The sequence below is a fragment of the Tachypleus tridentatus genome, chromosome 10 (genome assembly GCF_004210375.1).
Source record: "Tachypleus tridentatus isolate NWPU-2018 chromosome 10, ASM421037v1, whole genome shotgun sequence".
NCBI lineage: Eukaryota > Metazoa > Arthropoda > Merostomata > Xiphosura > Limulidae > Tachypleus > Tachypleus tridentatus.
The window spans coordinates 14302937-14810240 of NC_134834.1; the positions used below are offsets into that span (position 1 = coordinate 14302937).

A 507304-nucleotide genomic window follows, 5' to 3' on the forward strand; every position below is an offset into this window, starting at 1 on the left:
GCATGGTCTTGTTTTCAGTTTCTGGATTACTTTGCACCATATAACGTTCACTTACTACATATTGAACGATGCTCAAACCTAGAATTAGAATGTTATTTTAAACGACCTCTCAGTTTTCTAACAGTCGAAGTCCTTATCGCTGGATAGCAGAATTCATAAATATGTGGGCACTTAATAAGAAATCTTTCTTTTGAATATAGTACATTATAACACTCTCTTTTATATAAATTTTACTGTAATTTTAGTGCTTAAAATTTAAGAATTTTCGTACAAAAGTTTTTTCCTGAATGTGAAAAACAACTGGTATTGTTAACATAAAACTGGACCGCACCTGACAAGCATGTATGTTAAACAGCACTTCAGATACCACCGATCCTGCATGGCCAGGTGCGTAGGGGACACTCGATTCGTAATCTAAGGGTCGCAGGTTCGATTCTCCGTCACACCAAACATGCTTCTCCTTTAAGTTGTGGAGGCTTATAATGTGACGGTCAATCCCAATCCAGCTATTTTTGATAAAAGAGTAGCCCAGGAGTTGGCGGTGGGTATTGATGACTAGCTTCGTTCCTCCTAGTCTTACACTGCTAAATTAGGGACAGCTAGTGCAAACAGTCCTCGTGTAGCTTTGCGCGTAATTCATCAAACAAACAGATACTACTAGGGTTCAGGCATAGCTGTCCTTATTTTGACCCACTGACCAGAGGAACATCCATTATCTAGCAGACCTCACCATTGCAAGAATTCCGTCTGGCTCTTTTGACCAAATAATTGGATTCACTACCATTTATATAACATGTCTGCAGATGAAAGTGTGAACATGGTCAAAGACATAAGGTCTTAAAATTTGGCCACTTTGATCCACATTAGAGTTTGTTAACCATCATGCCTTACTAACTCCAGATGCAGATAAAGATACAGTGTCTGTGCTCTGCTCACCACTGGTACCGAAACCAGATTTATAGAGTCATCAGTTTATAGGCTTGATCCACTGACGAGGGTGTGGAGCTTTTGAGCTTGTTTCATTACATTAATATACATTATGACATATTATAATGTTTTATAGCGATTTAACGTGTGACTTGCTTAATACTAGTGGTTGTGGTAATTGTGCACTCATTGACACTGAATGAAGGCCAGGATCGAATTAATAAATAGGCTTTTAAGGTTTGGGCCTAAAGTGCAATAATTTGAGGGGTGCATCTTCAGGATAAACAGTTTCAATATAAATTCAATAAAAGTAAATGTCTCTACCTTTTAATTTATTAGTGTTATTTTTCTGTTGGAGGATAGTTTTCCTAGTGAGACATTCGAGAAAAAGGTCTACATCTAAAACCATAGGTCTAGAACGCCAACGAACCTTAACACGCTACTGTTGACGACTGTCAGTTGCATTCAATAGTAAGCTCTATTTTAATGTATATTTACTGTAATATTCAGTTTAATTACCATTTAAAACTATTTCAACGTATTTTTTTCTTTTAAAGTTTTTGTCGCTGTGGTAATAGAATAATATACAGATATAATAATAATAATATAATAATAATAATAATATAATAATATAAATAATATACAGATATAATAATAATAATATAATAATATAAATAATATACAGATATAATGATAATAATATAAATAATATACAGATATAATAATAATAATATAATAATATAAATAATATACAGATATAATAATAATAATAATATAATAATATAAATAATATACAGATATAATAATAATAATAATATAATAATATAAATAATATACATAATAATAATATAATAATATAAATAATATAATAATATAAATAATATACAGATATAATAATAATAATAAAATAATATACAGATATAATAATGATAATATAATAATAATAATAATAATATAATAATATAAATAATATAATAATATAAATAATAATAATATAATATAATAATATAAATAATATACAGATATAATAATAATAATAATAATAATAATATAAATAACATAAAGATATAATAATAATAATATAATAATATAAATAATATACAGATATAATAATAATAATAATAAATAATAAATATAATATATAATATATAATATATAATAATAATATAATAATATAAATATTTATATATACAGATATAATAATAATAATATAATAATATAAATAATATACAGATATAATAATAATAATAATATAATAATATAAATAATATACAGATATAATAATAATAATAAATAATATACAGATATAATAATAATAATATAATAATATAAATAATATACAGATATAATAATGATAATATATATAATATACAGATATAATAATAATATAATAATATAAATAATATACAGATATAATAATAATAATAACATAATAATATAAAGATACATACAGATATAATAAATGATAAATAATATATAATATAAATAATAATAATATAATAATATAAATAATAATAATATACTAATATAAATAATAATAATAATAATATAATAATAATAATATAATAATATAAATAATAATAATATAATAATAATAATAATATAATAATATGATAATATAAATAATAATAATATAATAATATAAATAATATAATAATATAAATAATAATAATATAATAATATAAATAATAATAATATAATAATATAAACAATAATAATATAAATAATAATAATATAATAATATAAACAATAATAATATAAATAATAATAATATAATAATATAAACAATAATAATATAAATAATAATAATATAATAATCATAATAATATACAGATGTCGGAGCTTATACTTCTTATTGCTGTATGAAGCATTTTCAGAGTGGTCAGTAGATCGCCATTTCTAGGTGAGTCCGGGGAGCATGCTCCCCAGAGGGCATGCTCCTCAGAAAGGTTTTGAAGATTTAAAACTATGAGATTGAATCTTGAGCCCCTTTAACTACAAATGCTGCATACACACAACATAATGTATTGAATTAAAGAAGCAAGTCTTGATACATGACATGACAATTTGGTTAAGCCATGACCTGAGTGGCCTTGCCGCTTCTCACACCCATTACACTATGTAACACAAATTTTGGATTCCTGGATAGTATGTGTTATTCCTTAGCTGCTTAGCACAGAAAATGGCCATTATTCCCTTCAAACTTTGCTTTTGTGACCTGGATAATGAAATTTAGAAATTAACCTATTTTCTATGTAAAAAGGGCAAATTTGCATATTTTCATTTACATAAGGTCTAAATAAAACAACATATGGATCAAGATTTACATGTATTTATACTAAAGTTATACAAACATGTTTAGAAGTGAGTAGTTTTTCGAGATGTGTGACTGTAATGTAAATCACTTTCACGTATCAGTCCCTAAATATAGTCTCCCATCATGTTTTTGTTATACGCTCCTTGATAGCGGCGTTCAAAGTCTAGTATATCTTAGTGGAATCGCCCGCCTTGCTCCTCTGAGTATGCTCCCATGTTCTCCTTGAATTCATCAAGATGAGCATCAAGGAAATGGACTTTCAGGGACATCCTGCAGCCCATTTTGCCGTAGTTCTTCGCCAGAGCCTCAACCAATTCCACATAGTTTTCGGCCTTGTGATTACCCAAAAGTTCTGAACAATTGCGACAAACCTCCTCCAAGCTTTTTTTTCCTTTCTACTGAGCTTCTTGGGGAATTCTGTGCACTTCAGGATCTTCTTTATTTGTGATCCAACGAAAACACCAGCTTCGACTTTTGCCTCAGACAGCTCAGGAAAGAAGTCTCGTGGGTACTTGAAGGCTGCAGATTCCTTGTCAAGAGCTGTGACAAATTGTTTCATAAGACACAGTTTTATGTGCAATGGTGGGAACATCACCTTCTGGAGGTCCACTAGTGGTTTACACTTAACATTGTGCCTCCCCACAGAGAACTCGGTCCGTTGTGGCCAGTGCTTCCTGTTGTATTGTGCTGCGGTGTCCCTGTTGTTCCAAAGGGAAAAATAACAGTGAAAATTGGTAAAGCCTCCTTGGAGACCCATCAGGAATGCCGACATTTTGAACTCTCCGATAACCTCCCAGCCATATTCATCATACTTCAAGGCTTCTAGCAAGGTCTTGATGCTATTGTATTCCTTTATGAGGTGCACTGAATTAGTCAAGAAAAGAGACGGATACTTATTTCCGTTATGGAGCAGCACAGCTTCTGGATGAGCTATCAATGAAGAGGCACTACTCGTTTGGGTTACAGGCAATTCCAATTGCCTCGCACAGACCGGATACATTGTGGCAGAAGCAGAGTCCAACTTGACGAGAGAAGTTCTACAACATTCTAGAAATTTATTGTAAGTTCTACAACATTCTAGAATGTTCTTGAAAGTTCAAGAAAATTCTCTATCAGCTACTCAGCACTGAATCTACCTGGAATGTTCTGGAAAATGGATAAATTTAAAAATTCCATTACCCAGGTCACAAAAGCAAAGTTTAAAGAGAAAAAAAGGTCTTTTCTATTTACTTTAGGCATAAGCAACTGGGAAATAACACTTTATCTCCAGGAACAAGAAAAAGTAAAAATTTTGTTACATAGTGTTATTCATATTTCCTACACATAAGTCACTACCTACTGTCCTAATACATAGGTATGACGTGCGCTTTATTTATTTATTTTTTTGGGGGGGTTATTTTGTAAATTAGAGAAAACATTAATTAAATTACACAAATGGATACTCAGATCCTCTTTTCCAAGATAATTCAAAATATTTGACTTAATTTTGAGGTTTCTCACTTTCAAAACTGCTGATATCACGTACTCGACGGAAATATTTAGACTTTGAAATTAAATTTAAAGTACAAGATAAAAATTGTTATTTACAATTTCCTAGACTTAAAACAAAAACTATAAAGTTTTGATAAAGTTTTTCTTCAATTTGAAGAAAATAAAATGTCACTTTTCCAAAGTACTCAATATTTGAATAATTATGAAGTTGTAATTATTATAAAAGAGAGTAAACCATAAATAAAAAAGGCAAAATATTTTCTTTTATCAAAAATATTTACATCCATATCCTTATCAATTATTTTAATTTCTAAATCTAAACAATGTGCTTCTGTATTATATATTAAAGTATTTTCAATTTCTAATTCTGCTGGATATTGTAAAATTCGTAATATATTACAATATTTTATCAGTAACGATGAAATACTGATACAAAATTTAATAGTTAATGGATTTAATAAAGAAACTTTAAATAAAATTATCAAACTATTTTGTAACAAATATAAGAATGTATTAAATAAATATAAAAAATACGAATTACAGAAGTTTTACTAAATTTTTCTAGTACCTATTTTTACTTACGAATAAGGTTATTTAACAACTTTGCACTATTTTATGCGGATGTACACCTTGCCGCATATAAAGACTTGTTAAGAGCATGAGAGTCACATGGGTGGTTGGGTGCTATACCAGTTTATTTAGATAACTGGATGGGACTCTCTATGGTAGTATAATTCGTTTACTGGGCTACCAAGTAGTGCTTTCCTAACAATTGGAACTGGAATGCTAACTTCAAGAAGCAAGTTTTTAACTTACTTATCCCCAAATTGTAGTACTTTATTTTTCTTATTGTTATTTTTCAACTAATTTTTTTTTTTCACTTTGGAGAGCAGCCACCTTCTTACAACTGTTTCGAGGCAGTGAAGAGTGATATAGATGTGGGACGTTGTGGGCTCGAGGACCCACATCTTGCTCTCCTACTTTATATTTCTATATTTATTGCTACGCCTTTATTTTTTTATGTGAGACTGGCGAATGGAGACTGATAGATGGTGTATCCCCACCGCAATGTGGGTCCTACTCCAACAGTCACCTCCAAAACCCAGGGTAATTTTATATTTCATATTATATACGATAGCTTGTACCATAGGATATTTTTAATTAGTGCAGGGTTTTCTGTTTGCCATTTTTTAATTTATTTTTGTTTCGGCTTGTGTTTAGATTATAACAAATTAATGCATACGTACAAACGTACACACACACATACACATATATGAAACTGGCGAATATACGTGTATATGTACATCCGAACATATATAACATTTTCTGAATCTCCTTAATATTTACATGAAAGTATCTCAGTGCGCCCTCTACACAAATAAAGGATGCGGTGACAATTATTATCAATCTATTGGTTGTTAGCTTAGACTAAACTTTGTCTTCAAAGATTATATCAGATAATTACCAAAGCTGTCTCAGAAAATGTCTTTGAGACGCTCTGAAAAGTTTGCTCAGCAATCTTTCATCGTGAATAGCCTCGAGGTGTGAGACATTCCCAAGAGATTTGATTCAATTTCTTAAAGCACATTGTGTAACGACCTTAGCGAATATCTATGGAAATTAGAAGTAAAAGATGGGTGGAGCCACCTTCATCATTGTTCAGTGGACTACATCCACCAACGATCCTATCACAAAAACAACTTTAATTTTTAATGTTAAAGTAACACTTTTGGCGAATCAAGTGTTATTAGTCTATTTTTATCACATAACTGTTAAGACGTGGATCAGGAGTAGCGCAGTTGAGCGCGTGACTGATCGATGAATCTGATTATTGGTGATTAACACAGAACGGCCATGAAAGCACTGTAAGAGCGACAGCTGATCCCAGTATTATATCATAAATTAGCACAGCAATCCATCAGCTCAAAATTGTAGACAACTGTGCGAAGATGTTTCATGAACAGCTTTCGTCCGTCACAAAATCGCAACAATTTTTTTGTGATGTTCAACATTCAACAGCTGTTTAAGGGTCTAACAGTTTCGTTTATGTGCCTGAGAGTATTGTAGGAAAGGGTTAATTTACACTTTAAATTGTAAGTCTTAATTTCTTCCTTCCCAGCTATTATTACGTGTTTTAGCGCCATCTTTAGGAATACCCAAGAAGCTTTTCAGTTCAAGACAGTCGTAGTGCATTCAGTTTAACTAATATGGTGGTATTCAGAATATTTATTATTCTCCACTTTACACAAAACGATCATTAAATAAGTAACATAATAACATTCTCATTGAGCCCTTTGGCCTGAATCCCAGTGGCTGCTTATAAAGATAGAAATTGGGTTTCGATACTCGTGATGGGCTCAGCACAAGATAGCCCATCGTTTAGTTTTAAACTTAAAACAAACAATTCTGCGGCCTGGCGAATACTTGGGTATTTAAAATCAATACACAAATATTGAAATTCAAATGAATAACTGTATAGGTTAGTTTACGATGTTATTATTTATTTAAGTATGACATGCTTGACATGTACAGTATACACAACTCTTCACAAACATATAATACCAGGTATGTTTTACCGATCCTCAGCTAATCATATGTAATTAGCGTAAGATGCCGCGTTCTGTTGCCGGGTCTCAAGGCTCCCGCCATGATTCACAGACACTTTCAGTGTTATCATCAGATCTTCTGTGATTTTAACACAATTTCAAACATGTCGCGAAATGGGGAGTGAGGAACACAAAATAAAATAAGAGATTCAGTCTTGTTTGTTTTTTGAATTTTGCGCAAAGCTACACGAGGGCTATCTGCGCTTGCCGTCCCTAACTTAGAAGTGTAAGACCAGAGGGAAGGCAGCTAGTCATCACCACCCACAGCCTATTTTTTTATAAACGAAGAATGAGATTGACCGTCACATTATAACGCACCCCCGGCAGAGAGAGCGAACATGTTTGGTGCGACGAGGATTCGAACCCGTGACCCTCGGATTATGCGTCGAACGCCTTAACCTACCTGGCCATGCCAGGCCCTACAAGATATTTGACAAAGATGTAAATGATTGAATTATGGTCATCTCGAATAGCCCCTTGAATACAGTATAAGTTTGCAGTGATTTATCTACAAAACCACTTTAAAAATACTAGACGTATTTCTACAGACACCCCAGAAGTTCTCTGTTTCAAGAGTAAATAAAACTAAAATTAATAGGAGCAAACCATGCTCTTGAAGTCCACATGCGATGCTATATTGTAGCTTATAGAGTACATAATTGTTCTCGTGATTCATGGCATGCGCACGTTTTACCGATGTCACAATAGTACACATTGCAACGTTGAGCGTTCACTATGTGATGCCATCTTAGTGTCTACTGACCGACTGACAGACAACGCACTTCTGTATCGTAATGCAAGTGGCAAACGGCTTTCACTCCCTCTTTAGGGAAAGTTTGCATCGAAAGAAATATTCTGTGGTATCAAGTCATACGGATTCGAATGATTAAAAGAGCCAATCAATCAGAAAATAACACCTCACTTCTGTTGTGATAGGTTTTTTTTTATAAACAGTCTTCGTAAAGTAATGATTAAAATAGACGCACGGAGAGCTAGTCACGGTGGCGGTTGCCATAGAAACTCTGGGGAAACTGGTGGTCCAGAAGAGAAAGTATTTCCTTGTAATCAAAGTTGCTCGGTCTTTCGTTAATGTTAGGTTCTTCGATCGGTCTGGGGACAGATCGTTAACTGGTTGACAATATATTTAGTAATTTAAATGTAAAGGTTTGATTTTGAGAAAACAGTGTTTTTACTGATAGACTTTAGAAGTAGTGCTAGATAATAAAGAACCATTTCTTCTTCTCCATTTACCCATCAAGATTCATAATCAAAACTGTTTACTGTCCTGACAACGATGTCAACTTCCAGTTTGAAAATTGTATTCCTTTCATTGAAACCATTGTAACAACCACAAGGTCCTTCTTCTAAATCTAGATCAGCACACTTAGCCTGTTTAGTAAAACATCTTTGTGCAATATATAACACTACGTAACACAAATTTTGTTCCTGGATAGTATGTGTTGTTTCTTAACTGCTTATGTTGTACAAGTACATAAAGTGGTCATTATTCCCTTCAAACTTTGGTTTTGTGACCTGGATAATGAAATTTATAAACTAACCTATTTTCTATGTAAATATGGACAAATTTGTACATTTTCATTTACACAAGATTTGAATAAAACAACATATGAATCAAGATTAAATGTATTTATACTAAAGTTATACAAAAATGTTTAGAAGTGAGTAGTTTTTCGAGATTTGTGACTGTAATGTAAATCATTTTCACGTATCAGTCCCTAAATATAGTCTCCCATCATGTTTTCGTTATATGCTCCCTGGTCACAAAAGCAAAGTTTAAAGAGAAAAATAGGTCTTTTCTATTTACTTTAGGCATAACCAATTGGTAAATAACACTTTCTGTCCAGGAACAAGAAAAAAGTAAAAATGTTGTTACATAGAGTACTCATTTGGTTCTGTCCCGAAAAATATAACTCTGGAAACATTTATCTTCTCTGAGTAAAATGCATTTTTCATGTAAAGAATATTTCACAATTTGTTCTGTATGTTTTTGTTGTTTTTTTACAGCAAAGCCACATTGGGCTGTCTACTGCGTCTACCAAAATTTAACTCTATAGACTTGCCGCTGTCTCATCTGGGGACGAATTTAACCAATAGGAAAATAATAAATATCTATAACATTATCTCTCTCTTTAGATGTTTCAACACACTTACATACTAAATATACTGAAATGTTTAACATATTTTTGACACAGAACGTAAATTATATTAATAACTGTAGAAATTATTTCATAAAAAGAGAACTCATTTAGCTTGTCTACTCTCAGAAATTACCAGAGCATGAAATGTTTGGTTGTTTTTCAGAAAAGCCACATATGGCCATTTGCTGCGTTTAGATGTGGGAATCTAGCATCAAATGTTAGTATTACAAGTTTATATACTAACCATTGTTACAGCATAAAAACGAAATCCATTAATCTCTTGAAAATAAGTTTTTATTTGAGGCAACTGCGTTTACAAATATAATAATTTAGTCAAATCAAAGTAAAGGTGTTAAAGATCCAGAAATGAAATTAAACCAGATTAGTACAGACGGCTGGTAACACTTTATAAAATTAGTTATAGCTACCAATCAGCAGCATTTCACCTCAGATTTTAATTAGGGTGTCACGGGTCACATGTTACAGGTGTCTTATATAATTAATGACGATTTTTTGACACTTTTACAGTGCCATGATTGAACAATATGTCGCAGAACTTTCCGAGAAAGAGCATTAGTATACCGAGATTGTTAAATGATGTAAGGACAAAACAAAACATTTTGATAAAGTGAATCTTTAGTGTTATCACTTCGAGAAGAAAAATCCGTAGTGAAGAAATTCAGGGCAGCAACTGGCTCCAAAGCCACTTTACAACCAAATCCGAAACAACGACCTGGGCGTAAAGCGAAGGTTCTAGTTGCGAAAGAGACCCCTCCGACCCAAAATTACTTTACGATAAAGCTGGACGTACCTTTCGATATTGTCGACTAAGTAATAAGCAACGAACTAAACTCAAGAAGGTTTACAAGATTCCAACCATACCTCGAGATAAATGAATGTCTTCATGAAAAATATTGTTTGTTTGTCCTTTTGAGTTTCGCATAAAGCTACTCGAGGGTTATCTGCGCTAGCCGTCCCTAATTTAGCAGTGTAAAACTAGAGGGAAGGCAGCTAGTCATCACCACTCACCACCAACTCTTGGTCTACTCTTTTACCAACGAATAGTGGGATCGATCGTAACATTATAACGCCCCACGGCTGAAAGGGCGAGCATGTTTAGTGCAACAGGGGTTGGAATCCACGATCCTCGGATTACGAGTCGAACGCCTTAACACGCTCGGCAATGCCGGGCCTCTTCTCCGAGTGACAACATCAAAGACTCACTTTATCGAAATATTTTCCTTTGTCCCAACATGATTTCAAAATACCGGTGTTTCCCGTTGGTACAGCAGTAAGAGTTCAGATTTACTACGCTTAAATTATGTGTTCGATTCCCTTCGGTGGACACAGCAGATAGCTTGATGTGGTCTTGCTATATAACGACTAATTATTATTTCTTAGGTATTCATTTAATAAATTACATAGAGTCATCTGTTGCGTCTTCGTTAAACTTCACAGTTTAGGTGTTTTTATACTTTTGTTTGTCAGTTATATGAAATTTCCAGTATTAGTTTTCCGTCCGTTCGTTAATAAAAACGGTGTTTTTAATATTAATTCGTATCCATCAATATAAAATCTGTGGATAAATTCTTATATTTTTCTGTACCCCGCTGGTACGTCTACGGATTTACAACGCGAAAGTCAGGAGTTCGATTTCCCCTCGAGGGGCTCAGCTGATAGCCCCATGTGGTTTTTCTGTAAGAAAATACACACACACGCAGTTTCGTTTCTTTATCATTGTAACATTCTATGATTAATATTTACTTCCTATTTCTCTGTTATAAGAACTTTTAGGATTATTTACTTATGCTGTCGTTTGTCTTTCAATTTAAAAGTGTAGGATTAAATCATGTTCCTCGGTTTCTTTAAGCTAACAAAAAATTCTCAGGTTTAATTATTATTTCTTCGTTTCTCTGTTAATATAAAAATACTTAGGACTAATTCTCCTTTCTTTCTATCCGGTTAACATGATATGACAGACTTCTTGCTAACGAACCCGGCATGGCCAGGTGGGTTGAGGCGTGCGACTCGTAATCTGAGGGTCGCGGGTCCGCATCCCCGTCGTACCAAACATGCTCGTCCTTTCAGCCGTGGGAGCGTTATAATGTGACGGTCAATCCCACTATTCGTTGGTAAAAGAGTAGCCCAAGAGTTGGTGGTGGGTGGTGATGACTAGCTGCCTTCCCTCTAGTTTTAGACTGCTAAATTAGGGACGGCTAGCGCAGATAGCCCTCGAGTAGCTTTGCGAGAAATTCAAAACAAACAAACAAACTATTTGCTAACAAACATTTAGTATTTCTAGCATGTCTATTGAATTTATTTATTGGGGACTCAAGACTAGCTAATGTTGTCTTGCTTTATTTGTGATGTAAGAAAATTGGTTTAAAAATATTAAATCTCTTTGGTACATATCAAGTCACATACTTTGTACTAAAGTAACATGGGAAGTACTTGGATTTATCGATAGATCAGTCTTTCAATATAATTCTGCACTAGCCGTTTCTAATTTACCAGTGTAAGGCACGAGTGAAGGCAGCTGGTCATCGACACCCACCGCCACCTCTTGGGCTACTCTTTTACCAACGAATAGTGGGATTGACCGTCACATTATAACGCTCCCACGGCTGGAAGGGCAAGAATGTTTGGTGCGACGGAGATGCGAACCCGCAACCCTCAGATTACGAATCGTACGCCTTAACTCACCTGGCCATGCCGGGCCTATTTCCTGAAGGTAAACAATGCTTAGAAGTGATTCATAATTATGTCTACAGAGGTCACTACTGTTCGAGGAACAATCGTAAATGTTTAAAATGGTTAAATAACATTACAGTCCATAAATAATTACTACCATTATCTCTGAACTTCATAAAATACTTCATATAATTACCTGGAGGTTTCACATTGTAACATACCTTGATTATGAGAATGTTTAATGGTAATGCAAAATTCTGAAATAAACAACAGATAGGGCACGTTGCAACTTCTTTATACTGACACACTTATTACAAGACTTGAACTTCCCTTTGACACAATGTTCTTTATTACTGTCGTTTATCTGGTAAGTTGAGCTTCGCTACAAGTTTTCCAGACCACGTTTATTCGGGCGCCATTTTGGTTAGGCTTAAATTCGTTTTACGTCATAATTCGCTATTAGTTTAATTGCTGTGGTTTACGCAGCATCCATTTCCAGTTTATATTCAATGTCCTATTGCTTACTGACAGTATAGGAAAGTACCAGCACAAGAACAGCTGCATATGGTCGCATAAGCAACACATATGACAGATTGTTATTTATTACAATACCACTCTTATTAAAAGACTCAAAATTGCCTGCAGGACAATATTTTTATTGCTGTCATTTATCTGGTAAATTGAGCTTTGCCACGAGTTTTTCAGACCGTAATGTTATCAGACGCCATTGTGGTTAGGCTTAACATTTGTTTTAGCTCGTGAATTAATTATTTGCTTCATTGCTATAGTTTCCGCAGCACTTATATTTTTAGTTTATATCCAAACAATATTCAACTGCATACCGACAGTCCAGGAAAACATGGACATACAGAAGAACACGCTACTTATAAATGCACCATCTTGGTTAGGCTTAACTTCGTTTTCAGTTCGTAAATACATTGTTAGTTTCATTGCTATAGTATATGAAGCACTCATTTTCATTTTATATTCAATGGTCACCGTTTAGTGACAACTTATGCAAGTCTGGATAAAAAACAGTTACCCATATAAACACTTGAGCGCAGTGAAGCACCACTTACAAAAGGCACTCCTGAGTTCAAGAGTATTACACTACCTGTTAACGAGATGCATAGTTAAAGAGGAGGAAAATCTGAGCCATTTCTCCGTTTCTTTTGTGAGGTGACGATCCCTGTAAACTGTAAAATCTAAAATGATCTCTTTCTGGTAACTGAAATCGGCAAGACCTTTAACTTTTATATTATTATTATTATTTTAGTGTTCCCCCGCTAGTACGGCGGTAAATCTACGGATTTACAACGCTAAAATCAGGCGTTCGATTCCCCTCAGTGGACTCAGCAGATAGTCCTATGTGGCTTTGCTATAAGAAAAACACACATTATTTTAGGGCTGTAAACTCAAGCACTGTGAAGACAACTGGACTCTGCTGTTTACAAGTAGGAAGCCACACCTCGCATACGAAATCGAACCATCCTTCAATGACTCTGTGTCTGCGGGACATCATAAATTATAGCAGAAACCGTATTACGTAAATTCGTAAATAACGTTTGCATTCAGTGAGAAAGTTTGTTTTTGAATTTCGCATAAAGATACTCGAGGGCTATCTGCGCTAGCCCGTCCCTAATTTAGCAGTGTAAGACTAGAGGGAAGGCAGTTAGTCACCAACTCTTAGGCTACTTTTTTACCAACGTATAGTGGGATTGATCGTCACATTATAACGCCCCCGCGGCTGAAAGAGCTTCAGTGAGAGAGATAAAAGGGTGCATAATTATTTAAAAAGGCACATCTTTCAATTTTACGTGAAAACAAACCAGTTCTTCATCCTGTCAATAGCACTGAAACATTACCAACTCATATAAAACCTGAGCGTGCCAAATTTTTAACAAAAATGTTTATAATATGAGGTCTACAAAAAAATGAAGGTGTTTCCTTCCTCCATTGAGGTTCAAATGTTATAAATTAGTCTTACGTGATTCTCTGCAATACAAGTCCATCAGTCACGAGAAAATGCGAAACAATATTTTTATAATTCTGTTGGAAGTCTGATTTATAAAGTCATCTGTATTTGGGGATCCAGTGTTATTTGACGAAAGTCATCATTGTTGTAGACTTTCAAAGTCCTTGAGTACACGATTGTTCCGTTGATGGAATTCTCGAGGATAGCCATTTCCACTTTAACTTCGGGCCCACTGTTAACATTTATTGAAACTCCATGGTGCATTCTATACTGCTATTCAACATCAAAAACACCAACTATTGTCCCAACTTCCAAGAACATCGGCACCAAAATCGTTTTGGAACCTGTGATGATAGGTTGTGTCCAAGTGTTCGTGGATGACCATCTTCCCCACTTCGTTACTATCCATATTACAGAGGTCACCGGGTTTAATATCTGGTGTTCATCTGTTGTACAAGCTACCGAAAACGTCAACTTTAGTTTATCCTAGGATCTTCGCTATTATCCAGTCCTAAAATTAACCATCACTTGAACTCCAGAGGAAACCAGACTAACTACTAACTAATAAACAAATATCAATAGTTGTCCAGTTGTATGTGATACAAATATTAAATTATAGTAGACATTTAAGTCAACCATTGTCCAGGTTTCTTAGACCTGTGGCCTTCAACGGCGGGAAAACGTTATCTTGAAATTCTCCAATGACGTTCCCTGCTGGTTTATAGTTGGCCACTACAATGACTTTCCCATAGCGAGCCCTGGCTTTACCAACACCGAATTCGGAGCTGCGTCGCCAAACCATCTGTGTGAAGTGACCTGTAGTAAAAAAAAAAAAAAAATGTGGTTGTTTCCTCACTGAACGTTAATTACTTAAAGTGTCGGTGTTAGAAAACAGCGCTGGGTGGTCAAAAATTGTTAAGTTATCCAGTGTGTTTGTAGACCTTACATAGTCGGCTAGGGTAATCTATTTTGTCAGTGGCATATTACTTTTTGAGACTGCTGAAACGTTTTATGGTAGAACCAGTGAGGCTTATACTGCGCATGTGTAACGCTATCAAAATGCCTTCCATTTCACCTTCCTGCACATTCATAATACTGAATGTGTGAAATGGTGCTGCTACCTGGCGGAAGTAATTGTACGATGTTCATACCGATTTTCTTGTTTTGAGTTATTGATTTTGAATAAAGATAAAATAATGAGTTGAAACTTTCTGAATGTAAGGTTTTATCAAACAAGTAATTATTTCACAAGAACTCGTAAAATCAGTTAGATGAATGCATACAGCATCAAGAGATTTAAACTACACAAAATAACAAAAATTTACTATCTAAAATGTAACAATTCATATTTAACGGAGTCTCACCTGCGTTAACATGTAGTAACGAAGGCTCTTTGTCGAAATCGTACAGTTTGCTTTCCTTGTACCAATATTTGACGACTTGCTCTCCTGTAAAGGAAACTGGTTCATCAACTATTCCGCCATCTATGTTTTCATAAATTTTTGTAACGGGGTCTTAAACTGGAGTTTTCAGTTTTAAGAGATGGTGACTTATGTTGTATGTCGTCAATACGTAGAGTAACATAACTGTAGTTTTTGTAGGTATTTATTTCTCAGCAATCATCGTAACAGCTAATTCTATAAAGACATCAATAGAAAGATCCTTAAGATAATTAAAATAAAAGTCCTCACAATGGGTCACACTTTAGTAAGCTCAAGTGCAAGACGCTAAGACAGTCTAAATAGAAGTAAGTCCTCACAATGGGTCACACCTTAGTAAGCTCAAGTGCAAGACGCTAAGACAGTCTAATTAGAAGTAACAGTCCTCACAATGGGTCACACTTTAGTAAGCTCAAGTGCAAGACACTAAGACAGTCTAAATAGAAGTAAGTCCTCACAATGGGTCACACTTTAGTAAGCTCAAGTGCAAGACGCTAAGACAGTCTAAATAGAAGTAACAGTCCTCACAATGGGTCACACTTTAGTAAGCTCAAGTGCAAGACACTAAGACAGTCTAAATAGAAGTAACAGTCCTCACAATGGGTCACACTTTAGTAAGTTCAAGCACAAGACAATCTAAATAGAAGTAACAGTCCTCACAATGGGTCACACTTTAGTAAGCTCAAGTGCAAGACACTAAGACAGTCTAAATAGAAGTAACAGTCCTCACAATGGGTCACACTTTAGTAAGCTCAAGTGCAAGACACTAAGACAGTCTAAATAGAAGTAACAGTCCTCACAATGGGTCACACTTTAGTAAGCTCAAGTGCAAGACACTAAGACAATCTAAATAGAAGTAACAGTCCTCACAATGGGTCACACTTTAGTAAGCTCAAGTGCAAGACACTAAGACAATCTAATTAGAAGTAACAGTCCTCACAAAGGGTCACACTTTAGTAAGCTCAAGTGCAAGACACTAAGACAATCTAATTAGAAGTAACAGTCCTCAAAAAGGTCACACTTTAGTAAGCTCAAGTGCAAGACACTAAGACAGTCTAAATAGAAGTAACAGTCCTCACAATGGGTCACACTTTAGTAAGCTCAAGTGCAAGACACTAAGACAGTCTAAATAGAAGTAACAGTCCTCACAATGGGTCACACTTTAGTAAGCTCAAGTGCAAGACACTAAGACAGTCTAAATAGAAGTAACAGTCCTCACAATGGGTCACACTTTAGTAAGTTCAAGCGCAAGACAATCTAAATAGAAGTAACAGTCCTCACAATGGGTCACACTTTAGTAAGCTCAAGCGCAAGACGCTAAGACAATCTAAATAGAAGTAACAGTCCTCACAATGGGTCACACTTTAGTAAGCTCAAGTGCAAGACGCTAAGACAGTCTAAATAGAAGTAACAGTCCTCACAATGGGTCACACTTTAGTAAGCTCAAGCGCAAGACGCTAAGACAATCTAAATAGAAGTAACAGTCCTCACAATGGGTCACACTTTAGTAAGCTCAAGTGCAAGACGCTAAGACAGTCTAAATAGAATTAACAGTCCTCACAATGGGTCACACTTTAGTAAGCTCAAGTGCAAGACGCTAAGACAGTCTAAATAGAAGTAACAGTCCTCACAATGGGTCACACTTTAGTAAGCTCAAGCGCAAGACGCTAAGACAATCTAAATAGAAGTAACAGTCCTCACAATGGGTCACACTTTAGTAAGCTCAAGTGCAAGACGCTAAGACAATCTAAATAGAAGTAACAGTCCTCACAATGGGTCACACTTTAGTAAGCTCAAGTGCAAGACGCTAAGACAGTCTAAATAGAATTAACAGTCCTCACAATGGGTCACACTTTAGTAAGCTCAAGTGCAAGACGCTAAGACAGTCTAAATAGAAGTAACAGTCCTCACAATGGGTCACACTTTAGTAAGCTCAAGCGCAAGACGCTAAGACAATCTAAATAGAAGTAACAGTCCTCACAATGGGTCACACTTTAGTAAGCTCAAGCGCAAGACAATCTAAATAGAAGTAACAGTCCTCACAATGGGTCATAATGTAAGGTTGCCAGAAAAAAAATATAAAAATAACAAAAATTACGAAGAGGTGATGACCTATATTCTAAGTTTTATATTTGTTAAGTAACTAGTTCTTACAAAATAAAGTAGAACATAACTCTAACACAGTTGTAGCTGCATCCTGAACGTTTGACTTCAAAATCTCAAACTGGTCCAACTGTTTGTTTTGGTTTGGGTTTTCTAGTGAGCAGATTTGTTTTAGATTGTTAGTGAACCGGTTTGTTTTGGTTTGGATTTGTTAGTGAGTGGGTTTGTTAGTGAGCGAGTTTGTTTTAGTTTGGGTTTGTTAGTGAGCGGGTTTGTTTTAGTTTGGGTTTGTTAGTGAGCGGGTTTGTTTTGGTTTATTAAAGAGCAGGTTTGTTAGTGAGTGGATATTTTTGGTTTGGGTTTGTTAGTGAGCAGGTTTGTCTTTGTTTCATTTATTGATGAGTGGGTTTATTAATGTGCGGGTTTGTTTTAGTCTGGTTGTTAGTGAGTGGAATTGTTTTATTTTTAGTTTTTTAATGAACTGGTTTGTTTTAGTTTCGATTTGCTGGTGAGCAGGTTTGTTTTAGTTTGTTTTCTCAACTTACCTGTTAGATCAAATTCTGGAGTGAACGAACACTTGCAGAACAAATTCTCACCAATGTCTCTGTAGTTCCGATAGTAGAAAGTATTGGAATGAGCGAGATGGTTGGCCCAGAACTGTGCCAAGTTACACATCTGTCAGGAAAAAGAACTCACAAAGAAATAAACTAGAAAAGAAAAACTGAATTTCTTTTGTCATAAAAAATATACAAGTAACATTGTTTAATTAAAACAACCGATAGGTGGTGGAAGTGGATTTTTTTGTCTGTTAAGTGTGTGTGTGTGTGTGTATTTTCTCAGAGCAAACCCACATTAAGGTGTTTGCTGAGTCTACTGATGGGACTCGAACCCCTGTTGTCTGTTAAGAAATACTGAAGTTGACCTATTTTTATGTCCTCTCTAGTTACATATCATAATTATTATGTAACAATAAGAGGACATGGTGGAAAATACAGCAGATGACATAAATACCAAATATGAAAATAAAAGACATTTAGGAGAAATAAATCGAAATAATACATGTGTTAACAACATTTTCGCATTCGAAAAAGAATTTTTTCTTAGAGAATCAAAGTAGCTGATAAAAAGTAACATGTGTTTTTTATAAAAAAGACAACTGAATAAATCGATAAATTGAACCGATAATCAGAACATGAAATAATATTTGGCAATCGTAGTAATTTCAGTATTTGCTGAGAACAAAGATGAAATATGTTTACTAATTCATTAGACGGTGGTCCTAACTAAGCATTAGAAACTGGAGACTAAACTACTCAATATACATTTATAATTACTATAGAATGTTATCAACCTTATTATGTTGTGTGTGTTTTTTCTTAAAGCAGAGCCACATGGGGCTATCTGCTGAGTCCACAGAGGGGAATCGATCCCCTGATTTTAGCGTTGTAAATTTGTAGACTTACCGTTGTATTAGCAGCGGGGGGGCACCTAATAATGTTTTTTTTTTTTTTTTAAAGAGCGGTTCCCCGCAAGTGGTGGGGATTTCCATCATCCCACTTAGAGGGGATCAAACCCAGTTTTCTAAATCTGATGAGAAACTGGGAAAGGCATGCTTTTTGAGCGAATATTCACTTAGGAGCATGTGTCTCAGCAGTGATAGATAGCTGTCCCCAACCTTTCCCCTCTAATAACACTACCCACTGTTTTACAGTAAAACCAATCTCAGACTATGAAGAAGTTTATATTCACCTCAGTCCTCGCCAAGAATCTGGTTCTACTTCATTCAGTGACCATGTACGTGATACTGACGTAACAGAAACAATCGTTAGGCCTAATATGAATATGTTTCATTGCTAGGCTTAACAGAAACGTGATTCAAAAGAGTTTGTTTGTTTGTTGAATTTTGCGAAAAGCTACACGAGAGCTATCTGCGCTAGCCGCCGCTAATTTAGCCGTGTAAGACTAGAGGGGAAGCAGTTAGTCATCACTACCCACCGCCAACCCTTTGGCTACTCTTTTACCAACGAATTGTGGGATTGAACGTCACATTATAACGTCCCCACAGAGGAAAGGGTGAGACTGTTTGATGCGACGGGGATTCGAACCCGTGACCCTCACATTACGAGTCGAACGCCTTAACCTACATGGCCATGTCGGGCCTCAAATAAATGTGTTTTCTTATCGCAAAGCCACATTAAGCTATCTGCTGAACCCACCAAGGGGAATAGAGTCCCTGATTTTAGCATTGTAAATCCGTAAACTTACTGCTGTACTAGCGGGGGGGATTTAACCGTCCGTTGGACTGGTGAATTAAAAACCCGTTTGTAATAAAGGTGCCAGTACTAAACAGAAAGCTATACTGTTTTCAAGAATTATATATATATATATGAAATTAAATAGGGGTACAAACCCCCTCATAACCCTCCCTTCATTCTCTATCACTGTGTCAAGTTTGGTCTGATTGATCAAATGTAGAAACGTAAGAGAGATATTGTTTATTTACATAAATAATTTGTTAGATTTCTTAAATTCATTATCATGCCATCGGCGGTAAACCTAAAGATATGTGACGCTAAAATCGAGCTTCGATACCTTCAACAGGCACAGGTCACTGTGTGGCTTCATGTCTAACAAGAAATGAGCATAAGCTTCCTGTTGCTCAGCCGTAGAAGTGGAGGCTTATATATATGATGCTAAAAATCGGTTTTCGGCGCCAAAATAGCCTTTTGCTATGGCTGTGCGCTTAATAACAAACAAAGAACAAGTGCCCTTTTTAATATGGTATTTGAGTGTTACGCGTTCCTCACTCCTTACCTGGTAAGACAATTCGAGAGATGGAACTCCATGAATTTCACGGAAGGTGTTGTGCCATTGTAAACAGTCAATAACAAAATCGCTTTGAGAATAATAGGTCCAGCCTTCTTCATCGTTAAAATGTACCGATAGAGGTCGATTTAACACCACCTGGAAAGATAAAAATGATATGTAAGTTAAAATAAAGTATGGCTATTAAGGTTACACGCCGCCTTTTTTATGACTTTAAACTCTTAACCACAAGGTTTATTTTAAAGCAAAGCCAACTGGGTGGGAAATATTTTTTTGTTTACGCACAGATTCGATCAATAACTCCGGAATCCAGAGTTCTGCCACGTGACCAGCCATCAGTTTGAAAACTTATTTCTTATTTGTTTTTGAATTTCATGCAAAGATACACGAGGACTACCTGCGCTAGCCGTCCCTAATTTAGTAATGTAAATCTCGATGGAAGGTAGCCAGTCATCAGCTACTCTTTTACCAACGAATAGTGGGATTGACCGTAACATTATAACGACCCATGGATAAAATAGTGAGCATGCCTGGTGTAACGGGGATTCGAATCCTCGACTCTTAGATTGCGAGTTGAGTGTCCTAACCACCTGGCCATGCCGGGCAAATAAACTTATTTATACCATGTTTTTAACTGCTATGCCAAGATAACGAAAGCAGTATTGAAATGGTTTTTAAAAAATTATACCTCAGGCCATGAAATATCTTTCGCAATTTGACTTTCTAGTAAGTGAACCTTTGATTCAAATAAAGAATTAAAAATTAACATAATTAAATATATATATATCTTCTATCAAGTTTCGATACTCATATAAAACTATTGCCCTCGCGTGAATACTATGTATATATATCGTGCCTGGACATTGAATCCACTAAAGCCTGTTCCACATGTGGATGCAGGAGGGGTCATTATAAGACTGAAGGTGAAATTTCACTATATGATCTACAATAGTATTTCAAGATTTGACGGTACATGAGTTTGACTGATTGTCTATTTGAACAACGTCACATAAATCTGTTTGTTTATGACATGGAATCAATAATTCTGTGATAAATAAAACAAATAATAAAGTTCGAGCGCGAATTTACGGCAACCGAACGCGAACCACGGATCCTTAAAGTCACAGTTCCAGAAGTAATGCAACCAATCAGCACTCTCCGCAACAAGAAAGCTGTCAGGATCTTTGAATCATGCGACAAGACTGACTGTTACTTTTATAACTTACCTAGCATTTAAAGTTCTAAATATGATTTATGTCTCAAATCTCGAACATTTCGATTTGCAGCCTGGCACGCTAATCACTAGGCCACACTCTGCCCAACTGTTCAAATAAAATCAGAAACAGACTAAATAAAACACAAGCTCCCCTAGTGAGCAAAATTATCAATTTAGTTTTGTGATATTGTTTTAGTTTTGACCTTCCGTGAACTATTTCTCGTTTGTACATGTAATTAAATCTCTCCAATGAAAGTTTTATCATTCAACATGAAAGCAAGAATATAAAAAAAATACCTAAAAACATAGAATTTTCTGTGTTTGATATAATGATTGAAATGTTTAGGATTGTAAAACGACTGGAATATGTTGACACATCAGCATATGTCGTACTTAACAGCGAGAATTATATAGATTTAGGGGAGGTAGAAACCGTCTTCAGTTAAGACAATTTTATTCTTAAATAAGATAGTTAGTGTATGGAATGGGTTGCCTTCATATGTCGTGGAGGCAGTAAATTTGAGTGAGTTTAAGAAACAGCTTGATAGATATATGAATGATAAGGGCTAGCTTTAATTTTTTTAACAGTTTTAGTTTGGCTTGGTTGGTGGGTCAGTCGAGATGAACCAATAGGTCTTTGTTGTTATCTTTAAACATTATATCATAGGACAAAATTTCGATATTTTATGATTTTATTTTTATAAATAATCTATTAACCTTTCAAGAATAAATATTATTAATTGTTCTTATATCAAATGGCTTATAAAATGGTTTATTCTATCCTAGTCAGCATGAAAAGCTTTGGATTGTAATGTGGTTGTAATATTACTGTTATACACTCTCCTAACCCTTGAAAATCACAAAGGGTCTATATTAAGAATTTTGTGTTTATAAATATCATAGTGTTGACTTGACACTAATGCTTTATTACAAAGATAAATATTTTATAATCTGTGTTATTCGGGAACCTACTAGGTCTAGACACTAGAAAATACAGTTTAATAAGGATATAACGAATACGAAGACGGTTGAGAAAACACATTTTATACACAACGCTTTGGAATAACTTACTCCATCATCACCGATATCTGAAAATTATGATACACAGATGATTATTACTACAATTATAGTATAATAACATAATCATTACTATACTTAGTTATTAGGAAAAGCGATAACCAGATGGATAAACAATGTTTACATGTTTATTACACAGTGGCTGAGTTACGCGTGAAAATTTTGAACAGTTTTAGGCCTAAAGAGCTTTGTGAACCGTTAAGGTTTGGGCGGTCTTTAGCTACGTGTAGACTTTCTTTAATATAGAGTTCAAGGTCTGAAGGTCCTGCGGTGATCATAGAGAAATAGTTAAATGAGGACATCGCCTACTTTTGCCCCTCGATGACTCATCAGTAAAACTAAGGGTCTGTAATGCTGTAAATTGGGATCAAATAACTGTGACTTGGCTTAGCACATGTAGCCCATTGAGTCGCTTTGTGCTTAAAGAACGAACAAACAGTCAAGCGCCTACCTTGTCTAGGCCTTGCGGGGACACTGTTCTGCTGGAAGACGAGGTGTCTGACAGCGTTGACTGATGGGACGACTCTCGTACCATCTTGGCTCGGTGATATCGTGGAGAACGACTGGCGGACGACCGCAAAGCCTCCAGCTTCCGACAGAAAAATCTATACTGGAAAGAAGAGTTCCAGCAAATTTTAAAAAATTTTACTGTAGGTTACAAAACTTTACTACTTAACACAAGTGCCCTCTCTCGACCAGATTCTAAGATCATGTATTATGGATATTAAAACAAATAAAATATCTTACTACTCGTATAATAAAACCAATTCTTTATTTTATTAAATCATGAGCACGTTATAGGGTATTTTCCGATTTTGGTATCCGGCAGATCATAAGAAACAATAAAAACTCTTGTTTGTCAGGTTAATTAATAAAAGAAATCTCAAAATAAATTTAAAGCCATGTTCCCAATAGCACAGTGCAAGGAACATTGTAAGCCTAAAACAAATATGGCAACAGAGTTGATTAATGACCATCCAACCAATAAACGAACGCCATCTACACAGACATATTTGTTCATATACTCTTGGCCACATTCTACAGTGGGTCAACGGTAATCTTACGGACTTATAACGCTAAAATTCGGGGTTCGATTGTATATGTTTTCTTAAAAATAATTCTGAAATGCAGACGATATCGAGAATTATTTACGTTTTTTAGTTTTACTTTATACAAGTCAAAGTAAGAGCTCACCAAAGCTTTTGTTTGTTTTTAGCTCAAAGCTACATAATGGGCTATCTGCTTTCTGCCTACCACGGGGATCAAACTATGCATTTTAGTGCTATAAATCCGTAAACTTACCGTTGACCCTTTGTTTTTGCGGAAACTTATGTTGTTGATGATACATATACACCACTTTGTTTTATTATAGAGGACTCTGGATTCAGAAACTTATGGTTCGTATCCTGCTGCTGCTAGAAAGAATTCACACCACACTTTGGGATCGTTGGTGAGATATAAAAGTAAAGCCCCACTATTTGATTACAGTAGCATAATAGCATGCGGTGGGGGCTGTTGTCTTGCTGTCTTCTTTTTACATTATCGTTTGAAAGTAAAGGATGACAAGTGCAGACCTGCCTTCTGAAGTTTAAGGCGGACATTGGAAATAAAACAAATCGCTAAAAATGAGGGAAACCGACGACTTTTAAACATGAAAACTTAGTAAATATTTACCACAGTTCTGTTTCTTTCTTGTCTAAAATAATAACAATCAAATATTCTGATACACAGTTGTGATATAACTGATTCCACCACTTGGAAACCAGGAATAACTAAACTAAAATAAACGCAGTTGTTAAGTTGTCCTCGAACAGCATGTTCAAAACAGTACAACTGGCTTGTTGTTAAACACAAAGCTACTCAATGTGGTAGCAGTGCTTTGCTATGTTGCGAACATAAACGCAGTGTTAAAGTGATGAAAGTTTTTAGCCATCATCCTGGAAAACCTTTAATTGAGATGAAGGAATATTATACGATTATAGCCTCTTGGTATTAAGTTAACAAAAATGTCACGATAGGTTTAAACCACCTGCAAGAAGATTTAGAATAATCTACCTTAATATGTATCTAGCTTTTATAGAGTAATGAACCAATAGTAAATCTTTACGTTTATTAGAGAAATTAAATTTCATACCATTTTGGAATTTTTTAAATTTTAATTTTAAGACCCAAAATGGCCTATGATAGAAAAAACAAACTTATATAGGGTTATCGCCAGAATTTGGGACGACCTTATTTGTAAATCCACAAGCTAAAAACAGTGGTATTTCTTGAAACTCCCTAGCTATAAAATGGAAGACATTCAAAGTTTTAATTCATAGTTTCTTAAAAAACACACAAAAAAACAAACGAATTTTCTTGCGAGTATTTCAAACTGGTAATTGTAAGAAGTGTAGGTCAGAAAAATATGTAGCAGGGTTGATTTCAAGGTGAACACAATAATATACATGCAGGATCGATTCCAAGATAAAACAACGATTCAGATGCCAAATGAACTTAGAGGTAAAAAAACGAGATGCAGGACGGACCCCAGGGTAAAAACAATGATCCATACGCGAGGTGAATTCCAGGGTAAAAATAATAATTCAGGTGCCAAATGTGCTTGAAGGTAAAACAACAACAAAAAAGTGCAAGATGGATTCCAAAGTAAAAACAATGATCGATACATGAGGTGAATTCCAGGGTAAAAATAATGATCCAGATGTCAAATGTGCTTAAAGGTAAAACAACAACAAAGTGTGTAAAATGGATTCCAAAGTAAAAACAATTATCTTGATACAGGATGGATCCAAAGGTAGAAAACAAATTCACATGAAGGACGTATCAAAAGACCTTTTATAAATCTTTGGATTTTTTGTTATATTTAACAAAATTTATTTTTGTTAATTCGCGTACTTTACGCGGACTAACGTGAGTTAACGAGACTGATATAGAAACAAAATTAACAATTGTTTCATAATATTGCCACAAATGCATAGATCAAAATAAATACAAATATTAGAGGAATAAGTTATAATACATAATAAATACACATGTTCATGGTAGGCGCTCAAAGTCACGTGCTTAAAAAAATAATTAAGCTTTTTGTGTGTGTTTTTTCTTATAGCAAAACCTCAAAGGGTTCTCTGCTCAGGCCACCGAGGGGAATCGAACCCCTGATTTTAGCGTTGTAAATCCGGAGACATACCGCTGTACTAGAGTGGGGCGTAAAGCTTTTTAACACGTGGACTGCTTATCCTGAGATAAAGTTTTCTATATTTATTCACAATTTTTACATTGTTAACTTAACCGGAACTATTAGATTAGTAACGTTTTTCGATATTTTCCAATAATATTCGGTTTTCACAGTATCCATTGTGATATCCTCCTGTACAATGGGGTCGAAAAAACATTGTTTTAAGGAGTCACATCAGTATAAACTAGAAATTGTTTTATTTTTTAACTTTGTATTTTGATTAAATTGGAATTTTTTTAGAAGACGTTACGTTGTTGTGATGACCATACGGTCTAATTTAACCCAGGTCTTCAAGTAAGTTTTGATAATACCAGAAATGAAAAACAAATTATTGAGGAAACTCTTTTCGAAATAAACGAACAAAACAAATGTTCTGGTAATGTATGTTTGTTTTTTTGAATTTCGCACAAAGCTACTCGAGGGCTATCTGTGCTAGCCGTCCCCAATTTAGTAGTGTAAGACTAGAGGGAAGGCAGCTAGTATCACCACCCACCGCCAACTCTTGGGCTACTCTTTTACCAACGAATAGTGGGATTGACCGTCACGTTATAGCGCCCCCACTGCTGAAAGGGCGAGCATGTTTGGTGCGACGGGGATTCGAACCCGTCACCCTCAGATTATGAGTCGAACGCCTTAACCACCTGGCCATGCCAGGGTCACTCCCGTTCTGTTCTAAATAAAAATTAACTATCCCGTTCTGCCCGAAACACAGATTTTTGAATATGTGTCCAGCTATTTTAAAGCGTCACAGTGGTTCATCACCGTGTTTGCTGGATGTATAACCTGAAGACAGAATTTTCTTTTACAGACCATTACCTACGGTTGTGTGAGTTCTAACTTGTTGGCAGGAGTCCAGGTATATTTTATCCCAGTAAAAGTTAGGCTTAGAGTCAATAGACGTTCTAGGAAGTGTTATGACAAATCACTGTACCGTGTAGAGGTGAAACATATCTATACTTTTGTCAGCCATTTTAATATCACGAGATATTTGCTTTCCTCACGGCATAACAAAACACGTGCACGAATAATATTCATGATTTAATAGCATGTTATTAGATGCTGTTTTCCTGCTTATTCAAACTTTATTTTGGCAGTATCGGTGTTAATAAACTGCTACACTCACTCCATCGCTACACCTAGTGATAAAACTTTAACAGTTACTCTGTCATTAGACGAATTAATAAAATGTTAACACTTACTCTGTTACTAGAGGTGCTGATAAAATGTTAACACTAACTTTGTTACTAGAGCTGCTGACGAAATGTTAACACTTACTCTGTTACTAGAGGTGCTGATAAAATGTTAACACTTACTCTGTTACTAGAGGTGCTGACGAAATGTTAACACTTACTCTATTACTTGAGTCGCTGATAAATGTTAACACTTGCTCTATTACTAGAGTCGTTGATACAAGGTTAACACTCGCATTGTTATTAGAGGTGCCGATAAAATGTTAACACTCACATTGTTATTAGAGGTGCCGATAAAATGTTAACACTTACTTTGTTATTAGAGGTGCTGATAAAATGTTAACACTTACTTTGTTACTAGAGGTGCTGATAAAATGTTAACACTTACTCTGTTACTAGAGGTGTTGACGAAATGTTAACACTTACTCTGTTATTAGAGGCGCTGACGAAATGTTAACACTCACATTGTTACTAGAGGTGCCGATAAAATGTTAACACTTACTTTGTTACTAGAGGTGCTGATAAAATGTTAACACTTGCTTTATTACTAGAGTCGTTGATACAATGTTAACACTCACATTGTTATTAGAGGTGCCGATAAAATGTTAACACTTACTTTGTTATTAGAGGTGCTGATAAAATGTTAACACTTACTCTGTTACTAGAGGTGCTGACGAAATGTTAACACTTACTCTATTACTTGAGTCGCTGATAAATGTTAACACTTGCTTTATTACTAGAGTCATTGATACAAGGTTAACACTCGCATTGTTATTAGAGGTGCCGATAAAATGTTAACACTCACATTGTTATTAGAGGTGCCGATAAAATGTTAACACTTACTTTGTTACTAGAGGTGCTGATAAAATGTTAACACTTACTCTGTCATTAGACATGCTCTTATCCGCATGTAAACTTCTAATATTCTGTCACTTATCGCAGTGCTAAAATTCGAAGATAGAGATACAAACGTTAGATCGCTCGATATTGTAATAGTAAGCGAACATAGGGGAAAATGTGACACTGTGTCGTTTAAATGTAACACAAAGTTGCTTAATATATCCACATCAGTGTTAAAACGATCAATGGAAGTGTCAACTGCCTACCCAAGCAGTACCAACGTTGGTAACTCTGTGGGGTTCACTCCACTCAAAAAGAAAAATCCCTTCCGCAAGAACACGAGCGCTCTCTTAGATGTAATATTGCGTCCGTAATTATTGGAAAAGCAAACATGAAACAAATGAACAATAATTCTAAGAAACAGTTCATTATGGACAAAACACATACCAGTTCATTTCGAAGATCTCAGCTTCCTTCTCGATGTCAGTATCTTCACGAAAGGTCACGTTCGAAAGATTCCTACTGTCTTGTTGCTGCCAAGGTAAAGGAACAAACTTATTTCTCTACCTGGCATTTTTCCCTTTATAATAACAGCGCCAGACGCGTATCTTATTTCTCTCGAGTGATGCGGACCGGAAGAATAATGGTTTATTTGCGGATGAAACCTAGGAGCGCTGTGCCCCTGTTTATGTGACTTCTAAATCGATAAACCAACTCTTCCATATTTGTGAAAGGCAACAGCCCTCGTCTACCGGTTGGCAGGTTCTATCGGTCTTATGAAAATATTTTGTTAATTACAAACGTATCTCCTAGCTATTCTGTCTAACTAAGAGTGGAGTTTTACCCCCGCTAATTCACATAAATACATTCGTTGGAGTGACGCATGTTGCTTCCCAGGTCCATTCATAGAGCGGATTGACTGCTATGAGAAAACGCATGCGTACAAGTGTGCGGACTAAAGTGAACCGCAAAGATGCTCCTTTGGTGGGTACGTGCCGTACTGTGTTTCCTGAGGGCGCAGTTTCGTGTTAGGTCGAAGGTCACGTGACTTTAATATATGATAACTAGTGAAAGATCACTTAGGAATTCTAATGTCGTGGGTTTTTATGAAATCAAGTTTCTTTACGTATTAAGTATTACTAATGCAAATAATTCTGTTGTTTTTACTTTTTAAAGTTCAGGATTGAGTGGAAGTTATCCACATCACTAAGGTTGAGTACTTCCACATAATTGAGGAGGTTTTAAGTAAACCACTAAGGTATTATAACACTTCCACACAATTGAGGTGGTTTTAAATAAATCACTATGGCATTATAACACTTTCACATAATTAAGGTGGTTTTAAGTAAACCACTAAGGTATTATAACACTTCCATATAATTGAGGTGGTTTTAAAGAAACCACTAAGGTATTATAACACTTCCACATAATTGAGGAGGTTTTAAGTAAACCACTAAGGTATTATAACACTTTCACATAATTGAGGTAGTTTTAAGTAAACCACTAAGGTATTATAACACTTCCACATAATTGAGGAGGTTTTAAGTAAACCACTAAGGTATTATAACACTTTCACATAATTGAGGTGGTTTTAAGTAAACCACTAAGGTATTATAACACTTCCACATAATTGAGGTGGTTTTAAAGAAACCACTAAGGTATTATAACACTTCCACATAATTGAAGACGTTTTAAGTAAACCACTAAGGTATTATAACACTTCCACATAATTGAGGTGGTTTTAGGGAAACCACTAAGGTATTATAACACTTCCACATAATTGAGGTGGTTTTAAAGAAACCACTAAGGTATTATAACACTTCCACATAATTGAAGACGTTTTAAGTAAACCACTAAGGTATTATAACACTTCCACATAATTGAGGTGGTTTTAGGAAACCACTAAGGTATTATAACACTTCCACATAATTGAGGTGGTTTTAAAGAAACCACTAAGGTATTATAACACTTCCACATAATTGAAGACGTTTTAAGTAAACCACTAAGGTATTATAACACTTCCACATAATTGAGGAAGTTTTAAGTAAACCACTAAGACATTATAACACTTCCACATAATTGAGGTGGTTTTAGGGAAACCACTAAGGTATTATAACACTTCCACTTAATTAGGGGCGGCTAACGCAGATAGCCCTCGTGTAGCTTTGCGCGAAATTCAAAAGAAACAAGCAAAACGAAAAATATTTCTCTTTGAGTCAATATCACGGAGGATGAACATTACAAAACTAATTAAGCTTAATTCTACGTCATTAACAATGATCTTGTTGCTCAGCCAATCGTTTCTTTCGTGGTACGTCCATGTTCTGTTCATTTTGTATTTAAACCTATATAATGTCACAGTCGACAAGCACGCGATCACGTGTGCTTGTTTTACAATTTATCGTTAAACTTGCATTTTACTTTACGCAGTTTCTAATCATCTCGTGGTCGAACAAATAGGCTTATGTCTATTTCAATTTATGTTCCAGATTAACCGTTCTTAAGTATCAAATAAGGTCCTCACACATGAAAATGTTTTATATTCTTTTCTCAATTTTAAGAACTTCTCCTAAGCTAAGTTTCGGTCAGTTTCTACGGAAGAATACACGTAAGTTGGTTCATGAACTAAATACATGTTTACCTGCATGTGGTGCTATTACAGATGTTGTTTGTTTTGAAACTTTAATTTTGTTTTTGTTGAATGTTATTTATCTCATAGAAATAGTTATTTGTGGTAACGTTTACCATCGGTTTTTGAGAAATCACTGTTATCTATAATCAACGAAATATGTTCAATAAAAAAACACTTATTTTATTTCCACTAATGCAGGACCTGAACGGTTAAAATCTAAACATGTAAATGTGACACATCTCACATTCCAAAATCTTATTTTATGTTGAGTTTTAGTAAATACGACAGAATACCTTATATGCAAAAACGGCTCGTTTGGGTTGAGAAAATATTTTACATAGAAGAGCGAACAACGTTTCGACCTTCTTCGGTCATCGTCAGGTTCACAAAGAAAGAGGTAACTGACCGGAAGCTGACCACATGTTTGAAAGGGGTTGTGTAACTGAGTGTCGGAATGTAGAGGGGGAATCACATGTGAACAGGAAGAAAACAATTAAATATCATTTATTAACCTCAAAATTACAAGAACCGACACACAATTCAAAACAGAAATCCACTGGAAAATCACCCATACTGGACTATACATTCCTTGGGACTCAGCACATGAAACAAATCAAAAACTCAACATACTAAGAAACCAAATAAACACAGCCATAAAACCATGCTCACCAGATAAAATTAACGATGAATTAGACAAAATAAAACAATACTTCATCAACATCAATAAGTTTCCTCCACAAACCGTAGAAAACATTATACGCACACACCAAGACAGAAAGCAAAATCAACCAACTAAAGTAAATATATCTCACGAATCAAAAAATCACAAAACCATATACTGCTGTATACCATATATTCCTGACATCAGCAAACAAATAACCAACATTTGGCAAAAACTAGTAACAAAATATGACATTCCAGTTAATACCAAATTTATTCAAAAACCAGGCACAAAACTGAGGTCTATACTATGTAAAAACTACACTGACAAACACCACACCAACATTATTTATAAAATACAATGTGATAACTGCCACGACTTCTATATTGGAGAAACAAGTAGAAAAATGGAAACCAGATTCAGAGAACATAAAAAGTCACCTTCACACGTTTTCGAACACTGCAAGTCAAATAAACACAACATAACCATAGAAAACACTCAAATACTAAATAAAGAAACAAACGCAAAATTAAAGAAGCCTTACTTATACAACAACTTAAACCCAAAATAAACCAATATAAAGGAACGCCTTTATACCTATATTAATATAATAAAATAAATAAATTATATATTCAAACATCTAATACCGCCCTCTACATTGCGACACTCAGTTACACAACCCCATCCAAACATGTGGTCAGCTATCGGTCAGTTACCTCTTTCTTTGTGAACCTGACGATGACCGAAGAAGGTCGAAACGTTATTCGCTCTTCTATGTAAAATATTTTCTCAACCCAAACGAGCCGTTTTTGCATATAAATTTCTCAACAAGTTGGTTTCTCGACATCACTGATTAGAATACCTTATGTATTGTCTCAATGGACAATAGACAGGCTGTTATTGTTAATAATTGAGAAATCTGACAACAGATAGCGCTACACTCTATTCTGTTACCGTTCCATCAGTTTTGTCGTACATGTAGGTGATGCATGGATACTTTAGATTTCCTGATCGTAAGTTCTTTATTCGATTATGTTGTGTATATTTGATTTTTTTTGTTTGCGAACTATTCCCAGCGTTTGGGAGCTAACGGGATCACACTTGGCAGATGAACTGGGAGTGACCCGTGGGGTGTCCTTATCTATATGGCATAGTCCTCATATCAAGAAGGCCAAAGCTCGCCCAGACATAATGAGGGCTTGGGAGTAAGTTTTCGGTGCTGAACTCGAACCTGATATCGATTTTTCTGTTCTTGGCGCCCCTAAAATCTCGTACTATCTCTCACAAACTAGCGAGACCAAACGTGGCACATGCGCTCGGATACTAGACCTCATTTTGAAGAAGCTACAGAGGTGTGTGTGTGTTTTTCGTATAGCAAAGCCACAAAGGGGAATCGAACCCCTGATTTTAGCGTTGTAAATCCGAATCTACAGACGTAACTGACAACGATTGAGAAGTAACGTGGAAATTCTATGGATCACGTGGGTGACTTTGAACACAACAGTAAAGAGAGGTTATTTAAAGTTAGTTCTAATACGTTAATAAAAGTCACAATTTGAAAATATAACAGCGTTCTTCATTTTAACATGACGAAGCAACTGTGAACTGTAAAATTTACTTATAAAATAATGTACAGAATTTCTATATCAAAATTTGCACGATGGACATTGTCGTCAGCATGTTGAGTTTTCATTTCATGAGTGTAATCGTAAATCACCATTAATTATGTTTTCATTAGAATTTCGATGTAACCAAATAAGCAGCTAATTATTGATTATTAGTTATTAAACACCATGCGTTCAACGGAAGAACTTACTTTGTAATTTTTATCATATTTTACTTGATGTCCCTGAAGGTTCTTCTTGTGTTATTAAGTTATCATTTCAATTTTAATAAGTACAGTTCACCTAATTATCTTGTGTTTACGAAATGAAGAGGCCTCATAAACGTACGTCTCTGTTATTTCGGACCCCTGGCTCAGCGGTATGTTTGCGGACTTACAACGCAAAAAAAACCGGTTTCGATACCCGTGGTGGGCAGAGCACAGATAACCCATTGTGTAGCTTTGTGCTTAATTCAAAACTACAACAACAACGTATTTTGGGCCCGGCATGGCCAGGTGTGTTAAGGCATTCGACTCCCCGTCGCACCAAACATGCTCGCCCTTTCAGCCATTATGGGCGTTATAATGTGAGGGTCAATCCCACTATTCGTTGGTAAAAGAGTAGCCTAAGAGTTGGCGGTGGGTGTTGATGACTAGCTGCCTTCCCTCTAGTCTTACACTGCAAACTTAGGGACGACTAGCACAGATAGACCTCGAGACCAAATACAAACTATTATTTCGACATTTAATAACTTCTTTTTGTTATCAAGATGTTGTCCAGGTTTATCAAAATGTTTTATTATTGTTTGTTTTTGAATGTCGCGCAAAGCTACTCGAGGGCTATCTACGCTAGCCGTCCCTAATTTAGCAGTGTAAGACTAGAGGGAAGGCAGCTAGTCATTACCACCCACCGCCAAATCTTGGGCTACTCTTTTACCAACGAATAGTGGGATTGACCGTCATTTTATAACGCCCCCACGGCTGAAAGGGGCAAGCATTCTTGGTGTGACGGGGATGCGAACCCGCGACCTTCAGATTACGAGTCACACGCTTTAACCCACCTGGCCATGTTTTATTACTAAGTTCGGTATAACTTTATTTATAATTCAATAACACAAGAAGTTCTTCTGTAATTGTTCTAAATAATATTTTTATTTGGCCTGGCATGGCCGAGCGCGTTAAGGCATGCTCTCGTAATCTGATGGTCGCGGGTTCGCATTCGAGTCGCGCTAAACATGCTCGCCCTCCCAGCCGTGGGGGCGTTATAACATTACGGTCAATCCCACTTTTCGTTGGTACAAAGAGTAGCCCAAGAGTTGGCGGTGGGTGGTGATGACTAGCTGCCTTCCCTTTAGTTTTCCACTGCTAAATTAGGGACGGCTAGGTGCAGTGGGCTAACAACCTACTCACTTAAAATTCTGTTACAGAAACCGCAGTGATTGCGGCCCTATGTTCCTTAAGGAATTGAGTGGCAAAAAAAAATATATTTCTATTTAAAATTCCACTTATTTTATTGGTTGTAAGGTACAAATACTTTCTCATATCATCGTTTTGATTGGTTGGGCCGAACCTAGGGTTCAGCATGATTGGCTGCAGTCAGAAATATCCCAGGTTTGAACAAATAGTATGACGATAAACACTCTCAGTGCGTTACAGTTGTGACAGTCATTGTCTCTATTTGGATAAAAGCCGCACAGACGACGGGCACTGCATATCGGCTGCCTTCCTTCTGATCTCCACTCTAATTCGTGAGCTATGTCCGAATCTTGATTTTTGTGACCTAGCTGTTTAGCCCATGTGTTGTATAAGCTGCCGTTAGCATTCGGAATACCAAATTCACAAACAACAGAAACATTTTGTTATTACTAATTTTGCATTTAATAAATAAGTTTAGGACAAACCTCTAACATAATATATAGAACTACCTGTGACTTAGAGGTAAGTCTGAGAGCATTTAACTCTCAAAATTGAGTTTAGATACCTGCAGTGCGCAGAGCACATACAACTCGTTGTATATATTCTGTTTATAACAAAAACAAACACTATATAGATTTAGAAATAACGTAAAAAACAAACACTGTATAGATTTAGAAATAACGTAATAAACAAACACTGTATAGATTTAGATATAACGTAAAAAACAAACACTGTATAGATTTAGAAATAACGTAAAAAACAAACACTGTATAGATTTAGAAATAACGTAAAAACAAACACTATATAGATTTAGAAATAACGTAAAAAACAAACAGTATATAGATTTAGATATAACGTAAAAACAAACACTGTATAGATTTAGAAATAACGTAAAAAACACTGTATAGATTTAGAAATAACGTAAAAACAAACACTGTATAGATTTAGATATAACGTAAAAAACAAACACTGTATAGATTTAGAAATAACGTAAAAACAAACACTGTATAGATTTAGAAATAACGTAAAACACAAACACTGTATAGATTTAGAAATAACGTAAAAAACAAACAGTATATGAACTAGGATTAAAATAAGAAACAAACAGTAATTGGACTTAGGACTAAACTAAAAATAAACAATATATGGATTCAGTACAAACTTAAAAATAAATAATATATGGTGTTAGGATAAACCTAGAGTGTAAACAAAGAGAATGTAGATTTAGGACTAATCTAAATAATAAACAGTATATTTTTAGGACTGAACTCAAAATATAAAAAATAACACATGAATTTAATACAAAATATAAAAAACAGTATTTTTCATTAATCTAAAAATAAACGGTATGTGAATTTAGGGCAAATCTAAAAACAAACATACAATATATGGTTTTAGGACTGACCAAAATTCCTCAGCTAGACGAACTTTATAAGATGTTATTAGGATTATGGCCGAAATATCTCGAATAGTGACGGCACGCCAATGATGATACAATACATATAGATTTTTAATTTTTAATATACTGATCTATAACATTATGTATTCATATAAATCGTTGTAGGTTTCGGATCTAGAATGTACTGATCTGTATGTTTTGATTAGAGTTATCACTAGTGGCTAATTTGAATCACATCGGCTCGAGACAACTTCATAAAGTGACTCGCCAAGTGAAAACACGGATCAGAAACACAAAACACAAATTCCGAGAGAGTTAGGTGAGAAAAGATACATTTTATTAGATTATATTACAACAGTTGAAGACCGAGACACAAACTTTTACACCAGACGTTCTTTACAGAGCTAAAAATAGGCTTAACGCATGTTAACAGCTTCTCTGTCTTTTTTCAAGAAAATGTAGTTTCCTGAATCAAGCTAACTACGAAAAAAAAACATTATTTTTTCAATTGTCACTAAAGGTTCCGAAAATATCTAAAAGTGTCTTTTCCGGTGGAGTAAGTGATGGTAGCTCACTTAACTTCTGAAAATGTTATTAACTGAGTTATTCGGTGTACGTTGTGGTAACTAAATTCACGAGACTCGCGCGTGACAACAGTTCCGCTCCATACCATTCTTATGAACTTTAACTTTAAAAGGTCCCCTCCCAAAAATATCTCGAAGTTATGCATCTGGGAACAGAAGCTTATAAAGAAAAAGGCCTACGTTCAACGCCTATATATTAATTATATTTATATTATATTATATTATATTAATTATATTTATATTATATTTATTTACTAGTAAAATTCAGTTTCCTTCTTTAGTGTCGGAGTATGACAAAATATTAATTATGTCACAGCAATAGTTTGTGTTTATTAATTTATACTGTAGTAGGTATTGTTAGAACAGTTCATGTAGTAGGTATTGTTAGAACAGTTCATGTAGTGGGTATTGTTAGAACTGTTGATGTAGTAGGTATTGTTAGAACTGTTGATGTAGTAGGTATTGTTAGAACTGTTCATGTAGTAGGTATTGTTAGAACTGTTCATACAGTAGATATTGTTAGAAATGTTCATGTAGTAGGTATTGTTAGAACTGTTCATGTAGTAGGTATTGTTAGAACTATTCATGGTGTAGGTATTGTTAGAACTGTTCATGTAGTAGGTATTGTTAGAACTGTTGATGTAGTAGGTATTGTTAGAACTGTTGATGTAGTAGGTATTGTTAGAACTGTTGATGTAGTAGGTATTGTTAGAACTGTTCATGTAGTAGGTATTATTGTTAGAACTGTTCATGTAGTAGGTATTGTTAGAACTGTTCATGTAGTAGGTATTGTTAGAACTATTCATGGTGTAGGTATTGTTAGAACTGTTGATGTAGTAGGTATTGTTAGAACTGTTGATGTAGTAGGTATTGTTAGAACTGTTGATGTAGTAGGTATTGTCAGAATTGTTGATGTAGTAGGTATTGTTAGAACTGTTCATGTAGTAGGTATTGTTAGAACTATTCATGGTGTAGGTATTGTTAGAACTGTTCATGTAGTAGGTATTGTTAGAACTGTTCATGTAGTAGGTATTGTTAGAACTGTTCATACAGTAGATATTGTTAGAAATGTTCATGTAGTAAGCATTGTTAGAACTGTTCATGTAGTAGGTATTGTTAGAAATGTTCATGTAGTAGGTATTGTTAGAACTGTTCATGTAGTAGGTATTGTTAGAACTATTCATGGTGTAGGTATTGTTAGAACTGTTCATGTAGTAGGTATTGTTAGAACTGTTGATGTAGTAGGTATTGTTAGAACTGTTCATATAGTAGGTATTGTTGGAACTGTTCATGTAGTAGGTATTCTTAGAACTGTTCATGTAGTAGGTATTGTTAGAACTGTTCCTACAGAAGATATTGTTAGAACTATTCATGTAGTAGGTATTGTTAGAACTGTTCATGTAGCAGGTATTGTTAGAACTGTTCATGTAGTAGGTATTGTTAGAACTGTTCATGTAGTAGGTATTATTGTTAGAACTGTTCATGTAGTAGGTATTACTGTTCTAACAGTTCACACGACCCTCAGATTACAAGTTGAGTACTCTAACCACCTGGCCATGTCGGGCCGACCACTAATTGGATCTCCAAGGGATTTTACATAGAAAATATATTATTTTTGCCCCGTTTCTTGGTTCGTTCTTTACGTAAGATACAATAACATAGAATCTCTTAATATGATTCAACATGTGGACCCCACAGGTATCGAACGTCATTGAAACAAAATCTCAATTTGAAGATTAAGACATTTTAGAAATTTTATGCATCATTGGTTTTTGTATATATCATTTAGCGACGTCAAAAAGTGACTTTAATTTTGAACGAAAATAAATTTTAAATTAGGTTTTTATCTTTGAATGATAAAACGGTTATTGTTGTTACGAGTCATTTTTTCTATACTGTAGCTACTGTCCCATGTAATGGCTGTTTCGTTTATTAATTATCTTATGTTACTTGTCATGAGACAAAGAAACTCGCTTTAAAAGCAGAGAAATTATTTGCGTGACTCGGTTTTTGAATTAGGTTTTACCATATCATGAATTTTATGTTTTGGTTTCTTTCTACGCCAGTTGCTCCTAATTTAGCAGTGAAAAACTAGAGAGTAAACAGTTAGTCGTATTTTAATGACGAATGGCAGGATTAACCGTTACATTATAACGCCGCCATTTATAGACATTCTGTCAAATGTGAGTTTGCATTCAGGATCATTCTTCATCTGTGTTTGTTTGTTTTTTAATTTCGCGCAAAGGTACACTAGGGCTATCTGCGCTAGCCGTCTCTAATTTAGCAGTGTAAGACTAAAAGAAGGCAACTAGTCATCACCACCCACCGCCAGCTTTTGGGCTACTCTTTTACCAATGAATAGGGGGAGTGACCGTCACATTACAACGTACCCACAGCTGAAATGGCGAGCATGTTTCGTGTGACTGGGATTCAAACCCACGACCCTCTGGCGAAAGAGTAGCCCAAAAGTTGGCGGTGAATAGTGATGACTATCTGCCTTCCCTCTGGTCTTATACTGCTAAACTAGGGACGGCTCGTGCAGATAGCCCTCATGAAGTTTTGCGCGAAATTCAAACCAAACAATGTTTTTTTTTTTTGTCATGTTGACTAAGAAAAAAACACGTCATTTATATTCGGTAAATTATATATACATACATCTATATGTTTCAAGAAACCAAGTATTTATTTTGTTTTATTTCAACAGTTGAGACAACAGAACTAAACTAATGAACTGTTGACAGTCAATATAAATAAGATACCGTCATTATTAACGACTATTACAACAAGTATTTTAAATTATATGAAGTATTATTTTTTGTATGAATCACATTTCTTATCAGTAAGACTTTAATATAAAGTTTAAGAATATTACCACTAGATGTCAAGACAGTAGGTGATTGTGATTTTTATGCGAACCTTTTAAAATATATTTTAAAGACTCCCGAGCACTAATACTTGAATATAAAAATTAAGTGACTTTCATTCACCGCTTATTTTATCAAATATACAAATACGTTGTATTATCAGTAGTCTATCGATAAGTATTTCTATTTAGAAGTTCCCTTAATCCATTTCCTTCACGTTAAATAATTATTGATCTTACAGTGAATGAACTGAAAATGAATTCTTCTCAATTGGTTGTAATAATCATTATTCTTTTTTAATAAAACATTTCACATTTTACTCACTAGATGACAGCATTATAAAGTTAAACTGTCGTCGCTGGGGTCTGTTGTTCTGTATTTGTCCGTATACCGTAATGATTATTGTCAAAAATCCGAATACATTTTGAATAACAATGAAGTCTGCATTTATCTTAACTTTAAATTATTTTTATTAATGTTGTTTTGAAACAAATAAGAGTTTCCAAATGATTCAATAATATTTATTATTACTGTCCTTTTAGTAACTGCTCACGGTCTATGGGAAGTGTGCAGACGAAACCAATAATATTAAAATCCTGTTACTATATACACCATTTAAAACCATACTGTACGTAAGTATAAATACATTTATTATACAAAGACAATAATTTCAGATAAAGGAGAATATATCGACCATTATCTAAGTTTAACTTATTGAAATTCAAAATATAATATGTTTGCTGAAATGTAGTGATAATTATATACACCAGATGGCAGGTGTTCGAGAAACGTTTGGTTCCATATTATTATTGAAAAACAATATGGAACTAGAAAACACGTATTAAAATATATTTGATTGGCTCTCTCGTGTTTATATTTGTTCCTCTGCAACTCTTTAAATGTGCTGTCATAATTATCCATATTCTAAGCTTATATTTTACTCGATGTCTTTTTTAACAGATTCTATCCCAAAAGGATCTCAAAGACCTGTTTCTAAGCACATCGGTAAACACAAGACACTGTATGTACTTTTATTTCTTCAACAACGAAACCAACAGGGCGTTTTGTAACTGGAAAACACCTAAAACTGGGAATGTATTCGGATTTTAACTGGAAGGTTTATTTCTAATAATACTGTTCGTTCTGGCAGGTTAGCTATCATTTATAATACATGTTATTTCTACGGTTCACAATTCTAAGGTCCGCTGGTGGTTCAGCAGTAAGTCCGAAGGCTTATAACGTTAAAATTCGGGTTTCGATACACTGTTAGAAACTTGTGCACATGTCAGAGGCAGGACGAAATATATTTTCATCACTAAGTTTGGTTTGTTTTGTGTTAAGCACAAAGGTGCACAGTGAGCTAATTATGCTTTACCCACCAGAGCCATCGAAAGCAGGTTTTTTTTAGGTTTTTAGACTTCCCGGGACATCACTTGGTTTTACTATCTTTTAATATGCATACGATTCTCGGTAAGGAGATCATTTTCGGGAAATGTTTTATTATTACTTTAGAAGGATTATTAAATGGGTAATTAGGCTTAACAAGATTAAAAAGCATTTTAATGGGGCAACTATCTCTTCTTATCCTTTCGTCTGTTATTCTACGTGAAAGGAATGTTAATAGGATAACAGGTATTTACTTAAATGAGGTTCTGCATTCCACAGAGGGCGCTTCTGTACTCAGCCATGCAGAAAATCGAGTGCTCAAATATTTTAATAAAGCTATCTTTCTCCGGCACTCGCTTTTTAGACCCTACGTGTTTCGCTTCATCCAAAGAACCAAGCAAAAAACAAACGAACAAACAAAAAAAACACGAAGGAATTATTGTCGTTGTAGTTTTATATACGATTTCCTTTTTTCCCTGTCATAAAAATAATTAATTTGCAGGGAAAACTTTTGAGTCTAGGGAAACAAAACACACCGTAAGATGCTTTAATTAAATTCTACAAGCAAAAAATGAGTCTCAAAGAAAATCTCTACAAAGATTTCCTGAGACTGTGCGACTGCTTGCATAATTTATCTCATCTGTATTCACGTCTGTATTCAACAATAGAAACAAGGAATGAAAAATATAAGAAATAAGCTTAATTGTTAAAGATTTTATTGGAAAGAACTGTTAGCACGTGGAAGAGCATCGATTAAACAATGGTTTCCACGTGAAATTGACGCAACTCCATTGTTACTTCAAATATATATAAATAATAGTGTAATAATAATCTGGAGGTGAAGCAAACTCCATTGTTACTTCAACAATATATAAAGATACTACTGTGAAGTTGTTGTAAACATTTTGTTTGTTTGTTTTGAATTTCGCGAAAAGCTACACGAGGGCTATCTGCGCTAACCGGCCCTAATTTAACAGTGTGAGACTAGAGGAAAGGCAGCTAGTCATCACCACCCCCCGCCAAAATTGGGCTACTCTTTTACCAACGAATAGTGGGATTTACTGTAACATTATAACGCCCCCATCGGCTGAAAGGACGACCATGTTTGGTGTGACGGAGGGTTCGAACCCTCATTGTAAACTTCAGTGTTTTCGAATTAATTTGCCAAGTAAATGAGAACCAATTCTGGCACAAAATTAATAACATAAGCAAGATCGTTAGTGCCTTTGTATAGAATCAAAGTTGTTATGTATAAGTAGAATTGATGTCAACATTTAAATAAGTACTCCCTTTAGTGGCACAATAGTGTGTCTGTGAACTTACAATGCTATAAACGGGGTTTCGACACCCGTGGTAAGCAGAGCACATATAGCCCATTGTATATCTCTGTGCTTAACTACAAACTAAACAAGAAAACTAATTGCCCTCAGTGGCACAGCGGTTTGTCTGTGAACTTACAACGCTATAAATGAAGTTTCGATGCCCGTGTTGTGAATAGTACAGATAGCCCATTGTGTATCTTTGTGCTTAACCACAAACAAACAATATTAACGAAATTACGAAGTCAAAATAACACCCTATACCCTGAGAACATTTTACGACAGTTGTTCTGCTAATTAATTTACAATTATTAAAATTTGTATTGTCGGTATTAAAAGTTATGATTAATCACTTTCTAAATGAAAGTCATCAATATTTACATTTTTTTTTAAGAATCCGATACACGAAATGTGGTGGAAAAACGGTGACAACAGGTTCTCAAAAACAGAAAAACCTAAATGTTTCGGTTTTAGTAGTGATGTGAAATTGACAATATCGCTAGCACGTATCGTATCGTATATCAAAATATCACTAAAATTATGAAACGAGCTATCTATAACTTATGTTTTGCCGAATCTATGTTAAACTACACTTTAAATAAATGATTTTTCCTTCAAACTTGACGTTTACATCAAACTAACGTAAATAATTAAACCCAATAATCGTTCCGGGAAACGTGTAGTGATAATTGTCTAAATTAAAGATATTAATGAACTATTAAATTATTAAACTATTCATAACTTCTCTGAATTTTATCTCCCATTTCTCTCCGGATAAACTTTTAACTCTCGGTTGTAATACTGGATTACGATATTTTCTCTAACTCCACAGTTCATAGATTAATTGGACACATAGCATAAAATAAAAGCACAAAGTTAGGGTTTGATTTTTCTTACAGTCATTCTTATAATTTGAGAGCGAGTTAATTTCTGTTTCTTTCCACTCGTTTGTTTGTTTGTTTTTGAATTTCGCGCAAATCTATACGAGGACTATCTGCGCTAATCGTCCCTAATTTAGCAGCGTAAGACTAGAGGAAAGACAGCTAGTCATCACCACCCATCGCCAACTGTTTGGCTACTCTTTTACCAACGAATAGTGGGATTGACCGTCACATTATAACGCCCCCACGGCTGAAAGGGCGAGTATATTTGGTGCGACGTGGATTTGAACCCGCGACCCTCGGATCACGAGTCGAACGCCTTAACCCACCTGGCCATGTCAGGACTCTTTTCATTCGTACTGTATCAACAAACAATACGCACTCTTGTTGAATGTTAGGCCTAAAGAAACGTACAGAAACCTATTTTCACTACCAACCAATCGTGCTAGAAGTCCTTCTGGGACTCCCTGTCTGCACCAGAAACAATCAATTGAATTTCTTCGATCACAGTTCAAGTGTGTGAGTCTGCTAATAAGAACTGTAGTAACATCTTCTACAAAAAGGCCTAACCTACACCTTCAACCATCACATACAACACTGATCGTTCTAAACACGACACATACACTACCATTAATGCGTATAGTAAAAGGTTTCTAATATAAGTGTGCCTTTAGTACTGGGGATAATAAAGTGTCTGTAATAATGTTTTTTTCTAAAGTGTATATTTTCATAATCTAAGTTCTTGTCATAAAAATCATTTAGAGAAACATATTTTTGAACCTTACTGATAATGGGTGTTTCGACCTAACCATCCTAACTATAAGCAGAAGGCGAGAGTTGCCAAGCTTTACTCGGACCAGTTCCACGAACTGATTGTAATTAAAAGTTTTAATCTATCAGATTAGCTAAATGAAGAAAGATTGATCAGTTTTGCTTGACTGAATTTTAACTCCAAAGGTTAAGTCATATTTATTGGTAACATTGTAGTCCTCGTCTTGATCGATTTAAAAATTCATTTCCTCTGATTCACTCAACGTTGTAATGTGACGGTCAATCCCACTATTCGTTGGTAAAAGAGTAGCCCAAGAGTTGGCGGTGGGTGGTGATGATTAGCTGCCTTCCCTCTGGTCATAAACTGCTAAATTAGGAACGGTTAGCGCAGATAGCCCTTGAATAGCTTTGCGCAAAATTAAAAAAAAAAACCAACAAAATACATTCAGCAGGATTACCCATATGAAATATATCTAAACAATCAGGTTTTTGTTTTAATCTACACTTTGAGAGAAGAGGTCTTAAAGTGAAGTACATAAAACCATCAAGAGTGACGTATATTATCCAGATAAATATGGACATAAACAAGATCTTTTTGCTAAAAAATAAGCATTTATAGGGAAAAGAATGACTCTTCCAAAATATTCCGAGTATAGAAAATCTCTTTGGATTTGTTGCCATGGCGACTTCATATTTTATCGGATCGAAATAGTTCTGTTGTGCCTATATATTGGCGTTGAGACAGTTCGTGTCGTTTTATGGGGTTCTAATCTCTTGTAGTCAAGATTAAACATAGACGTACGGTGAAGAAATCAAAAGATTAACATGTATTTAGTTCAAAGTAGCCATTTCTCAGGATGACTTACGGACGTGATGGTTCAGAAGTCTCATCCTTTGTTCCTCAGTCAGTTCTTAAGATGGAAATTATTCCTGTGCGGGTAATTATTTTTATTTTACAGTTATCTTGTTTAACAGAGGATTAACGGTTTTCTATGGATGGCCATCTTGGCACTTACATATCTGGAGATATCGAACTTTATCACAGAGGGCGACGTATAATTAAACTATTCTGTTGATGTTAGATAATGGTAAAAAAAATTCGGGCCTTCTCTTATCAGCAGTTGTCACCATGAAGATGTCAGACGTTATGTTTGGGCCTGAACAGTAGTTATTAATAATGTTTCTCTGTCGTAGCATCATAGGTAACATGATAAATCACTGTATGAAATGTCTTCTCTTCGTTTTCTTTAGAAGACGCATGACTTACACTTAATCAATATTAAGGAAAGTGACTTTAGCACTCGCATCTTCTGAAGACCTCATCACTTTCAATAATGTTTTAATCTGATTGCTTAGAGGAGAGAGACTGAGTTATCGGTTAATTATTCTGCTTAACATTATGGAAAACAACAAGAGACAATTTTTCAAAATTTCTTGACTCACTTAGGAACAAAAAATTCTTGCAATTTGAAACATATCGTAAAAAGTCGAGAAACACAGTTCGCAACATCTAATTAAAGAAGTCGATTATATCAGCAACATTCGTTCGTTCTCTGAAGGTCACGGATTCGAACCCCGGTCCCGCTAAATATGCTCACACTTTCTACTGTAGGGGCGTTATAATGTGATGGTCAATTGCACTATTCGTTAGTGAAAGAGTAATCCGAGAGTTGGCTGCAGGCTGTGATAACTGGTTGCCTTCCCTCGAGTTTCACACTGTTAAATTAGAGGATGATTAGCGCAGATAGCCCTCGTGTAGCTTTGCGCGAACTTTAAAAACTAACAAATCTTTCTTTCTCTGCTTTACCACAACCTGTTCTGTTACATGTGTTGTTGAATGTCAGTACCAGGATGTAAAGTGTTACCACAAGCTGTTCCATTTCACGTGTTGTTAAGTGTAAGTCCCAGGATGTAAAGTGTTCACCACAAGGTGTTCCGTTACTCGTGTTGTTAAGTGTAAGTTCCGAAATTTAAAGTGTTCACCACACCCTTTTCCATTATATATGTCCTTGAGGATGATTTATTTTGTTTGGTTTGAGGTGTTCTTTCATTCGAGCCGCTAGGTGGCATACACCTGGGAGTACTGTAAACTTGTTTACAACCACATAAAATTCGCGAAAGTTAACGACAGAATATTTTCTTTGACTGATAAAAGTAGCTCAACATTTTATTAGTGGTTTACACAGCCTGGAGTAGGGGAACTTTCTAACACTTTATTAGTTGTTTAAAGAGTCTGGAGTAGGGGAACTTTCTAACACTTTATTAGTTGTTTAAAGAGTCTGGAGTAGGAGAATCTTCTAACACTTTATTAGTTGTTTACAGAGTCTGAACTAGGGGAGTCTTCTAACACTTTATTAGTTGTTTACAGAGTCTAGAGTAGGAGTGTCTTATAACACTTTATTAGTTGTTTACAGAGTCTGAACTAGGGGAGTCTTCTAACACTTCATTAGTTATTTACAGACTCTGGACTAGAGGAGTCTTCTAGTACTTTATTAGTTGTTTACAGAGTCTGGAGTAGGGGAGTCTTCTAACACTTTATTAGTTATTTACAGAGTCTGGAGTAGGAGTGTCTTATAACACTTTATTAGTTGTTTACAGAGTCTGGGCTGGTGGAGTCTTCTGACACATTATTAGTTGTTTACAGAGTCTGGATTAGGAGTGTCTTCTAACACTTTATTAATTGTTTACAGATTCTGGACTAGGGGAGTCTTCTAACACTTTATTAGTTGTTTACAGAGTCTGGACTAGGGGAGTCTTCTAACACTATATTAGTTGCTTACAGAGTCTGGAGTAGGAGTGTCTTCTAACACTTTATTAGTTGTTTACAGATTCTGGAGTAGGGGAGTCTTCTAACATTTATTAGTTGTTTACAGAGTCTGGAGAAGGAGTGTCTTCTAACACTTTATTAGTTATTTACAGATTCTGGAGTAGGGGAGTCTTCTAACATTTATTAGTTGTTTACAGAGTCTGGAGTAGGAGTGTTTTATAACACTTTATTAGTTGTTTACAGAGTCTGGAGTAGGGGAGTCTTCTAACATTTTATTAGTTGTTAACAGAGTCTGGACTAGAGGAGTCTTCTAAAATTTTATTAGTTGTTAAAAGAGTCTGGACTAGGGGAGTCTTCTAACACTTTATTAGTTGTTTACAGAATCTAGAGTAGGAGTGTCTTATAACACTTTATCAGTTGTTTACAGAGTCTGGACTAGGGGAGTCTTCTAACACTTCATTAGTTATTTACAGACTCTGAACTAGAGGAGTCTTCTAGTACTTTATTAGTTATTTACAGAGTCTGGAGTAGGAGTGTCTTATAACACTTTATTAGTTGTTTACAGAGTCTGGGCTGGTGGAGTCTTCTGACACATTATTAGTTGTTTACAGAGTCTGGAGTAGGAGTGTCTTCTAACACTTTATTAGTTGTTTACAGACTCTGGACTAGGGGAGTCTTTTAACACTTTATTAGTTGTTTACAGAGTCTGGACTAGGGGAGTCTTCTAACACTATATTAGTTGCTTAGAGAGTCTGGAGTAGGAGTGTCTTCTAACACTTTATTAGTTGTTTACAGATTCTGGAGTAGGGGAGTCTTCTAACATTTATTAGTTGTTTACAGAGTCTGGAGAAGGAGTGTCTTCTAACACTTTATTAGTTATTTACAGAGTCTGGAGTAGGAGTGTCTTATAACACTTTATTAGTTGTTTACAGAGTCTGGAGTAGGGGAGTCTTCTAACATTTTATTAGTTGTTAACAGAGTCTGGACTAGAGGAGTCTTCTAAAATTTTATTAGTTGTTAAAAGAGTCTGGACTAGGGGAGTCTTCTGACACTTTATTAGTTGTTTACCGAGTCTGCACTAGTGGAGTCTTCTAACACTTTATTAGTTGTTTACAGAGTCTGGACTAGTGGAGTCTTCTAACACTTTATTAGTTGTTTACAGAGTCTGGACTAGGGGAGTCTTCTAACACTTTATTAGTTGTTTACAGAGTCTGGACTAGGGGAGTCTTCTAACACTTTATTAGTTGTTTACAGAGTCTGGACTAGGGGAGTCTTCTAACACTTTATTGGTTATTTACAGAGTCTGGACTAGGGGAGTCTTCTAACACTTTATTAGTTGTTTACAGAGTCTGGACTAGGGGAGTCTTTTAACACTTTATTAGTTATTTACAGAGTCTGGAGTAGGAGTGTCTTCTAACACTTTATTAGTTGTTTACAGAGTCTGGACTAGGGAGTCTTCTAACACTTTATTAGTTGTTTACAGAGTCTGGACTAGGGAGTCTTCTAACACTTTATTAGTTGTTTACAGAGTCTGGACTAGGGGAGTCTTTTAACACTTTATTAGTTGTTTACAGAGTCTGGAGAAGAAGTGTCTTCTAACACTTTATTAGTTATTTACAGAGTCTTGAGTAGGAGTGTCTTCTAACACTTTATTAGTTGTTTACAGAGTCTGGAGTAGGAGAGTCTTCTAACATTTTATTAGTTGTTAACAGAGTCTGGACTAGGGGAGTTTTCTAACACTTTATTAGTTGTTAACAGAGTCTGGAATAGGAGTGTCTTTTTACACTTTATTAGTTGTGTACAGAGTCTGGAGTAGGAGAGTCTTCTAACATTTTATTAATTGTTAAAAGAGTCTGGACTAGGGGAGTCTTCTGACACTTTATTAGTTGTTTACCGAGTCTGCACTAGTGGAGTCTTCTAACACTTTATTAGTTGTTTACAGAGTCTGGACTAGTGGAGTCTTCTAACACTTTATTAGTTGTTTACAGAGTCTGGACTAGGGGAGTCTTCTAACACTTTATTAGTTGTTTACAGAGTCTGGACTAGGGGAGTCTTCTAACACTTTATTAGTTGTTTACAGAGTCTGGACTAGGGGAGTCTTCTAACACTTTATTGGTTGTTTACAGAGTCTGGACTAGGGGAGTCTTCTAACACTTTATTAGTTGTTTACAGAGTCTGGACTAGGGGAGTCTTTTAACACTTTATTAGTTATTTACAGAGTCTGGAGTAGGAGTGTCTTCTAACACTTTATTAGTTGTTTACAAAGTCTGGACTAGGGGAGTCTTCTAACACTTTATTAGTTGTTTACAGAGTCTGGACTAGGGGAGTCTTCTAACACTTTATTAGTTGTTTACAGAGTCTGGACTAGGGGAGTCTTTTAACACTTTATTAGTTGTTTACAGAGTCTGGAGAAGAAGTGTCTTCTAACACTTTATTAGTTATTTACAGAGTCTTGAGTAGGAGTGTCTTCTAACACTTTATTAGTTGTTTACAGAGTCTGGAGTAGGAGAGTCTTCTAACATTTTATTAGTTGTTAACAGAGTCTGGACTAGGGGAGTTTTCTAACACTTTATTAGTTATTTACAGAGTCTTGAGTAGGAGTGTCTTCTAACACTTTATTAGTTGTTTACAGAGTCTGGAGTAGGAGAGTCTTCTAACATTTTATTAGTTGTTAAAAGAGTCTGGACTAGGGGAGTCTTCTAACACTTTATTAGTTGTTTACAGAGTCTGGACTAGTGGAGTCTTCTAACACTTTATTAGTTGTTTACAGAGCCTGGGCTAGGGGAGTCTTCTAACACATTATTAGTTGTTTACAGATTCTGGGCTAGGGGGTCTTCTAACACATTATTAGTTGTTTACAGAGTTTGGAGTAGGGGAGTCTTCTAACATTTATTAGTTGTTTACAGAGTCTGAGTAGAAGTGTCTTCTATAATTTTATTAGTTGTTAAAAGAGTCTGGACTAGGGGAGTCTTCTAACACTTTATTAGTTGTTTACAGAATCTAGAGTAGGAGTGTCTTATAACACTTTATCAGTTGTTTACAGAGTCTGGGCTAGGGGGTCTTCTAACACATTATTAGTTGTTTACAGAGTTTGGAGTAGGGGAGTCTTCTTACACTTTACTAGTTGTTTACAGAGTCTGGAGTAGGAGTGTCTTCTAACATTTATTAGTTGTTTAAAGAGTCTGGAGTAGGGGAGTCTTCTAACACTTTATTAGTTATTTACAGAGTCTGGAGTAAAAGTGTCTTATAACACTTTATTAGTTGTTTACAGAGTCTGGGCTGGTGGAGTCTTCTGACACATTATTAGTTGTTTACATAGTCTGGAGTAGGAGTGTCTTCTAACACTTTATTAGTTGTTTACAGAGTTTGGAGTAGGAGTGTCTTCTGACACTTTATTGGTTGTTTACAGAGTCTGGACTAGTGGAGTCTTCTAACACTTTATTAGATTTTTACAGAGTCTGGAGTAGGGGAGTCTTCTAATACTTTATTAGTTGTTTACAGAGTCTGGAGTAGGAGTGACTTCTAACACTTTATTAGTTGTTTACAGAGTCTGGAGTAGGGGAGTCTTCTTACACTTTATTTATTGTTTACAGAGTCTGGAGTAGGGGAGTCTTCTAATACTTTATTAGTTGTTTACAGAGTCTGGACTAGTGGAGTCTTCTAACACTTTATTAGTTGTTTACAGAGTCTGGACTAGGGGAGTCTTCTAACACTTTATTAGTTGTTTACAGAGTCTGGACTAGGGGAGTCTTCTAACACTTTATTAGTTGTTTACAGAGTCTGGACTAGGGGAGTCTTCTAACACTTTATTGGTTATTTACAGAGTCTGGACTAGGGGAGTCTTCTAACACTTTATTAGTTGTTTACAGAGTCTGGACTAGGGGAGTCTTTTAACACTTTATTAGTTATTTACAGAGTCTGGAGTAGGAGTGTCTTCTAACACTTTATTAGTTGTTTACAGAGTCTGGACTAGGGGAGTCTTCTAACACTTTATTAGTTGTTTACAGAGTCTGGACTAGGGGAGTCTTCTAACACTTTATTAGTTGTTTACAGAGTCTGGACTAGGGGAGTCTTTTAACACTTTATTAGTTGTTTACAGAGTCTGGAGAAGAAGTGTCTTCTAACACTTTATTAGTTATTTACAGAGTCTTGAGTAGGAGTGTCTTCTAACACTTTATTAGTTGTTTACAGAGTCTGGAGTAGGAGAGTCTTCTAACATTTTATTAGTTGTTAACAGAGTCTGGACTAGGGGAGTTTTCTAACACTTTATTAGTTGTTAACAGAGTCTGGAATAGGAGTGTCTTTTTACACTTTATTAGTTGTGTACAGAGTCTGGAGTAGGAGAGTCTTCTAACATTTTATTAATTGTTAAAAGAGTCTGGACTAGGGGAGTCTTCTGACACTTTATTAGTTGTTTACCGAGTCTGCACTAGTGGAGTCTTCTAACACTTTATTAGTTGTTTACAGAGTCTGGACTAGTGGAGTCTTCTAACACTTTATTAGTTGTTTACAGAGTCTGGACTAGGGGAGTCTTCTAACACTTTATTAGTTGTTTACAGAGTCTGGACTAGGGAGTCTTCTAACACTTTATTAGTTGTTTACAGAGTCTGGACTAGGGAGTCTTCTAACACTTTATTGGTTGTTTACAGAGTCTGGACTAGGGGAGTCTTCTAACACTTTATTAGTTGTTTACAGAGTCTGGACTAGGGGAGTCTTTTAACACTTTATTAGTTATTTACAGAGTCTGGAGTAGGAGTGTCTTCTAACACTTTATTAGTTGTTTACAAAGTCTGGACTAGGGGAGTCTTCTAACACTTTATTAGTTGTTTACAGAGTCTGGACTAGGGGAGTCTTCTAACACTTTATTAGTTGTTTACAGAGTCTGGACTAGGGGAGTCTTTTAACACTTTATTAGTTGTTTACAGAGTCTGGAGAAGAAGTGTCTTCTAACACTTTATTAGTTATTTACAGAGTCTTGAGTAGGAGTGTCTTCTAACACTTTATTAGTTGTTTACAGAGTCTGGAGTAGGAGAGTCTTCTAACATTTTATTAGTTGTTAACAGAGTCTGGACTAGGGGAGTTTTCTAACACTTTATTAGTTATTTACAGAGTCTTGAGTAGGAGTGTCTTCTAACACTTTATTAGTTGTTTACAGAGTCTGGAGTAGGAGAGTCTTCTAACATTTTATTAGTTGTTAAAAGAGTCTGGACTAGGGAGTCTTCTAACACTTTATTAGTTGTTTACAGAGTCTGGACTAGTGGAGTCTTCTAACACTTTATTAGTTGTTTACAGAGCCTGGGCTAGGGGAGTCTTCTAACACATTATTAGTTGTTTACAGATTCTGGGCTAGGGGGTCTTCTAACACATTATTAGTTGTTTACAGAGTTTGGAGTAGGGGAGTCTTCTAACATTTATTAGTTGTTTACAGAGTCTGAGTAGAAGTGTCTTCTATAATTTTATTAGTTGTTAAAAGAGTCTGGACTAGGGAGTCTTCTAACACTTTATTAGTTGTTTACAGAATCTAGAGTAGGAGTGTCTTATAACACTTTATCAGTTGTTTACAGAGTCTGGGCTAGGGGTCTTCTAACACATTATTAGTTGTTTACAGAGTTTGGAGTAGGGGAGTCTTCTTACACTTTACTAGTTGTTTACAGAGTCTGGAGTAGGAGTGTCTTCTAACATTTATTAGTTGTTTAAAGAGTCTGGAGTAGGGGAGTCTTCTAACACTTTATTAGTTATTTACAGAGTCTGGAGTAGGAGTGTCTTATAACACTTTATTAGTTGTTTACAGAGTCTGGGCTGGTGGAGTCTTCTGACACATTATTAGTTGTTTACATAGTCTGGAGTAGGAGTGTCTTCTAACACTTTATTAGTTGTTTACAGAGTTTGGAGTAGGAGTGTCTTCTGACACTTTATTGGTTGTTTACAGAGTCTGGACTAGTGGAGTCTTCTAACACTTTATTAGATTTTTACAGAGTCTGGAGTAGGGGAGTCTTCTAATACTTTATTAGTTGTTTACAGAGTCTGGAGTAGGAGTGACTTCTAACACTTTATTAGTTGTTTACAGAGTCTGGAGTAGGGGAGTCTTCTTACACTTTATTTATTGTTTACAGAGTCTGGAGTAGGAATGTCTTCTAACACTTTATTAGTTGTTTACAGAGTCTGAACTATGGGAGTCTTCTAACACTTTATTAGTTGTTTACAGAGTCTGGAGTAAGAGTGTCTTCTAATACTTTATTAGCTGTTTACAGAGTCTGGAGTAAGAGTGTCTTCTAATACTTTATTAGCTGTTTACAGAGTCTGGAGTAAGAGTGTCTTCTAACACTTTATTGGTTGTTTACAGAGTCTGGAGTAAGAGTGTCTTCTAACACTTTATTGGTTGTTTACGGAGTCTGGATTAAGAGTGTCTTCTAACACTTTATTGGTTGTTTACAGAGTCTGGAGTAAGAGTGTCTTCTAACACTTTATTGGTTGTTTACGGAGTCTGGATTAAGAGTGTTTTCTAAAGCTTTGAAATTATTTTTTCCTATCCACTTACAGTGACTTTAAACATATCTTTAGGCTCTACAACGTCACAGCACGTGAGAACGTACTGAAGAATACTGAAATATTAGCATAACTCTGTTCTTTTGTCCCCTCCACATATACCAAGCTGTTAACTACCAAATCCGAGACTTGAATCCCCGCAGTGGACAGAGACCAGATAACCTCTGATGTGGTTTTCCTGTCGATTTTCTTTCATTCTGTCCTCTGAAATCGATGTATGAGTCCTTTTATGTCGAGCAACGACATTAATAAGCTATTCAACTACGTTGAAGACAAATCACGTCTTTAATTTGGAAGATATTTTGAAGTTTTGCTTGTTTGTTTGTTTTTTTAATTTCAAGCAAAACTACGTGAGGGCCATTCTGCGCTAGCCGTTCTTAATTTAGCAATGTAAGATTAGAGGGAGGGCAGCTAGTCATTACTGCTCACCGCAAACGTTTGGGCTACTCTTTTACCAATGAATAGTGGGATTGATCATCACTTTATAACGCCCGGACGGTTGAAAAGGCGAGCATTTTTAGTGTGACGGGATTCGAACCCATGACCCTCGGATTACGAATGGAATGCTTTAACCACCCGGCCATGCCGGGCCTGATGTATTGGAATACATATCTTATAACTAGTTATGTTCAAATTTTAAATTTCAATACAGTAAACACCAACATATACGAGGGCTGTTCAAAAAATACGCGGACTGACGTCATAAAACAAAATGTACTTTATTTAGAAGTTACAGGTCTGGGACTCCTTCAAATTACTTTCCTCCCCAACGCACACACTTATCCCAACGGTGTTTCCACTTGTTGAAACAGTCCTGGTACGCTTCTTTGTAATATCCTCCAGCTCCTTCGTCGCATTTGCCTTAATCTCGGGAATCGTCTCAAATCTTCTTCCTTTCAAGGGTCTTTTGAGTTTGGGGAACAAGAAAAATCGCAAGGAGCAAGGTCAGGTGAGTAGGGGGTGAAGAACAGTAATCGAGTGTTTGGCCAAAACTCACGAGTTCTGAGGCACAAATTTCGCAGCAACGCGGTGCATCTTCAATTTTTCGGTAAAAATCTCGTAACAAGATCCAACTGATATCCCACAGTCTTCAGCAAGCTCCCTGACAGTCAGACATCGATTTGCTCGCACCAGGGTGTTGATTTTGTCGACGTGTGGGTCGTCAGTTGACGTGGAAGGACGTCCAGGACGCTCATCATCTTCAATGGACTTTTGACCATCCTTAAAACGTTCATGCCACTTGAAACATGCCGTACGCTTCATAGCAACATCACCGTAAGCCGTGTTAAGCATAGCAAAAGTTTCAGTCGCAGATTTTCCAAGTTTAACACAAAATTTCACAGCAAGTCGTTGCTCCTTCAGGTCATTCATTCTGAAATCCGCCAAACGAAAAATCGCACTTCACTTAAAACCGCGTAGCTAATACACAAATGAAGATATCTGCAATCGGGAAATGGCGCCGTAATCAGCTGATCTGTGCGAACCTAGCGACACCAAGCGGATTCCCCTGGAACCTACTGGAGCCGCGCAATTCAAACAGTCCGCGTATTTTTTGAACAGACCTCGTATAAGAGCTATAAACAATGCTATTTCACGGATGTCTAGATTCGTAACTGTAGGACTAGAAATACTTATTTATATAAATTACATTAGTCTTGCTGTTTAATAATTATGTTTTAAAATAAAGAGAAAAATATTTACATTCGCAAATTTGACTTAAAGTTTGTTTGTTTTGGAACTTCTCGCAAAGCTACACGAGGGCTATCTGCGTTAGCCGTCCCTAATTTAGCAGTGTAAGACTAGAGGGAAGGCAGCTAGTCATCACCACCTACCGCCAACTCTTGGGTTACTTTTATATCAACGAATAGTGAGATTGACCATCACATTATAACGACTCTACGGCTGAAAGGGCGAGAGTGTTTGGTGCGACGGGGATTCGAACTAGTGACCTTCAGATTACGAGTCATACAATGCTAAATTAGGGACGGCTAGCACAGATCGCCCTCGTGCAGCTTTGCGCGAAATTCAAAAAGCAAACAAACAAACTGACTTTATTTTCGTCTTCACACATTTTTTAACATACAACAAACACCAGTAAATCACTTCAGACATTTGTTTTGTTGACTTTAAACAGTGAGCGATGAAAACGAATGAAAATATGTACGGTATGTAAGTGAACAACGTGTGACATTCTAACGCCATAAAGTTGGCGAATATATTACGCCACAGACATGCATGGAGAATTGTTGTGAATGTCATCATTCAGATATCACTCATCCTTTTAGTAAACCCAAAACGGTTTTAACCTGTGAACCACCAAATAATCCTGTCTTCTGCAGCGTCGGTGACAAATAACAGTGTCTATTTCTCATGTGGTTATGATATCCTATTTCACAAATAAGTAATCAATTTCCTGAGGCTGGTAACAAGCACGTGCTAGATGGTGAAACAACCGAGGTTTTCTAATAGTTTTCGATCATCATAATCGCTTTTCGGGGTTCGATTCCTCGTGGTGGACAGAGTACAGATAGTTTGTTGCTTGGTTTTGCGCTTAAACAAACAAACAGATACGAGCAGTATTTAAGACACTATGTTACAAAATGTTTACTGTTTCTTGTTCCTGGACAGAAAGTGTTATTTACCAATTACTTAAGCCTAAAGTAAATGGAAAAGACCTATTTTTCTCTTCAAACTTTGCTTTTGTGACCTGGGAGCGTATAACGAAAACATGATGGGAGACTATATTTGGGGACTGATATGTAAAAGTGATTTACATTACAGTCGCAAATCTCGAAAAACTACTCACTTCTAAACATTTTTGTATAACTTTAGTATAAATACATGTAAATCTTGATTCATATGTTGTTTTATTCAGACCTTATGTAAATGAAAATGTGCAAATTTGTCCGTTTTTACATATAAAATAGATTAGTTTCTAAATTTCATTATCCAGGTCACAAAAGCGAAGTTTGAAGGGAATAATGGTCATTTTCTGTACTTTTACAACATAAACAATTAAGAAATAACACATATTATCCAGGAACAAAATTTGTGTTACGTAGTGTTATGTATAAAAATTAAAAATCGAATATTTACTTTTGTACTCTCTTATGACGTTAGTAAAAGTAAATTTGATGGTTTTCAACGCTTCTCGTCTTTTCAAGTATTCAGGCCTCGTATGAAGTTGGTGTCATTTACAAAAGGAATTTCAAGTGATTTGCGTTTAAGTAGGACTAGAGGAACATTTCCCACCAAATATAGACTGATATGGTTCCAAAAGAAACTTCGTTTTACTAACTGTTTGTGTGCAAAATTATTAAAACAGTGATTACAGAAGAATAAGAACAATGATTATATTAAAATATGTACGTTACCATGGAAACTAGAAAATCACTTATGTCAGGGTTGAAAACAGAGAGACTTATTTGCCCAAATTCTTTCTAAACGGAGAATTAAATTTGAAAGAGAACATGGAAATTCAAGAAAAGATATAAATATAGCAGCAAAAAAAAAAGGTTTCAGTTTTCTTACTGACAATTTTGTGGTTTATTTTTGTTTTGTGTTTTTTTAACTATCTAACAAAATGTTTAGATTTTTATACTTTCAAAAACAAAACTAATAACGATATGGGGAAAATAGCAGAAAAACAAATAATAATATAGTAGAAAACCAAATAATAATATAGTAGAAAACCAAATAATAAAATAGTAAAAAAACAAATAATAATATAGTAGAAAACTAAATAATAAAATAGTAGAAAACCAAATAATAAAATAGTAGAAAACCACATAATAAAACAGTAAAAAACCAAATAATAAAATAGTAGAAAACCAAATAATAAAATAGTAGAAAACCACATAATAAAACAGTAAAAAACCAAATAATAAAATAGTAGAAAACCAAATAATAAAATAGTAGAAAACCAAATAATAAAATAGTAGAAAACCAAATAACAAAATAGTAAAAAACCAAATAATAAAATAGTAAAAATCCAAATATTAAAATAGTAAAAAACCAAATAATAAAACAGTAAAAAACCAAATAATAAAATAGTAGAAAACTAAATAATAAATAGTAAAAAACCAAATAATAAAACAGTAAAAAACCAAATAACAAAATAGTAAAAAACCAAATAATAAAATAGTAAAATTCCAAATATTAAAATAGTAAAAAACAAATAATAAAATAGTAGAAAACCAAATAATAAAATAGTAGAAAACCAAATAATAAAATAGTAGAAAACCAAATAATAATACAGTAGAAAACCAAATAAACAAATAGCAGAAAACTAAATAATAAAATAGTAAAAAAACAAATAATAAAACAGTAAAAAACCAAATAATAAAATAATAGAAAACCAAATAATAAAATAGTAGAAAACCAAATAATAAAATAGTAAAAATCCAAATAATAAAATAGTAAAAAAAACAACTAATAAAATAGTAGAAAACCAAATAATAAAATAGTAAAAAAACCAAATAATAATATAGTAGAAAACCAAATAATAAAATAGTAAAAAAAACAAATAATAATATAGTAGAAAACTAAATAATAAAATAGTAGAAAACCAAATAATAAAATAGTAGAAAACCACATAATAAAACAGTAAAAAACCAAATAATAAAATAGTAGAAAACCAAATAATAAAATAGTAGAAAACCACATAATAAAACAGTAAAAAACCAAATAATAAAATAGTAGAAAACCAAATAATAAAATAGTAGAAAACCAAATAATAAAATAGTAGAAAACCAAATAACAAAATAGTAAAAAACCAAATAATAAAATAGTAAAAATCCAAATATTAAAATAGTAAAAAACCAAATAATAAAACAGTAAAAAACCAAATAATAAAATAGTAGAAAACTAAATAATAAATAGTAAAAAACCAAATAATAAAACAGTAAAAAACCAAATAACAAAATAGTAAAAAACCAAATAATAAAATAGTAAAAATCCAAATATTAAAATAGTAAAAAACAAATAATAAAATAGTAGAAAACCAAATAATAAAATAGTAGAAAACCAAATAATAATACAGTAGAAAACCAAATAAACAAATAGCAGAAAACTAAATAATAAAATAGTAAAAAAACAAATAATAAAACAGTAAAAAACCAAATAATAAAATAATAGAAAACCAAATAATAAAATAGTAGAAAACCAAATAATAAAATAGTAAAATTCCAAATAATAAAATAGTAAAAAAAACAAATAATAAAATAGTAGAAAACCAAATAATAAAATAGTAAAAAAACCAAATAATAATATAGTAGAAAACCAAATAGTAAAATGTAAGTATTGTAAACGGCCTTTTATTTTCGTGCTCCAATGTAAGTATTGTAAGCAGGCTTTCCTTTCGTGCTCCAATGTAAGTATTGTAAGCATCCTTTCCTTTTCGTGCTCCAATGTAAGTATTGTAAGCAGGCTTTCCTTTTCGTGCTCCAATGTAAGTATTGTAAGCAGGCTTTCCTTTTCGTCCTCCAATGTAAGTATTATAAGCAGGCTTTCCTTTTCGTGCTCCAATGTAAGTATTGTAAGCAGGCTTTCCTTTTCGTCCTCCAATGTAAGTATTGTAAGGAGGCTTTCCTTTTCGTGCTCCAATGTAAGTATTGTAAGCATTCTTTCTTTTTCGTGCTCCAATGTAAGTATTGTAAGTACTTTTTGTGTTCTTTTTCGTGCTCCATTCTAAGTACTGTAAACAGATTTTCCTTTTCGTGCTCCAGTCTAAGTACTGTAAACAGACTTTCCTTTTCGTGCTCCAGTCTAAGTATTGTACACAGACTTTCTTTTCTGTGCTTCTCTAGTTTAGTATATATATAAATAGCTCATTATGTATGACAGATATAGGTTTAAACAAAATAAAAAAACAAGCGCGTCACTGTTTATAATCAATTTATCAGAGTTTCATGATTCCCAGGTTTTATATTAAAAACAAATGGACATCTGGTTAAATTATGACCCATGGTCTGAAATATAAAACACAAAATATAGCCTAATTTTTTTCCTGACTGTCTCCAACTTAAGAATGGCCTGGCATGTCCAGGTGGTTAAGGTGCTCGACTTGTAATCTGAGGGTTGCGGGTTCAAATCTCCATCGCACCAAACATGTTCGTCATTTCAGCCGAAGTAGCGTTATAATGTTACGGTCAATCCTACTATTCGTTGGTGAAAGAGTAGCCCAAGAGTTTGCGGTGACTGGTGATGACTAGTTCCCTTCCTTCTGGTCTTACACGAGGAGCGGCTAGCGCAGATATCTCTCATGTAGCTTTGCGCGAAATTCAAAAAACAAACTAGCAAAGTTAAGTTATACAATATAGTTTAACATATTAAAGTTACAGTTGTTACATTATTTTTGGAAACCACCAAGTCTAAAACTTTGTTACAAGTGTGTTAAGGCGTTCGACTCGTAATCCGAGGGTCGCGGGTTCGAAACCCGGTCGCACCAAACATACTCGCCCTTTTAAACTGTGGGGGCGTTATAATTTGACGGTCAATCCCACTGTTCGTTGGTAAAAGAGTAGCCCAAGAGTTGGCTGTGGGTAGTGATGACTAGCTGCCTTTCCTCTAGTCTTACACTGCTAAATTAGGAACGGCTAGCGCAGATAGCCCTCGAGTAGCTTTGCGCGAAATACAAAACAAACAAACAAGTTACAGCTGGTTAAGTTACGGCCCCAGTCTCCAATTTAGGACCAATGAGGAATGAAATAGTGTAGGCCTAAGCATTTGTTACAAAAACCACATTAAATCCTGTTTTTGTCTTCCACATTCCTTTTATTTTGTCGTTTGGTTCCAAACAACGAAAGTGTAAGTCGCCCTCTAGGTTTTTTATTTATATATGCAGTGAGATATCTTACAAATTGCGACAAAAGGCATGGAAGCAGTGAGAAACCAACAAGTCTAAAACTTTGTTACAAAATCACGTTCGTTTCAGTTTTTGTTACATTGTTTTTCACCTGTTCATCGCGAGTTCAAAATCCGAAGGATATAAATGTAACATTTAATATTTTGTCTCCTACAAATCACTGCTCATCAGGCCTTTCGTACAATACCAAAATTCGTCAAGTAGTCTGAGAGATAAAATATATACATATTAGGAAATAACGTGACTTCTGTCATGATATTTCAAGTCTATTTCTTTTCATCTTTAGCCAACTTTCAGTATTTAAAACTGCAACTTTTAAAGTATAACATTTTAACGAGGAGTCACAAGTGTCTAAGTTATGACCTATGACTTCTGATTTAAATCACAAAGAACTGTCTAAAATTCTGTCTGAGAGACACAACTGGTTTGTCTGATTCATTTATGGTTAAATAATGTGACGATTTTTAATAAAACAAAAATCCTTTTCCTAGAGTTTGAATTATGTGTTCACGTATCTGTTGTAAAACTAAACATACTTCTATGAACCAGTTACTGATAAAATTGAGAGTTTTAAATCAACTTGGCTTGAATAAATATAGCGACACCTATTGTTGAATGCTAGCACAATACTTTCAGAAAAATAGTTGAACTTATTACATATATATATATATATATAAGTAACGTAGTAAGTTATGGACATATCTTAAAAACCTACAAACGTTCATGTTACCATATTCGTTCACAGTTGTATGGTGTTAAAAATCCAAGATGGCCGAGGAAAAATCTCGATGTCAGGAAGCGGCGTTACTTGCTTAAAGTCAAATCTCTTGAGGTTAAGGAAGCCCAACACCAGAGGGCAGATATTTTGTTGGAAGTTCAACAAACTTCTCGACAATGGAGGTAAATAGGTGGTATAGCGTTGGAATGTTCTAGTTATATGACAATACTTTAATAAAGTGTCCAAGCAACAAGTCGTCAGTCACATTGCTGAGATACGTTAACCTTATTTACCTCGTGTCCTCGTGTAGCTTTGCGAAAACAAATCTCTACATTCAAGGTAATTGACAGGTATCCGATGATTACCCGGAACCTCTTGCCTTATATATTCTTTCTTAGATACTAATGAAACTGACAGCATCTGTCAGACAGCATGCTTATCTTACTTGAAGAGATCACTTACCAGTCAGATTAAATACCGCAGGCCTGAGTCTCTTAAATATTTATATTAAACGAATTTTTCGTATCTCTTATATTATTATCTTCAGTAACTAGCAATAAAAATCCATTGTTGGATCGGTTTAATAGTACTTTACTCACTGGTAATAGAAATCCATCGTTGGATTGGTTCAGTGGTCCTTTTGTCACCGGTAATAGAAATCCATCGTTGGACTGGTTCAGTAGTCCTTTAATCACTGGTAATAGAAATCCATCGTTGGATTGGTTCAATAGTCCTTTATTCACTGGTAATAGAAATCCACCATTGGATCAGTTTAACAATTCTTTTGTCACTGGTAATAAAAAAATCCACTGTTGGATCTGTTTAGTTCACTGAAGAATCCCGCTATCAGCTTCAGCTAGAATTCAGAATTCGACAACTTTCGACAACGATACAAACATTAAATATTGTTTGTGCGGAGTGAATTGAATGTTTCAATAACAAACTTGAGAGTGAAATAACTACCATCCAATAACAACTGACGAAACGTTCGGTTAGGTTACTTGGTAACAGTGTCATTTCCAAAACGCTATTTATGTTTCTGAACAACCACACTTCGCGTGTTACAAAAAAAAAAAAAAAATCGCACGTGGATTACACATACATATATTAGCTTTATGTAATCTTAACACTATATAAATACAAGTTTAACTACAATAACTATTTCAGAGCCTTTCATGTGAATCAACCGGAAATTTTCCTCCATTGAATTAAATCTCTTTCTATTTATCAGTAAGTGTAGCATTACTCCCCGCTAGTACAGCGGTAAGTCTAAGAATTTACAACGCTAAAATCAGGGGTTCGATTCACCTCGCTGGGCTCAGCCGATAGCCCACTGTGGCTTTGCTATAAGGAAAACACAAACACATTATAGCATTGTGTCTCTCTAGCGTATTAAGGCCCGGCATGGCCAGGTGGGTTAAGGCATTCGACTCGTAATCCGAGGGTACTGGGTTCGAATCCCGGTCGCACCAAACATGCTCGCCCTTTCAGCCGTGAGGGGCATTATAATTTGACGGTCAATCCCACTATTCGTTGGTAAAAGAGTCGTCCAAGCGTTGGCGGTGGGTGGTGATGATTAGCTGCCTTCCCTCTAGTTTTACATTGCAAAATTAGGGACAGCTAGCGTAGATAGCCCTCGTGTAGCTTTGCGCAAAATTCAACAACAAACATCAAACTCTAGCGTATTAGTTTCTGTTGTATAAGACAATAGCTTTGTGTCTCTCTGACGTATACGTCCCTTTTTTTAGTGGATACTGTAACGTTGTGTCTCTCTAACGTATACGTCCCTTCTTTAGTGGACACTGTAACGTTGTGTCTCTCTAACGTATACGTCCCTTTTTTTTTAGTGGATACTGTAACGTTGTGTCTCTCTGACGTATACGTCCCTTCTTTAGTGGACACTGTAACGTTGTGTCTCTCTAAAGTATACGTCCCTTATTTTAGTGGATACTGTAACGTTGTGTCTCTCTAACGTATACGTCCCTTCTTTAGTGGACACTGTAACGTTGTGTCTCTCTAACGTATACGTCCCTTTTTTTTTAGTGGATACTGTAACGTTGTGTCTCTCTGACGTATACGTCCCTTCTTTAGTGGACACTGTAACGTTGTGTCTCTCTAAAGTATACGTCCCTTATTTTAGTGGATACTGTAACGTTGTGTCTCTCTGACGTATACGTACAATTTTAGTGGACACTGTAACATTGTGTCTCTGACGTATACGTCCCTTCTTTAGTGGACACTGTAACGTTGTGTCTCTCTGACGTATACGTACAATTTTAGTGGACACTGTAACGTTGTGTCTCTCTGACGTATACGTACAATTTTAGTGGACACTGTAACATTGTGTCTCTCTGACGTATACGTCCCTTTTTGGCGTATCTTTGAAGCTGCACGAGTGTTGTTCAGAAAGTGTGAAACCACACTTAACAACACTATTGAAATAGAAGATAAAAATATATGTATGTAAGGTCACCGTTTTCTGGCTGTATAATTAATAGTAAGCTTTATTATTTTCTCTATTTGTATGCCAAACTTTATTTTTCTTACTATCAAGAAATGATTTGGATGAAAATTTCCGTATTCAGGACGGGAAAGTAGAACAACTTTGTCCCTAAGAGGAAACGCACATGTTTCGTACACGTTTTCCGGAGTTCTAATTTGACTGTTTAGGTTTAACAAATTGCGCCATCTATTTCAGTTTCGTTATTTGACGTCTGTGATGTTCTATTTTAATTAATAAACCCAAAGGCTCTCAATTTTCAAACAGAGGTGTTTTAAATACGAATATTTCCTTACAGTAAATACGTTATCGGTTTTCTGCAGAACGAGAAATGAAAAATTAGCTTTAGTTATTTCGGAACAGTAAAAAAGCCATCTAGCGGTCGATTCTAATTCTCTCCCAATGAGACATCACCAGCCACAACATCGTTAACGGTGACTTTGACAAATGATCTCTTCTTCCTAAAGATTTACTGTTTGAAACACAGAAAGAGGAAGCATTCCCAACAGACAGGGGTGGAAACATTCGAGGGATGTGTTCTCACCAGTGGTGTATTTCGGTAGGGCCTAAAGAGTTCACAGCCCCAGAACCCAGCCTCTTAATTCAGGCCTATTGATAATTTTATTCGATCTAAAATTACATGGGATGTAGGACCCACAAAAATTATTAGCCCCTGGGCCTCCACTACCACAAATTCGCCACTGGTCCTCACACCTTAGAACTTAACTTCAGCCACTCCACTCCTAATGAAAACAACTATTCAAATGTTTATATACAAGCAGAAATACCTGCCGGCCTCCGAGCAGATATAAATGATATCATTTGCGGAAGGTTTTTAGGCCTGTGGTCTTTCCTGTAATCGTCAGACATTTCTACAAGGTACTCGTGTTTGATATTTAATTACAGTATGTATCAAGATGTTTACTGTTTCTTGTTCCTGGACAGAAAGTGTTATTTACCAATTACTTAAGCCTAAAGTAAATGGAAAAGACCTATTTTTCTCTTCAAACTTTGCTTTTGTGACCTGGGAGCGTATAACGAAAACATGATGGGAGACTATATTTGGGGACTGATATGTAAAAGTGATTTACATTACAGTCACAAATCTCGAAAAACTACTCACTTCTAAACATTTTTGTATAACTTTAGTATAAATACATGTAAATCTTGATCCATATGTTGTTTTATTCAGACCTTATGTGAATGAAAATGTGCAAATTTGTCCATTTTTACATATAAAATAGGTTAATTTATAAATTTAATTATCCAGGTCACAAAAGTCGTTGTTGTTACTGTTTTTCAATTAAGCACAAAGTTACACAATGGGCTATCTGTGCTCTGCCCACCAGGAGTATCGAAACCAGGATTTTAGCGTTGTAAATCCGCAGACATACCGCTGAGCCACTGGGTGAAGGTCGCAAAAGCAACGTTTGAAGGGAATAATGCCCATTTTCTGTACTTTTACAACATAAGCAAATAACACATACTATCCAGGAACAAAATTTGTGTTACATAGTGTTATGTTCACCATCCGCGAGAAAAAAATTGTTTTATTTAAACTTTAGTTTAAAATGAGTTATCGTCACAACATTAGAACACAAAGTAGAATTTGTTGAAGTGTTTCTTTGTGGACACTGTTATCAATGAAAGTGTCTTGCTTTTCTGTGGCAACACTCATGAGGTTTTCACTAAAGAAAAACAAAACATTGAGTTGTTTTTATTGTTTTGTATTTGAAACGCATTTATTGGTTATATCTAAAACGTATAAGTTTTGTGTATATTTCAATTGTTTTATTTATTGTTCATCTATAAAAAATGTCCCCTAGTTATAAAAATATGAACCAGTTTATGATTGGTGATGATCGGTGCGGTTGTTTCCGAGATCCGAGTCTTAGACGAATGCATCGCAAGCTATATTATAATATTATTCCGAGACTTGTGGGTTCTATGTGTAGAATACTTAAAGATCCAGTTCTGAAAATAAAAATAATAACCTCAGAGTAACGTTTTACGTCCATACTGAGATCACAGAACTGATACACATTAGAGCTACAGGCTCATGTTCAGTCTAAGATCACAGAACTGATACACATTAGAGCTATAGATTCACGTTCATTCTAAGACCACAGAACTGATACACATTAGAGCTACAGGCTCACGTTCAGTCTAAGACCACAGAACTGATACACATTAGAGCTACAGGCTCATGTTCAGTCTAAGATCACAGGACTGATACATATTAAAGATGTCGATAAAACCCACTTGTAGAGAAATATATATGTAAAAACGGCTCGTTTGGGTTGAGAAAACATTTTACGTAGAGGAGCGAACAACGTTTCGAACTTCTTCGGTCATCGTCAGGTTTACAAAGAAAGAAAGAGATTTACGTTCAGTCTAAGACCACAGAACTGATACACATTAGAGCTATAGATTCACGTTCAGTCTAAGACCACAGAACTGATACACATTAGAGCTATAGATTCACGTTCAGTCTAAGACCACAGAACTGATACACATTAGAGCTATAGATTCACGTTCAACTTAAGAATACAGTTCCAGATACAGTGAAATACAGTTTAATGTCCCAGTACTAGATACTGTGAGGGTGTGTGTCTGGTGTTACAGTTGGTGATGTACTCCGTGATGACACCAGAGAACACATTTGGTCATACATGTTATATAAAAACATATTCTTACATTTCAAAAATAACTGATCCATCCACACTTTATCGGGTTTCACACGTAGTTTAAGAGGGACATTCTAACCGTGAACTCAACATATCTTTAATGTAGTAAAATTCAAATATTGTACGTATGACATAACTTTTAACGGCGCTCGGTATAATTTATGACACAATCAAGTGATGAATGTATAAAACGAGAATTATCGAACCCTGAATCTAACTATTATTTATGTACTCTAAACTAATCACTTTACAAATCCTGTATTTTTTTTTTTTTTTGCTTCAGAACTCCATTTTTCCTGCACTAGATAAAGTTATATACTTTTTACATACGTCCACATATTATAGATAAAGGAATAGACCAAATAACCCCCTGTCTGGTGTCGAGCGTTGCTCACCAATTAACGTGCCTGACTCTAAATCCAGGTTTCCATGGTAAACGTTTGTCCCTCTATCACTCTTTCATACACAAAAAAAAACAAACTGTGCTTCATACTTTAAAGCCGCAAATGCGTTATAAGAGTGACGGTCAAAACTCACTGTTAGGTCTGATAAAAGTGGTCCAAGAGTCAGCGGTGGGCGTTATCAACCAAGTTGTCCCTTCTTTTAAAACTTTCACTTCAGAATTAGGGACGGCCCGTGTTACCTTAACTCTAATAACTGTCAAGTCTTAATAAATTTAAAATAATTCTTTGGGCTCATATAAGCAATTGACGTCGTAAATTTTAAAATTATTTTCTGCCACAGAGGGCTGCTTGGGAGCGGGAGATACATTCCGCACTTTGCGCTATGGACGCGTTATAAGTGTGACGGTCAAGTCTCCGCTAATTGGTTTAAAGTAGCAATGTAGGGAGCGAGCGTAGCTGACTAGTCGTCCTCCGTCTGAGAGTCAATGATTACAAATTAGGAACAGCGCAATGAATGGTTTAAAACGCCAAATGTTACACCCACGTGTCGCCTGGACAGCAGCAATTATTTCACATAATTCGATGTCACACGTTTCTCAAGATCGTAAAACACTTGGGAAAATCAGCGTCATGTGAAAACCGTCACGAACTGTTTATTAAAGCCAGTGGTTAATCTAACCGTGCGATAAGGCAGTGGTGTTTGTCCTCTACCCCACAAATCACCGCCATACTGCTGGTTTATGGGGCCCGAAGCTCCAACACTTGTACGCACACGTTTTAAAACTAACAACTACTACACTTGTGTATAGATAAATTATCAATTAAAGTTTGTTTTAAAAACGTGCTTTAAGTTAAATGAAACTGAAAACAAAACTTAAATCACGTGCGTGCGTCACGTGATTGAAGATAGACCATTGAGGACATTTGTTTACGACGAAGTTTGTTTGTAAGTAAGAACAAAGCTACAAGATGTCCATCACGGGTATCGAAGCCCGGTTTATACATTACAAGTCTGTAGATTACGACAATATAATAATAATGGTACAAACTGCTCCGATAAGTCGAAACATAAAAAGGTTTCGAAAAAAAAACCTAACCGTCTTACACACAGCGCTGGTTACAGCCAATTGGGTTAATGTGAAATGTACAAGTGCACACGAGTGTAACCAATAAAAGTGAATAATCCGAAATGTACGTATCAGAATGTACGTATAAGAATGTAGTACCAGAATATACGTATCAGAATGTACGTATCATAATATACATAATAAGAGTGTACGTATAAGAATGTATGTATAAGAATGTACGTATAAAAATGTACGTTTAAGAATGTACGTATCAGAATGAAAGGTATAAGAATGTACGTATCAGAATGAAAGGTATAAGAATGTACGTATCAGAATGTACGTATTACATCAGTTTTTCACCAAGCAACATTCTGCAATCTTTCAGCTGGGAGGACGCAACTTGGATGTTTTATAAAGTCATTTAACTCCTGTCTTCTTCCCTCGTCCCGTGGTCTATTTATCAATCAATGATAGCCTCGTGCGTGACATGAGCTTTCCACTAATTAGTGTCAAGTTAAGTGTCGTCAACTCTTTCCACTAATTAATGTCAACTTAGGTATCGTCAACTCTTCCTACTAATTAGTGTCAACTTAAGTATCGTCAACTCTTCCCACTAATTAGTGTTAAGTTAAGTATTGTCAAATCTCCCCTCTAATTAGTGTCAAGTTTCGTCAAATCTTCCTACTAATTAGTGTCAAGTTAAGTATTGTCAACTCTTCCCACTAATTAGTGTCAACTTAAGTATCGTCAAATCTTCACTCTAATTAGTGTCAAGTTAAGTGTCGTCAACTCTTCCCACTAATTAGTGTCAACTTAAGTATCGTCAAATCTTCCCACTAATTAGTGTCAACTTAAGTATCGTCAGCTCTTACCACTAATTAGTGTCAACTTAAGTGTCGTCAAATCTTCCCACTAATTAGTGTCAACTTAAGTATCGTCAAATCTTCCCACCAATTAGTGTCAACTTAAGTATCGTCAAATCTTCCTACTAATTAGTGTCAAGTTAAGTATCGTCAAATCTTCCCACTAATTAGTGTCAACTTAAGTATCGTCAAATCTTCCCACTAATTAGTGTCAAGTTAAGTATCGTCAAATCTTCCCACTAATTAGTGTCAACTTAAGTATCGTCAAATCTTCCCACTAATTAGTGTCAAGTTAAGTATCGTCAACTCTTACCACTAATTAGTGTCAAGTTAAGCATTGTCAACTCTTCCCGCTAATTAGTTTCAACTTAAGTGTTGTCAACTCTTCCCACTAATTAGTGTCAACTTAAGTATCGTCAACTCTTCCCACTAATTAGTGTCAACTTAAGTATCGTCAAATCTTCACTCTAATTAGTGTCAAGTTAAGTGTCGTCAACTCTTCCCACTAATTAGTGTCAACTTAAGTATCGTCAAATCTTCCCACTAATTAGTGTCAACTTAAGTATCGTCAACTCTTCCCACTAATTAGTGTCAAGTTAAGTATCGTCAAATCTTCCCACTAATTAGTGTCAAGTTAGTATCGTCAAATCTTCCTACTAATTAGTGTCAAGTTAAGTATCGTCAAATCTTACCACTAATTAGTGTCAAGTTAAGTGTCGTCAAATCTTCCCACTAATTAGTGTCAACTTAAGTATCGTCAAATCTTCACTCTAATTAGTGTCAAGTTAAGTATCGTCAAATCTTACCACTAATTAGTGTCAAGTTAAGTATCGTCAAATCTTCCTACTAATTAGTGTCAAGTTAAGTATCGTCAAATCTTCACTCTAATTAGTGTCAAGTTAAGTGTCGTCAACTCTTCCCACTAATTAGTGTCAACTTAAGTATCGTCAAATCTTCCCACTAATTAGTGTCAAGTTAAGTATCGTCAAATCTTACCACTAATTAGTGTCAAGTTAAGCATTGTCAACTCTTCCCGCTAATTAGTGTCAACTTAAGTATCGTCAAATCTTCACTCTAATTAGTGTCTAGTCAAGTGTCGTCAAATCTTCCTACTAATTAGTGTCAACTTAAGTATCGTCAAATCTTCCTACTAATTAGTGTCAAGTTAAGCATTGTCAACTCTTCCCGCTAATTAGTGTCCACTTAAGTATCGTCAACTCTTCCCACTAATTAGTGTCAACTTAAGTATCGTCAAATCTTCACTCTAATTAGTGTCAAGTTAAGTGTCGTCAACTCTTCCCACTAATTAGTGTCAACTTAAGTATCGTCAAATCTTCCCACTAATTAGTGTCAAGTTAAGTGTCGTCAAATCTTCCCACTAATTAGTGTCAAGTTAAGTATCGTCAAATCTTCCCACTAATTAGTGTCAAGTTAAGTATCGTCAAATCTTCCCACTAATTAGTGTCAAGTTAAGTATCGTCAAATCTTACCACTAATTAGTGTCAAGTTAAGCATTGTCAACTCTTCCCGCTAATTAGTGTCAACTTAAGTGTCGTCAACTCTTCCCACTAATTAGTGTCAACTTAAGTATCGTCAACTCTTCCCACTAATTAGTGTCAACTTAAGTATCGTCAAATCTTCCCACTAATTAGTGTCAAGTTAAGTATCGTCAAATCTTCCCACTAATTAGTGTCAAGTTAAGTGTCGTCAAATCTTCCTACTAATTAGTGTCAAGTTAAGTATTGTGAACTCTTCCCACTAATTAATGTCAACTTAAGTATCGTCAACTCTTCTCACTAATTAGTGTCAACTTAAGTATCGTCAACTCTTCCCACTAATTAGTGTCAACTTAAGTATCGTCAACTCTTCCCACTAATTAGTGTCAACTTAAGTGTCGTCAACTCTTCTCACTAATTAGTGTCAAGTTAAGTGTCGTCAACTCTTCCCACTAATTAGTGTCAACTTAAGTATCGTCAACTCTTCCCACTAATTAGTGTCAACTTAAGTATCGTCAACTCTTCCCACTACTAATTAAGTATCGTCAACTCTTCCCACTAACTGTAACCTCGTCAACTCTTCCCACTAATTAGTGTCAACTTAAGTATGGTCAACTCTTCCCACTAATACTGTCAACTTAAGTATCTTTAACTCTTCCCAACCTACGTCAACTCTTCCCACTAATTAGTGTCAACTTAAGTATCGTCAATTCTTCCCACTAATTAGTGTCAACTTAAGTATGGTCAACTCTTCCCACTAATTAGTGTCAACTTAAGTATGGTCAACTCTTCCCACTAATTACTGTCAACTTAAGTATCGTCAACTCTTCCCACTAATTAGTGTCAACTTAAGTATCGTCAAATCTTCCCACTAATTTTCCAAACGTTTTTTTATTTCATACATTACACAATGTTCGATATTAAACTGCATTCATTTTTACGCCTCTTGTTTTATTCCAAAACATCAATAGTAAAATGCAGTATATTATGGAATCTAGAACGGTCTAGGTGCGGTCTTGTGGTTAGCCTGTCGGGATTATCAGCAAAGGGCCCGAGGTTTGAGACGTGACACAACTACCTCCATCTTTTAGCCTCGAACGCGTTATCGAAGTGGCAGTTACTTCTGTTTTTTTTTTCATTTGAAAGTGGTGAATAAAGACCAAGTGCTGACTGTCTTTGCTATTGTTAGTTGTGTAGAATTACAAACGACCGTACTTTAGTCCCAAATATTTTTAACATGGTGCATCGAGAAACTATCTTCATCAATACTTTGTGTAGGAAGAGATTTTTAGCTAAAGATTCATTAAAGGCATAACACTTCCACCCCTGCTCTCTTGTCTTGCCCCCTCGTGTATCAATATTATGGTAATAGACGTACAACTCTAAATTTCGAGATTTGATTATCCGGGATTTGTATAGATAGCCAAATGCATGCTTTGCGCCCCGTCAAAATACACACAAATATACATAATAAGTTTATTTAACAGCCATAGAGCTAAATTAGTTCTACATCTTGCAGCCTGACACGGTCTGGAAGTTAGAGCGCTCGACCCGCAGTCTGAGGGTCACGGGTTCGAATCCCCTTCACCAAACATTCACGCGTTTTCATCCGTGGAGGCATTATAATATTATGGTCAATCCCACTATTCGTCGGTAAAAGAGTAGCCCAAGAGTTGGCGGTGGGTGGTGATGACTAGCTGCCTACCACAGTCTTACACTGCCAAATTAGGGTTGGCTAGCGCAGATAACCATCGTGCAGCTTTGCGCGAAATTAAAAAAGAAAAATCCCGGAACAATATAAGCCTCTGTAATTAAAACCACATTCCGTATCTTGGGGGTCATGGGTGCGTTATAAGGGTAACAATAAATCCTATTGTTTGTTTTGACAAAAATAACCCAATAGTTGGCGGTGTGTGTTGTCAGCTAGCTGCCTTTCCTTTACTAGAGCTCTGCAAGAAAATTTTAAACCAGAAGGAAAACTCCGATAGATATTTGATCTAAATAAACGACAACTCCCAACTAACACTCCTTGTATTATTTTTTCTTAACAAAACTGGTTTCGTAACCTGATCTTTAATAAATATATATGAACTTATTATTCCAAAGCTTCCTCCTTTACTTTTATTTCTGTTCAATATATGCGGTGTTCTAGCCTTCCCGAACCATTTCAAGATTCGGTTTTGGTTTTGGTTGTTGCTCCGAGCTGAGCTACATAATTGGTTATCTGTGTTCCTCCGGTTCATAGTACCTTCTGTTTTTAGACAGGTATGGCCAGATGGTTAGAACACTCGACTCGTATTGTGAGGGTCGCAGGTTCGAATCCCCATCACACCACCATCTTTCAGCAGTGGGGGCGTTATAATGTGACGGTCAATCTCACTATTCATTGGTAAAAGAGTAGCCTAATAGTCAGCAGTGGGTAGAGACGACTTCCTGTCTTCTCTCTAGTCTTACACTACTAAATTAGGGACAGCTAGCGAAGATAGCCCTCGTGTAACTTTGCGCGAAATTCAAAACAAACAAACCGTCTGAGCCACTGATATCTGCTCTTGTGTCAGATATATGTTTGTTAGTGTTTTAAATAGTACGTTTACATACACATATATGTAAGTCGCCGCGTGTGTGTTAATATTTAATGTTTCATATTAATGAGAATGCTTTTTATAAATGATATTCAATATTCTTTTTATCAGCTATTTATATTCGTATTTTGCTGTATATAATATTATTATATTTGACATCATTTTTAATTAATTATTATTTATGACATTTACACTGTCTTAGTGTTGTTCATCACAAAAGTACAATTATTTAGGATATTCTACATTCTATATTCCTCAGGGCTGTTGTATTACCCTCTGCAATGTCCCTCAAGCTCACGAGACTTGATATCTTCAGCTTATGCCTTTATTTCCTTGTACTTGGGTCCCCGATGGTACAGCAGTAAGTCTAAGGATGTACAATGCTAAAATCAGGTGTTCGATTCCCCTCGGTGGACACAGTAGATAGCCTAATGTGGCTTTGTTACATAAAAACACACGCAGACACACGACCTCTATTGGGGCGTATCTTTTCTGGCTCAACGGTAAGTTTTAAAACCAAAAGCGATTAAAACCTGGATTCAATACGTTTGTAAGATAAGGAGTTTTAATAAATAAATTTTAAACTTGAGAAACATTACCTAAAAGGTCTCTTGTATCTTACTATAACACCATACGTCGTCCAAATCACCTTCATTCTACGAGTCACATAATCTCACTGGTATTTACCACCGTCACAGATCAAATGACTGGAAGTATTTTGTGCCGTGTTCGGCATTTTTTTAAAAGGATTTTCACCGCAATGTTGCGGTCTGACATCATTCAGTACTTTATTTATTGTGTGCGTTACCACGCACTGCAGTACTGCAACCTGTTTCAAATGTGAGTGTATATTAGTGTTCTAATGTGTATCATACAGACCAGTGAATACACGGTTCACGTCATTAGCTCATTAAAATCACCTAGGAAACCTCATTGTTATTGTCTTTACGATACCAGAATCATCTATCGTTAAAACTTTCATTAAATTCGACTGTTTCCTCCAGGTCATCCGATCGATAAATCACTGATAAGAATCAGTCATTTTTCAAATTTCTTCCACATCGGTTGTCTAGCCTATTTGTCAATTGATGAATCTGTGAATTCATGCATATACATGAGACGTGGGTTCATTTTTCATTAAATGAATTACATCTAATTTTTATCTAATACAGTTGCTTATTCTAGATCAATAGATCTAACAAACTTAAAATATTATTCAGTTAACGTTACCAACAAACTTAAAATATTATTCAGTTAACGTTACTAACAAAGTTAAAATATTCTTCAGTTAACGTTACTGACAAAGTTAAAATATTATTCAGTTAACGTTACTAACAAAGTTAAAATATTATTCAGTTAACGTTACTAACAAAGTTAAAATATTATTCAGTTAACGTTACTAACAAAGTTAAAATATTCTTCAGTTAACGTTACTAACAAAGTTAAAATATTATTCAGTTAACGTTACTAACAAAGTTAAAATATTATTCAGTTAACGTTACTAACAAACTTAAAATATTCTTGAGTTAACGTTACTAACAAAGTTAAAATATTCTTCAGTTAATGTTACTGACAAAGTTAAAATATTCTTCAGTTAACGTTACTGACAAAGTTAAAATATTATTCAGTTAACGTTACTGACAAAGTTAAAATAATTTCCAGTTAGTACAGTTTTATGAAGATTCTGAATTAGTTCTTCACTGTCCATAAATGAAAAGTTAAAACGTATTTAACATAATCATCGTGGAAACTACACCTTTACTACAATTAAAGATTATTTGTAATACCAGCAGCGACCGACAGGACACTAACAGTTGTATTCATTTGCATCACTCGAGTGTTCTTCTTTGTATCATTTTCAGACACGGAATTTAAGCTATGTTTTCTTGCAGGTAATTTGGGTTAGATCGATAAATCCTGGTAATCCTGGTCTAGGTGATACAGTCAGTGAAATTCACGTGTATATAAATTTATTTAATAAAAACATTTGTAAAGTAAACTCTAGTAAGGTTACTAGAATATTAACATAACGACAAGACCCACTGTTTTTTGTCCTTGTTTTTTATTCTATATTTTGGGGATATAATAGAAAATAGATTAATTCAGAAACGCTTTAAGTTTAAATTGAATCGATATTTTTACCTTCATGGTAAATTTTATTAACTTTGTTCTAGGCTAGGTGATCCTAGACTACATCTTTACACTGGACTTGTTATACCAACACTCACAACACTTATAAGGTTTCATGGCACTCCTCTCTCTAAAATCATAATGAGCAGGCAGTAATCGAACTGTTTTATCTGATAATTGCATTTTGGTTTTCATTTCTCCTATTTTGATAAATCAACCCTGACATGACGCGACACACTAGTTTTATGTTTGATAAATTGCAGTCGTTTCGTTGTTTCAAATGTTAAAGACAACAAACAGAATATCTCAGATATTTGGATTATCATATAAAAATAAAATGGGACCATGATAGAAATATGGTAATGAAATGTTAATATCTTAAAACAAATTGTTCAAGTAATTTAATTAAACTGACACTTAAAAGATGTAATGAATTTTAAACAATACAAACTTACAATAATGAATAAAATACACCGAGAAGTTACAATAATAAACAATATACAGTGTAAACCTACAACAATATATAAAATACAGCGTGAACTTATAATAATGAATAAAATACACCGAGAAGTTACAATAATAAACAAAATCAATGTAAACCTACAATAATGAATAAAATACAGCGTGAACTTTCAGTAATAAACAAAATACAGAATAGACCTACAATAATAAACAAAATAAAGAAAGAACGTACAATAATTAATACAATACAATGAGCGCCAATACCAGTCAAGCAGCTTAGAGAGTATGTGTTATTTATCTGCTCACAAGACAAAGTCTGCCAATACAATCTTTCATCCGGGACCTTTACATACTCTCACGTCACGGGATAAATTACTAAAGAAAAGAAACAGAGACATCAAAGGTCTTATCGAATCCTATCTTACTATGCGCTGCACATTTGATATCGTGTAACTATTGTCACAGTATAATCTTCATTAATTTTGGACTTTGAGCTCCATGTGCATTATTGTAAAAGCTATCAAATAAAATCGTGTTATATAATTCGATCGTAACTATAGCAACCCATGTTTCTAGCCTCGTTCCCTAGTTGCTGGCTGTTTTCACAATTTAAATGTTTAGCGACAGTTAATTATCGTGCAACAGAGTGGAGTAAATGTAACTTAAGATTCTAATTAGAGGCTATTAGCGTAGCTATGGAAATTTCTGCTCTGGACATCTTTGATAACCCGTTTAGAACGTTAAGGTTAAAATAAATTATTTAGTAGTAACAGAAAACAATAAGCTACGAAATCAAGCTAATTAGGATCTCACAGGGGAAGTGTAAAAACTTTAAAGAAACCGAGTTACAAAGGAAAGGAGCACATCCTATGTTCTCAGCTCATTAACAGGTTTAAAATCCAGTGGATAAGAAAGGTAAACTGTATAGTTTTACGAATGTTTCAGCCAATGTAACTACTATTGAATAATGACAATGCGTTCGTAAATTAGGCTTAGCATTTCTATCGTGTGTGTAAAAGTATATATTTCTAAGGTGTCTGTTTCGCCTTAGACATTATTTATTCGGGTTTTTAAAATCACTTTTTGTACTGTTTTTCAATGACTGTAAGAGAAGAAAGGTCAAAAATCGATTTTTTTATTTCCTATGTCTGTTCAGTTGTCTTAGCCCCCCGCCCTCTTACGCTTAGGTATACTCTTACCTATACAGCTAAAAACCAGGTTTCGATGCCCCCAGTTGGCAGAGCAAAGGCTAATATGTAGGTTTGCACTTAACGACAAGACGTTGTCTTTATTTTAAATGTTGCCGGATTACCACATGCATACACATATTCTCTTTACTTTATAAACAAGACATAAGAGGGCGCTATTAGTTAATGATCTGGACTCTAGATTCTGTTTGAAAGACTGTGGGTACGAGGCTTGACTCACGCTTCGTTGTTGTGTCTTTGGGAAAGACACTTTAAATAAATAACTTCAGTTTACCTAGTTGTAAAATAAATATCAACTGAGGGTTAATTTGTGTTGAACTGGCCTTTTATCCGAAGGTAATCATGGTTCCATTATCTTCCGCTAGGGGGAAATCTTAAAATATATACAGAATGGATTTAACCTTAATCTTTCTCGTCATCAGAAAAACCGGAAGTGGAAAAGCAGCTGTGTGAAAACCAAAGATTATTGAAAGGTCCCTTAAGAAAGTGTTTAAGCTAATATTTTTGTTTGTTTGTTATAAACCAAAATAACATACAGAATTATCTTTTATCTATAATTACTACCGACAATAGAAATAATTAATTTATAATTAACTCAAGAACTTTTGGATCATCTGGGCTGTCATTATTCGTTCATCAATACATTCCTTTAAATCGATTTGGGATGTAAAGTCAGTAATTTATGCTTTTCCAAGATTAATTTAGAATGCCATTTAATTACCTCAAATATACCTCTAATATACCTCCAATATTTTCGATGTTAAAAATAATTCTTCAGTTTAATTATATTATTTTTATTTATTTGTTTGTTTTTTGAATTTCGCGCAAAGCGTCCCTAATTTAGTAGTGTAAAACTAGAGGGAAGGCAGCTAATCATCACTACCCACCGCCAACTCTTGGGCTACTCTTTTACCAACGGATAATGGGATTGACCTTCACATTATAACGACCCCACGGTTGAAAGGGCGGGCATGTTTGGTGCGGCGGGGATTCGAACCAGCGACCTTCAGATTAAGAGTCGATTGCCTTAACCACCTGGCCGTGCCAGGCCTCCAATGACGTATAAGTCACTCAACAAAGCTAATATTGTGATTAACTCTAATAGTTATTTCTATTTCTTTGTGTATTTTAAGATGGTGCAACATGTGTAACCCACAGATGGTGGACAGTATGAAAAGTAGGTATTCGATGGCTAACACATTTCCCAGTACAGTGTTAACAGCAGATGTAATTTTCTCACAACACCAAACTTATTCACTAAAACAAAGTAATTAATGTAAAAAACTATTAACGCAAAAGCCAAATTCCCCGTTTGCTTGTTGGTCAGTTTCAAAGCTCATGACATTAGAATTTGGGATTCGATTCTCGCTGCAAGATACAGCTAAGTAATTCATTAGTTAGTTGGGCGGACATAACCAAGTGGTTAGGGCGCTCGACTCGTAAAATGGAGGTCGTGGGTTCGAACTCCTGTTACACCAAACATGCTCGCACTTTCGACCGTGGGTGGGACATTATAATGTGACGGTCAATCCCACTATTCATTGGTAAAAGAGTAGCCCAAGATTTGGCGGTGGGTGGTGATGATTAGCTGCCTTCCCTCTGGTCTTACACTGATAAATTAAGGATGGCTCACGCTGTTAATCCTGGTGTAGCTTTGCGCGAAATTCACAAAACAAACAAACAAACCATTAGTTAGCTTTGCAATAAAACTAGCAAAAGGGATCACAGTAATAAAAAAAATCACTCTTTGTTTATAACTTATATATACTAAAAATTAAAATATAGAAAGAAAATAAGGTGTAGTTATGAAGTTACGGCTCTTTCCACCAGGCTAAAAAAACAATGTGATAATAAGATTTATGGTTCAGTAGAAGCTATACGTCATAATGTGATTTCAACAACAACCTTGTTGAAGTCTGAGGAGAAAGAGAACGCTAGGTCGTTTCTGACCAATATATTACTGCACAACCTGTTCCGGAAATCTGGTAATAGCAAAAGGTTGTCTCTTCTAAACACTGCCTGGAGTAGAAAGAACCAATGCTGACGGGGCAAGTTGTCCTAAATCTTAAGAACAAGAAGTGATAGACAAGAAAACTTTTCTCAAGGTGATGAAATGTGTCCCCCTAGTGGGACGGTGGTAAGTCTTCGGATTTCAACCCTAAACTTAGGGTGTTCGATACCCCTCGGTAAACACAGCAGATAGCCTTATGTGGTTTTGCAATACCAAAAAAAATTGAAACGTGAAAACCCCTTTAAGTATTTAAAAAAATTCGGTTTTTTAGGAATGAATATAAAGAATGATGTTTGTACTTAACGTAGCTCATATCTTCTCATTAACCTTATATGATTACAAAAAAATGAAAACCTTATTTTTTTAGACGTTTCGAAAGAGCTTCTTAAATTGGTAGACTAGTTTCTTCGATCGAAACTTACAACAAGAAATTTAAATTTTGATACGAAAACATATTTGATGAGTCATCTCGATTCTCTACACTTAAGCCTTTAACGAAGAAACAAAATATTTGGTAAATCGTTTGATGTATTTTATTGGTCGATGTTGAATCTTAAAAAAAAAAAAAATCCATTTTTACTGAAAGAAAGAAAATCAAAGCGAGGAGGAACAATTTTAAAGCACATCTCACGGATTGAACCTTGCAAGTTTGAAAAAGAATTGATTGATCGGTAGCAAGACTTTCTGTTGATACTGGACATAAGTAGCAATCAGTTTCCGGTCTAATGCACTGTTTGATGTGAATTTGTAAGGACACACTCGTACGTAAACATTTGTCCACCTAGCGGCGATTTCCTAAACGATCTTTTCTCGACGAGTGACATTAATTTCACTGTTTAGGAAAAAGTCCTGAGAAGGTTCACGGTCAACTGTAAACTTGTTTGAGGCCGAGGTTTGGCTTTTACCATGTAGACAGAACATTACAATAAAGTGTCTGTCTTCTTTAATTCATTAACTGTAAACAGAAAGCAAACCTTTACATTTGTTTATAAACTATCCATTAACTTCGAAAACATGAGATAACTGAATTTGGGTTTTCGACAAACCTCTCGTGTTCTCTTCTGTTTAGGTTGGCTCTTTTAGTGAAAAGTTGTGCTATAATCTGTCCACCGCAGGGAATCGAACCCCAGCTTTTAGCTCGTAAACCTACTGAATACGGACAGACGAAGACAGGAAGAGTACATCATCCACCATTGATGTTCGGAATTAAAAACTATATAATCTAAAATGGTTGAAGATACAACCACAGTTTGATGATATGACGCATGCGCACTGTACTTTTCACGACGCGCATTCCAATAAATGCTGACAAACTGCTAATTACTGTAAAATGCTATCAAGTTAGATGAATAAACTATTGTTTATAGTGTTTAATGTTTGTAATAATAACTTTTAGCCGGATACAATGACTTCCAAGTGCAATCCAAATAAGTGTGTACAAGGGAAAAACACAAAGTTTTCATGACATAACTTTGTTTGTTATTATAATAAAACCCTTACCGTTTCTAACGTTTCGTATAGCACTCGTGAAACACAAAGAGGCTAGTCACGTGATTAACTTTAGTCGTATCTGTCTGAGGCTAATTTTACAGTACGAGCAAAAACATTGTTCCAAGCATCCATTCGATTCTCTTCTTTGTTACCGAGTTCGTGTCATAACAGATGTTTTAAACTACTATAACAAGTTATATGAAGAAACTGACGCATATACACTTCCCTGCAGCGTTTTACACTACTTAAAGTGCGTATTATGTGTTACGACATGGCGTCTCGAACCATGGACTCTCCAGTCTGCACGTTAACCACAGAGCCACACCCGGCAAATTTTTATGACTCGTCATTTTAAAAAGGAAAAAAAAACAGGAATTCATTAGCAGAAGACGCGTTACGTTAAGGTAGATTTCCTTCATGTGAGTTAACTTAAGACAGCGGATTTACTACGTGGAAAACTTATATAAGGTGGGATGGGCTTAATTATGGTATCGAAATTTAATATATGTGTTTATCATAGGAATAACAACAACCTTTTCTGGGAGTTCAACGTGTGGTTGTTTTATTTATAACCAAAGTATAAGTACATTTACAATCCAACAGTTTTAATGTTCTTTACTACCATGTTTCTCCCAACAGTTTTAATGTCCTTCACTACCAAGTTATGTCCTTTACTTCCAAGTTTATCCCAACAGTTTTAATATTCTTTAGAACCGAGTTTTTCCATCATTGGTAGTATTCTAATTAACAAAACACAATCTAAACACCCCAACGTTTAAAGTTAAATTTCCTTGACAACCATATTCAAAACAAACAAGTTCTTCCTAATATAAATATTGTTATTTCATTTTCATTAAAAACAGAAACGCACAACCTAACCAAGATATTAGTCAGTTAACACTGGTTTCGTTATGAACACATGTAAATATTGATTCAATTTTCTTCTAAAGAATATTTATAGTTTCAGCACATACAAAGAAATAGAACTAAAGGATACATTTACTGTGAATTTCTTGAAATGAATATATTCTAGTTAACATGAGGCACTTAACTAACCCTAACTTCTAGTACATATCTAATAATAGAGAAAGAAAACTGGCTTGTCACGTGGTCCTAAGTGGTTACATATACTAACTCTATATTAACCTTCATTGGGCACGTGGGACCAACAAATTTAGGCCTAATAAAGAGTCAGTATTAAAACGAATGACCAGCCAGTACTGGTGTTGAACGTAAAGATTTATGATATGATAAATATTTAATTTCTATTGGGGTTAATCCAGTTATGTTTATTGGAAACTGACATGTAGGTGGTCAACTTTTCAACACTATTTTCTGGTTCACTCTTTGTTAACGACCGATTATTATAAGTAATATGTTTCACACGTACGTCATCAGGAATAAAGTGAAGAAAAACACACAGAAACTTTAGGGGTTCCCAATATCTCAATGACTATAGATTTAAATCTGCAAGTTCTGCAAGAGTCATGTGACTAATGACCTGACTTTACAGATTATCTGGTATCTGTGTGGCCAGAATTAAGAGTTCAAACGTTCTTAATGTCCACATGTTTAGAAGAATAACTTTACACTTTTTCAATGTCCACATGACTGAAAGTACAAGTTCACACTTTTTCCAATGTTTACATGACTGGAAATACAACTTAACACTTTTCCAATGTCCACATGACTGGAAGTACAAGTTCACGTTTTTTCCAATGTTTACATGACTGGAAATACAACTTAACCCTTATCTAATGTCCACATGAGTGGAAGTACATGTTCACGTTTTTTCCAGTGTCCACACGATTGGAAATACAAACTCAAAAGTCAACATTACGAGAATATAATTTCACTTGTTCTCCGCCAAACATCACTATAAGTTTGGCTTCACAAGCTCCCTCTGTTTAAGATTTTTCTAAATGATGTGAGTTCTCTGGTTTCTTGACATTCGCAAGACTAGAAGTATGAAATCTCCGACTGTTCGCTCTCCACATGACTTCATTAACCCATAAGGCTTAGCTACGGTCATTAACTTCCGAGTTCCTTTAAAGCCGTTGTAAGTGGAAGACGTTGCGTTTATTAAAAATGTATTGTTTCTAGCAGTCTTTGAAAGTATTAATATATGATTCTTGACTTAAGTAAATGATGTTTCACAATAATCCTTGTGCAGTAACCACGTGACTTTTATTATTTTCCAACAATCTATTATTATAATCACGTGATTATTATTGTTTTACGTGTAGCTTTGTGCGAAATTCAAAAACTAAAAAAAAAACAATTATTGTTTCACAACAATTCTTGTATTATAGCCACGTGATTAATATTGTTTCACAACAATCCTTGTACAGTAACCACGTGATTAATATTGTTTTACAACAATGTATGTATTATAACCACGTGATTAATATCATTTAACAACAACCTATATATTATAACCACGTGGTTAATATTGTTTCACAACAATATACGTATTATAACCACGTGGTTAATATTGTTTCACAAGAATCTACGTATTATAACCACGTGGTTAATATTGTTTCACAACAATCTTCGTATTATAACCACGTGGTTAATATTGTTTCACAACAATCTTCGTATTATAACCACGTGGTTAATATTGTTTCACAACAATCTTCGTATTATAACCACGTGATTAATATTGTTTCACAACAAGCTACGTATTATTAACCACGTGGTTAATATTGTTTCACAAGAATCTACGTATTATAACCACGTGGTTAATATTGTTTCACAACAATCTTCGTATTATAACCACGTGATTAATATTGTTTCACAACAAGCTACGTATTATTAACTACGTGGTTAATATTGTTTCACAAGAATCTACGTATTATAACCACGTGGATAATATTGTTTCTCCACGGTCTTTGAATTACATGTGTTTGATTAGAAGGCAATTGTTACGTCTAGAGATACACATCTACGAATTTGACGAGAAACTTGTCTTCAGAGGGTGTATCACGTAAACCAAAATCTAGTGTCACAGGACGAGTTCTCGTTTCTTTGTTGACATCATAAACATTATTCAACAAACGTCTGTGCATTCACATCTTGCTAGGAACATTACGTTCTTGGAAACCAACTCTTCGCCTTTCTCGTCTAGCTGACCACAACGAAAGGGAACTTTGATCGTAGTGGACAGCTGTGGCTGACAACATCGATACTGGGGACATGTTCCACAGAATTTAAAATAATAAGCTTTGAGGGTGGTACAATTTCCGTTGTCTTCGAGGTGGACAGGAAAGGCACTCCTAATGGTACTCCGACAATGGTGGTGACGCTGTGATTAGAGGCACATTGTTAGATAATCTAATCAGTACTGGACATGATGGTCAATACAATAGTTAGACATCCAACGACATATAGAACCTGCTCTGACATTTTAAATAAATTAGTTCAAGTCTACTGAACGGCATCAGAGCTATGGTAACACTGCCTTGTAATCTTACCTAGTGTTATATGAAAGACATATTCAGTAGCACTGACATTTGAAACAGATACGAGGCCTAAAGACATTAGGTATCAATACTGTATACATAAGTTAATAAATAAAAGTGCTAATAAAAATATATATGCAATGCAACAGGACCACTGTAAACAAGAAATGAACATTGGTATAAGAAAGCACTGAGCCGTAAATGATAAGAAATTTAAAGAGATATTCTTACTCGGCTACGACGAAAAAGTGTTTTTGTGTTTGTTCCCATGGTTACAGTCTCACAAGGTCGCAGTTGACATAATCTTGTGTCCCTCCGCAAAAGGCACTCATTATTGTCGTTCGTCTCTCTAAAAGATACTCCTACGCCACAGGTCACCGAACATGGGCTCCATACTGTAGAGTATCGAGTGCAGTTTCCTTTTCTGTCTGAATCAAAAGAAAGTAAAGTCACTTAACTTAGGTTTTGGTTTCGATCTAAACTCAAATGTAAATTCTCAGTTGTTTTTTTTTCTGTTTTTATCGTCACATTTATCTTAATCTATCAGTCGCTTTATCCTCAGTTGTGCATCCAACCAACGATTTTAGTAATAGTTAGTTAAAAAAACACTCAAAGGAAAAAGTACTGTATTTGTTTGATTGTTGAGTTTCGCGTAGAACTACATGAGGACTATATGAGTTATTCGTCCTGAATTTATAAGCGAGAAACGAGAGAAATTTCATCCAATCAATATCATCCAACCCTAATTGTTGAGTTACTCCGTTATTAGCGAAAACTGCGTTCGATCGTCACATTATGATTCATCATGTTTGAAAGAGGTAGCACTCTCGGTGACAAGACTCGAACCAGCGATCCGCAAAAAAAAAAAAAAGCCAATAAAAACACGCTTCGCCGTTATTTACATATATTACAGCCTAAGGTTATCTTTATCCTTAGGACAATTAATTTACGTTTAATATTTAGCACTTGTCGTCAGTATATCGTCCAGGACAAACATGGTAAAATGACGAGAAACCCACCTGAAGTAAAACAAAAAATGTATTCTAAAGACGGCTGGAGGAGGTACTAAAACTTTAACTGAAGTCAGTTCTAGTACGTGAATCGGTATATAGGACGAAGTGCTTTACGTAGTTTCTGGAAATGCCACTAGGCACAGCACTGTAGCGTGGGTTTTATATTACCACGTCTGTTCTGACAGATGTATTGAATATTGCATTTCGAAGCACTGTTTTAAAAATAACTACTGAAAACCCAAAAAACTGAAACTAGTTACTAGCAGGTGTCAAGTCAAATAATTATGGTGGACATTTCTGACCAATGAGCATTAAATAAACATAGTCCACATCTCTTATTTGTCCAGGGATGGTACGCTTGTAATGCTACTTTAGTGTATTTGTTTTTTAATTTCTCACAAAGCTAATCGAGGGCTATCTGCGCTAGCCGTCCCTAATTTAGCAGTGTAAGATTAGAAGGAAGGCAGCTAGTCATCACCACCCACCGTCAACTCTTGAGCTACTCTTTTACCAACGAATAGTTGGATTGACCGTAACATTATAACGCCCCCACGGCTGGGAGGGCAAGCATGTTTGGCGCGACCGGGATTCGAACCCGCGACCCTCAGATTACGAGTCGAACGCCTTAACACGCTTGGCCATGCCGGGCTCGCTACTTTAGTATTTCAGCCATTTTGGTTCATTGTTCCAAATGAACATTGTTCATATCATGTCTGTTATTGTAGCTATAAAACGATGCTTCCCATATTTAAACACTTTTTGTAACTATAAAACAATGCTTCCCATATTTAAACACTAACCTAATATGCTCGTGAAACTTTCTTGGAGTCTTGTATGACTATTGGTTAGGATACTCAACTCGCGGAATGTGGATTCAAATAGCATCACCCACCATCATGATCATCCTTTCAGCCAAAGGGACGCTATAATGTATCAGTCAATCCCACCTTTGGTTGGGATAAGAGTAGTTCAAAAGTTGACGGTAGACGGTGTTAAATAGCTGCCTTCTCTTTAATATATCATTTATAAATCATGGAGGGCTAGTGCAGATGGCTCTTAAGTAACAAACAAATAACACCCCTAGAGACATATTCAAAACCAAAGAATGTTTTCTAGAATCATTTCACCCATAACTAGCGATTCATTAATGTTATGTTAATGTGAAGTGCATCATATTTGAATTCCACATTTTCACAATCACAATTCTTTTTTAACGTGAAGTGTTTATTTTTGAATTCCACATTGTTTGCACTGAAGTCACAATTATTCTCTCGAGTTCAAGTGCATATAAGTGTGTATTAGGTTATTACGCTTTCACATTGGTAAAATACAAATAGTACGACATTTGTAAGTAATATTGATCTAAATATTCTATCGACGTTTCGAACTGCAGGCCATTTTCGTGTCTATCTTCAATATTGTTTTATTATGTTTCACTATAACATATCAGTTACAATGTTAAAGCAACAATTTATTTGAACAAATAAACTACTATTTATCCCTATGAATACCTGGTGTAGAGATGATAACCTAACTTGCTTCTCGGATCGGCAGTTAAAACACAAGACTCGTAATCCGAGAGTCGTGGGTTCAAATCCCCGTCACTCCAATCATGCTCGCCCTTTCGGTCGTGGAGGCGTTATAATGTGACGGTCAATCCTACTATTCGTTGGTAAAAGAGTAGCCCAAGAGTTGGCGGTGGGTGGTGATGACTAGCTGCCTTCCCTCTAGTCTTACACTGCTAAATTAGGGACGACTAGCGAAGATAGCCCTCGAGTAGCTTTGCACAAGATTCAAAACAAACTAACTTATTTCTTTGAGTATTCTATTAGCGTGAAAATCACGCATCACCGTTTTGCATATTTAGTTCCAATACTGCATTCTACGTAAGTGTAGAAAAATTTTAAAACATTCCATATAAATAAAATTACATATACATTTTCTAGAAACTTCCGAGCTGGCTTGTAGCTATCTGGATATTTTAGACAGTTTTACATCTAACAAAATACCCCTGATATGTTTCGTCCTCTGAAAGTTAACGAACTCACAACACTAAAATCTGGAGTTCGATTTCTCACGGTGGACGTAGTGCAAATAGTGAATTATACAGCATTATACAATTTGTTTGTTTTGTTCAATTTCGCGCAAACCATCTCTAGAGATATATGCGCCAGTTGCCTCTGACCTAGATGTGACAAACTACAGGGAAAGCAGCTAGTGCACACCAGCACCACCCCTCGCCAAATCTTGGACTATCCTTTACCAATTAATAGTGGAATTTACCTTAGCATTATACCACCCCACAGCTCTAAAAACGAGCATGTACGGCGATAGGATACGAACTCGCCACCCGCAGGTTGCGTGTCAAGTGCCCTAAACACTGGGCTTTACCCGTCCTATAGTTTAACCTTAAATCTACAGCAACGAAAGCACATTTCGCATCAATTGGCATCAATATTTTATAATATCCTTCGTTATCTGTCAACATATCATTCCACAAGGAACTAATTCCCCGAACCAAAATTCCATTATAAATATTTATATCGATTTAATTTGTGTAACAGCACTTTAATAGTCATTCTGCGTGCCTTGCTCGCGAACACGTGCATTATTCTCTTTACGGCAATACACGTTTTCAAATACCATTCCAAATTAATCCATTGAGTTTAACTGCTCTTCTATGGAGTGCCATGCTGTCTCAAAGGTAAGAGTACTGACTGACTGATGGCGCAACAGCCCATTATGTAGATTTGTGCTTAACAACAAACACACAAACTCTTTTCATATTGGCTCGGCTCCCCTTAGTTTCAGTGCATTATTACCTATTGGAGACACGAATAAATGAAACAGCTTTTTTTTTGAGCTCCCAAACTGTGTCACAGTAATCATTATTGATTTGTTTTCTGTGTTGGGATTAGAAGATTCTATTTCGTTACCACCGGGGTGGGAGCTCGTTCATTAGTTAGCAAACGATACAAAAGTTTATAGTTATTTCTTTCGTTTACTTCTTAGAAAAAAAAAAAAAAAAAAAAAATCAGTGACGCCTGGTGGTGGACGTTTGAACTTAAATAATCAACTTAATACAACATATTAATTTAACAGGCCCGGCATGGCCAAGCGTGTTAAGGCGTGCGACTCGTAATCTGAGGGTCGCGGGTTCGCATCCCGGTTGCACCAAACATGCTCGCCATTTCAGCCGTGGGAGCGTTATAATGTGACGGTGAATCCCACTATTCGTTGGTAAAAGAGTAGCCCAAGAGTTTGGCAGTGGGTGGTGATGACTAGCTGCCTTCCCTCTAGTTTTACACTGCTAAATTAGGGACGGCTAGCACAGATAGTCCTCGAGTGGCTTTGTGCGAAATTCAAAAACAAAAAACAAAACGTTGTAAATATTCGATCTCTTATTCAACAAGGAAACAAGACGGAAAATATGTTACTCTCGCTCAGACTCTGATCACAAAGCCACTCCCGACAGCATGCTCCGGTCACTGGTACAAGTTGAGGATTCCGACACTTAGCTGATGGTCGAACGTTCTCGTGGGGACACAAGGACACGCACCCGTATGTCCCGTTTTGGCACGTGCACTGGGTTTTACAGTCCAACTTGAAGGTTTCTCCGTCCGTGTAAGTCACACTTCCAATTTGGCAACCTATACCTTCCTTCACTGAAAATTTATTCACGTTCAGACAGGTTATAAAAAAATATTTGAAAAGTTGAACAATTTCTTTCGTATTTTTACTTTGCTTTTAATAAAAAAATTAAAAGTTCTCTTAAACAGTATAGTGAAGTCAAATAAAAATAGAAATAATTACTATTAATAAGACAAAAAAAACAATGTTACAATATAATAAATAATCCTCATTTCTAAATGATTTTTATAATTTATAATAATTACAGCTCACTCGCTCAAGTTGATTCGCATTTTGAAAAGTGTTGAACCTGAAAACGGCTGTGCAGCGCTCGTATCCATGTTGTGTCTACCACGTCCCAATGGTATCGCTTTGTGCTAAACTGCAAACACGCAATATTCCAGCCCAGATGATAAGTCCTGGTGTTTAACGAAAACCCTCGTCGGCGATAACTAATGTATATTTGGTACGGTTGATGTTTTAACATATACTATTTTGTCTATGCTTACAGGGCGCCCCCCAGTGGCTGAGCGGTATGTCTGCGGACTTAAAACGCAAAAAAACGGGTTTCGATACCCGTGATGGGCAGAACACAGATAGCCCATTGTGTAGCCTTGTGCTTAATTCAAAACAACAACAGCTTACAGGGCTTTTAAAATTACATACTGCACTTCGAAGTTAACCTAAATTATGTTACACCCTACCCTATATCTGAATACACGTATTATATAGATGTATATCAAATACGTTGACTGCACATGAAATCATTCGTAGAAAATAATAACTCCATGAGATATATAACAGAACCAACACCTTCCAGAAGGAACCTACTACTACTACGACACCTATGATACTGTTTTCTATTCTTCAATGAATGTTTACTCTTGTATCTGCTGAGCAGAAATTTGTTGTTGTTTTATATGCTTTTTTTTAATTTCGCGCAAAGCTACATGAGGGCTATCTGCGCTAGCCGTCTCTAATTTAGCAGTGTAAGACTAGAGGGAAGGCAGCTAGTCATCACCACCCACCGCAAATTCTTGGGCTACTCTTTCACCAACGAATAGTGGGATTGACCGTAATATTATAACGCCTCCACGGCTGAAAGGATGTTTGGTGGAACAGGAATTCGAACCCATGACCCTCGGATTACGAGTCGAGTACCTTAACCACCTGGCCATGCCGGGCTCTGAGCGGAAATGGCGAAACACCAGTGACATGAATGAAATCCATTTCTGATCATCTCCCTTACGCGTAACGTTGAGTCGTTTCTCCTTATTTTATATTAATGTTTCACTGTATAATTCACTTATTTTTACAAGAATAATGTGTAATATAGGGAAGAGTTCCACGCGTATCGCGAAACTTTATAAATTGCAGAGCGACTGGTGAGTCACGAAACTGATAAAACCTGAGAGTATGGAACAAAGACATACCTCTAAATACCTAATCTGTATAAAAACTGGTGATAGATACCGTTTTTCTAATCATATACCATAGTATTTTCAGTTTTACTTTTCCATTTCACTGATCAGTTTGTTCGCTTACGAAAATCGCAGCTACGCTATTTGCCAAGTTTTTTCATAGTTCTTTAATTATGTCGTTAATTTGCTTTTGTAAAAAAACAAACAAACAAAAAAAACTGTTAACGTTTACTCTAAACCAATCACATCTTGTTAAGTATCCGCGTTACCAGAGTGTAGGTAACAACTATGACAGTCATGGGATGCTTTTGTGTATCGTTAACCCTAAACGGAAATGACGACAACAATTATAACTACGCAGGAAGCTGTTGTGCAAGGATAACACTAAAAAGGAAGTGTACTGGTTTCACAAAAAGTAGTTCCTATGACTTTCAACAAATTAAAGTAAATACGTAAGTAAGCCAATACATATCTTCCTGACGTATTTTAAAATGAATGCTATTTAATGTTTTGTATTTATAAACCAAAAAATATATTTATTAATTACTTCCTTTATTGTTATTTTCAAACTTGAAAAAAGAAATATATTGAAAATAAGACAGTTGACTCATATTGTAGCTTTCTCTTTTCTTTGTACTCAATGTAACTTTAAAGGGTTGAAACCAACAAATTTTAAAGAGTCTTCTTACATACGCTAGTTAGCCTAACTACACCGTTTTCCCTAACCAACAAAACACTGGAGGTTGCTATAGTGACGACACGATCTTACCTTTACATATTCCCGTGGTAGCAAGAGCTGTTGGATAGAAACAGTGTAGTTTTCTGTTATGATCACATATGTTCACTTTGTCGCAGGTTTCTCCCTGTTGACGAGCACAAACAGGGCAACATCCGCAACCGTCCGTGACAACAGCTACACCTTCCGGACAAATAGGGTTACCCGGTGGGCAATGGCATGGGTAAGAGCACCGACCTCTGACCTGAATACACAAAGTTGAACATCGGAGTCAATACTGGGTAAAACAAAGTTGCCCGACATAATAAATACCTTTTAAACCCGAATTTTACCTCGTTTAGTAGAAAGATAGTAATTATGGTATTAAGATCCCACACACTTGCCCCAAAATTTAGATAATACGGAATTTATATGAACAATAATATCTCGCAAGTTGTATAAACATGGCGAGCAATGTATTTTTCATTGTCCGGTTAATAAATGTATCATGATAACAAAAACATACGATGGTCGTTTATTGTGTTGCTCTATTTAAGTAGAACTTAATAGACTCTGTGGGTAGAAAAGTTACTGATGAAAAATCTGTTATGGTATAAACTTTGTATATTTGACCAAGCGTGACATAGATGGAAAAAAATATAACATGACGTAAATATTGGTTCTATACACAAAACGTGTTTTAGTTAGAAATAATATATAAAGTTACTAACGTTAAATCTGTAGATGAATGTGTGATAAACTAAAATATATATACAATAACATAAACATTGGTTCTATAGATAAATGTTCTTTTGATGGAGAAATACATAACAACTCTCATAGATTGCATTCGAGGTTTCCAAGTCGTTTTATTTAAACTTTCCGTGTAGTTTTAAAAAGTGTGTTTGTTTGTTTCTGAATTTCGCACAAAGCTACACAAGGGCTATCTGCGCTAGCCGTCCCTAATTTAGCAGCGTAAGACTAGAGGGAAGGCACCTAGTCATCACCACCCACCGCCAACTCTTGAGCTACTCTTTTACCAACGAATAGTAGAATTGACCGTCACATTATAACGCCCCCACGGCTGGGAGGGCGAGCATGTTTGGTACGACCGGGATTCGAACCCGCGACCCTCGGATTACGAGTCGAACGCCTTAACACACTTGGCCGTGCCGGGCCGGATATATTTTTATGATATACATCTGGATTCTGGTCATTTATAATATATTTATAATTTATAATATTTTCAACTTGTCTTTAAAACAACTTTCCCAACTTTACTAATATTTCGACGAAGACAAAGGTCTACATGAAAATATTATTCAGAAATAACAGTTTCTGACTTTTAAAAATAAAACAAATTTAAATTATATTTGGTTAGGATGATAGGAGGGGCTCACGGGTCGTCCACAGAATTTATATATATGTCGTCTTCGCAGCTGTGAATGAATGAATCTTATTGGCTCAGTAGATTTGGAGAAACCAATCGCAGCACGTCATACAAATTGTACCTTAGCAAAGCCGAGCTATGTTTTGCATCAGTGCGTGCTACTGGATACCGCACATCTCAGAGATCAAAAATTGGACGGCTGTGCAGTTACGAAAACTTTTTAACATGGGTTCTGATTATATCTATGGTTCAGTAAAAATAAATATATATATATAACACTTTACACATTCAACGTACGAAAGCACTTTATCTACTTAACTTTCAATCTAAAAAAGCAACAAAAAAAACAACCTTTGTTGAGGTGCATCATCCATTAATGGTATGGATCTCCATTGTAATCTCTCGTGGCAGTGCGTGTCATCAGATTTTGCCTTTTTAAACCAACGTAATCAAAGACACTTTCTTTAAATCAAAACGTCTGAGTTTTTAATTAACGGCTTCCATTTCTTACATTATAAACTGATAACTAATGAACTGCTGCTTCAACCGGAAGAAACGCTTTGGATTTCGAGGGTCACAAATCTCGAAGTTTACTAATCGCATTTTTTGCTAATCTGTCAAAAAAAAAATCCAGATTTAATCGAGCCACCATGAACGTTAACGTCTACAACCCGTCTAACATTTTTAGGCTTAACGTGCCGTTTTACTGAAATCGCTGTATATTTCAATGCTATAATTTTTTGTTGGTTATTTTCTAAAGGGCACTTTACCATTTTGCAAAACAAAGTAGGAACACGTGCCCTCAATGCCCCACACGTTTCGTCGTCTATGATATAAAAATTGAGCTGTATTTGTTATATGTGATACCGGAGACAGACACCACATAAAATATATTGGTGTCAAGAGTGTGTTACTACAAGAATCTCGAAGTACCTAATCATGCTCAACCGAGCAAACTAAAAAAAAAACAAAAAAAACTGATAAAATATTCGTCCATAATTGATGATCGTTGTACTTGGACTACAGTAGTCCGTGGCAGTTTAAGGTCCAAGGTACTGAAAAATATTGAAAAACTGGTATATACGATCATTTAGGTTTAGTTATTAATGAATAACATTATTATTATTTATTAACTAATAACCAGTTAATGAACAACTAGCCAAAAAACAACAACAACCAAAAACTAAACATTATAAGAACTAAAACTCAATACTTTATAGTGGTTTCTTATGTTCGTATGATATTTAAATATATTAAGTGTAACACATAGTTACGGAAGAGCATATGTATGTATATATAATTCTGATTTATAAATCATTTTCGGGAAGAGACAAACCTGACCCCAGAAAATCAAACCTAAATTAAACTGTTATCCTTAAAGTACAAGTCGGAGTAAGGACCCCCATCCTCCATTTGTTAATGATAAAAACAACACAAACAAGTACAGAACGTTTGTTCCTCGGTTTGTCAAGATCTAAAATACGAAATAATGATTTGCACCATTCAGTAAAGTGTTATTTGTAAAACAGTATTGATAGAGTTGATATAATTATTAAGGTATCTCTTAAGAATTACACGCATCCTTACAACTAGGCCCACAAAAATTCGGACTCCTGACTCCCATCTTTCCAGAATCGTGTATCTGATCCTAAAGAGCGAATAAAGAATTGTTTTTAAATTTGCATTTCTTCTTTTCCCTTTAAAACGTTAAAATTAGAAGCGCAATGAAGAAACAGTTCCGAAGTTTATCGTTCTATATAGAGGAACTTACGGTTTGATAGGAACACCTAATCTAAACATTAGTTTAAAATTAAGTCACGCCACGAGGTTAATCATCCGGACAGCAGACAGTAAGTGCAATTCTAAAAAGCTTTTTTTTCTGTTTGTTTTTTTCAGAATTTTCGCTCTGAGCTACACAATGGATAATCTGTGCATAGTTGTTCCTGTAGCCTATCACACTAAACAAAACAAGTTCGTTAATAACCACTTAACTATTGGTCTGCTCTTTTCTGGCGGAAAAATAGGATTTGACATTTCATTTTATAGTATACGTACAGTTCCAAGGTTCGGAGCTCATTTTTGTGGCAATGAGTCTCGAAATACGAACCCGTGGACACGTAATCCCAGCTTGTTAAACCTTAGTCACAACTGGTCTAATCTCAAGTTGTACTTGACCACGATACTCTTCTTGTCAGTATCTAGGGAAGCTGAGTTAAAAAAAACTAAAGTGGAGTCCTAGTCTTTTTAACAGTTTACTGGCGGTCCAACTTAATGTGTGTGAATTTTCCAGTTGTTCATAATCTTGAGTTCCTGACGATCCAACTGAATGTGTGTGAAACTTCCACTTATTCATAATCTTGAGTTCCTGACGATCCAACTGAATGTGTGTGAAACTTCCACTTATTCATAATCTTGAGTTCCTGACGATCCAAGTTAATGTGTGTGAAACTTCTAGTTGTTCATAATCTTGAGTTCCTGACGATGCAACTGAAGGTGTGTGAATCTTCCACTTGTTCACAATCTTGGGTTCCTGACGATCCAACTGAATGTGTGTGAAACTTCTAGTTGTTCATAATCTTGAGTTCCTGATGATCCAACTTAATGTGTGTGAAACTTCCACTTGTTCACAATCTTGAGTTCCTGACGATCCAACTGAAGGTGTGTGAAACTTCCACTTGTTCATAATTTTGAGTTCCTGATGATCCAACTTAATGTGTGTGAAACTTCTAGTTGTTCATAATCTTGAGTTCCTGACGATGCAACTGAAGGTGTGTGAATCTTCCACTTGTTCACAATCTTGGGTTCCTGACGATCCAACTGAATGTGTGTGAATCTTCCACTTGTTCACAATCTTGGGTTCCTGACGATCCAACTGAATGTGTGTGAAACTTCTAGTTGTTCATAATCTTGAGTTCCTGATGATCCAACTTAATGTGTGTGAAACTTCCACTTGTTCACAATCTTGAGTTCCTGACGATCCAACTGAAGGTGTGTGAAACTTCCACTTGTTCATAATCTTGAGTTCCTGATGATCCAACTTAATGTGTGTGAAACTTCTAGTTGTTCATAATCTTGAGTTCCTGACGATGCAACTGAAGGTGTGTGAATCTTCCACTTGTTCACAATCTTGGGTTCCTGACGATCCAACTGAATGTGTGTGAATCTTCCACTTGTTCACAATCTTGGGTTCCTGACGATCCAACTGAATGTGTGTGAAACATCCACTTTTTCATAATCTTGAGTTCCTGACGATCCAACTGAAGGTGTGTGAAACTTCCACTTGTTCATAATCTTGAGTTCCTGATGATCCAACTGAAGGTGTGTGAAACTTCCACTTGTTCATAATCTTGAGTTCCTGACGATCCAACTGAATGTGTGTGAAACATCCACTTATTCATAATCTTGAGTTCCTGACGATCCAACTGAAGGTGTGTGAAACTTCTAGTTGTTCATAATCTTGATTTCCTGACGATCCTACTGAAGGTGTGTGAAACTTCCACTTGTTCACAATCTTGAGTTCCTAACGATCCAACTGAATGTCTGTGAAACTTTCACTTGTTCACAATCTTGAGGTAGTTAATACATCTGTCGGTAAATCAATGCTCATCTGGTGTACACTTTCAGTGGAACAGCTTTCTTCTACGTGAGAGTGTTAAAATATTTTGATGCTAACGTTAACGTGATTGGTTAGTGATCTTAAAGGGAATTCTGCTATGGTATCAGCGGAATTTTATATAGCTGCCAATTTATTTTATAACTGTCTAGCTGTGGCCAAGAAGTGGGAGTGATCCAATTGTGCAGAAACTAATTTGGGCTGATGGGTGCGACATAAGAGTGGCGCTCATATCTCAGTGAAACAAGAACAGACAACAAGTTGTTAAAATGTTGTCATCTTTCTAATGTGTCACTTCGAAGTTAGGAACTTCCATAACCTTTGTTTTCTAATTACAACAACTCTTTGTTTTTGTTCTAAATGGTCTTTATAAAGACAGAGAAACACTGCTGACCACTTTTAAAACGAATATAGTTTGTTATTACTGACTTTGTGTATGTATATATTTATATATATATATATTCATGTAACGAATGTAAAAATATCTATTTAAACCGTTTTAACAAGAAATAAACATTCTTACAATTGGTAGAGAAAACGATATAGATAAAGACACTACAAACAAAACGATATGGATAAAGACACTACAGACAGAAGGATATAGATAAAGACACTACAGACAGAAGGATATGGATAAAGACACTAGAGACAGAATGATATAAATAAAGACACTAAAAACAGAATGATTTAATTAAGACACTACAGTCAGAACTATATGGATAAAGACACTATAGACAGAATTATACAGATAAAAACACTAAAAACAGAATGATATGGATAAAGATACTACAGACAGATGGAACGAATAAAGACACTACAGACAGAACGATATGTATAAAGACACTATAGACAGAAAGATGTGGATAAAGACACTACAAACAGACGGTATGAATAAAGACACTACAGACAGAATAATATGGATAAAGACACTACAGACAGAACGATATTGATAAAGACATTACAGACAGAAGGATATGGATAAAGACACAACAGACAGAAGGATATGGATAAAGACACTACAGACAGAAGGATATGGATAAAGACACAACAGACAGAAGGATATAGATTAAGTCACAACAGACAGAATAATATGGATAAAGACACTACAGACAGAACGATATTGATAAAGACACAACAGACAGAATAATATGGATAAAGACACAACAGACAGAAAGATGTGGATAAAGACACAACAGACAGAAGGATATGGATAAAGACACTACAGACAGAACGATATTGATAAAGACACTACAGATAGAAAGATGTGGATAAAGACACTACAGACAGAACGATATTGATAAAGACACTACAGACAGAAAGATATGGATAAAGACACTACAGACAGAACGATATTGATAAAGACACTACAGACAGAAAGATGTAGATAAAGACACTACAGACAGAACGATATTGATAAAGACACTACAGACAGAAAGATATGGATAAAGACACTACAGACAGAACGATATTGATAAAGACACTACAGACAGAAAGATGTGGATAAAGACACTACAGACAGAAAGATATGGATAAAGACACAACAGACAGAAGGATATAGATTAAGTCACAACAGACAGAATAATATGGATAAAGACACTACAGACAGAACGATATTGATAAAGACACAACAGAAAGAATAATATGGATAAAGACACTACAGACAGAACGATATTGATAAAGACACTACAGACAGAAAGATGTAGATAAAGACACTACAGACAGAAAGATGTGGATAAAGACACTACAGACAGAAGGATATGGATAAAGACACTACAAACAGAAGGATATGAATAAAGACACTACAGACAGAAGGATATGGATAAAGACACTACAGACAGAAATATATGGATAAAGACACAACAGACAGAATAATATGGATAAAGACACTACAGACAGAAAGATATGGATAAAGACACTACAGACAGAACGATATTGATAAAGACACTACAGACAGAAAGATGTGGATAAAGACACTACAGACAGAAAGATATGGATAAAGACACAACAGACAGAAGGATATAGATTAAGTCACAACAGACAGAATAATATGGATAAAGACACTACAGACAGAACGATATTGATAAAGACACAACAGACAGAATAATATGGATAAAGACACAACAGACAGAATAATATGGATAAAGACACTACAGACAGAAAGATATGGATAAAGACACTACAGACAGAACGATATTGATAAAGACACTACAGACAGAAAGATGTGGATAAAGACACTACAGACAGAAAGATATGGATAAAGACACAACAGACAGAAGGATATAGATTAAGTCACAACAGACAGAATAATATGGATAAAGACACTACAGACAGAACGATATTGATAAAGACACAACAGACAGAATAATATGGATAAAGACACTACAGACAGAACTATATTGATAAAGACACTACAGACAGAAAGATGTGGATAAAGACACTACAGACAGAAGGATATGGATAAAGACACTACAAACAGAAGGATATGAATAAAGACACTACAAACAGAAGGATATGGATAAAGACACTACAGACAAAAGGATATGGATAAAAACACTACAGACAAAAAGGATATGGATAAAAACACTACAGACAAAAGGATATGGATAAAGAGACTACAAACAGAAGGATATGGATAAAGACACTACAAAGAGAAGGATATGAATAAAGACACTACAAACAGAAGGATATGAATAAAGACACTACAAACAGAAGGATATGGATAAAGACACTACAGACAAAAGGATATGGATAAAAACACTACAGACAAAAGGATATGGATAAAAACACTACAGACAAAAGGATATGGATAAAGAGACTACAAACAGAAGGATATGGATAAAGACACTACAAAGAGAAGAATATGAATAAAGACACTACAAACAGAAGGATATGAATAAAGACACTACAAACAGAAGGATATGGATAAAGACACTACAGACAGAAGGATATGAATAAAGACACTACAGACAGAAGGATATGGATAAAGACACTACAGACAGAAGGATATGGATAAAGACACTACAGACAGAATGGTGTATATAAAGATACGATCAGGGAGATGCAGATACAGATACTTACACTTATCTTGATAATATTTACATCGTGACAACATATGACACATTGTAACGCTAAGAAGTAAGTGCTACAGGCCCACAAACCGACACCGAACTTAGGTTAACTTTATGACAAGCTCACTAAGCCTAGCAACAAATATTCTAGACTACTTTACAATCCCCAGAATGGGACAGCGTTAATTTGACGAACCACAACACTAAAATCTGGGGTTTAATTCCCCATAGTGGATATAGTGGGAACTAATCTAGATTAGGAAACAATAATACTCCATGTTTTACTTGGAGAACCCTGAGACAAGTTATTAATTAATGATTCGTTGAACTATCTAACATTTAGGTTAAACGACGTTCGCCCTAATTCGTTACTTATATAAGTACTGGGTCTGCATAAATGTTTCTTAATCACATCGTCCTGATATGTTTACCAATATACTACGGAATGAGAAATATACCTTTGGAAAAGAAGACATTTCTTTCTGTATGTTATATAATGACGAACCTTTATATAGGGATGAGATCTTGGGTGGGAATTGCGATAATCCTCGCACTCAAAGCACGGTCCATGCTGGCTCTGTGCATTGTTAAACATCGCTGTTAGGAGCAGTCCAACCGTCAGAGCTTTGGTGGTCCTCATCGGTTCTTTCTGCTCTTGTGACCACATTTCGGTGGTTTTCTCTAACTTCTCTTAACGAAGTGGTTCAAATTCCTGTCCGACTCGCACGCGATATTTTACTTCACAGAATACTTATACGTGATTTGCTACAGTCGCCAGAGAGCGTACACGGCTCTGAAAGGTATCTAACGCAGTGTAAATAAACGGGTAACGTCAGTTGCTGGGTTTGGTGCACTGATATATGACGGTTCTCACCGCTCGCCCGATTCAGTGTCTAACACGTTCACCGAAATGCAGCGGTCTTTAGCCTTTTTCAACGCCCTCTAACGAGTAAACGCGAACTGTCGAAAACAACTGTGTCGAAGCTGATTTAACATTAGTATAAAGTTGATCAAACTGACCACTCTAACCGTTTCTTAAACAATGTACAGTCGGTATACATTGTTTTACACTTTGTTTTCAACAATAGCGTTTTCTTTACATTGTTTTACACTTTGTTATCAACAGTATCGTTTCCTTTACATTGTTTATACTTGGTTCTTAACACAAGTATTTTCTTTACATTGTTTATACTTGGTTCTTAACACAAGTATTTCCTTTACGTTGTTTGTACTTGGTTCTTAACACAAGTATTTCCTTTACATTGTTTATACTTGGTTCTTAACACAAGTATTTCCTTTACATTGTTTATACTTGATTCTTAACACAAGTATTTTCTTTACATTGTTTATACTTGATTCTTAACACAAGTATTTCCTTTACATTGTTTGCACTTGGTTCTTAACACAAGTATTTCCTTTACATTGTTTATACTTGGTTCTTAACACAAGTATTTTCTTTACATTGTTTATACTTGGTTCTTAACACAAGTATTTCCTTTACATTGTTTATACTTGGTTTTTAACACAAGTTTTTCCTTTACATTGTTTATACTTGATTCTTAACACAAGTATTTTCTTTACATTGTTTATACTTGGTTCTTAACACAAGTGTTTCCTTTACATTGTTTGCACTTGGTTCTTAACAAAAGTATTTCCTTTACATTGTTTGCACTTGGTTCTTAACACAAGTATTTTTTTACATTGTTTATACTTGGTTCTTAAAACAAGTATTTCCTTTACATTGTTTGTACTTGGTTCTTAACACAAGTGTTTCCTTTACATTGTTTGCACTTGGTTCTTAACACAAGTATTTTCTTTACATTGTTTGCACTTAGTTCTTAACACAAGTATTTTTTTACATTGTTCATACTTGGTTCTTAAAACAAGTATTTCCTTTACATTGTTTGTACTTGGTTCTTAACACAAGTGTTTCCTTTACATTGTTTGTACTTGGTTCTTAACACAAGTATTTCCTTTACATTGTTTATACTTGGTTCTTAAAACTAGTATCCCATTTACGTTTTTTTCATATTAGTTGTCAATATTAGTATGTGTTTTTTCTTGTTTTTTCGTGCTTGCTTTAGATATATCGTGTCTGTAAATATATATATCATAGAGTTTGAATTTACTGGCCTATAGACTCTTGTATTCACGATATGGTTAAATCACTTTTCTGAGATATAAAGTTGAGATATAACTGACAGATCTAATAGTCCTCAAAGCAAACAGTTATTTCTGTCACATTTCTTTAAGTAATCGTATAAAGATCAAAGTTTGTGTATTTGATTTTTGATTTAAATCTGAAATGTGTTGACAACACGTCAGTGAAACTACTCCGTGTTGTCAAATGGAACAAGTAGCGTTATGGTTTGTTTTTCTCGCGAGACGAAAGAAAATGTTTATTCATCAAAGAAAAAGAACGTTGTTGGACTTTGTTCCAATGTTTACTTCACATGCCAATAGAAGCGACCACATTCCACTAGCTCCACGTAGGTAGTAAACAAGTGAAACTCAAATAACTAGCTGACTCCCAGCGATCAGTTTAACAGAGTTTATTAAAGGTGTGAAGACGCAGGAAACATCGTGACACTAAGGACATGTGAACTCACGAATGGAACCCGTCTTTCCGGAAGACAACTTAGCAGTTACGAGATATCTCTTTCCGTTGTCATGTTGGAAGAAATTTGAAGAGAGACTTATTTGCTTGTTCGTTTGTTTTTTGAATTTCGCTCAAAGCTACACAGAGCTACGTGCGCTCGCCGTCCCTTATTTGAGAGTGTAAGACTGAAGGGAAGGTAGCTAAGCCGTCACCACCCACCGCCAATTCTTGATCTACTCTTTTACCAACAAATAGTGGGGTTGATCGCACGTTATAACGCTCCCCATGGCTAAAAGAGCGATCAAGTTTGGTATCACGGGGATTCGAGCCCGTGACCCTCAGATTACGAATCGAGTTGCCCTAACCAACTGGCCATGCCAAGGCCCTCTGAAAGACAGCTTTACAATACAAATGAGCTTGTTCTGCTTTCTGAGTTTTGTTGTTGTTTTCCAGCGTCTTCACGTTTCATGCTTTGTACGCTTATTCAGCTGCTAATGTAGTCCAGCGGTTCTCAAATTCCTTTAGGCTAAGATTCCACTGAAGTGAATATAAAAAGTCTGAAGTCCCCCAGCATATAAAACTGACTTAAAGTGTGATAGTAACATGTTCTTTCACACACTGCTTTATCATGGTGAATGAAAAATAGTGTCTTTGTAGACACAAGAACGTCTTCCTTTGATATACGGCCCCGGCATGGCCAGGTGGGTTAAGGCACTCGACTTGTAATCCAAGAGTCGCGGGTTCAAATCCCCGTCGCACCAAACATGCTCGCCCTTTCAGCTGTGGGGGCGTTATAATGTGACCATCAATCCCACTATTCGTTGGTAAAAGAGTAGTCCAAGAGATGGCGGTGGGTGGTGATGACTAGCTGCCTTCCCTCTAGTCTTACATTGCAAAATTAGGGACGGCTAGCGCAGATAGCCCTCGAGTAGTTTTGAGCGAAATTCCAAAACAAACAAACGTTCCATATACCGTGTAATTTAATTTGTTCAACATAACTTTTATCATAAATTTATATTTCAAATTAATTTACTCTCTTTGTTTACGGCCTATTTTTGGCGGTCACTCAGGAACCGCTTCAGGAGGACTGCGGCATCCACTTTGAGAAACATTGACGGACTCCACCTTGGATTACACTATTAAAACAGTTCTGACGTAAACAATTAGGGACAGACTTTGTGCTGTTTCGCAATAACCCAAAAGGTAGTCTCCAAACACAAACAACTTATTATTGTATCGGTATAAACACACAAGAGTTTAGACAAGACTTGAAAAGTGCGTTTTCTTAAATTGTTAATAATTCAACAGAAAGCTCTGGTATAAATTATCCTTGTTGTTCCTACCACAGGAATCGACTCCCAGTTTTTAGCATTTAAACTCCACAGGCTTATCACTGAGCACACATCGTTGTGTTATGAAGTCACATTTTTATAACACGTTACATTCGGTTCGGATGGTTCGGGGCACACACGATAGTAAGAATCACTCTTCGTTTGAGGGTTTATTTCAAACTATTTTTTATGTAGCGTTCGACTTTCAATCGACATTCCTGTATGTCTGAAGACTTACAACGCTAGAATCCGGGTTTCGATTCCAGCAGTGGGCAGAGCACAGATAGCCCATTGTGTAGGTTTGAATCAACCTGTGTGTATGACAAGTTAAACACATATATCATATTTACGTAAGTTAAACACACGTATCATACTTACGTGTGCACAGATCGTGTTGCTTTTAACTAAAGTGGTTTTAATATAAAATGTCTAAGCATTATTCCGCGTCAGTGATAACTAAAAACAGCTTTGCCACGTATCTCATGGCTACGAGCATCAGGATAAAAACAATCGTCTTCGAGCCAGGCATAACAAACAAACACAAATAAAAAAATAAAAACAAGCAAAATCCAATTTAACCAAAACATCTTTGATGGGAATCATGTTAGCATACCAGTCGTTTAACGTTAAGTCTAAAGGCTTATAACGATAAAATCCGGTGTTTGATACCAATGGAGAAACAGCACAGATAACCTATTGTGTAGATTTGTACTTAAGTTTTAACTATAAACGAACAAGGAACATTGCGCTAGTTAGATAACATACAAAATGTTCTGGTTATTTCTTTAACTGTTTCTGACGTATATCAATCACGTATTCTTTGTTTTTTATTGTATGTTTTGCCACATTTTTATTACGAGATTCATATATATACATATATGTAGACCGTTTCCGAACAGTAGCGTGAAACGCTATACAAAACTGTAATCGTGTGAGCACTAGGAATGGTTTCTTTACATTGGTCAGACACATAACGTGACAAGACACCTTGGTGACGAAACTCCCTTTTATCCAATCAAATGTTATCTATACCGTTATCACCATATGTAAATGTTAGAAAGGAAAACAACAAATACCATAAACGGAATGAAGACTCAGACCTTCCATGTCACCACTATATTTAATAAATAACAACATAAACAGAATGAAGACTCAGACCTTCCATGTCACCTCTATATCTAATAGATAACAACATAAACAGAATGAAGACTCAGACTTTCCATGTCACCACTATATCTAATAGATAACAACATAAACAGAATGAAGACTCAGACCTTCCATGTCACCACTATATCTAATAGATAACAACATAAACAGAATGAAGACTCAGACCTTCCATTTCACCTCTATATCTAATAGATAACAATATAAACAGAATGAAGACTCAGACCTTCCATGTCACCACTATATCTAATAGATAACAACATAAACAGAATGAAGACTCAGACCTTCCATGTCACCTCTATATCTAATAGATAACAACATAAACAGAATGAAGACTCAGACCTTCCATGTCACCACTATATTTAATAGATAACAACATAAACAGAATGAAGACTCAGACCTTCCATGTCACCTCTATATCTAATAGATAACAACATAAACAGAATGAAGACTCAGACCTTCCATGTCACCACTATATCTAATAGATAACAACATAAACAGAATGAAGACAGAGATTTATCAGGTAAGATCATCACTATACCTAATGGATAACAACATAAAAAAACAAAAACACAAACATTCCAAATGAGGATATCACTACATCTAATGGATAACAATATAATAGGACAAAGACAGAGACCTACCAGGTAACGTCATGACTATTTATAATGAAAAACAACATAAACAGAACGAAGACAGAGACCTGCCAGGTGAGGTCATCACTATATCTAACGGATAACAATATAAACAGTATGAAGACATAGACATCCAGGTAAATTCATCACTATATCTAATGGATAACAAAATAAACAGTATGAAGACAGAGACCTGCCAGGTTAGTTCATCACTATATCTAACGGATAACAATATAAACAGTATGAAGACAGAGACCTGCCAGGTAAGTTCATCACTATATCTAACGGATAACAATATAAACAGTATGAAGACAGAGACATGCCAGGTAAGTTCATCACTATATCTAACGGATAACAATATAAACAGTATGAAGACAGAGACCTGCCAGGTTAGTTCATCACTATATCTAACGGATAACAATATAAACAGAATGAAGACAGAAACCTCTCAGGTTAGTTCATCACTATATCTAACGGATAACAATATAAACAGAATAAAGACAGAGACCTGCCAGGTTGGTTCATCACTATATCTAACGGATAACAATATAAACGGAATGAAGACAGAGACCTGCCAGGTTGGTTCATCACTATATCTAACGGATAACAATATAAACAGTATGAAGACAGAGACCTGCCAGGTAAGTTCATCACTATATCTAACGGATAACAATATAAACAGAATGAAGACAGAGTCCTGCTAGGTTAGTTCATCACAATATCTAACGGATAACAATATAAACAGAATGAAGACAGAGTCCTGCCAGGTTGGTTCATCACTATATCTAACGGATAACAATATAAACAGTATGAAGACAGAGACCTGCCAGGTAAGTTCATCACTATATCTAACGGATAACAATATAAACAGAATGAAGACAGAGTCCTGCTAGGTTAGTTCATCACTATATCTAACGGATAACAATATAAACAGTATGAAGACAAAGACCTGCCAGGTAAGTTCATCACTATATCTAACGGATAACAATATAAACAGTATGAAGACAGAGACCTGCCAGGTAAGTTCATCACTATATCTAACGGATAACAATATAAACAGTATGAAGACAGAGACATGCCAGGTAAGTTCATCACTATATCTAACGGATAACAATATAAACAGTATGAAGACAGAGACCTGCCAGGTTAGTTCATCACTATATCTAACGGATAACAATATAAACAGAATGAAGACAGAAACCTCTCAGGTTAGTTCATCACTATATCTAACGGATAACAATATAAACAGAATAAAGACAGAGACCTGCCAGGTTGGTTCATCACTATATCTAACGGATAACAATATAAACAGAATGAAGACAGAGACCTGCCAGGTTGGTTCATCACTATATCTAACGGATAACAATATAAACAGTATGAAGACAGAGACCTGCCAGGTTGGTTCATCACTATATCTAACGGATAACAATATAAACAGTATGAAGACAGAGACCTGCCAGGTAAGTTCATCACTATATCTAACGGATAACAATATAAACAGAATGAAGACAGAGACCTGCCAGGTTGGTTCATCACTATATCTAACGGATAACAATATAAACAGTATGAAGACAGAGACCTGCCAGGTAAGTTCATCACTATATCTAACGGATAACAATATAAACAGAATGAAGACAGAGTCCTGCTAGGTTAGTTCATCACAATATCTAACGGATAACAATATAAACAGAATGAAGACAGAGACCTGCCAGGTTAGTTCATCACTATATCTAACGGATAACAATATAAACAGTATGAAGACAGAGACCTGCCAGGTTAGTTCATCACTATATCTAATGGATAACAATATAAACAGAATGAAGACAGAAACCTCTCAGGTTAGTTCATCACTATATCTAACGGATAACAATATAAACGGAATGAAGACAGAGACCTGCCAGGTAAGTTCATCACTATATCTAACGGATAACAATATAAACAGTATGAAGACAGAGACATGCCAGGTAAGTTCATCACTATATCTAATGGATAACAATATAAACAGAATGAAGACAGAGACCTGCCAGGTTAGTTCATCACTATATCTAACGGATAACAATATAAACAGTATGAAGACAGAGACCTGCCAGGTTAGTTCATCACTATATCTAATGGATAACAATATAAACAGAATAAAGACAGAGACCTGCCAGGTTGGTTCATCACTATATCTAACGGATAACAATATAAACAGTATGAAGACAGAGTCCTGCCAGGTAAGTTCATCACTATATCTAACGGATAACAATATAAACAGAATAAAGACAGAGTCCTGCCAGGTTAGTTCATCACTATATCTAACGGATAACAATATAAACAGTATGAAGACAGAGACCTGCCAGGTTAGTTCATCACTATATCTAATGGATAACAATATAAACAGAATAAAGACAGAGACCTGCCAGGTTGGTTCATCACTATATCTAACGGATAACAATATAAACAGTATGAAGACAGAGTCCTGCCAGGTAAGTTCATCACTATATCTAACGGATAACAATATAAACAGAATAAAGACAGAGTCCTGCCAGGTTAGTTCATCACTATATCTAACGGATAACAATATAAACAGTATGAAGACAGAGACCTGCCAGGTTAGTTCATCACTATATCTAACGGATAACAATATAAACAGAATAAAGACAGAGACCTGCCAGGTTGGTTCATCACTATATCTAACGGATAACAATATAAACAGTATGAAGACAAAGACCTGCCAGGTTAGTTCATCACTATATCTAACGGATAACAATATAAACGGAATGAAGACAGAGACCTGCCAGGTAAGTTCATCACTATATCTAACGGATAACAATATAAACAGTATGCAGACAGAGACCTGCCAGGTTAGTTCATCACTATATCTAACGGATAACAATATAAACAGAATAAAGACAGAGACCTGCCAGGTTAGTTCATCACTATATCTAACGGATAACAATATAAACAGAATGAAGACAGAGACCTGCCAGGTTAGTTCATCACTATATCTAACGGATAACAATATAAACAGTATGAAGACAGAGACCTGCCAGGTTAGTTCATCACTATATCTAACGGATAACAATATAAACGGAATGAAGACAGAGACCTGCCAGGTTAGTTCATCACTATATCTAACGGATAACAATATAAACGGAATGAAGACAGAGACCTGCCAGGTAAGTTCATCACTATATCTAACGGATAACAATATAAACAGTATGAAGACAGAGACCTGCCAGGTTGGTTCATCACTATATCTAATGGATAACAATATAAACAGTATGAAGACAGAGACCTGCCAGGTTGGTTCATCACTATATCTAACGGATAACAATATAAACAGTATGAAGACAGAGTCCTGCCAGGTAAGTTCATCACTATATCTAACGGATAACAATATAAACAGAATAAAGACAGAGACCTGCCAGGTTGGTTCATCACTATATCTAACGGATAACAATATAAACGGAATGAAGACAGAGACCTGCCAGGTAAGTTCATCACTATATCTAATGGATAACAATATAAACAGTATGAAGACAGAGACCTGCCAGGTAAGTTCATCACTATATCTAACGGATAACAATATAAACGGAATGAAGACAGAGACCTGCCAGGTTAGTTCATCACTATATCTAACGGATAACAATATAAACAGTATGAAGACAGAGACCTGCCAGGTTGGTTCATCACTATATCTAACGGATAACAATATAAACAGTATGAAGACAGAGACCTGCCAGGTTGGTTCATCACTATATCTAATGGATAACAATATAAACAGTATGAAGACAGAGACCTGCCAGGTTGGTTCATCACTATATCTAACGGATAACAATATAAACAGTATGAAGACAGAGTCCTGCCAGGTAAGTTCATCACTATATCTAACGGATAACAATATAAACAGAATAAAGACAGAGACCTGCCAGGTTGGTTCATCACTATATCTAACGGATAACAATATAAACAGTATGAAGACAAAGACCTTCCAGGTTAGTTCATCACTATATCTAACGGATAACAATATAAACGGAATGAAGACAGAGACCTGCCAGGTAAGTTCATCACTATATCTAACGGATAACAATATAAACAGTATGCAGACAGAGACCTGCCAGGTTAGTTCATCACTATATCTAACGGATAACAATATAAACAGAATGAAGACAGAGACCTGCCAGGTTAGTTCATCACTATATCTAACGGATAACAATATAAACAGAATGAAGACAGAAACCTCTCAGGTTAGTTCATCACTATATCTAACGGATAACAATATAAACGGAATGAAGACAGAGACCTGCCAGGTTAGTTCATCACTATATCTAACGGATAACAATATAAACAGAATAAAGACAGAGACCTGCCAGGTTAGTTCATCACTATATGTAATGGATAACAATATAAACAGAATGAGACAGAGACCTGCCAGGTTAGTTCATCACTATATGTAATGGATAACAATATAAACGGAATGAAGACAGAGACCTGCCAGGTAAGTTCATCACTATATCTAGTGAAGACCTAGAAGACTTTGTTCCCTTTTTTTAGTACCAACTACCAATCATGACCTCCAGCCAGGTCAGGTCACTGTCATCATAATATCTATTGATTGGCACCATGTACCGAACGAAGTCACAGACCTTTGTTCTTGATATATACACATGACAGTGTAAACCTCCAGTTCTTAAGAAATAACTTTAAGCCAGAGAAAAGCAATATATAAAAAGGTGGACACGAGGCAATCTCTTACTGGGAAAGCACGTGAATGGTTTTTACATATCTTAGTCTTAAAGTAAAAAAATGTTTGTTTGTATGCACATAAAAAGTTGGCTGTATGGGTCGACGTAATTCTGCATGGCGCCAAAGTGTGAGCTGATCTTGTATTAAAACAGTCTGTATAATGAAGTGTTATTGTCACGATCTGTAGTACTAGGGTGGGGTGGTGGTAGAAACTTATGGGAGCGTTAGTTGATAAAAAACAACAACGATAACTCAAATATCGCTGGTCAGTTTTCGAAAATCGAATGACTTTCCTCGCTAGTTAACATACGTTGTACATTTGTCATGATATGCTCAAAGTGCAACTGACATCTGTATAAGTTAAAGGTTCATTTGCACCGTTAATACAACTATTAACGGTCGTTAAAAAGTCATTCGGTATCTCATTGTACTGCTAAATTAATAAGTTGAAATCGGCTGGTTTTCATAAAGACTTGTGATTGCGTGAGGGAGACAGAAAGAGGGACCATTTCTTTAGTACCCATCTCCTAGTGGCACAACAATGTGTCTGCGGGCTTACAACGCAATAAACCTGCTTTCGATGCCCGTAGTGGGCAGAGCACAGAGAGTCCATTGTGTGTAGCTTTGTGCTTAACTGCAAACAAATAATTTCTTTAGAAGATATTTAACGACACTTATGCACTACGTGAAAGTCCCTCGACACGAGCATGTTACTCAAACGTGATCGAGTTGCTCTCCGAAATGCTGTCCTCAGATAATTAATATCACTCTACCAGCGTTTCTCGAAACGGGACTAATTAATTTTTCCATATTTTTGTCGGTTCTCACAATCTATCCTCTTATCGGGTGACGACCGTATAATGATTAATTACTCAGCTGTTCTTTCTGTTTTTATGTCCGTACAAATATTTTCGACGGTTCCATCGCTATGGCTGTAATACACGATAGCCACAGCTAACAGTTGTTGGTTCTTGTTTTCTTTTCACATAGTTGCCTGACTAGCGACATCTCAGTAGTTTGATTTCTACATTAATTTATCATTATTATTCAAGTTGCGTCATCATTTTACAATTTGCTTTTTTTGCTTTTTTCTGTTGCTAATTTTTGTCATGATTACTTTTGACACTCCAGGAAGTATGTAAGGAGTTATAATATAACTTTAACTACCAATCATAATCTCAACTTAGGCGCTAATGTCTCTCGCTAAACTATTAAAACTTCATTTCGGAACGACCAGGTGGTTAAGGAACTCAACTCGTAATCCGAGGGTTGAAGGTTCGAATCCCCGTCACGCCAAACATGCTTGAGCTTTCAGCCGTGGAGGCATTATAATGTGATGGTCAATCCCCTTATTCGTTGGTAAAAGAGTAGCCCAAAAGTTGGTTGTGGGTGGTGATGACTAGTTGCCTTCCCTTTAGTGTTACACTGATAATTTAGGGACGGCTAGCGCAGATAGCTCTAGTGTAGCTTTGCGCGAAATTCGAAACAAACCAAACCAAAACCGTTTTTAGATATAAAAGAAATTTCGTTTTTTTTTTGTTTGTTTATTAGTGGTTAATATTTTGAAATTTTATCAGTAGACGAAGTTTAATCATCACCTTGTAATATTAAATAATACAAAAAGTTGTTTACGTGTACAAAAGTTTATTTTGTACCAAGTAACATTTGATAATTTTACAAAAATTATATTTCTAAAAGAAATTTAATTTCACCATTTAGTAACCTTTGACGCTTTGACTGCTGTGAGTTACTGATTCAAAACTTACAGAAGTTTTATAGAAGAGAAAGCTTGTTGAAACAAATGTTGTTGTTGTTTTTCACAAGGAATATTTTCGAGTTTAAAGAATCTCACGTAATGAATCATTTAAAGTCGAATTAAATCACATGGCTGTTGTTTTCAGTGCAAGTTTCAAAATGGACTATCTGCACGTTGTCCACCATGATGAACCGGAACTGAGACTTTATCATTGTTAGACCCTAAAGATGTCGCTGGCTCACTACGGAAATAAATTACATGAAAAACACGAAAAACAACGTGCGTGTGAGTAACTTGTGAAACTGCTCATGTACTAATACGTACATATATAAATCTGGTAACGTGTATAGGTTTAGATAAATCGCAAACTACATACCAATAAAACAGCATACGAGATTCCATTTGTATATCAGTTTCGAAGGAAAATATTCTAGATTTCGCTAGCATTAATGTATCTTTGTGCCACTAATTAGCCTTTATACTATCATTTTTTTTTAAATGACTACGTCATATACATAGCACGTGCCATTTGCTACACAAATCATCACGTAGATACTGGACCTTATAAACGAGTAATTCCTCAAAACTCGTCTCACTAAAATGTCAAGTGTCAGGTACACTTGTTCTCGTTTTCTGTCGTAAACAGGAAAACTTCTAAAGAGAGGAAGACCCTTAAAAACTTTAACCAAGAACACATTATGGGTTTATTGCTTCATGTCGTTACTATGGTAACAGTAGCAGATGTAAGTCCACGAGACCCAGATCACTTCCTGAATGTTATTATAAACCAGTTCTAACCTGATTTACTCGAAATTCTGGTGCATGTTCGACAGAAGACAAAATATAATAATATGTAAATTTAAGAACGAGTGTTCTCAGATGTCGGACTACTTTCTTCTCAGATGTAGGGCTATTTTCTTCTCAGATGTCGGACTATTTTCTTCTCAGATGTAGGGCTATTTTCTTCTCGGATGTCGGACTATTTTCTTCTCGGATGTCGGACTGTTTTCTTCTCAGATGTCGGACTATTTTCTTCTCAGATGTAGGACTATTTTCTTCTCAGATGTCGGACTATTTTCTTCTGGAAATTCCATCAGTCATTTCGTGCACTGTGACGAACTACAAGGATGGAATACTGTTCTGAGCAACCATTCCACGTTGTACGTTAACCCTTGTTATATATTACACAATGTCAAGCTACTGTTATAAGTTAGCTTCCCACAAGCCGGGCTTGATCTAATGGTCAGCATACTGCTGTGATACAGAAGATCTATGGTTCGAGCCACGATATGTCAATGAAAACTTTTCACTCTAGGGTTGTTATAACTGTAGCAGTCAATACTACTACGACATTCAAGAGTAGACGGTTAGAAAGTGGAAGCTAGTGACTAGACTTTCTCTCGTGGTGGCCTCTGACCTGTGTCACATAAGGCGCCAGTCATCATTCACTGCTTGATCCAAACGTTGTTTGACATTGAAATAATTGTTTATAAAACTACTGCTAACTTTCGCGTTTGTGAAAGAGAATGTGATAGAAGTATTCGCGTTTTTAAAATCAAACATTAGTACATTAGAAATCTGTCTGTTTAACTGTTTGTTCTGTTTTAGAGCAGAACCACAATAGGTTGTCTGTATGTCCACTGCGAGACTCAAACCCCAGACTTTAGCGTTGTAAGTCCATAACCTTATCGTTGTACTACATGTGATACCTTTTTGTGTATCTTTATGTAAAACTTTATAAAAAAACATTCTTGTGTTTATATAGAATAATAATAATAGAATATTTTATGTTTATATAGGATAATAATAATAGAATATTTTATGTTTATATAAGATAATAATAATGGAATATTTTTATGTTTATATAGAATAATTATAACAGAATATCTTATTTTTATATAGGATAATAATAATAGAATATCTTACTTTTATATAGAATAATTACAATAGAATATCTTATGTTTATATAGAATAATAATAATAGAATATTTGTTTTAAATTGTACAAAAAGTACGTGTTTAATATTTGAATATTTCTTTCTATAAGATTATATAGCAGCCAACATTTGTAAAACTTATTTACTAAGTATCAAGCTTAAATATTTCGTCGTTTTAAGTTTTTCATGTAAGAAGCCAAAATTTATTGTTTATAAAAACGCAGCTGGACCAAACAATGACAGTTTATTGTCAGTCAACAATGAGTTGTAACGACGAGCCAACAATGACGACATGAAGAATCCTAAGAGAAACACAGTTTATTGTCAGTCAACAATGACACGTAAGGACGACCCAACAATGATGACATGAACAATCCTAAGAGAAACACAATTGTAAGGCCTTTTTAAAACAATGCCTCATAGCGTAGAGTCGTCCATAAATACGTTACAAAATGTACGTCAGTCGCGGTCGATTAGGCTAAACGATTTGTAATTGCCACGATAAAAACCGAAAAAAACAAAACAACAAGACAAACATATTAACACTTCTTAACGTTCGAAAATCAATACGTCATGTCACTCTGGTGATAAACTCTAATAACGTTTCTTATTACTTCTAAATAAAGTATAGAATAAAAACAAAAACAAATGAAGTCTCCATTATTACACAGTCTCTTTAAAGTTATCCCATTTGATCTTTTTGTATTTTCCCTGATGTCATCTTTTAAGTTGTTTCTTCTGCTAATTTGATTTTTCAATCGTCCTATTTCTGATTGTACCTTTTAAATGAAATCCAGCAGTTCGGTGAGATGTGTTCTTAAGATGGCTGGTATGTGTATTATAACTTTAATTAAAAGCAAAGTACTGAACAACGTTTCGACCATCTTCAGATTAAGAAGGTTTAACAATTCCCTTTTTAACCTGAGTATGATCTAAGAGGATCAAACCGTTGTTCTGCACTGTGTTTTAATTAATATTTTAATACCCATACCAGCCGTCTTTAGAATACCTTTATTCTTCAAGTGGTTTTCAAGTGAGTTCAGTGAGATGTCTTAAGAAAATACCAAAGCAGGTGTCTCACCAATGTTCAAAATCAGATGCCTCAACAATGTACAAAACCAGATATCTCAACAATGTACAAAACCAGATGTCTCACCATTGTACAAAACCAGATGTCTCACCATTGTACAAAACCAGATGTCTCACCAATGTACAAAACCAAATATGATTAAGAAAAATCGTGGCTTATTCCTTTCTTACTTTGATTCAACATGAAATGATTGTCCATGATGTCAAAATTAGTCAAGTGTAAGCGAAACATTCGAAAAATAAATTTATATTTAAAATGATTTGAGAATTGAAAACGATACTGCAAAACAAAACAGTCGCTTCTTTTCTTGGGATGGTGTGTAAACTTTGTAACTACCATCAAGGTTTGATAGTGACGTGTAACAGTTGACTCTGTGACTACCATCAAGGTTTGATAGTGACGTGTAACAGCTGACTCTGTGACTACCATCAAGGTTTGATAGTGACGTGTAACAGTTGACTCTGTGACTACCATCAAGGTTTGATAGCGACGTGTAACAGTTGACTCTGTGACTACCATCAAGGTTTGATAGTGACGTGTAACAGCTGACTCTGTGACTACCATCAAGGTTTGATAGTGACGTGTAACAGTTGACTCTGTGACTACCATCAAGGTTTGATAGTGACGTGTAACAGCTGACTCTGTGACTACCATCAAGGTTTGATAGTGACGTGTAACAGCTGACTCTGTGACTACCATCAAGGTTTGATAGTGACGTGTAACAGCTGACTCTGTGACTACCATCAAGGTTTGATAGTGACGTGTAACAGTTGACTCTGTGACTACCATCAAGGTTTGATAGTGACGTGTAACAGTTGACTCTGTGACTACCATCAAGGTTTGATAGTGACGTGTAACAGCTGACTCTGTGACTACCATCAAGGTTTGATAGTGACGTGTAACAGTTGACTCTGTGACTACCATCAAGGTTTGATAGTGACGTGTAACAGCTGACTCTGTGACTACCATCAAGGTTTGATAGTGACGTGTAACAGCTGACTCTGTGACTACCATCAAGGTTTGATAGTGACGTGTAACAGCTGACTCTGTGACTACCATCAAGGTTTGATAGTGACGTGTAACAGCTGACTCTGTGACTACCATCAAGGTTTGATGGTGACATGTAACAGCTGACTCTGTGACTACCATCAAGGTTTCATAGTGACGTGTAACAGCTGACTCTGTGACTACCATCAAGGTTTGACGGTGACATGTAACAGTTGACTCTGTGACTACCATCAAGGTTTGACGGTGACATGTAACAGTTGACTCTGTGACTATCATCAAGGTTTGACGGTGACATGTAACAGTTGACTCTGTGACTACCATCAGTGTTTGACGGTGACATGTAACAGCTGTGTCTGTGACACAGTGTGGTTCTGTTTCTTAGCGCTTGTAATTACAAACAGAACACACTGAAACAGAATGATTAATAGTATGGACAAAAGAACTTTCTAAGTTTGTGGTGTAATCTTTGGGTAATGAAATGGACTTATTCTGTCTTTGGGTAATATAAAAATATTTGGAGTATGTTAAGGTATCTCCAGGTAATCCACAGTCTCAAAGTTTGTCAGATATTTGATCATTGATCATCTTTTAACCTGTTCCTTTTTCAGACTTAATCTTACAAATGGTCTTTTATCTACATTTTACAATAATTCTTCTACTTTTGACCTTCTTAAAAAATCTCTCCTTCAGATTCTTTGCTTTGAATTATGACCTTTTAAAATATGACTTTTTAAAAGTAAAACTCAACATGGCGACGTAGAGTGTAACATCTAGTTAAGGTTCTAAATTCGTTTTGATATAAAGTACCCAACCTTTATAGCCACTGCATAAATAATGAAACGTATATACAGTTTTCAACTTTATAGGGCACGGCACCTCAGGTGGGTTAAAGAGTTCGACTTGTAATCTGAGGGTAGTGGGTTCGAATCCCTGTTGCACCAAACATGCTCGCTCTTTCAACCGTGGGGGCATTATATAGTAACGGTCAATCTCACTATTTGTTGGTAGAAAAGTAGCCCACGAGTTTGCGGTGGGTGGTGATGACCAGCTGCCTTCCCTTTAGTTTCACACTGCTAAATTAGGGACGGCTAGCACAGATAGCCCTCCTGTAGCAAAATACAGTGAAAACAAATCTACTTTTTAGCTACGACAAGACATGGCTGTTGTTATTAACCGATGGTATCATGAAAAACGAGTGTGAGACGAGAATAGACATGCAATTTGATAAGAAGATGCTGCATTTGTGCACAAAAAGTTCAAATGATTTTGGTTTTTTGCCAATACGTGACCAACTTGGACAATAGTGAAAGTCACCTGTTGATGTGACAAGTCATTAGTCTTTCAGAGTTGCCTCTACTATATTCATTCAACATCCACTTCTTCCACGAAGATGATAAACAGGTCATCAAATGTTGCTGTTATCACCCATTAAAAGAAAGAACTGATTAATTGCACCTGTGTCTGGCAACACTAGCTGTTGTATCAATGCATCCTATTCGTATGATATTCATAGTACCATACAGCATATGATGACCATGTGTGGGTCACAGATAGTGAACCCTGCCAAAAACCAATAAGCTACTATTGCCATATACTTGTCTTGCATCTTTAAAATTCGGGGCTCGGTTTCGTCCAGAACACTCTCCAAGTGTATACATATTTCGTTTCTAACTGCAATATGAAACCTGAATCTTCTGTGTATGAAATATTTACCGACATATTATTTGACCAATTCACGTTTTCTTTTATGCTGTTGAAGACAAGTTGCTTTATAACGGTCGGTTAGAAGATTCACACCATTCATTGCTTGGCATTCCTACGCAAAGGCCAACATTCACGAAACGTATTTGTTGCCGTTGGTATGCTGATTTATTTCCGGTTGTTGCTTTCAACTGCTGATTTAATTACAGATATGAGGTCCACCAGTTGCTTCAAACTGATATTGTCAAACTGGTAAGATATGAGGTCCACTTGTTGCTTCAAACTGATATTGTCAAACTGGTCGCTTTTGGGAGCTGTGGACCTGTTCAGGATTTCGGCCATCTGTATTGATAACCTGAAAGAGATTCCACACAACGTTGTCCTCTGTTTATCAAAACAAAGTTAATACCCATGCCAGCCGTTCTGAGATACATTTTTATTTCAAGTGAGTTTCACGTCATCAAAGATTCCACACGTTGCTAACCATACTTTAAGATCCTTGTTGCTATCCCTGGTCAGTTTCTAGCTTATATGTTTTTTCTCATCATCAGATGACATTACAAGTGTCTTCGGTAGGCACTTTGCTTACGTTAACCTACTCAAAATATTCTCAAATTTCTAACTGTGTTCTATACATTTTTCTATATAAATAAAATAGGTGTGTCAGTCAGTAAACTGTTTTAGATAACAATAAACCCAGGGGTTTCCATTGATAAATAACTATGAGCTTTTATTTCCCTTAAGAAATTTTAATGGCAGTGTGTGTGTTTTCTTATAACAAAACCACATCTGTCCATCTCCTGAGTCAAACCCCTGATTTAATATATAATTAGAGAATTTCACTGACATTTTTAGTGGCAAGAGTTACGCCTTGCCTGAGCCAGAATATAAAAACTATAATAATTTATTCATAATTGAAACATGGTGGCTAGGGCACCCGACGTATAGTCTGCAGGTCTTCACCGAGCATGGTCACCCTTCCAATCACAAGGTTATTATAATCTATGGTCAGTTCCATCATTCATTAGTAAAGAGTACCTTAAGTATTGGCGGTGGGTGTTGTTAACTGGCTGCCTTCACTTTAGTCTGCCACTAAAATTAGCGAAAACGTATAATGAATGCCCTCGAGTTGCTTCACGCGAAAATTCAATAAAGGAAACCTTCATCATTTTCAACAGGATACGTAATACACTTACATCATTTTTAACAGGATACGTAATACACTTACATAATTTTCAACAGGATACGTAATACACTTACAGTGCGATACGTTTGATAAACTCGAATTACATAGCGACTTTTTCAAAAAGTGTGAAAGACGTACTCGCAGCACGAGCTTCTGCAGCAACTCTAATACGATCGGTCACCACTTTGTTAAACAGAAAAGAGTGGTCCCATTGTGGTCCAATATGTTGCTTCCCTCCCAACAGTTCAGCTACAGTTTATAAAACAACATTAACAGCTCATCCTGTTTTCCCACGTTCATGATCCATGCGTAATAGGAACCATTATGGAATCCAAACTTTAAAAATTAGTTTGTTTTTAGTTAAGAGTAAAGATGACACAGTGGATTACCTGTGCTGTGCACACCATGGGCATTGGAACACATTTGTTAGCTGTACAAGCCCCTGCAGAGAGCGCGAGACACGGAACAACAGGAGACATAGAGAAACCACAGTGGAAAAGACAGAGCATTCCTTTATCAGTGTGTTTGGTTGGCTACCCAGCTAACGTATTAGTTCGACTAACGTATTAGTTCGACTAACGTATTAGTTCGATAAGTACGACCTGTGTCATTTCATTCATTTTTAACCCTATAACGTCATCCATCATCCTGTCTTTCACACCACGTGCTACGAGGAAGGTTTGGGGAATAATTTCCCCAATAATGCAGTAACAAAGAGTTAACTCTTAGAACAACAGACAATGAGAGTGATAAAAACAAATAAAGTGTCGAACTTAACCAATTCTGTTACGAATTATACAGAGCAACACTTTTAGTAAAGTCATACGTGGTCATAAATATTATCATGGTAATATGCCATATATTTTAACAATAATATCGGACACCCACAAAAGATTTAGGTCATTTTGTATATTTTTTGTAACAAGACTTCTTTAATTCAAAATTTCTAGATTGATACAAAATAAGTCTAATAACAGAATTCAAAAACTAGAAGTCCACTCGTCTTAGGCCTAACACTAGTTATAAGTACAACTTATACCTGATAAATTTGAATTTAGTTTAGTTTCGAGTAACGTTTACCGTACTTATTACCATAAATAAATAAATCTATGTTATTACTTTGCGAGCTAACATTAGAACTTTTTAAAACACTTTCACAAGATCTTGTATGAAATTAAACACAAAGCTACACAATGGTTTATCGGTGTTCTGCCCACCACGGGTAGAGAAAAACGGTTTCTAAAGCTGTAAGTTCAAAAGCATAATGCTGTGCCAATGGGGACACATCAATAAATTTTAATACATTGTAAGAAATGTTTATTAAACCGTGTTTACATCCGCCTTTTTGGCTAAAGCTGTCGTAGTGAAGAGCGCACACGTGCAAATTCAGATCTAAAGGTGTGAGCAGAACAAACAAAAACAGAATATTATTATAATAGATGCTGAAGTGGACACAGTTGTAGCAAATAGGAAAACATACCAGAATCTGTAGACTCAATCGTGAAGTGGACAAATTTGGAACAGTTAGGTAAACACGACTGATTCTGTAGACTCAGTAAGTTATGAAGTGGACAAAGTTGGAACAGTTAGGTAAACACGACTGATTCTGTAGACTCAGTAAGTCGTGAAGTAAACAAAGTTGGAACAGTTAGGTAAACACGTCTGATTCTGTAGACTCAGTAAGTCATAAAGTGGACAAAGTTGGAAAAGTCATGTAAACACTACTGATTCTGTAGACTCAGTAAGCCATGAAGTGAACAAAGTTGGAACAGTTAGGTAAACACGACTGATTCTGTAGACTCAGTAAGTCATGAAGTTGACAAAGTTGGAACAGTTAGGTAAACACGACTGATTCTGTAGACTCAGTAAGTCATGAAGTGGACAAAGTTGGAAGAGTTGATTCTGGTAAACATGAAGTGAACGACTTATTCTGTAGACTCAGTAAGTCATGAAGTTGACAAAGTTGGATCACAAAGTTGGAACAGTTAGGTAAACACGACTGATTCTGTAGACTCAGTAAGTAATGAAGTGGACAAAGTTGGAACAGTTAGGTAAACACTACTGATTCTGTAGACTCAGTAAGTCATGAAGTGGACAAAGTTGGAACAGTTGGGTAAACACTACTGATTCTGTAGACTCAGTAAGTCATGAAGTAAACAAAGTTGGAAGAGTTCGGTAAACGCGACTTATTCTGTAGACTCAGTAAGTCATGAAGTGGACAAAGTTGGAACAGTTAGGTAAACACTACTGATTCTGTAGACTCAGTAAGTCATGAAGTAAACAAAGTTGGAACAAGGTAAACATGTTGGAACAGAAGTGGAAAAAGTTGGAACAGTTAGGTAAACACGACTTGTTTTGTAGACTCAGTAAGTCATTAAGGGGAAAAGTTGGAACAGTTAGGTAAACACGTCTTATTTTGTAGACTCAGTAAGTCATGAAGTAAACAAAGTTGGAACAATTAGGTAAACAGGACTGTTTCTGTAGACTCAGTAAGTTATGAAGTTGACAAAGTTGGAAAAGTCATGTAAACATGTAATGTTGTTCTGTAGTGTGAGTTAATTGTGAAGTGACAAATGTGAAATAATGAAATACATACATAAAGATATTTACCATAGTTTTCCATGGTTAATGGCTGTTTAGTTATTTATTGTATTTAAATATTACAACATTTTTAAAGCGACCAACATATAAATAGTGACACATAAGTACGGTTTCATTACATGGTAATTTTATAGTGTTAATGATTGGTTCATACTGTTCTTTATATACTCACTTATTGCAGTACCAGTCAAAATAAACGTATGTGTTCATTAGACTTTTGAACTGTTTATTGTGCATAAATCGACAAAGTTATTGTCACGTGTTTTTCCCTAAGGAATGAATTTTATCAGTATATTAAACTATGTTTGATCTAATAAGTCACCCAGTAAATCGCGTACCTCTGCTCTGTCACACAGCCTTGATCATAAAAAAAAACTCAACAATATATCCTGATGTCCGTCATTTCCTGGCAGGACACTGAGGACATATTCGACATATCTCCACGAAGTTTCATCAAAACACGATAATATTTCACAGAGTTACAGTGAAAATTAATGTGAAAACTCGGTCTCTATGTCAACAGATGGGAATTTTTTTTTTCGTGATTTTGTTGTGACCCTTGAAAAGCGAGTCACTTCTAAGTTGAGTCTCAGTCCAAACATTTATCATCTTTCTTCCAAATCCTTTCGCCGTTTTCGAGAAATCGTGCTGACAATCATAACACCAGGATGAAAAGATAACCACTGTCCACCTTAGGTGGCAGGCCCGGCATGATCAAGTGTGTTAAGGCGTTCGACTCATAATCCGAGAGTCGCAGGTTCGGATCCCGCTCGCACCAAACATGCTCGCCCTATTTCGCCCTGAAACTTTCTTTCAGTGAGGCCTGGCATGGCCTAGCGCGTTAAGGCGTGCGCTTCGTAATCTGAGGGTCGCGGGTTCGCGCCCGAGTCGCGCCAAACATGCACACCCTCCCAGCCGTTGGAGCGTTATAATGTTATGGTCAATCCCACTATTCGTTGGTAAAAGAGTAGCCCAAGAGTTGGCGGTGGGTGATGATGACTAGCTGCCTTCCCTCTAGTCTTAGACTGCTAAATTATGGACGGCTAGCGCAGATAGCCCTCAAGTAGCTTTGCGCGAAATTCAAAAACAAACAAACAAACCTCCGGTGACTGAAGTAATTAATGAAAGGTTAACAGCTGAACGTGTTTCATTAACCTTTGACTTTAATCTTTTAACCACGTTCGTCCTTTTACTACGAAGTTCTCTGAAATTAAAGATAAAACAAAAATTTCAACCAGAAAAGTGCAAATATCGAATTTGCATTATGATAATATAAAAATATAATTTATCTGTTTAAGAGAGGCAAAACAATTTTTAATGTTTCAATTTAAGTAAAACGCATTAACAGCATACTGCTTATTATTCTAAAATGTTAAAATTAAAGGCCTAACGTTGGTTTTAAAAATTGCATTCATGTGGATGGTTGCTACAGCTGGTCATAGATTATTGTATAAAAAAATACACGAAATTGGTTTGTTTTCGAATTTCACCCAAAACTACACGAGGGCTATCTGCGCTAGGCGTCCCTAATTTAGCAGTATAAGACTAGAGGGAATGCAATAAGTCATCATCACCTACCGCCAACTCTTGGGCTACTTTTTTACTAACGAATAGTGGGATTGACCGTCACATCATACGATCCCTATAGATAAAAGGACGATCATGATTGGAACGCCGGAGATTCGAACCCATGACCCTCGGATTACGCCTTAACCACCTGGCCATGCCGGGTATTCTTCGTTGGTGAAAACATGTATGGACATATCTCCCGTTTTCAGCGAAAAATATCGTTAAAAATCCACTTGGATTCATTTATTGTAACAGGGTAATTCGTAACTGGTTTCTAGACGTCTTTCAAATGTTTTTTACACTTTTTAATTTCTTCAAAATAGATATCACTTTTAACACAAACTCTAAAATAACTTTTTTTCTCGCGGATGTACACATATGCACAAGTGCAACAGGTTAAAAACATTTACATTTCATTTTTATTTTCGTAAAAGTCATCCGCGACGAATAATTCTTAAATAAACGATCCTTTTTTATTCTCACGGACGTGTTCACTTCGAAAGACTCAAACAATCAATTGTCGTTGTTGGAAGCCAGAACCAAACCTTGTTTTTGTTTCCCTTTTCAGCCTGCAGATGTCGCTTTCGTCTAAGCGATCTCGTGTGTGCATTCCTGCTTAGTCATGACCACTAATTAACCAGAAGACCAATCTAACAGTATACACCAAAGTCAGTATAAAACAAAACTTGACCAAGTAAAGACACAAAAATCTCTCTCTCTCCATTGTAGAAGAGTTTATAACCACTCAGGGATCAGAGAAGACCAGGTTTTCAAGTACAATGTAGTTCAAAAGAAAAAGTCGAACGTCATTGGTAAAAGCCGTAATCTCGTAAGCAATCCTCTCATAATCTGCAAGAGAGATTCAGAAAAAGAACTGTTATCGAACTGTTGTGGTATGTCAGTTTAAAAGTAACTCACTTGCATTTAGTATTAAAAGCGTCACCTACTGGGAAGTTTTAATTCGTGATGACGATAAATCCACTTGAGTAAAATGGTATTATCCAGATGGCTGGTATGGATATTAAAACTTTAATTAAAATAAAGTACAGAACAACGTTTTGACTTTATGAGTTGTTACAAGATGATAACCAATCATTATTTTATAGTGGACCTGTGATAACCAATCATTGTTTTGTGTCGACCTGTGATAACCAATCATTGTTTTAATGTCGACCTGTGATAACCAATCATTATTTTAAAGTGGACCTGTGATAACCAATCATTGTTTTAATGTCGACCTGTGATAACCAATCATTGTTTTAATGTCGACCTGTGATAACCAATCATTGTTTTAATGTCGACCTGTGATAACCAATCATTGTTTTAAAGTGGACCTGTGCAAAGTTAAATTACAAGTATATTTTTATTTCCTTCGAATAAAGTTGTCATATTTGTTGTGTATTTTAGAGGTGTACTTGTATGAAAGAAAGGATTTTAATACAACCAAACAGTTTTCAATAAAAGTTAGGAACCGGGTTTCGATATTCCTGACGGGTAGAACACAGATATCCCATTTTGTAGTTTTTGTGTTTAACTTAAAATATATAAGCAGGTTAGTAAGAGTTACAATACATATGACGTGTGTTTATACCTCACGGCCAAATATTTCGATAACGCGACACAAGGTTAACAATATACTGATATACTAATCCTGTGTCCCAAGAACGTTCCAGAAATTAACGGAATGGAAGTCGATCCCAAACTGATGACTCACGTAAAGCACATTTTTAAGCACTTATTTTCGTTGTTGGGAATCCAGGCGTGGCCCACAGGGGTTGATATACCCAGACGGTAAATAAGAAGACTAACGGTTCGTTGTTCCGTGAATTCAAAAACGCGCTCCGCACTTTAGATCAATGTCACGACACTGACGGTCAAATCTCTTATTCCGTCACATAATGGTAGCTGCTACGGTCAAGATGTCCTCTCTGTAACATATTAGCTCAATATTAGGGATAGCTATGTGTCTTTACGGCCCGGCATGGCCAAGCGTGTTAAGGCGTGCGACTCGTAATCTGAGGGTCGCGGGTTCGCTTCCCCGACGCGCCAAACATGCTCGCCCTTTCAGCCGTGGGGGCGTTATAACGTGACGGTCAATCCCACTATTTGTTGGTAAAAGAGTAACCCAAGAGTTGGCGGTGGGTGGTGATGACTAGCTGTCTTCCCTCTAGTCTTACACTACAAAATTAGGGACGGCTAGCGCAGATAGCCCTCGAGTAGCTTTGCGCGAAATTAAGAAAAAAACAAAACAAAGCACCGAATATTTAATTTTTTGCAGCCCTGCAAGCTAGTTAGTTACTTATTTAAAAAATAGAGGGCAGCTACAAGCTTTCATCTGTGAAGTGATAAGTCGAAAAGTGAACACAAGTTTTGAGCATGTGTTTACCTTAGGTTGTAAAATGAGCGACTAGCCAATCGCATATTTGTTTCGTTTCTGTCGGATACTTCATTTCCTATTCCATGCTGGACAATGGCCTCGTAATCTGAGGGTCATGGGTTCCCTTCACAACAAACATGCTCGCTCTTTCAACCGTGGAGGCCTCATAATGTAACAGTCAATCCCACTATTCGTTGGTAAAAGACTAGCACAAGAGTTGGTGGAGGGTGGTGATGACTAGCTTCCTTCCCTCTGGAATTATGCTGCTAAATTAGGAAGGTCTAGCTGAGGTTGCCCTGCGTGAAATTAAAAAAAAAAAGCAATGAAAAATATCCTTAATTTGGGTTGTAGGGGTTTATGTAAAATCCAGGGTTTAATTACCCATCATTCAGATTATTCTTCAAGCAGCTAGCTTGGAAACTGGAAAGTTTTGATATAGATTTGATATGTTTAAGATAAGAGAGTTTTTCAGAAGGTAAATACAAGAGTTATTATTTCTTCTTGTACTTCAGTAAATATTTTTATATGAGCGGTTGTTCTATTTCTACCCGAGAAAAACAAAAATCCTTGTATTTTCTGCCTTTTCCTGATGCAAATTGGACATTACAGTGACGTTGGCATCAGAGAGCTAATCTTTTTCTGTGTGAGTGTTCGTGTCAGGCTGAAAACAAAAGTGAAACCGACAAGAACTAGCACGCGGTATTCTCGACGAGAAATTCTTCGATTGTAAACTTAGATTTTTTAAATCAATTGGCCGACAGCTTTACAAGAAAATAGTATTACGTGGATGATCTGTAATATATATCATTTAAGGATCATATTTGTCAGACCCTCTGATAATTTCCATTAGATTTTATGTTTTAGTTTTGATTTAGAAACGTTGTTTATTGTCTATTTCTGACAGGGATGTGAGATACTGAAAACAAACAATAGAATTGCTCTTGTTTTAAAAGCTTTTTTAATGCAATAACATAAATGTTTTTATAGTTTTACGGTTTCTTTTAGACGTTAGATCTGATAAATTGTTTATAACTTATACCGTTAATATCATAACCATTAAGTACTATTACTAAAACCAGCCATCTTAAACAACTAAATAAAAAAAATATATTCTCGTACGTATTATTATTAGGATATTCTGTTTAAGACGGAATACACTTGAAATCTCAGATCACAACTGGAAGTTTGTTTGTTTTAAAGCAAAATTGCATGGATTTCTCTACTGCGCCCATTGCGGGAATCGAACCCCGGAGGCGAGAGTTGCAAGAGCATAGACTTATCCTCATCACGACAAACGTCTACCTCATACTGTATTTCACAGATTACTGACTTCTCTAGTCATTATAACTGTATGAATTACTTAACATGTTTAATAGTAGCCACCTGGTAGTAGGCGACGGGTACCACTCTTAGGCTGTGGTTTTTCTGGTCAGCATTTATAATTGATTACGACAATCGTTGATTGGTTTGGTTTGTTATGAATATCACGCAAAGCTGCGTGAGGACTTTCTGCGCTAGCCGTCCCTAATTAGACCTCGTATTTTTATAAAAAATATGTGCTAATAAATGAAACATAGAACTTGGTGCAGAAAGAGCCCTTTACGAGCGGCAATCCGAACGTTTTAGTTTTCACGTTTGCCGCTAGGAAAAGTACTGTGACGTAATAGTTGCCAAACAAACCGCCAACGCCAGCGCGTTGAATGTAAATAAACATGGCCAGTGCATACGGAGAAACAGTGGCGGAGTCTGTTTTGACTTTGTGTTCTGAACAGTGTTGAGTAGCTCCATATCAATTCGAACCTACTCTGAACGAACCTAGAACAGTTACTTTTGACACAGATCTGACAAGTTCTAGTGATGAGGACAGTTCCACGAGTGAGAGTAGCGGAACTGTGAGTGATACCGATAGCGCCCAGGCCGGTTGCGAGTCGGTCATAACTCCAGTGGAAGAATGGTAAGTCTAAGTCATGACAACAAATATGGTCTGTATTATTTCACGTGCAATTTTAAGCATCTCGAAACCTGTCTGGTGTTTATAAAGTATTGGTATCACAGACCGGGTATTTATGACTCGTAACAAAATGAATTTCAATTATACGTCATAATTCTCTCTATAAAATCAAACTAGATGTAGCAGTCTGAATAGTTAATTTAATATTTACCATATATGTATAATTTATATGGCATATTCCGTATGTTTGTGCAAGGTGTAGGTGTGGATTATGCGAGAAGATGCCAACCAGGAGAGAGTGCGTTTGTTGTCGCATGGTGTGAAGGAGTCCAGTTCTTCCTATTGACCAGCCGCACCCACTGTCGCCACCTTTCCGGTTCCTTCTCTTTGCACGAAAACGAAAAGAAGCTTTTCCCCGTTGCCGAACAGTTTTTACAACCATAAGCAACGCAGTAAACCATGTTATCATAAAACAAACATAAAGTAGCAATATTAAGACAAAAAATAGTCTCACAAAGTATGTAATCCGAAAAAAGCACCGATAGATTTACATAAAACACCAGCACTGAAAAGAACAAAATGATCGTCGCGCAAACAAGCGTGTTTGGCAACTATTACGTCATAGTTGTAAAACATCACGGAAACAGCCGAACGACCGAGAGGAACTTGAGTTCGAGGACTCGCATATTTTGTTTCATTTTTTACTCAAAAATTAAAGTGTTTAAAAATATGACAACCACACAGGAATTATACCTAACCAAAGTACAGTTTTAAAGCAATTATTAAATTTGTTGAAAATTCACCTTTAACACACTTGGTCATGCCGGGCCTGATTCTTGCTGAACTTTGCGGGTTTCTAATCCTTGAATCCCAAAATGGAGTCGATCAAATTGGAAATACCAATATCATTACATTTGCTGACTTACAACTTAACAGAAAAGTCCGAACTAAGAAATAAGTATAACATTTTATATAGCAACGGCCCCCAAGTTGCACTTACCACAAGTAGATTTGTTTTAAGAAACTTTTTAACTCCACTAAACATTCAATTTCGATTACTTGCAGCAACTCAACGTAGTTCTTGACATGATTTTAATCGTGTTCCTGTCACTTTTGGTAGAAATTGAGAGTAAAAATAGTCCTATCGCTATTGGCACTCTTATTATATTACACCACTACTGTCATTTCAATTTTTACTTCACGTTTATAGATCAGCCAACGAAACCGACTTCTGACAAGGCAAAAAACGAACATTGTTCACCACGGCTATTGCCTTCATATAGATTTGATTTTTTTTCAGCCTATAAAGTTCAATAAACATGTTAAAAAATTTGTCTTTGAACGTAACGCGCAGACATAGAAGGAACACAGCAGTTTACAGAGGATTACCTCATTGGTTGGCTTTGAATGTAACACGCGGGCGTAATAGAAAACCGGTAGTTTACAAAGGGTTATCTCATTGGTTGGTTGTCACTGCACACGTCCGTCTTCATCATGTCAGATTTTAAGGTTTTTCTCTTTAATTTGCCAATAAAAAAGAGGTTTTAAAATATTTTATTATAAAAATAAAGTTTGTCTGTGAGTTGTGTCGTTTTTTCAAAAAAAAAACTAATACCACGATTCAGGCGTGCATTACAAATGTTGGGAGAGATTATCTCAAAACACGAAATTTATGAATTTGATTACGTGCGGGTGTCGCCCACACATAAATATTTATATACATTTTAGAATGACTGCGAACTTCATACTAAAATATCAGTTATTTAAATGTACACTAACCTAATTTCTAGGTTTACAGCGACGCGGGTATGTACATCCTTAGCTTTTCGTAACTTTCTAGAGAACTATCTTTTTATTTATAACATAATTTTCTTAGGAGTGAGACGGCCAGGTAACTAAGGCACTCGATTCATAATCTGAGGGTTGCGGGTTCGAATCCCCGTCTCACCAAACATGCTCACCCTTTCAGCCGTGCGGGCGTTATAAAGTTACAATCAGTCTCATTATTCATAATTAACGACGGGTAGCGCAGATAGCCCTCGTTTAGCTTTGCGTGATGTTCAAAACCAATCAAAACCATTTTCTTGTCTAATATATGTTCCTATGCACTCAGACCCCTAGCTGACATTGTTGTTAGAGCGCTCGACCTGCTGTTTTGAATCTCCATCACACCGAATATGTTCACCCTTTCAACCGCAGAGACGTTATACTGTGACGGTCAATCCTACTGTTCCTTTGCAAAAGAGTAGCCCAAGAGTTAGCGGTGGGTGGTGTTGACTAACTGCATATCCTTTTGTCTATCACTGCTTAATTAAGGACGGCTAATGCAGATGTCCCTCCTGTACCTTTGACCGAAATTCTAAGGCCGTTTGAAATGTTAAGCTGTTCCGTTCTTCATAAAGGTTAAAAACCTCAACTTCATGAATAGCTGCTCTACGTCAACAATCTCAGAAATGGAACACCCATACAATCTTGATTCCTAATCTATACGTTATATAGCATGACTTCCTTTATTTGTTTATAACATCAGATGAAAACTGCAGATTACACTAATTATTACCAGAGGTCAGGCTTTATTAAATTAATTAATATTTTTTTCTAAAATATCTTAGAAATGTAAAAACTTTAATAAAAGTATGGAAAATAGTGATTTATAACATCTTTCCAAATATTTTTACTTTAAAGTAGGGCCCGGCATGGCCAGGCGGTTGGAGAACTTGATTCATAATCTGAGGGTCGTGAGTTCGAATCCAGTCACACCAGACATGCTCACCCTTTCAGTCGTGGGGGGGGGGGGTTATAATGTGACTCTCAATCCTACTATAGTAGCCCAAGAGCTGACGGTGGGTGGTGATGACTAGTGTCTTCCTTCCAGTCTCACACTGCTAAATTAGGGACGGCTAGCGCAGATAGCCCTCGTATAGCTTTGCGCGAAATTCAAAAACAAACAAACAAGTCATAATGTATCATTTTTATGTAATTAATACGTTTCAAGTAAATCCAGTTAAAGTTTTAAAGCGTAATCCGGTTTACGTCTAAATACAACTAAAGAAAGGGTTTACTTCTCTCAGAAAACACAATATTTCTAAATATTAACAATAAATTTGCTAAAATCGTACGTTGAAGCAGATTCTTACCGCGGACAATCCAATGGTACGGTAACCATAGTAACCAAGAACGTGTAACGTTTAGTGAACACTGTAAGACCCACGGGAATAAGACCCATCAATCTTACACCCGAACGTTAGATTATTATTCTGTTCACCAGAAAGGAGGCGACAATGGAGGTACTTCCTTCTTATGTTTCCAAGCGTCTCGTGCTAGTAGTTTAGTTCGAGTTATTTACGGACGGCATTTCCAAAAGCGAGATTCGAGCAGCCGTCCATTTGAACGTTTAGTATGCGTTATAACACGTGTTATTGAAGTTAAAATTGAAATCTTGACTGCTTGATAAGAAATAATACATTACAACCAACTTATATATATGTATGGTAGTTGCCTGAAATACGAACTTATCAAACGGACAAATGTTTTGATTCAATAACTTTATATAAATATCTACTTTCATAATGTAAGAAGTGATCAGATATTGGATCTTCTGATAGCACACTGCTGGCGAGAGTACATCGTTACTCGCACGAGAATATGTGAGTTTTGTTTTTTAATAATACATCTTGAAACAAAGCTAAAAGTAAAACCATCAACAGAAGTGAGTTTTTATTTGTAAACAAAAGACAGCACGCGTGAAACGCATAACTTTAAATATCCGATGACGTTGTTCGGACTCGAACAAGGCCTCAGTGGAGAAACCGAACCGTGGTTTTCCATTTTCCATTCGACAGTTGGAGGCCATTCAAGACGAGTTACGTAGCTAAACGAACGCGTTTAGCACGCTTCCAATAATCATTCGTCCCCTTAAGCATATTCGCTACACTTTCTATTATCCTGTTTTGTACAAACGTCTTGTAAACCTAAATGAACGCGTTTAGCATGCTCACTGTAATTCTATTTATCCTGTTCAAAATATTAGCATGTTGCGATAAACTGCGTTTTCTTGTATCGTACAAACGCGTTTCTGATTACGTTCTCGGCGCGCTCGCAATAAATCTTTATTATAAATAGCTGTGCGGCGTTCCTTGTTATCTGTAGTTCAAAGGTATGCATGGCTAGTTAAGTCATAGGACGTGTTAATGCCAGTCAAGCTATAGCTGGACTACTTTTTCATGACATATAAAGTTACATCTCACGCATTAAAACCCGTTTCTTTTAATTAAAAAAATACGTTCTGTGTATACAGTATTTGTAGTTAAACTGGCTCAAGCACTTTCTTGGTGCAATACTTGATTGTTTGTTGTACACTTTCTTGGTACAATACTTGATTGTTTGTTGTACACTTCCTTGGTACAATACTTGATTGTTTGTTGTGCACTTCCTTGGTACAATACTTTATTGTTGGTTGTACACTTTCTTGGTACAATACTTGATTGTTTGTTGTACACTTCCTTGGTGCAGTTCTTGTTTGTTGTACACTTCCTTGGTACAATACTTGATTGTTTGTTGTACACTTTCTTGGTACAATACTTGATTGTTGGTTGTACACTTTCTTGGTACAATACTTGATTGTTTATGAAAGATATATCATAAAAGTCTTGGATAACGTTATAATTTTATTTATAAACAAATGTATATTAAATTAAAAGTTTAATACTTATAGAATCATGTAATTATAGTAGTAATTTATAAGTTCTCCGACTTTTTTAATTTAGCAAAGATTACCATATATTTTACTAATAACGTGTATTTAGACATGAACAATCAAAATATTAGGTCATCCCTTAAGTAATGTCCGATTTTAGGTTCAGTAAAAGAGAAATGATTTCAAACACTTTTAATGTTATTTAATCAATAATGTTATATTATTATTAATTACTTCCTGTCAATGATTCACAAACTTCTGACTGTCACTTCTATAAAATTCTTAGGGTTTGGAGGAATAAAATGTAGAGATGGTAGTTTTGACATCTTCATGTGTCCCAAGCTCTTTTCCATCAAAATAGTTCTGCAAACTTCGGAACAGATGATAATCAGATGGAGCAGAATCTGGAGAATAAGGAAGATGTGGAAGTTTTTCCCAGTCTAGATCTTCAATCTTTGCAGATGTGATCCTTGCTGTATGGGACCGTGCATCATCCTGGTGTAACACAACACCTTTATGATTGATCAAAGCAGGTCTCTTTTCTTTCAGTGCAACATTGAAGCACTCTAACTGTTGACAATAGAAGTCTGATATAATCGTTACATTGAGTGAGAGCAACTCAAAGTGGATCACACGAACAATATCCCACCAAACGTTTAACAAGACTTTCCTAGGATGAAGGTCCACTTCGGGCTGTGCTTTAGCCAGTTTACCTGCACTGAGCCATTGTCCGAAGCACTTAACATTTTTTATAAAATATCCATTTTTCATCTCCAGTCACTAACCTTTCCACAAAAAAGGTGACTTACGTTCACGAGAGTACAGAGAAGTGTAAATTTCCACACTTTTGGTTGGCTTCTGTCAAATCATGGGGAACCCATTTTCCAATTTTTGACACCTTTCCAAGCTGTTGCACATGACGGTGAACTGTTAAATGGGTTGAATTAATTTTCTGTACTAGTTCTTCAACTGTTGCAGCACAATCTTCATCAAGTGTAGCCAACAACAAGTCATCATTAAACTCAACAGGACGACCTGAATGTGGTTCATCACTTAAGCTGTAGTCACCTGATCTGAACTTGTGATACCACCTTCAACATTTTCTTTCATTAAGAGACTCCGAACCATAAACATCTTGAATGTTTCGTGTAGTTTCTACTGCACTATTACCTTTTTTAAACTCATAAAACATTATATGTCTAATGTGCTCCTCAGACACATCCATCTTCATAAGGGTGTATTTGATAAATGATCCGAAACCGTGGAGTTTGGTTAGTTTCTTTTATTTGTCTGAACATTTTTATACACGTCCTACTACATATTTTAGTCATTAAAACCTTCTACAAAGACAGAAATAATGATGCACTTTCTGTATGAAATTTTCGGACATTACTTATAAGATGACTTGATATAATGAACTTATGTGAGCCACCGGAAAAGAGGTCAATTAGCAGATAAAACAAATGAAGAAAGGAAAAAATGTTCGCTACACTTTTGGACGTAGAGAAACAATCAACAAATATAATTAAGTTCCTTCAATCTCAGTCCCACACACGCGGGATTTCTGTTAATCTGTTCAGTATTGACAGAAGTGATCTGATTGGTGGAAGGTTGTATTTCCTATATCGCGGAAGGTACCTTGTCTGTTTCACGAGCACAACAAGAAAGAGAAACTGAAAACTAAGGAAACCTTCTTACACAAACATAACCCCTAGTTTCTTACAAACAAAAGTCCTTCGCCTTTGTCGTAGAAGTGTGCTACGAAGAAACTCCACTAACAGTAGAAAAATTATCACATGTTTTGCTCGCTTGAAAACGGCAATATTCGTACAGTGGTTAGTGAAACAACTTGAGCACCAATATAACACATTACAATATAACACATTAAAATACAACACATAACAATATAACACATTACAATGTTATCAGATACAAAGATTCAAATATCTTTAAAAATTAATACATTCCAAATAATACAGGCCCGGCATGGCCAAGTGTGTTAAGGCGTTCGACTCGTAATCCGAGGGTCGCGGGTTCGAATCCCCGTCGCACCAAAAATGCTCGCCCTTTCAGCCGTAGGGGCGTTATAATGTAACGGTCAATCCCACTATTCGTTGGTAAAAGAATAGCCCAAGAGTCGGCGGTGGGTGGTGATGACTAGCTGCCTTCCCTCTAGTCTTACATTGCAAAATTAAGGACGGCCAGCGCAGATAGCCTTCGAGTAGCTTTCCGCGAAGTTAAAAACAAAACAAACCAAATAATATTTTCATTGGTTGTTCCAGATTTCTATTTTACCGAACTGAAGCGACACATAACTGGGTTTGAAGTTCAATAAATCATAAAGAATTTGAAAAAAAAACTCTCGTCACATTTGTGTGACAATTGTGTTGACTTTTATTCGTCATGGTGTACAACGGTTTACAGCACTCCCATGACATGGGTGTTATTCTGGGGAGGAAGGATGCTGTTCATTGCCCATATCAACATTGAAATTTACAACACTCCCAAGAATTTGACGTATGTATTTTTTATTGGGGATATTGAGACAACATGAATAACTAATATTTACCACACTCCCATGACTTGAGTGTGGTGTTCATGATGTTCCTTATTCGTTATGAATTACTGATATTTACCACACTCCCATGACTTGAGTGTGGTGTTCATGATGTCCTTATTCGTTATCAATTACTGATATTTACCACACTCCCATGACTTGAGTGTGGTGTTCATGATGTCCCTTATTCGTTATGAATTACTGATATTTACCACACTCCCATGACTTGAGTATGGTGTTCATGATATCCCTTATTCGTCATGAATTACTAATATTTACCACACTCCCATGACTTGAGTGTGGTGTTCATGATGTCCTTATTCGTTATGAATTACTGATATTTACCACACTCCCATGACTTGAGTGTGGTGTTCATGATGTCCCTTATTCGTTATCAATTACTGATATTTACCATACTCCCATGACTTGAGTGTGGTGTTCATGATGTCCCTTATTCATTATGAATTACTGATATTTACCACACTCCCATGACTTGAGTGTGGTGTTCATGATGTCCCTTATTCGTTATCAATTACTAATATTTACCACACTCCCATGACTTGAGTGTGGTGTTCATGATGTCCCTTATTCGTTATGAATTACTGATATTTACCACACTCCCATGACTTGAGTGTGGTGTTCATGATGTCCCTTATTCGTTATGAATTACTGATATTTACCACACTCCCATGACTTGAGTGTGGTGTTCATGATATCCCTTATTCGTCATGAATTACTAATATTTACCACACTCCCATGACATGAGTGTGGTGTTCATGATGTCCTTATTCGTTATGAATTACTGATATTTACCACACTCCCATGACTTGAGTGTGGTGTTTATGATGTCCCTTATTCGTTATCAATTACTGATATTTACCACACTCCCATGACTTGAGTGTGGTGTTCATGATGTCCCTTATTCGTTATCAATTACTGATATTTACCATACTCCCATGACTTGAGTGTGGTGTTCATGATGTCCCTTATTCGTTATGAATTACTGATATTTACCACACTCCCATGACTTGAGTGTGGTGTTCATGATGTCCCTTATTCGTTATCAATTACTAATATTTACCACACTCCCATGACTTGAGTGTGGTGTTCATGATGTCCCTTATTCGTTATGAATTACTGATATTTACCACACTCCCATGACTTGAGTGTGGTGTTCATGATGTCCCTTATTCGTTATCAATTACTGATATTTACCATACTCCCATGACTTGAGTGTGGTGTTCATGATGTCCCTTATTCGTTATCAATTACTGATATTTACCATACTCCCATGACTTGAGTGTGGTGTTCATGATGTCCCTTATTCGTTATGAATTACTGATATTTACCACACTCCCATGACTTGAGTGTGGTGTTCATGATGTCCCTTATTCGTTATGAATTACTGATATTTACCACACTCCCATGACTTGAGTGTGGTGTTCATGATGTCCCTTATTCGTTATCAATTACTAATATTTACCACACTCCCATGACTTGAGTGTGGTGTTCATGATGTCCCTTATTCGTTATGAATTACTGATATTTACCACACTCCCATGACTTGAGTGTGGTGTTCATGATGTCCCTTATTCGTTATGAATTACTGATATTTACCACACCCCATGACTTGAGTGTGGTGTTCATGATGTCCCTTATTCGTTATGAATTACTAATATTTACCACACTCCCATGACTTGAGTGTGGTGTTCATGATGTCCCTTATTCGTTATGAATTACTGATATTTACCACACTCCCATGACTTGAGTGTGGTGTTCATGATGTCCCTTATTCGTTATTAATTACTGATATTTACCATACTCCCATGACTTGAGTGTGGTGTTCATGATGTCCCTTATTCGTTATGAATTACTGATATTTACCACACTCCCATGACTTGAGTGTGGTGTTCATGATGTCCCTTATTCGTTATCAATTACTATATTTACCACACTCCCATGACTTGAGTGTGGTGTTCATGATGTCCCTTATTCGTTATGAATTACTGATATTTACCACACTCCCATGACTTGAGTGTGGTGTTCATGATGTCCCTTATTCGTTATCAATTACTAATATTTACCACACTCCCATGACTTGAGTGTGGTGTTCATGATGTCCCTTATTCGTTATGAATTACTGATATTTACCACACTCCCATGACTTGAGTGTGGTGTTCATGATGTCCCTTATTCGTTATCAATTACTGATATTTACCATACTCCCATGACTTGAGTGTGGTGTTCATGATGTCCCTTATTCGTTATGAATTACTGATATTTACCACACTCCCATGACTTGAGACAACCATCAAATACAGTCTTTCAAACGACACATCAAGGTGCCATCACGCAAACAAGATCATTAGAACTTAAGGACAACCATCATGTCTTTCAAGTAAAGAATTTTGCTAAACCAGTTTTAAAACTAACGACCAAGTTATTAAGTGATGTCGGTTACAGAAACCAGTGGGTACCAGTTGTGGTGCCGTTCACCTTTGGCCCCATCTTAACTCTAGGCCGCCTTTATACTCGGAACAGCAGGAAGTATACATCAAGATACTACAAGAATGGACAGAAACGTATTTTCTTTCTCTATGTGACTGTTTCATTTTCTATTTTACAACCTTAGCCCCAAATTCTACAAAGGGCTGATAGAGGAAAGGCATACGACCAGCTGCACCCGCTTCTGAACTTTTAGGCTATTCTTAGGTGATCGATTTAATTGGCTGTCGCCTTCAGTTCAGGACTAACCCGAAAATGCAGCTCACATTTATACAGCAACGAGCTGCGAACCATGAATTCTCGGATTCACAGTTAAAGTACACAAATACTAGGTCACTCCCTGTTCGTGACTGTTTGAACTTGGATATGCGTATTTTGGTAACTTCCTGTAAGTTTATTAAACAAACATGTGCCGATTATTTGAACTCAAATATATTTCTGTAATAAGAACGATGTGCAGTAAATATTATTTTCTTTAACTTTACTCTGCATAACTTATACACATAGTATTAATAACACGTGTAATTTATACCTAGATTTTCCAACGAGAATTTTTGCTTATAAAGTCTCCAAGATAAACGTACTTATTTTTTACATTTTTGATAGAAATATTCTAATAAGGTTGTTTCTTAGCTCGCAGGGAAGAAAAAACCAGTAATGTAGTCCGAAGTCACTAAGTGCGTGGTTTCACGCTGTCCTCATTAATTAATTTTTAGATAAACATAACTTTCTCCCAAATTTGTTTTGTGTATGTAAAGTCAACTTTCTCGCCAGGTTTGTTTGTGTCATAGTCATATAGTTGTATATAAAACCCAACTTTCTTCCCAGGTTTGTTTGTGTAAGTGTTCTATATCTGGATATAAAACCCAACTTTCTCCCCAGGTTTGTTTGTGTAAGTGTTCTATAGCTGAATATAAAATCCAACTTTCTCCCCAGGTTTGTTTGTGTAAGTGTTCTATATCTGGATATAAAACCCAACTTTCTCCCCAGGTTTGTTTGTGTAAGTGTTCTATAGCTGAATATAAAATCCACTTTCTCCCCAGGTTTGTTTGTGTAAGAGTCCTACAGCTGAATATAAAACCCATCTTTCTCTCCAGGTTTGTTTGTGTAAGAGTCCTACAGCTGAATATAAAACCCATCTTTCTCCCCAGGTTTGTTTGTGTAAGAGTCCTACAGCTGAATATAAAACCCATCTTTCTCCCCAGGTTTGTTTGTGTAAGAGTCCTACAGCTGAATATAAAACCCATCTTTCTCCCCAGGTTTGTTTGTGTAAGTGTTCTATAGCTGAATATAAAACCCATCTTTCTCTCCAGGTTTGTTTGTGTAAGAGTCCTACAGCTGGATATAAAACCCATCTTTCTCCCCAGGTTTGTTTGTGTAAGAGTCCTACAGCTGAATATAAAACCCATCTTTCTCCCCAGGTTTGTTTGTGTAAGAGTCCTACAGCTGAATATAAAACCCATCTTTCTCCCCAGGTTTGTTTGTGTAAGAGTCCTACAGCTGAATATAAAACCCATCTTTCTCCCCAGGTTTGTTTGTGTAAGAGTCCTACAGCTGAATATAAAACCCATCTTTCTCTCCAGGTTTGTTTGTGTAAGTGTTCTATAGCTGAATATAAAACCCAACTTTCTCCCCAGGTTTGTTTGTGTAAGTGTTCTATAGCTGAATATAAAACCCATCTTTCTCTCCAGGTTTGTTTGTGTAAGAGTCCTACAGCTGGATATAAAACCCATCTTTCTCTCCAGGTTTGTTTGTGTAAGAGTCCTACAGCTGGATATAAAACCCATCTTTCTCGCTAAGTTTATGAGTTGTAATATTCCTATAGCTTGATATAAAATCCACTTTCTCCCAGGTTTGTTTGTGTAAGAGTCCTACAGCTGAATATAAAACCCATCTTTCTCTCCAGGTTTGTTTGTGTAAGAGTCCTACAGCTGGATATAAAACCCATCTTTCTCGCTAAGTTTATGAGTTGTAATATTCCTATAGCTTGATATAAAATCCACTTTCTCCCCAGGTTTGTTTGTGTAAGAGTCCTACAGCTGAATATAAAACCCATCTTTCTCTCCAGGTTTGTTTGTGTAAGAGTCCTACAGCTGGATATAAAACCCATCTTTCTCGCTAAGTTTATGAGTTGTAATATTCCTATAGCTTGATATAAAATCCACTTTCTCCCCAGGTTTGTTTGTGTAAGAGTCCTACAGCTGAATATAAAACCCATCTTTCTCTCCAGGTTTGTTTGTGTAAGAGTCCTACAGCTGAATATAAAACCCATCTTTCTCTCCAGGTTTGTTTGTCTAAGAGTCCTACAGCTGGATATAAAACCCATCTTTCTCGCTAAGTTTATGAGTTGTAATATTCCTATAGCTTGATATAAAACCCAGCTTTCTCCCAAGATTTGTTTACGTAAGAGTCCTATCTCTGGATATAAATTCCAATTTTCTGGAACTGTTTTAAATAATGTGGTGAAAGATCGACCGTACTTTTAAGGTCACAGAAGGCGTAAGAGTGGTGGGTTTTTGGTAGAATATTAACTTTAAATTATGGTAGTAGATACCACACCTTGGACATCCTGGTAAAAATAGAACTAGTTCAAAGAGAAAAAAGACCGTTTACGACACAACGTCCTATGTTACAGTTTCAAATACCAGGATTGTTCTTTCTTTCTCTTGTAATTCTCTTCGAACTGTAGTTGTGTTAATTTGTTGAATTCATACAAAGGTACTCTTAGGGTTATCTGTGCTAACCGTTTATAATTTTAAGGTGGTAAACTAGAAGAAAGGAAGGCAATAGATCAATAACACCCACCGTCAACTCTTGGGCTACTCCTTCATCAACGAAAAGTGGAATTGTTCATCACATATAATGCAGCCACGGCTAAAAAAGGTTAATATATTCAGTAACGGGATTCGAACCCGCAACCTTCGGATTAATCAGTTTTTCAGTTATCGGGCCTATGTCGTTCTACTAAGCGTTAAGTTTCAGTAGGACACATTCTCAAGAACATGTGAGCCTTGTCTTAAAGTCACTTTAATTTAGCTACCCTGAATGTTACCCTCGTTAATAAGTCAACTGAATATTTTTTATAGGTAAATGATAATGACATAGTAACGTTGGTGAGACGTTAATATATTCATGATTAACCATAAAAATTAATGCTACACCACAAGATGGATATATTGGGTGAACGTCCTCTTTAATTGTGCGGACAGTTATTTTAGAGCTGTACTAATTCCCAATGTGTTCTGATTTGTGTCATATTTGTGTTCTAAAGAAAATTCGTAGGCCATGAACTGGCTTTCAGTGAATTCCCCTGGAAGGTGGTTTCCCATCACTAATTATATATTATGTGAGATTATGGCTGATGATCATTCTTGTCTCATACGATCTGTGTCTTTAAGTAAGGACCGATAACTATTAATATCGGAAACACACTGCTTTATCGACATCAGAAACATTGTTTGTGTTTGTTTTTTATCAAAGTTCCATTGAAGCTGTGACCATCGCGAGGAATCGAACCTCGGTTTTTTAGCGTTGTAAGTATATAAACTTGCCACTGTCCCGCTGAGAGACGCTGGGAAATATAAATGAACAATATTATTATTACGTATGGCAATAAATTAAACTAGTTGCTTTTTGGACTAACAGATAAAGCAGAACCATCTGAGAAACTTGGATTCAAGCCTGTTTAAGAAGACAGGTTATATCTTCTAGGCCCTCACTTCTCACGCGCGTTTAGGCTTAAAGTCAACTTAAGTGTTGGATCATCCAAATGTTACGAAACATTCCACAGTCGTACAAGGGAACCACAGGCTTGTTGCTATGGTACCGATGTAAACTAAATTATTACAAAGACTTGGTTACTCAAGCTTGCTCAGCAAACGTCATCATGTTATTATTTTCATTCCAACTTAAACAAGCAGTAAAGTATGACCACAATATGTAAGCCTAACAGATAAAGAAAAACATTAGTCATTATTAATAGCGACCTTATTAAAATAAGACCTCTAGTGGTGGTATGTCTGAGGACTAATACTACTAGAAACCGGGATTCGATACCAGTGATGGACAAAACACGTGTTGTCCTTTCCGTAGCTTTGTGCTTAATAACAAATAGAAACAATTAGGCTTAGCGACCAATGTTTAAGGTCGTTACGTTTCTGTTTTAAGCACTGTGTTTTAGAGGTCAGTAAGTACTTCCAACGCATGGGTCTTTGTTGAGACGGCTAAAGCTAGAATATGAAATATAAGAGATCTCTGTCTCTTTTTTTAGTATTTTTTAGCAAAGCTACAGAGCTAGCTAGCTGCATATCAATCAACATCCTATTTTTGAAATGATATACTAAAGCAAACGCACGACAGCGCCCTCCGTCAATTCTCGGGTTACTCTTGTCTGACCGAATAGAGGTGTTTCACTGGCACCGGTGGCCAAATTTGCGAGCACGTTTCTGAGGCAACGTAACACGAAACACAAACCATGGGATTTAAGTTTGTTTGTTTTGAATTTCGCACAAAGCTATATGAGGGCTATCTGCGCTAGCCATCCCTAATTTAGCAGTGTAAGACTAGAGAGAAGGCAACTAGTCATCAACACCCACCGCCAACTCTTGGGCTACTTTTTTACCAACGAATAGTGGGATTGCCCATCGCATTATAACGCCCCACGGCTGAAAAGGCGAGCATGTTTGGTGCGACTGGGATTCGAAACCGCGACCCTCAGATTACAAGTCGAACGCCTTAACCCACCTGGTCACGCCGGGCCCTGGATTTAAGTTCCAGGCATGCTACTCACTGGGCCACGCATAGTGCAAAATTTGAAGAGTACAATATACATTATTTCTGGCTGTCCAGAACACCATAATCACCTGAAATTAACAGTCCAGAGAGGAAGAAAAGTCCCGTGGCTTAGCAGGAGAGAAGTGATTTGTTTTTCATTTATTTCAAATGAATGAATATTTTACAACGAAAAGTTCCGAAACAAGCACGCGCTAAGAAACCGGTGCACTGTAAAGCCGCTCGTTAGAAGAAAATCCAACTACCTGTCTGACGTAGGCGTGGTAACATCACGAGCCTAATAGTTCAACATAGGCTGATGACACCATCTGGCGCTAAAAAGCAACTTGACGTTTAAAGTCGTGATATGTCGCACTGTTTTACATTGTACGGTACACGGAATTTTAGTTCTTGCTTGGACTAGCTGCGAAAACTAGAAGATAATTTCCCAGCTGTCCGAAACCTTTTAAGACTTTCTTACCAAGAAAACTACGATGGAAAACTTTTCTTAATGTAAAGTTTGCTGTCGTTTGCATTTCATGGCATTTCCTCCAACAATTGGAGTTTGACTTTGATGTTCTACGAGGTTTTTAGTCTTTCCTGACGTATTTCAGATTTGATGAATGTTTCTTTACATCCCTTTGATCTCTGTCTTTTAAAAAAAATATTACTCGTATTAGTTTCATCTTTGGAGTAGAGCATTCAAATCAGACCTCGTTCAACTAAAACGTCTCCGCCCTTTTAGACGCGGACCAATCAGCAAATTTCAAGTGATGCACCAAAACGATCATTTATATACTTGACTTCAAAGTTAAAACTCAGTTACATTTTTATTCCGATTTGTTTTATTAATTCCATAACTCAACTTCGCAAGATTCCTGATCGATTTTCCCCAACATCTCTCTCCATCCTTCATTACCTTCCTTTGATCTCAAGGTTTAAAGAATCCTTAACTAGTTAATTTTTATATTTTACTCTTATCCATCATGCATGTTACTTAAGCCTTTTTATTTTAATACGCAACTCGAGGTGAATTCCTTAAAGTTGTTGCTCTATTATATGACCGGCGATGTGGTATATTGTTCCAGGACAAACATGGCCATTGTTCTTCCTACTAATAGGTTTCTATCAGTATTACTTAGAACTCAGATAATGAGTTACGATCCAAGCTGTTTCCGACAGAAGAGTTTTTGAGCCATCACGTTCAATCCATAAGAATCAGTTTTAAAATGTAAATGTTTCAGATCTGGGTTCAGAAGTTGTTCTTTTGAATCTAAAACTAAGTTACTGCTCCTCACACTTTGTGTAAGTTACATTTTACTGTTGTTACTTATCCTGTCCCATCACACCTTAAACACGTGAATCTGATGTTAAACGATTAACTTTGGTTTCAAAGTAAAGAACAGTAAAAATAACTACAGATAAAAAAATGAATGTTTATTTCAAAAACAGCATACTGAGATATAAGTAAAAATCGGTTTACTAATTCGATAATATTTCATTAAGCTGTATAAATAATACATTATCAGATATCAGAGCTTTATTGGTCTAATAATTAAGAGTTTATTTAATGAAGCAGTACTGTTTCATCAGAGCTTTATTGATATAATAATTAAGAGTTTATTTAATGAAGCAATACTGTTTTATCAGAGCTTTATTGATCTAATAATTAAGAGTTTATTTAATGAAGCAATACTGTTTTATCAGAGCTTTCTTGATCTAATAATTAAGATTTTATTTAATGAAGTAGTACTGTTTTATCAGAGCTTTATTGATCTAATAATTAAGATTTTATTTAATGAAGCAGTACTGTTTTATCAGAGCTTTATTGGTCTAATAATTAAGAGTTTATTTAATGAAGCAGTACTGTTTTATCAGAGCTTTATTGGTCTAATAATTAAGAGTTTATTTAATGAAGCAATACTGTTTTATCAGAGCTTTATTGGTCTAATAATTAAGAGTTTATTTAATGAAGCAATACTGTTTTATCAGAGCTTTATTGATCTAATAATTAAGAGTTTATTTAATGAAGCAGTACTGTTTTATCACGGCTTTATTGGTCTAATAATTAAGTTTATTTAATGAAGCAATACTGTTTTATCAGAGCTTTATTGGTCTAATAATTAAGAGTTTATTTAACGAAGCAATACTGTTTTATCAGAGCTTTATTGGTCTAATAATTAAGAGTTTATTTAATGAAGCAATACTGTTTTATCAGAGCTTTATTGGTCTAATAATTAAGAGTTTATTTAATGAAGCAATACTGTTTTATTAGAGCTTTATTGATCTAATAATTAAGATTTTATTTAATGAAGCAGTACTGTTTTATCAGAGCTTTATTGGTCTAATTATTAAGATTTTATTTAATGAAGCAATACTGTTTTATCAGAGATTTATTGGTCTAATAATTAAGAGTTTATTTAATGAAGCAGTACTGTTTTATCAGAGCTTTATTGATCTAATAATTAAGAGTTTGTTTAATGAAGCAGTTCTGTTTTATCAGAGCTTTATTGATCTAATAATTAAGAGTTTGTTTAATGAAGCAGTACTGTTTTACTTGAGTTTAGTTGTACGTTTTCACTGTATTGATTTTTTTCTTTAAGGAATAACATTGAGTCAACAACTCTATCTTTTCTTTGCCTCCGTCAAGAGTGGTTTACAGAGAAGCTCTCTTTGGGTATCATCTAGAACTGAACCAATGAAGACAGGGATCTCTTCAACTGAGAACCTCAGCTGTTCTTTCAGTAAAAACGTTCCTAAGTGCGTGCATCCTCCATACAAGTATATCTCGCGAATCTCTTGACTAGCAAGAAGCGTTGAGAACGGATTGCCTGTTATAATCAACCGCTTGTTGTGTTTTTTTCGTGTTGAAACGGTTTCTTTCATTACGGGCGAAGCTACGAGAATGATGTTGATGCTGCTAAACTGTAAGTTGTAGTACCTGACTCCTGGAAAAGTTCAAATCGAACATTTCATTTCTCTTTTAGGTCTTCTAATGTTTAACTTGATTCATAAAAGGTTTGCTTTCAAACATTCCCACAAAGCTATTTCATAGGTGACATGTGCTCGCCGTCTCTAATTTTCTATTGATAGAGTAGGAAGCAGTTGATCAACAGAACCCGATGCCAGCTTTCAGACTACTCTGATTGGATGACGGGATTTAACCTTTACTTTTTTACGCACCTGTGGACGAAACTGTGAAGTTTGACTGTTTCTTTCTTGAAAGGATTCACCTTGGATTCACAGTTATGGAAGCTAATTACTAAGCGACGTCAGGCCCACTAGTGTATTAAACAAATCGAATGGAATAATGAAAGATATCGTTTCAGTAACATCTGGTTATTTGAAACATACATTATTATGTTAAACTGAATATGAAAGTAAAGTAACACTATTAACATAAAACACGTGACAAGGTTATTAGATTTATATCTTGAAGGTTATCACTCCAAGGTTATTAGAGTTACACATTACAGGTTATCACTCCAAGGTTATTAGAGTTACATATGACAGATTATCACTCCAAGGTTATTAGAATCACACCTTAAAGGTTATTACTCCAAGGTTATTAGTTACACCTTGAAGGTTATTACTCCACGGTTATCAGAGTTATACATTGAAAGATATAACTCCAAAGATATTAGAGTTTCACCTCGCAGGTTATCACGCCAAGGTCATCAGAGTTACACCTTGAAAGTTATCACTCCAAGGCTATTACAGTTATACATTGAAAGATATCACTCCAAGGTTATTAGAGTTACACCTCGCTGGTTATCACTCCAAAGTCATCAGAGTTACACCTTAAAATATATCATTCCATTTTTTAACATAAGTTTATCTAAGATTTTTTTGTCCATGGAATGTTTAGTGTCCCCATTAAATTCTCTGCTCAAAATCAGATGTTTTCCCCATGTGTGAAAACAGTTTTGCATTTCAGTAAATATAATCTTTAAAACCAAGCTGAAATCGTGCAAAGTTCATAAAAACAGGAAGACAAAACGACTCCATACTATTTGGATGCCTTTAAGAAAAAGTTTATATAATCACGTGATTCGCCTTGTCACGAGACCTATGATATTCTTTTTATCAAGTTCGTATGACAGTTGTTTATAGCTCATTGTAACTATTGAATAAGCCATACCAGCCGCCATGAGTTGTTTTTTAGAATTTTGCGCAAAGCTATACGAGGGCTATCTGCGCTAGCCGTCCCTAATTTAACAGTGTAAGACAACTAATTATCATCACCCACCGCCAACTCTTGGGCTACTCTTTTACCAACGATTAGTGGGATTGACCGTTACATTATAACGCCCCCACGGCTAAAAAGGCGAGCATGTTTGGTGCGACGGGGATGCGAACCCGCGACCCTCGGATTACGAGTTGCACGCCTTTACCCACCAGACCATGCCAGACCCCAGCCGCCATGAATAACGGCTTCAGTTGGAGAAGCAGTCTTTAAAATAAGTAAGTGCGCTCAGTTTGATGAAACATTTCTGTGCATTATGAGAAATACGAACACCAAACTTAAAGTGTTCGAGAAAAGACACGCCAATGCCAAACAACGTTATTACGGGACATGTCCGAATCGATCCTGACGTCATAGGTAGATGTCATAGGTACAAATCAATTGATGTCGGGCATCAAGAACGATTAAACTTGACATCTCGCTGACTGCAGTTCCTTAGTATTTCTTTCAGGCACTAGTCAGTTGCCTAAAGCTTTGTTAGTTCTCTAGTTATCTAAGTGCGAGTGAGGTAACGCGGATAATGAACTCATGGGCGCGTGGCTAAAGATATATACTAACTACACGACGTCTTACGACAACAACAAAAAGGGAAACACGACCAAAACATAATATTTCTCAAAATAATATCACGGTTAAGCGATGTCCTTAATATGGAAACTCTTCTTGCCCATGCCTTATGGATTCCCCCCTTCCAAATGTTTCTTTTAACCTGTTGACTCCCAAGTATTTCAGCTGCTACAATACAACTCTAATGCTTTTTCAATTTGTAACTTTTTTCGTGATGCCATTTTGGATCGAAAGTGAAACAATTTGTAAGTAGGTCAAATGTGTGTATGGTGTTGACATCTAGCGTTGAAGTTAGGTATTATTAAGAACGAATTAACTCGTCCGTGGCACTTGTATCCGATCGGCTTGAACGAGTTATCTCGTCTACGGCACCGAACAGGTTAAACTTGACTAGATATTAAAATTAATCTTGGATTAGTAGGCAAATCTTCCACTAGGATTTCTATTCCAAAGTAGTGTTATATAAGTACCGGCGAAAAAGAAAAAAAAACACAGAAGAAATGACAAAATATAAACGAGAGTCTTATACGTTAATAACGAAATCTTTTACATTATAACTGATACCTCTCTAGGCCTTGAGGAAAATTAATTAAAAGAAAAAAAAATTCAATTTGAAAGTCAGCCTCGACTACATGTGCAGTTTTCCTGATACTGACACTGAAACTCACTGCTGACGAACGAAAACAGACATTTCATATTAAAGCAGTTTTCTAGTTCACTTGAATTGAACGTTTTATCGATATTAGCAGGAAGCAATAATAGAATATCAAATTCTGGATTTGATGATTAGGTTTTTAAACATACAACAGAATTTATTATAATAATAATAAAACATCATGGTGATTATCCAAGCTAAGCCTTCTCTTGTGTCTGGCTTTTATTGTAACTTAAAAGAACATTATGTTCTCATTCATCGCTGAATTCTTTACTTTAGAACTTTTCAAGTTAGTACGTTTCAAAAACCCTCAGATGTCCTTATGTTTTGTTTTGAGTTTAGCGCAAAGCTACTCGAGAGCTATCTGCGCTAGCCGTCCCTAATTTAGCAGTTTAAAACTTGGGCTACTCTTTCACCAACGAATAGTGGGATTGACCGTTACATTATAACGCTCCCACGGCTGAAAAAGCGAGCATGTTTGGTGCGAAAGGGATTCAAACCCGCGACTCTGAAATTTTGAATGATCTAACAATGGTTTTCCTTTGGTGCGACCGGGATTCTAACCCGCGACCCTCGGATTACGAATCGAACGCCTTAACCACCTGGCCGTGCTGGGCCCCAGATGTCCTTGAAACGAAGTACTTTAGTTCAGTATTTATTGTTAAGTCTGATAGTCCCCGGTAAAGCAACGGTAAGTTTACGAATTTGGATCAACTACAATCCTGGGTTCGATTTTCCGTGATGGGCACAACAGTTAGTACGTTATGGATTTGTTTTACAATAATCAAAAGGTTTAATAACATATAAAGAGATATAAATTTATTTTTACATTAATTAACTATAAAGCCCGGTAGCTACGACACAATACTCGCTACTAATGACTCGCGAGTTTGAGTTCCGTTACAGAACACGCTCGTTCTTTCAGCCTCCATGGCGTTATAATGTTCCCATCAATCCCAAAAGTTGTTTTGGGGTGTTTTTGACTAGTTGGCTTCCCTCTAGAAAAGTAGAGGCGACTATAGCAGATAACCCTCGCCTACATAGTTTTGCGCAATATTCAATAAATAAGTAAACTATTTCTTACGTAAACCATGCTATATATCAGATACAAATAACACATCAAACTAATAGATAATTAAATATGTTGTATTTCAAAATCTGTAGTGCATATTAAGGGAATTTACACATTTTAATAATAAAGTTAAAAGAAAACAACCTTTACAATCCAAATAAAAGTTCTCTTATAAATTTATTATCAAAAGTTTGACATGTTTCTTTCTTAGTTGGAGTACAATCCTTTAGGCTAGTTCTACTGGCCCTTCAAAAATATGTCCGATTATTATGTACACCTAATTATATTTATCAAATTAATACAGGCCTACATATTTTTAATAGAGTATTCTGTATTCCCTCCTTTAGGCGTTTTCAATAATTAAAAGAATGAAAAATATGTGTGTTTTCTTACAGCGAAGCCACGTCAGGCTAGCTGCTGAGCCTGATCAAGGGGAATCGAACCGCTGATTTTAACGGTGTAAATCCGTAGACTTCAAGCTGTATCAGCGAGGGATATTAGTATAAACTGATTTATATAATTACCGTATCGTCCGATATTGTGTTCGTTGTGTCCTAACCAGCATGATGAGCTCTGTGCTGAGCGAATCGCGCCGTAGCCAATGGATACGACAAGCATATTATTACACAATCATATAATTCTTGATCATTCCTAAGAAACTAAATAAAGAATTCGGTGTTAAAAATATGATAGGCTTAACATTAATGTTCTGTGACAAGTATAATTAACTACAGTCATACTTCGTGAACATGGAAAAGGCGTTCACACCATATAGGATGCTGAAAGTATATATTCTTAAAGACTTAAAAAACGGAACGTTGAGGAGAAGATTTATCTTGAATAAATAAACATTTTTCTGTTGTTTTTTCTTCACAATTTTTTATCATCCATGTATGCTCCTATTTAGACAAGTTTTAACATTGTTAATGTGAAAATAAAACTTACGAATGGTGGAGCATAGCTTGTTGTTTCTCTAATTGGGTTCACGGGTTGGCCTTGAGGTAGGGGCTACAGACTTCGTAGTTGACCAATCGGATTCAAATCCGTATGATAACAAAAATAATCTCTGCGAACTTTTTGATGTGGGTGCGTTATAAGAGATGCAGTCATCTCTTTGTTATTGTTGGTAATAGTATGCAACTGACTGACTGATGTGTAGCTTTGTAAAATATATATATTTGTTCTCAACCTTTACTACAGTTAAACCATCACAGATTGTTGACGAGAGACGAGACTTTATTAATTCTGAGATACTTTCAGGTGTGTTCCAGATGATCCTAGCCTAGTTTAACTTCTGTTAAATATATATCATTTTTCTCTTGCTATCAATCCCACCTTATTATCTCGAGGTTAAATTTGTCGTACGTTTCATAATGTGTACCTTATCTACGTACATATGTTTACGTTATCCAATTTTTTGATATTTGTTTCGTTCAAAACCAGAGCCCACTGCATGGATCAAATACCAAATTTTCGTTTTGTAAACCCTCCAGATACCGATGGATAGCTTTATTAAACTCCGTGGCAGATTTCAAGCTAGCGTAATTAACTTGAAACGTTGGGTTAACTGTTTCTTCTAAGTTATATAACGTTTGATTATAGTTCAGGCAAATTAGCAACTAGTAATATCGTTTGTTGTTGTTTTTACTAATGCGATATTTCGTTCTATATTAAATCATGTTATTACAGTTCGTATTCAATATACCTTAAGTCATTCGACTGTTTCCGAGTTTCACTTTATTACACCCAGTTTCTCGCCCTTTAAACCACATGGGTGGGAGGCGTTTATAAGCTGATTGCACGAGCTGTTCTTGTCAAGTTTAATTACGTGTCAACGTCACGTTACCTTGGTTAATTTTGTCGTGTTTTATAATTTGTAGCTTATTAAACTAATATTATATCCTCACAATAGATATTTTTGTCTTAAATTTCAATAGATTCCTATATCGCTTGGTAATAACATGTCAGAAGTTTCCAAATCGTGATCGACTTATGTGTCTTTGTTTAAAGTGTTTAATACTTGTTTCTTGCATAATTTCCTTGTGTTTATGTTGTTTAATGTAAACTTTTACAAATACATGAACGTTTATAAGGTTGTTTATTTTTAATTTCACATAAAGTTATTCAAGGGTATCGGGGTTAGCCGTTCCTAATTTAGAAGTTATAGACTAAAAGGAAGGTAGCCAGTCAACACTATCCACCGCCAACTCTTGAACTACTCTAATCGAACAGTGGGATTGACGTCACATTATAAGGCGCCCACGGTTGAAAAGGCTAAGATGTTTGGCGACGGGTTTCGTTCCCGTGACCTGAAGATTGCAAGTCGAGTGTCCTAATCATCAGACCATACATTTAAGAAGTAAGCTTACGTTTCTATACATTTGTAAACTGTGTGGATTTCAATAGAATAAAATGGCGTTTGTAGCTAATGAGCTATTCTACTTTTGTTTTGGGTCCTGGCACGATCTGACGGCTGGAGCACTCGCGCAATTGCGGAATCAAAACCCTTACTGAACATGCACGCCCTTTCAACCATGGAGAGGTATAAAGTGATGTTCAATCCTACTTTTCCTTGATAAAGTGCCAAAAATTTGGCTATTCTGTTCACTAGATTCTGTTCATCCCTCTAACACTTAAAAATTTGGGACAGCTAGTACTAATAACTTACAAGTAACTTTTTGTGAAGCCTTCTATTTTATATTTGGTTTCATTATAATCTATTGGTCATAACATCTCCATTATTGCCATAATGTGTGAAGTCAACGTCAACCTAAAGTTCTCACGCTGGTTCGATCTCGTAAGATATGTTTGGGATTACCGCCGAAAATATCCTTAATTGTGGGAACATCCAACTGATGTATCAATACATTCAAATCACACAGATTTCAGTTTTCTGATGTACTGAGATGTAACACTGTATAGTTCTGTAGTTTACTGCATAGAACTAACCTTTGTATATATAGTTGTATTCAACTAAAATTTCTTATTAACCTAGCCCTAATCTTCATTATCACTTTAAAGTTTTTTTTACTGAGTACTAAATAAAAAAATATTTTAATATTGTAAATGAAAGCGAATCGTAAAATCCATAATACAATGTTTCATTTCTCACCCTAACACTGACAAATAACTCGATCTTTTAAACCGGTGTTTAATTTCTTACAAAACATCCAGTGTGAGAAGAAAGAGATTGTTTGTTTTTAAGGAAAACTCTACACAACGATTATCAGCGCACTTTCCGTTGCAGGGAATCAAGCCCTGGATGTTTAGCGTTGAAAGTACGTAAACATGTCGTTAACCCACCGAGGCACAGAAGGTAATTGGGACAGGTCGGTACAAAGATCTATTCCCCTTTAACTTTCACTTGTGTCTTAGTGCTTTGCTATATTCAAAAACCTAGTTTTCTTCATTGTTGTTTCTGAATATATCTATATACACTCAATCTTCATTCTGTTTAGAGCAGATAAAACACAAACATTTAAAAAATTGTGGTAGAGTGATTAGTGTGGTATGATTCGAATCAAAAGGTCCAAGGTTCTCGCCACGATACCATCGAATGCTCCATTGAATAACAGTTATTGTGACCAGTTACTCTTTTCACTTAAAGATAAGGATGATTATAACTGCACACTATGGGGCTCTCATTTGACCTCCCCGTCGCACGAAACATGTTCGCCCTTTCAGCTCTGGGGGCGTTATAATGTTACGATCAATCCCATTATTCGTTGGTAAAAGAGTAGCCCAAGAGTTGGCGGTGGGTGATGATGACTAGCTGCCTTCTCTCTAGTCTTACACTACTAAATTAGGGACGGCTAGCGCAGATAGCCCTCGTGTAGATTTACGCGAAATTTAAAAAAAAAAAAAAACACTTGACCAGTTAATATACTTGTGTAAGGAATTGCTATCTTTATTTTTATGAAAATAGATTTACTGAAAGCTATACAACCTCGTATATGTTAGCTTTATGATGGTTTGATTAGTGTTAACAGTCCTTCCCACAGTTTGCAGTTGTAAGTACACTTTGCGAGTTCAGGTAACTTAGCAAGAGGTTTAGTGTCCTAACATGAACTGTTTTTATCTGCTGTACGACCAATAGCATCAGATTAGTTTTAACACCATAATAGGGAGTGGGACGTCAATCCCGTGAGTAAGGTGTTCCACACACATCATAAAGGAATAACTTTTTTTTAATTTACTTTAAAGTCAGTCACCTTCCAACAACTATCTGTAGACAGGATTAACTGATACAGATGTGGGATATGGAGGTTTGAGGATCCACATCTTGTTTTATTATTTTATTTTTTACATATCACGCTTGGCGAATAGAGGCTCAGACTGACAGATAGTGTGTGCCCACCGCTATGTGGTTCCTACATCTAGGGCTACCTCCAAGGACCGGGGCACATTTACTATCTCCCACATTATTGTCTACACGCTAGTAACTTCGTACACTTTGGTTACGTTGCGTTACATTTTTATTAGTTTGTTTGATCAGTAATTCTTTTTAATGTCACTATTAAATAATTATATGTGTAATGTTTATAATTACGTCATATATATTTCAATGAGTGTAATTTGCTACTGAGTTATCGCATATTACTTTATTCCATCTATTGAAACTTGCTCATTGTACTTTTACTTCCACGGTCACCTTCTCTACGCTAGCGCCATCTAGTTTACAGGGAGTAGAATCATAGCTAATAAATAACAGAAACTCTCATTGTCTGTTCCAGAATTTCGTCCAAAGCTACTCAAAAGCTATCTGCACATAACTGTCTCTACGTTTTGAAACTGATAGTCTAGAAAGTCAAATTCGCCCACTCCTGTGCTTTAGCAGTTCTAGTCTGATTCGATGGTGGAGTCTGACTACCAGCGGCCCAAACGTGAGAAACGCAAAGGGTCACGAATCACTAGCCCTTGGATTTACAGTCAGAGCATGCTAACCATAAAGTCACTCTGGGCGCATAACAAACCGTAATGAAATTCGTAATATAATATTGTCAAAAATACTTTAAAAAGCTAACGTCTTCTCAATTTTACCAAAGCCACTTTAGGGCAAATTGTTATGATAGTATTTCTTGTCATGTAACATTTCTCCAAAGGTATGGTAAGTAAAACATTTTAACATGTAACATTGCAACAAAAGTATGACAAATTAAATATTTTGACATGTAACATTTCATCAAAGGTATGGTAAATTAAACACTTTGACATGTAACATTTTATCAAAAGTATTGATAAATTAAAAATTTTGGCATGTACCATTTCTCCAAACGTATAGTAAGTTAAACATTTTGACATGTAATATTTCTCCAAAACATTTATTGTCAGCTTTTCTCAGGATACGTTTCTTTCCATGTCAAACTCATATACCCTTAAAATAGTAGAAACTTTCACACAAACTACAACTCTCTAAAAGCTATGCTGATATTTCCCGAAGTTACAGTTCAGGATCACTATAACACAAAGAAACCTTAAATTTATACCTCAGCTTTCCTTCGTCTAATAACTATCTGTAGCTGAGTTTACCCACGTGAGATTTAGGATCATTGAAACATAAAGAAACTTTAAATATAGGTCCCAGAAATCACTGCACTTTGTTTTAAATTTCTATGCAGTTCATTAATTCGTGGTCAATTTAAAGTTATCCGATAAAAAGGATTCGACAGCTATGATTGTAGCTAAACTAAACGCATATGTTGAGAAGAAAGACGTAATTAATATACGTCGTTAACTGTTTTGTCCTGACGTCATAAACTTAAGTAATAGAACGTCGCTTGTTGATGCCTACTGTTTGCATTGGATTAGTGAGATATATTATAAACTTTTATATATATTAGCCCTAAAAACTCACTGGATTAAGATGATATGTCACAAACTTTCGATGTATTACCCTTACAAACTCACTAGATTAGTGCGGCATGTGACAAGCTTTCGATATATTAGGCCTAAAAACTCACTGGATTTTTGTGATATGTGAAAACCAGTCGGTATATTATTCCTAAATAACTCTTGGCACGCCATGGCCAGGTGGTTAAGGCACTCGACTCGTAATCTGAGAGTCGCAGGTTCGAATCCCCATCACACCAAACATGCTCGCCCTTTCAGCCGTGGGGACGTTATAATGTCACGGTCAATTCCACGGTAAAAAAGTAGCCCAGGAGTTGGCGGTGGGTGGTGATGACTAGTTGCCTTCCCTCTAGTTCTACACTTATAAATTCGGGGCAGATAGCCTTCGTGTAGCTTTGCGCAAAATTCAAAACAAACCAACCCTAATAACTCACAAAATAAGAGTAATATGTGACAAAATTTATATATTAGGCCTAATAACTTACAGGAATAGTGATTCTTTCGATATATTAGCCCTAAAAACTAATTTCTGGTCAACTTTCTTTACAATGCTTGATTGCAATACCAACTCCATACCAACGAAAGAATGTTTGAAAACTTAGCGTCTAGTATTGAAAAGCTAACGTCAATCCAACACTTTCATATTAAAGGATTTAGGAAAATCCTAGAGGTGAAATAATTTCTTCACAGTCCTTCTAGCTGGTGTGTATTTTTAACCTCGCTTTATGAAAGTTGTAAACTTGGTAGCACTTAAACCTTGCACTTAAAATAATATGATTACGTAAATGATAACTTTGATATAAAATAATATCTCATTTACACTTTTAATACGACGTATATTACAAACAAAATCTCTTAAATTTACATAATATTTTCAGTATTACTCACTGAAAGTGTTGAGAAAAATTTAATATAACGTCGTACTCAGACTTCAATCAATGCCTCGAGAAAACCAGGCTGCACGAAAAAATATACTCAAATAATACAACGAAAAAAAACAAAAAAACAAACGTTGGCTTTCTGTCACGTTACTCTGCTGTTGTAAAGCAGTTAAACTGCTATACGAAAAACAGTGCTGATTGTCTAAGATAGAACGAGTTTTGTTTTAGCTTTCTCTCTTTCTGTTCAGGGGCCTGGCATGGCCTAGCGCGTTAAGGCGTGCGCTTCGTAATCTGAGGGTCGCGGGTTCGCGCCCGAGTCGCGCCAAAACATGCTCGCCCTCCCAGCCGTGGGGGCGTTATAATGTTACGGTCAACCCCACTATTCGTTGGTAAAATAGTCCAAGAGTTGGCGGTGGGTGGTGATGACTAGCTGCCTTCCCTCTAGTCTTACACTGCTAAATTAGGGACGGCTAGCACAGATAGCCCTCGAGTTGCTTTGTGCGAAATTCCAAAACAAACAAACTCTTTCTGTTCAAAATATGAAGCCGCAATTAAATAGGCTTTCTCTTTGAGTAACCACAAGAATTATATGGAAGAATAAGAAATGTTCATTAGAAGTAAAAAGCAGAATTATTAAAGAAACGTTTGTCAGTTTAATAAAACTCGTAACCAAAAAAGTACTGCTTTTCCCTTAAGCCTACTGTTAACTTGCACGTAGTTTTAACAGGAGTCACCCGCTCTTGAAGCTTACTAAACCATACTTTATAAAACAATATTTGATTGAGTTCCTAAAATATAAAGTACGCGAACCAAAGATGTGTAAAAAAAAAGAACACAAAATATGGAAAATATTGATTCAGTTTCAATGTTTAAGGTTAAAAGTACAACTTGAATATAAGTCGGGTGTAGATCGGTGTTTCCCAAAATGGTAAAAGTTGTAAAAAATTTTATGAGGGCCATCAAAAATAATAAATTAATTTGAAATCTAACTTAAACAAGGAGCTGATAAAGTTATGTTGAATTAATGAAATGATACAGTATGTCGAGATATGTTACTGTTTTTTACTTCGGCACTAGTTTTCAATCAACATTTAAAAGTATAAGGGGGAACATTTTAAAATAACGTTTTAAAGCATTTTTTATACGTTGTGAACCTCAGACTGAAAGAGTTGGGAACCATTGTTCCAGAAAGGCTTCTTTCAAAATAATCCATCGAACGACCAAAACAGCAAATTTTATTATATACAATATAAACCGGTCGTTCAAAGATTTATATGGTGAAAACCTACTCGAAAAAGCCGTTATTTTCAACTTTCTATTTTTGTTCTATTTCGTGAAGTGTAGCGAAAGAACGTTTACTCTCGAACGCAAAGTGCAGAACAGCCAAAAGAACTCACACATTTCGAATTACGGGCTCGCAATGTAATAGTGCGATCAAAATTTTGGAAAGTACAGTTACCGAATCGAATATAATACAGTAATATTTCCTGAAAACAAGAATATACTTCAAGTTTATGACGTGATTACGTTGAAAGATCTAGAAATATTTAATCATTCAGGATAAATTATTTAGTTTGGCTAGATGTTATGGTGTGTCATTATTTTCATGTTGTATTGAGAAAATAATAACTCCTTTGTTCAGTTTCATTTACTGAAACACTTATGTGAGCTTGTGTTGGGGACATCGATAAAGGGTTTCTTTTTCATAATTTAACTAATTATTGTATTTACAAAAACTCAGAGAAAAAAGTTCAAAATCAATAATAAAGAAAACCACCATGACTATAAACAAGACCAAACTTCATATTAAAATTACAGCATTAAAACAAGTTATCATGACTTTGAATACAAGACCAAACTTTACGTTAAGCCTAAAGTATTAAAACAAGTTGTCATGGCTTCTTTACGTACAAGACCAAACTCTGCGGTAAAACTAGAACATTGACACATTTTATCACGACTTTAAATATAAGACCACATTTAATGTTGAACCTAAAGTATTAGTACAAGTTATCATGACTATTATATACAAGACCAAACTTTACGCTAAGCCTTGAGTATGAACCCCAGCTACAGCGATAAAGTGTAGAGACCATAAACTATTTTACTTATTTTATAATTTATTAATAAAAAAAGTAATCCTTAAGTGTTTCTGGTTTAGAAATTCTCATTAAAAAATGAAACTTTTTTAAAAGCATCGTTCTAGTTTACTAAACGTGGGCATCTAAGCGATTAGGTACTAATAACATAATCTGTAACGTTAATAATACAAAATACGTCACATCAATTTCACTTCAATGCCTTCATAAACGAAATAAAATAAGGTAATTTTTCATACTACCTGAAAAGCGAGGCAAGTCACGACATTCTGTTTGGTCCTTAGAATTTTTTTTTTTTTTTTTCAGATGTAATTTATTATTTGTGATAATGGATGATACGTCTTATGTAAGTTACATTTAGTGAAAATCATGAACTGATAGTTACGTGTCGTCAAAGTAAATACATTCCACAATGAACAAAGGAAGTCATTTCAAGTAGCTGTTTTAGTAGTTGCTATGTTCTGAGTGCAAAGCTACACAGTGGGCTATCTGCACTCGTAGGGATTCGAACCCTTGATTTTAGTGTTGTAAGTCTATAAACCTACTACTAACACACGGGAGACAGCTGCTTGTGATTCACACAGGATAAAGTTGTGAACAGTAGATTAAAAGAACTGTGAGAAACAACGTTCAGCCATCCGTAAACTTTAGTAATCAATTCCATTAAACACGTGTGAAAACTTGTGACTTATAAAATTTGACTTGCAAACAGTAGCCAACAAACGAACTCCGGGGTAAAACAACAGTGGTGAGTGCGGACTACCAGTCAATCAGATGTGACTAAAAAAAGTACAAAAAACATACTTCGTTATAAAAATCGTTCTTTTAACACGTAACTACAAAATGTTTAAGCAAGCCAGCATCAAAATTATGTTAGAAAAGAAACTAGCCCCAAGATTCTCTTACAAAAGACAACCCAATGGGTCAGCGGCAAGATTGGAAATGTTAACACTAAATTTGGTTGTTGTTAAGCGCAAAGCTACACAAGGGGGTATCTGTGCTCTGGCAAACCACAGCGATCCAAACCCAATAAAGTCGTAAGCCCAGAACCATTTGGGGCTTAACCCCCAAAACGAGGTTCCCATGTTCATGATTGGCACAGCACATGTTCATTGCGTTGCTTTACGTTTAACCTATGAAAACCTTTGGGGAAAAAAAGTTAAAAAGGAAAACCAGCACTAAGATTCGATTACAAAAATCACACTTCTAACTAGTGAACCAGAAGTTTAGTAAAGCAAACCAGAATGATACCGATAGTCGTTGTAACATGTTAATCTTGACGTCCTATTAACGGTCCTAACATAACAACCAGAATTATCCTGATAACTTCATCATAGCATGCTGAAATTTGGTAATTACTTGAGCACAACCTGAACACGATTGATAAAAAAACATTTCAATATCGTGACTTATAACTAACGATCCAAACATGAGTTCTAGAATCATACTGATAAAAACATTGTCACCTCCACAAACCTTCTAATTAACATAAACTATCATAATTTATGTGAACAACATAACTTGTTTATATTATTTCGTGTATCGAATTAAATTACTTTAGTTATTCTACTTACAAACAAGGCTTTTAGCGGGTCCACCAAATTACTGTTAAAGTACACAGAGAAGGTTCTTTAAACTCCATTAGGCCTATTATTCCAAGCCAGAAGTTTTATGTTTCTTAATGTACAGTATACATCACAACGCAGACTTTATAAAACTTATAATGAACGCTAGAATCCTATAACAGGGTTAAGTTATATAACAATATATTTAAGGAAATGGATTTCCTCAAACTCAATTATGTTAAAAGCTTTCTCCAAGTAATATGGTCGTACCTCTATTAGGCTTACAAAAAATCCATTCACCTCGATCTAGGTCTAGAAGGCGTCGGCTGGCGTTTAATTTATGCCATAGAATTCTCTTTATATATTATTAGTGGTTAGTATTTATAATTCCTATAAAAATGTTTATATATACATATACCTTTTATAAAAGTATTTCCAGTTTTTAAGAAAACAAAAGATAGTTTTAAGAAAAAAAGTTTAAATAATTTTACAAGACCTTTCTAAAGTTCCCTCTTTTCTTTTCTTTTTTACAGATATTAAATTTTAAACGTGTCTTGTTTATTTGTGAACTGACCCGGCATGGCCAAGCGTGTTAAGGCGTGCAACTCGTAATCTGAGGGTCGCGGGTTCACATCCCCATCGCGCCAAACATGCTCGCCCTTTCAGCTGTGGGGCGTTATAATGCAACGGTCAATCCCACTATTCGTTGGTAAAAGAGTAGCCCAAGAGTTGGCGGTGGGTGGTGATGACTAGCTGCCTTCCCTCTAGTCTTACACTGCTAAATTAGGGACGACTAGCGCAGATAGCCCTCGAGTAGCTTTGCGTGAAATTAAAACCAAAAACAAACACAATAAATATGATACGTTTCAATATAAGAAAAAAAATCTCGTTCTTCCATTTCTATTGTGTATAATTTCAATATACTTTGACGTAATCACATATCTATTGTAATAAAATATTATATATATGTACAAAATTATTTAAATGTACGAGGGCTGTTCAAGAAATACGCGGACTGACGTCATAAAACAAAATGTACTTTATTTAGAAGTTACAGGTCTGGGACCCCTTCAAAGTACTCTCCTCCCCAACGCACACACTTATCCCAACGGTGTTTCCACTTGTTGAAACAGTCCTGGTACGCTTCTTTTGTAATGTCCTCCAACTCCTTCGTCGCATTTGCCTTAATCTCGGGAATCGTCTCAAATATTCTTCTTTTCAAGGGTCTTTTGAGTTTGGGGAACAAGAAAAAATCGCAATGAGCAAGGTCAGGTAAGTAGGGGGGTGGAGAAGAACAGTGATCGAGAGTTTGGCCAAAAACTCACAAGTTCTGAGGCACAAATTTCGCAGCAACGCGGTGCATCTTCAATTTTTCGGTCAAAATCTCGTAACAAGATCCAACTGATATCCCACACTCTTCAGCAAGCTCCCTGACAGTCAGACGTCGATTTGTCCGCACCAAGGTGTTGATTTTGTCGACGTGTGGGTCGTCAGTTGACGTGGAAGGACGTCCAGGACGCTCATCATCTTCAATGGACTGTCGACCATCCTTAAAACGTTCATGCCACTTGAAACATGCCGTACGCTTTATAGCAACATCACCGTAAGCCGTGTTAAGCATAGCAAAAGTTTCAGTCGCAGATTTTCCAAGTTTAACACAAAATTTCACAGCAAGTCGTTGCTCCTTCAGGTCATTCATTCTGAAATCCGCCAAACGAAAAAATCGCACTTCACTTGAAACCGCGTAGCTAATACACAAATGAAGATATCTGCGATCGGGAAATGGCGTCGTAATCAGCTGATCTGTGCGAACCTAGCGACACCAAGTGGATTCACCTGGAACCAACTGGAGCCGCGCAATTCAAACAGTCCGCGTATTTTTTTGAACAGACCTCGTATATGGCAGCAACTAAGACATTCTTAAAATTCGTCTTATTACTGTATGAAGGGTGTATAAGTGCTATAAATTAACGTCTTAAGAAACTATCTTATTTAAAGTTAAATTTATTGTTCACTTTTCATTATAAACCCGTTATGTGATATCGATTACTAAAGTATTAAATTTAATACAATAAAAGAGTTCAGGTTGAAAAAACTATCATTAAATTAAAACTTTTTCCAGTAGGTGAACTTTCGCAGCGCCCCCAAAAATGTTCTGTTTCAGGAGTAAATAAAAACAAAATTAAAATAATTAAATATCTTTATTGGTTGTTTCTGAGGTTTGGTATGGTCAAGTGGTTAGGGGATTGACTCTGAAGGTCACAAGCTCGAATCCACTTCCTACCAAACGTTATGACATCACGGTCACTCCCAGTATTCTCTGGTACAAGAGTAGCCCAACAGTTGGCTCCCTTAGTATTTCACAGCTAAATTGTGAACGGGTAGTGTGGATAGCCATCGTGTAATTTTGCGCGAAATTCCACACAAAGACCCTTGTTTTGAAGTTCATGTGCCGTGTCTGTCATAGACTACAGAGTGCACAGTTCTTCTCGTGATTAATTGTATGTGCGCATTTTACTGAAGTTACGACACTGCAAAGTTCGGTTAGACTCTTATGTGACGTAATTGTTATGCCTACTGATTGATTGACAAACAACACGACAGACGGTCTTCGCCCCTCCTATCAGCGAATTTACTGTGAATAAGTGTTTGTATAAATAAACTCATCAAAACATAAATTGGTGATTATTATTTTGTGCATTTCTAAGTATTTATATTTCGTGTTTAATAGCTATTGTATTTTTTCTCATATATGTATACAACTATGAGGTCACTACAATGCGTGAGCCAAGTGTGACATCATCCACTATTTACCAAAGGTAGGACTGAGATCGAAACCTTGCAGTTCGATCGTACATCGCTGATTGTTCTTTGAGTAAATGTTTATTTCACAATTTTCGTGCAAGTCTACACAAGGGCTATCTATATAGCTTCCTTCCTTTTGAACTCTGTGGTACACTAGCAAAAGGCAACTAATCAACAGCATCTACCGCCAACTCTTGTCTGACCAGAGGGGGTGATTTAAGTGTCATTTCCACAGCGCACAAACGGAACACAATTTTGCAGCAGAGGGACGGGGAACTTTTGCTGCAGTTTATCTAAAGTTTCATAAATACCATTTAAAGTAATATAAACTGAATTAATCACCAAACAATTTCTCCAAAGAGGCAAAGTTTATATCTTTTCAAAAGTTTTGAGACAGCGTAGTATAAGATAAGATAAAACTGTTTGTATTTACACTGACATGTTATCTGTTGATATATAATATTAATACGTTGTGTTAAATGTCACCCTTGACATTAAAACATTCCCCAACCAATGTTTTATTACTTCAACACCTGAACGTTATAAATTATAATTATCTCTAGGAATATATATATATATTCACTTGTAACCTTTATGTATTCTTATGAGTTACGAAACCACCGATATTCCATTTGGGTGTGAAATTGCGACACTATAAGTGAGGTGTAGCGTGATTACTTCCGTGTTTCAAAACCTGTTTCTGGATTTAGCTTATCACAAATTTCGCATTGATACTGATTTTCACCACCTCGTTCTTAAATTTGCACAGGGGCCCGCACCTACTAAAAACTGGCTGTCCCAGTTTGGACTTATCTATTATTATCTCTTTCCTAAGGACTTTAAAATAACAGATAATTCATGGTGTTGAAATTCTAAAGTGTAATATCGCTAGAGACGTGTGACTATAAACATTTAAATATAACTTTATAATTTTTAATACAACTATATGGCAGTATATGCTTGATCATTGGACTTAAAACTTCGAAACTTTTCACGTCATATTGGTACCCTAATGCTGAAAACATTTTCGTACGTATATAGCACAAGTTGTTTTATAACAACGCGATGATAGTACAGTATCTTTAACAATTTTAAAGTAAAAAAAAACATTCCAGATGATTTACCTCTAAAAAGGTCTTGTTTCTTGGAGTTTGGTTGAATCATAAGATTTTCAACTTCATATAATTTGTAGCAACACGATCTCAAACTGGTAAGTCACCTGGTGATAAATTTATGTAGCGCTATAAACTGTTTATATCTTGTTAATCCGGTTCCTGTTTGTGAGTAGCTAGGCGACGTAACGAGCGACACGAAACAAGCTTCAAGTGTGATTGTCATATTTAAAAATTCTGAGTTTATATAAAATGTTATCTTGCAGGAACTTGGAGTTGGTCTAATGTTCTTGTGGAATTCTTGGTGGCCCGTCACAAGTATAAATTATAACCCCTAAGGTTAGTCTTTGTTTTAAAACTTAGTGTGAGTATATATTTATTTATTACTAACTATTTTTAGGACTACTTTTAAAAAATAGTGTAAGTTATGCTAGTCGTTTGAAAATCTAGTAATTTTACTGTTATTGTTAAGCCTTGAAGCTTTTGTTGCTTATTTTACTTTCGCATATATTAACCAAACTTGAAATATAACTTCATTATAGAGATAATATTTGCAATGAATCTCTTGGTCCATTTTGACGATCATAAGCCTTTAACTTAAACTTTTAGTTTAAAAACAACAACAACACCCAAATCCAGTTTCCATCTAACGTTTCGCATTGCATTTTAAATTACAGGTGGTCTACGATGACTGAACATTTTCTAATAAACCAGTATTTTTCACTTAAGTAGCATTACTGAGGCTGATAAATGGAGTTTTCACAGTTAGGTTTCCTGCCTGTAATAATCGTATTATTAAGTTAATAATAGTGCCTTAGGTAGAACGTTTGTTGGTAAAGATTAATGGAAAGATATTAACGTAACATAAGTACAGGTTAATATCCTACAAGTTAGTTAACAGAAGTGGTAGTGTTGATGGATCATCTGTTTTCATACTTACATTTGAGAACAGTAGGTCTAGAGGACAACACGGATATAAATATTGTAAGTGTGAGAGTTATCTTCAGGTAAAATAGCTACATTATTCTAATCATTGGTCTTTTTAATGGGTCATTTTCAGATGTGATGGAAACAGTAAATATAAGGAAAAGTTTGAAAGATGATTGAATGATAGTGAGTTTGTTTTTTCTTTGACTGTTTAAATTAGTGACTGGAATTGTCTAAGCCTCTTCTTGTTAGTTAGTGATATACTAATGATATTTTTCAAACAACTAGACGTCTTACAGTTATGTGTGTTGCTAGTGGATCTATACATTTAAAATAGGTATGTGAAATCCATCACAAGAGCGTTACTATAACAGTTACTTTGTCTGTGCTAATCTGAATACACTTGTATCTAATTCAGTGACATTTGATGTTCAGTCTTTGACTTAGTTGGAGGGGTGGCATTTTTTTTAGTGAGAAATGTATTAACAGGATAATCATGGGAGATGATGTACAATAAACTTACAAACATCCTGACAGATAACCTTGTGATACTGGACACTGGTGTAGTGCATTATTACAAATTTCAGAGAAAATTAGTCCAGAATAAGTATGTTCTTTTTATTGTTCATTACATGTTTATGATTTTTATACAGTTCTGCAATTGTTTCAGAAATGCCTTATGGGTCATATTTTGAATTTTCTTATCGTGTTGAAAACCTGCTGTTCAAAGGACTTAGTTGCTCAACAGTTGGAGGTTAGTAGGAAAACAACCATTTGTGATCAACATTGAAAATAAACTCTGATATATTTTTAGTTTTAATATATTTTTCTTCTTCCTGTCAAGTATGAAACCATTTGTAAAAAGAAACAGTTGGTAAGAGTCTCTAAGGTTAATTCTCTTGGGTTTACTGAGTACTCTAACATGAAATGTTAGAAATTACCAGCTAAAACTGTTTTTACATAACCCCCCCTGAATGTATAGAGAAAACAAAAGAACTTACATGCAGAATTTAAAAGCTTATTTTATACCTCTCTCTTAGCTTTCATAACTGTAACAGGTGTAGGTTGTATGAAATTAATGGATAATTATGTTGTCACACAGAAATCTTTACATAATTGTAATGTTACACTCGTACTGATGTCACTTGTTTTTTATTCTGCACTTGATGGGTACATACTAACCTCTGTATTGGTGTGACATTATTTATTGTTATATGCAGTGCCTGATCAAGAGAATCACAGAACCTAAGCACCTTCTGTTCGTAGGCCCTACCTAACGTATAAGTTAAGCCAAAAGTTAGGTAACTTATAGGTATATAAATTATAAATTCTGGTTTGAAATCTGAGTATTTATAAGCATATAATATATACTTGCTGTTTGTGTATTAATACATTCTAGTTAAATATCGGCTGTATATTTACATGAATTTGGGTGTAGAAACTAGTGCATATATTCAAAGATGTATCATATAAGTTAAAGATGTAATAAAGTTTTTACAGTAAAATGTGTATTTCATGTTCATTATATTTTGGCCATTGAATATTAAATTTTCGCGGACCCATAGTTTTTGTAGGTGCTAGGTACTGTGCCTGATAAATAATCCAGCCCTGGTTATACATGTTATAACTTTCTTTATGAGATTGGCTGTATACATAAGTTAAATTTCTTAAGCATTCTGGTGAATTAATCTGTTCATGTGCTTTTGTTATAATATCAGGGCTATGAAATAGTTATTGCCAGCCCTATTTGGGTTCTAGTAGTTATATTTATAACTGGTTGGTTAGTCAAATGCTTTTTGTAATTGTGGCAACTATAGTTTCTCACTATTTTGTAAACTAAACATACACACACACACACACACACATATATATATATTGAAATTAAATAATTTATATCTTAATGAAGGTAAACAAATAGACAAAATCATGAGGAAGGACTGTGTTAAAAACAACAAATCCCAACCTCTAATTAATTATATAATAACCATAAAATATTCAAGTATTATATTGTAACCATAAAATATTCAAGTATTATATTGTAACCATAAAATATTCAAGTATTATATTGTAACCATAAAATATTCAAGTATTATATTATAACCATAAAATATTCAAGTATTATATTATAACCATAAAATATTCAAGTATTATATTATAACCATAAAATATTCAAGTATTATATTATAACCATAAAATATTCAAGTCATAAACCAAAACACATTAACATGACATTTAAAAATTGTTTTTTTTTAAAAAAGGGACCCTAGGATATAAGCGACAACATTGGATTGTAAGATGTATCCTAGGTTTTGGAGGTGACTGAAGAAGTAGGACCCACATTGAGGTGGGGATACATCATATATCAGTCTTAACCTTCAATTCACTAGTGTCACATAAGAAAATTAGAAATTTAGAGAGCAAGATGTGGGTGCTCAAGCCTACAATGTCCCACATCTATATCACCCTTCACTGTCTGCAGACAATTGTGGAAATGTGACTGCTCTTATCCTAACTTAGGAATATCTTTGTAGACTACATGCTGCAGTGTGAATATCTTTGTAGACTACACATTATAGTAGCACCAAGTAACCTTTGTTATTATAAACAGGATTTTGGGTGAGTCATGTTATGCTGTAAAAGGACAAAGCAGAATTTCTCCCAAATCCATATATAAATATGGGTAAATAGATTCTATTTTGGCTAAAGAAGCTAAGCCATTACAAAACTACTTTTAAGTGTAGATGAAACAACATCAGCTGGAAAGGTAACAAACTCTCATGTGACTCACATTATTAATAAGAACTTGTGAGTTAAAGCACAACAACATAACATCCACATTATATCCAGTTATGACAAAGGACCTTCCCAGTATAAGAGGTCATTGGTTGGCTGGGATGCAATGGACATTGTAATGGTTGGGATGCTAATAATGCTATCAAATTCACTGACAGCAACTTTTATGGCACAAAATGCATTAAGTTGGTGTATGTGTTTTTTCTTATAGCAAAGCCACATCGGGCTATCTGCTGAGCCCACTGAGGGGAATTGAACCCCTGATTTTAGCATTGTAAATCCGGAGACATACCGCTGTGTTAGTGAGAGGCTTAAGTTTAACAATTACGATTTGTTAAAACAGGTTTTAAGCATTTGTAACTGCTCTCTGCCACCTAGAGATGATGTCTAAGAACTAATTAGAAATGTTTTATAGTACTAAATGTTCAATTTTGGCCATGCTTTCTATAATTGAGGATAAAAAGAAATAGTCACTGTTGTCTAATTGCATTTGAAAATGAAGCTTAATAATAAACATTTAAAAGTCATAATATTTAGTGTAACATAAATGTATCATGATTGTAAATGTATGTATAACATCAAAGAGTCATGTGGAAGTGCTATTTACATTCATGAATTCATGTCTGCAGTCAATGAATAAACATGCTAACTCTGAACACGGGCATTAACAATGTTTGGTTTAACTTCTTAATAGTATTTTCTCGTGGATGGAAGGCCTCATCTGTATTTCCAGTACCCACCAGTTGGTATTGTCACTGACACTTGGAAGTCATCAACCTTGATTACCTTTACTGCAGTGTCCTTGTGGTGTGAACCCCTCGTGGGGCTCCATGGTGGGTGGGGTCAGTGGGCACCGAAATCTCCCTTTCTTTATTATGGATACTCCAATTACAAATCTTAATAACATGATGAAAAAACAGTCTATAGGTAGACGACCACGTCTTGAAGATTCTTAGCAGCAATCCTCACCATCTGTACCACCTGCAGTACCTCATTTTCTTATATTGCATTCACTTTCAGACAAACCTTCAGGGCAAATGTCTCCCTTTTTCATTCAGAAGGGACTAGAGGGACTTGTTGGCTCTCCAAAGCCAGTAAAGAAGCTTCAATCTGGTGACATGTTGGTGGAAACATCCACATCTCAACAAAGTGAACACCTCTCACATTCAAAGGCGATTGAGGATATACATATTGAGGTTACACCTTATGCTACTTTGAATTCATCATGAGGAGTTATTGTTGAGAGGAATTTGAAGAACATCCCACAGTCTGAGATTCTCGCTGGTTTCTCCACCCATGGAGTTTCTGCAGTGAGGCGAATATCCACTCACAAAGATGGAATTATGGTGCCGACCAATGTCCTCATTGTCACATTTATGTCACCACATCCGCCTGCCACCATCAAGGCAGGTTATCTTAATTGCAGAGTATGGCCATACATTCCTAATCCTTTCTGATGTTTCCAGTGCCAGCGATTCGGTCACTCAAAGACGTCATGTCGTGGTTCCTCGACGTATGCTCGTTGCAGTGGCAAGGATCATGATGCCTACAAGTATGAAACAGACCCTCATTGCATCAATTGCAATGGCTCTCACTTGTCCTACTTTTGTTCTTGCCCTAAATGGTTGAATGAAAAAGAGGTGCAGCATTTGAAAACGATTCATAACATTACTTATCCTGAGGCTCGAAAATTGCTGTCCACCACCTCATCTCGGACGTATGCTGCTGCACTTCCTTCCACAACTACAGTGGGAGTGCAGACAAATCTCTCTGTGCTTCCAAAAGAATCATTCTTCAAACAAATGAAAAGTCTTTTGACCTCCATGGTTAAAAAAGTTGATGAATCAACTTCAACACCTGTCATTTATATACATTCTACCAAACTTCAAGATCCACATCCTTTGGTTCCAGGTTCAGGCATTTCCTTGGATCCATCTTTTTCTCTCACCCCAAGATGCAAAAAAATCATTCATTCATGTCCTCAGTCTCTGGAATCCCCTTTCAACAGCAAAGACCTGCTCAATCGACCCAGGGCAGGATCCATGGAGGTCAATAGACCTCCCTTGAATAAGGACAATAAGAAAAAAAGATGTAGTCATAAACAGAAGGGTTCTCCACTCAATTTGCCAGCATGTAAATGACAGGCCATGTGATGGACGAGTGCATGGAAAGGTGACACTGTTGGTTGATCAGCATGTGCCCACCTTGTCTTTGCCACTCGATGTACCCTTGGAGGCTGTAGCCATCCGTGTTCCCTTGGGTCATACCATCACTGTTTGTTCTCTCTACCTGTCGCCTGGAGAGACATATGATCAATCAGACCTTGATGCTCTCATTGAACAGTTGCCATCTCCATTTTGCATCCTGGGGGACTTTAATGGACATCATTCCTTCTGGGATACTGATACTGGGAAGTGCTGATACTGATAGGAGGAGTCACTCCATAGAGCATATGCTCTCTGATCACAACCTTTCTCTTTTCAATACTGGTTCTTCTGCATATTTTCATGCACCTAGTCAGTCCTTTACTGCTATTGATCTCTCAATTTGCTCCCCTACATTATTCTCCCACTTTTCATGGAGGGTTGACAATACTCCACCAGGCAGTGTTCATTTTCCTATAATCTTGAGAGAGACTGGCTGTGGTTGATGCCACCTGACCCACGTGCCCCAGTAGAAACTGGATCAGGCCACTGGCCCTCTTTCACTGCTCTCTCAGAACTTGATCCTGTCATCATCTGTAAGCCATCAACAGACTACTGTGTTATACAAGCAGCTGCTCAATGTATTCCTAAAACCTCGACACGTTTTCCACTCTATTCTCCACCATGGTGGAATTCTTCCTGCCACATGGCACGGAAGGCTCATAAATGGGCCTGAGATACTTTTCGTAGGTATCCCACACTCTTGAACCGCATCGCTTTCCATCAGGCCCATGCACATGCTGCGTGGGTAAGATGTCAAAGCCAGAAGGAATCTTGGATTAAGTTCACAACTGGCAAATCTTCTACCACCAGTTCCAAATCATATAGGACAAGATTTGAAAGGTCAGTAGGCAATATAATTCTGTCTCCCTCTCAATCTTGCTCTCTGATGGCCAGGAAGTAACTGATACCTGGAGCATCACCAGTACTCTAGGTGAAAATTTTTGCTGGGTATCTAACACTTCTGCTTTTTCTTCCACCTTCTTAGCCATCAAGACTTAGGCAGAGCAATCACCTCTTTCCTTTCGAGCTGATTGTCTCTGTGAATATAATCGTCCCTTTACTCTAGTGGAATTCAAACTGGCCCTTCATTGGTCTGGCAGTACATTGGTTGGACCTGATGATGTACACTATTACATGCTGCACCATCTATGTCCTGCTTCTCTTGCTATTCTTCTGATTGTTTTTAACTGGATCTGGCAAGAGAATATTTTTCCTGATGTCTGGCGCCAGGCTATTGTCCTACCTTTCTCTAAGCCTAGGAAGGATCCCAAGATTTCTTCAAACTACCGTCCAATTGCTTTGACGAGCTGTCTCTGTAACATCTTAAAGAGGATGGTTAATGCTTGTCTTGTTTGGTTCCTCGAGTCAAACAACCTCCTCTTGCCCACCCAGTGTGGGTTCTGATGACAACACTCCACCATGGATCACCTGATTCAACTTGAAATGTCAATCAGAGAAGCCTTTCTCAAACGACAACATCTTGTATCAATATTCTTTGATGTTGAGAAGGCTTACGATACAACATGGAGGTATGGCATTTTGCAAGACCTTTATATATACGGGTTACATGGCCATTTGTCCATTTTTATTAAAAAATTTTTAATGGACAGGAGATTCCAAGTTCATGTGGGTTCGACACTTTCCCATTCTTATTTACAGGTATTTGGAGTTCTGAGTATAAAAATTAATGCCATTACTGAACAACTCCTTCTTACTGCTGCAAACAGGCTCTATGTTGACGACTTTCAGATCTCACATCAGTCGTCAAACATGAAGTATATTGAGCGGCAGCTACAGACTACCCTCAATCATTTACTGAAGTGGACCACAGCAAACAGTTTTAACTTCTCTCTTTCTCTAAAACCATTTGCATGCACTTTTGCCACCAATAGGGTATTCACACTGATCCTGAACTTTGTATCGGTGAAGTTTTGCTGCCTGTAGTCCCTGAGACAAAGTTCTTGGGGTTTATCTTTGATCATAAGCTGACCTTTATACCACACATCAAACAACTACGGGTCAAATGTACAGACCACTGAACATCCTCTGTGTTTTCTCTTCTACCACTTTGGGAGCAGATCGATATTCTCTGCTAAAGATATATCGTGCTCTTATTCAATTGAAACTTGACTATGGATCACTGGTCTATGGCTCTGCCAGACCATTGGCCTCAAAGATGCTAAACCCTATTCATCATCAAAGACTTTGGCTCTGCACTTCCCCAGTTCAGAGCTTATACATAGAGTCTCATGAACCTTCTTTGCACCTCTTGCCATTTGCAACTGTCTTTACTATATGCTCCAAAACTTCATTCCTTACCAAAGCATCCCACCTGGGGTTGTGTTTTCCTTCCTTGGTGGGCCATATGTTTTCAGAACAGACGATCTGCCATTGCTCCTTTTGGCCTTCATATCCAGGCGCAGTTGGATGAACTGGGCCTCTCCTTGGATAACATTGCTGTATCCACTGGTCAGTGCATCCCACCATGGCTTCTTATAGTCCCCAATTGTGACCTATCTTTAAGTCATCTGAGAAAAGTAGACATTCCTGTTTGGAAATACTGTCTATTATTTGCTGAACATCTTTTCACTCCTACTCCTACTCACTTATACACATGGTTTGAAATGAGGTGACTCTGTGGGCTCTGCCATGGTTTGTTGTGGTTTGGTGGTTGCATGCAGAATCCCCTCTACAGCTTCTGTGTTCACTGCTAAACTGTATGTCATTTCTGTTACCCTGGATCACATAGAAGCTAAACAGTACTCAAACTGCACTATTTATACTGACTCAGTTCTCTACTGGCCCTGGTATTGCTTCATGTTGGTTCATACCCTGTTCTTACCGATATTCAAAACTGACTGGCGCATTTCTCTTTAACATCTACTTTTATCCAGTTTTTCTGGATTCCGGACCATGTTGGTATTCGTGGGAATGAGCTTGCCGACTCCATAGCTAAATCTATCAACTCTGGCACTATCACTGCTGTACCTGCTCTATACATGGACTATGGCCCTGTATTCAAGGCTTGGCTCCGTGCCAGCTGGCAGTCAACTTGGCCGTCTTGCTTCCGTAAGGATCGGAAAGAGGAAGTTGTTCTAACTAGACTACACATTGGTCACAGTTTTTTAACTCATCGTTTCCTTTTATCTGGAACTGATGTACCAGTGTGTTGTCTGTGTGACACTCAGATCACTCAGATTGTTTTTTTAACTTTGTTTTGTTTTACCTTAATTTCCTTTTATGTGGTTTACTAAATTTAATTTTAACTTTTTAACCGGATGTTTGACACGGATAACCTACCTGCTTTGTGTCGTAAAACACTAAATCAACCAACCAACCTTACTGCACTCCACCTGATGCTTAATTTAACCACCTGCTGTCCACTGGTTCCTCTTCATGTAAGATTATAACAAAATTCCATTAGAAGAGGGTCTGGCTTAAAACATTCAAATACTCACCTGCTTTTGCTTGTGATTAATCTAGATAAAAATTGTAGTAATTTAACTCAGTTTTGTGATAAGATAAACAGGAAATGATTGGCATTTATTATTGGTTTCATTAAGAAGTGATTAGTTAGCTAAGCTAATTACACCCCCATAAATGGTCAGACACAGCAATTATACACTTCAAGGAAATAGTTCCTGATGTTACATTGCCTCTAACTTTTGGGTTACCTATAACCACTGCCCTCTGCTACTTTTCTAATGGAGCTGGCATAAATGTTATTGGTGTTTATATATAAGGTATCAATAACAGGAGAAAATTGATAACTAACAAGCTACAGTTGTTTCTTGATGTTTTATTGATTGTATGTCCCAGCAAACTTTAAAATAATTTGCTGATCATAAGAAGTAAAATATAAAATGATTTTTTTTTAACTCTTAGATAATCAATTATTTGTAAACTTTTTTTTCACCAGTTTTTAAGAACTGAATGAGAGTAGGAAAACAAAGAAGACTGATAAGTTATCTCCTAGTTAACTGAAACTTTGGTGACTAATATATAACTGATTGAAGACAGTAATAAAAGCAACATTCAGGAACCTCTTTCTGTGTTTTTACATCCATTTAAAATGTTTATCAACAGAACCCTTGCTCCAAGTTACATATAATTGTCCTCTTCACTTGTGGACATCTAGTTGAATTAGAATACATTAAAAGAGTCTACTATAAAATACTATGGGTATTAACTAGTAATTTGCCACGTAGGTTATGACGCTTCTTCAGAAGTTAAATTTGAGAGTGCTGGTTTCAGAGTATTGCTTGCAATAATTTCACACATGTTTAGAGCAGCTCCAATCAATGGTTTAAATAGTAACAAGGAACTCTGAAGGCTACTTAATTAGAGCTTCACTTCAAATATTGGTTTTATTATTTAACAGTTTTAAATGACCAAATACTTCTGTAGATGAATATCTAAGAAAGTGAGTAAAAATATTGTCCTTTTGTACAGTATTTTGTTATGTTATATGAGATCCAACTGTAAATTTTTACAAACATTTTAGTTTGATTCTAGCCTTTAAATGATTTGAAACGGTTCCACAGAGACAACAAGACAACTTTCTTTATAGACTCAGAAGAGCACCCTTGAATTGTTAAATAATAACCCCTTCATTAATTCAGAAGAGCACCCTTGAATTGTTAAATAATAACCCCTTCATTAATTCAGAAGAGCACCCTTGAATTGTTGAATAATAACCCCTTCATTAATTCAGAAGAGCACCCTTGAATTGTTAAATAATAACCCCTTCATTAATTCAGAAGAGCACCCTTGAATTGTTAAATAATAACCCCTTCATTAATTCAGAAGAGCACCCTGAATTGTAAATTAATAAGCCATTGTTCTGGGACTTCATAGATTGAAAAGTTGTGAAATGTAAACTATGTTTGCTTTTTAACACTTTACAAAACTTTATTTTTTGGTTTCCATAATAGTAGAAATTAAACAATAATTATTCTGCTTTGTTGAACAAGTATGGTCTGCTGTAGCAGATTGGTGGCTGTTATTTATCTCCAAGTGTATATTTTGAGGTACGGCAATGTTTGTTTGTTTTTTTAAAACAAATATTTAGTGCCAGTTGATAACATGATTGTTTATTGCTAGAAAAATGTCTCTTTAAAACTACAGGACTTTAGTTTCTGTAATACAACACATTTGGTTCATAATTTCTATGTTTTCTTTTATTCAGGACTGATTGGATTATGTGTGTGTGTAGCAGTTTTAACTGTCTTATATGAAACAATCAAACTACTTCGCTACTATCTAGCGGAGAAGTGTAAAAAAACCTTACTTGTAAATGGTAACGTGAGCCGATGCAGTAGCCAGGAATCGGAGACTAACAGACTTGATGATTTCCCACTTCTTCATCATCATTTGTTTGATGTTCTAACTTCCCAGTGGTAAGATTGTATAACATACATGTACAGACATATATGTTAAATTTAGTGATGTGTATCACATGTGTAACAATGTGATGTAGGTTACGATACAATACTTGTTGTGATATCTGTTTGTCTGAGCATGATAACAACAGTTTATTTTAGATTTTATGAGAGGATTAGGAACAAGCGTTAATGTTACAATGAAACATTCTAATAACAACTTGGGAAATTTCATTTTAACACGTAGCCCAGTGTTGTTGGAATACTTGTGAAGAAACACACGTTCTCCAATAGCAACTAGTGTTGACAGGTCCTTCTGTGTTGGGATATGCAATGCAGTGGTGACAACACAATACCTTATCCTGTGTGGTTTTTGTTTTGTTTTGATACAAATAATAAATAGTTTTAACTTTAAGTTGAGAAACCGTCAACAAATAATTATTATTCTTGTAAGTTTAAGCACCATAAAGAGATAATTATAGTTTTAGTAATTTGAGACACCACCTATAAATAAATATTATTCTTGTAAGTTTAGGAACCATTTATAAATAAATATTATTCTTGTAAGTTTAGGGACCATTTATAGATAAATATTATTCTTGTAAGTTTAGGGACCATTTATAAATAAATATTATTCTTGTGAGTTTAGGGACCATTTATAAATAAATATTATTCTTGTGAGTTTAGGGACCATTTATAAATAAATATTATTCTTGTGAGTTTAGGGACCATTTATAAATAAATATTATTCTTGTGAGTTTAGGGACCATTTATAAATAAATATTCTTGTGAGTTTAGGGACCATTTATAGATAAATATTATTCTTGTGAGTTTAGGGATCATTTATAGATAAATATTGTTCTTGTGAGTTTAGGGACCATTTATAGATATTATTATTGTAAGTTCAGGCAATGTCAGCAAATAATTTTTGTTCTTGTAGGTTAAGGTGCAGTCTATGTTTAGTTACTATTTTCTTCCTTGTGATTAAAGTAGAATCTTTATATTTTATTTTTCTATCTTGAGGTTAAAGTTGAAACTGTTTTATTAGTTTATCTCAAGGTTAAGGTAGAACATGTATAATACATTGGTTTATCTTGAATTATATTTTTTATTGTTTTGTATTTAGGGTGAGTGTACTATACACACACACACACTTTTGTATCTTTTTATTTCTTGATTTAAGCCAAATATCTGTTGGCTGAATTACCATAAGAAATGTATTGATTTTGAGGTTAAGATACAATATAAACATGTTAATTGTTTGATTTTATAATTTAGGCTTAGACACTTTCTGTACATCTTGCTATAATTTTCTCTCTCTAGGTTGAGGTTCCACCTGTTTCAGACTGTTCTATACACTGTACAGGTTATTATGGGATACATGATAATGCTTGTTATCATGAGTTTTAACATCTGGCTTTGCTTGTCTGTTGTCTTTGCATCTTGCATCAGCTACCACGTATTTAGCATCCACATCTTTAACCGACCCATTTTGATACCCGTTGAAGTGGTGGATAATACCAGTTAAGAAGTAATATTATGGAATAACTTCTGTTAGATGCTGGTAATGCAAGTAAGATAGGTCTATATTTCTGAAAAACAACAAAGAAACTCGAAACTTGTGGTGGACAGTTATATAGTGTTCCCATCTGAGAAGACCTCCACTGTGGAAGGATCATAAGCAGTAGATTAATTTACTCTGTGTAGTTTCATGTTCATGAAAATGTTCTGTGATGCTATTACTTGTATAATTTTAAAGGAGTAATTATTATATCTACTGAGTGGAGATTGTGTTATACAAGGTAGGGCAAAGGTGACTTACCCAGTTGTTTTCTTTAGAACCTTATTTGATTTTGAACATCCTTCTTAGAAACAAACAATAATTAAAACATCTTCAATTGTCTTCACCACTGTTGCATAGCAACTTCCACTTCACCAAACACACCTATAATGTCTTTGTATGTTTGATTTCAACTTAACATGATTTCAGATTTTGTATTCCTGTTTAATTTTGTTTAATTATTTGTGTGTTCAATTTATACAGAAGGCAGAAACTGTGTCTGGAACAATGGGTGTGTAAAAAGAAAACTTTGGAGACGACTCAAATGGGTAGTGAAAGAACACTTTACAAGTAGGTGATGATGATGTAATCTTGTTAAAACGCTCTACGTCTCTAATAAAATACATTTCACCATCCATTCAAGTTGTCTCCAGACTTTTATTTTCTAAAATTCGAGTTTCTCATCATCAAAGATGGTTTAATATCTTCGAACTTTAAAGTCAAAAGTTTACTCATCAAAAGATATTCCACATATTTCTGTTTTGTTTACTATTCATGAAACACTGTAAGTTGATTATGCAACATATATTGGTAGGGCATAAGGTCTAAGTCATATCAGATTGTTTAAAGGTTTAGAACTCTTATTGACTAAACATATTTGTTTGTATTCTAATGCTATGATAGCATCAAATGGAACGGAGGACAATCCAGGTAACTGTCATGTCTCTGCAGAGAGACGTACTATTTTTCTTTCTTTTTCCACACTTTTATATTGACTGCCGTTCCTTCATTTCTTGTTTTCAAACTATGTAATGTTATACCCAAATTAACCCATTTGATACTTTTTTTAATTTAGGCCTATAGAAGGATTTTACAGGATAATAGGTCAAACAACCAAAATATTTATATTTTGGGTTCCTGTATTTACAGTATTCAAGATGAAAATTGACACAAATATACATTTGTTGAATATGCCAATTTTGAATCTTTATAGGGGAGTTGGAGCTAACAAAAAAAGCATAATTTAGGGGTTTTTGGTCAATTACTCAGCTGTACTTTGATGAACTTACATAGAAGTTGGTGATATGTTTACAGTTACTCCATATTGACAAACAAAAACTTTCCCAGTTTTAGTAATTATAGATGCCACACAAAGTACAATTTTAAAGTTGATTATTCTGTCATATTTTGGACAACTTATATTAAATTTGGTACAAGGATACTTTTTTACAATAGACAATTTGGGAATGTTTGTCTTTTGCTCAATCTTTCAGCAGGGAAGGCACAATATAGGGCTTTTCTGAATTATCCGTGTGTATGTCAGCCAATTCACGTAGGACTTGGTGCAATGATACCTTCCAGCAGGTCTCAAGACAGATTTTTCTGATATCAGAATTGGCTATGTTGGGATTGTGAGGTGGAAACGTGTTGTACTTACTCACGAATGTTGACTTCTTTAATTTATTTTAACTGCTAAGTTGCCTGGTTCACTAACAATAATTACAACCTAGAATGTTCAAATAGCAAAAAGTGAATTTGAAACTCAGTTTGATGAAATCTGTAGAGAAAAAAACTCGATACAGATTTGTGTCAACTTATATTGCTGCATATATTTAGCAAAATAACCAATTTAATTTTTGTATCTTTTCCTTTTCTGGCATTGTCACAAAATGTTTGTAGAATTAGTTTTGTCACTTAAGTATAACATTTACAAATCTTAAGATCTAAATTTGTTCATTCACCTGTTCAGTGCCGTAGACGAGATAACTTCTCCAAGCCGATCGGTAACATAGTGCCACGGACGAGTTAATTCGTTCTCGATAATACCTAACTTCAACGCTAGATGTCAGCACCATTCATGCATATGACCTACTTATAAATTGTTTCACTTTCGATCCAAAATGGCGTCACGAAAAAAAGTTACAAAATGAAGAAGCCTGGAGAATTTTTTCTGTCACAGTTTTTCTTTGTAATTGTTTTTATAAGCCAGGTTTGTAATTATCATCCATTGCAATACATCTTTCATAGATTTAGATAATAGGTAATGTGCACCTAATAAACTATAGAAATTATATTAAAAGTAAAGGTTAGGTGAACTTAACTGGTCTGTTTGTCATGAGAATGTGGGAGAAATGTTTGTTTTTCTAATCGATTGTAATGATATTGTTGTGCAAGATAAACAATGATGAATGCATGAATACTTTGATTCATTTTGAACAGGTAATTGCACTTGTGCACCTAAATTCAATCAAAGTGTTTTCAGAAACTGTTTTCTAACCTGTTTGTTCATCAGACTATACATTTCTGTTTTAAAATAAGTACATTGTATATTTGTTCAATTGTTAAATTAACGAGTAGTAATATAAACTAAGGTTTCCTTCGTGTGTAAAGCATCTTGGGAAGGATCAAACTTAAAAAAGGACAGATGGTGCAATCACACTTTTGATGGTGTCTGCGTAACTGTAATAGATCCCGTCCATGTAAACCTAACATTAAAATGACTAATCAAACCACACTAGTATATGGAAAAGTCATTTTGATAGATTTGAATAGGCCTACTAAGGCCTCATAGTTAAGGTTCTTGACTTGCAGTCTGGGCTTCACAGGTTCAGTCCCTATCACTGAACATTTTTACCCTATTAATTATGGAGGGTATTATAATGGCAAAGCCAGTCTCTCTCTTTATTGGTAAAAAGTAAATGACATTGAGTAGCTATCAAAGATATAATCCAGCAAGTTAAGAACTTGCTAATATCAAACTGCCAACAAATCAACATGTAGAGAGCACAGAGTGTTAGTGGCAAAAACCACATTAACAAGACAACAATTTTTTCTGTTATTTCTTTCTTCTACCATACATCTAGTGTAGGCTGTTTTTTTCTAAACGTTATACCTACATGAGGTAGTGTTCCTTACAGTGTCATAAGGTGGTACAATGTTTCGTGGAATAACGACTTTATCATTAAATCATATGTCGTATTCATGTATGTCCTTGTTATCTGTTCTGGAAGAGTTTTGCATTTTCTACTTTTATGACATAACTGCCTATGACCCATGAACACAGATACAGTTGAGTAAATACTAAAATCTCCCTTGCTACATAAAATGGGTTAGCTGGATTCATGATGTGAAATCAATTTGAGTTAGGCCTGAATAAAACTTGGAACTATTTTATATGGTAATTAATTAATTTGTAAAAGCAGGTTTTATTGAACTATATTGTCCTACCATATTAAAAACGAAAACAAGAATTTCAATAAGGCTTAAGGTATTTGTATTGTGAAATGCACACAGTTGCAGAATATGGACCTGTCAGAAGTCCTTTGGCTTTATGGGATATGTTTAATGTGATTTCGTGCATGTTTTCCTGTAAAGAATGCATGTACACTTTTCACCACATCGACTTGTTATTATCTAGGTCAAATTTTAAAACTTTAAGCCAAAATGAAAAATATTATATTGAAAGGCACAAGTTGTTTGTACATATAATTGTTTAGAAAAAGACAGATACAGTTATTTTAAACTTTCAATGAATTATATAAGATAGCTCATGTAATCAGTAAATTTGTGTTCTGTACACGGGATTATTTGTGCCATATGTTCAGAAAGTTTCTATGTAACGTGCATGTGATAAGACACAAGAGCACGTATCACTGTCATTCATTACCTAGATCCAAAATCTGGTATTATAAAGGATATCACTATTTTGATCTTTAATAACAAGTATTTATTGTAGTTAAGAGATTTTTCTGTGAGATGTGTTGATACTGGAAGGTTGTATTTTGGTGTCATTTATATGTACCATATCATACGCATCCTAAACTTGCCAGTTGGTTTTGATATCTAATGTTTACTTTAGAGTCAAATGTACTTATCACTAGATATTTCCAGGTAACCTTTAGAACCATAAGATAATAAGAAAGCACCATTGGCAAACTTATGTTTCCTGTAGTATGTTTATTGTGCCAATTTTAACGTTATTTGTGTAAACTTGATTTTTAGTAAAACCGACACATTTATCTTTGTTAAAGTGTGATAATTCTAAATGTAACTTACTATATGCAGAGTTCAGTATACCTGATCATAACTGGTTCAAATGGATTTACTGTCAAAGTGTTTGCCTTCTTATGCAGTAGGAAGTATAATATTTATTTTCAACATTTTCTGGTTACAGTATTTAATATACACAGTAAGTTCACTATTCAAATTTATATGTTTTGCACATTTTGTGTGTTATATAAAAGGTGCTGTTTGAATAGAAACGAACTGTATTACGATGACTGTTTTTATTTATGTTAATATCAAACAGTAGTCGGCTCTTTTTATGTGTACAGGTTTGTGTTGTAGTTCAATTAGGTGTGCCATAAAAACTGTATTTTTTGGTTCTTTGAAAATATTTTTACGTACATGTTTCTCGATTCTTAACCCAGCCTACAAGTAATCTACAATTTTTTTCTTGATATCCTAACATCCACTTTATGAGGGTACACTATTCAGGAATACAAATATCCAATCAGAGAAATGGATATAATATTTAAAAATCTAAATATCCAATCAGGGAAATGGATATACTATTTAAAAATCTAAATATCCAATCAGAGAGATATGTATAAAAGTGGATAGTTTACTACATTGTTTTGTTCTGGTTTGCTAGTGTATCTTAACTATGCATGTAGTGTTGTATAGTTTTCTTCATTGTATTGTCTATAATCCTCTACTATACAACTGTTTTAAATAAACAGATATAACAATTGTCAGTATTTTCATGAGAAATATCTAACCTAAGCCTGTCTTTACATTTGTAGTAAAACATTTACCTTGTAGTGAGTGCTATAGCTTGTAGTATTATGTCCTGTAGTGAGTGCTACAGATTGTAGTATTATGTCCTGTAGCGAGTGCTACAGATTGTAGTATTATGTCCTGTAGCGAGTGCTACAGATTGTAGTATTATGTCCTGTAGCGAGTGCTACAGCTTGTAGTATTATGCCCTGTAGTGAGTGCTATAGCTTGTAGTATTATGTCCTGTAGCGAGTGCTACAGATTGTAGTATTATGTCCTGTAGTAAGTGCTACAGATTGTAGTATTATGTCCTGTAGTGAGTGCTACAGATTGTAGTATTGTGTCCTGTAGTGAGTGCTACAGATTGTAGTATTGTGTCCTGTAGAAAGTGCTACAGATTGTAGTATTGTGTCCTGTAGTAAGTGCTACAGATTGTAGTATTATGTCCTGTAGTGAGTGCTACAGATTGTAGTATTGTGTCCTGTAGTGAGTGCTACAGATTGTAGTATTATGTCCTGTAGTGAGTGCTACAGATTGTAGTATTATGCCCTGTAGTGAGTGCTACAGATTGTAGTATTATGCCCTGTAGTGAGTGCTACAGATTGTAGTATTGTGTCCTGTAGTGAGTGCTACAGATTGTAGTATTGTGTCCTGTAGTGAGTGCTACAGATTGTAGTATTATGTCCTGTAGTGAGTGCTACAGATTGTAGTATTATGCCCTGTAGTGAGTGCTACAGATTGTAGTATTATGCCCTGTAGTGAGTGCTATAGCTTGTAGTATTATGCCCTGTAGTGAGTGCTATAGCTTGTAGTATTATGTCCTGTAGTGAGTGCTACAGATTGTAGTATTGTGTCCTGTAGCGAGTGCTACAGATTGTAGTATTGTGTCCTGTAGCGAGTGCTACAGATTGTAGTATTGTGTCCTGTAGCGAGTGCTACAGATTGTAGTATTGTGTCCTGTAGCGAGTGCTACAGATTGTAGTATTGTGTCCTGTAGCGAGTGCTACAGATTGTAGTATTATGTCCTGTAGCGAGTGCAACAGATTGTAGTATTATGTCCTGTAGTGAGTGCTACAGATTGTAGTATTATGTCCTGTAGTGAGTGCTACAAATTGTAGTATTATGTCCTGTAGTGAGTGCTACAGATTGTAGTATTATGTCCTGTAGTGAGTGCTACAAATTGTAGTATTATGTCCTGTAGCGAGTGCTACAGATTGTAGTATTATGTCCTGTAGCGAGTGCTACAGATTGTAGTATTATGTCCTGTAGCGAGTGCTACAGATTGTAGTATTATGTCCTGTAGCGAGTGCTACAGATTGTAGTATTATGTCCTGTAGCGAGTGCTACAGATTGTAGTATTATGTCCTGTAGTAAGTGCTACAGATTGTATTACATCATGTTTTGTGTTACAGGAGGTACCATATCTTGCTGTGTTACCCTAATAGTATTATACATTACTGCTTTATAGGTGGTTTTATATCCTGGATGTTACAGGGGGTACTATACAGTGCATTGCTACATATTATATCCTACTGTGTTTTAAGAGCTATTTTATCTTTCAGTGTTATACATAGTATTATACTCTGGAGTTTTTTAAAAGTTGGTATTACCTGCAGTGTTATATATGGTATTATATTCTAAATAATAATTCACTTCTACTTTGTTGTAAATTACCGACACCTCAAACAAACAAAAAGAACATATAAAAACGTTCACCATGTGGAGTCTTTTAATGAAATAAAAACAAATTAATGTATTTAACATTCACATTTCTTTTATAAATTAAACAACTGTTTTTAGCACGTGTTTGCTGGGTTTCTGAATGTTATACAATAATTTGTTATATTGTTAATGGTAATAAAACGTTAATGATTTTTGGTTAACAGATAACGGCGTCTTCTTTTCTTCTTGCTCTCACTAATATATCCGACTTCAGCAAAGTCTATGGTCATCAGTTTCGTACCTGCTAATTTAAAACTAGAAATAAAACTGAAGGTGGAAATCCAGATGAATTAGCCAACAATATGCTTTTGTTAAATTACCAAACTTATTCATATCACTGAAAGAACTTTGAGAAGTGCCACAAGGAGCTTAACCATGACTGTAATAACTTATGTTGGGATAATAGCAAGTCAAACAAAAGTAAACTAACACAACACAGTTTAGTTTTGAATTCCCATCAGCAAACATGTTCACACTTTCAACTCTTTAAACTGACTGTTAGACGAAGGTCAATTATTAATAATAGTACAGTGGTTCTTAACCTGGGTTCGGTGAGTCAGTCTCAGGGGTTCGGCAGAGGTCAAGACACACACACACTCTGTGTGTGTCCGTTCCATTCACCCAACTCGTATGATCCGTGACGTCATGCTCCACTTGGCCATCATTGGCTGCGGTTGATCACGTCACATCACTTGGCCTTAATATCTGTGCTGCAGGGAACTTCGTGCGCTTAGCAGTCGACTTGTGACTGCAGTAATCGTGTGTCATTTGCGATTTTTTTTCCTAATCTTTCAATTTATTCATACTAACTATGTCGAGCAAAAATAGAAAGTGGTCAGACGAATACGTACAATATGGATTCACATGTGTAACGGAACATGGTGGGAGTCAGGGTCCTCAATGCATGATTTGCAATGCCAAGTTGAGCAATTCTAGTTTAGCACCAGCAAAACTCAGAGAACACTCCCTAAAGCTGCATGGAGATGGGAAATACAAGAACACAACGCTTGCTGAATTCAAGGTAAAGAGAGCCAGGTTCGATGAAAAGGTTACTTTGCCTGTTCTCAGCTTTGTACCCATCAACAAACCGATCCTCACAGCATCGTACGAAGTTGCGTACTTGATCGCAAAGCAGAGCAAACCACACACCATTGGTGAAGCACTCAGAGACATTTCTGAACCCGGGGAATTGAAGCAAGCAATTGCCATGCACTTAGATGAGCTCGCAAAGTCTCTCGACGGATACTTCCCCACCAGAGTGTCATATCCAGCATGGGTGAGACAGTCGTTCACGTTTAGTGTTGAGACAGCAGATGTCAATGATGAATACCTCGACGAAATCATTGAACTTCAGCAGAGCCAGGTTCAACAGCAACTTTTCAGAACAACAACGCTCTCAACGTTTTGGTGTCACCAAATCGTAACGTACCCTCTTATTGCTAAGAAAGCCCTCGAGATACTCATACCGTTTGTTACAACGTATCTTTGTGAACAATCCTTTTCGAGGATGGTAGACATAAAATCGAAGAAAAGGAACAGACTTTGTTGCGAAAATGATATAAGAGTGGCACTTGTCAAGGTGAAGCCGCGCATTTCTGAACTTGTCTCTGAAAGGCAACAGCAAAAGTCACATTGATTTGCAGTAAATATTCATTGGGTTATGTTTTTGTTTTCGTGTGAAATTCATGTTTTGTTGGTTTTGTTCTTTGAACACAGTGATATTGTGTGCAACTGATGCATGGTTCATTTTGTGCACTAATAAAATATCTACTTATGTTGTGAATTTGAAAAAAATATATTTTATTTTTCCAATTACGAAGGGTTCAGTGAATGCAAGTACGAAACTTCCGGGGTTCAGTACGTCCAACAAGGTGAAGAACTACTGGTCTGGTTCAGTACGTCCAACAAGGTTAAGAACTACTGGTCTGGTTCAGTACGTCCAACAAGGTTAAGAACTACTGGTCTGGTTCAGTACCTCCAACAAGGTTAAGAATCACTGTAATAGTAGAACTGTCAACTGCCAAGGGTTAACATGTTTCAACTGGGTATAACCTGATGGTTAGGATGCTTTAGTCTCCATCGCTGAAGAGGCCACTGGAATATTATACCGTTTTGGTCAGTCCCACTATTCGTTAGTAAAATAGTAACTCGAGAATTGGTGGTGGGTGGTGTTGACTAGCTGCTTTTTCTCTAATTTTCCACTGCTAAATTAGCCATTGAGTAGCATTGCAAGGAAACAAACAGTATGTAGGTTTAGGCTCCCCCCGTAGCATGTCTGTGGACTTACTCTGCTAGAAACCTGATTTCGATACCTGTGGTGGGCACAGCACAGATAGCGTATTGTGCAGCTTTATGCAATAACAAACATCGTAGTTTTAGAAGCAGTAGCTCAAATTAGTGTTTGGAAAAGTGCTTCATTCCAAGTGTTCATATTTCTCATAAGAGAGAGTTTTGTTAATACCTGGACCTGGCATGGCCAGGCGATTAAGGCGCTCGACTCGTAATCCGAAGGTCACGGGTTCGAATCCCCGTCACACCAAACATGCTCTCTCCCTTTCAGCCGTGGGGGCGTTATAATATGATGGTCAATCCCACTATTCGTTGATAAAACAGTAGCCCAAGAGTTGGCGGTAGATGGTGATGACTAGCTGCCTTCCCTCTAGTCTTACACTGCTAAATTAGGAACGGCTAGCACAGATAAACCTCAAGTAGCTTTATGAGAAATTCAAAATAAAACAAACAAAACGAAATCACTAATACTTCTCTTGCTATATTTTAGAAACTTTCATTTAATAAGTTTAACTACAGCAAAGCCAAATGTTTTGGGGCGATGCAATTCAAGGATAAAAAGGAACTGATTCAAAACTGCTGTAAGAGAAATAGGTGATTAAACATTTTGTACACAATATCTTTCAAAAGATTCGGTGATTCAAACGAATAGTGGGATTAACCGCCACACTATAACGCCCCCACGCCTGAAAGGGTGAGCACGTTTGGTGCTACCCTCGGATTACGAGTCGCACGCCTTAATCCACCTGACCATACCGGGCCACCCATTTTGAAAAAGGGATTTTCAGGAGAAACAAAAAGTGATGATAATTGGAAATGAGTAAATATGTTTTAAAATATTATTAACGAATAAAAAAATTTTAATGTATATAAAATGAAACATAATATAATATATATAAATACACAGGAAATATAGAATTTTCATCACAATAATGTTTCGTTATTTAATCAGAATGTGACTTTGATGTTCCTTCTGACTCGGTGTTATCACTATTGCACCAAAGCACGTCATCTGGTGTACATTCTTCAAAATCTGACGACACTTTTTGACTTGTTACTGTCCTTCACTGTAATAGTAAACTTTCTGTTTTCAAAAATTTCTCGCGACAGCCACTACTAACTTTAAAAGAAATACCTACATCCTACACATTGTTTTTGCTTTCGACATTAAAGACTTCTCTCGTTACAGGCGGTACTTTATTTCGTAACTCTCTGAAATACACAGATAGCCTCTTGTGTAGCTTTGTGCTTAATTCAAACCAATAACATTAACTGTCAGTTCACCTACCACATGTGGTTTAATCATATTTAACACGTGACATTATACTGTTTCACCAGTTCATTTACCACATGTGGTGTAATCATATTTAACACATGACATTACACTGTTCTGTCAGTTCTCCTACCACATGTGGTTTAATCATATTTAACACATGACATTATACTGTTTCACCAGTTCATTTATCACATGTGGTTTAATCATATTTTACACATGACATTACACTGTTCTGTCAGCCGTTCTCCTACCACATGTGGTTTAATCATATTTAACACATGACATTACACTGTTCTGTCAATTCACCTACCACATGTGGTTTAATCATATTTAACACATGACATTACACTGTTCTGTCAGCCGTTCTCCTACCACATGTGGTTTAATCATATTTAACACATGACATTACACTGTTCTGTCAGTTCACCTACCACATGTGGTTTAATCATATTTAACACATGACATTACACTGTTCTGTCAGTTCACCTACCACATGTGGTTTAATCATATTTAACACATGACATTACACTGTTCTGTCAGTTCTCCCACCACATGTGGTTTAATCATATTTAACACATGACATTACACTGTTCTGTCAGTTCTCCTACCACATGTGGTTTAATCATATTTACCACATGTGGTTAGTGTAACTAATCAAATTTCAACAGGTAACGCCACTAATACGGTTCACATTTTCAGCTGTAGGTGCATAATAGAAATTACAATGTGCCCTATTATTCGGTTCAAATACTCAGATAAAACCTTTATGGTGAATACTGCTAACTGGTTGCTTTATTCTTACCAGCAGTTCAGAACCCTAGCGATCTAACAAGAGGCTAGTCAGGTGCAACATTCCAACTGTAAAATTTAACATATTCATTACGTATAAGATTCAGTCCCCAGTCCTGAATAAAACCTAGATTCTAGAAATGTTTTAAACAAAAACAAATCGAACATAGACAGTACATGAAAAAACAAGTGAACAGACAGATCTAGATCTCTACTCATGATAACTGTGTAAGCCTCAATTTAGTGACCTACTTCTGTATGTCACATAATGACATCTCACTTATCGCTGAATAAAAGAGGAATATTCTAGAATGTCCGCACAAGGAGATTATACAAAGAGTTCAAGTGAGGTATCCCATAACCCACTTACATACGTCATCAATTATTCCAAATAACGTAATAGAGGAGAGAAAATCCATAGCTCATACCAACTTGTACAAGTGTTGGTCCTGCCAGTTCATATGCGTTTCTCCCTGTGGATAAGACACAAGGCTAAAATGATACAAGCTTCTAGCCATTATCATATGCAACCTTTATTGCAAATGTGTGTGACCTTTCGACACGAAAATTTAAACGTTGTTGCACAGTGAAAACTTCGCTAAGAGGGCCGAAATCTCGCAAATAAACGCATTTTAACGTAGAGAGAATTCCGTGTATAATACTACTGATAAAGAAGCCTAAGTTATTAGACTAAACAACAATTACTAGTAGCAAGATCTATAAACATGAAATTAGTTTGGTTTGAATTTCGCGCATAGCTACTCGAGGGCTATCTGCGCTAGGCGTCCATAATTTGGCAGTGTAAGTCTAGAGGGAAAGCGGCTAGTCATCACCACCCACCGCCAACTCCTGGGCTACTCTCTTACCAATAAATAGTGGAATTGATCGTAACATTATAACGCCCCCACGGCTGAAAGGACGAGCATGTTTGGTGCGACGGGGAGTCGAACGCCTTAGCCCACCTGGCCATGCCGGGCCGTGACAGAAAGTCTGACTAGTTACGTAGATTAATAAGTAATATAATAAATCTGATTAGACTTATATTCAACACGTGTGTGTGTTTTCTTATAGCAAAGCCACATCTGGCTATCTGCTGAGCCCACCGAGGAGAATCGAACCCCTAATCATAGCATTGTATACCAGCGAGGGGCATATTCAAAAGAATGCTGTAAACCTTAAAGTACTACAGACTAAAGCAACGGTACACAAGCATATTAAGAACGTGCAGATACTGTTTTATAGAACGAGCAATTTTAAGTTCAGTAGCATCTTCCAACTGCAAATGTAGCGGCATCTAGTGACAATGTGTGCAAATAAAATATAAATGCTAAAACTAATTTGCTGGATATTTCATAGGTGTAAAACGCCACAAACGAAGTTGTTTTTAATAGGCCATTTTAAACAGGATGCCAACTTTCTGTTGTTTCAAAGTGTTTTCATTTTTATTCTTCAAATCATTCATTTTGAAAAATTTTACTCAACGTTATTTCTTCCAGGTTGTTTTCAAATTTGTTTCCATAAAAACAAAAAAACAGCAAAATAAATTCTTATTTGAGTAAAGTTTTCAAAATAACAGCTTAAATGTCCTTTCCCAACATCATATATGTTTTCATTATGGTCTGAAACTTCGCGTTAATTACTATAACAAAGAGTCGAGTGTCTGAACCACCAGGCCATGCCGAGCCTTATTGGCGCTCGAACAGGGACTTAGTAAGACTCGCACGGCGCTTGACTCGTACTCCGAGAGTCACGGGTTCGAATCCCCGTCATAAGAAGCATGCTCGCGCTCGCCATTTCAGCCATGGGAGCGTTATAATGTCACGGTAAATCCTACTGTTCGTTAGTTTAAAAGAGTAGCCCAAGAGATGGCGATGGATGGTGTTAACTAGTTGCCTTCCCTCTAGTTGTTGTTATTTTGAATTAAGCACAAAGCTACACAATGGGCTATCTGTGCTCTGCCCACAACGGGTATCTAAACTCGGTTCTTAGCGTTGTAAGTCCGCAGACATACCGCTGAGCCACTGGGGATCCCTTCCCTCCAGTTTTACACTGCTAAATTAGGGACAGCTAGCGCACATAGCCCTCGTATAGCTTTACGCGAAATTCAAACAGATTTTCTGTGGACAATTTAGCAGAAATATACGTGGAAGTTACAATGTTATAAGTTTAATACATAAACATTAATTTAATATTTTGCTGTGTTATACGTAACAACACGTTATGATAAACAACATTTTCATATTATCTGTAAATAATATATTTAAATAGTACATCTCCTTATTTGTTTTGAATTTCACGCAAAACTGCACGAGGGCTGTCTGCTCTAGACGTTCCTAACTTAGCGGTGTAAGACTACAGGAAAGGCAGCTAGTCATCACCACCTTCCGCCAACTCTTAGGCTACTCTTTTACCAACGAATAGTACGATTGGCCGTCACATTATAACGTCCCCACGGCTGAAAGGGCGAACATGTGTGGTGTGACAAGAATTCGAACCCGCGATCCTCGGATTACGAGTCGAGTGCCTTAACTTCCTGGCAATGCCAGGCCATCTCCTTGTAAAAACAAGTGAACGTATTTTAATACATACTTTAGGTTTTTAGAGCTTTTGTTTTATCTCAACAGGTGCCACTAGCTACCATAATGTTCCGGCATTTTATTTCGTTTATTAGGTCTAAGCTGCACAGTACACTCTCTGTGCAGTGCCTACAGAAGGCTTCTAACCCCGAATTTTAGCGTCACGAGTCCTCAATCTGACCACTGAGCCATGAATGGGCAAGTTACTAAAACTCACTATGAAATGAAGTTATTCTGAAATTAAATTATGAACAACATTAATACTTGTTTATATATCTTGGTGATCTTCGAATCACCAAGCACATGGATAGAACATATCGTGAGACCGACATTATGGATATGATAAAAACAAAGTTTCCCGCCACCTCAGTTTAAAAAAATACAAAACAAGAAAGAAGCAAAATCCATCGTCAACAACTTGGTACTTCGAGTGTGTGAGTCAAGTTTGTAGGTTATATGAATACGTTATAACGACTGACCATGTGGCATCCCTTGAAAACTGGCATATATAACTCACATTTTTTATGAAACGCTCATATGACACAGGGCTTCCCTATGTATGCTATGTGGTACCTATTACTTTCGTGCAAGTTTGAATAGCACACATACTTGCAATGTACTGTGATTTTATCACAATTTTTAGGCGTAAGGGTAATGAATATATAAAGTGGACGCGCTTATAAGAAGGGAATCCGATTCTAAAAGGAAAACAAAACACAAAATCACTGAACTGCTGCAAATTCATGTTATTTTGTAATCACAAATACACTTGACTTTGGCCATTGTTTCACTTTGGCTACCAAGTGTGGTTTAATCATATTTAACACATGACATTACACTGTTCTGTCAGTTCACCTACCACCTGTGTTTCAATCGTAATTAATACTTGGCATCACACTGTTTCTCTTGTTTACCTAATAAATGTCGTTTAATCATATTTAACACATGACATTAGACTGTTCTGTCAGTTCATTTACCACACGTAGTTTAATCATATTCTACACATGACATTACACTGTTCTGTCATTTCATCTACCACATGTGGTTTAATCATATTTTACATACGACATTACACTGTTCTGTCATTTCATCTACCACATGTGGTTTAATCATATTTTACATACGACATTACACTGTTCTGTCATTTCATCTACCACATGTGGTTTAATCATATTTTACACATGACATTAGACTGTTCTGTCAGTTCACCTACCACATGTGGTTTAATCATATTTTACACATGGCACTACACTGTTCTGTCAGTTCACCTACCACATGTGGTTTAATCATATTTAACACATGACATTACACTGTTCTGTCAATTTACCTACCACATGTGCTTTAATTATATTTAACACATGACATTACACTATTCTGTCAGTTCATCTACCACATGTGGTTTAATCATATTTAACACATGACATTACACTGTTTCGCCAGTTCATTTACCACAAGTGGTTTCAGGTTCTTTTAATTATTACATTATCCACTACGTATGACATGATAATATATCACATTACTTCTCTTCGCCTACTTTATGTCTTGTGAAACGTGTAGTACACGTGATACTCTGCCACTTCCCCAATCAGGCATGCTGAGTAGTCAACTCTCAGTTGGTTCAGTTAAACTACTTTGTTTAAGGGTTTTTGCCCGAGAGAGAAATAAAAAAAAAAATCTGGAATAGGACACATTTTCCTTTTTTTATAATCAAATTTGGACTTTGAATTTAAAACCACAAATTAAATAAATGAATGATTACATCCCACAAACCAAAGGGTAAGCAGTTAGCATCTACTGAAGTCATTAACAACTGAATGAAATAAAAAAAACTGAACATTATCCAACTTTGTTCGTTATAAGAACATGTTTCCTCAAAATGAAGTGTAACGTGGAACTTCTGTTCATCAACCGTTAATTCACTGAATAGCTTAGATTAAAATATTTTTTCGTATTTATTTTACTCTCTAGTTTTTCCAGATCCACCTGTTTACCACAACATTTAACGATGTGAACTTTCACTTGATTTTTTCGCCCTGTTAACAGCATACGAAAATTAATTATGTTTGTTTCACATCTATCTGTGGCGTGACTTAGTAAACGACCCCGCATGGCCAGGTGGTTGGAGCGCTCGATTCATAATGTGATGTCATATGTTCACGTTCACTTATCGAGTTGGAGCAAATTGATTATAATTCAGAATTCAAGGAATCAACGTGTCTTCACTGTGCTGCGTAAAATTTCATCGATAAAGTTTTGCTGCAACGTCACGCACGCATGGTCACGACCATTACAACGGGATAACATTGATGGGATTTTTTAACCAGCTTTACAAAGCCAAATTTAAAATGTTTCACAACACGTGATGTATACTTGGATCAATCACAGCAAAGAATTCGTGTTAGAAGGTAGAATAACTCTAATTAGATCGTAAGAATATGCACCATTCATAAAACATTAGACACTCTTTAAGAAGGCAGTGCTAATGAGCACCTGCCATTTATACGACAATCGTATCGTAAGTGTTATAATACAATAGATAAAGTGAATTATAAACATGTAGAAATAAAAAAACACTTTTAAAATGTACATTGATGATGACTTAACTGTGTGTGATGTATCATAATTGATTACATACGGATGTTCGATTTCTCAGGATCAATTACTATATAGCTGCTTTATATGTGCAGTTTCTAAGGTTTGACACCCATATCTGCTCCAAGTCTTAGTTTTTCGTTTTATGTTTTCTTTAAATTGTAACGAAAAGAGATTGTAAAATTAACAGACAGTGCCCTCTCCTTCCACTATAACTGCCCTGGCATGACCAGGTGGTTAGAGTGCTGGACTCGTAATCTGAGAGTCGCAGGTTCGAATCCCCGTCGCACCAGAGATGCTCGCCCTTTCAGCCGTGGGGGTGTTATAATGTTACGGTCAATTGTTGGTAAAAGAGCAACCCAAGTAGTTGGCGGTGAGTGGTGATGACCAGCTGCCTTCCGTCTAGTTTTACACTACTAAATTAGGGACGGCTAGCGCAGATAGCCCTCGTGTAGCTTTACACGAAATTCAAAAACAAACCTTCCACCATAAAAGTTATAGTTCATGTTTATTTATGCCAGTATGCATAAGATCCCTTAACTTCCCACGCCCCACTCCACATAACAAATGAATATGTATCGATCAATTGAAATTAAACACAATGGGCTATCGGTGCTCTGCCCACCACGGGTATCGAAATACAATTTTTAGCGATGTGAGGTCCGCAGACATACCGCTGTGCCACTGGGAATCGAGCCAATATAACTGTAGGGATACACTGCATATTATTAAAAACCAGGAATATTTAATTATTTACTTTGTACCAGATTCATTTAATCTCGTTTTATGTATATAGTTTTATAGTTCTTTAAAAACAGGTGGCAAAAACGTAGTGTTACTACGAAACTGATAGCACATTTCTAATGTTGTTATCTTTTTAAAATATCCACATAAAGTTACAAAAATGACTGACTGCATGTAGCCGTTTACCTAATTTTGAACTGACAGACCCCGCATGGCCAGGTGGTTGGAGCGCTCGATTCATAGACAAAATAAAAAAGGTTTCAAATCAATAGAATCCACTGCCAACTTTTGGACTACTCATGTTTGACCAGATAAAGTTATTTTAACGTCATCTTTACTCGTGAAATACACTTTCGCTACAAAATGCTGTGAGCAGCAGTGGGATGCGAACCATGAACTCACTGATTCCCATTCCAAGCATAGCTTTATTGTAATTATTAAAAGAAAAGAGAAATAAACAATAGCGTCAATATACCAGTCTGTCTTCCCTGTAATATACACGATAGGCGATGCTGTCTGTTATTTTACTATATATGTTTTAGTATGAAGCCGTGCAATGGGGCTACCTGTGATCGAAGCTGTATCTTTAGTGTTGTAAGCACTCAAAGGGAGTGCAGGTATTACAAACATTTACGTTACTATTAACATTAAAAGGCGAAGGGCATAAGCTACACAGAAGAAGCAAGGTTATTCAGATACCTCTTCCTCCAGGCCTTACTTAATAGTTCCCATATTGTAACCTGTGATCTGGTTTTATTTAGTTCTCGGTGTGATGTTCGGAATCAAATATTTATGTCATTTCGTTATACATTCTAATACATGTTACCCGAACTGCACATCGCGTCACGCTCACTGTGTAGCTTTTCGTTAAAACAAATAAACAATCTAACTCTGAACTCCGATACGAACACTTGCTGCATACATAGAAAGAGATTGTTGAGGTTTCTACTCTTGAAAACTTTGGAACTTCTGTTTTGCCGGATGTTAGCATATACTAAAGCTAAGCCTCGACGTGATTACTTACACAGTTTGCTGCTGTGGTCAGTAGCATTTAGCTGTAACAACGAAAGGAGTTCGCGTGAATCAGAAGTTTCTACTGGCTGAAACTGACCACGTAACTTGCACTGTTTTATTGTCCAGTTGAACTGAAAAGAAGTACAAAACAACTAGGATTGTATACTGTTACGTATTATAATTTATCTCGGGCGAGTCTACGATTTATTATGTTACATGCGTTACGTATTATGATTTCAAATAATCAAAAATTTGAATTTAGAAGTTAATCTAATGTCCATATGTAATATATATTTATCAACAAGACTAGTACACAAAATTTTCTCATATTTTGTATATTTTAATATACAAACAACAATACGGCCCCGGCATGGCCAGATGGTTAAGGCACTCGACTCGTAATCTAAGGGTCGCGAGTTCGAATCCCCATCACACCAAACATGCTCGCCCTCCCAGCCGTGGGGGCGTTATAATGTGACGGTCAATCCCACTATTCGTTGGTAAAAGAGTAGCCCAAGAGTTGGCGGTGGGTGGTGATGACTAGCTGCCTTCCCTCTAGTCTTACACTGCTAAATTAGGGACGGCTAGCACAGATAGCCCTCGAGTAGCTTTGTGCGAAATTCCAAAACAAACAAACAAACTCAAATAATTTAAAAAATTGTAAACGTAACGATCATCCGGGTTTTCAGACATATCAACGGTAAATATTTGGTTGGAAGCTAAATAACTAAGACTAACATGGAGGATGATTAAGCCACGCCACGAGTGACAAAACTTTAGTTGGATCAGTAACTTGATGTTTCACGAACACGCCAAAATATCCACATTGTATATGGTTGTTTGTTTGTTTGTTTTGAATTTCTCACAAAGCTACTCGAGAGCTATCTGTGCTAGCCGTCCTTAATTTAGCAGTGTAAGACTAGAGGGAAGGCAGCTAGTCATCACCGCCCACCGCCAACTGTTGAGCTACTCTTTTACCAACGAATAGTGGGATTGACCGTAACATTATAACGCCCCCCACGGCTGAAAGGGTGAGCATGTTTGGGGCGACCTGGATTCGAACCCGCGACCCTCGGATTACGAGTCGAACGCCTTAACACGCTTGGCCATGCCGGGCCCATTGTATATGAATAAAAAACAAACCCACTCGGCTAACAGAAATTTTTCAGGGTGATTAGGTTTGCAAACTAACACGAAAAATGAAGAAAAATGTTGCTAGGGCTGATTACGTCGCGTGTTTACACTTGATTCGCCAGTGAAGAGGAAAAGCCTAACTTCCCAAAACATTCTAGTTATCGGATTTCTCTAGCTGTTTTTTCTTCTTCTTTTCACTTGTGTCTGATATAAGCGATTTTTATTTGATATGAAAGGAGGAAATTAGTAGAACGAATGCATTATTTATGAGAGTGAGGGGAATCGAACCCCTGATTTTGGCGTTGTAGATCCGTAGACATACCGCTGTACTAGCGGGGAGCGTTTATCCATTTATGAGAGATTAATTCTTCTGAAAACGCTAAAAAACAACACTTTAGTTGTTCTGAGTTTGTCTGTAACGGAAGTTATGTTTGTGTGTGTGTGTTAATTATAAACTTGAGCCTTATTACTTGGATATTTTATCATATGTTTGAAACAATACCGAACTCGCACTAAACTTCACATAAAAAGCTAAATTAACCTCGTCTTCAGTAATTCAGTGAACACAAACAATTTGAGTTATCTAGTTAGCAGAAGTAGCCCTCAGCGTTCTACATTGAGTATATTTATGCATCACTGTTAATTTTGCTATAAGTGCATAAACTAAAAAAAGTACATCCATAATTAACGTTTTTGACAACTGACATACAAAGGTGACAATTTATCTCTATGTGTATCACCAAGCCGATGACGAGTCCCCTGGTGGTTCAGCGACGAGTTAGTACGCTTATAACACTAAAAATTTAGTTTTGATACCCACTGCAAGCAGAGACAGATAGCCCATTGTATAGCTTTGTGCTTTGCAACAAACAAATAATGACGACTTCGGCCACCAGGGTCCACACTTAGGTTGTTTTTTTTTGTTTTGTTTTAAATATATTAACATAACATTTTCCAGGTTGCTGGAAGGTCTCACAACCAAAACAACCAATACATACACTACTACATTCAGGGAATCGCTTATATTCTATTCTATTCTATTATATTATATTACATTACATTACATTATATATTATATTATATTATAATTACATTACATTACATAATATATTATATTATAATTACATTACATTACATAATATATTATATTATATTATATTATATTATATTATATATATTAGTATATAAGAAAATTTCATATAAATTGAGAAAAATGAAACATTCAAATTTGACTACCGAGTAAAAAAAAAAAGCTATACACCAACAAATTAAACAAACAAATCGGAGGAATATGCTGAAAATATTTTTTTCTGAGCTGGTTTTCATGGTGACGTTTTAATAAGCGCATAATTCAATATATAAAAGTTGTTCTACTGAAAAACAAACTACAACGTCATTCAGAAATAATGAAGAAATTGCGTGATAAATTCAAAAGTGTTCTATTTAAAACTTGAAAACTCATTCTGAATTTGTCAGATATACGTTTGCCTCTACAAGAAAGCGTGATGCAGTACTATTTTTTATACGGTATAGTTATAAAATTTAAAATAGATTCTAACATCATCTTCTTTAAGGTTTTTTTTTCACAAAATACTGATATCCCGGATAAGACTTGGCTAAAGCTGTGGGGGGGTCTCTTTATTCTTGTACATCTAGTTTTTAATTTTTAAATTTTAACCTAAAGTACAACAAAATAATATTTCTTTGCCCGGTATGGCTGGTGGGTTAAGGCGTTCGACTCGTAATCTAATGGTCGCGGGTTCGAATCCACCTCACACCAACATGCTCGCCCTTTCAGCCATGGGGGCGTTATAATGTGACGGTCAATCCCACTATTCGTTGGTACAAAAGTCACCCAAGAGTTGGCGGTGGATGGTGGTGATGACTAGCTGCCTTCCCTTTAGTCTTACACTGTTAAATTAGCGATGGCTAGCGCGAAATTAAAAAACAAACAAACAACAATTATTTCTCTAGTAATATATGTTTAGACACTAATTGGCGCCACCTGGATCTTCGTAAGAGATTTAACTGGCCTGCAGTTAATTATTCATATGTAAAATATAAAATAAGCAGTGTCATTTAGTTGGTATTCAGGTGATAATAATTAACATATATATCGTCAGCAGTTCTTTGATTGTTATCCAAACAAACACACACACGTGGACGTATAAAATAGTCTTAAGTAAGCAGGACAAGTTAAATAACATCCTTGTACATTGAACCAGCCTCGTACTAAAATACTTTTCTCTACTAAATAAGAGATAAAATGACGTCACAGCATTCATCCAATCACAGTAAACGTCCTTTGAAACAGCGATGTATCAATTATGTACGAAGGCCATACCGAGCGGCTTTTCTCTCTCGTTGGGATTGTTAACAATTCCCTGTGACTCATAATATCCTGTTTTGTATTCCACGGCCTTATGTATTTCCTTATTTCTACTTATCTTAGTTTGTAAGAATCTGAAAAAAAAAAAAAAAAAGTTATAAAGACGTACGCATTAGCAATTGAAATGCCACAATATACATAACATGACTGCATAGTTTTCCAATATAATACACCTCATCTGTCATTCATATACGTCGGTAAAAGTGATAAATAGTAATAAAATGCATCTCTGCCCTCTGGTGGCTCAGTGGAAAGTCTGAGGGCTTGTAACGCTAAAAATTATTTTTTCGATACCCGCGTCTGGTTTGAGATTAAACAGCTCATTTGAATGGCTTTCTGCACAATAACAAGTAAACAAAGCTAAGAAAATTAAATGTTTTAAAGTTTAAAGTAATGCCTCCTGCGTCCCTGTGAAAAGTGCGGATTATTTTAATAACTCTCTACTCTGTTCGCGACAAAAGAATTTACGAGCACGCCCCTATAACACACTAATTTTGCACAAATCTAAAGAATATACAGATGAAAGGGTGAGTAACAAAGCGTAACACGTGCTTCTCGCAATATTTGCAACCGGACTGTTTCGCAGTTGCCAGAGATGAAACAAATACTGTATTTATTTACAGAAACGCTCCACCCCCCGCTAGTACAGCAATATGTTTACGGATTTACAACGCAAAATCAGGGGTTCGATTCCCCTCGGTGGGCTGAGCAGCTAGCCCTTTGTGGCTTTGGTATACGAAAAACACACGCAAACACACTATAATTTAGGGCCCGGCATGGCCAAGCGTGTTAAGGCGTGCGACTTGTAATCTGAGGGTCGCGGGTTCGCATCCCCGTCGCGCCAATCATGCTCGCCCTTTCAGCCGTGGGGGCGTTATAATTTACGGTCAATCCCACTATTCGTTGGTAAAAGAGTAGCCCAAGAGTTGGCGGTGGGTGGTGATGACCGGGCCTTCCCTCTAGTCTTACACTGCTAAATTAGGGACGGCTAGCAAAGATAGCCCTCGAGTAGCTTTGTGCGAAATTCAAAAACAAACAAACCATTTTTTTAAGGGTTTCCATTATGATACTGCAGACGACCATTTATTCAACGTGGAGAAACAGTCTGTGAAATCGTAACGGTATCTGAGATCGCATTTCTCACGGAGAACTAAGTTATTTGTTTCTATTTCTATACGTACGTGAGAGGTTTCGTCGATTTGGTTTGGTTTGAATTTCGCACAAAGCTACACGAGGGCTATCTGCGCTAGCCGTCCCTAATTTAGCAGTGTAAGACTAGAGGGAAGGCCCGGTCATCACCACCCACCGCCAACTCTTGGGCTACTCTTTCACCAACGAATAGTGGGATTGACCGTAAATTATAACGCCCTCACGGCTCAAAGGGCGAGCATGTTAGGTGTGACGGAGATTCGAACCCGCGACTCTCGGATTACGAGTCGAGTGCTTTAGCCACCTGGCCATGCCGAGCCACGGTTTCGTCGGAGATGCGTCTACGAAAACGTCTGTTTTTAATAACGTTAATAATAATAAATAATTCATATTAAAAACAATAAATTCGGTAATTATCATTTGCATTTAATATATCAATTACAAGAATCGATGAAAAACATTCAGGGCTAGAAGTTACGGTACGCGCCTTGTTTAGAGATATGTCAACAAGCACTTGAGCCACCTAGTGAGAGTTTAGCTGCAGAAAAACAACTTCATTGTAGAACAACAGCAGAATATAATTTTGTTTCAATCAGTTAATTCAAACCAAATATCCATTTCATGTAACTAGTGGTTCACACTTCTAAAAGTAAAAAAGATGTAGGTTTGTTTGTGGGTTTAAAGCAAAACTACCCCAAGACCTAGATGTGCTAACCGTTCCTTATTTTGAAGTGATGGACGAGAAGGAAGACAGCTAGTCACCACCAGCCGCCCTCAGTTCTTGGGCTACTCTTAACAAACGAATACTGGAATTCACAATAACACTATAAAGCCCTTACGGCTGAAAGAGCAAGTGTGTCGCGAGGTAGGTTTCAAACCACGACTCACTGATTGTGTGTTGCCACCACTATGCCAGGCCAAAGACACGTGAATCTTATAAATATTGCAAGTTCGTTTAGACATTAAACAATAATATACATTTATTGTTTGTTTTTAAATTTCGCGCAAAGCTACTCGAGGGCTATCTGCGCTAGCCATCCCTCATTTAACAGTGTAAGACTAGAGGGAAGGCATCTAGTCATCACCACCCACCGCCAACTCTTTTACCAACGAATAGTGGGATTGACCGTCACATTATAACGCCCCCACGGTAAAAGGGGGCGAGCATGTTTGGCGCGACGGGGATTCGAACCCGCGACCCTGATATTACGAGTGGAGTTTCTTAATCCACCTGGCCATGTAATTTGTTAAGCACCGATATTATTGTTTTTATTTACGTATAATTTTAACAATAGTAATAATAATAGTAATAATTACTAGACAAGTAATTTCCCTTCACATTCATTGCCCTGAAAGACGACATTGGTCATTATCGTATATACACATCTCCTGAAAGCTGCACGTGGGAGTATTAAGGTTAAAGGGTCTAATAAGTAAAGAGCCCTCTATCGGAAAATGCAGATACTAAAAAACGCGTCTCTCCTCTAGGCTCTAAGACGTCACATAACACCCCTCTTGACTAAACGGATCTTCGTGCGAGATGAATACTGTTAAAATCGTAATCCCACGTACTGACACGAGGCTAATTAATTTAAAACGTGTATAGCAAGTGTGTTTTTCTTTGCCAGTTTTTATACTTGTATATAAACAGTCCCTATCGTCTTCCACCACAAGTACATTATTCCACACACACACACTAAATGAAAGTTCGAGTTGGGTGGAAGTTAACCGGGACGCGGGAAGGGAAGCGCTGTTTCGCCCCTCTTCGTTGAAGATACATTATTTCATCCTAAGGATTTCACAAAATTCACTGCCCATAAATTCAAATCTGTTTGTATATTTATATACAAACGTGTTATATTTCTCAACATCCACCGTGTAGTTTTCAAAGCATGAACCGCCATGATACAACGGATCCATTTTTTGTTTTCTTGTTGAGAGTTTCAGACGACGTTGTTGCGTTAGTGGTTCGTGGAGTTAAACGAACGAAGGCTAAATTATATTTATTTATTTATTTTTTTTTGGGGGGGAATAAGAGAACATTGATACGAATCACACTTACGCAAGGCACATACTTAATAGGCCTAAAACTCTCTCTTCTAAATAGCTAATAACAATAGTTTTGTTATTTTTTATGGGAAATGTTCCATTTTTTCCATCTACGATGTTAAACTAAATACAAAGAGGAAATAATTGTAAATTTTGTAATTTTCATACAAAACTCGAAGTTTTAAATTAATTTTCAATTTGGAGATTTGTTTCTAATTACTTTTATGAAAGCTGCATGTTTGTACTCTCTTATTGAAACATTTATTTTCCAACATGCATGTCTCCCAACGGAATATTTTCACATTATATTAACAGTACTGAAAGGAAGACCATGTTTGGCACAAGGAAAAATAAAATATTTGTTAGATATTTCAACCGTCTACTTTCGGTAACACGGTTACCATCATCGGAGCTGGTATTAATATATTAGCCTGAAAAAAAATATTATCTTCATTTTTTTATTATTATTATCCAAACTTGACTAAGAACTAACACAAGGAAACCCTCAATAACTGCGGCTGTAATGAGATCTCAAATTGGCCAATAGATGGAGCTATGAGCTAAAAGTTTGTACTTGAAAAAAAATAACCACAAAGAACAACTCAGATCCATTTTATGAGCTTCTATGCCGCGGCTAAAAATCAGCACGTGTTTCATTTGTTTTAAATTTCGCACCATCCGTGCTAGCTGTCCCTAATCTAGCAGATAGACTAGGGAGAAAGGAGCTATTCAATACCACACATCGCCAACTCTTGGGCTACTCTTTTACTAACAAATAGTGGGATTGACCACCACAATGTAATACACCCGTAGTCTATGTGGGGACGGGGATTTGAGCCCGCAGGTTGCAGGTCGAACGTCATAGCCATCAGGTTACGCCAAACTAAAACGTGTCAAATTCAAACATTTGGCGTTTAAAGTTCTATTATTACTAACATTTAACTTTTGTTTAACACTCCTACGAAAAGTGGGGCCTAACAGGCCCCAGAACAACTTGAAAGGTTATTAATATTAGGCTAATACTTTTGTATTTAAATGAAATTGCCATTTAAATCCATTAATGAATGGATTAACGAGATTCCCACTGTCCCTATCTACTATCTAGCGAAACCACAGCCAGGGGAACGGGCTTAAAGAAATCAGGACTAGAAACGTCTTTTCGTAGGAGTGTTAATACTTGAAGTTCTACTGTTATTAACAACTGACCTTTGTCTAACAGTCAGTTTAAACTTCTGCTACTACTAACATTTGACCTTTGATTATTAATATTAATCACTCAAAAGTGTAACGAAGGGTGCTGACCCCTGAAAAAAATGTAGACATATCGATCACATATTATTTTTCAGTTTTTAAATATAATAAACACGTTTTATATCATTTAATGAAAAACTTCTATAAACATTATTACATTCGATTTGTTTTAATAAATATTTTATTAAATATTTAGTTACACTTCAGCCATTTAATTTTTTTGCCCTCGAGTTCAAAAACCTGGCAATGCCACTGTAATCACCACTTCGTGTGTTTGCAAATTTTCTTTTTAGTTCGAGGATCGAAACGTTCAATGAGACAGATGTTTGCTCTCATGTTGCACTCTTGTGTTAAACCCAAGTGTATATACACCAATCTTAATTACGATGACCGTACCCTGGCCCGGCATGGCCAAGTGGGTTAAGGCGTGCGACTCGTAATCTGAGGGTCGCGGGTTCGAATCCTGTTCACACCAAACATGCTCGCCCTTTTAGGCATGGTGGCGTTGTAATGTGACGGTCAATCTCACTATTCGTTGGTAAAAGAGTAGCCCAAGAGTTGTCGGTGGGTGGTGATGACTAGCTGCCTTCCCTCTAGTCTTACACTGCTAAATTAGGGATGGCTAGCGCAGATAGCCCTCGTGTAGCTTTGCGCGAAATTCCAGAAACATAAAACAAACAAATGGCAGTACCCTACCAATGTCTACTTTAGTGGATAACACGCCAACGTGCCGATGAAAACTATTAATTAGGCCTAAGATTTGATTCTCGACCTACTTTAAGCCTACTTTAAATAAAGTAAATGCGCATCACTTCATCAAAACTGTTATCCTTGTGTTTATGACATCTAGTGTTTCATACAGTATTTAATACCACCTGTAAGATGTAACACGTCGATAATGTAAAAGCCCAGATGTAATTATAATCCACAAGTAAAATTAGCTTGTATTTTGAAAATTGAAGTTACATACTGAAACCGTATAGTGATTTGTGACTTAAGTTGCTTGTGGTGTAAGATGGAATATGTATAATTTTCTCCGAAGATATTTCAAAATATTGGTGTTTTTAAAGTGGGGGTGGTCCGTACCGTTGTGGGGGGGATGATACTGCGGCATATGGGAAAATAAAAAATAATTAATAAACAGTATTATACTGCTACCAAACAACCTACCTTCCCTCTTTATTTTTGCATTAAAATACCTTTAGTGTATCTGAAGTTATATCGATGGTGTTTAACTATTGTACTTTCGGCCACTGCCCTAACCTCCGGAAACACCAACCCACCCAGTCCCTAATGACTACATACCAGCTTCCTTTTCAAAACACTAATTTAATACTGTAACTGGCAAGCTAGTTGCTTTACCACTATTTCATCGCACTTTATGAGAGAATGTAATTTAATTTCACAAACTCATTTTAATATGTTGACAAAGAGCAACATGAATGAGATTTGCGAACTTTGAAAGCTTGACCACATCGAGTAGAAAAACAATCTCTGAACCGGAAATCCGCTGTTTTACCATTACACTAACGATTATACTTGCTACAATTAAAGGGTCTAAATTCAAAATTTATGCTTTTAAATTACACACAACTTACATCTTACAGTTAAGAAACGACTAAATTTCATAATCAAAAACATAACTAATTCTTTTAATATAGATATTAACTAATTTTATTAACATTAGGACTGCTGCACTTTACCGTTGCAACCTCTCGCTACTTCAAACAGTCAGTTAAGCCTATCTCCTATGACGTCTATGGTGGGCCTAAAGATGTAACGTTTATCCTAAAATTGGAACTTTAGTCTTAGCAGTACTTATAGCAATAAAACTTAAGTGTTCACTCCTAACTAATCAAATTATAACATGATAACAGGTACTTTGAACCTAAACAGCAACAGAAAATAAAAATCCAATATGACGGATACATCCGCCCTCTAAAGTGTGTGCAGTCTAGCGTAAAAAATGAAATATTAATGCTCAGTAATGATAAATAGTCTTAAACTTAGATCTTTTGGTAGATACTTTGTGGTTGTATTTTTTCATTAAGTTTTGAATAAATACGATTCTTTTGCTTCTTTTTATAACAACAACTCGAATAAAGGTGCTGGACTGGCCTTGAAACTCTCCGGACTTAAATCCTATTGAAAATCTTTGGGCGATTTGTAAAGAAAAACTTCGGGGAAAAGACTGTACTACGAAAGATAAGCTAATTGAGGCCATAATTAAGGTGTGTTACCGTGACTCAAAAATTAGTAAAGATTGCAGTCAACTCGTGGACTCGATGCCAAAGCGGATTAATGAACTTCTGAAAAATAAAGGCGGTCATATCATGTATTAATTTGTGAGTAATTTTTCGTCTTGTTTCAATTAATTTGCATAAGGGTCTAGTGTGGTTGAAATATTATTATTATGTACTCTTCTCATTTTTCAAAATTCCCAATATGTTCAGAAACATAACAGGCCTAATACTAATGTCTTATAACAAGTATTTTGTTCATCATTCCCTCATTCCAATCTCACAACAATAATATATTCCCAAGGAGGACCGAATGTTTATGTGGCGACCTCTAATGGGAACTATTTTTAATCCTTTCTGTGTTGAGGAAACAATGAATATTTTATAGATATGCTCTGATGATGTAACTAATTCTCTCCTATCTCTATATAAGATGACAGGAAACCTAAGAAATAATAAACAGATGTGTGATTGTTTTTTTTTTTAAACCAAAGTAACAAAATATGAATAAATATAAATATATCTATACATTTTATACACTAGAAAAAACATCTATAAACGGTAAGATGAGCGCCATATGCCTCAAAGTGTATTAAATATATTTTTTTATTTCAGTCAAATTATTTTTCAAACGAAAGTAACAAAATATGAATAATTAATTGTAAAAAATGTAAATTCTGTACACTAGAGAAACGTCCATAAACTGCACAAATCTAAAAAGTATGTACATGGTTCAAAGCAAAGGATATTAAGTGTTGAAAAACTCCAGACTATTTATATGTTGTCTTACTATAGCGTGTGCGCTACAAGTTCATTAAATATATATGTATATATATATTATCTTTTAAAAACAACATATTTGAATTTTGAAAGCATAATAAAACTATCTGATAAACACGCATACAAAACTAACAAACAAAAATGCATCGTTCTAAAGTCACTTCCCCGTCGCGCCAAACATGCTCGCCCTTTCAGCCGTGGGGGCGTCATAAAGTCACGGTCAATCCCACTATTCGTTGGTAAAAGAGTAGCTCAAGAGTTGGCGGTGGGTGGTGATGACTAGCTACCTTCCCTTCTAGTCTTACACTGCTAAATTAGGGACGGCTAGCGCAGATAGCCCTCGAGTAGCTTTGTGCAAAATTCAAAAAACAAACTAAAGTCACGAGCTTTGAGGTAAAAACAGAGCGAGACTTTAAATCAGTTTAGTTATAGAAGTTTTCGTTTGTTGTTTAGTACATATCACAGAATAATTTGTGTATGATCTTATTATGGTCAGGGCGTGGCCAACTGGTCAGTGTGCTGAACTATATATATCTTAGAGTTCACGATTCGCATCCTTTTATCGCAAAACAAAAATCTTCCTTCTGTACGTTGGGGTCATTGATGGTTTATAAGGGGGTCAGTTAAATTCCACTATTTAATTAGAGTAGCCCAATAGTTGGCGGTGTGTGCTGCTGACCAGCTGCCCTCCTTCTCACTCGTCACTTGAAAATTAGGAACGGATAGAGATATATCCCTTTTATTGATAAGTGTTAATACCAATACCAGCCGTTCTGAGTTAAACTAATATATCTTTCTACCTTTCGAGGTCTGAACTAGCTACATCCCTCGTTAATATAAAAGCTGAACAACATCCACGAGACTGGAGTGGCACGTGGAAAAGCAAACGGATGACAATGGCAGCCCTCGCTGAATAATAGAACAGTTGAAACAATACATTTGTAACTAAAAAGTGCACATTTATTCCCCTTAATCACTGTTCTAGAAGCCCGAAATAAATGTACCGTTTCAACACAGAAATAACAATTGGTAACTCATAAAAACTGAGCGCGTGTTTGGCCTTGACGACACAGAAACACGTGCGACTTTTGTTCGGGCACTTATTGCCGACGTATCAAAAGACGTCGACTCACAAAGACAGGTTTGCATATATATACATAAAGTATAAAGTAACAGTAACTTCCGTTACAACGATCTGCAACTTAAAAAATATATTTTTCCTGTAAGGGTAAAAACCGAGGCCATCACGTAAACATAAGATAAAAATATTTCTTCCTTAGAATGGTATACAGTTTCTTGTCTCGTAGTCCAAATCATAACAAGACGTTATGCTTCTGCGACACGCATTATTGTAAAATTTTGTACTACCTTCACAGAAACTTTAACCTTGTCGTGGTACTATCCCCAATGGTCCTGTTGTGCAAATAAACCTGTCGCAAATAGACAATTTCTTCATTATTTTATTTTTTCATACAAGGCTTACTCACGCGTTTAGAACGAACGTGCAATTTAAACTTCGAAGCTGCTAAAGATGGCGGTTGTGGGTTCGCACAACAAAGCACCAAGTTATCTCCACTGTGTAGAATCTATCACGTGTGCTCGTAATGTTTCGCTTTTATTGTATGTGCTCTATTCGCCCTCTTATTATTCGGAGTCCAAATAACATGAACATTCTAGTTCACGAAGTACGTCACTAATAGTTATATCTAACTTCTTTTTTTAATTATGTTTAAAATGTGTCACCTCATCTTGAAGACGATAAAGTAAATGTCGTTATGAACAACAAATAGACGCATAAGTATAATTACGTCTTCTGTTTCTTCTTTTAAGAACCAGTTTATTTGGAATTTAGATTGAGGACGTTTGTAGACAAATGATTTAAAGACAGAGAGAAGTCGGATAGATGAAACATAAGATAAAGCATGTCGCGATTGTTCCGTTTCCCACAATATGCTGTAACACCCCTTAGAATATTTTTGTATCGGCTAGTTAGGGTTAATTTCCATGAACGTCGGAAACATAATGTGTGTGGCATGTCCTCCCGGAAAGTTTTTATAGTTAGAGTGGAAATTCAGTCTATATGATGCAGTGACGGCCAAATATCATACAATTCAGAAGAGAAACAAGCATAGGTAACGTGAAAGGTTTTATTTTTACCCTAATTTAGTCGAAGAGGGATGGATATCGTAAGCCTTTCAAACAAATTACGGGGAATCGTAATGGGTTATCGATTATCAGTGCCTGGTCAAGACGATCCTAAGGCCTAGGCACCTTCTGTTCGTAAGCCTTGCCAACCGTATAAGTTAAACCTTTAAAGGAAAATTTTTAGGGACCCATAGTTATTCACAGGCCTTAGGCACTGTGTCTATTGTGCCAAATAAATAATACGGCTCTGCTGCTTCTCTCCTCTCCCCATATTGGAAATGGAGAGGCATGGATTATCTCTCATTTGGAGCCTGAAATGTAATAGTTGTTTTCCGTTTCCCTTGATTATTAAAAAATGAAATCCCATTTATCCAAAAAACATAAGTTTCTATCAGGTTAAATGTACTTGTAACATAACTGATTTTTACGTGTGGAGAGATTTTGTTCCTTTTGAATTTCGCGCAAAGCTGCACGAGGACTACCTGCGCTAGCCGTCCCTAATCTAGCAGTGTAAGATTAGAGGGAAGGCAGCTAGTCATCACCACCCACCGCCAACTCTTGGACTACTCTTTTACCAACGAGTTATGGGATTGACCGTGACATTATAACCACACAGCTGAAAGTTTTACACTGCTAAATTAGGGATGGCTAGCGCAGATAGCCCTCGTGTAGCTTTGCGCGAAATTCAAAAACAAACAAACGATGTTGTTAGTAATTAAGCACAAAACTACACAAATGGCCATCTGTCCTCTACCCACCATGGGTATCGAAACCTGGTTTCTAACATTGTAAGCCCACAGACTTGCCGCTGTGCTACTGTGAGCTATAGTTAAATACAAGGCCAGATACTTCCATGTTAAGCTCCCATAATTTAAACAAAAATTAAAAAAAATATGAAAATAAAAAGTATATACATATACTCTTCAAAACAAGAAACGCAAAAGGGATATTTTTTGTTATTTTAAAGAGAAATATATGTAATAACGTTACAAGCTCAGAGTATGTGATGTTACACGTGTTAAGGCACTGATTGTCAGACCAAAATGACAATAAAAGTTGTGCACTTTGTAAACGAAGGAAAACATCGGATTTTTTCGCCAAAACGCATTCGTGTCAAATAAATTTGTTTGAGAGATCTGCATGTTCTGCAAGTGCAACATGTGCAAAATCCCTATAAAAGTGACGGATTCTTGGATTCCATAGCTCAGTGTTAAGACACCGACACGCAATACAGTTACGCCAAGACTGACTGAAGCACAACGCAACAACGCCATTGGTCGATTGGAAGCAGGCGAATCTCGATCAGATGTTGCCAGAGCTGTGAATGTCTATGCAAGCACATTCACAAGGCTATGGAATCGTCACCAACAACATGGATCAACTCGTGACCGTCCACGATCTGGCAGACCTCGTGTGACCACGCCCGCACAAGATCGCAACATCCGGTTACGTCACCTTCGGGATAGGACCACCACTGCGACGTCTACTGCCTGAACCATACCAGGGCTGCGTAGGATTTCCGATCAGACCGTACGCAACCGTCTACGAGATTCTTAGGCTCCATGTGCAACCCATCATGGTGAACGTCAACGACGTTTTTCAACATAACAACGCCCGTCCTCACACAGCCCGACTCACCACTGTCTTCTTGAGACACCACAACATCAACGTTCTTCCCTGGCCCTCCAGATCACCAGATTTAAACCCCATCGAACATCTTTGGGACGAGTTGCACCGACGTCTGCGACGACGACAACCTCAACCATCAGACTCTACTTCAGCTTGCAGCAGCTTTGCAGGCTGAGTGGACAGCCATTCCACAGGATGTGATTCGTCATCTCATCGCTTCCATGGGCAGGAGATGCCAAGCAGTTATTGATGCTCACGGGGGCATACTCGTTATTGACGTTGAGTGACGTTAAACTTCAACTAGTGAGCGTGGACTTCGCCTTTGCAGACTTTGGATGTTCAGCAGTGAATGTGCAAAGTTTCACACATGTCATACAGAACTACCCGGAATAAACTCGTTAACAATGTGTCTCATATTTTGCCTTTTGCGTTTTTTTTTTTGAAGAGTATATATTATTCGTATAGTGAAGTCCGGCATGGTCAAGTGGGTTAAGACGTTCGACTTCTCATCTGAGGGTCACAGGTTTGAATCCCAGCCGCAGCAAACATGCTCGCCCTTTTAGCCGTGGGGGTGTTATAAAGTGACGATCAATCCCCTTATTCGTTGGTAAAAGAGTAGCCCAAGAGTTGGCGTTGGGTGGTGAATACTAACTGCCTTCCCTCTAGTCTTATACTGCTAAATTAGGGACGGCGAGCGCAGATAGCCCTCGTGTAGCTTTGCGCGAAATTCAAAACAAACAAACAATTATCGAGGTAACGAACGTTTGAAACTTGATTTCCAGAGCGCGTGATTTATCGTCTTAGTAGCAGCTTGCGGATATTCAGGTGACTGAAACTATAATAAATATCCCGGTGTAACACACTGTCCTAGCTCGATCAGTAAGCATTTATGTGAAATGTTTGGTAATGGACAACAGCTCGCCAGATCCGAGGTTCGAGACTGTGTTTTATTGATAAACACGTTCTACACTTTCAGCTGGAAGTGACGATATGCTACACGAAATGTTTGGTAATGGACGACAGCTCGCCAGATCCGAGGTTCGAGACTGTGTTTTATTGGAAACACGTTCTACACTTTTAGCTGGAAGTGACGACATGCCACACGAAATTACGTAATTCAGTGACGATTAGCCCCAAATGCGACACATGCTATTAGTTCATCTGGCCAGTTGTCTTAATTAAGGATGCTTGCGATCTTTAAAGTAGACTTTAAAGTTCAAAATTTCAAATACCTGACTTAACACGCAAGGAGCCGGACATAGACAGTGAATCTGAATGTTCATGGTTCTTGTCCCGTTGCCACAAGATCGCGCTTTGCACTCAGGAGCTGCGGGTGAACTGAAAGAGTGTCCATCAAATATTCGTTTTCAATTAGAGTGGTCCGAAAGTTGGCGGTGAGCGCTGTTAATTAACTGCCTTCCCTGTAGTCTATTAATTCCATACTAGTACCGGCTAATGCACGTAGCACCTGAATAGCTCTACGCTAATTTCAGAAAGAACCAAACAGACATAACACACAGAACTTACTGGGTGTGATTTTGACACACGTAAACTTCTTGTATTTTAACAATAAGTCACAACACCATCATTTTCAATTGCAACACATTAAGTGTTGTATATGGCACAGAGAACTTACTAGGTGTGGTTTTGATATATGTAAACATTTGTCTTTTAACAATAAGTTACAACATTATTATTTTCAATTGTAACAGATCAATTGTACATAACACACAGAACTTACTAGGTGTGGTTTTGTGTGTGTGTATACGAATAAAAAATAACACGTGTAGGAAATCTGCCAATACTTTTGTGACGTAAAGTTAAGAAAAGAAAACGAAACGCCAACAGTGAAGTCTAACGCCTTCTAATCCCTGTGAAGTACACATCGATACGTTAAACCTTTAACATTGTGAAGTCTGTACTATCCACGTCTTCTAAGCCCTGTGAAGTACACACCGATACGTTAAACCTTTAATATTGTGAAGTCTGTACTATCCACGTCTTCTGAGCCCTGTGAAGTACACACCGATACGTTAAACCTTTAATATTGTGAGTCTGTACTATCCACGTCTTCTGAGCCCTGTGAAGTACACACCGATACGTTAAACCTTTAATATTGTGAGGTCTGTACTATCCACGTCTTCTAAGCCCTGTGAAGTATACACCGATACGTTAAACCTTTAATATTGTGAAGTCTGTACTATCCACGTCTTCTAAGCCCTGTGAAGTACACACCGATACGTTAAACCTTTAATATTGTGAAGTCTGCACTATCCACGTCTTCTAAGCCCTGTGAAGTACACACCGATACGTTAAACCTTTAATATTGTGAAGTCTGTACTATCCACGTCTTCTAAGCCCTGTGAAGTACACACCGATACGTTAAACCTTTAATATTGTGAAGTCTGCACTATCCACGTCTTCTGAGCCCTGTGAAGTATACACCGATACGTTAAACCTTTAATATTGTGAAGTCTGTACTATCCACGTCTTCTAAGCCCTGTGAAGTACACACCGATACGTTAAACCTTTAATATTGTGAAGTCTGTACTATCCACGTCTTCTAAGCCCTGTGAAGTATACACCGATACGTTAAACCTTTAATATTGTGAAGTCTGTACTATCAACGTCTTCTAAGCCTTGTGAAGTACACACCGATACGTTAAATCTTTAATATTGTGAAGTCTGTACTATCCACGCCTTCTGAGCCCTGTGAAGTATACACCGATACGTTAAACCTTTAATATTGTGAGGTCTGTACTATCCACGTCTTCTAAGCCCTGTGAAGTATACACCGATACGTTAAACCTTTAATATTGTGAAGTCTGTACTATCCACGTCTTCTAAGCCCTGTGAAGTACACACCGATACGTTAAACCTTTAATATTGTGAAGTCTGCACTATCCACGTCTTCTAAGCCCTGTGAAGTATACACCGATACGTTAAACCTTTAATATTGTGAAGTCTGTACTATCCACGTCTTCTAAGCCCTGTGAAGTACACACCGATACGTTAAACCTTTAATATTGTGAAGTCTGCACTATCCACGTCTTCTGAGCCCTGTGAAGTATACACCGATACGTTAAACCTTTAATATTGTGAAGTCTGTACTATCCACATTTCTTATTGTCGAATCAAACAACTAAAACTAAACAAGAAATCTCCCAGTTGCTTCCGAGTCGGAGATAAAACAATATATTAGATATATATAAATCTTAGTTTTAAGAACCAGAGATAGGTGGCGTCAAACAAAACAATGATGGCCCTAACTGTACAAATCAGTTTACAATATACGGCTTTTTTTTCTTTTTTTATATTTGAAACTGAATAATTTCATAGCAACGTAAGTCTGCCTTGAAGCAAGATCAAAGCATCTTTCGAAATAACGTATACATTTTAAATAGGCTTACAAGCTCGTGCCCACGCACTGTAGGAAAAGGATTAGATGTTGAGAGCTCGTGAGCAAGTGTGAAGCTCAATACCAGAAGGTGTTCAATGACGATTCTCATTGGAGGTTTACCAGCCTTAGCGGAGCTGCTGAAAAGTCTCAAAAAGAAGTTAGGTACAATAATGTTGAAGGTTTATTATATACGTCTCGTATTTTATGTTTGGATGTAGCATAGAAAAAAAGGGGGCGCTCCTCTAATAATTATATATACATATCGCCGGCCTGGAAACTTTGATTTTTTATTCTTCTTGAAGTAAACTTCTTAACGCTGAAAATATTTATTTATTGAGTGTTTTACTTTTTAAATATTCCAGCGTTCAATCATCTTCTAAATAGTACATGTTAATACGATTTTATAAAACAGCACAGCACGGCCAGGTGTGTTAAGGCTTGCGACTCGTAACCTGAGGGTCGAGGTTCGCATCCCCATTGCGCCAAACATGCTCGCCCTTTCAGCCGTGGGGTGTTATAATGTGACGGTCAATCCCACTATTCGTTGGTAAAAGAGTAGCCCAAGAGTTGGCGGTGGGTAGTGATGACTAGCTGCCTTCCCTCTAATCTTACACTGCTAAATTAGGGACGGCTAGCGCAGATAGCCCTCGAGTAGCTTTGTGCGAAATTCAAAACAAAGAAACATTTTTTTTGTGATTAGACTTGAAATTGGAATATATGATATTAGTTTCAATAACAGAAGTGATTAAACTTATAACTCTATGTATGTTATATTTATTTCATTTTTATCACATATTATTTAATATATTACTATTTTGTACTAACTTAATTAATATTTGGATTTAAAACTAACCTAAATCTCCTTAGGTGGCCGAGCCATCATGGAATATTATTGAATTTACGGCCGAAATTATCCTACATCGAGAGAAACAGATAAACAAATTATTGTATTCCAATTAGCTGTTTTAGTTTTCTGTTTAATATCTTTGCATACTTCTAGTAAGAAAGAAAAATTGTTGGTGTCTTAACAATGAACCGTATGATTGTCTTTGGTAATTACATTGTTAACACTGAAAATAACCCAAAGCATTCTTGCCGGTAAACACTTCATATTTATTATAGGGTTAATGTTCTGATCTAGTTAAGGGAGTAGATTCGTGCCGCCAAAATTCAATGCTGAACAAATACCGATTTATATAACAAGTTTTCATCTCAAAAACACACAACAACTAAAGTTCATGCAACACGTATCAGAAGGTTACAATTCATAATCTATCTAGCATTTTCATACCTTGTATTAGTGAACACGAATTTAGTTTCAAATAAAAATATAGAATCCTGGTACTGTTTGGCGGTTAGGGTGCTTAACTCGTAATCTGAGAGTCGCAGGTTTGCATTTTTTCGTTTGTTTGCTTTTTGTAATTTCGCGCAAAACTACACGAGGACTGTCTGCGCTAGCCGTCCCTAATTTCGCAGTGTAAGACAAGAAGGTTTATTGGTTGTTGTTTTTTAATATCGTGCAAAGCTACACGAGGGTTATCTGCGCTAGCCGTTCCTAATTTAGTAGTGTACGATAAGAGGGAATGCAGCTTGTCATGACTACCCACCGCCAACTCTTGGACTACCATTTTACCAATGAATAATGGAATTGACCGTCACATTATAACGGCCCCACAGCTCAAAGGACGAGCATGTTCGGTGCGACAGGGATTCAAATCGGCGACCTTCAGATTACGAGTCGAGTGCCTTAACCACCTGGCCATGCCGGGCCACTCATCTGGTCGTAAAGCAGACTCTTTCTTTAAGCCGTCGGAGCCTTATAACGGACGATTAATCCCACTTTTTGTTGGTAAAGAATAAAACAGTAGCTTATGGTTAATGGTGTTGACTCCCTGCCTTCGCGTTTGTCTATCATTTCAAAATGAGGAAGGTTTAGTGCAGATGGCCCTCTAGTGATATTGTGCAAAACAAACAAATAATTATAATAAAGATATTACAGTATCACTTAATGGAGAGAAACAGTTGAGATGAGAACTTCACGGTCCATATTATTTACACATATATAGATATAAAATCTGCAATTACGTGTACATATCTATCCTCTAAAATGAAGACAAAATATGGCTGCCACTTATTTGCGTAACTTCAAAGCAGAACAACTTATAGAGGCAGTTGTACATAGGAGATCCTTAAGCGGTCTATCTAAAAAGCGCAACCAATCCTGCTTATTTTTAAAAAAAATATATATATTTCCTGCAAGATTTATCGTAAATAAATGAATGCAGTCTCTGAATACTTACGGGTCGCATCGCTCTCATGTAAGCGCATGCGCAGTTGACACCTGCAGCAACTCTCGACGTGACTTACTGGGCTTTCGTCACACGTTAGAATCAGTCACCTTATCCAAATGAAATCATTAAAGAATCATATTTATAATTAATATAGTCCTTTTAATCAAAGCTAGAGTACGTAATTCTAAATATCTGGTCTTGTTTCAGACTGTAAGAAAAAAATGTTACTGCAAAACAGTGAGTAAACTGATTGATTTTTTTAAAATTAAGCGCAAAGCTACACAATGGGCTATGTGTGCTCTGCCCACAACGAGCATCGAAACCCGGTTTCTAGTGGTGTGAGTCCGCAGACATACCGATGTGCCACTAGGGGGCGCATTCAATGGAATGTAGTCATTATACTATTTCCTCGGCATGGCCAAGTGTGTTAAGGCGTTCGACTCGTAATCCGAGGGTCGCGGGTTCGAATCCCGGTCGCACCAAACATGCTCGCCCTCCCAGCCATGGGGGCGTTATAATGTGACATTCAATCCCACTATTCGTTGGTAAAAGAGTAGCCCAAGAGTTGGCGGCGGGTGGTGATGACTAGCTGCCTTCCCTCTAGTCTTACACTGCTAAATTAGGGCCGGCTAGCGCAGATAGCCCTCGAGTAGCTTTGTGCGAAATTCAAAAACAAAACAAACAATACTATTTCCTTATTCTGTGTAACGACGTCTTGTGCGATGACACATAACACATACTATAAACGACCGTTTGGATAAAAAATAATTTCCTCCTGGGGCTTTAGTAATCTTGTTTCTTATTAATAATTTAGTATTTACATGGTTGATGCACCCTTTGTACAGACAAGCGACATGCACATATCTTAATAACAAAGAACGTTTATAGAATATTCTACAAGATTCTTTTTTGTAATAATAAATTCTATATTTTTAATCCTATCGTGTGACTTAAAGCATCAAACCACATCAAATCTTTGAGATGTGAGCCCCTACAATGCTATGAACTTTTTCAGTACATGAACTGTTGTAAATCAGTGGATGACAAAAACAAAAAAAAACAATGTTTCTTGTGGAAACAACATTACAAATATAATGTGGTGATGCGTGAGCCATCTATGAATGTATTTAAATATACTGCACACGTGCAAGCTCGCCTGGAGGAAAATATTGCTGTTGTTGTTTTGAATTAAGCACAAAGCTACACAATGGGCTATCTGTGTTCTGCCCACCACGGGTATCGAAACCCGGTCTTTAGCGTTGTAAGTCCGCAGACACACCGCTGAGCCTCTAGAGGGCAAAGAGAATATTTTAATATCAAATGATTTTAACTAAAAAATAAATTATGGGTGTAAGTGTGTTGGAGCGACCATCACTTCTTCCCTCTTTAAAATCTTTGTGGAGTTCTCTACCGAAACCTCTTCGGGCTGCAAAACAATACGTCAAAAAACGTAAAATTTTGCTTCGATAGTCACTTGGAAGAATTTTTAATTAAAGGTCCTCATATTTAATCAAAATCCATGATGAATTAATTATTTTAGGTTATGAAATGAAATCGCCGAACATAAACCTCGGACTGTGTTCGGTTGGATCTTTTCGTGTTTTTACAAGAATCCTGTAAGGATTCTTTAGACGTGTATTCTCTAGGTTTAAACATTAACCAAACAACTGTATAGAGATGTTTCTCACTCATTCGCTTGTTTGAATTTCGCGCAAAGCTACTCGAGGACTATCTGCGCTAGACGTTCCTAATTTAGCAGTGTAAGACTAGAGGGAAGATAGCTAGTCATCACTATCCACCGCCAACTTTTGGGCTACTCTTTTACCAACGAATAGTGGGATAGACCGTCACGTTATAACGCCTCCACGGCTGAAAGGGCGAGCACGTTTGGTGCGATGGGGATGCGAACCCGTGACCCTCGGATTACGATTCGAACGCCTTAACACGCTTGGCCATGCCGGGCCTATTTAAGGTTGTAGCGGTTGGGTTTTAAAATCAGAGCTAGTTCTCGATACTTTAAGGTCAAAGACGCAATTCCAAAACAGGTCATCAGAAGTAAAGATTGCACGTAGGAATGACATAAAGACCAGTCCTATTATTTCACTCCAAATCTGACTGACATCGTTTGGTGAGTTTCACAAAACTCGTTAGTTGGACATGAAAAAGACAACAATTTTCTATCAAAGCTGAATCCTGCATCAGGGATTCTAAAAGAAGAAAAAAAAATGATACTTTGCCAGAATCCATCTTTATTTTAGGTGACTTTGTTTTGGACAGTTGCCTCAATTTCAATCCAAGCGTCGTAACACGAAACCTTCTGTTACAAATAAACAAAACGACAACACATGTAAGGCGATGAAAGTGCGAATAGTATTGTTGGAGATGACTACAGCTTTCCAGTGTAGGTGTCGCTAGTGCCGTTTTTTTTTTTACCCTACACAAAATGCCACTGAAATTTGGAACTCAGTTTTCCCTCTTTGTTTTGTTTTTTTCGATAGTCTTAGAATCACCGATAGAACCTATCACAAGATAACGTATAAAAACAAGTCGCTAATTGGCTAATTTCTGGGTTTAACTGTTAATTGACGGTGTTTGCATATAACATTTCATCACCAACAGTATTGTTTCTTACCAATCTTAACGTTTAATAAGAGCAGTATTATTTCTTAGCAGTCTTAACGTTTAATCAGAACAGTATTGTTTCTTACCAGTCCAGCATTAATATTTAGGCCTACCAGTGGCTCAGTGGTATGTCTGCGGACTTACAACGCTAAAAACCGGGTTTCGATACCCGTGGTGGGCAGAGCACAGCAGCTTTCAAAATCATATTTTTCCTATTTTAGAGCCGACACAGCTCATTAAGCTACTGATAATTAATGAAATGAAATTTGTCTCTAGATCCTCCTGGGTAATCCAAATATAGATTATCCATGATAAACAAAAAGATAAACTTCATGACAAATTAATCCCCAATTAGAACATATGTAGAAATGAATCACTAGTCTTTCCTCGGTAATGAAACAGTAAGTAAAGACGTAAATCTACGTCCATGTTGTCCCTAATAAATAAAGTTTAAATCCACGCTCATTCACTTCTCAATAAGTCAAAATTGAACATGATTGCCAAGCTTATCCCTAGTAACGAAAGATATAAGATTGATGTCTGTATCGTTGTTGTTTTGAATTAAGCACAAAGCTACACAATGGGCTATCTGTGCTCTGCCCACCACGGGTATCGAAACCCGGTTTTTAGCGTTGCAATTCCGCAGACATACCACTGAGCCACTGGGGGGGGGCGTCTGTATTGTCCCCTGTAATGAAAGAGATAGACCTGTGTCTAGATTGTCCCCCGTAAGAAAAGAGATACACTTTTGGCTAGATTGAGCCCTGTAATGAAAGAGATAATCTTTGTCTAGATTGGGGCCCGGCATGGCCAAGCGCGTTAAGGCGTGCGCTTCGTAATCTGAGGGTCGCGGGTTCGCATCCCCGTCGCGCCAAACATGCTCGCCCTCCCAGCCGTGGGGGCGTTATAATGTTACGGTCAATCCCACTATTCGTTGGTAAAAGAGTAGCCCAAGAGTTGGCGGTGGGTGGTGATGACTAGTTGCCTTCCCTCTAGTCTTACACTGCTAAATTAGGGACGGCTAGCACAGATAGCCCTCGAGTAGCCTTGTGCGAAATTCAAAAAACAAACAAACAATTGTCTAGATTGTCCCCCGTAGTGAAAGAGATAATCTTTGTCTAGATTGCTCTCGGTTATGAAAGCGATACACCTGCATGGAGCTTGCTGGTTCAACAATAAGTCTATGGATTTAACGCTAAAATAAGGTGTTCCATTCCTCTCGGTGGACAAAGCAGATTGCCCGATGTGGTTTTGCTAAAAAAAGAACACAGATTATCAGTGATTTCATAATAGGGAAACAAGTTTTACGTCTAGACTGTTTAAAAGTTAAAAAATGTCGTTGATAAATCATTCTGCCAGGATAAAGAAACTTAATTTTTAAACAACCAATCGAATAAGAGAATCACCATGACACTGGACCTTTTTTCATAAACGAGATAAAACTAGAAAGTAAAACTACATCAACACATTCTTCTTGACACTTTGGTTAACAACATTCCCCCTGCAAATCTCACTGTTGTCTTTGTTGGACCATTACTCAAGTTCTGAAGATCTCAGATGTTCGTGTGACAGGAGAACTGACAAATGCATGTTAGGTGAATTCTATAATTTGATCGAATTCTTATTGATTTTTACCTTTTTCATTGTAGTGGGTTTTCCTGGATGTAGGCACCATATAAACCCCTCTCGCCATGTTATCTATAATGCTGTTTATAGTCTTTCGTGGGAAAACCATAATTAACAGTTAATATTTTAAACTTTAACCTGAGTGGTCGAATATCAAGAACTTTGTTTTTTTATTCCAAACAACCTCTATTTGTCCCACAATTCTACAATCCTGGAGTGATTAAATACTCCATATTTTGTTTGTTTGTTTAGAATTAAGTACGAAGCCACACAGTTGGTTATCTGTGCTCTGCCCACCACGGGTATCGAAATCAAGTTTCTAGTGATGTGAGTCCGCAAACATACCGTTGTGATGATGTCATAACTCTTAAACATCAGCCAGGGACTGTTTATATTGTACATGGTGTCATGACGCATAAGTATCAGTCATGGACTGTTTATATTGTACATGGTGTCATGACGCATAAGCATCAGTCATGGACTGTTTATATTGTACATGGTGTCATGACGCATAAGCATCAGTCATGGACTGTTTATATTGTACATGGTGTCATGACACATAAGTATCAGTCATGGACTGTTTATATTGTACATGGTGTCATGACACATAAGCATCAGTCATGGACTGTTTATATTGTACATGGTGTCATGACACATAAGTATCAGTCATGGACTGTTTATATTGTACATGGTGTCATGACACATAAGCATCAGTCATGGACTGTTTATATTGTACATGGTGTCATGACGCATAAGCATCAGTCATGGACTGTTTATATTGTACATGGTGTCATGACACATAAGTATCAGTCATGGACTGTTTATATTGTACATGGTGTCATGACACATAAGCATCAGTCATGGACTGTTTATATTGTACATGGTGTCATGACACATAAGTATCAGTCATGGACTGTTTATATTGTACATGGTGTCATGACACATAAGCATCAGTCATGGACTGTTTATATTGTACATGGTGTCATGACACATAAGTATCAGTCATGGACTGTTTATATTGTACATGGTGTCATGACACATAAGCATCAGTCATGGACTGTTTATATTGTACATGGTGTCATGACGCATAAGCATCAGTCATGGACTGTTTATATTGTACATGGTGTCATGACACATAAGTATCAGTCATGGACTGTTTATATTGTACATGGTGTCATGACACATAAGCATCAGTCATGGACTGTTTATATTGTACATGGTGTCATGACACATAAGTATCAGTCATGGACTGTTTATATTGTACATGGTGTCATGACACATAAGCATCAGTCATGGACTGTTTATATTGTACATGGTGTCATGACACATAAGCATCAGTCATGGACTGTTTATATTGTACATGGTGTCATGTGAACTTTAAACAGCTACCGCAAGGTTGCTGACATAGTGGTTTACCTTTTTTCTTTTTTGTTCTGAATGTATAAATAGATGTGTAAGTGGTTGTTCTGAATGTATAAACAGATGTGTAAGTGGTTGTTCTGAATGTATAAACAGATGTGTAAGTGGTTGTTCTGAATGTATAAACAGATGTGTAAGTGGTTGTTCTGAATGTATAAACAGATGTGTAAGTGGTTGTTCTGAATGTATAAACAGATGTGTATGTGGTTGTTCTGAATGTATAAACAGATGTGTAAGTGGTTGTTCTGAATTATAAACAGATGTGTAAGTGGTTGTTCTGAATGTATAAACAGATGTGTGTAGTGGTTGTTCTGAATGTATAAACAGATGTGTAAGTGGTTGTTCTGAATGTATAAACAGATGTGTAAGTGGTTGTTCTGAATGTATAAACAGATGTGTAAGTGGTTGTTCTGAATGTATAAACAGATGTGCAAGTGGTTGTTCTGAATGTATAAACAGATGTGCAAGTGGTTGTTCTTTGGATGTATAAACAGATGTGTAAGTGGTTGTTCTGAATGTATAAACAGATGTGCAAGTGGTTGTTCTGAATATATAAACAGATGTGTAAGTGGTTGTTCTGAATGTATAAACAGATGTGTAAGTGGTTGTTCTGAATGTATAAACAGATGTGTAAGTGGTTGTTCTGAATGTATAAACAGATGTGTAAGTGGTTGTTCTGAATGTATAAACAGATGTGTAAGTGGTTGTTTTGGATGTGTAAACAGATGTGTAAGTGGTTGTTCTGAATGTATAAACAGATGTGTAAGTGGTTGTTCTGAATATATAAACAGATGTGTAAGTGGTTGTTCTGAATATATAAACAGATGTGTAAGTGGTTGTTCTGAATGTATAAACAGATGTGTAAGTGGTTGTTCTAAATGTATAAACAGATGTGTAAGTGGTTGTTCTAAATGTATAAACAGATGTGTAAGTGGTTACATCGTTCATTCATTGGTTTATTTTACACTTCAATACTCACATTATTCATGTCTTTCATTACACAGCTTAGAACGTAAATAATTATTATGAAACTGCTAAGCCTATTTCTGCGCGTGATTGTGTATCGTTTGGACGGATAATTTGATTTTATGTTGTAAGCATCTAATATCGTCTGGTAGCATTTCCATGAGATCTTTCTTTCTTAAACTTAAAATAATCCATTTATGCCCTAAATCTCCCATATGTGGCAACAGTGGGACAATTCTTTTTAATGTAGTTGTTTAATAAATATTTGGATCAATAATAGATGACTCACAAAAATTCTCCTGGTGGAACAGCGGTTAGTCTACTGATACATGTACAACGTCAAAATCCGGTTTTCAGTTCTCCGCGGTTTGTTTCTTTTTGAATTTTGCACAAAGCTACTCGAGGGCTATCTGCGCTAGCCGTCCCTAATTTAGCAGTGTAAGACTAGAGGGAAGGCAATTAGTCATCACCACCCACCGCCAACTCTTGGGCTACTATTTTACCAACGAATAGTGGGATTGACCGTAAAATTATAACGCCTCCACAACTGAGCATGCTAAGTGTGACGGGAATTCGGACCCGAGACCCTCAGATTACGAGTCGAGCGCCTTAACGACCTGGCCAAGCCAGGCCTTATCTCAGTTACCTTTGTTTGTTATTAAACACAAAAGTACACACTAAGCTATTTCTGTTATGTCTACTGCTGGTGTCGAAACCTGATTTTTAACGTTGTAAGCCTTCAGACTTACCATTAAGCCACTGGGAGACTAATTGACTTCATTTCCCAATTATCAGAAAACCGTTATTATGCACCTCCCGGTACAGCGGTAAGTCTACGGACTTTCAACGCTAAAATCAGGGGTTCGGTTCCCGTCGGTGGACTCAGCAGATAGCCCGATATGGCTTTGCTACGAGAAAAAGAAAACAAAAAACTATGCAGCTCTCTCTAGCCAGCAAAGAAATTACTACATTAAATAAAATTACAACGTTGTAGGTTTAAAAAAAAGTCTCCATTAACAGTGGTCTGTAGAAGATAAATTCGAAACATCACTTTTAGGAAGGACTCCTAAATTAATTGAAAAGAATTTGAAAAGAAACACGTGGAGTAAGGACAATGTTTAATTTTGCCTCAAAGTCTCACTTATTCGCTAACTTCGACACTCTATTGTACACCTCTGTTACAACCTTCACGAGCTAATATTGATAATTGTTTCGGAAGAATATTCAGGAAATCCACTATCAGTGGAAGAGGTTGAAATCATGTAATCAACCAGGTGGCGATAGTTTTTACTGAAATTAATTATGTTTTCAAAACTACATATTAAAAGGAATTTTGAATTTTTCAGTTAAACAAATCTATTTTCATCAATGCAACTAACCTTTTAATATTTAAAGTACAAAAAAGGTATCCCATTTCATATCTATTGTTATTGAGCTAATTATCATATAAATTGCGAGGAAAACTTAGCTCAAATTAACAATTGAAATATTTAAAATTCTTGCTTCTTCTTGAAGCCACTTAATCAGAAAGTTATTTTCTTTAATTACAATAGTTTCTAAATAATCCGCTAGATGACAGCATCACACTGAACAATGGTCGATTTCTCTGACAATATTCTGTATCAACACTAATTGAGCTTGTAAATGTAGTAACATTTTCGACACTTTCAGAGCCTAATTGATGTAGTTGTGTCACTTTCTTTTATACTCAGACTTTTTTAAAGATCTTAACAAAATTATGGAATATTCCCAGATGGCGTTCCTTTCTATGCACAAAAAAACTGAGTTGATCACAAACAGGCACTAAGCAGTAAAAGTAGTTAGCGCGCGCTACTGAAAGTATGTCTGTACTTTCTTAAGCAGTTGCAAGCAATTATTACGGTTTGTTGTATACTACTTAAAAGACATACTTGAGTCTTTCGATTCGTGACAGAAAATTCCATTGTGGTAGACGACATTGAAAATTTGTCCGAGTGTGGCCCAGCTGTTGTTTTGTCCGGATTGTGAATCCAAGTTTCGTTGGGTGCTACTGATGGGCTATCTTGTCTGCTGTAGTCTATCACTTCAAAGTTAAGGACAATTATGTAGGGATAACCTTTCTTTGGAACTTCATGCGATGTTCAGAAACAAATAAATACGTTTAAAAAACAAACAAACACAATAAGCTGCATCTAAAATCACATGTTTAATAACACCTTCTTCCACAGCCCCATTTTTAAATTTCTCCGCATGGACAAGCGGAAAGTTTAAGGCTTTCAAATGCTAAAATCCAGGAGCTTGTTCCTCACGATGTAGACACCGCAGATGGCCTATTGCCCAGCTTAGTGTTAAAAACACTAATTGAAATGTTATATTTAACTTAAATATTGTATTATAATCAGATATAACATAAAACGATACAGAATTTATGTTTAGGTCACTACTGAGCAAATAGGTTTTTGTTTTAAATCGCCCCAAATATTTTCCCTTAAAAAATTAGTGTAATACAGGTTAACAAATAATAATAATAAAAGACATTCCGGTAAAAATATTTTAAACACAGGTACACCACCTGCTGGGGCAGCGACATGTATGCAGACTTATAACACTAAAAATCAGTTTTTGACACCCATAGGTTTGCGCTTAATTTCACACAATCAAACGAACTTAAAAACATATACAGTTTTGATAACATTACTTACGGTCACCTTGGATGTATGGAAGCCCAGGTTTATAAAAGAATAATTCCAGCACAAAGCTACACATTGGCTCGGCATGGCCAGGTCGATAAGGCACTCGACTCGTAATCCGATGGTTACGGGTTCGAATCCCCGTCACATCAAACATGCTCGCCCTTTCAGCCGTGGGGGCGTTATAATGTGACGGTCAATCCCATTATTCGTTGGTAAAGGAGTAGCCCAAGAGTTGGCGGTGGGTAGTGATGACTGGTTGCCTTCCCTCTAGCCTTACACTGCTAAATTAGGGACGGATAGCGCAGATAGCTCTCGTGTATCTATGCGCAAAATTCAAAACAAACAAACAAATAAAGCTACACAATGAATTTCCTTGGAATATCCGTACTTTGGCTACCGCGAGTATCGAAACCGGATTTCTAATGTTGTAAGTCTGCAGACGTACCACTGTGCCACTGGGGAGAATGTGTAATGAATTTTGTCTTGCATACCTAAAAAAAAGTTATTTTAAATAAATAATATTATATCTCGGTGGCCTTTTATGTAGAACTTTAAAAACGCTATGTGGCGCTGTAATTAATATTTTGTTCTTAGCTAAGCTGAAAAGTAACAAGAGGTGATCCTCAATATCCACGGCTGTAATGAGATCCCAAATTGGCAAGAGACGGAGTGATAAGCTGAAGATTTGTACTTGCACACACACACAAATAAATACTCAGAGCAGCTCTATAACCACTATGTCGAGGCTAAAATTAGCAATTGTTTGGTGTGAATTTCGTGCTATCTGCTCTAGCTGTTCCTAATTTAGCAGAGATGGGCTAATGCGAAGATAGCTGGTCAACACACATATACACTGCCAAATCCTGAGCTATTGTTTTACCAACAAATAATAGGCTTGATCGTCTTGTTATGATGTCCCATGGACGAATGACTTTAGATTGCGAGTCGAAATGCCTAAAACTAGGCTATGCTAGGCCGCTTTAATTAATAGGCTTAACAAGAACAAATTACACTAAAGTTAATATACTTTTTGCACATTTATATTAATTAGCCTATTAATGATTTAAAATTAGATATATATACAAAATAACATCTTAGACCTATGCCATATCTCAATACCCAAAAGGTCTTTCGTTTTGTACTAGAATTCACTAGTTGACCTGGACGTATTTGAATGCTATTTTACGCGTGGAACAAGTCATAGTGTCATGGTTGATGACCAATCATAATTTAGTTAATTTTGATACAAATATTCAACATCTGCGACACAACTACATCAATTAGGCTCTACTTTTTAAAACGTGTCTGATCTGCTTTTACAAACAAATAAATTGCGTATCACCCTGTTATTGTTGGTTTTCTTTGTTTTTTTTTAACTACAATAACGCAGGTTTCTCATTATAATGGGGCCTGGCATGGCCAAGCGCGTAAGGCGTGCGACTCGTAATCCGAGGGTCGCGGGTTCGCGCCCGCGTCGCGCTAAACATGCTCGCCCTCCCAGCCGTGGGGCCGTATAATGTTACGGTCAATCCCACTATTCGTTGGTAAAAGAGTAACCCAAGAGTTGGCGGTGGGTGGTGATGACTAGCTGCCTTCCCTCTAGTCTTACATTGCAAAATTAGGGACGGCTAGCGCAGATAGCCCTCGAGTAGCTTTCCGCGAAGTTAAAAACAAAACAAACAAACAAACAATTTTCATTATAATTTTTTTTCGCGGTCGTCTGTAGCTGACGAACTTAAAACTTAGTTTAGCCTAGTCACCTCAGCAACAGGCTGCACGAGACAAGCACGTGCTGAATCATTTACCTTTATCTGTTTCACAGTGTTATTTTGGAAACGTTTACTGAAAAACAGAACACATTAGTTCGATGGTCCCTGACTCACGCAGAACTGAGATCCTGTTTCTCAACGCTGTTAAAACTAAAAGTTGCTCGTGTTTCCTGCTTGGCCAATCTGTGTTCAGTTCGTGCCAGTTGACAAAACTTTGTTCTTTCAGCCTACGTAAAACTCTCTTCCCTAAGTTACGTCTGAGATGAACTCGTCTAGTCCCCCCTCTTCCCTAACTCCGCCTTTTCCCATCATGCTCTTGATAAAGCAGACAAGACGGGAATGTGGTCGTCCCAAACAGATACCACACCGCTAGTCTTGAAGTGAGGGTCTGTGAACGTGGAAGTATCTACTTGGTGAGTGTTCGATTTGGAAGTGTTATCTCCAATAAACTCCGAGGTTAGGCCTTGGAAAGAAGTTACGTTTTTTTAACGCTGTTATTACTGTTGTGAAAGAGTCAGTTGAAAGTAATGTCTCAGAAGAAGGAAGACATAGTTGAAGTGTAACAAGTTAGATATTTTCCCCCCGTAGCTTCTCGGACGTTAAAATTGGCTGTGTTCTAGTCTACGTTATGTACTGGCTTACAACCTGTACGTATTCCGTGTACGTGTAGAACTGTGTGTGACGGGCCGGGGGTCGTGTATGGCGATAAACAAAATATTGGGTATGTAAGATTTTTTTTACACATTCCATTCACAAGGCTCAAATAATACCTCAGTATTTGTATGAGGCGGTTCATAACAATAGGAAATAATGCACGAGACCTAGCCATTACTAAGAACTGTAATGAAATTGTGATATACTTTCAATTTACATCTAGTACAATTAAACTATATCTACATAACCAGACGAGTTTGTATACGTATATATAAATGTATGTTACATGTACGCGCACGTTGTGAAAAACCCTCACTTATTTAACTGACGCCTTTGTATATGTATACACATATGTTGTATAATATAGTACGTTGTATGTAAACATATGCTGTCAAACAAAGTGTACTTACCTGACTAAAGAAATATTTATTTTATTTTAAAGTAGAAATAATGCATATTGTGATTGTTATAATTATAATTTTTTTTCATATTTAACGTTGAAAGTTCCACCAATAGAGTCGAAATAAGACAGTGGAAAAATGTCCTAGATATGTAATACTGAATTAGTTCCTTTAGGTGAGTTTAAATTTATATTTTTATTTGATCAGTTCCTACGTTTTGTTGTAAAATGTTATATTCAGTTGTTTTACTGGCTCGCTATTCGTCTGGAAAGGTTCAAAGAGTGTAGCACTCAACACTGCTAGTCTTGAAAGGTTCAAAGAGTGTAGCACTCAACACTGCTAGTCTTGAAAGGTTCAAAGAGTGTGGCACTCAACATTGTTAGTCTGGAAAGGTTCAAAGAATGTAGCACTCAACATTGTTAGTCTGGAAAGGTTCAAAGAGTGTAGCACTCAACATTGTTAGTTTGGAAAGGTTCAAAGAGTGAAGCACTTAACATTGTTTGTCAGGAAAGGTTCAAAGAGTGAAGCACTCAACATTGTTTGTCAGGAAAGGTTCAAAGAGTGAAGCACTCAACATTGTTTGTCAGGAAAGGTTCAAAGAGTGAAGCACTCAACATTGTTTGTCAGGAAAGGTTCAAAGAGTGAAGCACTCAACATTGTTTGTCAGGAAAGGTTCAAAGAGTGTAGCACTGAACATTGTTTGTCTGGAAAGGTTCAAAGAGTGTAGCACTCAACATTGTTAGTTTGGAAAGGTTCAAAGAGTGAAGCACTCAACATTGTTTGTCAAGAAAGGTTTAAAGAGTGAAGCACTTATCTTGCCAAATCCGTTGAAAACGCATTAAGTATTATATGTATATATGAATGAATCAGTTTCTAAGAAGCAGGCGTAAAGTTGGATGTACTGACTGTCACACAGTGAGAACTGTCATGATTGTCTGTGTTTTTAGGCTGTTAGAACGGTTGTAACGTAACGAAAACATGTACCGACGTGAATCGCTAATCTATCCAATCGAGGGTCCTAGAGCTGTGAAGCCCCTAGCTGGCTTTTCATTATCCTAACATGTACAGCGTACACGCCATATAAGCCGTAACATTCTGTCGGAGGAACTTCTTGGTAAGTAACAAGGTTAAAGGTCACTTAGTGCCAGATGTTTCTCTATTATACTTTTTAAAGTATTTTCAGTAGTTTTGGACGTTCAAAATACATCAGTAGTTTATAATGTTCTTAAACTTGACGGCTGTGTAGCTTAAAAGTAGGTCAAACCTCAAGTTAATAATATCGTACACATCAGCGTATTGTTACTAGCTTTAGCAACGGTTGGTTAGTTTGGTGTTTTACAGCGCAAAGCAAGTAGGCTATCTGCGCCAACATTAGCATCGGACATTAAGCTTATGCTATGCATTGTTCCCTTCGAAACAATTGCATTTCATTCAGGATTATTTCATTTGAATTACTGGACATTTTCATGGCATTTGGTACAACGGTCACCCTCGCCCTCACTGGTCAGCAATATTTGTTTGTTCTTAATTAACAGAGTGGCTAAATCAGTTGATTTCCATAGTTGTACACGTTCTCAGTTTATCTTCTCACTTGTTTCGTGTGAAAACAAGAAACGCTTTTGATTAAAAGGAAAAATTTCAAATTGATAAGTTAGAAAAGCTTTGTATGTGAAGAAAAAAGTCTCGATTCGAGATTTGCACAGTTTCGTGTTCTTTAACGAGTCGGAATACGACTGAAACAATATCTTGATTAATAATTCCCACAGTTTCTACTTCTATTTGCCCCCGCTAGTACAGCGGTACGTTTCCGGATTTACAACGCTAAAATCAGGGGTTCGATTCCCTTCGGTGGGCTCAGCAGATAGCCCGATGTGGCTTTACTATAAGAAAACACACACGCATTCTACTTCTATTTTGAGATCCGTACTTCACGTGGTCATTATGTTAGCCATAGTTTGTTTCACAGGGTAAAAAACCATTTAAGCCTAAAAAATTTCATATACAGCGATTATTTTTTGATATTTATTATTGGTTGTTAAACACGTGTAATTTATTTAAGGTTTCCATGGTTGATAAACACGAGTATTTTTTTTTTGTATGGGTTTTGATGGTTGCTGTACACACGTGTACTTTTGTTGGAGGTGTCTTCACGGTCGTTGGACACATGTACATTTTTTTGAGCGGCGCTTCATGGTGGCTGGACACTTGTACTTGGAGATTGTAATATTTGATAGTAATTTTTAATTATGATAAGTAAGTTTTTAGTTCAGTAATATTTTGACCACATTAAATGTTGAACTGTAGGGATCGCATCATAATCTTTTTTTGTAGCAAAGCTCTTGTTTGAGCCAACAACGCATGCTTTATGACAGTTCATCTCCAAGTGTCCGAAACTGATTGTACAATGATAGAAGAAACTTCAGCTTTCATACAATGTTTCTTTTATTTATTGTGTCGTTCGTAATTTGTGTACGTGTCAGTCAGCTGTTGGCCCAGCATGGCCAGGGGGGTTAAGGCGTTCGACTCGTAATCTGAGGGTCGCGGGTTCGCATCCGCATCGCCTCAAACATGCTCGTCCTTTCAGCCGTGGGGGCGTTATAATGTGACGATCAATCTCGCTATTCGTTGGTAAAAGAGTAGCCCAAGAGTTGGCGGTGGGTGGTGATGACTAGCTGCCTTCCCTCTATTCTTACACTGCTAAATTAGGGGCGGCTAGTGCAGATAGCCCTGATGTAGCTTTGCGCGAAATTCCAAAACAAAGAAACGTTATCACAGTCGTTTTATTATTATTATTATTAGAATCGCCACTTAAGACTAACTTTATTGAACACGAATGTGTTTAAACGTTGATCAACCCGTGTAATAATAGGCATAGTACATCGAAGACTCTTCGAAACAAAGCTAATTAAATATAGATTTACATCTAAACTGCGTCGTCACACTGACACTTGTGGTTACTGAATGATTTGCAAAAAAAAGAAGCAGTTTCTTAGAAGTTATGTAAAATTAACCCGACTACTATTAGTGGTACTGCAACATTCCAGCTTCTGGTGTATATTTTCAGTTAGAATGATTTGTTGTACTTCGAATTAATTATCTTGTGTGGTCCTGAATGTCCTGAGGCGGTCTCATCTGGTTCTGATATGTAACACGTTATTCTGGGGTAACTGGGTTTGAAATAAGATCTCTTTATTCTGAAGAAATTCGCTAAAGGCGTTACAGAAATACCCGAGTTGTTTTTCTTACAGCGTAAAATAAACACGTGTATACCAGTGCTTTCACATCGTGCACTGCACGTAGATAATATATGAAAGAATCCATATCAAAATATTTAAAACAACGGACGATTAACCATCTTTCCTTCCCCTCGTTTTACTATGTCCCGATTATTCGTTATGTTACCATAGAAACTAGAAATGTGAACTCGAAGAAGCAGAATACGTCACAAGGTACTTTGTTGTTATTGGTTCGTCAGTCTTATTATTACAGCCAGATTGGAACACTATGTTTCAAATATTAATAAATGAAACTTGTAGTTCTTAGATGTTCGGTTTTCCTGTAATGATATGTAAATATATTTTATTTTCCTTATTGCGTTGATAGCAATAAAAACTTGGTTCTCTGGGGACACAACCAGGAGTTTGTTTTCCTACATTATTATGTAACGTGAAAACAAAATTTCTCGTAATTGTCTTTAATCTAAGGTGCTCTTTGAGGTACGGCCCCGGCATGGCCATGTGGTTAAGGCACTCGATTCGTAATCTGAGTTCGAATCCCCGTCACACCAAACATGCTCGCCCTTTCAGCCGTGGGGGCGTTATAATATCATGGTCAATCCCACTGTTTGTTGGTAGAAGAGTAGCCCAAGGGTTGGCGGTGGGTGGTGATGACTAGCTGCCTTCCCTCTAGTCTTACACTGCTAAATTAGGGACGGCTAGCGCAGATAGCCCTCGTGTAGCTTTGCGTGAACTTCAAAAACAAAAACTTTCAGGCAAAGTACAAAAACTTTAAACTCTATATAGGATATATGAAATTATATGATAAATATTTATGTTGGTTAGAAGGCAAGGTCAATTAATATACTTAAAGCCACAAACGTAATTAAATGATCGAATATCTTAAGGATATTTTGTTCCATATACTGGAGCTTCTGATAACTGTCCATTGAAAGGTCACTGACCACAGCAGAACGCATAAAACTGCAAGGAAGCGTCTCGAGACATTTCCCATTAGGCCTTAAACAAACACATCGTCAGTTTGTCATCACGTTTGTTGAGTTTCATTCAAAATTTAATTTTATGTAACATTTGATAAATGTATGCCAATAAGTTTAGTGTAACATTGTAGATTATAATTCAAATCTTAGTGTCATGCATTAGTTAAGTTGTTAGTTTAAGTGAAGAGAAGAGACGTTGGTAAAATGAATCGAGTAGGAATGTTGATGACACTGTTTCTATCCAATCAGATACAAGTGGGCATTTTACAATGGTATACACCAGATGATCCGAAACTAGAGGTCGAGTACCTGTGGTGAGCCGTGATATGATTTAGCGGAGTTGAAACATATACAAAAATATTCCATCTCTAGATATTATACTGACATCTGTAAAGTGTTTGTTCTAACAGTGTACGAACCACGTAAACCCCAAATAGGGGTTACTACAAAGATAACAAAACACATGAGCAGGATTTGGGACTAAAATGGAGGAAGGGCCAAAGGTCTGTTTCAGTTATTATTGTGAATGTCGTGCGTATTCCATATCCGACCAGAGAAAAGTGTGTATGTGTGGGGGGACAGCTACTTCTCTCTTCCCTTACCCCTAATTCCGTCTACGAACAACCGTTGTCTGTGTATCCATTCAGTTGGGTTGGTTCAAGTAAGGGTGCCTTAACATCACGGACAGCTTTAAGCTAAGAAAGTTGGATGAGGAAACATTTCAAAGCCACGTTATTGGTCTCGTAAAAGAAGAGATGCGTTGATCTTTCTTTTCGTTTTCTCGTGAGTGTTCCCGCCATTTTACAAGATGTCTAGTAACATATTTAGCGAGGCCATCAATTGTATATGAAGTTTCTTTAATTATAGAGCACGTGAAACGCGGGAAATTTTTCAAAAATCAACATAGTTTTGGACCAAAAACAGTGAACTAAATAATGGCTTTTAAACTATAGTGTAGGATTGAAAACGGTAAACTAACCAATGACTTAATAAACAGCGCAAAGCAACTTGTTTTTCGCATCAAACACTTGGTGTGATTAAACAGCAGTTACCGTACATGAGATCACACATGAAGGTCATTCTGAAGAAAGAAACAACTCCGGATTTGATGAGACACTTGGAATGATCAAACTAGTCAATACAGAGGTCATTGTGGAACCTCAGAACTTTCTCTTTTTTTTTGAGAGGGTGGCATACACGATATGGACACTAGTTCCAGGGCAGAGTGGTAACTGTTTCTGAAAACAAAACACGTTGGTTAAGGGACTTATAAAAGCTGTAAATAGAAGTTTATGGGTTCTTAAATATAGAGTATCTACTGACTCGTCAAAGTTTAATATACAGCAGAAGAGTTTAAAACATTTCCATTAAAACCAAATAGTTTAAAAAAATACAACAAAACCTTTTACGTTTTCGCACAATTTAGTTTTCGTCCTCAATGGGTTGTTTTTTTAGTGTGGCAGTAAAGAGAGTGTTCATATCTGAGGATGGTGTATTCCTCTGTTTCAACAGTTTTTTACTATTTAAAATTCAATAACGATAAGGTGTCCGTATTCTTGACCTTCGAAAGGGCGCTGTGACGTACCTTGTTTATACGAAGCATCCTGTATGCATTGTTGCTGAAAAGGTTTATCCTTTGATCATGGCATATATATAATTAACTACATTGTTGTTTTTATTAAACATGTGGCCATCAGTTTTAATCCAACTGTCCGTCCTCCAGTCGCTTAGTAGTAATTCTGGTGGCTTATAATGCTAAACTTTTATATGTATATACTCGTGGTGGGCACAGCAGAGACAACCCATTGCGTAGCTCTGTACTTTACAACAAACTTAACAGAACTACTGAAAAGTGTTGCTAACGAAACAGCATTGTTTGGTTTCCTCAACTGAAAAATAAGTATTATTCGCCCTGCAACGAATATGTTTGTTCTATTTGAATAAAAGTTTAACTAAGAGCGACATTAACAAGTCTCCCTTCAGTAATTCAGGTCTGGAGGCTTATAACGGTAAAACTCGGACTTCGATACCTGTAATAGGCACAGCACAGATAGCCCATTGTTTAAGTCTTTGTACAAATAACAAGCAAACCAAAACGCTGAGAAATATAATAGAGATATATTGTATTGAATAGGCTTAGCTAGTTCCTTGCTAATTTTGAGCCTAGTTTAGCTTAGAATCAAAAATGGTAAATTGGTCATCTGTTAAAGAGCCATCTTCATTTAATCCGGCAAGTTTACGGAACCCAATACTTCAGAAAAACACAAACAACAATAAGGTAAATATATAGATTTACCGCGAATGTGATACTAAAAAAAAAAAAAAAATTAAGGGTGAACTTTCAGGATTCGATCGAGAAAATGAAATTACAGGACGGTGGTGGGTTTGTTGAGAGGGCTTGAGACAGTTATGTCGTATTCTGACTCTATAACTGTGACGCATGTGTACACAGATTGGACTGAAAAACAACTCTGTTTCACCGTAGAAGAGCAAACCGTTCACAGACACGAGTTAAAACATCCTCCAGATTCGCTGTGCTTCTTGTCCTGGCTTTAGAAATTGCAGATCGATCACGAGCTCAGTGGCGCCTTTTTCTACTTGAAATATATTTCTTGTTATTGTTCCACCAATCAGATCGTGTAGTTCCAATGGTTTTATTAAGTGCGTAGAGTGGCTCGTGTATATTTCTATCCAGCACCTTTCATCTTGTTGGCCAAAGAAATCTTGCAAAAGTTCCACGAAGGAAAAGGTTAAAAGTCGTTATATGTCAATTGCATTTATCTATCGACCTATCTGTCTGTATGTCGTAACTGTGTGTATGTGCGCGCGCGCACAGACACACACACATATAAGCATACATTTAGTTGTTTATTTTCTGTTCTAGAATATTAATATAACAGTAAATATCAAGTTATATTATGTTCACCAATCATAGGTTCATTTTATTCAACATAAACCAAACCGGATTCATAACCTCAGTACTCAATTTCTGCCGGATCTGAAGTCCGGAACAAATTTCGTTTTGTTTTTTTTTCTTTTCATCTAAAGGCAAAAATACTATAAATCATTTTAAGACTGACTCGGTTGATTTGAGAATTGTCGTTTGGCTACTGTATTCAATATTACTCCAACGCCATCCAGTGGCCTAAATAAGATTTAGGTTCACGATTTCCAAAACTAGAAATTCGGGTACAGGGATTCGATAACCGTTTATCCAGAAATAAAACTCTCTTTATATATACATGTGTGTGTGTGTTAGTGAGAGTTTTCACTTCAAATCTCCTTTCGTTTGGAGATGAACATGAAAAATATTCGGCAACTGATAACCAATCTAACTTGAAAACTGGCCAGGCTCTTCTCTTTTTAAACTTCGGGCTGGGTAAGGCCCTGCCTGACAGGGTGTAAAGCTATCGTGGACAATAAATTTTAACTGGGGTAATTTGTTCCTTACAGACGATCAGAATCGGCAAAGTGATGTTTGTTAAATACAACCTTCACTAATTGTTATTCTTATGGAAATGTTTATTGTCATTCACACGCCTGATGTATTTCGTGTGCACTCTGATTTCACCATGCAATTTGATGACGTAATTGGGGCGTTCACCCACACGTTACCGTCCTCCCCGTCTGCTGTGAATGGTTTGTTATGATGGGTATATTGAGCTTGCTGTGTGTGTCTTTCTTTCATAAGTTTCCGGAAATCTGTAAATGGACCAGCCTTCTCAAGTTTTGAACGGAGAAACAAGCCATCTGGTTAACGACACCCATCACAAAGGCTTGGACCACTGTAAAAATCGAGTAGTGGAATTTGACCGTAAGCTTTGGATCAAACCAACGACCCCCAAAGTGCGGATCGTGTTTCTGTGGAAACAAGGTAAGAACCATGAACCTTGATATTTACAGACCTAACCACCAGACCACGCTTGGCCCCTGTGGTGCTAAAGGTGGAACATATATTTGTGACACTTTTATCTCGTGCGCTTGGCTTACTGGTAGAACTGTTCATGACACTCAACGGGTAAGTGTCGCATTACCAAACGTAGCTTTATTAATTGTAGTGGTTTAATCTGACGTTATTGACGAAGTTTTCTAGCGTAGAGAAATCTATAATGTTTTTAGTGCCTATTAAAGTAAAATAAGGCTTTTGTTTTTAACCCTATTTATATCCAATTCGCGTGTTTATGCGTGTGCTATACTGAAGATAGATTTTGCCAATTGTGTGTTAAATAATATTGAATGGTTATTTTAACAATTGTGTAAATGTATACTTAAGGTGTTTTAACAGTATTGTTTTAAACGAGGTGTGAGTTAAGTAGTCATTTAAAAAAAAATTATACCAGTGTTTCTGACAGTCGTGCGAAAAGATTTGTTTTAATAGTTATTTTATCATTGGGTAAATCATCAGTGAATACAACTAATATGTTTGAATGAATAGAACATCTCTCAAAATAATATATAATTATAGTAATAAGAACTGAGTACTTTAAAGTGAATGTAGGAGCAGAATAGTACGTTTAACAATGGTTTCTAATAACTTGAGGCCCAGCATGGCCAGGTGGTTAAGACACTCGACTCGTAATCTGAGGGTCGCGGGTTCGAATCCCCGTCACACCAAACATGCTCGCCCTTTCAGCCGTGGGGGCATTACAATGTGACGGTCAATATCGCTTTTAGTTGGTAAAAGAATTGGCGGTGTGTGGTGATAACTAGCTGCCTTCCCTCTAGTCTTACACTGCTAAATTAGGGACGGCTATCGCAGATAGCCCTCGTGTAGCTTTGCGCGAAATTCAAACCAAACCAATCAAATAAATTGAACGTTCGTTAAACGTATTGTTAAAATGTGTACAAGAAACACCTTCTTTCTCGTGATTTAATGACTGGTTGTGTGTTTGGTTGTTTCTTAAGTTTTAGTCTCATAACGACATTCTGTTTTAGTTCTTTAGAAAATCCTTGTTATCATAGTTCACGGTCTCGGTGAAGCCGTGGGGGGGGGGGGTGTCTTCTATTCAAGGACATCCTGATGAAAAGCTAAGAAAGATTTTGGCTGTGGGGGCGATAGATATGTCAGGTGAATGAGTGGACTCAAGCGTGCCCTATTGCAGCTCAAGGCCAGGCAGACAACGCCCTCTGTCCAGAGAAGGAACCATTCCCTCTGGTTGTTCTGGTAGCTGGAACATTACAAGCAACCTGCCCGAGTGTACACGTACATGTGATGGATTTTGGCACGAGATACCAACTATACCACGTGGTCTGAAGTGTAATGCATACCATCTGTTTGGTAGTGATTGGTTGTTTAACCGTTCTTCTGGATTAGTTGCGATTTGTGTGTGTAAAAATGTTTAGTTAGTGTGCTCGGTTTGATTGGGAACACAGTGAACGTGGCGCAGTATGTCGCGCTATAAAAAAAAAAAGAAAGTTTTCATGGCTCAGGATAAGCACGTGCGTTATCAACGGTTGTATAGTCATCTGAGTGTAATGCTACGTTAAGTGATTTCCACACAAAAATCATTAAAAATCTTCTCCGAGTAGAACTTAGCAAATTAACAGTACGTACCGTAATTTAAAAGTCCACTACAAGTTTCATTTTGGTGGTCGTATAATAAATATGCGAGATCGTTTCATTCTCCGAAAGTGAACTGATTTGTTTGTAAGTAAAGGTGACACGATTACAAATGTTTCTTAAAGATATTCAATGGAGATGTTACCCTCTGCGCAACTGGACATTGCTATTGTTATCCGGTTTCATTGCTACTTTGTTTTGTTTGTTTGTTTGTTTCTTCAGTATCCGAATTTCCCTTAAACCATAACTATTGCTTGAAGTTACTGTTTGGTAAGATTTTGTTACGTCTTCAAGAAAATTAAACAAATACAAAATCACGATTGTTTTTGTAGGTCCATTGCATTTTACAAGGTAAGATCGCCTACGTCATCAGAACTGAACCTGTGAAAACCTTTTAAATACTCATTTCGCCCAAAATCTCGAGTATTTAACCAAAGAATACATTTTGTTTTGTGAAACAGAATGGTTTTGTAATGTGTAAGGGAGTCCATACAAGTCCATATTACCCAGATGGAGTGTTTAATGTTTTGTATCTAACTTTCTTCACGTGAAGCTCGCGAGGTCAGCATGGTACTAAAACAGTTGAGTTGGTAGTTGTGCACGAGAGTTTGTTTTGTAAATGCTGTAACACAGATAATAAACATTTCATGTGTAAAAGTAAAAACATAATTATCAAACCAGAAAAGCGAAAATGTGACCCTCAGCCCTCCGATATCTTGACAAGTAATTGTAAAATTCGACACCTACCTACAAGTCTTTTTTGTAAACGGTAATTGTAGTAATGTACAACCGACACTAGAGAAGTGACGTATTTATTTCTGTTTCTCATCTACAAATTTATCCACACTTTCCTTAGACTATTGAAAGTTATTTATAAAGTAAAACGACCTCTAGTTCCATCGAGACTTTTAAAGTCGTACGCTTAACGTTTCGACTTTAAACTATCCTTAATCGGTAATGTTACACATATCTCGTGTAGGATGAGGTTCTTGTAACTGTTCGTGGTGCTATTTAATAGAAACGTATCATACTGTTACTTCCAGATAAACATTGGGATATGACTCTGTGATACTTATAAATGGTACTTTGGTTCGACCACACTCGGGGATATTTATAAATGGTACTTTGAAAATGTCATGAACTGAAAGTTAATAATTCGCTCTTACCTTCTTTTAAACGCTGTTAACGTGCCTCAAGTGTCTCTAACATTACCTTACATAGTGAAGCCTACTTCTTTCGCCTTTCTCACGGCATTTCCTAACTAACTGGGTTTGATGCCTCGGGTAAAGTTATTGTATTCGTTCGCTACTCAACGCAGGACTGCCTCACAGATTGACCCCATTTTTATCCCCATACTAGGTACTCCTGGACCCCACGTGGTAAAGGGAAGCTTAAACTTCTAACGTTTTCTACGTGTTCCTGACGTCATATTAAATTTCCATGATTAAACATTGGCGGATTTCTTACAAGGATGTTGGTTCGCGCGTGGTATTTCTGTAAGTAATGCTTACAGTGGTAAAGCTTTAAAATGTATTTTATAAAAACGTGTACTTACAGTTTGTTAAGTAACTACTTTTATTAATATTAATTTCGTGTTTGTGTTTTAAGTTAAGCACAAAGATCGATGGGCTCTCTGCCATCACGAGTTTCGAAACCTGGTTTTTAGCGTTGTACGTCCACCGACACACCGCTGTGAAAATATGAATAGGGTCACACCTCCTTGACTGTCGGCCATCGTGAACTTTCTATGGTAGTATTCAGTCTAGCTGAACTTGTTGTAACACCTAACGGAATCAATGCTGGAGAATTATTAAAAAACTATGCTTCCAATAAAGTGAATTAATACTCTACAGGTACTGCTACGCTGTAAATAATTAAGATGTAATATATAATGCTCCCAGTTACTCAGTGGTGAATCTGGGAAGTTCTTAGTACAAAAATGATGTGTGTGTGTCACCATCTGACACCCACAGTTGGCTAGCTCAATTACCATAATTTCCGACATGGTAAATGAAGACTGTCCGACAATGTAATTGGGCTACTTCGTCTGAAGATTTGTGCCCGAGGAGGACAACAAAAAGTCCCAGAAATGGAGCAAATTATAACAATAAAAATGTGGTTTCGATACATACGATTGGCAAAGCACAGGTGGCCTTTGTGTAGAAACGAACAGCAAAAATATAAAACTGATGTAGTACAAGAAATTAAGGTACAAGTTTGGAGGATGAAATAAACGTATAGAATTAGGCTTAGCATTCCTACTTGCATTACAAAACGTGATTGATAAAAATGAAGTTGGTCAACCGACAATTAAGTTTGAGACTTAACATAATTTTGTCAGTTTAATTGGTAAACGATACCGGCTGTGTATTGGAAAAGGATATATTTATCTTAGCTAGTACGACAGTTGTGTGATTTTTGGGGTTTGTTTATTTCAAATATACTTGCAAAGCGATGGAACGTATTGTTTTATCAGTTGAATCATCTCACTGTTGTTATTTTCAACAGTAAGATAAAGCCAATTTCTCTGTCCTTAACAGTGGTTCTGTGAAATAAATGCTAATTTTCCTCACGGGCATCAAGTTTTTCGACAAGTTTCAAACCTCGGGCAATATCTTTAGCCATTTAATGGAAGAAAAAAATATTTCATTAGAATTATATCTACTTTTTGCTGTAGGTATGTATGCGATAAATTAGAATGTTAAAACTCGGTCTTGGTTACAGTTTGAACAACTGTTGGTAACAAAGCGTTGGTGTCAAGACTTATGTATTCTTGATGAACTCTGTACATTATACATTCACAGAAAAGGTTCGTCCACCCACGAGGGTTTGAAGTACGTGTTTTCGATGCTCACGTTCAGTGGTTTAGCGATTATTCTGTTTACAGTATACGTATCTAGATAAAAGCAGTAGCTGGTGTCGTGTATGTATGTATATAAAATATATAATCTCAGATATTTTATCAAACTGGCAGACGACATTTAAAAATTCACATTACACACTGGGCGCCATCTTCAGGCCAGTGAGCTCTGCGGAAAATTACGAAGGAATTAAAATTTTCTCCTTTTGATCTCGTGACAAAAAAGCTCGTGAGACTTGGGGTGAGTTGTTCTATATACACACACAAATTATTTCTAATTTTATGTCCGTACCTTTCTACAGTTTACCCAATGGGTCAGACCAGATTTGTTTTTTCAGATTTCTTTTCGCCTTAGTAGATTTCGATTGCCTATAAAATGTAAGTAATTTACTGTAACATTGTTTTGTTTGTTTTTTGAATTTCGCGCGAAGCTACTCGAGTACTATGTACTTAATTTTTAAATTTTCTAACTAGGTATTAAGTCTGGTTCATCTTTGATATTTTTTTCTCGTTTAATATACCTAATTAGTGAAAAAGGCTACAAATGTTTGTATTAAAAAGGGCTTATTGTTATGTTATTGTAATATAAATGAACTCACGATTATTTAACTAGAATATTAGATTTCCTAACCGTGAGGTTTATTTTAGCTCCGTGACTGGAATATTAGGTTCCACGAGGTTCATTGTAGCTTCATGACTGGAATATTAGGTTCCACGAGGTTCATTGTAGCTTCATGACTGGAATATTAGGTTCCACGAGGTTCATTGTAACTCTATGACTGGAATATTAGGTTCCACGAGGTTCATTGTAGCTTCATGACTGGAATATTAGGTTCCACGAGGTTCTTTGTAGCTTCATGACTGGAATATTAGGTTCCACGAGGTTCTTTGTAGCTCTGTGACTGGAATATTAGATTCCACGAGGTTCTTTGTAGCTCTATGACTGGAATATTAGGTTCCACGAGGTTCATTGTAACTCTATGACTGGAATATTAGGTTCCTTGGTCATGAGATTCGTTTTAACTTCATGAATAAAATATTAGGTTACATGACCATGGGAATACTTGTTGCAAGAACACTAGGTTTTATGTTCTTCATTTGTTTTGTTAAGTTATTTGTCACACCCACTGTTTTATACAACTCTGATGCTTTAATTTTGTTTGTTTATACTTAAATACAAAGCTACATGATTGGCTATCTGCGCTCTGCCATTTGCCAGCGCTGAAAATCTACAGACGTTCCACTTTTACTGGAGGGGGTGGTTTCAATTGTGACACGAAAAGTGAAATTCTGTTTAGTAATCACAGGGTGCACTACTGCATGGAAATCCAGACCTAAAGTGGCCCAATAATTAGCGTATCGAACTGTTGATCTACTTATCCTGCGTTATATTACCTCAAAATTATATATAAAAAAAACAACAAATTCGCTGCAGGGTACGTTCTAAAAGTAACGTTAAATCCCGTTATTCTATCGGACAAGAGTAGCCCAAGGTTCGACATTGATTCTAATTCATTAGTTCCTTTCTCTTTTATCCAATTAGTGACCACTACCACCGATCTTCTTTGAGTGCTTTGCGCGAATGTCCAAAATCAAAGTCGCCAAACGTTTTTTTGTAATGCACGTAACAGAAATAAGTAGGAATACAGCTTTGTGAAAACAAGTTGCGTGCTATATGCAAGAGGTTATGTCAAGTACAACGTATTATCCAAAGTATTAGGTTGTTTTTTTTTTTCATGAGCCATCCCTCACGTGACCCATCATTTTATGACCCAACGTGTGGCCACACTTGGAATTGCTGATGTTGTTGCTTAGTTAAATCTATATGGTAGCTCCTGTGCGCGTGCAGATAGCAAGTTAGTTCCAGAGCCAAAACTGGGATATCGTAGTTATTTTTACAAGGGTGGGGTGATTTGTGAATTTTTAACTCATCATTGGTTAAGAGAAGAATATTCTCAGTAATCCCAGAATTCATCTCGGGATGTTTCCTGATAGGGAAGGGTGTGTGTATGCGTTTTGGTTCTTTGATCCAAGGCGCGGCATGGCCAGGTGTTTAAGGCACTCGACTCGTAATCCGAGAGTAGCGGGTTCGAATCCCCGTCACACCAAACATGCCCTTTCAGCCGTGGTGGTGTTATAATTTTACGGTCAATCCCACTATTCGTTGGTAAAAGAGTAGCCCAAGAGTTGGCGGTGGGTGGTGATGACTAGCTGCCTTCCCCCTAGTCTTACACTGCTAAATTAGGGACGGCTAGCGCAGATAGTCCTCGTGTAGCTTTGCGCGAAATTCAAAACCAAACCAAACTTTGATCCAACGTATAAAGCCACTCAGAGGAATTCTCTTAATCTGTGTACTCTGAAGACTGCTGGTATGGGTATTAAAACATTATTTTAATTTGAGTACTAATACCCACGCCAGCCCCTTTGAGAATACATTTTTACTTCAAATGGGTTTCTCGTCATCACGAACTATTAGTTCTTCCATATAAGTGTATGTTTGTCTTAATGAAGCAATAATCATAATAAACCGTGTTTCTTAAATAATCACTCTATTTGTTATTGTTTTCTTTTAAGCCACGGAAATTGTAAATTTTCCGCTAGGTGTATTTTTCTTTTCAAAGAACGACAACTGTGGGCTTATCTTATCTTTAAAAAAAATATTTTATTTTTCTAAATTGTAATCTTAATGCCAGTGAGCATGCGCAGCCACCAAAGTACCACTGACACTGTTTCACAAGGACACAATACCTCTGTAAGAAGTATTGTTCACAATAGATGAATTTACTGGGTGTAACTCAACCACTCGTCCAAAGCAAACTTATTTCACTTTTTTTTTTTTACTCGTAAATATTTGGAATACGAACAGAACGGTTAAAAATTGAAAGAACAAAACACCTGCGAACACAGATCTTTAGTCTTTAACGCACTCTCAGAGTACATTGGGCAAATCAGCAAACAGACACACTGAACAGCGAACCCTTGTTATAGGTTCCTTATATATCGATCACGTGTTTTGAAAGCCCCCCCACACAAATACATTATTAATTGATAAATACAGAAAACAAAAAAAGAATTCTTTCTTCGGAATGAATGCTCTGAACATTGGGTGCGGCACTCTAGCAGGTTTTAAGGTCACACTGTATTGTGGGATCTGTACTCTAGCAGGTTTTTAAGGTCACACTGTGTTGTGGGATCTGTACTCTAGCAGGTTTTTAAGGTCACACTGTGTTGTGGGATCTGTACTCTAGCAGGTTTTTAAGGTCACACTGTGTTGTGGGATCTGTACTCTAGCAGGTTTTTAAGGTCACACTGTGTTGTGGGATCTGTACTCTAGCAGGTTTTTAAGGTCACACTGTGTTGTGGGATCTGTACTCTAGCAGGTTTTTAAGGTCACACTGTATTGTGGGATCTGTACTCTAGCAGGTTTTTAAGGTCACACTGTGTAGTGGGATTTGTACTCTAGCAGGTTTTTAAGGTCACACTATGTAGTGGGATCTGTACTCTATCAGGTTTTAAGGTCACTGTGTAGTGGGATCTGTACTCTGGCAGGTTTTTAAGGTCACACTGTGTAGTGGGATTTGTACTCTAGCAGGTTTTAAGGTCACACTGTGTAGTGGGATTTGTACTCTAGCAGGTTTTAAGGTCACACTGTGTAGTGGGATTTGTACTCTAGCAGGTTTTAAGGTCACACTGTATAGTGAGATTTGTACTCTAGCGGGTTTTTAAGGTCACACTGTGTAGTGAGATTTGTACTCTAGCGGGTTTTTAAGGTCACACTGTGTAGTGAGATTTGTACTCTAGCGGGTTTTTAAGGTCACACTGTGTTGTGGGATCTGTACTCTAGCAGGTTTTTAAGGTCACACTGTGTTGTGGGATCTGTACTCTAGCAGGTTTTTAAGGTCACACTGTATTGTGGGATCTGTACTCTAGCAGGTTTTTAAGGTCACACTGTATTGTGGGATTTGTACTCTAGCAGGTTTTTAAGGTCACACCGTACACGCTATGGAAATGTACAAGTCTCATAATACTGTGTATATTACCTTGTAACACCGCTTTGTTGTCAAATCTCATCACGACTAAATACCTTTTATATGACTGTAATGCGCATGCGTTTGACATAAATAATACTTAGTACTATAAAAAGCAACATAGACCAACAACACATTTAATGAAGTTTGTAATATTTGAGAAGATTGGCCAAGTTGGTATTGTACTGTTATGTTTAAAGTGAGGAAATCCAGGGATAGGGTTTGGTGCATGCTGCACGTGCAGGACAGACTCGTGAGTTATTTTATTTGTTTGTTTGTTCTGTTGCTACAGTGTGGACCGGAGCGACCATCAATCTGACTTTCACTGTTGTTGTTGTTGTTTTTTATAATATTAAAGTGTATTCCTCTCTTATTTACAGTGGGAACTTGATTCATAGAAATGGTAATAATAAAAATAAATGATGAAGAACTAAACGTATCCACAATAGTAGTACGTTGTTACAGACTGTTTGTCTCTTTGTAATTGCTGGTTCGAAATTTAAAATGCCACCTGCACACTGACAATGGGACACCCTCTTGTGAAAGAGGACGCCCTTTACTCTGACATGTGTACAAAAATTACTCTGCCATCTAGTGGTAAGTTTGAGGGCTTATCATTTGGTTGTAGAGGACAGATTGCCCATGTGCTGTTTTATGGTTTACACACACACTCTCTCTCTAGGTGTTTGGGTATATATATTTGTATACCCAGGAGGGTCAGGTACACTAGACCTCTTCCTCCTTCCATTACTTTGTTTGAGTGGACTTATTAATATATCTAAAGTAAATACAGAGGGCCAGAGTGATAAGCAGTTTTTTTTTATAAGTCTAGAACGTAGGTGGCGTGTTTTATTTTAGCACTGTTTTATTATTATTATTTTAAATTCGATTTTATCTCAAATATCTGATGTTTAACGGGGAGAGGTGTTTAGGACTCTCTTCATCATATATGCAATACCTGTCTAGTTCGCATAACAACTCATTTTTTCTCCAATTTTTATCGAAATATTTTATTGTACTCTGTAGAAGTCTATCTGGTATTGTTTGTGTATTAGAGTATTTGGTACATGAACTTTGATGAAGTGGTTTTAGGTACTCTGTATGATGATGTAATTATTGTATTCTGTAATGTTTGGAGTTTGGTTTGTATTTGTTTTACACTTATATTGATCCATGCAGGAGCTGCATAGTCTATTACAGGTCTAATGTATGTCTTGTATATTTTAATGATGTTTTCTGGTGTTGTTCCGTAGTTTTTACCAGTTAGACTCCTAGCATAGTTTATTCTTCGCCAAATTTTAGTTTTTATGTTATTTAAATGTTTTATCCAGGTAAGTTTAGAATCATATGTTAACCCTAAACATTTTGCAGATGCAGCAGTTTGGAGAAGCTCTCCGTTCATGTAGATTTTAGGTTGAACTTTTCGATATTTCGTAGATTTTGAAAATATTACTACTTGTGTCTTTACTGTGTTTATTTTAATTCTATATTTTTCACAATATTCACATAATCTGTTTAGTTGTGGTTGTAAGTTAGTGGCTGCTATTTCTGGTGTAGGTGCACTTTTCCAAATTGCTACATCATCAGCGAACTGTGACGTGTATCCATGGTTTAGGTCTTTAAGAGGCATATTATTTACATACATGATGAAGAGAATAGGACTAACCACCCATCCTTGAGGGACGCCAGCTTCTGGAGTGAAGAACTCCGAGAAAGTTCCCTCTACGTTTATTCTACATTTTCTATTTTCCAAAAAGTTAGATAACCAGCAAACAATTCCTCGCGGTAGTCCTATTTGATACATACGGAACCAAAGACCATTGTGCCATACAGTGTCGAATGTTTTCTCGATATCGAGGAAGCAGGCGACAGTGCATTCTTTATTATTAAAGCTGTTTATTCTTGTTTCAGTTAACCTAATTAAATGATCTGTTGTTTGTCTATACTTTCTAAATCCGTCTTGTTCTTCTGGTAATTTTGAATTAATCTCCAAAAATGTGGAGAGTCTATTGCTTCTTATTCTTTCAAGCATTTTACCAACACAGCTGGTCAGGCTGATCGGTCGATAACAACTTGGCTTATTAGCTGGTTTTCCTTCTTTGTGTAGCATTAATATATTTGCTTGCTTCTAAGAAACTGGGGTGTATCCAGAGCAGAAAGATAAATTAAAGATAGCTTAGATTCTCCTTTTTTGAGGAGAATTGTTTATATGCCATCATTTCCTGGGTATTTGTTTTTTGAATTTTTGATTGCTTGTTTTAGTTCAGTAAGTGTGATGTTTTTGGTGAACAGTAGAGTGTTATAGTCATAAGTGTTATTAGTGTTACTGTTAATAATACTGACTGGAAAATGTGGTTTGTATAGTTCCATGTTATTTGTTACATGATTGTTTACTTTGTTGTAGTAATAGTTGTTCATGTCTGGGTCAGTATATGTTTTAAATGTGTTTTGTAGTTGATGTCTGAGGGCTTCTGGTTTTTCTTTGTTGGTTTGCGTTAAGGTGTTGTTGTGTGCACAAGAAGTTTGATTATCTGTTTTGAATTTCGCACAAAGCTACACGAGAGCTATCCGCGCTAGCCGTCCCTAATTTAGCAGTGTAAGACTAGAGGGAAGGCAGCTAGTCATCACCACCCACCGACAACTGTTTGGTTGGACTACTTTTTTTCCAACGAATAATGAAATTGACCGTCACATTATAACGTTACCTCAGCTGAAAGGGCGAGCATGTTTGGTGTGACGGAGATTCGAACCCTCGATCCTCAGATTACAGGTCGAGTGCCTTAACTCACCTGGCCATACCGGACCAAAGGCTTACAAGTAAAACCTCCTCTGGTGTATAACCTTCACCAGAATGATAAAACCTGTCCTAAGAGACTGACATGCAGATCGTATGATTTATCTGTAACTTTGACGAATTTTAATTTCATTATCAGAAAACTTGATTGCGTTACAGCCAGTAAGGCAGCGCGTGGAAATATTGAAGTTTAACTCAAACATTGAACTTCTTGTTATAATTTCTATCGTTGGACTGATTCCTGTCAGTTATTCAGTAATGATAACGAAAGCTATATACCTCTTTCACTCAAAGTTCTACAACTTGCACAAGTTCCAACGTAATTAACGGTGTGCCTAATTTCTCAAATAATTAATTGACTTAAATAATTAACTTATCAATAGAAATTACACTTATTTGTTGATTTTCTCGTACAGAAAACAGAAATTTTAATTTTACATTATTGAACTATCTTGATGTCATTTAACAAACCACTCGCACTTAACTTGCCTGTTTTACATAATTTCCTAAACTCAGAAGAAATTTCAGACGTTAAGCCTCGCGTTCATTGAATGACGTCAGCACTCTCTCTAACCTGTTTTCTCGTTTCGCACGCTACAAATGTTTGTGTGTGTTTGTATATATAGAAGGGTGGCTTCCATAATTCCCTAACACTTGTTTGTACCTTTATAGAAGAGTACATCAGGCATCATGTGTTCAGATCGACAATTTTCAGACGGGACTAGGGGTAGCTGAGATCGTGCAACTTTATAAATTAATTGTTAGCCGGCTTTAACCCTAGAATTATAGACCGCGTCACGGATAATGAACGGTATAAAAACAAGTTCGTAATTCGAGCACTGATTAATAATTTAATCAGTAAAGGTGAATTGAACGTTCTGTAATTAATTCGCAACTTCCTAAACCCGCAGTCTTTTTTATTATTATTATTAGTATAGACTTTGATCTATTGAATTTACATGTTCTAATAAAACACTAAAATATTACAAGGCCCTTATTAGATGAACGTGGAAGTGTTCGGCGTGAAGAAACGTTGGTTATCCAGCCGATATAATAATTCGATTTATTGTTCATATAGTTTTTCTTTGTGTGTGTTTTAAGCCTACATGTTTAATTATTTATGTCAACGTTCTGCGAAATGAAATACTAACTAGAATATTTTCTATTTATTAGTAGTGTATCACTATTTTAAAACTTAAAAACTAATTTAGCATGTGGCGTTTTCGATCTGAAGGTAGTTCGAATAATACGTGGTTCAAAAGGACATTGTGAAAGTGAGGCAAAGCCATCTGTAATTTATATCTGGAAAGATGGCTGGCAACTAACCAGCAGCACTCTCCGCCAACACAGTTACATTTTATCAAACAGAAACTTTAAGTGTCACATTTAAAAGGCCCGGCATGGCCAAGCGTGTTAAGGCGTACGACTCGTAATCTGAGGATCGCGGGTTCGCATTCCGGTCGCGCCAACATGCTCGCCCTTTCAGCCGTGGAGGCGTTATAATGTGACGGTCAATCCCACTATTCGTTGGAAAAAGATTAGTCCAAGAGTTGTCGGTGGGTGGTGATGACTAGCTGCCTTCCCTCTAATCTTACACTGCTAAATTAGGGACGGCTAGCGCAGATAGCTCTCGTGTAGTTTTGCGCGAAATTCAAAACAGATAATCAAACTTCTTGTGCACACAACAACACCTTAACGCAAACCAACAAAGAAAAACCAGAAGCCCTCAGACATCAACTACAAAACACATTTAAAACATATACTGACCCAGACATGAACAGCTATTACTACAACAAAGTAAACAATCATGTAACAAATAACATGGAACTATACAAACCACATTTTCCAGTCAGTATTATTACACTGCTAAATTAGGGACGGCTAGCACAGATAGCCCTCGAGTAGCTTTGTGCGAAATTTAAAAAACAAACAAACAAACACGTTTAAAATGCCCCTTCCTTCCAATATTTCGCGGCTCAAACCTTAAACCTTTTGATCCGCTAAACGCCGTGCACGCCTCTAACCTATGTTCAGCAACTTGTGAAATAACTATAAATATTTTGATATAAACGCTAACTCCAAAACGTGTTTTATATATGAATCTGTGATCGTAAATACGCTGTAGTTTCAACTAACTACAGAGACTGACTGGCTAGTATAATAACACTAGAACTTTGTCTGTCTGAGGAACCCTAAATACGCTTCAGTATCAACAAGCTAGGCACGTACCTCAAAGTCACGCAGCCGCATAATTGGTGAGGAAAAGAAACTTGAAACAAATATTCGTACAGTTGACATGCGTAACTTCAAATATTCCCAAGTAACGGACTTGACTGTACCACTTGACCCCTAACATATTCTGTTTCCAAATCTTATGAAGTTTGTATGTCAATAAGCGCTCTTCAAATAAAACCCGACAGGCGGTACTAACCACGTTCACGTAACTTCACGTGCGCCTCGCAGTCTCAATGTAGGCTTGCATACACAGATCACGAGTTGCGAAAAGAAACTTTTGCACACACAATTGTGTTTGTCTTAAACTGAACTAAAAGTATTACTAATTCTTGGTATAGCCTTTGTTTTGATCTGTCATATTCAAATCTCAGGTTTGTTTATGTAAACCTAAATATTTAATTGGAAAAGCGAAATGATAAAACCGTTACAAAAATTAGTTCAACGTTATCTTGGAATTAATTCGTATATATATATATCTAAATTAACTTGTTTTAGATTTCAGAATAATTTCTGTCCCACGGTGGAGCGGTAGAAAGTTTACGAACTTGCAGTGCTAAAATCCAGGGTCCGTTCCCCGCGGTTGACCCACCAGGTAGCGCTGTGTGGCTTTGTTTGAAAAATAAACACCACATTGTAGAGAAACATCAAAGCTGTTCTTCCTCCTCCTTTAATGAATTATAATTTTTTTTATTAATATTATCTAGGCTACAATTACATTAAGCAGGGGTCATATCCTATCCATGTCCTACCAAAAAGGAATTCCTTTTTAGGTAGTGATGATGTGTAAATGTCCACGTGACTTTGTGATTCAATCTGTTGTCGCACTTTGGAACTGGAAGAAATAATACCTTGGCAGAATCTTTTGTCCGAATCAGTGTGAAAACAAATGTACACAAATCAGATGAAACTACTTTTAGAAACGACTGTTCGACAATCCCAGACTCTCAAAATTAAACAGGTGTTGGAGCGATAAACCTGGCAAAGAAATGCACGTTTGATGTGAGTTGTCAGTCTACCCATATATTGTAACCTGCAGAGAACAAAACAAAAAAACTGGGTTATACTTGTGTTGAATCAGGTTTTGAACCTTGTTCAGTGAAGTGTGATTTACGCGGGGACCCCTTGACCTTATCAAATGATTGGTCTGTTAAAAATGAACGTGACAACAGCCCCGGTAGGGGAGAGGGCAGGATTAGTTGTAGTTTCCGTCGTACTTTGCATTGAGAATTTCATGCAGAAAACTTCTTGAATAAGTCGTTAGGTGGCGAAGATAATTAAAAATTAAAATACTGCGCAACAATAAACGGAATGTAGTGAAATAAGGCTTAAGAGAACATTAAGAAAGGAAAAAAAGAATTATTCAAGTTTTTGTGTTGTGTAAAAAAAGACTAAAGTTTATTAGAAAGGTGAATAAAAGACGAAAATTAACCAGGAATTAGCAGGAAAAACGCACGAAATATTACTGAGAATTACTTAAAACACAAACAGAAAGTATAAAAGTGGTTTTGAGTATTTTAATCCTGTACGGCACATATTGTAGAAACGATATAAAACGGTTAGGCTAAAGACCCTCAAGTCTCAAGCACGCATAACAAGCCTCAATTTGAAGATTTCTGACAAGAGAGAGATACTTTAGACCAAATGGTGTGACTGATTGTTACTTTCATAACACCATACTGTGTTTAACAACAGTCTTGGCTCGAACTTTGCATCTTAACGTATGAACTCTGATATTTTAACCATTGGGCCATCCATGTCTGATCCAGAAAAAGAAAGAAAAGAGAAATTATTCAATATGTGAGAAAGCAGGTAGAAAGATAAAACAATTTCTTTGAGAAAACAAATCCGTTTTCCTTTTTTTTTTTCTTGTTGCAAAGCCACATCGGGCTATCTGTTTTGTCCACATAGGGAAATCGAACTGCTGATTTTAGCGTTGTAAATCCGTAGGCTTACCGCTGTCTCAGCGGAGGATAAAGACACAATAATTATGACTGTAGTAATATTACCTTCCCGGAACATTTCTGTCTATCTCTCTCTCTGTTTTTACAATACTTTATCCAAAGTGTTATAACTGATTCGAAAATGTACTAATTTAACTGCCCCCGCTAGTACAGTGGTAAATCTATGGATTTACAACGCTAAAATCAGAGATTCGATTCCTCTCGGTAGGCTCAGCAGATAGCTCGATGTGGCTTTGCTGTAAGAAAACATACACTTATTTAGTTAATAAAATGTGTTGTATATTTTTTTCGTCGCGCATTTGTAAAAACCAATTTTTAACTTTTCAGCTACGTTGGGGGAGAAGAGAGTGTTAGGTTTATTTTGGTCGTATTTTATACGACTAATTGAATACGTAATGCAGTTTAAAAAAAGAAAGTTAATAGGCGGCGCAAAAAATAGTAGAATGAAAAAAGGCTTAAGCAAGCAGCAGAGAAGGACCTGATAATTTTTGGTTTTCTAAACATATAGCGTGATAATACAATATTAGCTAGTTTTATTGTTATAACAAAGTTTATGGACACGTAAAAAGACATGTTTGTTTGTTTCTTAAGCACAGAACTACACAATGGGTTATCTGTGCTGGGTTCATCTCGAGTATCTAAACTTGGCTTTCAGCGTTATAAGTTTCAGACTTCCAGCTTTGTCGTGGAGACGCAATAAATACTAATTAGATGCAGTTTTGTGTAATATTTATTTCGCGCCCTAGTTTTGAAGTGTGAGACCAACAGTCTGTTGTTTGTAACAGAAATATTCAGATTCGCCAGTCTCAAGCTAACACGTAATTTTCTTTATATGTGTCCACAAGTAAAACTTCCATAACTTCAATGAACTCTCAGTGTTAAGTACTGCTAATATTACACTATTTTACACAAATAGTTTTATGGAGTTTTTTGTTGAATGTTCGAAATTATTAAACTGACTGGTGGTGTTACGTGAGATATATCAGAACTGGAACGTAATTGCTGCTGATAGCATCACGTATAATTTGGATTTGAATGGTGAGAAAAGTAAAAAAAGGCTTTGTGTTGGGTCAAGTAACTCTTAATGTTTGTTTTATCAAATTTTGTGATCAACCGTATATCTGTATTTGTTTTTATATATTGGTTTTTGAGTCTCTGAACGATAAAATTGTAAGTAACAAAACAAACAAACGTGAACAACCAGCTTTAGAACTATGATATAGAAAGTTATTGTTAATGGATTATTGGAACATTCCACCTGTACGTGGAACTTAGCCATCAACAGTTGGAAAGAACGTTTGTCATTGCAAGACGAACTGATTTAACGTTGGTACAACACCAGCAACAACAAACAAAGTGTTCACGTTTGTCAGTGATTAATTGTTCCAAGTGACTATGCTCTCGTATATACAAAACTGCCTAGCAATGAACGTGGTCCTAGGATTTTGTTGTGAACTTGTATTATATATATATTGTTTGACAGAGATGCATGATTTAGTTTGAAAAATACGTTCTTGGCGATTGAAAGTAAAAGGTACTTTTATGAACAAAAGATATTTCTGGTTTTCAAGTACATCTAAACCATAAACAATAACTTAAATACCATCTGTGCGTGTAGGATTAAAATTACCGTAACAGTTTTGCCAATTTCGACATATTAAAAATGTTATTTTTAGTTTTGACCCTATAAGACAAAAATATAATTGCAGATTACAGCTTCGAAATGTTAACATTTTTTTTAAATATAAAATTAAGAATAAAATTTTATATAATATTTATAAATTTGAAACGAAGTGTAAACGACTATTATTTTATATAAATAATTTAAAGTAAAAATTACATTACGTTAAATATATAAGTAGATATAATAGATATGAAAGGTGTATAATTTTAAAGTTGTAATAAACTAAATTTTTACAGTAAACTAAAATAAATACGATTAGAAGTTATACCTCTAGAACATAATAACTTACTCGACTTGTGTTTACGTTGCGTTGATGTACGTTAAGGAATTTCTGTGAAAAAGGCGGGAATAATTATTTCATTAATTGCCGCGCCCTCTGTAATTTATTATTTACTTACTCAAGAAGATTTTACATTTTTAATCAAAATATACGAATTAAAATATAATTTTTTGTTATCACATGACTAAAAAAAAATCTTCATTTTTAAGTACGACTGAACACTATCTGGTAGTACGTTTAGATTTGTTATATATCTATGTACCGATAAATTCTTTTTAACCCACAGATCTACCTATCGTCTGTGTGGTTTCCAACTATATTTACATATATTTAAGTTAATGTGATATCTTTTGCTTCATTAGTTACGCTGTAGACTGTTATATTTGTACATCAGTCACAAGTGCATCATTCTCTTAAGTGGTCGTTATGAAACGTATAATTTCAAACAGTTTGTTTCAAAATAACTAATCAGTTGATTACCATGTGTTCAACTTTGATTGGTCTAGCCAGTTGTCCCGGTTGATTTTAACTAGTGTGTTGTTCCTTTCAAGTAATGAACTGGGTTGCTTAGAGCTATCTTGGTCAGACTTATATTTCAACCACTTAGTTTCTGAAAACATACTTTACATAATAAATAACTACCTTCTTACGTCAACATTCCACGTCACCAAGGAGGGGAGGTAATTATTATTCACTCATTATAATTATGCTAATACTCCAGTGCTTTTGACAGGATTGGTTACTTGTTACATACTGGTTAAAGTATCACCATAATGGATTTAAGCACACTGCCTCAAATTTACACCAGAGGTCTCCCTATTCCAACCAATAAGGTACTGGAAAACTGAAAAGAAAAACTACTCAAACTTTGTAACCACATCTTGTCTACAACTTTTTTAAAAAAATATTTTCTAGCTAATGTGAGGTATCCAGAATAAAATATTATTCTACTTGAATTTTTTATTAAATTTTAGAGTTTATTTTTTATGAAAGATTAATAGCTTGAGACAAAAATAATGGATTTGATTTGGAAATGCAGTAGTTGTTCTTAAGTGTTATCTAGGACACGTAGTGAAATGAGTTTGCCATTTCAAGACATCTATGTTTTGTTCTTTGCAATTGAAACCAGTCGTGGTCGATTGGCCATCGAACAGCTGGATCAGTCATTATTTAGGTGTCTAGTGAACAAACTGTTTGTGTCGTTTTAAGTTGTCCAATGAAGTTCAGGAATTCCGATTTAAGATTTTCATAAAACTTTTTGTTCCTGTCACTGTTTATAAAACATTACATCCAATAAGTACTGAAATATGATTGGTTAAAACTTGTTGCCTTTCCCCGCCTTCATTTCCAGTGGTATATAGTGAATGACGTCACACTGAATCTTCACTCCCGCTTCCGGTTTTGTGATTGTTCAAAGTTGTTATACTAATTTTTTATCGAGTATGCTTATCGAAAAGTTAACAAGCGTCTAGCTTATTTTGCGTGTGAAAATTAATTTCTATGTTGTTATTAACGTCACCCTAAAATGTGGAAGACATCTTGCAACATATTTCGGTGTTGTTCCTACGATGAGTTGTATTCAACATGTCTATGGATACTTTACAAGAAGGGCTTTGCTGTCTTTTATTGTTTGTAATGGGTTATTGTTGTCGTTGTTGTTTTGAATTAAGCACAAAGTTACACAATGGGCTATCTGTGCTCTGCACACCATGGGTATCGAAACCCGGTTTTTTATCGTTGTAAGTCCGCAGACATACCGCTAAGCCACTGGGGGGGGGCTTTTGTAATGGGATATTTGTTTTTTTATTATTTTTTATCAAACATTAAACATGTATATTAACTCATCTTCAATGACCTGCATCAAAATGAAAGGAAATTACAACGTCTATTAGACCATAGAATATCATGTGTTTTAGTACAAGGCCTAAATATATCTTAAAATATATGACAACGCTGTAATAAATATTAAAACAAAACGATTTTTCTTTTCTACTTGTCTTTGTAAGTGAACAAGTTTTTCCGAATCACGTGGAGATTAGTCAAAACGTGTTTCACACCAAAGTAACGTAGCAATCAACCATCGGTGACTACAAGCTGTTACATGGTTCTGGACATTTATCCTATGGGCACCACGAGTAACGTCTTTTTATTAAACTTTGTCTGTGGTTTTCCTAAACAGGGACACGATGTAAGACGTTTAACAGACTTCGTATAAACCTTTGTTTCGTTTATTATTTCAAATAGAAGTTTCAACAAAGTCATTGAAAATGAGTGAAATTTGAATTTATCCCATGTGTATGATTCCATGTAACACGCTAATATAAGCATGCTATTGAATGCTATGCACGGCATAGCTCTCTCACTATGCTTTTGTTTTGGAGATATGTTTCATCTTTAGTTTCAACATTACGTATTTAGAACTAAAGTCAGTATAATATGGGTAATGCTGTGTACAGTATATTGTTAACAGAGTGATCATTTAGAACTGAAGTCAGTGCAATGTGGGTAATGCTGTGTACAGTATATTGTTAACAGAGTGATCATTTAGAACTCAAGTCAGTGCAATGTGGGTAATGCTGTGTACAGTATATTGTTAACAGAGTGATCATTTAGAACTCAAGTCAGTGCAATGTGGGTAATGCTGTGTACAGTATATTGTTAACAGAGTGATCATTTAGAACTGCAGTCAGTGCAATGTGGGTAATGCTGTGTACAGTACATTGTTAACAGAGTGATCATTTAGAACTGAAGTCAGTGCAATGTGGGTAATGCTGTGTACAGTATATTGTTAACAGAGTGATCATTTAGAACTCAAGTCAGTGCAATGTGGGTAATGCTGTGTACAGTATATTGTTAACAGAGTGATCATTTAGAACTGCAGTCAGTGCAATGTGGGTAATGCTGTGTACAGTACATTGTTAACAGAGTGATCATTTAGAACTGAAGCAGTGCAATGTGGGTAATGCTGTGTACAGTATATTGTTAACAGAGTGATCATTTAGAACTGCAGTCAGTGCAATGTGGGTAATGCTGTGTACAGTACATTGTTAACAGAGTGATCATTTAGAACTGAAGTCAGTGCAATGTGGGTAATGCTGTGTACAGTATATTGTTAACAGAGTGATCATTTAGAACTGCAGTCAGTGCAATGTGGGTAATGCTGTGTACAGTACATTGTTAACAGAGTGATCATTTAGAACTGAAGTCAGTGCAATGTGGGTAATGCTGTGTACAGTATATTGTTAACAGAGTGATCATTTAGAACTCAAGTCAGTGCAATGTGGATAATGCTGTGTACAGTATATTGTTAACAGAGTGATCATTTAGAACTGCAGTCAGTGCAATGTGGGTAATGCTGTGTACAGTACATTGTTAACAGAGTGATCATTTAGAACTGAAGCAGTGCAATGTGGGTAATGCTGTGTACAGTATATTGTTAACAGAGTGATCATTTAGAACTGCAGTCAGTGCAATGTGGGTAATGCTGTGTACAGTACATTGTTAACAGAGTGATCATTTAGAACTGAAGTCAGTGCAATGTGGGTAATGCTGTGTACAGTACATTGTTAACAGAGTGATCATTTAGAACTGAAGTCAGTGCAATGTGGGTAATGCTGTGTACAGTATATTGTTAACAGAGTGATCATTTAGAACTGAAGTCAGTGCAATGTGGGTAATGCTGTGTACAGTATATTGTTAATGGAGTGAATCAGATTTCAATTATCACAGTATTAAATATTTTTTATCAAATAAGGCTACATATTATGGTGTTAGATGTTTTATTAACAAATGATTTTTTAGGTTTTGAAATATTGCCGTATTTGTTTGTAGACTTGTTAAGCGCGAAGCTACACAATAGGCTATCTGTGCTCTGCCCTAAGCGAGTATCAAAACCAGGTTTATTCGCATTGAAGATTATCAGATTTCCATTAGCAAAGCTAATTACGTTTAAAATGCTTTTTTATGTATTACGTATCACTAACAAAGAGAATCGCATTAAATTATTACTGTATTACATGTTATTGACAAACCAATTAGGTTTAAAATATCGGGGTGTTAAGCGTGCCTTAAGAAAGGTAAGCTACTTAACGTTTCAACATTATTAAATGTTTGTTAGTCGTTTGTTTAGTGCAATGGTTTACAATGAGCAAATCGAATTATATTTAAAGTCTATAGTATTAAATATTTGAGTTATAAATGTATTTTTCTTCGGCTTTTTTTCTGGTTAAAAATTAGAAATCTGTTCAACTTTATCACAGAAGTTTCTCAACCTTATCACAGTTTACTTTATTAAAATTACTATTTTATGAATTTCTTTCGACCATCGGAAGTTAAGTCATTGGGTAAGGATACATCAACTTAAGAACAGTGATGGTGAAACGACAATTACACTTTGTAACGGTAATGTTATGGTAGTGTGAGGACAGGTCATTCATTGTTAATCATGTGGTTGTTACGGTAGCGTGAGGACAGGTCATTCATTGTTAATCATGTGGTTGTTACGGTAGCGTGAGGACAGGTCATTGTTAATCAAGTAATTGTTACGTTAGCGTGAGGACGGGTCATTGTTAATCAAGTAATTGTTACGGTAGCGTGAGGACGGGTCATTGTTAATCAAGTAATTGTTATGGTAGCGTGAGGACGGGTCATTGTTGATCAAGTAATTGTTACGGTAGCGTGAGGACGGGTCGTTGTTAATCAAGTAATTGTTACGGTAGCGTGAGGACGGGTCGTTGTTAATCAAGTAATTGTTACGGTAGCGTGAGGACAGGTCGTTGTTAATCAAGTAATTGTTACGGTAGCGTGAGGACAGGTCATTGTTGATCAAGTAATTGTTACGGTAGCGTGAGGACGGGTCATTGTTGATCAAGTAATTGTTACGGTAGCGTGAGGACGGCTCATTGTTAATCAAGTAATTGTTACGGTAGCGTGAGGACTGGTCATTGTTAATCAAGTAATTGTAACGGTAGCGTGAGGACGGGTAATTTTAATCATGAATTCTCAGTATCTGAAATTGTATGGTTTCTGTTTTTTGTTTAAATCATCATAACGAGCAGACATTAAGAACTTGATTTTTGTCAGTTTTATTGAATTACAGTTGGACGGACAATAGAATCTACCGTGTTCAATAATACCTTAGTCTTTCTTTCACGAGAACCGAAACCAAAACCTAATGTGCAACGGAAGGTTACTTAATGAGTCATATTTTATGCGTCGGATTGAAATGCGAAACTGACTGCCAAAACTGATACAGCAGTATGCCTGCGGACTTACAACGCTAGAAAGCAGGTTTCGATAATCGTAATGGTCAGGGCACAAATAACCCATAGAGTAGCTTTGTGCTCAACTCAAAACAAATAACTGATGCAAAACTAATTATATTTTAAACACTCGAGATTTAAGTGAACTTTAGTCTTTGAAGATTGCTAAAAGAAAGACATTAGTTTTATCTTAAGTCATTTTTAAAAAACATGAGCTTTATCTTAAGCCTTTTTTAAAAAAAGAACAGTTTCATTTTGAGCTTTTTTCAAAAAATGGAACATTAGTTTCACCTCGTGTTTTTTTTTTGTAAAATCGCCATAAGCATTTTTTTGTAAAAAGGGAACATTAGTTTCACTTTAAGCCTTTTTTCAAAAAATAAGAACATTAGTTTCGCCTAAAGCCTTTTTTCAAAAAAACGGGAACATTAGTTTCACCTAAAGCCTTTTTTTTAAAAAAGGGAACATTAGTTTCACCTTAAGCCTTTTTTTTCAAATGGAACATTAGTTTCACCTTAAGCCTTTTTTTTTTTAAAAAATGGGAACATTAGTTTCGCCTTAAGCCTTTTTTTTAAAAATGGGAACATTAGTTTCGCTTTATGCCTTTTTTTTAATGGGAACATTAGTTTCGCTTTATGCCTTTTTTTTAATGGGAACATTAGTTTCGCCTTAAGCCTTTTTTTAAAAAAAAGGGAACATTAGTTTCATTAAGCTTTTTTTTTGTAAAAGGAACATTAGTTCATGTAAACCTTTTTTTTTGTAAAAAGGGAACATTAGTTTCGCCTTAAGCCTTTTTTTTGTAAAAAGGGAACATTAGTTTCACCTTAAGCCTTTTTTTTTTAAAAAGGGAACATTAGTTCCACCATAAACCTGTTGGTTTTTTAAAGGCCCTATCACTATTTGTTATCAAGACTAGGCATCAAAACTGAAACTGTAAGTTTGGAGGAAATAATTTTAACATGACCTTTAACCTTTTTATTACCAGCATGAGAATATTATATATCAACATTTAAAATTATTTCATTGCGTATATCTACTATTAGATTAAAAAATGTTTTTTTTTTAATCATTATTATCTTTTGTAAATTTTTGTGGAAAATAAAAATGTGGAACAAAATACACTCGAGTTGTCCATATATGTTGGTACGTATTGTGGCAGTGAGAGGGTTAATTGGAATCGCATGTCTTTACGTGTAGAGATACAACAGAACTACGTGTACAACTGGCACGTGTACTGCGTGTAGTATATGTGAAAACTCGTGTTAACGGCGGAAGGTTTCAGATAAACCTTCACTAATCGCTCGTCTCCCGCCTCCTGTATCACTCCGCCCTTGTTATGTCGTTTACTGACCTTTAGTCATGTGCCTTATCAGCACATGGTATTTCTGCCGATCGTTCATAATTTACCAGGAGAAGGTTGGCATATCCCTACATGGTAAAACGTCTAGACTTAATACAAATAAATGATATTTAGATTGACTTGTTGACTCAAAACGGACTGAAATTGACTTCGAAAAGGGAAAACGACTCTTGTGTTGACAGACTTGTAGACGGATGGTGTTATTGGTGGTCTGCTGTTATCAAGAGATCCTGGTTTGTTTGTTGGTTTCGTTCATAAGATAACTACAAACGAAACTTTAATATCAATCAATCAAACAAACAAAATCATTATTTTCGTGGCATGTTTATCTTTTACAATGATCACAGATACAAATTAAGGCTTTAAAAATCGCCAATCAAAAGTGTAGGGTAGGTTAAACACTAACTTGGCACATTAGGTGGAGATAGATGTGTTCTTGGCAAGCTAGACAACATGTCACATTTCAGGTCACTGACGTACTGTCCTTGTAATGTTATCTTATTTAGAAGTTTTTAGATTCACGTGGATGTGGAACTTGGAATCGATGTTCCTTCTTCACAGTGGTAATCCTGATGAAGGAAGATCCGATCGTAGGAAGCGACTAAATTTTTTGGGTGTTTTTAAAGCTTTTCGTGTTATAGTTTTCACGATAAGGTGATTGAGAAGAGAGAATCCTGGGAAGAATTGTAAGCTTGGTGTATAACTGGAACTCTTTAATCATAAAGATTGGTTGGTTGATTTAGTGTTTTGTGGCACAAAGCAGCTAGGCTATCCGCCTTTTGTTCATTCAGCTTTTACTGAGGGATACTCTGATGAGGAAGAACCAGATAAGAGATGCAGTAATGGAATTGTTTCTTGGTAATGTTGATGTATATGCTTTAACACCTTTCTTCGAGACATGAATTACTTTTACTCGTGGACTAACCATGTTGTAGTTCTGTCACGTTCGTCATTCATCTTCCATATTCTATTTCATAACAGGACTAACAAAGTGCCCGAGTCATTAGTGGCCCAAGCTACAAATCTGAATATTCATTATTTGCGTCCCGTTACTTCAAAATTAAAAAGAAAATCGTGCTCCTCACTTTGGGGCTGTGGGTGTTTTATAAGAAAACGATCATGTTCTATTACTGCCCCCCTTACTGCCCCCCATCCTTCTCAGTGTCACGGCGGTATGTCTGCGGACTCACACCGTTATAAACCGGGTTTCGATACCCGTGATGGGCAGAACACAGATTGCCAATTGTGTAGTTTTGTGCCTCACTTCAAACAAACTATTGGATTTGAGTAGCCCAAGAGTTGGCGGTGGGTGCTGTTGACTAGTTGCTTTCACTCGTTGTTGAGGTTTGTGCGAATAACCCAAACAAACAAGAATAACATCAAAGTTTTGTTCTGATTTCTGAAGATTGGTTATATAGTTACATCCTTAGTTATCGTTTGCATCTCTGTTGTTTTATCTTTAAATGTGAATGCCTTAAGACGTTAGGCTTAAGACCCTGAAAATCGAATTTCGATATCAGTAGTGAGCGCAGTACAGGTAGTTCATTGTGCAACTTATTCATTGTCTTCTAAACACTTTATCGTAAATCAGACGACGTGGTTTCCCTGGTGAATCTGTATACCCTCTTCCAGTTTTCTTATATGCTTGCGAAATTTGATACCTTTATTTGTGTTTCAGCGATTAACGTAGCGACCTCTATTATTTTATATATTTATTTTCCACTTTAATTATAAATTATTTACTGTTTTTTCAGTACTTAATCACATTTCCATATGGTTTTAGAGTTTTTCATTTATTTTTAACTCTAAAAATACTGCAATATGTTTGTTTTACCTAAACTAAGTAGTTAGACGAAGATGATTGACGTTTTGTGAAATACAGAGTGAAAGTTAAGTGGAATGCATAATGACGTCACTAAGACTTATAAAAAAATTACGCTTCACAAATCTAATTCGTATCAGTTTTTGTTTGAGTTAATTTGTTAATATAGATATCTATCTTCTAGTGAGTTTTCGTACGGACTTACAGAGCTAGGGGTTGATTCCGTGCGATGGACACAGTGGATAGCCCAATGTGGCTTTGCTTTCTTAAAACAAACAAACAACCAAAGCTAAGATAGATAACACCTAAACCACTACTAGTATTCCAGTCGACCTTGAAGATTCCTTTATTTTAAGAAAGGATTCGTCGGCACCAGAGGGAATATCAGAATTGGTGCGATTGACACATTGTTTTTAATTTAGCTCTGACGTTTTGGTAATTAGCTCATAAGTAAGTGGAATAAAGTGACATTCGTGGCCAACATTAATTGAAATGATTTATTCCTATGTTATGATTTTAGTTGTAAAATAAAAAAAAAACAACAGGTCCTTAGCCCAAATCACCTAATTTCCGGGGGTGGATCCTAAAGTGAGAGTAAGCGTTTCTTTTACTAGGGTAATTCTGTTTGGTAAAGGATGGGATTTATTTAACTACGCTCCCTAGTGGCACAGCGGCACGTCTGGGGACTCGCACCACTAGAAACCGGGTTTCGATACTCGTGGTGATTAAGGCGCTCGACTCGTAATCTGAGAGTCGCGTGTTCGAATCCCCGTCGCACCAAACATGCTCCCCCTTTCAGCCGTGGGGGCGTTATAATGTTACGTTCAATCCCACGATTCGTTTGTAAAAAGAGTAGCCCAAGAGTTGGCGGTGCGTGGTGATGACTACCTGCGTTCCCTCTAGTCATTCAAAACAAATAGATACTCGTGTTGGGCAGAGCACAGATAGCCTATTATGTAGCTTTGTTCCAAACAATCAATATTTAACCAGTGCTTGTATGGCACTATATTTTTTTCCCCTGTATCACTAGTTTCATTATTCAAATATTTGTTAAAAAACAAAGAGAGAGTTCATTTCTTTTGTTAAATCATCCGCGGAGAAGTTAGACCTTTATCACTTTGATAACGAGGCTTAAAAGACTTAGTTTAGATTTTCTGTTGTGACAATCAAAAAAGGATCCGAATTTCCAGCCAATTCTAGTAATTACCGTACGAGCTTTGCTGGTGGTGGTTTTGTTGTTTGTTTTTGAATTAAGGCCCGGCATGGCCAGGTGGTTAAGGCACTCGACTCGTAATCTGAGGGTCGCGGGTTCGAATCCTCGTCACACCAAACATGCTCGCCCTCCCAGTCGTGGGGGCGTTATAATGTGACGGTCAATCCCACTATTCGTTGGTAAAAGAGTAGCCCAAGAGTTGGCGGTAGGTGGTAATGGCTAGCTGCCTTCCCTCTAGTCTTATACTGCTAAATTAGGGACCCGTTAGCACAGATAGCCCTCGAGTAGCTTTGCGCGAAATTCCAAAACAAACAAGTCCACTGTGCCAATGGGGGGGCATTCACTAATTAAATTATATGAACATGAGACCTAAAGGCCTAGAAAGTAACGCAGATCTAAGTTCACCTGTTTTAGTATCCTGTTTTATTTTGCTGTTGTTTCCAGACCTATGCTCTGTTGAATTTTGCTAAAATCTTCATTCAATGGGACATTTCTTCATTACTTTCAGGTAATTTTGAATCAAAGAATGATTGAACTGAAGAGTTAGTGTTTTTTTTTTGTTTTTGGCGTAGCTTGTATATTTGCTTTCATGATTTCTGTTCCACAGTTTGGCATTGTTGTGTTGGCCCCGCATGGCCAAGTGTGTTAAGGCGTTCGACTCTTAATCTGAGGGTCGCGGGTTCAGCCGTGGGGGCGTTATAATGTTCGATCAATCCCACTATTCCTTGGTAAAAGAGTAGCCCAAGAGTTGGCGGTGGGTAGTGAAGACTCGCTGCCTTCCATCTAATTTTGCAGTGCAAAATTAGGGACAGATAGCCCTCGAGTAGTTGTGCGCGAAATTCAAAAACAAATAAACAATCATTGTTGTGGTTACAAGTTATTTGTGATTGTGGGTCTTATTAACCAAAAAAAAATTTGATTTTTCGTTTCAGGTTACTATGGGAAACGTGGAAGTAGCAAGGCCGTAGCCGTGTCAGTTGCATTCTTCTAGAATAGCCAAATTCTGCCGTCTTGAGGCCAATTTGGTCAGTGGTGAAAAATGGCCTTTACCCATCTCTCCTTCTGGATTCTGATTCTCGTGTTGACCTGCGTGGTCAGTGGCTTTGACGAACACCAATTTACGCAGTCGGTGTATAATGCGACAATTCCTGAAAATGTGGTTGGTAGAGTTTACGTTAGTTCTTCTGTTAAAATGGGAATATTTGTTACGGATTCTCAACTGATTGTAAATTATAAAATAATAGAAGGCAACGAGAAGAACTTTTTCAAAGCAGAGGAAGTGCGCATTGGGAACTTTTGGTTTCTACGTATTCGGACAAGAACCGGAAGTGACGTTCTCAACAGAGAAAATATTGACCATTACGTTTTAACGGTGAAAGGAGTGGTTAAGATGAAGTCGAAAGCTAAAACCTTTAAACAGAAAGCTGTAACCCAAGTTAATATTGAAATATTGGATAGGAACGACCTAAACCCATTATTCCCTCCCGACAGTGACGTATATCACGTCACGATTCCCGAGAACACTCCACTTTACCAGAGCATTGCCAAAATTGAGGTATATGATTCAGACGTAGGTGTTAACGGAGAGGTTTATTTTAGTTTCGAGAGCCCCACGTTTCAGTTTGCAATCCATCCAACAATGGGAACCGTCTCTTTAACCCGCCCTTTAGACTATAAGAAACAACAAGAATACGAGCTAACCATCGTGTCCCAGGACAGAGGACCCAAACCACGAGCTGGACGGATAATTGGAGTGAGCACTGCTTCCTTAAGGGTTACCGTAACGCCGGTAAACCATCATGCCCCAAAAATATTCGTAAGGCATTTCTCGACAGTGATGGAAAGTAACATTCCTGATATTTACGCCATTGTTCACGTCACTGATGATGACATTGGGGATCACGGGGAGATCCAGAGTTTGGAGATCGTTGATGGGGATCCGTATGGTTATTTTGGAGTGACCAGTGGAGAAACGCCAAACGATTTTAATATTCAGAGTACCAGGTTTTTGGATCGAATGAGGGATCCTGCCGTCTTTAATCTGGCTCTTAAGGCCACCGACAGGGGGACTCCCCCTAAATCGTCTGTTAAGATGGTCACAATTCAGGTAACCGATACCAGTGATCGTCCACCAGTGTTTGAGAAACGGAATTATCACGTGGAGGTCGAAGAGGTAGCACCTATTAATACACCAGTTTTGGTGGTCAAAGCTCAAAATGGAATACAAACAACACAGATGAAATACAGCATAGATAGTGGGAACGAAGAAGAAGTTTTCAGTATAAACCCAATAACAGGCCTGATTGCAACCGTCAGACTTCTGGATCGAGAGACGAAGTCTAGGTATGTACTTTCTGTTAGCGCCGCATTGGAAGATTCCAAGAGGAACAGAGAGAAGGGAACGACAATTGTGAACATAACCGTGTTAGACGACAACGACAACGATCCCTTGTTTAATTCGTCTTCAGTTGTTACTGTTCATTTTGATGAAAATAGGCCTATTGGAAGTGTGGTGTATACGGTTCATGCTGCAGACTCTGACGAAGGAGAGAATGGTTACGTCTCCTACAGTCTCGCAAACATTGATCCCGTACCGTTTAGCATCGACCATTTTTCGGGAAAGATAAAGGCAACAGATATCTTGGATTATGAAACTATGAAAAGGGAGTATCTGCTGAAAGTGCGCGCGTCAGATTGGGGTTCGCCGTTCGCACGAGAGTCCGAAATTTCGGTCCGAGTTCTTCTAAATGATGTAAATGACCACAGACCTCAGTTTGAGAAGGTGGACTGTAAGGGCTACGTGTCTATGATTGCAGCGGAAGGAACAGAGATTCTTACACTGTCGGCTCTGGACTTCGATGCTGGTAGTATTGTCAGCTACCGGATGGTGCATCCGGATGACGACTCCTGTTTCCAGTTGGATACCGTGACTGGGGTTCTGTTTCTAACTTGTGATCTGACTCAACAGAAATTCAAAGACAAATATGTTAATGTCTCGGCAACTGATGGACAACATTTCGCTGACGTCATGTCTCTTCACATAAAAGTGATGAGTGAGGCCTACGACCGCCAGATGGGAAACATTCAGGGGCGGAGGCTGGTCAATAAGGATGCTCTGGTGGAATGTCGAGATGTGGGAGTTGTCGAGAGGATGAAAGAACAGATGGAGCTGGGGAAAAAGAACAACAAAATGAGGATGGAAGTTACGGAACCAACCCCTGCGAGGTACGTCGACAATTTCCATGATCCGCAGTTCCTGAAAGGGTTACCCACGGAGATAGAAGTGGAGGAGAACCTACCGATTGGTACTAGAGTTTTGACCCTGAAAGCAGAAGACCGAGATCACGGATATAACGGAAAGCTAGTTTACGTTATTTCTAACGGAAATGAAGACAGCAGCTTTAAAATGGATATGTATACTGGAGAGCTCGTGGTGATGGGGGAGATTGACAGGGAAAGACGGTCTAAGTACGTTTTGAATATTTCAGTTTTCGACCTCGGTCAGCCTCCAAAATCTGCTTCTAGGACACTGGTTGTGTATGTCCAAGATACGAACGACAATGTTCCTGTATTTGAGAAAGCCACCTATGATTTTCACATCAAAGAGAACTCTAAGAACGGAACCAGCATTGTCCGGCTTCGTGCTTCGGACATGGACAAGGGTTTGAACGCCAAACTCTATTTTTCACTTGACTCGGACACTCGGGATTTTCGCATTGACCACGAAAGCGGTCTTCTGACAGTGAACGGGACACTTGACAGGGAAAAAATAGATCATTATGGTCTCAGGGTTCGCGTGTCAGACTCGGACATTGACCATACCCTTTCGTCCGTTACAGTTGTTAACATTTGGGTGTTAGACGTGAACGATTGTCCCCCAGAGTTTAGCTCTCGCCAGTTTTTGGCGAGGGTTAGGGAAGATCAACCCGTTGGATCTGTGGTGATGATTCTTTCCGCGCATGATCCTGATCTGTCAAATGGTGGTATAGTTCATTACGAACTGGAGGGCAATGACACCAGTACTTTCCAGATCGACCCAGAAGTGGGCGTGGTCAGATTAGCTGGTCCTTTAGACTTCGAAAGCCGACCAATTTATAATTTGACCATTGTCGCGCGTGACATGGGAAATCCCCCACTGTCGTCGAGTGCTTCTCTCCTGGTGGAGGTGGAAGACGTAAATGAAAATGAACACGCACCCACCTTCTCGAATTTCGCGGAGGAGGGAAAGGTTCGTGAGAACCAACCAGCGGGGACCTTCGTGATGCAGGTGAAAGCTGAAGACGAGGACCCAGAGGGCCTGAATAACAAAATAACCTACTTCATCAGGGGTGATGATGGAATGGGCATGTTCTCTATTGATGATCAAGGTAAGTGAGAGATGCACGTGTTTTGAAAACTAGATGGTGGATAAATAGCTAAATATATACATTCTTCTTGTCTTTGGTACTGAAGGAGGAAAAAAACCCTTTGAGAAATTAACTTTTTCACTTCATGTGTGTGTGTGTGTGTGAAGCTGCTAAGTCTTGTAATGTATGACAGACAGGTATTACGAAATTCCAGTCCCAACGGTAAGTCCTCGGATTTACATCGCTTAAAATCAGGGGTTCGATTTCTTTCGGTGGACTCAACAGATAGCCCGATGTGGGTTTGCTATAAGAAAACACGCGCACGCAAGATTCTAGAGTTTAATATTTTTAGTACCAAACTTTTCAAGACTAAATCAACACCTGTGTGGTTTGTCATGTATGTGCCCATGAAAGCTCTCTAGAATATAATGCATATGTGCCCATACTAGCGAAAACATTTTGCAATGCATTTTTGTTTGTTTGATAGTTTGAGGTAGAGCCATCTAGTGGGATTTACTCTTATATAAGAGCTACAAACTTGCTCTCGAGAATTTGCTCTAAACTGTTATCAATGTTTTAATCATTTTAATAACATTAATAACTTAACAGGGTTGTACAGTGGCAACGAATATTCTGGTCTTTCTTGGTATCCTTTTAAGTTTGTATAATTGTGTTGTAATAAAACATTAAGTCTTAGAGGTTAAGGCGATTGTGAGTCTGTTAAAATAGAACAGTAGATGGTAACTTGTTAAAATTTGATTTTCAAATCGACAGATATTTTGAATTTGAGTTGGATAGTGATTCGAAGATTGGATTGATGGTAACTTACAAAATTTTGTGGAATTTAAAAAGTTCGCTTACCCACGTTCTTCATTTTGGTTTTTTTCTTTTAATTTTGCCCATAGCCGCACGAGGGCCATCTGCGTTAGCCATCTCTAATTTAGCAGTGTAAGGCTGGAGGGAAGTCATCACCAACCATCGTCAGCTCATGGGCTGCGCTTATTCAAGTTCATGAACTTTCACCCTAAAGTTTTGCTCTTTAAGTCTGTAAATACTTATTGTGATATTTATCGGTTGTAATTATTATAATTTAGTGTTTGTTAAGACTTTGCACGATGTGTTTTTGCTAACAACGTAATGTATACTGACTTTAAAACAGTTTTAAGTTCCGATTGTTTCATGGAAAGCTCAACAAAAATGTTTGTGTATGTGAACACACACACACACACGCGCGCGCGCGCACGTTTCATATTTCGCTCAAAGTCGCAGCATGATTATCTCTGGCCCAAACTGTACCTAATTTTGAACTGATGGGCGAAAGCGACAAGTCACTTCGTGATTAATTGAATTGAGGGAATTGGCTGTCGCACCTATAACGCGTTTTTGTGGATTTGGGTCGCGAACGTTTATTACTAGAATTCACAGTCCTATCACGCTAACCCTAGGACGGCTCGGCATGGCCAGATGGGTTAAGGCGTGCGACTCGTAATCTGAGGGTCGCGGGTTCGCTTCCCCGTCATACCAAATATGCTCGCCTTTTCAGCCGTGGGGGCGTTATAATGTTACGTTCAATCCCACTATTCGTTGATAAAAGAGTAGGCCAAGAGTTGGTGGTGGGTGGTGATGACTAGCTGCCTTCCTTCTAAACTGCTAAATTAGGGACGGCTAGGGCAAATAGCCCTCGAGTAGCTTTGTGCGAAATTCAAAACACAAACTAACCCTAGGACACGCTCGGCCCGTGTGTGTATGTGTGTTAGCTTAAAGATGGAAAAAGGCTTTTGTGGCTGGTTTGTTGGAATTTAGAAATGCTAAATTATATTAAATATTTCTTTTGGAACAGGATATTTCCGTGGCTTCTGTCGCATCTTTTGACCATAGCATTCTGGTATGGACCAAATACAGTCGTGCTTATTTTATTATTCCAATAACTAATTGTTATTCTGCCACTGTTTACTGATTCTTACAACCAATATCATCCTGTTTGGTATTGCGCTTCCTCAGTCTGTACGTTCCTTGTGAGAGATTAACGTAAGTTTTTTATCTCTAACAGTGGGCCGGTTTCGATCGTTAAGATTACGTTTTACCTCGCAGTCCTTTTTCCTGTTTTATTTTAAGATCACTCATTATTAACTTGCGCAGGTTTGTTAAACATGACGTCACAAAACGTCAAACTTCTGAAACACAGTATACGTTTGTTATCACAAGCAGTGAACGTGGCTATTCAAAACATTCTCACATTCGTGTGTTTATATTTCAGAAACATGCGGTTGATAAGTTGAACAATCAGGCCCTGAACAACAACTTCCCTTCGTTTATCATAAGTTGAACAATCAGACCCTGAACAACAACTTCCCTTCGTTTTTCATAAGTTGAACAATCAGACCCTGAACAACAACTTCCCTTCGTTTTTCATTAGTTGAACAATCAAGCCCTGAACAATAACTTCCCTTCGTTTATCATAAGTTGAACAATCAGACCCTGAACAACAACTTCCCTTCGTTTATCATAAGTTGAACAATCAGATCCTGAACAACAACTTCCCTTCGTTTATCATAAGTTGAACAATCAAACCCTGAACAACATACTTCCAGCTTCCCTTCGTTTATCATAAGTCGAACAATCAAACCCTGAACAACAGCTTCCCTTCGTTTATCATAAGTTGAACAATCAGACCCTGAACAACAACTTCCCTTCGTTTATCATAAGTTGAACAATCAGACCCTGAACAACAACTTCCCTTCGTTTATCATAAGTTGAACAATCAAACCCTGAACAACAACTTCCCTTCGTTTATCATAAGTTGAACAATCAGACCCTGAACAACAACTTCCCTTCGTTTATCATAAGTTGAACAATCAAACCCTGAACAACAGCTTCCCTTCGTTTATCATAAGTTGAACAGTCAGACCCTGAACAACAGCTTCCCTTCGTTTATCATAAGTCGAACAATCAAACCCTGAACAACAGATCATAAGTTGAACAATCAGACCCTGAACAACAGCTTCCCTTCGTTTATCATAAGTTGAACAGTCAGACCCTGAACAACAGCTTCCCTTCGTTTATCATAAGTCGAACAATCAAACCCTGAACAACAGCTTCCCTTCGTTTATCAAACACACTTGAAATCGAACACGTTCAGAAATAACCGTTACTAATAATACAATATACGATCGTTTTAAATAGAAATACTTTCATGTAATTGAGATATTGGTATAGTGAACCTTTCTCACCTCTGTGTGGTTCAGTGTGAACAAATGCTGCTCCGATCGTCTTTAGTTTTATATTGATCAAATTTGGTGCAAGGATTGAGTGCTTTTTCCCTTCAAGGACCAATTTATTAACCTTAAATGAACTTGAAAGTCGTAAGTCACACTGAAGGTCAGTCGCTTTCACTACAATGTTAGCTAACTGGGATTTTGAGAAATAGTAAAAAATGGATAAAAAAGGGAGACAGAAATGTAATCTTGTTACGTAAATCTACGTTATTACTTTTTTATGGTGGAGAACTGCGTGGTACACATCTTAGCTTGATTACTGTAAACTCAAAACATTGGTGAAGAGAGGGGGGTTGCACACATATTGCCTTTTTAGTTTTCTGTATCCAGTCCAAATGTTCAGTTCTTTGTCAGTTTCAGTCACCTGTCTGTAGCTTGTGGCTATATTACTTCGATGATGAATTTTAAATCTAGTGATGAAACAGTGCCTTTTGTTCTCATTAATCAACTACTGATAAGTTCTCATCAAATGTAAGCTAATTATAAAGATTGGAACTAACACGTGATCTATACGTCAAGGAAACTGGTATTACAAAGTTACTGGAAGTGCATAATTTGCGAATCTATTAATATGAAGGCTTAATGAATCATCTTCTGAGTATGGGCGCGATTAAGTGTTAACTACACTTACCAGAAGGTTCAGACAGTTTAGAGAGATTTACTTTAGTCCTAAGTTACTGGTGTAAAATAACATTCATTATTGTAAAAATGATTGATTTTGTTTGTCTTTTGTTTAGCGCAAAGCTACACAATGGGTTGTCTGTGCTTTGCCTACTACGGGTATCGAGATCCGGTTTTTAGCATTATAAGCCTTCAGATTTACCTTTGAGCCACCAGGCGGACAGAATTATTAGTAATAATATTTATAACATTATATAGTAATGAAACTGGCTTTCAGATAAGATGATATTATTTCAGTATTTATTTTGCATTACTGATCCAGTCCTAGCAATTGACTATTTGCTCGAGTTGACCTGTAAAATTGTTGACGCGTTGTGGACATTCCAACAACAATGATAGATTTATGTGGTAAAAAAATTCGATCGTGTTCCCGTCTATTAGTCCGTGAGATATCTGTTTGGCTTCATTGTTAAAGTCTCGTATACACTACACTTAAACGGTTTCACCAGCAGCAGTTGTTGATGCTGCTATTGGACAAAACTTCGCTGTGACAGCTTTTGTTATAATCGTGTCTGTCAACATATCGAGCCACAACTAGGACATTGCTAAACAAGGTGTTTCTTTCCGTATGCAGTACCAAAACGTGTACCAGTCATCATGTATTTTATCATATAGTGTTAATTATTTGACAGTGTTTCAGAAAACGATGTGATTTTTATTTACACTTGAGGGTGTGGTGAGGGAGGACTTACTCATAAGGTTATGTTAGACAACTTCGAAGGGCGTTGAAAAAGTAGTTTTAAATTAAAAATATTTTAAAAATTAAACCTCCCTGTACCATAAATGATTATAATGTCAGTTTACTTTGTTTTTTGTTATTCTGTGAACGTGCCCTAGTAACAGGAAAAACGTTGGTAAATTGTCCAAGTAAAACTGGCGTTAAATGGAAGTATTCTAATGAAGTACATGTATCTTTTGAGGTAGTAGTCCCACACATTCAGTTTAGGATGATAAGTGACCACCACCGAACGTGAATTACACTCTTCTAATTGTTGAAAATATCTAAGGAGCTAATTTAGGAATATAATTAAAAATATATATATATAATAGGCCTAATATAATGTCTTATCACAAATATAGTTAATTATGCGGACAGATAATTATCAACAACAAAATGTCAGAAAACTGAACAGCAAAGAAGTGTTGGGATAAAATTTCTTAACTCAGTAAAAGGAAAATTTGTTCAGCATTCTGAAAGTGCAAGTTTGAAAATAGTAAGTGGTTATTACGTAATCGGGATTTTTTTGTTCACGTTAAGCCTAACGAACGACGTGCGAGATTTTTTGTTCACGTTAAGCCTAACGAACGACGTGCGAGATTTTTTGTTCACGTTAAGCCTAACGAACGACGTGCGATTTGTTAGAATAAAGAAATTTAATTTCCCAAATTTTGTTTGAGGCCATCTCAGAAATGTTTTATTTGTTTGTCTCTAAGTCTGTTTTATATTATTTGTGAACATTGTTGTTAGAGGCGCTTCGGTTTAAGTCTGTGCCCCTGAAATCCAAAGAATCGCTAATAGAAATTAAGACGATACAATTGGTCTCTGGCCTTTACTGTCGTGTTCGTAGTGTCTTCTGACTGGCATTGTTCAAGTTTCGTGTAAAATTATACAAGGTTTGATAAACAGACAGACCTTTTATATATATCACGTGGCCCGAGTGATGTGATTATAATTAAAGTGATGGTGATTTAAATGATGTTATTTGTTGGGACAACGAGGGGACATTTTTAGGAAACTCGTGTTTATCTAGGGACATTCTCAGGAAACTTATTTGTATGTAGCCAAGTAAGAGAGAGTGAGAGAAAAAGTCATTAATGTTAAATCATATAAGATTAGTATAGATAACACCAAATCATGACAAGCTGCTCGAAATAGTTATCTGACCGTCCATTGATGGGGAGCTTATGAATCAATTTTTTTTTTTTCCCTTCACCAAACACACCTTAAGGCGCTGAAAGTTTAGAACATAGATCTTAGGAGAAAGCTAGACAGTCTTACCCCTCAACTCCCATCTCTTTCCATTTTTTATAAAAAGAAATGAATAAAAGATATTTGAACTTTTCAAAGGGGAAGAAATAATTGGTTCATGTATCTCATTGTTTGGAGACTTTAACACAAGAGTTTTCAAACTTTCTTGGTACAGATATGGCAGTCTGACTGAGAACTGGCGTTATACGTTGAGTGAAAACACGTGTGTTTTTCTAGAATATATAAAATGTAAAAATAACCGCTCATAAAGATCTTTTCTACGTTAGTGAAAAAGGAAGAATACGATTTGATGTACAATATTATCCGAGAGGTATTATACGTTTGGGAAAAGCACGTGGTTTCTACTATACATTTTGTTGGTTTTTTTGTGAGCAAACTAGAACAAACGTTTGGTTGACTTCCAGCTGGAAGATGCCAACAAACCAGGAGCCTATACAAGAATAGTGTACGGCCTCGTTTAGCTAACATGGGTGGTTTAAGTAGCTAATCAGCCTGCAAAAATTAAACGATCCTTAAAACAAGGTAGTGGGTAACACCAGTAGGTGTGAGGGTGTACAGAGTTAGTACGTGTGACAGGAACTTTGTAGCTTGTAGGACTACGTGCTTAGTTGAAATCAATTAGAGGTTGGCTTGTAAAGTTTCGGTTAGATGTTATTAAAACGCCTTCTGAAAGTAGGTAAAGGTTATAGGAAGAGGCGGACAAGCCTTCACGAGGCGAAGTATTCTGTCAGCATTATTAGAGGTATAAAAGTTGGAGCTTCAAGGCCGTTTTTCGCCTTTTTTGGTACGTCCTAATGTGTTAAAATGTCCAACACCACTGTGACACCAAAACACCACATTTAGAGTGGTCCTTCAACACTGTGGCACCAAGGACAACACTCTGTGGCACTCATACACCACATTTAGAGTGGTCCTTCAACACTGTGACACTCATACACCACGTTTAGAGTAGTCCTTCATCACCGTATTATTCTAATTATCTAAACCTAATCTCCACAACAAAGGTAAACTAAATATACAAGTTTGACTTCTAACCTTTGACAGTGAGAAGTTTATGTTACTTTTTGCAAATCGTGTTTAAGGTTTTAAATTTTCAAGAATATGTTGAATAGACAGTTTAATCTTATGTCCCAAAAGTTAAAAAAAAAATGCTGTTATGTTTAGTTATACTAGTTAGTTATAAAATAATCGAAATGTGGCTCGTTCTTTTTCCATAGTTATAATTATTCTAACCCGCATTGTAAAAAAATCAGTTTCTATTCGTCGATTTTCAGATAAAGTTTAAAAGGTGACAATGAAACATAGGTACTAGTACCACATTATATATCATGACTGCTTTTGATGTATGGGTTGGATTGTACAAGTCCCTGGACGACACGAGTCTTGTAATGATTTATCGCATGCCTCAAGGTAAAAACAAAATTCTTGAAAGGCAATTAAACTGTGGCCTCAAAGCGCCATCTAGTAGCTGGAAAAATTTGCTCGGCACATTCCGGAGAAGTAACGTTATGAAATATGTTTATTTGAGTCTTCTTTAACTCAAGTGGAGTAACAGTGAGAAACGAAGGAAACCACTAATAATTGTGTGTTAATGAAAGTTGGCTCAAGTTTTGTACTTTTTTTCATACAGATTTTGGTCTGAGAGAGTCTGCCAACTTGCTCTGTATGAAAAGTCCCATGCTATGAAAGCACAGATTATAAGTAGGGTTTATTAAGAAAGGGAACGATGTATAGTTATTTTCAGTATTTTTTGTGGTATAATATATATTGGTATATCAATGAGGTACTGCATTGATCCATACCGTTAAAAATAAAAAAAAAAACGTTTTCCTACACTCAAAGCCACGAGGAGGTACACGGGAGAGGGACATTTGTTACAGTCAAAGCCACGAGGTGGTACATGGGAGAGGGACATTTCATACAGTCAAAGCCACGAGGAGGTACATGGGAGAGGGATATTTCATACAGTCAAAGCCATGACATTTGTTACAGTCAAAGCCACGAGGAGGTACATGGGAAAGGGACATTTCATACAGTCACAGCCACGAGGTACATGGGAAAATGACATTTGTTACAGTCACAGCCACGAGGAGGTACATGGGAGAGGGACATTTCATACAGTCAAAGCCACGAGGAGGTACATGGGAAAGGGACATTTGTTACAGTCAAAGCCACGAGGAGGTACATGGGAGAGGGACATTTGTTGCAGCCAAAGCCACGAGGAGGTACATGGGAGAGGGACATTTGTTACAGTCACAGCCACGAGGAGGTACATGGGAAAGGGACATTTCCTACAGTCAGCCACGAGGAGGTACATGGGAAAATGACATTTGTTACAGTCACAGCCACGAGGAGGTACATGGGAGAGGGACATGTCATACAGTCAAAGCCACGAGGAGGTACATGGGAAAGGGACATTTGTTACAGTCAAAGCCACGAGGAGGTACATGGGAAAGGGACATTTCATACAGTCACAGCCACGAGGAGGTACACGGGAAAGGGACATTTCACAGTCAGCCACGAGGAGGTACATGGGAAAATGACATTTCCTACAGTCAGCCACGAGGAGGTACATGGGAAAATGACATTTGTTACAGTCACAGCTACGAGGAGGTACATGGGAGAGGGACATTTGTTACAGTCACAGCCACGAGGAGGTACATGGGAAAGGGACATTTCCTACAGTCAGCCACGAGGAGGTACATGGGAAAATGACATTTGTTACAGTCACAGCCACGAGGAGGTATATGGGAGAGGGACATGTCATACAGTCAAAGCCACGAGGAGGTACATGGGAAAGGGACATTTGTTACAGTCAAAGCCACGAGGAGGTACACGGGAAAGGGACATTTCATACAGTCACAGCCACGAGGAGGTACACGGGAAAGGGACATTTCCTACAGTCAGCCACGAGGAGGTACATGGGAAAATGACATTTGTTACAGTCACAGCTACGAGGAGGTGCATGGGAGAGGGATATTTCATACAGTCAAAGCCACGAGGAGGTACATGGGAAAGGGACATTTCCTACAGTCAGCCACGAGGAGGTACATGGGAAAATGACATTTGTTACAGTCACAGCCACGAGGAGGTACATGGGAGAGGGACATTTCATACAGTCAAAGCCACGAGGAGGTACATGGGAAAGGGACATTTGTTACAGTCAAAGCCACGAGGAGGTACATGGTAGAGGGACATTTGTTACAGCCACAGCCACGAGGAGGTACATGGGAGAGGGACATTTGTTACAGTCACAGCCACGAGGAGGTACATGGGAAAGGGACATTTCCTACAGTCAGCCACGAGGAGGTACATGGGAAAATGATATTTGTTACAGTCACAGCCACGAGGAGGTACATGGGAGAGGGACATGTCAAACAGTCAAAGCCACGAGGAGGTACATGGGAAAGGGACATTTGTTACAGTCAAAGCCACGAGGAGGTACATGGTAGAGGGACATTTGTTGCAGCCACAGCCACGAGGAGGTACATGGGAGAGGGACATTTGTCACAGTCACAGCCACGAGGAGGTACATGGGAGAGGGACATTTGTTACAGTCACAGCCACGAGGAGGTACATGGGAGAGGAACATTTGTTACAGTCACAGCCACGAGGAGGTACATGGGAGAGGAACATTTCTTACAAACAAAGCCACAGTGTTGTACACTGAAGAGAAACATTCAGAGACAGTTACTTATTTAACTGTGAGATAGTTTTTTGTTGTTTTTTTAACAAAAAAGTGAATGAAAGATTACTTCTGTATATACATTCACAATAACGAATGTAACTTGAGAAATAATAGTATAATAGTCGTATAGATATTAATGTTGAAAAAACATGCGAGAAACCATCTGGTAATACCGCAAACATGGTTTGCCAGTTGGTATAATTTTGCAACAGAGACGGATATGTTCCTCTTGCAACTTTGGAGAACAGAGTCAGTAACAGATAGTAAGTAGGTTTAATGTTTGGCAGTAAACAATAATTCAGCTATGATACTGGTTTAAGAAACAGTCAAATAATATTTAAAACGGTGTTAAAACATTATTGGAACAAGAGGTGTCAACATCAGTATTATTGTTTTTAACCAACACCTACTCGAACATTCCGTTGTATTTAGCCGTATCTTTAGGCCCAGCATGGCCAGGTGGGTTAAGGTGAGAGTAGTGGGTTCGAATACCGGTCGCACCAAACATGCTCACCCTTTCAGCCGTGGGGGGCGTTATAAAGTCACGGTCAATCCCACTATTCGTTGGTAAAAGAGTAGCCCAAGAGTTTGGCAGTGGGTGGTGATGACTAGCTGCCTTCCCTCTAGTCTAACACTGCTAAATTAGGGACGGCTAGCGCAGATAGTCCTCGAGTAGCTTTGCGCGAAATTCAAAAACAAACAAACAAAATAAAGTTGTTTTGTAAATGTCAGTAAACTTAAATATTTTCAACCTGTATCACTGTAACTGTACCTGTTAGATTAACCTCTGTTGGATTCGTACTCGTTAGATTAACCCCTGTGTAAAAGTATTACTTTTGTCTATGGAAATGAAGGGTGAATTTGCAGGAGACGCTATGTAAATTGTATTTACCGGATGTTATTCATTCTGTATTTCGTGTGGGGGGGAGAGAGAGAACCCAGTTTTTGTATTTGTTTTGTACAGTCTCACCATTCATGGCTATCGAATAATAGCCAATGACGTAATTACTATAATAACCTAACGTGGTACTCCTAGCACGTGCACCATTTACCGAATTAAAGCCAGGACACAGTTGAATGACGTTTTGACTGCGAGTGGTTAGATGGGTGTGGAATGGAATTGTGATAGTAATCCCATGTGGAACGCATCACACAATTCTGTAATAACCAGTAATATTCATTTAATCATGAGTATACAAAGATGTGTGTATATTTAATATAAAAAAAGTACTTGTTTCTGATAAGTATTTAGGTAAAGGTGTTTTTTCTTTCTTTGAAATTGATATGAACCATATATTCTTTAATTGTGCCAGCAAAGCAATCAAATCCTTCCAATTAACGTGTTAAAATGTTAATTTATGCCACTAGGGTTCTTGTTGTTCTTATTGTAACGTGTGTATATTGAAAATTTGATCAGTAGAGGTTAAGACCCACCACGTCAGACCAGTGGAGCATGCGCAGGTTATCACGATAGCGCCACATTGTCTCCCCGGGTGCTTCGATACATTCAGAGCTAAATGTTAATACGTTATTTACCTAACTTTCAAAAACGCCCACTACAATCGGTTGAATATAACTAGTATTTCGGTTGTTATTACCTTGACTGTGTTAGTTGGCGTGTTGACTTGACCACATACACTTTGGAGGTTCTCTGTACGAATATCTTGCTCCCATAGCAGATGACTTGTTAGATGTGAGGACTGTATGAAGCCTAATGGTTAGAGAGCATAGTCTATAAGTCCGATAATTCATGATCCTTGACTTTTAATGGTTAGGGCACTCGATTCACAATCTGAGAATTGCGGGCACGAATATTCGTCGCAGAGAATATGCTCGCCCTTTCAGCCCTGGAGGCTTTATATAGTTATGACCAATCCCACTATTCGTTGGTAGAAGAGAATCCCTAGGATGGGTGATGTTGACCAGCTACGTTTCTTCCAGTCTTTCACTGCTAGCTCAAATAAATAGCCCTCGAGCAGTTTAGCGCGAAATTCAAAACAAACCAAACTTAGACTCGGTGCCGCAGTATGGGGCTGTGGGTGCCTTTAATAATGACGTAAAATTTTTACTCTTTGATCATCAGTAACCACAGGGTTGGCGGTGGGTGATGTTGGAAAGCTTCTTTCTGTGTTGTTTCTCAGTTATGATTAGGGAAAGCTATTTGTGTAGCTTTGTATTGTATTCTCTCTGCTCTGCTGGTGCCATGTCTGAGGACTTTTAACACTAAAACACTGATTTCGATGCTGTTAGTAGCTCACAGACAGCTACAATGTAGCTTTCGTTTAACAACAAACAAACATATGCTTTGCTCCCCACCCAAATGTCACATTCTCTTGATAACACATTATGTGCAGTGTGTAATGGACACTAACACATCAAGTTTTAGTTCGTAAGAATCCACTGATCAAAGAACGAGAATGAACTTATTAATTTCCTGAAATTTCCTGTGTGTTTATTTCAAAAAGTTTCGTCTTTCCAACTGCCACCAGGGGGCAGTAGCCAGAGAACTTCAATCGATTTTATAAACGATTACTGAGGTTTGTGAACAAAGTGGCACATATAAAAATTGGTTTAGATGAATACCAGATGACGTTTATAAGAAGCAATAAATGGATAATTTTTTTTTTATGGCACGTAACCTGTTGAATGAAAGTTTGCAGTTTTATACATGGATTCACTGTTTTCAGAATTGCGCTTCTGTTCTTCTTAATAAAATTTACACCTAGCAGTAAGGCGTAAGGGGTGAACTACCCCTTGAATAACTTCACAGAAGACATTATGACTGTTGTAAAGTTTCAGTGAAGGAATTACTAGGTGATACACTGCGTCGTATGTGATGATGTCTCTTGAAGATTATTAGGTGATACACTGCGTCGTATGTGATGATGTCTCTTGAAGATGACTAGGTGATACACTGCGTCGTATGTGATGATGTCTCTTGAAGATTACTAGGTGATACACTGCGTCGTATGTGATGATGTCTCTTGAAGATTACCAGGTGATACACTGCGTCGTATGTGATGATGTCTCTTGAAGATTACGAGGTGATACACTGCGTCGTATGTGATGATGTCTCTTGAAGATTACTAGGTGATACACTGCGTCGAATGTGATGATGTCTCTTGAAGATTACTAGGTGATACACTGCGTCGTATGTGATGATGTCTCTTGAAGATTACCAGGTGATACACTGCGTCGTATGTGATGATGTCTCTTGAAGATTACCAGGTGATACACTGCGTTGTATGTGATGATGTCTCTTGAAGATTACTAGATGATACACTGCGTCGTATGTGATGATGCCTCTTGAAGATTACTAGGTGATACACTGCGTCGTATGTGATGATGCCTCTTGAAGATTACTAGGTGATACACTGCGTCGTATGTGATGATGCCTCTTGAAGATTACTAGGTGATACACTGCGTCGTATGTGATGATGCCTCTTGAAGATTACTAGGTGATACACTGCGTCGTATGTGATGATGCCTCTTGAAGATTACTAGGTGATACACTGCGTCGTATGTGATGATGCCTCTTGAAGATTACTAGGTGATACACTGCGTCGTATGTGATGATGTCTCTTGAAGATTACTAGGTGATACACTGCGTCGTATGTGATGATGTCTCTTGAAGATTACTAGGTGATACACTGCGTCGTATGTGATGATGTCTCTTGAAGATTACCAGGTGATACACTGCGTTGTATGTGATGATGTCTCTTGAAGATTACTAGATGATACACTGCGTCGTATGTGATGATGCCTCTTGAAGATTACTAGGTGATACACTGCGTCGTATGTGATGATGCCTCTTGAAGATTACTAGGTGATACACTGCGTCGTATGTGATGATGCCTCTTGAAGATTACTAGGTGATACACTGCGTCGTATGTGATGATGCCTCTTGAAGATTACTAGGTGATACACTGCGTCGTATGTGATGATGTTTCTTGAAGATGACTAGGTGATACACTGCGTCGTATGTGATGATGTCTCTTGAAGATTATTAGGTGATACACTGCGTCGTATGTGATGATGTCTCTTGAAGATTACTAGGTGATACACTGCGTCGTATGTGATGATGTCTCTTGAAGATTACAAGGTGATACACTGCGTCGTATGTGATGATGTCTCTTGAAGATTACCAGGTGATACACTGCGTCGTATGTGATGATGTCTCTTGAAGATTACTAGGTGATACACTGCGTCGTATGTGATGATGCCTCTTGAAGATTACTAGGTGATACACTGCGTCGTATGTGATGATGCCTCTTGAAGATTACTAGGTGATACACTGCGTCGTATGTGATGATGCCTCTTGAAGATTACTAGGTGATACACTGCGTCGTATGTGATGATGCCTCTTGAAGATTACTAGGTGATACACTGCGTCGTATGTGATGATGTTTCTTGAAGATGGCTAGGTGATACACTGCGTCGTATGTGATGATGTCTCTTGAAGATGACTAGGTGATACATTGCGTCGTATGTGATGATGTCTCTTGAAGATGACTAGGTGATACACTGCGTCGTATGTGATGATGTCTCTTGAAGATGACTAGGTGATACACTGCGTCGTATGTGATGATGTCTCTTGAAGATGACTAGGTGATACACTGCGTCGTATGTGATGATGTCTCTTGAAGATGACTAGGTGATACACTGCGTCGTATGTGATGATGTCTCTTGAAGATGACTAGGTGATACACTGCGTCGTATGTGATGATGTCTCTTGAAGATGACTAGGTGATACACTGCGTCGTATGTGATGATGTCTCTTGAAGATGACTAGGTGATACACTGCGTCGTATGTGATGATGTCTCTTGAAGATGACTAGGTGATACACTGCGTCGTATGTGATGATGTCTCTTGAAGATGACTAGGTGATACACTGCGTCGTATGTGATGATGTCTCTTGAAGATGACTAGGTGATACACTGCGTCGTATGTGATGATGTCTCTTGAAGATGACTAGGTGATACACTGCGTCGTATGTGATGATGTCTCTTGAAGATGACTAGGTGATACACTGCGTCGTATGTGATGATGTCTCTTGAAGATGACTAGGTGATACACTGCGTCGTATGTGATGATGTCTCTTGAAGATGACTAGGTGATACACTGCGTCGTTTGTGATGATGTCTCTTGAAGATGACTAGGTGATACACTGCGTCGTATGTGATGATGTCTCTTGAAGATGACTAGGTGATACACTGCGTCGTATGTGATGATGTCTCTTGAAGATGACTAGGTGATACACTGCGTCGTATGTGATGATGTCTCTTGAAGATGACTAGGTGATACACTGCGTCGTATGTGATGATGTCTCTTGAAGATGACTAGGTGATACACTGCGTCGTATGTGATGATGTCTCTTGAAGATGACTAGGTGATACACTGCGTCGTATGTGATGATGTCTCTTGAAGATGACTAGGTGATACACTGCGTCGTATGTGATGATGTCTCTTGAAGATGACTATCACTATAATTTTGAATGATACAAACCCTTTTTAGAGGTTCAGAGAGGTCCGGGTCACTTATATCTTTGGAGACCCCTGGCTATAATAAAAAAAAAAAAAATGATAACACGTGAAAGCAAAATAAGACCTTCATTAGCCCAAAATAAAAGTGAACCGTAATTTAAATATTTAGTTTATGTATGTACTTCGCAGCAGCTCTAAGCTAAGATTGTGTATCACATTTTGGTCTGATTGGGAGACACGGAAAACTAACTTCGAAACTTAACAAATACGAAAACATCGACAAACAATTGTCTAAATTTTAGACTCACCCTATGAGTTTTGAGGCCTGGGCCAAATAACACCCCTTCTTCTAATTGGCCCTCTAAAAGTATAATATTGATGTGTTTTAATTTTTTATAACGGATCTTGTTTGGATTAATATTATCTGTTTCCAGCCAAGTTGGTTATGAACACACAGTTTACATTTGGAATAATTCTTTCGCACCGTCAAACGACCGTCTAGTATTAATATGTTTCGATAATTATGATCAGTTTCAGACTGCCTTAATTACTGTTGTAAACCAGGTAACTGCTGTTACGTAACAGGCCAGTAATATTTAACGAAAGTTTCCCAGAACGTGGATGTAACATCATCTCTCTAACCTCCCCTACTTCTGCAACACGATCATGTGGTTTGGCGTGGCCAGGTAGGTTAAGGCGTTCGACTCATAATCCGAGGGTCGCTGGTTCGAATCCCCGTCGCACCAAACATGCTCGCCCTTTCAGTCGTGGAGGCGTTATAATGTGACGTTGATAAAAGAGTAGCCCAAGAGTTGACGGTGGGTGGTGATGACTAGCTGCCTTCCCTCCAGTCTTATACTGCTAAATTAGGGACGGCTAGCGCAGGTAACCCTCGAGTAGCTTTGCGCGAAATTCAAAAACAAACATCCTTGTACTACCAACCAACCCTTTGCAATTTAAAAAATATAACTGTCTAGCACGTGATTACACAGGGTGATATGCATTCAAGCACGTGACGTTGTGTACTTGTTTTGTTTTTTTTGTCATAATCTTCCGTCCGTTTTTTATTTTGATTGATTGTTTGTTTTTTGGAATTTCGCACAAAGCTACTCGAGGGCTATCTGTGCTAGCCGTCCCTAATTTAGCAGTGTAAGACTAGAGGGAAGGCAGCTAGTCATCACCACCCACCGCCAACTCTTGGGCTACTCTTTTACCAACGAAAAGTGGGATTGACCGTTACATTATAACGCCCCCACGGCTGGGAGGGCGAGCATGTTTGGCGCGACTCGGGCGCGAACCCGCGACCCTCAGATTACGAAGCGCACGCCTTAACGCGCTAGGCCATGCCGGGCCACACGAAGTTGAAATTTCAACGATCGTAAAAACTGTTGTTATCTTAAAAGCGGAATTAGTTTACAACATAATAATTTGTATATATTTTTTAAAATATCATATTTTGAAATATGAAGGTATGAATGACGTTAATTGAAAGGAAATAACTAGTTCCTTGGAATTAGGGTTAATGACTTGAGAACGTTAGCAGTGTACTTGAGATTGTCCGAGTCTTAAATAATTTGTAAGCGTTAAACATTGTGTAAACCAGATACTTTAACAAACGTTTAATGGATTCACCACAGTATTTCTTCTTTCCTACAAACTACCAAAACAAAATATTTATTTTTATCCATATTTTATAGCACTATACTTAATTTTCTGGGCTCTTCAGTGGCTCATCGCTCTGAAACTTTGTAACGCTGTAAATCTGATGTCGATACCAGTCTTGGACACAATACAGGCAGCACATTCTATATCCTTTTGCTTACCAATAAACAAGAATAACACTATGCAACAAAATGTTTACTGTTTCTTGTTCCTGGACAGAAAGTGTTATTTTCCAATTGGTTATGCCTAAAGTAAATGGAAAAGACCTATTTTTCTCTTCAAACTTTACTTTTGTGACCTGGGAGCGTATAACGAAAACATGATGGGAGACTATGTTTGGGGGCTGATACGTGAAAGTGATTTACATTACAGTCGCAAATCTCGAAAAACTACTCACTTCTAAACATTTCTGTATAACTGTAGTATGAATACATGTAAATCTTGATTCATATGTTGTTTTATTCAGACCTTATGTAAATGAAAATGTACAAATTTGTCCCTTTTTACATCGAAAATAGGTTAATTTTTAAATTTCATTATCCAGGTCACAGAAGCAAAGTTTGAAGGGAATAATGGCCATTTTCTGTACTTTTACAACATAAGCAAACAACACATACTATCCAGGAACAAAATTTGTGTTACATAGTATTATTTGTATTACATAGTGTAGTCTCTGGGGCATAGTTTAAATAAACGGAAATAATTTTGGAGGGCACAGCATCAGCTTCAAACGTGAGAGGAGGCAGATTATTTGTTATATATTCTTCAAAACAATATACCCTATGATTCAAAGCTGTTGCTGTTGAAACTCCAGGGGGACAATCCCCCTTTAAACGAAAAACCGTCGAGGGTATGTTCCTTTGCATGTTGCATCTGTGATCAAGTTATTTCGAATTTAGTGTTTTTCTTCGACACTAGAGTAGAAGCTGGCAGACGAAACTCTTCCACGTTCAAAATGATAGACTGTTATACGTACCCAATGTTAGTCTTGTAACTATGACAACCATACATCGGTGAAGAGAGTACAAAAGCTCCCTCTTGATGGATGAAGGCGAAACTTTGGCGCCAGAAACCGTTTTCACGCAACGACACCGAGAAGATCCACCCGACAATAAACAGTATATATAAAAAAATTATAAACAAAATTGACGTGCTCAGAGTAGTTTATAGTTTATACGTGTACGTTTGCATGAAAAACAAATTATTATAGCTAGTAACCGTTATAGGTATATCAGAAACAGGATGTTTCTTACATCCACCCTTCCCAGACTGAATGGTGTGGAATTTAGAACGAAACAATAACAACTCTGTAAATAATGACACGAATAAACAGTGCAGCCAAAACTGGTTAACACACACGAATAAACAGTGCAGCCAAAACTGGTTATTATTTACTGTTTTGAACAATAGATTCTTTGGTATTTCAAAAATGAAATATTTAAACACGAAGCTGTTAAAACCATAACTTAACGAGCTATGTTTTGTTAGAAAGAACTGTAAAAATTTATAGTAATGTTTTAATGTCACCTCTCCTTCCTCCCTCGTTCAACATGGTTCAAAAAGAATTGTTGCAGTTTTCAACATTATTTGCAACGTGGGCGGTCAATTATCCTGAATCTCACACGTCACAAAAATATAACCCATAATCATCAATGTACACGAATAATGAGGTTATACTAGAGAAGTATGCATCATTATCCAATCCTTCCAACACCAACTTGTCTCCCCTCAGGTAAGTAAAATCTACTGACCCAGTCGGTTGTGAGAGCTTTTGTCAGACGCTTTAGCCCTAAATCGGTGGGCATCCAGTACTTGTAAGGAGCTAGTTAATTTTTTTTTTTAAAAAACAAAACTCTATAGGAAAAAATCATCCACTTTGTGTGTGTGTGTGTGATGAATAGTGACTGTATAAAAATGGTAGGTCTTTCTCCAGAATCCAGTCAATAAATTGTTCCAAGGATTGAAAACTTTGTTGTTGTTCGAAGTTGATTAATTGCCATGGTTCTGAAGATTATATGGATTGCTCGTCTTGACAAAGCGCCACGGACACTTAGAAATGTAAAGAAAGAAAGAAAGAAAAATGGTTTTAAGTGACATTAACGGTAATGCTTTCCACTTCGTTTTCGGGTGAGAATTAGAAAAAAAAAGAAAAATATATAACGAACGTTTTAGTATGAGATACTGCGCTTCCATTGTGCTCTAGAGAAACAAATTTGTATATAGATTTTTAGTTATTAGCAGAAATCAAGAGCAGGCATAAGTGCCCTTAGCGTTGCAAAAAAATACCGGTTAACAGTGTAGCAGAAGGTGCATGTCTGTACAACGAATTGCTATGTTCTGTGGTAATAAAACCGCCACATCGACCACAACTTCTTTACAACCCAGATAACATTAGCAATGACTTTGTTTTTTTAACTTATTGAATAAAACATATCCCTAAGGAATACTTTCCTTCTTTTGGCCAGAATTGAAAGGAGTTAAAATGTTGTTTTTTTTTTTCAAGAGGATTCCAAAATTTGGTTTCGTCCAATAGATGCCCTTAATGTGATGTCACTTTCAATTTCCTCTACGAATAATTTTCACGCGCGTTCTGTATTATAATGAACCACGTGGGTTTGAGTACAAAGCGCCCCCACACAGGAAATGCCCGTTTTCTTTTAGTGAAAGAGTGTGTAGGACGTAGTTGGCACATCCATGCTTAAACCAAGCAGCAGTAATAACAAACAAAAGAAATGAATATATGTGTTGTTAACTTTAAGAGGTAACGAATACCTTTGAAGTGGATTATTGAATTGCATCTTCATGGAAATATATGGTTTCGAACTGGTCATAATACTTGTATTTTCCCATTGGATTTCGTTCTCTAACAACTTGGCTTGCTGTTTGGATTACCTGATCTTATGCACCATACTGGTTATCTGGAGAAACACCGGAAGGCTTAAGTTCATATGGTCTTTTATTCAATCTCGAGGATTTGTGAAACATAAACTCGTTTTCAAATTGTATATGTAAGGGTCTTTTACAAGAGACAGATTTATAAGTCGCACGTGTTCTTTTTACTGTGGTTAGCTACAGCATCGAGATCACATAAGCTTGACCAAAACTGTATCTCTCAATGGCTACTCCCGATGTTTCTGTTTTTCTTGAACACGTGTTTTATATCTTACTGAACAAGACAATTGTAAAAAATTAAATTGATATCCGAGGGTGAAATTACATTTTGACAGCTCGTTTTATGCAATCGCAAATCTCGCTTTCTCTCGTTGCCAGTGCGGCAGTAGTCTCGGATGTACGTAATCATGTATGTGGGACTGTTAAACATCAATCACGAATTTTAATTGAAAACTTAAAATGACCGTCATCCCATATCCTGCAACATTTGTCTTCTTAAATAGCCAACGGGCAAATGTTACTATTTATTTATAGGTTTGTTTGTTTGTTTGTTTTCGGATTTCGCACAAAGGTACTCGAGGACTATCTGTGCTAGTCGCCCCTAGTTTAGGAAAGACTAGAGGGAAGGCAGCTAGTTTGCACCACCTACTGGCAACTCTTGGGCTACTCTTTTACCAACAATTAGTGGGATTGACCGAACATTATAACGCCCCCACGGCTGAAAGGGCGAGCATGTTTGGTGTTTTGGGGATTCGAACCCGCTACACTCAGATTATGAGTGGAACACCCTAACCACCTAGCCATGCCGTTTCTTTAGAGAGAGTGACACTGTTGTGAGACAGACACACACAAAAAAAAAACGTATGAAAAAGCACCTCTGTTGTGGTATCTAACTTAAAATATGCCGTCTATTTCCGGAAACAGTATTTAACCAATATTTGTTTACGAGCCAACAAGTTTACTGTTTATTTCTGTTAATATAGCAGATAAAAAATATTATTTTAAAGGTTAGACAGTCGCGGATAAAAACATTAAACAGCACTAGAATCAAACCGTAATTCTCAATAGGCGTTTCCGGTGTCTCGATTTGCCACCTGCATATCGATTTACTTTTAGTATTATAGTTTCTTGTGCACGTATAAACCTGATTTCCGATTGTTCATATTTTGGTTCTGTTCATATATCGTGTGTGAAACGCACCCCAGCAGTTAGAGATTTTGTGATTTTTAAGCTTGTGTGAACCCAGCCGAAAGAAATGTTTATTCTCTGTGAATCATTAAGAAATGAGAGGTACAGATGTGCTTAAACACGTCATAGAAGAAGTCTCTTTTTATTGGGGTGAAATACACTAAACTGGGAAATACATAGGTTCTTGTGTGGAACACGTCAGTGACAAACTCAGGTCCTTAAGCACAGATCTTGTGTGGAGCACGTCAGTGACAAACTCAGGTCCTTAAACACAGATCTTGTGTGGAACACGTCAGTGACAAACTCAGGTCCTTAAACACAGATCTTGTGTGGAACACGTCAGTGACAAACTCAGGTCCTTAAGCACATCACAATGACAATTTCTCAAGCACATCAAATTGACATTTCGAAGTGTAATATACACAGAGAACTTTAAACACGTATGCAGGACGACCTTTTCGCTGTGTCTGTCTACATTTTCTGATGGAAGACGTATGCGCAGTGTTGTCCATAAACCTATAAAATGAAACATTTTCGATCGAAAGATAACATACGTTTATCTTTGTGAAAGGTTCTAATAAATGAAAAACGGTTTTTATTTATCGTGAAACACACGAGTGTTGGAAACGAGTGTATGTGTTGTAATGTAGGAAGGGTTGAATTAATGGGTAACGCCTTCAGATAATTAAAACAAAATACTGATTTTTGTATTTATTTGGGTTAAGATATTAAGAAAGAAAGTAAATGCGTTTAACTATCGTATATACACTGTTAGTTTTGTAAAGAGAAACTTACGTAACGTATTTATCCGTTATATGGAGATACGTTTTTATTGGCTTCGTTCTGCTGATAAAGTCGTAATATCAGTATTTTGTACGGCGTCACTGCTGACTTGGTTATTTTGTAATAAAACAAGCATGCTACCAAAATTAGTTTTCGTTGTTCCTGAGAGAGACTCCATTTTCTTTTAAATATCGAAACTCCTTAAGACAAGAGCTTCAACCCGATTAACCAACTTGTGGAGATGTGCCATGTTACGACTAACCATGCCAGCTAGCTCCGTCTAATGGGAGTCTGGAAACGGTCTCGTGGATACAGGCGCCAACCCACCCGCCTGGCTAATACGATTGACTGACGTCGTCTTTTTCAATATTCTAACACACTGATTAATTGTACTTCTTTGTCCTAGACACTTCGTTCAAAAAGCGATCGGGTAGAAAAGTGATTAGAAATTTTGCTATTCAAATAATATTTTTCGCTTTCATGTGTGTCTGCACAGTTGTGGCTAGTGACCTTAGTGATGTCCTAGCTTTATATCAAAGAATCGGTTCGTCAAGAGCAGAACGGAACGTTTGGAATTTCATTGTTATACTTTGCTTGCCCCACTGGTAGTTGAAGTCTGATATACATAGTTTAGAGATAACATATCTCTGTTGGTGGCGGGAAAAATCGTAACCAATTTAAAGTAACGAACAATTAAATTTCTTTGTCTGTGAATTAAATTTTTTTTATACGTTTACAACGTCCAAAACAAACTCGTATTATCATATTTTTTAAAATATTAATCCATTTCAGTTCCCCTGTTTTCCGCCTTTCTAGTTACAACCTACATCACAAAACAATCAATGTTTGTGTGTTTTTTTATTTTCATAGAACAGGTATTACGTAGAAACACGAAACTTGATGACATATGAAGAAAGGTTGCTTCCACCATAATGGCTAAATTATCAACTTGTTTTCTCTTAAGGAGTTTAAAATTGCAAATGGAGTTGATGCATCGTCTTTTTAATACTTGAAAGAGAGAACAGTAGGACTAGAGGACACAAGTATACATTTTGGTAAGGTAGGAGTAATCTTTTAACAGGGTGGCTGACCTTTAGCATGGGCTGCCTTCAGATGTTCTGGAGGCAGTAACTTGTTTAAAAGAAAGCTTGATAACTGTATGTATGAAGGCTGGCTTTAAGATGACTTTCTTTTTAAAGATAATTTAATTTTGAGTGTGGAACAGTTGAGATTGACCAATAGCTCCGATGCTGTCCCAAAACGTTATGTCTCATAACCAGACAGTTCTGCACTTAAGTACACTCTGTCACTTTCTCCGAGTGAATTACCACTTTAATACTGTTGCGACGTCACTCTGTCGTTGGATAGGTTATTTTAAATTATTTGGTGAAGTCCAGTCCACTTAAATCTATCTCTTCCTTAACGTGAACTCTTCCTGTACTTAGTTGTAATTTGTAGACATTAAGTTTTAAAAAAATGACGTTTCAAGAGAAACGCCTCGCTATGGTACAAAGGCTAACGTAAACAAGACTTATCTATTTCCACCGCTAATCGAATTACGTAACTAAATATACTCGTTTACTAACACTGATCCAAGCATTTCTCAGAACGATCCATACTCTACCAGCTACAACTGAATCAGTGCTTCACTGATTCTCATATTTATGATGTGGTCTTGTTTTTAAACAATTCGAATAATTGTCATATTCTAGTTATTTTAGGACTTGGTTGATCGTAACATAGCTAAATGAAAGTGTAGCTATGTTGTGATGGTAAAATAAAATAGTTTTAATGATTTATAATTACTAATTTGTTGCCTAACCACGTGTCTGGCCAAAATTGTGAAGAAAATAAATATTAAATAATATGAAGTTCTGGTCAGAGTAAGCTACGTCCTTAGTGTGAAACTCAAAGCATACCAATATAACTAATTAACTTAACATTTATTTCATATCTACTTTAAAAAATATATAATACATTAATTTATTAGATGGGTACCTTGCTAGTAATGATATTTTCGACCTTCATCGGCCCTGTCTTGTTAAATTATACCAGTTTAAGAGGTTCAGGTTGGTCCTATATACTTTTAAAAAATGTCTGACTGCAGCGACAGCTGGCGTAATATTGAACTTTTAAATGAATTACTTGTTCTTTTATAACTTCAAAATACAGTTTTGTTTAGCCGTTAAATGTTTAGAAATTTAAACCATGTATGTTTTGTTTTTTTATCTTTTTAAAGACAGCTAAATAAGGCTATCTTTCGTAATGTATATTTGACTTTTGAGGCAATCTATTCATTTATTTTTTACCTTAACAACTGTATTATTCTTTTCAGAAAATCTGGAAATATAACGAAACTTCAGTCGTGTATATAGATCTAAATGCGTATTTCACACACCAATACAAACACGATAAAGTTAGCAGATGTGGAATAAATTGTTCCAAATACGAAGTTGGCAGATGCGAATTGAAGTGCTTCAACCAATAATACAAACAAGATCTGTTCACAGTCTTTTGCCTTCTGAGATATTTATGTATCTCTATTTCTACCTATTCTGTTGAATAAGTTAGTAAATTAGACCAATTCATTTTTTTTTCCTTGGATAGAATAATTCTGAAACATTATATATGACGACCACGTGCCGTGTATTATCTGGTTAGGCTTAACTTAGTCAACAGAAGGATTACACGGCTCTGCTTGTATTATAACGTTTTTATTTTCCTGCAGATGTTCTCATTAGTGGTATTTCATGTTTCTATGAATAAGTTGAGTAAATGAGCAGTTGTGAGCATGCCAATGCTCTTATATTTGGAATATTAATAAAAGCAGAACAGCTTTGTTGATGCAGGATTAAAAAAGAATTATTTAAAAGACAAGACTCGTATTATCGAAATATCGTTTATATCGAATAGACGTCTTATTTTCATTTTTTTCACGTTCGATGTAATTTATGGCCGCAAAATTAGAATGGTGCACGAAAACAAAAGTTAATTTGATAAATAATAATTAACACTCCTTTTCTATTGACTAATTTAAGTGTGTGTGTGTGTGTATTGTTGTATTGCTGTCATTTGGATTATTTTAATAAATTGTTTGCTTTTGTATATCAGTAACACAAGGTTATGTTTGTAAAACATTTATGTTTAGGAGGTTGAACAAATAGAGTATTATTAAAGTTTAGTGGTACATTATTGTAAAGCATTTATTTGTAGACGTTACATAGTGAAATAACACGTGGTTAGGTTTAATGACATAGAGTGTGTTTATGTGTGTTTTTCTTATAGCAAAGCCACAAAGGGCTATCTGCTCAGCCCACCGAGGGGAATCGGACCCCTGATTTTAGCGTTGTAAATCCGGAGACATACCGCTGTACCAGCGGGGGGCAACATAGAGTGAAATAATAACACGTGGTTTGGTTTAACGGCGTATCGTAATGCATTTAAAGAATGCCAAAGTGCAATTCGACAGTTTCTTTTAGTTTTCACGCAAAGCTACACGAAGTACATCTGTGTAAACATATCAGGTAATTTTGAGCTTACAGCGGTAACAGTAAGCAAACCGTGAACCTTCTAAATACGCTAACCAGTCATAAACAGCTCTTGAGTATCGTAGCATGTGGAGTTAACTTAAACCTTGTTTAATAACTGATGTTTGAGAAACTGACAAGGTTTTTAACTTTTGATCTTTCTAATAACTTGAAACAAAACTTGGTGTAGTTTACATATGTTGTTCGATTTACTTTAAGTCGCCTAAGGAACAGAAAAAAAATAGTTTTAATAAACAAAAAATAAAATCACGTCGTTTTAAAGAAACATGCGTAGGTGGTAACCCTTGAACAAATATCTGAAACTAAGTTTGTAAAAAACTGAAAGAGAATAATAAGTATCAGAAATAAAAATTGACATAATAAAAATATTATTTTTCTCAACGCTGACAGAGAGAAACGTGTGAACATGTCTTACACATTTATCGACTCCACTTCTATGTAAGCCCATCGTAAAATGTACGTATAAAGATTTTCCCGCCAAATACCTCGTCAAGATTCAGCGTGAGTTATCGGTTTAACAAAAACTGTTATCTGTGTAATGTAATTACGGTATTCTTATTTACGAGGAAAAAGTTCTAAAAAATAAAAACATAGCCTTACATGACCAGGAACACAGAGAGAGAAAAAAGTGGAATAGTCGTTTGGCAAAGCCTGCTTTTGTTGCATTAGATGTTGTGCATTGGATGTTCATCGACTGCCTCGTAAGTTAGGTTAACTCATTTCTTCCCTCTAGCGAAAGGATGGGTGAATACATTTTTCGACCGTGGCTACCTGTCTTTTCTTTTGTAATAAATTTGGTGGGGGTCACTTTAGATTTACTTCCTTAACCCACTAATATTCATTAATAATTACTACGTTCTTTAACCCTATATTATTCATTAATAGTTATTACATTCTTTAGGCCTCTAGTAGTCATTAATAATTATTGCATTAGTTAGCCCTCTAGTGTTGCACACTTTCTGAAAATACTTTGGAAAAAACGTTGTATTTGGATTTATTACTTGAATAGGTCTATATTGCACAAAAGTTATATGTTACCTGGAGGTAAGAACATTCAACTATCGAATTGAAATTTTTTTAAGTGAGCGAAACAACAAAGATGGGTTTGTTAGTACGTTATAATAAACAGAGGTTTATGTTTTTGCTTTGCGCATGCCTAATTTATCCAGGACTCGATATTAATTCAAACTATTTATATCTAAGTCATGACCTTCAAGATCATTCTATACGTTTGTTTACGTGAGAGCGTCTACATCCATGGACGGTTTTAAAAGCTGTAAAAGCTAATAATAACAAGGGTTGCATATCATATTATTAATAATGAAAAGATTGCATATCGTACTCTTAAAACGTAACTGGTGCATTGTGGTGTTGCATGTAACCATTAAAAATGCAGAATTAATATTTAGTTACGATGAAAGCTACAAAAACTGTAGGAGGATCGTATATGAATGTACGTACTTATAGAAAAGATTAGGTATGAATGTTGTGGTGAGAAGCGACATCTGTTCCTTTTGTGAATGTGAGAGGTAGAGGTACAAACAACTCTTCTCATGTAACATTAGTTCATGCACATATTTAATTTCGCGAGTGTTAGTTCTGGATGATTTCTAGTTAAGAAGAAGGTAATTCTACTGGAGGGCACTGGCTGTTATTAGATTGAACAACAAGTAATAATAGATGCACAGAGGAGGTTCGTGGGCAATTGAAACTCTAAGCGACATCAGGGAATGTTAGTGAAACATAACAATCGTATTGTTGTTGCTGTGCTTTATTCGATTTTGTTTTTTTAGCTGAAAGTTACATAGTGGATTGGCTTCGCTTTGTACACTGAATAATCGAACCTTGGACTTGAGCGTTGCAAGTCCGTTCACCAATCGGCCATCTGGTTAAATCAAACGAACGTGCGTAAATGGTTGAGCGTTATAATTTTATACTATTTTTCAGAGTATATTCTCGAGATAAATAAAGAATCCACACAATCACATAATTTCATTATCTCCTAAGGCTCGTTAGCATAAACTTCCGTTATAAATTATTTTGCATTTCGTGTATCCAGTTTTCAGGCTTCTGGGATTCTAATGATCGGTGCACTAGGCTTGGCATGGCCAGGTGGTTAAGGCACTCGACACGTAATTCGAAGGTCGCGGGTTCGAATCCTCGTCATACCAAACATGCTTGCTTTTTCAGCCGTGGGAGCGTTATAAAGTGACGGTCAATCCCGCTATTCGTTGGTAAAAGAGTAGCCCAAGAATTGCCGGTGGGCGGTAATGACTAGCAGCCTTCCCTCTAGTCGTACACTGCTAAATTAGGGACGGCTAGCGCAGATAGCTGTTGTGTATCTTTGCGCGAAATTCGAAAAAAACCTGAAGAAAACTTGAATAATTGACATAATCCGGATCAATATAAACTATATTACGTTCATTGAACTGTGTCCTTTATAATTATTTCATTGAAATTATGGAAATGTCCCCAGTAAGTTAATGAATAGTGCATCAACTGGTTTTCCGATTTGCCATGGTTTCTTTAATATATTATTAAAATAAATAATTTATTTGGGTTTAAAAAATTATTTTGAGCATTTTTTGGATTTTTTTGCCCTCAAAACATTGTGTCGCTCCATCTATGTATAATATATTTTAAATATAATGTACGTATATTGAAATTTGGAATAATTTTCATTATTTCACATACGTATAGATTTACATCTCTGTATCATTTTCTGATTTACTCTTAAATGTTTGAATGGTCTATACGGTTTATTGAATATAGGCCTAGATAAATAAAGTGCGAGATCCTACAAGACTGATTAGACTATTTTAAATATGGCTAAATAATATTTTTATACCATATCGAAGATGATCCTTCCGAGTTTGTTTTTCTTTGTTAATTTCGCGCAAAGCTACACGAGGGCTATCTACGCTTGCCGTTCCTGATTTAGCAGTGTAAGACTAGAGGGAAGGCACCCACTACTAACTCTTGGATTACTCTTTTACTCACGAATAGTGGGATTTATAGTAATATTATACTGCTCCCATGGTTTAAAAAACGAGCATGTTTTGTGTGACGGGGATTTGAACCCGTGACCCTCCGATTACGAGTCAAGTGTCCTAACCATCTGGCCTTGCAGGCCCCACAGAAGGAACTAATTGTTCCAAGAGATCTTTACATTAGTGTCCGCACTGGGAGACAAGAAAGGGCGCTTGCCTCCTGAAAAGTGAGAAACATAATTCTTTCTTTATTCATTCAACGTATGTATGTGGATTTTCTATTCAATTCACAATTTCACACTGCCTAGCACACACATTAACTTGGAGATATTTCCGCGGGCGCCCATGGGCTCCTAGTAGTAAATATACACATTTAAAAAATCGCTAAAATTTTGGGATGAGTTCTCCGCGGTAGTGAACAGAACCACAGAGACCCCTGGTGGTAAATGACGCTCATTGCTCATATTTAAGATAACGCGAAACAAAGACACAGTCGTAGTTGGTTTCTAATTGAAAGTTTAGCGCAATAGCCTAACGCGAAAAATTTTAAGTAGATTTTGAATATTTGAGTTAAAAGTGTGTCATTACTAATTCATCGGTGGCCACGTTGTTCTTAGTTAAAGATGAGAATTGTAATCGTAAATCACCAACTAATTCTACTTACAGATTAATGAAATGGACACCGTGAGTCAGAGACATTGCCCTCGCCCGTGTTGTTTAATAAGAGCTCATACGGGATTCTATTGTTCTGTGTCTTTACGCTGACCACTTTCTTTGCCCTCCGTTCATTTCCTGTTGTTTTCGTTCCCTCTCCTCACGATTCCCATGTTTGTTGGGTCAGTTAAGCCTGTCCATCTGTTCGCTTGCCAGTTTTCATTCGTTGGAAAATCTCTGTTAAACAGTAAAAGCGACCCGTTTTATCGTCTGACTCTAATAACGACGTCAACGATTTCAAATGTGGTCGTATTCCGCAATAATTATATATCTCGGGGGTTTCTGCGGAGTTGCATAGATGGATGACTTGCTTACGTTTCTTTATGTCTGTTTTCTTATTACCTGCTTTATTTTATGACGTCATGTCGCTAGGAAACAAACCAGTTACCTTTGGTGCATCATTTTCCTTTACCATGTTAAGTTAAAATACTAAAAGCAGTAATATTACTTTATCGGGTCAACCATTATAGTTATGTTACCAAGCGCAGACTTTAGTGGTGACTTTTAACCTGCACAGCAGTTCACGTTAAACAGTTACGGTACTGTTTCTTTTACTGTATCAATAATTATTAAATAATATACTTGTGTATGAAATTAACATCAAAAGTCGGCTATGGAATGTTAGGGTTAATCAGTTGCTAAGTTCGATAGATGCATTTGAATTTATGTCCACGTGCGTTAAACATGGGTTTTATGCGCGCTCATTGGAACTTGAATTTTTTCTTCTTTAGTGTTGATTACATACGCTACTGCTTGAACATTAAAATGTTAGGGTTAATCAGCCACTAAGTTCGATAGATGCATTTGAATTTATGTCCACGTGCATTAAACGTGGGTTTTACACGCGCTCATTGGAACTTGAATTTTTTCTTCTTTAGTGTTAATCACGTATGCTACTGCTTTGTGTAAGGAAACCAGTGTGAATCAAAGATGTAAATGATGTGTTATAGGAACAAAAAAAAGTAAAATTAAATTGTTCGTTGAGAGAAGGATTTAAACGATGTGTAAATATATTGTAGAAGAAACGTCATGAATAGTTCATTAAGGGTGGAGCACGTGAAGTCTGGCGCCACTTGTCGGGGCTGGAGTACGTGAAGTCTGGCGCCACTTGTCGGGGCTGGAGAACGTGAAGTCTGGCGCCACTTGTCGGGGCTGGAGTACGTGAAGTCTGGCGCCACTTTTCGCGGCTGGAGCACGTGAAGTCTGGCGCCACTTGTCGGAGCTGGAGCACGTGAAGTCTGGCGCCACTCGTCGGAACTGGCGCCACTCGCGGCTGGACGTGAAGTCTGGCGCCACTTGTCGGAGCTGGAGCACGTGAAGTCTGGCGCCACTTGTCGGAGCTGGAGCACGTGAAGTCTGGCGCCACTCGTCGGAACTGGAGCACGTGAAGTCTGGCGCCACTCGTCGGAACTGGAGCACGTGAAGTCTGGCGCCACTCGTCGGAACTGGAGCACGTGAAGTCTGGCGCCACTCGTCGGAGCTGGAGCACGTGAAGTCGTAACTAAGGTCGTTAATGAACCTGTACCTTAGTTTCACTTCCCAGCCACTGTTCGCTTTGCCTCTTTATATCGGTACTGGGGTTTGTAATAAATAAAGTGTTTAGAAGTGTAGATTGCACATTATTACAGCCTGTGATTTCAGGAGAAATAAAAGCAATTACAACATGACCGCCCTCTGGTGTGCGTGTCACTCGCTTCTAATGATGCAGGCGTACTATAACGTAATTTTATGTGCGCTAAGCCTCACAAAACTGTACGTAGCGTCATATCACTAGACAATAACAATAAAAACTATCACACTTTATGACCCATAATAAGAACTCACGGTTTTTAATATCCACGAACCTATAAGCTGCGGAAGGAAAATAAATTATAGGGGTTTCTGTGTGTGTGTTATCTATCTATGTAGATACTATAGTAGATTAAGTCTAGAACCAGGATAGGGAGGATAATCAGGGGCTCTGTCCCCCTAATAACTCTGTCATTATAATGCCGTGTATGTGGGTTACGTATATTTATCGTGACTCCCATGGTAGCGGTAAAATTTAAAATGTACCTAAAGGACTGTAACTGATATACAGAGAAACTGACTCTGAGATTGCGTTCACAGCTGGATAACGAGCGACCCCGTGTGTGTAAAAATAAATAAATAGTAAATGTATCGATTTTTAAAAAAACTCTACCAGAACATCGCGTGAGGTAAGAATTATATTCCGTCAAATCTGTGTGCATGAGAAGTCATTGTGCACCAGAAATTAATATTAGTGAAGTATATATGAAGGAAGTTTAACCGTAGTAAAGTTTGGTGAACTAGCGGCCTCTTTGTTCGCTTCTTCTGTTTTCAGCTGCATATGTAAATCAGAATATTATAACAGTTTAATGGCTTCTAACTTGGACCTAGTTAAATGCAAATGAAAGAGAACTGAGACACTGAACAAACAAACGCAAAGTTTACCTCGATGCTATATTTGTAAAAACGGCTGGTTTGGGATGAGAAAATTTTTATGCAGAGAAGCGAACAACGTTTCGACCTTTGTGAACCTGACGATGACCCAAACCAGCCGTTTTCACATTTATATTTTTCTCTACAAGTGGGTTTTCTCGCCTTCACTGATTACCTCGATGTTGTTGTGCTGTTAACCTGCACTCCTTACAATCAAAGTTTACATTTGTTTTTTCATGCTTTTACTTGGCAGAGAAATTGAGTTGACTCTGCAATAGAATTATAGATTTTGGGGTTAGTGGTAAGGGTTCGAATTCGTACGATACCAACAAATATTTTCCCTCACTTTAAATTCTGTGTGAGTTATAAAACTCTCAGTCAATGACTTTTGCATACTGGCTACCTTCTCTCTAGTCAGTGGTTCAAATGTAGGGAAAGTGTCAGATAGTACCAGTGGCTTTAATATACGGATTCGGAGCCTGAACCGTAAATCAACCTACCATAACGTATATGATTACTTGACTCATACTGGGCGTATGGGAAAACGTGATTCACCAGACAGACGGAAAATGGCATTTTGTCATTATATGAACTTGTTATATTGTTGTTGTTTTTTTAACGGTCAATGAATGGTTAAACTCAAAGTTACTCGATATTACCATGTTCTACGTAATGGTAAATATATCCCTTCGAGCTGTATGAAATATTTATTTCATAGCCTAGTGGACAAGATAAAATTGTGAATCAGATGAGAATATAATAAATAATATAGTCCGCGAATGTTTGGACGTTTCTAAGACCTCTGAAGCTATTGTTTGATTACGGAGCGTTATCGAATAACCACTGTCAGTACGCAGTGCTGGTAGCGTGGCGCTGTCCCTAATTTCGAATCAACGTCTACACAGAGATGAAAGGTCGGCTCTGCTTTCATACACGTTGATTGTTGAATTTTATCTGATCTGTCATTATTATTATTATTATTATTATTATTACATATTAACAAAGTTTCCAACGTATATAACATTGGGGCTAAGACAGGTGCTTCAGATCCATAAAGAACAGTTTTACGTTTAAATTTTGTTAACTGTTTGTTTACATTCCTGCGATATAAATAACAGTCAGTGTAAACCAGCGTTTTGAAAAAAAACAAAATACGTATATACTAACATAAGATTTCATTCTCAGCATGGTTGTTTTTAAAGGAAATTTCAAAACAATGCTACTTGCTCTCACTGCTGATTTGCTTGGGAGATGACACGTGACAGATTTAATAGCTCTCCGTTTTCGAAACATTCAGCACATAAATTCGTACTTAGACATCCAGCTGCTAGGCGGCGCCTGTTTGGAATTGGTGATGTGTTAAAACATTGTCTCTTAATGCTTCAAATTGCTCGAAAACAATCATTTCAAGAATTTTATATCTTACGGTTTATCCATCCTATGGAAGTTTGCTACATTTTATATTTCAAAATAACCAATAAAATAGAGAAGCAACGCTTTCTTAACCTGTTTTTGAAGATTATATTAAATGAATTTTGAATTTTTCGTCGGTTAGGTTTGTTACGAATTTCGCGCAAAGTTACACGATGGCTGTCTGCGCTAGCCCGTCCCTAATATAGCAGTGTACGACCAGAGGGAAGGCAGCTAGTCGTCACCACCCACTACCAACTCTTGAGCTATTCTTTTACCAACGAATAGTGGGATTGACCTTAAAATTATAACGCCTCCACTGCTGAAAGAACGAGCATGTTTAGTGTGACGGAGATTCGAACCCGTGACTCTTAGATTACGAGTCGAGCGCTCCTAACCACCTAGCCGTTTCAGCGCCCGTACCGTTAGTTAAGACAGCTGCAGAATAAAACAAAATAAGGCAACAGACGAATAAACACGAGGTTTTGTGGCGGATTAACGCAGTTTATTCAGTGCACGTTTTAAGACGTTTGTTAAATATGAAAAGTAGAATTACGGCCGTTCGTCATAATTTCAAGCACTAATAGAAATTGTTTAAAAGAATAATATAACTAGTTTTTAAATACTTTACTACTGATACTAGACTTATGTTTGTATTTTATTTTGCACGGTAGGTTTTAATTAGCAGTTAGTAACTTGTAATCCGTGCTTTAGTTCATAAACCTTTGTATGTTTGCTTTAATGCATTGTGAAATTTGTATCTGAAACTTCCGTATGGTTGTTGTGGTTGTAGAGAGACAACTATACCGCTGTAAGAATTCTGAGGGGCGGAAACTGTGATCCATTAGCCTTTTACCTAATTTATGGGGAATCGTCTCTTCTTACCTCGTGGAAACTGCTATTACATGTCTGTCACGTGCCCCGTCCCAGCAACACTTAACATTATTACGTCAGCATGATGACAGCGTTGATTGGTCTTTAAGTCAGAAAGGAAACAGTTAAAGGTTTAATTTGAGAAACATTAGAGAGCTAAGTGATGGACCAGTAAATACGTTTAGACACCAACTTTGCAGCTCCGGTGGCAGTTTTGTAGACAGGCATTTTAACTGAACAGTGTAAACATTCTTTATAAGAAGAGATAGAAAAAGATAACATCGTTCAGAATTTGTGCTATTTAAAACGTGTTTCACACTAGCCCTGAATAAGGAGTTTATAGAATAACACTTTGCACCAATTTTTTTCGAAAGTGACATATTCACGTGCTAACAAGTTTCCGTCATAATAGGGGTGATAGCTTGGATGATATGTTTTGTGTTTGTATGTGGATTGAATATTTCGTATATTAAGGTTTAGGGGAAGCATATATATGTGTGTGTGTGTGTGTGTGTGTGTGTGTGTGTGAAAATATTATTTCAATAGTTAGGTGATTTTGAACATCAGAAGCAAAATCTAATTCAAAATCAGCAAGAGCAAACTCGTGATAAAAACATTTTAATTACCTAAACAACTACAAGGAAATTCTGCATATATTAAAATAATCGTTAGAGCACAGGTATAATGATGCACTCCGATTCTAGAGGTGGTTCTGGAAGTAGGACCCACATAGCGGTGGGGATACACCGACTGTCCATCTTAACCTTTCTTCGCTGGTCTCACATTTAGAAGAAAGGAAAGTTAACAAAATAAATGATAGAAAAGAATCAATTAAGTGTGGAAAGCTAGTTGTGGGTGCTAAAGTACACAACGTTTCACTTCTATATTTCTTTGGAGAGCAGTCATCTTCCCATAACTGCGCAGGGAGTTGAGGGCGATATAGATGTGGGACGTTATGGGCTTGAGATCGCCCACATTTTGCTCTACTAATTCATTACAATTTTTCTTACTATTCAGCGTTTGAGACTAGTGAACAGACGTTAAGGTAAGTAGACGATGTATCCCCAGTCTAGATGGGTCGTACTGGTACTGTTACCTTCACAGCCCAGGGTTCATTATAAATCTCACATTATAGTCTGTGCCTTGGTCATCTTTTCAATGCATGCAACGTTTGTGTTCGAGTTGTTAAGCCTTATGTAGATAGTTAATAAATATATATATAATGAAATATCTTTATAATTGGTAACATTCTGTCTCAGCTACCACAGAACTTTGCAACACCTGCGTCATTTATTTCGTTGGCTTAAAGAGTTTGACCGGACGAGCGTGCATGTGTTTATTTCGTCGTGCAGGTCTTCTGAATACTAGTGAAAAACTTTGTAGAAATTCGCCACTTCATGTCAGTGTAATTGATTTCAACGTATTTTACTTGTACTTGTAAATATGACAAAGACATTAGACATGACCCAAGAACCCTTGAAAGTGTCATGACCATCGGAATTCGAGAAGTTAGCCACTATAATAGTAGTAATATGGCCATCGGGGTTCAAGACGTTAGGCACTGTAATAGCAGTAATATGGCCATCGGGGTTCGAGACGTTAGGCACTGCAACAGCAGTAATATGGCCATCGGGGTTGGAGAGTTTAGATACAATAATATTAGTAATATAGCAATCGTGGTTCGAGAGTTTAGATACAATAATATTAGTAATATGGCCATCGGGGTTCGAGAGTTTGGATACAATAATATTAGTAATATGGCCATCGGGGTTCGAGAATTTGGATACAATATTTGGTGTGATGGGGATTCGATCCGCAACCCTCAGATTTCAAGTCGAGTACTTTAATCACCTGGCCATGCCGTGCCAAAACCTGAGAAAGGACTTATTACAAATGTTATGGTTCTTTATATTAATTGTGTTGTGTACCACCAACATTAGCTCCACGTGCCACAGTTTGAAAATCCCTGCTCTAGGGAATACTTCCAGAACCCCAGACAGTTTTATAGTGTTGGAAAGTTTGAAATTTTTGTCAATGACAAACCAACACGTAAACCTATTATATAGCGTAGATTAACAACAATGACAAACCAACACGTAAACCTATTATATAGCGTAGATTAACAACAAACCGCCAGTACATTCAGTTGGAACATTGAGACGGTTTTCGTGAGCAAATTATGTCGTGTGATTAAGTGATAAATTATTTTCGTTTCTTTGTTTTGTTTTTAATAGCTCAAATATCCACACTAAGTAGTATATATTTAACGCTAAAATTTGATGTACTTGTAACTGATGCACCTCGACACAGAATAATACAGTTAGCTAATCGCCCTATTTATCATGGTTGCTGTATCCGTGATGTTTTATTCTCTGGAAATGTTCTGAGTTTCTCGTAGTTAAGCACAGCTCTGCCTGACTGTGAAAGAAAGTTGTTTCATTTTTTTTAGACACTCGACTCGTAGTCCGAGAGTCGCGGGTTCGAGTCCAAGTCGCACCAAACATGCTCGTCTTTTCAGTCGTTGGGGCGTTATAACGTAACGGTGAATCCCACTATTCGTTGGTAAAAGAGTAGCTCAAGAGTGGGCGATGGATGGTGATGACTAGCTGCCTTCCCTCTAGTCTTACACTGCTAAATTAGGGACGGCTAGCGCAGATAGCCCTCGAGTAGCTTTGCTCGAAATCCAGAACAAACAAATTATTTCTTTTATCTCTTCTAAGTTTCGTCACTTATAGGACCCTTCGAGCTGGTAAAATCTGTTTGGAACTTACCCGGTAGACCAAAAATACCAATAATTCTCATTAATTTTACAGAATTTTCCACTTAATAAGATAACATATTAATTTTCCTTATCAACCCTTGTTTTAGAATGTGTTATAATATTATACATGAATAATTATTCTGGACTATCATTGATCTTATTTGTCGGTAGCTATTCCGGACTGTTTTATGATGGTAACTGTTCCTGACTGTTTTATGATGGTAACTGTTCCTGACTGTTTTATGATGGTAGTTATTCCGGACTGTTTTATGATGGTAGCTATTTCAGACTGTTTTATGATGGTAACTGTTCCGGACTGTTTTATGATGGTAGTTATTCCGGACTGTTTTATGATATTATTTGTCGGTAGCTATTCCGGACTGTTTTATGATGGTAGTTATTCCGGCTGTTTTATGATATTATTTGTCGGTAGCTATTCCGGATTATTTTATGATGTTATTTGTCGGTAGTTATTCCGGGCTGTTTTATGATGGTAGCTATTCCGGACTGTTTTATGATGTTATTTGTCGGTAGTTATTCCGGACTGTTTTATGATGTTATTTGTCGATAGTTATTCCGGACTGTTTTATGATGTTATTTGTCGGTAGCTATTCCGGACTCTTTTATGATGTTATTTGTCGGTAACTTTCCGGACTGTTTTATGATGTTATTTGTCGGTAACTATTCCGGACTGTTTTATGATGGTAACTGTTCCGGACTGTTTTATGATGGTAACTATTCCGGACTGTTTTATGATGGTAACTATTCCGGACTGTTTTATGATGGTAACTATTCCGGACTGTTTTATGATGGTAACTATTCCGGACTGTTTTATGATGGTAACTATTTCGGACTGTCTTATGATGGTAGCTATTCCGGACTGTCTTATGATGGTAGCTATTCCGGACTGTCTTATGATGGTAGCTATTCCTGACTGTTTTATGATGGTAACTGTTCCTGACTGTTTTATGATGGTAGTTATTCCGGACTGTTTTATGATGGTAACTATTCCGGACTGTTTTATGATGGTAGTTATTCCGGACTGTTTTATGATGGTAACTGTTCCAGACTGTTTTATGATGGTAGCTGTTCCGGACTGTTTTATGATGGTAACTGTTCCTGACTGTTTTATGATGGTAGTTATTCCGGACTGTCTTATGATGGTAGCTATTCCGGACTGTCTTATGATGGTAGCTATTCCTGACTGTTTTATGATGGTAACTGTTCCTGACTGTTTTATGATGGTAGTTATTCCGGACTGTTTTATGATGGTAGCTATTCCGGACTGTCTTATGATGGTAGCTATTCCGGACTGTTTTATGATGGTAACTATTCCGGACTGTTTTATGATGGTAGCTATTCCGGACTGTTTTATGATGGTAACTGTTCCAGACTGTTTTATGATGGTAACTGTTCCAGACTGTTTTATGATGGTAGCTGTTCCGGACTGTTTTATGATGGTAACTGTTCCGGACTGTTTTATGATGTTATTTGTCGGTAGTTATTCCGGACTGTTTTATGATGTTATTTGTCGGTAACTATTCCGGACTGTTTTATGATGTTATTTGTCGGTAACTATTCCGGACTGTTTTATGATGTTATTTGTCGGTAGCTATTCCGGACTGTTTTATGATGTTATTTGTCGGTGTCTATTCCGGACTGTTTTATGATGTTATTAGTCGGTGGCTATTCCGGACTGTTTTGCAATTTTATTAATTGATGGCTGTGCTGGACTGTTTTATAAACTTATTTTTCGGTGGCTACTCTGGACTGTTTATAATAAATATATAATTTTAAATATCAGCGGTTATTACCGTCTGTCTTGCAATTTGGTTACTTGTTGTATGCCATAAAAGCCTTCGAAACAGAACTGCTTACCAGTTGTGTGCCCACAGCCCTTGGTTAATCTTTTACCTCTTGGTTTGACCTCTTGAGGAGTTTGCTGGTGACGACATTGCGTGATTTAATATCCCCTGTACCTTGTCGGTTTACGTCGTCGAACAAGATATCAGAAACCTTTGAGAAAACGTTGTGTAGATAAACAAAATATCAGAAATCTATTAGAAACCGTTGTGTAGATAAACAAGATATCAGAAACCTGTGGGAAAACGTTGTGTACATAAACAAGATATCAGAAACCTGTGAGAAAACGTTGTGTAAATAAACAAGATATCAGAAACCTATTAGAAAACGTTGTGTAGATAAACAAGATATCAGAAACCTGTGGGAAAACGTTGTGTACATAAACAAGATATCAGAAACCTGTGGGAAAACGTTGTGTACATAAACAAGATATCAGAAACCTGTGGGAAAACGTTGTGTACATAAACAAGATATCAGAAACCCGTGGGAAAACGTTGTGTACATAAACAAGATACCAGAAACCTGTGGGAAAACGTTGTGTACATAAACAAGATATCAGAAACCCGTGGGAAAACGTTGTGTACATAAACAAGATATCAGAAACCTGTGGGAAAACGTTGTGTACATAAACAAGATATCAGAAACCTGTGGGAAAACGTTGTGTACATAAACAAGATATCAGAAACCCGTGGGAAAACGTTGTGTACATAAACAAGATATCAGAAACCTGTGGGAAAACGTTGTGAACATAAACAAGATATCAGAAACCTGTGAGAAAACGTTTTGTAAATAAACAAGATATCAGAAACCTATTAGAAAACGTTGTGTAGATAAACAAGATATCAGAAACCTGTGGGAAAAGGTTGTGTACATAAACAAGATATCAGAAACCTGTGGGAAAACGTTGTGTACATAAACAAGATATCAGAAACCTGTGGGAAAACGTTGTGTACATAAACAAGATATCAGAAACCCGTGGGAAAACGTTGTGTACATAAACAAGATATCAGAAACCTGTGGGAAAACGTTGTGTACATAAACAAGATATCAGAAACCCGTGGGAAAACGTTGTGTACATAAACAAGATATCAGAAACCTGTGGGAAAACGTTGTGTACATAAACAAGATATCAGAAACCTGTGGGAAAACGTTGTGAACATAAACAAGATATCAGAAACCTGTGAGAAAACGTTTTGTAAATAAACAAGATATCAGAAACCTATTAGAAAACGTTGTGTAAATAAACAAGATATCAGAAACCTGTGAGAAAACGTTTTGTAAATAAACAAGATATCAGAAACCTATTAGAAAACGTTGTGTAAATAAACAAGATATCAGAAACCTGTGAGAAAACGTTTTGTAAATAAACAAGATATCAGAAACCTATTAGAAAACGTTGTGTAGATAAACAAGATATCAGAAACCTATTAGAAAACGTTGTGTAGATAAACAAGATATCAGAAATCTAATTGAATACGTTGTGTCGGTAGATATCATTTCGTCTCACAACGTTTAGTAAGAAACCATTGCTGTAGACTTAAGAAGACCGAGTTTCGTTGTCGTGATAATGTAATAAAATTCAGTCGAATTGTATCAGAAGATTTCATGTAATGTTAAGCATTTCTTGGTGTTCCATTTCGATAACCAAGAAACTGCATGGATGTGTTCATGGTACAACGACCTGACCTAGCACTTACACAGCTGTGTCTGGTTGTGCACGCGCTCACGTTGAATAGATAATATAACAATCACTCTGTCGGTTCACATACGCTGTGTGTGTGTGGGGTGGGGTGGGGGAGAGGTATTAGTATTCGATGCTACTAGACAATACTCGCAGTGATGACAACCTTAAATTTTACACACACCGCACTCCTTTAAAGTCACAACCCATACTGTTGGTACGGCGGTGTTTCTCTGAGTCAGTGTCATAGTAGTAGCTGAGTCAATTAGCAGACGGGAATGGCAGTTACTATATTTACCACCAGCGATATTTCTCAGTAAACTAGGTTGGGGAGAAGATATCCTTATATGTTTCGCCTCTTGACGCGTGTTGTCATGACAACTACGTAATTTATTTAGGCGTCAGATCTGAGGTTCTTGAGATATTCGATGGGCAATGAAGAAGTTAAAAAATGTCGACAGATGACGCTCTATCGGCATTGCTTACTCTTCTGTTGTGCTACAAAAGAATGACCCTCTTCCCCTTACTTTGGGTTTGGTAAAAAAGGGAGATACAAATGAAAGTGTATGACTGGCGATTTTGTTATTTCTTTCTTTGGGTCGCATTGTCGCTCAATTCTGTAATGGCCTTAAGGTTTTTCAGAGTAGTAGCTTTTGAATTTCGCGCAAAGCTACTCGAGGGCTATCTGTGCTAGCCGTCCCTAATTTAGCAGTGTAAGACTAGAGGGAAGGCAGCTAGTCTTCATTACCCACCGCCAACTCTTGGGCTACTCTTTTATTAACGTATAGTGGGATTGACCGTCACGTTATAACGCCTCCACGGCTGAAAGGGCGAGCATATTTGACGCGACGGGGATTCGAACCCGCGACCCTCACATTACGAGTCGAACGCCTTAACCTATCTGGCCAGTGCTTTAACTGTGGATTACCCTCCGCCATACAGTGATTCAGCGGCAAATCAGACGACTAATACCGCTATAAACCGGGTTTCGATGCTCACGGTGGGCATTGAGTAGCTTTGAGCTTAACAACAAACAACTTTTGAGTTTTTCCACATCGGTAATAATTATAGTCGTTAAATGAGGTTGATTTCAAAAGGACTATGTTTTTGTTATTAAGTGATATCATTGACATTTTAATTGAACGTTGAAGTGTTTTATTCGATAAAATATCAAGTAAAGTATAGTATGATTAAGATAAATTTGAACACATTTTTCTGATACTTTTTTTTCTTTTTTCTGGTGGCTGAAATATGAATTAAAGAGCAGGCGTCAGAAAGGAAAACCAAATTAGTGTTGAACACCAAAAGTTGGTTAACCAATGAAAACAATAATTAGAAGCCAGACAAGTTTCTAGTTCAAAACTTTTATTAGTTTCCGTATTGGATCAGTAAATATATCACTTCGTTTCTGGCTCATTTTTTTTTTTTTGAGAAGAGGTTAAGCTGCAATTTGACGTTAAATTGCGGACTTGTAAGGTAAAATCCAGGGTTCGATTCTCCGCTGTGGACAGAGCGCAGATAAGCTGTCGCCACAGAGAAACGAGCAAATTGATTTTCACAGCTTGCGGGCCTTTCAGTGGTTCAACAATAATTCTTAGGGCTTATAATGTTACAATTCAGGGTTCGATACCCGTGTTGGGCACAGCCCAGTGAACTTTTGTGTGGATTTGCGTTAGTAGCAAACAATAACAGCATGTAAAGCTGTGAAATTTTACAGTTTAATATAGGATTCGTTTGTTTTTGTTTTTTGTTTGTATGTCTTTAGTAGTTTCATGTCTGTTGCCCTAAACGTTTTGAACAGCTGCGTCCATTTCTCGAGAAACGACGCCATTTGAGATTTTAGGCTGATTATTTCCTGTAGCAAAATTTCTAAACTGTAATTAAAAGTTTGTCACTTTTATTGTAAATTAGTAAATATCACCATCTGTTCACACACAAAGGGAATCGTTTTTCTTCTGCGTCCTTTCAGCCGTGAGGGTGAAATTATGTGGCGTCCAATCCTACAGTTCATCGGTAAAAAAATAGCCCAAGTGTTGGCGGTGGATGGTGATGTTTAGCTGTCTTTCTCCCTGTAGTTTTAAACTGCTAAATTAGAGACGGCTAGCGCAGATAGCCCTCGTGTAACTTTGAGCGAAATTCAAACCAAATCAGTTATTTTTGTTTTTTATTATTTTCAGTAAAGTAAAAATGTGGTGGTTTATTTTTAAACGTGGTTTGCTGTATTTTCAAAAGATACTTAAATTTCGTTGTAATATTCTTATATCGAATACTTTGTGTCTGATAACAGTGTAACAAAATGTTTACTGTTTCTTGTTCCTGGACAGAAAGTGTTATTTACCAATTGTTTAAGCCTAAAGTAAATGGAACAGACCTATTTTTCTCTTCAAACTTTGCTTTTGTGACCTGGGAGCGTATAACGAACACATGATAGGAGACTATATTTGGGGACTGATACGTGAAAGTGATTTACATTACAGTCACAAATCTCGAAAAACTACTCACTTCTAAACATTTTTGTATAACTTTAGTATAAATACATGTAAACCTTGATTCATATGTTGTTTTATTCAGACCTTATGTAAATGAAAATGTACAAATTTGTCCGTTTTTACATCGAAAATAGGTTAATTTCTAAATTTCATTATCCAGGTTACAAAAGCAAAGTTTGAAGGGAATAATGGCCATTTTCTGTACTTTTACAACATAAGCAAATAACACATACTATCCAGGAACAAAATTTGTGTTACATAGTGTTATTTGAGAAAATCGCGAAAAACAGAGTAATTCATGTACGTTTCTCTCTGAGAAAATGCAAGTAACATATTCGTGTTTGTTTTGTGATATCTGAACACAGTTGTTTTGAACATAAACCGGCTATTAAGTGCATGCATCGCCATCATTTTTAGGCTGCTTATGTATGACAGAACGATAGGATTTGTCAGTCACTCTTATAACGCATCTACAGCCCCAAGTTGCTTAGCTTCTTTTGCGAGACCATAACCAGCTTTGTGTTCATATAGTGGGAACATTTTTAATGTTGCAGCTGTTGTTATTTATTTACTGTGTAATTTTTAATGTCTGTTTGTCATCATTGTCAATATTTTCATGTTTTGTCGCTAAAATTCTTAAACACAGAAAGAAAACCCCCAAAAACAGGCGGTAATATCCCCGAATCTTAAAGAAGCCAGTAGATATGTTCTCGATTTTTTTTTTTTTTGCTTACTTTCTATTGTTTCCTGGAACAATAACAGTGATTGGGTTAAGAAAACGTTCGTTTCACGACAAAATTCGACTTTTGAACTTCTGTATATTATCGTATATAATACATTTATATGCAAAAACCGGCTCGTTTGGGTTGAGAAAATATTTTTCATAGAAGAGCGAACAACGTTTCGACCTTCTTCGGTCATCGTCAATAGTAATTACACGAGAAGTGTAAGTTTTTGTGTTTTTCTCAGTGTATTTGTACTTACCTGTTACCATTATGTCTGAACTAGCATACTGTACACCACTATTAACAGTACATGCTCACACGATCGTTAAGAAACTAAGAAATTTAAACCAACGAATTATTAATAGAAGAAATGACATCTATTTTATTCAACAATGTAGAAAGGAACAACTAACCCTAATTTTGTAAAGGTAAAACTTTCAAAAAATTTTAATACATACACAAACATTATCCAAAACTTACAGAAAAAAACGACTTAAAGCCATGTTGAACACAAAATACAAAGAACTACATGACTTACAGAAACAAAATATGAACCTAGACCATCGACTGGCATGTTGTATTAAACCAGAGATTTACGGACTTATACAACGAAACATAAACCCAATCAACACTAAGAACGACAGAGACAAAAAGATCTGCCACAACAAAAAACTAGAAAAATTAAGATGCAAACAACAGAAAAGACACCAAAACGACAAACCGTTGACTAACCTCATAATTAACAGATCCGACCGACAATTAAACACAGACGAGATACATCTACTTAACAAAGGACTCAACTTCGCAATAGCACCTAGGTACATTCCAACCATAGAAATCAAAACATGTTTAGAAGACCCAGCCAGGAGACTTGTGATACTTTCTACAGAGAACAAAAACAAGGAAACAACCAACAGAAAGAAGATAACTTAGATAATTTTATTGACATCCAACAGCCAAACTTCCCAGGTAAAATTACAAATTTATATTTTCCAGAAACACCTAAAAACAACATCTTAAACGATTTTTTTTCAAAGAATTTTCTCACAAAACCATCAACATAATTTCACAAAACAGAAAACTAAAAAACAACCTTACAAAAAAAAGACATTAATTCCATTAAAAACCTAAAACAAGACAAAAACATAAAAATTCTAAAAGCAGATAAAGGTAACACTATAGTCATAATGAACACGAATGAATACATCCAAAAAATGAATAACATCCTATCAGACACGAACAAATTTAAACCAATACACACAAATCCAACAAAGACACACGAGACGCAACTGAACAAATTACTACTATAAATGACAAAAGCCAACACAATTTCACAAACACTTTATTCCTACCTACGTAAAACCGACTCACGCACACCGCAAATATACGGCATCCCCAAACCTCATAAACCAGATTGTCCATTACGACCAATAATGTCCACATATGAATCGTTTAATTACAACCTTGGTAAATACATAGCATGGGCATTCTCCAAATATGTAACATCAGCCAGCTCATTCATCAAAGACTCTTTTAATTTCAAGTCTAATCTAAATCAACTTAATCATAAAGCCTTAATGGCCAGTTTCGATGTTATATCCCTCTTTACAGAAGTTCCAACCACTGAAGCCTGCAAGATAGCCTTAGAACTCTATATCCGAGATCCTAACCCAACCATAAAAATTCCCAGCAACCAATTAGCAACCCTCATAGAATTCACCACGATAAAGACAAACTTCATGTTCAACAACCACAACTATATACAAACAAATGGCCTAAGCATGGGCAACCCAGTATCACCAGTTCTAGCCAATATTTTTATGACACAAGTTGAAACACAAGCAATTAACACAGCATTACTATACTGGTACAGATATGTAGATGACATGGTTGCGGGATTTAAATCTACAGAACACATAATTTTTTCAATCACATTAACTCTATACATCCCAACATTAACTTCACATGTGAACAGGAAGAAAGCAATCAAATATCATTTCTTAACCTCAAAATTACAAGAACCGACACACAATTCAAAACAGAAATCCACCGAAAAATCACCCATACTGGACTATACATTCCTTGGGACTCAGCACATGAAACAAAACAAAAACTCAACATACTAAGAAACCAAATAAACACAGCCATAAAACTATGCTCACCAGATAAAATTAACGATGAATTAGACAAAATAAAACAATACTTCATCAACATCAATAAGTTTCCTCCACAAACCGTAGAAAACATTATACGCAAACACATAGACAGAAAGCAAAATCAACAAACTAAAGTAAATATATCTCACGAATCAAAAAATCACGAAACCATATATTCCTGACATCAGCAAACAAATAACCAACATTTGGCAAAAATTAGTAACAAAATATGACATTCCAGTTAATACCAAATTTATTCAAAAACCAGGCACAAAACTGAGGTCTATACTGTGTAAAAACTACACTGACAAACACCACACCAACATTATTTATAAAATACAATGTGATAACTGCCACGACTTCTATATTGGAGAAACAAGAAATAAAATGGAAACCAGATTCAAAGAACATAAAAAAGTCACCTTCACACGTTTTCGAACACTGCAAGTCAAATAAACACAACATAACCATAGAAAACACTCAAATACTAAATAAAGAAACAAACATAAACAAACACAAAATTAAAGAAACCTTACTTATACAACAACCTAAACCCAAAATAAACCAATATAAAGGAACACCTTTATACCTATATTAATATAATAAAATAAATAAAATTATATATTCAAACATCTAACACAGCCCTCATTGCGACACTCAGTTACACAACCCCCTTCAAACATGTGGTCAGCTTTTGGTCAGTTACCTCTTTCTTTGTGAACCTGACGATGACCGAAGAAGGTCGAAACGTTGTTCGCTCTTCTATGAAAAATATTTTCTCAACGTAAACGAGCCGTTTTTTGCATATAAATTCTCAACAAGTGGGTTTCTCGACATCACTCGTGTATAATACTGTGTGAGCAGAATTTGAAATATTTAAAATGTGCACATGATAAGTCTACGGACTTTTATAGCTCTAGAATTCGTGTTTCGATACTCGTGGTGGAAAGAACACTGTAGTTCATTGTGTAACTTTGCGCTTAACTACAAACAAGCAAACAAACTGTTGCTACGGAGTCGCTAATGCACAGTATACAGTGGTATCAAATTCATGTTTCTGGCTTTAATGTATTTGATGTATTACTCCGCCATGACGAAGCACGAGGTCATGTAAATACATCAACCTTGAAAAGCTTTAAATCCACAGCATGCCAACTGTCATTATACAACCCATCATCCATTATTCATAGTTTCAGATCAGTATTTTGTTTTATTAAATCTTAGTATGTATTACTCCGCCATGACGAAGCACGAGGTCATGTAAATACATCAGCCTTGAAAAGCTTTAAATCCACAGCATGCCAACTGTCATTATACAACCCATCATCCATTATTCATAGTTTCAGATCAGTATTTTGTTTTATTAAATCTTAGTATGTATTACTCCGCCATGACGAAGCACGAGGTCATGTAAATACATCAGCCTTGAAAAGCTTTAAATCCACAGCATGCCAACTGTCATTATACAACCCATCATCCATTATTCATAGTTTCAGATCAGTATTTTGTTTTATTAAATCTTAGTATGTATTACTCCGCCATGACGAAGCACGAGGTTATGTAAATACATGAGCCTTGAAAAGTTTTACATCCACAGCATGCCAACTGTCATCATACAATCCATCATTCATACTCATAGTTTCACTTTAGTATTTATTATTATTAAATCTTAGTATTTATTTTCATGTGCGTGAAGTTAAATGACAAAGATGAGAAAATCGGTCACAGGACAATGCTAGCTTTGTCATCAGAGAGTAGAATTTCAGAAAATTTCAGTTATCTGCAAAAACTTACCTGAAACATCAGTTTTCTTATTGGAGAAATAATCTAATTCGATTCATAGACTGCTAAACCAAGGGTGTTACGTGTCCCCCCATTTTGAGCCGGTAACGAAATGCCCCTTTGAAGAAGTAATATTGGATTGTTGTAAATGGTTATTATAATAAGCCATCGTTTCAGTATTAGATGCAATGGTCAGTGGTCACGGTTAATCTAGCAAGTAAGATGGTTCCACTCGATTGACCACCACCCCAATTACAATTACGAGTGCTCTTTCTTTGATTTATTGTTTGTTTGACTGTTTTTGAACTTCGCACAAAGTCTACTAGAGGGCTATCTGTGATAGCCGTCCCTAATTTAGCAGTGTAAGACCCTCAGATTACGAGTCGCACGCCTTAACGCGTTTGGCCATGCCGGGCCTTTTTTGACTTCTGGAATTATACTTAACCAGCGATAAAATTAACGCTTGTATTATTCAAGGGGGCATGGTATAGTTTCGTTTGTTAGTCGAATGTTCGTGTTGTTGACCCGAGAGAAAAGCACACACGTCAGAGTCTTGGTGAAAGAAGAACAAAAGAGAAATGATAGGGGGTGGGGAATTGTCCTGGCAGTGTTCTGCCGACCGTGAAATATGAAAATCACACGTGTATGAATTCATAACATCTTTGAGATTGCTCCGTCAAATCCATTTGATCTTGCTACACGTCTAACGTTTCCGCAGATTGTATCTGTAAGATGACCTAAGTATTGAATTACGTAGGACACGTTGCACTGGTATCCATGGCTTTTGCGAAACACCCAACTTGCAAATCCTCATTGCTTTAATAACAGGTGGCGCTGTTAATAAAATCTTAAATAATGCACGTATGGATCAAAATTATTTTCGGAGCATAATAAAGGGTAAAACTTGTAAGACGTTTAATTTGTAATGTATGTTAAATAACGGGTGATTCAGGACTGGACATTCATTTAGACCAGTGAAATAAGGTTCGAACGACTGTTAAACGAGAGAAGCTTTATTTTTACGTCATATTTTACGTCATACATTAAGTACGAGAGTATAGAAGTAAATTTTGTGTGTGGTAGGTATGCGGATGGTGCACCTTGGAAGGAGGGTGGTTCTTGTGGTCCTGATGTAGAGGTCCTGCAGAGTCCTTAATAACCAGTAAAGCGACTGGGCTTGAATTTCGCGCAAAGCTATTTGAGGGTTATCTGACCCTAAGTTAACAGTGACAGACTCGAGGGAAAGCAGCTAGTGAACACCAACCGTCGCCAATTTTATACTATTATTTTATCAACGATTGGTGGGATTGACCGGAACATTGTAAGATCCACATGGCTGAAAGGGCGAGCATATTTAATGACGGTGATCCGAACTCGAGACAATCAGGCCGTACCAGACTTCTTTTAGTAAAGTGGAAAACAGGAACCCAAAAAACAAATTTCTAACGCGCGATACGCGGTTCCTTATTTTGGTCAATGTATCTTCTTGTAGACTGTACTTGGCTCAATGATTTGTGTGCCAGGTTGTGATGTGAATTCGAGGTAACGTGGTTGTCGTCCGGTTACCACACAAACACTTAGGTAATTACAACTTTCCGTCCAGGTATGGCCACGTAGCTCAGGTACACGACACGTAATTCGAGGGTCGCGGGTTCGAATCCCCGTCGTACCAAACATGCTCGCCCTTTCAGCCGTGGGGGCATTATAACGTGACGGGCAATCCCACTATTCTTTGGTAAAAGAGTAGCCCAAGAGTTGGCGGTGGGTAGTGATGACTAGTTGCCTTACTTCTAGTCTTACACTTCTAAATTAGGGACGGCTAGCGCAGATAGCCCTCGTGTAGTTTTGCTCGAAATTTAGAAAACAAACAAACAAACAAACAAACAAACAAACAACTTTCCAGTCTTTGGTGATGTGGATTTATAACACTAATTTCATTTCGCGGACTGAAAAAAGTAGTCCAAGTGTTGGCGGTGGGTGGTATTGTCTAACTGCCCCCCTCTTTATCTGTACTACTAGTGCTGATAAATCACAATGGTAAAAGTTGTTTCTGTTTCTCTGTTATTTTGTATTTTTTTCATAAGTTTATTGCCAGAAATCTCTTCTCTCTATCTATCTATCACTTCAAAATTAAGGATGGCCAGTGCAAAATGTCCTTATGCAGGTATACGCAAAATCCTACCAAATGAACAGGGTTCGAAACGACCCCAGTAACACCATAAAAGACGGGTAGTGAACAGCAGATTCGCAAAACTTTTTCGTTTATCGCAGAGGTGCGGCATGTTTATTTTTAATATTTAGTGACTGGATATTCGCTGTATGTCAGATTACGAAATCTGATGCTTAGGATATGGCTGCGGTACCGGTCTGAAGTTCCTGTCAGATGTCTACTCGTCTTTCCTTAAGCATCCGGTTTCTACATGCCTGGACATGTTTTAGGCTAGGTTGAAGTGCCTGTATCAGATATCGGCACTTGATAGCAATAATAAAAAAATAAAACAAAACATTACGGGTGTGGGCAAAGTAAAGATTGACGTCAGAACGTTGGACAGATAACAGCAGAGTGCTAGAAAGCCAACTCGTTTCACTCCACTTACGGGTTTAGGTGTGTGTGAACAATTACTATACGCAAAGTAGATATGAGTTGTACAAACTTGATAAAAAATTTTACTTCAATAACTTGATTAGTTCGCGGAACGAGAGTTGCCGTTCTTGCAATCTGATAATACAAAAAGCATTCTGATAACCACCTGATTTGTCGTATTTCAATCTGCCTGAGGAACTCTGGTACTGGACGAAAGACTTCGTCTGCACAGGATACAGCAGATACAGGTTGATTGAGATGGTTTTAAAATTCTTCTGTATGTGAAAGTATTTGTTTGTTTGTTTTTTGAATTTCGCACAAAGCTACTCGAGGGCTATCTGCGCTAGCCGTCCCTACTTTAGCAGTGTAAGACTAGAGGGAAGGCAGCTAGTCATCACCAACCACCGCCAACTCTTGGGCTACTCTTTTATTAACGTATAGTAGGGATTGACCGTCATATTATAACGCCCCCACGACTGAAAGGGCGAGCATGTTTGGCGCGACGGGGATTCGAACACGCTTGGCCATGTCGGGCCATTTGTGAAAGTAACGAACGTGTTATGAAGTCTTTTCCGCTAGTAAATTGGCAGACTTAAAGAACTAATGCAGTAAATGTTGTATGGTTAAAAATAAGCGTATCTGTGACTCATAAAAGAAAGTAGATTTCTAACGAATCATGGAGTTATGCGGGTTATTCAGACAGTTTCGCTTCCGATGTTAAATGCTATTAATTACACCATGTAACAAAATGTTAACCTTGTTTTTAGGGCAGAAAGTGTTATTTCCCAATTGCTTATGCCTAAAGTAAATGGAAAAGACCTATTTTTCTCTTCAAACTTTGCTTTTGTGACCTGGGAGCGTATAACGAAAACATGATGGGAGAATATATTTAGGGACTGATCCGTGAAAGTGATTTACATTACAGTCGCTAATCTCGAAAAACTACTCACTTCTAAACATTTTTGCATAACTTTAGTATAAATACATGTAAATCTTGATTCATATGTTGTTTTATTCAGACCTTATGTAAATGAAAATGTAGAAATTTGTCCCTTTTTACATATAAAATAGGTTAATTTCTAAATTTCATTATCCAGGTTACAAAAGCAAAGTTTGAAGGGAATAATGGCCATTTTCTGTACTTTTACAACATAAGCAAATAACACATACTATCCAGGAACAAAATTTGTGTTACATAGTGTAGTTGATAATACAGAAACACGTTAACTGTCATGGTCACGTTTATGATAGACGCTATTAGAACCATGTGAGTTTGGAATTTTGTACTGTTATTAGGAAAGGGTTATTTCCTATTAAGCTTTCAAACGTTTACCAGTTTCAAGTTCCAGACAAGCAGCGAAGTATTAAAATATGTGTTTTTGTTTTTCACTCTACATATGAAACATAAACAGGCAGTGGAAAGAATTGTTTATCTATAAACATGACAGTGGAAAGAATTGTTTGTCTGTAGGTCTGGCAGGTAAAGATTTAAAACATTTAAGTTTTAAATGTAGAGCTGGTCGGATAAATGTATTTGTGCGTGATGTTTATAATTACATTTATTCTACACTTTGAAGACTGAAGTCGGTCAACAGCCCATAGTCTGTTTATCGGATGTGTTACTAATAGTAGTTGTGTCTTATTTTTGTCGTTAATTTAAACAAATGCCTTATAAACACGAGGGTCGTTTTCATTAAGTCGCAGACGAGTCACTTGCACGAGATGCATCAAAGACGGGTCGTAATTTTAACATTGTTTTGATTACCTTTAGGGTTAGTTAGATCGTGAATGTATATTTTTAGTGTTACGTTACATCTAGGATTATTTACATTAAAGACAAGGTCACGATTTTGAGATGACTTAATTACCTTTAGGGTTAGCTCGATCGTGAGTGTATATGTCTATTATTGCATTTCCTCTAGGTTTATTTGGATTAAAGGCGTGGTAATGTTTTTAAATTGATTACTTTTAGGGCTAGCAAGTTCGTGATTGAATATTTCTAGTGTTACATAACCTTTACTGTAATTTGCATTAAAGGTGAGATTGTAACAGTGTGTAACTAAATGATCCAATGTATGTAACAGTTGGTAATGCCACCGACGTTAAATGCTTATTTGAGTTTGATGTCAGTCTTTTGGTACAAGTATTTCCTTTTGGCGAATGGCGTTTCAAAAACTTCGAAAATAAAACTGGGTTTATCTTTACGATTGAAGGATTTATCCTTATCAGTACGATTCTACCTGTGAGAGATTTTGTGTGTATGTGTGGAAACCAAACAGATAATCCGTTAGGGTTAGTGATTTTGTTTTTCAACACCAGTTGGTCATAATAATTATATATAAGTTTTTCGGGTGTTTTAAAAGTGCATTAACTTTTAATGTTGGAGAAATTTGATGTTAACCATCAGCTTGATTAACTTTTAAACTGAGAGAAATTATCTGTTAAAATACTGCTAAATATCTGTTGGATGTGATTTTCGTTTCAGAATAAGATACTTGTATGTAGATGGCGCTGCATATAGTTCTGCACACGCAAATTCCATTCGTTTGATACACTCCACAACTAACGCCTTGGTTGCAGAAGTTTCACTGTGTTTCCCTGTTCTCCCACACCGGAAGCTAGCCCGGGGGGATATCCCCCACAGATTTGTTTGAGTTTAGAGGAGAGTAAAACTATAGAACATTGATTCTCGTCTTTACTTGTAACGGTAAATGTAATAAGTAGATAGGTTTTCTGGGTAATTATTATTGTTGTTTTACTTATTGTAGCCGCTTCAAAAAAAAGGAACGCCTTTGAAAACAAAAACTTGAGATTCGAAACACAAATGGATATACATTTTTAAAATTAGAATACTGAATAGCGTGCATTATTTATTGTTTTTAACCATTACGTGAAGTCACAATCATTAAAAACGATTTTGCTAACACTTAACAGTACTATATAGCTAGTGTAATTTCGAAAGCTCCCTCCATTTACTTCAAAAACTTTACACAGAGTGAAAAAAAATATATATTATTCGCTTTTTAAGGAAGGGCATTACTAAGGGTTAGTGTGCCCGAGCTGTGAATCTGGGGATCCACGGTTCGCGATCTGTTGTCGTACAAAAAAAAATCTTTACCCTGGATCCGTGGTTGACATATAAGAGTGACAGTAAGATCCCTCTCTTCGAATTAATCCGAGGGTCGCGGGTTCGCATCCCAGTCGCGCTAAACATGCTCGCCCTCCCAGCCGTGGGGGCGTTATAATGTGACGGTCAATCCCACTATTCGTTGGTAAAAGAGTAGCCCAAGAGTTGGCGGTGGGTGGTGATGACTAGCTGCCTTCCCTCTAGTCTTACACTGCTAAATTAGGGACGGCTAGTACAGATAGCTCTCGAGTAGCTTTGTGCGAATTTAAAAAACAAACAAACATTCTGACTGGTGCCCGGACAGATTACTGACTGGAGTTCTTCGAAACCGGTCTCGTTTAGTGACAAATAACATTTCTGTTCTGACTGGTCTCCGGACAGATTACTGGGTGGAGTTCTTCGAAACCGGTCTCGTTTAGTGACAAATAACATTTCTGTTCTGACTGGTCCCCGGACAGATTACTGGGTGGAGTTCTTCGAAACCGGTCTCGTTTAGTGACAAATAACATTTCTGTTCTGACTGGTCCCCGGACAGATTACTGGGTGGAGTTCTTCGAAACCGGTCTCGTTTAGTGACAAATAACATTTCTTTTTCCGCCCAAATATTCACTTTTTGTGCTGAAAGAGAGTGAGGGAAAGTAATTTCCATCATGTTTCATAAATACGTAACACTTGTAACACTATTTACGTAATACTCGTAACACTGTATTAAAACACAGCGCTCGTAGTAACTGACAGTTTCACCTCTGTAGAACTAAGTAGAAAGTTTGAAATAAATGTCAAGGTCCTGTTTTTTCTCCATTTTTATCTTAACCCTAAGTTTTCTCACTTGTTTGTTAGCTCACTGTATTAACGAAATTTATGTTTTTATCTCTTAAGAAACTTGTGGAGAAACGGTAAACTCACGCATGTACACATACAAAATAAAGTCACTCTTTGTGTAAAGTATATGGTACCCCCAAGAGAAATTAATGAAATAAACTGCATTATTAAGTGTGTTTTTTTTGGGGAGTGGGGGTTGGGGTGGTTGTATGTGTAACAACAAAGCCATGGACCCATAAGGACTTTGTTACATAAACAGTTTAGAAATTCGACGGAAACCTTTGGAAGTTCCAGGATTATCCAGTTTAGGATAAAAGAGTTCTCCCAATGGTTTTTATCGTTTTTCTTCTATTTACTGCGTTGATCGTGTGTTTTACCAGAATTACTGGCTCTAACTTTTGTGAAAAGATACCCCAATAAACTGATCCGTGAAGTTTCCACTCTGCTTGGAACCAACCCTAAATTCCAGTGTTATAAGTCTTCAGTTCCGTGACTAGACTGATACGTATCTTGTGTAGTCCCTCGATGAGTCTGCGGTAAGATCACAGGCTTAAAATACTAAAAATCGAGGTTCGATTCCTTACAGTGACTGAGAGCAGATATTCCATGATGCAGCTCTGCGGTAAACGAAACCAAAAATAAACTGTCTTGTATATTGTAATGCACAGTTGCGCAATGACTTACCTGGATTCTAATGTCATGGGCCCTCAAAGTTACGGCTGAATCACTGAAGGGGATCTTCATCCACCAGATGGAATTGTAATAATAAGTTAAAATGTTAATGAGTTTATCCGATGGTCATGTTCGTCAAACTTAATCAAACAAGAAATCAAACATTTCCAAATTATCTTTTAAATACTGAAATCTCTTTTGTATTTTGTTCTGTTGGTCCAAGCTACTGCCCAATCATACTCACGAATCTGGTAACGATACAGGTGTTCTTACCTCAGTTCTGATAGCCCCTTCTTCCACCACCGATGGTGTTCTTACCTCAGTTCCAACAGCTCCTTCTTCCACCACCGATGGTATTCTTACCTCAGTTCCAACAGCCCCCTTCTTCCACCACCGATGGTGTTCTTACCTCAGTTCCAACATCTTCTTCCACCACCGATGGTATTATTACCTCAGTTCCAACAGCTCCTTCTTCCACCACCGATGGTATTATTACCTCAGTTCCAACAGCTCCTTCTTCCACCACCGATGGTGTTCTTACCTCAGTTCCAACAGCTCCTTCTTCCACCACCGATGGTATTCTTACCTCAGTTCCAACAGCTCCTTCTTTCACCACCGATGGTATTCTTACCTCAGTTCCAACATCTTCTTCCACCACCGATGGTGTTGTTACCTCAGTTCCAACATCTTCTTCCATCACCGATGGTGTTCTTACCTCAGTCCTAATAGCCCCTTCTTCCACCACCGATGGTATTCTTACCTCAGTTCCAACAGCTCCTTCTTCCACCACCGATGGTGTTCTTACCTCAGTTCCAACATCTTCTTCCACCACCGATGGTATTCTTACCTCAGTTCCAACAGCTCCTTCTTCCACCACCGATGGTATTCTTACCTCAGTTCCAACAGCTCCTTCTTCCACCACCGATGGTGTTCTTACCTCAGTTCCAACATCTTCTTCCACCACCGATGGTGTTGTTACCTCAGTTCCAACATCTTCTTCCATCACCGATGGTGTTCTTACCTCAGTCCTAATAGCCCCTTCTTCCACCACCGATGGTGTTCTTACCTCAGTTCCAACAGCCCCCTTTTTCCACCACCGATGGTATTCTTACCTCAGTTCCAAAAGCCCTCTTCTTTCACCACTGATGGTGTTCTTACCTCAGTTCTAACTTCCCCTTCTTCCACCACTGATGGTGTTCTTATTTCAATAACAACATCCCTTTCTTACACCACTGACGGTGTTCTTACCTCAGTTCCAACAGCCTTCTTCCATCACCAATGGTGTTCTTAGCTGCGTTATGACAACTTTTCTCGCCAGAACCAATGACGTTGTTGTGATGGCTTTGGTCTTGGACTGCAAAGTCTAAGTTTCTTTTCACATACTCTTCAGAGACTCTCAATCGTGGATAGTCAGCGATTCTGTGTGACAAACATAAGTTCCCGGTGACTTATTGGTAGGTCCGAAGTGTTATACTGCTACAAATTAGAGTTTTGATACTCGCTATGAACACAGCACAGATAGCCCATTACGTATCTTTTCTTTAAACAACAGAGAAACCAATAAAACACCAGATGACGAGTTATTGTTAGTACTTGGGTGTTAAAGATGAAGTTCCCTTGAACTTGTGGATAGGTTTCTTGTCTGTTTGGAACCATACCTTATTGTAATTCAATCGGAATAAAAGTATTATTTCCTCGTGCTGTTGTGGTGTCACTACGTTAATCTGAAGATGACCTAAGAAAGTCGAAACGTTGTTCTGTACTTTATTTTAATTAAAGTTTTAATACTCCTACCAGCCATCTTTAGAATACATTTTTACTTCTCCTACAAGTTTGTTTCCCAGTGGCTCAGCGGTAAGTCCGAAGTCTTATAACGCTAAAAACTGTTTTTCCACACGTCACACTCGTGTGTATCACATGCCATGTAACATACAGTTTTGTTTTCAACGTGTGCTTTGGAAGTTTGGAGTTTTTAGACATTTCTTTGACATTGCAATTGTGTACACGCCGAAACTTCTTTTGATTTATTTTCTTTACTGTTTCAAGAGAGGTTCTTACTTTAGTTGGAATAGACCACTCTGATTTTTAGTTGTGGAGTGACTTGTTTTTGTAGCTTGCTTTACCGATACAGTTTATGGTTTAACGCAACAGTTAGCCCTCCTTTCTCGCGCGCTTTTATGATCGCGAAATAGGAGAACGCCCTGCAAGTTAATCTTCGTACAAAGATACCTACAATATATATATATTTTTTCACTTGAGAATTAGTATTTAAATTGAATTGCATTAAGAGTGTCAGGGCTCTGAGTCTGCGCAGTCGCATGATATACGGGTGACCATCGGTAAGTTGGTTAGATAAACAAATTGTCACTATACACAGTAAAGGAAAGATGCTTTAGTAATTTAAGCTCACATAAATATATTTTTATTTGTACGTTTGAAGATAAGTGTATACTTAAGCCTACTTATTTCGCTTTTAGTTGTAGTTACAAATTTGAATATCCTTGCGTTGAGAAACTCTTAGTTTATTGCTCTTAAAGGGGCTATGTCGTGAAAAAAACAAAACTGCTAACTCGGTAAAAACTGATAAATGGTGAGATAAAATGTGTAGCTCCGAATATAGCAAGCGGTGAACTTCAAATAAAGATATAGAAACTTAAGATACTTGTGTAGTAAATTATGTACAACATTTATACATCATAAAAAAACATGATCTAACCGGATCTGCATCCACAAGCCGTGTGATGTGGTTGTCGGTTTCGAATAAGAAGTGGTCGTTATACACAATATTTACCATATACATGATCAAAAAAGCCCATCGCCTAATACCAGGGTTTATCTACCTTCTAGATCATTGGACATATTTTATCATACTTTCTGAGGAGTCAGTTTAACTCCAGAATTACCGATGTTGCCTTATAAACACACTAAAATACTTGTGTTACAAGTTTCTCTTGCATTCGTTACATTTATGGTAACACCATCCGTGATACCATGCAAGCCAGTCTCCTTAATTCCACTAATAACTGGTGAGTTGACAGCGTATCCTGATCTCGCTCGGTTTTCTTATTTTGTTACATTTTCGTCACGTTTTTGTGACTTAATATTTACATAATTACCGTTAATATTATAAAGAGTAAAATCCACGGAAACCGTTTTTGTTTTGTTTTTGGCCCTGATGATGGTAACTGTGTTACCGAAACTTGTGAACCGTAATTAATAATAAAGATTTTTAGCTTTCGATTTGTCAAAAAATAAGTTTTTTTTTGCACCGTACACTTGTGTTACTATGTGGTAAAAATTTGAATCTCTTTAACGATGTGCTAAAGAAACAAATCTGTGAAGTAAAATCAAATTTAAACAACGGAAATCCTGTACACTGTGTTCCAACAGGTAAAAACCAGAAATATTCCATTGCATATCTGGACACCACGTTAAAAAACAACAAAAACTATGGAATATCTGGACACCACGTTAAAAAAAACCAAAAACTATGGAATATCTGGACACCACGTTAAAAAAACAACAAAAACTATGGAATATCTGGACACCACGTTAAAAAAACAACAAAAAAACTATGGAATATCTGGACACCACGTTACAAAAACAACAAAAAACTAAGGAATATTTGGACACCACGTTAGAAAAAAAAAACATATTCTATAGCACATCTGGACACAACGTTAAAAATCAACTATGGAAAATCTGGATACTACGTTAGAATAAACAAGAAATATTTCATTAAATATCTGGACATCACGACAAAAAACGAGGTATTGCATGAAATAAATGATAAACAATTCATCTGTGACATGAAAGTTAATGCATCATTGGTCTAGGACGTAGGTTTATAAGTCGATTTTATAAATGTTTGATATTCTATCCACCATGGGGATCGAATCTCGATTTCTAGCGTTAAAAGTCCTCAGAGGCATCGGTGTGGGGGACGTTTACATATACAATGAAATGATTTGCTTTGTGAAGGAAAAATAGAAGGAATTGGAGTGTGAAAGTTATACTTTCGAAACTGTAGCTATGGGAATCCATTCTAGTGGTGTTTTGGGTTACGTAGTTTATTGTAGTTTCGAGCATGCGCCATCGCTACAATGAAAACTAACAAAATAAATGCATGAATATGAGTGAACTTTTAGTTATGTGAAAGACACGTTACTATTCTTGTAAACTCCAAAAACAACGCTTTGATATAGTAATTAGAGCTTAATGCAAATAAGATCACCGCTAAAAACCGGGTTTCGATACCCGTGGTATGAAGAGCACAGGTTGTCCAATGTGTAGTTCTGTATTTACTTCCAAACAAACAAGAGGTGAAGTTGATATATTGTTTGGAATATAAGTGAATATTTCTTCTTTTGATGGGCCTGGCATGGCCAGGTGGTTAAGGCACGCAACTCGCAACGTGAGGGATGCGGGTTCGAATCCCCGTCACACCAAACATGCTCGCCCTTTCAGCCGTGAGGACGTTATAATGTGACGGTCAGTCCCACTATTCGTTGGTAAAAGAGTAACTCAAGAGTTGGCGGTGGGTGGTGATGATCAACTGCCTTCCTTCTAGTCTTACACTGCTAAATTAATTAGGGACGGCTAGCGCAGATGGTCCTCGTGTAACTTTGCGCGAACTTCAAAAACAAAACTAATCTTCTTCGACGTGAGAAGAGGTTGGGTATAAATAAAAATCCGAAGGGTTAAATTCCACATGAGACATTTGTAACAGCGTGTTAGCACGAGACAGTTTTGATTACAGTTAGGAGTATTGACCAGAGTGAGACGAGTCTTGTTCCTGATTGAGGAGGGTGGATTCTCTTGATCACAAATCTTTGTATCGTGGTATTTCAAAAATAAAATACCTACCTCCAGGGGTTTGTAACAACAAAATTTGTTTAGAATTTGCGCAAAACTTCACGAAGGCTATCTGCGCTTGTCGTCCCTAATTTAGCAGGGAAAGACCAGAAAGAAGGGAGCTAGCCATCACCACACACCGCCAACTCTTGGGCTACTCTTTTTACCAACGAATAGTGAGATTGAGCGATACATTATAACACCCCCACTGCTAAAAGGACAAGCATATTTGGTGTGACAAGGATTCGAACGTGCGATCCTTAGATTACGAGCTGAGAGCCCTAACCCTAATCTTCTCTTGGTATAGATTTTTTAAATTTAAAATTAAAGAAAATAACTTGAAGGACACTCCATTACACGTTAGGGGGAAAATATCAAACATGTTTCCTTTGTGTTTGTGTGTTCTTTCCCGGTTACAAGTCAGGAAAATAAAAATAAGTTAATAAGTCTTTGTCATTCTGGGTTTCGAATATGTGTGTGTGTTTTCTTATAGCAAAACCACATCAGGCTATCTACTGAGTCTACCGAGGGGAATCGAACCCCTGATTTTAGCGTTGTAAATCCATAGACTTACCGCTGTACCAGCGGGGGACGGTTTTCGAACGAACCATAATGGAACAAAATGGAAGTTTGTTGTAGATAATGCGACATTCCCTATCTGAATGACACCCTATACGCACGTGAGCTATAAAACAGCCCCCTACTATTACAGTCTGCGGATCTCTAACACTAAAATCAGATGTTTGATTCCCCTCGGTGCACTCAGTAAATAGCCCGATGTGACTTTACTACAAAGAACATACACATGCTATTAAAACAGCCAGATCGTAATTCCCACCCCTCTTCCGTAGCATTCAAATATAATTGCTCCTAAACTAAACTGGTTAAGGCAGGCAGCCAGAAGCACTCACGGTCTCGAGGTTTTGAAGAGTTTAAGCGATACACGTGCGAACCGCAGCCCGATACGTTAAATATTTGGCCACGCTCAGCCCAAACGGAACAGAAGCAAAACGTCGTAGACTAAAAGAGAAACAGTAAGAACAATCTAACCAAGAAGTACTTAGTTAAAAAATACTTAAATAGTCCAGAAAAAAATGTAGCATTTCGAATGATGAAACGTATCACATCAAAATGGATAAAACTGAATCCAATTGTTACACTTTGCACATAACGCTATTTGCTGAAACAAGTTTCATATAAAATCTAAGACACCGTGATGAAAATAAATTTATTGTATTTTGTTAATACATACTGTGTAGTTATTTTACTTTAATACTTTGCGATAAATGTATTTGGAACGTTTTGTGCATGTTTTATATTCTGATTTTATCCATCATTCAGAGGATCGAACACTGATTTGTTACCCTTGAAAACGTCCCGTTATAGCCAGGTGGTTAAGGCACTCGACTCGTAATCTGAGAGTCGTGAGATCGAATCCCCGTCACACCAAATATGCTCGCCCTTTCAGCTGTGGGGGCGTTATAATGTAACGGTCAATCCCACTATTCGTTGGTAAAAGAGTAGCCCAAGAGTTGGCGGTGGGTGGTGATGACTAGCTGTCTTCCCTCTAGTCTTACACTGCAAAATTAGGGACGGTTAGCGCAGATAGCCCTCGAGTAGCTTTGCGTGAAACTCAGAAAACAAAACAAACCCTTCAAAAAACCGACTTGTATCACTCACCACCGTCAAGGTCTTCATGTTTTCAACAATTTTTTTATCGTTTTTTTTTCTTTTTCTTTTCACTCAGCAAAAAAAAAATACCAGCGAAACAAAATGGGGAAATCATTTATTTTCAGTGTAAAACACCCCCTAGTGGAAGTGGAAATAATTAGTGAAATTAATTGCAACGTTAATGGTAATTTTGTATACAAATTTTTCTCTAGATGTTTAACGACTCTGTAAGCGAAAAAGTCACGAATTCATAATAAATTTGCAGCACATGTATTTTACAAAACATTGTTTGTGAAGTCTGTGTGAATTTCGTCAATAACACTTGGGTAAATGAAACTCGGTGGCGTTCCCTCGAAATAATCAACATTTGCTATTGGGTTTCAAGTGGACACACAACGTCACTTGGAAATGGAGACAACGTCACTACTTTTAATAATTCGTTTTGTGTTTCAAGTTCTTGTAGACTGCCCCTCGTGCTTGTGTCAAGTGGTAGGCCCTAAAATAGTATCATGCCCACATGCACCAGATGTATCGAGACCTGTGTCTCTAAGGATTCACGTCAGAGGTCGTAGATAAAACAGGAGAATGTTTTTAGTAGGTTTGGGCTTGAAGGGGAAGGAGGGAGTGCTCATTACTTAAGTAGATTCCTGGAATGTTAAGGATAAGACTTGATTTGAAGCACGTGGTATTCACGAGCTTATAGTCCTTTGTGTTGTTTGGCTCTGATTAAATCCGCAGTGACTTTGACTGCTTCTTCGGTTTCTTCCCTAAATAAAGAATGATTGTAAATTAATTGTGATAAGATTCTTGTCCTCATTACAGTGTGGCAGTGAAATCGTTTCTGCAAAACAAAGTAATGGCCGAACGGGTGTTATCAACAAGTTATTGTTTTGTGCCTGAAGTAAGATCTATGCGAGATGCTTTGTACGTTGTACTTGCAATACGACTATATACATAATTTTATATAGCCTCGTACGCATGCGCACATATTGACGTGTATCAAGTACTGGCAAATTAAAAAGATATTAAAGCAGAACATTTTTTTTTTTCCTGTTTCTCATCAACTTCAGTGATATTTCTTGGTTGTTTCACACAAAGTGTTCTATATTTACAACACTGCACGTGAGTTAAGTGTGCTACGTTTAGAAAACTGTGTTATTTTTAGAGCATACCCCATCAACTGGCCTGTACCGTTGCATCTGAAACGTTTGAGCTGGTGAGTTAAGAAAGCTTTACTGCTTAGCGTGTCGGGCTGTGGATCAAAGGATGCGCGCTTTCGAGTTACAAATCGCCCTCCGCACTTCGGGTGGGTGGAGCTATTACAGAATATCGATCAAATCGATTGCAGTAGCTCGTGGCTTGGTTTCACTTGCTGATAAATTTGCTACCCCAGAGGGAGCTTGAACCCTAAAACATTTCCCGTCTGTGGTGTATGAGCACGTGCGTCACGTGTGGTCTTGCTAGATTGTGAGGGAGGATATGAACAAACTTTCAAACGTGGCGTCCATGAATCCCGAGGGAGGGGCTCGAACAGAATAATCTCATACCAGATTTGATTGTTCGATTAAATTTAATATGCTTTAAGAAAGCCACTTGAAGAAGCAATTAAGATTGTAATTATTTCAGTGAGTTTATGCATTTATAACTAAGTTAACTTAATCTTAACTAAATTTAGCTTGTGAATTAAAGTTTGTGGTCGAAGTAAACGTTCTTCATAAAAAAAAAGGGTAAATTTGCTTATTGCAGAAGGGTATAGACTTGTTTGTTTGTTTTTTTGAATTTCGCACAAAGCTACACGAGGGCTATCTGCGCTAGCCGTCCCTAATTTAGCAGTGTAAGACTAGAGGGAAGGCAGCTAGTCATCACCACCCACCGACAACTCTTGGGCTACTCTTTTACCAACGAACAGTGGGATTGACCGTCACATAATAACGCCCCCACGACTGAAAGGGCGAGCATGTTCGGTGCCACGGGGATTCGAATTCGCGACCCTCAGGTTACGAGTCGAACGCCTTATTCTTGAAGTGGAAAAACGCATGTGTGTTTGGTTCATAACTACTTAGGCCTAGCAAACTGTGTTGACGGTGCTTGTTTTACCTTTTTTTTTCAGTGGATTGTGATTAGAAAAACGAGGTATTGATTTTTGTTGGTCTTACGATGAAGCATCTGAAGAAAGAAACATATTATTGGCAGGAAATTCCCAACATTACTGAGGAAGTCATTAATTTTTTGTGAACTAAAAAAGGGAGACTTTGTATATCACAACTACGTACACTTGATAAACTATACTTAATTATTACCCATAACAATACTTAAACTTATATTTAAATGGAAAACTGGTGAGTATAAAAGAAAAATCATGTAGTTGGGTCGCATCAGATAACAACATCTTTTATACCTGAGACCAGCGGAGTGGTTGTCACCGACTTGTTATCTGGTACTTGAGAAATGTTGCATTAAAAGATCAGTGTTGAAAATATTCCTAATTAATTCATGGAATATACACCATCTGTTTAACAATTCGTTCTACTATACAGTACAGGGGAGCGCCGTTAAGCCGCGGTTAAGCAGGTTGACCCCCCAAATACCGCGGCTTAAACCTTTGTGACTGAAAAGCCGAAGTCGCCAACAGCTCCGCCGAGGAGCCTCATCCGGGCCATTGCGTGATCATTATATCGGATTATCGAATTAAAAATAATACTTTAATTATTGATCACTTTTTTCACGGATTTATCGCGGATTAACTTTGTATGGAGAGGTGTGATTCGGTAACAATGGCGGCCTCCATAAACTGACATAGAGAGCGGATAAGGTAGATTAACGGTCGATTTCTATTGTAATATATTTTATTTATTTCCCAAATTAAAGCAAATCCTTTTTAAATATCCCCTTGAAGTTATAAAGCCAGGATTAAATTCGTAAGCCGTGTTTTTACACGTTCTTAAATTAGCGGTGAGCCGCGATAATCCTCGCTCACATCGCTCACAAGACTTGCTACAGCGACTTAAGCGATTTCGCGGTTTACTGGTCCGCGGCTTAATGGTGCTCCACTGTATTGTGTTGTCTGTCATTCGGTCGGTTGACACTAAAATGATGCCACATAAATAATACAAAACGTTCTAGCTTGTGCTGTCGTTACGTCAGTAAAACGTGCACAAGCCATGAATCACGAGAAGAATTATTCAGTTTGTAGGCTACAAAGCAGCATGACACGTGATCTTCAAAGGCGCGTGTGTTTTTTTATAGCAAAGCCACATCGGGCTATCTGCTGAGTCCATCGAGGGGAATCGAACTCCTGATTTTAGCGTTTTAAATCCGTGGACTCACCGCTGTACCGACGGGGGGGGACTCTTCAAAGGCAACAACTGAAAATATTTGTTACTCTTAATTCGGGTTTTGTTTTCTCTCGAGACGCACTTTCGAAAACCCTGCGCAAATAATCACCCAACATTATACATAAGTGTGTATTGAAATTTGTTTTTGAAGTTGACTTCGTACACGGTGATCCACGTTAAGGTTAAATAATAGAGAAGCGAAGGTTTCACAGTTTATTTCGATTGTTTGGTAGAAAAAAAAAGTACATTCGTGTGTACTAAGTCGTGACTCATAAACTGTTATTTTAATTTTGTCGTACTTGGTGTGGTAAAGAAATAAAACTAAAGTATTACTTCTAGAATTTTCCAGTTGTGATTCTTGCGTCCAACAGTTTTTAAGCCCGGCATGGCCAAGTGTGTTAAGGCATTCGACTCGTAATCTGAGGGTCGTGGGTTCGAATCCCTGTCACACCAAACATGCTCGCCCTTTCAGCCGTGGGGACGTTATAATGTGACGGTCAATCCCACTATTCGTTGGTAAAAGAGTAGCTCAAGAGTTGGCGGTGGGTGGTGATGACTAGCTGCCTTCCCTCTCGTCTTATACTACTAAATTAGGGACGGCTAGCACAGATAGCCCTCGTGTAGCTTTGTGCGAAATTCAAAACAAACAAACAAACTATCAGTTTTTAAACACGGTTTCTGGAAAACCGCTTATTTATCGAGTTGTTTGTAGCTCCACGACTTTATTGGATAAAGTCTAATTAAACATAAAATGTGGAGAGAAACGCCATCTGTGTGTGTATATTTATTATTTTTGACGTGTTTAAATATTTTTAATTAATCACATTGTATCCTAAATTGATTCACGTGTGTGAATAATATTATGGCCTTGTGCCTAATTTATTTTTCAGTAATATTCAGTGGGTCAACTGTTTATTGATTAAATACACACATACGTATGTGTTATTATGTGTATTTTTACATTTTTTGTTTGTTTTGGATATTCACGAAAAGGTATGAAGAGAACAGTTGCGCTAGACTAAAACGAAGGCAGCTAGACTACAGCACACTCCGCCAACCCCTGGACTACGAGGGTGTTAATCCTTGTTCTTAGAAGGCAGTCACGGCCCCGAAGTGTGCTGACCTTGTTTTGTTTTGTTTTTTACGGCAACGAGACGCGAAATAAATCTTCTGATTCACATTCCTTCACGCTAACTACCAAGCCACGCCCGGACCGTTTTATATAGAACGTGAATGTATTAAAACCAACATTTTTTTGGGGTCCTTACTCTGGTTCTCTGTATCGGCAAAAAAAAAACACACAAAACAATACGTTGACTCCTTTCTGTGATCTGTTTGAAACAAGTAATCTGACAATAAAGGCAGAACTGTATGTGTATCTCAGACGTGTGATGTCGAAATCAAAGAACTAAACCCGGGTGATACTGATAATTTTGACCAATCACAATCCGTAAAACCTAATTTGTATTCTCGACCATCAGGGCCGAGCTGGGTTCTATCGAAAAGCACCGGCACAAGGAGCAGTTATGAGGAGTGGTGACAAGTCGTCCAATAAGGAGTCGTGAAACTCCATTAGTGTAAGAAATATTGTTTTTTGTTTAGGAATCGGAAGCTAAATGAAAGAAAGGATTACAAGAGTAAATATTGTAAGTTTGGATAGCTGTTCCAATGATAACTCATTCAACTCCAAATATACACACTTTAGGCTCAAACTCAATGGAACGTTTTTGTATTATTCATACGTTTTTCTTGTACTTGCGGACGTTGCACGAATGAAAGATGGAAGCTAAGCCTTGTAGAGTCGTTATGTCGCATTACTGGCTCCTAACTTTCTATACGTCCTACTGAGCTTCCACCAATATCCATCTGAAAGGGCGTATTGTGTGCGCTCAGTGACCGGAACTTGAAGAGTAGACGTGAACCAGCTAGTTTCAAGTGGGAGTTCGAAACGTTCACTTGAGTGAGTTCAAATAACTGGGAAACAACACCGATATCTGACCACTGTTGTTATTCTCACTTTAACGAATCGTTGGTGTTTTTCTGCGACCACGAAGGATGGAAGAACTAAAGGCGTTTCATTAGAAGTGACGAGACTTCTCTGGTCTCATCACAACATTTCCTATGTTCAGAGCTAATTTTGCTCTGGCCAGAAATTACTTGGTTTGTTTTTTTGTATTTCGCGCAAAGCTACACGAAGACTATTTGCGCTAACCGTCCCTAATTTAGCAGTGTAAGACTAGAGGAAATGCAGCTAGTCATCATCACCCACCGCCAACTCTTAGGCTACTCTTATAACAACAAATAGTGGGATTCACCGTCACTTTATAATGTTCCCACGGCTGAAAGGGAGAGTATGTTTGATGTTGCGGGCATCTAGAAATTATTACAGTGGAAGAAATAAGTTTGTTCTTGTTTTCAGAGCGCAAGATTTAAATTTACCACATGAGTTATTTGGACCAGTTCGATTAATGGAACTTATGTTCACTCTAACTCTTATGAGATCTACGGAAACTAGCGAAAACAGTAATCAACATAAATATACTAACAGCATATGTAATAAAATATAGGAAAGTAGCAAAGAAACAATTAGTGTAGTGTTAAAAAACCGCTAGAAACTGGGTTTCGATACCCGTGGTGAACAGAGTACAGATGGCCTATTGTGTAGCTTTGTGCTTAATTTTAAACAAACAAAAAGTATAAAAATAATAGTAGTAAAATATTAAAAATGGCCTGAGAAGCATAAAAATAAATTAATACAAAAGTGACGGTAACGTATGTAACAAAATCTTAGAAAACTAGCAAAACAAAAAGCAGTAAAAATAACATCAGAATTGAAGTGGACATCTAATGACATCCAGGAAACTGGTCAGAAATGGTCATGACGAATTAGCATAGAAATAACAGTAGTGTTTGTAATATCATCCTACGAGCAAATTAATGTTTACAAAAAGTTTAGAAACAGAATTTATACAACTGTTTTTAAAGCAGTGAGTTAACTAAATATCAGAAAGCTATACTGACAGACCAAGGGCCCCGGCATGGCCAGGTGGTTAAGGCACTCGACTCGTAATCCGAGGGTCGCGGGTTCGAATTCCCATCACACCAAACATGCTCGCCCTTTCAGCTGTTTGGGCGTTATAATGTTACGATCAATCCCACTATTCGTTGGTCAAAAAGAGTAGCCCAAGAGTTGGCGGTGAGTGGTGATGACTAGTTGCCCTCTCTCTAGTCTTACACTTCAAAATTAGGGACGGCGAGCGCAGTTAGCTCTCGAGTAGCTTTGCGCGAAATTCATAAACATCATAAACAAACATTTATTTGTTTATTTTGGTACACTGGGGAATGTAACGGTATTGTTACATTCCCAAGGATGCTGTAATATTATTTCATTGTTTCAATCTTTTCCTTAAAGACGTATTTATATCATTATGCGAACACAGCAACGCCTGTTACATCCCAAAGATGTACTGACGTTGTCTGACTTTAACAATATAACGATAGTGTTATATGCCTGAGGGTATGACAGCGTTGTTAAGATCTGGAGGACATAACGATTTTGTTATACACATTTGATGATAGAGCTTTATTCATATACCCTACGAATATACAGGGTTTGCTGTATTAAATAATTATGCGCAAATATTTTCGTGAATCGCTCTGGACAGAACGTCATACATACCATAATAGTTTATTGGGAGGAGTTTTAACTTATGTTATTGTGGTACGGTTTAAAACTTTTAATTTTTGTTTTAAATTAAAAAAGCGAAATCACAAGATCTCGTTATAAAGTACAAAATTCGCCGTTTTTTCACTTGATTATTACTTAATGTGTAGTAATGCCATATTATTACTTAATGTGTAGTAATGCCACATTATTACTTAATATGTGGTAATGCCACATTATTACTTGATGTGTAGTAATGCCACATTATTACTTAATATGTGGTAATGCCACATTATTACTTGATGTGTAGTAATGCCACATTATTACTTAATATGTGGTAATGCCACATTATTACTTGATGTGTAGTAATGCCACATTATTACTTAATGTGTAGTAATGCCACATTATTACTTGATGTGTAGTAATGCCACATTATTACTTGATGTGTGGTAATGCCACATTATTACTTGATGTGTAGTAATGCCACAGATAATTAGAAGTATTACGATTAAATTATTTTTAACATTACTAAAGAAGTAAGTACTGTGTTAATGGAGTTTAGATGAATACCCTGTCGGTTTTCCTTAAAAGTGCCTCTTTAAGAGTAGTTACATTTATATCTGCCAAGAATAAACATGCCGATAGGGAACCAAAAAACGTAACATACTTTCTCTTCGAGGATCGCATTCGTATCATCCATTTTGGATATAATGGCTTAAATTTTAGAAATTGTTTTAACTGGTATCGATTTTCTTTAAAGTGTTTCAACTCCTGATTTTCTGTGCAGGCATAATACGGACTCGTGCTCCCCTGGACTATGAAAGTACTTCGAGTTACTGGCTGTCCATCTACGCTAGAGACTGGGGGACAGTTCCCCTCTGTGGTCGTATAGACGTCTATATAAAAGTTCTAAACGAAAATGACAACACACCCCTGACCAACGAGCCTGCCTACTATCCTAGTGTGACGGAGAACGCCGAACCCGGAACCTTTGTGGTCAAGTTGGACGCTTTTGACCAGGACTCTTCTACTGCTGAGGGTATCCGATATGAAATCGTTAGTGGTGACCCGCAAGGATTTTTTGATATCGACAGAACGACAGGTAATTGTTTCTAATTTGTACCATATTTTTAACTTGTAGACCACACCAAACCAGTCCACAAGCGAACGCAGTAGTATTTAAGTTATATGCTCAAAGAGGAGAGAAAGGGATTACTTGTTCACAACCAAATGAATTGGATGCTCGGAGATTCTCTTAGTTACTGTTTTAGGGATTTTATCAATGAGGATTTGGACTTTATTTGAAGGATCATATAGAGAAACTGCCTTTCTTAATTTTGTTTTGCATAAATTAACAGAAATCGAAATCAATCAAAATGTGTGTGCTGAAACAGAACCAGTTTATGTGAGAGGATTTTATTACTGTAAAGATATCTAAACCAAAACCAGATGTACAAGCTGACGTGTTTTATACTAGTCAAGGGCTTGTCATTTGTGGTTTAAAACAAATAATATAGTTGAAACATATTGTCATATGCAAGTTGTATTGTATCATTAATGACGGAAGTGATAAAAATGATTATCCGTGGTATTATGACGTCATATCGCATCTGATATCTCTAGTGTAATATATACTACTTGTGATTATGGTAAGTTTGACGTGTTAGTCCAGAAGACCGTATTTTCCATGGTACTTCTTCACTGTCTGTTCCTAGACAATATTACCTCAGCAAGGCCCGGCATGGCCAGGTGGGTTAAAGCGTGCGACTCTTAATCTGAGGGTCGCGGGTTCGCATCCCCGTCGCACCAAACATGCTCTCTTTTTCAGCCGTGGGGGCGTTATAATATGACGGTCAATCCCACTGTTCGTTGGTAAAAGAGTAGCCCAAGGGTTGGCGGTGGGTGGTGATGACTAGCTGCCTTATCTTTAGTCTTACACTGCTAAATTAGGGACGGCTAGCGCAGATAGCCCTCTTGTAGCTTTGCGGGCCAAACTATATTGTAACTTTCGAGTTAGTCATGAGTGTTAGTTGGTACTATACCATAAGAATCTACTTCTGAGTTTTGAAAAACGAAACATTTGTGTAGTTGATAGTTTGTTTAATACATAGAAGTAAAAAATAGCTAAACACAGCATAAAAAGTTTTAAAAAATACACACAAGGAGAAGAGGGCAAATGTTTGTTTGTAGTTAAGCACAAAACTAAAACAATGAGCCGTCTGTGCTGTATCCATCGGGTATATCGACACCCGGTTTTTACCGTTTTAAGCCTTGAAACTTAAACCTGTGGCATGGCCATGTGGTTCGGGCGTTTGGCTCGTAATCTGAGGAGCACGCGGATTCGAATCCCTGTCACACCAGACGTGTTTGCCGTTTCGGCTGTGGGTAAGTTATGCTATAACGCCCACTATTCGTTAGTAAAATAGTAGCCTAAGATTTGCCGGTGGATGGTGATGACTAGCTGCCTTCCCTCTGGTCTTACACTGCTAAATTAGGGACGGCTAGCACAGATAGCCCTCGTAAAACTTTGCGCGAAATAAAAATAGAGAAGAAACAAATTACATCTGTGTCGCTGTGTGAGGGGGTATGGTGGGTGAGCTTGTTGAGCTTTCAAAATGGAAAATAGAGGGGGGTATGGTGGGGTGAGTTTGTTGAGCTCTGAAAATGGAAAATAGAGGGGGTATGGTGGTGTGAGCTTGTTGAGCTTTCAAAATGGAAAATAGAGGGGTATGGTGGGGTGAGCTTGTTGAGCTTTCAAAGTGGAAAATAGAGGGGTATGGTGGGGTGAAACTTGTTGAGCTCAAAGTGGAAAATAGAGGGGTATGGTGGGGTGAAACTTGTTGAGCTTTCAAGTGGAAAATAGAGGGGTATGGTGGGGTGAGTTTGTTGAAACTCTGAAAATGGAAAATAGAGGGGTATATGGGTGTGAAACTTGATCAGCTTTCAAAATGGAAAAAGAGAGGGGTATAGTGGGGTGAGTTTATTGAGCTCTAAAATGGAAAAATAGAGGGGCATGGTGGTGTGAAACCTGTTGAGCTTTCAAAACGGAAAACAGAGGGGATATGGCGGGGTGAGCTTGTTGAGCTTTGAAAATAAAAACAGAGGTATGGTGGGGTAAACTTGTTGAGCTCTGAAAATGGAAAAATAGAGGGAGTATGGTGGGGTGAAACTTGTTGAGCTTTTGAAAATGGAAAACAGAGGGTATGGTGGGTGAAACTTGTTGAGCTCTGAAAATGAAAATAGAGGGCATGGGGGTGAGCCTTATTGAGCCTTGAAAATGGAAAACAGAGGGGTATAATGGGAGTGAGCTTGTTGAGCTCTGAAAATGGAAAAATAGAGGTGGGTATAGTGGTGTGAGCCTTATTGAGCTTTGAAAACGGAAAAATAGAGGGGTATGGTTAGGGTGAAACTTGTTGAAACTTTGAAAACGGAAAACAGAGGGGGGTATGGTGGTGTGAAACTTGTTGAGCTTTGAAAATGGAAAATAGAGGGGGCATGGTAAGGGTGAGTTATTGAGCTCTGAAAATGGAAAATAGAGGGGTATGGTGGTGAAACTTGTTGAGCTTTGAAAATAGAAAACAGAAAGAGAGTATGGTGGGGTGAAACTTGTTGAAACTCTGAAAATGAAAAACAGAGAGGTATAGTGGTGTGAACTGTTGAGCTTTGAAAATGGAAAATAGAGGGGTATAGTGGGTGTGAAACTTATTGAAACTTTGAAAATAAAAATAGAGGGGTATAGTGGTGTGAAACTTGTTGAAACTTTGAAAATGGAAAATAGAATTAGGTATGGTGGAGTGAAACTTGTTGAGCTTTGAAAATGGAAAATAGAGGGGTATGGTGGTGTGAGCTTGTTGAGCTTTGAAAATGGAAAATAGAGGGTATGGTGGGGTGAGTTTGTTGAGCTCTGAAAATGGAAAATAGAGGGGAGTATAGTGGTGTGAAACTTGTTGAGCTTTGAAAATAGAAAATAGAGGGGTATGGTGGGAGTGAGCTTGTTGAAACTTTAAAATGGAAAATAGAGGGTATGGTGGGGTGAAACTTGTTGAGCTTTAAAAACAGAAAATAGAGGGTATGGTGGGGTGAGCCTGTTGAGCTCTGAAAAAAACAGAGGGTATGGTGGGTGAGCCTTGTTGAGCTTTAAAATGGAAAAATAGAGGGGTATAATTAAATTGAAAACTTGTTGAGCTCTGAAAATGGAAAATAGAGGGTATAGTGGTGTGAAACTTATTGAAACTTTGAAAATGGAAAATAGAGGGTATAGTGGAGTGAAGTTGTTGAGCTCTGAAAATGGAAAATAGAGGGGTATAATTGGTGTGAAACTTGTTGAGCTTTGAAAATGGAAAATAGAAGGGGTATGGTGGGGTGAAACTTGTTGAGCCTTGAAAATGGAAAATAGAGGGGGCATGGAAGTGAAACTTATTGAGCTTTGAAAATGGAAAATAGAGGGAGTATAGTGGTGTGAGCCTTATTGAGCTTTGAAAACGGAAAATAGAGGTGGATATGGTGGGAAGTGAGCTTGTTGAAACTTGAAAACGGAAAATAGAGGGCATATGGTGGTGTGAAACTGATCAACTCTCAAAAACGGAAAACAGAGGGTATAGTGGGGTGAGTTTGTTGAGCTCTGAAAATGGAAAATAGAGGGCATGGTGGTGTGAGCCTTGTTGAGCTTTGAAAATGGAAAATAGAGGGGTATAATGGGGTGAAACTTGTTGAGCTTTGAAAATGGAAAATAGAGGGTATGGTTGGGGTGAAACTTGTTGAGCTTTGAAAATAGAAAATAGAGGGGTATGGTGGGGTGAGCTTGTTGAGCTCTGAAAATGGAAAAATAGAGGGGTATGGTGGGGTGAGAAACTTATTGAGCTTTGAAAATGGAAAAATAGAGGGGTATAATGGGGGTAGCCTTATTGAGCTTTGAAAACGGAAAATAGAGGGGGGTATGGTGTGAGCCTTATTGAAAACTTTGAAAACGGAAAACAGAGGGCATGGTGGGAGTAAAGTTGTTGAAACTCTAAAACGGAAAACAGAGGAGTATAGTGGTATGAGCTTATTGAGCTTTGAAAACGGAAAACAGAAGAAGAGCATATAATTAGAGTGAAACTTATTGAGCTTGAAAACGGAAAAAGAGAGGGCAGTATAGTGGGGTGAAACTTGTTGAGCTTTGAAAACGGAAAAATAGAGGGGAGTATAGTGGTGTGAAACTTGTTGAGCCTTTAAAATAAATAGAGGGGCCATAATTAGGGAGTTGTTGAGCCTGAAAAAATGGAAAACAGAGGGCATGGTGGTGTTGAAGTTTATTGAAAACGGAAAAATAGAAGGGAGTATGGTGGTGTAAAACTTATTGAGCTTTGAAAATAAAAAAAGGGTAGGAGTATGGTAAATTGAGTTTGTTGAGCTTTGAAAATAGAAAAAGAGAGGGGCATGGTGTAAGAGTTTGTTGAGCTCTGAAAATGGAAAACAGAGGGGTATAGTGGTGTGAAACTTATTGAAACTTTGAAAACGGAAAATAGAGGGGTATGGTGGTGTGAGTTGTTTGAAACTCTGAAAACGGAAAATAGAGGGAGTATGGTGGTGTGAGCCTTATTGAGCTTTCAAAACGGAAAACAGAAGAAGCATATAGTGGTGTGAGCTTGTTGAGCCTTTGAAAATGGAAAATAGAAGAGGGGTATAATGGGGTGAGTTTGTTGAGCTTTGAAAATGGAAAATAGAGGGGTATGGTGGTGTCAGCTTGTTGAGCTCTGAAAATGGAAAATAGAGGGGGGTATGGTGGGGTGAGTTTGTTGAGCTTTGAAAATGGAAAATAGAGGGGGGTATGGTGGTGTCAGCTTGTTGAGCTCTGAAAATGGAAAATAGAGGGGGGTATGGTGGGGTGAGCTTGTTGAGCTCTGAAAATGGAAAATAGAGGGGGGTATGGTGGGGTGAGCTTGTTGAGCTTTGAAAATGGAAAATAGAGGGGTATGGTGGTGTCAGCTTGTTGAGCTCTGAAAATGGAAAATAGAGGGGGTATGGTGGGGTGAGTTTGTTGAGCTTTGAAAATGGAAAATATATTGTAATTGCCCAAACCTAAGCAAAAAGAAAGTTGTTGGTGTCCGGTTGGTCAACAACACGGGAAGTGGGTCATAAACAAACCGAAAAAAAAAGTCAGTTATGTTATTGTGGCTTTCCGCCAGTTAAATTTTTCTTCATGAAAATCACGTCACGACATTAAAAATAGTCATGACAAGGAACCAGTAATGAGAGAGACGGCATTGGAAGTTTGTTTGTTTGTTTTTCTGTGAAGGATTTCCAAACTGACTCACTTGAAGTGGGAAATTATGTTATTTGCCAAGAAAATTGTCAGTTTATTAGAAGAGACTCCTTGTGGTTGTAGCTATCTAGCTGGTCTTGTTTGCTTTCTCTTGTAGAAGTAACATTATTTTTCATATTGACTTAATGCCACACGAAGGTGACCTGCACGAGTCTCCCCTAATTTTTAACTCGTTGATTAGAGAGAATGGATCCACTGTCAAACCTTGAAATACTCTGATCGAATAGTAGCAAAAATCTCAGTAGTAATATATTTCTATAGCTGTATCGAGTTAGCAAAAATCTCAGTGGTAAGATATTTCTATAGCTGTATAGAGTTAGCAAAAATCTCAGTTGTAATATATTTCTATAGCTGTATCGAGTTAGAAAAAATCTCAGTAGTAAGACATTTCTATAGCTGTATCGAGTTAGCAAAAATTTCAGTATCAATATGTTTCTATATCTGTATAGGCTTAGTAAAAACCTCAATAGCAAGATGTTCCAACAATTGTCTAAAATTAATAGGCTTTTCTGATTAACATTTAATTACTTCGAGACTGAAACTGAAAAGAAACAAATTACATGACGAAGTAAATTCTATGGTGTCGGGAAGTTAAGACATTTGTTAAGATAACATCCGATATGTGCGACTGATACGGGAAGTTAAGACATTTGTTGAGATAGCATCCGATATGTGCGACTGATACGGGAAGTTAAGACATTTGTTAAGATAACATCCGATATGTGCGACTGATACGGGAAGTTAAGACATTTGTTAAGATAACCAATATGTGCGAACTGAAGCTGGTAATGGTTTGAATGCATCAACAGTTGCGCACCCTTGACGTTAAAATTTGTATTACAGCAAAGCCACATTTGGCTTATCTTCTGCGTCCACTACGGGATCGTATCCCTGGATTTTAACGTTCTAAGTCTATAAACTCACCACTGTCACATCGGGAGGTCTGTTGTTAATGTTTTACTATCGTGAACTTGAGTTGTCGAAAGAAATTCGTTAGAAACATAAACGTATATTTTATTTTTATCAAAGTTATTTTTACACACAAGAAACAATTGCCGTCCTGATGAATATTTTAAAGTTTGTGCCAGAACTGAGGCTTTCTGTTACGTGTAGAAAGAAAACCGCTGGTACTTTCATTCTAACTTTCAGCGTGTTTGTTAGTCGTGCCAGTTGAGCATGTTGGACTGCTCTGTGAAGCGGTTCGAGCATCAAATATTGTAGTAACGTTTGTTTGATAGTCGTGCCAGTTGAGCATGTTGGACTGCTCTGTGAAGAAGTTCGAACTTCAAATATTGTAGTAACGTTATTACGAGAATCCACCCAGGTCCTAAACCAGTGTATGACGAAACCTAGTGATTATCATGCTACAACTGAAACGCTCCCGGTAGCTTGGTATTTAGGCTTAAGGACTCGCAACGGTAAAACGAGAGGTTAACTCCCTGCAATGGGTTAGCCTATTGTACAATTTAGTGTTTTAACAAAAATGTGTAAAGAAATATAGAAGTAGCTTAAAAATAAATCAGTGAATAAACTGAAATAAGCCGAAATGGTTAATTAATATGGACTGCCGATCAAAGAAAGTTACCAAACCAGATCGGAACTAAAATTCAACCTGCTATTAGTAATAGGTATAACTAGTTGAAGAAACAAAACAAGATGGTGGTTAGTTGCTCTATTTAGAGGACATGGTTTCAAATATCAGTTACCTCCAACGATAACATATTATAAACATAGGGATGTGGGTACAGAATTACAAAGAAAACACAATAACACAGTTTGAGTACCATACTAATAACAGATAACAAGGGTTAGCTCATATTTACTTTATTCTATGTTATTTTTCGTGTCTTCTTCTTCCTCTTTCGTGTCAGATCCTTTGTTTCAAAACATCTCTATCCACTATTTGTTCAAATTCTGGCCCGGCATGGCCAAGCGTGTTAAGGCGTTCGACTCGTAATTTGAGGGTCGCGGGTTCGAATCCCCGTCGCGTCAAACATGCTCGCCCTTTCAGCCGTGGGGGCGTTATAATGTTACGGTCAATCCCACTATTCGTTGGTAAAAGAGTAGCCCAAGAGTTGGCGGTGGGTGGTGATGGCTATCTGCTTTTCCTCTAGGCTTACACCGATAAATTAGGGACGGCTAGCACAGATAGCCCTCGAGTAGCTTTGCGCGAAATTCAAAACAAACAAACATCTAGAGAACCGTTTACCAAACTTTTCGATACCGAGGACCGACTCGCTTCGCCTCTGAATTGTCGCAGATGGCTAAAATACAAGTACACTATGATTTATGTGTAAACATGTCTTCAGTTTTCATCTTACTTGTACGTGTTGGATCCCTCGAACCCGTGATTATGCCGGACTGGTTGCTGAGAAATACTGATGTCGGGTGATAGATTGCGTTAATAAAACATATTAGTAAACTACAGAGTCTTGGTTTGTAAATGAAACGAGGAAATTGAGGTCTAAGGTGAGAGAGGTATACAAGGCTCAGGAGGTCAGAAGCCTAAGGTCACGAGAGACGAAAATTAGTAATGCTAGCGAAATGTAACTCTGTGTAGCGACCAGAGGTTTAAGTCGTGGTGGAAGAGATGTCTTAAGTTCTAGGATACGAGTGAATTGAGGCTGTACATGTGACATGTTATCAAACCAAGGCTGCTACAGCACTTGTTACACTCTTTTAATGTGCATGTTGTATCCTAGGACTATTAGACTATTAAATATGTGGGTGATGTTTAATGACACCACTAGCCTTGTTTTTTGTGTTTTTAATGCGACCATTGAGAATTAGTTGGGTGTCATTCGGGTTTTAGGCTTATGACAATGTAGCTTCTTAAAGATGGTCTTCATGAAACAACTCCAAGTGTTAACATTTTATTTCTTCACGTAGTTTGTAAATGTTGAATTTTCTAAGACATCACAAATGGTGAAACCGCAGGCAGGTTTAAGTAAACAAACCAACCTTCTTGAGCCAATTGACAAGCGTACTCGAGTAAGACCTTACCCACAAAGAGTACTAGAATGTCAAGTGGCCAGTGCAGTTTGATAAAACTGATAGGTGGACCACCATCATGCCACCCCGCTTCTTATTGTCTATTGTAACTTAGACTTTACGTGGTTACGATCGGGTGTTATAGATTTATGTCACGGTAAACATTTTCTTATATGTTTTCTCCAAGTTACAGTTTTTACAGTGGAAAAATAAAATAATATATATATATATATATCAGTAAGCAGCCCGAAAACGTTCTTTTGTATCTGTAAACAAAATGTCTGTTTGTCTGTTGTTCTTTGAAGTTAAGCACAATGCTACACAATGGCCTATATGTGCTCTGCCCACCACAGGTATCGAAACCCAGTTTGTAGCACCGTAAGTCCACAGATATGTCGCAGTGCCTCTGGGGAGGCGTGTATATCTAAATGAAGTGAACATAAATCAGAACGAACTATTTTCTCTTGGGCGTAATGTTACAGCTATCGCGGAATTGATCTTTGCTTCCTCACAGTAAAGAACAACTCAGAATTCTTCACGTTGCGATATAATGCTGTATTTGCGCATGCGCCGTAAGAATGTCGGAGACACAGATCTCCTAATTTCAAGCTAAGGCATTAATAATACTAAAGGTTTGCTTGTTTGCTATCAAACACAAAGCTACACACACACTGCAGTATGTACTGTGCCCTTCGTGGGTATCGAACCCAACTCTTTAGCGTTATAGACTCTCTGACTTACCATCGAGCCACTGAGGTGAATTATTTTATTTGTATGTTCGCTGTTAAACGCAAAATAATTTCTATATTTATATATCTTTTGGATTAATCCATTCCAACAAAAGAAAAAACAATTTTTTTTTGAACTTTGAACTTTTTTAAGTTCCAGGATTAATGTAACCAACGTTCATTCGGTAGTGGTAGTAACTCCATATATAGACTACGTCATCCCACTTGTTTATTCGTATGCAACTCTTTTTCTCCATCGAAACAGAAGCAAAATATTCTCACCACTGAACTAAATTACTGATTTACTGTAAGGAACTGACCAAGTTAAGCCTAACTCGTGTTTTATATGCGACTCAAATTGTGTTTCTTTAACTTTCAAGAAGGTTCTTTTAGACAAAGTAACGTCTATTACGATCCGCTGAAGTCACCTGTGGTTAAACAAAATCGTATACTTCTAGAAAGTTTCAGATTAAAAACATAACGTACGACAATTCTGTCCTAAACCGTGTCGTGGTCAAGAATTTACTGACGCATTATTCTAGAAAATAGTAAAGTTTGAAAAGGAATATTTCTAAATTTGTGTTATTATTAACATAACTCGGTACTTGTAGAAACTTCCGGCATCTGTGTATGGTGTCAGGCTATTAACCTTATGTTCCATGGTTTTCGTCTCATTGTCGCTTTGGAGTCGTTAGTGCGTTATAAGAGTGACGGTCAGTTCCATTTTATCGGTTTGTCAAGATTAGCCTAAGAGCTAGCAGTGGGTGGTATTGGTTAGTTGCTTTTCCTTCTAGTCTATCACTTCAAAATTAGGAACAGTCAGCGATTTTTAAAAATAATCTAAGCCAGTCTCTGTGTGACATGTATATAAAATGTGTATGGTTGTTATGAAACCTTACATATTTACCGTAGGTTAAAAAAAAATTATAAATTCTCCAACTCGAGCCGTCTTTATAGGTGAACCTTTCATGTCAGAAAAAAAAACGCTCGGGTTATAGAGTAGTAATGGAATAGTTTCTAATAAAAATGGCACCGATAATAATGTATTGGTGTCTGATGAAAGTTGCATCAGTAATAACGTATTGTTGTCTGATTAAAGTGGCACAGTTGGTAATGTGTTGGTTTCTGATAAAAGTGGCACAGTTGCTAATGTGTTGGTGCCTGATTAAAGTGGCACAGTTGGTAATGTGTTGGTGTCTGATAAAAGTGGCACAGTTGGTAATGTGTTCGTGTTTCATAAAAGTGGCACAGTTGGTAATGTGTTGGTGTCTGATAAAAGTGGCACAGTTGGTAATGTGTTGGTGTCTGATAAAAGTGGCACAGTTGGTAATGTGTTCGTGTTTCATAAAAGTGGCACAGTTGGTAATGTGTTGGTGTCTGATAAAAGTGGCACAGTTGGTAATGTGTTCGTGTTTCATAAAAGTGGCACAGTTGATAATAATAAAAAGGCCCCCCAGTGGCTCAGCAGTATGTTTGCTGACTTGCAACGCTAAAATCCGGGTTTCGATTCCCATGGTGGGCAGAGCACAGATAGCCCATTGAGTAGCTTTGTGCTTAATTCAAAACAACAATAAAAAATTGAGAAAATAATTGTGTGAAAATCGTAAAGTTTAGTGTTTTCTTTCCTTCTGAATTAAATGGTGTCACACTTGATGTGTCATCCTTCTTTATTTATTAAAATGTAACATCGGATGCAGCATTAATTTGTAGGGGGAGACTTGAAAAGCACTCGCTGTTGAAAGATGGTGAGAGAATTTTTGGTTTTAAATGTAACAGTCGTTATTTTTGTTTCAGCGAAAAAAATACACAGTTTGTGTTCTATTGACCTTGACGAATCGAACACCGGTTTTTAGCGTCGTATGTCTGTGAAGGGAATGGACTGGGAGAGAGAATATGGTGGATTGTATTAACCACAATCAGTTTAACACACAACGGATATAGTCGTGAAATGAATTTGGGATTCTGCCTTTAGATCAAAAGAAATTCGTAGAAGTTTCTAGATTTCAGTGATAATTAAGGTAGAAATAAACATTGAGTGATGAGGAATGTTCAAAAAATATTGAAATGTTGCCAAACGTTGAAGAGAGAGAAGGAAAAAATACGGGCATAATTTGACCTATGTGGTTTATTAGTGTTCTAGTGTTGGCTGTTGGATATTGTTTGTAACACTGAAAGTCCTGAAGGTGGCCAGTAAAAAACACGTTTTAAACATTCAAAACAAAGGTTCAATAGTAGTGTTAAGGTCGTCTTTTACCACATTGTATCTTTTATTCTTTAGTTATGTAAATTACAAAGATCATAAATAAAGCAATAAGTAAAGCAGTAGAACCATAGCGTGTACGTCACACTTGACTAGAAGTAGTAAAGCAGTAGAACCATAGCGTGTACATCACACTGACTAGAAGTAGTAAAGCAGTAGAACCATAACGTGTACATCACACTGACTAGAAGTAGTAAAGCTGTAGAACCATAGCGTGTACGTCACACTGACTAGAAGTAGTAAAGCAGTAGAACCATAGCGTGTACATTACACTGACTAGAAGTAGTAAAGCAGTAGAACCATAGCGTGTACATTACACTGACTAGAAGTAGTAAAGCTGTAGAACCATAGCGTGTACATCACACTGACTAGAAGTAGTAAAGCAGTAGAACCATAGCGTGTACATCACACTGACTAGAAGTAGTAAAGCAGTAGAACCATAGCGTGTACATCACACTAACTAGAAGTAGTAAAGCAGTAGAACCATAGCGTGTACATCACACTAACTAGAAGTAGTAAAACAGTAGAACCATAACGTGTACATCACACTGACTAGAAGTAGTAAAACAGTAGAACCATAACGTGTACATCACACTGACTAGAAGTAGTAAAGCAGTAGAACCATAGCGTGTACATCACACTGACTAGAAGTAGTAAAGCAGTAGAACCATAGCGTGTACATCACACTGACTAGAAGTAGTAAAGCAGTAGAACCATAGCGTGTACATCACACTGACTAGAAGTAGTAAAGCAGTAGAACCATAGCGTGTACCTCACACTGACTAGAAGTAGTAAAGCAGTAGAACCATAGCGTGTACATCACACTGACTAGAAGTAGTAAAGCAGTAGAACCATAGCGTGTACATCACACTGACTAGAAGTAGTAAAACAGTAGAACCATAGCGTGTACATCACACTGACTAGAAGTAGTAAAGCAGTAGAACCATAGCGTGTACCTCACACTGACTAGAAGTAGTAAAGCAGTAGAACCATAGCGTGTACATCACACTGACTAGAAGTAGTAAAGCAGTAGAACCATAACGTGTACATCACACTGACTAGAAGTAGTAAAGCAGTAGAACCATAACGTGTACATCACACTGACTAGAAGTAGTAAAGCAGTAGAACCATAACGTGTACATCACACTGACTAGAAGTAGTAAAGCAGTAGAACCATAGCGTGTACATCACACTGACTAGAAGTAGTAAAGCAGTAGAACCATAGCGTGTACATCACACTGACTAGAAGTAGTAAAGCTGTAGAACCATAGCGTGTACATCACACTGACTAGAAGTAGTAAAGCAGTAGAACCATAGCGTGTACCTCACACTGACTAGAAGTAGTAAAAGCAGTAGAACCATAGCGTGTACGTCACACTGACTAGAAGTAGTAAAGCAGTAGAACCATAGCGTGTACATCACACTGACTAGAAGTAGTAAAGCAGTAGAACCATAGCGTGTACCTCACACTGACTAGAAGTAGTAAAGCAGTAGAACCATAGCGTGTACATCACACTGACTAGAAGTAGTAAAGCTGTAGAACCATAGCGTGTACATCACACTGACTAGAAGTAGTAAAGCAGTAGAACCATAGCGTGTACCTCACACTGACTAGAAGTAGTAAAGCAGTAGAACCATAGCGTGTACGTCACACTGACTAGAAGTAGTAAAGCAGTAGAACCATAGCGTGTACATCACACTGACTAGAAGTAGTAAAGCAGTAGAACCATAGCGTGTACATCACACTGACTAGAAGTAGTAAAACAGTAGAACCATAGCGTGTACATCACACTGACTAGAAGTAGTAAAGCAGTAGAACCATAGCGTGTACCTCACACTGACTAGAAGTAGTAAAGCAGTAGAACCATAGCGTGTACCTCACACTGACTAGAAGTAGTAAAGCAGTAGAACCATAGCGTGTACATCACACTGACTAGAAGTAGTAAAGCAGTAGAACCATAACGTGTACATCACACTGACTAGAAGTAGTAAAGCAGTAGAACCATAACGTGTACATCACACTGACTAGAAGTAGTAAAGCAGTAGAACCATAGCGTGTACATCACACTGACTAGAAGTAGTAAAGCAGTAGAACCATAGCGTGTACATCACACTGACTAGAAGTAGTAAAGCTGTAGAACCATAGCGTGTACATCACACTGACTAGAAGTAGTAAAGCAGTAGAACCATAGCGTGTACCTCACACTGACTAGAAGTAGTAAAGCAGTAGAACCATAGCGTGTACGTCACACTGACTAGAAGTAGTAAAGCAGTAGAACCATAGCGTGTACATCACACTGACTAGAAGTAGTAAAGCAGTAGAACCATAGCGTGTACCTCACACTGACTAGAAGTAGTAAAGCAGTAGAACCATAGCGTACGTCACACTGACTAGAAGTAGTAAAGCAGTAGAACCATAGCGTGTACATCACACTGACTAGAAGTAGTAAAGCAGTAGAACCATAGCGTGTACATCACACTGACTAGAAGTAGTAAAGCAGTAGAACCATAGCGTGTACATCACACTGACTAGAAGTAGTAAAGCAGTAGAACCATAGCGTGTACATCACACTGACTAGAAGTAGTAAAGCAGTAGAACCATAGCGTGTACATCACACTGACTAGAAGTAGTAAAGCAGTAGAACCATAGCGTGTACATCACACTGACTAGAAGTAGTAAAGCAGTAGAACCATAGCGTGTACATCACACTGACTAGAAGTAGTAAAGCAGTAGAACCATAGCGTGTACATCACACTGACTAGAAGTAGTAAAGCAGTAGAACCATAGCGTGTACGTCACACTTGACTAGAAGTAGTAAAGCAGTAGAACCATAGCGTGTACATCACACTGACTAGAAGTAGTAAAGCAGTAGAACCATAACGTGTACATCACACTGACTAGAAGTAGTAAAGCTGTAGAACCATAGCGTGTACATCACACTAACTAGAAGTAGTAAAACAGTAGAACCATAACGTGTACATCACACTGACTAGAAGTAGTAAAGCAGTAGAACCATAGCGTGTACATCACACTGACTAGAAGTAGTAAAGCAGTAGAACCATAGCGTGTACGTCACACTGACTAGAAGTAGTAAAGCAGTAGAACCATAGCGTGTACGTCACACTGACTAGAAGTAGTAAAGCAGTAGAACCATAGCGTGTACGTCACACTGACTAGAAGTAGTAAAGCAGTAGAACCATAGCGTGTACGTCACACTGACTAGAAGTAGTAAAGCAGTAGAACCATAGCGTGTACGTCACACTGACTAGAAGTAGTAAAGCAGTAGAACCATAGCGTGTACATCACACTGACTAGAAGTAGTAAAGCAGTAGAACCATAGCGTGTACGTCACACTGACTAGAAGTAGTAAAGCAGTAGAACCATAACGTGTACGTCACACTGACTAGAAGTAGTAAAGCAGTAGAACCATAGCGTGTACATCACACTGACTAGAAGTAGTAAAGCAGTAGAACCATAGCGTGTACGTCACACTGACTAGAAGTAGTAAAGCAGTAGAACCATAACGTGTACATCACACTGACTAGAAGTAGTAAAGCAGTAGAACCATAGCGTGTACATCACACTGACTAGAAGTAGTAAAGCAGTAGAACCATAGCGTGTACGTCACACTGACTAGAAGTAGTAAAGCAGTAGAACCATAGCGTGTACATCACACTGACTAGAAGTAGTAAAGCAGTAGAACCATAGCGTGTACATCACACTGACTAGAAGTAGTAAAGCAGTAGAACCATAGCGTGTACATCACACTCACTAGAAGTAGTAAAGCAGTAGAACCATAGCGTGTACGTCACACTCACTAGAAGTAGTAAAGCAGTAGAACCATAGCGTGTACATCACACTGACTAGAAGTAGTAAAGCAGTAGAACCATAGCGTGTACATCACACTGACTAGAAGTAGTAAAGCAGTAGAACCATAGCGTGTACATCACACTGACTAGAAGTAGTAAAGCAGTAGAACCATAACGTGTACATCACACTGACTAGAAGTAGTAAAGCAGTAGAACCATAGCGTGTACATCACACTGACTAGAAGTAGTAAAGCAGTAGAACCATAGCGTGTACATCACACTGACTAGAAGTAGTAAAGCAGTAGAACCATAGCGTGTACATCACACTGACTAGAAGTAGTAAAGCAGTAGAACCATAGCGTGTACATCACACTGACTAGAAGTAGTAAAGCAGTAGAACCATAGCGTGTACATCACACTGACTAGAAGTAGTAAAGCAGTAGAACCATAGCGTGTACATCACACTGACTAGAAGTAGTAAAGCAGTAGAACCATAGCGTGTACATCACACTGACTAGAAGTAGTAAAGCAGTAGAACCATAGCGTGTACATCACACTGACTAGAAGTAGTAAAACAGTAGAACCATAACGTGTACATCACACTCACTAGAAGTAGTAAAGCAGTAGAACCATAACGTGTACATCACACTGACTAGAAGTAGTAAAGCAGTAGAACCATAGCGTGTACATCACACTGACTAGAAGTAGTAAAGCAGTAGAACCATAGCGTGTACATCACACTGACTAGAAGTAGTAAAGCAGTAGAACCATAGCGTGTACGTCACACTGACTAGAAGTAGTAAAACAGTAGAACCATAGCGTGTACGTCACACTGACTAGAAGTAGTAAAACAGTAGAACCATAGCGTGTACGTCACACTGACTAGAAGTAGTAAAACAGTAGAACCATAGCGTGTACGTCACACTCACTAGAAGTAGTAAAACAGTAGAACCATAGCGTGTACGTCACACTGACTAGAAGTAGTAAAGCAGTAGAACCATAGCGTGTACGTCACACTTGACTAGAAGTAGTAAAGCAGTAGAACCATAGCGTGTACGTCACACTGACAAGAAGTAGTAAAACAGTAGAACCATAGCGTGTACATCACACTCACTAGAAGTAGTAAAGCAGTAGAACCATAGCGTGTACATCACACTCACTAGAAGTAGTAAAGCAGTAGAACCATAGCGTGTACATCACACTGACAAGAAGTAGTAAAGCAGTAGAACCATAGCGTGTACATCACACTGACTAGAAGTAGTAAAGCAGTAGAACCATAGCGTGTACGTCACACTGACTCGAAGTTGTAAAGCAGTAGAACCATAGCGTGTACGTGACACTGACTAAAAGTGGTAAAGCAGTAGAACCATAGCGTGTACGTCACACTGACTAAAAGTGGTAAAGCAGTACATCAAGACAGTATCGTCACTTTGTTTTAGAATTTCGCGCAAAGCTACACGAGGGCTATCTGTGCTAGCCGTCCTTATTTTAGCAGTGTAAGACTAGAAGGAAGGCAGCTAGTCATCACCATCCTCCGCCAACTCTTGGGCTATTCTTTTACTAAAAAATAGTGGGATTGACCGTCACATTATAACGCCCCCACGGCTGAAATGGCGAGCATGTTTGGTGTGACGGGGATTCGAACCCGCAATCCTCAGATTACGAGTCGAGGCCCTAACCACCTGGCCATGCTGGGTTTCCAGCTTCGTCAGAGTGAAATGATTCTTCAAACAGTTGACATTTCACAGTATCGTGTTCTTTACGCGTAATCATGAGGGTTGTATTTTGTTGGTAAATCCAGTGTCACCGTCATACACAGTCAACAATAACGTCTACAGCTACTTATCTGTCAGAAGTAATACTATTGGATTGGTAAGTAATGTGTTTGCGTGACGAACCAGATGGTTGCTACTAGTAGAAGCAGTTCAACGGGATGGGGAGGGGTGAAAGTGGTACACCAAGGATTGTACTGCAGAGAGAAGTCGCTGCGTTCTAGAGTAATGACCTTATACATACGTTCGAGAGGGAATTGTGGATGAGAGGGTTTTCAGTTGCAATTTATATCTCAATCTCCAAGAACTATAGGGATCCGTCTTACTATCAGTAGGTTAAACGTTGCTGTCGCTCGAGTTAATTGTGTCAGTCATGCAGTGCACTTAGTTTTTGCGTGTACAAAATAAAGTTTAAGAACAGTTTGAAGAGAACAAAAACATTGACGTGTGTTATTCGCCGTATATATTTTTGAACGAATTCAGAACACTGGATCTGAAAACCTTTTTAAGTGTCGCGGGTGAGAAAGTCTACAGAACTACAGTGCAAGGACCCAATGTTCGATTCTCCGCGATAAACACGAACAAATTAGAACATTATTGCCCGACTTGGCCAGTTGGTTAAAGCACTCAACTCGTAATCCGAGGGTTGCGTGTTCGAATCCCCATCATACCAAACATGCTCTCCCTTTCAGCCGTGGGGGCGTTATAAAGTCTTGATTAATCCCACTATTCGTTGGTAAAAAAATAGCCCAAGTGTTGGCTGTGGGTGATGGTGACTAACTGCTTTCCCTCTAGTCTTACACTGCTAAATTAGGGACGGCTAGTGCAGATAGCCCTCGTGTAGCTTTGCGCGAAAATTCAAAACAAACCAATCCAACGTAAATAACATTCTGGTTCCTTACCTATTTAATAATATTATATATAATAATAATAATAATAGCTATTTAATTTAATATATCCTGAATAACTTTTTGTTTGTTTTTTCTAATCCCTGTGGTCAACATATTTTATGTGTTCAACATACATAGAAGAAATATACCATGTTATGATGTCCGTCACAATCCTGTATTGAAGTATCTTTGTCTCTGTATTTCTGTTTATAGCCTAGAAGCTAAAGAAGCAATACGCCCACAGCGCCATATGTTATTAAAGGGCATATGAAACGTTGTTTTCAACCTTGATATGTTTAAAAACTTGTGTTTTCGCTTTTCTAATTTACAGTGAGAAACCGTTGAAGAGTTGAAATACATGACCCACCGTTAAGAGGCGGGACTTTCGAGGCTAGGACTTCGACTACCCTTGTACTAAATCCTCTTAATATTTTGATAAGCCATACTTGTTCCATCGTGAAATGGGGAGGCCATGGTATTATTTTAGTGCGAGTTTTTTCCCTTCGAGAAGCTAAAATTAAAAGACACTTCTCGTGCATACTTCACATTGTGAGAAGAAATGTGATGTCTTTAGAAGCAACTTATGTGGCACAGACAACAAAACTTATTTAGAGAAGAAAAACAAAAACGAAACCTGAAAGCTCAGGATAGCCCAGTAGTTGGTGGTGGATGTTGTTAATTATTTATTTTCCCTCACTTCAAAATTAGGAAAGTTGGCGTAGATGGCGCTGTGTAGTTTTGTACGAGTATGTAAAACAAATAAAGTTGTAAATAAAAAATAGAACAATCGAGTTTTGAAACGTGGATTAAATGTAAGACAATTTTTGCATATAGTAGGATTTTTCCATCCTCCAAAATAAAAATAATGGAATACTAAACCTTTTAATTGATTATTCTATCTTATTTTGGATTTTCCTAATTAATCTTGAGGCCCGCCAACATATTATTTCTCAGGTAGTAATAGCTTGGTGAAATTTGGGTGATCGTCAATAGCACGTAATTTGTTTGTTTGTTTTTGAATTTTGCGCATAGCTACTCGAGGGCTATCTGCGCTAGCCGTCCCTACTTTAGCAGTGTAAGACTAGAGGGAAGGCAGCTAGTCATCAACACCCACCGCCAACCCTTGGGTTACTCTTTTACCAACGAATAGTGGGATTGACCGTCACTTTATAACGCCTCCACAGCTGAAAGGGTGAGCATGTTTTGGTGCGACCGGGATTCGAACCCGCGACCCTCAGATTACGAGTCGAACGCCTTATATGTATTGAAGTACACGTAATAAAAACGGTGTGACGTAAAACTTCGCCAGCTCGTGAAAATTAATAAAAAGGAAACAAATACAGCTTCCGCGTGTTCTTCGACTTATTTATTATATTTTATATATTTTTATATGGGCCGGGCGTGTGTCGGTGATAAAAGTAAAGGTCTGTATGTTGTATTGTATTGTAAGGCTCAGGAAAACTTCGCACGAAGTGCCGTTCAGTTTGGAAATTCTAATATTGTAAGGTCGAAATATTTTTCGAGATGATCAAAGAGTTCAAGGCTCCAGTACTTCAACATGCTACTCACTTGTTCCGATAAGAATAGCCGTTCGAGTTGTGGATGCTGCTGATTGATTGCCCTTCTTTTAATCAACAGCACTTGATTAAATATGGCGGTTAAATCCACGTGCCTTATAAATTGCTTTCAGGTTGGAAACGCCTCCACTTTTCTATACATAATATGTGTGTTAAGTAGATACAGATAAATCACACACAAAATCACGACCCTTGAATTTCACCGTAACTGTACGGTTCTATTTAACATAATTTATTCGATTTTTGAAGAACTTTTGGTTGAAACCAGAACGATAAAATTCTAGCGTTTACTTGGTGCTCCATTTCTCGGTCAGTTACAAGAAACACTTTAGTTATAATCATAAATAACACACAACGTTTAATTGGGTATACAGGTTAAAAACATTTTGAACTAACGTTACTCTATGGTCTTCAAAAAAATTGACACGTGCTGACGTTAATTGTTATTTATTATTTTAGCATTCTACACGAGTGGCGAGAAACAGTACTTAAGCCCTACTTCCCTCCTCACCTCCCAGTGACACAGCGGAATGTCTGCGAACTTGCACTGCTAAAAACCGGGTTTCGATACCTGTGCTAGGCAAAACGCAGATAACCCATTGTGTAGCTCTGTGTTCAATCACGAACAAACAAACAAATATTATAACGTAGAAAATGTAAAGGTTTTGACGTACGTGCGTACGTGCAAACCTGTATGAAACTTCTGTGCGTGCTCACGTGAATTGAAGAACCAGAACTTTTATACATACACACATATATATAGAAAACAAACTTTAAGATGGAAATTTATGGTAATCCTGGTTGGTAGTTTGTCGTGAAATTTATTCTACACAATTCTACACCTTCATAGATTCTTGATATTCACCAGGGTGCGCTCAGTGTTGGACACAAGTTAAGTTACATGTAAAATTCATAGGTTTTCGTATAATACATAAACGTCCAATTTCTCTTCTTTTTTTTTTTTATTAATCCATACAAGAGCTCAAGCAAATTTGGTAAACAGTACATCTTCAACGTGCATTATTATAAGTTCGCCACTTGTTTTTCTGTCTTTACTAAACCAAATCCCCTGTCTACGTTCCCTGAAACGTTAAGGAAAATGCATGCGAGGAAATATAATCACATTTTTCTTCCACTTCGTCGGAATTCATTGCGTGATGTTCTGTTAGGCTTAGCTGTCCTGGAATTTTAACAAGCCTTTCTATATTCCGAAACATGCAGATTCGCGACAAAAAATGTTAGGCTTACGTTTATATAGGACTCATAAATTTACTTTAAGGAGACTGTACACACCAAAACTGAAATTTGTTGCTTTTGAAAGTCTGAGAGCTGTTTTTGTTTTGTCACGGCGTGTTTCTTCTGTTTATGTGCGTAAAATTTCAATATTTATACTAACTTAATTTCCTTCTAAGCATCTCTCGGATCGTTTAAGAAGAAACACATGTGTTTGACAGGGATTAACAACATGTTCAGTTACATATCACTTTTAACACACACATATATAAATTGTGATATCCTCTTTAGTCAAAGGTTTCTCATATTTATTTATATTTCATCAGATAACTTTAAAGTGTTGTAAAAGAAAATTAATTTTAAAAATTCTAATCGACGTAACCTTAACTAACATACAAGCTAGTATTAATTTATATGAAATGACGCGTTTCAATTACAAGTTTTAATTAATTATTCTGTATAACTCTAGAATTTACAAAAGACTGGAGATTTGTAACTGAAATGAAACTCTGGCCTTATTAGGGAAACTGATTGTTGTCGCACTTTTAATTAATTTGGAAAGTAGAAACTGTACTTTTTTATTGTATATATTCTTTACATTATTAGTTTAACTGAAGAATTGTTTGAGTCCAAATTCATCAGACTCGCATATATAAAAATGTATGTGTGAAATTTCGTTTAAAAGTGACAGAATATAAAATAACAGGTCACAATCCGTGACTAATAGCGCCAATAAGCGTGTCTGATTTGTGACGTCACGGCAAGTAACGAAGAGATTGCAGTAGATATGTGGTATGTTTTCCATTTCTAGTTTAAACTGCACTACACAGATAATATCACCGCCTGTCAAGGATGGGTGACACACCTATATACATTTATGTGTGTGTATGGGTGGGTAGAGCAGAAACAGTTGATTCCACTATAATTGTAAACACCGCGCCCAAAATGCAATGTTTTGTCTTAATCAGATAACGAATATAAATATTTTTTAAGTGGTAAACGGTCTGAGTTTTTGTCCAAAAAAGAAAATAACGTAATTGAATTATTATAGCGTGATTCGTTATCTCAGCATGATGTACTGTCAAGGAAAAGGTATTAGTTAGTGTTAACTGAAATCTGAAAACTACGTACACAGAAATTTGGAATTTTAGAAATCGGAGACGTTTCTGTCTTAATTATTACAGTTGGTGTTGAAGAAACAAAGCGTAAAACACTTGAAGTTATATAAAATTAGAAAAATTCTCAGAAAACAATGAAGTGACTTCATAAGTATACTGTTTATCGATATCTTCTGAAACACTTAAAAGAACAATACCACTTGTTTTATTTCTGAGGGCATTTTGTTTATCAATAGGCATGCTTTGTAGCTGCATCACGATTGTAACATAATCGCTAAAACCAAAGATTTTACGTTCTTCTGTCAGGCTCAACATCTACTTTCCCTTCGTTTTAGGCCTTATTAAAACGACCAACCGCCATTTAGACCGGGAGAGCCAATCAGAACACGTGCTTGAGGTGAGTATTTATATTAATTTTAGACTTGAACAAGTTTAAAAGTATTTTGAGGCTAGTGCGTTAATTTTTTGTTGTTGTTAATTTGAATGTCAAAAACATTGAAATACAACTTTTCAACTACGAAAAAATAACCTAAATTAAATATAAATGTTTTCAAAATGTACAAAGAGAAAATACAATAATTGGGTAAATTAGTTATATTAAGATATATATTCAAAAATAAATTAGTAGAAGTTTATTAAATATCCTTTTTTATATTTCTTTATTACTTTTATTAAAATTTCAGTTTAGTTATACATGTTTTGTAATTATAGAAGAGCAGTTTTTTCTTATCTTTAATAATTTAATACAAAAATATAAATTTTACTTCATAGTTGTTTTTTGTGTTCCTTAGTAATCGTTTTTTACAGTTTCACAATTCCAGCTAACTGCTGCTGCTGCTGCTTCCTGCTTAACTTTTACCTGTTTAAAATGACAGGAAGAAAAATATATGAAAAATAACATGAATTTAATTTAGGTTATTTATGTTTAATTGAAAAGCGACGTTATGAACATTTTTCATAGAAATTCTCGGTAAAATTACATCCTGAGGAATGATTTTTGAAGTCGAAATGGTCGAAAAAATTAACACAGATGATTAAAACGGAGGAGATGAATCATTGTAGTGTTTTGTTATTTGTATCCACAAGTAAACATTTATATGGTTTAGTTTTATATATATATATATATATATTACCAAATTTTATTACTTAAAGCTCACAAGTAAAGAGTGTAAGTTAATGTAATAAGATGTAGAAAGAAATAATAAATTCAATAACAATGATACGTCATAATTATTGACCAGTTATTGTTGGATTTATTTTTCAAGGTAGTTTTAAGTCATAATCATTGACCTGTTGATGGTTTTCTTTCATAAGCACTATTACATCGTAATTACATTATTGCTAGTCTATCACTGAAGAATTGTATTATGTAAGCGTAATTACGTTGTAATTACTAGATTATTATTTTCTGTTGTAGGTATTATTAATTCATAATTAATGACCTATTGTTCATGAAATTTCTTTTGTGGACACTTTTTTTATTGCTGATTTGTTATAGGAGGATTTTTATTTTGTAAGTATTGTTCGAGATCATGATTACACATTGTGAAATGATTTTTATTTATAAATACTAAAATATTACTGGTACCGATCTGTTATTAATAGTGTTTTTTGTAGGTACAATATGAGATTATGCTTAATGATGTGGTGTTGGTGAATTTTCTTCTGTAGATACTAGTGAGAGATTCTGGAGAACCTTCATTATCGTCCACCACCCGAGTGGTGGTTACAGTTGAAGACATTAATGATAATGATCCACAGTTCACAGAATCTCTTTATCGATGTCCAGTTTTGGTATCTAACAAAATGGCCGTAGGATATCTCTGTCGAGTAAGTATTAAATGTAGTTAGATTCTCAAACAGTTTCAAGTTTTACATAAAAATATCCAGTGAAATGTGAAGGTATGTAAAGAAAACGTATTAAAAGTGGATTGTTTATGAATATGTATATAAGATTATCAAACCAATAAGGGAACACCATAGAAACAAATATTTCAAATAATGTAGAAAACCTATATGTATTTTTAAGGTTCTTAGGGTAAAAATATCATAAAATAGAAGTAATTGTGTAATTATGGATGATTATTATAAATAAATATTTTAAATGAAATACATATTTGACAATGATATTTTGCTGAAATTTTCAATCTGTTTTGAAATTACATGAATATTAAATTATAGTTTAGTATTCATTAGAACGTGTAAAAAACCACGCATCAGCCATATGAAAAGAAGTACATGGATAAGGGGCAAAAAATATATTAAAAATGAAAGTATAGGAATGAATGCACTCAAAAAGTGAGGAAACAAGGTAGGAATGGGCATGATATAATAAAGCTTCGTCTGGTAAACTTCGTAACCAGATATGTTTAACATCTAGTCCATGCCTACTTCATTTTTCTTTATGTGTGATATTTTACAGCTTATGGCAACATATGAAAATCTGTTTCAGATTTTTCTACTTTTGTATACATACACACAGAAACTTTTTCAGATTTTTTGTCTTTGTATTTTTATCAACCTTTCTATCCGATGTATGAAATTCTGTTGTCTTTTCATGCTCTTGCAATAGGAGAGACAAGTTATGAAGAAACTAAACAATATAAAAGTTACAGGTTACACAATTATCTGATTCTTCTGGTATTGTATAAATAGACTTTGGAGTGTATGTATTGCCTCCAATAATTCGGTTAACAGAAACCTCTATTCATTGTATGGTAAGCATAAACAAGATTGATAAGTTTAGTTCACATGGTTTATTGTATACAGGATAGAAAAAATAAACAAAGTAAACAAGGACCGAATGTTGGACATGCCACATTGCAATGTTCTACAGAGGAAGTTCTATTACACTATGCCTTTTCCAAACTTGTTTCCTCAAATTTTTTGTATGCCCATTCCAACGTTTTAAGTTTTATTTAAATATTTTTTCACTTGTTTCTTGTAACAAATCAGTTTTTCAGTGTTGTCGTTAGTAAGTAATTAATAACATTTTTTCACAGGTTGTAGCTACCGATCTTGATGAAGGTCTCAATGCTATGGTGGAATACAAGATACAAAAAACAAGTGTGGGAAGCATTTTTTACGTGAACCCAAAAACTGGGATTATAACCACCAACAAAACTCTTCAGACTGGGTCTGAATATGAACTTTTTGTAAGTCTTAAGTTTATGGATAAAAAAATATAACATTTCTCTTACTTTCGTATAATATGTGTGGTAAATAAATTATGCTAGAAATCTTGGTAAATTGGACAGTTAGAGGGATGGAACATTATTTGATAATATTAGTTGTCATTGTATAGTTGATGGTTGAAGTTGTATGGCATTACAGTTTGTATTAGCAACATTTTGAAGACTGAATTATTCTTCAGAGTAGGAATAACATAAAATATTTTGTGAGCATATCAATACTGTACTTGGAATATTTTCAGTTCATGCTCTGTGTACTTAATATTAATGAGTGCTAACTGCTTTTTATCACATTATTTATCGTTGTGTGGTTTGAGCAACTTTTGTTTGTTTGGATTTAAAGTTAAATATTCAGTCTGGTTTAAGTAGATTTGGTGAAGGGAAGATTTATAATTGTTTTTGTTATAGGTTAAGAATTATGCTTACATTTGATTTATAATTTAATCTCGTCAAGTGCTAGCAAGCACTTCTCAGTTTCTCTTGTATATAAACAGTCATGTCATAACTAGCAAGTGTTTCATTTTCTCTCTTGTAGAATCAGTCATGTCATAACTAGCAAGTGTCTCATTTTCTCTCTTGTAGAATCAGTCATGTCATAACTAGCAAGTGTCTCATTTTCTCTCTTGTAGAATCAGTCATGTCATAACTAGCAAGTGTCTCATTTTCTCTCTTGTAGAATCAGTCATGTCATAACTAGCAAGTGTCTCATTTTCTCTCTTGTAGAATCAGTCATGTCATAGCTAGCAAGTGTCTCATTTTCTCTCTTGTAGAATCAGTCATGTCATAGCTAGCAAGTGTTTCATTTTCTCTTTTATATAATCAGTCATGTCATATCTAGCTAGTGTTTCATTTTCTCTCTTGTAGAATCAGTCATGTCATAGCTAGAAAGTGTCTCATTTTCTCTCTTGTAGAATCAGTCATGTCATAGCTAGCTAGTGTTTCCTTTTCTCTCTTGTAGAATCAGTCATATAATATCTAGCTAGTGTCTCATTTTTTCTTGTATATAATCAGTCATGTCATAACTAGCAAGTGTCTCATTTTCTCTCTTGTAGAATCAGTCATGTAATATCTAGCTAGTGTTTCATTTTCTCTCTCATAGAATCAGTCATGTCATAGCTAGCAAGTGTCTCATTTTCTCTCTCATAGAATCAGTCATGTCATAGCTAGCAAGTGTCTCATTTTCTCTCTTATAGAATCAGTCATGTCATAGCTAGCAAGAGTCTCATTTTCTCTCTTGTAGAATCAGTCATGTCATAGCTAGCAAGTGTCTCATTTTCTCTCTTGTAGAATCAGTCATGTCATAGCTAGCAAGTTTCTCATTTTCTCTCTTGTAGAATCAGTCATGTCATATCTAGCAAGTGTTTCATTTTCTCTTGTATATAAACAGTCATGTCATATCTAGCTAGTGTCTCATTTTCTTTCTTGTAGAATCAGTCATGTCATATCTAGCTAGTGTTTCATTTTCTCTCTTGTAGAATCAGTCATGTCATATCTAGCAAGTGTTTCATATTCTCTTGTATATAAACAGTCATGTCATATCTAGCTAGTGTCTCATTTTCTCTCTTGTAGAATCAGTCATGTCATATCTAGCTAGTGTCTCATTTTCTCTCTTGTAGAATCAGTCACGTCATAGCTAGCAAGTGTCTCATTTTCTCTCTCATAGAATCAGTCATGTCATAGCTAGCAAGTGTCTCATTTTCTCTTTTATATAATCAGTCATGTCATATCTAGCTAGTGTTTCATTTTCTCTTGTATATAAACAGTCATGTCATAGCTAGCAAGTGTCTCATTTTCTCTCTTGTATATAAACAGTCATGTCATATCTAGCTAGTGTCTCATTTTCTCTCTCATAGAATCAGTCATGTCATAGCTAGCAAGAGTCTCATTTTCTCTTTTATAGAATCAGTCATGTCATAGCTAGCTAGTGTCTCATTTTCTCTCTTACAGAATCAGTCATGTCATATCTAGCTAGTGTCTCATTTTCTCTCTTGTAGAATCAGTCATATAATATCTAGCTAGTGTCTCATTTTTTCTTGTATATGATCAGTCATGTCATAGCTAGCAAGTGTCTCATTTTCTCTCTTATAAAATCAGTCATGTCATATCTAGCTAGTGTTTCATTTTCTCTCTTGTAGAATCAGTCATGTCATAGCTAGCAAGTGTCTCATTTTCTCTCTTGTAGAATCAGTCATGTCATATCTAGCAAGTGTTTCATTTTCTCTTGTATATAAACAGTCATGTCATATCTAGCTAGTGTCTCATTTTCTTTCTTGTAGAATCAGTCATGTCATATCTAGCTAGTGTTTCATTTTCTCTCTTGTAGAATCAGTCATGTCATATCTAGCAAGTGTTTCATATTCTCTTGTATATAAACAGTCATGTCATATCTAGCTAGTGTCTCATTTTCTCTCTTGTAGAATCAGTCATGTCATATCTAGCTAGTGTCTCATTTTCTCTCTTGTAGAATCAGTCACGTCATAGCTAGCAAGTGTCTCATTTTCTCTCTCATAGAATCAGTCATGTCATAGCTAGCAAGTGTCTCATTTTCTCTTTTATATAATCAGTCATGTCATATCTAGCTAGTGTTTCATTTTCTCTTGTATATAAACAGTCATGTCATAGCTAGCAAGTGTCTCATTTTCTCTCTTGTATATAAACAGTCATGTCATATCTAGCTAGTGTCTCATTTTCTCTCTCATAGAATCAGTCATGTCATAGCTAGCAAGAGTCTCATTTTCTCTTTTATAGAATCAGTCATGTCATAGCTAGCTAGTGTCTCATTTTCTCTCTTACAGAATCAGTCATGTCATATCTAGCTAGTGTCTCATTTTCTCTCTTGTAGAATCAGTCATATAATATCTAGCTAGTGTCTCATTTTTTCTTGTATATGATCAGTCATGTCATAGCTAGCAAGTGTCTCATTTTCTCTCTTATAAAATCAGTCATGTCATATCTAGCTAGTGTTTCATTTTCTCTCTTGAAGAATCAGTCATGTCATAGCTAGCAAGAGTCTCATTTTCTCTCTTATAGAATCAGTCATGTCATATCTAGCAAGTGTCTCATTTTCTCTCTTGCAGAATCAGTCATGTCATAACTAGCAAGTGTCTCATTTTTCTCTTGTAGAATCAGTCATGTAATATCTAGCTAGTGTTTCATTTTCTCTTTTATATAATCAGTCATGTCATATCTAGCTAGTGTTTCATTTTCTCTTGTATATAAACAGTCATGTCATAACTAGCAAGTGTCTCATTTTCTCTCTTGTAGAATCAGTCATGTCATAGCTAGCAAGAGTCTCATTTTCTCTTTTATATAATCAGTCATGGCATATCTAGCTAGTGTTTCATTTTCTCATGTATATAAACAGTCATGTCATAGCTAGCAAGTGTCTCATTTTCTCTCTTGTATATAAACAGTCATGTCATATCTAGCTAGTGTCTCATTTTCTCTCTCATAGAATCAGTCATGTCATAGCTAGCAAGAGTCTCATTTTCTCTTTTATAGAATCAGTCATGTCATAGCTAGCTAGTGTCTCATTTTCTCTCTTACAGAATCAGTCATGTCATATCTAGCTAGTGTCTCATTTTCTCTCTTGTAGAATCAGTCATATAATATCTAGCTAGTGTCTCATTTTTTTCTTGTATATGATCAGTCATGTCATAGCTAGCAAGTGTCTCAGTTTCTCTTATAGAATCAGACATGTCATAGCTAGCAAGTGTCCCATTTTCTCTCTTGTAGAATCAGTCATGTCATAGCTAGCGTTTCATTTTCTCTCTCATAGAATCAGTCATGTCATAGCTAGCAAGTGTCTCATTTTCTCTCTTGTAGAATCAGTCATGTCATAGCTAGCAAGAGTCTCATTTTCTCTTTATATAATCAGTCATGGCATATCTAGCTAGTGTTTCATTTTCTCATGTATATAAACAGTCATGTCATAGCTAGCAAGTGTCTCATTTTCTCTCTTGTATATAAACAGTCATGTCATATCTAGCTAGTGTCTCATTTTCTCTCTCATAGAATCAGTCATGTCATAGCTAGCAAGAGTCTCATTTTTCTCTTTATAGAATCAGTCATGTCATAGCTAGCTAGTGTCTCATTTTCTCTCTTACAGAATCAGTCATGTCATATCTAGCTAGTGTCTCATTTTCTCTCTTGTAGAATCAGTCATATAATATCTAGCTAGTGTCTCATTTTTTTCTTGTATATGATCAGTCATGTCATAGCTAGCAAGTGTCTCATTTTCTCTCTTATAAAATCAGTCATGTCATATCTAGCTAGTGTTTCATTTTCTCTCTTGAAGAATCAGTCATGTCATAGCTAGCAAGAGTCTCATTTTCTCTCTTATAGAATCAGTCATGTCATATCTAGCAAGTGTCTCATTTTCTCTCTTGTAGAATCAGTCATGTCATAACTAGCAAGTGTCTCATTTTCTCTCTTGTAGAATCAGTCATGTAATATCTAGCTAGTGTTTCATTTTCTCTTTTATATAATCAGTCATGTCATATCTAGCTAGTGTTTCATTTTCTCTTGTATATAAACAGTCATGTCATAGCTAACAAGAGTCTCATTTTCTCTCTTGTAGAATCAGTCATGTCATAGCTAGCTAGTGTTTCATTTTCTCTCTTGTAGAATCAGTCATGTAATATCTAGCTAGTGTCTCATTTTCTCTCTTGTAGAATCAGTCATGTCATATCTAGCTAGTGTCTCATTTTCTCTCTTGTAGAATCAGTCATATAATATCTAGCTAGTGTCTCATTTTTCTTGTATATAATCAGTCATGTCATAGCTAGCAAGCACTTCTCAGTTTCTCTTGTATATAAACAGTCATGTTATATCTAGCTAGTGTTTCATTTTCTCTCTTGTAGAATCAGTCATGTCATAGCTAGCAAGTGTCTCATTTTCTCTCTTGTAGAATCAGTCATGTCATAGCTAGCAAGTTTCTCATTTTCTCTCTTGTAGAATCAGTCATGTCATATCTAGCATTTCATTTTCTCTTGTATATAAACAGTCATGTCATATCTAGCTAGTGTCTCATTTTCTTTCTTGTAGAATCAGTCATGTCATATCTAGCTAGTGTTTCATTTTCTCTCTTGTAGAATCAGTCATGTCATATCTAGCAAGTGTTTCATATTCTCTTGTATATAAACAGTCATGTCATATCTAGCTAGTGTCTCATTTTCTTTCTTGTAGAATCAGTCATGTCATATCTAGCTAGTGTCTCATTTTCTCTCTTGTAGAATCAGTCATGTCATAGCTAGCAAGTGTCTCATTTTCTCTCTCATAGAATCAGTCATGTCATAGCTAGCAAGTGTCTCATTTTCTCTTTTATATAATCAGTCATGTCATATCTAGCTAGTGTTTCATTTTCTCTTGTATATAAACAGTCATGTCATAGCTAGCAAGTGTCTCATTTTCTCTCTTGTATATAAACAGTCATGTCATATCTAGCTAGTGTCTCATTTTCTCTCTCATAGAATCAGTCATGTCATAGCTAGCAAGAGTCTCATTTTCTCTTTATAGAATCAGTCATGTCATAGCTAGCTAGTGTCTCATTTTCTCTCTTACAGAATCAGTCATGTTATATCTAGCTAGTGTCTCATTTTCTCTCTTGTAGAATCAGTCATATAATATCTAGCTAGTGTCTCATTTTTTTCTTGTATATGATCAGTCATGTCATAGCTAGCAAGTGTCTCATTTTCTCTCTTATAAAATCAGTCATGTCATATCTAGCTAGTGTTTAATTTTCTCTCTTGAAGAATCAGTCATGTCATAGTTAGCAAGAGTCTCATTTTCTCTCTTATAGAATCAGTCATGTCATATCTAGCAAGTGTCTCATTTTCTCTCTTGTAGAATCAGTCATGTCATAACTAGCAAGTGTCTCATTTTCTCTCTTGTAGAATCAGTCATGTAATATCTAGCTAGTGTTTCATTTTCTCTTTTATATAATCAGTCATGTCATATCTAGCTAGTGTTTCATTTTCTCTTGTATATAAACAGTCATGTCATAACTAGCAAGTGTCTCATTTTCTCTCTTGTAGAATCAGTCATGTCATAGCTAGCAAGAGTCTCATTTTCTCTCTTGTAGAATCAGTCATGTGATAGCTAGCAAGTGTCTCATTTTCTCTCTTGTAGAATCAGTCATGTGATAGCTAGCAAGTGTTTCATTTTCTCTCTTGTAGAATCAGTCATGTCATAGCTAGCAAGTGTCTCATTTTCTCTCTTGTAGAATCAGTCATGTCATAGCTAGCAAGTGTCTCAGTTTCTCTTATAGAATCAGTCATGTCATAACTAGCAAGTGTCTCATTTTCTCTCTTGTAGAATCAGTCATGTCATAGCTAGCTAGTGTCTCATTTTCTCTCTTGTAGAATCAGTCATATAATATCTAGCTAGTGTCTCATTTTTTCTTGTATATAATCAGTCATGTCATAACTAGCAAGTGTCTCATTTTCTCTCTTGTAGAATCAGTCATGTAATATCTAGCTAGTGTTTCATTTTCTCTCTCATAGAATCAGTCATGTCATAGCTAGCAAGTGTCTCATTTTCTCTCTCATAGAATCAGTCATGTCATAGCTAGCAAGTGTCTCATTTTCTCTTTATAGAATCAGTCATGTCATAGCTAGCAAGAGTCTCATTTTCTCTCTTGTAGAATCAGTCATGTCATAGCTAGCAAGTGTCTCATTTTCTCTCTTGTAGAATCAGTCATGTCATATCTAGCAAGTGTTTCATTTTCTCTTGTATATAAACAGTCATGTCATATCTAGCTAGTGTCTCATTTTCTTTCTTGTAGAATCAGTCATGTCATATCTAGCTAGTGTTTCATTTTCTCTCTTGTAGAATCAGTCATGTCATATCTAGCAAGTGTTTCATATTCTCTTGTATATAAACAGTCATGTCATATCTAGCTAGTGTCTCATTTTCTCTTTTGTAGAATCAGTCATGTCATATCTAGCTAGTGTCTCATTTTCTCTCTTGTAGAATCAGTCACGTCATAGCTAGCAAGTGTCTCATTTTCTCTCTCATAGAATCAGTCATGTCATAGCTAGCAAGTGTCTCATTTTCTCTTTTATATAATCAGTCATGTCATATCTAGCTAGTGTTTCATTTTCTCTTGTATATAAACAGTCATGTCATAGCTAGCAAGTGTCTCATTTTCTCTTTGTATATAAACAGTCATGTCATATCTAGCTAGTGTCTCATTTTCTCTCTCATAGAATCAGTCATGTCATAGCTAGCAAGAGTCTCATTTTCTCTTTTATAGAATCAGTCATGTCATAGCTAGCTAGTGTCTCATTTTCTCTCTACAGAATCAGTCATGTCATATCTAGCTAGTGTCTCATTTTCTCTCTTGTAGAATCAGTCATATAATATCTAGCTAGTGTCTCATTTTTCTTGTATATGATCAGTCATGTCATAGCTAGCAAGTGTCTCATTTTCTCTCTTATAAAATCAGTCATGTCATATCTAGCTAGTGTTTCATTTTCTCTCTTGAAGAATCAGTCATGTCATAGCTAGCAAGAGTCTCATTTTTCTCTCTTATAGAATCAGTCATGTCATATCTAGCAAGTGTCTCATTTTCTCTCTTGCAGAATCAGTCATGTCATAACTAGCAAGTGTCTCATTTTCTCTCTTGTAGAATCAGTCATGTAATATCTAGCTAGTGTTTCATTTTCTCTTTTATATAATCAGTCATGTCATATCTAGCTAGTGTTTCATTTTCTCTTGTATATAAACAGTCATGTCATAACTAGCAAGTGTCTCATTTTCTCTCTTGTAGAATCAGTCATGTCATAGCTAGCAAGAGTCTCATTTTCTCTTTTATATAATCAGTCATGGCATATCTAGCTAGTGTTTCATTTTCTCATGTATATAAACAGTCATGTCATAGCTAGCAAGTGTCTCATTTTCTCTCTTGTATATAAACAGTCATGTCATATCTAGCTAGTGTCTCATTTTCTCTCTCATAGAATCAGTCATGTCATAGCTAGCAAGAGTCTCATTTTCTCTTTTATAGAATCAGTCATGTCATAGCTAGCTAGTGTCTCATTTTCTCTCTTACAGAATCAGTCATGTCATATCTAGCTAGTGTCTCATTTTCTCTCTTGTAGAATCAGTCATATAATATCTAGCTAGTGTCTCATTTTTTCTTGTATATGATCAGTCATGTCATAGCTAGCAAGTGTCTCATTTTCTCTCTTATAAAATCAGTCATGTCATATCTAGCTAGTGTTTCATTTTCTCTCTTGAAGAATCAGTCATGTCATAGCTAGCAAGAGTCTCATTTTCTCTCTTATAGAATCAGTCATGTCATATCTAGCAAGTGTCTCATTTTCTCTCTTGTAGAATCAGTCATGTCATAACTAGCAAGTGTCTCATTTTCTCTCTGTAGAATCAGTCATGTAATATCTAGCTAGTGTTTCATTTTCTCTTTTATATAATCAGTCATGTCATATCTAGCTAGTGTTTCATTTTCTCTTGTATATAAACAGTCATGTCATAACTAGCAAGTGTCTCATTTTCTGTCTTGTAGAATCAGTCATGTCATAGCTAGCAAGTGTCTCAGTTTCTCTTATAGAATCAGTCATGTCATAGCTAGCGTCTCATTTTCTCTCTTGTAGATTCAGTCATGTCATAGCTAGCAAGTGTCTCATTTTCTCTCTTATAGAATCAGTGATGTCATATCTAGCTAGTGTTTCATTTTCTCTTGTATATAAACAGTCATGTCATAGCTAACAAGAGTCTCATTTTCTCTCTTGTAGAATCAGTCATGTCATAGCTAGCTAGTGTTTCATTTTCTCTCTTGTAGAATCAGTCATGTAATATCTAGCTAGTGTCTCATTTTCTCTCTTGTAGAATCAGTCATGTCATATCTAGCTAGTGTCTCATTTTCTCTCTTGTAGAATCAGTCATATAATATCTAGCTAGTGTCTCATTTTTTCTTGTATATAATCAGTCATGTCATAGCTAGCAAGCACTTCTCAGTTTCTCTTGTATATAAACAGTCATGTTATATCTAGCTAGTGTTTCATTTTCTCTTGTAGAATCAGTCATGTCATAGCTAGCAAGTGTCTCATTTTCTCTCTTGTAGAATCAGTCATGTCATAGCTAGCAAGTTTCTCATTTTCTCTCTTGTAGAATCAGTCATGTCATATCTAGCGTTTTCATTTTCTCTTGTATATAAACAGTCATGTCATATCTAGCTAGTGTCTCATTTTTCTTTCTTGTAGAATCAGTCATGTCATATCTAGCTAGTGTTTCATTTTCTCTCTTGTAGAATCAGTCATGTCATATCTAGCAAGTGTTTCATATTCTCTTGTATATAAACAGTCATGTCATATCTAGCTAGTGTCTCATTTTCTTTCTTGTAGAATCAGTCATGTCATATCTAGCTAGTGTCTCATTTTCTCTCTTGTAGAATCAGTCATGTCATAGCTAGCAAGTGTCTCATTTTCTCTCTCATAGAATCAGTCATGTCATAGCTAGCAAGTGTCTCATTTTCTTTTATATAATCAGTCATGTCATATCTAGCTAGTGTTTCATTTTCTCTTGTATATAAACAGTCATGTCATAGCTAGCAAGTGTCTCATTTCTCTCTTGTATATAAACAGTCATGTCATATCTAGCTAGTGTCTCATTTTTCTCTCTCATAGAATCAGTCATGTCATAGCTAGCAAGAGTCTCATTTTCTCTTTTATAGAATCAGTCATGTCATAGCTAGCTAGTGTCTCATTTTCTCTCTTACAGAATCAGTCATGTTATATCTAGCTAGTGTCTCATTTTCTCTCTTGTAGAATCAGTCATATAATATCTAGCTAGTGTCTCATTTTTTCTTGTATATGATCAGTCATGTCATAGCTAGCAAGTGTCTCATTTTCTCTCTTATAAAATCAGTCATGTCATATCTAGCTAGTGTTTCATTTTCTCTCTTGAAGAATCAGTCATGTCATAGTTAGCAAGAGTCTCATTTTTCTCTCTTATAGAATCAGTCATGTCATATCTAGCAAGTGTCTCATTTTCTCTCTTGTAGAATCAGTCATGTCATAACTAGCAAGTGTCTCATTTTCTCTCTTGTAGAATCAGTCATGTAATATCTAGCTAGTGTTTCATTTTCTCTTTTATATAATCAGTCATGTCATATCTAGCTAGTGTTTCATTTTCTCTTGTATATAAACAGTCATGTCATAACTAGCAAGTGTCTCATTTTCTCTCTTGTAGAATCAGTCATGTCATAGCTAGCAAGAGTCTCATTTTCTCTCTCGTAGAATCAGTCATGTGATAGCTAGCAAGTGTCTCATTTTCTCTCTTGTAGAATCAGTCATGTGATAGCTAGCAAGTGTTTCATTTTCTCTCTTGTAGAATCAGTCATGTCATAGCTAGCAAGTGTCTCATTTTCTCTCTTGTAGAATCAGTCATGTCATAGCTAGCAAGTGTCTCAGTTTCTCTTATAGAATCAGTCATGTCATAACTAGCAAGTGTCTCATTTTCTCTCTTGTAGAATCAGTCATGTCATAGCTAGCTAGTGTCTCATTTTCTCTCTTGTAGAATCAGTCATATAATATCTAGCTAGTGTCTCATTTTTTCTTGTATATGATCAGTCATGTCATAGCTAGCAAGTGTCTCATTTTCTCTCTTATGAAATCAGTCATGTCATATCTAGCTAGTGTTTCATTTTCTCTCTTGAAGAATCAGTCATGTCATAGCTAGCAAGAGTCTCATTTTCTCTCTTATAGAATCAGTCATGTCATATCTAGCAAGTGTCTCATTTTCTCTCTTGTAGAATCAGTCATGTCATAGCTAGCAAGTGTCTCAGTTTCTCTTATAGAATCAGTCATGTCATAACTAGCAAGTGTCTCATTTTCTCTCTTGTAGAATCAGTCATGTCATAGCTAGCTAGTGTCTCATTTTCTCTCTTGTAGAATCAGTCATATAATATCTAGCTAGTGTCTCATTTTTTCTTGTATATAATCAGTCATGTCATAACTAGCAAGTGTCTCATTTTCTCTCTTGTAGAATCAGTCATGTAATATCTAGCTAGTGTTTCATTTTCTCTCTCATAGAATCAGTCATGTCATAGCTAGCAAGTGTCTCATTTTCTCTCTCATAGAATCAGTCATGTCATAGCTAGCAAGTGTCTCATTTTCTCTCTTATAGAATCAGTCATGTCATAGCTAGCAAGAGTCTCATTTTCTCTCTTGTAGAATCAGTCATGTCATAGCTAGCAAGTGTCTCATTTTCTCTCTTGTAGAATCAGTCATGTCATATCTAGCAAGTGTTTCATTTTCTCTTGTATATAAACAGTCATGTCATATCTAGCTAGTGTCTCATTTTCTTTCTTGTAGAATCAGTCATGTCATATCTAGCTAGTGTTTCATTTTCTCTCTTGTAGAATCAGTCATGTCATATCTAGCAAGTGTTTCATATTCTCTTGTATATAAACAGTCATGTCATATCTAGCTAGTGTCTCATTTTCTCTCTTGTAGAATCAGTCATGTCATATCTAGCTAGTGTCTCATTTTCTCTCTTGTAGAATCAGTCACGTCATAGCTAGCAAGTGTCTCATTTTCTCTCTCATAGAATCAGTCATGTCATAGCTAGCAAGTGTCTCATTTTCTCTTTATATAATCAGTCATGTCATATCTAGCTAGTGTTTCATTTTCTCTTGTATATAAACAGTCATGTCATAGCTAGCAAGTGTCTCATTTTCTCTCTTGTATATAAACAGTCATGTCATATCTAGCTAGTGTCTCATTTTCTCTCTCATAGAATCAGTCATGTCATAGCTAGCAAGAGTCTCATTTTCTCTTTTATAGAATCAGTCATGTCATAGCTAGCTAGTGTCTCATTTTCTCTCTTACAGAATCAGTCATGTCATATCTAGCTAGTGTCTCATTTTCTCTCTTGTAGAATCAGTCATATAATATCTAGCTAGTGTCTCATTTTTTCTTGTATATGATCAGTCATGTCATAGCTAGCAAGTGTCTCATTTTCTCTCTTATAAAATCAGTCATGTCATATCTAGCTAGTGTTTCATTTTCTCTCTTGAAGAATCAGTCATGTCATAGCTAGCAAGAGTCTCATTTTCTCTCTTATAGAATCAGTCATGTCATATCTAGCAAGTGTCTCATTTTCTCTCTTGCAGAATCAGTCATGTCATAACTAGCAAGTGTCTCATTTTCTCTCTTGTAGAATCAGTCATGTAATATCTAGCTAGTGTTTCATTTTCTCTTTTATATAATCAGTCATGTCATATCTAGCTAGTGTTTCATTTTCTCTTGTATATAAACAGTCATGTCATAACTAGCAAGTGTCTCATTTTCTCTCTTGTAGAATCAGTCATGTCATAGCTAGCAAGAGTCTCATTTTCTCTTTTATATAATCAGTCATGGCATATCTAGCTAGTGTTTCATTTTCTCATGTATATAAACAGTCATGTCATAGCTAGCAAGTGTCTCATTTTCTCTCTTGTATATAAACAGTCATGTCATATCTAGCTAGTGTCTCATTTTCTCTCTCATAGAATCAGTCATGTCATAGCTAGCAAGAGTCTCATTTTCTCTTTATAGAATCAGTCATGTCATAGCTAGCTAGTGTCTCATTTTCTCTCTTACAGAATCAGTCATGTCATATCTAGCTAGTGTCTCATTTTCTCTCTTGTAGAATCAGTCATATAATATCTAGCTAGTGTCTCATTTTTTTCTTGTATATGATCAGTCATGTCATAGCTAGCAAGTGTCTCATTTTCTCTCTTATAAAATCAGTCATGTCATATCTAGCTAGTGTTTCATTTTCTCTTGAAGAATCAGTCATGTCATAGCTAGCAAGAGTCTCATTTTCTCTCTTATAGAATCAGTCATGTCATATCTAGCAAGTGTCTCATTTTCTCTCTTGTAGAATCAGTCATGTCATAACTAGCAAGTGTCTCATTTTCTCTCTTGTAGAATCAGTCATGTAATATCTAGCTAGTGTTTCATTTTCTCTTTTATATAATCAGTCATGTCATATCTAGCTAGTGTTTCATTTTCTCTTGTATATAAACAGTCATGTCATAACTAGCAAGTGTCTCATTTTCTGTCTTGTAGAATCAGTCATGTCATAGCTAGCAAGTGTCTCAGTTTCTCTTATAGAATCAGTCATGTCATAGCTAGCGTCTCATTTTCTCTCTTGTAGATTCAGTCATGTCATAGCTAGCAAGTGTCTCATTTTCTCTCTTATAGAATCAGTGATGTCATATCTAGCTAGTGTTTCATTTTCTCTTGTATATAAACAGTCATGTCATAGCTAACAAGAGTCTCATTTTCTCTCTTGTAGAATCAGTCATGTCATAGCTAGCTAGTGTTTCATTTTCTCTCTTGTAGAATCAGTCATGTAATATCTAGCTAGTGTCTCATTTTCTCTCTTGTAGAATCAGTCATGTCATATCTAGCTAGTGTCTCATTTTCTCTCTTGTAGAATCAGTCATATAATATCTAGCTAGTGTCTCATTTTTTCTTGTATATAATCAGTCATGTCATAGCTAGCAAGCACTTCTCAGTTTCTCTTGTATATAAACAGTCATGTTATATCTAGCTAGTGTTTCATTTTCTCTTGTAGAATCAGTCATGTCATAGCTAGCAAGTGTCTCATTTTCTCTCTTGTAGAATCAGTCATGTCATAGCTAGCAAGTTTCTCATTTTCTCTCTTGTAGAATCAGTCATGTCATATCTAGCGTTTCATTTTCTCTTGTATATAAACAGTCATGTCATATCTAGCTAGTGTCTCATTTTCTTTCTTGTAGAATCAGTCATGTCATATCTAGCTAGTGTTTCATTTTCTCTCTTGTAGAATCAGTCATGTCATATCTAGCAAGTGTTTCATATTCTCTTGTATATAAACAGTCATGTCATATCTAGCTAGTGTCTCATTTTCTTTCTTGTAGAATCAGTCATGTCATATCTAGCTAGTGTCTCATTTTCTCTCTTGTAGAATCAGTCATGTCATAGCTAGCAAGTGTCTCATTTTCTCTCTCATAGAATCAGTCATGTCATAGCTAGCAAGTGTCTCATTTTCTCTTTTATATAATCAGTCATGTCATATCTAGCTAGTGTTTCATTTTCTCTTGTATATAAACAGTCATGTCATAGCTAGCAAGTGTCTCATTTCTCTCTTGTATATAAACAGTCATGTCATATCTAGCTAGTGTCTCATTTTCTCTCTCATAGAATCAGTCATGTCATAGCTAGCAAGAGTCTCATTTTCTCTTTTATAGAATCAGTCATGTCATAGCTAGCTAGTGTCTCATTTTCTCTCTTACAGAATCAGTCATGTTATATCTAGCTAGTGTCTCATTTTCTCTCTTGTAGAATCAGTCATATAATATCTAGCTAGTGTCTCATTTTTTTCTTGTATATGATCAGTCATGTCATAGCTAGCAAGTGTCTCATTTTCTCTCTTATAAAATCAGTCATGTCATATCTAGCTAGTGTTTCATTTTCTCTCTTGAAGAATCAGTCATGTCATAGTTAGCAAGAGTCTCATTTTCTCTCTTATAGAATCAGTCATGTCATATCTAGCAAGTGTCTCATTTTCTCTCTTGTAGAATCAGTCATGTCATAACTAGCAAGTGTCTCATTTTCTCTCTTGTAGAATCAGTCATGTAATATCTAGCTAGTGTTTCATTTTCTCTTTTATATAATCAGTCATGTCATATCTAGCTAGTGTTTCATTTTCTCTTGTATATAAACAGTCATGTCATAACTAGCAAGTGTCTCATTTTCTCTCTTGTAGAATCAGTCATGTCATAGCTAGCAAGAGTCTCATTTTCTCTCTCGTAGAATCAGTCATGTGATAGCTAGCAAGTGTCTCATTTTCTCTCTTGTAGAATCAGTCATGTGATAGCTAGCAAGTGTTTCATTTTCTCTCTTGTAGAATCAGTCATGTCATAGCTAGCAAGTGTCTCATTTTCTCTCTTGTAGAATCAGTCATGTCATAGCTAGCAAGTGTCTCAGTTTCTCTTATAGAATCAGTCATGTCATAACTAGCAAGTGTCTCATTTTCTCTCTTGTAGAATCAGTCATGTCATAGCTAGCTAGTGTCTCATTTTCTCTCTTGTAGAATCAGTCATATAATATCTAGCTAGTGTCTCATTTTTTCTTGTATATGATCAGTCATGTCATAGCTAGCAAGTGTCTCATTTTCTCTCTTATGAAATCAGTCATGTCATATCTAGCTAGTGTTTCATTTTCTCTCTTGAAGAATCAGTCATGTCATAGCTAGCAAGAGTCTCATTTTCTCTCTTATAGAATCAGTCATGTCATATCTAGCAAGTGTCTCATTTTCTCTCTTGTAGAATCAGTCATGTCATAACTAGCAAGTGTCTCATTTTCTCTCTTGTAGAATCAGTCATGTAATATCTAGCTAGTGTTTCATTTTCTCTTTTATATAATCAGTCATGTCATATCTAGCTAGTGTTTCATTTTCTCTTGTATATAAACAGTCATGTCATAACTAGCAAGTGTCTCATTTTCTCTCTTGTAGAATCAGTCATGTCATAGCTAGCAAGAGTCTCATTTTCTCTCTTGTAGAATCAGTCATGTGATAGCTAGCAAGTGTCTCATTTTCTCTCTTGTAGAATCAGTCATGTGATAGCTAGCAAGTGTTTCATTTTCTCTCTTGTAGAATCAGTCATGTCATAGCTAGCAAGTGTCTCATTTTCTCTCTTGTAGAATCAGTCATGTCATAGCTAGCAAGTGTCTCAGTTTCTCTTATAGAATCAGTCATGTCATAGCTAGCAAGTGTCTCATTTTTTCTCTTGTAGAATCAGTCATGTCATAGCTAGCAAGTGTCTCATTTTCTCTCTTGTAGAATCAGTCATGTCATAGCTAGCAAGTGTTTCATTTTCTCTTTTATATAATCAGTCATGTCATATCTAGCTAGTGTTTCATTTTCTCTTGTATATAAACAGTCATGTCATAACTAGCAAGTGTCTCATTTTCTCTCTTGTAGAATCAGTCATGTCATAGCTAGCAAGTGTCTCATTTTCTCTCTTGTAGAATCAGTCATGTCATACCTAGCAAGAGTCTCATTTTCTCTCTTGTAGAATCAGTCATGTCATAGCTAGCAAGAGTCTCATTTTCTCTCTTGTAGAATCAGTCATGTGATAGCTAGCAAGTGTCTCATTTTCTCTCTTGTAGAATCAGTCATGTCATAGCTAGCAAGTGTCTCATTTTCTCTCTTGTAGAATCAGTCATGTCATACCTAGCAAGAGTCTCATTTTCTCTCTTGTAGAATCAGTCATGTCATAGCTAGCAAGTGTCTCAGTTTCTCTTATAGAATCAGCCATGTCATAGCTAGCAAGTGTCTCATTTTTTCTCTTGTAGAATCAGTCATGTCATAGCTAGCAAGTGTCTCATTTTCTCTCTTATAGAATCAGTCATATAATATCTAGCTAGTGTCTCATTTTTTCTTGTATATAATCAGTCATGTTATATCTAGCTAGTGTTTCATTTTCTCTCTTGAAGAATCAGTCATGTCGTAGCTAGCAAGTGTCTCATTTTCTCTCTTATAGAATCAGTCATGTCGTAGCTAGCAAGAGTCTCATTTTCTCTCTTGTATAATCAGTCATGTCATAGCTAGCAAGTGTCTCATTTTCTCTCTTATAGAATCAGTCATGTCATAGCTAGCAAGTGTTTCATTTTCTCTCTTGAAGAATCAGTCATGTCATAGCTAGCAAGAGTCTCATTTTCTCTCTTATAGAATCAGTCATGTCATATCTAGCAAGTGTCTCATTTTCTCTCTTGTAGAATCAGTCATGTCATAACTAGCAAGTGTCTCATTTTCTCTCTTGTAGAATCAGTCATGTAATATCTAGCTAGTGTTTCATTTTCTCTTTTATATAATCAGTCATGTCATATCTAGCTAGTGTTTCATTTTCTCTTGTATATAAACAGTCATGTCATAACTAGCAAGTGTCTCATTTTCTCTCTTGTAGAATCAGTCATGTCATAGCTAGCAAGAGTCTCATTTTCTCTCTTGTAGAATCAGTCATGTGATAGCTAGCAAGTGTCTCATTTTCTCTCTTGTAGAATCAGTCATGTCATAGCTAGCAAGTGTCTCATTTTCTCTCTTGTAGAATCAGTCATGTCATAGCTAGCAAGTGTTTCATTTTCTCTTTTATATAATCAGTCATGTCATATCTAGCTAGTGTTTCATTTTCTCTTGTATATAAACAGTCATGTCATAACTAGCAAGTGTCTCATTTTCTCTCTTGTAGAATCAGTCATGTCATAGCTAGCAAGTGTCTCAGTTTCTCTTATAGAATCAGTCATGTCATAGCTAGCGTCTCATTTTCTCTCTTGTAGATTCAGTCATGTCATAGCTAGCAAGTGTCTCATTTTCTCTCTTACAGAATCAGTGATGTCATATCTAGCTAGTGTTTCATTTTCTCTTGTATATAAACAGTCATGTCATAGCTAACAAGAGTCTCATTTTCTCTCTTGTAGAATCAGTCATGTCATAGCTAGCTAGTGTTTCATTTTCTCTCTTGTAGAATCAGTCATGTAATATCTAGCTAGTGTCTCATTTTCTCTCTTGTAGAATCAGTCATGTTATATCTAGCTAGTGTCTCATTTTCTCTCTTGTAGAATCAGTCATATAATATCTAGCTAGTGTCTCATTTTCTCTCTTATAGAATCAGTCATGTCATAGCTAGCAAGTGTTTCATTTTCTCTCTTGAAGAATCAGTCATGTCATAGCTAGCAAGAGTCTCATTTTCTCTCTTATAGAATCAGTCATGTCATATCTAGCAAGTGTCTCATTTTCTCTCTTGTAGAATCAGTCATGTCATAACTAGCAAGTGTCTCATTTTCTCTCTTGTAGAATCAGTCATGTAATATCTAGCTAGTGTTTCATTTTCTCTTTTATATAATCAGTCATGTCATATCTAGCTAGTGTTTCATTTTCTCTTGTATATAAACAGTCATGTCATAACTAGCAAGTGTCTCATTTTCTCTCTTGTAGAATCAGTCATGTCATAGCTAGCAAGAGTCTCATTTTCTCTCTTGTAGAATCAGTCATGTGATAGCTAGCAAGTGTCTCATTTTCTCTCTTGTAGAATCAGTCATGTCATAGCTAGCAAGTGTCTCATTTTCTCTCTTGTAGAATCAGTCATGTCATAGCTAGCAAGTGTTTCATTTTCTCTTTTATATAATCAGTCATGTCATATCTAGCTAGTGTTTCATTTTCTCTTGTATATAAACAGTCATGTCATAACTAGCAAGTGTCTCATTTTCTCTCTTGTAGAATCAGTCATGTCATAGCTAGCAAGTGTCTCAGTTTCTCTTATAGAATCAGTCATGTCATAGCTAGCGTCTCATTTTCTCTCTTGTAGATTCAGTCATGTCATAGCTAGCAAGTGTCTCATTTTCTCTCTTACAGAATCAGTGATGTCATATCTAGCTAGTGTTTCATTTTCTCTTGTATATAAACAGTCATGTCATAGCTAACAAGAGTCTCATTTTCTCTCTTGTAGAATCAGTCATGTCATAGCTAGCTAGTGTTTCATTTTCTCTCTTGTAGAATCAGTCATGTAATATCTAGCTAGTGTCTCATTTTCTCTCTTGTAGAATCAGTCATGTTATATCTAGCTAGTGTCTCATTTTCTCTCTTGTAGAATCAGTCATATAATATCTAGCTAGTGTCTCATTTTTTCTTGTATATAATCAGTCATGTCATAGTTAGCAAGCACTTCTCAGTTTCTCTTGTATATAAACAGTCATGTTATATCTAGCTAGTGTTTCATTTTCTCTCTTGTAGAATCAGTCATGTCATAGCTAGCAAGTGTCTCATTTTCTCTCTTGTAGAATCAGTCATGTCATAGCTAGCAAGTTTCTCATTTTCTCTCTTGTAGAATCAGTCATGTCATATCTAGCAAGTGTTTCATTTTCTCTTGTATATAAACAGTCATGTCATCTAGCTAGTGTCTCATTTTCTTTCTTGTAGAATCAGTCATGTCATATCTAGCTAGTGTTTCATTTTCTCTCTTGTAGAATCAGTCATGTCATATCTAGCAAGTGTTTCATATTCTCTTGTATATAAACAGTCATGTCATATCTAGCTAGTGTCTCATTTTCTCTCTTGTAGAATCAGTCATGTCATATCTAGCTAGTGTCTCATTTTCTCTCTTGTAGAATCAGTCATGTCATAGCTAGCAAGTGTCTCATTTTCTCTCTCATAGAATCAGTCATGTCATAGCTAGCAAGTGTCTCATTTTCTCTTTTATATAATCAGTCATGTCATATCTAGCTAGTGTTTCATTTTCTCTTGTATATAAACAGTCATGTCATAGCTAGCAAGTGTCTCATTTTCTCTCTTGTATATAAACAGTCATGTCATATCTAGCTTGTGTCTCATTTTCTCTCTCATAGAATCAGTCATGTCATAGCTAGCAAGAGTCTCATTTTCTCTTTTATAGAATCAGTCATGTCATAGCTAGCTAGTGTCTCATTTTCTCTCTTACAGAATCAGTCATGTCATATCTAGCTAGTGTCTCATTTTCTCTCTTGTAGAATCAGTCATATAATATCTAGCTAGTGTCTCATTTTTTTCTTGTATATGATCGGTCATGTCATAGCTAGCAAGTGTCTCATTTTCTCTCTTATAAAATCAGTCATGTCATATCTAGCTAGTGTTTCATTTTCTCTCTTGAAGAATCAGTCATGTCATAGCTAGCAAGAGTCTCATTTTCTCTCTTATAGAATCAGTCATGTCATATCTAGCAAGTGTCTCATTTTCTCTCTTGTAGAATCAGTCATGTCATAACTAGCAAGTGTCTCATTTTCTCTCTTGTAGAATCAGTCATGTAATATCTAGCTAGTGTTTCATTTTCTCTTGTATATAAACAGTCATGTCATAACTAGCAAGTGTCTCATTTTCTCTCTTGTAGAATCAGTCATGTCATAGCTAGCAAGAGTCTCATTTTCTCTCTTGTAGAATCAGTCATGTGATAGCTAGCAAGTGTCTCATTTTCTCTCTTGTAGAATCAGTCATGTGATAGCTAGCAAGTGTTTCATTTTCTCTCTTGTAGAATCAGTCATGTCATAGCTAGCAAGTGTCTCATTTTCTCTCTTGTAGAATCAGTCATGTCATAGCTAGCAAGTGTCTCAGTTTCTCTTATAGAATCAGTCATGTCATAGCTAGCAAGTGTCTCATTTTCTCTCTTGTAGAATCAGTCATGTCATAGCTAGCAAGTGTCTCAGTTTCTCTTATAGAATCAGCCATGTCATAGCTAGCAAGTGTCTCATTTTTTCTCTTGTAGAATCAGTCATGTCATAGCTAGCAAGTGTCTCATTTTCTCTCTTATAGAATCAGTCATATAATATCTAGCTAGTGTCTCATTTTTTCTTGTATATAATCAGTCATGTCATAGCTAGCAAGTGTCTCATTTTCTCTCTTATAAAATCAGTCATGTTATATCTAGCTAGTGTTTCATTTTCTCTCTTGAAGAATCAGTCATGTCGTAGCTAGCAAGTGTCTCATTTTCTCTCTTGTAGAATCAGTCATGTCATAGCTAGCAAGTGTCTCATTTTCTCTCTTATAGAATCAGTCATGTCATAGCTAGCAAGTGTCTCATTTTCTCTCTTGTAGAATCAGTCATGTCATAACTAGCAAGTGTCTCATTTTCTCTCTTGTAGAATCAGTCATGTAATATCTAGCTAGTGTTTCATTTTCTCTTTTATATAATCAGTCATGTCATATGTAGCTAGTGTTTCATTTTCTCTCTTGTAGAATCAGTCATGTCATATCTAGCTAGTGTCTCATTTTCTCTCTTGTAGAATCAGTCATGTCATATCTAGCTAGTGTCTCATTTTCTCTCTTGTAGAATCAGTCATGTCATAGCTAGCAAGTGTCTCATTTTCTCTCTCATAGAATCAGTCATGTCATAGCTAGCAAGTGTCTCATTTTCTCTCTTACAGAATCAGTCATGTCATATCTAGCTAGTGTCTCATTTTCTCTCTTGTAGAGTCAGTCATATAATATCTAGCTAGTGTCTCATTTTCTCTTGTATATAATCAGTCATGTCATAGCTAGCAAGTGTCTCATTTTCTCTCTTATAAAATCAGTCATGTCATATCTAGCTAGTGTTTCATTTTCTCTCTTGAAGAATCAGTCATGTGATAGCTAGCAAGTGTCTCATTTTCTCTCTTGTAGAATCAGTCATGTCATAGCTAGCAAGTGTCTCATTTTCTCTCTTGTAGAATCAGTCATGTCATACCTAGCAAGAGTCTCATTTTCTCTCTTGTAGAATCAGTCATGTCATAGCTAGCAAGTGTCTCAGTTTCTCTTATAGATTTAGCCATGTCATAGCTAGCAAGTGTCTCATTTTTTCTCTTGTAGAATCAGTCATGTCATAGCTAGCAAGTGTCTCATTTTCTCTCTTATAGAATCAGTCATATAATATCTAGCTAGTGTCTCATTTTTTCTTGTATATAATCAGTCATGTCATAGCTAGCAAGTGTCTCATTTTCTCTCTTATAAAATCAGTCATGTTATATCTAGCTAGTGTTTCATTTTCTCTTTTGAAGAATCAGTCATGTCGTAGCTAGCAAGTGTCTCATTTTCTCTCTTATAGAATCAGTCATGTCGTAGCTAGCAAGAGTCTCATTTTCTCTCTTGTAGAATCAGTCATGTCATAGCTAGCAAGAGTCTCATTTTCTCTCTTGTAGAATCAGTCATGTCATAGCTAGCAAGTGTCTCATTTTCTCTCTTGTAGAATCAGTCATGTCATATCTAGCAAGTGTTTCATTTTCTCTTGTATGTAAACAGTCATGTCATATCTAGCTAGTTTCTCATTTTCTCTCTTGTAGAATCAGTCATGTCATATCTAGCAAGTGTTTCATATTCTCTTGTATATAAACAGTCATGTCATATCTAGCTAGTGTCTCATTTTCTCTCTTGTAGAATCAGTCATGTCATATCTAGCTAGTGTCTCATTTTCTCTCTTGTAGAATCAGTCATGTCATAGCTAGCAAGTGTCTCATTTTCTCTCTCATAGAATCAGTCATGTCATAGCTTGCAAGTGTCTCATTTTCTCTTTTATATAATCAGTCATGTCATATCTAGCTAGTGTTTCATTTTCTCTCTTGTAGAGTCAGTCATATAATATCTAGCTAGTGTCTCATTTTCTCTTGTATATAATCAGTCATGTCATATCTAGCTAGTGTCTCATTTTCTCTCTCATAGAATCAGTCATGTCATAGCTAGCAAGAGTCTCATTTTCTCTTTTTTGAATCAGTCATGTCATAGCTAGCTAGTGTCTCATTTTCTCTCTTACAGAATCAGTCATGTCATATCTAGCTAGTGTCTCATTTTCTCTCTTGTAGAGTCAGTCATATAATATCTAGCTAGTGTCTCATTTTCTCTTGTATATAATCAGTCATGTCATAGCTAGCAAGTGTCTCATTTTCTCTCTTATAAAATCAGTCATGTCATATCTAGCTAGTGTTTCATTTTCTCTCTTGAAGAATCAGTCATGTCATAGCTAGCAAGAGTCTCATTTTCTCTCTTATAGAATCAGTCATGTCATATCTAGCAAGTGTCTCATTTTCTCTCTTGTAGAATCAGTCATGTCATAACTAGCAAGTGTCTCATTTTCTCTCTTGTAGAATCAGTCATGTAATATCTAGCTAGTGTTTCATTTTCTCTTGTATATAAACAGTCATGTCATAACTAGCAAGTGTCTCATTTTCTCTCTTGTAGAATCAGTCATGTCATAGCTAGCAAGAGTCTCATTTTCTCTCTTGTAGAATCAGTCATGTGATAGCTAGCAAGTGTCTCATTTTCTCTCTTGTAGAATCAGTCATGTGATAGCTAGCAAGTGTTTCATTTTCTCTCTTGTAGAATCAGTCATGTCATAGCTAGCAAGTGTCTCATTTTCTCTCTTGTAGAATCAGTCATGTCATAGCTAGCAAGTGTCTCAGTTTCTCTTATAGAATCAGTCATGTCATAGCTAGCAAGTGTCTCATTTTCTCTCTTGTAGAATCAGTCATGTCATAGCTAGCAAGTGTCTCAGTTTCTCTTATAGAATCAGTCATGTCATAGCTAGCAAGTGTTTCATTTTCTCTCTTGTAGAATCAGTCATGTCATAACTAGCAAGTGTCTCATTTTCTCTCTTATAGAATCAGTCATGTCATAGCTAGCAAGTGTTTCATTTTCTCTCTTGTAGAATCAGTCATGTCATAACTAGCAAGTGTCTCATTTTCTCTCTTATTGAATCAGTCATGTCATATCTAGCAAGTGTCTCATTTTCTCTCTTGTAGAATCAGTCATGTCATAACTAGCGTTTCATTTTCTCTCTCATAGAATCAGTCATGTCATAGCTAGCAAGTGTCTCATTTTCTCTCTCATAGAATCAGTCATGTCATAGCTAGCAAGTGGCTCATTTTCTCTCTTATAGAATCAGTCATGTCATAGCTAGCAAGAGTCTCATTTTCTCTCTTGTAGAATCAGTCATGTCATAGCTAGCAAGTGTCTCATTTTCTCTCTTGTAGAATCAGTCATGTCATAGCTAGCAAGTGTCTCATTTTTTCTCTTGTAGAATCAGTCATGTCATATCTAGCTAGTGTTTCATTTTCTCTCTTGTAGAATCAGTCATGTCATATCTAGTTAGTGTTTCATTTTCTCTCTTGTAGAATCAGTCATGTCATATCTAGCTAGTGTCTGATTTTCTCTCTTGTAGAATCAGTCATGTCATATCTAGCTAGTGTTTCATTTTCTTTCTTGTAGAATCAGTCATGTCATATCTAGCTAGTGTTTCATTTTCTCTCTTGTAGAATCAGTCATGTCATATCTAGCTAGTGTTTCATTTTCTCTCTTGTAGAATCAGTCATGTCATATCTAGCTAGTGTCTCATTTTCTCTCTTGTAGAATCAGTCATGTCATATCTAGCTAGTGTCTCATTTTCTCTCTTGTAGAATCAGTCATGTCATATCTAGCTAGTGTTTCATTTTCTCTTGTATATAAACAGTCATGTCATAGCTAGCAAGTGTCTCATTTTCTCTCTTGTAGAATCAGTTATGTCATAGCTAGCAAGTGTCTCATTTTCTCTTTTATATAATCAGTCATGTCATATCTAGCTAGTGTTTCATTTTCTCTTGTATATAAACAGTCATGTCATAGCTAGCAAGTGTCTCATTTTCTCTCTTGTATATAAACAGTCATGTCATATCTAGCTAGTGTCTCATTTTCTCTCTTACAGAATCAGTCATGTCATAGCTAGCATGTCTCTCTCTCTCATACAGGTACAAAGACCAGTAATAGCCAACATGACTCACTCTCTCTGTTTTTAGTTGTGAAGAGTGACTTACTGATTAGCATATCACTATTTTTTTCAAGTTGTACATATATTGAGGGGCATAACAGCTGACAAATGACTTGTTTTCTCTCATGTAGATACAATCGGATAACAGCCATCAAATGACTATTTTCTTTCATATAGATTCAAGTCATGCAATAGCTGTTGCATGAGTATTTTTGTATAGATTCTACGTCACATAACAGTACTTGACTAAGATTTTCTTTTGCATAGAAACAAGAGTCAGGCAATAGGTAGCACATGGCTTGCATTTACAGTAGAAGATGAAGGGTCAAGTAACGGATAACACATGATTTGTTTTTCTTTATATAGATAGAAGCCAGTGATCACGGTGAACCAAAACGATCACAAACTGTTCGTGTTTTGATTGAAGCTGTCGCTGGGCCTAAAAAATCTCCCCATCCTCCGGTTATCAGGAATTCTGAATCATACAATGTAGTAACTGCAAGTGACCCAATACAGCAGATGGTGACATTAATTGAAGCAGATGATAAAGATAAAGACAGATTGTGGTTTGCAATTGTTGGTAAGTCTTCTACATGTAGTTTATGGGATAGCTATCGAGCATTTCTTCCTTATGATGGTTAAGTTTCTTCATTTTGCGACAGTATCAATTAAAATGTGAAATATTTAAAATTCATGTAAACTAGCTTTGGTGAAATTAAGACTAGGCCCAGCATGGCCAATTGTGTTAAGGCGTTTGACTTGTAATCTGAGGGTTGCGGGTTCAAATCCCTGTCGCACCAAACATACTTGCTCTTTCAGCCATTGGGGGCATTATAATGTGATGGTCAATCCCACTATTCATTGGTAAAAGAGTAGCCCACGAGTTGGCAGTGGTTGGTGACGACTGGCTGCCTTCCCTCTGGTCTTACTCTGCTAAATTTAGGGACGGCTAGCACAGATAGCCATCGAGTAGCTTTGTGTGAAATAAAAAAAAACAAACGAATTAAGACTAAATAAATTCTGATACTGTGTACCTTCTTGTTTGGTGTATTATTACCTTCAAGGCAACTATATTTGATAGAATTACTGTTGTAAAAGGCATTTTTAGTTGTTTGTATAATAACTGTGCGATTTGTTGCTAGGTGGAAATGATGATGAAAAATTTATGATGAAGAATGACGCTGGTGCAGTTCTTTTAGCAGAACCCGTGAATGGAGAAGAGCTCAGCCAGTATAACTTGAATATCAGTGTAACAGACGGAACACACACTGTGTACACGATGGTTCGTGTTTTTTATTGTTTGTTTTTTTAGAATTTTATGGAAGTATTTAGTTATGAGAAAGTTCTTTTGATGAATGCAGATGAAACTGAAAGATGGTGTCTGTTTTTGTAGTCTTCTATTTTTCTAGTTCCATTTATTTATCATCAAAAATTTTCTAATGATATTTTATGCAGTTTTGTGTTTGTTTTTAAACAAAATCAAATATGTTTGTAAAGATATGGTGCTATTGGTTTAAATATTTTTTTATTGACAGTTTAGACTCATAAAATATTTTAAAAATCTGAGATGACAAATGGGCTTTACATCATTTATATTATTGTTTTATTTATGCAGGTTTTCATGAATGTATTGTAGAAGTGTAAATGGATACACAGTGTATTTCATTGTATTTTAAACCTTAGTATATCTTATGTATTGTCCCCACATAAAGTTCTATATTTTATAACAAATACAACTTAGATACAGTATCTCACTTTCGATCAAGTGTTTATCCATGATGTGGCAATTTTTCTTTTTGTGTGTCATGTTTACAACTAGTCTAAATGTGATTTTGTTCCTGAAAATGTTAATTTATTTGCATAATTAGAAGAATTTCAGAGAGCTAGACTTTTTTTAGACAGGTGGGGATATCTTGCATTATTTTTAATTGAAACTACACTTTGTGAAGTTACAGCTAAACAACATTTTAACAAATTTGTAACATGAATCTATTTCATAGCTTGGGCACTAAAACATAAGCAAGTTTACTTAAAAATTGTATGTAGTCTTTGGTTAAGAGTCAGGCCTAGAAATATAATTTTTGTCTCATCAATTTTAGTGTTGTTTACTGAATGGTTTCGATTTTTACTTTTCAAGTATCTTTATTAAAATATCTTAGAAAAAACAGTAAGTAGGTTTATCATCATTACCTGAATGTCTACTGCAAAATAAAATAAGGTTGCTTCAAGTTGTGACAACTGTTGATAATATCATTTTTTCTCAGTTTTTTGTGTCAATCATAAAAATGATATAGAAATGTTTATAAATGTCTCACAGCGAAAGGTGGACGTGAAATATAGCAATGATCATAGACCAGTTTTTAAGCAGTCTAAATACACTGTAGCCATCAATGAGAGTTCCGAACAAGGAACGGAGATCTTGCATGTGTCTGCAGATGATCGTGACAAAGCAGAAAAGTTGTTCTACTCAATTTATAATAGGTAAGAAAAGCAGTAATTATGCAGAACGTAGGAGAACTTTACATGTGAAAACTTCATTATATTTTCTGTATTCTCATTTGAATATTTGTAGAAAGTAATTATTTTGTTGCCATTTTTCCACCGGCATAACTTAACTTTTAACATGATGGAGGTGGGGGTAGCTTATTCTTCTTATGTAGCATGGCTTTCCTCTTGTGAGGCCCAGCGTGGATAGGTGGTTAAGGCGCTCAACTCGTAATCCGAGGGTCGTGGGTTCGAGTCCCCTTCACCCCAAACATGCTCGCCCTTTCAGCTGTGGGGGCATTGTAATGATACGGTCAGTCCTACTATTTGTTGGTAAAAGAGTGGCTTAAAGAGTTGTTGGTGGTTGGTGATGACTATCTGCCGTCCCTCTTGTCTTGTGCTGCAAAATTAGGGACGGCTAGTGCAGATAGCCCTCATGTAGCTTTGTGCGAAATTCAAACCAAACCAAATCCTCTTGTGTAGGTACTGCATAATTCTTAATGAAAGTGTGAACTTAAAAACTGACAAGCCGACAGGTACCAACATAATGAAATTTCAAATGATGTTTCTTTATCAGTCAGCAACAGACACCTGTTGGTTCAAAAAAAGTATTCATCTTAAAGGTACAGTACCTAATAGCTCATCCAGGTTAAAATAGACGTCTTGTATGGCTTTGCAAGTTGCTTGAGAGGTAAGAAAGTTTCCATGTTTCTTGTGATAAAACAATTTGATCATTCACTTTTTTGATATTTTTGACTTTATGTTTATCCATACTACATGTGTAACATATGCAGCTTTAAGTGTAATAATGTTTTGACATGAAGCCTTTGTTTCCTTCTGTGTTGAATATCTTGTGTTTCTCAGTCAGGTTGACCAGCAGCCTAACACTGAGGGGGTTGTTACTCTATGTATACACCTTGTCATTGTGCTTCTGATTCTAATCTCTGCTAAATTTATTTTAAAAATAATCTGTTTGTATGTGTGTAAACTAAAATTATAAACAAATAGATATTAAAAAAAGTATAATATTTGGAGAATGTTTTTAATAATAATTTCGTCAATCATGTTGCATTACAAGATTTTTGAAGAAGCTTGATTTTTAGTTCTAAATTGTGCAATTTTTGTGTCCATGTTTTTCAAACTTCAAAATTATTTATCATAATTCAGCTTTAAAAGCTTTAAGTTGTTCTTCTGAACTCTGAAGTATAGTTGTATAGTTGAAAGAATTTGATATTTTTTAATTTTCTAGTCTTAATTTGCTTTCTTAAAACAAAAGAAGACAAAGACTCGAATTTTATGTTTATAGTCAAAGATGGAGTTTTAGTGCTTTTTATTTTGTATTATTCTTTGAATGTTATAATGGCTAAAAATAACCATTGGATGGCAATTATAAAATTCAAATTCTCAAAATGATTATGTTCACAGTGCTAGTCCTTCAAGCCTTAAACACTTCCACATGGATCCAAAGAAAGGTACGTTGTCCATTGCTGAGCCCCTTGACCGTGAAATGAGTCGACACCATATTCTGACCATTATGGTCAAGGATCGAGGCACTCCTGCTAAACGTAACTTTGCTCGTGTACACGTTGATGTGGAAGATCATAACGACCATGCACCTGAGTTTCTGTTCACTCAGTTCGAAGGTCAGGTTTATGAGACAGCTGGTATTGGCACCCCTGTTGTTCAAGTGTTTGCTGTTGATAGTGACAAGGGAAAAAATGCTGATATCAACTTTGCAATTGTTAAAGGTATTCCTATTTCCCGAGTTTTCCCATCTTATAGTTTTGAAAATTTTTAAGGTTCTTAATGTTTTCCACTAGTGCCTACAAAAGATATCTGTGTTAAGTCAACAAAAGATATTACTTGTGGAGATACATTCAGCTGAATCGTTTAATTTTTACATTTAAGTTTCCTAGTTATTACAAGTTTTTAAAATCCTATGGTCGTCTTTTCACCTTTTTTTTTTCTCTCTCTTTCTATTTCTTTGTACAGGAAACGAAGGAAACAGTTTTGCGATCGACTCCAAGCTTGGTATTGTTTCAGTTGCCAAAGAACTCGACCAGGAACTTATGGGAGAGTATTATCTCACTATAAAAGCATCTGATGAAGGAGAAATTCCCAAAGAAAGTGCTGCAAGCGTTCACATCATTGTGACGATTCCTGATAATTCTGCACCAAAATTTGAAAAGGAAGTGTATGTCACAGAACTGTATGAAAATGATAAACCTGGAACTGTTGTCGTTACTGTAGCAGCCTCCAGCCGATCCATGTTGTATTATGAAATAGTATCTGGTAATAGCGATGCCAAGTTTGCTATTAATCCACATTCTGGCGAACTTCGCACAACTGTGGAACTGGACTACGAAGAAACAAATCTGTATAATTTAACTGTCAACGCAACAAATCTCGTTAGTATGAATGCTAGCACTGTGATAACTATACACATACTTGACAGAAATGACAATGCTCCAAAGTTTCTGAAGTCTATTTATTATGGTAAAATTAGTGAATCAGCAGAAATTGGAACCTTGGTGTTAACCAATGAAAGTGTTCCCCTGGTGGTCTCTGCGACAGATAAAGACTCTGGATTGAACTCTCATTTGGTTTATGAAATTATTGAGAAATTACCTCGTACTTACTTCCAAATTGATTCATCCACAGGTTAGTAGCAGAATAAACAATTACCTCTGCTTAAGGTAAATATTGTGATACAGGAAGGAAGTTGACAAAAAATCCTAAGTTCTGGGTCATTTTCTACAACATTGTATAGAAAAACATCTTTGTTGAGTTTGAAGGATCATAATATTGAAAACATATTATGAAAAAATTAGTTTCTTTTATCAATTACACCCTGTGCTTATCTTAACTGTGGAGCTTTTGATTCAAGTTTTGTATATACCTATTGTATATATTTATTATAAAGGTTTTTTTGTAACGACTACTCGGTGATTAAGTTTCACTTTAACAGCTTGTTAAATTAAATTATGGTATATGATTATATGCTATTAAAAGAAAGAATATATAATAGGTTATTAATAGTTCTAAAATATTATTTAATTGTTTTTTAGACTTTAGATGTTAAAACCAAAGAAACTAATGTATGTTTCTTGAGGATCACATGTATATGGTTGTGATTGTTATAAAAGTGAGCAAGAAAAATTCGTGATAGAGAACTGTACAACTACAGATTTAATTAACTGTTCAGATAATTTTGGTCAGGGCTGTAAAATTATTGGATAACTGTAACTTATGACCTGTAAAACACACACACATATGTGTACAAATTAAAAATATTTATATATAAAAGTTTAACAGTTAAATACATGTAATCTTCACTCAGTTTTATTTGTAATAAATGCTAGAAGTTTTGTGTTTTTGTAAAACATTATAACTCCATGTTGTTTTGTCACTCTATAGGTTCTATAAGTACAGTTCAAACATTGGATCACGAAAAAATAACATATTTTCGATTCACTGTCCAAGTTACAGATAAGGGTAAACCTCGTCTTATCGCTGAAAAAAACGCAGAAGTTTTTATTCTGGTGCTCGATGTTAATGATTCTCCTCCTCAGTTTGAAAAAAACTTGTACGAATGTACCTTGCATTTACCTACTTACAAAGGCGTCGCTGTAACCGTCGTCAAAGCTCAGGATCCTGATTCAGATGCACACACAGGAACAGGAATTAAATACGACATTGTATCTGGTAATCGTGGAGCCAAGTTTGTTATTAACGAGGTCACGGGTCAGATTTTCATAAGGGATCCAGAAAACTTGGAGAACCAGTACGATATGATTGTAGCAGCTAAAGATGGCGTATTTGAGGCTAGCACCAAAGTTCAAGTGAGAGTAGAAAAGACAAAAGATAGTGGACTGAAGTTTTCCAAGAGTATCTATAGAGCTTCAATTATGGAAAACACAACTGACATATTAAAAGTTACTATTGTAACTGTTGTTGGAAGTGCCCTAAATGAGCATGTCACTTTCAGTATACTAAACCCTTCTGGTATGTTTAGGATTGGGAAAACATCAGGGTCAATCCAAACAACCGGCAAGCCTTTTGATCGTGAAACTGAAAACAGTTATACTCTAGTTGTAGAAGCAAGAAGTGCAGCTACTTCTGTGCCCCGAGTAGCTCATGTCCTTGTAGAAATAACTGTTCTTGACGTGAATGACAATGCCCCAATCTTTGTTAATCTTCCTTATTATTCAGTGGTACCTATTGAAGCCCAGCCTGGAGATTTGATTCGCAAGGTAAGGTACTCTAAGGTTTTAGTAATACAATTTAAATTTCTATTAAAGTATTAAATAAATTAAGCTAACTCAGTACACAGTAATGTTCTGTAACTGTGTATTTTCATGTGTGTGTATACACAAGTCCTTCATGCATTGTCATAAATTCTTGTAACTTGCTCATATTTTTACGTTAGAATTTCAGTTATGATCTGTTGACACAGAAGGGACTCATACAGATGTTTTTACTAAATCAAAAACAAAACTTAAGTGACACAAACCAATTTTGTGAATTTTTAAATTTTTGTTCATTTACATTTGTAATTTAGGTATTTAACGTATTAGTAACTAATGCCACCAAAATATTAGTTCTCCTCGGTCATCTGGGTGAAGAATTGTTCCTACATTTATTCTTCTGAGTGCTGGTGGGTACATTATGGTCGTATAAACTTTACGTGTTGAAGTTAATATGGAAATTCCAATGGTAATAATGCCAAAAACTAATTGTTTTGTATGTAGGTGCAAGCCATTGATTTGGATATGGACTTAAATGGGTACATACATTATGAGCTAGTGAAAGGAGAGAAAGACCTGTTTAGCATCGACAGTCGAACAGGAGAAGTTCGGTTACGACATTATCTTAAACCTCACATAACTGCTTACGATGTCGTTGTAGCAGCTTATGATAACGGTAAGCCTATTTCAGTGATGTTGATATTTTTAAGTTTTAAAAATTACGAAGTAAACGTGAACCATTAGTTATAATTATGATGAAAAAATCTTTTTTATTTGAGTAATCTTTGATGGTAATTAGTTGGCCTGGCATGGCCTAGCGCGTTAAGGCGTGAGCTTCGTAATCTGAGGGTCGCGAGTTCGCGCCCGAGTCGCGCCAAACATGCTCGCCCTCCCAGCCGTGGGGGCGTTATAAAGTTACGATCAATCCCACTTTTCGTTGGTAAAAGAGTAGCCCAAGAGTTGGCGGTGGGTGGTGATGACTAGCTGCCTTCCCTCTAGTCTTACACTGCTAAATTAGGGCGGCTAGCACAGATAGCCCCGAGTAGCTTTGTGCGAAATTCCAAAAACAAACAAAAACAGGTAATTAGTTTATAATTATTCATATTATTCTTAATCAAATTTATTTGTACATAAATAAGTGTTAATGGAAACATATCATATTTAGAATATTTTGACTTTAAAAATCTTTAAGAGCAGAAATATTACAGTTTGAACTTAAATTTGCATTTTCGTAATTTATCTTCTAGGGATGCCCTCATTACGAAGCGAAGTTGCTGTACCCATTAAGGTGATCAACAGGAACATGCCGACATTTGAAAAACAATTTTACAGGGTTTCAGTACCAGAAAATATGCGACCTAAGTCACCTGTTCTCTCAATCACAGCTGAAAGTCCACAAGGACGCCAGCTGATTTACAGCATTGTTAAAGGAAACGATGATGAAGAATTTGGAGTTGATTTCAACACTGGTATATATTTAAATGGTTTTTTAATTAGTTTACTCAAACTGATTTCAGTTCACTTAGTTTATTCATACAGAAATGGGTTCAGTTGAAACACTTTAGAGTCGTCCTTAAACACAAGCAAGTGGTCAGTACTTCATGTGGACAAGTTGAAAGTAACACTGAAGTTGCTACAAAAATTTTTTAATGTTAAGCCTCTTCTAAAAACAGTTACACCTAATTTGATTCTTTATCACCAAGTACGATAATACTAGTAGTGGTTGGGTTGAAACATGACACAGAGGTCATGAAAATCCCCTTTTTAAATCCATCTTTAAACTCTGAATATTAAAAATGACTATTTCACAGTATCGGCTGAATAATACTAAATCTTATTGTAGCTATAAATGTGCCTACATTATTATGAAGTGAAACAGAATTTCTCTATCTTAACAAATTTGCATTTAAGTAAGTAACTTTTCCAGAAAAGCATACAAAACTTATTGTTCAAATTCTTAGTATTGCTGGTGCACAAAAATATAGCTAATAAAAAAAATTGTAAGTATTATGAATACAAGCATCAGTATGTATGTAACCTATCTAGTCATAGTAATATAGAAAGTTTTAATGTTTCAAAACTATTGAAAGGATAAAATCAAAACTACAAAAACTAAGTTACTTAACTCATTGATTGTGGCTGCTCTCAACCTGTTCTGTGCCGTAGACGAGATAACTCATCCAAGCCGATCGGTAACACAGTGCCACGGACGAGTTAATTCGTTCTTAGTAATACCTAACTTCAACGCTAGATGTCAGCACCATACATGCATTTGACCTACTCACAAATTGTTTCACTTTCGATCCAAAATGGCGTCACGAAAAAAGTTACAAAATGAAGAAGCATTAGAGTTGTAGTTTGAACTTGGTTCGGAGTTTGAAGATAGCAGTGGTGATTCAGAAGATTCGGATTTTGAAGACTCTTTGAAAATTACGGAAATACAAGGCTCAGATGTTAGTGAAGATGATGATAAGTGACCATCAACTTGGAGAAAAATAGTATTTGTTGCTTATTTCCTTTGTTTTGAAAATTACTCAATTTTGCTGAAAAAACCCCGGTATAGGAGCTGCCGTAGCAGCTGAAATACTTGACAGTCAACAGGTTAAAATGTAGGTAATTTTTGCAAGCTATACACTGTGAAAGGTGTACTCACATTCAGTTGCGGGAAGTAGACAGTACCCCCTAAGGTAAACCAGCAGCTAATGGGTTAAAATTTAAATAATTTAGTTTTTGTAGTTTTCACTTTCTCATTTCACTACTTTTTGTTGTGACCGAGCATGGTCAAGTGGTTAGGGCACTCGACTGACAAACTAAAACCTTTTTGTAACATTAATACTTTTGCTATTACCATATTTGGTTACATTATGTATATATTTAGATGCTATTTGCCTTTATAAAATTAATTTTTTTATTATACTTGTCTTATAAAGGAAATACTTGGGGAAAAGAGAGAAAATCTCTCCTGTTGAACTTGTTAGTGAACTGTTGATATGATAGCCCATGTTACTTGGGGCTTGTGTTTGCTAGTGTTGTTATTGAAACAGTTCTGTCTCAAGTTGTAAGTTTACTCCATTAGTTATTTAAACAAAAATTGTATATTAGTAGTGTCAAGCAGAATTACTGACAAATAAATGTTGCATTTGTAAAACAAAATTGCAAAAATTGAGGTCACAGTTTTTAGAAAATTTTATTAGGCTTAGGTGACAATGTTATTAGGTTTAGGTGAAAGCTTCTTATGTACTTCAAAGACACAGGTTATCAACTGTTTGTTTTCTTCAGTTGTACTGCTTTTTCTATCAAATGTAATATTTAGTTTAGTAAGTTTGACATTTCATCAGTTTTAATAAATTACTAAATAACTTTTATGGTTGTTTTGACAATTATGTATCTAATTTTGAAATATTTAAAAAAGACCTCATAAATTTTATGCAGCAAAAACTGTAAAACATCTCTTTCAGAATGTGTATTTCAAATTAGTTTTATTAGTAACTTACACTGTTTAATTTAACATTTAATGTTTATTTTGTAATATTGTGCATGTTTTTGTCATTTAATTATTACTTTTTTCCTTCAACATTAATTTCATCCATCAGTTTGATGCATATTGTTAACAGTTTTAAAACATTTTTTATGTAAATAGTCGTCATTTTAGTTCAGTTAAATGGAAGAACTTAAGATTATGTAATCATCTATTGAGAAAATTCAGTGAACTTAAAATGAACTAGATATGTGCATTTCACATTAACACCAGTAATCTTTTTTTATTTTCCATGTGAATTTTAAGTTTATTTCTACATGTTTCTTTAAAGTTATTTTTAACTTTTTCTTCTGAACATAAAATGTAACAGTTCCTTTCACAGCATTAATATTTTAATAAAAAACCCTAACATCACCATAAAGTTTAGGTTTAGTGGGTCAGTTGCTATAAAACTGGCAAAATGTTACTTTAAAATAGAAATTGAATGTACCATTGATTCATTGTGAAAGGTACAATAAATGTTCCAGCTTAATGTTATCTCTTTAAATTCAAACTATATTTCCTTGTAGCACTTCAGGGTGATAATATGTTTTGATATAGTGGTAAAGAGTGGTAATATACTTAAATGTTAACACTTCAAGGTGGTAATATGTTTTGATATTGTGGTAAAGAGTGGTAATATACTTAAATGTGTAACACTTCAAGGTGGTAATATGTTCTGATATAGTAATTCAAAGTGGTAAAAAGTGGTAATATACTTATGTGTAACACTTCAAGGTGGTAATATGTTTTGATATAGTGGTAAAGAGTGGTAATATACTTAAATGTGTAACACTTCAAGGTGGTAATATGTTCTGATATAGTACTTCAGAGTGGTAATGCACTTTAATTCGTAGTACATCAGAATGGTAAAGGATTTCTTTATATGTTTGAAGATAAATGTTTTATTATTTACATTTGTTTTACAACAGAATCTTAAGATTTATTTTCTGTGATTTTTGTGTTTTCTCTGTTTTCATTCATTCATTATAAAATGTAGCCCACAATATCTAAATCTACTGGTGAAATGTGCCTTAACATTTACTGACCCAAGCTTCATATAAACAGTAAAGTATTTGGCAGCCATGGTACACTTTTGGGAAGCCAGTGAACTAACATACTAGAGTTTTTATTATAAGAAACAAAGTATCCAGTGAACATCTAATATACATACAAACACACAATATCTAAGTTAACCTCCCCTACACAATATAGCATTCACTTTTTCATATCTAAATTACAGAGATATAAAGTGTTGTGTTTTTATCCAAATAAAATCCGATATAGTTTTTGTATATTATATTTGGAAGAGTATTGCATGGACTGGTTTAAGAGAGTCACTTTTAACAAAAGAAAACCCATATGTAAAAATAAATAAATAACACACCAAATTTTCTTAATTTATCCTTATTTTAAGTTTATTTATGATTCATTTACAATTGTTTTCTTTTTTTGGTTCTTATATAGACCCAGGTCATAATAATGGTCCATGTGAGTATAATTCAGAAGCTTTTAATTTGTTTATCATCGTTTAACAATATGTCCCTAGCCTAACATTTTCTGCTTATTACTAACACCAAGTTTCTATCTCACATTAATCTGCCATAGTCACATTAGTTTAGCATGACTAGTATCTGCTATGGAATGTCGCATTATTTTCATTCAAATAAGTATTTGGAGTCCATTGTATTTTGTTTCATTATGTTAGTTTGTGTTTATTTAAATAAAAATGTCTACTTAAAAGTTCTTTAGAGTTACAGAAATCAGCACTTTCTGTCTGTCACTGAAAAATGAAACATTTGGAATTAAACTAATTATTTTTGTCACAGTGTAAAGAAAAAAATCTTTTGAGAAATGGTTTCAGAAAAACTGCTTGTATTTTGATGTGAATAGAATGTCTTGTACTGAATATTTGGCACATTCTGTTGGACTGCTCACATTCTTACAGTGTTCTTTCTGGCATGGCTAAAGTTGGTAGCATGAGGAAAGAGAATAGAACGTGCTTGGTGAATAGATGGCTTTCTTCGAGCATGAGGAGCACTGATAGAGGTTATAGTGTGGCATGTGTGAAATAGAATTGTCTTAAGCACAATTTATAATGCATTTTGTAACTTTGTACAGTTTACTGTTCAAGTTTTTGGTATTGTTATAAGTTTAGTTTTTTGTTTTTGATAGTTTCAACAATGACTTAGTTTTTTATTTTGTTATTGGAAACTTGTACGGTTTCCTTTGTTTTTGAGATGAATTTTCATTCAAATCGTGCTAGAAAACAATTTTTTGCACGTGATTTCAGTTTGATTAATGTTTTAGTTTTTCTTTTTGAGCAGAAAGTATTAATGTTTTCTTTTATCATTTTCGAAGTCAAGCATAACTTAATAGAAAACAAAAAATAAATAATCGTTTTCAAATTATTTAGAGTAATTATTATTTTACAACCAGGCCAAGATATTTTAATTTTTCTTGCATCAATGAGATTTTTTTTATTAATGCGATAGGTGTAGTCTTTGTGGTGGAGGAACTTGACTTTGAGATTCGTCAGCAACACCACATCACCCTACGAGCCACCGATTCTGTATCTGGAGATTACACGGATGTTTTAGTGGATATCCAGGTTGAAGATGTGAATGACAATACTCCCATGTTTAGTCAACCAACCTACAATGGAACAATCTCGGAAGCTACTCCCTTTGGAACATCAGTCCTAAAGGTTTATGCAACTGACAGAGACACAGGACCTAATCAGGATATACAATATAGCATCCTAGGAAATGGTACCGCTTATTTCCATATTGATCCTACAGAAGGCATAGTTTTTATCAAACATTCTCTTGACCATGAAACTCAGCCTATGCATCACTTTGTTGTTATGGCAACAGATGGAGGATCACCATCTCTAAGCTCCACAGCAAATGTCTGGGTTACAGTTTCTGATATGAATGACAACCCTCCATCGTTTGGAAACCCGTCTTATAAATGTGTTCTTAGTGAACATGCTGAACGTGGTCAGTTTGTCATCATGGTGGTTGCATCTGATCCTGACATCACAGACCAACCAAAGCTAGCATATTCTATTGTTGATGGCAACGATCATCAGGCTTTTACAATCAACAACACAACGGGTCAGTATTATTTATCTTTAATGTATAAAAACGTAAGTGGTTTATAATGCTATTATAACTTCTAAAACTTGCTAATATTAAAGTGGTTATGATATTTTAATTTGAAGAAGTTATTTACCACATTTTCATAGTGGCACCTATTCTGTATTTAAGGCAAACTTGTTATTGTATGGACTTGGGTGATTTGTTATATTTGTGATATTAGAAACATTGCCTTTATAGTAATGTAAATTATCTTAAGTCCCAGATAAGGTAAGTTACAGAAATTATCTATTAATTATACAAGACTGTTAAACATAAGAGTTATTAGTTAGTTTATTTAGTAAACTAATATTTAATTATTAGTTAATTTTCATAAGAAGAGTGTTAAATGTTAATTATTCTAGAAGTAATAGTTATGACAAGTTGTATGCTGTGTATGCAGTTTGATTGTTGTACTAGGCTTTATTATTATTGTTAACATCATGTTATTCAAAGCTTCCAAACTTTTCTGGTTTTGTGTTTGATATTGTTGCTACTAGAGGGTGAGATAGTTCTAAATTTTATTGTGGCATATTATATCTACGTGCAGATACAGCAAGTTCAGGAGGATAAAAAAAGTTAGTTAGTGAAAGAAATGTGTAGTTAGCTGGAATTTGAATGATTAGCCTTGATGGGTGATTTATATATTGTGTTTCACAGCTGTATTGTAACAACAGATATATAGTAAAAATAATTTGTTTTATCAGTTGGGTTCTAAAGTAACTGAACCTGTCAGCGTGGACTTTTAGCAAAAAAAATGTAATTATTTACAATTTTAGATACAACTGTAATATCCTATAGTGTAAATAATTTTTTAACATACCTTTCACTCATTTTTAGTATATTATTTTAAAACAAGTGATTTGTGTGCTGTTTGTTTATTTTTATAATTTGTCACCAGCAGATCACAGACACCTACTGTAAAATAATCTGCTTCATGTTTTTGATACTGTTAGTCTTTGGTTTAAAAATTTCGCATTCTCCAAGTTGGTGGCCAAAAACCTTGAGTAATAAATTTATGAATTAAAACTCCAACAAACCCATAACAAACTGTTTCTACAAAATATTGAACATTTCATAGATGTCTGAGTGAAGAATTATTGACAATTTCCCCAGTAAAAGTTAAAAATGCCAGAATAATTTTTTCCCACAAAAGTAATGGTATTTTATTTGTTTATCCTTTTCTGTAATGGTTTTGTTTCTTTATACATGATAACAGGAATTTTAAAATTAATGTGTGTTTATCTCTACTTGATTGAAGTGTCAAATCTTCCATATTAAATTTCCAAACTGTAATTTTTGAAACCTGTTAATTTTTTTTTCCCTGCAAACATTTCTTACCCATCTTTTTACTTTTTTTATGTTTTATTAGAAGTTGTGCTGATGTGTGTATGGATCTTTATTCTGTTTAATCTTTGGATAATGTTAAATTTTATGTCAACCAGGTAACAACAACATAAATCTTTGTATTCATGACCATCGCATATAATTTATAAGTTAACACTAATAACCCTTTCGCAATAAAATATTGCACACTCTTTGGCCATAAAACACGAGAATTTATCTTTTATTGAACTGGCTATAATAATAATAATAAAAAAAAACTTATACTACATGACAAGGAAACTCAAGAACTTAACTTTATATTAATCAGTTATAATAAACCATCATTTATGTTATGTGTTCATGATGCTAAGAATTTTACTTTGTTCAATCCTTTATAATGAAAACTGATTATTGAAATATCATATTATTTAACCAGTAATATAAGGTAGGCAGTATTTTTTTCACGAAATAATTAAACACTGGTACACTTTTATATTGCATACATAACTACCCTTTTGTGCCAGATCTTCTACTGTCAAAGAGTAAGATATCAGTGGTAAATTTCAGGCTTATACATCAGGTTTTTATTCTTGAAGAACATAAGTACAGGATGTTAAATTTTGAAGATGAATTTTGTTTTTCCTGTTTTTTTGCCTCAAACATTTGTTACTGTTTAAACTGAGAATATGTTGTTTTTGCAGTAATTTTCACAAAAATAATACAGTCATTCCACATGATATCTTAATTTATTATTTGACTTTTTCAGGATGTCCAAAGAGAAAATGACTGACTTTTTCTGTTCATGACTTATTCTTTCTAGGTGTGGTGTCACTTCTCAATGCTCATCAGTTCTGGACACAGCCCTCCTATGTTTTGAACATCTCTGTAACGGACGGAGTGTACTCCAGCTATGCTAGGGTTACGGTAGACATACAGAGTGCTAACAGACACACGCCCGTATTTAGTCGAACTAAGTATGAAGTTGCCTTAGAAGAGAACTTACCACATGGCTCCGTGGTAACAACTGTGACTGCCACAGACAAAGACAGAGGAGTATATGGTGTTGTTAGATACTACATACAGAGTGAAGAATATTTGAAAACATTCAGCATAGATCCCGTTACAGGTAACGTAACACAAAATCAGCATGTTCTGTTTTACCAGTGTTATTAAATGCGTACAAAGGAAGTGAAGTTCACAGAGCAAGCCAGATCTCACAGTGCACTGGTGAAAACTGTCTTTTTATAGATCACTGGTTTATGTTTTACCTAAAAATAATGGCATTACTGAGGTTTTTGAGCAGTAAAATTGTATGTGTAATTTTAACATGAACAGTAATATCACCTGTTTACTTGTGGACAGTTGTACAAAAGAAGTTTCTATGTCTGAAGTAGTGTAACAAAGAAAGTTTATATCTGAAAGTAAGCGTAATAGAGATATTTGACTTTGTACCAGTTCTGTAACAACAGATACTTTGTGGTAACAGTGTAAGAGAAGCAGTTTGGTTTAGTGTAACGAGCAGAAATAGTTTACTTGTGAACAATGGTGTAGTAGGGGGAGTGTATGTGTGAGAACAATGGTGTAGTAGGGGGAGTGTATGTGTGAGAACAATGGTGTAGTAGGGGGAGTGTATGTGTGAGAACAATGGTGTAGTAGGGGTAGTATATGTGTGTGAACAGTGATGTAGTAGAGGTTGTTTACTTGTGAACAGTGTTGTAACAGGGGTAGTATATGTGTGTGAACAGTGGTGTGGTTGAGGTTGTTTACTTGTGAACAGTGTTGTAACAGGGGTAGTATATGTGTGTGATCAGTGATGTGGTTGAGGTTGTTTACTTGTGAACAGTGTTGTAACAGGGGTAGTGTATATGTGTGTGATCAGTGATGTGGTTGAGGTTGTTTACTTGTGAACAGTGTTGTAACAGAGGTAGTGTATATGTGTGTGATCAGTGATGTAGTTGAGTTTGTTTACTTGTGAACAGTTTGTCTAGAAGAGATTAATCACACTTTGTAACAAAGACCATTGTTCCAGGCTTTTTACTACTTCAACTACTTTCAAGACATTGTTTGGAATTACTGTGCAGTTAAGTTGTTTAGATTTTTTTAATTATTAATAAGAACTATGAAGTGAAAGTAGAGTATATAATAATATTTCATTATCTCTCCTGTATCCATCATGATGAAATTTGATTAGGAACAGAGTATTTGAACACTGTATTTTTATTAAATGTTATTTTTTCTTGTATTAACCTGCTTGTTATTTGGAAGTGGCCAAACAGCAAACTATCCTCTTGACTTTAGAGCAGGCCAGGTGACCACGGCAGCAACAGTGGAAGACTATAAAGAAATATTTTGTCAACCACATTGCAGGCTTTTGCCCAATACCAGGCTAGGGTGTAACATACATGGTGGTGATTCAGTCACTATTTATTTATGTTTATTTTTTATGATAATTTGTTTCATCTGTTTTGAGTCTGATGAAGAACTTGATGCATCTTCCAAAATTTCTCCAAAACCACCACATTGATACCTTTGTTGAATGGACGGCGACTGTCTGTTGTCGAGACACAAGTGCAGATGAACAACTTTCTGAAACTCTTCTGCCTTTCGTCTTTAAGTCTTGAAGACGAAAAGCAGAAGACTTTCAAAACATTTTCTTTGAAATTACTTTAATATTTTAGTTTACTATTTTTATATTATATTATATTGTGTTAAATTATATAAAATTATATATATAAATTTTTTTTAATATAAAAATTTTTATATTATATAAAATTATATAAATTATATTATTATATTATTTTTATATTATATTTATATTTTAATATTTTAGTTTACTATTTTTCCACAGTCCACTTCATTAGGTACAAATAATTTTCTTTCAACAATATTTATTGTACTTCATTCAAGATTAGTGCTTTATTACATCAATAGTAATATACTTGATTATATAATGTCTGCTTATGAGAATGATTAATTTACAAATGTTGTCATAAAATGTTTAATTCCTCGAGTAAAGTGTTTTAAAATGTTCCATTGTAAGATATTTTTCTTTCTTCAGTCGTGTCGTTACACAGTATCTTTTTTGTTTTATTTTTTTTATTAACAGGAGAAATCATCACAAAAATGTCCTTTGACAGAGAAAAGAAAGATCTCTACGAGATTCCTCTAATGGCCACTGACGTTGGTGGACGAGCTGGTTACAGCACAGTTAGGCTTACCATTACAGACGTGAATGACAATACACCACAGTTTTTAGTTGCAGAATATCAAGTTAGCATACATTCAAACATGACTGTAGGCACCACAATTTTGAAGGTAAGCGTGAGAGTTTGTTGTTAATGTATGTATAACAATGAAATGTAAATTTTGTATAAAATTAGAAATTCTCTAAAATCACACGTAAATCTACTTATTTTTTGAACATAAGAGAAAAAGTGAAGTTTCAAGCCCTAGAAACTAAAACTAATTAAGTAACAAATTTTATTATTAAAAATTTAGTGAAAGCAACAAAAATAAAAATAAATATGAAAAAAAACTTTCAGAAAACTGTGAAAAGAAAATTCAGTTGATTTTTTTTTGTAAGCAGGTTTATAAAAGTTTTAAAAACAGTTTTCTCTGAACATAAAATTACTGATAATGTTCTAAAATATGAGGACATGTCAAATACTTCTTTTCATGTGTTACATGAGAAAATTTCGTGGTTGTACTGTATATCAACCATATGTTTTGCACTGTGGGTGGTCTATATCAGCCACGTTATTTATAACTTTATAATGATGGCTACAGCATTGTATGTATTTCTGTTTTAAGACATCTTGAAGTGTGTGCAATTATGTATCCAAGTGGAAATAATCATAAAACAAACTTACCTCCCCACCTCTATCTATTTATATATATTTATTCATTTATTTGAGAGAATAAATAGTCTAACAGATACTTAAAAGCTGTGTTTGAAACCCATGTATGATGTTTTTTTCCTTCTTTTATTTTAGTGTTGTTTACTGTTCTTTATCAAGATGTTACTATTTATTTCTTGTAAAGTTTGCTGTTTTACTTTCTGGTTGTTTTAGATGTTTGAGATTAATGGCCATTATATGAAGAAATATTTCTTAAGCTTCTGGTGGAATTCCTGTTTATGGTTCACCGTTTCCTAATTCAATAACTTCTAATCATTTATAAAATATTCTCTTATATATATGTTATACCTTTGACTCCTCTTTGCATCTTGGGTATCCCCTTCTTAATTGAATATATTTTCTTTTTTCTATAGGTTTCAAAACCCTGTATGAAAGCTGTATTTAATGACATGAATTGACAATTAATCTTTAAAATAATATAGATTTCATATTTAATAAATTTATATATCAATTTATTGAGAAATATAGAACTTTTATGTACCTTACTAACCAGATTCTAAAATGTAGCAGAGTTAATTTGACTTGTGTAGAATAAACGAGTAAGGCTAAAAAAATTTTGAATTATTTTTGTGATGGAAGGTGTGAGATTAGATATGGGTGTTTATTACATAATATTATCTGTACTTGTTCTTCAATACACAAGTAAAAAAAATATTTATCAAACGATTCGTTTTATTCCGCCTTTATGTTGCATGAATAAACATCAGTGCTAATTAACAAAACCTTTAAAGAGGGATAACAAAAAAACAACGAAAACACAATAAAATGTGTACTCAGCATGTTTTGAGAGATGTAAAACTTCCTGTCATTACCTCCCCTAGCCTGAAGGCTTATAATGCTACAAACTAAAAAAACATTTGTGCTTAACAAAACAAATGTATGCACTTGTGTACGTTCCTTCTGACAGCTAAAAATTATTGTATTCAGTCTTGTTCTGAATTTAAAACCTTGTTTGAAGCTTTTAGTGATTTGATCATGTGCTATAACTTGTGTCAAGAGTGTTATTTTTATGAAGTGTCTAGACACATCTGATAAATCTAAATAAACTATACATTGTACCTCAGTAATTGACTCAAAATAACAATAAGAAAAAGCTTAACAGAAAGTGAGAGTTTACCACTGAGTTAACACTTCCAGTTAACTTATCAGTTTCCTGCTATCTTAATGTCATTGTTGTAGTTTATAAACATTCTTGTCCTCAACAATGAAAGAAATTCATGTTTTTAGGCTTAACGGTGATATATTAGCAGTTTGAGTTAAAGCATATTGATCTCTCAGTGTACTACATAGTGTTAAACTACTTTTAAATAAAGTTTCCATTTTGAAGAGTTACTTCTACTACTGATTAATTATTTGGATTTGTAATTGACAGGGTTCTAGGTTTGAATATCATCTGAGCTTAGCCATTGTGTTCTTAAGCAAGATTCTTCACCGAAAACTTGCTTCAGTTTATCCACCTTAATTAATAGTTGCAGTTACTCAGTGATGCCAAATGTGGGAGTGGGAACATTCTCACCAAGAAAATTAGAAGAACCCAACTAAAAAGAATCATGTCTATGTTTTCACTGTATGTGTTTTGTAAAGCTACAGTTCAGTGTCAGGCCACATATTATCATATTTTCACTCCATTATTTAATTGCAATATAACATAATGTAATTGTGAATTCTCAAGATATTAAAAATATAAAATATTGTAACTTCTAGGTACATGCATTGGATTTGGACTTGGCAGACGCGGCATCTTTGGAGTACAGTATATATGAAAGAAACGGTTCGGAAATTCAAAAAATGTTTCACATTGCTCATGATCAAGGAGAAATCTACCTTAAAAGTTCTGCTAAGGGACTAGGTTAGTGTATTTTTAGTACCACTTACAGATGTTGTGGTACCAGGTTGGTGTGTTACATAGTTTAAGTACAGGCACATAATAAAGTGCTAGGCTAGTGTAATTTGTAGTATTGATGTCCAGGTGTTATGGTATAAGGTTTATGCATTTTGTAATATCAATATATAGACATATTAAGATAATAGACTGATGTAATTTATGATAATGAGAAACTCACTTGATGTAAAAAATGTATCTTAAATAGCTGGTGTTGGTATTGAAACTTTTATTAAAATAAAGTAGAGAATTACATTTTGACCTTCTTAGGTCATCTTCAGGTTAAAAGAGGTCGAAACATTGTTTTCTACTTTGTTTTAATACCCATACCAGCCGGGTTGGGATACACTAGACTGATATGTTATGCTAAAGTAGTAGTTGTGGTGTGTGTGTAATATATCATCTGTGCAAATCAAACTGTGTTTTAACACTTATTTATTTCTTAAGGTGATGTGGAGATACACTACATGGCTAAACGTATGTGAACATCTGATCATCACACCCATATGTGTTTGTTGAACATCTCATTCCAAAACTATGGACATCAATATGGAGTTGGTCCCCCCTTTGATGCCTCCACTCTTCTGGGAAGGCTTTTCATTAGATTTTCGAACATGGCTGCAGAGGTTTGCTTCTATTCAGCCACAAGAGCATTAGTGAGGTCGGGCAAGAAAGCCTGGCTCGCAGTTAGTATTCCAATTCATCCTATAGGTGTTTGATGGGGCTGAGGTCAGAGGTCTGTGCAGGCCAGTCAATTTCTTCCACATCAATCTTGGCAAACCATGTCTTTATGGACCTTTCTTTGTGCATGGGGGCATTTTCATGCTCAAACAAAAAAAGGGCCTTCCCCAAACTGTTACCACAAAGTTGGAAGCATACAATTCTCAGGAATGTCATTTTATGCTGTAACATTAAGATTTCCCTTCACTGGAACTAAAGAGTCTAGCCCAAACCATGAAAAACAGCCCCATACCATTATGCCTCCTCCACAAAACTTTACAGTTGGCACTATGCATTCAGGTAGGTAGCATTCTCCTGGCATTTAATTCGCCAATCCCAGATTTGTTCATCAGACTGCCAGATAGTGAAGCATGATTCATCATTCCAGAGAATGTGTTTCCACTGCTCCAGAGTCCAACGGCAGTGTGCTCAACACCACTCCAGCCAAAGATTGGCATTGTGCATGATGATCTCAGGTTTGTGTACAGCTGCTCAGCCATGGAAACCACTTTCAAGAAGCTCCCAACAAACAGTTCTTGTGTCAATGTTGCTTTCAGAGGCAGTTTGGAACTCGGAAGTAAGTGTTGTAACTATAGACAGACAATTTTTCTGCACTATGAGCTTTAGCACTTGGCAGTCCTGTTCTGTGAGCTTGTGTAGCCTACTGCTTCATGGCTGAGCTGTTGTTGCTCCTAGATGTTTCCACTTCACAATAACAGCACTTACAGTTGACTGGGGCAGTCCTAGCAAGGCAGAACTTTTATGAACTGACTTGTTAGAAAGGTGGCATCTTATGACAGTGCCACGTTGAAAGTCACTGAGCTCTTCAGTATGATCCATTCTACTTCCAATGTTTGTCTATGGGCTTGTATGGCTGTATGCTTGATTTTATGCATCTGTTAGCAATGGGTGTGGCTGAAATAGCCAAACCCACTAATTAGAAGGCATGTCCACATGCTTTTGGCCATGTAGTATATAATATTAATGGGATAATAGAAAGATTTGAAGTTGCTGAGTTTGACTTATTACTTAATATGTTTCTCTTTTCTTCTTTTTTTTCCAGAAAATACTGTATATCAGTTTTTTGTCCGAGTTAAAGACAGAGGATTTCCACCATTACAAACTGAAGTTCCAGTCAGTATCCATGTTAAAGGCCCAAACCAAAAGGCTCCTAGGTTTGACAAGCTCTGTTATGAATTCTTTCTCAATGAAAATTCCGAAATTGGTACAATAGTTGCAAGTCTAAGTGTAACATACCCTGAAGAAGTTCTCTACTCTTTTGCTCCTATTAACAAAGATTCAGGGGCTCAGCTTTATTTGTCAGGCTTCAGCATTGATAACCAGGGACACATCATGCAAGTTGCAGAACTAGATAGAGAAGAAAGAGACACTTACAATCTGACACTCAGGGTGGAATCAAGTTCCCAGCACCATTTAGCATCATACGCTGACATTAGCATTATTCTGATGGATGAAAATGACAATGCTCCGATGTTTCAGTCCAGTTCATTCCAAGTCACAGTTGCAGAGAATGTAGAGGAAGACTATACGGTAACAAGATTGGCAGCATATGATCTTGATATCGCAACTAATGCTAAAGTTGTGTATTCATTTGGTCCAGACACAGAGGATGTTGCTAAAGTCTTTAATCTGGATCCTGTCGAGGGTTGGATTACCGTCAAGTCACTTCTGGACCGGGAAAAAACGCCCTGGTACAACTTCTCTGTTATTGTTCGCGATAGTGGTTCCCCACAACTTTCTTCACAAACGATGGTGCATATAGAAGTAAAAGATTACAATGATAACCCTCCAGTTTTTAGGCGTGATTACTATGAAAGCTCTATATTTGAAAATGCATTGGCAGGAACTATTATCATTATGTTAGACATTGACGACCCAGATGGTGATGTTGGTGATTCCATCCAGTTTTACATAACCGAAGGTAATCCACGAGACGAGCTTCGTATCAGCAGAAACGGTGAGATCTACGTAAACAAGCACCTAGACAGAGAACAGACACCGAGATACAAACTAAAGGTTGTTGGGACTGATGGAAGATTTGTGTCCAGCACCACAGTAGTTATTGAACTTTTAGATGCTAATGACAATCCTCCTATTTGTTACATGGTAAGTTGTTACTGTCAAAACCTAAACTTAATAGTATATTATTTAGAAAGGGGATAAATGCTAGTTCTGGTCTTACATCAGATTTCAGATATCCAGCTTCTGTTGGATCAGGTCACATTTCACTGGATAGTGCAACATCCATTGAGACTACATGTTTATCTCATCTTTAATATCTTTATCCTAGAGCAAATGTTTTTGATTTATGCTAGTTTAGTAGAGAATTTTCTCCAAATCTTTCCTAAGCTATTCACCAGAGAGACTTAGACCCTAGTAGCTCTGTCAAAATACTTTTTTATCATATGTTGTTTGTGAGAAATTTTGAACTTCTAATGTATATATCTTCAAAAGAGGGCTAATTTATTGTTTGAAAATGCCTTATAGAAAATATTGTATAATTATATGATTTGTTTGATATATATTTGTATTCACTGTGAATATATTCTAAAGAATGAACAGGGAACTTGTGTTTATGGGTACATAAAAAAATGTATGTATGTGTAATAGTTCTTAATTTTTACAGGATGTAATTCTTTGATAAGTTCAGCAATATTTGGTTTTACCCTATGCAATAGTGTTGTCTATTTAGTATCAAAGTTTTCAATAAAATTACCACAATTTGTTATTAAAAATATATTGGTCTTTACTGTTAAAGATGGGTACACCTGTTGAAAGGGGCTCTTGTTTTTATTTTAGCTTCAACATTTTTTATTATAAGCATACTAATAGTCATAAAAATCACAATAAACTACATACATTTTGTCTCTAAATTATGTTTTATTAATATCAAATTGAGAACATTTATAAATTATATTTTAAAAAGATCTACAATCTAATGTGATTTTTTTTGTCAACATAGTTGGGTCTGTCAGTTTTGTTCTTCTGCTTTTGACATTTAAAAGCAATACATTAAAATTATTTTGTCATGATTCATTTGTTTTCCAATATGCTTCTCTATTAAACAGATATAGTTAGTTTTGGTAAAAGTTCGAAACACTGGATTGTTACTTTTTCAGGACAGGTTTTCAGTAAACCCATTAGCAAGAATGTAATAAGCTTTTTTCATGCTGTGTATTCTGTATAATACATATCAAGCTCCATGCTATGTATTCTGTATAACCTCTGTATCAAGTTTCATGTTGTGTATTCCTTGTATTCTACATAACAAATTTCATGTTGTGTATGGCATGTAATCTATATACTAAGCCTTCATTGCTTTTGGATATAATGGACATCTTTGTAAGCAGCATATTTGTCATTTCATTGTAAATATATTTCAAAGATTAATTTTGATAATTACTTTAGTCTTCAAAGAACTTATAATGCTGCTAACTTGTTCACATTATGGTACAGATAATTGAAGTTACTTCAAGATATAATAAAACCACATCAAAAGTATGTCTTAACTATTGCTAAGAAGGTAATTATGTCACTCACAAAAGCCAGTTGTGATTTTAGTTTGAGGTATTTTAGAAGTTATGAAGACATAGTAATAAAAGCTTAAGTGTTTTCTCATGGAACGTTTCTTAAGACTGATCATCTTTGGTTTTACTAAGCCTAACTTAATGAATCATTGTTATAGATATGCAGTTTTTGAAATAGCATTTCAGTATTAATACTGGAGATATTTTAATTGCCTGTCATTATTTCAGTGGTAACAAATAAAGTAATTCAGTGAAACATACAATCAGTGATACTCAGACAAAACATTCATCGAGCAATTCATTCAGATAATACAGTCAGTTAAAATTTGTAGAAATAAAAGAGAGATAACATTTTCTTTTGATTACGTAAATAAATTTTGTGTGAAAGAAATGATTACATTTTCTTTTTACAGTCAAAATACACAGAACTTGTATCGGAAAGTATTGAACCCAAAACTTACATCTTGACTGTAGAAGCAACAGATAAGGACGAGAAAAGGAATGCTCGACTCCATTATTACTTGACTGGAGAGGGAGCTGATGACTTTCACATCAGTCCAGTAGGGGGTGTGTTATTAATCCAACATTCATTCTTTTAACATCTTGTTCACCTGTTGTTATGTCAGATGGAAAAGAAATAAAAACCTATTTTTGAGTTGGAAGTTTCTATTTTGAGTTGTTCTGACCACCAGCCAATTTCTTCAGATTGTATATTGATACAGATGCTGTAAGTCTGTGGTTCCTACACTTAACCCTAATAAGATTTTTCAGCCAAGAATGTATTTCTGATGCATGTAACTCATTGAAAGGAATATTAAAGAGTGGCTTATGTTGTCAACAAGTTAACAAGATTATTAATTCAAGATTGTTTATGATATTTAAGTTGTGGATACTGCATTCCAATTTTGAAGTGTAGAATTGGAATTCTTCTTTTAACGTTTTTAAAAGGTTTCCACACTCCATAAAAAGCGTTTGTGTCTTCCTGAGATGAAGTGTGAACATCACAGATTTTGAACCACCACTCAGTATTGTTTAAGTTCTGAGTTTATGCACTGTTGTTTGTATGCTTTGTAAATTATTCATATCTACTTAACAGTGTTATACGTGAACATACTAAAGTTAACAAACAGTTAATCGTAGACTTTATGTGGATGTTAATGCTTATTTCTAGGTATGGTGTTTAAAAATTTTTCTTTAGTGCTGTTCATTTATAATATCTTAGATATGTTGAAAAAGTTGATCCATAAAGGTTCAGAGATAGAGTGTTTTATGTGTGAAATGAACAGTTAAATAATTATTAAACATTTATTTATTTTAGTGATTAAACTATTTTTAAAGGAAAATATAATAAAGGATAAGTTATACATGCCTTATTTCAGCTGCCTTGTTAAGTTTATTCTTTTCTGGATTAAAGAAAGAAGATTCTAAACAATTATAAAATGATATTTAGGAGATTAAATATTAAAATTTTGGGTAACTGCTGATGTTCATACCATTTCAAAAAGTAATAAGCAGTTTTAGTATTTATAGTTTATATCAAAAATAAACCTTGATACCAAACAGGATTTTTGAGGACAGAAAAGCCACTGGACAGAGAACGCCAGCCTCGTTACCATCTTGTGGCTCACGTTCAAGATAAAGACAAACCTGAGTGGGAATGCACTAGTGTTGTCGAAATACTTCTCAGTGATGTCAACGATAACCCTCCAGAATTTACATCAAGTGTTTACACTGTAACAGTCCCCGAGGATTCTAAAGTTGGAACGTTGATCACTAAAGTCCATGCTACAGATAAAGACTTGGGTAAATATTATTATTTATTGGATAGTTACACCAAACTAGTTTTACAAGTTTCTGTAGTTTTAGATGCTTTAGTCTTTTCTATCCATATATTGTATAAATATTTGTATATCATAGTAAACATTACACGATTCTTTTGAAATTAAAAATAAAGGAACAAATTTTTACCTCAAACATGTCTTTATTATTTACCATTTGTTTGGCACAGGTTTTTATTTTTTAAATTTGGTTTAATTGTATCACAGTGTTTGACTTTTCATGACGGGAGCTGAAAACTTCTCTACGATATAAAAATTCAGTGGCTCCCCAGTGGCACAGTGGTATGTCAGTGGACCTATACTGCTATACACTGTGTTTTGATACCTGTGGTGGGCAGAGCATGGATAGCCCTTTGTGTGGCTTTGTGCTTAATAACAAACAACAACATGTATACACACACACGCGTACAACTTTATGTTTTTTTGTCAGGCTTGTCAACTCATCATACGTGGAATTTATGTATATGTGAAGTTATTTTAAATAACACCTAAGGTGTCATAAATTAACTGAAAATATAACAGTACCTCCTAAGCATATGCATATAGTATTGTTTGTGACAGATTTACTAAGACTTAAATGTACGTGTTATCTTAACCCACAAATTTTCTATCTTGCTTACAGGAGTAAATCGTAAGATTAGTTACTCCCTTGTTGATTCTGTAAATGGGAACTTCACCATTAATAATCAGACCGGCATTGTCCGCCTCCACAGACCTTTAGATCGTGAGAAGGTAGCATTTTACAACTTGACGGTACAGTGTAACGACCACGGTACTCCACAGCTCTCTTCCATTGCTACCATTCTGGTTAGGGTTCAAGACATTAATGATAATCCACCAGAGTTTGCTAGTAACTTCTATCATGCTAATGTCTCGGAGAGTGACGAAGCTGGTACAGAACTTCTCCGTGTTCTCGCAAGAAGCAAGGACACTGGAGTGAATGCAGAGATCACTTATTCTATTGTCAGTGGAAATGATTTTGGCAGGTTTACCATTCATCCAAAGTCAGGTGAGAGACATGAGAGAACAAATGTATTTTGTTCATCAGCCATCTTATTTATACTTAACAACAAAAGATAAAAATAGTAAAGAGAATAATTAGTTACCTTAAAACTGCATAGAGAGAAATTTATTCAGTCATTGTTCTGTTTATTGCAGTTTGTTTCTATTGAAAAATTAATAAATATACATGCCACTGTCGTAAGTCTCTAACAAACAAATTCAGCATTCTAAAACAAGCAAGCATTACTGATGTATAAAACACTGGATGAAAACATTGGGGGACACAGTTTACCACTTAAATGTTTGTTGATTTTTGTGAGTAAACTTTAATTTCAGTGCACAAACTTGAAAGTTATTATGTGATTAGTAACAAATGCATGAAATCAGTTGTAGGAAATTATGTTGGTTTAGATGCTGTATATAGAATTTACTCTTAATGTTTACTGTTTGTTTTTAGTTCTAGAAATAAAAACATTTGTGGTTACTCTTCATTAGTTTTTGTTTTGTAGGTGTCATTTCTGTTGCAAAAAGTTTAGATTACGAAGACATAAAAGATTATTTCCTAACCATTGAAGCCAAAGATGGAGGAACTCCACCACTTAATAACCATGCCACAGTGAACATATCTGTTATTGATGCTAATGACAATCCCCCAGTTTTCAACCAGCCATCTTACAGAGTTGTTATTCCTGAAGATGCATCTCCAGGGGATAAAATTATACAGGTTTGACCAGAAGTTCGCCATTCTAGTAAATGTTTTAAGAAAGTAATTAAGTAGGTTTTTGGTTTTTTGATGTGTAAATAACACTGTGATTTTGTCTCGTAATTGAAAACCATCTTGCTTTCTAAGATGAGGCTAGGCATCCGTTCTCTTGTATATTCTTTGAAACATGCAGAACTGTAAACAATTGTTAGGACAAAGTCGAAAATTAGACTTCAGGCTACTTTCAAAGAACAATGGAAGGTAAATCATAGGAGAAATGTCTGAATTTCAATGATTTTCATATTTAATACAACAGAGACTCATTGTTTAAGTTCAACAAACAGTTAATATGTTGTTTGTCCCTCTTTTGTTTTAGTAACTGCAGATAGTCTTTTGGGCTTTACTGAAACATATTTAATCAAAGTGTCCTTTGAGACTTTACCCCAAATGTTTGTAATACACTTTCATAAACTTTTTTTTGGAAGAAGTTTTGATTTATTACATCAGATTTACTCAGTTGGGTTGAGACTGGGGCTCTGTGGAGGTTATTGCATCATTTGAATGACTCCAGCAGCTTCTTTCTTAGTTAAGTCATTTCTGTACATACTGGATGAGTTTTGGGGTCATTATCTTCTTGGCAGAGAAACCACTAATAACAAATAAACCACTGGATATACCATGATGGATCAATATCTTAATGCTGGTTTATCACTCCATTTATTTGGTAAATATCTCCTATCATTTCAGCAGAAAAACGTTCCAAAACCATCATGTGGCTGCTCTCTTGCTTTGCGATAGGTGCTATGCTATATATTTCACCTTTCTTTCACTGGACGTACAACCTATACTTTGAACCATATATTTTTAGCTTGGTCTTATCTGTCCATAACATCCTTTTACAATGATCAACAATGCAGCTGTTGTACAATTTAGTAAATATTGACATATCAACAATATTTGAAGATCAAAGTAAAGGTTTTAAAACTGCTACATGACCAAATATTCCATTCTCTTTGAGTCTTCAGTGTTTCAGGTATTGTTGTAACATATTTAATAAAAGTGTCCTTTGGGATTTTACTCCAAATGTCTCTGATACACTCCCATAAAGTTTCTGTAGAAGTAACTTTTGATTTGTCAAGTTTTGGTCTATCAAATCTCAGACTTACCCAGCTGGGTTGAGTTTGAGGCTCTGCAAGACCATTGTATCATTTGAATGACTCCAGCAGCTTGTTTTCTCAGTTAAGTAATTTCTGCATGGATTGGATGAGTTTTTTGGGTCATTTATCTTCTTGGTAGTAGAAAACTTTACTGATAATACACAAACCACTGGGTATACCATGATGGATCAGTATCCATTGATTTTATAAATATCTTCTCTCGCCTCAGCAAAATAAAAGCATCCTCAAACCCTAACACTACCTCCCCCATGCTTCATAGTAGGTGCTATACATTTAGGTGTGTCTCTTTTACTGGGTACACAACCTAAGAATTGAACCATAAGTTCCAAACTTAGATTCATCTGTCCATAACACCCTTTTACAATAATCAACAGTCCAGTTTTTAGTAAATTTCAGTGTCCTGGTAATATTTGGAGGTGAAAGTAAAGTTTTTTTTTTAACTGCTACATCACCAAATATTCCATTCTCATTGGGTCTTCTTAATAGTGTAGATCTGGACACTTTGCTATAATTTGGCACCTTGTTGTTTATCTCGTGCTTAAGATCAGTAGCTGTCTTCCTTCTGTTCTGAAGGCTACATAAACAAAAATACTTAACATCAGTATCATTGAGTTAAGGTGTTCTACCTCTTCCTTTTCCTATTTCAAATTCACCAGTCTCAGTCTCATGATCTGGGGTATACTTGACAGTGTTTGGGGAACATTTCGAGTCTGCAGTAATTTGTTGGAGTGTCCAACCAGCATCACATAAATCTTTTATGTAAACCCTCTGCCCTACTGACAATTCTGTATGTTTCATGGACTGTGGCATGACAACAAAACTTAATATATAGTGTTAAACACTGTCTTTATCAAGATTTATTTGTGGAGTGCTATTAAATTGATAGCATATACTGGTACAATATGCTAGGTCCTTGCAAGCTTATTACTATATAGTTAAGACACTGTATCTGGTACCATGATAGTTACTTCAGGCTCTCAGTTTCATCAGTATGATTCTTTCAAGAGGAATCCTTATGACATACCCTTGATACAAGTATATGGGAATTCTAAAGAATGATAAGTGTTCTCACCTTGGATTAGTTAATTGTTAACAGGAATCAGTGAAGCATTACCATAGCGTTGGAATTTATATTCTCTAATGGCATGTAAGAATTAGTCTCTAAAATGGAAACAAAAAGACAAAATATTCTCCTATCCTGACAGTTTTGCATTGTATTATAGTAATAAATGTAAATAAATACAAAAAAAAACGTATTTTTTACCTAAGATATGTCAGAAAATGTATAGAAATTAATGTTTGTGAAAGAACATGGAAAGAGATTTCAGTTTTTAAAGTAGCTTGTTTAATTTCTGTATTCATTAATATGGTGTAGTGTTCCTATGGCTCATCTATATAGAAGGTTTCCTGTTGAAAATCATTAAAAATGTTTTTCCTAAAGGCATTTAACAAATTTTTCGTTCATTCACATATGAAAGAAAAGATGATCCAATATAATTTCTTTTAGGAACCATGTATCATTATAGTGGTTAATATTTATTCACTACCTTGTGAAATACCTTACAAGTGATGCAGAATATTGAAACTTGATTAAAACATTATGAGTTTAACAACAATCATGTGTTACAAAGTAATAACCTCATTATAAACTTTATCTGAAAGTTATAATAAAACTTCTTCATGAACAATATTTGTAGTTTGTTTTCCATCTACCAACAAATAAAAATTTTGAGGTGATTCCACCCTTGAACACCCTGCATCTCAATGACTGTGAGAAAAACATGGTTGTATAAGAAATAATCCAACAACTTTCACACTTTGGATCTCCTCAGAATATTCAACATTGTCTAAAATATCAACCTGCCAAGGTTGTTTGAGATTGACTCAGTAGGCTGGGAGTGATTAACCAACTAGATTTACAAAATAGAAATAGGGTTAAGTTCAATTTTGACACCCTTAGGACATTCTCCATAGGTTGTAGTGTTTAGATACATGTGTTGTTTGAGATTGGCCCACTAGATGGAGTAAGGGTGCAAATAAACACGCCTTTTGTCTTTATCTATATAGATGTCGTTACTGTATTTCTTTAAGGTGATACAAAACTTGTGTGAATGTTTTATTTGTATGATTAGGGAAATACAGGATGAGGGCATGGTACAGAAGGTTGAGGTACGATTATTGTTTTTGTGTCTAAATCAAGTAAATAAATTTAAAAAGTAAAAATAATTTGCACAGATATTGCATTAATTTGGTGCTTCTTACATGTGTGTATTTAGTGTTTTTTTTTATAAAATTCTGTTAACTTCCATACTGAATATTTCTTAATCGTGCTATCTCCACAGGTTAAAGCTAGCGATATTGACAGCTTTCCAAACTCCAGATTGTCCTTTTTTATCACTGGAGGTGACAAACATGGACAATTCAAAATGAATAAGGAAGATGGTTATATTATTTTGGCTTCCCCACTGGACAGGGAGTCGGTGAGAGCTTATTTACAAAGAATTTTGTGCTGAAACTTTATTTTTAACCTTTATCTTTTAACATCTATTGAATTATCATAAAAATAACATTTCACACAGGGTAGAACAAATATCATATTAGGTTGCTGTGTGATAAATTCTCTTGTACTATAAGTGTCTTTCCTCACACATTTCTTAAGGTTTCTACTTACGTTTTGGAAGTGGAATGTAAGGACAGTGGAACTCCTTCCTTGTCTGCGATTGTTCTGGTTAACATTGAGGTCTCTGATGTCAATGATAACCCACCTGTCTTCTCTCAAGCAAACTATACAGCCATTGTTCAGGTAAATTCATAGGGTACATATCATATTTACAAAACTAAGTTGGCAAGCTATAACTATATATATATATATATATATATATATATAGTCAGGTAATTTCATACAATAAGTATCATACTTACCAAATTAAGTTGACAAGCTATACCCATTGTTCGTGTGATTTCGTACAATAAATATCATACTTATAAAGCTAGATTTTCATTATGGTGAACCTTGTAATGCAATGTTAATATTGTGTTGTATAGAAAATGGTTTTTTTTAGTGTTTTATTCACAAAAAATGTGAAATGTTCTAAATGTTTTTGAGTGTACGTGTTGTTTGATTCAATTGAACTTTATTTCTTTATCATCAAATTTACAGATGAAGATATTTTTACTGGTTCACTTAGGATAACTCAGGTTCATAATGTGCTGTACTAGCACATGTCTGTTAAATCGTGATGAAGTATTGAACCTCTAATGCTTAAGAAGTCAGTAGAATTAAAACTATTTTAAAAATCTGTCCTTTTCTAGTTCAACAGTAAGCTTGAAGGTGTATTCTCAAGACATCTGCTATGGATATCAGCACTTTAATTAAAATAAAATACAGAACAATGTTTCAACCTCTCTTAGAAGGTTGAAATGTTGACTTAAGAAGGCTTATAATTTTAAATTTGAGCTTTAGTCCCTTTGTTGAACATAGTGCAAATGGCCTTTGTACAGCTTTGTGCTTATTTAAAAAAAAAACTGCTTAAAATCACCTCTCCTGAATGAATAATTTACACGTCTATCTGTTCCTCTCTTAGCGTAAAATTAGAAAAATCAAAGCTCTTTTAGCTGGTGTAACCTTCATTTGTTAATGTTGCATATTACACATTTCTACCTTATTTCAAGTGCTAAAAATTCATCTGGTTTCATGAATGACACTAATCATGAAGAGAAAACAAGAATTTCGTATACGTGCCAATAAAGCAAACTTTCCATTATAAGAAACAGGTTGCAACTGATAGACAAATGAGTTAATGTTTTCTTTGTGTTTTACATTATAATTTGCAAGTAAACTTATATTTTTTGTAAGCTTGTTTATTTGTTGTATTGTTCACAAAGCTACATGAAGACTAGATGCATTATTTGTTTCTAGTTTAGAAGTGGCAGATTAGATGGAGAGCAGTTTGTCAATACTACCTGTAGCCAATCGTTTGGCTAATTTTTCCAATGACTTGTGGAATTGATGGTTAAATTATAACCCCCACAGCCAGAAGGGCCAGCTTGTTCAGTGTTGGGATTCAAACCTATGATTAATAGTTTGCGTTCAGTGCTCTAACCACCAGGTCATGTTGAACCATGTGAACTTAAACATTCTGATATATGGTTAAACAATACAATCTATTACATACCAAATGATTTTATAATTTTTTTTACTCATATATATGTATATAATTGTATGATTAAATTTGTTTATTGTTTTAAAGTTTATAGAGTGAAACAGAAAATAGATATAGCTGAATTGAGAATTTATCTAATTTCCTTTTCCTATGACCATTAAATGATGTCACCTTTTAAAATTTAATATTTTAAACTGTAGTCTCATCACTGTAAATATTGCCTGTATCAAACAATGTGTTTTATAAACATTTTTTTTCCCTCTTTGCTTCTTTAACCAGCTTGATAAATTGGAAACAGTGGTAAGTATAGGTGTTCTGTGTGTTAAATTAGCTTGTTATGCAGCGAGAAAAATTTTCATGTTATTGTGGTTGCTGTTACAGCATGTTTATTAAGTAGGCAGTACCTATGAATTACCAGAAGGCTGAGACAGTAGCTGTGGTTTGTAAGAATACTGAAAACTGTAACAATTAATTAAAAATGTACTGCTCTTTGGAGAATTAATGTGATGTGGTGCAATAAGGACTAATTGTCTGCTTATGTGTACGTACGTGCTGATACGTTGTTCTGTTATTTGTTGTGAACTACTAATGATGGATATGTGTTGTTAATACACGTGTTCTCATTGCACATCTATTGTAAAGGTAATTTGTAAATTAAGTAGAAGCAGGTAAGTAGAAATCTGTTCCATAATATTTACTTTCTTCTTAAGGTGGTGTTGCCTGTATGCAGAGCTGTTTTCCAAGCTTGTTTTATGTTCTGCTATAGATTTGGGGCTGAGTTCTTTCTTTAGAATGAAAAAAGCTTTGGTGAAGTTATTTTGGGATTAGCAACAACTTGATTTTATTTATCTTCAATGTAGGAAACTGGCTTATTTTCGTTTTATTTGTCATATGATTTGTTTTACCAATTGAGCGGGTTGTGAATCTCAAAGAATGTACTAATATATTTATTTTCTATTAAAATTCAATTATTGTTTTATTCCTTTTAAAATTAGTTATTTTATACACTATCCATTAGGAAGGAAAACAGCGTGGATTTACCATTCTGAAATTTTCGGTCACTGATGCTGATTCCTCTCCAAATACAACCCCTTTTACATTTGACATTGTCTCTGGAAATGAGGACAAGTCTTTCCGGCTGGTCCAGCAAGATGCTTCTTTACGGACAGCCACTTTGTTTAACCATAAGTTTAAGAATGAATACCTTCTCCACATCAGGGTTTCAGATGGAGGCATACCACCGCAGAGCAGCGACACGTGGGTTGTGATTCACATCATTGAAGAAAGCCAGTTCCCTCCAGTGGTAAACTCTTTGAAAGTTTCTGTGAGCTCTTATCTAGATGAATTTCCTGGAGGTGTCATGGGGCGAGTCCATGCCACGGACAGTGATCCATATGACAAGTTGATCTACGATATTGTGTCGCCCCACAAACATTTGTTTAAGATCGATCCTGAAGATGGCACGTTGGTTGCTTATGAAGGCTTGGATTCAGGAAGCTACAATATTTCTGTAAGTGTCAGCGATGGAAAGTTTAATACATATGCGACTGCATTGGTAGACGTCTCCGTGGTGATGGAAGAGGCAGTGAAGAACAGTATAGGTATCAGTCTAGATGATGTCACTCCTGAAGATTTCCTTCTCACCTACAAGAAGGGTTTTCTTAGGGCAGTAAGAAACATTTTAAATGTTCGAATCCAAGATGTGACAATTATCAGCATGCAACCATCCTCTGATGAGTCTGTCAGAAGTCGCAGAAGCACACGACAGGATCTAGACGTCTTGTTTGCAATAAAAAAGGGTATTCAAGGATTTTATTCACCAAACACAGTTTTGAAGAAATTGAAAGAACAGAAGGAATCATTTGAATCAACCATTGGTCTCATGGTTGTAAAGGTAAGATTAAAAAACAACAACATTGTCTCTACAGATACAGTGCATTGACTTCTTCTTTTCTTAGGATAAAATTTAGCGAGTCTAGTAAACTTGGCATAGCATATTGACTGCTTTTATGATAGTGTATGTCAGAAATATCGGACTTTCAAATCAATACAATTTATTTACAAGAATAGTATAAAGGGTTTAGTACTTAACTTTTGTATTCTGAGGAATACGGTTACAGTATATTTATAGGACTTTTTTATTATTGAGTTACTCATATTGGATACAGACTTCAATAAATTTATACTCAACTATCACACCACTGTTCAGTAGTTCTTGGTTCATGAATTGAGTTGCTTTTAAGTTTAAATAAGTGACCAGAAAACTTTGGTAAAGTCCCTCATTTTCTGAGTAAAATGATACAGAGAACTCCAGTGGTAATTATTGGATTGATTGAAGTATTGCTGTATGTTTCATTAGAGGTCTTTTAATCAGTAAATCCTTGAATCCAGAAGCAATTTGGTGCACAAATAGCTAATAGAACTGGCTATGTACTGTACCTGCTAAACAAATTCAGATACTAGTGTATACTTTTTTTTAATATATTTGTTAGATTTCTTTAAGAATTTTTTCTTGTATATTTGAAAGAAACTTGAATTGCAAAAGAAGCATATAAACCATAACCAACGTTAAGAACAAACAGCTTCAATGTAAGGGTTTTGATGATTACATTAAAACACTTTGTAAACAAACTGTTTTCAGGTTACAGAAGACAGGTGCACTAAAAACCACTGTGATCATGGAGAATGTGTGGACAGAGTTATTTTAGACAAAATCCATGCCATTAGCATCACAACTGACTCTTTGAGCTATGTGTCTCCCCAGCATTATAGAAAACTTGAGTGTCATTGTGACCCTGGTTATGGAGGTATGTCCATATCCATTGATCTTTCAAAGTATCTATCAGAATGGTTATTTTTACAGTAGTGTAAACTACATATCACTTAATTAATCAAGATAAAACAGGTAAGCAGAGTAGAGATTATTTTAATTGTATTACTGTGAGTTGTATGTAAAACAGGTAAGCAGAGTAGAGATTCTTTTAATTGTATTTCTGTGAGTTGTATGTAAAACAGGTAAGCAGAGTAGATTCTTTTAATTGTATTACTGTGAGTTGTATGTAAAACAGGTAAGCAGAGTAGATTCTTTTAATTGTACTACTGTGAGTTGTATGTAAAACAGGTAAGCAGAGTAGAGATTCTTTTAATTGTATTACTGTCAGTTGTATATAAAACAGGTGAGCAGAGTAGAGATTCTTTTAATTGTATTACTGTCAGTTGTATGTAAAACAGGTGAGCAGAGTAGAGATTCTTTTAATTGTACTTACTGTCAGTTGTATATAAAACAGGTAAGCAGAGTAGAGATTTTTTTAATTGTATTACTGTCAGTTGTATATAAAACAGGTAAGCAGAGTAGAGATTCTTTTAATTGTATTACTGTCAGTTGTATATAAAACAGGTAAGCAGAGTAGAGATTCTTTTAATTGTACTGTGAGTTGTATATAAAACAGGTAAGCAGAGTAGAGATTCTTTTAATTGTATTACTGTCAGTTGTATGTAAAACAGGTAAGCAGAGTAGAGATTCTTTTAATTGTATTACTGTCAGTTGTATATAAAACAGGTAAGCAGAGTAGAGATTCTTTTAATTGTGTTACTGTGAGTTGTATATAAAACAGGTAAGCAGAGTAGAGATTCTTTTAATTGTACTACTGTGAGTTGTATGTAAAACAGGTAAGCAGAGTAGAGATTCTTTTAATTGTATTACTGTCAGTTGTATGTAAAACAGGTAAGCAGAGTAGAGATTCTTTTAATTGTATTACTGTCAGTTGTATGTAAAACAGGTAAGCAGAGTAGAGATTCTTTTAATTGTATTACTGTCAGTTGTATATAAAACAGGTAAGCAGAGTAGAGATTCTTTTAATTGTATTACTGTGAGTTGTATGTAAAACAGGTAAGCAGAGTAGAGATTCTTTTAATTGTATTTCTGTGAGTTGTATGTAAAACAGGTAAGCAGAGTAGATTCTTTTAATTGTATTACTGTGAGTTGTATGTAAAACAGGTAAGCAGAGTAGATTCTTTTAATTGTACTACTGTGAGTTGTATGTAAAACAGGTAAGCAGAGTAGAGATTCTTTTAATTGTATTACTGTCAGTTGTATATAAAACAGGTGAGCAGAGTAGAGATTCTTTTAATTGTATTACTGTCAGTTGTATGTAAAACAGGTGAGCAGAGTAGAGATTCTTTTAATTGTACTACTGTCAGTTGTATATAAAACAGGTAAGCAGAGTAGAGATTTTTTTAATTGTATTACTGTCAGTTGTATATAAAACAGGTAAGCAGAGTAGAGATTCTTTTAATTGTATTACTGTCAGTTGTATATAAAACAGGTAAGCAGAGTAGAGATTCTTTTAATTGTACTACTGTGAGTTGTATGTAAAACAGGTAAGCAGAGTAGAGATTCTTTTAATTGTATTACTGTCAGTTGTATGTAAAACAGGTAAGCAGAGTAGAGATTCTTTTAATTGTATTACTGTCAGTTGTATATAAAACAGGTAAGCAGAGTAGAGATTCTTTTAATTGTGTTACTGTGAGTTGTATATAAAACAGGTAAGCAGAGTAGAGATTCTTTTAATTGTACTACTGTGAGTTGTATGTAAAACAGGTAAGCAGAGTAGAGATTCTTTTAATTGTATTACTGTCAGTTGTATGTAAAACAGGTAAGCAGAGTAGAGATTCTTTTAATTGTATTACTGTCAGTTGTATGTAAAACAGGTAAGCAGAGTAGAGATTCTTTTAATTGTATTACTGTCAGTTGTATATAAAACAGGTAAGCAGAGTAGAGATTCTTTTAATTGTATTACTGTCAGTTGTATATAAAACAGGTGAGCAGAGTAGAGATTCTTTTAATTGTACTACTGTCAGTTGTATATAAAACAGGTGAGCAGAGTAGAGATTCTTTTAATTGTACTACTGTCAGTGGTATATAAAACAGGTGAGCAGAGTAGAGATTCTTTTAATTGTACTACTGTCAGTTGTATATAAAACAGGTAAGCGGAGTAGAGATTCTTTTAATTGTACTACTGTCAGTTGTATATAAAACAGGTGAGCAGAGTAGAGATTCTTTTAATTGTACTACTGTCAGTTGTATATAAAACAGGTAAGCAGAGTAGAGATTCTTTTAATTGTACTACTGTCAGTTGTATATAAAACAGGTAAGCAGAGTAGAGATTCTTTTAATTGTACTACTGTCAGTTGTATATAAAACAGGTAAGCAGAGTAGAGATTCTTTTAATTGTACTACTGTCAGTTGTATATAAAACAGGTGAGCAGAGTAGAGATTCTTTTAATTGTACTACTGTCAGTTGTATATAAAACAGGTGAGCAGAGTAGAGATTCTTTTAATTGTACTACTGTCAGTTGTATATAAAACAGGTGAGCAGAGTAGAGATTCTTTTAATTGTACTACTGTCAGTTGTATATAAAACAGGTAAGCAGAGTAGAGATTCTTTTAATTGTACTACTGTCAGTTGTATATAAAACAGGTGAGCAGAGTAGAGATTCTTTTAATTGTACTACTGTCAGTTGTATATAAAACAGGTGAGCAGAGTAGAGATTCTTTTAATTGTACTACTGTCAGTTGTATATAAAACAGGTGAGCAGAGTAGAGATTCTTTTAATTGTATTACTGTCAGTTGTATATAAAACAGGTGAGCAGAGTAGAGATTCTTTTAATTGTACTACTGTCAGTTGTATATAAAACAGGTGAGCAGAGTAGAGATTCTTTTAATTGTACTACTGTCAGTTGTATATAAAACAGGTAAGCGGAGTAGAGATTCTTTTAATTGTACTACTGTCAGTTGTATATAAAACAGGTGAGCAGAGTAGAGATTCTTTTAATTGTACTACTGTCAGTTGTATATAAAACAGGTGAGCAGAGTAGAGATTCTTTTAATTGTACTACTGTCAGTTGTATATAAAACAGGTAAGCAGAGTAGAGATTCTTTTAATTGTACTACTGTCAGTTGTATATAACAGGTAAGCAGAGTAGAGATTCTTTTAATTGTACTACTGTCAGTTGTATATAAAACAGGTGAGCAGAGTAGAGATTCTTTTAATTGTACTACTGTCAGTTGTATATAAAACAGGTGAGCAGAGTAGAGATTCTTTTAATTGTATTACTGTGAGTTGTATATAAAACAGGTGAGCAGAGTAGAGATTCTTTTAATTGTACTACTGTCAGTTGTATATAAAACAGGTGAGCAGAGTAGAGATTCTTTTAATTGTACTACTGTCAGTTGTATGTAAAACAGGTAAGCAGAGTAGAGATTCTTTTAATTGTATTACTGTCAGTTGTATATAAAACAGGTAAGCAGAGTAGAGATTCTTTTAATTGTGTTACTGTGAGTTGTATATAAAACAGGTAAGCAGAGTAGAGATTCTTTTAATTGTGTTACTGTGAGTTGTATATAAAACAGGTAAGCAGAGTAGAGATTCTTTTAATTGTATTACTGTCAGTTGTATGTAAAACAGGTAAGCAGAGTAGAGATTCTTTTAATTGTATTACTGTCAGTTGTATATAAAACAGGTAAGCAGAGTAGAGATTCTTTTAATTGTGTTACTGTGAGTTGTATGTAAAACAGGTAAGCAGAGTAGAGATTCTTTTAATTGTATTACTGTCAGTTGTATGTAAAACAGGTAAGCAGAGTAGAGATTCTTTTAATTGTATTACTGTCAGTTGTATATAAAACAGGTAAGCAGAGTAGAGATTCTTTTAATTGTGTTACTGTGAGTTGTATGTAAAACAGGTAAGCAGAGTAGAGATTCTTTTAATTGTACTACTGTCAGTTGTATATAAAACAGGTAAGCAGAGTAGATTCTTTTAATTGTATTACTGTGAGTTGTATGTAAAACAGGTAAGCAGAGTAGAGATTCTTTTAATTGTATTACTGTGGGTTGTATGTAAAACATGTAAACAAAGTATAGATTCTTTTAATTGTATTACTGTCAGTTGTATATAAAACAGGTAAGCAGAGTAGAGATTCTTTTAATTGTACTACTGTGAGTTGTATGTAAAACAGGTAAGCAGAGTAGAGATTCTTTTAATTGTATTACTGTCAGTTGTATATAAAACAGGTGAGCAGAGTAGAGATTCTTTTAATTGTATTACTGTCAGTTGTATATAAAACAGGTAAGCAGAGTAGAGATTTTTTTAATTGTATTACTGTCAGTTGTATATAAAACAGGTAAGCAGAGTAGAGATTCTTTTAATTGTATTACTGTCAGTTGTATATAAAACAGGTAAGCAGAGTAGAGATTCTTTTAATTGTACTACTGTGAGTTGTATGTAAAACAGGTAAGCAGAGTAGAGATTCTTTTAATTGTATTACTGTCAGTTGTATATAAAACAGGTGAGCAGAGTAGAGATTCTTTTAATTGTACTACTGTCAGTTGTATATAAAACAGGTAAGCAGAGTAGAGATTCTTTTAATTGTATTACTGTCAGTTGTATATAAAACAGGTAAGCAGAGTAGAGATTCTTTTAATTGTATTACTGTCAGTTGTATGTAAAACAGGTGAGCAGAGTAGAGATTCTTTTAATTGTACTACTGTCAGTTGTATATAAAACAGGTAAGCAGAGTAGAGATTCTTTTAATTGTATTACTGTCAGTTGTATATAAAACAGGTAAGCAGAGTAGAGATTCTTTTAATTGTATTACTGTGAGTTGTATGTAAAACATGTAAACAAAGTACAGATTCTTTTAATTGTGTTACTATGAGTTGTATGTATAACAGGTAGGCGGAGTAGAGATTCTTTTAATTGTATTACTGTGAGTTGTATGTAAAACATGTAAACAAAGTACAGATTCTTTTAATTGTATTACTGTGAGTTGTATGAGAGAGAGTTTTGTCATTAAAATGTTTTTTTTTCCATCTTGTGGTTGATTTCTCCATTGATAAAAACAGACTAACATCTTATTAAAATAATTGTTTTCTGAATCAATTTGTGTTCCAGATTCAACATTTATTCATCCATTTCAGGTTAAGAACTTTCAATTGAGAAGTCAGAGAGAGCTGTATCTGTCTCAACCTAACATAAAATTTTGAGATCCAAGTTACTGTTTTTGTGCACAACAAACGTGACTTCATATGCTATTCATATCCATGTCTCACTCTTTATAACTCACAGTGATTGCTTCTCAGTGTTAAACAGAAGTGTAACATAATTTTAAATGTAGCATACGTACTAGTCTTTCAAAAATGGAAAAATTCAGCTTTTCTGGGAAGGTCTCACAAGACATTAACCACTTGTTCTCCTTTGTGCCTGTATAAACCATTATTATTATTTTCAGTTATGACTGTTGTATTTTGTATTTTTTACCCAGAGTCATGAGGTACAATATTTGGAGGGTTGTTTATTTAATTTCAAGCAATAAATAGTTTTTGTTCTAATTAAGAATTTATATAACTTATTTCTTGTATTTCAGTTACTAAATACCATAAATATATTGTTACCGTGTATGTTATTTATAGTTCATCATTATGTTGTTATATTTTATAAAAGTTTTCCATCTTGTTTGTTAAAACATATGCTTATTCTAAAGGAGTGATGAAAGTGACGCACTCTGTTATGTTATACTCTATTGAATGTTGACCATCAAATGCATTGCTTTAAATTGATGGATAACTGTTGTTTTGTTTACAAATTTTCATTATCTTGAAAGTTAAATGTCATATTTCTCCAGAAGATCTTCTGTTAATAAGGAAAATGTATGCTGAATTTAAATAGAATAATAAATCCAGTTTTCATAAAATAAATAATTTGGGTACATTATATTAAAACTATTATTTCTATATTCATTTTGTCCAGTCATCTCAGTCTAGGTGTTTCTCAACCGCTGGTCCATGGACCTGCAACGGTCAGTTACAACGACCACTTTGACGATCCGTGAGGTTTCTCAGAAACAAAAACTCTCAGAGAATATTCACATATAAATTATAAGTGTTATTTTTTTTCTTCCATTATAGTTATTCTCGACAGTTTAAGGAGGTAGTGAACCAGGCTCTGAGATCAGATTGGTTGAGAAACGCTGTTTTATCTACTGGCAATAGGCCTGCAGCATAGTTTTAATTGCAAAAGGTTCTGTCGTAAGGCTGTAGTGTCCAAATCTGTATGATCTCAGCATCTTATTATTTTCACATCAGAAGTGATCCGTTTTCAGTGGTATCACATAATTTATAAAATGCCACAATGTAGATATGATATATACCATTTCACTGTAACTTTATATCAGGTGTAATTGTTGCATAAGTTATGTATTCAATATTGCTTTCATGTAATATCCTTGATTGTCTGAATGAATAAGCAGTGACCTCTGAAACTAAAATGCTCTTTGTTGGTTAGGTTAAAAGAACACAGCACCACAATGCTTTTTTGTGTTTTTTTCGACTAGGAGAACGCTGTGATCGGGAAGTGAACGAATGTGCTCGTAGACCATGTCCACAATACCGTGTTTGTACACCAGATGGCTCTCCATTGGGTTACACCTGCAGGTGTCCAGAGGGAAAAATGGGAACCTTCTGTGATCTAGAAAAAGGGATTCCTTGTCAAGGTCTTGCCTGTTATGAAGGTCAGTAAGATATGTTACTTATCAAGTATAATTTCAGTCAATCCCATATCGAGAAATTCTTTTGACAGCTGGGACCTTTAGAAAATACATTTGTATCTTAAATGAAGATAGGTATATCTGTGAGAAGATTAAGATGACCAAATAACGTTAATGTATGGACCTCAAATGATTGTTTTGGTAAGTTGTAAAAAAATAGTATCTTGGTTAATTTTCATCACGTTTTTAAATTACCTTAGCATTTTTGTACTTACTATGCAAATCTTTAATGTTCAGTGTTATGTCTATAATGTAAGGGCAGACCTTTCTAAGAAGTCAGATAATATTTTCTCAAAAAATTCAATTAGATAACAGTTTTTGTACTTTTTTGTAACCAGAATGGTAATTATTAAGCAACATTTTGGGTTTTCTCAAAGTACAGAGCTAAAGCATGTAACTAATAATTCAAGAAGGTCCAATGCTCCTGGTTTTCATTAAAACTTTTTCAAGAAAATATTTTTTACATGAAGTTTTATTTGAGTACAATAATGTGAGAGGAACATGCAGCATGTCATTCAACATAGCATTATTTATTATTGAATATTCATTTTACCCTAAATTCAGTAAAGTTAGTAACAGTAAATATTGGACACTATACACAGGGATGCTGATAAACTGTAGATATACCTTTTGGACACTCTAGAGGTCATACAATGGATAAAACTTTTTATTCTTCACACAGACACCAGCTCCAAATTGTCGTAGTTTGAGTCGAACCAACGTCGGCAACTTTCAGATATATCTCGAGTGCAAATAGTTTAGTAACGCATCTGATTTTGTGTTACACAAACTTTTATGTTTGCCTTAAACTGCACAACATTTCGTGGAATTATATGCAACGTTTTTTCTCCAATATAGGATAGTACACTGGACTTATTCCAGACACATTTGCATATTGCTTTGTACATTAATATGAATCAGACAGAAATAAAAAAGGATTGCTATTATCATTTATTTATATTTTGTGACAATATATCTCTTCTGTCACATGTGTTTGGCTATTGATGTTGTTCTCTAAATTTGAAGCATTACTTTAAAATATTTTGTGATTTATTCTTTTTCTTATATAAGATTTATTATAAATTTCTAAGAAAAATGCCTTTTTTAAATTTTAATCTAATTGCATAAACGTTATTAAGTGTATATCAGAAAGTTTATATAAAAATATATATCTCTAAAAATGTTTTAACTGAATTTTGAGCATTTTCTGTTGTTTGAACAGGTGAAATTTTGTGGTCTATAAGTAAATACTTAACAAAATGATGGCAGTTTTTGTATTGTATATTTAAATCTTTTGAACATACTTTTTACTTATCTGTTGCATATTTAAAAAAAAACATTCAATAACATTTTTTTAAACGTTTAAGTGAAAATTAGGAGCTAAAAGACATTTTCTAATGACAAAAATTTTTTTGATAAAATGTTATTGTTTTGTATCAGGTTTCTTCAGAAGGTTGTACACAGTAGCATGGGCTTTTGTTGGAAATGTTTTTGAAGTTTTATCAAAGACAATTTATAAATGAAACTAAAGAAACCTGTAGTTTATTTGGTGTATTCATCATTTGAAAACAATAACTGTTATTGGAATACTCATATGACTATCAAAAATGTCTTTTACATTGTTCTGTTGTTAAACACACAATCTCATATCTTGAGTGTTCGTTGAACTTTATATTTTTCCAAGTTTCATAAAATAAATGTGTGTGTGTGTGTAAGACCTGAAATACTTTGATATCAACTTCTTATACTTGTAAAATATTTATTGTTTTTTGTCACAGAAAAGCATCCAGTTTTCTTCAGTGGAAAGAGCTATGCTCATTATGAACTAAACATTCTCATAAATCGACACTTAAGCGTGGTTTTACGGATAAGAACAAAATTGGCAACTGGAAATCTGATGTATGCTGCTGGAATGAGAGATTACAGTATACTTGAGGTATGAAATCTCCTTGTAATTATTCAGTAACCTTTCTAACAGTGTTTTGTTTAGATTATTTGTTATAAATACAATAATCTTATGAATTTGTAAGATCTGTGACTAAAATAAAAGTCTGTATCAAAGTTTGTATTCAAATAGAACTTTATTGAAATACATAGAAAGTAAAAGTTAAAGTTTGTGGAGAAATCTGAAGTCAACAAAGCCAAAAAAAAAAAACGACACTTTTTTTTTCTGTCAGCAGGTGAAGCCACTTTTTTATCGTATTAATTTTTAAGGTGGGGTGAAGCAAAATTTTCTTATCATTTAACATCTTGCTAAATCCAACATGTTTGAGGGTTCATAGTAGTTTTTATTAATCTTTATACATTATTACTGGACATATCAAAATATCTCAGCAGTGGAAGTTCAAGAATATTAAAATACAGTACTCAAGAAACTTCCATGAGCATAATGTGGCAAAATGATTTAGTGCTCTGTGTGTAGTATAAAAGTTGAATTTGAGCCTTTTAAGAAGTGATTTCCTGTATGTGGTTTTAGTTTATTCATGTTAAGTGATCCTTAAGTGTATGAAGTTAACCTCATGTCATCTGAGGACACCTCTGGGGTCAGAAAAGTCACTTTGATGACTATCTTTTTTTTCTACTTGCGTATTGTTTTTATGTTGTTCGTTTAATGTTTCTATGATTATAAATAATATAAAGCAAACCTACGTATTGAACTTGCCAAAGATATAAAAAGCTGTCATTAATTATATTATACTCATGAATAAAAACCAAAGTGATTGATGTAAAAAATGTTTAAGAAAAATATGTATATATATATAAAGAAATAAACAAGTAGCTTATTCTTGTTTCATATAAATTTGAAAATATTTTTCAGACAGATGCTTCACGCAGTACTTGTTTTCTTTATTTCGCAGATGGTAGATGGTTTCATCCAGTACCGATTTGATTTAGGCAGTGGAGAAGGAATACTTCAGGTACCAGATATAAGAGTGAATGATGGATTGTGGCACGAGGTAAAATTAGACCGACATGACAATATGGCAGAAGTTTTTGTTGATGGTCAGTTTAGAATATCGGGGAAGGCCCCAGGCGTACACGAACTGCTGAACTTGGAAGGAAATGATATCTATTTTGGAGGTGAGGTACACACCTTGACTCTTGATGATGTAAGAATGGGCTTCATCGGATGTATGGACGACATTCAGGTGGCAGGAATACCTCTTCCTCTTGTCTCTTCGATGAGCAGTTCTGTTGCTACATTAAGAAGGTAGGAGTAAAGTTATTTTAAAAGCCTTCAGGATAAAGCAGAAATAACTGTGTTGTAATTCAAAAACTTATTTTTTCTAATGAGCACACGAGTAACTACAATTTTTAACTGTAGTTTATTTTTATGAAAGGAATATTTTTTTATGTAAAATAACAGAAACGCTTGACTGGTGTCAATGCAAAATTATCAAAGGTTTTTAAACCATGGTTTGTCTTAAGGATGAGCTCTGATTTTCGGATCAGATAAACCAGCCTCAATCCTGCACAAGGCCACAATATATTCCACTTCATTTAAGCTGTGGGTGTGCATCATAAAAGTGACAATCAATCCTTTACTGTGGATGGTAGGGTGCTATGACCAGCTGCTTTCCTCTGGTCAGTAGTTCAAAATTAGGGAGAGTAGCGGATAATCTTAGCATTTTTGTCTTAAATACAAAAATAAGAATGTTTTAAGTTAACTAATAATGAGAAAAATAGTTTTAACAGTATTACAGTTTTCTGATGACAAAAAATCCACAAATGTAAACAGGTTAAAGCTCAGTCATGTTTATACAAAATGGAAAAAAATTTTCTGGTATTTTTAATTTAATTTATTGCCAATAATGGGAATCCTCTTTATTTTTAAGACTGATAACACATGTTGTTTTGATGTTATAGGTTTTTTCGTGTGGAATATTTCTGTGGTGCTTTGATGGACCCAGGAGTTTGTGGTAGTCAGCCTTGTCTCAATGGTGGAACGTGTAAGGATTTGGGGCAGCTGTTTTCTTGCCAATGTCCACATCGTTTCTCCGGGCCTCGTTGTGAGTTTGACAGTAATCCTTGTGCCTCAAATCCTTGTCTCTATGGCGGCACCTGCTACAATAATAACAACGATTTTCGATGCGAGTGCACACCAGGTCTCACTGGGAAACGATGTAGTTATGGACGTTACTGTAACCCTAATCCTTGCCAAAACGGTGGCATATGCGAAGAAGGTGTTTCTGGACCTAGTTGCAAGTGTCATGGTTTCCATGGCAACTTCTGTGAGTTTGACATAGATGAGTGTCAAACAACACCTTGTGCTGTTGGTTCAACGTGCATTAACTTCCAGGGAAGCTTTCGATGTCATTGTCAACCAAACATGACAGGACCTCTTTGTACAGAATCTCGTTTTACCACCTCTATTACATCAACTAGCATGAACATTACCAAAGAAGAAATCATTGGTATTGCTGTAGTGCTAACTTTTATTATCATTGCTGTCATAATAATTGTCTGCTGCTGTCGCATCTACCACCGTAAACGACATCGAAGGCCTCAGAACAATGCCACACAGGAAGATTCGGCCAGTGAAATCATGTTGAAGAATGCGGTAGATAAGGACAACTTCAACAGAATGAGTAAAGTGAGCAATTTGGAAGTAACACCGTTCATAAGACCTGCAATACCTCCACGTCCAGCTTCTTACACTCCCAGCACTCAAGAATCTCTGAGTACGATGAATAACTTCGACACAGTTCGCAGCTATGGCAGTGCTGCCGATGACTTGGAGAGCATCCCTCGCTACAGTAATGAATTGCTGCAGAACATCAACAAGCCAATTGTCAGCGTAGCACCTACACTGTCCCCTCCACCACCGTCCAACTCTGCATCTGACTCTGATTCCATTGTCAAAGAAGGATGGGAACATGACAGGGAGAGATCCAAAGACAAAATGTATCAGAATAAAATTCAAAATGGTGAATGCACATTTATTAGTTCATGTTTCTTGTAATACCCTTTCTAATTAAGATAAAGAAAAATGGCAAAGAAACTGTTTTCATGTTATATATAAAGAGAGACAAAGTTATAAGTAAAAATGTGTAATACGTTCTTAGTTAAGTGCTCTAACAAACGTTTATATTAAATTAACCCTTTAAGCACGGGTGGACGTGCTTGCCGTTTGCTCGGCTAGGGAAGGATGTTTATGCAACAAAAATAAGCTAACTCTGTGCATTCCTCACAAAGTCTTGTAAGATTTTGTTAAAGTTTGTAAGTGTCTTGTGCACAAAAAAAGACGTTATTCTAATTAAGTCTTTCTGATAAAAATGTTATTGATTTAGAGTAGTTATTTGCAATTAGTATTAACGTAGTTCGAGTGAAAGATGATTTTTATGATCTTATAGCTGCTATGTCTCATTTGCATAAACTTTAGAACCTCCTGAATGAATATCACAAGTTTTTGACAGATTTTTTTATTTTACCTTTTCCTTTTCTCTGCCACATTACTAATGCTATATTTTTTATTTTACCTTTTCCTTTTCTCTGCCACATTACTGATGCTATATTTTTTATTTTACCTTTTCCTTTTCTCTGCCACATTACTGATGCTAGATTTTTTTATTTTACCTTTTCCTTTTCTCTGCCACATTACTGATGCTAGATTTTTTTATTTTACCTTTTCCTTTTCTCTGCCACATTACTGATGCTAGATTTTTTTATTTTACCTTTTCCTTTTCTCTGCCACATTACTGATGCTCCTATCGTCAACATACACTGCAATGAAATAATTAAAATTAGGAAACGGGAAAACATTACATAGTTTTTAACTTTTTATAAAATGTTTTAAAATATTTTGATTTAATTAGATTCCCAGTTTTAGATATTTTCCTTTTCATGTATAGTTAAATTTTAACATGTTATTTACCTTTCTTGTCCTTTACAATCACGTCGTGACGACGTGGTTTCTAGTAATAACTAGAAACAGACAGTAGAACTACTGGATTTTTTGTGCAATGAGGCTTGTAAAATGCACTTGTTTTTCTAACTGTTCTCAGTTCTACAAGGACACTATTTATCATTACCTCTTGGTCAAGACAAGCTACCTACATAAATCAGATTTTAAAAAATTAACCCTTGTATTGATGTGGATGCATTGATTTATTAGTACCAGTTGGGTACATTTGCTATTAGAAATTTCCAGCATTGTTTTATATATAATCCTTCTAATAAAAAAATATAAATTTATGATTGACTCGTTTTGGTGTTGCTAATCAGATGATGTAATTTTTTAGTGGTGATTTCAGTGATATTTTGTCTTAAGTTTCGACAGGATAAGCTAAATAGCAAGCAGGTGATAATGAAGTATTAGAAAAACCAATATATAAACCCTTCATCTGTAACAAATATCATTTAAATATAAATGTTTTTCCCTATATTCCCTAACTTTTTCATTTTAGGATAATTTAAATATAACATTTAAGGTCTTATGTTGCATATATAAATATATATATGTGTAGATAAATGTTTGTCTCTTATGAATTCTGGTACTGAATGAAAGGCTCTTAGACAGTGACTTGTAGGAGACAAAAGATCTAAAATGCTATTTTTAGACACCTCTGATTTCAGAACAATAACAAATGCATCAGGGAAAGTATTTGCAGTTTGGACAATAAACTCTGCTATCAAACTCTTCAGCTTAGCAAGCAACAGCTCACAAGAATGTGTGATTAGAATGTCCTTTCCAAAACTCTTATTCAGTCAGTATGAATAAATTATTTGTGTTATTATGTTAGTCGTACATTTAACATTTGATTGTTTTTTCTCTTTACAACTGCTACATCAATCACGAAAAGTATGAAAGAACTCGACTACTTTCTATGTATAAATCAGAATGCAACTGATAAGTTTTCTCTGTTTTTGAGAGATGGATAAATAAACTAAATATACATTTCTATTAACCATTTAGCTCCTTTTGTTGCTGTAAGGATTTCATTAATATTTTCCAAGTTGTTTTTTGTATTCTTCTCAAATGGATGCTGTGGTCATCATTGGTTCCCTTTTTGTATCAACAGACCTGAAACCTCAAAAGGTTGTGGCTCTTCCCCCACTTCCCATGGTCAATCCAGTTATACCATCTAGAGGTCCTTCAAGTCTTGGAGTCCCTTCAGAACTAAGTTCAGTGGATGATCTGTCCGGTGAGCTAATCTTACTTAAATAACGGAGGTTTTGTCTTGAGTTTGACGTACTTGATTGCCTGTTTTTAATGTGTTTTGTAATTATCTCTTTATGATTTACAGAAGGCTTTATGTAAAGCAGTTATTGAACTCTCAGTATTCAAATTCTTCTTGTTACTTATTAAATTTGAACGTTACAGTTGTGCATATAATGCCTGTATGTTTATTTTGTTACATTTGGTATTATCACCATGAAAATATATATCTTTAACCCTTGTTGATTTTGTCACTACTAAGGCCTATACTTCATATTGCATTCACGGTAATTGAGTTCTGATATTAAAACTGGTAATGAATGGTTAAAAAGAAATAAAAAAACATTTCTTATCTAAAGTTTAATTTATGTTTAATGTGTTTTCCAAATTTATAAATTTTTGCAGCACAGTTAAGGTGTTTAATTACCTTCTTGTACAAAATATCCAAGTTTAAAGACATTTATAAAGTATTAGGTATACAGACATGCTAACAGACAAAATTTCAACTCAGTCCATATTTTGTATACCAGTGAAAATTAAAAAAGGATGGACCTGGCATGGCCTGGTGGTTAGGGTGCTGAACTCTCAACCTAAGGGTCAAGAGTTCAAATCCCTGTCTCTGAACATTCTCTTCTTTTATGACTACCACCTGGGTGTAAAAATTTTTGACTTAGAAAACTACCAACCAACCTCGAACTAGATGGAATCGAGGTCGTTATAAAGAAGAAATGAAAAGTGGTATTAATTACATGTGTAATGAAAAGAATGGTAATGGTGCCCAGCAAACCCCATATCATGGTAGTTTTAGTTATTGAAATATGGTTCTCATCTCATTACTTCATATTATCATTTCTTTGTAGCACTGACAAAGATTTACCTGCTATTGAAAGAACAAGAAAGCCTTTTGATCATGGGAAATTCTAACTTAAAAGTGTTATATTCCCATTACAGAAGACACTTTAACTGGAATACAAAGTGTGTGAATTGTGTAAACTATTCCATTCTGAGAAGGCTACATACGTTTGAAATACAACATGGCTTCTAAAGCCTCCAGTGTTATTCTTTCTGAAGGGTCTAACAACATAAGATGTATAATTTTATTAGCGTATTTCTTTAGATTATTGTCAGGTGTTATTTAGGGTTTTCACTACCACATATTGGATGTTTTTTAAACATTGTTTCTTAATATTTAAGTTTCTATTCTTTGAATAAAGCATTGCCTATTATTATTCTTGTATATTCTGGAGATATTTTATTTACTTTTGTAGAAGTATTGGTTATTATTCTACATTTAGCATTTCATTAGAACAGGTCTTCAGATATAATGTTCAGGGTAGAACTGTAAGGTCTGTGTTACAAAAGAACTTTAAATGTAGATTAAGTTATGTAGAACTAAAAGTAATGACTTAATGAAGTTAATCCTTATTGCTTTCCAACCTTCAAATTACTTACTCATTGTAGTACCATTTACTGCCAGTAGGGTCCAGATGTAGAGAAACTTTGTTTTGTATCTTTATGGAACTGATTAAGGAATTTAGTGTAAAATATACCTAGGACTACACAGTTACAGTTAATGGAATATTCACGTTTACATTTTCTTACCTCACTATGTATCCAGTAACCCAGCATTTCCCCAACTGTGAGACAAAGTCCCCTCCAGGGACATGATGAAATTTGGAAGATATTTTATTTTATTAAGTTATCAACAAATATACAAGTCTCACACTTATTCTGTAGAGTAGAAGGGCATGAGAGTGCTGCTGTAACCAACAGTGTTACGGATCCAGAAATAGCTTTGAAATATGTAAATAAAAATGTCAGTGGAGTCCATCTGGACCCCACTAGTAATTTTAGAATCATTCTGTCATAATTTCATTTTCCTGGAATACCAGGTAATACATCTTTTATCATTCTAGTTAGGCTAAAAAATATTTTAATGTGAGTTATTGTGTTAACTATAATACTTTATTAAAGACAACAAACTATAGACAATAACTAATTTTGGCTGTGGATATAGGGCTTAAAGTCCTAATTCAATATAAACCGTCTAGTATTTGATGTACTGGTGTACCAAGATTCAACTAGAATGTGGTGTAAGGCTTAAAATTTTAGCATAATATAGTTTTACATGTCAGGGTTAACATTTCTGTGTTGTACAACCTAGCTAGGACTCATTCTAATTTATATTATTTTGCATCAAATCCCAGAATGGTACACTGTACTTGTCTTAATTTAGCATGGATAATATAATTATTTGGGTGTGATATAACATGAAAAATACTATAAATTTAATGTAGTTAGAATGTGACTTGTTTATTATGATCGAGGATGGTACGAGTTTTGGGTAAACAAAAACTTGAAAAATTTGTAGTTACACTAGTATAATAATAATTATCTACCAATGTAGTAAAAGATTCAAACTTTAAGTTGTTTTAGCTTGTATTATATATTGAATTTCAGTTGAACAAGTGGGACAAAGTCCTCATCAGTCTTCAGTCACGCCACTCCCTCCCCCACGTCTTTGTCCGTAGCGGGGTAAGCATTTCCTACCCCTGTCTTGTGGGGTAGACAAAACCAGTTTGGCCCCAGACAGCTGACTAACAGAATGTTTCTCTTAGGGAACCTTGTTAGCTTTGCAGTTGCAAATGGTGTATGAATTAATTTATGTAAAAAAAAACCTGAAAAATGCCCACCCTCTAAAGATAAGAAAAGTAGTGTTGTTGCCAAGGCTGAGGTTATTCTGTACAGCTTAGCATGAGTTTGCTGTGGTTTTCTTAACTATGTAATGCTTGAATTTTTTGTTTGTTTTTGGGGGAGAATGAACAGACTTACTCGAACTAGTAGTAGTGTAAGATTTATTTTGCATTTGAGTTGTTATTGTGATATTTTGAATGTCTGTTGAAGTAAGAATTATTCTTCTGTTATAAGACACTTCACAGAACTTATACAGTTTCAGAATTGCTAACAGGTTTCCATACATTTTTTCTAACATACCAGCCTTTGTGAACTAGTTGTAATTATGACTTTGTTTTTTTCAGTATTTTAAGCAATATAAAAACCAATATAATGCCAGATCTGTTTCTCATGACCTCTTTATGGTTTGACAGTATTTGAATAAAAGTTAATTACATACAAGTTATAAAATAAGGTACATAGTACAATGGCATACCTATTAAAGTGTCTTTTGAATTCCTGTTTTTAACTAGTAAGTTAAAAAAGAGTGAAGACACCAGAACGTCTGAATCCATCTTTGTTCTTGATTATATCTGAATAGCAGAATTAAACGAAGCACAAACTTCCACAAGACCTTTTGTGCTCGATGTTGTTTTTTATTATTAGCACACTGTATGTAAATCACGGCTTTGAATACAAGTTAATTACGTTAATTATCACATAAATACGACCCTGATGTGAGTGATGTCAATGTTTTTCAACTTTTTTTTTGAAATTTGTGAATTCAGTATTTAAAAAACAAAATCAGTACGTTTGTTGCATTATTACCAAGCTTGCTCATAAGGATATGAACTTTCAATTTTCTTAAGTGTTTCCATGGCATCGACTCGAAATGTTAATGTATTTATAAATGGAAAACTTCTGCAAGATTTACTGAAAATGCTACATTAAATTAATTAGTTGTTACATTATCAGTAGCTCTTAGGTAAAGGATCTCCTTTGAAGACAAAATCTACATTTTTGTTCTGTTTTTCTTGGTTTATTCTGAAGCTGCATCTAATTATATAATTTCTTGGACCTGGTGGTGGTTTTATTACTCTCCTGTTTAGTTATTTTACTGTTTGAAGTAGGTTTTGGACTACTAACTATAGTTCTGTTCCCTCCAGACCGTCCAGGGGAGAAGAGAGGCAAGGATCCCAAAGAAGGTAGAGGTTTTCCAAAAAAGCTTTTTCAGTATGGACGACTTTGCGTTAAAATTAATTCTTTAACCTAGACTTCACAGCAAAGCACAGCTGCATGAATGTGTAGAGTCTAGCAATGTTTTCTTCCTCTGTTGAATTATGAATATTTTTCTTCCCTATCAGACTCGATCTTTTATCTTTCATCGCTGATAACTTGGCACCAACCTCACTCTTTCACTAACATCTTAAATATTAACAAATAAAGTGTATATATGTGTTATATGTATAGTTTGTTCTTTCTCTGTAATGGTGTCTTTGAACAAGATACCCTAAGCACTAAATGTTTAATGGCTGCAAGTATAAAGGAAGCTCACTTTTGTATTTGATACAACAAAAACAACTCGCAAAAACATGCGATGTTTTATGACAAACAGTTATTTGCACTTTTGTCAACTGTTAAATGAGCTTTGGAATACTGTTCACAAATCTCAAAATGAAATTAGTTTCAATTCAAGACAAACGTTATTCAAAAGTTACAAAGATAAACAGTAGTTTCTGAACAAAGCATGAATTATCCAAAAGTTATAAAGATATGTCTTTGTTTTTCAACACTTGTTTCCCAAACTGTAATTTACACCAATCTTTCAAATGATCATAAGCAACTCTAACCTTTTATGTTTTGTTATTTTCCAAACTTCCAAACGTTCATTAGTATTTTTGAATATCATAAACTATTGAGTCATTGTGACTAATAAAGACAGATTTTTATCCATGCAGTGGTAGATTTGGGCAGAGTAGCTAGCCACCCTCCCTACATCAGCCATTGCTGTGACATACATTTATGATATTTCTGTTTAATAACAATTTGATAACACACATTTTAGGTTTCATCTCATTATTTCAAGTGATATTACATTAATAAAATCAGTTGACCAACGAGATGAAAAATGGTGAATATTTCATTAAATGAAAATCCTGTCTTAGGATTTTTCTGTTTTCAGTGACTAAACTTTTGCTACTGTTCAATTTAAACAAAGAACTTTTGAAATGTGGCACTTTTACAAACTGTGTGAACAGTAGCTCTTAAGCAGTTGCAGTAGCCAGATTTCTTTAGCTTGTAGGGCTTAAGCCTAATTAGCTGCAATGTTCTGCATGTTTTTGCACCTTGTGTTACACAGTTTTGTCATGTCTTTAACTTTAATTATTATTTTAGTAGTTCAGTTGCAATATTAAATGAATAGTTTTGTAATATTTTTGGAAGCTATAAATGGAATTTGTTAACTTTAGTAAGCAGTATTATAATTTCAACTTTTTTATGATTTAAAAAGAGAGGACAAGTTCAATTGCTTTGTTTTTGATGCTTTAGAAAAAGTTTAATTTGCTTAATTTTTTTTTCTAATGACATTCAGTTTTATTCTGTTTCATGTAGAGAAACTATAAAATTCAAAATGGATTATGATCTCCAAGTATTCAATATTTTGCAAGATTTCTGTTCTCAGAATGAAGAGTAATCATTCATGGACTTGAAATTGTAGTGACTCACAACTTTTCTTAAAATTTTACCCAAGCGTTTTGGTAGACACTAGTTGATTATTCAGTTAGGAACACTGTACTGATCTGGACAGAAAACACAACCTTATAGTTTGTTTAATAGAATACAACTCCATTTGACTAGATTTGAGGAGAGAGGGCACTGTGTTCAAGTCCTGTTTAAGGAATGTTTAATTTTCATTCTGATTTCTTTGTGTTGTATAATATTCTTGGCATTTTGTTGAACCACTAAACATACTAATTGTTTGGTGTGAACTCAGTATGTAATATATTTTGGTTGGTTATTTATTCAATATCACTTCATAGATTATTCACTTTCTTTGCTGTTCTTCAGGATACCATTGGGACTGCTCTGATTGGGCTAATGCTCAGAAACCACTTGACAACATCACAGAGATCTCTATGAATGAGGTACCAGATTCATCTAGTGTACAAAGTGCAGATACCAACAGCCAGAATAGTCAGATAGAATTACTCCCTAGTGAAAACAAAAACCAGTTTCTTAGGCTGCCAGATGTAGATGAGAGTGTAGACTTAGACATTCCCATCTCTGACATTATGGGTGATTCAGAAGGTAACGATAGCCAAGGGGACGATGGTCATCTTCAAGCCATTCTAGGACTAAGTGATATGGAGTTTGTTGATGGAGAAGATGGGTCACCTTCCTCGCCATTTAAATATAATTGCCATCCTAACCAGTATTTGCCAGTCCATGAGCATCTTTGGAGTCATCCCGGTAGTCACAGGCTGACTTCTGGTAACCAATCCGAGGATGATGTCCTATCTTACGGGTTCCCACCACAAGGAGGTAGAGGATTCATGGTTGACGGAGTAAGAGATCTTCCTCGAAACTCTGGACTGGACTATTTGTCGATGTCAGTAGAAGGCTACACATCCACCAATGCTTCTTGCTCTGATATTTCTGCTAATGTGTGTGAAATAGAAGATAGTGAAGTTAACAGTGATGTAGAGATTGACTTTAGCAACAAGCAGTTATCAGGAAACCGCTGTATTGGAACTGTGATCTAGTGTTAAATACTTGTTCCCCTGTTGATTGTTTGTCGTTTTTGGGCGTCCTTGTCTTTTTTTGTGAATGTTTGTGTCAAATGCCAATTCTCTAAGATTTAAACAGTTTCTAAATCAGGAATGGGAAAGAAAGTGTAAAAGAAAAAAAAATTGTTACATCTCCATTTCTGTTATTTGAAAGACCTTAGAAAAAAGAACATACTGTGCCAAATGAATGTTGTTTCGGTTACATTGGGTAATTCTGTCTCCAGTATCATGAGTCATCCCATTGAGAACTTGTTAAATTATAGCATTTGTGCTTGTGATCTTTTAAAACAAAAGAAATATTTGCTTCGAAGAGGAAAAGCTTCTCATGCAGTAAAGTTTTTATAGTGTTCACTGCTTAAGTCGGAATATTCCATAAATAATAATAAATTTAAAATGAAATGGAACATTTGGTTTTGATAATTCTGAAAGCACATGAGGCATGTTAGTAGTACCATGAAAAACAGCTGAGGCTGGCAGTTGTTAAATATGATTTGACTTCATATTAAAATGGTGAAAAGTATCCAACCTGTTACAAATGGAAAGTACCTGACAAATTGAGGTTTGAATTCTGAGTTTGTATGAAAAAAACGCTTAGTTTGTGTGTGTGCATTTTTTGTTTTTTTGATAAAACATTTATAGCAGGATACAATTAAACTTCAAAACATTATGAAACTTGCATCTTGCTTGGTTCAGTTCTTTTAATTGAAATGGATGGCTGAATGGAGGAAAATTTTTATAAGTGTTATTCAGGACTTTATCATGTTTTCTCTGCAATGCTCTATAGTTTGTGACCAAAATTTTCTTCAGGTTGAGTTAAAACTGACTGGTTGTATTTTATAATAACCCCTTTGGATAAAATTCGTAAATTAACAATAGACCCCCTTTTAGTAACGGCAGAGCATCTAGGAATGGTTAAGTAACCACAACTGGTTGCATAAAAAATCCATACAACATAAAATAATTAGCAACATAAACATTAAACCATATTGTGTTAATAGAAACACAATCATGTTGTCACCTGTTGGTGAGTTTATAACCATATTACCATTGAGTGCTAACACAGACATGTAACCAAGTAGGTAGTCAGTGGATGTTATATACGTAACACGTTTACTAATGTAACAAACGTTACCAGTCTAGTTCTAAGTGTTGACAAGACTTTAATGGCTAAATCATGTTGAACTTAATATTGCACGAAAGAAAATTCTTAGAAGAATTCCTCCCCAACAACCCAAATGCAAGTAAAGTCGAGCTTAGTGCCCCCTGTCTTCAGTGTTAGCAACTAAGTTTTTTTTTATAAGAACGGCGATTATTTATTTTACCTATTTATAAAAAAAAAACATGCAGGTAAGGTAGCCCGTATTCATAGGTTGTGTTGGTGACACGTGATTCTTGTCTGTAACGGTTTTGAACCTTTTTTTTTGCAGAGGTTCGTTTTTGTTTTCACTTTAACGGTTGTGTAATTAATTTTAATATTGTTGTGATGAATTTTGATAGAAGCAGTAATTTTTTGTTAGCTAATTTTAAATGAAAACTTGTTTTAACGTAATGAAGAATTCCAAGGCCCCAGTGTTTATTCAAAATTCCTTTTTCGTGGTACTTGAGAAAATGTCTTCTAGTTTTAAAAGTTAACAGTTGGAATAACAATAAGTTCGTGTCTCTTCACAACATTCTAGTCTCTACCAGCTCATGGGTGAATCTAGTAGTATCTTCCAAGTCAATAAAGGCCTAGGGTTTAATAATAATAAACTTAAATGAACATTAACAATGTAAAATGAATGTTTCCAATTATTTCAAATATTATAAAATAAATACTGTGTATTATATTGATAACATTAATTAGATATGTGCTTAAAGCTGTGGACAAGCTTTCCCATCCATTGTTTCCGTGAGCGCTCCCTTCCTGTACAAGAAATATTGAAGTTGCTACTTACAGTATTTAGGCATGAACATCGTGTTACTTGTTTAAAGATTCATCCGTCCCGAAGGTACAAGGAAGGGGGATTTTATTGCTTATTATCCTATGTTAAAACAACAACACAACGCAGGAATATAAACCCTTAAATCATAGGAAATATAAAATTATTACTGTGTTTAACATGTTATCTTTCTACCTCAAGCCTTTCTTGTGTAAGTTACAGCGAAATGTGTCGCTCGTTCGTAAAATGAAGAAGGGATTGGCACTAATTGTTACGTCACAGGACGTATACTATCATAATAAAGGGGTGGACGGTAGTTGTCATTTTTCAGGAAGTACGGGAAGATACTGTTAAATCAAAGATGGTGGACAATTGGTTTCAGCCTTGCTGGAGGAACCTATTAAGGAAGTTTAACATGATATTTTAACGAAGTTTTTAATATTAAAATAAATGCACTGGACACGCCAACGCCCGTTTCGTTATTTATATTTTTATAAAGGCGGGTAAAAATGTTTTTATGTGTTTTATATTTTCACCTGAATTTTGAGTAAGATTTAACACTTCCGTACCTAAACAATTTTCATTTGTTTGTTTTTTGCCTAACGCAGTACGTAGAATATAATTTTTTAAGGCACAACAAAGATAGGACAACTCTAGCTTAATACGTAATAGTTTTGTGATTTTTTATTATTATTAAATGATTTCTCTTTATATATATATATATATATATATTTATAATTTATTAGTAGAATTCTGTGAAATATTTTGTGAGTGTTGTATTTAAACAGGTAATAGACTGTTAACAAAATCTTTTGACTGTTTATGAATTTGTGCAAAGTATTATTTTACGTTGATGAAGTTAAACTACTCTGGGAAGCTCATCTGTGGTGCTATTTCTACTGTCCGCGTTTGATCATTTTGCCTTCCATAAACGAAACTGTTCGAATAATAGTGATTTCTCAAACAGGAAAGGAACTGCCAGTTTTAAAGCCATGTGTATGTAAGAATATTGCGTTAAGCTGCCCATGTATTAATGAGGTGTGTAAAAAAATGTGTAAATAAATAGGGTTAATACGAATAAAGTCTTTTATAAACGAATTTCTTTGTTCTGTAATAAACACGTAAAAAATTCTTATACCAGTTCTTGTTTTCTTTGTTTTGAATTTCGCGGAAAGTTACTCGAGGGCTATCTACCCTTGTCGTCCTTAATTTATCAGTGATAGACCAGAGGGAAGACAGCTCAGCTAGTCAACACTACCCACCTCCACTTTTTGGGCTACTCTTTTACCAATGAATAGTGGGATTGGTCAAAACATTATAAATCTCCCACGACAGTATGATAGAGTATGTTCGGTGAAGGGATTTGAACCTGCAGATAACCAGTCGACAGTTCTTTTGTGTCTTTTTTTCTGTTTGTAGATTTTGTTATTTCACTTTAGCGAAAAATTGACCTCGACCAAGAAGGTCACCGACTCATAAGTTAAATAAAAGTCCATAAACAGCGCCCCTTAAATTATTAAACGTTTCACTCAAGTTTCAAAACTTTATAAAAGTATAAACATTATTTTCAGTATTTCAACTTCAACATCTTGTCACCCATTATTTAATAGTGACTGTTGCAAACATTAAAAGGCCCCGGCATGGCCTGGTGTAACGGTTAAGGCGTTCGACTCGTAATTCGAGGGTCGTAGGCTCGAATCCCCTTTGCACCAAACATGCTCGCCCTTTAAGCCATGAGGACGTTATAATGTTATGGTTAATCCCACTATTCGTTGGCAAAAGAGTGGCCCAAGAGTTGGCGGTGGGTGGTGATGATAGCTGCCTTTCCTCTAATCTTACACTGCTAAATTTGGGATGGCTAGCGCAAGTAGCATTGCGCGAAATTCAAAAGGCGATAATAATATTTTCATCAGTTGATACGACCTTTCGCTTTCTATAGTTGAATTTCATTTAATTCCTTGTATACACAGGAAAACACTGAATTTCAGCAAAACTTTTGCCAGAAATGATTTTAGATAAAATTTATTTACATAAGTACCTGCAAACAATTTTTCTAACATTTTCAGTGAACTCTACGATCTATTACTTAATACTTTTAAGGCTTACTGCTAAAAAAAACCAACAGAAAGTAGTACATAATTTTGCCAAAAGGAAAACTTACACTGGATAATAGTTAACACTTTTAATAAAGCTTGAATAAATATAAAGTAGAATATGTTAAAACAACGTAACCACACCACATCTACAATATTCAGTGCAGACGAGACTTGTTATCAGTACCAGGATTCATTAGGCCGGCTTGGATACGACGTAGAGAAATGGCGTTTACATTACGAGTAGATTTGGGACCTTACAATAATTCTGGCCGTAGTAGGTAATTCACCGTTCGTAATGGCGCTCACAGCCATTGCGATCAAATTCCATACACCTAATTAGAACATTTAACTGCTTATTTTATTATCTCTTACCATGAGTAGTCTGTAAGTTGGCAACATTCATTCTCAGAAAATCTGGGTGATTAAGTTATGTTTCGTGTCCATGGAAGACCCCGAGTAATGAGAAGGAATACCTGAAGAAGGGCTGATAAACGCCGAAAAAGGACTAACTGGACATGTATTGGGCGTGGCCAGTGTGCGGGCGGGGACTATGGTTGTCAATAACGAACAAGACTCGGAAGAGGCGGACCATTTTGCTGCTTCCTCCTCGCTGTCTTTACCTAAAGTAAAACAAACAAAGAGAGAAACTGGAGTAATTCTTGTGCTAGACAAGCTAATTTGTATCCATATTATTAAACCATTGCCAGGAGAAACGGTTGTTTGTGCGTTTACTATATATATAATTAAATCCTAGTTGTGTTGAACCATATAACGTAGATTCAGCCATCTTTCCTCCTCGATTTAATACAAAGTGTGGTAGTCATCGATTTCTGCGGCAGCGTTACGAGGTGTGATGCTGATTGGTCTGTTTGTCGGTGGTCTGAAACAAGCTACGCCCGAAACCATTTAACAAACGTTCTCAAACAGCGAAGATTATTTAATAAACGTTGGCACGGCTGTTGCAGATTCAAACATTTAAGGTGCTCTGGGGATACAGTAACGTAGGGAAGGAAGTTTGCGTATATTTAATAGGAATAGACGTTTCTTTGAAAGTGCCGGAACTTTAAAATGTATACTTCAACATTTTTATCTTTAGAATTTATTTTTGAGCCTTAGTCTTATTGGAATTCTATTTTTTTTTTTTTTTAGTGTCTGTAAATTTAAAACGTACTTTATGAGGAAAAATGGCCCAAAGATTAAAATATCACAGCATTTGTGTTTTCTGATAGCAAAGCCACATCGAGCTATCAGCTGAGCCCACCGAGGAGAATCGAACCCCTTATTTTAGCGTTGTAAATCCGTATGCTTACCGTTGTACTAGCGGGAGGCATCACAGTATTTAATAAAACTTAACTTTTGAGAAACGTGAACGTTTTGTTGCGGTTCGTTAACACAGAAGTAACAGTAGTGAGTCAGGCTTGGTCTAGTTGGTTCGTATGCTTCGACTGTGAATACCAGGATTCATGGCTAGCATCCTGTTACCTCAACAACTCGCTCCGCACTTTCGGAGTGTTTCGTGAGTGTGCTACAAGAGTACAAGCTGATATTCTACTATATTGTCAGACATTAATGGGCCAAGAATTAGCAGTGAGTTCTCTTGACAAGCTCGTCTTTTTCCGGTCTATCGATCGGAGTTACAAACGGCTGAACGCAGATAAATGTTTTGTAATTTTGGGCAAAAAATCCTAAAAGAAAAAAGGAACAAACGTGCCACGTTGAAACAAAATCTGTACAGCCATAATAATATAAAAAATTAAAAAATAAAGTTCTTTGAAAGAGAATGAATCCGAATAAATTTTGAAACGCTAGGCTTGGGTGTTTTGAAGCCAGCCCTTATTATCTATATTTGGAAGTGGGCGTTGCTGTAGTGCAGACTTATTCCGACACGCAAAAAAATATATTAGAGATAACGCCATTAAGATTGTCATATATATTTAGTAATATTAATAATCTCGTAAATATTCCATATTCACAACAATACAGTATAAATTCCTAACTAAATAATGTAGTTTAGAGACATCAGGGTTCTAGTCATCACCACCCACCGCCAACTCTTGGGCTACTCTTTTACCAACGAATAGTGGGATTGACCGTAACATTATAACGCCTCCACGGCTGAAAGGACGGGCATGTTTTGGTGCGACCGGGATTCGAACCCGCGATCCTCGGATTACGAGTCGCACGCCTTAACCCACCTGGCCATGTCGGGGCCTTCTGCTATCGTTCTCACGTGAAAGTCATATTTTGTCATAACCACTTCTTGTTATTTCACTTTAAGTAAAACAGATCTGGTGGTTAGGGCACTCGACTCGTAATCTGATAGTTACGGGCTCGAATACCCGTCACACCAAACGTGCTCGCCCTTTCAGCCGAGGGAGCGTCATAATGATACAGTCAATCCCACTATTCGTTTATTGATTTATAACGATAAAAACCGGGTTTCGATAATTGGGGGGGGAGACACAGCACAGACTGCGAAACTAGGTGTTTAACATTTGTTCATGACTAGTAATTTATTAGGTACTGTCTGGAGTACCCGTCCCTTGACGGAAGTAATATAAATTCGTGATTAATGAAAGGTTATCTCAGGACATGAAAATTTGCTTTGTTTATATGTAATTGTAGAAAACGGCTGTAAAACCACAAAATACAAAACGCGAAACTGCAAACTTGCATGTAAGCTCCACAAGAACCCATCAAATCTCCATGCGAGAAATAGTGGTTAATAAAACACACAAAAATGCCCATAAAAGCTACAAAATACAAAAACTGAAAATGTGTGTACCCCTTCCCCCATACACACACGGACCTTATGAACCCCCATACCAATTTTGGCGAAGATCTACCTACACACTGCAAAGTAGTTGCACGAACTTAAAACAGACAATACTATTATATTTTACAGAGTTACAAGCAATTTGGTACTAAAATGGTTTACCCAAATGAATTTTTAAAGCCTAAATCCCCTGGTGGTACAGTGTTAAGTTAACATACTTACAGCGTTAAAATCTGGGATTCGATTATCCGCTGTGAACAGAGCGCAGACAGATAACTCACTGTCCATTCTTGCGCGAATTAAAATAACAGTCAAATTGATTTTTAAAAACGATAGGGGGCGTATTAGAAATTTTAAAACGAGGTTAAACTTGTCACCTTAACTTGGGTGTGATAAAAGATTATATTACAACTATGAAACACCAGATGTGACATCGAATTGAATTCTTACCTTCCACTGGACTCGGTGATGGAGAAGGAAGAATCAATGGAGATCCATCTTTACATATTTCCTTTAAGGCCATCTTATTTATGCTGCATTCCACTTTGTCACCAGAGGGCGTATTGTTGACAACTTCTTTGTCGGTCGCTCCATCGCTTGAGTTGTTCTGTGATGGTTGCTTCAAACGTTCTTGTTTCCGAAACTTAGCTCTTCGATTTTGAAACCAAACCTGTGATAGAAGTGACAAATTATTAAAACTCTGAAAAAAACAACACGAATATATGAGATACATATCGTTCTACATTCATATATTTTTTCCCGTTACGTAAAGGTCTATCAGGGTGCAGTTAGTCCTAATTTTGAAATGATATACAAGAATTATTGCAGTGAGCCATCAGCATCTACTGCCATCTGCTTGGGCTACTTTTGTCCAGCTCAGTGGTCTTTAACCGTCAATCGTATAGCACATGCACGTGCCTAAAATGCGGAACGAGGTATGATGGCAAAAGGTCGTGAACCATGAACCCTCGGATTCTCATTCCGAGCGCTAACCACTAGGTCATACCTCGTATCCTATGAGTTTTTAGCATGAGCTTAACTTATACAGAAGAACCAATTTATATTGCTCGCATACGTTAATGTGTGTATAGCATTGTTTCTATAGCGTCTTTCAAAACTGTTTGTTTGGTTGGTTTGTTTGTTTTTGAATTTCGCACAAAGATACTCGAGAGCTATCTGTGCTAGCCGTCCCTAATTTAGCAGTGTAAGACTAGAGGGAAGGCAGCTAGTCATCACCACCCACCGCCAACTCTTGGGCTACTCTTTTACCAACGAATAGTGGGATTGACCGTCACATTATAACGCCTCCCTGGCTGAAAGGGCGAGCATGTTTGGCGCGACGGGGATGCGAACCCGCGACCCTCGGATTACGAGTCGCACGCCTTAACGCGCTTGGCCGTGCCGGGCCCCTTTCAAAACTATTTGAGACACTTAATGAATTTTTAATCACTGGCGCCTTTCCACCCGCCCTCTAGTGGTGGTTTAGCGGAAAGCCAATGGGGTTATCTCTAAAAATTTAATATTAATACTCTCAGTGAGCAGAGCCCAGATAATTCATTATTTAGGTCTGTGCTTTGCATCAAGTAGGCAAATAAAGATTGCTATTATAATGCAATACAATCATTTGATGAACTTTAAATATCAAAGTCATGAAGTCGTTCAGTGAGTTTTACTATAATGAAACTTTACTGTTTCTCTCTCAAAAGTAAAGATTTTTCAAACTGTAGCTCACTTAATGTTTCCCTTCTTACATTCTCAAACAGCATTCGAAGTTCCATTCCGAACCTTTCTCGAAGTCTCGTAAATTCCCTCAGTTCGCGAGATTAAAATATTAAATTTTACATTTTGAAGTTAAATAGCTGAATAGTGTGACAACATAGTGGAAAATATTATCCCGGATTGCTTAGCGTGGAAACGGAAGTGAAAAACTGGATGGAGTGTGATAACAGCTAGATGGATATTGGCATTAGATGAAGATACGAAACTGACCGGATCTGACCTTGACCTATACACCTATATTAACCATTTTTAGTTCTTTGAACTTGAATAACAAACAGTCGAAACTACATCCATAAGTAAGTTTATTGTGAGACTGTGAAATTAAGTAACGTATGTTACGATTCTCGATTTAATTATTAAAGATAGTTATTGATTGGAGAATTATAGAATAACGGAGTCTTATAGATCGATGCAAACAAATTTCGTCTACTGTTTTTGAAGACGAAGAAAAACAGTAATGCAAAGTACTACACGTATGACTCCTTTATTTCTAATTTCTGTTTTTTCCAGTATAATATCTTTCCGTTTAGGCCTATCATGACGGTTAAGGAACTCGACTCTGTGGGTCGCGGGTTCGAATCAATCACACGACTGATCTGCTCAACCTTTAGGCTGTGGGGATGATATGATGTCACGATCAATCCCATTGTTCGTTGGTTAAACAAAACACCCAAGAGCTGGCGGCGGATGGTGTTTACTGTGTATCTTCCCTCTAGTCTATCGCTTCTAATTAGCTTTCATGTTGGTTTTCGAGAAATTCAACAGTTTGTTTTTTGAATTTCGCGCAAGGCTACAGGAGGGCTATCTGCGCTAGCCGTCCCTAATTTAGCAGTGTAAGACTAGAGGGAAGGCAGCTAGTCATCACCGCCCACCGCCAACTCTTGGGCTACTCTTTTACCAACGAATAGTGGGATTGATCGTCACATTATAACGCTTCCACGCCTGTTAGAGTGAGCGTGTTTAGTGTGACGAGGATTCGAATTCACGAACCTCAGATCACGAGTCGAACGCCTTAACCCACCTGACCTGCGGGGAGAGAACACTTGTCACTAATTACAATGTTTTAATATTTTTTTGGGGGGGTGGGGCTGGCACCAACAGTTTGTGTTAGAAACATTAGTTAGTTAGTCTTACTTTAAATATAATAATAATCTATCTATAATAATTATAATTATTATAAAACTTGAGACATATTATGCTATTTTTGAATAATATCTGTGGAAATCAAATTTGACAAACATTATATCAACGTTTCGTCTGTCGTGGCCGTCAGTATAACCGAATACTTATATCTTCTTTTATATTTTTCGTTTCTATCTAACTATACAAACAATTCAATTTTAAACGAAAGCTTTAAAACATGCATGTTGTCAGAGTTTTTACGTGTTCTAAGAGTGATAGATTATTCCATTGCTCGGTTCCTGACTGCCAACAGTTTCGTAACGTTCGTCCATGATGTATCTAACATTCTTTATTCTCGGGGATTCATTTTTCGCTGCTGATTTTTGTTTCCCACCACGTTCACCATTTTCTGCATGTGTGACCGACACTGCGATTTAGTTTGTGCTGCCGAGGTCAGGCTTGGCAACAAGAGGAAGCGGAACCCTCTGTTTACACGTCAATTGGATCCACACTGCCTAACACCGCCCGAGGCCTGTGTTAGCTTCCCTCATTCGCTCAATAAACGTCGGTATCGACTGGGAGCTCTAATTGGCTGTAATCTAATTACGTAATCGAATCTTCCTACGGGCGACGACCCTAGCCAACAACGCTAACTGTTACCCTCGGGGTTATGAACGTTTGTAAGTAGAAAAGTAGTAACAGGGGTGTGGTTAATTTGAATAGGGGAAAAAATAAAGCTTCGAAGCTCGTGGCATACAAAGACCAGGAATTGGGCGACTGTTTCAATCATTACTTCCTATTTTGGAGTTTTTAAAATTTGCAAAGTAACAAATGTCATTTGTTTAAGATCGGATAAATGTGTGACTTGGTGACGTTTGTTATTTGCCTAGTGAAACTTTTTATGTTGAGTTTTTAGATGTGTGTGTGTTTTCTTATAGAAAGCCACATCGGGCTATCTGCTAAGCCCACCGAAGGGACTCGAACCCCTGATTTTAGCATTGTAAATCCGTAGGCTTACCGCTGTACTAGCGGGGGCTTAGTTTATAGATATTTGAACAAAGGACAAGGGGAAGACCGAAGGAAAGGCGTATGTTTGTAATAAGAGAGTACACGAGAATGTAACCTTGACAGTACATGGAGGTTTGGAGAGAAACAGATCTCAAATGATTCGGATAAATGCTAAAAAGACATTTAATATTTTCATGGGGTAAGTCGCCATTTCCAGAAACCTCACAGTTCAGACTTAACAAGTTCTAATTTTGAGTTCCTGAACAAAGAGAATAGGTTTAGTGTTACAGTTATAACGTCCCTGCATTTGAAAGAATGGTGAATCACGGCTCGAACCCTGGACCTTTCAATCCTCAGCCCGGAAACTCAAGCAACGCTAGGTTTATATCTAGTAACAATTTTACTATTAAATACATCAAGATTTGCCAAATATCCTACACATTGAACCTTCTAATTCTTGTGTGATTTTTGGGGCTTAGAAACTTAGGGGTAAAGTTTCTCATAATTAGTATGCCTCGGTCGAACGTTTAGGTACATGACCAACAATCACAATTTCAAACACAGAAAAACTTGAAAATAAAACAAACAAACGTTTTGAGAAATAATGGTAAACAAAATATTAGTTTTCGTTATTTGTAAACGATATGTGAACTATGTTTATGGCATTACGTCTTTCTTCAACCTCTATAGTTAGATACTGTTAATAAAAGAGAGCACAAGAGTTGGCGGAGGGTTGTTTGACTAGGTACTTTCCGTCTGGTCTATAATTTTATAAATAGGGACTAACAGCGCCGAAAGACAGACCTCGAATAGCTTCACGTAATAGTACAAAAACAAACAAACATAAAATTCCTGCATTAGATTTCTTAACTAAACTTGCAGCTGTTAAATAAAACACACGCATAAATATCCAATGAAGTGTAGCTTTGAGAATAAGGCTTAACTCTTCAATCATTATTTTGTATTAGTTCTGAGAGTGAGGTCTAGCTCTCTATTTACGAAATTGTTTTTAGTTCTGAAAACGAGGCTTAACTCGCAAATTACCAAGTTGTTGTTATACCATTCCCTGTATCTAGGGTCCACTTATTGCATCATATTAAGTGGTGTTTTATGTTTCAGACTGTTACAACGCTCAGCTGAAAGAACTGACCAAAAAGACGCGTGAGGGTGCAGCAGATATTAGTAGAACTAATTTCAGTATTGAAGGCATTTGTTATTTAATGTTTTGTATGGCTTAAGTGTGTGCTTAGGGACTGTAATTAATTAACATGTTTACAGGTTCACAACCAAGTTGTTCCATACATAATTTGAAGAAAAGATTCAATCAGTAGCTCTGCTATTAAAATAATATCCCTGAAAAATAATCTTATACAGACATAAATGCTAAAAGTCCTAATTATTGTAAGTCAAAGCCAAAACTTTCGCTATAATATTTAAGAAATTGTTTGTTTGTTTTTGAATTTTGCCCAAAGCTACTGGAGGGCTATCTGTGCTAGCCGTCCCTAATTTAGTAGTGTAAGACTAAAGGGAAGGCAGTTAGTCATCACCACCCACCGCCAACTCTTGGGCTACTCTTTTGCCAACGAATAGTGGGATTGACCATTGCATTATAACGCCCCCACGGCGAGCATGTTTGGCGCGACGGGGATGCGTACCCGCGACCCTCAGATTACGAGTCGCACGCCTCAACACATTTAAGAAATATTAATAGACATTTTTTTTTTTTGGTTTTAAGCCTCTTAGCACGTATTTATGATTTGATTTGTAATAATTTCATTGTTGTTTTATAGTGCTCGTTTGAAAACCTAAAAACAAGTGATGTAATTTATAATATTAAAGTTACAAACATACACACAGCCCTAAAATATCTAACTCATACAGATATCTAACCTGAAAGCGTGTGTATACATATATAACAGTAAATTTGGACCATATAAAGAATCCGTAACGACAATCGTTGTTGCGGTTCTACAATGAAATGTTCTTTTGCTAGAGGAACACTTACACGAGAACTAATCTCCTCTTTTAACATATATTAAGAATAAAGAAAAGATAGACACCCCTATAGAATTCCCCCCCCTCCTTTTCGGGGACGTCAGCTGACGATGGATAGTCATCCGAATAATTACTTTTAAGAGGATATATATAATGTAGATCCCTCCCAGTGGTTTAGAGGGTTTAGATATCCTCGATGGGCAGAGCATATGTAACCCCTTCTGTTGCTTTACCCTTAAGAGCAGAGAACAAACAAAAAGTACCCTGTGAAACCAGTGTACCGAACATTGACAGCTTGTATATAACCGGTTTCAACAATTATACATCACAAGGCATAATTTTCTTCAACAACATGTCACAAGATAAAACCACTACCAACAATATATCACAAGATAGAACCGTCTTTCACAATATACCACAAGATATAACCATCTTCAACGATGATAGAACCACTTCAACAACATACCACAAGATAGAACCACCACTTTCCACAATACGTTACAAGATAGAACCACTTTCAACAATACATCACAAAATGTATACTATATAAATAACATTATTGTAACTGTATAAATTATTGTAAATTCCGTTGTCCATAGAGCTCTGCATTATATAAAACAGCGAACGTAGCAAGCTTAGAATATTGTACGGTACAAAATCAATTTCTCAAAATAGTTTTATATTAAGCTTTTATAGCCTTTACCCGGTTAAAACATCTCAAGATTTACACATCTCAATTTTATAGTTAATTAGAACCAGTTTAAATGTCAGCGTTACCCGGTTAAAACCGTCCGTTGACTGTACGATTTATAAAAATTAAATACACTAAAAGTTTACGGTTAATTTGCGTGTGTTGTACTGACGGTCCGGCATGGCCAAGTGTGTTAAGGCGTTCGTCTCGTAATCCGAGGGTTGTGGGTTCGAATCCCAGTCGCACCAATACATGCTCGCCCTTTCATCCGTTATAATGTGACGTTCACTCCCACTACTGGTTGGTAAAAGAGTAGCTCAAGAGTTGGCGGTGGGAGGTGATGACTAGTTGCCTTCCCTCTAGTCTTACACTGCTAAATTAGGGACCGCTAGCACAGATAGCCCTCGTGTAGCTTTGTGCGAAATTCAAAACAAACTGTTTTGCTGTTAAAATTTTACTTGGATAAGGACGGTGAACTTAAATATGTATCTTACACAGACACAACCTTTATGGCTATAAATGTTAGGCCTAATATGTTTGACACTATAAACGTTATTTTAATTATGTTTTAGAAATATTTTACAAGTATTATATAACTTCTTATCCCTAGTGTTTATTGTTATGCTTACCGTTGCTGGAATTATTTGTTACTAGTTTTATTCGGTTTTTCTTGACACCAGTAGTATTTGTTTCTCTCAGAATGTATTTGTTCAACTTGTCTCACAATTGTTCTGTTTCCAAACATTCATATGATGGGGTTTTGGACCTATAACTGAGTGTATTTCCTTATGATAAGGTTATAGGTGATGAGTGTAGAGTTGTTAATTTCAAGCTAAGATGGTGTAACTCTGTTTTCTGGCTAAACAATATTTAGTCAAACATTTTCAATGAGCCACAGTAAAACAAAAACAAACGAGACACGAGAGGATGGTCCACAGAACAGAGGGTGAACCATGGTTAATGAACGGTGAAAACAATTAGCACAGAGTGTTTAGGTTTGAAACGTCCCACTGTATAGCGTTGACTTAACTATCCAGAGTGGGGGCGCAGGTGTAGGTTTATTTGTTTGGCCGTTTTCTTTTTTGCACGCGATGTGCCACAAACCTATGACTTGCTACATGGATGGCTTGTCACGTCAGAATAATACTTTAATATGAACTGGTTGTATTACGTGGCTAGCTCGTCAGGTCAGAGTAATACTTTAATAATTGTCAGGTTAGAGTAATACTTTAACACGAACTGGTTATATTACTTAGCTCGTCAGGTCAGTGTAATACTTTAACACGAACTGGTTATGTTACTTGGATAGCTCGTCAGGTCAGTGTAATACTTTAACAAAAACTGGTTATGTTACTTGGATAGCTCGTCAGGTCAGAGTAATACTTTAACAAAAACTGGTTATATTACTTGGATAGCTCGTCAGGTCAGTGTAATACTTTAACAAAAACTGGTTATATTACTTGGATAGCTCGTCAGGTCAGTGTAATACTTTAACACGAACTGGTTATATTACTTGGATGGCTCGTCAGGTCAGTGTAATACTTTAACACGAACTGGTTATGTTACTTGGATGGCTCGTCAGGTTAGAGTAATACTTTAACACGAACTGGTTATATTACTTGGATGGCTCGTCAGGTTAGAGTAATACTTTAACACGAACTGGTTATATTACTTGGATAGCTTGTCAGGTCGATGTAATACTTTAACACAAACTGGTTATATTACTTGGATAGCTCGTCAGGTTAGAGTAATACTTTAACACGAACTGGTTATATTACTTGGATAGCTTGTCAGGTCGAAGTAATACTTTAACACAAACTGGTTATATTACTTGGATAGCTCGTCAGGTCAGTGTAATACTTTAACAAAAACTGGTTATATTACTTGGATAGCTCGTCAGGACAGTGTAATACTTTAACAAAAACTGGTTATATTACTTGGATGGCTCGTCAGATCAGAGTAATACTTTAACACGAACTGGTTATATTATTTGGATGGCTCGTCAGATCAGAGTAATACTTTAACACGAACTGGTTATATTATTTGGATAGCTCGTCAGGTCAGTGTAATACTTTAACACGAACTGGTTATGTTACTTGGATGGCTCGTCAGGTTAGAGTAATACTTTTTCACGAACTGGTTATATTACTTGGATGGCTCGCCAGGTTAGAGTAATACTTTAACAAAAACTGGTTGGATGGTTAAAGAGAACACTATGGTTTAATGTTTGCGCAACAAAAGTATCAGGATTTATGGTTCTTCACGCATCCCATAAATAATGTATTGTTTTTTTTATTAAGTACAAGGCTACATAAAGGGCTGTCTGTGCTCGCTCTGATCATCACGGGTATCGAAACCTGGTTTCTAGCAGTATAAGTCCGCAGATATACCATTGTGGTACTGGGGAGGGCATAATTTTTTTGAAATCAGCAAATTATCGAGATAATTTAGAACAAATTGTTTTACCATAAGTTATAAAGGAAAATAAGTAAAAATTATAAAAAATGTAAAGATCTGTCGAGTATCGAACCAATAACAACTAAGTCTGTTTCACGAAATAAAAAAAAAACATATAGAACACAGCTACGGAATTCTTTGTTTGTTGTTGAAATTTTCGCAAATATTCTAGTAGGCTAATCTTATCGAATAGTCAGGTTTATGTGTTACCCTTATAACGCACCCCACAGTGTCAAACGTCATTTATTCTCGGCGGGTAAGTGGTGTATTAACCATGGATTTGCAGTACAGCGCGATAACCAATGGGCGGACTAGATGGTTCACCAGTGATTAGAATAATGTAGTAAGCGTAAAGGTTGGTTGAATCATTTCTCCATGGCTCTTAATGTATTAATTCTAGAAATGAATAAAAAATAAATGTAGGTTTGGAATTAAGATATTTTAAAATTTAAACTTTTAAGGAATACGAAGAACAATTCCCAAGCGAAGCTTCCTTGAAATACGTAAATACACATCTTGGAAAATGTCGTTCCAAGAAGGCTTTGGTAGCTTAGCAACAACGATGGCCCAATTCTGTACTAGCCTGCTTGTTCTGTTTATAAGTGCGTTTGGTGTTGCAAGTCTTGGCTGCTAAGCGTATATGGTTTGATTTTAGGTACCTAAAAAAACACACTTAGTATTAATAAATCAATACCTTGCAGGTTTGAATTACACACAAAAATATTTTTATTTATTTATTTCTACTTTAGTAATCTCTTTCACTAACTAACTTATGCAAATGAAGTTTATAATATTTATATTGTAGGAATCTCTAAACTGAATTTTATTTTTCTGTTGCACTTAGAAATTTCGCACAAACCTAAAAACGGCTGAAGCCGTTTCTAATTCTCAACTGACAGATTTGGGGCAAAGCAGCTAACCAACAACAACCATCGCCAACTCTTGGGTTAAAATTATCAAACCGAAGTTTTGGATATAACTGTAACTGTTGTAATGTAATCATGATTCCGAAGTGCGATTCGCGTTTTTACGACAACAAGACGCGAACCATGAATCCTCAGGTTCATATTAATCACTTGACCATACTGGGTCCTTATATTTTTTCTAATATATTCCTGTTATGTACGTTTTAAAAAAATGGATATAGCGCAAAACTGGAAATCCGATAAACGGAGCACTTGGAGAACATATGTCTCTCTTCTCTGGATGAGTTGAGAGGGAGGGTGATCTGCTAATATATTTCTTTATCAAGCTAAGTTCGTTTTACTGCTCTTTGGTGGGACGGCGATAGAATACATTATCATTTCAATAAATAAATGCGAGAGTTGTCCATGTGGTAAATCTATTCATTTGAAAGTTGCTAAGCCTGGTTCGAATTCGTAAGTTTGCACTCTAAGCTGTGGGTTTACTATAAAAGAGACATCAATCTGCTAGCATGAATGATGGGTGGTTGTTGACTGGCTGCCCTATTGGTGAGAGATAATTTTAGTAGCTTTGTAATAAATGAAGAATAATAATGAAATAGATAATTACCACCAGATGTTTTTAGTATTTAATTACACATATTATCAGTTTGTTTGTTACCTATTGAATTTCGTGCAAAGCCACACTATAGTCTGTCTGTGCTCTGCCAACCAAGAGTATCGAAACACAGTTTTTAGAGGTGTGAGTGCACAAACATACCGTTGTGCCTCTAGGGGGCATTTGGTTTAAATTTGATCTAAAGCTACACGACGGCTAGCGCAGATAGCCGTCCCTAATTTAGCTGTGTAAGACTAGAGGGAAGGCAGCTAGTCATCACCACCCACCCCCAACTTTTGGGCTACTCTTTTACCAACGAATAGTGAGAGTGGCCGTCACATTGTAACGCCCCCACGACTGAAAAGGTGAGCATGTTTGGTGCGACGGGGATTCGAACCCCCGACCCTCGGATTACGAGTCGAGCGCTCTAACCACCTGACCATGTCGAGTCACACGTATACAAAATTCAAATATATTAATGCAACGGATAACTATAGAGACACTCGATAGAGCACATATCCGCAAAACGTAGTGTTGATCATGTCCGGCCCTAAAAAATAGAAACAAAATCGGTCTGTGTTTCATCATTATCAACAGACATGGACCAGTTTTGGTAGGACAATGAGGAATAATATTTCACATATGTGTATCAAGTTTCATCAAAGTTCAATGACTATTGACTGAGTTATAGAAAAAAGTAGTCCATATGTTAACAGATGGGAATTTTGTTGCATTTTCTTGACCTTATTGTGACCTTAACCCTCCAAAATCTAATCGCTTCTACATTGTGTCATATTCCAAGTGTATACCAACTATTGTTCAAATCCACTCAGCTGTTTTCGAGAAATCTCACTGACAATCTCATAAGAAGGGGGAGGGTGAAAAATATAACCGTCGGTAGCTAAAGTAATTACATTAAGTTGTTAATATTACTTCATTACAAACATTGTAGTTAATAACAGTCTGGACTTAAAGTACGCCAGAAATATACGTGTACAGAATACGGCTATGTGACTTGTAGAGTACGCTAAAATCTACTTGTACAGAATACAGCCAGGTGGCATGTAAAGTACACCAGAGTTTACGTGTACAGAATACGGCTATGTGACTTGTAGAGTACACCAGAGTTTACGTGTACAAAATACGGCTATGTGACTTGTAGAGTACACCAGAGTTTACGTGTACAAAATACGGCTATGTGACTTGTAGAGTACACCAGAGTTTACGTGTACAAAATACGGCTATGTGACTTGTAGAGTACACCGGAGTTTACGTGTACAAAATACGGCTATGTGATTTGTAGAGTACACCAGAGTTTACGTGTACAGAATACGGCTATGACGAGTTTTTAATCCACCATCCTATGACTCACAATTTACATAGCTGGACCACCAGTCGTGTGGTTTGTTTGTTTTTGAATTTTGCGCAAAGCTACTCGAGGGCTATCTGCGCTAGCCGTCCCTAATTTAGCAGTGTAAGACCTGAGGGAAGGCAGCTAGTCATCACCACCCATCGCCAACTCATGGGCTACTCTTTTACCAACGATAATGTGATTGCCCGTGACATTATAATGGCCCCACAGCTGAAAGGGCGAGCATGTTTGGCGTGACGGAGATTCGAACCCACGACCCTTAGTTTACAAGTCAAAAGCTTTAACCCACCTGGTTATGCAGGGCCCTAGTTGTATGGAATAAATGACGTAAAGAGATGCTGTCATTGTTGTCATGTAACTGTTTTAACGTTCTCATAAGTTTGTTTATCAATTTCCATGAATAATCTAACTGAATAACATATATATATATTCAGTTCCAGAAAGAAGGAATTTAATAGTTAAAGCCAGGTTAAAATATGAAGTCACTTGAATCTTTGGACATGGTATACATCAAATGAATCCACAGGAGACATTACGTCCACAGGGTTCCATTTGGAGGTCGGGAAAAGTCGTACAGTCTTACCGACTGTCATCACGAAAACATTGCTGTTAAAACGTTCACTCACATACGCAATAGAGAAATGATTACCATGTCTTCAGACGTTTGGTTTTAAATTTGTTATATCCGCGTGTGTGATAAACACCGATAAGGTTTGGTTTATTTCATGGTAAATTACATAAACGTTATGTCCCAAAGTTTAGAAATGATGGACAAGACGAAAGGTAACTAATCAGCAATACCCACTGTTAAATTTTTGGCTACTCCAATCGAATGATGGAATTTTACCTTTATATTTATGGTGTACCGATAGCCACGCGACTCTAACCTTGGACCTTTAGATATATAGTCTCGTACGCTAACCATTATCCCACGTCCGTCCCATTTGATATGGATGCTATGTGAAAATATACGTATTTCAAAAATGCTGGTCTTCGGTTAGGACAGAGGTAAGTTTTTTACAATGCTAAAATCAGGGTTCGATTCCTCTTGATGGGCATAGCAGATAGCTTTACTGTAACAAACACACACACACACGCTCAAAATTACTAAGTACAAGAAATAAGAGCAGATTTTGTGAAACCACATACGTGCATGAAATGCAAACATAAGATACATATATACGAGGGAAAAATGTAGCATTTATAATTCAGGTACAGAGATTTAGGCTTAACAATTGGGATACAACTCACATATTAAAGCATATCAAAGTATGAAAACCTTCAGTGCATTTAATATACCAAATATGACGCCCTCTGTTGGCTCAATGAAAAATCCTGAAGCTCACGGTGCTAAAAATCAGACACTCAGAGCACAGGCCGAACTTGACAAAAACAAATGGAGAAACTAGTCGAAATGTCTGTAGGAAACGACTACTTTATGGACCGTTGGATATCTTGGTCACATCAGTAGCTGTCCGTAACGCCACCAGCAATCTTTACAAATAGTAAGAATTTTACAAGAATATATAAGCGTTTCCTAAACATTACTACAGCTTTATCGTAAGGGTTGCCAAGCTGAGCCGAAATTAACAGTTACTAGCACAATTCATGTCAGGTATTAGCAACGCACGAAACATTTGTCGACAAAGGATGCACTAGATGAGATATTCCCAAACTTTTTCGACATTCCACCCGAAGAAACTATAGATATTGAGTACCTTAACATATTGACCTCCCATCACTATCCAACGGCTTCCAATCTGCGAAACTCTACACTTGAGTGTTGCATTAATTTTGCGGATTTGCCTTCTGACGATGAAAGCCTAATTAAGTTACCTCCACATAACACACAGTCGTTTCGTAACAGTATATAATTACAAACCGACTCCAGTTTCACTGGAAAGTGTTGCCAAAGATTATATACAGTTATTATAGTGTTGTTTTTTTTACGTTACGTCTTCAGTTATTTTGTCTGACTTCTTCACAAAATTATTTCGCAAAAAAGTTTCTGATGAAGTGAACACATATAAATTGATCCAGATGTGTGCCCCGTGACTCGTGTGACTCGTGTGTGTCGCGTGCAGTGCAACTGTCTCTACGTCGATAGTTACAATAATCACGATGTTATTTACCGACATAAAGAGAGAACTCGAAACAGTCGCCCTCTCTCTCACAAGTCACGAGCGTGGTTAAAGGCACCAGCTGAGGATTTTTGAAGCTTTCAAACCACTAAGCCTATTTGCCGTTGAACGAATCAGACAATACTTTACTATTTAGTAGCTTACTGTATGTTTCAATGCTAAAACACTAATTTTAACCTAATAGGCAACTCGTCTATGCTCACATGAATAAGGTGTGGTTTAGGCTATTCACGCCTTCATACAGTCACATGATAAAATAACGTCATTCAGGTTAAAGGTTTTGAGCTGGTGTTTCAGTGGTAAGTCAATGGACGTAAAATGCTTAACTACAGATGTCTATTCCGTAGACAGAGCGCAGGCGACCAATTAAGTATCTTTGGACTAAATAAACAAACAAAGAAATAACTGACTTGGAACTCAGATTCTATTGGTCTTTCAGAACAGTTCTCACGTAACTGGGTCATTTTCATGTTACCGTAACATATTATGGACAACTAAACAAAGAAAACAGGTAAGTATGAAACACGGATCGCGAGAAAAAATACACACAGAAAAACACGTACCAAATATGTTATCAAATATGTCGATTTTTTAGTGAAAAACATTATCTGGGACTTCTGAACATAGTCATGGCCGGGTGGTTAGGGCGCTCGACTCGCAATCTGAGGATCGCGGGTTCGATTCCCCGTCGCACCAAATGCGCTCGCCCTTTCAGCCGTGGGGGGCGTTATAATGTGACAGTCAATCACACTATTCGTTGGTAAAAAGAGTAGCCCAACAGTTGGCGGTGGTTAGTGATGACTAGTTGCCTTCCTTCTAATCTTACACTAAGATTAGGGACGGCAGGCGCAGATAGCCTTCGTGTAGCTTCGTGGGAAATTCAAAATGAACAAACTGATCATAATTTGTTTTAATATTCCATTTTTAATGTTTTAATAATAAATTTATGAGTTACGAAGAGGTAGAGCAGTGTTAACGCGAAATACTTGGTGAAAAATGATTATAACCAGGAACGTAAACGGGGGTCTCAAGCTTCTACTCAGCTCTCCTTATACCCTAAAAGTGCCTTTTTTGTCACTTATTGTTCACAACTAATGCTACGAGTTGTTATGGAAAAAGAAAATATTTCATATTAAAAATGAGTATTACACAGAGACTTGCATCTTTCACAACGAACGTAATATGCTTTTAAGTGTTAATACGCAAGAAATCCTTGTTTAGTTTTAGTTTTTAAAAGTGTTTATAACAGATTGAATATAAATAATAGAAGATTTGTCTGGTTCTCATGATTTTCGACTCATATTCCCCACAGTGTCCCCTGACATTCCCTCTTTTTTATCAATGAACCCCTACCACTTTGTTACCTTCTACTTATATTCCCTCTTTCTTGTCAGTGAGATTCTACCCCCTTTAATGTCTTCTGTGCCTTACAGTTACCTTTAAATAAGATTACAAAATACAGGAAGAAAAACAACTTATTGTTTGTTGTCGTTATCGCTTTAATATGCCGTCTTTCCGCAGTACACATGTGTCTACAGGACAAAACAGTTTTACAGGGGTTAAACCTTTTTATTTATTTGTTTTGAAATCAAGTCTTTGTGACGGTTTCACGTGTTACTCACCTGGACTCTGGCCTCTGTTAAGTCTATTTTCATAGCAATCTCTTCTCGGGTGTAAACGTCCGGGTAGTGCGTTTCATGGAACGCACGCTCTAACTCCTTCAGTTGTCCGCTCGTGAAGGTGGTTCGGATCCGGCGCTGCTTCCGTTTCTCCGCCAGCACGTTGTTGTTACCAGGATACATCTTGTAGGATAGTGTCCGTGAATAATCCACATGAGCGTGTAACGACCCTTGAGAAAGAACAAGTCAGTACATATTTCATATTACGTTAATATAGTAAAGATACTGTTGAAAACGTGCCAATATAGTCCATATAAATTAATAAATGAGTCTCAAAAATCATCGAAGTCATGCGGCGTATTATATTTACTTACTTTGAATGCTCAGAGGTTTTAGAAAGTACAAGGCACATTAGAACAATAATTAAACTATATCGCATGCTTTAAATATACCAGTATTGCCAGTAGTGAATTCAGTAAGCTTTATTGAGTTTTCGATATCAACTCTTACTATGATGATAAAAATTTACAAGGCTCGAACCCAGGCCACCCGCCAGTGTCTTAATGAGCTAATCCGTGAAGGCTTAAGTACCTGTAACATAAAATCTCGGTACAGATATTTTAAAATGTGAAATATTTTCTCACACTTATCTAATTCGCCTGCTTTCGTCCACGGTTCAGCTTTAGGCGTTTCTGTCCATGGACTAAATGTTAATCAGTCTTTTTGTTTGTTTCTTTTCTGTTTAGAATTTTCGCGGAGAGTTACACAAGCGCATTGTTCATCTATCTGTTCCTAGATTTAAACTCGTAGACCAGAGATAAGCTAGCTAACCAACAGCAACAATCGCTGGGCAACTGCTGTCAGACCGAATAGCAGGATTTGACTGTCACTCTTATATCGCATCCATATCAAAAGTGCGCAACAAGTTTTTATGACGACGAGACACAAACCACAAGCTCTTGAGTTCACAGACAGGGCACACAAACTACTATAATTCGAGCCCGGTTTCCTGTCGCTCAGTGAATTAAGAATGTTTGGAACACTGAATTTCATGTTCGCTCTGTTCCAGTTAATACAATCATAATAATACTGTGAACATTCTGCAACATGAAAACGGAACCTACATCTTAAAATACACACACATATCACGTTATTGACCTTTACCAAAATCTATGATCTATGGGTTACAAAACTGGCCAGAAATATAACTGAGGAGGTCTATTGTTTATATAGATGATTTTCACGTATCAGGTACTAATATCTTTCCGGTTCTGATCTATAAAGCACATAAGTGATTGAAACAAATGCGTTTTTTTTTTTTTTTTTACAACTAAGTCGAATATTTAGCCGTTTTGTTTGGGAAGAAGGGGGAATTATCACCGTCTTTTCCTTGACAAATGATGACTTGTTTTGTAAATAGTTATTTAAGTAATTTTAACAGTTCATTTGATATTCAGGAGTTACTCTCTGTTGTTGCCGAAATAACTTACTGTCAAACGTCGATGGAAGCCACAGTAAATAACAAAAATATAAAACTACTAAAACCTATATATGTACATCCGTTTATTTATATATCTAGCCATGATCTGTTTAACCATTCGTTTACCTATATTGTCAGTTTCTTATCTTCACATCATTTTTCTTGTTAACTGCCCCCTAACGGCTGACCAAGTTACAAATTATGAATTTAGGTTGCGTTTCTTAAACATATTATCTCTTACTCCATGCAGCTTGTCTTCCGAAGCTCTTCGAAAGGTGATAAACATCATATCAAGTAATACGATTGGAGGATTTTCTGGGTTATACGTCATCAGTAGCTTCATGAAAACCCTAATACGTACTAACTCTTACTAGAGGTGAGCTTGAAGATAGCTAGAGTTACCCTGGTTAACTAGCATTATAACTCACTTTTAACTGTAATCTGTATTCGATTATTTCATTTCTGTCCCGAGCTGCAGGCTCAATGCGGTCACCGAGAAACGGTTTAAAGAACAGCGGTTTGTAGCCACTTACTTTGAAATCCTACGTTGGCGGGGAAGACGGTCTGAGCTACCGCTGTTGGCGGCATATGGACGGTCTCCGTGCGGGGACGGTTGACCATGCCACAAGAAGACGTGTTCATTCCAGGCGCGTGAAATGGAGAAGCATAGCGGTAGGAGATTTGGCTGCACGAGGTGAGGTCAGTGTAAGAATACTGCCGCTGACACGACGATAGGCCCGGATCCGAACAGCCGGAATCAAAGCTGTACTGGTTGAGATATGGGTACTCCATGAGGTTACAATAAGAAGTCTGGAAAACAAATGGTGTATCTTTTACTTTCACGGCCAGCTTTATAGTCCAGATCAATTCGTCACCATGGCTTCGCCAGGAGTTACAGTCTCTCTTTCCTTTTACCTCAGGCTCATTCCGTATCCGCTAGGGGGAGGGACTTGCGGTAGTATCTGCTTCTATTCAAATTCTCGTGCTATGACTCCGTCAGTGTTGCTCGAGGAGCATCGGTCTCACGCTTCCAAGCGACCCGTAATTGAATTATAATTCTCCGAGGGACGAGGTCTGTGACAGTTACTACCGCTCCTGGTAACAACAGAATACTGCTGTTCCTCACTTCCATGTTTGGCCGTCGATTACCATATTACCAGTACAAGTCTACGGTGTTCGTCTGACGCGACCGAGAAGGATGCTTCGGTGGTGCTGTGTTCGGTGCAAGCCGGAGTTAACACGGGTTGGTGATCAGGAGCTGCCCAGGGAGTTACGTTCCCAGGCTGAAAGTACGACAGCAGGAACTGAGTGTGACCTCGCGTCTGCTAAGCAGTATACGTTGAAGGTCAGTCACGCGAGGAATGGTCATCTTGGACACTAAATCAGAAACTGGGAAACAAACTGAACTACTGCAAGGATCCCTCCGTCCTCCAGTGGCACGGCGGCATGTCCGTGGACCGCACCGTTAGAAATCCGGTTTCGATACCCGTTGTGGGCAAAGCCCAGATAGTTCATTGTGTCGCTCTTTACTTAATGGCAAATAAACAATGCTGTAAGGGTTAACAAAGAAACAATAATCCAGTGAAAGCAGGAAAAATGTTGCATTTTTTTCTTTCACGTTCTCTGTCTGTGAGAAAAACCAAAGATAAGAAGTAAGTCTCATAATTTATTTATCGAAATATTTTAATTTCTGTTTCTCATAATCAATTGAGTGTATGTGTACTTATCAATTATAATTACTACCACTCAGTTATTTTTCATAAACGTTACCTTCCATTTCATTACAATCTGTACACTTGTACTAAATGACAAAAAAATCGATTTTTTGCTATCGAGAAAGTTGAATATTTCTAAATAATTAGAAAGAAAATCTATCTGAATCTTACGCAAAAAAAAAATAATTACATACCACATATTGATTAAAATTTACCTGGGCCCCGGCATGGCCTGGTGATTAAGGCACTCGACTCGTAATCCGCGAGTTCGAGTCCCTGTCACACCAAACATGCTCGTTCTTTGAGCAGTGGGGGCGTTATAATATTACGGTCAATTCCACTATTCGTTGGTAAAAGAGTAGCCCAAGGGTTGGCGGTGAGTAGTGATGACTAGCTGCCTTTCCTCTAGTCTTACACTGCTAAATTAGGTACGGCTAGCGCAGATAGCTCTCGTGTAACTTTGCGCGAAATTAAAAAAATAACAACAAATTTAGTTATTTGACTCGGTTTCAGAACGTTTATTTAAAACGAAGAAAGGTCTACACATAAACGCGACTCACTCTTAAGTTGTTATCATTACAGTTTCGCTACTTTGCTGTCCAAAATTATAACCAAAGAGAAAACTCCCCGATTTTTGTTCACGCCTCTAGTGGCTCAGCGGAAAGTCTAAAGATTCGTAATACTTAGTCCATCTCTGTGTCTCTGATGTCCAAAATAAGCACTCGGCTAATCTCCGACGTCTTTGTTGCACCTGCTATAGATGTCGCTCTAAACTATGTATTAAATGTAACTTCTACGGTATTTACAATAGTTTGTTTGTCTGTTTGTTTGTTTTGAATTTCGCACAAAGCTACTCGAGGGCTATCTGTGCTAGTCGTCCTTAATTTAGCAGTGTAAGACTAGAGGGAAGGCAGCTAGTCATCACCACCCACCGCCAACTCTTGGGCTACTCTTTTACCAACGTATAGTGGGATTGACCGTCATATTATAACACCTTCATGACTGAAAGGGCGAGCATGTTTGGTGCGACCGGGATGCGAACCCGCGACCCTCAGATTACGAGTCGCACGCCTTAACACGCATTTACAATAGTAACCGTGTTGTATTCGACATTGGTGAGAAAACGCAATTGGACCATCATTTTCAAACAATAAAGTACAGCTTTTAGTGCTAACACATTATGCTGTTAATACACGCCAAATCAAATGTTACTTTTTAAATAATGTGTTGTGCGTATAAGCTTAACTTAATTTAAAACGTAATGACACTAAACTCTCGGTACCTTTAATATTACACGTGTGTCACTAGAATGGAATTTTACAAGCGGACTAATAGTGTGTTTGTTTTAAAATTACAGTTGGATTTTAATATGGTTTGCTTCTGTTTTTGTAATAGCTTCGAAATAATGTGTCAGGCTCCATGATACAGGGATCCGAAACGTTTTTTGATTGTTTTGAATTTCGCGCAAACCTACACGAGGGCTATCTGCGCTAGCCGTCTCTAATTTTGTAGTGTAAGACTAGAGGGAAAGCAACTAGTCATCACTACCAACCGCCGACTCTTGGACTACTCTTTTACCAACGAATAGTGGGATTGACTGTCACATTACAATGCCTTTCGTGGCTGAAAGGGAGAAACATGTTTGGTGTGACGGGGAATCGAATCCACGACCCTCAGATTACGAGTCGAGTACCTTAACCATCTGGCCATGCCGGCCCCCAAACTTTTGACATTTTTACTGTGTGTACTGTAAAATTATAGAATAATCCAATGCCAAGTTACATATTATATTATATTATATTATATTATATTATATTATATTATATTATATTATATTATATTATATTATATTATATTATATTATATTATATTATATTATATTATATTATATTATTGCATTCTCACTTTTAAAAATAATTAAAAAAAACATTCGAGATTTGTTTCCTTCTGTAAACGTTTATTCATCTAAAGAATAGATGCAAAAACAATTGTATAATAAAATGTCCTGCTGCTCTAACCTTAAAAAATAGCATGTGATGTCCATAGAAGTTCACACAGGAATACTCTATAGGAAACTCAGTTCACACAGGAATACTCTATAAGAAACTCAGTTTATATAGGAATACTCTATAGGAAACTCAGTTCATATAGGAATACTCTATAGAAAAGGCTGTCCACATAGGAAAAGTCCAGAGAAGACTCAGTTCACACAGGAATACTCTATAGGAAACTCAGTTCACACAGGAATACTCTATAGGAAACTCAGTTCACAGTGCAATTTTATATTCTTGTTTCGACAACGTAGTAAACAACACGTTCTATCATAAATTCCAGTATTCAATTTTTTGCTTTGCTTATCTCGTGGTACAAACGTGCCTCAGAGGTGGAATTAGCGCTAGAATTAGGACCATAATCCATCCGGCGAACACAGCACAAAATAATTCACTACGCAGATTTGCGCTAAAACAACAACACTGTTAATATGCAAATAACGAAGCTTGAATAAAATAATATTTATTATTTATTGGCGGAGGTTACACATTGGCAGCAACTGTGTTCTGGTACTGTCTGTTAATTAAACTATTATTTATTTTATATTTAAGACATAAATCTCAAACTTAAGTATTGGACAGCTTACAAGAGTTGTTTTATCCTCTGCTACACGAGGACAGTCCAAGTTAGCCATTCTTAATTTTGAACCGATACAACAGACGGAACGCAGCTGGTCAACACTACCCATCATCTCTAATCGAATGATTGGATGACACCCACGGACTCAAAATGCCGAACCAGGAATTTTCGGCAACGGCAAAACATTAACCTCACTTTATTTTACGCTAACCCTTGGATTATGTAAGTCATTGTATATAATGTTTGTTATGTCTTTGGATATTTTCCGAAATAACCTTTGTTTTAGTAAATAATGTCATATCATTTTTTTTCTTCGTAGTGGAACTTAAAATTTTTGAGACAGCCTGAAGTATTTATAATTATTAATTAAACTATTATGTTTATTTATTTAAATTGACGTTGAAGTTTTAAAAATGTTCAATTACAAGTGACATTTTGTCTCTCATATCAGTTTAAGTCCAATCAAATTACTTGTAACATCACTTCAGCCAATGTATATATCCAGCTTCTTGTTAATGTAATGGACTTGTTTTAATTTCAATTTGCGTAAGTCAGAGAGTTATGTCTCTTTCCACTTACTCCAACAATGCAAGTACTTAAGCTGAAGAAGTTTAGCGACAAGGGACATTGGAGTTCCCTAGAAGTTTCATTTGGGCTCAGAAAATCAAATTGTCTCGAAGTCCACGCGTGTCATCGGTCCGTAGCGGTTTTATCCGGAGCTTGGCGTCCATTAGACAGAGTGTTTCACCGACATACCCCCCAGTTAAGAGCAACTTAAAACACTTCGTTTTCTGTCTCTGCCCGAGAAAGTGACAGCAGTAACTGATGTCCAAAGAAGACAATTAAACAGCCATTAAGGAAAGCAACGAGATCCTTTTTCCTTTTCTTCACTTTCCGCTTATTCTATATTTATGTTGTAATGTTAGTGGTTTACTGTCTACTGAAAACACTTACCTTTTTCACCATAGTTTTTATAGTTCTATATTTATGTTGTAATGTTAGTGGTTTACTGTCTACTGAAAACACTTACCTTTTTCACCATAGTTTTATAGTTCTATATTTATGTTGTAATGTTAGTGGTTTACTGTCTACTGAAAACACTTACCTTTTTCACCATAGTTTTATAGTTCTATATTTATGTTGTAATGTTAGTGGTTTACTGTCTACTGAAAACACTTACCTTTTCACCATAGTTTTTATAGTTCTATATTTATGTTGTAATGTTAGTGGTTTACTGTCTACTGAAAACACTTACCTTTTTCACCATAGTTTTATAGTTCTATATTTATGTTGTAATGTTAGTGGTTTACTGTCTACTGAAAACACTTACCTTTTTCACCATAGTTTTATAGTTCTATATTTATGTTGTAATGTTAGTGGTTTACTGTCTACTGAAAACACTTACCTTTTCACCATAGTTTTTATAGTTCTATATTTATGTTGTAATGTTAGTGGTTTACTGTCTACTGAAAACACTTACCTTTTTTCACCATAGTTTTATAGTTCTATATTTATGTTGTAATGTTTTTAGTTCTATATTTATGTTGTAATGTTAGTGGTTTACTGTCTGTCTACTGAAAACACTCTACTGAAAACACTTACCTTTTCACCATAGTTTTATAGTTCTATATTTATGTTGTAATGTTAGTGGTTTACTGTCTACTGAAAACACTTACCTTTTCACCATAGTTTTATAGTTCTATATTTATGTTGTAATGTTAGTGGTTTACTGTCTACTGAAAACACTTACCTTTTTCACCATAGTTTTATAGTTCTATATTTATGTTGTAATGTTAGTGGTTTACTGTCTACTGAAAACACTTACCTTTTTCACCATAGTTTTTATAGTTCTATATTTATGTTGTAATGTTAGTGGTTTACTGTCTACTGAAAACACTTACCTTTTTTTTACCATAGTTTTATAGTTCTATATTTATGTTGTAATGTTAGTGGTTTACTGTCTACTGAAAACACTTACCTTTTTCACCATAGTTTTTATAGTTCTATATTTATGTTGTAATGTTAGTGGTTTACTGTCTACTGAAAACACTTACCTTTTTCACCATAGTTTTATAGTTCTATATTTATGTTGTAATGTTAGTGGTTTACTGTCTACTGAAAACACTTACCTTTTTTCACCATAGTTTTATAGTTCTATATTTATGTTGTAATGTTAGTGGTTTACTGTCTACTGAAAACACTTACCTTTTTCACCATAGTTTATATAGTTCTATATTTATGTTGTAATGTTAGTGGTTTACTGTCTACTGAAAACACTTACCTTTTTCACCATAGTTTTATAGTTCTATATTTATGTTGTAATGTTAGTGGTTTACTGTCTACTGAAAACACTTACCTTTTTTCACCATAGTTTTATAGTTCTATATTTATGTTGTAATGTTAGTGGTTTACTGTCTACTGAAAACACTTACCTTTTCACCATAGTTTTTATAGTTCTATATTTATGTTGTAATGTTAGTGGTTTACTGTCTACTGAAAACACTTACCTTTTCTGTCTACTGAAAACACTTAGTTTTTATAGTTCTATATTTATGTTGTAATGTTAGTGGTTTACTGTCTACTGAAAACACTTACCTTTTTCACCATAGTTTTTATAGTTCTATATTTATGTTGTAATGTTAGTGGTTTACTGTCTACTGAAAACACTTACCTTTTCACCATAGTTTTATATAGTTCTATATTTATGTTGTAATGTTAGTGGTTTACTGTCTACTGAAAACACTTACCTTTTTTCACCATAGTTTTATAGTTCTATATTTATGTTGTAATGTTAGTGGTTTACTGTCTACTGAAAACACTTACCTTTTTTCACCATAGTTTTATATAGTTCTATATTTATGTTGTAATGTTAGTGGTTTACTGTCTACTGAAAACACTTACCTTTTTCACCATAGTTTTATAGTTCTATATTTATGTTGTAATGTTAGTGGTTTACTGTCTACTGAAAACACTTACCTTTTTCACCATAGTTTTATAGTTCTATATTTATGTTGTAATGTTAGTTTTACTAGTTCTATATTTATGTTGTAATGTTAGTGGTTTACTGTCTACTGAAAACACTTACCTTTTCACCATAGTTTTATAGTTCTATATTTATGTTGTAATGTTAGTGGTTTACTGTCTACTGAAAACACTTACCTTTTTCACCCTATAGTTTTATAGTTCTATATTTATGTTGTAATGTTAGTGGTTTACTGTCTACTGAAAACACTTACCTTTTTCACCATAGTTTTATAGTTCTATATTTATGTTGTAATGTTAGTGGTTTACTGTCTACTGAAAACACTTACCTTTTTCACCATAGTTTTATAGTTCTATATTTATGTTGTAATGTTAGTGGTTTACTGTCTACTGAAAACACTTACCTTTTCACCATAGTTTTTATAGTTCTATATTTATGTTGTAATGTTAGTGGTTTACTGTCTACTGAAAACACTTACCTTTTTCACCATAGTTTTATAGTTCTATATTTATGTTGTAATGTTAGTGGTTTACTGTCTACTGAAAACACTTACCTTTTTTCACCATAGTTTTATAGTTCTATATTTATGTTGTAATGTTAGTGGTTTACTGTCTACTGAAAACACTTACCTTTTCACCATAGTTTTATAGTTCTATATTTATGTTGTAATGTTAGTGGTTTACTGTCTACTGAAAACACTTACCTTTTTCACCATAGTTTTTATAGTTCTATATTTATGTTGTAATGTTAGTGGTTTACTGTCTACTGAAAACACTTACCTTTTTCACCATAGTTTTTATAGTTCTATATTTATGTTGTAATGTTAGTGGTTTACTGTCTACTGAAAACACTTACCTTTTTCACCATAGTTTATATAGTTCTATATTTATGTTGTAATGTTAGTGGTTTACTGTCTACTGAAAACACTTACCTTTTTTCACCATAGTTTATATAGTTCTATATTTATGTTGTAATGTTAGTGGTTTACTGTCTACTGAAAACACTTACCTTTTCACCATAGTTTTATAGTTCTATATTTATGTTGTAATGTTAGTGGTTTACTGTCTACTGAAAACACTTACCTTTTTCACCATAGTTTTTATAGTTCTATATTTATGTTGTAATGTTAGTGGTTTACTGTCTACTGAAAACACTTACCTTTTTTACCATAGTTTATATAGTTCTATATTTATGTTGTAATGTTAGTGGTTTACTGTCTACTGAAAACACTTACCTTTTCACCATAGTTTTATAGTTCTATATTTATGTTGTAATGTTTAGTGGTTTACTGTCTACAGAAAACACTTACCTTTTTCACCATAGTTTTTATAGTTCTATATTTATGTTGTAATGTTAGTGGTTTACTGTCTACTGAAAACACTTAGTTTTTCACCATAGTTTTCTTCTATATTTATGTTGTAATGTTAGTGGTTTACTGTCTACTGAAAACACTTACCTTTTTTCACCATAGTTTTATAGTTCTATATTTATGTTGTAATGTTAGTGGTTTACTGTCTACTGAAAACACTTACCTTTTTTCACCATAGTTTTATAGTTCTATATTTATGTTGTAATGTTAGTGGTTTACTGTCTACTGAAAACACTTACCTTTTTCACCATAGTTTTTATAGTTCTATATTTATGTTGTAATGTTAGTGGTTTACTGTCTACTGAAAACACTTACCTTTTTCACCATAGTTTTTATAGTTCTATATTTATGTTGTAATGTTAGTGGTTTACTGTCTACTGAAAACACTTACCTTTTTCACCATAGTTTTATATAGTTCTATATTTATGTTGTAATGTTAGTGGTTTACTGTCTATTGAAAACACTTACCTTTTTCACCATAGTTTATACAGTTCTATATTTATGTTGTAATGTTAGTGGTTTACTGTCTACTGAAAACACTTACCTTTTTCACCATAGTTTTTATAGTTCTATATTTATGTTGTAATGTTAGTGGTTTACTGTCTACTGAAAACACTTACCTTTTTCACCATAGTTTTATAGTTCTATATTTATGTTGTAATGTTAGTGGTTTACTGTCTACTGAAAACACTTACCTTTTTTTCACCATAGTTTTATAGTTCTATATTTATGTTGTAATGTTAGTGGTTTACTGTCTACTGAAAACACTTACCTTTTTCACCATAGTTTTATAGTTCTATATTTATGTTGTAATGTTAGTGGTTTACTGTCTACTGAAAACACTTACCTTTTTCACCATAGTTTTATAGTTCTATATTTATGTTGTAATGTTAGTGGTTTACTGTCTACTGAAAACACTTACCTTTTTTTCACCATAGTTTATATAGTTCTATATTTATGTTGTAATGTTAGTGGTTTACTGTCTACTGAAAACACTTACCTTTTTCACCATAGTTTTTATAGTTCTATATTTATGTTGTAATGTTAGTGGTTTACTGTCTACTGAAAACACTTACCTTTTTCACCATAGTTTTTATAGTTCTATATTTATGTTGTAACTGTCTACTGAAAACACTTACCTTTTTTCACCATAGTTTTATAGTTCTATATTTATGTTGTAATGTTAGTGGTTTACTGTCTACTGAAAACACTTACCTTTTTTCACCATAGTTTTATAGTTCTATATTTATGTTGTAATGTTAGTGGTTTACTGTCTACTGAAAACACTTACCTTTTCACCCATAGTTTTATAGTTCTATATTTATGTTGTAATGTTAGTGGTTTACTGTCTACTGAAAACACTTACCTTTTTCACCATAGTTTTATAGTTCTATATTTATGTTGTAATGTTAGTGGTTTACTGTCTACTGAAAACACTTACCTTTTTCACCATAGTTTTTATAGTTCTATATTTATGTTGTAATGTTAGTGGTTTACTGTCTACTGAAAACACTTACCTTTTTCACCATAGTTTTTATAGTTCTATATTTATGTTGTAATGTTAGTGGTTTACTGTCTACTGAAAACACTTACCTTTTTCACCATAGTTTTATAGTTCTATATTTATGTTGTAATGTTAGTGGTTTACTGTCTACTGAAAACACTTACCTTTTTCACCATAGTTTTTATAGTTCTATATTTATGTTGTAATGTTAGTGGTTTACTGTCTACTGAAAACACTTACCTTTTTCACCATAGTTTTTATAGTTCTATATTTATGTTGTAATGTTAGTGGTTTACTGTCTACTGAAAACACTTACCTTTTTCACCATAGTTTTATAGTTCTATATTTATGTTGTAATGTTAGTGGTTTACTGTCTACTGAAAACACTTACCTTTTCACCATAGTTTTTATAGTTCTATATTTATGTTGTAATGTTAGTGGTTTACTGTCTACTGAAAACACTTACCTTTTTCACCATAGTTTTTATAGTTCTATATTTATGTTGTAATGTTAGTGGTTTACTGTCTACTGAAAACACTTACCTTTTCACCCTAGTTTTTATAGTTCTATATTTATGTTGTAATGTTAGTGGTTTACTGTCTACTGAAAACACTTACCTTTTTCACCATAGTTTTATAGTTCTATATTTATGTTGTAATGTTAGTGGTTTACTGTCTACTGAAAACACTTACCTTTTTCACCATAGTTTTATAGTTCTATATTTATGTTGTAATGTTAGTGGTTTACTGTCTACTGAAAACACTTACCTTTTTCACCATAGTTTTTATAGTTCTATATTTATGTTGTAATGTTAGTGGTTTACTGTCTACTGAAAACACTTACCTTTTCACCATAGTTTTTATAGTTCTATATTTATGTTGTAATGTTAGTGGTTTACTGTCTACTGAAAACACTTACCTTTTTCACCATAGTTTTTATAGTTCTATATTTATGTTGTAATGTTAGTGGTTTACTGTCTACTGAAAACACTTTTTTTCACTGTCTACTGAAAACACTTACCTTTTTCACCATAGTTTTTATAGTTCTATATTTATGTTGTAATGTTAGTGGTTTACTGTCTACTGAAAACACTTACCTTTTTCACCATAGTTTTATAGTTCTATATTTATGTTGTAATGTTAGTGGTTTACTGTCTACTGAAAACACTTACCTTTTTTCACCATAGTTTTTATAGTTCTATATTTATGTTGTAATGTTAGTGGTTTACTGTCTACTGAAAACACTTACCTTTTTCACCATAGTTTTTATAGTTCTATATTTATGTTGTAATGTTAGTGGTTTACTGTCTACTGAAAACACTTACCTTTTTCACCATAGTTTTTATAGTTCTATATTTATGTTGTAATGTTAGTGGTTTACTGTCTACTGAAAACACTTACCTTTTTCACCATAGTTTTATAGTTCTATATTTATGTTGTAATGTTAGTGGTTTACTGTCTACTGAAAACACTTACCTTTTTTCACCATAGTTTTATAGTTCTATATTTATGTTGTAATGTTAGTGGTTTACTGTCTACTGAAAACACTTACCTTTTTCACCATAGTTTTTATAGTTCTATATTTATGTTGTAATGTTAGTGGTTTACTGTCTACTGAAAACACTTACCTTTTTCACCATAGTTTTTATAGTTCTATATTTATGTTGTAATGTTAGTGGTTTACTGTCTACTGAAAACACTTACCTTTTTCACCATAGTTTTATAGTTCTATATTTATGTTGTAATGTTAGTGGTTTACTGTCTACTGAAAACACTTACCTTTTTCACCATAGTTTTATAGTTCTATATTTATGTTGTAATGTTAGTGGTTTACTGTCTACTGAAAACACTTACCTTTTTCACCATAGTTTTATAGTTCTATATTTATGTTGTAATGTTAGTGGTTTACTGTCTACTGAAAACACTTACCTTTTTCACCATAGTTTTATAGTTCTATATTTATGTTGTAATGTTAGTGGTTTACTGTCTACTGAAAACACTTACCTTTTTTCACCATAGTTTTATAGTTTTCTATATTTATGTTGTAATGTTAGTGGTTTACTGTCTACTGAAAACACTTACCTTTTCACCATAGTTTTTATAGTTCTATATTTATGTTGTAATGTTAGTGGTTTACTGTCTACTGAAAACACTTACCTTTTTCACCATAGTTTTATAGTTCTATATTTATGTTGTAATGTTAGTGGTTTACTGTCTACTGAAAACACTTACCTTTTCACACCATAGTTTATATAGTTCTATATTTATGTTGTAATGTTAGTGGTTTACTGTCTACTGAAAACACTTACCTTTTTCACCATAGTTTTATAGTTCTATATTTATGTTGTAATGTTAGTGGTTTACTGTCTACTGAAAACACTTTTTTTTCACCATAGTTTATAGTATAGTTCTATATTTATGTTGTAATGTTAGTGGTTTACTGTCTACTGAAAACACTTACCTTTTCACCATAGTTTTTATAGTTCTATATTTATGTTGTAATGTTAGTGGTTTACTGTCTACTGAAAACACTTACCTTTTTCACCATAGTTTTTATAGTTCTATATTTATGTTGTAATGTTAGTGGTTTACTGTCTACTGAAAACACTTACCTTTTTCACCATAGTTTTTATAGTTCTATATTTATGTTGTAATGTTAGTGGTTTACTGTCTACTGAAAACACTTACCTTTTTCACCATAGTTTTATAGTTCTATATTTATGTTGTAATGTTAGTGGTTTACTGTCTACTGAAAACACTTACCTTTTTCACCATAGTTTTATAGTTCTATATTTATGTTGTAATGTTAGTGGTTTACTGTCTACTGAAAACACTTACCTTTTTTCACCATAGTTTTTATAGTTCTATATTTATGTTGTAATGTTAGTGGTTTACTGTCTACTGAAAACACTTACCTTTTTTTCACCATAGTTTTATAGTTCTATATTTATGTTGTAATGTTAGTGGTTTACTGTCTACTGAAAACACTTACCTTTTCACCATAGTTTTTATAGTTCTATATTTATGTTGTAATGTTAGTGGTTTACTGTCTACTGAAAACACTTACCTTTTTCACCATAGTTTTTATAGTTCTATATTTATGTTGTAATGTTAGTGGTTTACTGTCTACTGAAAACACTTACCTTTTTTTCACCATAGTTTTATAGTTCTATATTTATGTTGTAATGTTAGTGGTTTACTGTCTACTGAAAACACTTACCTTTTTCACCATAGTTTTATAGTTCTATATTTATGTTGTAATGTTAGTGGTTTACTGTCTACTGAAAACACTTACCTTTTTTACCATAGTTTAATGTTAGTGGTTTACTATAGTTCTATATTTATGTTGTAATGTTAGTGGTTTACTGTCTACTGAAAACACTTACCTTTTTCACCATAGTTTTATAGTTCTATATTTATGTTGTAATGTTAGTGGTTTACTGTCTACTGAAAACACTTACCTTTTTCACCATAGTTTTTATAGTTCTATATTTATGTTGTAATGTTAGTGGTTTACTGTCTACTGAAAACACTTACCTTTTTTTCACCATAGTTTTTATAGTTCTATATTTATGTTGTAATGTTAGTGGTTTACTGTCTACTGAAAACACTTACCTTTTTCACCATAGTTTTATAGTTCTATATTTATGTTGTAATGTTAGTGGTTTACTGTCTACTGAAAACACTTACCTTTTCACCATAGTTTTATAGTTCTATATTTATGTTGTAATGTTAGTGGTTTACTGTCTACTGAAAACACTTACCTTTTTCACCATAGTTTTATAGTTCTATATTTATGTTGTAATGTTAGTGGTTTACTGTCTACTGAAAACACTTACCTTTTTCACCATAGTTTTATAGTTCTATATTTATGTTGTAATGTTAGTGGTTTACTGTCTACTGAAAACACTTACCTTTTTCACCATAGTTTATATAGTTCTATATTTATGTTGTAATGTTAGTGGTTTACTGTCTACTGAAAACACTTACCTTTTTCACCATAGTTTTATAGTTCTATATTTATGTTGTAATGTTAGTGGTTTACTGTCTACTGAAAACACTTACCTTTTTCACCATAGTTTTATAGTTCTATATTTATGTTGTAATGTTAGTGGTTTACTGTCTACTGAAAACACTTACCTTTTTCACCATAGTTTTTATAGTTCTATATTTATGTTGTAATGTTAGTGGTTTACTGTCTACTGAAAACACTTACCTTTTTCACCATAGTTTTATATAGTTCTATATTTATGTTGTAATGTTAGTGGTTTACTGTCTACTGAAAACACTTACCTTTTTCACCATAGTTTTTATAGTTCTATATTTATGTTGTAATGTTAGTGGTTTACTGTCTACTGAAAACACTTACCTTTTTTCACCATAGTTTTTATAGTTCTATATTTATGTTGTAATGTTAGTGGTTTACTGTCTACTGAAAACACTTACCTTTTTCACCATAGTTTTATAGTTCTATATTTATGTTGTAATGTTAGTGGTTTACTGTCTACTGAAAACACTTACCTTTTTCACCATAGTTTTTATAGTTCTATATTTATGTTGTAATGTTAGTGGTTTACTGTCTACTGAAAACACTTACCTTTTTCACCATAGTTTTTATAGTTCTATATTTATGTTGTAATGTTAGTGGTTTACTGTCTACTGAAAACACTTACCTTTTTCACCATAGTTTTATAGTTCTATATTTATGTTGTAATGTTAGTGGTTTACTGTCTACTGAAAACACTTACCTTTTTTAACCTAGTTTTATAGTTCTATATTTATGTTGTAATGTTAGTGGTTTACTGTCTACTGAAAACACTTACCTTTTTCACCATAGTTTATATAGTTCTATATTTATGTTGTAATGTTAGTGGTTTACTGTCTACTGAAAACACTTACCTTTTTCACCTTAGTTTTATAGTTCTATATTTATGTTGTAATGTTAGTGGTTTACTGTCTACTGAAAACACTTTTTTTCACCATAGTTTATACAGTTCTATATTTATGTTGTAATGTTAGTGGTTTACTGTCTACTGAAAACACTTACCTTTTTCACCATAGTTTTTATAGTTCTATATTTATGTTGTAATGTTAGTGGTTTACTGTCTACTGAAAACACTTACCTTTTTCACCATAGTTTTTATAGTTCTATATTTATGTTGTAATGTTAGTGGTTTACTGTCTACTGAAAACACTTACCTTTTTCACCATAGTTTTTATAGTTCTATATTTATGTTGTAATGTTAGTGGTTTACTGTCTACTGAAAACACTTACCTTTTTCACCATAGTTTTTATAGTTCTATATTTATGTTGTAATGTTAGTGGTTTACTGTCTACTGAAAACACTTACCTTTTTCACCATAGTTTTATAGTTCTATATTTATGTTGTAATGTTAGTGGTTTACTGTCTACTGAAAACACTTACCTTTTTCACCATAGTTTTATAGTTCTATATTTATGTTGTAATGTTAGTGGTTTACTGTCTACTGAAAACACTTACCTTTTCACCATAGTTTTATAGTTCTATATTTATGTTGTAATGTTAGTGGTTTACTGTCTACTGAAAACACTTACCTTTTTCACCATAGTTTTTATAGTTCTATATTTATGTTGTAATGTTAGTGGTTTACTGTCTACTGAAAACACTTACCTTTTTCACCATAGTTTTATAGTTCTATATTTATGTTGTAATAATAGTGGTTTACTGTCTACTAAAAACACTTACCTTCTTCACCATAGTTTTTATAGTTGTATATTTATGTTGTAATGATAGTGGTTTACTGTCTACTGAAAACACTTACCTTTTTCACTAGTTTTTAAAGTTATATATTTATGTTGTAATAGTTTTTATAGTTCTAGTTGTAATGTTAGTGGTTTACTGTCTACTGAAAACACTTACCTTTTTCACCATAGTTTTATAGTTCTATATTTATGTTGTAATGTTAGTGGTTTACTGTCTACTGAAAACACTTACCTTTTTCACCATAGTTTTTATAGTTCTATATTTATGTTGTAATGTTAGTGGTTTACTGTCTACTGAAAACACTTACCTTTTTCACCATAGTTTTATAGTTCTATATTTATGTTGTAATGTTAGTGGTTTACTGTCTACTGAAAACACTTACCTTTTTTTCACCATAGTTTTATAGTTCTATATTTATGTTGTAATGTTAGTGGTTTACTGTCTACTGAAAACACTTACCTTTTTCACCATAGTTTTTATAGTTCTATATTTATGTTGTAATGTTAGTGGTTTACTGTCTACTGAAAACACTTACCTTTTTCACCATAGTTTTATAGTTCTATATTTATGTTGTAATGTTAGTGGTTTACTGTCTACTGAAAACACTTACCTTTTTCACCATAGTTTTATAGTTCTATATTTATGTTGTAATGTTAGTGGTTTACTGTCTACTGAAAACACTTACCTTTTTCACCATAGTTTTTATAGTTCTATATTTATGTTGTAATGTTAGTGGTTTACTGTCTACTGAAAACACTTACCTTTTTCACCATAGTTTTTATAGTTCTATATTTATGTTGTAATGTTAGTGGTTTACTGTCTACTGAAAACACTTACCTTTTTTCACCATAGTTTTTATAGTTCTATATTTATGTTGTAATGTTAGTGGTTTACTGTCTACTGAAAACACTTACCTTTTTCACCATAGTTTTATAGTTCTATATTTATGTTGTAATGTTAGTGGTTTACTGTCTACTGAAAACACTTACCTTTTCACCATAGTTTTATAGTTCTATATTTATGTTGTAATGTTAGTGGTTTACTGTCTACTGAAAACACTTACCTTTTTCACCATAGTTTTTATAGTTCTATATTTATGTTGTAATGTTAGTGGTTTACTGTCTACTGAAAACACTTACCTTTTTCACCATAGTTTTATAGTTCTATATTTATGTTGTAATGTTAGTGGTTTACTGTCTACTGAAAACACTTACCTTTTCACCATAGTTTTATAGTTCTATATTTATGTTGTAATGTTAGTGGTTTACTGTCTACTGAAAACACTTACCTTTTTTCACCATAGTTTATATAGTTCTATATTTATGTTGTAATGTTAGTGGTTTACTGTCTACTGAAAACACTTACCTTTTCACCAGTAGTTTATATAGTTCTATATTTATGTTGTAATGTTAGTGGTTTACTGTCTACTGAAAACACTTACCTTTTCACCATAGTTTTTATAGTTCTATATTTATGTTGTAATGTTAGTGGTTTACTGTCTACTGAAAACACTTACCTTTTTCACCATAGTTTTATAGTTCTATATTTATGTTGTAATGTTAGTGGTTTACTGTCTACTGAAAACACTTACCTTTTTCACCATAGTTTTATAGTTCTATATTTATGTTGTAATGTTAGTGGTTTACTGTCTACTGAAAACACTTACCTTTTTCACCATAGTTTTATAGTTCTATATTTATGTTGTAATGTTAGTGGTTTACTGTCTACTGAAAACACTTACCTTTTTTCACCATAGTTTTATAGTTCTATATTTATGTTGTAATGTTAGTGGTTTACTGTCTACTGAAAACACTTACCTTTTCACCAGTTTTTAGTTCTATATTTATGTTGTAATGTTAGTGGTTTACTGTCTACTGAAAACACTTACCTATAGTTTTATAGTTCTATATTTATGTTGTAATGTTAGTGGTTTACTGTCTACTGAAAACACTTACCTTTTTCACCATAGTTTTTATAGTTCTATATTTATGTTGTAATGTTAGTGGTTTACTGTCTACTGAAAACACTTATTTTTTTCACCATAGTTTTTATAGTTCTATATTTATGTTGTAATGTTAGTGGTTTACTGTCTACTGAAAACACTTACCTTTTTCACCATAGTTTTTATAGTTCTATATTTATGTTGTAATGTTAGTGGTTTACTGTCTACTGAAAACACTTACCTTTTTCACCATAGTTTTATAGTTCTATATTTATGTTGTAATGTTAGTGGTTTACTGTCTACTGAAAACACTTACCTTTTCACCATAGTTTTATAGTTCTATATTTATGTTGTAATGTTAGTGGTTTACTGTCTACTGAAAACACTTACCTTTTTCACCATAGTTTTTATAGTTCTATATTTATGTTGTAATGTTAGTGGTTTACTGTCTACTGAAAACACTTACCTTTTTCACCATAGTTTTATAGTTCTATATTTATGTTGTAATGTTAGTGGTTTACTGTCTACTGAAAACACTTACCTTTTTCACCATAGTTTTTATAGTTCTATATTTATGTTGTAATGTTAGTGGTTTACTGTCTACTGAAAACACTTACCTTTTTCACCATAGTTTTATAGTTCTATATTTATGTTGTAATGTTAGTGGTTTACTGTCTACTGAAAACACTTACCTTTTTCACCATAGTTTTTATAGTTCTATATTTATGTTGTAATGTTAGTGGTTTACTGTCTACTGAAAACACTTACCTTTTTTATAGTTCATATTTATAGTTTGGTTATAGTTCTATATTTATGTTGTAATGTTAGTGGTTTACTGTCTACTGAAAACACTTACCTTTTTTCACCATAGTTTTTATAGTTCTATATTTATGTTGTAATGTTAGTGGTTTACTGTCTACTGAAAACACTTACCTTTTTCACCATAGTTTTATAGTTCTATATTTATGTTGTAATGTTAGTGGTTTACTGTCTACTGAAAACACTTACCTTTTTCACCATAGTTTTATAGTTCTATATTTATGTTGTAATGTTAGTGGTTTACTGTCTACTGAAAACACTTACCTTTTTCACCATAGTTTTATAGTTCTATATTTATGTTGTAATGTTAGTGGTTTACTGTCTACTGAAAACACTTACCTTTTTCACCATAGTTTTATAGTTCTATATTTATGTTGTAATGTTAGTGGTTTACTGTCTACTGAAAACACTTACCTTTTTTCACCATAGTTTTATAGTTCTATATTTATGTTGTAATGTTAGTGGTTTACTGTCTACTGAAAACACTTACCTTTTTCACCATAGTTTTATAGTTCTATATTTATGTTGTAATGTTAGTGGTTTACTGTCTACTGAAAACACTTACCTTTTTCACCATAGTTTTATAGTTCTATATTTATGTTGTAATGTTAGTGGTTTACTGTCTACTGAAAACACTTACCTTTTTCACCATAGTTTTATAGTTCTATATTTATGTTGTAATGTTAGTGGTTTACTGTCTACTGAAAACACTTACCTTTTTCACCATAGTTTTATAGTTCTATATTTATGTTGTAATGTTAGTGGTTTACTGTCTACTGAAAACACTTACCTTTTTCACCATAGTTTTATAGTTCTATATTTATGTTGTAATGTTAGTGGTTTACTGTCTACTGAAAACACTTACCTTTTTTTATCACCATAGTTTTATAGTTCTATATTTATGTTGTAATGTTAGTGGTTTACTGTCTACTGAAAACACTTACCTTTTTCACCATAGTTTTTATAGTTCTATATTTATGTTGTAATGTTAGTGGTTTACTGTCTACTGAAAACACTTACCTTTTTCACCATAGTTTTATAGTTCTATATTTATGTTGTAATGTTAGTGGTTTACTGTCTACTGAAAACACTTACCTTTTTTTTCACACCATAGTTTTATAGTTCTATATTTATGTTGTAATGTTAGTGGTTTACTGTCTACTGAAAACACTTACCTTTTTCACCATAGTTTTATAGTTCTATATTTATGTTGTAATGTTAGTGGTTTACTGTCTACTGAAAACACTTACCTTTTTCACCATAGTTTTATAGTTCTATATTTATGTTGTAATGTTAGTGGTTTACTGTCTACTGAAAACACTTACCTTTTTCACCATAGTTTTTATAGTTCTATATTTATGTTGTAATGTTAGTGGTTTACTGTCTACTGAAAACACTTACCTTTTTCACCATAGTTTTTATAGTTCTATATTTATGTTGTAATGTTAGTGGTTTACTGTCTACTGAAAACACTTACCTTTTTATAGTTCTATATTTATGTTTTAATGTTAGTGGTTTACTTTCCGCTGAAAACACTTACCTTTATTACCCTACTTTTTATAGTTCTATATTTATGTTGTAATGTTAGTGGTTTACTTCCTAGTTTTTATAGTTCTATATTTATGTTGTAATGTTAGTGGTTTACTGTCTACTTTTTATAATTCTATATTTATGTTGTAATGTTAGTGGTTTACTGTCTACTGAAAACACTTACCTTTTCACCATAGTTTTATAGTTCTATATTTATGTTGTAATGTTAGTGGTTTACTGTCTACTGAAAACACTTACCTTTTTCACCATAGTTTTATATAGTTCTATATTTATGTTGTAATGTTAGTGGTTTACTGTCTACAGAAAACACTTACCTTTTTCACCATAGTTTTTATAGTTCTATATTTATGTTGTAATGTTAGTGGTTTACTGTCCACTGAAAACACTTACCTTTTCACCATAGTTTTTATAGTTCTATATTTATGTTGTAATGTTAGTGGTTTACTGTCTACTGAAAACACTTACCTTTTTCACCATAGTTTTTATAGTTCTATATTTATGTTGTAATGTTAGTGGTTTACTGTCTACTGAAAACACTTACCTTTTCACCATAGTTTTATAGTTCTATATTTATGTTGTAATGTTAGTGGTTTACTGTCTACTGAAAACACTTACCTTTTTTCACCATAGTTTTATAGTTCTATATTTATGTTGTAATGTTAGTGGTTTACTGTCTACTGAAAACACTTACCTTTTTCACCATAGTTTTATAGTTCTATATTTATGTTGTAATGTTAGTGGTTTACTGTCTACTGAAAACACTTACCTTTTTCACCATAGTTTTATATAGTTCTATATTTATGTTGTAATGTTAGTGGTTTACTGTCTACTGAAAACACTTACCTTTTTCACCATAGTTTTATAGTTCTATATTTATGTTGTAATGTTAGTGGTTTACTGTCTACTGAAAACACTTACCTTTTCACCATAGTTTTTATAGTTCTATATTTATGTTGTAATGTTAGTGGTTTACTGTCTACTGAAAACACTTACCTTTTTCACCATAGTTTTATAGTTCTATATTTATGTTGTAATGTTAGTGGTTTACTGTCTACTGAAAACACTTACCTTTTCACCATAGTTTTATAGTTCTATATTTATGTTGTAATGTTAGTGGTTTACTGTCTACTGAAAACACTTACCTTTTTCACCATAGTTTTTATAGTTCTATATTTATGTTGTAATGTTAGTGGTTTACTGTCTACTGAAAACACTTACCTTTTTCACCATAGTTTATATAGTTCTATATTTATGTTGTAATGTTAGTGGTTTACTGTCTACTGAAAACACTTACCTTTTTCACCATAGTTTTTATAGTTCTATATTTATGTTGTAATGTTAGTGGTTTACTGTCTACTGAAAACACTTACCTTTTTCACCATAGTTTTATAGTTCTATATTTATGTTGTAATGTTAGTGGTTTACTGTCTACTGAAAACACTTACCTTTTTCACCATAGTTTTTATAGTTCTATATTTATGTTGTAATGTTAGTGGTTTACTGTCTACTGAAAACACTTACCTTTTTCACCATAGTTTTATAGTTCTATATTTATGTTGTAATGTTAGTGGTTTACTGTCTACTGAAAACACTTACCTTTTTCACCATAGTTTTTATAGTTCTATATTTATGTTGTAATGTTAGTGGTTTACTGTCTACTGAAAACACTTACCTTTTTCACCATAGTTTTTATAGTTCTATATTTATGTTGTAATGTTAGTGGTTTACTGTCTACTGAAAACACTTACCTTTTTCACCATAGTTTTATAGTTCTATATTTATGTTGTAATGTTAGTGGTTTACTGTCTACTGAAAACACTTACCTTTTTTTTCACCATAGTTTTATAGTTCTATATTTATGTTGTAATGTTAGTGGTTTACTGTCTACTGAAAACACTTACCTTTTTCACCATAGTTTTATAGTTCTATATTTATGTTGTAATGTTAGTGGTTTACTGTCTACTGAAAACACTTACCTTTTTCACCATAGTTTTATAGTTCTATATTTATGTTGTAATGTTAGTGGTTTACTGTCTACTGAAAACACTTACCTTTTTTCACCATAGTTTTTATAGTTCTATATTTATGTTGTAATGTTAGTGGTTTACTGTCTACTGAAAACACTTACCTTTTTCACCATAGTTTTTATAGTTCTATATTTATGTTGTAATGTTAGTGGTTTACTGTCTACTGAAAACACTTACCTTTTTCACCATAGTTTTATAGTTCTATATTTATGTTGTAATGTTAGTGGTTTACTGTCTACTGAAAACACTTACCTTTTTCACCATAGTTTTTATAGTTCTATATTTATGTTGTAATGTTAGTGGTTTACTGTCTACTGAAAACACTTACCTTTTTCACCATAGTTTTATAGTTCTATATTTATGTTGTAATGTTAGTGGTTTACTGTCTACTGAAAACACTTACCTTTTTCACCATAGTTTTATAGTTCTATATTTATGTTGTAATGTTAGTGGTTTACTGTCTACTGAAAACACTTACCTTTTCACCATAGTTTTTATAGTTCTATATTTATGTTGTAATGTTAGTGGTTTACTGTCTACTGAAAACACTTACCTTTTCACCATAGTTTTTATAGTTCTATATTTATGTTGTAATGTTAGTGGTTTACTGTCTACTGAAAACACTTACCTTTTTCACCATAGTTTATATAGTTCTATATTTATGTTGTAATGTTAGTGGTTTACTGTCTACTGAAAACACTTACCTTTTTCACCATAGTTTTTATAGTTCTATATTTATGTTGTAATGTTAGTGGTTTACTGTCTACTGAAAACACTTACCTTTTTCACCATAGTTTTATAGTTCTATATTTATGTTGTAATGTTAGTGGTTTACTGTCTACTGAAAACACTTACCTTTTTCACCATAGTTTTATAGTTCTATATTTATGTTGTAATGTTAGTGGTTTACTGTCTACTGAAAACACTTACCTTTTTCACCATAGTTTTATAGTTCTATATTTATGTTGTAATGTTAGTGGTTTACTGTCTACTGAAAACACTTACCTTTTTCACCATAGTTTTTATAGTTCTATATTTATGTTGTAATGTTAGTGGTTTACTGTCTACTGAAAACACTTACCTTTTTCACCATAGTTTATATAGTTCTATATTTATGTTGTAATGTTAGTGGTTTACTGTCTACTGAAAACACTTTTTCACCTTTTTTATAGTTCTATAGTTTTGTTAGTATAGTTCTATATTTATGTTGTAATGTTAGTGGTTTACTGTCTACTGAAAACACTTACCTTTTCACCATAGTTTTTATAGTTCTATATTTATGTTGTAATGTTAGTGGTTTACTGTCTACTGAAAACACTTACCTTTTTCACCATAGTTTTTATAGTTCTATATTTATGTTGTAATGTTAGTGGTTTACTGTCTACTGAAAACACTTACCTTTTTTCACCATAGTTTTTATAGTTCTATATTTATGTTGTAATGTTAGTGGTTTACTGTCTACTGAAAACACTTACCTTTTTCACCATAGTTTTTATAGTTCTATATTTATGTTGTAATGTTAGTGGTTTACTGTCTACTGAAAACACTTACCTTTTTTTCACCATAGTTTTATAGTTCTATATTTATGTTGTAATGTTAGTGGTTTACTGTCTACTGAAAACACTTACCTTTTTCACCATAGTTTTATAGTTCTATATTTATGTTGTAATGTTAGTGGTTTACTGTCTACTGAAAACACTTACCTTTTTTCACCATAGTTTTATAGTTCTATATTTATGTTGTAATGTTAGTGGTTTACTGTCTACTGAAAACACTTACCTTTTTCACCATAGTTTTATAGTTCTATATTTATGTTGTAATGTTAGTGGTTTACTGTCTACTGAAAACACTTACCTTTTTTTCACCATAGTTTTTATAGTTCTATATTTATGTTGTAATGTTAGTGGTTTACTGTCTACTGAAAACACTTACCTTTTCACCATAGTTTTTATAGTTCTATATTTATGTTGTAATGTTAGTGGTTTACTGTCTACTGAAAACACTTACCTTTTTCACCATAGTTTATACAGTTCTATATTTATGTTGTAATGTTAGTGGTTTACTGTCTACTGAAAACACTTACCTTTTTCACCATAGTTTTATAGTTCTATATTTATGTTGTAATGTTAGTGGTTTACTGTCTACTGAAAACACTTACCTTTTTTTCACCATAGTTTATATAGTTCTATATTTATGTTGTAATGTTAGTGGTTTACTGTCTACTGAAAACACTTACCTTTTTCACCATAGTTTTTATAGTTCTATATTTATGTTGTAATGTTAGTGGTTTACTGTCTACTGAAAACACTTACCTTTTCACCATAGTTTTATAGTTCTATATTTATGTTGTAATGTTAGTGGTTTACTGTCTACTGAAAACACTTACCTTTTTCACCATAGTTTTTATAGTTCTATATTTATGTTGTAATGTTAGTGGTTTACTGTCTACTGAAAACACTTACCTTTTCACCATAGTTTTATAGTTCTATATTTATGTTGTAATGTTAGTGGTTTACTGTCTACTGAAAACACTTACCTTTTTCACCATAGTTTTATAGTTCTATATTTATGTTGTAATGTTAGTGGTTTACTGTCTACTGAAAACACTTACCTTTTTCACCATAGTTTTATAGTTCTATATTTATGTTGTAATGTTAGTGGTTTACTGTCTACTGAAAGTTTTACACTTACCTTTTGTTAGTGGTTTACTGTCTACTGAAAACACTTACCTAGTTTTATAGTTCTATATTTATGTTGTAATGTTAGTGGTTTACTGTCTACTGAAAACACTTACCTTTTTCACCATAGTTTTTATAGTTCTATATTTATGTTGTAATGTTAGTGGTTTACTGTCTACTGAAAACACTTACCTTTTTCACCCATAGTTTTATAGTTTTATAGTTCTATATTTATGTTGTAATGTTAGTGGTTTACTGTCTACTGAAAACACTTACCTTTTTCACCATAGTTTTATATAGTTCTATATTTATGTTGTAATGTTAGTGGTTTACTGTCTACTGAAAACACTTACCTTTTTCACCATAGTTTTATAGTTCTATATTTATGTTGTAATGTTAGTGGTTTACTGTCTACTGAAAACACTTACCTTTTTCACCATAGTTTTATAGTTCTATATTTATGTTGTAATGTTAGTGGTTTACTGTCTACTGAAAACACTTACCTTTTTCACCATAGTTTTTATAGTTCTATATTTATGTTGTAATGTTAGTGGTTTACTGTCTACTGAAAACACTTACCTTTTTCACCATAGTTTTTATAGTTCTATATTTATGTTGTAATGTTAGTGGTTTACTGTCTACTGAAAACACTTACCTTTTTCACCATAGTTTTTATAGTTCTATATTTATGTTGTAATGTTAGTGGTTTACTGTCTACTGAAAACACTTACCTTTTTCACCATAGTTTTATAGTTCTATATTTATGTTGTAATGTTAGTGGTTTACTGTCTACTGAAAACACTTACCTTTTTTCACCATAGTTTTATATAGTTCTATATTTATGTTGTAATGTTAGTGGTTTACTGTCTACTGAAAACACTTACCTTTTTCACCATAGTTTTATAGTTCTATATTTATGTTGTAATGTTAGTGGTTTACTGTCTACTGAAAACACTTACCTTTTTCACCATAGTTTTATAGTTCTATATTTATGTTGTAATGTTAGTGGTTTACTGTCTACTGAAAACACTTACCTTTTTCACCATAGTTTTATAGTTCTATATTTATGTTGTAATGTTAGTGGTTTACTGTCTACTGAAAACACTTACCTTTTTCATAGTTTTTATAGTTCTATATTTATGTTGTAATGTTAGTGGTTTACTGTCTACTGAAAACACTTACCTTTTTCACCATAGTTTTTATAGTTCTATATTTATGTTGTAATGTTAGTGGTTTACTGTCTACTGAAAACACTTACCTTTTTTCACCATAGTTTTATAGTTCTATATTTATGTTGTAATGTTAGTGGTTTACTGTCTACTGAAAACACTTACCTTTTTCACCATAGTTTTTATAGTTCTATATTTATGTTGTAATGTTAGTGGTTTACTGTCTACTGAAAACACTTACCTTTTTTTCACCATAGTTTTATAGTTCTATATTTATGTTGTAATGTTAGTGGTTTACTGTCTACTGAAAACACTTACCTTTTTCACCATAGTTTTTATAGTTCTATATTTATGTTGTAATGTTAGTGGTTTACTGTCTACTGAAAACACTTACCTTTTTCACCATAGTTTTTATAGTTCTATATTTATGTTGTAATGTTAGTGGTTTACTGTCTACTGAAAACACTTACCTTTTTCACCATAGTTTTATAGTTCTATATTTATGTTGTAATGTTAGTGGTTTACTGTCTACTGAAAACACTTACCTTTTTTTATATAGTTCACCATAGTTTTTATAGTTCTATATTTATGTTGTAATGTTAGTGGTTTACTGTCTACTGAAAACACTTACCTTTTCACCATAGTTTTATAGTTCTATATTTATGTTGTAATGTTAGTGGTTTACTGTCTACTGAAAACACTTACCTTTTCACCATAGTTTTATATAGTTCTATATTTATGTTGTAATGTTAGTGGTTTACTGTCTACTGAAAACACTTACCTTTTTCACCATAGTTTTATAGTTCTATATTTATGTTGTAATGTTAGTGGTTTACTGTCTACTGAAAACACTTACCTTTTTCACCATAGTTTTATAGTTCTATATTTATGTTGTAATGTTAGTGGTTTACTGTCTACTGAAAACACTTACCTTTTTCACCATAGTTTTTATAGTTCTATATTTATGTTGTAATGTTAGTGGTTTACTGTCTACTGAAAACACTTACCTTTTTCACCATAGTTTTATAGTTCTATATTTATGTTGTAATGTTAGTGGTTTACTGTCTACTGAAAACACTTACCTTTTTTCACCATAGTTTTATAGTTCTATATTTATGTTGTAATGTTAGTGGTTTACTGTCTACTGAAAACACTTACCTTTTTCACCATAGTTTATTTATGTTGTAATGTTAGTAGTTCTATATTTATGTTGTAATGTTAGTGGTTTACTGTCTACTGAAAACACTTACCTTTTTCACCATAGTTTTATAGTTCTATATTTATGTTGTAATGTTAGTGGTTTACTTTCCACTGAAAACACTTACCTTTATTAACCTAGTTTTTATAGTTTTATATTTATGTTGTAATGTTAATGGTTTACTGTCTACTGAAAACACTTACCTTTTTCACCATAGTTTATATAGTTCTATATTTATGTTGTAATGTTAGTGGTTTACTGTCTACTGAAAACACTTACCTTTTCACACCATAGTTTTATAGTTCTATATTTATGTTGTAATGTTAGTGGTTTACTGTCTACTGAAAACACTTACCTTTTTCACCATAGTTTTTATAGTTCTATATTTATGTTGTAATGTTAGTGGTTTACTGTCTACTGAAATCACTTACCTTTTTTACCATAGTTTTTATAGTTCTATATTTATGTTGTAATGTTAGTGGTTTACTGTCTACTGAAAACACTTACCTTTTCACCTATAGTTTAATGTTAGTGGTTTACTGTCTAGTTCTATATTTATGTTGTAATGTTAGTGGTTTACTGTCTACTGAAAACACTTACCTTTTCACCATAGTTTTTATAGTTCTATATTTATGTTGTAATGTTAGTGGTTTACTGTCTACTGAAAACACTTACCTTTTCACCATAGTTTTATAGTTCTATATTTATGTTGTAATGTTAGTGGTTTACTGTCTACTGAAAACACTTACCTTTTTCACCATAGTTTTTATATTTCTATATTTATGTTGTAATGTTAGTGGTTTACTGTCTACAGAAAACACTTACCTTTTTTCACCATAGTTTTTATAGTTCTATATTTATGTTGTAATGTTAGTGGTTTACTGTCTACTGAAAACACTTACCTTTTTCACCATAGTTTTATAGTTCTATATTTATGTTGTAATGTTAGTGGTTTACTGTCTACTGAAAACACTTACCTTTTTTTATACCATAGTTTTTATAGTTCTATCTTTATGTTGTAATGTTAGAAGTTTACTGTCTACTGAAAACACTTTCCTTTTTTACCACAGTTTTTATAGTTCTATATTTATGTTGTAATGTTAGTGGTTTACTGTCTACTGAAAACACTTACCTTTTTCACCATAGTTTTATAGTTCTATATTTATGTTGTAATGTTAGTGGTTTACTGTCTACTGAAAACACTTACCTTTTTCACCATAGTTTTATAGTTCTATATTTATGTTGTAATGTTAGTGGTTTACTGTCTACTGAAAACACTTACCTTTTTCACCATAGTTTTATATAGTTCTATATTTATGTTGTAATGTTAGTGGTTTACTGTCTACTGAAAACACTTACCTTTTTCACCATAGTTTTATAGTTCTATATTTATGTTGTAATGTTAGTGGTTTACTGTCTACTGAAAACACTTACCTTTTCACCATAGTTTTTATAGTTCTATATTTATGTTGTAATGTTAGTGGTTTACTGTCTACTGAAAACACTTACCTTTTTTCACCATAGTTTTTATAGTTCTATATTTATGTTGTAATGTTAGTGGTTTACTGTCTACTGAAAACACTTACCTTTTTTCACCAGTTTTTATAGTTCTATATTTATGTTGTAATGTTAGTGGTTTACTGTCTACTGAAAACACTTACCTTTTTCACCATAGTTTTATAGTTCTATATTTATGTTGTAATGTTAGTGGTTTACTGTCTACTGAAAACACTTACCTTTTTTTTTCACATAGTTTTATAGTTCTATATTTATGTTGTAATGTTAGTGGTTTACTGTCTACTGAAAACACTTACCTTTTTCACCATAGTTTTATAGTTCTATATTTATGTTGTAATGTTAGTGGTTTACTGTCTACTGAAAACACTTACCTTTTTCACCATAGTTTTATAGTTCTATATTTATGTTGTAATGTTAGTGGTTTACTGTCTACTGAAAACACTTACCTTTTTCACCATAGTTTTATAGTTCTATATTTATGTTGTAATGTTAGTGGTTTACTGTCTACTGAAAACACTTACCTTTTTCACCATAGTTTTTATAGTTCTATATTTATGTTGTAATGTTAGTGGTTTACTGTCTACTGAAAACACTTACCTTTTCACCATAGTTTTATAGTTCTATATTTATGTTGTAATGTTAGTGGTTTACTGTCTACTGAAAACACTTACCTTTTTCACCATAGTTTTATAGTTCTATATTTATGTTGTAATGTTAGTGGTTTACTGTCTACTGAAAACACTTACCTTTTTCACCATAGTTTTATAGTTCTATATTTATGTTGTAATGTTAGTGGTTTACTATAAAACACTTTATGTTGTAATGTTGTAGTGTGGTTTACTGTCTACTGAAAACACTTACCTTTTTCACCATAGTTTTTATAGTTCTATATTTATGTTGTAATGTTAGTGGTTTACTGTCTACTGAAAACACTTACCTTTTCACCATAGTTTTTATAGTTCTATATTTATGTTGTAATGTTAGTGGTTTACTGTCTACTGAAAACACTTACCTTTTTCACCATAGTTTTATAGTTCTATATTTATGTTGTAATGTTAGTGGTTTACTGTCTACTGAAAACACTTACCTTTTTCACCATAGTTTTATAGTTCTATATTTATGTTGTAATGTTAGTGGTTTACTGTCTACTGAAAACACTTACCTTTTTTCACCATAGTTTTTATAGTTCTATATTTATGTTGTAATGTTAGTGGTTTACTGTCTACTGAAAACACTTACCTTTTCACCATAGTTTTATAGTTCTATATTTATGTTGTAATGTTAGTGGTTTACTGTCTACTGAAAACACTTACCTTTTTAGTCACCATAGTTTTATAGTTCTATATTTATGTTGTAATGTTAGTGGTTTACTGTCTACTGAAAACACTTACCTTTTCACCATAGTTTTATAGTTCTATATTTATGTTGTAATGTTAGTGGTTTACTGTCTACTGAAAACACTTACCTTACCTAGTTTCAGTTCTATATTTATGTTGTAATGTTAGTGGTTTACTGTCTACTGAAAACACTTACCTTTTTTCATAGTTTTATAGTTCTATATTTATGTTGTAATGTTAGTGGTTTACTGTCTACTGAAAACACTTACCTTTTTCACCATAGTTTTATAGTTCTATATTTATGTTGTAATGTTAGTGGTTTACTGTCTACTGAAAACACTTACCTTTTTCACCATAGTTTTTATAGTTCTATATTTATGTTGTAATGTTAGTGGTTTACTGTCTACTGAAAACACTTACCTTTTTTTCACCATAGTTTTTATAGTTCTATATTTATGTTGTAATGTTAGTGGTTTACTGTCTACTGAAAACACTTACCTTTTTCACCATAGTTTTTATAGTTCTATATTTATGTTGTAATGTTAGTGGTTTACTGTCTACTGAAAACACTTACCTTTTTCACCATAGTTTTATAGTTCTATATTTATGTTGTAATGTTAGTGGTTTACTGTCTACTGAAAACACTTACCTTTTTCACCATAGTTTTATAGTTCTATATTTATGTTGTAATGTTAGTGGTTTACTGTCTACTGAAAACACTTACCTTTTTTTTCACCATAGTTTTATAGTTCTATATTTATGTTGTAATGTTAGTGGTTTACTGTCTACTGAAAACACTTACCTTTTTCACCATAGTTTTAGTATAGTTCTATATTTATGTTGTAATGTTAGTGGTTTACTGTCTACTGAAAACACTTACCTTTTTCACCATAGTTTTATAGTTCTATATTTATGTTGTAATGTTAGTGGTTTACTGTCTACTGAAAACACTTACCTTTTTCACCATAGTTTTTATAGTTCTATATTTATGTTGTAATGTTAGTGGTTTACTGTCTACTGAAAACACTTACCTTTTTTCACCATAGTTTTTATAGTTCTATATTTATGTTGTAATGTTAGTGGTTTACTGTCTACTGAAAACACTTACCTTTTCACCATAGTTTTATAGTTCTATATTTATGTTGTAATGTTAGTGGTTTACTGTCTACTGAAAACACTTACCTTTTTCACCATAGTTTTATAGTTCTATATTTATGTTGTAATGTTAGTGGTTTACTGTCTACTGAAAACACTTACCTTTTTCACCATAGTTTTATAGTTCTATATTTATGTTGTAATGTTAGTGGTTTACTGTCTACTGAAAACACTTACCTTTTCACCATAGTTTTATAGTTCTATATTTATGTTGTAATGTTAGTGGTTTACTGTCTACTGAAAACACTTACCTTTTTCACCATAGTTTTATAGTTCTATATTTATGTTGTAATGTTAGTGGTTTACTGTCTACTGAAAACACTTACCTTTTTTTCACCATAGTTTTATAGTTCTATATTTATGTTGTAATGTTAGTGGTTTACTGTCTACTGAAAACACTTACACCATAGTTTTATATAGTTCTTTTTATGTTGTAATGTTAGTGGTTTACACCACTAGTTTTTACCATAGTTTTTATAGTTCTATATTTATGTTGTAATGTTAGTGGTTTACTGTCTACTGAAAACACTTACCTTTTTCACCATAGTTTTTATAGTTCTATATTTATGTTGTAATGTTAGTGGTTTACTGTCTACTGAAAACACTTACCTTTTCACCATAGTTTTTATAGTTCTATATTTATGTTGTAATGTTAGTGGTTTACTGTCTACTGAAAACACTTACCTTTTTCACCCTAGTTTTTATAGTTCTATATTTATGTTGTAATGTTAGTGGTTTACTGTCTACTGAAAACACTTACCTTTTTCACCATAGTTTTTATAGTTCTATATTTATGTTGTAATGTTAGTGGTTTACTGTCTACTGAAAACACTTACCTTTTTCACCATAGTTTTTATAGTTCTATATTTATGTTGTAATGTTAGTGGTTTACTGTCTACTGAAAACACTTACCTTTTTCACCATAGTTTTTATAGTTCTATATTTATGTTGTAATGTTAGTGGTTTACTGTCTACTGAAAACACTTACCTTTTTTCACCATAGTTTTATAGTTCTATATTTATGTTGTAATGTTAGTGGTTTACTGTCTACTGAAAACACTTACCTTTTTCACCATAGTTTTATAGTTCTATATTTATGTTGTAATGTTAGTGGTTTACTGTCTACTGAAAACACTTACCTTTTTCACCATAGTTTTATAGTTCTATATTTATGTTGTAATGTTAGTGGTTTACTGTCTACTGAAAACACTTACCTTTTCACCATAGTTTTTAAGTTCTATATTTATGTTGTAATGTTAGTGGTTTACTGTCTACTGAAAACACTTACCTTTTTCACCATAGTTTTATAGTTCTAGTTGTAATGTTAGTGGTTTACTGTCTACTGAAAACACTTACCTTTTCACCATAGTTTTATAGTTCTAGTATTTATGTTGTAATGTTAGTGGTTTACTGTCTACTGAAAACACTTACCTTTTTCACCATAGTTTTATAGTTCTAGTTCTATATTTATGTTGTTGTAATGTTAGTGGTTTACTGTCTACTGAAAACACTTACCTTTTTCACCATAGTTTTATAGTTCTATATTTATGTTGTAATGTTAGTGGTTTACTGTCTACTGAAAACACTTACCTTTTTCACCCATAGTTTTATAGTTCTATATTTATGTTGTAATGTTAGTGGTTTACTGTCTACTGAAAACACTTACCTTTTTCACCATAGTTTTATAGTTCTATATTTATGTTGTAATGTTAGTGGTTTACTGTCTACTGAAAACACTTACCTTTTTCACCATAGTTTTTATAGTTCTATATTTATGTTGTAATGTTAGTGGTTTACTGTCTACTGAAAACACTTACCTTTTTCACCATAGTTTTTATAGTTCTATATTTATGTTGTAATGTTAGTGGTTTACTGTCTACTGAAAACACTTACCTTTTTCACCATAGTTTTATAGTTCTATATTTATGTTGTAATGTTAGTGGTTTACTGTCTACTGAAAACACTTACCTTTTTCACCATAGTTTTTATAGTTCTATATTTATGTTGTAATGTTAGTGGTTTACTGTCTACTGAAAACACTTACCTTTTTCACCATAGTTTTATAGTTCTATATTTATGTTGTAATGTTAGTGGTTTACTGTCTACTGAAAACACTTACCTTTTCACCATAGTTTTATAGTTCTATATTTATGTTGTAATGTTAGTGGTTTACTGTCTACTGAAAACACTTACCTTTTTCACCATAGTTTTTATAGTTCTATATTTATGTTGTAATGTTAGTGGTTTACTGTCTACTGAAAACACTTACCTTTTTAGTTTATATAGTTCACCATAGTTTATACAGTTCTATATTTATGTTGTAATGTTAGTGGTTTACTGTCTACTGAAAACACTTACCTTTTTCACCATAGTTTTTATAGTTCTATATTTATGTTGTAATGTTAGTGGTTTACTGTCTACTGAAAACACTTACCTTTTTCACCATAGTTTTTATAGTTCTATATTTATGTTGTAATGTTAGTGGTTTACTGTCTACTGAAAACACTTACCTTTTTCACCATAGTTTTATAGTTCTATATTTATGTTGTAATGTTAGTGGTTTACTGTCTACTGAAAACACTTACCTTTTTCACCATAGTTTTTATAGTTCTATATTTATGTTGTAATGTTAGTGGTTTACTGTCTACTGAAAACACTTACCTTTTTCACCATAGTTTTTATAGTTCTATATTTATGTTGTAATGTTAGTGGTTTACTGTCTACTGAAAACACTTACCTTTTTCACCATAGTTTTATAGTTCTATATTTATGTTGTAATGTTAGTGGTTTACTGTCTACTGAAAACACTTACCTTTTTATAGTTCACCACTAGTTTATATAGTTCTATATTTATGTTGTAATGTTAGTGGTTTACTGTCTACTGAAAACACTTACCTTTTTCACCATAGTTTTATAGTTCTATATTTATGTTGTAATGTTAGTGGTTTACTGTCTACTGAAAACACTTACCTTTTTCACCATAGTTTTATAGTTCTATATTTATGTTGTAATGTTAGTGGTTTACTGTCTACTGAAAACACTTACCTTTTAGTTTTACCTATAGTTTAATATAGTTCTATATTTATGTTGTAATGTTAGTGGTTTACTGTCTGTCTACTGAAAACACTTACCTTTTTCACCATAGTTTTTATAGTTCTATATTTATGTTGTAATGTTAGTGGTTTACTGTCTACTGAAAACACTTACCTTTTTCACCATAGTTTTATAGTTCTATATTTATGTTGTAATGTTAGTGGTTTACTGTCTACTGAAAACACTTACCTTTTTTTTTATAGTTCATAGTTATTTATAGTTCTATATTTATGTTGTAATGTTAGTGGTTTACTGTCTACTGAAAACACTTACCTTTTCACCATAGTTTTTATAGTTCTATATTTATGTTGTAATGTTAGTGGTTTACTGTCTACTGAAAACACTTACCTTTTTTCACCATAGTTTTATAGTTCTATATTTATGTTGTAATGTTAGTGGTTTACTGTCTACTGAAAACACTTACCTTTTCACCATAGTTTTATAGTTCTATATTTATGTTGTAATGTTAGTGGTTTACTGTCTACTGAAAACACTTACCTTTTCACCATAGTTTTATAGTTCTATATTTATGTTGTAATGTTAGTGGTTTATGTTGATTACCTTTTTCACCATAGTTTTTATAGTTCTATGTAATGTTAGTGGTTTACTGTCTACTGAAAACACTTACCTTTTTCACCATAGTTTTATAGTTCTATATTTATGTTGTAATGTTAGTGGTTTACTGTCTACTGAAAACACTTACCTTTTTCACCATAGTTTATATAGTTCTATATTTATGTTGTAATGTTAGTGGTTTACTGTCTACAGAAAACACTTACCTTTTTCACCATAGTTTTATAGTTCTATATTTATGTTGTAATGTTAGTGGTTTACTGTCTACTGAAAACACTTACCTTTTTCACCATAGTTTTATAGTTCTATATTTATGTTGTAATGTTAGTGGTTTACTGTCTACTGAAAACACTTACCTTTTTCACCATAGTTTTATAGTTCTATATTTATGTTGTAATGTTAGAGGTTTACTGTCTACTGAAAACACTTATTTTTTTCACCATAGTTTTTATAGTTCTATATTTATGTTGTAATGTTAGTGGTTTACTGTCTACTGAAAACACTTACCTTTTTCACCCTAGTTTTTATAGTTCTATATTTATGTTGTAATGTTAGTGGTTTACTGTCTACTGAAAACACTTACCTTTTTCACCATAGTTTTATAGTTCTATATTTATGTTGTAATGTTAGTGGTTTACTGTCTACTGAAAACACTTACCTTTTCACCATAGTTTTTATAGTTCTATATTTATGTTGTAATGTTAGTGGTTTACTGTCTACTGAAAACACTTACCTTTTTCACCATAGTTTTTATAGTTCTATATTTATGTTGTAATGTTAGTGGTTTACTGTCTACTGAAAACACTTACCTTTTTCACCATAGTTTTTATAGTTCTATATTTATGTTGTAATGTTAGTGGTTTACTGTCTACTGAAAACACTTACCTTTTTCACCATAGTTTTATAGTTCTATATTTATGTTGTAATGTTAGTGGTTTACTGTCTACTGAAAACACTTACCTTTTTTTCACCATAGTTTTATAGTTCTATATTTATGTTGTAATGTTAGTGGTTTACTGTCTACTGAAAACACTTACCTTTTTCACCATAGTTTTTATAGTTCTATATTTATGTTGTAATGTTAGTGGTTTACTGTCTACTGAAAACACTTACCTTTTCACCATAGTTTTATAGTTCTATATTTATGTTGTAATGTTAGTGGTTTACTGTCTACTGAAAACACTTACCTTTTTCACCATAGTTTTTATAGTTCTATATTTATGTTGTAATGTTAGTGGTTTACTGTCTACTGAAAACACTTACCTTTTTCACCATAGTTTTATAGTTCTATATTTATGTTGTAATGTTAGTGGTTTACTGTCTACTGAAAACACTTACCTTTTTCACCATAGTTTTTATAGTTCTATATTTATGTTGTAATGTTAGTGGTTTACTGTCTACTGAAAACACTTACCTTTTTTCACCATAGTTTTATAGTTCTATATTTATGTTGTAATGTTAGTGGTTTACTGTCTACTGAAAACACTTACCTTTTTCACCATAGTTTTATAGTTCTATATTTATGTTGTAATGTTAGTGGTTTACTGTCTACTGAAAACACTTACCTTTTTCACCATAGTTTTATAGTTCTATATTTATGTTGTAATGTTAGTGGTTTACTGTCTACTGAAAACACTTACCTTTTTCACCATAGTTTTATAGTTCTATATTTATGTTGTAATGTTAGTGGTTTACTGTCTACTGAAAACACTTACCTTTTTCACCATAGTTTTTATAGTTCTATATTTATGTTGTAATGTTAGTGGTTTACTGTCTACTGAAAACACTTACCTTTTTCACCATAGTTTTATAGTTCTATATTTATGTTGTAATGTTAGTGGTTTACTGTCTACTGAAAACACTTACCTTTTCACCATAGTTTTATATAGTTCTATATTTATGTTGTAATGTTAGTGGTTTACTGTCTACTGAAAACACTTACCTTTTTCACCTATAGTTTTTATAGTTCTATATTTATGTTGTAATGTTAGTGGTTTACTGTCTACTGAAAACACTTACCTTTTTCACCATAGTTTTATAGTTCTATATTTATGTTGTAATGTTAGTGGTTTACTGTCTATTGAAAACACTTACCTTTTTCACCATAGTTTATATAGTTCTATATTTATGTTGTAGTGTTAGTGGTTTACTGTCTACTGAAAACACTTACCTTTTTCACCATAGTTTTATAGTTCTATATTTATGTTGTAATGTTAGTGGTTTACTGTCTACTGAAAACACTTACCTTTTTCACCATAGTTTTATAGTTCTATATTTATGTTGTAATGTTAGTGGTTTACTGTCTACTGAAAACACTTACCTTTTTCACCATAGTTTTTATAGTTCTATATTTATGTTGTAATGTTAGTGGTTTACTGTCTACTGAAAACACTTACCTTTTCACCATAGTTTTATAGTTCTATATTTATGTTGTAATGTTAGTGGTTTACTGTCTACTGAAAACACTTACCTTTTTCACCATAGTTTTATAGTTCTATATTTATGTTGTAATGTTAGTGGTTTACTGTCTACTGAAAACACTTACCTTTTTCACCATAGTTTTTATAGTTCTATATTTATGTTGTAATGTTAGTGGTTTACTGTCTACTGAAAACACTTACCTTTTTCACCATAGTTTTATAGTTCTATATTTATGTTGTAATGTTAGTGGTTTACTGTCTACTGAAAACACTTACCTTTTTCACCATAGTTTTATAGTTCTATATTTATGTTGTAATGTTAGTGGTTTACTGTCTACTGAAAACACTTACCTTTTTCACCATAGTTTTATAGTTCTATATTTATGTTGTAATGTTAGTGGTTTACTGTCTACTGAAAACACTTACCTTTTTCACCATAGTTTTTATAGTTCTATATTTATGTTGTAATGTTAGTGGTTTACTGTCTACTGAAAACACTTACCTTTTTCACCATAGTTTTTATAGTTCTATATTTATGTTGTAATGTTAGTGGTTTACTGTCTACTGAAAACACTTACCTTTTTTCTTAGTTTCACCCATAGTTTTTATAGTTCTATATTTATGTTGTAATGTTAGTGGTTTACTGTCTACTGAAAACACTTACCTTTTTCACCATAGTTTTATAGTTCTATATTTATGTTGTAATGTTAGTGGTTTACTGTCTACTGAAAACACTTACCTTTTTTAACCTAGTTTTTATAGTTCTATATTTATGTTGTAATGTTAGTGGTTTACTGTCTACTGAAAACACTTACCTTTTTCACCATAGTTTTTATAGTTCTATATTTATGTTGTAATGTTAGTGGTTTACTGTCTACTGAAAACACTTACCTTTTTCACCATAGTTTTTATAGTTCTATATTTATGTTGTAATGTTAGTGGTTTACTGTCTACTGAAAACACTTACCTTTTTCACCATAGTTTTTATAGTTCTATATTTATGTTGTAATGTTAGTGGTTTACTGTCTACTGAAAACACTTACCTTTTCACCATAGTTTTATAGTTCTATATTTATGTTGTAATGTTAGTGGTTTACTGTCTACTGAAAACACTTACCTTTTTCACCATAGTTTTATAGTTCTATATTTATGTTGTAATGTTAGTGGTTTACTGTCTACTGAAAACACTTACCTTTTTTCACCATAGTTTTATAGTTCTATATTTATGTTGTAATGTTAGTGGTTTACTGTCTACTGAAAACACTTACCTTTTTCACCATAGTTTTATAGTTCTATATTTATGTTGTAATGTTAGTGGTTTACTGTCTACTGAAAACACTTACCTTTTCACCATAGTTTTATAGTTCTATATTTATGTTGTAATGTTAGTGGTTTACTGTCTACTGAAAACACTTACCTTTTTCACCATAGTTTTTATAGTTCTATATTTATGTTGTAATGTTAGTGGTTTACTGTCTACTGAAAACACTTACCTTTTTCACCATAGTTTTATAGTTCTATATTTATGTTGTAATGTTAGTGGTTTACTGTCTACTGAAAACACTTACCTTTTTCACCATAGTTTTATAGTTCTATATTTATGTTGTAATGTTAGTGGTTTACTGTCTACTGAAAACACTTACCTTTTTCACCATAGTTTTTATAGTTCTATATTTATGTTGTAATGTTAGTGGTTTACTGTCTACTGAAAACACTTACCTTTTTCACCATAGTTTTATAGTTCTATATTTATGTTGTAATGTTAGTGGTTTACTGTCTACTGAAAACACTTACCTTTTTCACCATAGTTTTTTATATAGTTCTATATTTATGTTGTAATGTTAGTGGTTTACTGTCTACTGAAAACACTTACCTTTTCACCATAGTTTTTATAGTTCTATATTTATGTTGTAATGTTAGTGGTTTACTGTCTACTGAAAACACTTACCTTTTTCACCATAGTTTTATAGTTCTATATTTATGTTGTAATGTTAGTGGTTTACTGTCTACTGAAAACACTTACCTTTTTCACCATAGTTTTATAGTTCTATATTTATGTTGTAATGTTAGTGGTTTACTGTCTACTGAAAACACTTACCTTTTTCACCATAGTTTTTTTTCACCATAGTATAGTTCTATATTTATGTTGTAATGTTAGTGGTTTACTGTCTACTGAAAACACTTACCTTTTTCACCATAGTTTTTATAGTTCTATATTTATGTTGTAATGTTAGTGGTTTACTGTCTACTGAAAACACTTACCTTTTTCACCATAGTTTATATAGTTCTATATTTATGTTGTAATGTTAGTGGTTTACTGTCTACTGAAAACACTTACCTTTTTCACCATAGTTTTATAGTTCTATATTTATGTTGTAATGTTAGTGGTTTACTGTCTACTGAAAACACTTACCTTTTTCACCATAGTTTTTATAGTTCTATATTTATGTTGTAATGTTAGTGGTTTACTGTCTACTGAAAACACTTACCTTTTTCACCATAGTTTTATAGTTCTATATTTATGTTGTAATGTTAGTGGTTTACTGTCTACTGAAAACACTTACCTTTTTCACCATAGTTTTTATAGTTCTATATTTATGTTGTAATGTTAGTGGTTTACTGTCTACTGAAAACACTTACCTTTTTCACCATAGTTTTATAGTTCTATATTTATGTTGTAATGTTAGTGGTTTACTGTCTACTGAAAACACTTACCTTTTTCACCATAGTTTTATAGTTCTATATTTATGTTGTAATGTTAGTGGTTTACTGTCTACTGAAAACACTTACCTTTTTCACCATAGTTTTTATAGTTCTATATTTATGTTGTAATGTTAGTGGTTTACTGTCTACTGAAAACACTTACCTTTTTCACCATAGTTTTATAGTTCTATATTTATGTTGTAATGTTAGTGGTTTACTGTCTACTGAAAACACTTACCTTTTTCACCATAGTTTTTATAGTTCTATATTTATGTTGTAATGTTAGTGGTTTACTGTCTACTGAAAACACTTACCTTTTTCACCATAGTTTTATAGTTCTATATTTATGTTGTAATGTTAGTGGTTTACTGTCTACTGAAAACACTTACCTTTTTCACCATAGTTTTTATAGTTCTATATTTATGTTGTAATGTTAGTGGTTTACTGTCTACTGAAAACACTTACCTTTTCACCATAGTTTTATAGTTCTATATTTATGTTGTAATGTTAGTGGTTTACTGTCTACTGAAAACACTTACCTTTTTCACCATAGTTTTATAGTTCTATATTTATGTTGTAATGTTAGTGGTTTACTGTCTACTGAAAACACTTACCTTTTTCACCCAGTAGTTTTATATAGTTCTATATTTATGTTGTAATGTTAGTGGTTTACTGTCTACTGAAAACACTTACCTTTTTCACCATAGTTTTATAGTTCTATATTTATGTTGTAATGTTAGTGGTTTACTGTCTACTGAAAACACTTACCTTTTTTTTCACCATAGTTTTATATAGTTCTATATTTATGTTGTAATGTTAGTGGTTTACTGTCTACTGAAAACACTTACCTTTTTTTCACCATAGTTTTATAGTTCTATATTTATGTTGTAATGTTAGTGGTTTACTGTCTACTGAAAACACTTACCTTTTTCACCATAGTTTTTATAGTTCTATATTTATGTTGTAATGTTAGTGGTTTACTGTCTACTGAAAACACTTACCTTTTCACCATAGTTTTATAGTTCTATATTTATGTTGTAATGTTAGTGGTTTACTGTCTACTGAAAACACTTACCTTTTTCACCATAGTTTTATAGTTCTATATTTATGTTGTAATGTTAGTGGTTTACTGTCTACTGAAAACACTTACCTTTTTTCACCATAGTTTTATAGTTCTATATTTATGTTGTAATGTTAGTGGTTTACTGTCTACTGAAAACACTTACCTTTTTTCACCTAGTTTTATATTTATAGTTCTATATTTATGTTGTAATGTTAGTGGTTTACTGTCTACTGAAAACACTTACCTTTTTCACCATAGTTTTTATAGTTCTATATTTATGTTGTAATGTTAGTGGTTTACTGTCTACTGAAAACACTTACCTTTTTCACCATAGTTTTATAGTTCTATATTTATGTTGTAATGTTAGTGGTTTACTGTCTACTGAAAACACTTACCTTTTCACCATAGTTTTATAGTTCTATATTTATGTTGTAATGTTAGTGGTTTACTGTCTACTGAAAACACTTACCTTTTTTCACCATAGTTTTATAGTTCTATATTTATGTTGTAATGTTAGTGGTTTACTGTCTACTGAAAACACTTACCTTTTCACCATAGTTTTTATAGTTCTATATTTATGTTGTAATGTTAGTGGTTTACTGTCTACTGAAAACACTTACCTTTTTCACCATAGTTTTTATAGTTCTATATTTATGTTGTAATGTTAGTGGTTTACTGTCTACTGAAAACACTTACCTTTTTCACCATAGTTTTATAGTTCTATATTTATGTTGTAATGTTAGTGGTTTACTGTCTACTGAAAACACTTACCTTTTTCACCATAGTTTATATAGTTCTATATTTATGTTGTAATGTTAGTGGTTTACTGTCTACTGAAAACACTTACCTTTTTATACCATAGTTTTATAGTTCTATATTTATGTTGTAATGTTAGTGGTTTACTGTCTACTGAAAACACTTACCTTTTTCACCATAGTTTTATAGTTCTATATTTATGTTGTAATGTTAGTGGTTTACTGTCTACTGAAAACACTTACCTTTTTCACCATAGTTTTATAGTTCTATATTTATGTTGTAATGTTAGTGGTTTACTGTCTACTGAAAACACTTACCTTTTTCACCATAGTTTTATAGTTCTATATTTATGTTGTAATGTTAGTGGTTTACTGTCTACTGAAAACACTTACCTTTTTCACCATAGTTTTTATAGTTCTATATTTATGTTGTAATGTTAGTGGTTTACTGTCTACTGAAAACACTTACCTTTTTTCACCATAGTTTTTATAGTTCTATATTTATGTTGTAATGTTAGTGGTTTACTGTCTACTGAAAACACTTACCTTTTTTTCACCATAGTTTTATATAGTTCTATATTTATGTTGTAATGTTAGTGGTTTACTGTCTACTGAAAACACTTACCTTTTTTCACCATAGTTTTATAGTTCTATATTTATGTTGTAATGTTAGTGGTTTACTGTCTACTGAAAACACTTACCTTTTTTCACCATAGTTTTATAGTTCTATATTTATGTTGTAATGTTAGTGGTTTACTGTCTACTGAAAACACTTACCTTTTTCACCATAGTTTTTATAGTTCTATATTTATGTTGTAATGTTAGTGGTTTACTGTCTACTGAAAACACTTACCTTTTTCACCATAGTTTTATAGTTCTATATTTATGTTGTAATGTTAGTGGTTTACTGTCTACTGAAAACACTTACCTTTTTTCACCATAGTTTTATAGTTCTATATTTATGTTGTAATGTTAGTGGTTTACTGTCTACTGAAAACACTTACCTTTTTTAGTTCACCATAGTTTATATAGTTCTATATTTATGTTGTAATGTTAGTGGTTTACTGTCTACTGAAAACACTTACCTTTTCACCATAGTTTTATAGTTCTATATTTATGTTGTAATGTTAGTGGTTTACTGTCTACTGAAAACACTTACCTTTTTCACCATAGTTTTATAGTTCTATATTTATGTTGTAATGTTAGTGGTTTACTGTCTACTGAAAACACTTACCTTTTTCACCATAGTTTTATATAGTTCTATATTTATGTTGTAATGTTAGTGGTTTACTGTCTACTGAAAACACTTACCTTTTCACCATAGTTTTATAGTTCTATATTTATGTTGTAATGTTAGTGGTTTACTGTCTACTGAAAACACTTACCTTTTTCACCATAGTTTTTATAGTTCTATATTTATGTTGTAATGTTAGTGGTTTACTGTCTACTGAAAACACTTACCTTTTTTCACCATAGTTTTTATAGTTCTATATTTATGTTGTAATGTTAGTGGTTTACTGTCTACTGAAAACACTTACCTTTTCACCATAGTTTTTATAGTTCTATATTTATGTTGTAATGTTAGTGGTTTACTGTCTACTGAAAACACTTACCTTTTTCACCATAGTTTTTATAGTTCTATATTTATGTTGTAATGTTAGTGGTTTACTGTCTACTGAAAACACTTACCTTTTTCACCATAGTTTTTATAGTTCTATATTTATGTTGTAATGTTAGTGGTTTACTGTCTACTGAAAACACTTACCTTTTTCACCTAGTTTTATAGTTCTATATTTATGTTGTAATGTTAGTGGTTTACTGTCTACTGAAAACACTTACTTTTTCACCATAGTTTTTATAGTTCTATATTTATGTTGTAATGTTAGTGGTTTACTGTCTACTGAAAACACTTACCTTTTTCACCATAGTTTTTATAGTTCTATATTTATGTTGTAATGTTAGTGGTTTACTGTCTACTGAAAACACTTACCTTTTTCACCATAGTTTTATAGTTCTATATTTATGTTGTAATGTTAGTGGTTTACTGTCTACTGTTTTTATAGTTCACCATATTTTTTATAGTTGTAATGTATGTTGTAGTGTGGTTTACTGTCTACTGAAAACACTTACCTTTTTCACCATAGTTTTATAGTTCTATATTTATGTTGTAATGTTAGTGGTTTACTGTCTACTGAAAACACTTACCTTTTTCACCATAGTTTTATAGTTCTATATTTATGTTGTAATGTTAGTGGTTTACTGTCTACTGAAAACACTTACCTTTTTCACCATAGTTTTTATAGTTCTATATTTATGTTGTAATGTTAGTGGTTTACTGTCTACTGAAAACACTTACCTTTTCACCATAGTTTTATATAGTTCTATATTTATGTTGTAATGTTAGTGGTTTACTGTCTACTGAAAACACTTACCTTTTTTCACCATAGTTTTATAGTTCTATATTTATGTTGTAATGTTAGTGGTTTACTGTCTACTGAAAACACTTACCTTTTTTCACCCTAGTTTTATAGTTCTATATTTATGTTGTAATGTTAGTGGTTTACTGTCTACTGAAAACACTTACCTTTTCACCATAGTTTTATAGTTCTATATTTATGTTGTAATGTTAGTGGTTTACTGTCTACTGAAAACACTTACCTTTTTCACCATAGTTTTATAGTTCTATATTTATGTTGTAATGTTAGTGGTTTACTGTCTACTGAAAACA

The 507304-nt window shown here is 35.5% G+C and overlaps 5 protein-coding genes across 14 annotated transcripts; 2 read left to right on the forward strand and 3 right to left on the reverse strand.

Annotated features, from left to right (window-relative positions):
• Positions 1-14084: 14084 nt before the first annotated feature.
• On the reverse strand, positions 14085-23500 carry LOC143228765 (Golgi-associated plant pathogenesis-related protein 1-like). The gene is made up of 5 exons (XM_076460090.1): positions 23279-23500; positions 20523-20672; positions 18254-18383; positions 15531-15614; positions 14085-14982 (listed from the first exon to the last, which is right to left on the reverse strand). Exons 1-5 carry the CDS (start codon positions 23360-23362, stop codon positions 14798-14800), a joined length of 633 nt encoding a protein of 210 aa, XP_076316205.1. The 5' UTR covers positions 23363-23500; the 3' UTR covers positions 14085-14797.
• Positions 23501-79950: 56450 nt separating this feature from the next.
• Positions 79951-98593, reverse strand: LOC143228766 (CCN family member 2-like). The gene is made up of 5 exons (XM_076460091.1): positions 98222-98593; positions 89700-89910; positions 87317-87544; positions 83098-83294; positions 79951-82709 (listed from the first exon to the last, which is right to left on the reverse strand). The coding sequence occupies exons 1-5, from the start codon at positions 98381-98383 to the stop codon at positions 82455-82457; spliced, it is 1053 nt and encodes a 350-aa protein (XP_076316206.1). The 5' UTR covers positions 98384-98593; the 3' UTR covers positions 79951-82454.
• A 61791-nt stretch (positions 98594-160384) lies between these two features.
• Positions 160385-201918, forward strand: LOC143228767 (protein SLC31A2-like). 4 transcript variants are annotated; one of them, XM_076460093.1, is made up of 5 exons: positions 160385-160648; positions 160998-161070; positions 162329-162412; positions 171847-172057; positions 173363-180485. In XM_076460093.1, exons 3-5 carry the CDS (start codon positions 162331-162333, stop codon positions 173565-173567), a joined length of 498 nt encoding a protein of 165 aa, XP_076316208.1. In that variant the 5' UTR covers positions 160385-160648; positions 160998-161070; positions 162329-162330; the 3' UTR covers positions 173568-180485. The 4 variants fall into 4 exon arrangements, with proteins under 4 accessions (XP_076316208.1, XP_076316210.1, XP_076316209.1 ...); XM_076460095.1 differs by lacking the exons at positions 160385-160648; positions 173363-180485 and adding an exon at positions 201678-201918 and having other exon boundaries at positions 160864-161070; XM_076460094.1 differs by lacking the exon at positions 160385-160648 and having other exon boundaries at positions 160865-161095.
• A 21360-nt stretch (positions 201919-223278) lies between these two features.
• LOC143228768 (fat-like cadherin-related tumor suppressor homolog) lies at positions 223279-441671 on the forward strand. 7 transcript variants are annotated; one of them, XM_076460098.1, is made up of 36 exons: positions 223281-223852; positions 232094-232276; positions 260390-263824; positions 332398-332712; positions 354629-354690; positions 355965-356123; positions 357296-357448; positions 382137-382350; positions 382913-383052; positions 384088-384251; positions 385680-386002; positions 386247-386915; positions 387672-388507; positions 389006-389177; positions 389749-389970; positions 393486-393509; positions 394514-395137; positions 397305-397610; positions 399591-399799; positions 402106-402250; positions 404067-405130; positions 406965-407118; positions 408115-408354; positions 409012-409398; positions 409901-410115; positions 413615-413752; positions 413932-414075; positions 416454-417329; positions 418077-418242; positions 424825-425001; positions 426816-426973; positions 427896-428248; positions 428905-429965; positions 432060-432182; positions 436036-436074; positions 437936-441671. In XM_076460098.1, the coding sequence occupies exons 3-36, from the start codon at positions 260497-260499 to the stop codon at positions 438628-438630; spliced, it is 14055 nt and encodes a 4684-aa protein (XP_076316213.1). In that variant the 5' UTR covers positions 223281-223852; positions 232094-232276; positions 260390-260496; the 3' UTR covers positions 438631-441671. The 7 variants fall into 7 exon arrangements, with proteins under 7 accessions (XP_076316217.1, XP_076316213.1, XP_076316212.1 ...); XM_076460102.1 differs by lacking the exons at positions 232094-232276; positions 436036-436074 and adding an exon at positions 434657-434731 and having other exon boundaries at positions 223279-223852; XM_076460097.1 differs by lacking the exon at positions 232094-232276.
• Positions 441672-442741: 1070 nt separating this feature from the next.
• LOC143228015 (paired mesoderm homeobox protein 2B-like) lies at positions 442742-463914 on the reverse strand. The gene is made up of 4 exons (XM_076459360.1): positions 463164-463914; positions 461154-461380; positions 445896-446115; positions 442742-443289 (listed from the first exon to the last, which is right to left on the reverse strand). Exons 1-4 carry the CDS (start codon positions 463420-463422, stop codon positions 443075-443077), a joined length of 921 nt encoding a protein of 306 aa, XP_076315475.1. The 5' UTR covers positions 463423-463914; the 3' UTR covers positions 442742-443074.
• Positions 463915-507304: the final 43390 nt, after the last annotated feature.

Bases quoted from the DNA above. Each gene is read 5' to 3' on its own strand.
- LOC143228765 (XM_076460090.1), bottom strand. From the start codon at position 23,362: ATGGTACGAGAGTCGTCCCATCAGTCAACGCTGTCAGACACCTCGTCT. The intron at 20,673-23,278 runs GTAGGCGCTTGA...TTATCTTTCCAG, and splicing joins CCCCGCAAGGCCTAGACAAG to GTGGTGTTAAATCGACCTCT. The intron at 14,983-15,530 runs GTGAGACTCCGT...TTTTTACTACAG, and splicing joins GTTACTACATGTTAACGCAG to GTCACTTCACACAGATGGTT.
- LOC143228766 (XM_076460091.1), bottom strand. From the start codon at position 98,383: ATGTGGTCACAAGAGCAGAAAGAACCGATGAGGACCACCAAAGCTCTG. The intron at 87,545-89,699 runs GTAAGATCGTGT...ATAAATTTTCAG, and splicing joins TACCACGGGAATATGTAAAG to TGAAGGAAGGTATAGGTTGC. The intron at 83,295-87,316 runs GTAACATATTTT...CTTTTGATTCAG, and splicing joins TGATCAGAGTCTGAGCGAGA to ACAGAAAAGGAAACTGCACT.
- LOC143228767 (XM_076460093.1), top strand. From the start codon at position 162,331: ATGCCTTATGGGTCATATTTTGAATTTTCTTATCGTGTTGAAAACCTG. The intron at 162,413-171,846 runs GTTAGTAGGAAA...TCTTTTATTCAG, and splicing joins TAGTTGCTCAACAGTTGGAG to GACTGATTGGATTATGTGTG. The intron at 172,058-173,362 runs GTAAGATTGTAT...TTCTCTCTCTAG, and splicing joins GATGTTCTAACTTCCCAGTG to GTTGAGGTTCCACCTGTTTC.
- LOC143228768 (XM_076460098.1), top strand. From the start codon at position 260,497: ATGGCCTTTACCCATCTCTCCTTCTGGATTCTGATTCTCGTGTTGACC. The intron at 414,076-416,453 runs GTAAATTCATAG...ACTATCCATTAG, and splicing joins ACTATACAGCCATTGTTCAG to GAAGGAAAACAGCGTGGATT. The intron at 428,249-428,904 runs GTAGGAGTAAAG...TTGATGTTATAG, and splicing joins TCTGTTGCTACATTAAGAAG to GTTTTTTCGTGTGGAATATT.
- LOC143228015 (XM_076459360.1), bottom strand. From the start codon at position 463,422: ATGGAGTACCCATATCTCAACCAGTACAGCTTTGATTCCGGCTGTTCG. The intron at 446,116-461,153 runs GTGAGTAACACG...CTTCTATCACAG, and splicing joins TAACAGAGGCCAGAGTCCAG to GTTTGGTTTCAAAATCGAAG. The intron at 443,290-445,895 runs GTAAGAATTCAA...GTTTTACTTTAG, and splicing joins ATCACCGAGTCCAGTGGAAG to GTAAAGACAGCGAGGAGGAA.